Below are 528939 nucleotides of genomic sequence, written 5' to 3'. Positions count from 1 at the left end.
AGACCATAGTCAGGTCTGCGCCCAAGAGAACAAACACAGATTCTGATGGATACATGTACTTGCGGATTCCTCACCATTTGAATATCTGAATGCGCTAACATTCCATGGAAACCTTTTTTCATAGCTCTCCCAGGTCGACAAGGACGTCACAATGCCCATGGCTCCGTACCTGGCTCAGCGTCATGTAATTGGAGCTATAAGAGGCCATCGCTGGTGTGCTGATGCCAGTTCCCTCTTTTCCGTGCCTTCAACGAGTAATGGTTTTTTGATAGGCTCTCCATAGAGTTAGGAGTCTTTTGAATAATTTTTTCGGAAATTGCAACGTTGTTGCAGGAAAAATGTCTCCCTTGAGGAAATCTGGGTCAAAACCGTGCACAGAGTGTGACGGTCAAATGTCAATCACTGATCCTCATGATGATTGTCTTTGGTGTCTTAGTTCGGACCACGACTTTGTCGCCTGTTCATCATGCCAAAAGATTAACCTCTAAGTGCTGAAGGAGAGAGAAGCAAAGCTCTTCATGGCCAAGACAAGAAGGGAGAAGAGAGGACGTCGGAAGTCTGGTCTTCACTTGGAGTCACCGTTTCCTGAGATGAGTCTCTGAGGTCGGTGTCTCCACTTCCGAAGTCGCATAAAGATCGAGGTGAGGGTGCAACGGCCCCGTCTTCAGTAGCCGTTCCGGCATCGTCTTTGAGTCCAAGGCTGCCACCGACTTCACCTGGATGTCCTGATCTGGACCCGGAGGTAGATCCAGTTACTCCTCTTCCTCAACCTCCTCAACAGGAACAGGAGTAGAGAACTTTACCTGCTCCAGGGTCCAGCACTTCAAATTTTCTGACTGCTATGTACAGCATCTTCAGCAGTGCGATGACTCCAGCTGGCGCGCCTGTGGACCCCGTAGGTCTGCTATTATATTCCTTGGGAGGTTTTCCAGCGGAATGTCAGCAGGCGCCTTTCCGGTTTTATGCTGTTGGCCCAGGTATCCTGGCCTCCTTCGGTGATGAGGAAGGTGACTCATTTGCCAGTAGAAGTTCAGCAGGAGGCACCGGCACCAGTTGCACCCTCTGTGACATCAGCCGAATACGCTCTGGCATCGCATCACTCGACTCCAGTTCCATTAGCCTCTTCAGCACAGGGGCCAAAGTCACTGGCTCCGTTACCAACATCACTACACCAATATTGGCTTCACCGACACGGTTATTGAAGTTGAGACATAGATCTTGAAGGGAATCTCAGAGGCTTCTTGAAGAGCAGTACTTATTGGGAGAAGGAGAACTGGAAGATGGAGAAATAGTGTCCTTGGATCCAGAATTTGAGGGTTTGGAAGTGGCAATTGGTTTAGGCACTTGCTTGGAATGGAAATTGTTCTCTCCAAAAGGCATTCCTCCACCAGAGGTGTCATACCATTCAGTGATAAGGAAGGCAGCTGACATGTTGGAACTGCCTCTTCCATTAACTAAACTTAAGTCGAGTTTACTCACAGAAGTCCTGCATTCAACATATTCCACATCAAAGCCTTTATTTCCTTTTGATGAGGCATTGACTGAACCAATTCTAGGGATTTGGCAGAAGCTGATGTCATCCTCTGCAGGATCTAGACCAATTGTGAGGAGATACAAGCCGGCTCCGGGAGACCCACTATTCTTATCCACGTCACCCCTCACCTGAGAATTTGTTGGTACAAGCTCATTGTTCTTCCAAGTTAACTCCTGGGTTTTTTCCGACGTTCCCAGCAGGGAATCAAAAAAGATGGTGATCCCGAAACTACCTGAGAATGTTCAGGAACACTTTACTGAGCTGTTGAACGACCGTCAGGCTGCTGTTGACAGGTCATTCAGTAGGGCCTGGATACCGCTGATTCTGTTGCAATAGCGATGGGGACTTCAGTCACAACAAGGAGGCCTAAATGGCTGAGGGGGACTTGTTTCTCACCAGATGTGCAAATGATGGAGTTGCCTTTTGATGTGTTTAGACTCTTTGGCGCCATAGCCTATTCTGCCTTGAAGAGATTCAATTGTAGCAAGGCAACGCAAGATCTTTGGGCCTTCAATTGCAACCCAGGGATCTCAGGCAGTTTTGGAGGTTACGTGGGTTTGGCAGGAACTTCTCCTTTTGAGAAAGGAAGCAATACCAACAGCAGCAGCAACGGCAGCCGTCCAATATCCTCTATAGGAGCTATAGAGGGCGGGGAAGGGGTAGACAATGATGAGCCACCTATCATCCATCTTCCTCCTTCTCCTCTTCCTCACAGGCCAACCTCACAGGAAAGCAGCCCTAGTTTTCACACCTTGAAACATGCTTTGCCGGTGGGAAGACAGGTGTCCCACCCATAACAGCGGTGTGAGGCCGCAATATGAGCGGCACCACCAAGCATATTACAAGTTTCCTCACCGACACAGTTTTCATGGCGGTGAGCTCGCCATAAAAAGTGTAGCGGTGAGGAAACTGAGGGGGACCTACAGGGCCCCCGGTTTCCTCAAGGCCATGAGATGCATGCAGGGTGGCATACGGTTTGCCCCCATCAGTATGCACTCCTGTTCCTGCACGGCATGGACTGCACAGTCCATGCCGTGCAGGAATGTGACTTGGCACTCCCATTGCAGTGACTTTCTAAGGCTCAGATATGAGCCTTAGAAAGGCACCACCGTGGGACCGCCAAAGCACCACCCGCCAGGCCAGTATTAAACTCCTAATCTGGCTGACCGTGTGCGGATGGCTTTGGCGGTCTTGCAGTGGGGCGCCGGCATGGCGGCCCGCTTTAAGACTGTCAAAGTCATAATAAGGCCCATAGTATTTAATAAGATGATTACAAAAATAGGGAAATACTCTGATCCTCATAGACCTTGAAGAGCGTGCAACAAATGCATCACCACAGTGACCACTGAAAGCATGGATCCCACGCGTCTTCTTCTGCGCGTGTCACCTTAGACAACGATTACAATGAACGAGTAAGCATTTGTATTCTGATACCACTTAAAATTTAGCGTGCATTTTCGGACCCGGAACAAGAAGTGTTTCCTTTTCCAAAGTTGGTAACTCTTATCTTTGAATTGTTTATAACCAAGTAATGTTTGTACTAATAGTCAATTAGGGAGTCAAGTAATCTTTGTATCCAGTGCTTAGTTTGAAAAAAAACATAAGGGCCGGAGCCCTCGTGAGGAGGCCACCGCAGTTTGCACCATACACTGCCACTGTACTTACACAACTACTAATCACACAACTACACGTGCGGCAATTCAGACACTTCAAGGCTGCCAAAGCTTTAAGAATGGCTTGGGTGGCAGCCATTAGTTGTTTTTAATGTATATTGACTTAACAAACAACAGTTTTCTGCTCTTCTTTAAATTACACATACAGCGCCACCATGTGGCAGCTGTCATAACTTCAGGTTCCGGCAATTAAGTACCGGTGCCAGCAATTAAGCGCTGGAGCCGAGTACCAAAAACTACCGGCTCACATTAAGCACTGGTTTTAACCCTGATTAAATAGGAAGGTATTGACTCTCCATTCCCACCCTGAAAAAGCATGTTGTTCTACCATTGACAAGGGAACCTGCATTTTCAGGGCTTAGTGTGTGAACACCTACAAACTATTTTTGCAAGTAGAGCCGCTCAAAAACGCCCACCATCCTGGTCCAAACCTACATTTTTTATTGCTGAAATCACACCATCCTGTAGATGGCTCACATTGGCCAATGGATTGTACTAGAGAAAAATCCCAGCAAGTCTGAGCATGGGAATCCAGTGGGAATCTACTTCGCTCTTGGAAATCGCCTTTTAACTTGAGCGCCCCAAATGCTTCGAGGACCAGAGCCCCAAGAAGGGGGATCACATTCTTGAACCACAACCGCTGTAGCTTGTGTAATGGGCACACTATATTAAAGTCTACACAGACAGGTAATTGCAAGATGTAAAACATAATTCTGTGAATTAGAGGCACTGACAGGCAAAAGCACACAGTCAAAACAAATTGCTTATCACAATTGCCTTGTACATTGTCATTAGAATATACAAAATGTGGCCACACATTTACTAAAGATTTGTGCTGCCACAGTGCAACACAAAGCATTCAGTCAATGTATTAGCTATTTGGTTGTGGTACCCATAGCTACCCCATAGTACAATGTGCACTTGACATGTTGTGTTATCCTCCTCATGCATTCTGCCAAACCACTGCTTCCTTTCCGAGGGGGATGAAGTACTGATGTTGGTAACTCTGTTCGGGGTATTCTCTCATTGATTCCCTTCATATTAAGCTCTAAGGGGGGTATTCACAAAGGTAAATTACTTGTGAGTGATTTACATGTGCAATTTATTCTTTCACTTTTCAATAACTTTACTACTTTTGGCTTTTCACAAAATCTGATTGCAAAGTTACTCAAAAGTGTAAACTTCCACGTCTCCTCCCATGAAAAAGGGGGTGGAGTCAAATGTACTAGTCTAAACAACTACTAAAAGAATAAAACTGTAGTAACTCCAGCTCCGCTTAGGCCAATCACTGCCAATGCAACACCATTTCATAGAAAACAATGTATTATCGACATAAAGTAACTCACCATGTCCTGGTGCACTTCTAGATGGCTTGCACCCATTCAGATGCCCTTCGATCACAGTGTAAGGGATGTCATCTATAGATTTAAACTGGAAGAGTACCCTACAGTACAAAATACCATACTCAGAAGAAGTTTAACACTTTTCTAGCTTTGCGTGTGTGCTTTACAATACAGCACACATGCAGAGGTGGAAAGGTTTGGAGAAAATAAAACGTTTCTCAACAGACATGGCTGCCTCAAGGAAACATGTTTCGATGTAATGTTGGTAGATAGAGATTTGTATCAAAACCCGTGGGTGGCTGCATGGGAGTGCCCAGGTACCACCCTGGGTACACCCCCCTTGAGGCAAAGAAGCACAGAGCGCTACTTTGTGTTACTTTAGGGCCACTTTCCAGTGCAAAACAAGTTTTGTAATTACCAATACAACCCTTGTTAGTAAATCTGGGCCAGAGCCAGTCAGGGGTGGACCCTGGCAAAGCAGAGCAAAAACAAATGGGCATTGAACTAGGACTCCATGGGTCCCTCTCTTTCTGTTCTTCGCTGGTTGAAGAAAAAAAGTGTCCCTGCCTGCCTGTCGCGTGCCAGATCTGCATCACGGCATCTTCAGAGGTACCTGTGCGACACAAGGATGAACCAACCCAGTGGATACGGTTATTTTCCACTGGGGTTCCTGGGTCTAAGATACTATTTCTTTCACCTGAATATTCAAAGTATCCTTTATGTCTCCGAGCGAAGCTGTGTTTAAATGCTCGCTGGTGACGCTACCCAAAACCTGGTAATACTATTTCTGTGTCAACCACGCTGTTTTTAAAACTCGTTTTTTGCACATTTACATTTTAGGGATTTTAGTGATTTTAACGATTTGTAGGACTTACCATATTGTTGTATTCGCTCTATATTCACTTTGTTTGCTCAGCTGCACTCCGCACTTTGGTTGATTTACTTCTTCCGGTACTTAACACCACTTCCGCCGGTTAGCGTTCCAGTGGCTCAGGTGGGGCTTATTTAATCGTCATGCTGACGCGCCAGCGCAGCGGGCGGGCGCAGCGGGCGCGCCGCTGGTGCGCCGAAGGCGCGCCTAAGGCAAGCCCGTCTGCGCCAGTCCGCGCTCGGGCCGGGCGCAGGGCCTGTCCCCCTGGCCCTCCGGCACCGGATAGAATTTGCTATTCAGGTGAGGAACTGCACATGCTAAATAAGGTGGACAAAGCCTTTTATTGTCACAAATTGTCCCCGTGTCTCCTCTATGACAAGAACACTGCTGCTGATATAGCTAGAGGGAGTTCAGTGTGTAGGGAGTGTTTCACATCGCTCCCTAAGTTACTTAACCTACCTGTCAAATCCGTTTTAGATGGGGGCATTGAAAGAGATGTTAAACTGAAATGTGCTTTATTTAATGCTAGGTCATTGGTGAAACACTCTTCGGAATGTGCCCTGCTTCTGGAGGACAATAATATCAAGCTGGACTTTATTACAGAAACTTGGTTAGACAGTACCTCGGGTCCGGATCTGGTGAAAGCCATTCCATTGGGTTTTCACTGTCACTCTCTGGATCGCACCCAGAAAAGGGGTGGTGGGCTCGCGGTGATATATCATGAATCACTCACCCCACATTTTTCACCTGCCTGTGTCCAGGGCTGTGAAGCACTGTCTTTTAAAATCTTCTCAGCGCTTCACAAGCCTTTCTCTGGGATCCTAATCTATCGCCCACCAGGAGAGAGGAAGGGATTCATGGATTCCCTAAATGGGATACTAGAGGATGGTCTGAGTCAAGAATCATTTGTAATACTTGGCGATTTTAATTTTCACTTGGAAAAGTTAGACGACCCAGATACCGTCAGGCTTCATAATATCATGGCCATAGGAGGTCTCGAACAATTGGTCTCTTTTCCGACTCATACTAAAGGTCACACCTTAGATGGGATTTTTTCCAATAATTGTGATCTAGTTAATATCTCCATTCTTCCGATTACCTGTTCTGATCATTTTATAGTTAATTTTGAATTAAAATGTGCTACGAGGTATCCTACTGGCTCCAAATCAAAAAAGGAATTTATTATTAGATCATGGGGAACATTAGATGTCAAACTACTTGAATCTTCTCTTATTGACACTCTGTACACAGCCCCACTGGACATTGAAGAGGCCACTTGCTCCTACAACAGTTGGATAATGGGTGCGTGTCTTAAATTGGCACCTCCAAAAAAATGGATACCGAAAAGGGCATCTCCTACCGCTCCTTGGTATACAGGAGAGCTTGGGGAGAAAAAACTCTTATGTAAACAGGCTGAAAGGATATGGCGGAAGAATTATGCCAGGTCGGATAAATTAGACTATAAACTAACTATTTCTAACTATAAACAAGCTCTTATGTCAGCTAAAAAAGAATACTTCAGCACCCAAATCATGATAGCTAAATCTGACTCTAAGGAGCTGTTTAAAACAGTTATTAAACTGACAAACCCCAGAACGCCGAAGGACTCTGCTGCTCCTGACTTCTGCAACACCATTGGGGCGTACTTTCAATCAAAAGTCGAGTCAATTTGTATGTCTTTGTCAGAATCGATTGACATAAATCTAAATGATGTCAAAGCGGAAGTCTCTTATCCCCCTGGCAGCACCTTGGACTGTTTCTCTCCTTTGCAAATCGAGGACACCGTGAAACTTATGGACAGCATAAAATCAGGTGCCCCGAGTGATCCTTGCCCCACATGGATCATAAAACAGTTAGCAGATACCACGTGTAGGGTCTTGACACCCTTATTCAATGACATAATTCTATCAGGATTTTTCCAAAATATTTGGAAAAAAGCTTCAGTACTTCCGCTACTGAAAAAACAGACTCTTGATCCCAAGGACCCATCAAATTATCGTCCCATCTCCAGACTTCCATTACCAGCCAAAATACTGGAAAAGGCCATAAATAGGCAACTTAGTGACTTCCTCCAGCATAATAACTTGTTGGATCCCTCACAATACGGCTTCAGAGCTCTTCACAGCACTGAGCTGGCGCTCCTTAAATCAACAGAGGAGATCAGAGAGGTGATGGATAAGGGAGGCAATGCTGATTCTCTTAGATCTATCTGCGGCCTTTGATACCGTGCATCACATGGTATTACTCAATCGGCTATCAGAGATTGGGATTAGAGGTCAAGCATGGAACCTGCTCAACTCCTTTCTTAAAGACAGATTACAAACCGTTGAACTCAACGGCAACTCCTCCGAACCCTTTTCTTTGCCTTGTGGGGTGCCGCAGGGATCATCCCTTAGTCCCACTCTTTTTAATATCTATGTGGCACCCCTGGCTGGCATTATCAGAGCTTTTGGATTTCAGCTCACCTCCTACGCGGATGACACTCAAATTGTACTGTCAGTGAGGGAGGGAGCTGAAAAGGAAACAGGAGTTCGTTTTTCAGACTGTTTGGGTGATATCTCTAGGTGGATGTCGGCCAATTGCCTCAAGCTGAACTCAGCTGAAACAGAGGTTCTGAGATTTGGCAACAACCCCTTAATGTGGACACCAGGCTGGTGGCCTGCTGATCATGGCCTCTGTCCCACACCTTGCAAGAAAGTTAAAAACCTTGGCGTTGTGATAGGCGAAAAACTCAATATGGGAGACCAGGTCAGCAAGGTGATATCTGGATGTTCTCTGATATTGAGAATGATTAGGAAAATCAGGTTCTTTCTTTCTGAGGGGAACCTAAGAACGGTGGTGACTGCACTGATATTGTCACGACTTGACTATTGTAATAGCCTTTACGTCAATATACAAGAGCAACATCAAAATAGGCTTCAAACTATTCAGAATGCAGCTGCCAGACTGCTGACCAGGACCCCCAGGACGGTCTCAGTTAAAGGAGAACAAAAAAAGTTACATTGGCTTCCCACTCATTTGAGATCCCGATTCAAGGCACTATGTATAGTTTTCAGAGCCCTGAACGGGACTGGTCCACAATTTTTAAGAAATAAGTTTTCCTGGTACATCCCGTCCAGAACCCTTAGATCAACGGACGCTAAACTAGTGAAAACCCCCCGCTTCAAAAAAGTTATTTGGGGAGGCAGAAGCTTTTTAACCAGTGCATCCAGAATCTGGAATGAACTTCCTGTCTCGCTAAGAAACACCCCTGACGTTTGTGTGTTCAGGAAGGGTCTTAAAACATGGTTGTTTTCTCAGTTTTAGTTATGTTATCTTCTTGGTAGTTAATGCTTAGCGCCAGGACACCGAAATGGTAATCGCGCGCTTTATAAATTTTAATAACATAACATAACATAACATGTCCACTTGACTCTCTAAGGGTAGCAATAAAAAGCAGACAAGGAACCGCTTGCTTTTAAATTTCCCTTGTCAAGAGTTGTATTGGTATGGACCCAGGTACTGTAAACTGTTAACTTCCTGGTGTCTCCTTCCTTCAGTTCTTTGTCCAATAAGACTGTATTTCTGAATTTACCAAGCACAAGATTGTATTAGGTCACGCCTATATTGGAGGTTTCTTAAATACCCTTCTTAGGCCACACCCATTTTAAAGCCCACAGCCTTTTTTTATTTCACTTAAAAGACTGGGTGGATCCAAACAGCATGTGACATAAAAGGACATGAACAGCTCTGGTAAGAATTCGTTTGGATGTAACTTTGCATAACCTGCAAAGAGCAATAAGTCTTTGTAAAGAGCTCCTCGGATGAAGAAGTACGGAATAACAAGTTACTCAAAGTGTTGGAAGGCGGACCTCGGGGAGTCGGAGAGACCACCCAGAGGGGCCCTCACCCTGCACGAAGTAGCCGAGCGCTGCTGAGAAGCCTCCGGGGAGATCCTTCTCCTATCAAGTACTAGCACAGTAACACCACCACACAGGACTCAAGGAGGTTGTCTCAAGACGAGCAATTCTTTATCAGCACTTAAAGGGTACGGGATCAATATTTACACGAAAGGGATCAAGGGATCCACAAAAGTCTCAGTGTCTCTTTAGTAGGGAAGGGGTAGCGGGACAGTCTTTGGCAGGAGCTTGGTACGAGGGTACCTGGGACCCAGTTCTTATCCTCAAGCTGGAGGACCTCCGGATCTCGGAGGGGTCGAGCCGCGACGGCGTCCGTAGGGCTCTGGCGTTCCGTTCGTGGAGGGCCGCGACTAGGTCAGCGGGGCTCTCAAGATGGTTTCTGTTCAGCTCGAGCCGCGACGTCGTCAGCAGGGCTCCGAGGGAGGTTTCAGCGAGGTTGGGCCGCAACAGCGTCAGCAGGACCCCGATGTTCCGGATGGCTTCAAGGTTTCAGCAAGAAGGAGCCGCGACGCAGTCTGCAGGGCTCGTGGTGGTTTCAAGCAAGAGTTCTTCTCCGTAGGGTCGGCCGCGATTCGATCAGCAGGGCTCTCGACTCCGGGATACAACTGCCGGTCTGTTGTGGGGTCGCCCCAGATATAGGCCTGGGGTCCTCTGATGTCCGGCCCCTTGCGCCCGGGGGGGAAGAGGCCGGGTTGGGAGCGGGCAGACGCCCAGCAGGGGGAGGCGCCCGGCCCAGGAGAGATGGAGGCCGATCGCACCTTGGTGTGTGGGGACGGTTGGGGGTCCCATCGATACCGCCCTCCGCCAGGGCAAGGAAGTGTTCACGGGATACCCCCTGGCCAGTTCCTGGTGCCTCAATGTCTGGGCCTTGCTGGGGCCGAGGCCGGGTTGAGCGGGGTCATGTGGGCTGGTGTGCAGGGCCACCTGGCAGGTAACAAAATGGTGGAGCCCCGAGGTGTAGGTGACCTCGTGCGGCTCGAACGGGTGGCCAGTGGAGGCCAGGGCGGGGAACGGGCCCAAGCCCAGGGAAGTCAGGACCACGCCACGAGGCGGGGTCCAACAGGCGTCCCCCCCCAGCCGAAGGCAGGGAGAGTCACCCATCTCCTTGGGGATTCTCCTCGTCAAGGCGGAAGAAGCGGGATAGGCTGTCAGCGTTGGCGTGGTCATTGCCGGGCCGGTGCTCAACAGAGAAGTCCATCCCTTGCAGGGTAATGGACCACCGCAGAAGCTTGGGATTCTCGCCTCTCATTTGCAATAACCACCGCAAGGGCCGGTGGTCGGTCTGGACCCGAAAGTGGGTACCGAAGAGATAGGGCTGGAGCTTTTTAAGGGCCCACACCACTGCGAAGGCCTCGCGCTCGATGGTGCTCCATCGTTGCTCCCGGGGCAGCAGCCGTCGGCTGATGAAGGCCACTGGTCGGTCGAGTCCCTTCTCATCAACCTGAGACAGGACGGCCCGATCCCATATCCAGAGGCGTCTGTCTGCACGATAAACTCTTTACTGTAGTCAGGGGCCTGGAGCACAGGGGCAGTGCACATTGCTGCTTTGAGAGTCTCGAAAGCTGATTGGCAGCGGGGAGTCCAGTGCACTTTTTTTGGCTGTTTCTTCGAGGTGAGCTCCGTGAGCGGCCCAACAATGCTCCCATAGTCCCGGATGAATCGCCGGTAGTATCCGGTGAGGCCCAGGAAGGCCCGTACAGCGGTCTGGGTAGTGGGGGGTTCCCATGCCTGGATGGCATCGACTTTTGGCTGGAGGGGGGCCACCCGACCGCTTCCCACCTGATGGCCCAGGTAGGTCACCGATCCCTGGCCGACCTGGCATTTGCTGGCCTTGATCGTGAGCCCAGCCCTCTGGAGGGCGGCCAGGACTGCTTTGAGGTGACCCAGGTGCTCAGCCCATTGGTTGCTGTATACGGCAATGTCATCCAAATAGGCCGCGCTGAAGGCCTCGAGCCCGGCCAAAACCTTGTTTACGAGTCTTTGAAAGGTGGCCGGGGCGTTCTTCATGCCGAAGGGCATCACCCGGAAGTGGTAATGCCCATCAGGGGTGGAAAATGCGGATCTTTCTTGGGCGCCGGGGGTGAGCTGGATCTGCCAGTACCCGGCGGTGAGGTCCAGCGTGCTCAGGTAGTGGGCGGACCCCAAGCGGTCGATGAGTTTGTCGGCCCGGGGTATAGGATGGGCGTCCGTCTTGGTCACAGCATTCAGGGCTCGGTAGTCTACACAAAATCGTAACTCCGGGGGGTGGCCTGGTGCGGCGGCCTTCGGTACCAGGACGACAGGGCTGGCCCACGGGCTGTCGGAGGGCTCGATGACCCCGAGGGCCAACATCTTCGCTACTTCGGCCTGGATGCATGCCCGTACTCGGTCGGGTACCCTGTAGGCTCGGTGTCGCGCGGGGGGGGGACTGTCCCCGGTGTCGACGTCGTGGACGCACCAGTGGGTCACCCCCGGGGTGAGGGAGAAGAGGGCTGCGTAGTCCTGCAGCAGTTGTTGACATTAGTTACGCTGTTCCGGGGTCAGGGAGGAGGCGAGTTGGACACCCCGGATGGATCCGTCGTGGACGTTGTTCTGCAAGAGGTCGAGTAGGGGCTCGGAGTCGTCCTCGCCCCCCTCGTCGGTCGCCAGTAGCAGGCTCAGTTCGGTCCGGGCAAAGTGGGGTTTGAGCCGGTTAGCGTGTAGAACCCGGAGGGGGTTCCGGGGAGACTCCAGGTCGACTAGGTAGGTGACAGGGCTCTTCTTCTCCACCACCTTGAAGGGCCCGGTCCACTTGTCCTGGAGGGCGCAGGGCTCAACAGGGGCCATGACCCAGACTCGCTGGCCTGGCTCGAACTCGATTGTAGAGGTGTTCCGATCGTACCACCGCTTCATGTCCTCCTGGCTGGCCTCGAGGTTGGCTTCGGCCATGGCTCGGAACTTGCGGGTCTGGTTTCGTAGGGTCAGGAGGTATCGGTAGACGTCAGGAGGGGCGCCTTGGAGCTTCGTCTCCGGGCCCTCCTTGACCAGGCTGAGGGGTCCGCGGACCGGATGCCCATACAATAGTTCAAACGGGCTGAACCCCAGGGACTTCTGCGGGACCTCCCGATAAGCGAACAGGAGGCAGGGCAGTAGGACATCCCATCTCCGCCGGAGGGGCTCTTCCAGGCCCTGAATCATCCCCTTTAGGGTTCTGTTAAATCGCTCGACCAGTCCATTCCCCTGAGGGTGATAGGGGGTGGTGAATTTATACGTGACCCCGCACTGTTGCCACAGGGACCGCATGTACTTGGAGATGAAGTTTGTGCCCCGGTCGCTCACCACTTCGCGGGGAAATCCCACTCTTGAGAAGATTCCCATTAAGGCCCGGCCCACCACGGGGGCCGTTACAGTTCTCAGCGGGACAGCCTCCGGGTACCGGGTGGCGTGGTCCACGAGGACCAGGATGAAGCGGTGGCCTAGGGCGGTCCGGGGGTCCAGGGGCCCCACGATGTCGATCCCGACCCGTTCGAACGGGGTGCTGACGGCTGGGAAGGGCTGGAGGGGGGCCTTGACCCGACCCCCCGCCTTCCCGCTGGCTTGGCAGGTCGGGCAGGACCGGCAGTGGTTGTCCATGTCTCTCCGCATCCGGGGCCAGTAGAAGTGGGTCACCAGACGGCTGTAAGTTTTGTCTTGCCCTAGGTGTCCGGCGAGGGGCACGTCGTGGGCCAGGTTGAGAAGGAACTCCCGGAAGCGGAGGGGGACCACCAACACGCGGCTGGCCCCGAGTTCTGCCACTTTCTGTTCACTGTACATTAGGCCCTCGGCCCAGTAGACCCAGTGGGTGCCGGTCTGGTCACCGTTGGCTTGCGCGGACGCCTGTTGTCGGACCCCTTCGAGAGAGGGACAGGACTGCTGTTCTTGCTGGAACTGCTCTCGGGTGGGGCCCCCTTCGTGGTGCCATTGTGCAAGTTCTGGTAGGGCGCCGAGGGAAGCGACCTCTTCGGGGGAGGGTTCAGTAGGTCCAGCGTCGGTGTCCGCTTCCCCCTCGCTGCAGGCGGGGGGTAGTGCGAGCCCCGCGGGCTCGGCGGCACCGGAGGCCAGGGACGAGCGGGGGGCCTGGGCGGCCATGGACCGGGTGATGGCGCAGGCCCATTCGGATAGTCCCAGCATTCGGAGGTGCTCTCGTCGCTCCACTTGAGCCCAGGGGGAACTCTCTAGGTCGTTCCCCAGGAGGCAGTCCACTGGGGCGTCGTCGCGGACAGTCACCTTTAGTAGGCCTGTCACCCCTCCCCACTCGAAGGGGACCAGGGCCATCTGGCACAGGCTTTCGCTGTTGTCGGCCATCCGGACGGGACACAGCACATTGGGTAGGATTTGTTCGGGGGTCACCAGGTGGCAGCGGACAGCGGTGACACTGGCGCCGGTGTCGCGAAGGGCTTCGGCACGTCGCCCATTGATGGAGACCTGCTGCTGGTATTTCTGGGTGTTGCTTGGGATGGGTGTGCGGGGCACCATTTCTCGGCTGCCCAGGCAGACCAGGGACATGGCCGCCGGCTCCCACTCGGTGGTTCCTCGGTCGAGGGGTTCTTCCTCCTCCTCTCCTTCCCCCAGGGCGGCGGCCGCCAGCTGTCGGGGCGGGGGCCCGCCGGCCCCGCTTCTTCGGTTCAGGGGGCAGACCGGATCGCTGGCATAGTGCCCGGTTTGTTGACAGCCGTAGCAGGTTATTGGGGGCCGTGGTCCGGTTCTGGCGGGGGTCGCTCCTCTTCGGGCTAGGCTCGGGGAGAGGTGTTGCTGAGGCGGCCCTCGAGGTGGGCTCCGGGGTGCCCCGGCGGGGGGGTCCCGGTTCCGGTTCGGCCCTCCCCCTCCACCGCGTTGGCGGGGAGGTCCGGTGGGGTTCCTCTGGTCCTCCCCCATCGAGTTTCAGGGGACTCGGGTGTTGACCCATCGATCGGCCTCGACGACGAGTTTTCGTGGGTCGGTCATCTTGCTGTCGAGGAGGTGTTGCCTTAGTTCCACCAAACAGTTGTTGGAGAGATGTTCCCAAACAATGAGGTCGACCAGCTGCCCGTAGGTGGTGACCTTGCTACCCTTGATCCACCCTTCTAGGGCCCGGCTGAAAAAGTCCACATATTCCACCCAGGTGGTACCAGGGATCTTCTTGCAGTCTCTAAACCGCTGGCGGTACATTTCTGCGGTTAGCCCGTAGCGGGTGAGCAGAGCCTCCTTCATGTGGTCGTAGGAGGTCATCACCTCTTCTGGCAGCTGGAGCAGTGTGTCTCGACCTTCACTAAGGAACCGACCCCACAGGCCGGCACCCCAGTCCTTTCGGGGCACCCGATGGGAGGTCATGGCCACCTCGTACGCCTTGAACCATTGTCGGATGTCATCATTTTTGTAGTACTCCTTGACGACATCTTTAGGGATATGTACCTTGGCTTCGGCCGGCGGTAGGGTGTCTCTGTTACTGGGGGTGTCGGTCCCCCCTTTCTTTGCCTTGAGCTCGAGCTCTTTGAGACTCCGCTCGTGTTCAAGGGTCAGTTTCTTTTCTTCCAACTCTCGTTGCCGTCTCTTCTCTTCTATCTCCTCTTGTAGCCGTAGCTGCTCTAGGGCCAGTTTCTTTTCCGCCAGCTGGAGTTCGCCGTCCAGCCGCAGTCGTGCGAACTCTAGTTCGTGGTTCCGGACCTTCTCCCGTTCTTGTATCTCCTCTTCGGAGAGGCCGGTTTCTAGGCTATTTCTTCCTCCGGTTGCCGGAGTTGGTGCGGTTGATGTGGCCACCGTCAGGGGTAGGAGACCTTCGTCCTGGGAGGGGCCTGCCTCGGCCTCTAGCCAGGTCCTCAGGGCTTTCTGCATCTCTTCTTTGGTACCTAGGCCGGTGGTCGCAATGCCCTTGTCCTTGCAGAACTGTTTCAATTCTTTGTGCGTGTATTCCTCCAACCGTTCGGGCTGGAACTCCGTGGTCGTGTTGTTTTCTTGGTTGCTCATGGCTTCCGTTTGTCTGGATGGGTAGCTAGTGGGTTACTGGCTTGTACGTACTGCGTTCGGCTCGGATCCCGTCGCTGGCCACCAAATGTTGGAAGGCGGACCTCGGGGAGTCGGAGAGACCACCCAGAGGGGCCCTCATCCTGCACGAAGTAGCCGAGCGCTGCTGAGAAGCCTCCGGGGAGATCCTTCTCCTATCAAGTACTAGCACAGTAACACCACCACACAGGACTCAAGGAGGTTGTCTCAAGACGAGCAATTCTTTATCAGCACTTAAAGGGTACGGGATCAATATTTACACGAAAGGGATCAAGGGATCCACAAAAGTCTCAGTGTCTCTTTAGTAGGGAAGGGGTAGCGGGACAGTCTTTGGCAGGAGCTTGGTACGAGGGTACCTGGGACCCAGTTCTTATCCTCAAGCTGGAGGACCTCCGGATCTCGGAGGGGTCGAGCAGCGACGGCGTCCGTAGGGCTCTGGCGTTCCATTCGTGGAGGGCCGCGACCAGGTCAGCGGGGCTCTCAAGATGGTTTCTGTTCAGCTCGAGCCGCGACGTTGTCAGCAGGGCTCCGAGGGAGGTTTCAGCGAGGTTGGGCCGCGACAGCGTCAGCAGGACCCCGATGTTCTGGGTGGCTTCAAGGTTTCAGCAAGAAGGAGCCGCGACGCAGTCTGCAGGGCTCGTGGTGGTTTCAAGCAAGAGTTCTTCTCCGTAGGGTCGGCCGCGATTCGATCAGCAGGGCTCTCGACTCCGGGATACAACTGCCGGTCTGTTGTGGGGTCGCCCCAGATATAGGCCTGGGGTCCTCTGATGTCCGGCCCCTTGCGCCCGGGGGGGAAGAGGCCGGGTTGGGAGCGGGCAGACGCCCAGCAGGGGGAGGCGCCCGGCCCAGGAGAGATGGAGGCCGATCGCACCTTGGTGTGTGGGGACGGTTGGGGGTGCCATCGATACCGCCCTCCGCCAGGGCAAGGAAGTGTTCACGGGATACCCCCTGGCCAGTTCCTGGTGCCTCAATGTCTGGGCCTTGCTGGGGCCGAGGCCGGGTTGAGCGGGGTCATGTGGGCTGGTGTGCAGGGTCACGTGGCAGGTAACAAAATGGTGGAGCCCCGAGGTGTAGGTGACCTCGTGCGGCTCAAACGGGTGGCCCGTGGAGGCCAGGGCGGGGGACGGGCCCAAGCCCAGGGAAGTCAGGACCACGCCACGAGGCCGGGTCCAACACAAAGAAACAGAGTTGGAACATATTAAGTTATTTGTGAATTGAAACCTATCATACGGTGCAAAAACAAAACAAAATTGTGAGCAGAGGCAGCAGTAAAACAGAGGACCAAGGAATAAAAACAATAATTGAAGAACTCATTTTTCTGGCAGAGAAAACAACCCAGGTCACAGCGGGACAAATAAAAAATTAAATTAAGAATAAACTTAAACTCAATGAGGATTGAAATTCTACCGAATTGACTTGTAAAAGAACTACTACAACTCACTTTTGGAGTACTTGTTCTGACAGAAACTTGTTTATAACATTGCAGTATTTGTTCCCATGTTTTTCTCTTTTAATGTAAGTCCTGTGGGCAGGAGGCTTCGGCTCCAAACGTTTGTCGAATTTCCACAGTTCTACCACTGGAGCTGGTTAGCTCTGTACTCAAGTCAGAATATTTCTTTTAGCTGAACAGCACCCAAAGAGCCTTATATTTTAAGAAGTGAGCATTATTAATTTTTAGAAATATGGAAATTGGCAAGGTGCTAATTAAAGCTACCAAAGAGAAGCTGAATAGAAAAACAAAAAAATGTTTAATGATTGTATAAAAATGTTGAATATGGATATTTACTTGCCGTGTAGTAGAAGTGTGAAAAAATTAAATGAATACTAGGGAAATGTGCATTTAACTGTGGGGAAAATGTGTCTGTAGAAGCAAAATGCAGTCAAATGAAGTTTTGGTTATGAAGACACCATTGTCAATCACAGATGTGAAGTCAGATAATGAGTGTCAACCACTGTAATGCACCTGCAAGGTCTTCTGCAGGAATGCTCGAGTGCACCTGCTTGAATGTATTACTCACTTATTTAACTTACAAGAAAATAATATCGATGAACAGTTACTTACCATTAAGAATGTTTTTCCAGCATTAATTTATTCTGTAGATGTACATGATTGTTTCCATCAGTTTCGATTAATGCCAGCTGCTCGAATCGGGGGGCATATTATCAAGCACGGCGTTAAAATTATCGCCGCTTTAGCAGCAGAAAACTGCCGCTAAAGCAGCGATAATGGGCTTGATAATATGCCCTTGAGAATTCTAATAGAAGTCCATGTTGACACCAGAACATGGGCTTCTATGGAAAGCGGCGATAATTTAAACGCAGTTTCTTGATAATATGCCACCAAGTTCTTGACAAGTCAGATCCAGTGATTCCAACCTGGCAAGAATCTTGTTTATTATTATCGGTTGGTTTTGTCAGTTCAGATCGGACACCTGTTCCTTATCTATAACATTCATTTCTGTTTCCTTTTCCGTTCTCTATAGTGTGGAAAGCACCCTACCCATGTTTGTCAGCTTCTTTCCTTCAATGATGCTCAAAGTTGGGCACCCATCTCCTGCCTCCTTTCCTCCAGACACGCAAGGCATGGTCCTTCGGGAATGTCTGCTTCAGCCGCTTCCTGCAGTGGAGGAATGAGAGAGCTCTTTACGCCTGCATTGGAGTGGTACCCAAGAGGCTCACGCATAGCACAAGAAGGCTTGTCTTTTCCTCTTCTCCATCTTACTTTTACCATCCTGCGCCTGGCAATGCCAAGGATGGGAGTGCTGCCTTGGTCATTGACCTTGTCTTCCAGGTTCTGTGGTGGAGGTCACAGTCTTCACCAGCAGATCTTGAAGTCGGTGCAGGGTAGCAGGAGGAACCCGCGGAGTTCCGAAAGCAAAGCAGCGACCCGGCCATATCTCCTGAGCTCTTCGATGAATTGTGTGGCTGTGTAGAGAATGTCCTACTATTATTGTATGATGTTCTGCACCAATAAGAAGATAGACGGTGAACACCTTAAGAGCCTTTCTGGTGTTAAGCTAGGGCCCCAGGACTTCCCTTTCACTGTAGGAAACTGCCTTACAAAATGGTGTCTTTCCATAGTATTTGGATAGGTCATTGGCTCAACAGTGTTCTTTTTTGTTCTTTCTATTAATGCCACCTGTTTGCGTGGGTGAGGGTGTCCTGGCTCCTGCCAGGGGAACCTTCACTCTACATGAGTCAATCCTAGAAAGACAATCTTTGGCATCAGAACAACTTTTTGGGCGGTTACTACTTCCCTTCCTCTTTGTTGGCCAATGCAGGAAAATCAAATCCACCCACTCCACGCAGAATACTGAGGCCAGTGCTTGTTGTCATTTTATGGCGTTAGGTCCTTATTTCAAGTCCCTGAAGGACATGGAATTCCCCTGAGCTTCGGTCTAGTTCAATGGTAGAACAGGTCTGTTCCAATCTGAAAACGTGCCAAAGCAGCTCTGGTGCCTTCATTCAAATGTATCAATTCTCTATACTACAGCATCGTTGCTGATCTATGATTAATTACTCTAAGTCTCTCAACCACATATTCCAAGATAAATCAAGTGTCCCTGGAGTGCAGTTGGCCTTTGTGTAGAAACGCCGGTACTACTGCAGGAGCTGCAGATGTTTGCACCACCCCTTATGTAATACACATTACACAGGCACACTTGTTTTGTCCATGCATTGTGAAGGAGTTTCCACAATTGCGTGGGGTTGTTTCCAATGTCTTCTCTTGTGCCTGCACCATATTACAGACACAGGTCAATCAATCAATCAGGGGTTTATATAGCACGCTACTCACCTGTGAGGGTCTCAAGGCGCTGGGGGGTGAGCGGCTCCGGATCAGTCGAAGAGCCAGGTCTTGAGGGCCTTCCTGAACGTGTGCAGGGTCGGGGAGCATCTGAAATTCACCGGGAGCTTGTTCCAGGTCTTGGATGCCATGTAGGAGAAAGCCCTCCCGTCGGTTCTGTGTCTGCGGATGCGGGGGACCTCTGCCAGGGTGAGGTCGGCGGAGCGGAGGTTCCTCTTGGGTACGTGGAAGGATACTCTCTCGTTGAGATATTTGGGTCCAATGTTGTTGAGGGATTTGTAGGCGTGGGTGAGGAGTTTGAAGGTGATCCTCTTCTTGACCGGAAGCCAGTGAAGGCCTTGTAGGTGTTGGGTCGTGTACTCGGGACGCGGTGCCCCGAGGACGAGTCTGGCAGCGGCTTTCTGGATGGTTTGGAGTTTGTGTAGAAGAGTTCTGTTGATTCTGGTGTAGAGGGCGTTGCCGTAGTCCAGTCTGCTGGTTATGAGTGCGTGAGTGATTGTCCTTCTGCAATAGGAGGGGATTCATTTGAAGGTCTTACAGAGGATGCGAAGGCAGTTGATGCTAGTGGAAGCGACGGCGTTTATCTGGTGGTTCATGGAGAGGGAGGAGTCAAGGATGTTGCAGAGTTATGAGCGTGGTCTGTAGGGGTGGGTGGGCTCCCCAGGGCAGTGGGCCACCAGGTGTAGTCCCAGGTGCATTGGCAAAGATGCCCTCAGAGAACACACTAATGGTGTGCCAATTACCAAGTTCCCCCAAAGGGGTTCCCTCACTAGGGTGTTAAAATCACACAAAATGCAACTATTTCCTTAAGTGATGGTAAAGAAAAGGGGGTAGATTTACTGCTGTGTCACTCAATACAGCAAGACAATTTGCTGTGCTGCGTTGAGTGAAAGGGAGACAGCAGAAATGCGCCATATATGCTAAGCTATGACACATTTCTTCTGTCTCGTAGCCCAGCGCACTTGTGGTTGCCTAGCGCCAATGCAGACACCCTTACGCCGTGGTGCAAGCATGCCTGTGTTACGAATGGGATTGTGTTTTATTCAGGAAGGGAAACCTCCCTGCACAAAAACAATCCTGAAAGGCATTTTCCTTGTTGCATGTGTGCTGCTGAATGCCGCTCATATACACAGAGTAAGTAAAGGGGAGAAATAAAGATATTTCTTCTGGTTTTGCTGAGGTCGGGGAGGCGCACCATTTTGGCCCAATCCCAAGTCTACAGGCTTTTGTAAATCTGGGATTGTGTCAAAAACCATGGATGGATATATAATGCCCTGCGCAAAATAATTGAAGGCAGTGAAATGGGCTGCCTTGAGTTACTTTGGATTTACTAAACCACGCAGAAACACGCAAGGCGACTTTGTGTGGCTTCGTGAACCCCCGTTCAGGGCTTGCATCTCCTAGCGTGACGTAAGGACAATGCAATCTCTTAGTAAATCTGCCCCAAAGTAGCATCGCCTCCCAAATATGAAAAAGCAAATGTGACTTTTGAAATTTGCATCAACGCTCCACCTTCACCGGGGACACCGGGAGAACTCGAGGAGTTTTAATCTGCAAAACTATTGCTACATGTCAATAACTAGTTTCTTTTACATCACAAGCCTATTCTAGTTTCAAATGCTGTACATAGATTATTTAGCAGAATTCTTTCCCTGCGGATAAGGAAGCAAAGTGTGGGCGGTCGCACATAAATGCTTTGCGACTTTTGAACCCACGTCAGCTGTCTCCCTTGAGTGTCCACAAAATGATGCATTTGTAAATGAGGGTACTGACGCCCATGTATCTGCCACATATGCTAACGTGGCACTTTCTTTCTTGTGGAGTGACCTCTGGGCTACACCTTCAGTCTCTTCTTCCTGCAATGCGTGGCATATCTGGACAGTTTGAACAATCCATTTGACTTTAGTATTTCTTGGTACTGTCAGTCTTCTACCTCGTGGCACTTCTGAAATAAATAACTATTCTGTCTTTTTGAAAGATTTTGGGGGATATTTACAATAAAATTCGGAGAGAAGTGTTACTCCAAAATTGGTAACGCCGTGCTCCAACATTTTTTTAACGCACGGAAGCGCCGTATTTAGAAAATTACGCAGCACTTCTGGGTTTCCCCTGGTGCTGGCACTTAAAAAGCTGCCTAGTGCCAGCGCAGGCGCCAATGGCCATGTTGCAAGGGTGCCTGCACTGCAGGGGTAATTGTTTATGTGCAGGAAGGGATACCTTCCTGCACATAAACAATCTTGAAAGGCAATTTGTTGTTTCTATGTGTGCTGCAGAATGCCCCACCCTTGTAAATCTGGGGTAGCGTCAAAGCACCATGGGTGTTGTGGCGGAACGCCCACAACAAAACACATTGCCTGCCCCTTTAATGCTAAGTGAAGCGTGAAAAGGGGCCTGTTTACAAGGCGGCGTAAAGCCACATCAAGTGACTTTACACCGCTTTATAAATAAGGAGAAGGGGACATCGCCTCCAGAATGTCACAAAAAGTGACGTTCTGGTGGCAATATGCCCTTGTAAATATGCCCCCCTGTCTCTTCCACATAATACATAACTGCTCTCCTTGCCTCTGAGGTATGAAGTGTCTTCTTTTGAGATGTTTTTAGTTAGTAAAAAGCAAAGTCTGGTAGCTGCAATTCGTTGCCATGAATATCAGAAACTACTTTTGATATGAATTTAGGGATAGTTCTCATTCTCACCGTACCATTATATGTACATATGCATCTCGGATAGTTCCGTTTTGCATCTGTGGACTTTGCCTGTCTTTGCCTTCCCGTGCCAGCAGCGCTCTTCCCCTTACCGTGTTCCCGTCTCCTGCCGCCGCTACCACCAACTACGGCCGCGGAGTGGGGACGGGACCACACATCCCAGCATCCTTTGCGGCAGGGGAGCCGCCGACGCCATTTTTCGCGCCAGGAGGCGCACAAAAGATCGCCGCAACCCCGGCAGAGCGGGTTCCGTTTTGCATCTGTGGACTTTGCCTGTCTTTGCCTTCCCGTGCCAGCAGCGCTCTTCCCCTTACCGTGTTCCCGTCTCCCGCCGCCGCTACCACCAACTGCGGCCGCGGAGTGGGGACGGGACCACACATCCCAGCATCCTTTGCGGCAGGGGAGCCGCCAATGCCGTTTTCGCGCCAGGCGGCGCACAAAAGATCGCCGCAACCCCCGCGTCGCGGGATCGCGCGCAGGCGGTGCCGGGCTAAGCCCGGGCAAAGGGCGGGCTGTCTTTGGCCGTCCGGGGCAGGAGGAGGCAGGGCTGGGCCCACTCCCTGAGATTCCGCCCAGTCCTACGAAAGGTACTGTTCGTAATTACTTGTATGTTGATTGCCATCACTCCACTTACTCTTGCTTACGATTCTGTACCCTGCACGATCTGGACACTGACAGTTATAATTCCTTCCATCGAGTATAGCTGCATTATTAAACCATCATTATGACAACACGTACTCCCAAAAGTAGACCATCACTATTGGGAGGCTCAGTGCGAAGCACACTGGATAACTTTATCACAAGGGCCGCCTCAGTTCTTGAGGAGCTTGCCTTGGTGGAGCGACGCCTATCGGCCGAACATTTGCAAAGTAAGCGCTCCTCGCTCGGACCTATTCAGATGACCGTTTCACCGGGTCCTGTATTGCCTGTTCCCTGCTTAATAAACAATTCTCGGACTGCTTGTAGATCTTCTTCGCCCACTCGAGACTCTAACACTATGACACAGCCCCATACACATGTAACACCGCCTGCTTCCAATCCCCATGTTAACTCCCCTTCTGACTGTATACTATCAGATTTACAGCCTTCAAGGGCCACTACCATTCCCACTACCGATAGTCCACAAAGGAAGGGAAGGAGAATCATTAGTGCAGGTCCCCCTCCTCTGAAAAAAAGAAAGAAGGGAGTAAAGAAACATAGCAAAATGAACCCACTTGGTAGTAATAAGAGGTACCAAGTGGAAAATGCTATGATTCATCTCCCTTCAGTTGTCACACTATCACACGACTCTGAAACCCAGTCGGAGTCCCACAATTATGACCCACTAACGAACGAAATCGTGGATCGACTGGAGTTACTTCTCAAATCACTCCTTCTCCCACTCCTAGAAAGAATGAATGGCATATCGAAACAACTTGGGTCAATGGAGAAGTTGATCGTAAAAAATACTGACCAGTTAAAAGAGTTATTGCCTAATACAGTGGTATCCCTAAATAGCACCATCCATTCTAAACCACCCTTAGTGACAAACGATAAACAACTTAGTCTAGAGGCAATTAAAACTAAAACTCTACCATCCTCAGTAAATTTAACTAATTTGTCATCTAATCGAAAGAACAACACTGAGTTAGACTATGGTCAGACAACTGTTAACTCACGAACCAAAGGCCCCGATCCCAAAACACACAACGTCTCTGTTGTCGCCGCCTTGAGTAAAACTCATGGTGTTAACTGTCACCATATAGATCTGCCTCCGGAGACGGTCCCCTACGTTATACTTTTGACAGGAGTTCCAGCACTGGAAACAGGGAAGAAAGAAGGCTATTATGACCTAAAAAACAAAGTCATGCATTGGTTAGGACAGAAAAGGCCCTTACCTCCCAACATCAACGGTGAAATCCCGAATGTCCGTAGACTTGGTTGGGTAGGCTCACGGCCGAAAGAAATTGAAGGCGATGTGATCATTGTCAATTTCAGAGACCACAGAGCTACCAGGCATATAACTAATTGGTTTCAAGGTCAACACGAGAGTGCCATTAGAACTTATGACCTGACTTATGTCTATCCACAGTCACTAGCTAGGAACTCAACACAGTCCAGTACCCACATACGGCCCAAAGTAGGGTCCTTTAATTTTAACTTACCCACTTCCAATAGTTTTTCCCCTCTTAGAGGATTAGAGGAAGTCGACTGACTTTCTTTGGGAGATCATACTCGGGGCCCTTCTAGTGGCATAACGAAGACACAAGTAAAAAGCGACCTTTGTCTTCTTCCATTAACCCACACCGTACCGGACATTAAGAACTCGCTACCGTTGGTATTAAGTATTGATCCTCAATTGATAGACGAACCGTCGACATCCATGAACCCTCTATCATACCTTACAACTACATGCGATCAAAAGACAAGTAAATCAAAAATAGCGGTCGTATTTTGGAACGTAGCTGGTCTACGCTCCAAACAAGGGAACGACGTTTGGACTAATTTTATTTCAAATTTTAACATTTTGTGTTTACAGGAGACATGGCTGACAACAGTGATTCATTTGGACGGTTATAGAACATACTTTTCACCTGCCCAACCTTCCAAGTCTGGCAGGGCTAAGGGTGGATTAACCACCTACATATCAAATCTGATCAAGATGGATGAGATAAGGATCATAAAACTCGACCCTAACTTTCAGCTTTTTAGCCTTATACTAAATGCGAGAGATTCTTTCCTCTTGGTCAACTATTACAATAACCTCTCTGACCGAGATGCAGTGGAAATAATCAATTCCATCTCTTGTCTAATAACATCTATTATTAAGAAATCACCCAGAGAGATGACTATTATATAGGGTGGTGATTTTAACCAGACTATTTGTGGTGCTTCCAATCAATTTCTATGCGGCTTATATGATGAGGATGATAATCCTATTCCTCATTTTACCCACTTGTCTCTAGGCAGTTCCCTAAATGAAATCATGTTCAGGTTAGATCTGGGAATCGCGAATAATCTGTTTAATTTAAACGCGTTTCCGGCCCCTACCTATGATGGGAGGGGATGTAATTCCACCATCGATTACATCTTGATTTCTAATGGTACAATAAAGAGGGACACCACTTTTCATATCCATCAGATTGTATTGAGCGATCATTATCCTATCAGCATTACACTTTATCTTTCCAACAGGCCCAACCCTAAAATCCCTAGTCTTTTACACCAACACAATTTAGAACTATCCAGATTAAACGGCTACTCTTTGAAATGGGCTTTAGTAGATCCAATCGAAACCGTTAACACTGTGGTTATTGGAGCATACTCGTCCATCATGAAATGCTTGGACCTGACTACCTCAGACGCAGTTGTTATCACTAATTTTGGCACTGTGATTCAGGCAGTCAAACAAGCCCTAATGGCAAAAAAGACCCATTATATAAATAACAGACAGGGCTGGTTTAATCACACATGCATAGTAGCTTATTCCAAACTAAAATCCGCTTTGCGCAAAACAGTTAGGGATTCCGTTGAAATATCTAAATTGAGGAGGGCCTATAACCTTGCAATAAAGGAAAGGAAATCGGAGTTAAAAAAACAAATCTGGGACGAACTACATGAGAGCTGCTCTAGCAATAATAATATTACTTTTTGGAAAGTGGTAAAAACGCCTTTTCTTACTGACAAGGGTAATCTCCCAAGATTAGAGGTCGCTATAGATGAAAAGAACTGGGTAGATCATTTTACAAAAATTTTTATGATTTATTCATTATCAATTGATGTCAGAGATAATGATCTTTATCGTCAAGACCCTCCGCCCTTCCCTATTGACATATCCATTAAACTCGATCAGGTTACTCGGGCTTTAAGTGCAAGCAAAAAAGGGAAGGCCCCGATGGGGTCCCAATAGATTTTTACAAAACCCATGTCGATCTTTGGATCCCTCTTTTGACTAGAGTTTTCAATGCACTGTGTACCACCGGCATTCCGGAATCCTGGAAAAAATCTATCCTAGTACCGATCTTTAAGAAAGGGGACAGGAATTTAGTCTCCTGCTACCGCCCCATCTCCCTATTGGACTCAATGGGGAAAATGATGGGGCGGATAATACTTGATTGTTTGCAGGAGTGGGCAGCGGAAAATAACATTCTATCCGACCTACAATATGGGTTCCGTGAAGGCCTGGGGACCATAGACCAAGCCTTGAATCTATCACTTTTGATAGACAAATATGTTAACATCAAGGCCAGAGCACTCTATATGGTCTACGTAGACCTGTCAGCTGCATTTGACTGCGTTAGCCACTCTAAACTCTGGTCCATCTTATTAGATCTAGGGATGGACCAGACCGCAGTCACCTTTATGAGAGAACTTTACGCCGATGCAACTGCCAGAGTGAGATTTGGTACCAGTGGAGAACTGGAACTGGTACCGGTACGAACGTGAGAAAGTGCGGATGCTGCTATCGACTCAGCTGTCAGGTGTATCATTACCTGCTGCGAACGGTGATTGTCTAACCGTTAAACGATCAACAACGAATGGAAGAATTGTACAGGGCGTAGGAACAATATCCATTGTAAATGATTTTCGGATGTATCTAATAATACGAATCCATCAGTAAGAACAGGAGGGACGATACTTCATATCAACCTAATACATGAGGAAACATTTGTTTCAAGAAGCCTTGAAAAAGTCCGGATGGACGAAACACGTGTCGGCTGTTATGTCTATGTAATGTCATTTGGAAATTACAAGAAAGAAAAATAAATAATGAAAATCGAATTACATCCTGGATCTATTTGTGGACTTTTTGAATTTACATTTACTTTGACTTTGCAATTGCATGTGTAACGGATACCTATGTATGCCTCGACCGTTTTGTGATTAATGGTGTGACCTTAGTTGAATACCTTTGGGTTTTCTCGACGGGTCAATTGTACCTCCTAAAAGCAGAGGGGGTTTTGGGTTTGAGAGCACTATAGGGTCCCTTTTCAAATAAATTGTCAAGTTGTGGATGTGCATGTAATTCTAGCCTACTGCTGCTTAGGTGCATGTGAGTAAAGGTACCAGTGGAGAACTTACTGCATCTTTTGGGGTGGAGAAGGGCGTGAGACAAGGATGTGTCCTGGCTCCATTCCTATTCACCCTTTATACTAATGGTCTGGAGAGGGAGATGCTGAGAGGAGCCCAGGACCTTCCTATGGTAGCCAATCGTCGCATACCAGCTCTTCTGTATGCGGACGATGCGGTGATATTGGCTCGCACCCCAAACGAACTTCAGAGGGCTCTAAATAGCTATGCAATTTTTATGGCCAGCCTGGACCTTAAAGTCAACATAGGGAAAACCTTCGTTATGAAGGCGGTCGTTGGCAAGATTAACAAAACCAGACCTATTTATCTGAATAAAGAAAGATTAGTGACCACTGACAAATATCCGTCCCTAGGTGTCATTATTGATAAAAAATTAAACTGGAAACCGGCAGTTGAAGTGAGAAAACTCCAATTTGCGAGAACCACCTCCGCACTTGTGAATTTCTCCAGGAAACTGGGGAAAAAAGCACCTGCGGAAATGGTTAAAATTTATAAAGCCAAATGTATATCAGTGGCCCTATATGGAGCAGGTGTATGGGGACATGCAGCTGTGGGCCCCATCCAGACAATAGAGAATGGTTTTTTGAGATACCTTCTCGCTCTACCAAATACAGCCGCAAACTATTCCTGCCACCTGGAACTAGGCCTTCCGTACGTGACAGACCTAGCGAGAATCCAGCCTCTTTTATTATGGCACCGAATTTGGTCATCAGAGAAAACAATCTTTACCCAAAAAATCATTCAAGATTGTAAGGACCTTGATAATGCACACAGATGTAGGTGGTTAGTTTATGTTAAAAAATTTTTAACTGATTTAGGGCTAGTTAAATACTATCATGACCCTTCTCTGATTCAGGAGTTAACAAGGAAGGTCTTCCACAAACTTTGCCATAATCATCTTGAAGACCTAAGACTTAACTCAGAGGTTATGAAGCAAACAGTTAGGCACAGTCTAACAGTCCAGACAGTGCTCGGGATCCAGCCTTACCTAACTTATAGTATTACTTCCTATGAGCTGTTCCTTCTGGTTAGGTTTAGACTGAATCACTTTCACCGTCTAGTAGTTTTTCCGCTGAGAAACAACTGGGCCAAAATACTTCCACCTTGCCCTTGTGATGGGAGTTCCCCCCAGTCCACAATTCACACCATCCTTTTCTGTAAATATTACACGGATCAGCGGAGAAAATTACTAATCCCCCGATTAAAACGCTTTGGCTTTCGTACCTGCCGCCCAGCTTTACTTTTTTCACAGTCACTGGAGGGGGAGTGGCTGGTCTACATTGTTTCTAACTTCCTACAGAACATCATGCGACATAGACCGAACCTAGGCTGATTTAATCTATTTTTGATTTTACCGTTAAATTAACTGTACTAATCAAATTGATGTTTTTTACCCAGATACTCTCTCTGCATTGCCACCTCAAATTTGTGAATTGATATCACTGCGATCATTCTTGTATCCGATGAATTTTAAATTAATGTGATTTTTAACGTGACTTTTTATCATGTATTTGTATCTGCATCTTTTATGGCTTTCTTCGGAAAGTCGAATAAAGAAAGTTTTGATTGATTGATTTTGATTGATCTCGGATAGTCAGTCATTCTTCTCTTACTCTACATGGAGAAGTGATTGCAATTCAAAGACTGTTTTAAAGTAAATTGCTTAACTGTGCCCTTATGCATTGGTCCAAATGCGTTTTCAATTCTGATAAATCCAGATTGAAATTCCATACTGGTGCAGGGATTGAGCATGGAGCAGACATTCTCTTTGCTTCAGTCTAAGAATCTTTTCCTCCCTGAGATGGAAAACAGATCCTTTCAACACCTCCTCTTGCCTATACTCCTATAGCTGATAAATGTAGCCTTAGTAATACACATGACAATTTACCGTCCAATACGTCCATACCTAATGATTAGGATTTCCTGTTATCAGTTTCTATTTTTGGTAAAGTAGGGTGGTTTTTTTTCAGTGTTTTCAAGTGATTTCAATATCTTAAAAAAACAGTGGTTATCAGTGGTTACACATTTTCTCGCCATTAAAAACAACAGAAACAGTGTTTTTCCGGTGTTTATGGAATGTTTTTCTTTTATTATTGCTTGCTTTCTGCACTGATAGCGCATGGTATATAGACAGTGTACGTATAGTGTATATGAGGTCCAAATAGATTTTTGCAAATTAAACGTATTGTGGTACACCATACAATACTTCTTCAGTGAGTCTTTGGTCATGTGTGCTCGCTCTTTCCTACCCATGTAAACTTTTGTGAAAAGGCCCTTTTAACATTGGCACTTGAGACGGGCAACGCCAAAATAGCCAGTACACAATTTAACTCTGGCCACTGACATAGCTTTCCATGCCAATACTGGTGTACTTGAAGATTGCGATTCTCTGGGCAGGTTCTGCAACATTTGCGTTGAGTTGGGCTCTTATGCCCTCAAAGTTATTGAAGCGTTCAAAAATTAAGCAGCACTTTTGAAAATACGGAGGAACTTTCCCTTTATGGAAGGGATCGAGAACTTATACAGAGTACCGCAGTGAGGTTTTATTGACTTCAAATGCCATGGTTGGTGAGGGGACATTTCTATGCATCATTCAAAGCCATTTCTCATACATTGTAAAATAAAAGTTCCTGAATTGCTCTTCAACATTGCTTTGCTGACCAAGTGGCAAGCACTCTAACATGGAACATGTTGCAGTACCAAAGTCACTAAAGGTGTCGCCCAGCCTACTCTCAAGGAGATGTTTCACATCTACACCAATTATGCTGAACAAGTGGCAGAGAAGGGTGTTTTCAGACTCTAGTTTTTTTATTATGTCCACTACAGCAGTTATGTTTTCCTGTAAAGAATGCAGTAGAGTGTACCTTTTTTCACATCACTATCAATATGCGACCAAAGATCCTCACATTTCTTGCCTTTGGCATCATCACTCAGCAAACATTCTGTAAATGGTTGCCACGTGGATAATATAGCATTCATAGCCCCTTGGACTGAGAAACATCAGCTAAGGAAAACAGTTGGAATGACTCTTTCTTTGATGCCACACAAAGCATGACATGAGAAATATTTGCGTTTTAGATCCTGGGCATAGGAAAACAGTGCACCAGAATTGACTAAAAAGTCAATAGCATTCCTCATTAACTCTGAAGATTGTAGATACGCTTTCAGCATACCATCTAACAAGTGGCAAGGATCTCTTACAGGGAAGCACTTCAGCTCAGGTATCAATTTTGACAGGTCATCACACAACTTTTTCATATATGTAGCTGAATCACTGCAAATACAAACAATATCACTCCAATCTTTGTTGAACTTGGAAAGAACCTTTTTTACAGAGCATTCCAAGTGACACTGCGTTCCATGTTTTTCAAAAGTCTGGTGTCATGTTTCACCACTATCCCAGATGCTTGGCGATAGCGCTCTTTTCCCATATACTTGTCACTATTCTTTGCATTGAATGTTTAAAGCCTGGGGTGTTGGCAGTCCACCTACCATCAATACTGACTCACTAGAAACTAGGGGCTGATGTATTAACAGTTTTTACCCATTCTCTGTGGGTAAATGTGATGACACATATTAGGAAAGATTCTTATGAAAGCAGCCATTTAACCAAGCAGTGAAAGAACGAAACGTAGCCAAAATATCAAATATGGTTTTGATATTTTCTGATTCTCTACAGTTTATAAAATAATTAAACAAGACCTAAAACATGCTTCTAAACCCTGCATCTTTAGACCAAAGAGCACAAAACTGAAAAAAAGAAAAAGGAAGAAAAAACAATATTTGAGTGGCATCCCTCAACAACAAAACTCAAGAAGAATAATGTTAGCCCAGTCTTTCTAACTGCTAACTTGTATAACAAAGTTACATTGTATTGGCCTCTTCAGGAAGAAATGACTGTCACTCTCTTTTTCCTTTCTTCAAAAGGCATTTAGTTTGTGGTTGTGCAGTTGTTTTTTCAGTGTTTATATGTTTTCACTGGTGAGGGCTATTTCTCTTTCAGTGGGTTTTTATCAGTTATTATAGGTTTAAACCTAAAACCGGACAGCCTACTAATGATGTTGGACTTACTCAAAGTCTTCAACGTCCAGAGCGGATGTGCGAGGCTGAGAATCCCTGATCATGGATAACACACTTGTCTCCTCTGCATTGTTGGGCTGTGGAAATATTACATTTTTATGACATTGTCTCTTGCCATAGTCATGAGGTGTGAGTAACATGTTTGAGTTGCTAATTGAGGAACCACCAACGTCATTGTTATCTTTGTCTGTATGTACTTGTTGATGACTCGAGGTCTGAGGGCAACTGGTGGATTAGTCTAGGTAAATGTTCTGCCCCAATCTAACAGTTGAAACATGGGCTGTGGATACTTGGATGCAGATTTTCAGCATATTGCATTTTCTTGTGTTGCAAAGAGGTCTGTATTTGGGTGTCCTATGTTTGCAAGTTCATGTCTACCATCTCCTGATCCAGCACCCTTCTGTGTGATATGCCTACTTGTCTGCTCAAACTGTCCTCATCTTTATTTTTTGTTCTTTGAAATTAATAGACCTAAGATGACAAGGGTATAATACATTAACATGCAACTATGTCCTCTTATCCTTACCTTTGTCCTGATGATGACCCTTCACTAAAATATGGGTTGAAACACCCTCGGTAACCACCGAGCTGAGAGAGACTTTCCTTCAATGATCTCTTTTTGCCGAAATTCTTTTATTCCTTCTAGGGCTTTGAGTTTTCCAGTGTTATAGACTTCGCACATGTTGTTGTGTTCTTTCCGCCGTTCCCTGATTTTATTGTGATCACCTTTTCTGCACCACTTACACAAATTCTTTAGCACTGTGTTCTCATGAACTGAGCACTTATTTCTCGGATTTTAATGTATATGTATGCTGCATATAGATGCATACGATTTGAAAAATATTGATATGAAAAGGATTGTTTTGGTCATATCTTCTGTGTTGACGTACAGTCACTTTTGGTATTGCATAAATCGTGTATTACAATTTTCTAGTGATACCTAATGAATTTTGACAGAACCCCAGGACCCATATTTACTCAAAGTTCAAGCAGCGCAATACACCAAGTCAGGTTGCTGCTCTGCGTTCTGTGAACGGGAGAGAGCAGATCTGTGCCATGTTTACAAAGATCTGATGCAGTTCTGCTCTCTCTGAGCGCTGGCGCACTTGTGGCTGCCTAGTGCGAGTGAGGCACCCTGTGTCATATCACAAGGGTGCCTTTGTTGTGGTCAGGATAGTTTTTTGTGAAGAAAGTGAAACCTTCCTGCACAAAAACTGTCCTTTGGGGCATAGTCCTCTTCTATGTGTGCTGCTAAATGCAGTACACCTGCAAAGAGGGAGTAAAGAGGGGAAATAAAGATATTTCTCTTCGTTATGCCAGCGGGTGGATGCACAGGAGCGCCCATGCTCCACCCATGCAACGCCTACCTGACGCAAGGTAACAGAAGGCAGTGCTATGTGCTGCTTTGTGTTACTTTAAAAACAAATCCACACCAAGCTATGCAAATCGGGCTTTGCGTGGCTTAGTAAATACCACAATAGATTTTGCGTTGGGGCGGAGTCAAAGAAATGGCACAACCCGACGCAAAATCTTGGTAAATCTGGGCCGAGGTCTTGTTCCTCCCTGCTTGATAACATAAAACATTGTAGTGGTGCTGCCCAGATGGATTTTTAATGCTCTCCCTCCTAGTTGCTTCTAGAATGCTTAGTAGACAGCCTTGCCCACGTGTGCCCCCATCTCACTTGTGATGCGGCTGGGGTAATGGTCATTGTGAGGATTGGGCTTTTGAAACATCTTCCCTCCATAATGTTTTCTCGTGTCCACCATTTTAACAACCTGGGTAATTTGTTTGGGACAACAACTGGATCCCCCAAATGCATTGTTGTTTGTGACTATTAACTTGAGAATTATTCTTGTACCGGTCTCATGCATAACGTCGCAAAGGCCATTAAAGGAATGCACGGTGACATAATTCCCAACATCTTCATCACCGCCCTCACTGTCCGAGACTGTGATGTCTGGTAAAGGTGAATGTCCCTGTAATGTCCAGCTTCTCTTCTGTATCAGCATGGCTTTTGCTGTGCCTAGTTCTGAGCCAAAAAACACCTTCTTCAGTGCAGGGTATGAGGATGTGTTTTTTTTCAAAATAGCCTGTGAAACCTAATCTGAATAATGTGCTAACTATGCTCCTCTGGCATTGTTAGTATAAGTTCTCCTTCATCAGGCATTCATCTAAGTAGTGATATGTGTGGATGGACTTCAACCTCTGGTGTGCCGTCACCATTGCAACAAAAAAAAAGTCGTGAATTTTCCTGGTGGTGACAATATTCTGAAAGGCAAAACTTTGAACTGGTAGGGAAATATTACGATTGTGAAGTACTATATATGTTTCCTGGTCATGGGACAGTGGACGCAGGCGTCCCTAAGATCCAGTATCACTAGTATGTCGTCCTCTTCCATCAGTGGTATGACCATTTTTACAGAACAACTGAGAAACTGACCAACTGAGATCTAAAACTGGTCTCAAGGTGAGGTCTCCATTGGAGGTGAGGACACAGACAAAGTGAAGTTTCTCCTTCTATTTCCTCTCTGGCGCTATCTGCGCTGCTTTCTTGAGCAACTGTTCAACTTCCTCCTCGCGCACATCTAGTTAATCTTTCTTTGTAGGTTTGTGTTGCTGGAAGTGCTATGGGTGACTTACTGTGCAGTAACCATGCTTTATTCTGCTTATTACCCATTTCCTGCCATATTAGTTCTGTCCTTACAGGTGGTTTGGGTTGAGGGAGTGGATGGGATGAATCATTTGCGTGACCGTGCAGACTGTCGAGAAGTCTGTACTTTCCTCCTTCTTCGCTGATAAACGCCTGTCTATTGGGACGATACTGTGTCGCTGGGTGTAGGCTGTGGAACATGTGGCTGGAGTAGTTTGAAACTGCTGTTGAGGAAAAAGAGTGTGTAGCTGTCCTCTTCTCTTATTAGTGACCTCTGCTGACTGTTCCTCCAGTCTGCAGAGCTTCCATGGTCTCTGCCAACTCAATGGCGTTTGACTCTTGTTCTAAATCGTCGTCAGCTACATTGATGAACAAGTCGTCTCCCATGAAAGGCCTGTTGATGATGTTTGCTTTATGTCTGGCTTAAACCTAGGTCAGTATTGCAAAGAGCCATCAATCTCCTCCCAATTCATTGGTTCGATTTCCGTGTTGAAGCATTGAGGTTTGCTGTTCTCCATTGCATGTCTGTGGCCATTTCCACTGTCTTGCCCACTGCATTCTGTGTTTGTAGTTGTGTGGTGTTGGAGTAGTAGATGTGCATTGGCGCTCTTGCAAGCCGTACTCGGTCTTACATTAATACATGTCATATCCTGAGGGGAGGATTTATATTTTCCTCTGCTCTCTGTGAAGCTGATGTGGATGACACAGATTCTTTAAAAGCTTCTCCGTCCTGTTTTACTACGCTTGGGAGCATATAGCCATGTAGCGGGCTCTTCCTGCCATTAAAGGCCTGCTCCAGCGTTAAAGGCCCGAGCCGAAGGACAAGGGCCTTTAACAAGGGAGCCGTCCTTTAATCGCTTGTACAGCCTTCTACAGAGGGTGCTAAGGCTATAGGGGCCAGATGTACGACCGTATTTTGCAGTCGCAAAGGAAATTTCGTCCCCTTTGCGACTGCAAAACAGGTAAGCCCAATTTGCTAAACCGATTTTGTGAGTCACTAATCAATAAGCGACTCGCAAAATAGGTTTAGCGACTCGCTATTAGGAAGGGGCGTTCCAAGGGCGTCCCTTCCTAACAACGAGTCCATAACCCATGTATGAATGTTTTGTGACCGCAATTGCAGTCACAAAACATTCACAGTTTACCACCCATCTCAGAAGGGTGGTAAGGCACTCGCAAACAGGAAGGGGGCAAATATATTTTAACCCCTTCAGCGCTCATGACGGAGCCACTCCGTCATGAGCCACGGGTGCCGTGTGCTCATGACGGAGTGGTTCCGTCATGCTGCGGCCGTTGGCCGCCGCTCCTCCCACGCTGCGCTGATTCCCCGCCTGTGCGGGCGATTAGCGCAGTGGGCGGAGTCGTGACGGAACCACTCCGTCATGAGCACAGCTCAACCGTGGCTCATGACGGAATGGCTCCGTCATGAGCACAGCGCCACCGCGCTGCCCCCAAACCCCCCCCCCCCAGCGCTGCGGCGGAATTCCCGCCGCAGCGAAGGGGTTAAGGGCAGGCAGTGGTCCCAAGGACCACTGCCTGCCCTTAAAAAATGAAAAGTTTCATTTTTATTTTTTAAATGCATCCAGTTTTCCTTTAAGGAGTACTAGCCATTCCCAATGGGGTCGCAAATTGCGACTGCCTGAATAATATTCATGAGGCATGCAATTTGTGACCCCATTAGGATCGAAAACCATGTCTCAGACACTGTTGTATATAGCATTATGTGAATCGCAAATTGCGACTCGCAATTTACAAGTCTCAAAATGCTATGGTCATACATCTGGCCCTTAGTACGTTCCTCCTCTAGAGGGCAAAATATTCTAATTTGTAAAACAAAGACCTCGTGGAGCCCAAGGGGATCGAAATCCCCTCGGACTCTGTGCAGCTGTGAATGACAACTGTGGAATGTTGCTGCTTCGGGCTTCTACCAGCCATTAAAAGCAGGGGCGTAACAAACGCCCCCGCAGCCCCCGCGGTGCGGGGGCCCCCAGTCTTCGGTAGGTGAAGGGGGCCCCCTCAGCTCTGTGAGTGAAAAGGCTTGCTCTAAAAAGCAGGTGCAGTCTGCAGCCTGCTCAGAGCTCCTCGCGCTGACCCAGGGCAGGACTGAAGAGAAACAAAGTAACAAGTTACATTGTTTCTCTTCAGTCAGAGCCCGGCCGGAAAAAGGATGGGGCCCTGCACTCTTCAGAAACACCGGGGCTTTCAGGGAGAGAGGTTAGACTTGTAAAGAGCAGGACAGATCACATTCTGCAGCGTTGTCGGTAAGTCTAGCAGTTTTAATTGTGAAGTTTTAATTGTGTGCTCCTTCAAAAACATGCTATGTTGTGGGTTGAGAACAAATGCCTAATATGTTTTAAAATGCAGCATTTACATTTCTACAGATAGGTTATCTGGGACTTTAATTAGTCCCAGCTGTAAATATCCTCCTGTCGCTGACCCTTTTCTTTGTCTCACACCACTAACAAGTGCAGGATATGTTACCTCCTGCCAGGCCCGGTTCTAGAGGGTGGGGTGGGCCGGGTGGGCCAGGCCCACCCAAACATGAGCCATGGCCCTCCCAGTGAATCTGTACAACTACAATAAAAACTGTGCAGATAACTGGTGATTTACGATCCTGCTGCAGAGTAACCATTTGTCTGTTGGTAGTTTTTAAATGCTGATAAACTGAATTTTATGGGAATAGCTCAGTGGGTTACTACCTCTGTCACAGATATCCTTGTGTTACTTGCAGTTCAGAAGTTACTATCCTAACATAGGACAGTGACCTATGAACTGTCTTTAAAGAGCTGCATACAAACTTCGCTTTTTTGTATTGTGATATAGTTAGAACTTCTCCATTCCTTCATTATTCTAATGTTGCCAAAAAGAGTTTGTTTGGGAAGTTATTACATTTTTATCAGTAAAGCCAACCCCCAACCACTGGAGTACTCTTTAAATCCTGAGTTTGTGCTTCTCCAGTCCAAACCCTCGTAAAATATATTGCCCACTAGTATGGATGACGTGATTTCTACACCTTGTAATCCTCATTGGCTTATGTGACGTTCCCCATAGACTGATTTATTGTCTCTGTATAATGCGTGCTGTTATGTAAAGTACTGTGACACCCTACACTCATATGAGTAGCGCTGTACAACAAATGGAATGGATATGAGGGGCAACGGAGAGATGAGGGGCACAAGTGGAGGGTGGCAGTGAGGGAATCCGAGGAAGAGGTCATGGGGTGGGGAGCTACGGAGAGATGAGGGGCGCTGGTGGAGGGTGGCAGTGAGGGAGTCAGAGGAGGAGGTCACGGGGTGGGGGGAACTACAGAGAGATGAGGGGCACTAGTGGAGAGTGGCAGTGAGGGAAGCCGAGGAGGAGGTCCTGGAGTGGGGGTGGAGCTGCGGAAAGATGAGGGGCACTAGTGGAGGGTGGCAGTGAGGGAAAACGAGGAAGAGGTAATGGGGTGGGGAGCTACAGTGAGATGAGGAGCACTGGTGGAGGGTGGCAGTGAGGGAGTCAGAGGAGGTGGTCACGGGGTGTGAGGAACAGCAGAGAGATGAGGGGCACTAGTGGAGGGTGGCAGTGAGGGAATCCGAGGAGGAGGTTACAGGGTGGAGGGGAACGACAGAGAGATGAGGGGTACTGGTGGAGGGCGGCAGTGAAGAAATCTGAGGAGGAGGTCATGGGGTGGGGGGGAACTACAGAGAGATGAGGGGCGCTGGTGGAGGGAGCAGTGAGGGAATCTGAGGAGGAGGTCATGGGGTGGGGGGCTATGTAGAAATGAGGGGCACTAGTGGAGGTTGGCAGTGAGGGAAGCGGAGGAGGAGGTCATGAGGTGGGGGAACTACAGAGACCTGAGGGGCACTAGTGGGGGGTGGCAGTGAGGGAATCCAAAGAGGAGGTCACGGGTGGGGGGATCTACGGAGAGATGAGGGGTGCTGGTGGAGGGTGGTAGTGAAGGAATCTGAGGAGGAGGTTATGGGGGTGGGGGGAATTATGGAGAAATGAGGGGCACTGGTGGAGGGTGGCAGTGAGGGAATCTGAGAAGGAGGTCAGGGGTGGGGGGGAACTACAGAGAGATGAGGGGCACTGGTGGAGGGTGGCAGTGAGGTAATCCGAGGAGGAGGTCAGGGGTGGGGGGGAACTACAGAGAGATGAGGGGCGCTGGTTGAGGGAGCAGTGAGGGAATCTGAGGAGGAGGTCATGGGGTGGGGGGGCTACAGAGAAATGAGAGGCACTAGTGAAGGATGGCAGCGAGGGAAGCCGAGGAGGAGGTCATGGGGTGGGGGGAACTATAGAGAGATGAGGGGCACTAGTGGAGGGTGGCAGTGAAGGAATCTGATGAGGGGGTCATGGGGGGGGGAACTACAGAGAGATGAGGGGCACTGGTGGAGGGTGGCAGGGAATCTGAGGAGGAGGTCATGGGGTGGGGGGAAATACGAAGCTATGAGGGGCGCTGGTGGAGGGTGGCAGTGAGGGAATCTGAGGAGGAGGTCATGGGGTGTGGGGGAGCTACAGAAAGATGGGGGACATTGGTGGAGGGTGGTAGTTAGGGAGTCTGAGGTGGAGGCCATGAGGGGGAGTGGCTATGGCGAGATGAAGGGTACTGTTGGAGGGTGGTAGTTAAGCTATCTACAGAGAAAGAGGTCAAAAAAGAGGTCAAAAAGACGTTTACACCAGCAATAAAGCCGGCCCTGTCATGGCCTTTCTGTTTTCATTTATTTAATTAACAGTCAGGTGATTAGGACAACTGTGGAGCATACTTTATCATGCATGCTAATTATTTTTACTGCTATATTCAATGTTTCAAGTTTGAAGGTGATTTTACTATTATTTTTTACTGGGGATAGTGAAAGTGGAACTGAATGGTGGCTGATATGGGGCTAGGGCCCAAGGTCAGGTGTGAGATAAGGTGTGATGGAGAGGGGTGGTAGAAAAGTGGATAATCAAGCCTGTAAGAGAGTACGCTGCAGAGTCAGAGGTCAGGTGGAGGTAGTAATGAAGAGGGTTTCTCCCTGAAGGCTCGCACAGAGGAAGCCCGGGTAGTGTCACTTGCTAGATACTCCCACCTTAGAAACTTCCTCTTCCCATCAAAGGGACATTGCATGGAAGAAAAGCACTTTTTGAGAGTGATAACATTTAGAAAGAGACTTTGAAAAGAGTGCGTTTTACTGTGCCTTGTAAGAGTAAGGAGAGATAAAGGAGGGCCCAGAAGCAGGCCTGGCTAGATATATAAGCGATAAATCGGGCCAGCAGTGGCCCACCCGAATGTACCCTTGGCCCACCCAAATAAAAATTCCCGGAGCCGGGCCTGCCTCCTGCCCCCAATTTTACCATTCCCCGTCCCACCCTTCGTGTTAGTTGGCACTAGCTTGGTTTTATTTTACCTTTGCCAATGCTTGATTACTTGCTTCACAAGCATTGGCTGCCGCTGCATGGCTCCCACGTGCTGGCCTCACACTTCGGAGCTGAGGAGACCCGTCCCCTGTTGCTGTAGACGCCTTGGTGCTGTTGCTCCACCCTGGTGTAGGCTGCCAGCTCCTCACCCTGCTCCTAAACCTCTTACTCATCAGCTCACAGCCTCACATCTACCGGGGCACATGAGCTGAGCTACCGGGAGCCGTTTGTGTTGGTCTTGGTGCTGTTCTGTGGTATTGCTTGCTGTGCTGGAAGGAGAGAGGGCTCCTTCCTGTCCACCTCTAAACAGGTGCCGGGGACTACAGAGAAAGGGGGCCGGGATTGACTACCCTTGTTGCATGTGACAATAAATGACCTAGTATTACATTCTCTCTATAATGGTGAGTTCAAATCAGAACATGCCAAATGTGGCCCTCGGGGTAAACACACTGCTACTGGGCGCCAGAGACACACAAAAATCACTATTCGGCTCCCGGGCATCGGCTAAGCTTTATCCAAACAGTTCTGAAGTGCTGCTCACGTGGTATTAAGAAGTCTTTTCTTGCACTTTTTCGTCGAACAGCACGTCACGTCTGTGTGCAACCCATTAATAAAACAAATTGCACCTCTGCCAGTGGCATAGTGTTAACTTTTGTTGAAATAGTACCAAGAAACACGCTTATGCTGTTTGTGAGCGCTATAAAACACATAAATTGGACCTATTTCAGCTGCACGCAAGTTACCAACTGAAGCGTGTTACAATAGCGCTTAATGGAAGGTCCTTGCTCTTCATTTGATGTGTGCATAAATTGAAAAGCATGTCACGCTTTGTTAGTACTGGAGTCGTAGAAGAAGATGGAAGGATTTGCTGTCTTCGTCTTTCTTTTCTCATCTTGGTCTCTTTCAATCTTACTTTCATTAATCTTGCACTTAATTTACTAACTTTTCCTACTTATGCCTACTGCTGATTTTTGTTTCTACTCATAGGTTTCATACTTCCTCTTACTGTGCTACGTAACCTCTTAATTTTACCTTTCTCTTACACCTCATATTTGTTCCCACTCTTACGTTTTATTATTCCAACATACTCTTGCTTCCACTTACAATTTATTACGCCTATTTCCTCCTGCTCTTACTCATTCCTCCTCTTACTCCTATTACGTCTTCTAACTGCTATTCTTACTTTTGCTACCGTATTTACCAATGCACTTATTACCATTAACTTAGTCCTACCTACTCCTACTTGCACTCTTACTCCTGCATACTCCTACTTGAACCTACCTTCCGCTACTTTTACATCTACATACTTCAGCTCTTCTGCTTAGCCCTTCGAATGCCTATTCTTACTCATACTTGGGAGAGGAGTTGGCCTAACGGCTAGGGCGGTTGACCTTGAATCTGGGGAACTGGGTTCAAGTCTCAGCAATGACGCTGAACATCCTGTGATTCTGGGCAAATCTCTTAATCTCCCTGTGCCTAACAAATATGAATGTGTCCTCATGTAAAGCAACTGGTGCTCATGTAAAGCGCTATGATACCCGATACGTGTCAAGTTCGAGCTATATAAAACTCCATAAAATAAATAAAAATAAAAAAAATGAACAGGATCTGCTTGGTCGCATTGGAAGGTAAACAAGCATTTGCAATGCAATTGGTCTCGCATTTGTGAGAGTTAGAGCTATTGACATTGTAAAGGACAGTGTATTTTACCTATGTGTTTTCTGCTTGGAGTGGAGTGAATGTGTGTGGTGTCAAGTGGACATATGTGGTTTGGATTGGAATTGTTAGTTGTGGAATTGTGTTGTGTGGATTGGATCTGTGTAGCGAAATAATGTAATTATGTGTATAGTAATTGTGTGGTATTGAGTGTACTGGAATTATGTGGAGTGGGATTGTGTGTCATGGAGTGGGATTGTGTGTCTTGGAGTGAGATTATCTGGAATGGTATTTTGCGTTGTGGAGTGGTATGTAGTGGAGTTTACTTATGTGGTGTGCTGTTAAATATTATAGCATGATGTGGAATTTTGTGGTGTAGATTGGATGTATGTGGTGTGTTATGTAATTCTGTTGTTGGTTTGAATTATGTAGTTTGTTGTTGAATTATGTGGTGTGGAATGGAAATGTGTAGAGTTGAAATGTGTGACGTGGAAGTGTTCGCTGCTGGGTGAAAATTATGTTGAGTGGTATTATGAGGCATGGTGTGAAGTGTAGTTATGTGGAATGTTGCTACGTGACAGACTGGATTTATGTGGAGTGTATTTATGCATTATGGATGAGAGCATAATTATGTGGAGGTTAATTATGTGGTGCTGAGTGGTATTATGTGGAGTAATTATGTGTGATGGATTGTGTGGGGATGAATTGTGGAATTGTGATGTGTGGAATTATGTGGCATGGTGTGGTGTATAATTGTGCGGAGTGGAATTATGTAGCATTTTGCAGAGTTGTATTTTGTGGAGGGTAATTCTGTGTTTTGGAGTTGCGTGTAAATATGTTGTGTGACGTATAATTATATAGGTTGAAGTGGAATTATGTGTACTTGAATTGTGTAGTGTGGAGTGTAATTATGTGGTTTGGAGTGCTATTAAGTTGTGTGGAATGTTATTATGTGATGTGGAATTATGAGGTATGGAGTGAAGTAGAAATATATGTTTTTTCATATTTAGGATTGTAATTATGTGGTATGGAATGTAGGGTTAAATTATTTATAGTTGAATAGTGTGGCATGGAATTATGAGAGGTTCAAATGTGCTGAGTTTGGTAGAATTAGGTAGCGTGGATTTGAGCAAGCTGTGCACGCTAAGGCTTTTATGTCATGGGGTATAAAGTTGACGATTGTCTATTTTTCTTTGTAAAAATAATTTGGGCTGTTTCTTTACCTTCCGGTGCATTTCTGAACAATATGTTAAGCTAAATTGTAATGTTTCTTTTTGTGCGTATGCAGGAAAGAACGAGTGTATGTGGAATGTTGCTACGTGGCATAGACTAGATTTATGTGGAGTGTATTTATGCAATATGGATGAGAGCATAATTATGTGGAGGGTAATTATGTGGTGCTGAGTGGTATTATGTGGAGTAATTATGTGTGATGAATTGTGTGGGGATGAATTGTGGAATTGTGAGATGTGTGGAATTATGTGGCATTGTGTGGTGTATAATTGTGCGGAGTGGAATTATGTAGCATGTTGTATTTTGTGGAGGGTAATTCTGTGTTTTAAAGTTAAGTGTAAATATGTTGTGTGACGTATAATTATATAGGTTGAAGTGGAATTATGTATACTTAAATTGTGTTGTGTGGAGTGTAATTTTGTGGTTTGGAGTGCTATTAAGTTGTGTGGAATGTTATTATGTGATGTGGACTTATGTGGTATGGAGTGAAGTAGAAATATATGTTTTTTCATATTTAGGATTGTAATTATGTGGTATGGAATGTAGGGTTAAATTATTTATAGTTAAATTGTGTGGCATGGAATTATGAGATGTTCAAATGTGCTGAGTTTGGTAGAATTAGGTAGCGTGGATTTGAGCAAGCTGTGCACGCTAAGGCTTTTATGGGGTATAAAGTTGACGATTGTCTATTTTTCTTTGTAAAAATAATTTGGGCTGTTTCTTTACCTTGCGGTACATTTCTGAACAATTTGTTTAGCTAAATTGTAATTTTGCTTTGTGTGCGCATGCAGGGAAGAACGAGTGTATGCAAAAAATCATCCTATGTCTCAGTACTAACTTCCACACCTCTAAACAACAATCCCAATCCTAGAATGAGTTATCCGTTTGCTTTACAACAGTTAGTAAAACAAGGAAGTGCTTTGCGAGTCTGTAAGTAGCAAAGGTTTTAAAGGGACTTGTTTTTGTGCAAAGTATTGTTTTTCCCAGTTCAAGGAAGGGATAAAAAAATATCTTCAGATAATAATAGGGGTGACAGGATGGTGCGATAGCAGAATATTGATTTGTGTGGATCTGGCGAGGACTGCGGGCAGCAAGTGCTTGATACGCTATTTGCATAAGAAAATACTATATATTTTTTTCGTTATCCTCCATTAGTTATTAGTAAGGAAGGGGGAAGAGAAGCGTTCACCGACAGCATTCGGTTAGTCTTAGGGAGACAAAGAATGCTGTGGTCTGTGGTAGATGGCGCCCAGAAGGCATACGTATATGTATCAGGAGCTGCCAAAGAAAGGAAGTGGAAATGCGCTTTAGACGTTGCTGGTATTGATGGCTACTGTGCGGTTGCAGACTTCGCTGGGCTGACAGTTGGTGGGGAAATGCTACGTTGTCATTGTAGGTTTAATTCATGAATCGCTCATTCTCTCTGGTGTTTGTCCTTGGGGTACTTGTTGACTGGTGCTACATATGGGATCTGGTTTGCCTTTGACAGCAGGTATGGTTTAGTGGGGTACATAGTGTAAATTAATGTTGGCGTGAGGAAACAAAAATCGGACACTTTGTACATTTGATATTATTGTGTGCATCATGCAGAGGATGAAAAGTAGCAGGAACGGCTTTGATGCCGTATAGGCTAGCAGGAAGAAATTTTTTGAGGTGGTCAGTTGCAGAGATTGTTCAACATTTTTAAAACTTCCATAGTGGCATTGGGGAGGCCAGCAGCTGAAAGGCTCTGTCTTTACTGGTAGGCAGTGGTTAGATGGTGACCGGTCATCAGTCTTTCTGTGGGTGATGGACAGGGGAGCAGTAGGCGGCGGTCACAGGTTTGCAGTGACATCCGAGGGGTGGTTTTAAAGGCGGGCAGAAAAGCATAATTGCGGTTTTCATAGGGGTGAGGGTAGAGTGTAATGGATGCGTTAGTAGCAGGCACGACGGAAGTGACCTGCGTTTGGAGGTGGTTAACTGAGCGGTCTTCACTTGAAGGTGGGTCAACAAGTTGGAGGATGTGTTTGGCGGGCCGGCTGGAGGCAGTGTTATGTAACTTTGCTGGAGGGCGCAGCAGCATTTACTGATGTATGTAAATCGCTCGATGATAGGGCGGATGTGACCAATAGAGGAACCAGAATCCTTTTTTTATGGCTGGGGTGAGCCCCTGCAGTATGGCGGGTCGCTGGCCTGAGGGCTCTTGACTGGGGAGGAGAATGGGGGGCCCCCTCCATGTACTTTGCAGGGGGGCCCCCTCAAGTTTCGTTACGCCACTGATTAAAAGTCCAGAGCACTCCATTCTTTTCAATGGAGCACTCGACATAACAATATTCTAATATATGTTAAATTTATCATTTACCTTTAAAAATAACGTCAATGTCCACAAACACACTAGACATTGCATGTGGTTATTTTTTTAAATATCATAATGCTTGTCTTAATGAATGTGTTCAATTTCACTAAAAAATAAAACTCCTTTCGCAGGCATCAAGTGATTTAAGATTGTGCTTAAAAACAAATTTTCTGTCGTAAGAAATTAACCTTTCCACCACCCATGAAAGGCTTCCGACTTCAGTACAGTCTAATGAGATGCAAAGTGGGTGTTCCTGACCTGACATGACAGAAAAAATGTCGCTATGCGACATTTCTCCTATCATCAAGCCCCACGCTATGAAGCATAGCGGCAGGAAAAGTAGCGATAACCCCTGTTATCGCTACTTTCCTTACGCCTGCTTCAGGACTGACTTAGCCATGATATCCTATGGAAGGTGGATATCATGGCTAAGTTTGTGAATCCCTATCAGCAGGCTAACGCCACACTACGTGAGATTATCGCTGGGTTTCTAGCGATAATCTCACGTTAGGCAGTTACCGTGAGGATTTTTATTGCTGATCAGATAAGCGTTGCTAATAGCACGCTATCTCAGCGATAAAAATCCACGTTACCCGGCGATAATTATCCTCACGCTAAGAGCGCTTAGCGATAATTATCGCCGGGTGTTGCTGATATGCCCCATAGTTTCCAGGCTGTGCGATGATTTAAACAGGTAACTCTGGAGAAGATGTTCAGCTAAACCATATGGATCCTTGCTTTCCAATAGACAAGAAAGAGGATTCCAGATTTAAAAAGATGCTCCGGCGGTTGTTCAAAGTGGGGGCGTATTTACATGAATATGGATCACACCCATTAGCAGTACGATTAATACATAAATATTTAATAGCACGTATTACACACCTAAATGATGTGCATGCATTTAGGGCGTTTAATGCTCCTGAGGGTATTACTTAGTTGAGTCTCTTGGAATTTGAATATTTAAATGTGAATCCTGCCACCCTCTGTACATCTGCCCTGTGGGACTGCAGATGGGGAACTTAAACTTATGATGAGAACATTGCTGGTGAACAATAGAGTTGTTTGCACTTAGAGGTTAAACTGAACACACACAAGGTTTTTGTAGTTTATAATGGGTTCCTATAGATTTCATGGTAAGGGCACAAGGTGTTGGGTAAAGGCAATGGTCCTGATGGATAACTCTGGTTAAAGCGAATGGGTGGGACTCAGTAACGCTTTCTTTATGTTTCAGATGTATGAGCCTGGTATTCTACCAATGCCTTGGATATCAATTATGGTCTGACGTCAGTGTGTTGGATTGTTTATGGGATAAACCACAAAGCGGTCGGAATCTTTGTCAGCATCCAGAACATACAAATACTGAGAAAACTGGCTTCCTAATGAATGCTTGTGCTATGCTGAATACGTATGATTTTTGTGCGGTGCCTGTCTCTCCTTCATGTAAATTGTTGTGGGTGCATTAAATATAGCAGGGTGGAGTCTAATTCGCTGGTAAATATTTGGTAATATAAGATAGCTTCAATATTAATTTTGGGTGTAGGTCTGTATGGCACATACATCTTGGGACCCTTCTATGGCTAAGGGACTTAGAAGTTTCCCCCATCAATGAGGACTCTAACTTCTTTCACAGAGGTGTTAAAAATGTTGATGATGCAGGCACTAAGGTCCTGGACATGGTGTTATAAAGGCTTCCATGGAAGCAATTTTGGTCCAGGGTATTATTGTTTTAAAGGGCTTTATTCACACTTGGAGCTTCAGCTCTCACGCTGTGGACTCCAGGGATCTGACATTCTTCATACATCCCCCAGAGCATCCATGGGTGCTCCTGCTGGCAAGTTCCTGGGTCTAATTCAGATAGAGGGACAACTGAACAGAAGGAGAAATAAAAGTTGCAAAACAACTTAATTTTTGCATAATAATTCCTCGTACTGTAATTACCACAGAAATGTTAAGGAACTAGTCAAGCTAGAAGGGATGCCACCTTATTAACCTGGTCAAAAGCTTTTTTCTAGCGATGCACTAGGATCATTGGCAGGTTGAGGATGGTAATGACATTAAGGTTCACCCTCACAACTTTACCTATGCTGAGGAGGGTACAGTAGGGTTGGACCTATAGTCAAACTCTGTTTTGTGAAACTCATCTTCATATTGTAAATTCTCTTTATTCCTCAACCAATACCTTACCAGAATTCAAATTGAGTTAGCCCCTCCTCTCCAGAATCATCCTATAAGAAATGTATTAGTATATGCATTTTTTCCCTCTATACCAAATCCCCCAGTGAAACAGGCTGTAGGACACACCTCCGCTGTCTGGGCCAACATTAAAAGATTAGAATTTTGGGGCATGCTTGAGGCCAGTCACTGCTGCAGATGGCTCCCCCATGTGAGCCAGACACACATCAGGCTTATCTCCAGTCCAAGCCTTAGTTCAAGTGTGTTGTGTGCTAACTTCTCCTCGGTTCATATTTTATAATCATGCCACCTTTTCTTGCACTCATCCACAGTCCTGCGCGTAGGTGCTTCTGCATTTATGTTGTCAAGTATATTTTCCCTCAAAGCTGCTTTCTTTGCTAGAGGAAGCATGAATGTGCCAACTGTTGTTCAAGGCGGGTCACCTTAGGAATTCATATTTCAACCTCTTCCTGCATAAACCTGCCCTTCCTTTTCTAACTCCCTCCTATATGGCCTCCAGGGCTGTAGTCCCAGTTCTCTGCTGAGTGGGGTGTAAAGCTGCATGCTGGGTTTCTCTGGGGTGTTGCTGCTGCCTGTCTCAGTCAGCCACTGACATCCTCCTTCTCTCCTCAATGATTTTGTGCTACAACAAAACACTCAATGACCCATGAATAGCGTGAAAGGCCAATTTATTAGGACATACCCCAACATCACATGTCCTCCACTCACCTCTTCCACCAACTTTCATTCCCCAAACGTCATACCTCATTCCATCCTACCCCGACAATGTACATGCCCTAGCTTTTTCTCCTGCACTCCGCTCTTCTTCCCCCTGACCACTCCAACATGTAGGGTGGGTGGGTGAACATACTGTTTCTTCTCAAGAACAACCCCCTCACGGAGATGCACAGGGTCCGGAAGAGGCAGATCACGCCTCTCCGGACCCTTATATTTTATTTACATGACCCGCCCCTTCCCCTCCTAACCACCTATCCCTACCCATGTACTGTTTTGGGGCAAGAATTACCCTGGGGAAAGACTAGTCTGCGACTTTCTATTCCCGGTGGGCCATCATTGGTAGTTTTGGGCTGTTGTGGTTGTGTTTTTGCTGTGCGTGCCGCATTGATGCTTTGTACAGTGCAAAGACTGCACATCGTTGCTGTGCTTTGCGTGCCATTGTGCACTATTGCTTCATAAATATGACGCTAACTCTCAAAAGGGCCTTGCGCGCTGTAGCTGTTTTCTTGCGCTGCGCTGCGCTGCGCTGCGCTGCGCTGCATTGCGACAACTGCAGTAAATCTGCCCACTGCCACGGTGGATGCATGCCGCTGATTGTGTACCAGTATCCTTGTCTGCCTTATACTGGACGTCTTGTTTGTCTTTCTTTATATTCACATTTTAGCATTGAGTTTATTTGCACCGTGTGAGCACAGGAACACTGAGCACTTATCTGTATAAATCCTTATGAAAAACAAATATGATTCAATTAAAGCGAGAATCTTTATAGTCTTATGCAGGTATCTGCATGGCATTACGTTTTAATGGGAAATGTAACAGGTATGGCTTAGCTATAATATATAAAATGCTTTTTTGGCTTAAAAAGCCAAACAAGCGGAGATAAAACTATCGCCCTATTTACAAGAGGGTGCAAACATGCATAATCGCATGTTAGCACCCTTTTTCCCAGCGCCTCCCTGTACATCCCTAATGAGATGCAAAGTGGGCATCACTGGGCGTACCCCGGATGGACTACCTTGCACATATCGCTGATGTTCACATCGCGATATTTACAAGGCAGCCCACAGGATTTTAGCAGACGTTAGATTTTGGCGAAAACTAACGTTTTCGCCAAAATCTAACGTCTGCTCAAATCCTGATTTAACTATGTTTGACATTGGGGGTGGATTATGACGGGGTCATATCGGCAAGGTTCTCGCCATTTTGCAGGGAAACATCGCTGGAAAACCAGCGATGTTCCCTGCAAAGCGGCGATAACCTCGCTATCTCTGGAATTTTTATCGCACTGGAGAAACGTGTTGTTAATAACGCACTACCAGGGCGATAAATTCCAGAGATAGCCTGCGATAAGAAATTTATCGCTAAGCACGGCCAGCGATAATTCTCGCTGGCCGTTGATAATAGGCCCCACTGTATTTTGTGCATACCACAGTGAACAATTGCTGTTGACATTTATTTACAGACCCAGGTTCCTGTTCGCTCTCAGGGCAGCCCCTGTTAATTTTCAACGGGACAGATCTGGCTTTGTGGCCGAACCGGTTTTGTGCGGCTCTGCCCCAAAAGCCCCCCTTGTTTAAATGAACAGGGGTGGCACCAGGCAGTCTATTCTCACTAAAGTGAATTGCGCCTTCTCTTTGCACCACTTTGTGGTGCGCCAGCCAAACCCTTTCCTCCGTCTGGCTCGTGTATCCCTTTGCTTGTGCCAGGGCCTAATGTCCCCAGCTCTGTGTTTCATGGATCTTGAGGGCCCAACATATTCATTGCCTTAAAGCCTTGGACCGATCTCCTTGCAGAGGTTGTAACCCTTGTGTGTGTCCTTTGTGCCACTTTATGGTGGCCCTTTGACCAGAACCTAAACAGAGTATGTCCATGCTTCTTCCTTTCATGAGGTTAAGAAAAGGATCCAGAGATTACAACTGGCCCCAAAACATGCATTCTCCAACCCGCCTGGGGTGGAAAACAAAAAGCATTACCAGTCTCCTTGGTCTTTTCCGTCTCAGCATCATCTGTCGTCCTCGAAGGAAGTGTTTTCAGTCGGAGGTTCCTTCTCCGCCTTGATCCCAGATGATGGATTTTATTCCTGATCTTCTACGTTAACTCTTCTTCAGGATCAAGGGGCATATTATCAACGGCCAGCGATAATCATCGCTGGCCGTGCTTAGCGATAAATTTCTTATCGCAGGCTATCTCTGGAATTTATCGCCCTGGTAGTGCGTTATTAACTTCGCGTTTCTCTAGGGCGATAAAAATTCCAGAGATAGCGAGGTTATCGCCGCTTTGCAGGGAACATCGCTGGTTTTCCAGTGATGTTCCCTGCAAAATGGCGATAACCTTGCTGATACGACCCTGTGGTCGTATCAGCATAATCCACCCCCTATGTCAAACATAGGTAAGTCAGGATTTTAGCAGACGTTAGTTTTTGGCGAAAAGTGCCGTTTTCGCCAAAATCTAATATCTGCTAAAATCCTGTAGCCCGCCTTGTAAATATCGCGATGTGAACATCAGCGATATGTGCAAGGTAGTCCATCCGGGGTACGCCCAGCGATGCCCACTTTGCATCTCATTAGAGATGCAAAGGGAGGCACTGGGAAAAAGGGTGCTAACATGCGATTATGCAGGTTTGCACCCTCTTGTAAATAGGGCGATAGTTTTATCTCCACTTTTTTGGCTTTTTAAGCCAAAAAAGCGGAGATAAAGCCCTTGTAAATATGCCCCTAAGTTCCTTTTTTGCCTCTAAAGCAGTGAAAAGATCTGGAGATGGAGCCAACGCACTGGGGCATTTTGGGCTTATGTTATGTTATGTTATGTTATTTTAATTTAGTCAGCGCACAGCTACTCAGAAGTGTCCTAGCGCTATAGACCGCTGGGGAACCCGTCCTGGCTATCCCTGTGAGATGGTCCCTTTCTGGGTATCTCCAAGGTGAAACCAGGCATCCCCGGCGTCTTTGGGGGGCCGTTGTAGAGATGAGGCAAGCTTAATGCCCAGAGTTGCCGAGTGTGTTCCTGGTTAGAGTAGGTACCGAGGCGAGAATTATCAAGTCTGTTTTGACCCTGGTCCACGACCCTGCCGCGTCGGGAATTGAACCCTGGTCCTCAACGTCATCACTAGTCTGTCTGTGTCTTTGACCGGCACTGAAAATGAGAAAGTTAGATTCAGCATTTGAAAATTTTCATATCAAACAACTAGATGGTGGAATAATGCACAGCATGTGAATCCAGAAGAGGTTTGAACTGCAGAACACTGAGTTTCAGGAGGAGGCTGATTAACAGCACCCAGCTTGAAACAACAAAGTGGAAATCTCACCCCTCAGCAACCTTTGACCCCTGTACTATGACAAAACAGGGTGAAGAAGGATTGCAGTGCCACTCAGGGTGCAGCAACTTTACTTCTGGATTGTAGCTCGCTCTTTAATGTTAACAAGCCTTTCAGCCTTAAGGATATAAATACCTGACCTTTCACCCGGGAAACCGGTTTGTCTCTTTCCCTGAGTCAGACCCTGGGGTGGTGTCAAGACTGACTTCATGGACCAGTGATCCTTGCGGAAGTGAAGCGACTCGCCACACCCAAAGTGACTGTGACCGCGACGAGCCTCGTATTAGTCGGTGTTGATGGGTCGCAGGGAGTGAGGGGTAAGTGGGTGTTTTTGGACACTGCTATTGTGGTTTTGTTGGGCATCTGTTGGGTCCCTGGGCATCTTGCATCTCTGAAAGGTGCCTGAAGAAGCGTCCAAGAGACTGACACAGAGGACCTGTCATGGTTTTTTTGGTGAATAATGATGGTACCAGCAATGCATGCACAGAACCCCAAACATGCTTACCTCCTACACCAGTACCTTATTAGGTGGTATCACGGGATTGTCTTTGAAGGTGCCACCCATAGACCCTATCGGCAGCACCTATGACCCACAACAGAGGATTAATAGCAAACTATACGCAAGAGGTACTCCGGTTCAGGACTGCTGATGTGGAGTAATACCTGCACATTGCAATGTCTCTGTGTATTTGCAGAGCATCACTCTAGTGACTCCCTAGCACTCTACTTTTTGTTAGCACTTGCGGAACTCAGTGTTCAGATTCTAAAAAATCATATTGACATTCTTCACATTGTTGCGAGTGTATACAAATGTACTCCTGAGAAGGGCAGGAGTATGTGCATGCCATCCCTATGGTGGGTCTGTAAGTGGATGAGTTTGTCTGGGGCATGAGTTTGAGCCAGGGAATGGCCGTCGCCACAGCCTGACACTCCCAGTCCTTCTCCTTCTGATCTGGGACCTTGAGGAGTGAGTGTGTCTGGGCCATGGGTTTGAGTCTGGAGATGACCATTGACACATCCCGAGACTCACCGTCTGCCACCTTCTGATCAGAGGATCTTGAGGAGTGAGTTTGTATGGACCATGGGTTCGAGTCTGGAGATGGCCATGGCCGCAGGCCGACACTCCCAGTCCTTCTCCTTCTGATCTGGGATCTTGAGGAGTGAGTTTGTATGGACCATGGGTTCGAGTCTGGAGATGCCCGTGGCCATAGGCCGACACTCCCTGTCCTCCTCCCATTGATCTGGGACCTTGAGGAGTGAGTGTGTCTGGGCCATGGGTTTGAGCCTGGAGATGGCCGTGGCCACAAGGCGACACTCACGGTCCTCCTCCCATTGATCTGGGACCTTGAGGAGTGAGTGTGTCTGGGCCACGGGTTCGAGCCTGGAGATGGCTATTGACACATCCTGAGACTCACCGTCCACCACCTTCTGATCTGAGGATCTTGAGGAGTGAGTTTGTATGGACCATGGGTTCGAGTCTGGAGATGGCCATTGACACATCCTGAGACTCACTGTCCACCAACTTCTGATCTGAGGATCTTGAGGAGTGAGTTTCTATGGACCATAGGTTCGAGTCTGGAGATGGCCGTTGCCCGACACTCCCTGTCCTCCTCCTTCTGATCTGGGACCTTGAGGATTGCTTCTTTATCCACTCAGTTGGTTCACGTGGTCATCCTGTGTGCTCCCTGGTGGCACATAAGTCAACTAAGGAGTTCACCTCACTGATCGTGTTTAGACCAGTTTATGGGCCTTGCCCTTTACCCTCAAGTGCTTGAGAACACAACAGCTACTTGGTGAGAACTTCTCGGGTATCTTGGTAATCAATAAATATTTTGTTCTCATCTCTCCTGTCCTTCGGTAGACCTTGGCTTGCCTAAAGCCTACTTTCACCTTGTACACTGAGATGATGGCATCTGCGTACGCTTGGTGCCCTGCTGGGCTCCAAGTCTATCTGGAAACCTGGGGATGGAGCTCAGCTCAGGACAGCTCCTCTTCATGTGGTTCTGGTATACACAGTTATAGCAATCACCTCCAGATGTGCTTTTCGCACCACTGCTTGCTTTGTACTTCTGGCCCTGCTGTGAGGATCCCTCAAAGTGGAGTTGTCTTGTTCGGTGAGTTTTATTGGAGGTTCTGAAATCTGTTGCCTTTGGTCTCCTCAGCTCCTTGCCCTTTCTGTAACACTGTTTGTTACCCAGTTATCAGCTGCTTGGGGTTAGCACACCACCCACCAGCGAGATGCCGTTGCAGCTCCTGTAGGACAGTCAAACAAACGTCACACAAGCGGTCACTTTCTTAATGTCAGCCAGGATTCATTTCAGTGCATTCCTGGGCCTTTCTGTCCTTGTGAGACAGCTCTAGACTCACATCATTTCCATTGAGGAGAAGCACTTGAAAGAGCTGCCGCCTTCTCTTCCACCTTCTGCCCCTGACGTCACCATGCACGCATGTCTGTTCCAGTGACGCAGCCCTGCACACACTAGTGCGGACAGAGGGCTGTGCTGTATGAGGGAAAGAGCTGCCCCTGACGTCACCGTGAACGCATGTCTGTTCGGGTGACGCAGCTCTGCACACGCTAGTGCGGACAGAGGGCTGTGCTGTATGAGGGAAAGAGCTGCGGCCGCCCTCGGCCCCCGCAGGGGGCCACCTCAGAGGTCGGCCACCCTTAGTTTCATTTGGGCTCCTCCCCCACCCCCCCACCCCCCCTCCACATTCCTGCGGGACTCCAGGAGGAGGCCCCTTACAGGGCGCGCCGGACACGTCATGTCCGGCGCGCCGGGGGTTGGGGAGGGGTATTTAGGCCCCTCCCCTCCATTTTGGACCCTCTTTGCTGCCCTTCACGTCGTTTTAGGTTTCACCGTCAGTTCGCACACTACAACCAGGAGGCCACTCTAATGTCTGAATCAGTAAGTTTTAAGCAAGACTCGGTAGTAGTGGGGGAGGCAGGGCAGGTGTGGTACCAAGCAGCAGAATTGTTTGAGGTAAAGCAAGTGTACACCCCTCGCTTACACCCCCCCCCCCCCTCTCTACCGCTGTCTCGATGATCGCCAAGACCCCCACATGTTCACATCGCCTCCAGGTAATGTCGGCTAACCGGATAAGCACTTACCCGTTGTTTTATTTACAGCATAGAGAAGCCTACCCCCCCCCCCCCCCACTCGCCGGCAGACACGGCCATCTCACCCCTCCCTAACAAGGGCAACCGTTAACGGACGTACAGAAGCGACAGTGGACGTGTCGACAGGCTAGGGTGAGCCAGGTGACAAAGATCAAAGTAAGTAAGGGCAAAAGGTGAGGGGGGGACGCGGATAAACAGAGCCGTTATGGGGGAAAGTTTTCAACCCGCAGGTCGGCACCAAGGCCCTGGGAGGTCAGATACTCATGATCCTTTATCTCTGCAGGATCCGAGTAGAGTTTCGACACTACGAAGCAGAGGCATGGATAGCCAGGGATCCCCTCCCCTCCTGTTTTCTCAAACAACCACAGTGGAAGAGTCGCAGCCCAGCACGTCGCAGGAAGCTATATGGGCAGACTTTTGGGAAATGGCAAAGACGAGAGGAGTCTCCTGGGCTAAAGAGATGCTTGACGCCCGAAAACAAGGAGATTCTGGTATAGTTGAGGATGTACCTGCTGCGGGTTCAGCAGGGCAAGCTGAGGCAGCGCCCGGGAGGTCGAAGCGTGCACGCCAGCCGACAAACAAGGATTTTCCGGCAGAGCCGCCATCCCAGAGAGTTAGGGTGATTGCCCCCACACGGGCAGCAGTGCCAGCAGTCATCCCGGCCGGCCCGCCACCGCTGATCCCAGTCAACGACACGAACTCTGATAAATTCGGTAAGATGATGGACTCTATGTTGAGCATCTTGGACGACTTTAAATCACGTTTGGTGAATACAGTACAGACACCCACTCCAGTGGCCGATGTGACGCGGGGGGAAAGTACATCATCTATTGTGCGAGTGTGGGGCGAAGTTGCTGGACACGCAGGTGTTCAGGAAGGACCAGGCTCAGCAGCCGCCGCAGCGACAGCAGGGTCACAGCAAGGTTTCAATGCGCAAACGGCAATAGAGCGAGACAATAGGGAGACCCCAGCAGCGAGCGACAATGCTACCACGAGCACGCCAACAACAGCTACACCCTTATCACCGCTACCAGCAGTCCCTCCCTTCCCCATCCCCAGCCTGACAGACAAAGCGGCCCCGCCAGCGGGTAAAACCTTAGACGCTCCCAAACCTGCAGTGCCGTCATCATCAGACAAGGTAGGCGCAGGGGCAGCGGTGCCATTAGTCACAGTAGCACCACTGAAATCAGGACGCTGCTCCCTGGCCTGGGAAGTACCGCAGGCAGCTAAGGAAGGGATATGGAGAAGGGAATTTGTGGACATCTTTACCCTTCTGATGCACGGGGTAGAGGGTCAGGATACTAGGAAAATGGGGGGGGACAGAAGAGGATAAAAAGGTGAAATTTCAGTCTTGGCCAGAAAAGACAATTAAGAACTGGGGTGATGCCTTCGCTATTTTGGCAGCAGTGGTTTCTGAGAAATTCCCAGAACAGGCGCCCGCAATGTGGCAGTATTCTCGCGTAATACATGATAAGGCGGAAAAAACAGGTGGGATCGGGTGGTATAACTACGATCGTGAATTCCGCAAGAGGATGGCGATGTGTCCAGACCTGAGCTGGGACCAGAAAGAAATTCAACTCTGGGTGGAACACATGGGGAAATTTACGGCAGACATCAAGGGGGCATCAAAGAATCAGAAGGGGCAGGTAAATTGCAAGGGCCAGAAGCTAGTGGCGAAGCGTCCCTTCAAACAGTCCTTTCGTGGAGGACGGGGGGAAACAGTCAGGAAAGGGGGGGGCAAGCGATTTAACTCAAACTCTTGCAGATTGTACAACGCAGGGGCTTGCTCTTGGGGTAAGGCCTGCAAGTTTGCCTACATTTGCAGCAAGTGTGGCGCCGGGCATACGGCATTGTCCTGCAACAACCAGCCAGCTGACAGCATGCCACCCCAGTAGCAAGGCAGACAGAGCGGCACCCTTCCTTCCCACCTTTATGCCCCCTATCCCCCCCAAAGCCGATTCCCCAGCCACCCCCACAGCGCCTGACCTCACTGATGGTAAGTTTTCCGCAGTAAAGGGACCCTCACCAAATTGCATTGACACCCTCATCCCCTTGCTCAGGGCGTACCCAAATGAAAAGGACAGCAAGATTTTGGCTGAGGGTTTCATAGATGGATTCAGGAATCCATACCAGGGGCCCCTAGTTGTCAGGGACGCAGAAAACCTGAGGTCAGCCAGGGAACTTCCGCATGTGGTGCATGAAAAAATCATGAAGGAGAGGGCTTTGGGGAGGGTGGCAGGGCCATTTCTTTCCGCCCAACTTGATAATTTCTTGGTGTCTCCCCGGGGGGTGGTCCCCAAAAAACAACCCGGGTCCTTCCGCCTCATACATCACTTATCTTACCTAGAAGGCAACTCAGTGAATCATTGGCTTGAGGAAGGAAAATGTTCCGTGTCGTACTGTTCCATTGACATGGCGGTAGACATGGTCAGAAGAGCAGGGACGGGTGCATGGCTGGCGAAGGCTGACATAGAGTCGGCCTTCCGCCTTCTCCCAGTGCACCCTGATAGTCAACATTTGCTGGGCTTTAAATGGCAGAGCAAATTTTACTTTGACAAATGCTTGCCGATGGGTTGCGCAGTTTCCTGCGCTTACTTTGAAGCATTTAGCAGTTTCCTACAGTGGGCACTCATTTGGTCATACAACACAAGGGGAGTCACGCATTATCTGGATGATTTCCTCTTCATAGGGAAAACAGGGACCCAGAACTGCAGCTTAGCACTTCATCATTTTCAGGAACTGTCAGGGCGCCTAGGGGTTCCTCTGGCTCCGGGAAAAACCGAGGGTCCAGCTCAGGTCCTCACTTTCCTGGGCATCGAGTTGAACACGGTCAAGGGCGTGTCCAGGCTCCCTGCCGATAAGGTGCAGGCGTTGCAGTCGGATATCCAGGCTCTCCTGGGCAAGGACAAAGCCCCCCTGGGTGTCATTCAGAGCCTGTTAGGGAAGCTGAACTTTGCATCCAGGGTAGTCCCGGCGGGCAGAGTCTTTGCAAGGAGACTAGCGAGGGCCACAGCCAATGTGCGAAAAAAGCATCACATGGTTAGACTAACGAAGGGTTTAAAGGAGGACCTCCTCATGTGGCATGAGTTTCTGCTGAGTTTTAATGGCACAGTCATCTGGAGATCCCCCTGGGCTGGTAGCCCAGACATTTGCCTGTTCCCGGATGCGTCAGGCAGGGAGGGGTTCGGCGTCATAATGGACTGCGAATGGTGCGCTCAAAAATGGCCCAATGCTTGGCGCAGAAAGAACAGAACAGCAAAAATAACACTGGGCCATGCCGCGCATCCCCTAGAGCAACGGGTGCAGGGTTTCATACTCTGGGCAAAAAGGCAGGGGAAGAATCACTCGTGGGTGCGGGGTCATTTGTCAGCTGTAACCCATGACGCCAAATTGAGAGGTGATCAAGATCCCACTAAGTCCTTCTTGATCTCAGCAGCTTTAAAAGGCTGGGCTAGAGAAGAAGTCAGAGTACCCGACACCAGGGCCCCCATCGAGTTCCCCACACTCCAGGCGATACTAGACGTAGTAGAACAGGTCACCGTTTCACATTTTGAGGCTCGACTCTTCGCAGCAGCGTTTTGCCTCGCGTTCTTTGGGGCATTGCGAACTAGCGAATTGGTGGCTATGGCAAAAAACGACCAGTCAGGAGATGCATTAGGCAGCCACGACGTATGTGTGTCAGATAGGCTGGTGATCCACCTCAGGAGGTCTAAAACCGACCAAGCTGCGAAGGGAAGGGACATAGTGCTAATGCCACTGGGTGACTCCAGATACTGCCCCGTGGCGAGAGTCAAAGAGTACTTGGCTATCCGCCCTAAGGTCCCGGGTTACTTTCTGATTCATGTGGATCAAGTGCCTCTCTCTAAATTTCAAATGGATAAGGTGATGGGGGCTTGCCTCTGGCGTGCAGGGCTTTCCCGCCCTGGCAGGAGGTTTTCGAGTCATTCATTTAGGATTGGGGCTGCTACTACAGCATTTAAGGTGGGCATGGGACAGGAAAGCATAAAGAAAGTGGGTCACTGGGAATCCCGTTGCTTCAAGCGCTACATTCGTCCTTGAGTGGGACAGCTACTGGCAGCGTGTCATGCGCTTCCCCCCCCCCCGGCAACAAGGGAGTGTTGTAATGTGTGTGCAGTGAATTACAGTGACGGATTTTGCGTCCTGTGTATATATGTGTGCAGTGAAGATGAACAGCATAACATGTAATTCTTTTTGCAAATACGTAAAGTATTAAATAAGTGTGTGAAAATTGCATCCATTTATTTTGCCAGGATTCCAAGTGTGGGTGATCGGCCACTCGTTCGTCGCCAGACTGCCCAGTGGGCGGCGCGCAGGAAGTGGATGCAGGGTTTCCCACATACTAACGTGGTCTGGTGGGGTTTCCCCGGCATGAGATGGTCCAGCCTGCTGAATAGGCTAGAACAGGGCCTGGCAGGGCGGGAAGGCTTTCCCAACATCTTGATAATACACCTGGGAGGCAACGATCTCACTTCCATGGGCAGGGGTGCTCTCTTACAGGCCATGAAGACTGACCTGGGGGAGATTAGCAAGCGCATGGGACAATGCAAGCTGTTTTGGTCTGAAATAGTGCCACGCTTGGCCTGGCACGGGGCGAAGTCCAACGAAGCGGTTGAACAGTCCCGCAAAAGGGTGAACAGTGCAATGCGCAAGTTCACAGACCAAAGAGGTCTTGGGTTTATCAGACATGAGCTGATCCAAATGAAGGTGAGAGGCTATTTTGATGCCGATATGGTTCACTTGTCACAGGTTGGAATGGACCTGTTCGTCTTGGACATGCAAGAGACACTGGAGGGAGCTGGGTGCAAGTGAATAAAGTGCTGTTGGTTGGTGGGGGGCTGGGTAGGCGACGGGCCGCCTCCAGAGCTGTGGAGGAGTTACAGGGCGATCTGGAAGCAGGCTGGGTACAGAAAATACCTCTGCAAGAGCACAATAGGGGTGCCAGAGCCAAACCCACAGGAGCCTCAGGAGAGGGTCCTGGAACAATGACGTTGGCGCCCCCGCTAATCCCTAGGGCGGTTGTGGGCCTGAACAACCGGGAGCTTGCCTTGCTACGCTTCGCCCTGAAAGGGGTGTGAGTAATAAGGGACCAATGTGTCACGTGATCCAGTAAGGGGATCACCCCTATAAGGGTAATGCTGGTTGGGTTTTTTCCACAGTGCTTGGCTTATCAGGCGGGCAGGGCAGCCTAGGTTAGTACAGCTGCCTGCCCTTGGATCGCCCGTAAGATAACCCACCGTATGTTGCATACTTTGGTATGTAATAAACCTGCAGCAATAATTTTCTCCCAAACAAAAATTGTGTGGTGTATTTATTCATGCATGCTTATTCTGCAGTGGTGTGGGTGGGGGTCTTGTGCCCATAATGGAACTATGCCCCTGACGTCACCATGAACGCATGTCTATTCGGGTGACGCAGCTCTGCACAAGCTAGTGCGGACAGAGATCTGTGCTGTATGGGGGTAAGAGCTGCCCCTGACGTCACCGTGAACGCATGTCTGTTCCAGTGACGCAGCTCTGCACAAGCTAGTGCGGACAGAGGGCTGTGCTGTATGAGGGTAAGAGCGCATTCCTATCGGTGCTCGGGTCACGGCAGCCTCCGCCTCCAATGTCTCTTCCTCCAAGTCCTCTTCACCCCAGCCTCTCTCCCTCTTCCATTCTTGTGTCCACGGGCATCATCCTAATCCCTGTATCCCAAACCCACGGTGCAGCACCGTCCAATATGTTTGCACTGAGCATCTCCAAGTCCTGCTCCTTAACCCCAAGGGAGCCTTCTCTGGGGCATTCGATGGGTAATAATTGAGAGGCCATCAAGCAGTTTAATTACATGTTGAGGGGTCGGATCTGTGAAGATACTGTGGCTCTCAGCTGGACCCAGCAGCATCCCACACCTTCCCTGGACGCTTCTCACATCAAGGTCCAGGGCCCTCCATACTGGCTGCTGGGCATCTTTGAAATGGATCATATGGCTCTTGCTCGGCCACGAGGTGTTTCTATTTTAATACAGCGTGAACTCGGCCCAAGGGCATGTCAGCGCTTTACACGAGCACCAGTTACCCTACACAAGGTCATATTCATTTTCAGGCACAGCGGGTTTACGTGATTTGCCCAGAATCACAGGGCTTTGAGCTGACGCTGGGACTCGATCTTGGTTCCCCAGTGGCAAAGTCAGCAGCTCTGGCTATAACGCCACATCCTAGTTCTACTTCAGGGGGGAGAAGCAAAGACTACACTGGGTGGGGACCCTCCGCAAGGACTGAAAACAAGTGGATGGGGAGCCCCAACAAGGACTGAAAACAAGGAACGCACGTGGGAACCATCCTGCAGCTGAAAGGGTGTGTCCCACCCACAGATAACAAAATCAGACATGTAATCCAAGATGAAAGAAATACATGATGGGCTAGAGGACAAAGTCGATGCTGACGCCTGATGTTTTATTCGTGCATTGTAGCGTGAGGTGGATTTGAAGAGCGCTGCTTGTCCTCGGTGAGGTTATCCAGGCGCTGAAGTCCTGTCTCACTAATATTCACCAGGCATTCTGTCTGTGCACCCTTGTGAACGGCAGTGAACGCAGAGATGGGGTCCTCCAAGAAACAACAGACCACAGTCTCTGCGTTCACTTTCACAGGAGTGAAACATGAAATAACACGAGGCAAAACAAGCATTAGCAAAGCCAATAGGTCTCACCTATGGGCTTTGTCAATGTCTTTTATCCATGTTGAAACACGAACAACAGGTGGAGGAGAGATAAAACCGCATAGACAACAGAAATATTACCTGAATTACAGTGCGATCAGCGGAAGGACACTTGCTCCAAACGAGAGAACAGAAAGTGACATCACAAGCGCTGGACAATTAGGAGGCAGCTAATATTAGGAGGCAGACAATGACGCCAGCGAAAGGAAGGCAATGGACAGGCTCCGAGCACGTTTTAGTAAACAATGCCCCATGGAGCGACAGCAAGTGCGAGATAGGTAGGCACCCAGGCTCCCCAGACCAATCACGACACTGCAATGCAGCGTTGTGATTGGTTTTGAGCATCCTGGTTTATCCCTCAACCAGGGGATGGGGGCCTGGGCATGTTCTCCACGCAGGCTGCAATGCACCCTGCATGAAGAACAGGGAAAGTGCACATGGCTGTTTGGCCAGCCCCAGAGAGCTGACCAAACATTCATTGCACACTTAGCAGTGGGCCAACCACTCCTCCCCCGCCTTGCTCCAAGAGCAGAGCAGCCCGCCCACCCGACCGCCCACCAAATAGCACAAACAGAAAGTTTTTATCATTTTATGTTTCCTCTTCTCGCACTGCTTGAAAGCGGTGGGGCGACGCTCCTCCGCTACACTCGGAGCAGCCGCCACTGTGCAGAAGGGACATCGGGGAGCACGCAGTGGTCCAAGCCTCCGCTGTCAGCCCTGCCAAAGCACGCGGCTGCCGCTCGCACAGTGAGAGCAGTCCCACAGGACAGCTGCCACTTTGCAAATGGTTGGCAATGGATGCAAACAGTTGGAAACCTGTCATCACAGTGTCACCACCTTAGAGCTTTCAAACCATTTAAGCACTCGCTTCCGGTGCTCCTGCGGGATGTTCACGGGGTGAGCTCCCACCGGAGTCCCTCATCGGATGCCATCCTGCAGGCGATAAGGGCCCGGGGAGCACCGGTGAGCTCTGATGGAACCCCCCCCCGGTGCCGAGTGCTGTGTCCAGAGAAATGAACAGCGCTGGTTTTGGCAATCAGCGGCCGATGGCCACAGAGATGTGTGTGGCCTTCAAGATGGCGGAGGAGGGTTGTGACTAGCGGCTGAGCGAGATCCAGCTGCAGAGAGAGGCTCGGAGCCTGAGACTAGCGGCAGGAGCGATGGAGAAGCGGGAGAACCCCCCAAGGGTGACAGACCCTCTAGTATGGAGGTCGGGGCCCAGTTGCAGTGTGTGCTTGAGCCCGGGGGGAGGCCTGACTTTGTGGCTCGGATCTGCCTACCCTGAGCGTCGGCAGCTCCAGGTGGAGGGACATAGGAGGTGCCGATGCTTGACGCGAAGGTTGGTGCCCACCGCCTGCGAATGCAACAGCACCCTGAAGGCCTGGCTGAACGAGCAGCGCAAAAACCCCAGCAATGGCGAGAAGATCATGCTCTGTAAATATGTAATATATATTTGTCCAACCCAAATCCCTTCAACTTTCCTTAAAATGTAATCTTGAGTGAATTTGCAACTTGTATATTTGTATCTGTAACCACTAGTATCTGTGGTAGACTTATGTACTTACTACCATTCTTATGTGAATTTAGAGTTTGTCAGTTTGTATTTGTTATGTTATTCATGTACTCTGAAGTTCTTATGTAATGTAACTTGTTCTATTGTAAAGCGCTCTGACACCTTCGGGTAAAGTTCACGCTATATAAAAACACATAAATAAATAAAATGATAAAATACTTAGGAATTGCAGGAGGCGGAATGAGCGTCCATTTTTTGTTGCGATTAAGGAAGCCTTGCACTGTGTTCCTCTCAAGTTTTAACGACAATTAGGATATGTAGTGCACTTCATCATAATGAATTTGGGGTCTCCCATTCATATGGTCTGCTTCTAAAAGTCTTGGAGGCTTGGCAGAGGAGAAACATCCTATTAGCACATCTACAGAAAGACCAGAAAAAACATCAGGATAATGTCGATCCTAGCATGGGAGTGCGACCAGGACATCATCATAAACTGTAGGGGCTGGACTCCGCCAGACTACTTGAGGCGCACCAGTACGTTTGTGGAACAAAAACTCTACTCTAAAGATGACGCGCTATGGCTTCCCCACAGAGCATAGCCGCAAGGCACCCAATACAAACAAGCATTGTCAAAGCCAAGAGGTCTGTCTTGTCTCGGACGATGCATTTTTTTTATGCTGTTCAACATCGGCAAAAATAAATAATAAATATTTAATGTGTATGCTGAAACTGCATTGCCAAAACAAGCATTTGCAATGAAATAGGTCTCGCATTTGCGAGAGTTTGAGCTATTGGCATTGTAAATGACAATGCCTTTTATTTATGTGTTTTGAAATCCTACAAGCGGTGTGTAAACACGCACATTTTACTATAGTCCTTCCTTACCAGAAGCAAGGTTGGCAGTAAAAAAAAAAGGTGCAGTTACTGCCAGTCTTGCTTCTGGTGAGCAACTACTATAAGTACAAAGTGCATGGGCAGTCATTTACAATGCCAATAGATCAAACTTTCGCAAATCTGAGACCTATTGCATTGCAAATGCTTGTTTACCCCATGATGAAAATCTGCATTCGCTGCTGTTTTTAGAGCTGGGTGGAAAATGAGGGAGGGGGTCGTTGATTAATACAGTGTTTACAGAGTTGAGGCAAAATGCATATTTCCTGTGGAATCTGGTACAAATTGGAGCTGAAGAGAATTATTCCACTCATTTTGGGATTCTATTTTTATCCTTAACTTGGGAGTCAATAATTCGGGAAGGGGCGGATGGTCACATGGCACACGATGATTATTTAAAAAAAAATGAAAAGCAATACGTATTGGAGAAATATGATTGGGGCCACAGAAACGTACAATCTCCAGACCTAGAGAAAGCCCTAAAAATAGCAGAGCAAGCAGAGCAGGGTTTTTCTCTAGCTCGTATTGTTCACACATCTGGACTGCAGAGTCACACAGCTTTCAAACTAAACAAAATCCTGCCTTGTTTATTTTGGAACTTGTATTCTTTGCCCTAATAGAAGGGGGCATGATAGTTACACTTTGTTTTGGGGTACAGAAATGCGCAATCTGTTGATTATCAATCTGAAGCAAACACAAGCCGTCAAAAGAATTATATTATTTATTTAACTTGACACCCCGAGCCACGAAACGAATACACTGCTCTCCCAAGTTTAAGTGTAAAGAAATCGCGTTCAGTATTATTATGAAATAAAGAGAGGGAAACACACAAACACGGGTGCATTATATGTTGTTTTAATTATCAAACGAATGGAAAGCGCCTGCTAGAGGAGGCTGTTTGCAGGGTGGGTGTTTTTTTTGGGTGGTATTAATTATCATTCTGAGCTGATTTTACATTATTTGCAGAGCCTGTGCTCTATTGTCCGCTCCCCTTTCAGAGACCACGCCGCTTCCATTGTCTGGCGGAGTGTTGATTGGCCAGGACGCTAGCCTAGAGGTGTTGTCATCATTCTAGAAGCCCATTCATCTGTGTACTTGGGCGCTTGACTCAACATCTTATTAACGGCCAGGAGATTTCTCCATTTCCCCCTTGTTCGCATTTGCAGCACGCCATGCGGGCTTTAACTTTAAAGAACAGCTTCCGTCCCACACTGTGTGTGGGACAGGCAGATATTGTTAAAGTGCAAGCGCACATGGCACACTGCAAATTCAAACAAGCGGCCTTAAAAACTATCCATCAACCATAGCTAAAGCTCAGAGGGCACTACACCAGCACTCTGCCGATGACTCCCCAGTGTGCATGCAATCACGTAGTCTCATAAGTCGTCTAAAATGCTGCCTTTATCCACCGACAGCACAGGTAATCTGTGGCCGCCTCTTCTTTGCAGACAACTTTAATTTCCACATCTGCAAGATAAATTGATCACACAAGTACATTGGCCAAGAAGATGAAGCCCACTTCATGGCCGTTTCTCCGCTGCTCTTCAAAACAAATCACACCACTAACTCAACTAACATCCGTAGTGAGAGATGGTAGCAGGTGGGGACAACATGGGTGTCCCCGTGCCTACTCTAACACGCACGCCAGTTTCTTTTACACTAATCCTGCCACCCTGCAGTTCCACAGGTCAACCCCACCAAATTAACGCCTCACCCAATCTAAGTGTGTAAACCGGGCCTTGTGCGGGACCACACACTGTAAGACCACCACCAGGTGAGAGAGCATTGCTTTACCCCCATACCTTCACAGCTACGTCCAGCTTTCCCTCGAAAGTAAAGTCCACCAAGTCAGGCCGCAGGCACAGCGCATAGTTGAGAGGTCGTACATCTGCCGGGAGTCGCTCGAAAGGCTGCCTCTCTGTTATGTTGCGGGCCTGGAGGAACGAGCGTGTGGAGAAGGAGACGACTGACAGGAGCAGGCGGAATGGAGTGACGATGGAGAACACCCTGCGGCCAGACAGCATCCAGCCTAGGAAGAGAGGCGGACCCGTCAAACGATCTTTCACATAGGAGGCGCAAGGACTTAGTCAGGGCGTCAACCGACGCTGCCGCTCCCCCTACAACAGCAACAGTGTGCTGAACACTAACCTGGCCACCATCTTGAAATGTACCAATGTCCGCCCTTAATCTATAAAATATCAACAAAAATGTAAGACTGATATATCGCTAATGGTGAACGATTCCGATATTTGCATGATTTTAAAAAAAAAATTCCCGTCTTAAGAGTAAGATCTTAATACCAAAATGGATGTAAATAAGATTTTTTTTAAAGTATTTTAAATTGGGATTCATCAATGTTCTTCGTTTTCCATAGTAATACTCATTACGTTACTTCGATATGCCATCCCTAGCCTCATGCCTAGCGACCCGATGAGTGTTTATTGGCTAACTTTTCTAGTCTCTTAAACAAGCGCTCCCCAATGCGTTGTCCTCCCCAGTGCAAAAAAAATGAGCGACGAGAGTGAGGTAGCGCTTTGTTGATCCTGACCCCGAGAGTTTAGACGTGATGGGATAGCCTTGCGCATGCGCCGCTGCTTCTTTAACGTCAGGCAGAGATGCGGGACACCAAAAAAAGTGCGATCTGGCAGAACAAAACTGTAGTTAGTGACCGCTGCTTCCGGACTACATGGAAGTCAGTTTAACATGAACAGCCACTACAAAGCCAGCTAACAGGAGTTGTGCCAATATTCAGCAAATGGCAAGCGGCAGCAGAAACTACCGGCCGCTTGCCAACATATAGAAATTACTTCATGCCTCGTAGAGGCAGCGCATGCGCTGCCCTATGCGAGACCTAAAAAGTCCCAGTGAGGTGATGAATATATATGAGTGATTAAGTGTGTGCACGTACATGTCACTAGCTTCAGCTGTCATGTTCTTTTTTTCTTTTATTGTTCCAAAATGGCAGATTCCTATGTTGAAGTGGTAAATTGAGAAAAATATATAAAAATTGTGTAAAAGTGCATCAATTAGAAAGAAGCAGACTGGTAACATATTGCAGCTGCCGGGCCCACTAAAAAAATATTAATACATTTTTTTTAATGCAATTGATGGGGTCAGGGAGGAAGAGCGGGTGGGAAGCAGAAAGGTCAAGTTAATGCTTCCGATAGGCGGGGGCAGCAGGAAGCAGGGTGTGGAGGGGCAATGGAAGACCGCAGTGAAGTGCGGTTTACATTAAAAACAAGCATTGGCATAGCCAATAGGTCTCGCCTTTGGGACCTTAAAAGTGTTTAGCGATGCAACAGTTGCATAACTAAATACTTATAAGGTCCCAAAAGCTAGACGTATTGGCTATGCCAAGTGGCCGTGGGGCCGCTAAAGTGATCGCGATCAAACATCAAAGCGGCTGTGTGGCCGCGAAAGTAATCCCGATCAAGCGCGGTGCGTGCGCCCACGCACATGCACTGTAGCTCTAGGCTGGCCATGGTAGCACTTTTTGGAGCCCTCTCAAAAATTCTCGCCAGACCAGCGCATGAGCTGGGTCAGGCGAGACCTAACAAAAAAGGCCCCAAAAAGAGCTGAGTAGGACAGGATGAGTGGGAGGAGCCCAGAGTGTGTGGGGGTCAGGGATGGAAGGAGTAAGCAGAATACAGGGAGAGAGCAAGAAAACACATGCATTCCCCAGGAGTAATTAAATAAAGCAACCATAGCTTTCTGGTGTGGAAGGATACATGACATCCAATCAAAATGATGGTAAAGAAGCTGTGCTCCAGGGGAGGGGTAAATATGAAAAGAGCCATTGAACAAGAAGCAAATCAAAGAGACTGACAAGAAAGCCACACAATGGTAAGCAATGAGCTGACCCAAAGCCCACTCTAATGACTGGTATTGTGCACAATAGGCCTCTGACAACAAACAGCTAAAAGCTGTCTGTAGGCTAGACCTTAAATAAGAAAGCACAAACAGGACAAATAACCAAACGCAAAATCTTGTCATTGTACTAATATCGTTTTTTTAGGTCTCGCCTACGTAGCGCGCATGCGCTGCTATAGGAGATGACCTTTAGAAATCGGTCTGCTCCTTTTCAAGCACACTCGTGCTTGTGCTGGCATCCACATTGCGGGAGCGAGCAGCGGCGCTCGTGCTAATTGAAAACATATGGCTCTCGTGCTGCCCTGCTTGCTCCCGCAAGGCGGAGGCCAGCACAAGCACGATTGCTTCAAAACAGCTGCTGCTTGTTTGTGAGTCCAGCAGGCAGACACAGCACACCTCCCCCACTTGGGATCAGGTTACTGCAACCGCGTCATTAAACACAGCGCGGGCCACACTTTTTTTTCATTCCCCCTCACTCTAACTCTTTCGCTCGCACTCTCTCTCTCTCGCTCGCACTCTCTCTCTCTCTCGCTCGCACTCTCTCTTTCGCTCGCACTCTCTCTCTCTCTCTCTCGCTCGCACTCTCTCTTTCGCTCACACTCTCTCTCTCACTCTCTCTCTTTCAAGGCAGTCTTGTGCTGCACAAACGCTCAACTGAAGCTAGTTGCTGCAACTTGCATGCACAAGAGTCTCCAGGTGCAGGGTTGCAATGAAGGGATACGGTCTCTCCGGCAGTCTCGTACTTTATGTCGCTACCATGGGTCTTCCTCTGTCCTCTGTCAACTTGCACTGTGAGCTGTGGTATCTATTAACAGCATCACTGATGGAGGGGGCATTTATGCGCAACAAACTAATACAAATACAAAAGCCCTTCTTATCCAGAGAACCTGCAGCTCTGTTGTGTTCCCATTAATCAGGTTGTGCTTGTTGTACACCGGACTGCTGTATTCCACCAATAACACTGGAATCTCAGTTCGGGCAGTTTTTCCAGTTACTTGTGATCAGCCCTTTGGCATCATGCAGGGGTGCGCATACCTCGGGATAGAGACCAGGCCCTAAAGATTGAGCTACGGGCACATGTACCAGCTAGTGGAATCATTTGGAGATTATTATATGCCACTGTTGTATATGCTTTGTTCCACAAAATACATTCCCTTTCAGGAAGTTTACCACAAATTGTGCACTTACCGTTAGAGATCTATTCAAACTGGTAATTGAGAATTGAATTCATTACTTACCTATAACAACAGTAGTGCAGTTTAAGGCAAGTCCATATGTATACACTGTGCATTGATGAGGAAAACAATGCTTCTGTAAAATGTTTAGGTTTGAGCACCAGCTATTGATGATGTTGCCCATAAGCTCTCAATGTTTCAGCATGTGACCTCAATTTCCAGACTTTTTTATCTGGTGCCCCACTTACTTTATAGTCACTAAACAACTAAACAACTATAACTAAACACTTATAAGGTCCCAAAGGTGAGACCTATTGGCTATGCCAATGCTTGTCTAAATTCCTCTCCATCTGCTTGTCCCAGGGCCTGATTTAAATTGTGGTGGTAGCTGAAAAAAATTCACCTTTTTGAAGGGATGCTAAATACACAGGAGACCCCTCCAGCTGAAATGTCTCCCTTATAGGGTTAGGATAATGGAGGAAATCCAGCCAGTGGATTCTACGCTGTAGCTAGCATTTCCTACAGACACTGAGGCTTGTCAGGTACCAATGAACTCTGAATCTGGCCCATGGTTGCCACCTTGCATCCCAGTTTTATTTTGGACTGTGACCAACTAATGTGGCTACTTCAGAAGGTCCAGCAAAAGCTGAACTGCCCATCAGGCTACATGGAGTTCAAGATGAGGGGGGAAGCTCCTCTCACGCGCCCATCCCTCCCACATCCTCTTCCCTGCCTACCAGAATGAAACCTCCTATTACTGCAAGTCTTCTGTTTTTAACCCAATAGGTTTTGTCCAGTTCCTTCATAGTACCCATCTCTGTGCTTAATCTTGTCACCCAAATACTTAGTAAAAACCCTGAAAAATAAAGTACTTTTCTTCTGATTGCAGGGAAGTGGGTTTCTTTAAGTAATCAGTAATTTTACATTGCACTTTAGTTACTACTGAATCGTGCTTCCTACTCCTGAAGAAGCCCTGAAGTGCATAAGAGGACGAAGAACGCGCTAATCTGTGAATGAATGCTTGATTGAAGGAATCCCAGTGAAGCCTGTGTGGGAATATTACTAGTGCTGTCTGTGAGTGCCAAGAGTTGTGCCCTTATCTGAGCTCTCTCCACCTAGGCCTGAGATGGGAGGAAGAGGTGTGAGAAACAGAGGACATGCATTTACATGAGCTGCCCATTGATGCTCTCTCATTATGCCTCACTATGTCTGTCTGTGCAGGTCTCTTAGATCCACACATTAAATGGCAGGAGATGCAGGCCACGGGATGCACTGAATATAGCTTGTAGTGAAAGAGAGCTTCTTTCATTCATCATGGGCAGGGCCACAGGGATGATGCAGCTGCAGTGATTTTTGCATAATTATACCTTTGCCACATAACCCATTATGTGCCACATAATCTGCAGATTTTAACAAATAAAATTAAAATGCAGCACGACATGTTGCAGCGCGGTGAAGGGGCCTTTGCAAAGCTCGACTGGTCAGCTTTCTATTGCGTAGTGTTATATTTGGGTGTTAAACCGGTAGTAATGAGGAACGCTCAGTGTCCACAGTTTAATAATTAATACTTTTACAAAACGTGCTGCATTGCGCTGCATAATTTGCATTTTCTTGCTGCATAATTTACCCAACTCTTCCGCATAATTTGGCCCTCTCCTGCTACATAATACCAGTGGCCCTGATCATGGGGTAGAAATCAATGCACAGACCTGGGAATCATAAATCCAATCGCGGTGGATCATTTCTGGCAAATTATGCAGAGGATCCAACCATCCTTCCAAGATGCGAGGCTGTTGACCAGCAGGATTGGGTTGCAGACGCCAGTCTGAGTTGAGTTCATCGGTAGAGAACCAAGAGGCCCTCCTGTGCAGGTAGATGGTGGGTGACCATAGCAAGCTTTCCTTCAGGGATTGCTCATTAATGGCGTGTACACCAAACTTGGTAGAGCACATGTTCACCAGAGGTTTCTTGCCGCTGAATGGAAGTGGAGGTACAATGCGTGCTTACGGTTACAGACTGCCCGACTCCATTCATACCCTGGTCCCCTGGATCTGGCTGAGAGGGACCCTCGGGCATGCACCAGCTGCAAGAAGGATAACTGTCCTACAGAGAATGACCACGTTCTGTGCTTGAGATGGTAGCGCCTGTGAGACATTGTGGATCAGCCGGTGAAGAGGCAGAAGCAGTCGGTCTATGCAGCAGGCGTGCTGCCTCAGAGATTGCTCCTCGGCATCAACCAAGAGACACTGGATGGGGACCGGCCGCATATCCTGGTTACAGGCAGCCACGGTCTCATGGTCAAACAAAGACTAGACCAATGAGACAAGACAACACAGTAGGTCGCAAATTTTGAGGTTATGGCCAAGTGCCCAGTTTGCCGGCACCTAGAACCTTCACGGGTAACAAGAAGCGCTCTACAAATCTACTGATTGATTGATTGATTGATTGATTGATTGATTGATTGATTGATTGATTGTACAGTGACAATCACTGCTTGCCGTGAGGCTTTTGCAATCTTAGGTCCTCGTTGTGAATGTGTTGGTATTTAGCACAGCGATGCTGGCAGACGGGCATTCCCTGTTATGGTTGGTAGCCCCTCCAAATGCGAACGATGATAACATTGCACCCTGGAATGGGGAATAAATGCATAGACCCGGTACCGTTGTGTCCTTTTCCAAGCTCTTTTTCCCAATTCCAGTGGTAAAACTGCTGAATTTCTGCCACTGGTAAAAAGAGGCGTAGTAGAATTCTGGGCCGTATATGAAACAGACCCGCAAGGGACACATGAACAGATAGACTTTGCTCCTAGGTGCAGCTAGGACAACCAGAGAAATGCTAGGCCTGGACTTCAGGGTATATAATCTATGATTCTCTCCTACAAGGGAGGGAGGTTTAGTTAGGAATTTTTCCCCAAAAGTAGGCAGTAAAGGGGATGCTTGTGGGAGAAAGATACACATACAGTGCGGAGGGTTTTTAAGGAGGCAGGAAAGGGAGGAGGGAGGGCCTGGGGGTGAGGATGAGGTTGGTAAGGTGGGTGAGAAAGGGTTAGGGCACATAGGATGAGAAGGAAATATTTGGGTGTCAGAAGGGGGCACCATGGGGTCAACTTGGGAATGCAAGGGCGGGTGGTTGAGAGCTGGCGGATAGCGGGTAGGCAGGCAAGGAGCAATGATGTTAGGAGCTGGCAGTGCTTAATTTGAGCCGGTGGTTTCTGGTACTCGGCACCGGCACTTAATTGTCAACAATGGCACTTATGACAGTCTGCCACATGGTGGTGCTGTCTGTTTAATTTAGAGATGAGCACAACAACAGTTGTTAATAATTCAATATACAGTAAAAATGATTATTACCTGCAGCCCAGCCATTCTTATAGCGTGACAGACCTGGAATAGTCTAAACAGTCACGCTTGTAGGAGTGTGATGGTTAGTAGTTGGGTTGGTACTGTCAGTGGCAGCGCTGGCTGGGGCAGAGGGTGGTACAAGCTGCAGTGGCCCTCCGACGAGGGCCCTGGCACATATTGTTTTACAACTTAAGCACTGGGAGCGGGATAAGGCAGGCAGTAGGTAGATGTGGAATAGATTAAAGAACAGTAGGACAAGAAGAAGGGTGGTTAGATGGGGGTGCAAGTGTGGGTGTGTACAGCTGGCATAGAGGGGGTGTCAAGGCTGGTATGAGAGACGCAGAGTAGTTTGGAGGGAAAATGGGGATAGGGGACCCAAGAAGAGGAAATCTAAGGAGGGAAAGGGAGCACATGTTAGAACTGGAAGAGGGTAATGTGATGGAGGAGGAATGTTTGTAGAAAGAGAAGTGGTAAGCAAACACAGTATGATGGGGTGAGAGTGGCTTCAGGGGGTCTCCCGAACCCCCATGCATGTCCCCAGGGATTAGACGTGAAGCTTTACCCTGGAGTGGGACATTCATGAGGAAGCAGATGACCTGCAGTTCAGGCAAGTGGAATCACAGAAGCTCATCCCCGAACTCTAATAGAATGTACCCGGAAGCAGAAAGGCTGCAGCAGGAGGAGCATCCGTGACACCACAGTAGAGTCAAGGAGCACCCCTCGCGGCGGAAGCACCGCCACCCCAGGAGAAGCCGAGGCACCACAGTAGAGTCAAGGAGCGCCCCTCGCGGCGGCAGCACCGTCACCCCAGGAGAAGCCGAGGCACCACAGTAGAGTCAAGGAGCGCCCCTCGCGGCGGAAGCACCGTCACCCCAGGAGAAGCCGAGGCACCACAGTAGAGTCAAGGAGCGCCCCTCGCGGCGGAAGCACCGCCACCCCAGGAGAAGCCGAGGCACCACAGTAGAGTCAAGGAGCGCCCCTCGCGGCGGAAGCACCGTCACCCCAGGAGAAGCCGAGGCACCACAGTAGAGTCAAGGAGCGCCCCTCGCGGCCGCAGCACCGTCACCCCAGGAGAAGCCGAGGCACCACAGTAGAGTCAATGAGTGCCCCTCGCGGCGGCAGCACCGTCACCCCAGGAGAAGCCGAGGCACCACAGTAGAGTCAAGGAGCACCCCTCGCGGCGGAAGCACCGCCACCCCAGGAGAAGCCGAGGCACCACAGTAGAGTCAAGGAGCGCCCCTCGCGGCGGAAGCACCGTCACCCCAGGAGAAGCCGAGGCACCACAGTAGAGTCAAGGAGCGCCGCTCGCGGCGGAAGCACCGTCACCCCAGGAGAAGCCGAGGCACCACAGTAGAGTCAAGGAGCGCCCCTCGCGGCGGAAGCACCGCCACCCCAGGAGAAGCCGAGGCACCACAGTAGAGTCAAGGAGCGCCCCTCGCGGCGGAAGCACCGTCACCCCAGGAGAAGCCGAGACACCACAGTAGAGTCAAGGAGCGCCCCTCGCGGCGGAAGCACCGTCACCCCAGGAGAAGCCGAGACACCACAGTAGAGTCAAGGAGCGCCCCTCGCGGCGGAAGCACCGTCACCCCAGGAGAAGCCGAGGCACCACAGTAGAGTCAAGGAGCGCCCCTCGCGGCGGAAGCACCGTCACCCCAGGAGAAGCCGAGGCACCACAGTAGAGTCAAGGAGCGCCCCTCGCGGCGGAAGCACCGTCACCCCAGGAGAAGCCGAGGCACCACAGTAGAGTAAAGAAGCACCCCTCGCGGCGGAAGCACCGTCACCCCAGGAGAAGCCGAGACACCACAGTAGAGTCAAGGAGCGCCCCTCGCGTCGGAAGCACCGTCACCCCAGGAGAAGCCGAGGCACCACAGTAGAGTCAAGGAGCGCCCCTCGCGGCGGAAGCACCGTCACCCCAGGAGAAGCCGAGGCACCACAGTAGAGTCAAGAAGCACCCCTCGCGGCGGAAGCACCGTCACCCCAGGAGAAGCCGAGGCACCACAGTAGAGTCAAGGAGCACCCCTCGCGGCGGAAGCACCGCCACCCCAGGAGAAGCCGAGGCACCACAGTAGAGTCAAGAAGCACCCCTCGCGGCGGAAGCACCGTCACCCCAGGAGAAGCCGAGACACCACAGTAGAGTCAAGGAGCGCCCATCGCGGCGGAAGCACCGTCACCCCAGGAGAAGCCGAGGCACCACAGTAGAGTCAAGAAGCACCCCTTGCGGCGGAAGCACCGTCACCCCAGGAGAAGCCGAGGCACCACAGTAGAGTCAAGGAGCACCCCTCGCGGCGGAAGCACCGCCACCCCAGGAGAAGCCGAGGCACCACAGTAGAGTCAAGAAGCACCCCTCGCGGCGGAAGCACCGTCACCCCAGGAGAAGCCAAGACACCACAGTAGAGTCAAGGAGCGCCCCTCGCGGCGGAAGCACCGTCACCCCAGGAGAAGCCGAGACACCACAGTAGAGTCAAGGAGCGCCCCTCGCGGCGGAAGCACCGTCACCCCAGGAGAAGCCGAGGCACCACAGTAGAGTCAAGGAGCGCCCCTCGCGGCGGCAGCACCGCCACCCCAGGAGAAGCCGAGGCACCACAGTAGAGTCAAGAAGCACCCCTCGCGGCGGAAGCACCGTCACCCCAGGAGAAGCCGAGGCACCACAGTAGAGTCAAGGAGCGCCCCTCGCGGCGGCAGCACCGCCACCCCAGGAGAAGCCGAGGCACCACAGTAGAGTCAATGAGCGCCCCTCGCGGCGGCAGCACCGTCACCCCAGGAGAAGCCGAGGCACCACAGTAGAGTCAATGAGCGCCCCTCGCGGCGGAAGCACCGTCACCCCAGGAGAAGCCGAGACACCACAGTAGAGTCAAGGAGCGCCCCTCGCGGCGGAAGCACCGTCACCCCAGGAGAAGCCGAGGCACCACAGTAGAGTCAAGAAGCACCCCTCGCGGCGGAAGCACCGTCACCCCAGGAGAAGCCGAGGCACCACAGTAGAGTCAAGGAGCGCCCCTCGCGGCGGCAGCACCGCCACCCCAGGAGAAGCCGAGGCACCACAGTAGAGTCAATGAGCGCCCCTCGCGGCGGAAGCACCGTCACCCCAGGAGAAGCCGAGACACCACAGTAGAGTCAAGGAGCACCCCTCGCGGCGGAAGCACCGTCACCCCAGGAGAAGCCGAGGCACCACAGTAGAGTCAATGAGCGCCCCTCGCGGCGGAAGCACCGTCACCCCAGGAGAAGCCGAGGCACCACAGTAGAGTCAAGGAGCGCCCCTCGCGGCGGCAGCACCGTCACCCCAGGAGAAGCCGAGGCACCACAGTAGAGTCAATGAGCGCCCCTCGCGGCGGAAGCACCGTCACCCCAGGAGAAGCCGAGACACCACAGTAGAGTCAAGAAGCACCCCTCGCGGCGGAAGCACCGTCACCCCAGGAGAAGCCGAGACAGCACAGCAGGACATGAGGTCATCTGGGGCCCAGGATAGTCAAACAGCCTGCTGGGAGATAAAGACCACAGGACTGGGTCAAGAATCCACCCAGAAGCGGAGATGCTTCAGCCCAGAGAGAATCAGAGACCACATTAGATGGCTTTTAAGGGGGTGAGGTGCTGGGGTACAAGGGTGAAGGAATTATGGATGGGAAATGCAGCAGTTTCCAGCACACTCTAGCGGGAGTCGCTTCCAGGCGCTTGTTACCAACTGTAACGAGTAACCTACTGTCTTGCTCTTTTCAGTATAATAAATCTAACTTGGTGGCTGTGTCTAAAACAAAATCTCTCATTTTCGGGCAGGCTGGCTGAGCAGCCTTACATTCAAGAAGCATCTTTGTCAGGGTGATGGCGTCCAGACCCCTCTCTCCTCCAGCCGAGGAGCCCGCTGTCCACGCAGAATCGTCACGATGCATTTCCAGAGGGCTGAACGATCCCCGCTGCAGCGCCGGCCTGCGTGTCCGATGCTATCTCGGCCTCCGTCGCTGCTGTCATTAGGGCAGGCCGGGGCTTGTCCTGGGGCCCGGTCCCTCCTCACACCAGGCTTTGTTCCGATCTCGGCTCCGTGCCGCCCCGTAATTATATGTTTGGGATTTGAACGCGGCTGCAAGAAAGAGCACGTAATATCGGCGCGTGCCCCAGCCTTCGGGTAACCACGCGAAGGGGCGCTGCGAACTCACGGGAAGAAGGAAGCACTCCACAGTGACGCTTGCTATCCGCGAGGGAAGCGCCTCGGCGCCCTTCTACTGGTAGGAAGCGCTATCGTGTGCCTCAGCCTTCAGGTAACCACGTGAAGGGGCGCTGCGAACTCACGGGAAGAAGGAAGCACTCCACAGTGACGCTTGCTATCCGCGAGGGAAGCGCCTCGGCGCCCTTCTACTGGTAGGAAGCGCTATCGCGTGCCTCAGCCTTCAGGTAACCACGTGAAGGGGCGCTGCGAACTCACGGGAAGAAGGAAGCACTCCACAGTGATGCTTGCTATCCGTGAGGGTAGGGAGCGCCTCGGCGCGCCTCCTTTGGGTAGGAAGCGCTAGACAAATGTGAAACCGCGGGGTGGCACTTTTTTTTTTTACTGATAACGTCCTTACTGAATGAGCACCCGTTCCCTTAAAAACTTCAAACATCCTCCCAACTACTCCAAGATCTAAGGTACCCCCCCCCCACCCCCCAAAGAAAGAAGTGGCGGGACTAACAAAGTTAGGCAGTATGCAAGTGACATCACAGCACGTGACATTGCACTTGTCGTCACAGGAAGTGGTGTCACAATCCATGACCTCACAGGAAGTCCCATCACAAAAAGTGACCTCAGATCTTAACACATATGTTTAGGTCTATCATAGTACATTTGAGTGCATTACGAGATTTATCAAATGAGATTTTGCGTTGGAGGTCTGCCAAAAAAATGATGACACCTTGGACGCAAAATCTGGGCCTCAAAGTAAATATATTTTTTTTAAACTCCACCACAAAGAAATTGGCACCAAGGAGAAAAGTGGCAGTATATCTGTTCTGCTCAATTGGTTGCACAGTCGGCACCTTTGTGTGCCCAGTAAATCTCAGTGAATAACAACGATAATGGTGAGCTAACTCTGGGGGTTAACACACTTACTGTAGTGATCGGTGTTTTGTCTAGTCCCAGTTTTGAATCATCAAAGTAGCATTAAGGGTTAATAGGTCTCCTGCAAAGCACATTATGTAACATGCGGAGGACAGGTTTTCTCATTTTTATGTTGCTTAGGTAAGTGAGGTACTGCTTTTAACACCAAGATCCTTTTGCTACTTGCAGGTCATAAATTGCATTCCTTCTAATATACACAGTAAGCTATGAAGGACCTGTGACTATTACACTTTGTAACCCTTACTCTCTTATGTAGCAATCCTGTACATTGATTTACACACTTATATGATTTACTGTCAATGTATAATGTCTACATGAGTTGTAAAGTGCTTTGACACTGCATTGGGATCAGTAGCGCTATAAAAGAATGAAAACAAAATAGCATTTTTAGGTCTCGCCTGATCCAGCGCATGCGCTGGTCTGGCGAGACTTATTGAGAGGGCTCCAAAAAGTGCTACCAGGCTAGCCTAGAGCTACAGTGCACGTGCGCGGGCGCCACGCTTGACCGCGATTACTTTCACTTTCGTGGCCGCTTTGATCGCGATCACTTTTGCGGCCACACGGCCGCTTGGCATAGCCAATAGGTCTCGCTTTTGGGACCTTATAAGTATTTAGTTCTGCAACTGTTGCATGGCTAAACACTTATAAGGTCCCAAAGGCGAGACCTATTGGCTATGCCAATGCTTGTTTAAATTGTTATTTGTGTAAATACTAGGGCGACCAATACATCGGACCGTTCCTACAGTGCATGCATATCTCTTATACACAAGGACAGAACAATGTCAAACGCATGCCTCTCGTAAGCACCAGTGAGGTGATAACAAGCGGTGTGCCTTTGTTTCCCCTCCGATGAATTAGCAGCTACGTGTGAGGCTCCAGATAACTACCAGCCAGGATACTCCAACAAAAGGAGGCCTGATGGCCCCTTAACTTTGCCTTTGTTTTGTGTCCAGCTAGAATTTAAAATAACTAAGTCCCTTTTTTGACTGGAGGTCCTTTCAAAGCTAGAGGCTGTGCCTTGTAAATATGCCATAATCTACACCTCTGTCGAGAGACTAATGATTGAAAGAGACAAAGAACGAATGACCTAAAATGCCTCAATTTCTTCGCGGCGTAGATCGCAGGTTGTGAAAAAGATGAAGAACACAGTGAGCTTCCCCAAGTGGCCAGTACCAAGTGCCATTACTAGAAGTTTTGGACAACAAGGAAGTGGCTCACCCACAGAGCCATCTGTGACCAGGGACCACCCTTCCTCCAAGCAAAGCTGCACAGACACTCAAAGGGCAGAACCCTGCGCCCTAGACTGGCTGCTGATCACCCTTATGTCCACACAAGATAAAATGCACTGGTGGGACCTTCTGTCCATACAAGATGAAAAGCACTGGTGGGACCATCTGTCAAAACAAGGTGAAATTCACTGGTGAAACCATCTCCACACAATGTGAAATGAACTGGTGGGACCATCCGTTCACACAAGATGAAATGCGCTGGTGGAACCATTCGTCCACACAAAATGAAATGCACTGGTTGGAACATCCGTCCACACAAGATGAAATGCGCTGGTGGAACCATCCGTCCATACAAGACGAAATGCACTGGTGGAACCATCCGTCCATACAAGATGAAGTGCACTGGTGGGACCATCTCCACACAAGATGAAATGCACTAGTGGGACCATCTCCACGCAAGATGAAATGCACTGGTGGAACCATCTCCAAACAAGATGAAATGCACTGGTGGAACCATCCGTCCACACAAAATGAAATGCACTGGTTGGAACATCCGTCCACACAAGATAAAATGCGCTGGTGGAACGATCCGTCCATACAAGACGAAATGCACTAGTGGAACCATCCGTCCATACAAGATGAAGTGCACTGGTGGGACCATCTCCACACAAGATGAAATGCACTAGTGGGACCATCTCCACGCAAGATGAAATGCACTGGTGGAACCATCCGTCCACACAAGATGTAATGCACTGGTGGAACCATCTGTCCACACAAGATGAAATGCACTGGTAGACCCATCAGTCCACATAAGATGAAATGCACTGGTGGAACCATCCGTCCACACAAGATGTAATGCACTGGTGGAACCGTCCGTCCACACAAGATGTAATGCACTGGTGGAACCATCCATCCACACAAGATGTAATGCACTGGTGGAACCATCCGTCCATACAAGATGAAGTGCACTGGTGGAACCATCCGTCCATACAAGATGAAGTGCACTGGTGGAACCATCCGTCCACACAAGATGAAATGCACTGGTGGAACCATCCGTCTACACAAGATGAAATGCACTGGTGGAACCATCAGCCCATTCAAGATGAAATGCACTGGTGGAACCATCAGCCCATTCAAGATGAAATGCACTGGTGGAACCATCCAACCATTCAAGATGAAATGCACTGGTGGAACCTTTTGTCCATACAAGATGAAATGCGCTGGCAGAACCATCCTCCCACACAAGATTAAATGCACTGGTGGAACCATCCGTCCACAGAAGATGAAATGCACTGGTGGAACCATCCGTCCACAGAAGATGAAATGCACTGGTGGAACCATCCGTCCACAGAAGATGAAATGCACTGGTGGAACCATCCGCCCATACAAGATGAAATGCACTGGTGGAACCATCCGTCACCACTAGATGAAATGCATTGTTGGAACCATCCGCCCATACAAGATGAAATGCACTGGTGGAACCTTTTGTCCATACAAGATGAAATGCGCTGGCGGAACCATCCGTCCACAGAAGGTGAAATGCACTGGTGGAACCATCCGCCCATACAAGATGAAATGCATTGTTGGAACCATCCGTCACCACTAGATGAAATGCATTGTTGGAACCATCCGCCCATACAAGATGAAATGCACTGGTGGAACCTTTTGTCCATACAAGATGAAATGCGCTGGCGGAACCATCCGTCCACAGAAGGTGAAATGCACTGGTGGAACCATCCGTCCACAGAAGGTGAAATGCACCAGTGGAATTATGCGTTTATACAAGATGAAATGCGCTGGTGAGAGCAGCGCTCGCCATCCGGGGCACGATAGCAGCAACACCAGCCATACACACACACGGCACCAGAGCACTTCCCATGTAGGACCAACTGCGCTCACCAGATCATGGGACAGTAATGTCCTGTGAGTGGTAACGAGGACATACAAGCCCACCCCTGGGAAACCCAGCTGCATACCTGGTATCAGGATATATTTTCTTAGGCCTCGTGCACATGATATTCCTGTGTGCACGCTGTGGGAGGCGATCCGGTAAGCCTAGCTCTGTGATCTGGAGCGACGCTCCTAGAGTACCCTTGAGCCGCCACAAGACTACTGTGTGTGTCCTGGAACATATAAATTACGCTGTGATGGCGGCTTAATGTATGTTTTCTAAGTGAGATTCATAAACATGCCTTCTGCCTGTTTAGGGAGAGTGTGGTGCCTACTGGCCCCACTCATGTAAAGACCCTGCACTAACATCCAGAGTGAATACGCGTGTGCACCTAGTGCTGTCAGCAGGACTCCATGTTAAATGTGAGTACATGCTTGATCAGCCCAGTGGGATCCATTTTGGAAGGTCTCTGCGTTTCTCGGGAGGAGGGAGCAGTCCCAATTATTGAAGGATGGAGACAGGGCTGCTTTAGAAATGCTGCAGTGACCTTCTGGTGGACAGCCTGGGGATCATCCCTCTCTAAACACTGCCACCTGGCCAGATAGTTGGCAGAGGAGATGAGTGCACAGATCCTTTTCAGGTGTAAAGGGAACCCTTCAAGCTGGACCTGCCCTTTTTGTAAATCCAGTTCCATGTCTTTGACAGGAGAACCACATCCTCTTTCTGGAAAATACTATGAAAGCGGGACCCAAACTCTACCACTTGGTTCCAGTTTTTTCACTGACCCAGGGAGTGGGTACTCTTCAGAATACTCTTCAGAAACACTGACATCCAGACCTGGTTATGTGTGAAGCCCTCTCCCAGAGGAGAGGACCATCACTAGAAGCCTGCAAGATTATGGAGAGGAGCTGTGGTCTGCTTTTGACCATGGAGCCACTGGCCTGGGCAGAGAGGGGAAGGAGCACCTGATCCCTGCACGGAGACAACCCCCAAGAAGATGCCAAGCTGCTGTGCCCTGGAACACTGGGATCGCAGAGTGACAGAGGACTGCAACAAGAGCCGACTACAAGTTTGGAGTAGGGGTTCCAATCGCCCGGCCTAACTTCAAGCCACCTGTTAGTCCTGCAAGACATATGGCCGCTGCTGTGATGAACCGCCTGAATGTTCTGCTGTTACAAGTGACAGTGGTGTAAGTACCTCCAGCTACAGGAGACCTTGACCTAGGACTCCTACAGTTATGACCAAGCATGAAACACCAACAGCTATGAGAGATTGCTCCGATCCCCCAAAGGGCGTCACTGACAAGTGTGAAAGTGACAAAACAGTTACTTACCTTCGGTAACTCCTTTCCTGGTAGAGACTATATCTAACCGCAGATTCCTTACATTAGAACCCCCCCCAGATGTCAGACTGGATCTGGGGAAGATTTTTCGTGAGCAGTACCGCTGCCCGCCGGTAGGTGGCGTCGTTCAGCTCCATGTCTGTCATCGGCATGGTCTGTGCTGGATGTGACATTGCTGTACCTATATAGACGCCACCCAGGCGCGCTGTCAGTTCTGTTCTGGTGGTGACTGTTGCGACCGGCACGGTTTCCTCTTGGTGCGCCTGCACACCAGCAGATTCCACAGGAAGACTGAAGGGGGTCCGTGACTTCCTGAGAGAATAAGGGGGGCTGCCCATGCATGTAACTCAGATCTCTACCCATGCACTCACTGCATCCAAGAGTAAATGGCTAGGAAAAGCCAAGAACTGTTGAACTCTCATGAGTGCCTCATGCATTGAACTAATGCGCTTGGGGCAATGCCATACTTTAAGGACCCTGTGTTGGGGACAGTTGTTTGATCTGAGAAGCAATGTAGCTGCTCAGACATTCGATAGTGAACCTCCACCTGCGCCCACACCAAACTGGATTAGTTTCTTTGTGGAAATCCCGCTGGTCCATGCGTAGAACCGTATGCCCTTAATTGTTGGGTTTCATGGTATTGTGTTGTGCAGTGTATTAAAGTTTTCACTGGGTGTGGATGTTTCTGAGTTGCTGCCCCCACATTACCTCCCTGATACTCCTTGGACTGCTCGCCTCGCTACCAGTGAAGGTCAAATGTTGATAAGGTGTACCTTAACCTATGCTTGCAGGAACATAGTAAGCCCTGGGAAAGTAGTCGTATCAGTGCCTAATTTGAGCCGGTGGTTTTCGGTGCTGGCCATCAGCACTTAATTGTCAGCACTGCACTAGTGACATTCTACCACATGGTGGCACTGTCTGTTTAATTTCCAAAGGAACACAACAACCGAGTTTATCATAATACCAGCCTCTGCCGCCATAATTATTGCTTTGTGTGGCCTGAAATATTCTGAATTGTCACAGGAGTAGCAATGGTTGGGTGTTATGTTGGTACTGTTAGTGGCAACACTGGCGGGGTCAATGGGTTGTGCAGGTTGCAGTGGCCTTCTGAGAAGGGCCCTGGCACTTAAGGGGTAACAAATGAAGCACTGAGTGGTATACTGCCTGAACCCACCACGGATTGGCCAGAGTAACCCCTCCTTGCCCCGTGGACGCACACGGGCTCCGACACCGATGTTCTCTCTATCCATACGCTAGCATCTATTCATTTCAGGATATGATCTCTCGCCCCTTTTACTTACCCACATTCCAAGGCGTAACTACAAAAATAGGGTAAGTGCAAAACTCTGGTCCTTCAGCACCAAATGAAACACTACCTACTTAGGCCAGGTGGCAGACACACTCTCTTCCATCCAAGCACTCACAGAGAGTAGAGTGCTACAAAAGGGCTATGGAACCTCGTCAGGGGTATGAAGCGCTATATAATGCAACTAGCATACTGTAGAGCCTAGGAGATGTGCTACTCAGGGGAGTGACTCTGCAGAGGCGGTGCCACCGCCATCTTTCAGCAACTAAAAGAACATCCACCTAGAACAAACCAGAGTGAACACACGGTTTCGAGCAGGGAACAGGCATGAACTAATATGTTTCACATCAGTTGTTCACAGCAGCGGAAGTAGAGGGACAGTTCAGCCCCTCAAAATGGCGGTGTTCCCAGAGATGTGTAGCCTTGTCTTGCTTAGAGAGTGATCTTTGCCGCATTCCTGCGCAGACCCAGTGAGTCCTTTCCAGAGCAGGTAATTGTCAGAGGTTGACAGGGTGGGCCGCATGGTGCACTGTCTTCTGGTCATTCCTAGAGGGGCCTGCATGAGATGCGCCTGCTGATTGCCCACTGCCTGCATCAAGTGCATGATGCACAGTAGAACTAGCCTTAGATGTCTGCTGTAAGGGAAGCATGGAGGAGAAAGATGTGGGGCTTGTTAATCAGCTTCTCAAGAGAATGATCCATCCAGCCCTGATGAGAACAGTCACCAGTGAAGACAGCCGTGATGGGAGAACCCATCAAGACTGTAAAATAGGATTATGCAACTAAAAGAAAACAAGTTATAGTAATGTGTGCAGGAAGTCCAGGTAGCCAAAGAATACATCCCTAAACTGGAATCCAACACCACAATCTCATCATTAAACACAATCAAAAATTCACCTGGCTTGAGAAGAAAAGAAATTACTCACCGGTAACAATTATGAGCTTGTAGTGCTTCTAGATGACTGCGGAGGCGTTGGCGTTTTCTGCCTGTCTTGATAGAATACCGGTATCTGTATAAACTGGTTTACATGCAATTGAGACACCACGTTTGGGATGAATTGTGGATTTTCTCTCATAACCACTCTCTTTCTGCGTTTGTCCAAGCAGGGCTCTTGGGTTGTTGAGTCTGTAACTCACCAACTCTTCTTGAAAGCCGCCTTCGGCGTGAGATACTTCAGCTTTGCTTTGTGCACTGGCTCAAACAGATGTTTGGGAGTTGTGCTACAACTAGGTTAAGACTTCACATGGGTGCTGGTAGGCCTTGGTGAGCAAGTTCCTCCTGTGTATGCAACTGTGGCAGACAGGTTTGAATGTATAGACTCACAAGTTTTGAGTCCACCAGATGCATATGGTGTTGACCATAAGAGGATTTGGTAAATCCTCCTTGCGCACTAGTGGACAAATATTGTCCATAGGACTACATAACACCTGTGTGTAGTAGACCACTTCCCTCCCTGATCACATCTATGCATCTCAGTGGTAGGCCTAGGTGACCAAATCCTAGGTAGCCAGAATGCTACACTGTGAGTAGTCCGTTCCAGTTGACAAACCTTTCACCCTCCTCAAGCCCAAGCTGGTCCCGGACATCTGACCTCGGAGCTTCAAGCCCTCCAACGCAACCCCATCGATCTTGCAGAAGATCAGTGGCTGAAATTCTGTAATGAGGTCTCTGGAGATCAGGCAAATCCCGGGGAACATTATATTCTGCTATTCAGCCTGATGGTGATCGTGTCTTATACTTCAGCTGCTAATTTCAGCGTTCACTGCTCTTTTCAGTCACTAGAGATTGATTTCCTTGGTTTTGGACAGCGTGGGTCCAAAGACAAACCAAGGTAGTTGGTATGATCGATTGCCCATCATTACGCGGTCAGTTTTGGTCATTGGTCAACTATGGTTTTAGGGGTCGTAACAGTGGTGCAACAATAGCCCCCCGCAGCCCTGCAGTGTGGGGGTGCCCCCTCCGGCATTGTGCATGGAGGGCCTGAGAGCTCCTAACTGGGTCTGGAGCGTGTATCTCCCCCTCCATGCACTTTGCAGGGGGGCCCCCGTAATGTTCGTTACGCCACTGGGCGATAATGTTTAACATTTGCAATATGGAAATACTGATTTTAAACACTGACATCTTTTGACAGGCTTCACATGGGAGAGGGAGCTTTGAGAGTCTGTGACAGTGAGCAAGATGTGAAAACATGGTCAGTTTTATTTTCTGGGCTCCAAATGTAACCCCCTTAATGATAGACTAGGATGTGCTGGGCAATTGGTTTCAGGGTAAGGGCAAACAGGAGGGGAGACAGTGGGCACCCTGCCTCATGCTTCTAGTAATATTAACTGACTGTGAGTGGAATCCACTCATCCTAATCTTATCTCTGGGGCTACAGCATCTCTCTAGAAGCCAGTTTATGAACCAATCCCTCAATCACAACGCCATCAGCGTGTCCACCATGAATTCCCAGTCAACCCTATCAAATGCTTTTTCAGTGTCCAGGATGACCGGAATAGATTGTTTCGACCGTGTGTTCACTAGGTCCAGGACATGTAGGGCCTTTTTGGTATTCCCCCACCTGTAAGTCTTGAATGAAGCCTGATTAGTTGGGAGGCACCAACTCCTCCATCAAAGTCTGCAGTCTCAGTGTCACTACTTTGGTACGATCAACGCACTCAGTTCCTTGCTTTTCTTGAGTATCTGGGAGGTATTTGATTCGGTCATTGTGTGGGTTATCTGGCCCTCCTGCATCATCTAGTGGTAGGCATAGTGAAGTAGAAAGAGGAGTGTTGAGCAAAGCATTTATATAAGGCAGCTGTAAAGCCACCCAGGACTGGTGGTCTGCATGGGCCTAATACGGATCGGATACAGCCATTAGAATCTCTTTTGTTATGGGCTTGTCAAGGCGTTCCCTATCTTCTGTTGTAGTGTAGTTCATGTGGCCCCCTTTAGATAAGTGGCTCGAGCTTGCAAGTCTGTGGGCTCTTTCGTGTAGAGATGTGAATAAAGTTCATGAAGGCATTCAGCCGTTGCTATATCTTGTGTGTGTGCTTGCCCGTCTAATGATTTAACTTCAGCTATTGTTCTCTTGGCTTTTCGGGACTTTAACAGGTTGGCCAGTTGTTTGCCAGAGTTACCTAGTGCATAGTATTTGTTATCGAGTTTTGCCAACTAGAATACTGCCCAAACAGTTTCTGGAGTTCTAATCTGGCCACATACTATGAGAATTTTCCTCCAGATGTTTGGGGAGTGGGTCTGTTTGTGGACAAGTTCTAGCTGTCTGAGCTCTTCAGAGAGCTTTGTTTGCAACGCTGTTTGTATTTTGTGCAGGAGGAACGCCTCTGCTATGAAATTCCTTTAAAAGACTGCTTTTTGGGCATTCCAACCAGCGTTCGCTTTTATTTTCCCTATGTCGTGTGAAATATAGTCTGTGATATTTGCCTTTATGTTGGAGAATATTACTGTGTTTCTTAAATAGGAAATCTTGTAGTTGCCAGTCACTCTAGTCCTGTGGGGCGTAATTCACCTGAAGGTGAGAGTGTAAGAAACCGGTCAATGGTCTGAGATTCTGTTGGGGAGTTGGATTGTGTCGACAAGGTCTAGAGTCCATTGTTAATCTACAAACGGGTAATCGAGCCTGGCGTATGTTCTATGCACCCCCGAATAGTGTGAGTAATCTCGATCCAAGTGATGCCAGATTCTCTAGGCGTTGATTAGTCCCAATTCTTCTAGTAGGAGTTTGCCTGCTGTCAACAGGGTTGCAGAACCTCCTATGCTCAATTTATCTGATTCCAACTCCCGATTAGAAACCAAGTTGAGGTCTCCCCCTAATATAATTGACACTGGGGAGCCTCTGTTCTAAGTTACCCAAGATTCTCTACATTTTTCAAACATTGACTCTCCCTATCCCCCGAGACTACATTCAAGAATTTCAACCACTGACCTACTCCTACATTTGGCTAGATAAAACAGAAAGGCTCACTAGGAGACTGCTCACTGCGTCTAAGCCAGGGACGGCTGGATGTACCAAACTTATCCCACTATGATACTGTGGCCAGCCTTCGACTTCTCGTCCACTGGACAAGGTGGAAGATCGAACAGGGATGGTGCACGATTGGCCACACAACGACAGCGGGCCGCCTTGAGAGGTGTCTATGCAGCCCAAGGCGTAGAAACCAAAACACTCAACAAATCACCAGGGCTAAGCCAGACATTGGGGTTAGAATAGCTTTTAAGCACAAACTCACTTCCTTCCTACCTCCCTTTACCCCTTCTGGGGCGACCAGGATTTCACCCTGGTGCTGAATAGGGCTCCCTCTCAAAAAAGGCTAGAGTGCGGGGGCAAAACCCTTAAGAGGCGTGTTTGACCATGGAACTATTAAGGTATTTTAGCAACTGGCAGATGAGTCTGCACCTCATGAATGGGAGTATGTTCACTATGTGCAGGTGCACATTGGATGTTCAGCATGAGCATACAGGAAATAAGTCACCAGAGCCCTCGCCCCTTTTGAAAAATACCACTTACATTGGCCATGGGTTGAACATGCCACATCAAAGATTTACTATATGTTACATTGTAAGTGGGGGATCACAAACTTACATTCCAAAGATCCTAGGAGAAGGGATTACAGAGTGCGTTACACCAAGAGTAGTGGGAGGCCATAATGATATGAGCTAACAATGTTGCCTCTCAGGAAGAGCCTAGCGCGCAACCAAGATGGCCGCGTAGGCTAAAGGCTCCCGAGGGCCTCCGCAACCTCCCACGTCTATCCTGTATTAATCCTGGTTTTATTGACGGGCTTTTGTTGGTGAGCTTGAGCTGAGGTGACATCCGTTGTCCAAATCCAAATCGGACTCCGGGAACCTGAATGGTCGTGATCTGAAGTTTGCGGCCTGCTCCTGCCTTGGCCCCGAACTCGAGTGGGTGAGGTGCCCGGGTACGAAGTGAACAACAGCGGCATGCAGGATCTGGCCTGGCATGTACCCCGCACTTTCACTTTCGTTTTTGAGCCTGCTTGCTGAAATCGACTGCGGGACCTTGGTTTCTCAGAGGAGCGTGGCTGGCGGAGCGGTCGAGAGTTCGGCCCGGATTTCTGACGATAGACGGGCCTACAGTCTGACGGCGGTGGTTCCTTGAATTGGCTGTCTGGTCCCTATTCCTAGTGTTGGCAAGTGCCAACCTCGGTGGTCATCGGAGGATGGCGGCGAGACTGGACGGAGACAAGCAGAAACCTAAGATGACCCGGCGGGGAGCTTATACCCAGGCTAATAATATGGACCGCTATGCGCAGTCAAAGGGATCCCCTAGTGGATCGCATAAGTCGCCGGAAAGGTCCAAAGATGTCTCGGGCCTATCGGCTGACCTGACTTTGCTAGACGTCATGGGCGCCATTGAAGAGATGAAGGCTACAGTGGGTCAACAGTTCGATACCCTGGCTCATAAATTGGATGCAGTCCTGATCGATGTCAATCTAGTCAGGGCGGATCTGTCCAAAACGAATGAGCGGGTCAACTCTTTGGATCGCACTGCGTCGAGCCTAACTACGGACGTAGCCGCCCTACAAACTGAGGTTCGCGGGTTACGGCTAGCCAGGGACCTAACTGACCGTCGACTGGAGGATTCCGAAAGCAGGGCAAGGCGAAATAATGTTCGTATAATTGGGGTACCGGAACGATCGGAGGACCCTGCGGCTGACCTTTTCGTGGAGGATCTGGTAGTCAACCATCTCGCACCCAAGGGCCTGAGCAAATTTTTCGCGGTGGAGCGGGCTCATAGAATTCCGGGTGGTAAGCCGAAAGTGGGTGCCCCCCCGCGGCCTATAATTGCTCGACTCTTTAACTTTCGGGACAGGGATGCTGTTCTTCAGGCGTCGAGGGTGAATGGGCCGCTGAAGTTCGAGAACACTAATGTTAGCTTCTATCCGGACTCTACGCAAGCGGTACAAAAACAACGACTGGGATTCTTGGGTGTCAAACGGCGCTTGAGGGACATGGAGCTGAAGTATGCGATGCTATTCCCGGCCAGGTTGCGTGTTGAGTTCGAGGATCGCTTGCACTTCTTCGACCGGCCGGAGGCGGTTGGAGACTGGTTGGATACCCTGCCTCAGAGACTAGGTCGAGATGGACAGACGCCGGAGACCGGAGAAGGCTCGGCGGAACAGGACTATAACTTTGGTTCCCAGTGCTGGACTGTGGTGGCGGCGGTTTGTACCTTGGCTCAATGGGACTTTTGTCTGGTGTAATATGCCCTCAAATTGCTCCGGGGTTGTGGGGAGCCTATTGGGGCCCTTCCTCCTTCAGGGGTTCTTTTTGTGGTTCAGTATATATTAGGGCGACAGGCACACTGCAAGTTGGGGGGGCTGTCCGGGCTCAAGCAGGGGTGCAGGGAGGGGGGAGTTGTGGTTGGGATACCGTGGGGGAGGGGGGGTGTTGGGGGTTGTTTGTTTGTTTTACAAGGCAATGTGAAGTTATTTGCTGACTTGTGTGGGTTGTGTTCTCCGGGATGTGGGCATCATGCACGGGAGCAGGGTGGGGGGTAGGGGATTGAGAATACTCTCATGGAATGTGAACGGACTGGGGGACAGGATCAAGCGCGGGGTTGTATTGCAGTTTTTGAAACGGATCTCGCCCGACATTGTTTTCTTGCAGGAGACGCATCTGATTGGGAACTCCTTCCATGCCCTGAATAGGCGGGGCTATCGCCTGGCTGTTCATTCTGGTTTCACTTCTGGCTCTAGGGGAGTGGGTATTTTGATTAGAACCTCTCTCCCGTTGGAGGTAGACGAGGAGCTCCACGATGATAGAGGACGATATGCTGCATTGGTAGGGAGGTGGGAGGGTAGAACTGTTTCGCTTGTTACTGCTTATGTGCCACCGGGATTGCAGACGGCTACATTTGCTGATTTGGGAAGATTGGTCTTGGGACTCCCTGGGGGGGTTCTGGTGCTAGGGGGTGATTTTAATGCTGTTGTATCCGGTACAGATGACCGTCACCCCCCCCGGGATCTCCCTAGGGCCCAGGCTTGGCTGGGTGGATTTCTAGATACACTAGGACTTATAGATTGCTGGAGACTGATGCACCCTGGGCAGGCACAATACACCTTTCATTCGGGGGCCCGCGGGAGTCTCTCGAGACTTGATTATATACTTATGCCGGCGATCCAGGCTGGTATGATTGGGGAGGTGCGTCATTTAGCCCGGGGTATTTCCGACCATTCCCCTTTACTATTGCAGATGGAGGTTGTCCCTGGGGCAGAGGGGAGAGTGGCGCCAATTAACCCCTGGTATTTGCGTAATCCTCATATTCGCGCAGAACTGATTAAGTCCATTGATCAATACTTCAACGACAATGTGGGGTCAGTGTCGTCGGCTGTCTCCCTATGGGAAGCTTATAAGACTGTGATCCGGGGGCAGGCCTTGTCTCTCATTTCCCAAAATAAAAGATGCGGGAGGGAGGAGGTGGTTCGCCTGGAAACTGACATGGCTGAGATGGAGGGGGACTTGGAGCGGGGTGTTACGGATGAGAAATTGCACGTTCTCAGTCTCAAACAGTCTGATTATAGAGCGCTGGTCACGGATGCTGCTAAAGCGATGAGTCGAGAGCAACAAGGGCGACTGTATGATGTGGGGGATAAGGCCGGAAAGCTGATTGCTTGGTTGGACAAGAAGGAGAGAGCGAGCAGAGTGGTGCCGGTGGTGGAGAGAGTGGATGGCGTGTGTGTGACCGACCCTGTCGAAATTGTTGATTGCTTCGCGGATTACTTCCGCGGGGTATACTCTCCGGCCTCTGGGCGTTCGGAGGAGGATTCTCGTCTGTTACTTCGAGATATTGCATTGCCGTCTCTCTCGGAGGCTGATAGAACATTGATGGAGGCGAAGTTGTCGCCGGATGAGATTGCTTTGGCCATTCGCTCGATCGCTTCTGGTAGGGCCATGGGTCCTAATGGTCTTCCCATTGAATTGTATAAGTTGCGTCCAGATAAGATAGCGCCGTATCTCCGTGACATGTTCCTCGCTGCAAGGGGCGGAGGGTTCCCTCCCCCCTGACCAACGTCTTGCCACCATAGTTGTGATCCATAAGGAGGGGCAGCCGCGAGATCGTTGCGCCTCCTATAGGCCTATCTCGCTGTTGAACGCGGAGCCCAAAATTCTGGCTAAGGTGTTGGCCAATCGTCTGGTTCGGGTCGTGGGTGACTTGATACATCAGGATCAGTCCGGTTTTATACCTCATCGTAATACCGCCCTGAACCTGCGGCGATTGCATGGCGTGCTGGCCAGAGCGGAGTTTATGAGTGAGCCGGCCATCTTAGCGTCATTGGACGCGACCATGGCGTTCGACACTTTAGAGTGGCCGTATATTTGGGCTGCGTTAGCGAAATTCGGGTTTGGCCCTGAGTTCATTGGCTGGGTAAAATTACTATACGCTGACCCATTGGCGCAGATTGTGGTGAATGGTAGGGTGTCGGCTCCCCTCGCGCTGGGGAGGGGTACGCGACAGGGTTGTCCGCTGTCGCCCCTCCTTTTTGCCCTTTCTTTGGAACCTCTCGCTGCCTGGCTGCGTTGGGAGCCGTTGTTGCGAGGCATTAGATGGACGCCGGAATTTGAGGACCGTGTCTCCCTTTATGCGGATGACATCCTTCTGTATCTCACCTCCCCTCGAAAGTCCTTAATTGTACTGGTGGACGTATTGAATTCCTTTGGTCGTAACTCTGGCCTGGTTATTAACTGGGCAAGGTCATGTGTCTACGTCCTCTCGGGCGAGCCCCCCCTCCTGCCGCGGGGTTGCCCTATTCAGATTGCGACACTAGGATTCAAATATTTGGGAATCTTTATATCATTGGACCCCACGGTCTGTTATGAGCGGAACCTTCTCCCTCCGCTCCAGCGCTTGAAGGCCGACGTCGCGAGATGGCGACGGTTCCGCTCTCGCCGCTCGGACGGGCGGCATTGTTTAAAATGATGTCGCTGCCTCGCTTCTTGTACGCTTTGCAAAATACGCTCGATGTGGTGCCGGCCCGTTACTTCCGTGAGGTGGAGAGTCTTCAACGGCAATTGTTTTGGGATGGGCGACCACGGATCGCTCTTGCCAAGTTGACACTCCCTTGGTATGACGGGGGTGTTGCCCTCCCCGATATCAAACTATACTATTGGGCGTCTCAATTGACGGCGGTGAATCACGGGATGTACGGTCCTGCTTTGAACCCGGCCTTCGAGATGGATAAATTGCTACTGCCTGGTGGGGATTACAATAGAGCACTGTACTCGGCGACTCCGGAGGCACGGTTGACAGGACCAACGCGAGTCGCGGTGCGTGTCTGGCATGCGGCGAATGCTGCGATGGGGTGGAGAGATCACCTGACTCGAGCGACGCCGTTGTATGCCTCCCAGCGGCTGGGTTGTTTGTGGAAAACGAAAGGCTTTGAGAAATGGGATATGATTGGTATAAGTAAGGTGGGTGACCTCTGGGCGAAAGGAAAATTTAAAACGTTTGAAGCGCTCAAAACTGAATATAACTTGAATGATAGGGAGTACTTCCGGTACGCACAGGTATATCATGCTCTGTGTTCGGTTTTTCCGGACGTTGCTGCTATCCCAGAATATTCCCCGTTGGAAGATAGAGTGTTAGACGGCTATGTGCCCGACAGCACTATTTCTCTGATTTATAAAAAACTCATTAATGATCGCACGGACCTGCTGACCCAGTTGCGGGAGGCATGGACAGCCGACGGATTGGAATTGGACGATGAGGATTGGGTATCGGCGGTGGCATCCCCGAAAGAAGTGGCGATCCCGGCCCGCCTTCGATTTGTGCAGCTGAAGATACTCCATAGAGTGTATGTCACAGGGCCTGGTTTGATACGTATGGGTTATTCGGTGGATGGAATGTGTAAGCGTGGCTGTGGCTTGTTGGGTACTCTCCTTCATATCCTATGGGAATGTCCGGAGTTTGTACGGTTTTGGAACGGAGTACATACTGTAATGGAGGAGGTCACGCATGTTGCTTTGTTACCAGAGGCCAGGAGGTGTTTGCTGAATGTCTGGGAGCCGAATGACTATAACGCGGCACAAACGCATTGGGTGACTCTGGGGTACATGGTGGCCAAGCGTAATATCGCACAGCTGTGGGGCTCCCCGAGGCCGCCTACGGTGGCGGTATGGAAGGAGAATATGGACTGGTGCATGTTCAGGGAAAAGACGGTGTATGTGGCGAGAGGCAAGCCAGGGAGATGGACTAAAGTGTGGGGTCCATGGAATTCCTATCGTGGAGGTATCTGCGCTCCGCCTCTGCCGCTAGAGGTCGACGTCGCTCTGTCCCCCTAGCCACGCATTCCTACTTAGTTGCGCAAGGTGTGCTGTATACTTTGTTCTCTTCTCCGCTGCCCCCCCCCCACTGCCACCTCCTGTCATAAGTTACTCCAGATAATGTGGATCTTCCCCCGTCCTGGGGAGCGCACGCTGCTATTTAGGACTCTCATTGCCTTGTTGGTGTGTATCTGTTGGTATGTTTAAATAGAAAATATGAAACCGTTCTTTCTACTTGCTTTTGGACTGCGGCCACGGCCTGTTACAGGTGCTCACGAACATCTGGGGGCTTTCGCTTACGATTTATTTGAATGTATATGGCGTTGCTTTGCTGGCCCCTGGGCTTTGTAGCGGCCGGCCTCTGTGGTTGTAGGCCCTTGTTTGTATCCTTTTAATGTGTAATAAAGATTTCCTAAAAAAAAAAAAAAAAACAATGTTGCCTCTCAAACAAGTGGTAGGGAACACTCCTGAAGATCTTATATAAATGGCACTACATGCGGCATGCCCTCCTGTGTCATGGTTTTAAAGCACACTAAACTAATCACTGGGTCAGACCAGTGTTTTATTAGTAAATGAGATGGTGCCGGTGCTCAAAGCTCTGATGAGAAACACGCTGCTGGTACAGTTAAATGTGCGCACGCGGAGTGACAAGGCTGTGTATTCTGAAGTCTACCTCATTCATCTTCAGTTCGCTAGCAGACACCGCATTCACCTTTATCTCACTTCTGCATGTCCCCGCTTTCTCTCTTTGTGACGGTGTTTAGGTCTTTCTGTTCCTCCGTCTTTCCACTTTTTTAACTCGTTCCTCTCTCGATAAACGTCTAATGAAGATACATAAGTGCCAGCTCCCCATTAATATGTGCTGGTGCCCCCACCGGAAACCACCGGCCCAAATTGAGCACTGGGTCAGACCTAGCTAAATGCCCCGAAGTGATACTGTTGGGGCGCCCACCACAGATATCGGCCCCTTATAGGGTACTCAGGGCTGTCTTACTTCCCATTTGCTACTGGGGTCAAACAATTGATCCTTGCGCTCTGGGGGCAACACCACCCCGCCTCGGCAGAGAAACGGGTGGAAACCATTAAGTAGATTCTGGGTATGGAAACGTTCTCTGAAGCAGCCTTCTGTGAAGAAGACTTTACCAAACAATGGGGTCGTCTGCTACAATGGGTCAGCACTGATTACAAAGAACTCACTTGCCCTATGAGAGACTGCGGATGCTAAAGATCTCAGACACCTCCAAGTTAGAAAGGCACTACTCCACAATCCGGCTGCAGGAGAAAGAACTATCGAGCCAACGACCGGCGAAATCCTAGGAAATGGGGTATGAAAACACACATTTAAAAGCTTAAAGTACTGTCTCGTCTGTACCGATGGTGGCCATGGTGAAGCCGAGGCGCGCGAGTGCTTTGAAACTGTTGTTAGAAGGGTGGACGTCCTATCCCATATCTGGAGCTCCCTTCCGAGTGTCCCTGTGCCTTGTAACACCCCACACATCTTTGCAAATCCATTATCTTGTTTCATCTTCTGTAGCCACTCATCCACAGCAGAGCCAAATAGTTTTTCCCCTAAAAAGAGATTTTTATAAAATAATCTTCACTTTAGGTGTAAATCCTGATAGCCTGAGCTCGCGTCTCTTCATAAAATCATGCCTGTGCACAATTACCTGCTTGGTGTGTCTGCAATATCGAGAGATGACTTGAAACGTGTTTAAGACTGTATTTCCTTCTAGAATGACCAACCCTACTCTCTTCCTAAAGTCTTCAGGCAAAAGCAGCTGGAGTTCTACAATCTTCTACCTCTGTTGATGGCCATGTCTTCTAAGTAGAGTATTTTTATCCTCTGCGTTGCCAATGCTCTTTTCATTTTTCTCCCTCGTAACCTCCGCCTCCAGTCTTTGCTGTCTTTCCTGGTGATGGTCCAGTTGAAGATGGAGGATCTGTTTCCTTGCGACCAGCAGTGACCAGCAGTGAGTCTGCAGGCACATTACTTCTAATGTACGGCGGTTCCCATGGAGAAGGTTTATACATTTTCCCCACGCCATGGGTAACTGCTCAAGGAGTTTGGCTCCTTGAAGGTGTGTTTGGTCTGGTGGCTAACACGTGGTAACATGAGCAAGAATTGACTTCTTCTGGGTCAGTAGAAGTGTTTCCATAAGGAACCAGGGATCAGCCACCTCATCCTCCATCTGTACCACCACAGGTGCCAGCCACCCTTTTTATAGCGTATAGCGATAAATCATATGGTGAAGATGGTCTGGAAGGGTAGAACTCAAACTCTTCACCCTGCGTTTCCTCCTCTAAAGATACATCTGACTGGTCATCTAATGTGTCATCCTATGGTTCTTACTGTGGTTCAGGAGTGGCAGGTTTTCCTCCTGTTCTACATCGGTTTCCTCTCTGGGCAATTTGTCAATCCTTTGGGAAGATTTGGAATGCATTCAGGCTTTACACTCTCCTTTTACCGCGTGTTTTCAACGTCTACAGCCTTCTTTCTAGGTTTGACACTTCCCCTTTGGAGATGTTTTCATTAAAGTCCTCTGATCCGGATTCCCTTTTGAAGCTGAGTTAGACTGGGAACAGTTGCCTGCTCTACTGGACACAGTTTCGACTGTTGACTGTTTCGACATCGATGGCGGTTTGCTTGTTTTCGAGTTTAATCATTTTCCTTCGGACATGCTGCCTGTCAGAAACATTGCAGGTGTGCGCTTTTTCAGCATCCAGTGTTTCCGAAACTTTTTCCGTTATGTCCTGGATACCTAGGTTGATCGATGCAGAGTCTTCAACAATGGAGCTTCGCTGATCCCCTGAGCCTCTTCATTCTCTTTGTCTTAAAGTCCCAGGTCTTTCAAGGAAAGAGGTTTAGGGTGAGCTATGTGTAATGTGCCCAGGGTTGGTTTTCTTGGACTTTTGAAAGGTCTAGGCACGCTTTACAGTGTTCCAGCTTATGGTCCTTTGGCAAGCATAGGTTACTCTACATGTCCTTCTATGTCAGTTTATGGTGGCACTTAGGGAAAACCCTTAATGTGCTATTTCCCATCTTTCTACAGAAATTCGGAGATGGCTGCTGACACTCAGCTATGCAAACTCCACCTACCTCCTCCACCCCCCCCCCCACCGGCCCCCAGTAAGAAAAACCTGACTTCTTTGGCCTTTGATGCTGTTCTTTCGACATCTCAATCTTCTCATCTGGGGCTGATGTCACTGTTGACTTCCAGAGGAAAATACTCTCTGATATCCGTTGCCGAGTCTTCTGCTTTCGATGTTACTCGACCCAGAACTCTCGACTCCGCTGCTGAACCCAACAGTGGAAACATGTAACTCAAGATGGGGACCATGTTCTTGGGCATCGTAGGACTACACTTGATGCCATTGGGGGCAAATAGGACTCCCTCCTTTGGTCGACACTCGTATCGAAAATAAACCAGAAACTTTCTGGACGCAATCTAGTAGAGTGTGACAGTGAAAAACCCTGCAGTGGCCTGACGCCTGCTGAGCAGGTGTCCTTTGACTCTCAATGACGTCCCTGCTAATGCAGGCTGCTTCGTCGTCAAATCAGAACACTCAGCTGACGCTGGACCGTGTTCAATCAGGGGCGTAGCTTGGTCAGTAAGATCGGGGGTGAGCTTCAGATTTTCCAGCAATCACGCTGGCATATCTTGTTGAAATACATTAAGAGAAGCAGGACACAAGGGGGGCTTAGGAGGCAGTGGAAAAAGAGAAGAGATTGGAATGTTAGAGGTACTTAAAACAATAGTTTTGAAAGTTTTCAAACTAACCAAGTTTAAAGGCAGAGAGGGAAGAGAGTGTGGTTTTTTCAGTGTGTCCATGCAAAACTCCAGGGTGAAATCGGACAGACACCTCACCATACCCGACTGAAAGCACCTACATCCAACTATTTACTACAAAATAAATTTTTTAGGGGGGTGTAACACCTCAAACACCCCACCCTGAAGTTACGCCTTTGTGTTCAATGTTCGTCAGCTGTAACTACACGTATTTATGTGTGTAGCAATTTATGCAGTGTGACCTTAGGTACGAACAACAGTGCATTATACAAAGGTAGAGGGAGGAAGGGGGCTCCCAGCTGGGAACCATCATATGGAGTGTTAGACCGGGGTGAGGTGCTCAATGGGTGGGGGGGTCTTCATCTCCTTCCTCAACAGCAGGAATGAGGAAGCTTGCTGGGTCTGGAGAAGGTGGGAAGGGAAGTCCAGATCCTAAGAACAAAGCAAGAAAGTGTGTTATTGCCAGCATCTTCCAGCATTTTGTTTTTTGTCAAGAGCACAAGGAAGTTGATTCTACTATAAGTTTTATATAGACCAAAGGAGATCTTGAGGTTGCTTGCCAGAAATGGTGGTATGTTCCAGATTACCATTTTGTACATGCTGCAGCAGACCGATGGTGAAATAGGCTGGTGGAGAGAGGGAGGGATTCACCGAAGGTGAAACTCCATCAATATCCCCCCCGATCCTCAATCAGACGGAGCAATGGTGCGGACGTCTTTGTGGGGGTCAGATCTGATTCCGGGACACTGGTGAGTAGAACATTGCCTGCACCTTACATACACGAACTGCATGCACACGATGCATAGTGAATGGTTTACTATTATAATTGTTAATGTTTATATACTAGACATGTCTCTATGTTCTAGAGGGTCACAAACCAAGCCGGGAGCTAAGAGCAGAGTGCTTTGTTTTGTCGCCATCAAAATCTTAAACTCTTAAATTGTTTATGTTGGTGGCAGTGGATTCTTTTTTACTGCATGAAACAAGCTTTATCTGAACCAATCCTAGCATCAAACAGATTTCAAATACCTATTTTACTTTTTGACTAATGTATGTTCAAATGTGTGGGTTTTCCAGCTCGGAATGAATTTATGTAATAACTATGGGCCTGAGGTCATTCCAATCTAATATACAATAATGCACATGAAAGTGACTTTCAGGAGCCATGGATGCAGAGATCTGCAGGAGGGGTTTCTGCTGTTTCCAAAAATGGAATGCATTTGCCCTTTCTGGCAGCAACATTTGGATTCTGTAGGAAAGGGCAGTTTTGGAAGAAAGCTTTTTTTCTGGGAGGAAGTCCTTTGTCATTTCATTGAATTATTCCCCCAGAATTCAGTGTGGCATTTAGGCAAGATAGCCAATAAAGCAAATCCCACAGACTTATCTTACATTCTTTTTCAGTGAAAATGTGTGCTATGTGCAGGGAATATTTTTGGATAAGGTAGACATTTTTCTAAGTAATGCAAAGTAGGCTTTTTAATTTAGATAGTTTTGCAATTACACTTTTCTGACAGCTCAAGAACTGAAGAGGAAAAGCAATCAAGAAAATCATTTAACAAGCATTTGCAATGCAATAGGTCTTGCATTTACGTGAGTTTGAGCAATTATCATTGTAAATGACAATGCCTTTTATTTATGTTTTGGTTTTTAAAACATAAATGAAAGGTGTTGTCATTTACAATGCTAATAGCTTAAACTCTCGCAAATGCGAAACCTATTGCATCCCAAATGCTTGTTTGTAAAGGCGTCCTATGCAGCACTTTCACTTTAATGGCAGCTACGCCCTTTTCTTTAGACGACCCGCATCTAATAAAAGGTGTGTGACTGCCATTAAAGTAAAAGTGCTGTATGGGGCGCTTTTACCCCCAAAAAAAGCATTTGTTTAAGTTGACAAACAAAAGTTTTCTTTTGTAAAAGCGCCAAATGCCGCGCTTTAACTTTGATGGCGGCCACGACCTTTTAGATGCAGGTCGTGTAAAAAAAGTGCGCCGCCGCCATTAAACTGAAAGCACAGTATGGGGCGCTTTTACAAAAAAAAATACATTTGTTTGTCAACTTGAAAGAAAAATGTTTTTTTTTTATGGAAAAGCGCCCCATGCCGTGCTTTCACTTTAATGTCAGCCACGCCCCTTCCTTTAAGACGCGGCTCGTCTAAAGAAAGGTACGGCGCCATTAAAGTAAAAGCGTGGTATGGGGCGCTTTTAAAAATAAAAAGCATTTGTTAAGCAGCATAGCGCGTGCAGAAATGCTGGGCAGCGCAGGGAGCATTTTTGAAAAATAGAGCGCAGCGTCCATGATCGGGCGCTGCGCTGTCATGAAAACAGGGTGGGTTAGGGAGAGCCTGTCGGGCCTGCAATAGCAGCTAGATTAAAGACATTAAAGAAAATAGTGCTCACAGACTGTAGCAAAAACTGATTGTGTAACAACACAAGTAAAAAGTCCAGTCCTCATGGACCAATGCAGACAAGGCGTTACTAAGTCGGGACTAACAAGACTATTAACAAATTAGAAGCATCCATTTAGATGGAACAGTAGCAGGAGCCAATTGAAAAGATGGGCGGAGCTTTAAGTCCATACCTGAATACAGCATGCCTCGCAGAGCAGCACATGTGCTGCTCAGGCTCGACCTAAAAATGAGGACACACAAATGTATGCATTTAACTGAACAGGCAACTACTTGAAGATCGATTGAGGAAACCATCTTTATTCAGCATCTTCACACAAACAAACATGTCCCCCGTTACTGGGCATCCACTGTTCCTGGGAATGTGTAGAGAAAGGAAGAGTGAGTCAGTGGGGAGTGAGACATAGGTCAACCTTTGCGGTATTTAAGGCACATCTCAAGATATGGGAAAGCACATGCAGGTCCAAGGCCGCCAGGTTCAGACCCCCCCAATCATACCCCGGATGTGAAACTCAGTCCCTGCCATGGTCCACACTCCCACTCCTGCCATACTGACCGCAAACAAGATGCAGCCTCTTGCAAGGCCCGCTGACAACAAAAATGTATAAATACATAACCCGTGGCTATATGTACAGATATGGAACAAGAAGGAAGCCTGGGCTGTAACAAAAAAGGCAATTTTCATGTCAGTTTAATAATAAAACAATCAGTTAAAAAAACAAAAAGCACCTCGGCCTCCCCCTTGTCTTCGAAAAGTGTCTTCAGCAAGTGCGTTGTGTCTTTGTGTGTGCTACGGCAGTCTGCTGCACGGGGGTAGGCATGATGTAAACGCAGTGGGATGGCACCCCAAGGCAAGCACTCAATGTGAGTCACTGAAGGAGGAGCAAAGAGAAAACTTGAAGGCTGTCGCAACCTCTCCCTCCCACTGCAAACTGTCGATTGTCACACCGCTCGCTGTGCTCTCCCGGGGACACGCGCTGCTTCCGGGAACTGTTCCACTTGCAGCCCCCGGACTTGATGCTGTGCCCCAGAGGGGGATAGATCCTTCCACCACTGGTCTGCTCCTCGGTTCACGAGAAGTCCTCTCAGGGCCTTGGGACATGGAATGGGTCCGAAGGGAGGACCTCTGCACGCTTTTAGGATTGTCTTTGGTGCGTTGCTCCTTTCCTCAGTAGTAAGACCAGATGGAGGAGCAGGTCCTGGGTATTCCGTGATACCAAGTGTTGCAATGGACTGGGTGACGTGCAGCCGCTTCTCAACAGACTTGCGTCTCCAACTTTGCAGATAAAAACCCTGTGGAATTAAAGAAAGGTAGAGGTTATGCATGATGGAAAAAATGTTTTTATAGCACCTGCTAATAGAGTGTTGAACATTCAAATGATTATTAGCAACTAAAACGAACCTCCGGCCACACCGCCCTGAAAGCACCTAATCGCCTACAAGCAACTAAGCAGAAAGGCTGCATGAATGAGTCCACATTCAATCTTCATTCATATTAACCTAAAATAAAACCACAGAGAGCAGGATGTATATCTTTATTCATCATACATGTAAAGCACTTCTCTCTTCACTGCTCTGCACCCCTGCATGTTCATTGTTGACTGAAGGCTGCCACAGCCCACTCTCACCTCAAGCATTCATCTGACCCTCTGCTCCGAATAATTGTTCGATCCCCATGCACCTGATTGCTTTAGAAGAAGTAGTTATTGATTTAGGAAAATGGGTCTGCGTGAGGGTGATGTCATTTTTTAGGGATCTATAAAACAACGCCAGGAATGGCGGTGCAAGGAAGAAACTGTGGTAATGTTGGTGTTGTTCTGGAATCACAGCATCAATCGCGACATTGACTTAAGTTGTAAAGTTGACTTGAGTCGCGAGTCACATTCTGTCCCCGAGATGGAAGCTACTCACCTTTCATATCGCTGTTTCTGGTGGATACAGTTTTCCTCTGAAAAGTATTTATATTTTAAAATACTCCAACCTGCTAGTCTGCTGCTCCAGGAATATGTATGTCCCTACAAACTGCAAAGGCATCACACATGTCGTGGCACACATGATTCACAGAAGCCACCCGGGAGTGTGGATAGCCTAGGATGTTTAATCAAAGGCACCTTATTATGCTCAGCTTTTCCAATATTTTTCAAATATTTGATCATGCAGACTTCCTGGTCCTGTCCTCATCAGAATAAGAGAATTGTTATCATCATCCCAACAACCTCTTTAGAAAGTGCAATATTTTTCCTTGTATGTTTTCAAGGTTTACAGCTAGAAAGAGGACAGTGCTTGACTCAGCACGCAATATGTTCAGGACCTAAAAGGTGTTTCTGCCCATCGCAGAAAAATTTAAAAAAAATTTAAAAACGAGAAAGTAAATAACTTCTCATTTCAGAGTTGTGACATACAATCTATGTCGCCAAATGGAGGAAATGTTTGCAAAGTTGCTGATGTTTCGATTGCGATTTTCAGGGTGCTTGGTACCTTCGGTGTCATATCTGTTACCCCGCGAATGCATTGTAAGAACTTTTTTTGGTCATTTAGCTTCAAGATGCCTCAATTTTCAATTCTGATCAGGACAAACCTTTCGAACTTGATCATGGAAAATAGAAAGGATATATAGCAATCATGTTTTGATGACTTTTCCAAGCCCAACCAATAGTTGGTGGATTCATGGCATATGAATCTAGTTGGTGGATTCATGGCATGTGAATCTAGAATAGCTGAAAAAAGACACTTTATGCTGGTTGCCAAATGGGAGCTCCCTCAGGAATGGAGGTAAGAGGCCATCAAGTTGTAGAGTTTACATCCATGAAAGGAGGGAGCCACCTGTCAGGCAGTCCTATGTATTGTGGATTCCTGCCAGGTGAGAAGATAAGTTGGTAATTCCAAAGAAAGAGCCCCTTTCCAGTGTATTTTGCCAGTTTCCACAAATAGGGTGACGCTCCAATTTACTTGCCAAATTATGATAAACTAAGCTGTGTGTCAAGCGGTGCTTTCTCAGACTCACAAGATGTCTCCTACTGGTCCTCAACTTGTGAGGAGTGTTTCAACAGCACAGGGGACAGAGTCAACATCATTTTTTGGGTTGAGCACAGAAATACTCTGGCTGATCTACCTGCTTAGAAAAGGGCCTACCAATAGTTGCAGGAGGGCCAGATGCATTTAAGATTTGCTGCATTATGGTGCAACTTTACATAGAATGAATGTAAATACAAATTGTTGACATAATCAAGGGTTGTCCTACTGCCCTCCTTTGATCGTCGTTGGACACTTCTGCGTAGAAAGGCAGCCACGACCCAGTCTGTCTGGTGGCAAAGACAAAAATGTAGGGTCAATATGGACGACCGGGACTGTGAGTCCTATCCAATGATGAATAAGGGAGCTGTAAACTGTTTTTTGCCATTGTTACATCTATTCTACGACTGCTGAGGTCCACATCAGTGGAGGAAGACAACCACCAACCATTAAAAGTAAGGTTGAGGAGTGTAGCCAGGTTTGACAGGGTATGGAAACATCCCAGCCCTTCTTCGCAGCAGCACCATCACTGGCAAAGGTCAGCAGATACAAGATAAATGGTGTTCATCTACAATCTGTCAATCACCAGTCAATGTCAGCATATGCAAGATGGAAGGTGTTCATCTACAATCTGTCAATCACCAGTCAAGGCCAGCAGATTCAAGATGGAAGGTGTTCATCTACAATCTGTCAATCACCGGTCAAGGTCAGCATATACAAGATGGAAGGTGTTCATCTTCTATCTGTCTATCATTGTCAAGGTCAGCATATACAAGATGGAAGGTGTTCATCTTCTATCTGTCTATCATTGGTCAAGGTCAGCATATACAAGATGGAAGCTGTTCATCTACAATCTGTCAATCACTGGTCAAGGTCAGAATATACAAGATGGAAGCTGTTCATCTACAATCTGTCAATCACCGGTCAACGTCAGCATATACAAGATGGAAGCTGTTCATCTACAATCTGTCAATCACTGGTCAAGGTCAGAATATACAAGATGGAAGCTGTTCATCTACAATCTGTCTATCATTGGTCAAGGGCAGCATATACAAGATGGAAGCTGTTCATCTACAATCTGTCAATCACTGGTCAAGGTCAGAATATACAAGATGGAAGTGTTCATCTACAATCTGTCAATCACCGGTCAAGGTCAGCATATACAAGATGGAAGCTGTTCATCTACAATCTGTCAATCACTGGTCAAGGTCAGAATATACAAGATGGAAGCTGTTCATCTACAATCTGTCTATCATTGGTCAAGGGCAGCATATACAAGATGGAAGGTGTTCATCGACTATCTGTCAATCACCGGTCAAGGTCAGCAGATACATGATGGAAGGTGTTCATCTACAATCTGTCAATCACTGGTCAAGTACAACATATACAAGATGGAAGCTGTTCATCTACTATCTGTCAATCACCGGTCAAGTCAGCAGATACAAGATGGAAGCTGTTCATCTACAATCTGTCTATCATTCGTCAAGGGCAGCAGATACAATATGGAAGCTGTTCATCAACAATCAGTCAATCACCGGTCAAGGTCAGCAGATACATGATGGGAGGTATTCATCTACAATCTGTCAATCACCGGTCAAGGTCAGCATATACAAGATGGAAGCTGTTCATCTACAATCTGTCAATCACTGGTCAAGGTCAGAATATAGAAGATGGAAGCTGTTCATCTACAATCTGTCTATCATTGGTCAAGGGCAGCATATATAAGATGGAAGTGTTCATCTACTATCTGTCAATCACCAGTCAAGGTCAGCATATACAAGATGGAAGGTGTTCATCAACTATCTGTCAATCACCGGTCAAGGTCAGCATATACATGATGGAAGCTGTTCATCTACTATCTGTCAATCACCGGTCAAGGTCAGCAGATACATGATGGAAGGTGTTCATCTACAATCTGTCAATCACCGGTCAAGTTCAACATATACAAGATGGAAGCTGTTCATCTACTATCTGTCAATCACCGGTCAAGTCAGCAGATACAAGATGGAAGCTGTTCATCTACAATCTGTCAATCACCGGTCAAGGTCAGCAGATACATGATGGGAGGTATTCATCTACAATCTGTCAATCACTAGTCAAGGTCAGCAGATACATGATGGGAGGTGTTCATCTACAATCTTTCATAGTCTTTTTCAGACAAGGTGGCAACGCTGCAGTTCTCCAGATCTTTCCACATCTTCTGGCTTCACTCTGTCAAAAAGGCATTGTCATTGGAATGGCACAATCTGATCGAGGCATTTCTGAATTTGCTCTGGCTATATCTTCTTTTGTTATGTGTGGGAGAAAGTAGGTGGGCCCTTTCCCTGCTGAGGAAGTAACACAATATCACAGTGAAAAATACGAAGATGGCAGAGCCCTTTTGTGTGCACTACTTTGTACTGGGTGAAGGACATATGGGCATCCCTGGAGACTGCTCAGGCGGGTTACTTGCTTCTAGTCCAAGGGACTTCAAGGCATCTCCTGATTTAGTGCACCTTATTTTAATCACTGGAATGTGATGTTACTTGACAAACAGGAGGGTTTATGACAATAAAACGGAAACTACACCAGCGGCTTAATGTGTCAGTGAAATGTAGGGGTACAGTAAAAAACACGCTTGTCTGATGCCCAGTGAAAAGAGGCACTTGCCTGACACTCAACTAAATATTTGGGAGTCAGTTAATGCACAACAACTATTCAGAAGAGTCTAGAGTAGAGTAGAAGCACCTGTTGCCCATTACTGAACAGTCGGCACTTGGAAAAATCACAAAATTCCTTAATCCAGTGAATGACGTAAGCAGTCTCAATGATCGAGCACACACTTGCTTTTGTGCAGTAGGTTCATCTCGTATGATGTTTTTTTTCCCCTTAAATGAGAGGGACATTTCCAACAGCTGTCAAGCAGGACATAATGGCTGGATTATGGTTCCAAAGGAGGATAGCGCAGCGCCTGAAAAGCACTACATGGACCACCACCGGAATACAGCGCTTGTCCCACGCTGGGACCAGGTGTCTCCAAGACAGCTAACTATTGTCCACACAAGCACAGCAGTCCCTTCGGGAGACACTGGAGTGTGGGAGTTGTCGCTCTAGAGTCAACGCTGTTTGCTCCCACAATGGCAGAACCCCAAAGACTAAACAGCACTTTACTTTTACACCTTTTATATGGTGGTCTTGGATTAAACCATTCATTACATTTATAGGGTGCACTACAAGAACCCTAGAAGGGCAAGATATAATGTAAGTATTGAAAGATGACTAGGACACTAAGTAACTAGAAGCCAACCCTGCTGTGTCCCCATCTTACCTTCACAACGGGGTCTCCTTTTTGTAGTTGAAGCCACTTGTCGGTCCCTCGAACTGTAACTTGATGGCCTGCTTGAGGTGCAGCTGCGGATCCATAGTGGTGATGGAGATGATTGGCTCCGGGGCACTCTTCTCAGACCCACCACCGCTGCTCAGCTTTTGCGGAGAGTAGGAAGGGCTTCCCTGCAGGCTGTACTTTGGATTCGTCAGAATGCCATTCCTTTTCAGTTCCCTGTCGGGGGATCCGTAGTTTGGGAATGCTGCGATCACGTCTCGATTCAGGCCATGCTGAGGTTGCTCTTGGTCCGAATAGTGCACCTGATTAATTCCCAAAGAGGTCATTACGGAGTTCCACCTCTCAGACCCTGTCGGCACATTTACAGGACTCGCGGTCTTGAAGTTCTTCTCCAGGACACTGTTCAGCCCAGATTTTGACGGTGTGCCTGGGCCCTTTCTAGACTTGGGGCTGTCGCTGATATCTCGACTCAGCACTGGACTGGCCATGGGGGCATTGCGAATTGACCTGGGGCTGAAGGAGTCTGAGATGGTGCTCTGGGGGCTGGTTTTGGGCTTACTACTTCTCATGGTGGAATTGGGAGAGATCATAGAGTGGCGGCTGCGACTGCGCGGAAGGGAATGCTGCTGGATCTGCTGGGTGAAAGTAAGGCTGTCGATGGGGATTGTCTGGGCCGTGGCCAGGGAATGGTACGTAGAGGAAGTCATAATGGAGGAATTCTTGGAGCTCTTGAGTGAGTTGTCAGATACCAGAGACTTGCACCGCCCGACTGTGGACTCTGGAGACAGGGAGGGGCTGCTGCCGGTTTCGGTACGATTTTGCTGGGCTGATGTTGGCAAGTCACCACCTACAATGCTTGGGCTTCCTGAGCTGTTAATGGTCAACCCTGAGGACTGGGTCTTCATGGTCGAGGTATTCTCTTTCGCTTGGGGCATTGGGCCGTTGTAAGGGGGGGCTCCATGCCGCTCCAGCAGCTTCATAATCTTCAGGTGGCCACGTTTCCCTGCCACCCTCATTGGTGTGCGTCCATACTGATCAGCATGGTGGGGGTCGGCCCCCTTCTCCAATAGAGTCCTCACGACTTCCGTGTGACCTTCCTGAGCAGCAATGCAGAGGCCTGTAGCACCTTGATTGCACGCATGATCTACATGTGCACCACATTCGATAAGGAACTGGACCACCACCGCGTGGCCCTGCCAGGCAGCGGAGTGCAGTGCTGAGCGACGCTCATTGTCCAGAGCATTAACATCTGCCCCGTAACGCACAAGAAGCTTCACCATCTCCAGGTAGCCCTGCCAGCAGGACACGTGCAGAACTGTCCTCCCCTCGGGGTCCTTGATCTCCAGGTTGGCCCCATTCTCCAACAGCAGGTCTAACATGCCCAGCAGGTTCTCCAAAACCAGCAGATAGGTCATGGGACGTCCATCTGCGTCCTTCAAGTTGACGTCTGCCCCTCTCCGCAGAAGCAGCTCTACCAAGCTCCTATGGGTTTCCAGGGTTGCTACACACAGAGCCGTCCTTCCGTCATAACCTTTGTGATCAATAGGTGACTTGTTGTCCAGGAGGAGTTTGAGACAATCAAAATGTCCCTCTTGAGCTGCCAGAATCAGGGGGATCCGGCCATCATTGTCAACCTCGGTGACCTTTGCGCCTTGCTCTGTCAGGGCTGCACAGACTGCCAGATGACCCTCGAAGGCAGCCATGTGGAGAGGGGTCCATCCCATATCATCACGATGGTTCTCGTCCAGTCCACGGTCTAGAAGGGTCTTTACCACATTTTCATTGCCTTGGGCTGCAGCAATGCTTAGCACCGTCCGACCCTCACTATCTATGGTGTCCACTGCTGCCCCCCAGAAGAGAAGTGTATTTACAACTGCAGTGTGGCCCATGGAAGCGGCAGCCAACAAGGGAGTCCTGCCGGTGGCATCTGCATCATCCACATCTGCCCCACCTTCCAGCAGCAAGTCCACCACATCAGCATGCCCTTCGTAAGCGGCTACTAAAAGAGGAGTCATGCCATCGTGGTCTCTGTGTCCCACATCAGCCCCATGTTCCAGAAGAAGGCTAACCACATCTGCATATCCTTGGCTAGCTGGGACACAAAGGGCAGCCACTGACAAGGCGGTCCTTCCATCAACATCCGCGTGGTTGATGTCTGCCCCGTGCACCAAAAGGAGCTCCACAATTTCACGGTGGCCCATGTATGCGGCTGCTATCAAGGCTGTCCGCCCTTCAGTATCCATCTTGTTGACCTCCGCGCCATGCTGCAGTAGGGTAAGTACTATGTCCTCGTGGCCACCCCAAGCAGCGGCCCGTAAAGCTGTCCTGTTGTCTGTATCTGTGCTGTCTGCGTCGGCACCTGCGCGCAGCAAGGAAGCCACGGCCTCAGAGTGTCCACCCCAGGCTGCTGACCGCAGAGCGGTCCATCCTTCCTGATCCGCATTATTAATGTTGGCCCCATGCGCGATCATGCAATGCAGCACTTTGGTGTGACCCTGCCTGGCCGCCAGGGCAAGTGGAGTTTGGCCATTGCCATCAAGCACGTCCACATCAGCACCTCGGGAGATCAGCAGGTTTACAACCTCAAGGTTGCCGCTGTGCGCGGCGCTGGCAAGCAATGTCCTGCCGTTGGAGTCTTTCTGATTGACACTAGCTCCATTCTCCAACAGCATACGGATGGAGTCCTCCCGCTCCAAGGCTCGGTGAATGACACTGGAGGAGTCCGAGTCTTGATGGGCAGCGTAGGCACCAGCTTTCACCAGCAGCTGAAGGACCTCTTGCTCCACAGGCAGCTCCCCAGAAAGGCAATCGGCAACAGGCGTCCCGCACCAGAGCATCCACAGTGCCAACTGGCAGGGCTCCAGCTGCAGGTTGGAATGGAGAAGATGGAGGGCATACTCTTGGACTTCCTTGGGTTGAAGGTCTCCAGCTCTGCAGCTCAAGCCCATTGCCAGCATGCCATGGCCCTCTGCTGCGTTACACAGGTACTTCTGAGTGCAGTATTTCACATCCAGCAGCCACTCTGCGAAGCTGTGGTGGAAGAGGATCTTTGTGCGGTTGGGACCTTCCACCAACAACTTCGAGAGGGAATCCAACTTGCGCTGGAACTCGTCCCAACCAGACATGGTCATCTGCTTTGTCCAGACGGCAGCATAGAGCTCCTCCGGCGTGAGCGGGTGGTGGGCGGCCAGCATGACATTTAGAAGAGGTTGTATGCGGGCGAACTGCTTCCGGGTGAAAAGTCTCTGGCACAGCCAGAGGTAAAGGCCGTTGAGGGTGCCGGGGATGTCCCTGATCTCACGTAGGACGATAAAGCTCTCGGAGACACCATCCAGCACGCGCTCCAGGTACAGAAGGCACCCATTGCTCTTGATGTGCAGTTGGTTGAGCATCTCCGCCGTCTCTCGCGTCAGGTGCTGGCGCAAAGCCTCCTCATGGTCCAGCCGGCACAGGATGTACTGCTGGACGTCTGTCACAATGTGAGCCTTGCGTAGGTCGTCCAAGCAGATCTTGCGGAACCCTGGAAAGAGAAAAGAAAGAAAGGAGTTTAATGAGAAAATAGGATATCCAAGTAGAAAATGAGAAGACATTTCAGGGCACCAAAGACACCCAGGCAAAATGTCACAGATTCAAGATCTGCACAACACCCTGAACACAGACATTTACATCCAAAGTGACAACATACAGGTGCAGAATGTCAAATCAGAACAAACACCTTGTCGAAATTCATGAACAAAAAAGTCAAAAACATCTAAGGTACACCAAAGGGGCAAAGGAAAATCATATTTTTAACTTGTGGTCAGGGAGCCCTTGAGATTTGGAACATGCCTTGCGCAGGCAGGTTAAGCAATAAATCAAACAGCAGCAGATTGATGTCACTCCAGAAGACCAAAACGGGTGTTTAAAAGGGCCCGCATCAACAACACAAGGAATGGAATGTGCAGGTACGGTTGTGGGCGAAGGGCCAGGCAGGCCAGTCACAAGCGCATGTGATACCTTTCGTGAGAGTCTCAAGTAATCCCTTAAGTAAGGGTCCATGTTAGTACACCCTCAAGTAATCTCATTATAAGTGAGGGTCTCATCTTGGCCCCCCTCAAGTGATATCTTTAGTGAGAGACTCAAGTAATCCCTAAAGTGAGGGTCCCTTCTTGGTACCCCCTCAAGTAATCCCTTTAGTGAGGGTCCCATCTTGGCCCCCCTCAAGTGATACATTTAGTGAGAGTCTCAAGTAATCCCTTAAACGAGGGTCCCTTCTTGGTACCCCCTCAAGTAATCCCTTTAGTGAGGGCACCATCTTGGTACCTCCTAAAGTAATCCCATTTGTAAGGGTCCCATCTTGCTCTCCCTCAAGTAATTCCATTAGTGAGGGTCCCAAGTAATCCCTTAAGTGAGGGTCCCTTCTTGGTACACCCTCAAGTAATTACTTTAGTGAGGGTAGCATCTTAGTACACCTAAATTAATCCCATTTGTGAGGGTCCCATCTTGCTCTCCCTCAAGTAATCCCATTAGTGAGGGTCCCAAGTAATCCCTTTAGCAAGGGTCCCATCTTGGTATTCCCTCAAGTGATCCCATTAGTGAGGGTCCCATCTTGGTCTCCCTCAAGTGATCCCATTAGTGAGGATCTGAAGTAATCCCTTTAGCGAGGGTCTCATCTTGGTATCCCCTCAAGTAATCCCTTTACCGATGGTCCCATCTTGGTACCCCCTAAGTAATCCCATTTGCGAGGGTCACATCTTGCTCGCCCTCCAGTAATCTCATTTGTGAGGGTCCCATCTTGCTCTCCCTCCAGTAATCCCATTAGTGAGGGTCCCATCGTGGTACCCCCTCAAGTAATTCCTTTGGTGAGGGTACCCTCTTGGTACTCCCTCAAGTATTCCCATTTGTGAGGGTCACATCTTGGTCTCCCTCAAGTAATCCCATTAGTGAGGGTCCCATCTTGGTCTCCCTCAAGTAATCCCATTAGTGAGGGTCCGAAGTAATCCCTTTAACGAGGGTCCCATCTTGGTATCCCCTCAAGTAATCCCTTTACCGATGGTCCCATCTTGGTACCCCCTCAAGTGATACCTTTACCGATGGTCCCATCTTGGTACCCCCTCAAGTAATCACATTAATGAGGGTTCTATCTTGGTACCCCTTCAAGTGATACCTTTAGTGAGAGTCTCAAGTAATACCTTAAGTGAGGGTTCCATCTTGGTCTCCTTCAGGTTATCCCATTAGTGAAGGTCCCAAGTAATCCATTTAGTGAGGGTCAGGCGCGCAACACCCATTGGACGCACAGGGCTTCAGCCACCCCCGTCGTGTGTGGCAGCCCGGGATGAGACAGCTTCCCGGCGCACACACAGCTGCACCTGAGCACTTCACAAGTCTATAAAAGACCATTTGCATGTTAATGAGGCCTCGCTGTTGTTTCACCCCTTCTGAGAGCCCCTGCAGCTCCACTTTGCCTATGGCTTAAAAGATTCAGCCCCCCCCCCCCCCGATATTTTTCCTTAGCCCACCCCCCACCCCCCCCGAAATTTGGCTCTAGTTGCGCCTCTGGTGAGGGTACCATCTTGTACCTCCTCAAGTAATCCCTTAACATTGCTTCTACAAGGCTCGACCCGAAGTGCTGAACCTTCAGCAAGTCCTGTATTAAAGGCCCACTTTTCACCGGGCCGCTTGTGGAGGACACATCACACACAGAAGTATATGTGTGCGTATCCTTCCTTGACGTGCTCAGCAGGGGACCCTTGCTGTCTTTTGAGGATAGCCATATCAGACCAAAGTAAAATGTCAGAGGTTATCTGTAGAATATTACATGAATGCACACCTCCTGGGCCCACATTGCCCCAGAGCCCTTCACTTCGCCATCTGAAGAGAGCTATGCGACTCTTACTCAGTCTAACAACACTAGGCCATACTCTCAGCTAGTCCAAGGAGCAGTACCAACCTAAACATGAAGGGAAGCAGCCAAGTATTTAAAAAAAAAGAAAACAATACAAGCAACAGACACAAGATGGCAGCACTTACACTAGGAACAGATAACATTCGCCTTCAAATCACACTACTACTAATAACAAGTTTCTATAAAGCGCTTCATAAGCCGTTCTTGCCATTTCTGGGGGTGTTATCAACAAAATAAAGCACAGGCATTTGTTAACCCTTTCAACTGCTAGGCCTTTTAGAACGTCAATAGGTAATAACAGTTGCTCTACAATTCTAAGTTTCCCTGAGTCTCCCGATAAAATGGTACCTCATTTGTGTGGGTAGGCCTAGTGCCCGTGCTAGGCATTGGCCCAAAATGCAACGTGGACACACCACATTTTTACAGTGAAAAAAAGACCCTTTTTTTGCACAGTGCCTAGCTGTGGATTTTGAACCCTAGCTCAGCCAGTACATAGGGAAACCTAGCAAACCTGTACATTTTTTTAAACTAGACACCCAGAGGAATCAAGGATGGGGTGACTTGAGTGGTTCTCACCGGGTTCCCTTATCCAGAATCCCTTGCAAACCTCAAACTTTGTAAAATAAAAACATATTTTCCTCACATTTCTGTGATGGAAAGTTCTGGAATCTGCGTGGGTACACAAAATCCCACCCACTCCGCATTCCCCAAAGTCTTCTGATAACAAGCATTGGCATTGCCAATAGGTCTCGCCTTTGGGACCTTATAAGTGTTTAGCCATGCAACGGTTAATGTTGTTGCACCAAGGATATTGTGCTGCATAACTAAATACTTATAAGGTCACAAAAGCGAGACCTATTGGCTATGCCAATGCATAAGGATTCTGTTGCTGGGTGCCTGACTGCTCTTGCCAGGATAGGCGGGCCATGACAACACTACGAATAATACCTTTTTTCAGATTTTCATCATGTCCCCCCCCCCCCCCCAACCCCCCCAAAACAAAATTATGGTAGTTTGCTTCATTCTGCCACACACAAACTTCTCAATGTCAATGCTTGCTCTAAGTCTCTCCTCCCAGCGTTCTTAAGATGGTCTTTCGGTGTTTTTTACACACCAGCATCGCCTGCGCGGGCTGTCAGAATAAGCGTGGCAGTGAAACCCGCGGCGCAAAACCGAAACAAAGGCCCTGAAAGCAGCGGCAGCGCCTTACAATGCCCGAATCCCATCCACGGGGCTGAGGCGCGTCACCCTTTCTTTTCGGAAAAGACGAGTATTCTAATATTTATTTTATTTATTGTTTATTCTTGGTTGGTAACCAGCGTACAATCATTAAAAGATTCAAGCGTTGCAAGATAAAATATTAAGAGAACAGAATATACAATATTCCATAGCATCTGTCACAAGAAATAGGATGATCAAAGTATATTATCAATTGAACCATTCAAATACATCTGACCCCCCCACTCAGACTAAAGTGTCCCTACAAGGCCAACTGTATGTTGTGAGTCCCAATGTTACCCTCCCGAGAACACCCACGTACACACAGTATACACAAAAACGCGGATGCGGACCCGCAAGCATACAAACGCATAACTGAGACACAAACGGGAGGATAAATACACGCCCACGGATGTATTGTAATTGCATTTATATACAAGGCGTCAAAGCCCTTTTGGTGAGTAGCATGCTACTCCTGAACCCATAAATAATTAGTGGTACATTAGTATAGTGAAATATGAAAGTAATGTGAGTGGTGGATATGTTAGTCAGTTATTTGGATTAAGAAGGACAGTGCAGAAGGGAAAAAGCTTTGCATTTATATAGCGCTTGCAACCCCTGATAAGGTGTTGAAGTGCTTATTCGGCAAATAGCACGCTATGTAGACACACAGAGATACATAGACTCAGAAACAAAAGTCCAGATACCCGCAAACATGCGCAGATTTTTGTGCACATAGTGTGCGCACCCACACACGAACAGCGTAAAAGCTGATTTCTATTCAATGAACACTCTGGGCACAATATTTGAGCCTAATTTAGGGGTCGTGACTCAAATACAACGCTAACACTCCCTAAGACTACAGGCTGGCTGCCGCTGCAAACGACAGGCCGGAGAAGCCCTGATAGTACACTGTTTCTTCTCCCAGAGACCGTGCACCTTGAGAAGAAACAGGGCTCTACTTATAACAACAGGGAACTACCTAGAGGTTCCTGACGTGTTCCTGACATTGTGCATAATGTATGCGGCAAGCTAACCAAGCGAGCTGCGTTTAAAAATAGAACATTCCTGTAGCTGTGGGTGTTGTTACTCCTTCAAGTATTAGCGTAATTTATGCGCATGCAAAGCGTGAGAGCTGCGGCTTTAAAAATGGAACAGTCTTGTAGCTGTGGAAGTCAGTCATTCAAGTATTTGCATAATTTATGCGACACTCTGCTTGCGGACCAATATAACAAACTTATAAAGCAGCACCTCTACCTTACGAGCAGTGGATTTAAAAAATAGCCCTGTTATGCAGCACTCTAAGCTTGCGAGCTATGGTTTTAAAAATATAAGAAACTTGTAAGGCAGCACTGTAAACCTGCGAGCGCTGGTTTTAAAAGTTAATCAGCACTCTAAGCCTGCGAGCTGTGGTTTTCAAAATAAAACAACCCTTTTATGATTTGCCATAATGGGGTGTATAAATCTTGCAGCTGCAGATGTTACTCTTTCAAAGTTTGCACAATGTATGCGGCACCTAATGTTTGTTTTAAAAAATAGAAGACTCTCATAGCTGTAGACGTCACACTTTTGACGATATGCATAAGGTTTTTTTTGGGCCCTCTAAACTGACGCTAGGTGTTTTAAAAACAGAAGGCTCCTGTAGCTGGACATGATATTCCGTTCAAGATTTCCATAATTTAGAGCACTCTGGGATTGCCACCTCGTGGTTGTAAAAATGGAAGTATCCGGTAGCTGCAGACGTTCATCCTTCACGATATTCATAATTTAATGGCATCTTAAGTTTGTGGGATGCGGTGTAAAAAACAGAAGAGTATTGTAGCTGGAGATGTGACCCTTTCTAAGGTTTGTGCACTGAATGCCGCACTCTGGGCTTTGCCAGCACGTGGTTTCAAAAGCGGAGCTTTTACTCTACTTAAAAATAGAAATTGACAGCCTCACACCAGAAGTGAAGACTGGCTTCTAACAGTCTACAAATTTTGCTTTTTGGTAGATGCACAAGAATTTTTTTTAATAGTGTGGCATAAGAAGGACTACTAAGGGCGCCGTGCAAAATCGGGTGCAAGCTAACATAGCTAGAGGAAAGACAGATGGCGGTGCCGCGAAAGCGAAAGTAATCGCGGCGCTGTGAAAGTGAAAGAAATCGCGTCTATAAGGGTGCCCGCGAGATGGCGCATGTGCTCGTAAGCGCGCACCTGCTCGCGTGAACGCAAGCTCTAGACCACCACCAAATGCGTGTGGTAGCATTTTTTTGCAGCCCTTACTAAAAGTCTCGCCAGAGTAGCGCATGCACTGGCTCAGGCGAGACCTATAAATGGTACCTCACTCGATGGGTAGGCCTAGTGCTCGCGACAGGCAACGGCCCAGAACACAACATGGACACACCATATTTTCACAGTGAAAACAGACACTTTTTTTGCAAAGTGCCTAGCAGTAGGTTTTGAACCCTAGCTCTGACGGCACCTAGGGAAACCTAGCAAACATATACATTTTTAAAAACTAGACACCCAGGGGAATCTAGGAGGGGGTGACTTGTATGGCTCTCACCAGGTTCTGTTGCCCAGAATCCCCTGCAAACCTCTTCTTTGTAAAAAAGAAAAAAAACACATTTTCCTCACATTCCTGTGATGGAATGTTCTGGCATCTGCGTGGGTCCACAGAATTGACCCATTTTTAGGTCTCGCCTGACCCAGCTAGCCGGTCTTTAGTGTTTACAGTGTTTATCTCTCCCCCATTAATTGTGATAACACCTTGCCTGCAAATTCACTTAGGGGCGCTTCCTGTATGTACACTTTTTGGTGTACTATAATCCAACATACTTCGCAGCCTTTAACCATAGAAATACCTTTTACTATATTTCAGCTAAGCTTTTTGTGCTTTGCTCTTATAATACATAATTGCAGAAAACTGTATATTCTTGCTTTACGTTCATGCTTGCTTATATGTTGCTTAGTAGAGCTAATAACTACCAACGTATAGTTTATATTCCTTTAAAGTACGCTATATTTACTTTACAGCTTTATTTATAAGGCCAACCGCACTTTTTTTATTTATTAGGTTGTTTTGCCACACTGAAATAAAAGCATTTTACATCTGCCTTCTCCAAACATGCAAGCTTTATCGCACTAACGTGCGCAACATGTGTTACACAAAACTGGCACCATTCAACCACTGCAATCTCTGTGGGCGCGTCTTTGGTGTTTTGGTGTGCATCGATGGAATCTCTGTGGGCGCGTCTTTGGTGTTTTGGTGTGCATCGCTGCAATCTCTGTGGGCGCGTCTTTGGTGTTTTGGTGTGCATCGCTGCAATCTCTGTGGGCGCGTCTTTGGTGTTTTGGTGTGCATCGCTGCAATCTCTGTGGGCGCGTCTTTGGTGTTTTGGTGTGCATCGCTGCAATCTCTGTGGGCGCGTCTTTGGTGTTTTGGTGTGCATCGCTGCAATCTCTGTGGGCGCGTCTTTGGTGTTTTGGTGTGCATCGCTGCAATCTCTGTGGGCGCGTCTTTGGTGTTTTGGTGTGCATCGCTGCAATCTCTGTGGGCGCGTCTTTGGTGTTTTGGTGTGCATCGCTGCAATCTCTGTGGCTGCGTCTTTGGCGTTACCAGTGTGCATCTCTCCTTCAATACTATCAGTGCATCTCGCTTACAGTTCACTTAAGTGTGCTTCCAGAATATGCACTTTATAATACAGTGCAATCGTGTGTACCTCGCGAATCACTAATATACGCCCAGACATAATTATTATTTATAACGTTACTTTGCCGCACAGGGTAAAAGGAGGGTTTTATAAGCGCCTTTTCCAGCTATGCAAGACTAATCGCAACAACCTGCATAACATATATGACATAGAACTTGCACTAATTCAGGAGCGCTTCAATCTCTGTGGCTAATTTATAATGTTCTCAGTACGCATCTCTTCTTTGTTCATTAGGAGTGCATTTTGCCTGCAGTTCACTACAGTAACCTTCCTGTAGCTACACTTTTTAGTGAGGATTAAACGTACGCAATTCACGGCCTTCTAAAATGCGCACTGACGCACTGATTTTATTACATTGATTTTTCGCACCGGTAAACAAAATATTTTAGAGCTGCCTTCGCCAAATATAGAAGCCTTATTGCTTAGTTGTCTTTTTGTCTATAAGCCTTATAGAAATACCTTTTACTATATTTCAGCTCAGCTTTTTGTGCTTTGCTCTCATAATACTTAATAGCAGAAATCTATATATTAATTAACTATATATTTACGATCATGCTTGCTTATATGTATTTGCAGCTGTAATGTAAGCAGAGGCTTACATTAGGCTTCAGCAGAGGCGCCATATGGCATTCCCCATGCTCATTAAGCGCATCGCTCGCCGCGCGCCTGATCGTGATCACTTTCACTTTCGCGTCGTGCGACGGCCGCGCGCGCATCACTCAAGAGACTACCACTGCCACCCTGTGGCCTTATATAGCAACAGCATCTCCTGTATTTAAAGGCTTGCAGGTACTGGTTGCGTAATTCAGTGATATTATGCAATAATAAACATTGATAATATGCAATAATAAACATTTTACAATAACTATGTGCAGATCGGATTCTTCTCGGAAACCAATCCCTTTGTCAAGCCATGACAACCCCCAATGTGCTAAACAGTTTAATATTACTAAAGTTAAGATTGTAATTAACTAGTGTGCATTTTACATCTCGTAATTAAATCATGCGTATCAAGACAGCTTCATAAAAGTTCAAAACATCAAGCCAGTACAGGAATCCAAGTCTAATAACCTATGATACAGAGCCACCCGATTCATCTAATCAAAACCAACGTAGACCTTCATCCGATTCGAAACCTCCGTGCTTCAATGTGTGCATTGTATTAATTGTGTTTGTAATTAGCAGAGTTAACACCCAGTCTACTGTTCTGGGATGGCAGGGTGCCCTACACACGCCTACAAACCTCGAGTTGGAGTCATATTCATGTTTTCCACGAAACACATGCCTACAGGGGTTCGAGGGTTGCTGTGGGATCCCCAACATGCTCTGCTATGCAGCATCAACTCTCTCTCTCTTTCACGCACACAAGCGCTCTCTCTCTCACACACACACACACACAGGCACGCACACATGCACATTCTCTCTCACACACACACACACACACACACACACACACACACACACACACCCACGCACGCACGCACAAACGCATGCACTCTCTCACACACACACCCACGCACGGACACATGCGCGCTCTCGCTCTCTCGCACGCATGCACGCACACGTGCAGGCTCTCTCCCTCTCTCACACACACACATACACACACCCACGCACAAGCTCTTTCTCTCTCTCTCTTTTGCGCACACACAGGCACTCACGCACACATGCATTCTCTCTCTTTCTTTGGTGTGTCGTGCCGAAGCACCATTGATTCCTGCTACGCATGGTAAGTCATTAATTGGTGCTTTTATTATGATACAAGGACCCCTTGCTCCCTGCCAGGCCTCCAGCACTGGTGGCGTGTTGGGGTTAGTGCGTGGTGTGCAGTGCCGAAGCATCATTGACTCCTGCTGTTTACAGTAAGACCTTCACGGGTGCTTTTAGCTTAACTGTGGTATGATACAAGGATCCCTTTGCTCCCTTTCAGGCCTCCAGCACTGGTGGCGTGGTGGTGGCAGTGTGCAGTGCCGAAGCACTTTGGACTTCTGCTATGCACGGTAAGGCATTCGCGAGCGTGGCAGTGCCTAATCTGAACACCTTCACTGCTGTCTCTTGGAGAACCGAAACACTGCTGTGAATAGTCGCAATATGTTTGTGAGTAAGTCCTGCATGTTCGCTCTGCTTGGCATGCCAGTTTAGGGCCTAGCACTACTGTAGTAGTACTGTACGGTAGTTTTTTCCCTGTGTGCTTCTACCCGTTCCACGTTGCTCTCTTTATCCCGTGTGCTTCTGTTCTCACGTGCTCCACGTTGCTCTCTCTCGTCCTGCTTGTCCAGCCGCCATCCGTGTTGCTTCTGACCCCATCCTCTGTAATCTTTACCGCACCAGTACTCCGTTCTGCTTCTGAGCCCTGCTTTCGTTATTTCCCTCCACCCGCCTTAAAAAAAAAAAAAAAAAAATGCTTTGGCACAGCTTTATTTTTCTTTATTTACCATTACAACTTGGATCAGTAAATAAATTTAAAAAAAGAAGAAAACTTCACACGCACGCTTTAGGTGCGTTCATGTGTTGTGCTTTTACCTACAAAATGACACAGCTGCTGCGACTGCATAATAGCATCTTTTTTTTTAAATGGGGTTTACTCTTTATCCATGCTGCACAACATCACTAAACAAGCATTGGCATAGCCAATAGGTCTCGCCTTTGGGACATTAAGTGTTTAGTTATCCAGCACAATATCCTTGGTGCAACAACATCAACTGTTGCATGGCTAAACACTTATAAGGTACAAGGTTTAGCCATGCAACAGGTAATGTTGTTGCACCAAGGATATTGTGCTGCAAAACTAAATACTTATTAGGTCCCAAAAGCGAGACCTATTGGCTATGCAATGCTTGTTTGCAAAGTGCCTAGCTGTACATTTTGAACCCTAGCTCTGCCTGCACCTAGGGAAACCTAGCAAACCTATACATTTTTAAAAACTAGACACCCAGGGGAATCTAGGAGGGGGTGACTTGTGTGGCTCTCACCAGGTTCTTTTCCCCAGAATACCCTGCAAACCCCAAACTTTGTAAAAAGAAAAACACATTTTCCTCACATTCTTGGGATGGAAGTTCCGGAGTCTGCATAGATCCACAACATTCCACCCACCCCGCATTCCCCAAAGTCTTCCGATAAAAATGGAACCTCGCTCGCGTGGGTGCACCAAGTACCCGCGACAGGCAAGGGCCCAAAAGGTATTGAGGAGACATCCAAATTACCGGTTACAAAACAACCTGGTTTTGAAAGGGGGTCACTTCGGATTTTGGCCCCGGGCTCGGCGGCCATCTTGGGAAAATACCAAACCCCCCCCCCTTTTCTGAAAACTAGACAACCGGGGAAGTCCAACGAGATGAGGCTTGTGTGGACCCTCCAACGTTTTCCTACCCAGAATCCGCTGCAAACCTCAAATTTAGCTGAAAAAAATAAAAAATCACGTTTTTCACATATTGTTATGTGGGATCACCGTGCTGGCACAAATGTCCTACCACACAGCGTTCCCCTCAGTCTCCCGAGTAAAATGATACCTCACTTGTGTGGGTGGGGCAAGGGCCTGTGACTGAGAAGGGCCGAAAACATAGGCATAAAGGGTATAGCACAGCGAATTCGAAGCACTACATTAAAAAAAAAAAAAAACGTTTTTAAGCAATTCTGCAATGGACATGGGGTGGGGACAGAAAAACTGGAATTTTGCTGGGAGGGGGTGGGGGTGCATTGGCATGCCCATCCTGGGTATCCCCCACCCCTAAATCATTTTTTGTTTTTAAATCCCTGGCTTTTAGTGGGCTTTTTGCCCCCCCCCTCCCCCCGGGGGCAGACAGGGGGCTACTGCCCCCATCTGCCCTCTAGGGTGGGCAGAAAGACTGGATTTCTTCTGGCGGGGGGCGGGTGGGGGCATGCCCTTCTTGGGCAGCCCCCACCCCTACATCAGAAAGACTGTTTTTGTAACAAATATTTTGGGGGGGAGCAAAGGCCGTTGCCCAAGGGGTGCTCCCCCCTCCCTGGTGCCTAGTGGGTGGATCTCTTCTTGGGGATCGTCATCCTGGGACGATCCCCAAGCAGCGATCCACTAGGGAGGGGTACCACTAGAAAGGGGAGATTCTCCTCTTTCCAATGATACCGCTCCTGACTTTCTACATGCTCGGGGGGCTGAGATAGCCCCCTGAGCACATAGAAAGTGAAACTGAAATGAGCCTATCGGCTCATTTCAGTTTCTGTGCAATGATTTCAGCGCCACACAAGTGCTGATCGTCACTGTACAGAAACCAGGGGAACAGCCCCGGGAGCTGGGGAAGCTCTTCCCCAGCTCCCAGGCTGTTGGGGGTGAAAGAGAATCCCTCTGCTGCCCTCACCAGAGGGATTCCCTGTGCCATGTGATCGGACGGCCGAGGGCCGTCTGACACACATGAGCACTGGGGCCGTCCGAAGCACCGAAAGAGTTAAGACTGGAGCATCACCCTTCACACAGAAAAAGAACATCTCGGACATGTTTCAAGGTGAGGCAGTACAAACCACTTCATGCGCTGCTAGAAGTCCATATCCTTTGCGGAGCAGAACTACCGTCCCATCTCCCTCCTCCCGTTCCCCACCAAAGTACTGGAGAAGGCCATCCGCCTCCAACTCACCGATCCTCTGGAAAGAAACGAGCTGCTGGACCCATCTCAATTGGGCTTCAGAGCCAACCACAGCACCAAGACAGACCTTACCGCCGTAACAGATGACATCCGAGCACTACTCAACAGAGGAGAATCAGCCATCTTCATCCTCCTGGACCTCTCCACAGCGTTCAACACCGTCTCACACACTCATCGACCAACTATGTCTGACTGGAATCACAAACGATGCGCTAAAATGGATGGCATCCTTCCTCATGGGATGTATCCAAAGAGTCCAACTCCCTCCTTTCACCTTGCAACCGAAGCACACAATCGGTGGAGTAGAACAAGGTTCATCCCTCAGCCTAATCCTCTTCAACATCTACATGACGCCGCTCGCAAACATCGTCAGAAAACACAACATCATCTTCTACGCCGACAACATTCAGCTCACCCGCTCACTCTTAGCAAACCCCACTCTGATGAAGGCCAACTTCCACAACCGCATGAAGAACATTGCAACATGGATTAAAGACAACTGCCTAAAACTAAGCATGGACAAAACAAAAGGACTGATCTTCAGAAAACACACTGCGCTCCCGAATGACTCCTGTGGCCGTCAGAGCTCGGACCCACGCCGAAGGACCACACACGCAACCTCATCCTCCTGTACAGCGAACTCTCCGTGAAACATCAGGTCAACGCCGTCTCCCTCAGCTTGTTTCCACACAATCCGTATGTTCTGCAAAATCTTCAGATGGCTCCCCATCAGCACACGGAAAACTTTGACGAAGTCCCTCATCACCATCTGGCTTGATTACAGCAACACACTCTGTCCCAGCATCACCACCAAACACATGCAAAGATTCCAGATAATCCAGAACACAGCAGCCAGACTAATTTTCAACCTGCCCATGAGAACACCCATCACCCAGCACTTGAAAGACTGCCGCTGACTCCCTACCAGAAGAGATACCAGCTCAAACTCCTGACCCATGCCTACAAAGACCTCCACAACCAAGGCCCATCCTACTTGAATCACTGCCTGATCTTCCACCAACCCACCAGAAACCTCTGCTTCGCACACCACGCCCTCTCTAAGGCACCACGTATCCGCCACAGCCACTACAGAGGATGATCATTCTCCCACCTCGCCGCCAAAGCCTGGAACACCCTCCACCTCGGCACAGCATCTCCACTGACCCACTTCAGGAACAGACTCAGGACCTGGCTCTGCGACTGATCCCTCCAGCACAGCGCCCCCCGGGGTGAATAGCTACGATATACAAATACTACTTAATTTATCGATTCATTAACTCCACAGCACAGAAGGTTTTGCGCAGCGCAATCACTCCCATCATTGATTTTAACAGAGAGGGGGAATCAGATGTGTAACTTTTGGCCATCGTGCAGGCTGGACAAAGGCATGCGAGGGGCAGCAGATCTCAGACACCGCATTCTAATTCAAAATGTGCTATCACTGTAACCCCGGGCCTCCTCCTCTTAATGAGCAGGTGCCAGTTCTGGCACAAAGTGTGGCACGCTGGGCATCAGGGGAGCATGCAGTGATCCATGGAGCCCGCATGGCACTGCACACACTGTAAAAGATTATCACCCGCCCTTGCCAGGCGACATTCACTCTGTGCTTTGGGACCACATGAGTGGTTGCACATAATGGGTGCATCTCCTGGCGAATGCCACGATGGGGGGCAAACACCTCTCCTTGTGACTCCCTAGCAGAAGGGAGGGCATAGGGGCATTCCTCTCTCATACTCCCTCGCAGGGGGTTACAATGCGGGCATTGCTATCTGCGCTGGCACCTGGGAATTACATTGCACTTTTTGTAACGTAAATTTGTGCTTTGTGTTCGCACGGTGAGATGCATTGGGTTTTCAAGTGACTCTCAGCTTTGTCCAAGGCCCCTTGTGATTTTCTGTTGTAACTGAACCCCTCTTTTAAGATGGCGCCTCATTCCATACCATGACTGCCCCACCAGCCCTCAATCACATGAGAGCACTAGGAAATGAGGGGACAGGAAACAGGGGACTCTGTAGAAGCAACCGAGGACTACTATTCATGGCTCGGAGAGCACAGACCAAATGACCATCACCAGCAAAATCACATCAGGGAAAGACTGATCATCATCCTAAGGCTCAAAATCACTGTGGAAGAGGACTGAGTGTCAGCACAGATATGTAGACAAACGAAGCTAGCCAGCACCACAGCCTCAAACGCATAGCGGAGAAAGACTGGGAATTATCACTGGCTCAAAACTGAGTGCCATCACTGGCTCAAAATCATCTCAGAGAAAGACTGAGTGCCATCACTGGCTCAAAATCATCTCAGAGAAAGACTGAGTGCCATCACTGGCTCAAAATCATCTCAGAGAAAGACTGAGTGCCATCACTGGCTCAAAATCATCTCAGAGAAAGACTGAGTGCCATCACTGGCTCATCATCTCAGAGAAAGACTGAGTGCCATCACTGGCTCAAAATCATCTCAGAGAAAGACTGAGTGCCATCACTGGCTCAAAATCATCTCAGAGAAAGACTGAGTGCCATCACTGGCTCAAAATCATCTCAGAGAAAGACTGAGTGCCATCACTGGCTCAAAATCATCTCAGAGAAAGACTGAGTGCCATCACTGGCTCATCATCTCAGAGAAAGACTGAGTGCCATCACTGGCTCATCATCTCAGAGAAAGACTAGGGGGCACATGCAGCCACATAGACGATAGCGAATCTTTAATTGCGATTATTAAGGAATTGCAATTAAAGAATCGCTATTGTCTATGCATGTAAGAATCGCAAAAAAAATTGCGATACCTATAAATTCCTTAATTGCTACTCGCAAATTGCGAGTCTCAATTAAGGAATTGATTCCCATTCATTCCCATGGGCCCAGAGGAATCGCATAAAATTTTGCGACTCCTACAAATTCATGCATGTAGGAATCGCATACAATTTTGCGATTCCTACAAATTCCTTAATTGCGAGGTGCAAATTGAGAGTCGCAATTAGGGAATTGATTCCCATTAATTCCTATGGGCCCAAAGTCCCTGCAATTACATGTGCAATTTGCGAGTACCCAATAGGTACTCGCAAATTGCGCATGCAATTTCAAGGGTGCAAGGGTTCCAAAAGGATAGCCTGTTGCACCCCTGAAATTACAGTTTAACCACATTTTGCGCACACACATGCCCCAGGGGGCATGTGTGTGTGTAACATGGGACATTGAAAAATGCACTTTAGTGCATTTTTCAAGGAAATCGAAAATTACCATCAACTTTGGATTGATGTCGGTAATTTGCGATTCATATTATCGAAATCGCTAAATTCTTTTGTTTAATGCATTGCGTTTAAGGAATTGCAATTTGTTATTCCTTAAATGCAATTACAATTTAAGTAATCGCAAATTAAGTGATTCCTTAAATAGCGATTTTTGCATTTGGGATGATATATCCCAAATGCAAAAATACTGGTCGCAAAGGGGCAGATTCTGCGAATCTGCCCGTATGCGACCGTTTTTTAGGTTGATGCATGGGGCCCTTAGTGACATCACTGGATCAAAATCATATCCGAGAACGACTGAGTGCCATCACTGGCTCAAATTCACCACAGAGAAAAACTGATCATCTCCACTAGGTCGAAATCAGAAAGAAGGACTGACCATCATCCCTGATTTAGTTTCATGGCGGACAAAGCTGGCCATCACCACTGCCTCAAACTTAGCAAAACGACTGATCACAGAAAGGAGGAGGAATGACTATTACCAATATCTCAAACTCATTGCAGAAAAGAACTAACTGTCACAACTTCCTCAAATTCTGAGCAGAGATCAACTGATCAGTGAAAAAAGGAGGAATGCCAAATGGCTCACACTCACCACAGAGAAGAACTGACTGTCACCACCAGCTCATACAATGGAGAAGGACTGATCATACAAAAGAGGAGGAATGACCATTGACTGCAAAGATTGTGACGTTCAGTATAGGTTTCCACCCACCCAGAGGTGAAAGACCATAGAATCTTGTTTTATACCAGGAGTCTCCAACCTTTACTAGAAGACCCATTTATGGTGAACAATATCATTTGTGTGGTGACAGAGACCACATCAGACAAGATTACTTCAATGGCCTCCCATGTAAAATGGCCCGCAGCGACCCCCTCAGTGCACCGGGCAGGATTGCCAGGGGTGACGTAACCAAAAGGCTTTGTCCATCTGGAATGTCTACATGTGGGTCATACAGAACGGCGATGGCTTAAATGCCCCCGGCACCAAGGTCATAACGGTAATAACCTCCCAACACTACATGATTGATCACTCAAGTATCACCTTTAAATATATTCTTAAAATATAAACACAAGCTGATCAGTTCTGAAAATAAAAATATTTTTGTCTCCAATACATGCTTTTCAATTTTGTTTTTTCACGTATTCATTCAATTAAGCACAAGCTTTTTGACAATTGACCTTGTAGGTCTTTCTCTTGGTCTTTGCATAACCTGTAAAGCGCCCTGAGATCTTGGGGTCTAGCTAGTGCTACGTAAAACTAATAATAATAATAATAATAATGTTGTAGGCTGAGCTGCACACAGGAGAGCTACTCACAGGAAGCTGGAGAGCGACCATTCGCGCGCCAGCTACTCGTTGGAGAAGCCCGTCTTGTACTATCTTTCATACCCCAATCCTTTGGAATATTGTTTTCGGGATGCAGGGACCCTCACTCACCAAGGTGGCATGCTTCATCATCGGCTCGTGCTCCACGTTGGGAGGGGGGGGGGGGGGGGAATACTCAACAGCCCCCACAAAGAGGGTTCTTAGGGGGGAGGTATTTTCTTGCATTTATACCCATGAAATAGGGATACAGTGGAAAATAGGGAGTGTTTAGGTGAGGTGTACAGAAAGGGATCTGTGGACACGTCTCACACCCGGGGCACATGTAAAATGCCCGCCCCCTGCCTGTCAGAGACCTGCCACGAGCCATCAAGTCTCCCCACAGCCTGGCACCCGGACAGGAGGCGCCCGTCACATAAGGGAGTGGGGGGGCGGGGTTCAGGTGCATCCTGCGTCAGCAGAGTCTGGAACTCTGCTGGGAAGTCACCCAATCATTGTGTAGTGTTCTCATGTCTCTGCGAGTTTGTAAGCCACTGGGCAGCAAAAAAGAACAAGCATTAGCAAAGCCAATAGATCCCATTTTTGGGACCTACTTGCTTTTCCAATGTTTATGGCGACGTCGAACCGCATCCATCAGTTGAATGCATGTTTTTTACCTGTGCTGTTTGGTATTGGGGTGTGGGGAGGAGTGCAATGATGCAATCGCTGTTAACAGTCGCACCATCTGTAGACGCATGTATGCATCATCATCACACATGGGCATGCGTTGTCTAAAGAATAAACGGTGCGCCATTTTCTTTTATTTATCGATCAAACATGGCAAGGGCCACTTTGCACAGTCAATTTTAAAAAAACGAAATTTCGTGTGTGCAAAGGCGCTTTTGAGCTACCCGGCCTTCCCCAAAAACATTTCTAAACAAGCACTTGCAATGCAATAGGTGTAGCATTTGTGAGAGGTTAAGCCATTGGCACTGTAAATGACAATACCTTTTATTTATCTGTTTTGATAATTAACACATAAATAAAAGGCATTGTCATTTGCAATGCCCATAGCTCAAACTCTTGTAAATGCGAGACCTTTGTCATTTCAAATAAGCAGCCGCCATTGTCTCGACTGCTTGGAAAGTGAAAGCACGCATGGCGCGCTGAAAGTTGCAGGAAAGCATGTTGTGCCTGCAGTACGAGAAACTCATTAAAGAAAATAGTGCTTACTGACTAAATAAGACATACAGTGTAACAACAGAAGTAAAAGGACCTGTCCTCATGGGAGTTTACAAATTAAGACAAGGTGGTACTAAGGAGGGACTAACAGGCCTATTAATGAATCAGAAGCCAGCATTTACGAAGGACATTGACACAAGCCAATGAAAAATATGGGTGGGGAGTGGGCGGAGCTTAAAGTCGATACTCGAATATAGCATGCCTCGCAGACCAGTGTATGCGCTGCCCAGGCTCGACCTAAAAAGAACAGTAGAGGTGGGGTGCATGAGTTACTTAGGAGAGGTTGGGGGAAGCAACGGGTGATGGTCGGGAGCAGAGCACACAAGGGAGACAGTCACAGAGGCGGTGGGTGGAGAAGCACACAAAGGACACTGAAACACGAAGCGTGCGGGCAGAAGCACCCACACAAGGGATTGCAACAGAGATCGTGGAAGGAGAGAAGCACACGGAAGAGAGAGAGCAACATGATGTAGCGTGGCGAGGGAGAAGTGCACAAGGGAGGCAGCTGGGAAACACATGCAATCTTGGAGTGTGTATGCATAAAAAAGAAATTAGTTTCCGAAAAGTATTCAGCCAAAGGACACCAGTAAAAAGGTTAGATGGAAAGGGAAGCCATCGCAGAAGAAACAAGAAAACAAGAGTGACAATAAAGTCGACCAGTGGTAAGCAGTGGGAGGGCTTTAAGAACACTGTAAAATATTGGTAAGTTGACAACAAGTCTGTACAACCAGACAGCTTGAGCTACCTGGCAGGTGAGACCCAAAAGCACCGGACAGACCAGAGCGTGCACAACAGAGGCAGGATGTCGTGACTGACTATAAATACAATATAACATGTGCGCTTATAAATTAGACATTTGCCCCAAAACAGATGTTTATTGTTACCCAACTCAATGGTACACATTTTTATGAAACTTGGAAGGTTGAATGGAACTGCTGGGTTGAAGCCTTTGCCCACGAGGCAAAACACAGATATCATCAGTGCGTACAAGACGCCACTGACATAACAGGCACTCTTTTTCTACCTGTTCTGAACCTGTGTTGCCGCCACCGCTGTTAGAGTCATCTTGTGGGCACTCCAGGTCCTGTGTGGAGGCTAGCAGCGGACCACAAGCCCCAGCAGCCCGAGCGGCGTGCACGCCGCAAACGACACGAGAAAGCACCAGGAGGCGCTTAAAAAGATCACAGGGCTCCCGCAGCGCGGGACATTTGCGGGCGTACCCGGGCCAAGGGCAGGCCCGTCTGCAGTGGCGGCTGGTGACATTTGAAAGAGGTGAGGCGGAAATGTTGGGGGATGAGTATTATTGCACGAGGACCAAAGTGTGATTCGGATGGGTTTCATGGACCTTCATGTCATATTGATGATCTCATACCAAGCGTGGTCATTGCAAAATTAAAATATAAATGTAATTTGTTTCGATCAATAGTGGTAACGCTAGGAACAGTAGGAAGTATTTTTATCTATTCAACTAGAACCTCAGCCAGGGAGAGGGTCTGCCATACGCTGTACCGAAAGAGTAATAATATTTAAACAGCAAAGTCATACATTTTTTTCTTCCTTATTGAGGACTGCAGCTGCACACTTCTTCCTACAAACTATTTTTGTATAACCCCAGGAATGTTCAAATAACGTTGATAAGATGAAAATAATACTCCAGCTCATAAACAGCAGTGCCGACCTACAAGGATGAACATCCCAAACTCTTCCTCAGAGACCGAATCATGCCATCCATAGTAAAGGCCTGGAGTTTAGCGTCTGAAATCACTATCTTTCAAACTTGGCAGCGCTGCACATGAACACTAGATTATTTAGGTGCCTAAGGTCATCCATATACCAACAAAAACACGTACGCAGCGTATACATCATTCATTGTAAAATATTAATACATTAGAAAAATCATGATAAAGGTCATAAAGCAAATACATTTGAAATCCTTTTCCCTTATTGCGCAAACTCAACATGCTCCTGAATTATATTCTAGATCAGCAAATGACAGTAAAATACAAATCATTGCTTAGCCTGGCATGCTTTTGCTGCATGAACAATGCAATTAATGGAATGTTTCCACATAACCCGTGAGCTTCTGCCAGAGCAGGAAAGTAGCTGTTGGATGCGGACAGGCGAGGGGGGTGGGGGAGAAAAGAGTGAGAACTAGAAGGCACTGACACTCCAACTAATGGACCTAGCGAATCCATACATATGTCTAAAGCGGCCCCTCGTCCTGGGTAACTGCACATTAGCGAGGACTTTAACAGGCCTAAAATGAACCCCGGCCCGATTACAATACAAAGGGTAAATTCAGAGCGCTGTGAAAACGCGAGTTTGCGCTCGGATCAGAATTTTCCGATGTGCTCTCATTACTGCACCCCGGATGTTATCCCCATACGGGTGTTGGCAGGTCCAACCTACAGGGATTTATCAGGGGGTAAAGACCTGGAAAAGGAAAAAAGTGCAACGTTTGTTATGCTAAGTATTAATGATTCCATGTGTTCACCTTCATGTCAAGGTGGTATCTGCCACAACCGTGCAATTAACTCAACTCCCGGGAGAAGTATTTACCGCATATGCAAATACCTCACCTTCCTCAGCCCACTCACAATCAGGCCTTAGACGGCCCCTACAGTAAACAGCCCTTACACATGAGGGACATGTTGAGAATTTCCGCAGCATAAACTTTGCACCAAGTAATCCGTAAATCGTTTTCAACGAGCAAATACGTTCGTGCCACAGCAGACAGTGAAAGGCCCCATTAGTTCCATTCAGCAATCCCATAACGCCAGGTAGCTCTTAAGTTTCTTTGCCTGAGTCTGCTGGTATTGGAGGGGCATTCGTGTGCGACACAGGGAACCGAGAGTCCGAGACTGTTGTACAATGTGAACCAAACAGCTGAGCCTTTGCTCGAACGCTCGTGCAGCACCCAGCGCCGCGCGCCTCAGCCAACTCTCATATTCCTGCAAACATTACAGAAACACAGGCTTCCTCTCCGCCGTATGAGCGTAGATATCGATATTGTAGCAAGTGCAGAGGCACCAGCCCCTGAGATGGAGACCTCCCCAGTGGCGGCTGCCAGTAAAAAACGGTGGAGGGAGCATGGGGGGAGAGTGAGCACGCGGGGAGGGGATTAATAATAATTTTAAAACCAGTCGCGGCTCGCGGGGGGGTCGCGCACGGGGGGAATGAAATATCAAACTAAAAACTTACCTCACAGCCGGTCCACGCCACCTCTCAGACCTCTGCTCCCCTGGGCGCCTTCACGAACGGCACTGGAGGGGCCTGCCAACCCCTCTCAGCCAATCCTGGCGCTGCCAGCAGCGCCAGGATTGGCTGAGGGCACAGCTTACGCTACGCCCGCCGCCTGCCCATTAGGAGACCGAGGGGCTCCTAATGGGCATGCGCAAGCTAATGCAAATGCAAGTGCGCATGACTGAGTACAGGTGAAAATTCGCTCACCTTCCCCACTCATGCGCACTTGTGCTGCTGCCTGTTGGCCCTGGTCTGACAATCATGTTAGTCAACATGACGCCGGACCGCCCACCCCCTTCAGACTCTGAAGGGGGTGGGCGGTCCGACGTCATGCTGACATGATGATTGTCAGTTGAGTTCTCCCTCGGCGTCGTCTTTGAACTTAAGTAAACTGAGTGATTCAGTTTACTTAAGTTCAGAAACGTGGCACGCCGAGGGAGCTACGGGCGGGGGGGCTACGCCCCAACGCCCCCAATGGACGCACCGCCACTGCCCGTCTGCACCTGCCAGAGGCTGGGCTGGGCTAACCCCCTTGGCTTGTCAATGTGGAAGCTGTACAACATAGCTAAACTCTGGTGAACCGACCTAGCCTATGTTTATACTTCACTCTTATTGAATACCGCCGCGTTACAGCATGGGGAAAAGGAAATTGCTATTTTGTGAGAAGAAAGGGCTCACCAAGAGTGCACCTATAACAAGGTACCTGAAAAATGCTGTAGGGTTGATTAATAGCGAGATAGTGCATGTGGAGGAACAGATGGCAGCACTAGATCCGCGCTAGATGCCGCTTTGAAGGTCTCTACATCTGATAGGCCTGAATCTCCAGTCCCTATGAATAAAGAGAGTGACGCGGCCGTAGAGGTCGTTGAGTTAGAATTATTACAACCCACTGCACATATTAATAAGAACCGAATATGTAATTCGGCAAACCCCTGCATACTTACAACCCCCTTGGAAATTACAGTATTATCAAATAGCTCTGTTCTGCCATCCCCGCCAGCAAAAAAAGCGAAACAACATCTATCAAAGGATAATAGTGCTGTGGAGAAATCATCAGTTAAAGGTAGAACTAAATCGAAGCCAAAAAAGGGAGGGAAAAATGCGGTGGTTACAAGTGAGGTCTTAAATATATCAAACAATGCACAGAGATCACAAGATAATGATATATTATTTAAAAACTTACATAGTAAAGTAGAGCGCATTGAACGACGTATAATGGCTGAAATTAAGTTGGTTCAAAGGGATGTGACCTTACTAACAAATTTGATTAGCAAATTATTGCCCATCCATACTTCGAATAAGAACATTAAAATACCTAAACCAACGGATGGATCAAAAGAAGTAGGCACGCCCACTACCATATGTGCCGATGAAAACAACTTAAGAGATATTTTTCCCGCTCCAGTCACTAGGGGCCCTCGGGTTGAACAATCTAATTGTGATCTAAGGACAAATAAAGATACTATAGCTCCCCATCTGTAAAATCTGATCTGGAGGACAAAACAACTAGAGTAAAGCACCCACGAGGAAATGCTGAGGAATCGCTACCACTTCCACCTCAAGCCACGCCGTATGTTACTGTCCTGAATAATGTCCCAACACTACCAGCAGATCACAGCGAATCTTATGAGACATTGAAAAACCAGGTGGTACACTGGATATCGGGAAGGTCTAACCTTGGTACAAATGTGCTACATCAGAACATTATAATGCTGAGGAGGGTGCAATGGGCGGGCAGTTCTAGAAAATTATATAAAGGTGACTGTGCTGTGGTGAATTTCCAAAGTAGAGAAATTGTGGGGAATCTGTTGGAAGTTCTTCCTAACAATGTAACTAAGTCTGGCCCCAATTATAAGGAGCATATAATAGCTACTCCACTAGTTTCTTTTTTATAGACCCAGACAGAGCACAGTAAATCTAATGCCCACGTATAACCCAAATGTGATGGTCCCACTGTTTCATAGGTATGCACCACTGCGTAGATGCAGCGAAATTGATTGACAGTTAGGGGGGTTAGCTGCCCTGCCAGTTGAGAAATTTGGACCTAGGGCAATCTGTATAGAGTTCAATGTTGACTGCAGTTTACAAAATGATAAGGTACGTAAGACACAGTCTCAGGGCCGGGTTCATACCTCAACGTACAATCAGTCGCCGGCAGAAACAAGGGAATATGCCTCGAAGGGGGCCACAGGTGAGACACACATGAATGATGAGGATCCCTCTTTTATTCATGGTCAGCTGGCAACGGGTCATTGTATTCAATCAGATATTGGTCCCTCTACTGTAAAACTTGACGAGTCGCTATGCATTATGACTTGGAATATTGCAGGGATTAAAAATAAAATCAATGATGAGACATGGTTAAAAACGTTCGAGGGATGCTCATTAATTTTAATTCAGGAAACTTGGCATATTGAGCCTTTTTTTATTGATAGCTTTCAAATTGTTTGCACCAGTGCCACCCGGTCAAGAATGATGAGAGCTAAAGGAGGCCTAGCGCGCTAATCGATATAACATCACCTCTAAATTTAGTGAACGCCAACCCTACATCAGCGTTCTATCAATTCTTGCTTTTTTCTCTGGAGGGAAAACAGCCTATAATTGTTATTAACTTTTATAATAACATTTTTGAATAACACAAGAAAAAGGGTTATTAGGCAAATGGAAGAAGATTTGGACATTTTTGGGGAGGAAGTAGGAGGGGATTATATATTCGCTGGAGCGGGTGATTTTAATTGCAACAAATGTGATATTGAAGCGGGAGCTCCGTGTGGATATAGCGACCGCTTCGGTGACCGAATCACCCATTTTCCACATGAGCCCTATGGGGAGGCAATTAATAATGCTGTTTATAGATATAATTTAGCTGCCGTGGATCCTACTATTCCGGTTGGGGTAACAAACTTACAGACATTTATGGGGGCAAGGTCATCGTCTAACATTGATCACTTTATTGTCTCGGCTAAATGCGGGGAATTGGTGGAAAAACTCTTGATTCATGAGAGTCTTTTAAGTGATCATCACCCGCTAATCTTGACCATGAGGAGTAGTCTAACACGTCAAGAAAGGGGTAGGACTATGGATCAGAATATTAGGATCCAAGGTATAAATGGTACTACCATACGGTGGACTGGAGTCGATCCTACTTCCTTTATGGAAACCCTTATAGGCCGAAAACAGCGAGATATAGCTATATACTCTAACAATACTTCAACTAATTTGGTTGTCATAAATGCTTTTTGCAGTATAACTACTGAAATGGCAAGTAATTTGACTTCTAAGAGGAGAAAGAAGGGTCGTGACCTTAACCCCAGATGGTTCAATCAGGCATGCTCAAAGCTAAACGGGATTTAAATAAGGCCCTAAAGAGACAGTGCTAGGATTATATCGCTAAGGAAAAGCTATAAAAATGCCCTGAAAGAACAGAAACAAGAAATCGGTCAGGAGGCTTGGAATAAATTAATACAGGCTGCTGAGACACGTGATGCAGCTCTGTTTTGGAAAACAATAGATCATGCCTTTTTCCAGGAAAATATTGCTGTAAAAATTGATTCTGTTGGTTCTCCAGGAGAATGGCTATCGTACTTTGAGAAATTTTTTAATCCTGATGCTGCCAAAATAATTAAGAGTAATAATGCAAATTATATTCTAGTGGAGCCAGTAACATCATCCCCTATAACACCAGATGAAATAAAATCTGCCTTACTGTTAGACCTGGCACCATTGGCGTGGGTCTCCCTTCCATCTTTCGCTATTGTCTCCTCTGTTAATGCTGATGTTAGATGATCTGGGCGCTGTGCCGCTGCCATTCAGGGCCACAGCGCGAATGCTCCCTGTGTAAATATGACATATGAATTGGTATATCCATGATTGGCTTATTTGGTTTACCTGTTAATCCCTAGTAGCGTAGCCTGTCCCAGGGCTGGTAGACCAAATGCTGCTGGTGGGCCTGCAGCGCTGTTTTGCACCACCCCCAGAAGCAGCTTGTAAAGTGTGTCTCAGTCCTGCCACTGCAGAGTCTGTATGCAGTCCAGAACTGCCATCTTGGCTGTGAAGTGCACCCACTTTCCAGCCCCTGAACCTTCCCTTGGCATCATGTAAGCCACCCCTATGGTAGGGTGCATTGTATGTGTAAGGTAGGACATGCCTTGGTGTGTGTAGCATGTCCTAGTAGTGAATTACACCCAATTTCGTTTTTCACTACTGTAAGGCTACCTGTTCTCCATAGGCCAGAATGGGCAGTTTGGCTATTACATTCTATAGTCCTAACTGACCCACAGAACATGGTAGAAAAACGAATTTAGTATGCCTGAGCCCAGAATATTAAAATACATCTTTAAGTGAAGTTCATTTTTATATTCTGGGTTTGAAAATACCACTTTTAGAAAGTAGGTATTTTCTTGCCTAAGCCTTCCAGTGTGCTCTGCTGTTGTGTGTATTGGCTGTCTGGTTTTGGAGGGACAGGGCAGGCTGAATCAGACCTGGGTTGAATAGAGAGATCTGCATTGGAGTATGGGGAGGGGTAGCTCCTTGACCTGAATAGGGCTCTGCCTGGCAAGGTGAATGCTGGCTCCACCTCCCACTGTGCGTCTGATGGCAGACCCCATCTTTCTGAAAGGAAGGATGCAGCCTGGTAAACAAAGTGCTCCAGGGCTGGGCAGAACTGGTTCTGGCTGGGTTCAGTGACTTGTAGCTTCTGAGAACAAAGACTTTTGGGGTATAAATATCTGTGCTGAAACGCCTACAATTTGTATTGCTCCTGGACAACAAGAAGAATCTCTGTCCATGTAACTGAAGGAATCTGCAGGAGGTGACTGTCCTTGTGCTTGTGTGCTGTTTCTTTGATTGGCCTGCAGTGGTTACTACTGGACTTGGAAGAAGAGGAAAAGGACTTTGAGAGAACTTTTATTTATCTTGCTACAGCAATCACCTAAGGGCTAGGAGAGAGCTAGCCTCCTGCTGAATTCTCAGGCACATCAGACTTCACCACCAGCCTCCTGATTCATCCCAGCGAGGATTTCTATCTGCAGGTGAGGCTTCTGTGAGTTCCAGGGTCTCTAGTTCTACTACAGAGAAGAGAGTGTTGAAATCGTCGCTAACGCACGTTTGCGAGCCGCCGCAGCTGAAAGCGCACCGGAAAATCATCGCGCTGCGGCCGCTGAGTGCTCGCAATCACAGATCGTCGCGTTGCACGTTTGCGGGCTGCCAAGTGCTCGCTAAATCCAAAGATCATTGCATTGCACATTTGAGGGCTGCCAAGTGCTCGCTAACCCCATAGATCATCGCATCACGACATCGCAGCGAGGACGCAGGGCGTCCGCCATTTTCATCGCATCAGGACCGTCGCTTCCTCGCGGAGCGCCATTTCTTCGCATCGCAACCCGATCGCACACGCAACAGGATCGTCGCCTCATCTCCTCCCGCGCAGCAAGGACTCATCGCATCAACGGCCTAGCGTGCAGAAGTTTGTCGCCTTGTCCCCGCACGCATCAGCAGATTGGCACATCGTCTCCTCCCTGGCGGCAGGGATTCATCGCATCGCCGGCCTCGCATGCAGAAAATCATCGGTATGGCTTCTTTGCGACACTTTGTTGGTTGTGCTATGAAATCCAGGTACTTTGTAAGTAAAGAGACCACTGCTTTGAACTGAACTCCTCTTTGCACACTTTGAACTATTTTTGCAGCATTTCAAGAGTAATCCTATTTTACAGTATTGTTGCATCTTACCGTTATTGGTCTTGTGTTAAGTCTATATATAAAGATACTTATTTTTTTATAACTACTTGTGTGGTGTCCCTTTGTAGTCTTCACTGTGTTACTGTGTATGGTCATAAATGCTTCCCACACTGCCTCTGAGTTAAGCCTAGCTGCTCGTGCTACGTTACCGCAGGGTTGAGCAGGGGTTATCAAAGAGTGTAGTCTGCTTACTCTGACTTAGGAAGAAGGGTCCCTACTTGGACAGTGGCCAGCCATTGCCAACTAGAGACCCCCATTTCTAACACTTACAAAAAAGTATAAATGGCAAAGCCGCAGGACCAAACGGGGTTCCTATTGATATTTTTAAATATGATATGGACTTCTGGATTCCAATTTAATTAAATGTTTTTAATGCCACTCTAGGGGGAGTGCTACCTGCATCTTGGGTGGAAGATGTAATCGTACCAATATTTAAAAAGAGGGGACAGAGGTAAGGCTAATTGCTACCGTCCCATATCCCTTCTTGACTCCACCTCCAAATTGATGGGGAGAATAATGTTGAAAAGATTAGAAAAATGTGCCAACGACAATAACATCTTGAGCATGGCCCAGTATGGTTTCAGGAAGGGCATTGGGACGGTGGAACAATGCGTTAACCTGGAATTATTGATAGGAAAGTATACCTCAGCTAAGACCGGGGTTTTGGACCTTTGTTTTGTCTATTTAACTAGCGCCTTCAATCTTGTCAATCACGCTAAATTATGGGAAACACTGAATGCGCTAGGTGCCCCAATCGATATAATTACATACTTAGCCCAGATCTATACCCTTTTAACATCTAGAGTTCGGTTTAGCACACTGGGGAAATGTACTCAGGATTTCAGAGTAACACGTGGAATCCGGCAAGGATGTGTTTTAGCGCCCCTTTTATTTTCTTTATATATAAATAATGTTGATTCTTTTTTGCAAAACCTAGTTGTAGACGCACCAAAAGTAGGAACTCGTCCATCCCCTGTTCTTCTCTGTGCAGACAATGCTGTCCTGTTTTCCAGCACAGCTAATGGTCTGCAGCGTATAATTGATAATTTTGCCCTGTTCATGTCTGGAAAAAGATCGTCAGATAAACTTAAAAAAACATTTGTCATGACATGCGGGGGTTCTAAACCGAGGAACAAACATCACCATCTGGGAGGGGTAAGAATAGAGGTTCAACTTTTTCGCACTTGGGTCTGACTTTTAATAGACATGGTACATGGAACAAACACATTGAACTGTGCAAACTGACGCTTTTAAGAGCGACTGAGGGCATTTTAAGGTTCTCCACCAAAATAGGAGACAAACCTATACGGGAAATTCTCACCCTGTACCGTAGTAAGTGCGTTACAACAGTCTGTTATGGGGTTGCACTATGGGGGAGAGCCAATACTGCCACTCTACAAATTCATGAAAACACATTTTTAAAAAGATTGCTAGCAGTTCCTAGTTCCACTGCGAATCACATTACACATAAAGAATTATCTTTACCATTTTTATTAGATTTAATAAATGTGGCCGGCCTCACTCTTTGGCACGGAATATGGGCGAAGGATGAGACTAATTTTACAAAGGACCTGATTATAGATTGTTTATCCCTTGATCACAGTAATAAAATTCCCTGGCTTGAGCATATCAAAACCCTTCTGGCACGCTGTAGGGCGTATATTGATAGAAAGAATCCAGCAGCGATTGAAGATTATACTAAAAGAGATTTGAAGACAATTTATATGAATGCCATGGAAGGTATTAGAGAGGCTGAAGCTAGCTAAACACATAGTGTTAATTCTTACTGTGAAATTCCTTCTGTAAGGGGCACTCAAACCTATCTAATACAGGTGCGAAATATACAACATAGATTTTATCTGACAAGACTTAGGTTTGGCACCTTTCATTATTTAGTAGCATTCCCCAAACAAGATAAGTGGAGCCACAAACTTCCAAATTGTCCGTGTGACGGAAAGTCCTCCCAATCTACGTTGCACTTTTTACTTTTTTGTAGTTTTTATAAGTATATCTGAAAATTCAGCTTAAAACCTTTGTTCTTATCCGAGAGGCTTATTTATTTTAAACATGCTTTTAACTTTGTATGCAGTTTGGAAAACCAGAAAATCACTAATGCTGCTATTCTGTATATACTACTGGCAATAAGGAGGCAGGCGGCTTATGCACATCTGGATGCATTGTTGTATGAAAAACCAGATGATTGCATGTAGTTGTGGTATAAACATTGGCATTTTGCACTTTATATATATATATATATATATATATATTTTTTTTTTTTCTTTTTTCCTCAATGTGGTTTGGCTGCCGGATAAATTCTTGAAAGTCATTTAACAATTGATTTTTTGAAATGTATTCATAGTGATGTGCAATTGGGGTTCAATGTCAGCAAAATTCAACCAGTAACTGTGGAATGTAAATACCACTGCGTTATTTTGTTTTACATATATAAGATGGTATCTGTCACAAGGTGATCTGTATCTAACAATATTGAAACTGCATGTCCCAGAAGTCATGAGGATGGAGTAATGACAGGAAATGCAATGAGGCAGATGCAAAAAGTAGTGCCACCTACTGTGAGAAAGGCCGCCAGGCCGAAACGCGTCGGTGTGACAGACTGGGCTCTGTGCAATAAAATCTAAAAAGACATGTTCCAGAGTGCGGCGTCCTTTGTTGTAAAAAAATAAATATAAATATATATATATATATATAGGTCGCCAGTAGATAGTTATAGTTAGGACCGTGTTTCCATAGGAAATCTCAAAATTCTATTTTGAATAACTTTGGCGCCGGTTGACGAATCCTGGCGAGATTTTCAAACCTAATGGGGCGCTCTGCTCAGCTCCTACCCTGAAAGTCTTTGGGGGATTCGTCAAGCGGGGGCCGAGAAAAAAGGGGGGTCCCAAAACGCGTTTTCCCCATGCATTTTCGCGTAGGACCTTTAGTCAAAGGTACAGCCCGAACGGCTGAACAGAATTACTTGAAATTTGGCAAAGAGGTAGTCCTCAGGTCAGGGATGTGCCTTTTGCATATATGGAGTCAATCTGTTCAGTAGTTCCTGAGAAAATTGCAGTTAAAGTACATAAATATCTATAGCTGCGCACCGTGCGCGAGCGTAATTCTGATTGGTGGTTACATGTCAGTCAACGTTCGAATCGGTCGAAATCAGGAAGTGTCGGCCGCCATTTTGTTTGTTTTGAGTGCGAGAGTGAAAAAGGAAGGTGGCGAACGTGAAAAGGGGGCATGGTAGAGAGTTCCTGACCCCCTAGCCTTTGTCAGGGGGTCCCTGAAGTACCCCGAAGGCAGAAAAAACAATTTAAATTTTTTTTTTTAAATCGCGGGGTGCGCGCACGGTGCGCACACCTTGCGCGCACAGTTAAAAACCATTAAAAAATAATAATTTAATACGTAGTTTATTGTAAAATAAATATATAAAAAAATATAATAATAAATACATAACTTAGCATTTAAAAAACCGTACAAATTCACTGAAAAAGCCATAGGTTTCACACACGTTATAGTTAGGAATTAGCATTTAAAAAATCTTGCAAATTCACTTAAAAAACCATAGGTTTCGCACAGGTTATAGTTAGGTGGACATTTCACTCGTAAAAAACCAATGAAATTCCCCCGTTATAGTTAGTTAAGATAACTATAACTCGCGCGACCGCCACTCTATCAAAAGGATGATGTCATCAGTGATGTCATGTGTGATGCCACTGACCATGTCATGAGTGATGTAATATGTGACGTCATGAGCAGTGGATTGCGGGCGCGCGATTTATAGTAATCTGAACTAACTATAACGGGGGAATTTCATTGGTTTTTTACGAGTGAAATGTCCACCTAACTATAACCTGTGTGAAACCTATGGTTTTTTAAGTGAATATTCACTTAAAAACCCCCACTTGAGAGGACTTCACAGCGGTGTACCTATGGTGCTGGAAAATGGGGCATACTTCTCAACATATGCCTTAGATGCAGGTAAGAGAAAACAAAAGATGCCTTACACAGTAAAACTGATTGAGACCCAGTGCAGCGCACGGCTGCAGAGTAGGTTTCAAGGTTTTTATGTGCATTTAGCAACTTTGAAGGCTTTGAGAAAACACGAATATAGTGAATTAAATCTACAACCTGGGAAAGGTGAGAGCATAAATAAATTGGAGAAGGGTGAGGAGCAGGGGTGGCTCCTCCACTAGGGTGGAGGAGCGTCGCCCCACTGCTTTCTCGCAGTGCGAGAAGAAACAACATAAAATGGAAGAAGTACCATTTTATGTTTCTGCTTCTTGCACTGCGAGAAACAAGAAGTGTTTGGTTGGGGGTGGGTGGGTCTGCTCTAGGGCAGGGGAGGAGGGGCTTGCCCACTGCTGAGGGCACTGTCTGTTTGGTCGGCCCTCTGGGGCCAAACAAACCATTCATGTGCACGCTGCCCTTTCTCCATGTATGCTGCATTGCCTCCCCATAGGTGCCTGGCTGGTCGGCGTCCCGACCAATCACAATGTTGCCAATGCGACATTGTGATTGGCTTAGGGGAGGGGTGAGAGGCTGCCAGGACAGGACCAGACCCCCCCCCCCCCGCCAGCGAGTCATGACGGCTGCGACTGGTGAGGAGCTAAAGAATTAAGCGTGAACGGACGGGATGGTACAGCACAATGGACTTGTTCAGGAAATCAGTTTTAGGCAGAATGACCGTAATTGGGATACACACAGCCCGGAAGGTAAACAGTCTTTTTTTTTGCCAGCAACCACAACAGGGAGGGGGAGGGGGAGGTGTGTGTGTGTCTGTGTGTGTGTCTGTGTGTGTGTCTGGGTGTGTGTCTGGGTGTGTGTCTGGGTGTGTGTCTGGGTGTGTCTGTGTGTGTGTCTGTGTGTGTGTGTGGGTGTGTCTGTGTGTGTGTCTGGGTGTGTCTGTGTCTGTCTGTCTGTCTGTCTTGAGGTTTAGGACATAAATATCCAGATGGAGCCAACAGGGTCAAGAAGAGAAGTAGGCATTGTGTGTAGAATAAGCACTTAAACTCTAGGGGGTACAAAACCACTGGCTAACATAGGCAGAACATCATTTCAGAATGGGTGTACACAGATGAGAGTAGCCGAACTAGAAAAAAAGATAAAAGCCAGTGGAAGTCAGGTAATGGATTGGCATCTATAAAGACCCTTTTAGGAAGCCCAAACGACTTTGGCATTTGGGTCAGCCAAAAGCAGCAGAAGCTGTGTGGTGTGCACCCAGAAACTGTGGAGACACAAACCATAGATATTGGGAGAAGAGAGGGGGAAAGCTTCCAGAGAGGCTCTAAGTGGGCAAAAGATACAAGGTTTCTGGCTCTAAGCTTTTTCCTGGCCCTTGAAAGGCCAGAACAGGGAACATGCTACAGGCAAGGGAGGAAGACCAGTCCTTGTGGACAGCGAGCAAGAGGGGAGGGCCAGCCGATGCAGTGAGGGCAAAGGGAATGGGAACAAGACACCACTTGCAGACACAAAACAAAAAACATGTTTAATACTACACCCTAAAATGTAGTTTCACTCAATATATTTGGTACCCCCAAAAAACAGCTGTTTCCCAATTTAAGTACATCAGGAGAAGTTTGCTCCTATATGTAAACCTCCGGACCCAAGACAGGGCAAGTGGGACCTGGATCATGTAGATGATATCTTTCCCACTGTCCAGTAAGTAAATCCTGCAAACTACACCATTTGCAGGAGAGGGATTTGTGGTGTGTAAACTTCTTGGATTCATTTTAATTTAATATTGACTTCCCTTTAAATGTCTTATGAAGTCTTTGGGCTTTTACTGTGCCCTGAAGTGATCTGCATTCATGTGTGGGCTGACTAGACAGGACCGTAGGATACACTATTGCCCCTTGAACCTGGCCTCCTGGAACTTTTCTGGAACTTTAGTTCAGCGGCTCATGGAGTTATGTCATTTGAGATGTCCTCGGTGATGTCATAAATGATGTCATAGAACATGCCATGAGTGATGTAAAATGTGAGGTCATAAGCAGTGCATGTTGGGGGAGCAAGTTATAGTTAGTGCTGGTATTTATAATTGGTGAATTTCTGTGTTGCTTTTAGTTCCAAACGTTCATGTTATCACTGACATTTACCAAACTATATCGTAACCTTTGGTTTTTCAATGAATTTCCAAGTTTTTATGTAAAACAAAAACAGGTCTATTTATCAAACCTAGCTCAAACGTTACCATAACCTTTGATTTTTTCATTGAATTTCTAGAAGTTTTTTAACATAAAGAAATATTTTATTACATACGCAAAAATAACCCCCTGCAGTGCGTGGCCTTAGACTATGCACAGCAGGGAAGTGGCTAAAACACCTGGCCTGAGGCCAGGCCCTCTGACCAACGCACCCAGAGGTAGCCAACTCTTCAAGCAGGAAGTCGACCCCAGGCTGCGCACAGCGTTTCATTGTGTGCAGCGACTGGTTGGTGGCAGGGGCCTGGTTTGCAGCTAAGCCCTGCATCAAACTTCCCACAGACAGCCAACTCCACGCTGCACACGGCCATTGACACGCAGCGGGTTGTGGGCCACAGGGTTTGGTCAGGCCCTGTGGCCAAACCCCTAGCAGTCTGCTAACTCCACACCGCACAAAGCCTTTGGCTCCCTTTCTCGAGCCTTCTTAGGCCCCAGGGACCCAATCTCCCAGGGCCGTCCGTTTATAAAAGGGAGGGGGGACCATGCAGCCGGCCAGGCACTGTTTCCTCATCCATAATTTCACTGCAAATGTTGCACTGATATTATCAATGATGTTATAAATGATGTCGTAAGTGATGCAATATGCGGGGTAATTAGCAGTGCATGGCGAGGGCGCGAGTTATAGTTACCTTACGGCACAAGTTATAGTTACTTGAGATAACCATACTAGAACTGCTGAATTTCTATGGTTCTGTGTGTGTAAAATCTGAATCTAACTGTAACGTCCCTATAACCTTTGTTTTTTCAGTACATTTCTAAGGTTTTTTAATGGAATTTCCTAACTATAACGTTCCTTTAACCTTTGTTTTTATTTGTGAATTTCACTGTTCATGGGTGTGAGTAGGTGTGTGAGCCCGTGAGTGAGTATATGTATTTTTTAGTTAATAGGGGTCTGTAGCTGCCCGAATACGAGAGGATCTGGGTGGATTCTCAAATGCTCAAAAAACAATGTTTTTGGACAATTCTTTGCCCATGAGAGGTCCCTCACAGACCCCTCCATCATTCTTATGGAGTCAGGGTATCTCAATCCAGACCCTTACTTTCACTTCTCAATTTTATTTCCCCCCCTAGGAACCGTGTTCCGATGCACCAAATGGCGGCCGCAATTTTCCTCTCAGGTTGCGGCTAGCCAATCATGGCATTGCTGTTGGCGCGTGGATCCACAAATCCGCCTGGATCCACGGAGAACCTACGGCGGAATTGTATCTCTCGATATACATAAATCTTTTTACTTTAATAACTCCAAAACTATTGGACAGATTTACACCAATTTACAAAAAGCACTATTTCTGGAACAAGAAGCTTTCTGCCCAATTTGGTGTGGCTCCGTTCAGCAGTTCGGGATGTAGTCAGGTCTAAAATCACAATGGAAAATTGCATGGGGAAAGCGCATTTTGGACCCGCCTTTTTCTCAGTCCTCACCCTGAAACTTTCCATATAGAAGTTGAAGTGACTGGCAAACTAGTTGTGAACATGTCATGAAGATTCGGCAACCAGCGCCAAAGTTATTAACATAACAATAAAACAATTTTCCTAGGAAGGACTACCAGTAGGTAAAATAAATATGTATATATATATATATATATATATATATATATATATATATATATATATATATATATATATATATATATATATATATATATATTCACTTAAAAAAACCATAGGTTTCACACATGTTATAGTTAGCTGGACATTTCACTCGTAAAAAACCAATGAAATTCCCCCGTTATAGTTAGTTCAGATTACTATAACTCGCGCGCCCGCAATCCACTGCTCATGACGTCACATATTACATCACTCATGACATGGTCAGTGGCATCACTCATGACATCACTGATGACATCATCCTTGTGATAGAGTGGTGGTCGCGCGAGTTATAGTTATCTGAACTAACTATAACGGGGGAATTTCATTGGTTTTTTACGAGTGAAATGTCCAGCTAACTATAACATGTGTGAAACCTATGGTTTTTTAAGTGAATTTGCAAGGTTTTTTAAATGCTAAGTTATGTATGTATTATTATATTTTTTATATATTTATTTTACAATAAACTACCTATGTATATAGTTATAGATTGACTGTATCCTGTAATATGGAATGGCTCGTTTAAAATGGTTTTTTGTGTGTTTTTTTAAGGTTTTTCACCGTGCGCGCACCCCGCGAATTTTTGAAGAAAAAAAAATGTTTTTTTCACTCTTCGGGGTCCTTCAGAGACCCCCTGACAAAGGCTAGGGGGTCAGGAACTCTCTACCCTGCCCCCTTATTACGTTCTCCACCTTTCTTTTTCACTGTCACACACCAAACACACAAAATGGCGGCTGACACTTCCTGATTTCGACCGATTCGAATGTTGACTGACATGTAACCACCAATCAGAATTGCGCACCGTGCGCACATGGTGCGCGCTTATAGATATTTATGTACTTTTAAATGCAATTTTCTCAGAAACTACCTCTTTGCCAAATTTCAAGTAATTCTGTTCAGCCGTTCAGGCTGTACCTTCGACTAAAGGTCCTATGGGAAAATGCATTGGGAAAACGCGTTTTGGGACCCCCCTTTTTTCTCAGCCCCCGCTTGACGAATCCCCCCGAGACTTTCAGGGTAGGAGCTGAGCAGAGTGCCCCATTAGTTTTGAAAATTTCGCGAGGATTCGTCAACCGGCGCCATAGTTATTCAAAATAGAATTTTCAAATTTCCTATGGAAACACGGTCCTAACTATAACTATCTACTGGCGACCGCCAGTAGAAATTATAGATATATATTCATTACTAGAAATCCAGCTCCAGTTGCATGCTAAATCTCCAAAATTCTCTCTCAGAGCTGCAGTGATTTGAGGTGTTATTAGAGCTTCCTCAAGTCACGTGCAAAAGCATTGAAATTCCTACATGAAGCTGCGGTTCCACAAGTCATCACTAGAGGTCCCTCTCGAGTCAAAGAGCACTGAAAACCTTACATGAACTGCAGTTCCATTAGCTGTTACTAGGTGTTCCCTATCTAGTCAGATGCAAAAAGCATTGAGAACGTTGCATGAAACTGCAGTCCTTCTAGCCGACACTAGGTGTCCCTCACAAGTCAATTACAAAAGCACTGAAATTATTTTCTGAAGCTGCAGTTTCAGTAGCTGTTACTAGGTGTTCCTCTAAGTCACGGGTACTCATAGTACGGCCCGCGGGCCGCCAGCAGCCCGGCAAGCCTTCCTTGGCGGCCCGCGGACCATGCAGACATCGTACCTGTTTTTTTTTTTTTTTAAATTGTGTCAGCAAACACCGCCGGACTCCGAGAGAGACTGCTCTATGGGGGCCGTGAGATTCCAGGATAGAGTGGAGATGCAGGGGCACTAAGAAGAGGTGAAATACAACAAAGCCTCATTAGCATGTAAATGGTCTTTTAAAGACCTGTGAAGTACTCTGTGAGGCTGTGTGTCAGCGGGGAAGCTGTCTCGGCCCGGGCTGCCACACATGCGGGGTGAGGCGACAGAGGACAGCAGGGTGTGAGAGCCCAGTGAGGTGAGGGAGGGCAGCAGGGAGTGAGAGCCAGCAGGGAGGAAGAGCCCGGTGAAGTGGCAGAGGGTGACAGGGGGCAGCAGGGAGTGAGAGCCAGCAGGGAGGAAGAGCCCGGTGAAGTGGCAGAGGGTGACAGGGGGCGGCAGGGAGTGAGAGCCAGCAGGGAGGAAGAGCCCGGTGAAGTGGCAGAGGGTGACAGGGGGCGGCAGGGAGTGAGAGCCAGCAGGGAGGAAGAGCCCGGTGAAGTGGCAGAGGGTGACAGGGGGCGGCAGGGAGTGAGAGCCAGCAGGGAGGAAGAGCCCGGTGAAGTGGCAGAGGGTGACAGGGGGCAGCAGGGAGTGAGAGCCAGGTGTGGTGACAGGGGGCAGCAGGGAGTGAGAGCCAGCAGGGAGGAAGAGCCCGGTGAAGTGGCAGAGGGTGACAGGGGGCAGCAGGGAGTGAGAGCCAGCAGGGAGGAAGAGCCCGGTGAAGTGGCAGAGGGTGACAGGGGGCAGCAGGGAGTGAGAGCCAGCAGGGAGGAAGAGCCCGGTGAAGTGGCAGAGGGTGACAGGGGGCAGCAGGGAGTGAGAGCCAGCAGGGAGGAAGAGCCCGGTGAAGTGGCAGAGGGTGACAGGGGGCAGCAGGGAGTGAGAGCCAGCAGGGAGGAAGAGCCCGGTGAAGTGGCAGAGGGTGACAGGGGGCAGCAGGGAGTGAGAGCCAGCAGGGAGGAAGAGCCCGGTGAAGTGGCAGAGGGTGACAGGGGGCAGCAGGGAGTGAGAGCCAGGTGTGGTGACAGAGGACAGCAGGGAGTGAGAGCCAGCAGGGAGGAAGAGCCCGGTGAAGTGGCAGAGGGTGACAGGGGGCAGCAGGGAGTGAGAGCCAGGTGTGGTGACAGAGGACAGCAGGGAGTGAGAGCCAGCAGGGAGGAAGAGCCCGGTTAAGTGGCAGAGGGCGACAGGGGGCAGCAGGGAGTGAGAGCCAGGTGTGGTGACAGAGGGCAGCAGGGTCTGAGAGCTGGCTTTTACATTACACAGGGTAGGGTGACCAACCGTTCGTAAATTTCACGGACAGTCCGTAACTTCGTCCGTCTGTCCGTTGTCCGTGAAGGATTCTTTAACGGACAGCTTCCACCCACCTCCCTGCTTGACGCCGATGTTGTTGAGGTCGGGTGTAACAGACTCCGATGCAGCACCAAAGCTCAGATACCCGGCAGCATTGGAGAGGCACAGCGGGATGGCAACCCTCACACCTTCAGCCCCTGATGAGCTGCTAAGAGGGGCTTGAAGGTGACAGAGGGAGGGGCTGCAGCTTCAGGCGCAGGGGCATCTATTCAGATGCAAACAGCCCTGAATGCGTCACGTCTCTGCAATTTAGAGGGGCCTCACACATTCCCTTTCTGCCCAGGGCCCCAAAAATCGTAGAACCGGCCCCGATTACACCGAGGCAGCACGTGGTTCTCTTCACAGAGCTTAATTACTGTTACTAAATTGTAAGCAAACCTCGGTTCTTCAAACATGCAGTCTAAAATGTCATAAAATAAAGAAATGGCACAATCGCACCCACACTGATTAACAAAGTATGGAGAACACTCAGTAAAATCAGTTCTCTTGGAGTATCTCCTTTAAGTACTGTACATCACAGTGGGGGATGACAAAACTAACATTTTGGAAAGAGAGCCTGTCTTCTCGATATCCTGTCCAGGAGGGGGTGAGGAGCCCTAGTCCACCCTGGAAGAGACCAAGATGATACTAGAATACTGCATGCCCACCCCTGTGCCCACCCTGGTCGATCCTGTTCCCCCTCCTCTGATGGCTCCTGCCCCTCCCCCCCCCCCAGTGATGGCTCCTGTCCCCCCATGTGGTGGCTCCTGTCTCCCCTATGGTGGATCCTGTCTCCGCCCTGGGTGGCTTCTGTCCCAGTCCTGGAATGGCTCCTGCAGCGAGGGTGAAGTTCTTGATGGACCTCTTCTCAAAAAGGCTCAGCTCAAAATTAATATGAAAAGGTGGGCGAGTGAGTAAGTGAAGGGATGGGTGGATGGCTGGATGAATTAGTGAAAGGGTGAATGGACGAATGAAAGATTGAATAGATGGAGAATGAGAGAGGATGGATGGATGGATTGATGAGTGAGTTGAAGGATGGATGAGAGAAAAGGTAAATAGCTGGATGTATGGGTGGAAGGGTAGCTGGATGGGTAAAAGGGTGGATGGATGAGTGAAAGGATGGATGAGTGAAAAGGTGGATGATGAGTGAGTGGGTGGATGGATGAGTGAAATGATGGATGGATGGATTGATTAATTGTTAAGTGCAAGGGTAAATGGATGGACGGATGATTGAAAGGGTGGATGTAAGGATGGATGAGTGAGTGAAAGGGAGGGTAGGTGGACAAAAGGATGAATAGATGAGTGAAGGAGTGAAAGGATAAATGGATGAGAGAAAGGATGGATGAGTGATAGGGTCAATGGATGAAGTCATGAGTGGATGAGTAGATGGGTGGGTGGATGGATGGAAGGAAGGATGGCTAAGTGAAAGGTTCGATGGAGAGAGAAAGGGAGGATGCATGGATGACTGAAAGGGTGGATGGGTGGATGGATGAGTGACTGGGTGGATGGATGGATGGATAAGTGAAAGGATGGATGAAGGGATGGATGAGTGAAATGATAGATGGAAGGATACATGATGGATAGGTTTGCAAATGGTTGAATATGTTTGGATATGGCTGGGCTTACTTATATACTATTGTGCGACCTCATCCGATGTGTCTGTAAAACTTACCTATTGTCCTGAAGTTTTGTCCTGAATTTTGACCTCCTGTCCTGAATTTGTGTCCTGAATTTTGACCCTTTGTCCTGAATTTTTACACTCACCGTCCTGAATTTGCACCAATGCCAGTTGGTCACACTAACACAGGGAGAGGGAGGAGTGGGGGGGGGGGGCTGTTTATGGGCTGGTGTTGGGGACGTGTAGACACAGTAGTGTGCACTGCCCGAGGCACAGAAACAGATAGAGGTAGACAGATACAGAGATAGACAGAGACAGAGATAGACAGGGACAGACTGACAGATAGCGGCAGAGACAGGCAGGCAGAGGCAGGTAGAGGCAGAGACAGGCACGGAGAGAGGCAGATGGAGAGAGGGGGAGAGAGAGGGAGTGGGAGGGAGGGAGATGGAGAGGGAGGGAGAGAGACGGAGAGGGAGACGTTGAGGGAGACGTTGGGAGGGAGGTAGACGAGGGAGACAGAGGGGGAGGGAGACAAAGGGAGGGAGACGGAGGGAGGGAGAGAGACAGAGGGAGAGGGAGGGGGAGACAGAGGGAGGTAGGGAGAGGGAGGTAGGGAGAGGGAGGGAGGGAGACAGAGGGGGAGACGGAGGGGGGAGACGGAGGGAGGAAGACGGAGGTAGGAAGACGGAGGGAGGAAGACGGAGGGAGGGAGGGAGACAGGGAGACGGAGGGAGAGGGAGGGAGACAGGGAGACGGAGGGAGAGGGAGGGTGGCGGGGAGACGGAGGGAGGGTGGGAGAGAGGGAGGGAGAGGGAGGGAGAGGGAGGGAGGGAGAGGGTGGGAGACAGAGGGAGGGAGAGGGTGGGAGACGGAGGGAGGGAGAGGGAAACTGGGGCAGAGGGAAGGAGGGAGGGGGAGGGAGAGGGGGAGAGGAAGAGGGAGGGAGGAGGAGGGAGGGGGAGGGAGAGGGTGGGAGAGAGGAGGAGGGAGGGGGAGAGGGAGACAGAGGGAGGGAGACGGAGGGAGAGAGAAGGAGACGGAGGGAGGGAGAGGGAGACGGAGGAAGGGAGAGGGAGACAGAGGGAGGGAGAGGGAGACAGAGGGAGGGAGAGGGAGATGAGGAGAGGGAGGGAGGGAGGCGAGGAGAGGGAGGGAGGGAGGCGGGGAGACGGAGGGAGGGTGGGAGAGAGGGAGAGGGAGGGAGACAGAGGGAGGGAAGGAGGGAGACGGAGGGTGGGAGACGGAGGGAGGGAGATGGAGAGAGGGAGAGGGAGACTGAGGGAGAGGGGGAGGGAGAGGGGGAGAAGGAGGGAGGGAGAGGGGGAGAGAGGGAGACGGAGGGAGGGAGAGGGAGACGGAGGGAGGGAGGAGGAGACGGAGGAAGGTAGAGGGAGACAGAGGGAGGGAGAGAGGGAGGGAGGGAGAGGGAGGGAGAAAGGGAGACGGAGGGAGAGGGAGGGAGAGGGAGGGAGACAGAGGCAGAGAGGGAGACAGGCAGGGAGAGGGAGAGAGAGACAGAGAGGGATATGTGTATGCCGGATCTGGTGGCTCAGTGGACGAAGGTGTCCACTGCAGGGGCCTGTGTTCAACCTCATGGACACAGTTATTTTTTTTGCTCTAGCCCCGCCCCCCTCCCCCACTGACCCCGCCCCCACCAGTGCAGCCCTCGGCCACAAACTACACTGTAAATTTGGCCCCTGAGAGAAAGTTTGTGAGTACCCTAAGTCAAATTCTTACATGAAGCTGATGTTACACAAGTTGTTAATAGGCGTCCCTCTGGAGTCAACTGCGAAATCATTGAAATTCTTACGTGAAGCAGCAGATTCACTTGTCAGTACTAGGTTTTCCTTATAAGTCAAATGCAAAAGCTATACATTCTTTCAAGTAGCCATAATTCTAGTAGCTGTTACTAGGTGTCTCTCAAGTAAAATCCAATAGCATTACAATTCTTATATGAAGCCACAGTTCCACTAGTCATCTCTAGGTGTCACTCACACGTCAAATGAAAAAGCTTGGAAACTCTTACTTGCAGCTGCAGTTCCACAAGTCCTTACTAGGTGTCCTTCTCGAGTCAAACGCAAGAGCACTGAAAACCTTTCATGAAGCTTCAGATTCTACTAGTTGTTACAAGGTGTCCCGCACAAGTCAAAAGCAAAATCATTTAAATGATTTCATGAATCTGCAGTTCCACTGGCTAGGTGTCTATACAAAAGCATTACAAATTCTTACATGAAGCAACAGTTCCACAAGTCATTACTAGGTTTCCCTCTCTAGTCATTACTAAATGTCCCTATCGCGTTAGCTGCAAAAGCAGTGACTTTTTACACGAAGCTCTAGTTCCACTATTCTAGGAGTGTCCAACCTTTTGTGTAATAAGAGCTACTTGTGTACAGTGAAATTCGTTGCGAGCTACTAATACATTTAGTGTTGTAATAATGACAACATCAGCCATGTTTACTTTGTTGGTCACTATGTGCAAGATTACTAGCAGTTATCGCTTGAGCGCATCAGAAAGAGATGACAACAGAGATGTACAAAAAGGCTTTGTCGAATTGGCATGCCTCTACATGGGTAATACCAAACAGCTACAGCCACGGTGCCCCTGGAACGGAAGTAATGATAATAGTAACACGTCTCGCCATATGATTTATCACTCACAGATCAGTTTTAAATATATTTTGGAAATGCATCAATTTTTCTCTAAACATCTGCTCATGAGTTCTGAAAAAGCATATATTTTTGTCTTGAATACACAGTTTTGGCATACATACATTAATTCAACCAGAAAAAGGTTCTTATTTAGAAGGCTAGGGTGCACACAGGAGAGCTACTTACAGGTAGCTGGAGAGCTACCAGTACCTCACGAGCTACTCGTTGGAGAAGCCTGAACTAGTCGTTACAAGGTGTCTCACACAAGTCAAACCCAAAAGCATTGACAACCTTACATGGAGCTGCAGTTCCAATACTCACTACTAGGTGTCCCTTTCGAGTCAAACGCAAAAGCATTGATATTCTGACGCGCAACTGATCAAACGACCTGAACCAGTCTGAGGGGGTGTGTTTTTAATGAATAAATGTGATCATATGCATAAACTAGCAAATCTTTGCTTGGAAGCGCTCTCCTGTCAGCAGATGAGTTATGGGGTGGGGGGAGGGGTGGGGGCGGGTGTGCTTTCTTTCTCGATCTGCAGAGCGAGTTAAGAAGAGAAGTGTTTTCCCTGAATACTTTGTGCAGCCTGGCAGTGATGCTGGGAATCAGGGTTATTCTCTTTTCATTCTATCTCGAGCTGAATGGCCACCAACACATCAATATGGGGAGAAAAGTTATTTTGAAAAGATTCAGTTCCACAAGTTGTTTTACTAGATGTGTCTCTCAAGTCTGATACAAGTGGCTGAAATGTCAATCACAAAACTGAGGGGGGGGGGGGGGGGTGGCTTCGATGGGCTACATGCACTCACTCAAGAGAAAATAATCCAATGACTGGTGCTTGATTTATACCTTCTGCTGGGGTGGGAGGGAGTATAATTTGAGTGACATGTCAACCAACCAATGGTGAAAGAGTGTTGGTGGGAAGCCCCAATACATGTATGTATTTCTTTACAAGTTGTTTTGGAATACATTAGGCTGGCATGACAGCTAAAGCTGTCTTTAGGCCACACCTAAAAAAGAACAGTCCCCTTGCAGACTATCTCTCCCCCAACCTGCATCCTTTTTAATTTAGAGGACTTGTATTTTTGCAAAGTATCAGCCGCTCAGGAAGGAGTCCCTCAATTCACTGATCAAACAAAAGACATTCATTTGCTGTTCCCCAGACAGAGATAACTTTGATCTAATTGTGCCAAGATACACGTCACTGAAGGAAGATCACATCGAAGAGGCGCTTCTATTTTAAAACATGAAAAAGGCGGTCTGTTCTCCGGCAAGGGCGGGGAGTGGGCGTGTCAGGGCTGTGAGGAGGCAAATGGGTAATGGCGCCAAATACATGCAGCTGGATCAACATTTGTGAGAACAATCCACGCAAAGCAAGTCTGCAATTTCCTCCTCAATGGATTCCCAGAAGGAACCAAAATAAGGCTCCCCGCTTCAGCCCCACGGAGAGTCGTCATAGCAACAGAATCATGATCATTGTTTACGAACCGCATTTACCATTTGAGAGGAGTGAATTTTAGGATAAAATATAGGTTTATGATGTCCTTATGTGAAAATAAAGCAACTATACTAAAGAAATCGCACAATGACGAATATAAACAAAGGAAGGCAATGAAGGATGCCCTTTTTAGGTAATAATGAGGTAAAATGAAGGCAAAGCTAAGCATAAATAACGTAATGTAATTTTTGTTTTTAAAATGACATTAATAACAAGCACTGACAAAGCCAACTGGTATCACCTTATTGCCCGGTTAGGGTTGCCAATGCTATGTAGAATTGACCCAAAAAAAAGGTAAGCTGCATGGTTGCTGCTAGCGGCCATGTCATTCCTCAGGTAAGCGCTTGTGTGATGACATATGTGCTTGCATGTGTCATCACACATGCATGTACCTAATGAATGACGTGGATGCCATTTTTTCAGTTCTAAGATGGTGGATGCCACTTGGGTCAGTAAATATAAAACTATTTTAGTGGCGAGTAAACACTTTCGCACCTCAGAATGGCTACAACACAGCAGCCGAGTCCAAAGAATACGGACTGCTCAAAGAGTTTGAGCAGCAACAAGGCAGAGGATGGGAGAAACGCGTGGGAGGGTACAGGGTGGCGAGGGAGCACAGGAGGAGCTTGAGGGCTTGACCTAGATAGGCCTTTCAAAAAAATAAAAACTAGGGAGGGGTGGGGAAAAGAAGGGGCGAGCTTGGCGAGAGGGATGCGGGAGCAACACTGAGAAGGAGGCGGTGGATTCATTTTAAGGAGAGAAGCAGCACACAATGCACAGTCTAAGAAAATACTTGCACTTCCATGGACCGCTAAAAGAAAAAAGAAGTTCTCTAATGGAAGCAGCAGAAGGATAAAGTCAGCCAATATACATGATCCTAAGGCGGCGAAGCTCCAGGGAAGGGTCAAATACAAGAAGAGGGATTTAAAATATTTAATAAGAAACAAACACATGAGACTGACAAGAAACCCAAATAATAGTAAGCAGTGGGTGGGCTCCAAGCCCACTGGTTTTGTTATGGTCGTTCCAGCTACAGACAGCCAAAACTTGTCTGGTAGGAGAGTCCTGCAAAGGGGGCAGTAATGGTGGTAAGGAGTGCAAATGAGGGTAGATTCAGGGTTAGAAGAGGAGTCAGGGAATGTACTTGAGAAAGAGTTTTCTCAAGCGATAGTAGAGTTGTTTGGGCTTTTTTGGTGCTCGCATCTTCATGGTGAAATTGTCATCATACAACTTCTAGTCCCACACACAACTCAAGGCTGAGATTTCTCCTCCTAGTTGAGCTTACTGCATATCCATCATTAAGTCTCAAGAAACCCCTCGAGATACACCTGCTCCCTACGGACGTTGGGCCAGACTCTCACCTGTGAACATCTTGGTGACGGCCTTGTTCTGCCGACGCGCCGAACACACCAGGAGCAACCAGGACGGGAAGAGCTCGTGGTGGGTGGACAGCAGCTCGGCGATGGTCCCACTCTTGCCAGACGGCTTCCAGTCGCCATCTTTGAAGCAGCTACATTCGTCCACGGAGTCCACCAGCAGCAGCAGGTTTTGGGAGGGCGGCTGGAGGTCCAGCAGAGGTAGAAGAATAACTCTGAAAGGCAAGTAGGAGAGATGAGGAGAGCACGTCATCACTGCAACAGCAAATGTGACCAAAACCTCTCATGCCTGTTTTAACAGGAGGCATGTTTCTAACCTCATTAAATATATCGCTGATTGTGGACAACCGCTTTGTCTTTCATTTTTAATATTCAAAGAGCCCAGCCTACCCTCTATGTAATGCATCATTGTACAAAACAGACTAAAAAAAATCTTTCAAAAACAATATGCAAACAGTGAGCAATAGAAACTCATAAAGCACTATTTCAAACAATTTAACACGGAACAGAAGAACACAATTACTGTTTAGGACACGCCTAAAACAAACATAACACTGAAACGCGTCCAATAAACACACGTGTTTTCAGCGCATCACGAAACTCAGTAATTCTGGAATTCATAGAAGAAAAGAGAAAACCATTCCAGACTCAGAAGGCACAGGCTTGGAACTCTTGAGCAGCAATGTTACATCTGGACGCATCATGATGAAATAATAATTTCAAACACGCAAAAAACTTCAGGAATGTGGAAAAAGGGGATAATTTCACATTCAGAAGTTCGTAGGACCATAAGAAATATCTTCAAGGTTATTCCGCATTACGTGGTCCTTCTCACCATCCACCCCTCAAACATCCAGACTTTGGAAACCTTGTTAACAGCAGTCTCTGGCTGTGGCACCCATAGGTACCAGGGTTTTTGCTGCTGTGGATCGATCATGAAACCTTGATTAATGTCAGCCGCTGTCCTCCGATGGGCTTTCGATACGCACAGGACTGTCCACCTGCTAATGTTGGCCTTTGCCGCTGTGTAGACTCGGTTGCAATTGTCCTGAAGAGGCGTTGAGGTTGTGCAGAGGGTTCTTGGAAGAAGGTCTAAAGTCAAGTCAAGTCAAAGAGATTTATTGAGCGCACATTTCACCCAAGGGTCTCATGGCGCTAGCGTAAAACTCCTGCAAGGGCTGAAGGCCAGTTAAACGGAGAGGGCCCTTAGAAGCGATCAAATAGCCAAGTTTTTAATTCCCTGCTTGTGGACTGTGATAATACGTAGCTGTAATGGAAGTTCACTCCAAAAAGCAGGAGTCAGGTAGGAGAAAGATCTGCCGCCATTACTGGTGGTGCGGATCCTGCAAGCGGTAAGGAGAAATTTGGTGCTCGATCTAAGCATCCTATTAGGCTGATACCAGCTGAGTTTTTTGGCAAAGTAACTTGGCCCATTTCCGTACATGTTCTTGTGTACCAGACAAGGACCTTAAGACAGATTTGTTTCCTGGTGGGGAGCCAGTGGAGAGTCTTCAGACTGGACGCAGAGGTAGACCTCAATGGGAGGTTTAGTACCAGCCTAGCAGCAGTATTCTGCAAGACTTGGAGTCTGGAATAGAGCTTCTCGTTAATGGAGGCCAACAGGGCATTTCCATAGTCGAGCCGACTTATGATTAGTCCCCGGGCAAGCGGCTTCCTTGATTCCATTGGAATCGATTGAAAGATTTTACGTAAGCTATGCATTAATCCATAGCAGATATCGGTTATATGATTTATATGGTTTTTCATGGATAACTGATTGTCGATCTTAACTCCAAGGTTCCGCACCATAGGCTTAGGAGATGGACAGGGACCAAGGCTCTGAGGCCACCAGTCGTTCGACCAAAATGTGTGTGCCTTACCAAAAAGGGTGACCTCTGTCTTACTACCATTGAGCTGGAGATGGTTAGTGTGCATCCAGTTATCAATGTGGGTCATACAATTTTTGAATCAGTGCCATGAGTCCGTAGGGTTGGGGCCAAGAGAGATCAGTAAGTGGGCGTCTTCAGCATAAGACACCACATCAAACGTGTAGGACCTGATCACTTAGGCCAAAGGTGTCACGTAAAGATTGAAAAGCATGGGACTTAGGATGGATCCCTGGGGGGCTCCCATTTTTAACGGCCGACTACGGTAAACCAGGGTGCCCATTTATGCAGTGGAGGTTCGATCAATTAGGTAATTTTTCAGCCAATCTAGGGCTGTTGTTCTAAAATACTATGGGAGATGGTGCTGAAAGCAGCCGACAAGTCCAACAGGACAAGCATTGCGGACTGCCCGTTTTCCTGGGCAAGTCTTATATTGTCGACAACCTCCACCAACGAGGTATCAGTGCTATGGTCAGCCCTAAACCCTGATTGCGAAGGATCCAACAGTCCACAGCTCTCTAAATGGGTAGTGAGCTGCTTGTTGACCAGGGATTCAAGTACCTTTCCAAATTAAGGAAGCAAAGAAATTGGGCGATAATTACTGAGTTCCTTAAGATCAGTAGAAGGTTTTTTCAAAACAGGCTCAACCCGTGCTGCTTTCCACCTAGCAGGGACTGTTGCTTGAGCTAAGGACATGTTAAATAAATCGATGAGGTTCGTGAGCAGCAAAGGGGCCATGGATGAAAAGAAACGAGGTGAGACCGGGTTTACTGGGGGACTCGACTTGATCTTAAACAGGGCAGTTGAAACTTCATCTGAGGTAAATACAGTGAACTCTTTAAAACGAGGAATGGTAGGATCATTGTCAAGATTTATAATATCATGATGCGGGAAAGAACTATGAATGATATTGATCTTTTCCTAAAAAAAAAGTGGACAACGTGTCTACCCATTCTTGTGAAGATGGGTTACTGGGCTGACGGGGGGAAGGATTGGTAAACTCCTTTGGTATTTTGTAGAGCTCCTTGTTAGAGTTGGCAGCTTTGTTGATCCTATTAATAAAATACAGTTTTTTGACTAACTTAATATTGTCTATTGTCTATACATTTGTTGATTTTCAGTGCTTTTGGTTTTTCTCCATTTGCGTTCGGCTTTTCTACTGGATTTATTTTCAGTTTTTAGTAATTCGGTAAACCATGGTGATACTTTTGGCTTACACTTGACCCTTGACAGAGGTGCAATGGTATTCAAGGCCAGTGTGATTGCCGCCCCAAAGGCCGTTGCTACATGATCGATATTCTCAGTGCTTGGTAGGGACGGGGGGCTAAAATGGCCGAAAAGGAGGCAGGAGTGACTTTCTGCCAAGGCCTGCTCCATATATGCTCACTGCTAAGATCAATTTAGGGCACTGACGCAAGTGTCGCTATCTCTTGCTGGTTTGTGCGCTCAGACACCAGTGCCCATCGAAGGTCAAGCATCCATGCATTTACATTGGGGCCCATTAGTGCCTTCCACGCCATGGCAGTCTTATGTTTGGCCAGGCTCAGAGCAAGGTCCATGAATTTGTTCAGGATGAGATGAACTGCGTCTCGTGACACCCAGTACAAAGTGACGGGGTTCCACTTCCACTTGCACGCCTGCCGCTTCCGCAAGTACACTGGCCACCTCGGACATAATATTTTAATGCCAGTACAGGTCCACACCATGTACGTGAATGTGGCTCCCTGGTCTCGACATCTAGTGAATATGTCCATGGTTCTTCGCGTAAATGTGTGCCAACCTGTGCGAGGTGATATACATGTGGTGTAAATAATTAAATTGGGTGTGCTTTATCCTAGCATTGGTCGAGATAGTTTTCGGGTAGTTGAGGCATTGTAGCCACTACTTGTCAGTAAGAGTGATGGACAGTTCACCATCCCAATATGCAGGCAGTGCTGCCAGTGCGGGTGGGTCGTCCAGTCTGATGGAAGTGTAAAGGGCTGTTATGGCATATCTGCCACGGCCAGGCGTGAGCAGTGTTTGTAGCAAGTGTGACTTGGTTGGCTCAGCCCGGTCAGTGTCCCATGTTTGCAGGGATTGGCGCGACAGCAGGGCATGCAATAAAAAGGAACCCTGCTGTATTCCGTACGTATCTATCAGATCCTCGAATGTTTGAAATCGCGAGTCTGCATACATGTCCCCCCATATCTCTAACCCCCTCTGCCTCCATAATCTCAGCTCTGGGCGCCCATGACAGGAGAACGTGCCAGGAAAGAGCTCCAGTGGTAAGCTAGGAGCGTAGGGTGCTAGATGGTTCCTGGTTAACACATATTTGGATCAGTGTCGTCTGGCCGCTGTCATTAAAAGGTTGCCTCGCCATTTCTGAGTCAGTGTAGTTGTTCCTGACATCCATTCCAGTAATGTTGGGGGGTCCCAAGTGAGGGCACCCATAGTCAGCTCAGTGAGGTTGTTTTTGGCGAGCGTCCGCATTGGCCACTGTAGTTGAGCTGCAGCGTAGTTTGGGGCGCCCAAACCGCCATCCAACAATGCAGGTACAGTTTATGGAGAGCCACCCTGGCCCTTGAGTTTCCCTATATCAGGGAGACCAGTAAGGATTCCAGGTCCCTGAAGATTCTCCGAGGCAGGCGGTAAGGGAGTGTATAGAAAAAATACAGGAGGCGGGGAAGGACCAGCATCTTTAAAATGGCCACCCGACCCATGTAAGACAGAGGAAGGCCCAGCCAAAACGGGAGAGTCATTCGGGCCAGTGCTATGGCCCGACTGAGCTTCCCATCTACAGTATCCGTCCCCTGATGTTAGATCTGGACCCCTAAATACTTAAGTGTCTACTGCCCATGTCAATGCTGTGACTGGCGCCATACATCTCTGTGCCGGTGTCATTGGGAACACCACCGACTTAGTATGGGGGACTCCACTTTGACACTGGCTGTGTTGGTAAACAAAAGATCAAGGGTGTGACCTGCAAAGTGGGTAGGCTCCGTCACCATTTGAACTAGTCCCAATGTATTCAAATTAGAGATCAGTTGACTCGTGTCAGTGTCTAAAGGAAGTTCCACGTGATTTTAATTAAAAAATTTTATATTGATAATTAAAAAACAATGAAATTCCCATGCTGATGTCCAAGGTCTTGGCATGAAGCAGGTAATGCTCTCCTTCAATAGATCTCCTCTCTGAAGGCCCGATTTACAAAGGTTAACTTAGACCAAAAGTCCAACTTTACTACTTTTCGGTATTAACAAAGTAAGCTACTCCTAGTAAGTTTACTAGTAGTGAAGTTTCTAATAGTAAAGTTACTACTAGTAAAGCTCCTTGTAGTAAAGTTACTAGAAGTAACTTCCCTAAGTGAATACCGAAAAGTAGTAAGCTAGACTTCAGGTCTAAACTTAGACTTCAGGTGTAAAGTTAGACATCAGGTGTAAAGTTAGACTTCAGGTGTAAAGTTAGACTTTAGGTCTCAACTTAGACTTCAGGTCTAAAGTTAGACATCAGGTGTAAAGTTAGACATCAGGTGTAAAGTTAGACATCAGGTGTAAAGTTAGACATCAGGTGTAAAGTTAGACTTCAGGTGTAAAGTTAGACATCAGGTGTAAAGTTAGACTTTAGGTCTCAACTTAGACTTTAGGTCTCAACATAGACTTTAGGTCTAAAGGTAGACTTTTGGTCTAACTTTACCTTTGTAATCAGGCCCTCAGTGGGAGAGAAATACCTCTGCTTCAAAAACGTATGTGAAGCCTGGCAGTAACAAACACTCAGCAAAAGTACTGATGAACTGTCAGCAAGGGAGTCTGAAAAATAATACGCCAATTACTTCCCAAACTTTTCTTTTCTTCCAAAACAACAACAGGCCCATCAGCCTCCAAAAGAAATAGAATGCGGACTGTGAAATTCTTTTTAACTAGAGCGGATCAATGGATGGGCCCAACCAGACTCACCAGATGAAAGGCACCATCTGGTGTCATGCAGATCTCCATGTGTATGGGCATGGCTCCCCTAACAGCAAAGGAGACTCAAACCTGCATTGGGATGGTAAATGCACTCACATCCATGTGTGCTTAATCCTCTATACGCAGGTGAAGGCTCTGCCCACTCGCTCTTTTCAGGCTAAGAACATCTTTGGCTGTGAGGGCGATCCCCTACGGTGTGGGGTCTACAGCGACCTGAGCTGTATGTGGCGTGCTATGGAATCTCATTGAAAGATCATGCATGCACAAACATGCTACTGCATCATGTTAGAGTAGGTCCACCATTGCTCCAACAGCAAGCATGTCCATAGTCTTGAAGCATGGGCACTTACTTTTCTGATCTCATGAAGGCAAATAGAAATAATAAGCTTTGAGAAAGCCAATGGGACTTGCCTTTTGGACCTACACCTTGATGCTGTGAGGCCAACAAAGTAAAAAATAAAAAAAAAAGGTGCTGTGATTTACAATGACAACAACGTTTGTTTTTGCCGAGTTGGAACGGTAATTACAAAATAATAATAATAACGTGAAACCATGTTTCTTTCTTGAAAGGCCGGTGGGGGCCACACAGAGGGCTAGGGTGTGGAGATGCAACAAAGAGCAATGCAGGGGTTAGAGAAGTACCATGAGGCCAGTGGTGGGTGGGAAAAGCAACATGCGAGCGAGGAGGAGGGGCGGGAGTGGAAGGAAGCAACATGGAGGGAGTGAGGCGGAGAAGCAACAGGCAGAGGTTCACAGCGGCACTACATGAGCACGCTACCTACCTTCGGTAACACTCTCTCTGGTGGATCCTCTGTCTAATCTTAGAATACTACTCAGGTGCCAGGATGCACCCTTAGGTGGTGCTGCGCTTCCACGCCCCCCAGAACTGAGAGAGCGGAGCCACATATATCTCCACCACTGCACACGGACAAGGTTTTTTTACAAATCTTTTACCCTTTCCGTGCTCTCAGATGCAGGCTGTGAACAATCGTTGGTAACACGGTGCCGAGTAATAACTTGGGATCTATTTAGATGTTAAAAAGAGGCCACTCAAAAGAGCGGGCCCATGGGAGGGCAGAGAGGAGTCTGAGATTAGACAGATTATCCCCCATAAAGAGCAGTACGAAAGGATGTAACTTATTCTTCTGCTGAATATTGGTGAGAAAATCCGGGGCACCGGTCTGGGACGTCTGGCCAGCAGCCAATTCACAGACAGACAACAGCCCGGCTTCAATCAAGCAGCCGTCAAAGTATTGATGAGGGCATCATTGAAAGGAAGTAACGGCTCAGACGTTGCTGGTCCAGGTGCAAAATATATGTTAGAACATTTTTTTGGTCTCGGTGAAGGGTAGCTGCAATTCTAGTGCCTTAGCTCTCCTCTGACCACCAGTGCCAATGAGGCTGTCTCTTCCGCTGGTGGCCAAAGCAGGGAGGGCTCTGTCTCGGGCGAGGTGTCAAGCCGACCGGCATTCTGTAAATCAATGTATATGGGATCATCACCATAACAATGGGGCAAGCTATCCCCATCATGTTCAGACACAGGATCAGAGTCCCGACCAAAAAGATAAGGCGGCTTAAGCTGGTAGGTGCGACACGCCAGAGGCACTGGGTATATGACGACCGGAAGCACTTTTTTAATTTTATGGAGCACCATCAGTCGGGCTCCAGATAAAGTCGGTTTAGGGTCAGACACTGGCGTCTGATCACCTTCAGGTGCCGTCAGCTCCCGCGCCGGGGTAGCTCGTCCCGGCGTCGCTCGCTAAGCCAGAGAAGAAGTCCATACCGGCATCAGTATGGGCCATGGGGAGGTGGCACTGTTGTAATCCAAATGATGATATGATCTTCTACATATGGTCAAGAAATTGAATACAATGCACTAATAATAAGAAAAATAATGCAATACAATATAAACATCTCACATCACAACCTGTTACACCATACCACATCTTATCAAACTCACATAAACGAAACATCCTATCACAGCATACTACATCTCACCAAACTCACATAAAAGAAACATCCTATCACACCATACTACATCTCATCTCGCACATAAGATTTCACACCACATTACATTCTGACCAAAGTATCACGTCACCTCCTGAAATAAACCACCATCCTACATCATACACCAAAACCTATATGCACCAAAACCTATATGCCATAGATCACACCAGTTGGCCAGACCAGTACGACAAGCAACATACAGGGAACAACCCTTAAACCAATACATATATCAGGACACACCGCGCGCACCGCAGGTCAGAAAATCTGTATGTGTGTCGATCGGGGGCAAAGATCGAGCCCCAGTGTGTATTTTGAAATATATTACTCAGGGGCAAAGACCGTGCCTCGGTGAGAAGCTGTTAAGCAGTTTGTTGACTTTAAAATACGGGCCCTGTTGCTGTCTGATGCTGTTTTTGGGCAGGGATGAATAACAGCGATTCTTTGGAAGTGTCGAGTGAGGGCAATGACTAATAGAAGTCTCCGAGGTTGACAAATCATCAAACAATGCATATATTAATTGGCAGCAAATGTTTTCAGGAGTAGAGATGTGCTGATGCCGATTGAATTTTCAACTTTATTCAATGGTTTACACTGTTTTCAGGGTGTGCCGTGTATGTACAGTTTTGTCCTCAGTAACGGATTAACTGTTACAGTTTAAATGGAAAAACATCCTGCACGAGATGGACAACACACGCGCCAATTTACCTCCTAATGGAGACCTTCGGCGTCACCATCTCTTTTGTGACGACTTCTCACTCCAATCCGCGTCAGTACTCCTGTGTGGAGATTATGAGTGCATGTGCGTGCCGAGAACCACCCGGTTCTACGTTGGTATGCGTGCCTCCATTTTATGTGAATAATCTTGGCGCCCACAGTTTACAAGACCAGGTAGTGACAACAATGTCAATTGAGAGTTTCAGATTACCAGGAACCTTGCTGCGCGGAGATCGGCAGTTGGTCAGAGAAATATTTTTATCAGTTAACCTTCTTGCCTTGCTGATGCGTGATATATTGTTTTTATTAACAGCAGAAGATGACTGTGTAAATTGCTGTGAGAATAGCGACAGCGTGTCCTTTAACTCAGAATGTTTAAAAAAAAAAAACACAAGTGAGAGGAAAAGATCCTGCCTTTGCTGACGTTTGCCAATTACATCACTGGTCAGGGTAATAGAGTTTATTGAAAGCTGAAGATTACCGCTGTATATCGGCAGTGTGCCCTTTAATCCAAAATGACTATAAAGTCTATAATTGGGATAAATGACAGAGACCATAACTAAAAGCAAGAGTGTGATGAAGGACAGTGATCCTAGGAGATAGAATCTGGCAGCCTCCAGAGTGAGCCTGGAACCGGGATAGCGATCCCAGAAGCTGGCCATGGAACCAGAAATAGAAGGGGACAAAGTGTCCCAGAATTTGAACCACGACTGAGAGCCAAGTCCCATAATTGGAATTGGGAGGGGACAGGTGTCCCAGAATATGAACCACTGTAGATCTTGTGTATGGGTGTTAAGCCACTCATTGGTTTGAGTCATGTATGAGATGGCTGTGTTTTGTTAAGTCACTCATTACTACATATTTGTTGTAGATTGATAGTAGGTAAATAAGTCACCTATTGACTTAGTGCTTGAATTTGAACCACGACGAAGAGCCTTGTCCCATAATTGGAAGTGGGAAGGGACACAGGTCCTAGAATTTTGAAACACTATTAATGTTGTGTATGAGGTGGTGGTTAATTGTTGGGCCACTCATTGGTTTGAGTCGTGCATGAGATGGCTGTGTTCTGTTAAGTCACTCATTATTAGGTATGGTTTGTTGTATTATATGTGTGAACGTGACACTGATTGTATTGGTGTTTGAGTTTTGGAATGTTGGATAGAAGTGTATGGGGTGATCGTTTTCTGACCTGCGGTGCGCGCGGTGTGTCCTGATATATGTATTGGTTTAAGGGTTGTTCCCTGTATGTTGCTTGTCGTAAAGGTCTGGCCAACTGGTGTGATCTATGGCATATAGGTTTTGGTGCATATAGGTTTTGGTGTATGATGTAGGATGGTGGTTTATTTCAGGAGGTGACGTGATACTTTGGTCAGAATGTAATGTGGTGTGAAATCTTATGTGCGAGATGAGATGTAGTATGCTGTGATAGGATGTTTCGTTTATGTGAGTTTGATGAGATGTGGTATGGTGTGACAGGTTGTGATGTGAGATGTTTATATTGTATTGCATTATTTTTCTTATTATTAGTGCACTGTATTCAACTTCTTGACTATATGTTATTTGCCATATTGTAATTATTTTAAGTGTTTCATCTAACCTATTTCACAATGCACTTGTTCCCCGTAAAGAAGGGAGACAGCAGATAAACGCAAGTTACAACAGGCACCAGGGGAACCCGCAGCTGCTAAGCCAACAGGAGGCCCATGCAGTTCCATGGGGTTAGAAAGCAAGCCAGTGGGAGCGGGAAACACACGGAAAATTTGCATCATGGCCTCCTTGAAGCCGGTATATAAAACAGGGTCAAAGACGGCCTGGGAAATTCAGGGCACATCGGAATCAGCTGAGGACTTGGGCTCAGTGACCGGTGACCTCAATGGAGCGTGACTTGCTTGATGGACCTTCTCTGGACAGGATAGAGCTGACCAAACCTAGGGGCATGATGAAACGCCTGCTCATGGATGCATGCAAGCTCAGATCCAACGCACCGATCCAGCAGAACGCAGGAGAGGGAAGCGCTACTGAGACGGGGGGAATCCAAACCACCCTGCTCTCCAGCGTCAATCCAACACTAAACTGAGCCAAAGGAACATAAATAGAAATCTGTAATTTGGTCTTCTCCAGTGATCTCTGCTGAACAGGTATTCCTGCCAGGAGTTATTTATATCAAACAACAGAGCTTCTGTTTCTTCACCACAGCCTTGACTAATGCTATCTGAAAACACAGAATTAGCACACAGTAATCCGCAGAAATTATAGACTGCACGCGCAAAGCCAGTAGACGCCCGCTGTGACTAGTTCCTAGAAAAAAAGCCACAAAAATACAATTTGACTGCTATCAGTATCATCCCACGTGTCCCAATTTTCAGCCAAAACATGGAAAGCATAAAAAGGAACGCTGGTAAGGTTGAAAAGATCATGCAATTTAGTTAAATAAGCATGCTGGATCAGCTTCGACTCAAAACGCAAGGATCATGCAACAGCAGGGAGTCGCAGGGGCTTTAAACATTCGATGCAAGCGCTATGGAAGAATGGACCAGCACAACCCAATCAGAGAGGCTTCCGGAGAAAGTTCAGGCAGCAGGAGTAAGGACTAAGCAAAGAAAAGCCAGAAACGTTCAAGGATACTGCAGACACCTCCACATGAAACCAAGACAGAGGCAGTCTAGAGATGCAATATATGGAAGTGAGCTCAACTTCAAAAACTGCGTCTTCGCTTCCAGATTCTTGGGAGTGCTTTACACCTCAGGGGGGATGAGGAGGGCATCTTCTGTGTCACATGCGGCCTCTGTCTCCAGGAGCCGCTCCTAGACCTCAGCGATGTTCTCAGGCTTCTGTGGTCACTGGATAAAGAGCCGGGTCCACATAAGAGATGGGTGACCTAGAAAGTGTGTGGGGATGCTGGGTCTTTAATTGAGAAGACCTGGGTCTTGCTCTGCAGGAATTCATTGGACCCTTGAAGGGAAGGTTTTGTCTCTGTCGGAGTCTAATCCTACTGCGCACTCAGTGCTGAGAAGCATTAAATGGGACAACTCCTACTTTCGAAGAAAGCATGACACCTGCTCAAGAGGATGGACACACTGTGTGACTGACTCTCAGCATGGATCAGTGTAATGAAAAGAATATATGATTGGGATGATGCCAAGCCCACGGTAGGGAAGCCTGCACAGGTGAGAGGGGGCACTGATTTACCTGCAGAGATCTTTGAGGTCTCTACAAAAGAGGAGTCCTTTAACCTTTCACAGGGAAGAGAAAACCTGGTCTTGATCATTTTCCACTAACAAGAGCACCCAGGTTTCAATCTTTAATACCAGTATTAGAGCTTACTATTCAATACCTTTCAGTTGGGTACAGTAATGCCTTCACTCTTTACACCAAGGACAGGGTGAACTTTTCAAACTCTCATGCATGGACCAGGTCCCACAAGGGAACGAGCCCAGCCATAAACCTTTCACACGAGGTACAGAACATGCTTCAACCTTTTACAGACGAGAAAGCACCCAATCTTATACACATGGGGCAGCGCCAGTCTTAAGCCTCCAACACAGGTAAGCAGAGCTCAGCCTTCAACGTCTTACAACAGGGACAGAGCCCGGCTTCAACCTCTTAGACAAGGGTCAGAAACAAGGCTTCAACCTCTTACATGAAGCACGTAGCCCAGAATTGAATCTCTTCCATGTGGAACAGGACCACCCCTTTATCCATCTACAAGGAACAGAGCCGAGCCGTAAGCCTTCAATACAAGGAATACAACACACCCTTCAGCCTTTTACACAAGACAAAGAGCCCAACCTTAAATCATTTATGCTGCGGCCTCAGCCCAGCCTTTATCCTCTCACACAAGGTACAGAAGACACCCTTCGGCCTTTTGCACAAGAGAAAGAGCCCAACCTTTTGCGCACGGGACAGAGCCAATCCTCAATACCTTACACAAGGGTCAGAGCTAATCTTCAATACCTCACACAAGGGTCAGAGCCAATCTTCAATACCTTACACAAGGGTCAGAGCCAATCTTCAATACCTCACACAAGGGACAGAGCCGCCAATCTTCAATACCTCACACAAGGGACAGAGCCAATCTTCAATACCTTACACAAGGGTCAGAGCTAATCTTCAATACCTCACACAAGGGTCAGAGCCAATCTTCAATACCTTACACAAGGGTCAGAGCCAATCTTCAATACCTCACACAAGGGACAGAGCCAATCTTCAATACCTTGCACATGAGACGGAGTCAAACTTCAATACCTCACACAAGGGACAGAGCTAATCTGCAACATCTTACACATGAGACAGAGCTAATCTTCAATACCTCAAACAAGGGACAGAGCTAATCTGCATCATCTTACAACAGGGACAGAGCCCGGCTTCAACCTCTTAGACAAGGGTCAGAAACAAGGCTTCAACCTCTTACATGAAGCACATAGCCCAGAATTGAATCTCTTCCATGTGGAACAGGACCTCCCTTTATCCATCTACAAGGAACAGAGCCGAGCCGTAAGGAATACAACACACCCTTCAACCTTTTACACAAGACAAAGAGCCCAACCTTAAATCATTTAAGCTGCGGCCTCAGCCCAGCCTTTATCCTCTCACACAAGGTACAGAAGACACCCTTCAGCCTTTTACACAAGAGAAAGAGCCCAACCTTTTGCACACGGGACAGAGCCAATCTTCAATACCTTACACAAGGGGCAGAGCCAATCTTCAATACCTCACACATGAGACAGAACCAATCTTCAATACCGTACACATGAGACGGAGTCAAACTTCAATACCTCACACAAAGGACAGAGCCAATCTTCAATACCTTAAACAAGGGACAGAGCCAATCTTCAATACCTCACAAGGGTCAGAGCTAATCTGCAATATATTACACAAGGTCAGAGCTAATCTTCAATACCTCACACAAGGGTCAGAGCCAATCTTCAATACCTCACACAAGGGACAGAGCCAATCTTCAATACCTCACACAAGGGTCAGAGCCAATCTTCAATACCTCACACAAGGGTCAGAGCCAATCTTCAATACCTCACACAAGGGTCAGAGCCAATCTTCAATACCTCACACAAGGGACAGAGCCAATCTTCAATACCTCACACAAGGGTCAGAGCCAATCTTCAATACCTCACACAAGGGTCAGAGCCAATCTTCAATACCTCACACAAGGGTCAGAGCCAATCTTCAATACCTCACACAAGGGACAGAGCAAATCTTCAATACCTCACACAAGGGACAGAGCCAATCTTCAATACTCCACAAAAGGGTCAGAGCAAATCTTGAATACCTCATACAAGGGACAGAGCCAATCTTCAATACCTCAAACAAGGGACAGACAGTAACATTAACTTTTTACCCACAGGCCAAAGTCCAGACTTTGACAGTAAACACAAGGTATGGACAATCGTCTTCAACCCTGTAAATAAGAGATAAGACCGATCTTTTACACAAGGGACAGAGTAAGTCATTAGTATTTTGCACAAGGGGCAGAGCCCGGCCTTCAACCTCTTACAGATACAACAGAGCGCGGCCGCTTACTCAGAGGACATGGTCCGACTCGGATCTCTTCCATACAGTGCAGATCTCAACCTTCAACCATTCACAAGGAACAGACCCCGGCCTTAAACCGTTCACAGAAGGGACAGAGCACATCCTTCAGCCTTTTACAGAAGGGAAAGGGCCCAGCCTGAAACCTTTTACAGAGGGCCAAAGGCCAGCGTTCACCCTGTCACCAATCAGACAGACAGGACCATTAACTTTACCCAATGAGTCCAGCCTTAAATAATAGGGCAAAATGGACAGAGCCCAACCTTCAACCTTTTACATAAGGGACAGAGTCCAGTTTTCAACCTTTCGCACAAGAGATGGAATGCAGCATTCAGCCTCTTACACGAGGGTCTAACCCAGCCTGCAACTGTTTACAGGGAACGGAGGGCAGCCTTAAACCTGCCACACAGAGTCCAACTTCAAACTTCCACGCAAGTGACAGAGACCAGCCTTCCGTCTCTCACATACAGGACATAGACTGGACCTCAATCTCTTACACATGTCGTCAATCTGGAGCCTTCAATCGTTCACACAGGTGACAGAGCCGGACGATTGACCTTTTAACACAATGGAGTCACCCTTTTACATAAGAGACAGAGGCTCGCCTTAAACATATTTATACAAGGGAGAGAATCCAGCCTTCAACCATTTGCACAAGGACTGTGCCTAAGTCTGGAGTTCTTTACACACAAGACCGAGCCCAGGCTTGAATCGTTTCAAAAAATTATCCCATTTGGGCATTCTTTGCAGACACAATTATTCTTGTCACTGTAGTCAGTTTAAATCCTGTAGCACAGTACTGAAACCCTTGGAACAAATTCCAACTTGACCCTCCCCAATGTCCTGCAGTCAGAGCTATTATAACATGACCTTTGACATAAATCTTGGCAGATCATGTCCTGCTGTCGCAAGTCATTGCCAGCTCTTCATCCGACACCGTGCCTATCTGTAATTTTAAGGACCTTCTCCTTCTGACGAAATTCACCCTTTTTACATAGAAAAATTCCTTTCCTCAATCTCTCCTATCCCACTCAAAGTAGCCACTGTCTCGCTCTAACATGGGTAGGCTTTTCTTCTGGCACTCTGCAGGTGTCTTCTTGACCAGGACACAGCCCCGCTGAACTGTAGAGGGTGGGCGGGAGGGACCTTGGCGTGGGATGGGAGAAGGGCAGCTTGCTCTTGCTCACTACTGTTGTCCCGAAAGCCCTAGTGTTCGTGATGAGATGTAGACAGATTTCTGCATGCCCGTCTTACTCCCCTGTCCTTTAACCACAGAGGCCAGACTATAAGAAGAACAATGGAGAGAAAAGACCTCCTAGCTTCCTGTTTTCCATCAATGTCAAATGTTCCTAAAAGAAAGTCTGCCCCTCAGCCTTTCATGTAAGAGGTAAAGATCTTCATTTAGAGTTTGGCGGGTGGAACGCTCCGGCACAAGCGTGGTGCATCTCCCACCTGCCACACTAGGGGTTCTCCTGCTCTGTTTCGAGTCAGGGGCACCACCATATTTCAGCCTAGGGTGCCTACGCTGGCTGCATCGATGGGAATCTTTCATGGACAGCCGACCAGATACTAGGCCGTTGATCAAAGTACCTCAGACAACTGGGACGCATTTAGGACGAACTTTATTTCTTTTCAGGACCGCCAGCGACAATCTGGTGATCCAGATATGGAAAGAAAAGAAATTACCCACACATGCTGGGAGAAAGCTCCTAGAACATTCGAGACTTTCCCTTTTAGTGAGTTTGTTTTTGGGGAACAAAAAAGTTGCTGAGTGATCTAAAGATACACGGTGCCGCTCAACAAATGTTCAGGGCGCTCAACAGAGCCGCTAACAGTAGATGTTGGTGAGACAGTGAAGGCATGAGCCAAATGCCTGGCTCGGGCTCAGCTCGAGGTCCTCCTGAAACTTTGTGCCCAAAATTAGCAGAGCTTTTACGTGGTTTCTGCCCCACCCCCTTTCTCTCAGTCACCTTTTTTCTAGAAAGTCTTGTTCAACTTGATTTAACAAATAATAAGTACATTTACTTAACAGATCATATTGATGTAACTCCTTGAAGACAAACCATTAATATTTTATCTAAAAAGGAAGAGAGAAAGAGATACCTAACTAGCGGTAGAATTATGCAACCAGGAAGCCTAGAATCAATCTCTGCTTCCGTGCTTGACCAAATTGTGTTATTCAAGGCGATTTATCTTAGTCCACTGAGCTATTTTATTCTTGGTTTTCCAAGCACTATATAGAAGTAATTCTGTTTTCAAGCCGTCTTCCTTGTACACATACACATTTACCGCAAATATGCATACGGATGTACATAAAAAAATGCATTTTTTCTTAAAAAGTTGTTAAAAATGAACAGCACTTGCTTATTTTATTAGTGCATGATTTGAAGGTATTGGAGCGCTTGTTCCGTACCCCATCTTGCCATAGTGCTAACTCCAGCCGATGGTACTGGAGCGCTATAAGTGCTCACCAGTTACATTACAGAATGACACATTCAATGCCATAGCCAGGGGGAAGCTTAAGTGATTTTCCCAAAATCACAAGTTGTTCAGCCGACCCCGAAATTCAAACCTGGTTCCCCTGTCAGCAGCTCTGGCTGTTACGCCACATCCTCGCTTAACTTCAAAGCTCCTCAACTGTTCCTCACTATCACTTCCACATTTGTTCAGCAAGACCCTGCCAACACCAAACAAGCATTGGCAAAGCCAAGAGATCTCGGTAATGCCCGAGCTATTGGCTTTGTCAATGTGAATGTCTTTTAGCCATGTTGTCTAGCAGAACATCTGATGTTCAGTATCACTGAAAGTCACTTTAAAAAACGCTGTGAGGCGGCCAGCACAGGCCACGTCATAGAGCTTTTTTGTGTTAGAAGAGGCAGGACAATAAACTCAACATGGGGGGGCCAGGAGACTTGGCGTCTGCTCAATATCCTGTGATTCTGGGGTTTCAGCCATGCTGAACAGCAGATGTGCTGCTAGACACCATGGCTAAAATACATTCACATTGACAAGATAAATAGCATGGGCATTGCTGCCACCAATTGGCTTTGCCAATGCTTGTTTTCTTTATCACCACAGTTGAGAGTACCTTGAAATGCATCAGTTCAGGATGTTTACTGTACAAAAACCTCCTCTGTATACACTTGAACAGACTTTAATGTTTCTCCATATATAATAACAAGCATTTGCAATGCAATAGGTTTCGCAGTTGTGAGAGTTTGAGCTATTGGCATTGTAAATGGCGATGCCTTTTATTTACGTGTTGGTTTTTAAAACATAAATAAAAGGCATTGTCATTTACAATGCCAATAGCTTAAACTCTCGCAAATGTGAGACCTATTGCATTGCAAATGCTTGTTCTCTTTGTTAAGGCCTATAAGACTAACAGCAATATGTGACCAGAAAACAATGAATATTCAAAAATATATTATTTTATTTGTTTTTGATATAAAAAGATTTTTCCTGTGAGATGCTTTCACTCTTAAATAAAGAATTGATCAAGTTTTCTAAAGCATAACATAATCAACAGAATATGATAAACATACAATATTTCCTTTAGCCTCTGTAAATGGTACACATCTTTTTATATCAAAAACAAATAAAATAATATATTTTTGAATATTCATTGTTTCCTGGTCACATATTCTTGTTAACACAGATGCACTTTTTATTTGTTTCCTAAATGTTTATTTACAAATAATACCCTTACCCTGATTTAGGAAACGTATTCAGGGGTACCCCCTTTTTCTACAAACATAAGGCCTATAAGACACCTTAGCATCCTTTGTTCACCTTTTAGCAAGTGCACTGATCTAGAAGGGAAAACCTCTACAGAAGATGCTCTGACACAGGTGGATGTATTGGTTAACTTATCCAGCCGGACAGAGGTTCAATATTTAATTTATCAGCAAGTTTTTTGGATATAAACAAACACAAATACTGAAAGTGGGACACAAGCCTGCATCCTGCTATACAAACATAAAATAGGGAGATCATTTAAGCGAACCGTAAACGTTGCCTGAGCCTTGCTTAAATGTTCTACATATTTTATGTTTGTGTAGTAGGATGCAGGCTTGTGTCCAACTTTTCAGTATTTGTGTTTGTTTATATCCAAAAAAAACGTGCTGAAAAATTAAATATTGAGCCTCTGTCCGGCTGGATAAGTTAACCAATACAGCACTGATTAGGTCTGTATTCATTTGTTACTTCCTATCCCTACCTCCCTAGGGACCATTGTAGCACAAAATAATTGATTCCCGAGGTCCCTGGCTGACTTTACTTGGGTCCCCTTGTTGTTTGAAAAGCTGACACAGGATGGAAGCAGAATAGCACAATTTTGACAAGCCATACCATATGATAAATAGCATGTAAGATGGTGCAGAAAGTGATGAAAACATATGTGTATGTTCTGCAGTGCTTTTAAATGCTAGTAATGCTAACGAGCATCAATAGCCTCTTGCCTGTTTCCAAATGTATTTTTGCATTTGTGGGTGGCATGGACCTTCCAAATTGATCCACTAAGTCTTATTTTACTTTTCTTCTCCCCTTTCTCTACTAATTGAAACCCCCTATGCGTTCCTTCCATGTTCGCAGCAGTTGTATCTAGCATGCAGTTTGTTTTCAGAGGAGTCCAGCAAGCAAGATCTGGCCCTATGTGAAAACACTTCCTCTGCGCTTATTGTTCGTAAGGATTCTTCCCTCGTTCGTTTCCTTTCCTCAATCTAAAATGAAAAATACATCTTCAATATTTCAAATTCATTCTTTGCTATGTGGTTAATTCAAGATCAATGCACGATTCGTTTTTTTTTTTAATGCATACAGAATTTCAGATTTAAAAACTGATATAATAAAATCTGTGTTTGGCAACCCACTTCTATCACTGGAATGGCCCACTTCCACAACTACCGCTGCAAAAGCTGCTGCCAAATGGACTGCCAGACCCATAATGACTGCCCCAGCGAGGCTTATGCTGCAGTAATGCGTGGTGATGTGCTGCATAGGTAAGTACATATAAGGTCCCAAAGGCTTGTTTAACCTCCAGATGCTGTCAATCTACACATACATTGGCCTGGCAGTTATTATTGACATTGTGGACAACCATTTAAAAGAAGGACAACTTTCGGAATTTTCCGTTTTATAAGTAGGGCACCCGGTTTTATGGTATTTATTTTTTTGACATTTCCGTCTGCATTTATCCATATTTATTTTTAGCTGATTTTATCTGTATTTATCCATATTTATTTGGGGTTTTGTGAAAAAATAAAGCGGAAATTAGTACATTTCCACATTTATTTAACCAATAACTTTGCACTCATGCTTGAATGCCTGCCAAGTTTCAATTCTGTGAACACCAGCAGAAGATAAATCAATGCACTTATTTGAAAATATGCAAATTTCCGTATCAACCTTGTGCATATCTCCTGCTGGTAAAGCCTCATTTCGAAAAGTCCTTTCTTTTTTAACCCTCTTACCTATCAGGTATTGTCCTGGCAGGCATGGCAGACAGTATTTGGAATTACTGAAAAAGCATCCTATTTTCCGTTTTTATCCACATTTAAAAATAAATACAGGCAAGAAAATAAATGTTTTCTGTCTATATTTATCTGTAAAAATCAGTAAAAACGGAAAACAGGGAGCCCTATTTATAAGTAAACACAGGCAGGAAAACGTTGTTGTCTAAATTTTCTTTTTTTTTAGCTAAGTCACCAAAAACGACATCCATAATATTAATTTGAAACCTAAAATAGGGGGGGGGGGGCGTGCCTGCATCCTTACTACAGCTCCCAGCATGCTTTGTTTTTGGTCTTGTCTTGAACCAACATGAGGAAACTCCCGCTGAAACTACAAGACCCAGGTAACCGAGAGGTACTCATCCAATAGGCGGCCGGCATGTTGTCATGCGTTCTGTAGGCTGGGATACAGGTCACTGATTAAAGATGGCGGATGACGGTGAGACAGCACTCGGACAGCAGTTGGAGGACAACGACCACGACCATGAACACTGCAGCAGCTGTGAAAACGAAGAGGAGCACAGCTACAATCGGGGGTAAATTGGGTTGTGGCCCGAGGAAAGGGGAAAGCGTCTGTGTGTCTTCCACTGGGCTGTTAGCGAGCGGCTACCTCTGTCTAGGCCTGCCGAGACGACACCACCTCCATTGCGCTGATAGGCTGATGCAGCCTTTCAACCGGATTCTCGCATCTCTCGTTAGCTGCTGCGCCTGCCAGTCAAGTTTGTCGAGGTGTGGCTGTAGGCTTCAAGTTGAATGGGGTTCATACATTGTTTCTGCGGTGAAGAGATAAGGTTAAAATGTGTGAACCTGTGTATGTTGTCCCTTTTAATGGTTGCTTCGTGGTGCACCAGCGTATGAAGTGCGTTTTTGTAGGAGAATGGGACTTGAATAGTATAAGTCATGAACAATTGGAACAAGCACGGAATCCAAACCAGTGGTGCGCGCGCACCACAGAGGAGCGGGGCCGAGGGAGCGCGGCAGCAAAGCGAACGCACACTAATTAGAAACACATGTTTATAATTAAAACCAGATGCAGCTGCTGCGAGTAACAGACACCAATAGGCCATGGGCGGTTACATTTAGAAAGGAAGCTGGGACATGCACCCGCCTTTCACCAACTGCGTGCTGTCTTTTTTTAAAAGACGCACGCAAAAGCCAATTGCAGCCGACCAAAACAAAACAACACGCACGAGCGTGTGGTCAGCTTTCAGAAGCCCCTACATGAAGTCTCGCTGCGCGAGCAGTTCTGCGCACTGCAACGCTAGGCGCGAGACCTAAAAAGGCAGGCCTCATATAGGGTACAGTTGAAAACTGACTTGCTTTTTGGTTTTCTAATGGCATTGTCATCTGGGCAGTGGGACTGCGTGATTGTTTCCAAGCTCATGTTTTGAAACTATCCCTTCTAATAAATGCCACTCAATGCAGTGATACAATCTTAGGTTCTAAAGCGAAAGACTTTTTTTAAACTTTGGAATCTTTTTATCGTATTTTTACATGCAGTTTGTGGCAAGATTTACATGTCAAAGTTGTTGTTGGCTCGGGTTTGGGCTGTTCGAGCCGAGCCAGACGCCTGGCTTGGCTCAGAGTCGGCTCTCGCTGCTGGTTCGCCCACCTTTACGCGAAGGTATCTCTGCTGTAGACACAGAGATCTCCACCTGCCTGCCACCATGATTTGTAATGCCACCTTGTAAATACACCCAATGTTCCGGCTTCTAGAGCCCCATTCAATAGACTGAGTGAGTTATCTAGACTCTGGTGGATGCAGGAGAACCCCTGCAAAACTGGCAATGCCCCCATCCTCCCTTTTAAGAGAGGACCTACGAGTCTGGCTGTCTCTCCTTCCTACAAGAGACGAGTCCGGCCGTCAACAGGTAACACACGGGTCAAGGTCTACCCTTCAGCCTCTTGTGAAAGGCAAAATCTGACAGAAGAAAAATCATCTTTTGCACAAGGATCCCCAACCTTTCACTACTAGAGTCTTTCGGTGCTTTGACTCTGCACTCCGGGAGCCCAGCAGGAGGGTTCGCAACGCATGTCCACTGCTTAAAAAGTGAAGCGAGAGTGAAAGACTCCTCATCCAGTGGCTGTATTTCCAGGTCAAAGCAGTATGTCTGTGCCTCAGCTGCAGGTGCACAACCTGCCTAGCTCTAGTACGGATGCATCATCGCTGAGCGCCATAGTGCAGGGAGGGGGAGACCCAGCGTCGGCAGCATGGCTTCAATGCGCCTTACAAGAGATGGTGGAGCAGACAAGGTGTATAGTTCAGGCCCATATTCTAAAGGTCTTGGGTTCACGGCTCATGAAACAAGTTGAGGTGAATGCAGAATTGTTTTAAGATGGGAATTAAAAAAAATGTAGATAGCCTTTACCAGGGACATCCCATTTTTGTCTGTTAATAGCTGTGATATGTTGAAAATCTTCAAATTGACAGCTCACTTTTTTGTACTCAGAAACGAATACCTAGAAGTAAGAGGCGGTAACTGGAAAGGAGTGAAAGGAACCCCCCCCCCCGCTAGTGCTGTGTGTCCTATATCTTATGCCCTGTGAGGTTAAAGCTTTGGAGCACACCTACAATGCTTACAGGCCATGAAGACTGCTAGCATGAATACAGGACAAGACCCCGATCAGAAGGGAGCGGCTGGACTCGGTGTGTGGCCACCAGAGTCCAGGCTTGGGTGCACCCTCAAAGAACACAAGGCAGCGGGAACCTTCACCGGTGGTGGGGTGCTGCCAGCCACAGGAGTGTGTGGGACAGGAGAGGAGCGTAGTCCAAGGCTGGGCGACATGAACTCTAGGAGAGAGAGCGACTGGGCCGGCGTCCACTTACTGCGAGCTTGTATCCGCCAGGAAAACTCTCCAGAGGAAGGAAAGGACCATCGTGTACTTAAACCTGGGAAGGTGAGGAGTGCTTCTACTGAGTTAGGGACAATCGTAAGGACTGGAACAACTCTGGGCACTGTGGAGACGCAAGCCAGAGGCACCCCAGAAGACCTCCATGAAGTCTAGCAACCATGAAGTGGGCCCATCTGTACATGGTGACCGAGTCTGAACCAGAAGGGACTGAAGCCATGAGGCACCCGGAAGCCATCCGGTGAACCTGGAGACCAGTGGTCCCATGGGAGTGAGGCACAAGAACTCCCACTGACTGACACGGCAGCACAGAGATGTGCAGCGTTCAACTGTTACTCCCAAACTATATATCTTCCATGGGACGGGTCCAATTTTTGTCATTTTGGGTCTTATTTTCATTATGAAATGTTTTAGTTTGCTAAATTGGCTTGGGAGTTTTAGATTGATTTCTTGACTGAAGTGTTATGTCAGTGCCTCTGATCCCCTAAAGCGTCTACTTTAATGCAGTTAGTTTTCAGTGTACGTACCAAAGTACTGAGAGGTAGATAAGGCTGTCTTAGAGAAACAATGTTGGAAGAATTCGACCCAACAAGTAATCCAACTTCTTACGCTGAAATGCAATCCTTCATACGAAAGCGAAAACCCAGCACAGACCTTACATAAAACAGACACAACTTGGTCGGCAGTCCATCAAACAAGACATAACCCCTAGTCTTCACCAATAGGATGGAGCATTGTCTACAGGCCTTCAAGTTCTGCACACACATGACAAAGCCTAGAGGTAACGCTTTCAGCCATGGAAGAGTCTCATCTTTCAACTCAAGAGCATTGATGACAGAACCAGGAGGTAAGAACGTGGCTGAGAGATTGAGCTCAAACTCTGTCCTTTGCGGCAAGGGCAGGCGTCAACTCCTGGACACGGGCACAAGAACCCGGCTTCCAACTCAACGGTGGCGCATTTCCAAATTAGTTGAAATTTTGGAAGGAACTCACAATCTGAGCTATAATACTGGTGTGAAAGGTCAGAAAATGTATTACCACAATGCGGTCCGATATTAGCCCTTGTCCTATCACACATGGATCAGATGTTTACAGATATGCAATTATAGGAATATCGCTGATTCCGGAGTCAGCACAGGCTAGGTGAATGTTCTGTACTCTACCCAGCACAGCATCCTTTCTTCTTAACCTTCCTGTGCCCAGTACACAGTGGCCTAATGATGTCTTCATGGTCTGTCCTGGTTTAATGAGTGCCTGCTTATCTGTAGGAAGTGATTCACCAGCAGCAGGGACTTGGAGCTTTGACCCACGGAACGCGCCCGACCAAAGCGAGATACAGTCGCCAGTGAGTACGGGTCGTACCATGAGCTTCCGCAACAGCACCTGATCTTAGATGATATCACCAATCTCATGTCGCCCTGCAAGTGACGCACAAGATGAGTGGTATGAACAGAAAGAACTCATACAAGGAGATGTTTGGGAGGTGGAAGGACACAAGTGTGGAGGGGAGTGAGAAAGACTGGTTTAGCATGAAGCCACATGAGGGTGTGAGCAAGAAAGATGACATGGAGACAAGAAGGGGGAGGAAGAAAAACATGTTCCTACATCTGGGAAGGAGAAGAAGGCATGAAGGTCCATGTGGGAGATGAAGTAGAAAGTAGGACTGAGAAAGATCTTGAAAGGGTGTTAGAAAAGGAGAAAGAAGGAAGCATAGGCCATGACTAAGTTATTTATGGTCTAGGTCAGTAAATATGGTCGTAGGAAGCATTCTAGGAACAACAAACAGTAGAGAAGAACCATTGTGAGGTCATTACCTTTTGAAGGCTTCATCTGGGTCCCTCTCGCATTGGTTGGCGTCCAGCACCCCCTGCAGCGAGGGGTCTTTCAGCTTTTCCTTGTATCCCTGGATCAGCGGACACGCCTGGATCTGCTCGGCCAGGCTGCGGATGAACTCGCGCACGGAGAGCGTGTGGAGGCTGTGCGCCTGGCAGAAGTGGTAGGCCAAGGTCCGAGGTCCGAGCCTTACCTTCTGGCCTTGCTCCGAGGTGGGCCACAGCACCTCGGTGCACAGCGCCGTCTTTCCGCTGCCAGGGCCACCAGTGACCAGGACACCGCAGTTGCGGCCACCACTGCCGCGCCCCTCCAGGCAGTGCTGCAGCCTCTGTAGGGCCCATTCCCGGCAGAAGAACGGCTTTCCCTGCAGCAGGCTGGCGCTCATTTCCCCAGTGCCACCACTGTTGGTGCCAACGCCTGGCCACGGCGCCCAGTGGGCATGCTGGAGCACTAGAGGTGCAGGTGAGGTGGGCGCTGGGGGCCTAGGATCTCCTCTGGCCTGGGAAGTGTTCGCTCTCTGCGGGCGAGGATGGCTGGGCTGTGGATCTGCAACATGTCAGGGCAAGAAATGACCTAGAGAGAACGAAAGAGAGGAGAGGTGTGAGCTACAACAGGGCCAGGAGCTGCTTAACTCCTTCAGGGCAACACAGCTTCCAAATAGTGCTTCACAGTGACCAGCAGAAGGAACAAGGGACCCAAAGTAAGACCCCAGAGAAACACTGCCAAGCTGAACAGACAGCACCAACTCACACACGCAGCACAGCCAGTGCAGAACAAGCATTGGCTGAGACTGCCCAGGCTCAGAGAGAGCTGGGAGCTTCACACAGCACAGCCAGTGCATAACAAGCATTGGCTGAGACTGCCCAGGCACAGAGAGAGCTGGGAGCTTCGCACAGCACGGCCAGTGCACAACAAGCATTGGCTGAGACTGCCCAGGCACAGAGAGAGCTGGGAGCTTCGCACAGCACGGCCAGTGCAGAACAAGCATTAGCTGAGACTGCCCAGGCTCAGACGGAGCTGGGAGCTTCACACAGCACAGCCAGTGCACGACAAGCATTAGCTGACACTGCCCAGGCTCAGACGGAGCTGGGAGCTTCACACAGCACAGCCACTGCAGAACAAGCATTGGCTGAGACTGCCCAGGCTCAGAGAGAGCTGGGAGCTTCACACAGCACAGCCAGTGCATAACAAGCATTGGCTGAGACTGCCCAGGCTCAGAGAGAGCTGGGAGCTTCACACAGCACAGCCAGTGCATAACAAGCATTGGCTGAGACTGCCCAGGCTCAGAGAGAGTTGAGAGCTTCACACAGCACAGCCAGTGCAGAACAAGCATTGGCTGAGACTGCCCAGGCTCAGAGAGAGCTGGGAGCTTCACACAGCACAGCCAGTGCACAACAAGCATTGGCTGAGACTGCCCAGGCTCAGAGAGAGCTGGGAGCTTCACACAGCACAGCCAGTGCACAACAAGCATTGGCGAAGACTGCCCAGGCTCAGAGAGAGTTGAGAGCTTCACACAGCACAGCCAGTGCAGAACAAGCATTGGCTGAGACTGCCCAGGCTCAGAGAGAGCTGGGAGCTTCGCACAGCACGGCCAGTGCACAACAAGCATTGGCTGAGACTGCCCAGGCTCAGAGAGAGCTGGGAGCTTCGCACAGCACGGCCAGTGCACGACAAGCATTGGCTGAGACTGCCCAGGCTCAGACGGAGCTGGGAGCTTCACACAGCACAGCCAGTGCACGACAAGCATTGGCTGAGACTGCCCAGGCTCGGACGGAGCTGGGAGCTTCACACAGCACAGCCAGTGCATAACAAGCATTGGCTGAGACTGCCCAGGCTCAGACGGAGCTGGGAGCTTCACACCGCACAGCCAGTGCAGAACAAGCATTGGCTGAAACTGCCCAGGCTCAGAGAGAGCTGGGAGCTTCACACAGCACAGCCAGTGCATAACAAGCATTGGCTGAGACTGCCCAGGCTCAGAGAGAGCTGGGAGCTTCACACAGCACAGCCAGTGCACAACAAGCATTGACTGACACTGCCCAGGCTCAGAGAGAGCTGGGAGCTTCACACAGCACGGCCAGTGCACGACAAGCATTGGCTGAGACTGCCCAGGCTCAGACGGAGCTGGGAGCTTCACACAGCACAGCCAGTGCACGACAAGCATTGGCTGAGACTGCCCAGGCTCAGACGGAGCTGGGAGCTTCACACAGCACAGCCAGTGCAGAACAAGCATTGGCTGAGACTGCCCAGGCACAGACAGAGCTGGGAACTTCACACAGCACAGCCAGTGCATAACAAGCATTGGCTGAGACTGCCGAGGCTCAGAGAGAGCTGGGAGCTTCACACAGCACAGCCAGTGCACAACAAGCATTGGCGAAGACTGCCCAGGCTCAGAGAGAGCTGGGAGCTTCACACAGCACAGCCAGTGCATAACAAGCATTGGCTGAGACTGCCCAGGCACAGACAGAGCTGGGAGCTTCTCACAGCACAGCCAGTGCACAACAAGCATTGGCTGAGACTGCCCAGGCTCAGAGAGAGCTGGGAGCTTCACACAGCACAGCCAGCTCAGAGAGAGCTGGGAGCTTCACACAGCACAGCCAGTGCATAACAAGCATTGGGTGAGACTGCCCAGGCTCAGAGAGAGCTGGGAGCTTCACACAGCACAGCCAGTGCACAACAAGCATTGGCTGAGACTGCCCAGGCTCAGAGAGAGCTGGGAGCTTCTCACAGCACACCTCACACATGAACAGCAACAACAAGAGTGGGTCGACACACCTCCCTGCCTGCCCATCTCAAACCAGACCAGCAGCACCCAGGCCTCCAGACACAGGACTGCACTGGGGGTATTTTACATTATAGGTGTAAGAAGAAAAGTGCTTCTCAGGTGCAAACAAATCATTTATATTCCCAGCATGCGTATTCTGTGACGAGTACAAGCATAGTTCAATAGTAAGACTTGGTAGTTTTAGGGGATAACCCATACTTTCTTCCTAGCTAGTATTTCGTGTACATGAAAAGATACATATTTGCTTTAAATCCGATAGTAAAATGCCTGCTTGTGGCATGGAGCAGAAGGCTGCTGAGCTGAACATTTTACAAGAAACGTGCTTATTAAAGGCGGCGGGCTGATTCCTGCCCATTGGTTACGCCCCATTTCTTTATTTTTGGCGAAAAACCTTGATTTTAGTAAATAAAATGGGCAGATTCGCCACTCATCTGGAGCCCCCAAAGCCAATCAAATTTGGCTAGAGTCATACAGGGCTTTTAAAGGACTGGGGCCCCTCACCCCGAGCACACCTCAAATCCAACCAGGAGATCACAGTGGTATCCCACCTCAGCAGCAGAACTCAGGGATATCACAGAACAGGGAGACAGACAGACAGACACAGACAGACAGACACACACCTCAACCATCCACCTCGCACCACCCCAATCACTGCCAGCACACCTCAAACACAACCATCAGCACATGCCAAACCCAACCAGAAGCACCCAGTGGTATCCCACCTCAGCAACAGCGTTCAGGGATATTACAGAACTTGAAGATATTTATATATGTACAGCTTCCACCGCCACCAACCACCTCACACCACCCCATGCACTGCCAGCTAATCTCAGACCCACACAGCAGCACAAGTCAAACCCAACCAGCAGCACCCAGTGGTATTCCTCCTCAGCAGCAGCGCTCAGGGATATTACAGAACTTGAAGATATTTATATATGTACAGCTTCCACCGCCACCAACCACCTCACACCACCCCATGCACTGCCAGCTAATCTCAGACCCACACAGCAGCACAAGTCAAACCCAACCAGCAGCACCCAGTGGTATTTCTCCTCAGCAGCAGCGCTCAGGGATATGACAGAACTTGAAGATATTTATATATGTACAGCTTCCACCGCCACCAACCACCTCACACCACCCCATGCACTGCCAGCTAATCTCAGACCCACACAGCAGCACAAGTCAAACCCAACCAGCAGCACCCAGTGGTATCCCTCCTCAGCAGCAGCGCTCAGGGATATTACAGAACTTGAAGATATTTATATATGTACAGCTTCCACCGCCACCAACCACCTCACACCACCCCATGCACTGCCAGCTAATCTCAGACCCACACAGCAGCACAAGTCAAACCCAACCAGCAGCACCCAGTGGTATCCCTCCTCAGCAGCAGCGCTCAGGGATATGACAGAACTTGAAGATATTTATATATGTACAGCTTCCACCGCCACCAACCACCTCACACCACCCCATGCACTGCCAGCTAATCTCAGACCCACACAGCAGCACAAGTCAAACCCAACCAGCAGCACCCAGTGGTATTCCTCCTCAGCAGCAGCGCTCAGGGATATTACAGAACTTGAAGATATTTATATATGTACAGCTTCCACCGCCACCAACCACCTCACACCACCCCATGCACTGCCAGCTAATCTCAGACCCACACAGCAGCACAAGTGAAACCCAACCAGCAGCACCCAGTGGTATCCCTCCTCAGCAGCAGCGCTCAGGGATATTACAGAACTTGAAGATATTTATATATGTACAGCTTCCACCGCCACCAACCACCTCACACCATCCCATGCACTGCCAGCTAATCTCAGACCCAAACAGCAGCACAAGTCAAACCTAACCAGCAGCACCCAGTGGTATCCCTCCTCAGCAGCAGCGCTCAGGGATATGACAGAACTTGAAGATATTTATATATGTACAGCTTCCACCGCCACCAACCACCTCACACCACCCCATGCACTGCCAGCTAATCTCAGACCCAAACAGCAGCACAAGTCAAACCCAACCAGCAGCACCCAGTGGTATTCCTCCTCAGCAGCAAAGCTCAGGGATATTACAGAACTTGAAGATATTTATATATGTACAGCTTCCACCGCCACCAACCACCTCACACCACCCCATGCACTGCCAGCTAATCTCAGACCCAAACAGCAGCACAAGTCAAACCCAACCAGCTGCACCTAGTGGTATCCCACCTCAGCAGCAGCGTTCAGGGATATTACAGAACTTGAAGATATTTATATATGCACAGCTTCCACCGCCACCAACCACCTCACACCACCCCATGCACTGCCAGCTAATCTCAGACCCACACAGCAGCACAAGTCAAACCCAACCAGCAGCACCCAGTGGTATTCCTCCTCAGCAGCAGCGCTCAGGGATATTACAGAACTTGAAGATATTTATATATGTACAGCTTCCACCTCCACCAACCACCTCACACCACCCCATGCACTGCCAGCTAATCGCAGACCCACACAGCAGCACAAGTCAAACCCAACCAGCAGCACCCAGTGGTATTCCTCCTCAGCAGCAGCGCTCAGGGATATGACAGAACTTGAAGATATTTATACATGTACAGCTTCCACCGCCACCAACCACCTCACACCACCCCATGCACTGCCAGCTAATCTCAGACCCACACAGCAGCACAAGTCAAACCCAACCAGCAGCACCCAGTGGTATCCCTCCTCAGCAGCAGCGCTCAGGGATATGACAGAACTTGAAGATATTTATATATGTACAGCTTCCACCGCCACCAACCACCTCACACCACCCCATGCACTGCCAGCTAATCTCAGACTCAAACAGCAGCACAAGTCAAACCCAACAAGCAGCACCCAGTGGTATTCCTCCTCAGCAGCAGCGCTCAGGGATATGACAGAACTTGAAGATATTTATATATGTACAGCTTCCACCGCCACCAACCACCTCACACCGCCCCATGCACTGCCAGCTAATCTCAGACTCAAACAGCAGCACACGTCAAACCAAACCAGCAGCACCCAGTGGTATCCCTCCTCAGCAGCAGCGCTCAGGGATATTACAGAACTTGAAGATATTTATATATGTACAGCTTCCACCGCCACCAACCACCTCACACCACCCCATGCACTGCCAGCTAATCTCAGACCCACACAGCAGCACAAGTCAAACCCAACCAGCAGCACCCAGTGGTATCCCTCCTCAGCAGCAGCGCTCAGGGATATGACAGAACTTGAAGATATTTATATATGTACAGCTTCCACCGCCACCAACCACCTCACACCACCCCATGCACTGCCAGCTAATCTCAGACCCAAACAGCAGCACAAGCCAAACCCAACCAGCAGCACCCAGTGGTATCCCACCTCAGCAGCAGCGCTCAGGGATATGACAGAACTTGAAGATATTTATATATGTACAGCTTCCACCGCCACCAACCACCTCACACCACCCCATGCACTGCCAGCTAATCTCAGACCCAAACAGCAGCACAAGCCAAACCCAACCAGCAGCACCCAGTGGTATCCCTCCTCAGCAGCAGCGCTTAGGGATATTACAGAACTTTGAGAATGAAAACTTTTTCTGACCCATAAAACGGGTTCTGCGACCATATGTATCACAATTTGGAAGGAATGTAAAAGGGGAAACTGAATTGCAAAGGGGAAGAGTCCTTTTGGGACTCGGGTTGGCATCCCCAGAGGGAGCAGGTAGGTACATGGGACAGAAGACGACCATCCCTGTGATTGCATTCCAAAACAGAAAGGCTTAAAAACAAAAAAAACGTTTTTCGTTTTGGAATACAATCATTGGGCCGGTGGTCTGCTGTCCCTTGCAGGCCACCATCCAGGGGTTTACCGTGGTCACAAACTGCAACCTGCCTAATAAATATGAATTAGACAAGTCATACTGGGCGCCCCTGTGATCATTATTTTGCGAACTGACCTATTAGTACATAGGTCGGTTCCCCAAAGCGGATTCCATATGCAATGTGCGACCACTCTTTCTGAAAGTAATCTTCATACCGGACACTCACGGTTTGTAAAGTAGTCCAGGGACACACCCAACGTATTTCATCTTCTGAACACCGGGCTTTAAACTGGTTATTCAGGGATGTTTACATTCCCAACAAAATCTAGAATTTATACTTCTGCGCGTTTTGCAAGTCAGACTTCAGCGGACACAACCTACAATGTATGTCACACTTTTCTTCACATTGCCAAAAATGTTTTAGAATGTGTTCAGCTGTGGGAACCTATAAAATGAAGGTCGGTACGTGAATGCGGGTTGTCTTATAAATGTGAAATTCGGGATCATACAAATAGGAGAAACCGTGAAACTGGTCTGAGATCACATAAAACGTGGCTATGCCAGGTGTAATGTACTATACACGCACCTACATAGCTATGCCAGATGTAATGTACTATACAGGCACCTACATAACAATACTGCATTATCACCACATATGGATGCGACTGCTACTGGAACAAACAAAATGTGTCAAAACCCGGTAGCAAAATGCAGCTACGGCGCCCTGTGAAGGAAAAAAATAAAAATAAATGAGGAGGGGCGGAGAGCAAGGGAGGTTCGGTGTAAAGGGGCTTGGGGCAAGCAAAACTGTGTGGGGTGCAGAGCAACAACACTAGGAGGAGCAGGGGGAAATACAAAATAAATAAAAAAATACTGGGGAAAAAAAGCTGAACAGGACAGGCAAGGCAGGGGAAAAATGGCTGAGTGGGGGAAGACAACTAGAAATGCACTCTTTGTGTATTACACACAATTGGTCCTTTGACAATCATCTGCTAAAGCTGTCTGGAGGTGGGGCCTAAGACCACCTAGTTGATGAAGGTGATCAACCCCCAGCCAGGCACCCAAGCCTTCCACGATGACCGAAGCCCAGATAATCCTTGGTGGATTGACAAGCCGCTCAGCACCTCCTACAAACACACACTTTGTATCAGTGCTGAAAGAGACGTGATTTCGACAACACTTCCGGGATAACCCTCAGCAAAGGCCACACTGTGTTGCCATTTTGCTATAATAATCCGCAACCACCAATGCAAACCTGTATTTACTGGATAACACATTGAACGGGCCAATGAAATCTAAGGCCAGTTTCATCCACGCCCCTGAAGGTAACTCAACCCTTACTTTGGGAGGAGACACAGTCTTGATTACTTTGTCACTAGAGCAACACGTGTAGCAATTTTCAACCATACTTTCTATATGCCGATCCATTGAGGGCCACAAATAAATTGAACGAACCCTGCGCTTAGTGCATGTCTGCCCCAGATGACCTTCATGTCCTGCCTTGATTATGCGATCTCTCAAACACGCTGGAGGCACAAACTTGTCACCACGCAAAATCATTTCATCTTCCTCTAATGATAATTCATCGGCCACTTTAGCAAAAGGTTGCAACTCAGAGTCCAAATGTTTCTCCTTTGGCCACCCCTGAATGATACACTTTCTAACTTCCTTGAGAACAGAGTCAGCTTTCAATGCATCAAACCATTCATCCTCCTGGAAACACCCCTCTTTACAAACATCAATACTTGCGATCAAACATTCTTCATCTTCCTCTGCAACACATTCTTCTTGTCTAACCGGCAACGGCAATCTAGACAAAAAATCTGGTCTAATGTTTTTCCCCCCAGGAATGTGTTCAACAATGAAATTATACTGAAGAAGCTTTGAGCTTAGCCTAGCTATCCTGGGCGTATGATCCTTTACAAGCACACCATTAAGAATGGGAATGAGAGGTTTATGATCAGTCATAAGCTTGAACGATCTCCCCCAAAGAAAACCTTTGAACCTCTCAACTGCCCAACAACAAGCAAGAAGCTCCCTCTCGATCACAGAATAGTTTTTCTCACTAGGACGCAGTGATCTGGAAATTTTCACATTTTCACCAAATACTCTCGTATTACTACCGGGCATCTGCCAACCTGAAGCATTTTACGCTAGTGAATACCAAGTTGGACAATGAAAGCGGGCACATGACATTTCCAAAATGAGGAGAGGCCAAAGTGACTTTCTTTGTACAATAACTAACAGGGATGTGATATTCAATCCTGAGTCTGACAGACAATAAAATTCTATTTATTTCTTAAAATATTTATATATTCAGAATAATCACTCATATTAAAATAAGCTAAAATACTGTTTGGGGACTTTAAAAAGAAGAAAAAAATGTGTGGTAGCCCGCCCACTGAGAACCACGCAGGAAGGTGAAACAGTGGCAGGGTGGAGGGCTGGATGGGAAGAGGTGAGAGAAGAAGCGGTAAAGAGGAAAGGCAGATGTAGAGGGAGGGCAGGAACAGACAAGATGCTAAAGGGAATGAGGTAAGATGCTAAGAGAAGGTCGTCGCTTCTGGTGACCTCGGCTCACCTGCAGCCAGGACACCATGAGCCTGTAGATTAATAAGTGTAACAAGCATTGGCATAGCCAATAGGTCTCGCTTTTGGGACCTTATAAGTATTTAGTTGTGCAGCACAATACCCTTGGTGCAACAACATCAACTGTTGCATGGCTAAACAATTATAAGATCTCAAAGGCTAGACCTATTGGCTATGCTATGCTTGTTTTCTATTTGATGGAAAGGTTTAGGTCTTCAAACAACACCAGTGAGTGGTTTGCTGCACAAAGGGCCCAGGGCTGCGATGAGGCTAGGACAAGGAGGCTGTGCCCGAGAACTGCCTATTGCTTGTAACATGGAAAGGGTTCAGAACATCTGCATGCATCTGTATTTTATTAATCCCACCAAACATCAGCATGAAGAATCCCAATAAACATCTGCATCAACTCACATACCTCAACCACTCCCCCACCCCACTAATGTTAACACCCAACTGATTTTTATTTCATCTACCCCAAGGAAATTCTAGTGAATGCGTGGAATAGTTGCTTGAATCACTAAACTAACCCCAATAACCAATAACATGACTAGCCACTAACCGTGGGTTCGGCAGCAGCATGCTGCCCCGGGTAAAGCGCTTCAGCACCTCGGCAGCATGCTGCCCCGGGTAAAGCGCTTCAGCACCTCGGCAGCATGCGGCCCAGGGTAAAGCGCTTCAGCACCTCGTCAGCATGCTGCCCAGAGCAAAGCGCTTCAGCACCTCGGCAGCATGCGGCCCAGGGTAAAGCGCTTCAGCACCTCGTCAGCATGCTGCCCAGGGCAAAGCGCTTCAGCACCTTGTCAGGGGTAGTAAGTGTTATCTAAATGCAATTACAGTTTACCAAGGTTCCCCAGAAATGGATGTCTGAGGCTTAGATATCTGTGTGAGTGAGAAGGGCAGGGGGGGTGGGGATTCAAGAGCGAGAGAGGGGGGAGAAAGAGAAGGCTTTGACTGTTGAATAGAAGCTAGAGAGGGCGGGGCAGGCAGAGAACAAGACAGATGGAGAGTCAGAGGGAGGCGAGAAGGAGCAGGAGGGAGAGAGTGACAGGAAGTGAAGTAAGAGTGTGTATAGAGAGCGAGGGGGGTTGGGTGAGGGAGTGGGCTGAGGGCAAGGTGTCTTTAGGAACATCAAAGGTTCTTGAAAGGAAGTGACGTCATTGAAGATGGAGTAGGTGGGAGAGAAGTGTCATGGCGAGGTGCGAAGAGAGATGAAAGAGAGGTGGGATTGGTAAGGCCAGAGGGGGCTGGAGAGTGTGCAAGACATGAGGAATTTATGAAAGGAGAATGATGGGAGCACGGGAAGGTAATGTAAAAAAGGAAAAATATGGCAGAATATGAAAGACGGGCGGGATAAAGAGATGGTCTATAAAGGGGAAGAAAGGTGTGGCGAAAGGAGCGGTCAGAAGAGAGTAGACATATAAAGTGGGAGAGAGGTAGGCGGCAACATAAGGGAGTGAGTGATGGAAAAGGACAATGCAGATATAAAAACAGGAAAGGGAAAGAGGAGAAGATGAGGGTCCAAGAAGATGGTGAAGTGAGGGAGAAAAGGTGGCGAAGAAAGCACAAAGTAGAAACAGGACCAGGGAGAAGAAGGGTTCAGAAGAGTGATGAGCAGGAGATGTAAAGGGGGACAGAGTGGCGGGAAACCGGAATGAAAAAGACAAAAGGTGGAGATGGGGCAAAGTATGAAGAGAGCTGAGGTTGAGAAGATAGGGAAAGCAGTGAGAAAAGGAGGAGCTAGTGAGACCATGTATGATGTCCTGGCTCGTTCACGTATGGAGCGGAGATTCTGGGAGAGTGAGGGGAGGAAAAGTGGGGAGAGCCCGTGAGCAAGGGAAGAGAGTCTGGAATGAAAAAGACCAGCGAGAACAAGGGGTCTAAGAGGGGAAAAAAGAGATGTCAAGGGGGCAGGAGAGGGCAAGAAAAGGCGCTTCATGCGAGTGTGTGAAAGAGCGGTAGATTGGGTCGACTGGGACAGAAAATAGTTCGGGAGAGCATCAAAGAAAAAGAAGAGATACCCCGATAAAGAAAGGGATGAAACAGAGAAGATGGTAGGTCTAAGGGGGAAGAGAAATGGTGACAGAGAGCAGGCTAGAAAATGAGAAAGGGGAACTACAGGCTGGAAATTAAGAAACGCGGTGGTGACGGAGAAGAGTGTTAGAAAGCGAGGGAGCGAACATGTAAGAAGGAACGAAGGAATAGAACATGGAAGGGGTGACATAAACCAGGGAAGAATGAAGAGAGGATGTTTGGAAACAAGAACAGGGAATACCTTTTGTAGGCAGAACTCCTTAAAATCACACATTCAACCCGATCAACAGACGCCATTCAGATCTTTCTTGTGGCGATTACATAGGATTACAGCACACAAATGATAGTTTTGGCCTGCAGGTGGCGATAGGCGGCCACGTCCAGAAATTAGTTTGGGGTTGGTAACTTGTCTCCGTAACATCCCCCTTTTGAGTGTGCCCAAATGTGTGATAAGGGCCCCACACAAAGTTTGCGGCATTTAAAAAACATATTGTGTGGCAATAATGGCAAAATTATGGGACAAGAAAATACAAATTATGGAGCACGTTGCCACATATACAATGAGAATGTTCTTTTTTTATTTTAACACCAAAGCAATCGGCAAATAAAACAAGCATTGCTTAAAAGCGGATGCCCAATACTCTCAGCGAGTGTGCTCAGACGGAGTGACAGGCGCCGGAAAGAAGGAAGCAATGACGGGCAGAGGTGCGAGCGAGGAGGTGCGCGAGCGCTAAAAGGAAATAAAAACAAGCATTGGCCGCGTGGTTGTGAAAGTGATCGCGGGCTGTAAGGGTGCCCGCGAGCGATGCGCTTAGTGAGCCATGATGAGACAGGAAAGTCAGATGGCGCCTGTGCTCGTAATTGTGCGAGTAACCGCACGCTCTAGGCCAGCTGTGGTCGGCTTTTTGAAGCCCCCTTACTAAAAGTCTAGCCAGAGCACCGCATACGCTGGCTCAGGCAAGAACTAAAAAACGAAACAACAAGACTGCACACCTTTCCCATCCATGCACCCAGGATCTGGAACAATATCCCCCAATTCCATCAGGACTGCTCCAATGCAGCTCCAATCTAGGAAAGAGTTGAACGCACACCACTTGAAAGCGAAAATAACAAGGTGATGGACTGAATACCTGTATTAATCTCAGCGCATGGCAATAGCTCAAGCCCGCATCCCAATCCATTTTTTGCCCACCATGCCACCTAAGTGAGATGGATATGCCCAGATGTGGGTCCGGTGCACACTGGGACCAAGCTGAACAAAGCAGATGAGCCCATAACTAGGGTGAAACCAGTCCTGCGTTACTTGTGTTCCGGTTCAGGGAGGACCCAGCTTGGCAGTTAGGACTGGACTGTTCCTATTTGAGCAGGGTGAAGACTGATTTGCATACAGCTGGGTCCAAACTGCAGTGGTGGGGTGTGCACAATAATGATGGGTTGGGATGCGGCGCAAGTGATTAGCAGTGGCTGAGATTAATTAAAGCATGCCATACATCACTTCTTTGCATGCTTTCGTGTCTTACCTCTTGAAAGAGCACTATATGTCACAGCGCATTAATAATCCAACGACCAGCCACCCGTCCTACCAGCGCTTGACCTTTTGGATAGGTTCACGCTATAGAAGCGCCACAGACATACAATCATATATGCTACGGAGAAGACATTTGGCATACTGACCCCCCTGACTACTAACACTGTTTTAAAACCCCTCAGAATGCAGGCTGATGCCCCTCTATCGCCACCTGCCCAGGTGGCAGGTGTTCTCCAGCTTGGATGCTCTGCCCTGGTTGAGAGCGTCCTGACCCTCTTCACACCTGCCCAGGAGGCCTTTCTATCGCTGTGACTGGACCATTCTAAAGGAATCTGTCTGCAGCTGCCTGCCAGCCCTGTTTAGACGTTAAGACTGGCCTAAGATGACGCAGACGCAGGGACACTGCGCCCTATTACAATGAATGTTCTGCTCTCAGGGCAGCTGGGAGTCCGCGCCTGCCCTGGGGGCAGCGCATTCAGTGAAATACAGAGCAGCTGTTTACAGCCCTCCTAGTGCAAAGATGTCCAGGCGTGGGAGCGGTACCAGGGTCCTCCTTAAACTTGAACTACTTGTCCAATCCGCGTGACACCCAGGTCCGTGGGTTGAAGCCTGGACTGCTGGGCATTATGAGGGTTGGGGCCCACGAGTATAGACAATAATGCTCTTCTTGCGCTGTATGCCTGTTTGGAACAAGACAGGATGCAAACATAAGGCTTGTAGGCTACCTCCAGCGTTGACCAAACTTGGGCCTGCGTTGCCCCACCCAAACGCGCCCTTCGCACATCCGGATACAAATGTCTGGAACTAGCCAGGCCTGAAACACTTACAGGCACATTGTATACGAGTGCACACCAACATGCAGTACAGGCAGGAAAGGTATTCGTACACTAATACCAACATAAACCGCAAAGATCCATTAACCCCTTCGCCGCGGCACGAATTCCGCCACGGCGCTGGGGGGGTTCGGGGTCAGCATGGCGCTGCCATGCTCGTGACAGAACCACTCCCGTCATGAGCCACGGGCGCGCTGTGCTCATGACGGAGTGGTTCCGTCACGTCTCCGCCCACTCGCATTATTCGCCCGCACAGGCGGGGAATCAGCGCCGCGTGGGCAAAGCGGCCGCAACGGCCGCAGCATGACGGAACCACTCCGTCATGAGCACACGGCGCCCGTGGCTCATGACGGAGTGGTTCCGTCATGAGCACGCAAGGGGTTAATGAGCAGGTGAATAGAGAGACCTCGACTAATAACATGCGCCGGTTTAGGGAGAGCTATAAAACACAACCAAGAAAGAAAGAACAGCCACCTTACGACAGAAAGAATCCAGGAATACATGAAAGCCTTTTTTATCACTTGCACATCACCAAGCAAAGTGTTCTGATTTGTTTTTCATTGTATTAAAATATTTTTTTCATCACACAGAAGTACAAAAAATAGGCTTTCACAACTACTGAAGTACATTTTGAACTGTTCGTACAGTTGACTTATTAGCAGATATCCTTCAGACAGTTCACTTTACAAGATCCTGGAACTCTGCAGCCAGAGAAGGAGAAGTAATTGTAAAGCGACTTCTGACTTCCTTCTGTGACACACAGCAAATGTGAGAAGATAAAAAATATTTTACGGCTTCTTTACGGCTCCTTCACTTTCGGATTGAACAGAACACCTGTTATTTGTCAACTTGCCAGAACCCGTGAGCTCGACCCGATAGAAGCTATTTTTCACACAAACTCCACCAACCCCTCCCTACAGACCACACTGAGTCCAGCCACCTCCAGCCCAGCAGAGCTCCAAGGTGCGGCGCGCCGTGGCCTCGCCTCTGGATTATAAATCGGAAAATAAATCAAAACAACAATATAACAACAGAAGGCAAACCGCAAACCAGGCGCAAACTGACATGTGCAAGACAGGCAGGTGCAAGAATACAGGACTCACAAAGCGCACACGCAGGGCGTGGCAAGGGGGGGGGGTGGGGGAAGGTTTGGGTGGTGTGGCCTGGGGATGGTGCCTGTCCCTGGAGACCCTGGAGCTCACCGTGCAGGAATGTTCACAAAAACTCGGCGAGGAGCCGGCGAGGGAGTAGATGGAGGGTTCGCCATAGGGCCAGCTCTCAGCTTCCTGGCCACCCTGGGTCACAGAGGACAGCCCCTTGGTGGCCAAAGGACTACATTACCCAGCAGGCCCCCTTCCCTCTGTACAAACCACATACAGGCTTGGCCTCAAGAAGTGGGCGGGGCTAGCAAGGTGTGCATCGGGCAATGTCAACCAACAGCTTAGACAAGGGGTTACACCCCTCTTCCCCAAGAATCGTAAATATATTTTCTAATAAGTAGTTGGGGACAGAATGTGAATGTAGAAAAAGATTGAGGCTGTAAAGTATTGGTTAGAGGAAGCTGTGTGGGAACAGCTTTTATTTATCTGTTTACCACATTTACCACATTTTACAGCAAAACCGCTTTCCGAATTTTACTGCAAATTCTTCGAAAAGACAGCATTCACCAGATAGGAACATTAACACCGCTACAGAATTGAAGGAAGGTGACCTTCCAATCAGAACAACCAGCTTTCAGGAATAAAGTAATTCACCACCATATAGGAGTGGTTGCATCCTGGATGGCAAAATGTTAAAAAAAAAAAAAAGCTATGGGTCTGGAACTTGGTGCATCGGAACCAAAAGTAAAGGGAAAATATATTAGAATATAATAATCAAACGGGATGATATTTTTATAAGATTAAACAATGCACAACACGTTCCTGTGTGCTTCATTCATGTAGACCGAAAGCTTTTTTTCGTTTAAAAAAAAAAAGTGTAAGAGCGCTTTTTATAAATAAACATTTTAAAACAGACGAGCGGGTTGGGAGTGATGGGGGTGAGCAAGCACAGCGGGTGGGGGGAAAGCAACATTACCAGCAGGGGAAAAAAGATACGAGGGAGAGAACATAGGGCAAAGGTAGAAACAGGGGAGAAAAAGACCAATGCTGAGGGCGGTGGGAGAGATGCACACGGACGCGAGACCAACACGAGTGAGGGAGGGAGAGAGCGCAACGTGGGTGAGGAAGAAAAGCACGCAAGGGAGACCGCTGCAAAACAAATGCACTATCATGGATAGCTTAAGTAAACACCGATAAAAGTCGCTCCCAGAAACTGAGAAGAGGAAGCACAGAAGCAGCGCCAATCAAAGAGATAGTAAACAGGCTGCACTCCATGGGAGGGACAAACACAAGATGGGCATGCCCAGACGGGGCCCGTGCTCTCCATGCCACTGGAGTCAAGCTATCCCGGCTGAAGAGGGGTGAAACCCCGAAACCGGTCCAGGGATGCTTGATTCCGCATACCCTATGTGGGAAGGGTATGCCCAGGCGTGGGTCCCGTGCTCACTACGCCACTGGAGTCAAGCTATCCTGGCTGAAGAGGGGTGAAACCCCGGTCCGAGGATGTTTGATTCCGGTCCAGAGAAAACATGGCTTGGCAGTTCGGGCTGGACTGTTCCCATGAGGCACAGGGTCAAGACTGATTTGCATATGGCCATGTCTGAACTGGGGTGGTGTGGTGAGCAAAAGAACGATGGATTAAACCCAGATCTGTGACTGGGGGTGAATGTTTTGCCAATGTGCAACATTCCGTCCATCATCTTGTGTGTTTTGCTGGAAAAAGGAAATCCACCCGATAGAAAGCAAGCAAAAAAAAGTAAGAGTAAACCAAACAATGGTGGGCAATGGGCAGGTGCAGGACATCTGCCTTTCACTGTGTGGGTCACCCCAGAAGGTTTGCTTTCTGCTGGACCATGTTTCTGCTGTTTTAGAACTCTGTGCACTTTACCCCAGCCATACAGGAATAAAGTGCCTGTGCTCACCCTTTAAACATGGCTAATTGGCTAAATTGGCTTACTACTGATTGGCACTTTTAACATTCCTGTAATTCAATATTACATGGTACAAAGTGCATCCAGGGCCTGGAAGTTATATGTCACTGGTGGCCTGATGCACCTACTGGTTCACACACAACAGTGGCAGTGCAAATGTGGCTACGAGGCCCACTCTGAGTAGCCTGGCGGCTGCAGAGCAAGACCGGCAGGGTGACCGGTCAAAATAGCACCTTTTGAGAGATAAAGAGCTCCCTTTTAAATATTAGTAAGTCACCTCTATGTAGCTCTGCCAGTGCACCTCAGTTCCAGCTCTGCCAGTGCACCTCAGCCACATCTTGTGTATCCAGTCTATTCCAGTACTGAGATTAGCGTGCAGCTCTGCCAGTGCACCTCAGCTCCAGCTCTGCCAGTGCACCTCAGCCACATCTTGTGTATCCAGTCTATTCCAGTACTGAGATTAGCGCGCAGCTCTGCCGGTGCACCTCAGCCACATCCTGTGTATCCAGTCTATTCCAGTAATGAGATTAGCGCGCAGCTCCGCCAGTGCACCTCAGCCACATCTTGTGTATCCAGTCTATTCCAGTACTGAGATTAGCGCGCAGCTCCGCCAGTGCACCTCAGCCACATCTTGTGTATCCAGTCTATTCCACCAATGAGATTAACGCGCAGCTCTGCCAGTGCACCTCAGCCACATCTTGTGTATCCAGTCTATTCCACCAATGAGATTAGCGCGCAGCTCTACCAGTGCACCTCAGCCACATCTAGTGTATCGTCTATTCCACCAATGAGATTAGCGCGCAGCTCTGCCAGTGCACCTCAGCCACATCTTGTGTATCTAGTCTATTCCAGTACTGAGATTAGCGCGCAGCTCTGCTAGTGCACCTCAGCTCCAGCTCTGCCAGTGCACCTCAGCCACATCTTGTGTATCCAGTCTATTCCACCAATGAGATTAGCGCGCAGCTCTGCCAGTGCACCTCAGCCACATCTTGTGTATCCAGTCTATTCCACCAATGAGATTAGCGCGCAGCTCTGCCAGTGCACCTCAGCCACATCTTGTGTATCCAGTCTATTCCAGTACTGAGATTAGCGCGCAGCTCTGCCAGTGCACCTCAGCTCCAGCTCTGCCAGTGCACCTCAGCCACATCTTGTGTATCCAGTCTATTCCACCAATGAGATTAGCGCGCAGCTCTGCCAGTGCACCTCAGCCACATCTTGTGTATCCAGTCTATTCCACCAATGAGATTAGCGCGCAGCTCTGCCAGTGCACCTCAGCCACATCTTGTGTATCCAGTCTATTCCACCAATGAGATTAGCGCGCAGCTCTGCCAGTGCACCTCAGCCACATCTTGTGTATCGAGTCTATTCCAGTACTGAGATTAGCGCGCAGCTCTGCCAGTGCACCTCAGCTCCAGCTCTGCCAGTGCACCTCAGCCACATCTTGTGTATCCAGTCTATTCCACCAATGAGATTAGCGCGCAGCTCTGCCAGTGCACCTCAGCCACATCTTGTGTATCCAGTCTATTCCAGTAATGAGATTAGCGCGCAGCTCCGCCAGTGCACTTTAGCCACATCTTGTGTATCCAGTCTATTCCAGTAATGAGATTAGCGCGCAGCTCTGCCAGTGCACCTCAGCCACATCTTGTGTATCCAGTCTATTCCAGTACTGAGATTAGCGCGCAGCTCCGCCAGTGCACCTCAGCCACATCTTGTGTATCTAGTCCATTCCAGTAATGAGATTAGAGCGCAGCTCTGCCAGTGCACCTCGGCCACATCTTGTGTATCCAGTCTATTCCACCAATGAGATTAGCGCGCAGCTCCGCCAGTGCACCTCAGCCACATCTTGTGTATCCAGTCTATCCCACCAATGAGATTAGCGCCCAGCTCTGCCAGTGCACCTCAGCCACATCCTGTGTATCCAGTCTATTCCAGTACTGAGATTAGCGCGCAGCTCTGCCAGTGCACCTCAGCCACATCTTGTGTATCCAGTCTATTCCAGTAATGAGATTAGCGCGCAGCTCCGCCAGTGCACCTCAGCCACATCTTGTGTATCCAGTCTATCCCACCAATGAGATTAGCGCCCAGCTCTGCCAGTGCACCTCAGCCACATCCTGTGTATCCAGTCTATTCCAGTACTGAGATTAACGCGCAGCTCTGCCAGTGCACCTCAGCCACATCTTGTGTATCCAGTTTATTCCACCAATGAGATTAGCGCGCAGCTCTGCCAGTGCACCTCAGCCACATCTTGTGTATCCAGTCTATTCCAGTACTGAGATTAGCGCGCAGCTCCGCCAGTGCACCTCAGCCACATCTTGTGTATCCAGTCTATCCCACCAATGAGATTAGCGCCCAGCTCTGCCGGTGCACCTCAGCCACATCCTGTGTATCCAGTCTATTCCAGTACTGAGATTAGCGCGCAGCTCTGCCAGTGCACCTCAGCCACATCTTGTGTATCCAGTCTATTCCACCAATGAGATTAGCGCGCAGCTCTGCCAGTGCACCTCAGCCACATCTTGTGTATCCAGTCTATTCCAGTACTGAGATTAGCGCGCAGCTCTGCCAGTGCACCTCAGCTCTAGCTCTGCCAGTGCACCTCAGCCACATCCTGTGTATCCAGTCTACTCTAGTACGGAGATTAGCGCGCAGAATCCACTGATGATGAAAGTACCGGCACTCACCCGTAAAGAAGGTAGTACTTTCACTCACTTAAGATGTGGGTCTGGTACTCACCCCTGCTGCAGCTACTTCACCCACTTCTGATGACAGTACAGGCAGTGACCTGTGATGTAAGTGCTGCCACTCTCCTGTGATAAGTACTGTCACTCTCCTGTGATGCAAGTACTGTCACTCGTATGTGATAAGTGCTGGCACTCTCCTGTGATGCAAGTGCTGGCAATCTCCTGTGATAAGTACTGTCACTCTCCTGTGATGCAAGTACTGTCACTCGTATGTGATAAGTGCTGGCACTCACCTGTGATGCGAGTGCTGGCAATCTCCTGTGACGCAAGTAGTGACACTCTCCTGTGATGCAAGTACTGTCACTCGTATGTGATAAGTGCTGGCACTCACCTGTGATGCGAGTGCTGGCACTCTCCTGTGATGCAAGTGCTGGCACTCACCTGTGATATGTTCCGGCCCTCACCCCTGATGAGGGGACTGGGTGACACAGGCTCACTGTACCAAAGAACTGAACTACCCCAGTGCCCGGCGCCCTCTTACCTGGTCTCAGAGCCCTGGCAGCCGGTGTACGGGCAGCGAGCGGGCAGCCACAGGGGCAGCTGCTTTAAAAGTTCTTAGACACAGGGGCACTTACTGCCCCGGAGAACGCGGTTGGCACCCCTGCCAGGGGCCCTCACGTGCAGCGGGACCAGGAGAGGAGGGCAGGAGTCCTGGCGCCGCCTGGGTCAGGCAGCCCTGCCCAGTGCGCCCCAGCCTGGCAGCCGAGCAGTCCTCCCAGGGAGCGTCACCGCCAGGAACTAGTGAGTGAGCAGAGAGCACAGGACCCAGCAGGAGAGAGCCAGAGCCCCGGGGCACAGCTGAGCACAGGCAGCGGCAGCATCTGCATTCCCAGCAGCCCCTGCCCCTACCCGCCTGCCAGCCAGAGCAGACACTTAAAGGCACAGTGCACCCGCACACAGAGGAGAAGGGAGACGCCCCCTGCTTCAGGAGAGGAAGGACGGCACTGTCAGATCGACAATCGAGGGTCCGGTGCTGACACGGTCAGTTTCACAACAGACTGCGATGCGCTGGCACTTTCACATTCACAATAGTCAAGTGCTGTCACCGTCTGATTCGCAAGAGAATGAGGTGCTGGCACAGTCTGATGGTTAGAAGTGTGAAGTGCTGCACCGCCAGATTCACAACAGAACGTGAAGTGCTTGCACTGTCAGATTAACAACAGAGATTTAGGTGCTGGCACTGTCAGATTAACAACAGAAAGTGAAGTGCTTGAACCATAAAACTCACAACAGAAAGTGAAGTGCTGGCACTGTCCGAATAACAGAGTGAAGTGCTTGAATCGTCAGATTAACAACAGAGAGTGATGCGCTTGCACTGCCAGATTAACGGAGAGTGGAGTGCTAGCACTGTCAGATTAACAGAATGAAGTGCTTGAACCGTCAGATTAACAACAGAGTGACAATCACCAGCACTGTCATATTACAATAACTCAGAAGCGCGGGCCCAGAGGGGTTAGCACAGAGTGACAATCACCAGCACTGTCATATTACAATAACTCAGAAGCGCGGGCCCAGAGGGGTTAGCACAGAGTGACAATCACCAGCACTGTCATATTACAATAACTCAGAAGCGCTGGCCCTAGAGGGGTTAGCACAGAGTGACAATCACCAGCACTGTCATATTACAATAACTCAGAAGCGCGGGCCCTAGAGGGGTTTAGCGCAGTGTTTGCACTTTAGAAGTACAAGGATAGACGTGACAGTTCTGTAAAATTTCAAGTGTGAACCAACACCGCCCAGATACAAAGGCCTCGAAGTGCAGGCACGGTCTTTTTAGACGAGTGTAAAATACTAGCATTATCAGATTACTGTAGAGTGGGTGTGTTAGTGTTGTCATGTTACAAGAGTGTAAAGTGCTAGCGTTATCAGATTGCAAGAGAGTGAGTGTGCTACTGTTGTCATGTCAGAGAGTTGAAAGTGTAAACTGCTATTATCAGAGTACAATGGAGATGGGGTAGTAGTGATGTAATGTTAGAGTGTAAAGCGCTAGCACTATCAGATTACAGTTGAGAGGGAGTGCTCATGTTGTCAGGTTACAAAGAGAGTAAAGTGCTAGCATTACCAGATTACAATAATGTAGAATGTTAGCAGTGTCATGTTACAAAAGGGTAAATTGCTAGCAATATCAGGATACAATTGAGTGGTGTTGTTAGAGCTGTCATGTTACAAGAGCGTAAAGTGCTAGCAATATCAGGATACAATTGAGTGGTGTTGTTAGAGCTGTCATGTTACAAGAGCGTAAAGTGCTAGCAATATCAGGATACAATAGAGTGGTGTTGTTAGAGCTGTCATGTTACAAGAGCGTAAAGTGCTACCAATATCAGGATACAATAGAGTGGTGTTGTTAGAGCTGTCATGTTACAAGAGCGTAAAGTGCTAGCAATATCAGGATACAATAGAGTGGTGTTGTTAGAGCTGTCATGTTACAAGAGCGTAAAGTGCTACCAATATCAGGATACAATAGAGTGGTGTTGTTAGAGCTGTCATGTTACAAGAAAGTAAAATGCTACTATTAGCAGATCACAGTAGAGTGGGCGTGTTAGGGCAATCATGTTACGAGAGCATAAAGTGCTAGCATTATCAGGTTACAATATTGTAGAATGTTAGCAGATTCATGTTATAAGAGTGTAAAATGCTAGCATTATCAGAATATAATAGAGCCGGGAGGCTAGCACTGTCATGTCATATGAGCGTAAAGTGCTGGTATTATCAGATTATAATAGAGTTGGTGTGTTCGCGCTGTCGTGTCATATGAGTGTAAAGTGCTGGCATTATCAGAACAACAGAGTGGGAACCTAGCGCTGTCGTGTCATATGAGTGTAAAGTGCTGGCATTATCAGATTACAACAGAGTGAGAAGCTAGCGTTGTTGTGTAATACGAGTGTAAAGTGCTGGCATTATCAGATTACAACAGAGTGAGAAGCTAGCGTTGTTGTGTAATACGAGAGTAAAGTGCTGGCTCCATAAACAATGGACATTTATCACAGATATTGAAGAAGACAAACATATGCCACTACTTAAGACAATCTGCACACTCTAGACCCCAACAGCTGAGACTAACTTTCAATGTTCCTTTCCTTAGCAAACCATATAGACAGAGCAGCCTTTTGCCAAGCTCTAAATTAATTGGAGGAAACCACCTGCTCTGAGACTGGCAGACAGGGTCACGGCCAAGAAGAGGGGGCGAACCAGCCCCAACCACAAAATAAAAATGACCTAAAAGCACGGATGATAAACATGGCGTAGATGCGGTGCTGCCCCCGCACTTTCTATCCGCTTTAAAGTAGCAGCCAGGACACATCACGTCTTAGCCTGAAAGAAGCTGGTGCAGACTGCAGATGGCATCGCTCTTACCTGTATGTCCTCTTCCCTCACCATCAGGCCCATCTTTCTTCCCACATCCCCTTCCTCGTGGATTGCTCACTGCAGTGAAACGGGGTCCATCAAGGGGCCGGCGCTCTCAGATTACAGCCCAGTTGAAGTGCTGGCGCTGTCAGATTACAGCCCAGCTGAAGTGCTAACGCTTTCAGATTACAGCCCAATTGAAGTGCTGTCAAATTACAGCCCAATTTGAGTGCTGGTGCTGTCAGATTACAGCCCATCTGAAGTGCTAGCTCTGTCAGATTACAGCCCAGCCGAAGTGCTGGCGCTCTCAGATTACAGCCCAGTTGAAGTGCTGGCACTGTCAGATTACAGTCCAGTTAAATTGCTAACGCTTTCAGATTACAGCCCAATTGAAGTGCTAGCTCTGTCAGATTACAGCCCAGCTGAAGTGCTGGTGCTCTCTGATTACAGCCCAACTGAAGTGCTGGTGCTGTAAGATTACAGCCCAGTTGAAGTGCTGGTGCTGTAAGATTACAGCCCAGTTGAAGTGCTGGTGCTGTAAGATTATAGCCCAGTTGAAGTGCTGGTGCTGTCAGATTATAGCCCAGTTGAAGTGCTTGCGCTGTCAGTTTACAGCCCAACTGAAGTGACAGTACTGACTCAATACATACACTGCAGATCTGTAGACATGTCAGTACTGTCCACCTTTGAAGACTGTGCACCTGGTGAGAAGTGCCAGTACTGTCCCATTAAATACACTGAAGATCTGCAGAGAAAGGTTATGTATTTGTAAGACGCTATATTCATCACAGTGACGCTAGAAGGCAACCAGACCGAGCATACAGAAAAGAAGACTCCAGAAAAAAGGGTTTTTATTTCATTTTCTAAACAGAAGGTAAGAGGAAGTGCTACTTAGATCTGAATGCAGATTATCCCAGAGGCGGGCGAGGGAGGAGAACGCGTTGCCGCCATTGGTTGAATTTTTGAAGGATGGGTGAGCACTGAAGAGGAACAACAAGGAGGAAGGGGGGCGACATTTGCACATTCTGGATTAAAAAAATTCAGGAACCTCTGTGTGTAAGAGTTTATGAGGTAAGCAGAGGACCATGAAATATTCAGGTCTGAATGGACAGACAGCCGGACAGATAGACCGATCTAACCGCTCTGAAGCAGAAGCAGGAAGTGAGAGTTCCAAATCCGGTGGCCTGAGTCTGAATCCAGTGAAGTTTTTTGAAAACGCCAGTTGGGCATCCCATAATTTAGTGAGTCGCAGTAATCGAGTCCTGATCCAATGAGGGCCGCAGTAGCTGCTCTCAAGCTTTCCAGAGACAGTAGGGTCAGGTCGAAGTGTACAGATGCGGAATGCACACCATGAAACAGCTGCAGACACCGGGCTTTCCAGGGTCTGTTTTACATCTCGTTTAATTCCCAGGCATTTAACACAAGATTTTTTTTCGGGGGGTAACTAACCAAGGGTGAGAGGCCAAAGAGGGGGCGACCGCACCACAGGGGCTTTACAAAGCCAGAGGATGTCCTCTTCAGTTTTTTCATTTATTTTAATTCAATGTTCATTTTTAGGTCTCGCCTGAGCCAGCACTTTAGCGCTGCTCTGGCGAGAGTTTTAGTAAGCGGGATTTGGAAGTGCAAACTAGTGGCTTTTCAGGCCTCCAGATACAGTGCATGTGCGCCGGGCGCGCGCACCATTTGTCAGCCTGCGTGATCACTCGCGGCCGCTTTGATGTTCTCAGTGAGCCGCGCGGCCACTGAGAACATCAAAGCGGCCGCGAAAGTGCACACCATTTGCCAGCCTGCGTGCCTCTATCCCCTTAGTGCGCGCGACTGCCCTACCCCCCTCCCTTATCCCACTTCCTGCTTGTTATTGTCTTATTGTCTCCATCAGCAGTGAAGAGGGCTCGCGCTCGACAGCTTCGGCCTGTTTGCTGTGCCTGAGACAGGCAAATACTTTAGCTTTCCCGTCAGTTATAAAGGGTCAGCATTCTGCAAATGAATGACTACCAGGCAATCGACCTCTACCCCCTAAAGTGCCCTGAGGCCAAACCGACGTTACCCTTAACTTACTCGCATGAGCTAAAATCAACAACGTCCTAATGTCTCATTATATGTAAGCGCTGTCGGACTCGTCCCAGTGTTACCATAGCATTCACTATTCAGTAGTTTAGCAAGGATACCATGAGCCTTAATGCAAGCAAGCAACAAGCACTGGCATAGCCAATAGGTCTCGACTTTGGGACCTTATAAGTGCTTAGTTATCCAACACACCAGCCTTCGTGCAACAACATCAACTGTTGCATGGCTAAACACTTATAAGGTGCCAAAGGCGAGACCTATTGGCTATGCCAATGCTTGTTAACTAGTTGTCGTCCTTCCAACTCTATTTACTGGGTTGTATGTTCGAACCACGCATGCATTTACCACATGCCTTTACAACGCATGCCTTAACCGCCCAATTCCTTACAAAGACTTGCTTTAGGGAAAGCGCTGGACTTTGGAAAAGTATAATTTACTATTCCAACTCCAGTCTGCGAACTGTAGGGAAAGTGTTGGACTAAAAGTCCAACATCAGTCCAACAACGCTTTCCCTAAGGTAAGTTGCTGTAAGGACTTGAGTGGTAAAGGAATGGGTTGTAAAGACGCATTCGTGGTTCGAGCAGCGTTGTGAAGGCTGTTTCCCATATACTGTAAGAGCAGTCCTAAAGAAAGGGTGATGTCACAGCGACTCCATTAATATAGAAAACCAGCCGAGAGGCATCAGTGGAAGTATAGAGCCTGCAGACAAGATGCGATACATTGCATGAGGGGGCTGGAGGGGGGAGGTGGCAAACTGGGCTTAAATGAATAGGGTGCGAGGATGGATCCTGATGGAACCAAATCTGATGAGAGACTGCCAAAGAAGATTCTTTCATATCTATTTTTTAAGAAGAATGACACCAAGCAAGTACCACCTCGTTAACCTGGAGATCAGTACTATATGGTCCACAGTACGGGAGGGTGCGGAGACGTCCAACAAGAGAAGAACCGAGGTACAGCACGGACACCAGTAAGGGTTCAATGCTGGGGTTAGGGTGAAAGCCAGTCTGGAACTCACCAAGTGAATTCTTGGATTCCAGAAAGGTGAGTCATTAGTGAAGCACAGCACTTTATAGGATTTTAGGGACAGTAAGTAAGAGTGACAGGAACAGTCCGATGGTTTGACTCAACATGCACTAAAGCGTTGTCCAACTCGCACTCAGCTTTACGCACGGTCCCAAGAGATAACTTGCTGGTTCAGAGTTTACAGGCCACATATAAGGTGGCGAGATCCTCCGGGACAAAGAGATTAAGAAATGCAGACCTCACCTCGCGGATTCGGCATCCTCTCTGGGGATCATTTTAGACAAAAACCTAAACATGCAGAAGCACGTCAGTTCCCTCACCAAAGGAGCGACCCTCCAACTCAACATCCTCAGAAAACTCAAACCCTACCTTCCTGCTCCGGACCTTAAGGTTGCAGTGCAAGCCCTCGTGATTTCAAAGCTGGACTATGGAAGTGCTACGCTGTGTGGCTTGCCCAGAGTGAAGACCGCTCCTCTTAGGGCTGCCCTCAATTCTGCTGCTAGGCTCATAACTGGCACAAAAAAAGTCAATCGTATCTCTCCGGACTTGTTAGCCCTTAATTGGCTTCCTTATAAAGCCCAGATACACTTACAAATCACATGCATGGCACAGAAAGCCATCCACTACCAGACTCCGCAATACCTCACGCAGAAATTGGAGCCCTCATGCGGTTCAAGAGCCTCCAGAAGTGCCAGCACCCTATTACTCAAACCCCATACATTCAAGGAAAAAAAGACCTACAATCGTGCCTTCTGTGGTATGGCTCCAAGGATCTAGAACTCCCTCCCCCGTACTCAGGACGAATCCTTCCACATTCCTCTTCAAGAAAGAAGCCAAAAGGCTCCTAATGAAGAAATTCTTACCTCGGTCTGGCCTCACCACTTGATGCCGTGGCCTAACCGTCGATCCGTGGCAAGGCGGCCTGGACCATTTGAATGCTCGTACTTTTTATGTCTGTGAATTTTCGCTTTGTATATTATGGCCTTCACATTTTATGACTCAGGAGAATGTTTGATCACTTTTGACTGTGAAATTTTAGCTGTGTTTACCATGTTGGACATTTAAGGGTCATGAGGATGTTCGGACACCGATGACTGTGTAATTATCACTTTGTTTATTTTCTCCAGCTGTGATATTTTATGTATATGATTACTTCTCTTTGGTTACTCTTGGTTGTTTACATGTACCCTCCTGCTACATATATTGTAAAGCGCTCTGATACCCCCGGTGCTCATGTTCGCGCTATATAAAACTTTATAAATAAATCAAATTAAGGGAGGAAGCCTGGGTGATCTTGCGATTGGCATCGACGAAAAAGGACAGCACTGGGCTCTGGAAGGTGGTGAAGGCCCCATTTTTAGGTCTCGCCTGACCCAGCGCATGCGCTGGTCTGGCGAGACTTATTGAGAGGGCTCCAAAAAGTGCTACCAGGCCAGCCTAGAGCTACAGTGCATGTGCGCGGGCGCGCGCGCCGCTCTTTACCGCAATTACTTTCACTTTTGCGGCCGCACGGCCGCTTTGCATAGCCAATAGGTCTCGCTTTTGGGACCTTATAAGTATTTAGTTATGCAACTGTTGCATGGCTAAACACTTATAAGGTCCCAAAGGCGAGACCTATTGGCTATGCCAATGCTTGTTAGAGGAAGTAAACGAGCCGACATTAGATGTGCACATAGGAGAAGAGGGATGGGTGGACCTACCCCTGGGTCCACTGAGCATCCTCTGGGGGATGGATTTCCCCATCTAGTGTTCGAGGTGCTGGAGGTAAAGCGAGCACTGGCTCAGGGTAGTACCCTGAAGGCTACCGGCCAGATGGGATACCGGATGACATCATTCTGGAACATCAGGATTTATGGGCACCGTTATAAATGGGCGTTTTTAAAACAATAGCAAAAACGGGCCTACCAATAATCTATAATTGTATCCATACATAAGAAAGGGGATAAATCGACTCCTAAAAATTATAGACCCATCTCACTGATCGATAGTGCGGCTAAACGTGTGGGGCGCTTGCTTTTGCACAGGTTGGAGGAGTGGCCAGTGGAAAGGAACATTTTAGTGAAAACTCAGTACGGTTTTAGAAAGGGAAAAGGGACCATCAACCAGTGCCTTAATTTGAGCACGTGATGGTTAAATATAGAGTGGTGAAGAAAGTCCAATTTTTATGGCTTTCATGGATCTAGCGTCCGCATTCGATCGCATTTGCAATATATTAAGTGTTCCCTGGTGGAGATGGTACTTTTAGAATTATTTGAGTCTACTTCCGCATGTTTGTTAATTACAAAGGCGGGGCTAAGAAGATTTTCTTAGCAAGGGTCGCTGCAAATCGATGGGAGACAAACAGGAATAAAGTTGCTGTCAGTCTGTATCAAGCGCCTCCCCCCCTCTAAACAAGGTGCTCAGTCTTACTTAGTTTCTGTGCAAAATTTGCACAATCATTTTTTTTTTTTTTTTTTTACAAGATTCCGCCTAAATTATATTTCAATGATGCTTGGCTTCCCTGCAAATCCTCATTCACTGAGTGATCTTAGCTTATGCAGCGGCGTATCAATACAGTCAGATCGACACTAACTATTTTTCTGTACATTTCACTCCACACAAAGGAAGAGATTTATTGTCACGCTCTTGTGCAGATATCATTTTAGACAGTGTCGCTCAGCCCTACTTGTTTTTCAACATCTTATTCGTCCACGGGCGGGTCATACATAGCGTCAGACCTCTGGGCTTGCTTGAAGGGCAGGCGAGCTCATTAGTTGTTGGACAAAAGTAGATGAGTTGATGCGTCGACCCATGAGCACTATGTCTGCTGATAGACTGTATAAATAGGACGCTACTTTTTTAACTGCCGCATTTTACATTTATTATGTCAAGTGTTTGTGATTCTTTTGGAAGCGATTTGATGATAGCCCCGGCATGCTGGGGGTAGCACTGTTTTATTATCAATGCAATTTTATCCATGTATTGCCTTGATGAAATATCTGTTTAATCCTTTTTAAAGTAAAAGAACGTGAAGTTATAAGTTTTCTGCCATAAAATTTAATGTATGAATTTTTAGTATTGGTCTCGGTACGGATCGTGAATTTTTCGCTTATTTACCAGGCTTGTTTTCTAAATGTTTATACTTTTTATGCTACAGAAATGAAGCGAAATCAAGATCTTTGACTGAGTGACAGGAACAAAACTGGACGGGATTTCCAGATCCCGGTTTGATATTTTAAAGCCAGGCCTGGCCATGCCTTGTTTTAGTTTGATGAACGAGGCATTGAAGCGAGATTGACGCAGAGCCTCGTCAGGGCCTGGGGTTTCAAGATGGATTATCTGAAGTGGAAAAAGATCAATGGGAGAACCAGGCTTCCATTTCCTGATCAGTGAGGTCACGCCATCCCATGTGAAATTAGAACAAGAGACCGGCGGGAAAGCATCCCTGCTCGGATAGTCCTTCTGTGGGAAGAATGGAAGCGAGCCATGTCAGTACTGGGACGGCACAGATGGGGAGAAGTGCCAGTGCTGCCCCATCAAATAACCACCGATGACACAGACATTCGAGCACTGCCCCTTTAGCCACATGGCACACCTGGTGAGAAGTGCCAGTATTGTCCCATTCAATAACTTGGAGCTTCAGAGATGTTCAAATATTGCCCCTTTTTCTAGATGGCACACTTGGTGAGAGGTGCCAGTGCTGTCCCATTAAGTATCTTAGAGCTACAGAGATATTCGAATATTGCCCCTTTATACAAATGGCATATCTGGTGAGAAGTGCCAGTACCGTCCCATTAAATAACCACAGAGATTTAAGTACTGTCCCTTCATCCAGATGGCACACCTGGTGAGAAGTGCCAGTACCGTCCCATTAAATAACCACGGATATTTAAGTACTGTCCCTTCATCCAGATGGCACACCTGGTGAGAAGTGCCAGTACCGTCCCATTAAATAACCACGGATATTTAAGTACTGTCCCTTCATCCAGATGGCACACCTGGTGAGAAGTGCCAGTACTGTTCCTATAAATAACCCAGAGCTACAGAGATATTCAAAAATTGTCCCTTTATCCAGATTGCACACTTGAAGTGCCAGTACTGTCCCATTAAATAACCACAGACTACACAGACATTCAAGTACTGTCCCTTTATCCAGATTACACCCCAGATGAGATGCTCCAGTAATGTCCCATTAAACATGATGTGGTCATGCAGACATTCCAGTACTGTCTCTTTATACAGACTCCGAACCTGGGGAGAAGTGCCAGTACTGTCACATTAAATATGCTAAGGGCTTGCTGAGGCATTCAAGTACTGTCCCTTTACACAAACTCCAGACCTTTTGGGAATGTTAATGCTGCCCCATTAAACCTGCTGCAGGCCTGCTGAGAGATTTCAGTACTGTCCTTTCATACAGACTCCACACCTTGTGAGAAGTGTCAGTACTGCCCCATTAAACCTGCTGTAAACCTGCTGATACATTCCAGTACTGTCCTTTCATACAGACGCCACACCTGGTGAGAAGTGTCAGTGCTGTCTCATCAAACATTCTGCAGGCCTGCTGAGACATTCCAGTACTGTCCTTTCATACAGACTCCACACCTGGTGAGAAGTGTCAGTACTGCCCCATTAAACCTGATGTAGACCTGGAGCAATATACCAGTACTGTCACTGTATACAGACTCTACACGAGGCGAGAATTGTTAGTACTGTTCCATTAAACCTGCTGTACTCCTTAAGAGACATTCCAATAATGTCCTTTTGTGCAGACCCCACACCTGGTGAGAAGTACTAGTACTGGCCCATTAAACTTGCTGTAGGTCTGAGAGGCACTCCAATACTGTCCTTTTGGACAGACTCCACATCTGGTGAGAAGTGTCAGTACTTTACCCCATCAAACATGATGCAGGCCTGAAGAGACATTCCAGTTCTGTCTCTTTTTATACACTGCAACCCTGGTGAGAAGTGCCAACACTCCTCAATGTACTACGCTGTACACCTACGCAGACATTCAAGTACTGCCCCTTAATACAAAGCCCACACCTGGCGAGCAGGGCCAGTACTCGCCCATTAAACAAACTTTAGTCCTCCGAGACATTCGGTTCCGTCTCATGTGACCCAGACTGCACTATCTGATATCGAGAGCCGCGTGCACCTCCAAACACGCCTCGGAAGCCCGAGTCATCACAGACAATGCATATCAGGTCCACGGGCCCTCGCCACCTTTTCTTAAAGGGACAGGACCCCTTTACATAACACCCTCTCCAGATCGCTCGCCCTTATGAAGGCCCACTTCCCCCCCTAGATCACCTCGGGACCCATCCGACGTACCTACACACAGTCAACGCGCCACCCACCACGACCGCTTATCCTTGCCCGCCCTACATGTACTCCCCCCCCTCATGCTCCTCTTATTCATCTCCCTCCTCCCCCTTTTTTCTTTATCCTTCTTTATTTTTTATTTAGGAATCTGTTTATTTAAGTTTTCGTTGCAGGTAAAACCACACAATACATCATACTTCATCAAATAGCATTGTTACATAAATCTTGTATTCAGGCGTCAATGTATAACTGATACAAGCATGGTGCGTTACATTAGGTGTACTGTAACCGGTTGTGTCCCAAAATATAACCTGTTAGGTCATAAGTAAATCCATCTCCATTCGTGCCGTTATGGCCCCAGCCCTAGTGGAGAGCATCCGCTCACCAGCGTCGATGCCAATTGTGTGCTATTCTCAGTGCTTCCCTGGATAATTATACAAACAGTACTATACTCCCCATTCTGTAGCTGGGCAGCTGTCCTTCCAACAATCTAACAACTAAAACAATGTACAACAGCAGCTTGTATCTTCTAGTCTAGTCGGCCCCCACTCCGCTGACCCCTCTCCCATCAGGCTCCGCCCTCCCTGGCCCCCACCACTCAAAGAGGGAAAATCAGGCGCTTATATCCAATCTGCGGCTTGCACTATCTTCGCCAGCCAGCCAGTCGCCCCCACCAGCGCGGAGTCTCTATCAGGTGAACAGTGCCCCATCGCCTGACGCGGCTCCTACAGCGCAGCAGTGTCCTCCCCCGGGGCCACCTCCTCCGATTGCGACAAGAGCTGCCTCATTTCCCCCCACTGGGCGGCGACGGGCGTCGTCCTAAGGCCCAGTGTCTCCTCCCGCCGAAGCGCCACCTCTTCTGCCTTTGCCCACACCATAAAAGAGCAACGCCACGCTCGCACATGCGGTGCGGTATCCGCCTTCCAGCGCTTGGTGATGAGCCGCTTAGCCACTATTATCCCCAGATCAAGGAAACGACAGGCCACCTTCGCCGGTGGCGGTCGGGCAAAGAGATGCAGCAGGTATGTGGGCCACTCAGATGGAATCTCCCGGCCCGTACACCTGCGGAGTTCCACATGTATCGCTTGCCAGTATATCTGCAGTGCGGGGCAGCCCCACAGCATGTGGATCAGGTCGGCGCCAAGCGTCGCACAACGGGGGCAGCACGCATCCGTTCTGCAAAAATACTTATTGATGGCGCCCGGTGTGAGGTAGGCCCTGTGTAGGACAAAGAACTGTATTTGACGGAATCTCATATTTCGGGGCACCCTCCTTGGCCCCCTCAGCGCTCCCTCCCATTTCCTGTCTACCATAGGGCGGGCAAGGTCCCCCTCCCACTTCCCGCGCAGTGTCCCCAGACTCGGCGCCGCATGAATCCGCAAGGCCCCAGCGAACTACTTGATCAGGTGTCCTCCTCGGCCCATGACATGGAGATACTGCAGCACTAAATGCTGCTCCGGTTCCACCTGCAGGTCTCCCTAGTGACCCACCAGAGTCTCTATTAGGGCCCGGTGGCGGAGAAACTGGCCCTGCGCCAGCCCCGTCTTTTCTGCAAGGGTCGCAAACGGTAAGAGGCCCCCTTCATGGTATAGGTCCTCCATGGTGTGGATATCAACCGCGTGCCAATCCCGCAACTCCGCAGCTCCCAACGTGTCTCGCCCACAAGGGGAACCCTCCAGTGGGATGGCCGGGGCGTATGGGAGCGTGGCCCTCGTCAGCCGGAGGCTTCTTCGGTAGCTTTTACAAGCCACCACTAACAGCAACGGTTCCGGCTTCAGCGCTCCCGTCGTCGGATGAAAAATCCTGAGGAGCTCGGTCAATGACAGCGGCGGATTCTCCGCTGTCGCCGTATCCTCTCGACACCTGTCAGCCAGCCAGCGAGCCACCCACTGCAGCTGTGCGGCCAGATAGTAATGCTCCAGGCAGGGCATCCCGAGCCCGCCCCCACCCACGGGAAGGCACAATTTCGGCAGCGCAACTCTGTGGCGCGTCGTCCCCCATATGAAGTCGCGGAGGGAGCACGTGAGGGGCGCAAAGAAGGACACCGGTAGGTACACCGGCAAGTTGGCAAAATAATACAGCAGACGGGGCAGCACCACCATCTTAACGAGCGCGATTCGGCCAGTCACCGAAAGGGTAAGTGTGCCCCAAAACGCCATCTGGGTCCGGATCGCGGTCACCGTGCGTCCTAGGTTACCCTCCACCAGGTCCGCCGGGCGGCGATAGATCTGGACACCCAGATAGCGAAAGGTGTCCGGCTGCCACTGTACCCGCACTCCTCCAAGGCAGTAGCCGGGGTCCTGGACGTCGCCCCCAAAGGCGTACAGACAGGATTTGGCCGCGTTCACTCGGAGGCCTGAGAGCCGCTCAACTTTTTTCTTTATCCTTCTTTATCGTTTTTCCTCTCCTTCCCACAGTTCATAGTTAATTCCATCGGCAGTTCAAAAACCGATACACTAGTTAAACGGAATAGATGTTCACATACGTCATAAGGGAAGAGCTACAAAGACAGAAACGGGGAGAACGAGCTAACCCTAGCTATCACGTGACACACCGGTACAGTCGCAATGGTACAGCCCATTGGAACAAACCAGTAGTAGATTTACGATCTTAGCAAGGTCAAGGGGTTCCAGGGACTAGGCAACCAATGCAATCACCCTTTGCAAACAGTAATGATGCTTTACAATGATGTAAAAAGTGATTCATCGATGATATATTTGATGTACATTATGGAACGTTGTATGCAAAACCCTAATAAAAAAATTCAAACAAAAATAACACCCTCTCCAGGCCCTTCCCTTCCATCTACTGACTTGTGAGGCCGCCGTCTCTCGCCGGAAGCGACTGCTGACTCACCCGCCTTACAAAGCAGCAATATGTTAACGTGGTACAATAAATCAGCAGAATACACAAATAATTAAAGCGGAACTTTACTCAGATAAGTTCCAACAGTTGCGCTGCAGCGTCACAGCGCCTGTTGCAAGAGCCCACGGACGAGGTGAAAGGCGCTATCACAGCTGCAGTTCAAACAATAAACTCTTTCTGAACTGTTTGTCCCTGAAAAATACATTTATTAGCAGATAAGGAGCCATTTATGGCAGTATGATTATTTATTGCACTGCGGTGTTTATTGCAGGAAGACAGGGCTCTCTCTCTGCCTGCAGCTTATCACATATTCTGCATTTTAGTTGCTTTCTACACGCAGGTATTTGCACTATGCGGAAAATATATTTTGCCACCAATCTCAAGCTATGCGTTGGCAGGTTTATGTTCAACGTAGAGCGCCTACATTTTTCTGCAACCACAGTTTCCCTCATCAGAAAGAACATGAAAGCAAGAATTCAGAAATGGCTAAAGGAATGCATTATACGGAGTAAATGCCCCCCAGTTATGTGTGTGATAATACTGCAAGTCCTCTCGGAGTGCCACAGCTTCTAAGCCTTAGTCACTTATATGATGAGTGAACCCCTTCTGGCGTGCAGCACCATTACAATTAAGGCTCTCTGTTTTTACCAATTTTCACAGATAAATACAGATAGAAACCCATTTATTTTCTTGTCTGTATTTATTTTTAAATGTGGATAAAAACGGAAATTGGGTTGTTTTTTTGAGCGATTCTAAATGTGGTCAGTCATGGTTGGCAAGTGAATAGCTATGTGGATTGACAGGCAAAGTGGTTAAAAAAAGAAAGGAATTTTTTTGTTAAAGCAGATATGCACAAGGTTGATACTAAAATGTGTATGTTTTCATATAAGTAGATTGATTTATCATCAGTCGGTTTTCAGATCATTGAAACCTCTCAGGCATTCAAGCAGGAGTGCACATTTATCGGTTAAATACATGTGGGAATATACTAGTTTCAGCTTAAGTTTTTTCCCCAAACCCAAAATAAATATGGATTAATTCAGATAAAATTAGTAAAAAATAAATACCAATACATTCAGACAGAAAAGTCAAAAAATAAATATCATAAAACCTAGAGTCCTAATTATAATGCAGAGCAGGGCTTACTGTGTCCCTGTAGATTTTACAACAGTCAACTTTACTCTGATCTCCACACAATTCACCAAGTGGCATCAGCTTAAAGATGGTGGTTACAGAAACCAGTGCCTACGACTACTGACAACTGTTGGCCACACACGACAATAATCTGAAGGTCGGCTAAAAACAGGAGTCAGTGCCACTGAACCAGGTGGAATCATGGATGGTTTAAAGAGCCAGAGCTGCAAGCGAACCATCAACATATGCGACAACAAAGTCCTCTACAAATATGATAACGATTCTTCAAAAACAAAGTCGAATTCTTTTAAATGCATAAGCATGGCACTTTAATACATTAGATTATATCATTGCATTGAGTAGTAAATCTTAGAAGTGATAACTTCTTCTAAACATGAAATTAGAAACATCATGCACCCTCCACCCTGGCCTGGCAACACTGCCACTAATGGGCCATGAGGCCAGTCACTTGTCATATGTAGGCCGAAGGGTGCTGTTATAGATCGAGCACCGTTATATTCTAATAGACCATGTGATGCACCCTGTGTAAAAGAAATGTTGTACAGCGCCTACACCCTGCACTGATGCATTTCAAGGTGCTCCTGGGAGGTAGGTGTTCAGAGACTCAAGACCCTCTGTAGTGCCATGAAGGTGCCCAAGGAAGGCACTCGTCGGATTTAAAGCACACTGAAAACCTTCACTAGCATAAGAAGCACTTTACAGCACTCCCACTGGCCTTCAGCATTTGGCCGTCTGTAAATAGATCACCGCGCAGCCCCTCTGCTGCAGGATAGGGGGAAGGGGCTTCTAAAACCATCAGGCCACCTTAAGGCTCGGCTCGAGTTTTGGCTGAAGGTTCCAAGGCGAGCTCGAGCAGTGGAACTCAAGCTTTCAGTGGCTTCACCACATCCAATGCACGCTTTATGCCCAGGCATTAAACAGTATGAACCGGACCACAGAGCAGATGACCAGTAGAATGGAAGCTCAAACAAGCACTGACAAATCCAACAGGGTTTTTAAATTTGCATGAAGTGAGAATTGAATGGAAGCAAACCATAGGAATGTCTTAGCTGCAGGATTTGCCAATGCTTGTTTGTCAGCCAGCACTGGGGAACGAGCGCAGGCAAAAGCATCTGAAAAATAGATGCTGCACTAAACACGTTCCTTCCTTTTGTGTCTCATCCATTTTTAGATGCTTTTTTCAGTCCTCGCTCCCCTGGGATGCAAGGCGACTCGACGACCGATTTCACATTTTCAAAAGTAACTTGTGCATTCATATAGAGGTGGAAGGAGAGCCCCCAACAGACAGAAGGACAGCCCCCAACAGACAGAAGGACAGCCCACAACAGACAGAAGGACACCCAACAGACAGAAGGACACCCAACAGACAGAAGGACAGCCCCCAACAGACAGAAGGACAGCCCCCAACAAACAGAAGGACAGCCCCCAACAGACAGAAGGACAGCCCACAGCCCCCAACAGACAGAAGGACAGCCCCCAACAGACAGAAGGACAGCACCCAACAGACAGAAGGACAGCACCCAACAGACAGAAGGACAGCCCCCAACAGACAAAAGGACAGCCCCCAAAAGACAGAAGCACACCCAACAGACAGAAGGACAGCACCCAACAGACAGAAGGACACCACCCAACAGACAGAAGGACAGCCCCCAACAGACAGAAGGACAGCCCCCAACAGACAGAAGGACAGCCCCCAACAGACAGAAGGACAGCCCCCAACAGACAGAAGGACAGCCCCCAACAGACAGAAGGACAGCCCCCAACAGACAGAAGGACAGCACCCAACAGACAGAAGGACAGCCCCCAACAGACAGAAGGACAGCCCCCAACAGACAGAAGGACAGCACCCAACAGACAGAAGGACAGCCCCCAACAGACAGAAGGACACCACCCAACAGACAGAAGCACAGCCCCCAACAGACAGAAGGACAGCCCCCAACAGACAGAAGGACAGCCCCCAACAGACAGAAGCACACCCAACAGACAGAAGGACAGCACCCAACAGACAGAAGGACAGCACAGCCCCCAACAGACAGAAGGACAGCCCCCAACAGACAGAAGGACAGCACCCAACAGACAGAAGGACAGCCCCCAACAGACAGAAGGACAGCACCCAACAGACAGAAGGACAGCCCCCAACAGATAGAAGCACACCCAACAGACAGAAGGACAGCACCCAACAGACAGAAGGACAGCCCCCAACAGACAGAAGGACAGCCCCCAACAGACAGAAGCACACCCAACAGACAGAAGGACAGCACCCAACAGACAGAAGGACAGCACCCAACAGACAGAAGGACAGCACCCAACAGACAGAAGGACAGCACCCAACAGACAGAAGGACAGCACCCAACAGACAGAAGGACAGCCCCCAACAGACAGAAGGACAGCCCCCAACAGACAGAAGGACAGCCCCCAACAGACAGAAGGACAGCCCCCAACAGACAGAAGGACAGCCCCCAACAGACAGAAGGACAGCACCCAACAGACAGAAGGACAGCCCCCAACAGACAGAAGGACAGCACCCAACAGACAGAAGGACAGCCCCCAACAGACAGAAGGACACCACCCAACAGACAGAAGCACAGCCCCCAACAGACAGAAGCACACCCAACAGACAGAAGGACAGCCCCCAACAGACAGAAGGACAGCCCCCAACAGACAGAAGGACAGCCCCCAACAGACAGAAGCACACCCAACAGACAGAAGGACAGCCCCCAACAGACAGAAGGACAGCCCCCAACAGACAGAAGCACACCCAACAGACAGAAGGACAGCACCCAACAGACAGAAGGACAGCACCCAACAGACAGAAGGACAGCACCCAACAGACAGAAGGACAGCACAGCCCCCAACAGACAGAAGCACACCCAACAGACAGAAGGACAGCCCCCAACAGACAGAAGGACAGCCCCCAAGAGACAGAAGCACACCACCCAACAGACAGAAGGACAGCACCCAACAGACAGAAGGACAGCCCCCAACAGACAGAAGGACAGCCCCCAACAGACAGAAGGACAGCCCCCAACAGACAGAAGGACAGCCCCCAACAGACAGAAGGACAGCCCCCAACAGACAGAAGCACACCCAACAGACAGAAGGACAGCCCCCAACAGACAGAAGCACACCCAACAGACAGAAGGACAGCCCCCAACAGACAGAAGGACAGCCCCCAACAGACAGAAGCACACCCAACAGACAGAAGGACAGCACCCAACAGACAGAAGGACAGCACCCAACAGACAGAAGGACAGCACCCAACAGACAGAAGGACAGCACAGCCCCCAACAGACAGAAGGACAGCCCCCAACAGACAGAAGGACAGCCCCCAACAGACAGAAGCACACCTAACAGACAGAAGGACAGCCCCCAACAGACAGAAGGACAGCCCCCAACAGACAGAAGCACACCCAACAGACAGAAGGACAGCACCCAACAGACAGAAGGACAGCACCCAACAGACAGAAGGACAGCACAGCCCCCAACAGACAGAAGGACAGCCCCCAACAGACAGAAGGACAGCACCCAACAGACAGAAGGACAGCCCCCAACAGACAGAAGGACAGCCCCCAACAGACAGTAGAACAACACTGGCAAAACCAGTAAGTTTCGCTTTTTTGAAAGAAGCATCGTTCACGTTTACATTTTCCTTAAAGTTTTGAAAAAGATGCAATCGGCCCTTTCAAGGTCCAGGCTGAAGCACACGAGTCCTGTTGTTAGATGTCCCTGGAGGCAGTCAGCAGAATCGTCGGCCAATCAAGTCAGACACAAGGGCTTGCAGCAGTAGGCTGGCTGCCTTAATGTGTTACTAGAGGTGTCAAGCATTAGCTAAGCCAATAGATATGGTCTGTAACTGAAAGCGCCTCGTCATGGACTACTGAGTGTGTGTGTCTATGGTATTGAGGATGGTCGAGCGGATGAATGGAGGAAAGTCAACAAGTAGATGGATGGATGTATGAGTGAATTGATCGGCGAATATAAAGCACTATTAAAGTTTCACTACAGTCAGCTTTATGTGGAAACGTCATGTTACTAATGTTTAAAAAATGATCTAGGTTTTTATTCTAAGGTACGCAGATGCAAATAAACCCCAATACAATTGCAATAAAAGTCAGGAAAAACACAGTTAGAGTTAAGTGAGCTCACAATTCCATGGAACAGGTTTTCTCTACGGCGGGCACTATTTTCGCAGAATCACAGTGTAGGACAATAAACCCAAGTACCTCCCATGTCACCCACAAACTGCTCTTGGACTGGTGATGAAGCTTGGGCTAGTGCGGGATGTGTCACGGTGGGGCAGATCATGGTGGCTCAAGGCAGGGTAGGGTGCTCACTGCTTCTGCTACCTGTAACCTGCACTGTAACCCAAAGACAAGCTGCGTCCGGTTCAGCACATTGACTGACAAAGTCCAGTGTAGTTTAGCGCCAGCTCATCTCCTGGCCTTAATTGTTGGCTAGAGAACTGACCAGGCTGCACGCCTCGCTGGTGAGATGCCCGGGCCAGGAACAACTCCCAAGGAGTATATTTACAGTAATGGAAGCCAGATAGACTCTTCACCACACTGAGTGACTCCCTCCTACCCGAATCAAATATAACTTAGGTGGGCACTGACTTTTACTCCATCATAGAGACTTGCATCACACACACCATGATAATCCTGGACACGCCCCTACCTAAACATTCACAAAAAGGAAAGATAAGACAAAAGCAATAATGTAAACTGACAATCTAAACACCACAGGGCCACACAGCAGGAAGACCACCAAAGAGTTAACTACAACCATATATACCTGCAACACAAAAACATGACATAAATCCGAATAGTAGGAATAAGACCACAATTGGATCTCAATTAGCCTAGGATGAAATTTCATTTGCGCCAGCATAATGTCACGTGGCTTCTGGCATCACATAACTGAAACTGCATTTGGGTAAAAATCCTATGGCGGGTGCACAGGAAGAGAGCAAATTAACCTCTTTTTGGCGCCAGGAGCAATTTCACTTTTTTTTTTATAGAGTGAAATGTGTTCTCGCGCCAAAAACGAACGCGAGGAGACATGTTGTTCTAAAAACGAATGCAAAAGGATAAAGCCAGCATTTTGCATAATTTCAGAGAATTTTTGGGGCATTTTGCATCATTTCTACAAAGCAAAATATGCAAATTCTAATCGCGAAGACCCTAAAATATACACATCCCTGTGCGAGGCAAACACCCATTCAAAGATGTCCAGGTTAAGAATCACCAAGCAACCTGCAGACATCCACATCCCTGTGCAAGGCAAACACCCATTCAAAGATGTCCAGGTTAAGAATCACCAAGCAACCTGCAGACATCCACATCCCTGTGCGAGGCAAACACCCATTCAAAGATGTCCAGGTTAAGAATCACCAAGCAACCTGCAGACATCCACATCCCTGTGCAAGGCAAACACCCATTCAAAGATGTCCAGGTTAAGAATCACCAAGCAACCTGCAGACATACACATCCCTGTGCAAGGCAAACACCCGTTCAAAGATGTCCAGGTTAAGAATCACCAAGCAACCTGCAGACATACACATCACCTGTGATGGAAACCATCCATCCATGCACCAGACAAAAAAAGACACCATGAGGACAAAAGTGCCCTGCAGGAAGTACCCTGGACAATTTAGCGCCTATCCGAGCGTCTACAAGCAGCAGGTACCAGCCCTCGGGAGCAAACTACTGGAGTAATCCATTGGATAATATACTGAACACCATTGTTCACTCATTCAAATGTTATCCTGCAAACACTGCTGACAAAAAAAGGCATATTGTATGTAGAGAACAGCAAAGATGCCCGACGAAACACTATGCTGCACGCTCCCAGAAATGGCTCATTTCCACCCATGTTCACTCTATAAGACGCCTTGTCTACAAAAAGTAGTAAAAGCGTTCGGCAACATCCAGGATACCAACGTAAACGAGTGTCTATGAACATACATTCACCCGGGAAGTGCTGTGTGCCTAGAGCTCAAACTCCTGCTCACCCACACCGTGTGACCTTGCATCCAGCAGAGCTCTGGGCGTCCACACCCTAAGCACAGGAGCATTATACATGGGCCTCCACAACCTAAGCGTAGGAGCATTATACATGGGCCTCCACACCCTAAGCGCAGGAGCATTATACATGGGCCTCCACACCCTAAGCGCAGGAGCATTATACATGGGCCTCCACACCCTAAGCGCAGGAACATTATACATGGGCCTCCACACCCTAAGCGCAGGAGCATTATACATGGGCCTCCACACCCTAAGCGCAGGAGCATTATACATGGGCCTCCACACCCTAAGCGCAGGAGCATTATACATGGGTCTCCACACCCTAAGCACAGGAGCATTATACATGGGCCTCCACACCCTAAGCACAGGAGCATTATACATGGGTCTCCAGACCCTAAGCACAGGAGCATTATACATGGGCCTCCACACCCTAAGCACAGGAGCATTATACATGGGTCTCCAGACCCTAAGCACAGGAGCATTATACATGGGCCTCCACACCCTAAGCACAGGAGCATTATACATGGGCCTCCACACCCTAAGCACGGGAGCATTATACACCATATGCTCAATCTACGGTTGGACTAGGACAGAAAATAGTCCTGGGCACCAAAATAAAAGTGGCCTCTACTGGTCAACTTGTGGGCCACATTTTTCAAATTGAGGCAGTTTTGAAGTTGTAAAGAAATGCCGTTTAAGTGTTTTGCAAGGTATGGATAACTGCATGGATTTGCACTTGCTGCAGGCAATGTTTGTTTTAATATCAGGGAAAACAACTATAAAAACCGGCCCAGCAGACCATAATACAGGCTCACAAACTACTAAAAAACGGTCCAAGCACAGATCAGTGAGACCAGCCCGAGCCCGTCGGTCACTGCCCGATTGCCCTGCAGCCCAGCCTGGCTCGAGCTGTGCATTTATGGTGGAAAACAAAGGAGCGGAGAGATATGGCAACACTACTACTACCGTTCAAAGAGTCCCAGGAAACATCTTAATAGAAGCACACATCGGGCGGCAGCCATGCTCAAACCGGCAGCCATGTTCAAACCGGAATCCAATTCACAGAAAATCGGAACATGATCTATAGTAACCCGTCTCAAAGTCAGTACGTCTGTTTGTTAATGTACCATCTACTGACTATACCTTTTAAAATGCAGTGCGTTGTTCTACCCAAAACACAGGCGGCCTCCACGAACTCTGCTCCACAGATGTCCTCAAGCCCCGGCCCTCGCTGTGGCTGCGAGGGAACTACTCGGGAGCGCGGGGGCTCGGAGGTCTTGTCCAGCCTCTGCAGTAATGCTGCACAAATCAGACACAGAAGGATGGAAACTGCCTTCTTTCTTCTTCACCATAAATAGCTTCTTTTTCACCCTAAACATCTTGCGGTCATGAAACAGAAACGAGGCTTGGACCGCACGCATTTTGTATTCCTTCCTCTATTCTCACTGCAATACCCCAAAGACCTGCCTTTGAACAAGCACCAACCTATTGGCACAGACACCGTGCACACCATAGAGTGTCCGCCAGCAGGGATCACTGCAGCAAGAACGTACGCCCCACCACCCCACTGGCCCAATGCATAGGGAGGCAAGAAGTGCGACCCAAATCACAACTGCCCATCCCACCTGTAGGATAGCCACAAGAGGCAGATATAAATGACAGCAAATGCACAGCCTCAAAAGATGCCATTAGCACCAGATGAGGGAGGTGCACACTTAGGGCTGCTGGATCAGTAGAAGGCAGGACAAGAACTCCATAGACACTAAAGGCCAGATGTACAGATTACTGGCCGCAATTTGCGAGCAGTATTTTTATGACCAGTATGACCCATTCAAACTATGTAGTAATTTGTCAAAATCTAATTTGGAGTGCAACATAATCTGATGTACCTCATGAATATTAATGAGGTAGGTGGCACACTCCAACTCCCCCGACTAGTGGCCATCAAAGAGGTGGTGGCCTGCTAGGGCCTGCAGATCATGATGTTGGTGATTGCTTTTAAATAAGGGAACTTTTTTTTAATGTAGCTAATTTTCCTTTAAGGAAACAGGACTGTATTTTAAAAAATCTAAAAAGTTTATTTTTTTTTAAAGTTGTGAGAGTTGGCTAGTCAGCTAAAACTCTGCCAACTGTCCAACAACCCTTTTTTTTACATTCACATTCACTGCTTCCCGTCCATGCTGGCATATTTCCACACTCTCTGCTTCTCATCACTGCAGGCACAGTCAGAATACAACCTGGTGGCATGGTGTGCAAATTAATGATTAACTGGGATGCGGCCCCAGTAATTACAAGTGGCTGAGATTAATTCAAGCATTCTGTCCATCAGTTTTTGCATACTTTCTACCTAATCCTGGCAGCAGCCTCACTAAAACTCGTGCCCACCACCTTCCTTTGCCGCATCCCCTCTGCTCATGGCCACTTCAACAATGTGATGACATGGCGAGTTCCCACACAGTTTATTTACATGTACAATTAGGTTATCATGTGTACATCTGACGCATACCCCACTAGAAGCGTATTGGTAGGCCTAGGTGATGGCTCTGTCCCAACATACGGAGCTTACGCTGGCATGGAACTTGATGAAATACCAAGTTCCAAGCAGGCTCGCTAGACCTTAAATCACAGAACATCTACCTTTACAATACCGTAGCATGGTCATAGGGTCCCTACTTGTCCAGCACAGGGGTCTCCATCATAGAATGAGCAGGGGGTGGTTGGACCGTCTCTACTGAGGACAGTCAAGCCGGAACTCATCTACGGCTGGATCATTAAATTTTCACACATGCCCAGAGATTCTAGGGAAAGCGCTCAACAAATTCCTTCCCGTGGCTTTCAGAGTGGACATTATCTTTCACGTACAGTTTTGCAAGACGTGCATCTTTACTTCTGTAAATTATTAAGGTCCTCCCCGTGGGGGATTAAATGACTGCATAAAAGGCTTCCCACTGACTGGAGCATTCTTCAAAACCGACAACCACGTCAGGATCAAGTACTGCTCGTTTAAGAAGCTTTATTTAAATGTCTTACAAAGCGTCAGCATAAAACGTAAAGCAGCGCACGCTCCTCAGCCGGTGGGAATTGGAAGATTTGTCATGTACACATATTCACAAAATCACACTCCGACTTCCAGCAACAAGTTTATTCTGGAAAACGCTGCATTTCTGCACTTCATTCTCAATACTAATTAAACTAGTCAGATTATTTCAAGCCGTATATATCATAAATATTCTGAAAACATACCATGCATTAATATGATTTTTAGTCATTTTACAGATCTATTTCTTCAGATATTAATAAAAGATTTTCTTTTTCCTGATATTTCTTTACAAGCCTTTCAGGTCATTATAATAACATGGCTCCATAATTTCATAAAACGAGAGTTCAGATCACACACTTGTGTCCCATCATCACTGGCCTGTCTAGTACTGGGAGAATCCCAGAATACGTGGCATGGTGAGAAAAAGAACTATGGATTTAACTCAAAGTGTTTGAAAAGTACCAGCTCTCCGTCCAGCATCTTGTTGTGTTTGCTATGGGTGCCCTAAGTGGACAAGGCTATATCTGCTGGATTCAAGCTAGCCTGGCTGATGAAGGGTGATATCCTGAAACTGGTCCCAGGATGTTTGTTTCCAGTCCAGGGATTATCTGGCCTGGAAGTTCAGGCTGGACTGTTCCCATAGGGAGCAGGGTCAAGACTGATTTGCATATGGCTGGGCCTAATCTGGGGTGGCATGGTGAGCAAAAGAATGATGGATTTAAACCAGCTCTCTTGACTGAGGGGTGAGTGGTTGAAAAGTTATAGCTCTCGGTCCATCATCTTTTTGTGTTTGCTACGTCCTACCCAAAGCATAAATAACCGTAACCTCGAAAGCACAAGTCAATTCCTTATCAAAGTGAGCAGGGTTCCAATTGTGGCTTTTGTGGGTGATCCGTCAGCCCATCCCCGCCCAAAACCCTGAAGACACTAGTCCAATCCTTGGTGTCCTACAGAATGAACAAGGGTGATTCACTAATGATCGGGATACCCACCTACTGCCACCTACTACCAAGATACTCTGAATTTCTTATGAAACGTTCTTCGCTCTATTGTAAAGCAATCTGATGCCTCCGGGTAAACTAAAGTATGCACTACACAATAATGCATAAATAAATATATAAAGGCACAGCTCGCCTCTCTGAAGGCGGTTCTGCGTGCAGCTGCCTTCATTAGGTATCACCTATGCCTCTAGCGCCTCATGGCTCCCTGTGGAAGCAAGATCCTATGGGCTGCTTGAAGGACATGTATAAACAGAAGGGCATCACCAAGGCTGCCAGATGCCAGTTGTAGGAGAGTAGGATCTGCTTCACATGGGTACCCCCACTTTTTGCTGGTGTTTCACTGTTTTTCGACCTTAGTCTGGCTGTGGCCCTGCTAATCAGGACCCCAGCCTAGCTGCTTCCTCTCTAAAATGGTTTGCATGTACATTAGGTATATATCTAATAGGATTCTGGAGTGCCTTATAAGCCCCTAGTATATGGTATACTATGTACCTAGGGCATAGGTACCTCAGAGGCCTACCAGGGGCTGAAGCATGTATTATGCCACCCCTGGGAAGCACTCCAAAATGGCACCACAGGTCTGCTACTGCAGCCTGGGTAAGGGTGTGCTTGCACCCCTTACAGTGGTATAGGCTACATATATCACTACCATTGCACACACATATAAAACCTATAAGTCACTCCTATTGCAGGCCTTAACAATCCTGAAGGCAGAGTGCTTGGTTTTTATGTGAGAGGGTGCCCCTGCATGAGCAGAGCCCCTCTGCAGTGTTCGGAGTACCACCTCTGATGCTGTTTGTGGTGCAGCCTGACCATATACTCTTAAGTGCATTATAACCTCGCGGTAAATGCTAACTTTGGGATGGCTGCACGGAAACATGTCGTGTTTGGTGTCAAATGCTTCGGAATACTACCCCCCCCCCACCAGTTCTAGCAGCAGGGGTAGCATTCCACCCTTCTAGAGGGAGAGACATGTTCACACTGGCCTAACCCGGTAGGACTTTCTAGAGCCCTGGCATCACAAAATGGATGCCTCTGCTACAGACACGGGTCTGGCCTCCTGCTGCTGACTGAAACTCCGGCAGGGGAGGCCTGGACAATAGGTTTCCTGTCCCAGGGAGGTGTAACCACCTCCCCAGACAGGCAGATGTGTATTGGGGCTGGGCGGGAGCACTCTCTGGTGCTTTGAAGTCCTGCACTGGCGGCACACTTGGTGTCCCTGTGCATAGTCCAGTTCAAACCGGTTGCAGGGGCTACCTGCCCCTGCTCTGGCGCGAAACTGGACAAATGAAATGGGTTTAACCACCCCTCTTTCTAAACCCTCCCATAGGTGGGTCCCTAGAGTATGTCCAACCCCCAAACTTAGTATAAGTATGGGAACCCAGTCCTTGCGACTTTAGATCACCCTGGACGAAACTCTGCAACATATATCCTGGACCTTCGACGTTCTAGCCTGACTAGAAGACTGAAGAAATCTCCCTTGGAGTCAAGGAGTGATTCCCCTGCTTGGCAGGCACCAAAGAAGCAACTGTCCGGTCTGCAATTCCGAAGCACCCATTGGACGCGGAAGTCTCTGCATCACCAGAGGTGGATTTCCTGACTTCCCCGAGGCTACCCTGAGTCCACAGCAAAGCTTAGACTCGTGGGTGATGAGGAACCGTGAACCCTGGGCACCGCGTACTATTGCTGGCACATCGACTTCCTGTTTATCCTTGAAGTTCTGCTTTGGGCTCCGAGTAGCCCCAGTCTTGAGCACTGACTGCACCGAAGATCTCCGGGCCTCCACTCCACGAGTGACCCGTGGGCCGGGTTCCAGTGCGACCACTCGGGGCTCCTTCGCGATCGCTAGCCCGTTGGGTAGTGGGTCCCCACGAAGGCAACTCCTCTTCTGCTTGGGCTTCTCTGGTTGCTCCCGGCGTGCCCTGACTAACCCTCATTGGGTGAGTCCCTCAGACCTTGCTGGTCTGCACCGACGTCCTTCATCTCTCTCCACGAGACTTGCCGTTGCCAAGGCTTGTTGGGTCCAATCTGGTCGCCGACACCGCAGCACTCGACAGACTTCGTGGGACAGCTCGAATCCAGCTCGTGGACTTAGTCGACGCCTCCTGGACCTAGTGGCTGAAGAGTCAAGACACCCGTCAACTCACCTGAAGCACCCGAAATCTGTGGGCATTGGCCCATCCTGCCCTCGGTCACTGGCAAGTGACCCAGACTCTGTCCCCTCTGCTTTTAGGTTCCTTCCATCCTAGATCCAGGCTTGGATCTCTTAGGACACTTCTCCTCTTCACGGCAGCAGCAGTTCTTCGCCAGCTTCCATTGTAATCGACGACGCGACCCGACCAGACACCAAAAGACACCTATGCACCCGGCTTCCCTGGGTGAGGTAATTTGAGTACTCCGGTGCTCCCGTGGGTGCTAGCCCTAGAACTTCTTAAATCCAAAAGGGTTTGGTCCTGATTCAGTTCTAAGTGTCCCTAATCTTTAAATTTCCAACCACGACATTGCCCATAGAAGCGAACGGGAACCCGCGGTTGTGTTTACACACCGCACACAGTCCCCGTGGGTCCCCTGTGTCACTACCTTGGGTGATTCATTGGGGTCCCGCAGATTCTACAGGCCCTAGGCCTAGTGTCTAGTTCAGTCGTGGTTCTTATACCACTTTATTGGTATATGGTTTGGTACGCCCCTAGGGCCCAAACGTGTATTTGTGCTATTACTGTTGATTGCTAACTTGTAAATTAAGTACTTCGAACTCAAGTCTCGTAAAGAGACTGGAGGGGTGTGTTTTATCTTAAATACAAATATTTTAAATATATACCTGGTGTGGTTGTCCTTTCATTTGATCATTCAAGAGATTATAGACTGGTAAACCAAGCTGCTTTACATTCCTTCAAGACTTAGCCTGAAGGCTGCTCTCCATAGCTACCACTAGGATAGCTTTCAATAAAGGTTGTCTTTAACCTATCACCATAAGGGGTTGTTTGGACTGATACAAGGTGCCCATTATAAGTAGTGGACAGCATATACCAGGCCAACTTCTCACACCAGTTATCTGGTATCACTGAACCAGAGGGCTAGCTTTAGCACCAATGGCCATGACATAGCCCCTGTATCCCTGTAAATGAGGCCAGGCCTGCAGTATTACCTGGGCTGGGGCACTGCAGCTGTGCCATCGGGCAGGAGGACGGGTCTGAGGTATTTAAGCTGTGCCGTAGCCTCTGTATCATTGCCCTACAGGAGGCCTGGTCTGTGGAATTACTGGCTGTGAAGCAGGTAGCCCCAGTAATTATTGCACCGAAGGCCTGGTCTGTAGTATTGTTGCCTTTGGAGTAGGTAACCGTTGCATCAATCTACCGAAGGCCTAGTCTGTGTTATCACTGGCTGTGCTGTAGGCAACCCTTGTATCACTGTACCGAAGGCCTGGTCTGTCGTATCGTTGGCTGTGCTGTAGGCAACCCATGCATCACTGAACCGAAGGCCTGGTCCGTGGTATCATTGGCTGTGGTGTAAGTTAACTCTTGCATCACTGTACCTAAGGCCTGGTCTGTGGTGTAGTTGGCTGTGGTATAGGCAACCCTTGCATCTCTGTACCGAAGGCCAAGTCAGTGGTATTGTTGGCTGTGGTATAGGTAAGCCTTGCATCACTGTACCGGAGGCCTGGTCTGTGGTATTATTGGCTGTGGTGTAGGTTAACTCTTGCATCACTGTACCTGAGGCCTGGTCTGTGGTATCGTTGGCTGTGGTATAGGTAAGCCTTTCATCATTGTACCGAAAGACTGGTCTGTGGTATCGTTGGCTGTGGTGTAGGTTAACTCTTGCATCACTGTACCGGAGGCCTGGTCTGTGGTATCGTTGGCTGTGGTGTAGGTTAACTCTTGCTTCACTGTACCGAAGGCCTAGTATGTGTTATCACTGGCTGTGCTATAGGCAACCCTTGTATCACTGTACCGAAGGCCAAGTCAGTGGTATTGTTGGCTGTGGTATAGGTAAGCCTTGCATCACTGCACCGGAGGCCTGGTCTGTGGTATCATTGGCTGTGGTGTAGGTTAACTCTTGCATCACTGTACCGGAGGCCTGGTCTGTGGTATCATTGGCTGTGGTGTAGGTTAACTCTTGCATCACTGTACCGAAGGCCTGGTCTGTGGTATCGTTGGCTGTGGTATAGGTAAGCCTTGCATCACTGCACCGGAGGCCTGGTCTGTGGTATCATTGGCTGTGGTGTAGGTTAGCTCTTGCATCACTGCACCGGAGGCCTGGTCTGTGGTATCGTTGGCTGTGGTGTAGGTTAACTCTTGCATCACTGTACCGAAGGCCTGGTCTGTGGTATCGTTGGCTGTGGTGTAGGTTAACTCTTGCTTCACTGTACCGAAGGCCTAGTATGTGTTATCACTGGCTGTGCTATAGGCAACCCTTGTATCACTGTACCTAAGGCCTGGTCTGTGGTGTAGTTGGCTGTGGTATAGGCAACCCTTGCATCTCTGTACCGAAGGCCTGGTCAGTGGTATTGTTGGCTGTGGTATAGGTAAGCCTTGCATCACTGCACCGGAGGCCTGGTCTGTGGTATCGTTGGCTGTGGTGTAGGTTAACTCTTGCATCACTGTACCGAAGGCCTGGTCTGTGGTATCGTTGGCTGTGGTGTAGGTTAACTCTTGCTTCACTGTACCGAAGGCCTAGTATGTGTTATCACTGGCTGTGCTATAGGCAACCCTTGTATCACTGTACCGAAGGCCTGGTCTGTGGTATCGCTGGCTGTGGTATAGGTAACCCTTGCATCCCCTCACTAAAGGCCTAGTCTATGGTATCATTGGCTGTGGTATAGGTAACCCTTACATCACTGTACCGAAGGCCTGGTCTGTGGTGTCACTGGCTGTGGTGTAGGTAGGCCCTGTATTTCTCTGTAAATGAAGCCTGGTCTGTGGTATCATCGGCTGTGGTGGTGCAGCACTGTACCGCAGGCCTGGTCTGTGGGATCGTTGACTGAGGCCTGACACCAGTACCACTGTACCGAGGCCTGGTCTGTAGTAACTGGTCTGTAAAGAAAGCCCTCGCTCTGTTCTGCAGACGCCACCCCTCCTCGGGGCCTTCAGTAGTCTCCCTCCATCAGCCTCCCCCGTGGGACCGAAGCCGGCGGTCCCCCCAAGGGGTATGGCCTCGCTGTTTGCGGGGTGCGCTTGCTTCCTGCCGAGAGTCCGGTAAATAAACGGATGTGGGCCCAAGGGCGGCGAGCACAAGCTCGGGACAAGAATCGATCTCTTGAATAATTGAAGAAACTGCAGCTCCCTCGCCCTCTCTCCACCATCCCCCGAGGAAAGGAGGCCGCGTGCTCCGCCTTTCATCCGCACCAGAGTGCGGTCTCTGGGAGCAGCCTTTCAGGCGCACCACTTTATCACAGCTTGTAGTTTAACTAATGCGTTTGCGAGTGGCAGGAACAGGGGGTGGGGGGCATGCGAGTGTACGCACAGCTGGGGCTGGAACTGTGAGCAAGGGGCACAGATGAAAGGGCGCCCCCAGAGCCAGGGCTTCACGTGTGCACACAGCTGGGAGTAGAACGTGAGCACGGGCACAGATGAAAGACCGCCGCTCGGGATCACGTGTGCACACAGCTGGACGAGAGCTGTGAGCAAGGGGCTCAGATGCAGGGGCCACAGACCTAGGGGTTCACGACTGTCCAGGTCTTCAGGGCTAATGGCTTTCAAAGATGCAGACGTAGGGGTCCAATATGCAGAGTAGCCTTGCAGTCCAAGAGGGTTCAAAGGTGCACAGGCATAGAGGACACGTGTCTACGGGGCCGGTACTGGAATTGTGACCAAAGTGCACAGATGCAAGTGTGCACAGGTTTACAGTTCCAAGAAAGAAGAGGCTTAAGGGCCAAAGGGTGTGCAGGCCTAGGGGTCCATGTGCGTGCAGGCCTAGGGGTCCATGTGCGTGCAGACCTAGGGGTCCATGTGCGTGCAGGCCTAGGGGTCCATGTGCGTGCAGGCCTAGGGGTCCATGTGCGTGCAGGCCTAGGGGTCCATGTGCGTGCAGGCCTAGGGGTCCATGTGCGTGCAGGCCTAGGGGACCATGTGCGTGCAGGCCTAGGGGACCATGTGCGTGCAGGCCTAGGGGTCCATGTGCGTGCAGGCCTAGGGGTCCATGTGCGTGCAGGCCTAGGGGTCCATGTGCGTGCAGGCCTAGGGGTCCATGTGCGTGCAGACCTAGGGGTCCATGTGCGTGCAGGCCTAGGGGTCCATGTGCGTGCAGGCCTAGGGGTCCAAGGGCATGCAGGCCTAGGGGTCCAAGGGCATGCAGGCCTAGGGGCCCAAGGGCGTGCATGCCTAAAAATCCAAGAGCGTGCAGGTCTAGGCATCCAAGAGCGTGCAGGCCTAGGCGTCCAAGAGCGTGCAGGCCTAGGCGTCCAAGAGCGTGCAGGCCTAGGCGTCCAAGAGCGTGCAGGCCTAGGCGTCCAAGAGCGTGCAGGCCTAGGCGTCCAAGGGCGTGCAGGCCTGGGGTCCAAGGGCGTGCAGGCCTAGGGGTCCAAGGGCGTGCAGGCCTAGGGGTCCAAGGGCGTGCAGGCCTAGGGGTCCAAGGGCGTGCAGGCCTAGGGGTCCAAGGGCGTGCAGGCCTAGGGGTCCAAGGGCGTGCAGGCCTAGGGGTCCAAGGGCGTGCAGGCCTAGGGGTCCAAGGGCGTGCAGGCCTAGGGGTCCAAGGGCATGCAGGCCTAGGGGCCCAAGGGCGTGCATGCCTAAAAATCCAAGAGCGTGCAGGCCTAGGGGTCCAAGGGCGTGCAGGCCTAGGCGTCCAAGAGCGTGCAGGCCTAGGCGTCCAAGAGCGTGCAGGCCTAGGCGTCCAAGGGCGTGCAGGCCTAGGGGTCCAAGAGCGTGCAGGCCTAGGGGTCCAAGAGCGTGCAGGCCTAGGGGTCCAAGGGCGTGCAGGCCTAGGGATCCAAGGGCGTGCAGGCCTAGGGGTCCAAGGGCGTGCAGGCCTAGGGGTCCAAGGGCGTGCAGGCCTAGGGGTCCAAGGGCGTGCAAGCCTAGGGGTCCAAGGGCGTGCAGGCCTAGGGGTCCAAGGGCGTGCAGGCCTAGGGATCCAAGGGCGTGCAGGCCTAGGGGTCCAAGGGCGTGCAGGCCTAGGGGTCCAAGGGCGTGCAGGCCTAGGGGTCCAAGGGCGTGCAGGCCTAGGGGTCCAAGGGCGTGCAGGCCTAGGGGTCCAAGGGCGTGCAGGCCTAGGGGTCCAAGGGCGTGCAGGCCTAGGGGTCCAAGGGCGTGCAGGCCTAGGGGTCCAAGGGCGTGCAAGCCTAGGGGTCCAAGGGCGTGCAGGCCTAGGGGTCCAAGGGCGTGCAGGCCTAGGGATCCAAGGGCGTGCAGGCCTAGGGGTCCAAGGGCGTGCAGGCCTAGGGGTCCAAGGGCGTGCAGGCCTAGGGGTCCAAGGGCGTGCAGGCCTAGGGGTCCAAGGGCGTGCAGGCCTAGGGATCCAAGGGCGTGCAGGCCTAGGGATCCAAGGGCGTGCAGGCCTAGGGATCCAAGGGCGTACAGGTCTAGGGATCCAAGGGCGTTCAGGCCTAGGGATTCAAGGGAGTGCAGGCCTAGGGGTCCAAGAGCGTGCAGGCCTAGGCGTCCAAGGGCGTGCAGGCCTAGGGGTCCAAGGGCGTGCAGGCCTAGGGATCCAAGGGCGTGCAGGCCTAGGGGTCCAAGGGCGTGCAGGCCTAGGGGTCCAAGGGCGTGCAGGCCTAGGGGTCCAAGGGCGTGCAGGCCTAGGGGTCCAAGGGCGTGCAGGCCTAGGGATACAAGGGCGTGCAGGCCTAGGGGTCCAAGGGCGTACAGGTCTAGGGATCCAAGGGCGTGCAGGCCTAGGGATCCAAGGGCGTGCAGGCCTAGGGATTCAAGGGAGTGCAGGTCTTGAGGTCCAAGAACGTGCAGGTCTAGGGGCACATAGGCGTGCAGGCCTTGAGGTCCAAGAACGTGCAGGCCTAGGGGTCCAAGGGCGTGCAGGCCTAGGGGTCCAAGGGCGTGCAGGCCTAGGGGTCCAAGGGCGTGCAGGCCTAGGGGTCCAAGGGCGTGCAGGCCTAGGGGTCCAAGAGCATGCAGGCCTAGGGGTCCAAGAGCATGCAGGCCTAGGGGTCCAGAGCATGCAGGCCTAGGGGTCCAAGGGCGTGCAGGCCTAGAGGTCCAAGAGCTTGGACGCTGCAGTCAGAGCTGTGTGCCTGTATGCCACCTCCCTGGTCCCCGGGCTCTGTGCCCGAGGGAGGCTTAGACTGCGGCAGGCAGTGCTGTGTGCCTGTATCCTTCCTCCCTGGTCCCCAGGCTCTGTGTCCGAGGGAGGCTTGGACTTCGGCAGGCAGTGCTGTGTGCCTCTATCCTGCCTCCCTGAGGCTCTGTGTCTGAGGAAGGCTTGGACTGCTGCAGGCAGTGCTGTGTGCCTGTATTCTGCCTCCCTGGTCCCCGGGCTCTGTGTCCGAGGGAGGCTTGGACTGCTGCTGTCAGTGCTGTGTGCCTGTACCCTGCCTCCCTGAGGCTCTGTGTCCGAGGGAGGCTTGGACTGCTGCAGGCAGTGCTGTGTGCCTGTATCCTGCCTCCCCGAGGCTCTATGTCTGAGGGAGGCTTGTACTGCTGCTGTCAGTGCTGTGTGCCTGTACCCTGCCTCCCTGGTCCCCGGGCTCTGTGTCCGAGGAAGGCTTGGACGGCTGCAGGCAGTGCTGAGTGCCTGTATCCTGCCTCCCTGGTCCCCGGGCTCTGTGTCCGAGGAAGGCTTGGACGGCTGCAGGCAGTGCTGTGTGCCTGTATCCTGCCTCCCCGAGGCTCTGTGTCTGAGGAAGGCTTGGACTGCTGCAGGCAGTGCTGTGTGCCTGTATTCTGCCTCCCTGGTCCCCGGGCTCTGTGTCCGAGGGAGGCTTGGACTGCTGCTGTCGGTGGGGTGTGCCTGTACCCTGCCTCCTTGAGGCTCTGTGTCCGAGGGAGGCTTGGACTGCTGCAGGCAGTGCTGTGTGCCTGTATCCTGCCTCCCCGAGGCTCTATGTCTGAGGGAGGCTTGTACTGCTGCTGTCAGTGCTGTGTGCCTGTACCCTGCCTCCCTGGTCCCTGGGCTCTGTGTCCGAGGAAGGCTTGGACGGCTGCAGGCAGTGCTGTGTGCCTGTATCCTGCCTCCCCGAGGCTCTATGTCTGAGGGAGGCTTGGACTGCGGCAGGCAGTGCTGTGTGCCTGTATTCTGCCTCCCTGGTCCCCGGGCTCTGTGTCCGAGGGAGGCTTGGACTGCTGCTGTCAGTGCTGTGTGCCTGTACCCTGCCTCCCTGGTCCCCGGGCTCTGTGCCTGAGGGGTGTCTGAAGGAAGCTTGCACTTCTGAGGCCCCATACTGTGCTAAGGGACGCGTGCACTTCTGCCGCCCAAGCTATAAGAATGGCTGCAGGATGTGTATATATTGTCAAGGTGTGGGGGAGCTCCACCCTCGGCCTGATGCCACGTGACCCTCCCGCACACAAGCAGTGCGCAGACCCCTGCGCGAGGGGGCGTCGGATATGCCGCCTGACTTGGGATTACCCAGGCCCGCTCCAGTAATGCCTGTACCCACGGACACTGAGCGCTGCCCGTGTCTGCCCAACTCCGGGGACTAGACGCGTTTCATTGCTTTTCATTCGTGTGATTTGCTTCGAGACTTACAAATGAACAAGGGCAGTGCGCCGGAGGCGGAGCTGGTGGCATCCATCAGAACAAAGAACGACTCAGACACAGCCAACACAGCAGGCTGCGAGCGACCCTGCTGCCTCCAGAGCAGCTTGAACCGCAAGCACTCACTCACACTGACAGACCTGAGAAGCACTCAGCACCACACAGCAGAGACCACTCAACCCTGCTGTACAAACACAGACTGACCTGAGATACACTCAGCACAACACAGCAGCGGCAATCGCATGCACCCACACAGACCTGAGATACACTCAGCACCACACAGCAGAGACCATTCAACCCTGCTGCACAAACACAGACAGACCTGAGAAGCACTCAGCAACACACAGCAGAGACCATTCAACCCTGCTGCACAAACACAGACAGACCTGAGATACACTCAGTACTACACAGCAGAGCTCATTCAACCCTGCTGCACAAACACAGACAGACCTGAGATACACTCCGGACAACACAGCAGCGGCAATCGCATGCACCCACACAGACCTGAGATACACTCAGCACCACACAGCAGAGACCATTCAACCCTGCTGCACAAACACAGACAGACCTGAGAAGCACTCAGCACCACACAGCAGAGACCATTCAACCCTGCTGCACAAACACAGACAGACCTGAGATACACTCAGTACTACACAGCAGAGACCATTCAACCCTGCTGCACAAACACAGACTGACCTGAGATACACTCAGCACCACACAGCAGAGACCATTCAACCCTGCTGCACAAACACAGACAGACCTGAGATACACTCAGTACTACACAGCAGAGCTCATTCAACCCTGCTGCACAAACACAGACAGACCTGAGATACACTCCGCACAGCACAGCAGCGGCAATCGCATGCACCCACACAGACCTGAGATACACTCAGCACCACACAGCAGAGACCATTCAACCCTGCTGCACAAACACAGACAGACCTGAGAAGCACTCAGCACCACACAGCAGAGACCATTCAACCCTGCTGCACAAACACAGACAGACCTGAGAAGCACTCAGCACCACACAGCAGAGACCATTCAACCCTGCTGCACAAACACAGACAGACCTGAGATACACTCAGTACTACACAGCAGAGCTCATTCAACCCTGCTGCACAAACACAGACAGACCTGAGATACACTCAGCACCACACAGCAGAGACCATTCAACCCTGCTGCACAAACACAGACAGACCTGAGATACACTCAGCACAACACAGCAGCGGCAATCGCATGCACCCACACAGACCTGAGATACACTCAGCACCCCACAGCAGAAACCAAACCTGCAGCTCCTCACAGAAGCAGCAATCACATGCACCCATAGACAGACAGAGATGCACTCAGCACAACACAGCAGAGACCATTCAAACCTGCAGCTCCTCACAGAAGCAGCAATCACATGCACCCACACACACACCTGAGATACACTCAGCACAACACAGCAGAGACCATTCAAACCTGCAGCACCTCATAGAAGCAGCAATCACATGCACCCATAGACAGACCGAGATACACTCAGCACAACACAGCAGAGACCATTCAAACCTGCAGCTCCTCACAGAAGCAGCAATCACATGCAGCCACACACACACCTGAGATACACTCAGCACCACACAGCAGAGACCATTCAACCCTGCTGCACAAACACAGACAGACCTGAGATACACTCAGTACTACACAGCAAAGCTCATTCAACCCTGCTGCACAAACACAGACAGACCTGAGATACACTCAGCACCACACAGCAGAGACCATTCAACCCTGCTGCACAAACACAGACAGACCTGAGATACACTCAGTACTACACAGCAGAGACCATTCAACCCTGCTGCACAAACACAGACAGACCTGAGATACACTCAGTACTACACAGCAGAAACCAAACCTGCAGCTCCTCACAGAAGCAGCAATCACATGCACCCATAGACAGACAGAGATGCACTCAGCACAACACAGCAGAGACCATTCAAACCTGCAGCTCCTCACAGAAGCAGCAATCACATGCACCCACACACACACCTGAGATACACTCAGCACAACACAGCAGAGACCATTCAAACCTGCAGCACCTCATAGAAGCAGCAATCACATGCACCCATAGACAGACCGAGATACACTCAGCACAACACAGCAGAGACCATTCAAACCTGCAGCTCCTCACAGAAGCAGCAATCACATGCACCCATAGACAGACAGAGATGCACTCAGCACAGCACAGCAGAGACCATTCAAACCTGCAGCTCCTCACAGAAGTAGCAATCACATGCACCCACACACACACCTGAGATACACTCAGCACAACACAGCAGAGACCATTCAAACCTGCAGCTCCTCACAGAAGCAGCAATCACATGCACCCATAGACAGACCGAGATACACTCAGCACAACACAGCAGAGACCATTCAAACCTGCAGCACCTCACAGAAGCAGCAAGCACATGCACCCATAGACAGACCGAGATACACTCAGCACAACACAGCAGAGACCATTCAAACCTGCAGCACCTCACAGAAGCAGCAAGCACATGCACCCACACGGACACACCTGAGATACACTGAGCACAACACAACACAGATTCTGCACACATTTGCCTACCACCTTGCCCCTAACAGCATTAACCGTAAATATAGAACACAAACATGAATCAACCTCACACACAAACTCAATGCAAGAGCGGTATCCTATGATTTATTTCTGGGTTGTTTTAAAGCACAGACGACACAAACACAACAGAGTACATGTTCTAGACCTGCTAGAAAGAGAGCATCGTGATAAACACAACGTGCACATTAGTCAGAAGATCACAGAGACTGCTCATCAAACCACAGCCAGGCCACACCACACAGACAACAACACCAACCTCAAACTATCTGTATCCGCCGGTCAAGACGAACCTTGCACACGAGGTGAGTAAACAACTGGACGACTCACTGGACCACAGCAAACCATGCACCCCACAGCCCAGTGAGTAAGGCACTGCCACCAATCACCCAGCGTGATCAAAGATGACCCTTACTCATAGGATCCACCCGCCCAACCACAGACCACACACATTACACCACGCAGACTCCGAGACAGATCACACAAATACCTGAAAGATGCCGTCACAGGAGCACCCAGACCCTGCTCTGGGATGAAGACCTCAACATCTACTGGAAGCAATCCACTGGACAGCCAGAGCGCTACGAGGTCACAGAACGGCGACACGAGGCACTAGACGGTACTACTACATTCTATTGTCAGCCCATGCACTATACAAAAGTGAATGCCTGGACACAACTCGATTCATCCGTGAGAGCACACCACCTGAACCACTCACAGGAGCCACTGACTACGGAGTGACGCAAGCGCTGGCACCAAGGTCACATCCTGGCCGGACTCTAGGCGCTTGACCATACAGCGGGCACAGCTGTGCTTCCTCCTGCACCGCCCGCTTCTTCCAACTGTCCTTAGAAGATGAATAAGGTGTTTTATCTAGCGCTTCATAGCGCACTTACACTCTTTCTCAAGCCGCACTTCTGTCTTTTCTTTGCGGTGTATATAAGAAATGCAAACATTCCCAAATGAATGGTACTTAATTTGCCGACCTTGGAAGGATGAAAGCTCTAGCAGTCACGCACCACGCGACATCAGCTTCCAATGTTTAACTCACCAACATGCCAACAATGCGCAGCGCTCCATCCCCCGAGCCCCCACGTACCTCACTCAAAGACATCTCTTTTTCAGCCAAAAATAATGTTATTTTGAGCACTCTCCCTTAAAAACTTCCTCAACTTCAACGCTGCATGCTGAGAAAATAGAACTCTCAAAATGTCTCTTTAAATGTCCTCCTTGGGTGCTCCCAATTACTGGCACGGGTTGTACATTTCACCCCAACTTCTAAAGCGTAACAAAGCCCTCTGGAGTGAGAGCACACGGACAGATCTATCGCCGGAGAGACACAAACCAGCGATCTCTCCATCACGGGTACACTCCAGGTCATTGGTGTACTGATGACCCTTGGTTGTGATGTACAGGGGTGTTGGTGCACAGCTGGAAGCCACCAGACTCCTAGGACTGGTCACTAGAGGGCCTAGTCACTGTGTGTAAGGAAGCTTGCACTGCTGCTGCCACAGAGGCACTGCTGGTTTACAAGGGAAGCCCCTCGCCTGCTGCACCATGCTTGTGCTGCCTGTGCAAATAAAACTGCTGCCGGGCTGTACTCAGTGCGCGAAACAAGTGTGCACACGAGCATCCCATGATGTGTGTGAGGGAAGCTTGCACTGCTGCTGCCACAGAGGCACTGCTGGTTTACAAGGGAAGCCCCTCACCTGATACACCATGCTTGTGCTGTCTGTTGTGTGTGCAAACAAAACTGCTGCTGAGCTGTACTCACTGCGCGCGATACAGGTGTGCACATGAGCATCCCAAGTGTGTGAGGGAAGCTTGCACTGCTGCTGCCACAGATGCACTGCTGGTTTATAGGGGAAGCCCACACCTGCTGCATCATGCTTGTTTGGTCTGTTGTGTGTGCAAACAAAACTGCTGCCGGGCTGTACTCACTGCGGGAGACAAGTATGCACACGAGCATCTCATGATGTGTGTGAAGGAACACGTGCGTGAGGGAAGCTTGCACTGCTATTGCCACAGAGGCACTGCTGGTTTACAAGGGAAGCCCACACCTGCTGCACCATGCTTGTGCTGTCTGTTGTGTGTGCAAACAAAACTGCTGCCGGGCTTTACCCACTGCGCAAGACAAGTGTGCACACGAGCATCCCATGATGTGTGTGAGGGAACATAGACGGAAGCTTGTTTGTCCTGCGACTGACACGTTTTTCGGGGCAGGGATCAGGCGCGTAGCTAGGGAGGGGCGGTGGGGGCGGACCGCCCCAGGCGGCACTATATTTAGGGCGGCCGCTCGGCACTGGTGGCCCGTTGTGGCTGCGGCGGCCTTTATAATTTATTTAGGGACACAGTGTGTCAGTGTGTCACTAAATAAATTATAAAGTCCGCCGCAACGGCGCACGCGGCCCAGTTTTAAAGAGTGCACTGTGCAAGCAGCGAGCTGCGCACTGCACACCTCACCTACCTGGTTGTAGTGCTAAGTGCGTCAGTGCGTCAGCACCTGCTGCTGCATTGCAATCATTGCCACCGCACCATGACGTTGATCATCCCAGCCTGCTCCAGTCCAGGGCCGTCAATGTTGGAGAGCGCGCGCCAGCGCTACCAATGACGGCCCTGGGTTACATTTTTGCCCTGCCCTCACGATGAAAGCGTGGCGGTGATGCGTCACGTGCTTCACCACTACGCACACTCTCGTGAGGACCAAATTGTGGCCTGGGGCAGTCTGCTGCGGCAGCGTGGATAATTCGTTTTATATGCAGCCAGGAGAAAAGAAGTGTGTTTATTTCTATTCACCTTTCCAGACCCCCGCCGCTGCTTATCACATCAGGCTGTGACACAAAGTTTGACTAATGGAGTAGAAGGTAAGAGAATGTGTGAGACTCTATTTATTTTTGTTTTAAAAATATGCGCAGGCCCAGCAGGACACGTACGTCGTGTGTGCTTCATTTAAACAGTTGTTATCATTATCATGGCACGGAACTGAAACTGGCAAATAATGGCATATGTTCTGGCAGAAACAATAAAAGAACGATGATGGTGAAAAATACTGCGTCACCTCGATATTTACATCATATAGAAACTCAAGAAAATGCATCTTCGCTGCACCTACTAATGTAAATGTTGTTAATATATTGGCAACTTAGATACAAATAGTGCTTCGAAACCAAGCCACCATGGGGGCATAGGAATTACACAGTAATGTGCACCTTTCTGCAATATGAAGCACAAATGGAAGGTGGCCTTGGCATGCATCGCACCGCGATCATACAAAGAGAAAAACAATCTAGCACTAACGACGACCAGGGGAGCAAATAGAGACCGCCCAGCGCCTACTGCACTAGGACACTAAAAAAAACCAAGGTAGAAAATAAACATCTTAGACGCAGCACAGAAGTGTGGCGGGCCTGGAAACCCAGAGGCCTACAAGACAAACCCATCCCTCCAAATGTAGGCCACAGTGAAGGAATAAACAAAGTATAGTGTCTAAATAATAATAAACAGTTCACACACGTCGATGACAACCAGACAGGGGCAGAGAAACTTGAGGGGTTTCTAAAGCCTAGAAAAGTAGATAGACTACGCGCTTTGTATCAGTGCAGACTGTGGCAGCTACACATAGTGCCTAGAAACCAAAAGTGGAAATGGCTACATGGCTCCAATACAGATCATGGGAAAGAACGAAATGAAATGCGTGAGTGGGTTCGGATCCCATCCTCGTGGCCAGTGTAATAAAGTGAATCCACACCAGATGAAGATATGTGGTAAGAGGTATTTATTACAGCCTCAACCAACAGCCAGCGTATCAACTGTCATCATAGAACCCTCACATGACAGAACCTCAGAACAAGCTGGTTCCATGCCTAGTGTTCTGGCATGGAGCCATGTTACATCATTACACCCCTCTCGTGCATTGCAGGCGACAGATACCCTCGAGTTTGCCCTGTGAAAAGGAAGGACAAGACAGCAGCGCTGAACTGCAATAAAAGAAAAGGGCGGATCAGCTTCACCGGAACCCTAGACAGTATCGATATCAGTGGTTACTGGGTCAATAAGGACAGAAACCTAAAACTTGGAGCCATGTTCGTGGAGTACTGACGTCATTCCGTTCAGCCTCTGCGTCAAAGCAGGTCACTCGCATTCTGCACGTACCTCTCTATAGGGGAGTGTATGCTTACCAATATCAGGTACCACGCACGCCTTAAAGCATGCAATGCAACGTGTTGACCTTTACTACCCACCTAATTTGAACGACTAGATATTTTCAAATTAAGTTAAACCCCTCGGCCAATCCCACTACCCTTAAAAACCCCTTCCTACATCGTACCCCTACCCTTCTCTGTACCATAAAAACATTTTACAACTCCATGCCCTCACTTATCACTGTATCTTTAAAAAAAACTTACTTCCCAGTACCCTTACCGATCCCTGAACGCTAAAAAAACCTTATAACCTCACCTACCCTCACCCATTCCTGAATCCTAAAACACGACGACCTTGTTCCCTTACCTGAACCCGAAAAACCCTACCATCCCATACCTTTACCCTTCCTTAAAACCTTGCACCCATTAATTCCCTTATTTAATAGAATATAAAAACGCTTACTTGCGTGGCAAAGTCCAGCGTTGTTAAGTGCCAGAAAATGGCATGTGTTACACATCGTATGCTTAAAGCACGCAATGCAATGTATGTGTTCAATCATTGGTAAGCGGCATGGCGCAGCGCTCCAACCCACAGGGCTAAATGATCAAACACTCGCTATAAACCTCTACCAACCTGCCCCGGTGAGAGTGCAACTGACGTCATATGCGCCTCGGAAACGCTGAGCCCTGGGATACTGGACAATAGCAAGCACTGATATTTTTAAAAAGTTTAAATAAGTAATCAGAGGTTAGGATAGTGTCTTTGGTACATTATGAGAATCATACACTGGCACTTTATATGAACTGAAGCAGGAATTAGTAAAGTGAGTGGGGAGTGAAAACACAGATCTCCATAGAGAGCTTAAGAGGGGCTTCAGGAAACCTGAAATATTGTGGAGGCTGTCGCTGTGAGTGAGAATCCTGAATCGGAGGGCAGAGGGATACCACGATGATGCCTCTCCTGGATGGAGAAAGGTGGCATGTGACTGGGGCAGTCTGCAGCGGCAGCGTGGATAATTCGTTTTATATGCAGCCAGGAGAAAAGAAGTTTGTTTATTTCTAATCACCTTTCCTGACCCCCGCCGCTGCTTATCACATCAGGCTGTGACACAAAGTTTGACTAATGGAGTAGTAGGTAAGAGAATGTGTGAGACTCTATTTATTTTTGTTTTAAAAATATGCGCAGGCCCAGCAGGACACGTACTTCGTGTGCGCTTCATTTAAACAGTTTTTATCATTATCATGGCTGATGCAGAACAACAATAAGACAATAACAAATGTCCCAATAACACTGGTGATTAATGATCCGCTGGAGAGCAATAATTTGTCTGTTAGTAGTTTTTAAACTGTATTTTGTGTGGATAGCTCAGTGGGTTGCTGCCTTTGTCACAGAGATCCCCCTGTTACTTGCAGTTCAGAAGTTACAATCCTAACATAGGAAAGTGACCAATGAACTGTCACCAAAGAGCTGCAGACAAACATGAATAGTTTTTTTGTTTTGTAATATAGTTAGAACTTCCTCAGTCTTTCATCATTCTAATGTTGCTAAAATGAGTATGTTTGTTTGGGCAGAGATACGTTTTTATCACTAAAGCTGACCCCCATGGAATACTCTTTTAAATCCTAAGGTTTTGTTTCCCCAGACCAAACCCTCTGAAAATATACTGCCCACCAGTATGGATGACATGTGATTCCTACACCTTGTAATCCTCATTGGCTTATGTGACATTCCCTGTAGACTGATTTACATACTTGTATGATTCATTGTCTCTGTATAATGTGTTCGTGGTGTAAAGTGCTGACACACTACACTGATATGAGTAGCGCTACACAACAAATGCATATGAGAGAGGGGCTACGGAGCGATGAGGGGCACTGGTGGAGGGTGACTGCAGGGCTCGAGTCGGGGTACCAGGCGGGTGGACAGCGTCCCCTCACTTATTTTAACGGGAGCTCGATTACTGGAGCAAATGGAGCCACACATTTACTCTTTGGCCTCTCTGGGGCGAGATCGGAGCTCATTCAGAACGCTGCTCACGCGCTGGCTTCTCTGATGCAATGGCATCTAAGGGGTGAGCGAGGGGAGGCAATGAGTCTGATGGTGCAAGCCACCTTTCGTGACATCACTTGCTGTTGTGAAGTCAGCGTCCCCCCACTTCTTTTTTTAGGACTTGTGCCCTGGTGACAGTGAGGGAATCCGAGGAAGAGGTCATGGTGTGGAGGGGGAGCTAGGGTGAGATGAGGAGCACTGGTGGAGGGTGGTAGTGAGGGAGTCTGAGGAGGAGGTCATGAGGGTGAGAGGCTACAGAGACATAAGGGGCACTGGTGGATGGTGGCAGTGAGGGAGTCCAAGGAGGAGGTCATGAGGGGGAGGGGCTATGGGGAGATGAGGGTCACTTGTGGCGTGAGGCAGTGAGGGAATCTGAGGAGGAGGAGGTCACTAGGGGGGCCATGGAGGGATGAGGGGCACTGTTGGAAGGTGGTAGTAAAGGTATTTACGGAGAAAGAGGTTATTAGATTGGCGCCAAAAAAGACTTTCGCATCAGCGCTAAAGCCAGCCCTGTCATGGCCTTTCTGTTTTTGTTTATTTAATTAGCAGTCGGGTCATAAGGGCTACTGTGGAACATACTTTAAAGTGCATGCTAATTATATTTACTGCTATATTCAATGTTTTAAGTTTGAAGGTGATTTTACTAATGTTTTTACCGGGGAAAAAGCAAAGTGGAGCCCGATGGTGCCTGATATGTGGCTGGGGCCCAAGGTCAGCTGTGAGATAAGGTGCACTGGAGAGAGGAGTAGTGGATAATCAAGCCTGTAAGGGAGAGCGTTGCCGAGTCCGGGGTCAGGTGGAGGTAATAATGAAGAGGGATTCTCCCTGAAGGCTCGCACAGAGGGAGCCTGTAAGGGAGTGCGTTGCAGAGTCCGGGGTCCGGTAGAGGTAGTAATGAAGAGGGATTCTCCCTGAAGGCTCGCACAGAGGGAGCCTGTAAGGGAGAGCGTTGCCGAGTCCGGGGTCAGGTGGAGGTAGTAATGAAGAGGGATCCGCCATGAAGGCTCGCACAGATGGAGCCTGTAAGGGAGTGCGTTGCAGAGTCCGGGGTCAGGTGGAGGTAATAATGAAGAGGCATTCTCCCTGAGGGGACGCACGGAGGGAGTCTGTAAGGGAGTGCAGGGCAGAGTGCAGGGTCAGGTGGAGGTAGTAATGAAGAGGGATCCTCCATGAAGGCTCGAACAGATGAAGCCTGAGTAGTATCACTTGCCTGATACTCCCACCTCAGAAACCTCCTCTTCCCATTAAAGGAACATTACATGGAAAGTGATAATATTTAGAAAGAGATTTGGAAAAGAGTGAGTTTTACTGGTCCTATTTTTCTTGTTTCTTCTGAATATTCAAGGAGTGCCGCAGCGCCGGAACAGTTTGTCCCGGGTCTTGGATAGAGTTGAACAAGTTCCCATGGCCCCCACAACTGTGTTTAAGGATTGTGATCATAATGTGTCGCCCCTCCCTGTATTTTAGCTGTGGGCCCCCGGGCAGGCTGTGCACCATGTGTGTGCTGAGGCTGCTGTGAAGGAGAGATGCACTATTACAAGCTGGTTTTGGGTACCAAGAGCACACGTCTTTTCATTCCCAGGGAGTTGGTTGCTGCTGCTTGGAAGTAATGACAGGGAGCGACCCCTGGTTGATGCCTTTGGGCCACCAGAGTGGGCTTTGTATCGGGTCTGTGTTGGCAAGGTGGAGCTGACTGACCCCTTTGTGCTGCTTTTAGTTTTAAGGGCACACAGTGAGTCACTCCCTGTGAATAATTAATTTGCTGTTTTTGAAAGATAAAGAATCACAGGCTTCTCCACTGTTAAGTTGGTTTTGGTTCCCCACTGCTTTAATGGGGGGGGGGCATAATGTATGGTCATTTAATGTCAGCTGTAGATGAAGGTTACATGAACAGTGTCATGTATGTGCATGTTTGCATTGTGTTGAGGGGATTACCAGGTAATTGTTCACGCAGCTCTCTGATGGATGTCACATGCGGTTTTTCTGAGTCCCCAGATAGATCATGCAGTCTGTGTGTTCTCTTTTGTACTGCCAGTCACCGGTGTATTCAACTGTGTAGCCTTGGACCGTGTCATGTATGTGCATGTAACTTGCATGATCAAGGTAACTATTAGCGGCGATACTACGTGTCTCTTGGACCTCTTTGAAGTGCATGCCCTCCCCCCCCCCCGGGGGGGGGGGGGCGGCAATCTGAGGGATAGCCCCGGGCGCCACAAGCTCTAGCTACGCCACTGGCAGGGATCAAAGGGAGAGGCGCCTACACAGCTGCTGTGCTTGGTGCGTAAACCCTGCCCTCTTGCTGGTTTTACTGTAAATATTTGGGGTGTGTCAGAGGCTTGCACACACCCTGCCGCACCACAGACCGTCAGTGCTTAGAAGGCCCCGCCCAGACGCCGTCAGCCAGCTCTTGTGAGAGGTGAGCAGTGCGGAGCTGTTGTGTACACAAGGACGGCCACAGACACATACTGGATCTCAGCGCACACCCTGATAAGCCCCAGCTCTGCTGCATCTGTAACAAGTGCCCGGGGCTCAGCCAGCCATTACCCATTCATGCATCACAAGTGCAGCTGATCCCAGCCCGGCAGGGGGCCGGCCTGGGGCAGGGTATGACACAGGGCCCCTCCTCGGCCAGGCAGGGCACGGGTTCCGCCCTAGAGAACCAGTGATAGGGTGCCAGCTTGGGGCAGGTATGACAGACGGGGCAGGTACGCCAGACAGGGCCCCTCCTCGGCCCGGCAGGGCACGGGCTCAGCCGAGGAGGAGGGGCGTGACTGAGTGCCAGCCTGGGGCAAGTATGAGAGACAGGGCCCTTCCCCGGCCAGGCGGGGCCCTTCCTCGGCCAGACAGCGGCCCCTCCTCGGCCAGGCAGGGGCCCCTCCTCGGCCAGACAGGGATCAGCCCCAGAGAAACCGTGACAGAGTGCCAGCCTGGGGCAGGTAGGAGGGAAAGGGCCCCTCCTCGGTCAGGCAAGGCATGGGCTCAGCCATGTAGGGGGTTGGGGGTAGAGAAAGAGTTCCAGCCTGGGGCAGGTGTGACAGGGCCCCTCCTCGGCCAGACAGGGCCCCTCCTCGGCCAGGCAGGGGCCTTTCTCGGCCAGGCAGGGGCCTTTCTCGGCCAGACAGGGGCCCCCCTTGGCCAGGCAGGGGCCCTCCACGGCCAGGCAGGGGCCCTCCTCGGCCAGGCAGGGCTGAGCCCTGTAGAACCCGTGACAGAGTGCCAGCCTGGGGCAGATATGACAGACAGGGCCCCTCCTCGGCCAGACAGGACACGGGCTCTGAGTCTTATTAGGCCCTTGGGTCGCCAACCTCCCCCACCCAGAGTGTATATCTCACCAGGGACCTCATACCACAGGGCACGCATTTTTTAAAGGTTGGTGCCCTGGTGCCCACCCAGGGCACTCACCATATACTTGTTGGGCACCGCAGGGGAATCCCAAGTGCCCCTGCAGCCACGGCACGGTCCCTGCACGCAGCAGGAACCGGCATTGCTCCCGCCCAGAGGGAGCAGCTACTAATTCTGCTCCCTCTCAACTGGAGCAATATTTTTAACTGTTTCTCTGCCCGTATCAGTGCGGGCAGGGAAACGGATCAAAAGTCTGCTCCCACTTGGTGGGAGTTCAGAAAATGCTCCAGCCAAGCAAGAGCAAACACAGGTTTCCCTGTCCACGCCGGTGCGGGCAGGGAAACCGCTATGTTCTGGGGATGGGCTCTCCGGACATAGCATTTGAGCCGGCCTCAGGGGATTGGGGCCCCTGGACCATTAATGGCTCAGAGACGGGGGCCACGCAGCACCCCTCCCTTAAAGTAATTGGCCCTGGGATGGGATCCCTGTGGCCTTTTGAGGCTCGGGAAGTAGGGGCCGTGTGGCCATCTCTGTTTTAGAAAACTTCGGCCCCCTTGGTGCTGGGCTCCCCGGGGCAATTAGGGGCCCTTCTCCCCTTTATGAATACAGTCCCAGGGATTGGATTCCTGGGACATAAACTTAATAAATACAGCTCAGCAGCCATTTTTAGGTCTCGCCTGGCGAAAGCAGCGCATGCGCTGCTCTTGCCATGGAGAGAACCTTTTGGAACAATTCTCCCCGTGCACGCGTCTGCACGGACAAAGATGCCTGCTCTCGCCATCTGTCCAAAGCAGACAGCATGCGCGTGTCTGTGGGACAGTGGACATTCTGCCGCCATCTTGTTAGACACGCCGGCTTTCCTTCAACTCATGTACACGCGCGCGCGCATGGCGGAGTGATTTTACTTTAAACAGTGCACGCACGCGCGACGGAACCAGAGTTGAAGGAAGCCGGTACGCACCTCACAGGAGCCCCAGCCTCTCTCAAGCAGCTGCAGCCGCCCCGACTCCGTGTCACACAGGAACCCCAGCCCAGCCGGCCTCCCTTGTTTTTTTTTTTTTTTTAACATCAGATGACAAGCGGCGATTGTTACCCACAGCACACACTATGCTAATGGATCACCTTCAACATCGCTCGGGATGCCGCTCCCATTCCAGTCAGAGGTGCTGATTTGCCTGTTTAAATTGGAGGACCTTTCTGCATGAATCTCAGTAATAGACAGAAAAGGTACTCTTGATTGGGTCAGTCTCAGCAACATTTTTACCATTCTTGATAATAATGCTTGAAATGGTACTTACTCTATCTTTCTCGATTTTTTTCACAGCAAGTACCCTGCCAATGCTTTCACTGCACTTAAAGACTGAGGGCATGCCTAATTTGTAACCTCAATAATCTTTGATACAAATGATGAAAATCCAAGGGCCTTGCTCTTATGTATTGTAAAACTCAGATGCCACCCCCCCCCCCCCCGACAGCCTGAAGTACATTCAGATACAGTCTAATGACGTGGATCACAAATTCCCCTTGATGCTGAATTTTAAATGCTCAGGAAAGGAAAAGTGCCTTCTTTGCTGATGAAATTGAGATGCTTACCGTCTCCCCGAAGACGGGACTCAGCATTATAAACGGAAGGATTGATATTTGGTTCAATCTCAAACAACTCATTGAAAACGGATAAAACACGGATTAGGCTGGAGTAGTTCATAGATTCTAGGGTTGTTGGATCAGCCCCCTACATGGGGCTGGTTATTTGATCAAAAGTAGAAGAAGTAATAGATCGAAATGATGGGCCACTTCTCAAAAAGACTACAAAGGCTCCTCGTCATGGGATAAACTTCCAATTAGTTTGGTAGGAAGATGCAATTTTATAAGAATGGCGATTCTCCCAAGACATTCATATTTTTTCCAGCAATTTCTTAAATGCTCACTGTTAAAGTCTTTCAAGAAAGGTCAGTCCATGCTTTCTTTTTTATTTCGGCAAATCAAGATGCTTGTTGCACATTTGAAAGCATACATTCGCTGGAGCGGCTGTGCAGTACCAGATTTGAAATACTATTGGGCCGCTATTTGTACTAGGATGTGTGAACTGTTAAGATGTTGGCTTATATTTTTTGCTATTTAAGAATCGCCTGCAAAAGTCTGCTCTTACCTATTTTTAGAATCTTCCTATTAGAAGAATATTCGTTTTAATGATTTGAATGTGTTTATTGTCAATTGATTGCTGTGTAATATTGCTACGCTGCTTTTCTACTTTCCTTTCTAACCAAAAAAAAGAATGTGCAGTGTGCCTGTGTGGGTGCAGGGGAGGGGTCTGTATTTCTTAATATAATCTCAGTTGTACCTGTGTGAGTTCATGGTGAGAGGTGTAGCTGTGTGTGACTGCAAGGTGAGTGTTGTGCCCATGAGAGTACAGGGTGTGGGCAGTGCCTGTGTGAATGTCTGTATGAGTGTAGAATAAGTTGTCCCTGCGTAAGTGTAAGGTGAGGGGTTTGCGTAAGTGTAGGGTGAGGGGTTTGCGTAAGTGTAGGGTGAGGGGAGTTTGCGTAAGTGTAGGGTGAGGGGTTTGCGTAAGTGTAGGGTGAGGGGAGTATGCGTAAGTGTAGGGTGAGGGGAGTTTGCGTAAGTGTAGGGTGAGGGGAGTTTGTGTGAGTGCAGGGTTAGGATAGTGCTCAGTGAGTGGTGTGTCTGTGAGTACAAAGTTAGGAGAGAGTTCAAGTTGTGTATTTGCGAGTAGAGATTAATCAATGTGCGTACGTAAAGGCAGGGTTCGCAGTGTGTCCAGTGCTTTAAGTGGAATGAAGACGGTGAGGGTCTTTGAAGACAGCATAGCCAAAGAAACATAACTACGAATCATTTACTCGAGGCTCTATCTGTGTACTTAAGGGTGTGGACTACATCCTGTGCTTGACACAGCATGCCACGTGTCTAGGGGCGGAGCTTAGTAGCAAGATTCTGGGGTGGGGGTGGGTGTGGGTGAATTACAAATTACCCACCTAAAACACAGTATGCTGAAGGGATTACCAAAGTTTGGGAAACACTGTACCCATGTGGAACAGGTTCTATACTTATTTGCATTAGGTGGGTCTCTGTGTAAGTGCCCATAATAAAACAGTTAAAACCTTTTAGTCAAAGAAGAACGAAGAGAAAAACCAACAAAGGCATAGAAGACCCTATTTGGTCCCCAAACCCAGCTCTCAAGCCAAGAATGTGACCCCCACACCCCCTCAAGCTGTGCTCCTGCACCGGTCTTGGATTTGGGTGGCACTATGGCCGCTATGTGCTTTCTATTTGTGCAGCCAAAAACACCAAGAGAGATCGAATATATTCCCCATAAACCAAGCTAGATCTCTTGGCTTAGGAAGTGTTTGTTAGTGCTGATTTGTATTTAATATCAGATAAATGGGCAGTGACAGTTTTCTCAATTATTAGAAGTGAAATTGTTTCAGCTCTAAAAAGATTCTGAAAATATGAGATTGTGAGTTTAACATTATGGAAGCCTGTGAAAATATTTCCCTTCACATCACTTTCCTCTGCATTTCCTCTCGGCTTCAGTCCCGTATTCTCTTTTTCTCTCCATAACGGTCCCTCCTCCAGCTTTCGTGTCTCACTCGTTTTTAGGTCTCGCCTGAGACAGCGCTTTAGCGCTGCTCTCGCGAGAGCTTTTGTAAATGGGGGATCTGGAAGTGCAAACGAGTGCTTTCAGGCCTCCAAAAACAGTGCATGTGCGCCGGGCACGCGCACCATTTGGCAGCCTGCACACCGTTTGCTTTCACTTTCGCGGGCCGCACGGCCGCTTTGATGTGATCGCGATCGCGATCACTTTCACACAGTGCATGTGCGCCGGGCGCGCGCACCATTTGGCAGCCTGCGTGTACATTTCGCGGGCGCTTTGATGTTCTCAGTGAGCCGCGCGGCCACTGCGAACATCAAAGTGCCCGCGAAAATAAAACTATTTGTGCTCACTGTACTTCTAGCCTTTTCACTCTCAGCCATAAAAACAGCGGACGGGGACTTGCAGTTTGTGCATTTACTGGCACCAGCGCCGAAAGGGTGCAGGACATTCTCTTGCTAGGAAATGGGGGCAGATCCTTCATATCCGTGCTTCTCTCTTTGTTAGCCTCCATGCGCTGGTGATAACGCCTTGCAAGTTACAAAATGTCTTCTCTGTGACTCAGCTTTCCAGAATCTCCTCTAACTTTAAGCTCGCTTTACACATTCTGGGCCTCAATTCGATGTTTTACTTTGTTGCAGAATTCATTTTTTTATTCGAAACTTCAATTATCTTCCACTACCTGAAAAGATAGCGCTCTTTTTCAACTACCATGTGCTATTTCTTATAACATACGTGTGGGATTTTGTCACACTTTACTGTTCCTCTTTTTTTTTTTTTTTGCATAGGAGACGCGGGATTTGGTGGCTAGCTTCAAGCTATGCTAGCAGATGCTATTAAGTGTCTCTATCAAACTTATATGCATTCCAGCAGTCGCGCCATATGTTCTTTGTGACCTTTCTTAAACAAAACGAAGCGGCAAGAAAAAAAGCCACCGAGATAATTCAACATTGGAGCGCTGAAAAGAGGATATTATTACACAGGCACCTAATCTATACAATATTTAAGGAATTTAAATACAGTAACGAGAACTCATTGATGTCTTCTCGATCGTAAGTACAGCCTGACAATGAAATTCAAAAGACACACCCGGTCAACTTGCGCACACACATTCACACAGAATGCACACAGGGCGGGGCTCGGAGTTGTAAGGTCTTTTGCAATTTGCAATGCAATAGGTCTCGCATTTACGCGAGTTTGAGCTATTGACATTACAAATAATAATGCCTTATTTTTTTTTTTAAGCATAAATAAAAGGCATTGTTATTTACAATGCCAATAGCTGAAACTCTCGTAACTGCGAGACCTATTGCATTGCAAATGCTTGTTTTTTGTGCTGATTTTTCACTCTCCGCTTCTATGGCTACTTCCTTGTATGTTTATTTCAAGTTTCCCTCTCGATTTCTTTACATACACCCACTCCAGACCCCCCCCCCTCCAACCCCTGCCCATTCATAGACTGTATTTGCTTTTCCTTTGGCAGTGTCAGTATTTCAGCAGCTCTGTTTCTCCTTCATGCACTTCCGCATGGAGTTCTAATGACAAATGGCACATGAGCGCCCATCTCTTGCACACTCTGCAAGGAGTGCAAGGATTGAATGAACATGCCGTCTGATCACCCTTATGACCCCGTAACAAACACTGAAAACAGGAGCTGCCTCCATCCTCCCCTCCAGGCTGCTCTCAATTGTGCCCCATCATGAACATCCATCCACACCCTAAAGCAGCCCAGACGTATGACACGACTCCGTTTTCAGCATGTGCTGTGCAAGACTCATGTTGTATGAAAACCAAAGCTACAGAAATACATCATTATTGGAAAAATAAATACTCTAGGGAAATAGCTATACATATTCCATGTTACGTGTACGTAACACGTCTGAAGTGTAAATCACTGACCTGGATTATTTGCAGGGTTCTTACAGAAAGAGATCAGTGGTTTTGCTGGCAAGGTTACGGATACAAATATAGGGTCCAGTAGGCGCCCTTATCAGTGGCTGTGTTCAGTTACTGGCAGTGTGCAGAACTCATCCCACTTAAAGCCCCGAGTGCGACGGTGTGACTGCATCGTGTGCCCGAGGGAGTGCTGGTTAAGGGGTATGCCTGTACGACTGAAGGGTCAGAGAGGTTGTCTGGATGCATGCAGGGTGAGAGATGTGCCTAAGTGAGTGCCGGATACAGCACAATAAAACAAGCATTGAAAATGAAATAGGTCTCGTCTTTGATTAAGTTAAAACCATTTGCTTTGCTAATGGTATTGTATAGCAAAGTAAATGGCTTTAACTTAAAGGCAAGACCTATTGCATTTTCAATGCTTGTTTTTCTTATCCCTCGAAAGTCCAGTGTGATCGCTGCATTTTTTTGTCCATTTGTTTTGGCCCCATGGGGGTCCCTCTGGGTCCCCCCACCCATTGGGCCGGGTGATCAGGGTACCCCTAACCCGCCCCCTTTTTACAACTTTTCCTCCTCTACTTTAGGACAGGGGACTAACTAAGTCCCAGAGTCCTCTAATGGCTGCCAGCAACATTTTTCTCATGTTGCTGGCAGCCAATCAGAGAGCAGTAGTGAGATGATCCAAGGGAAATAAAGCTCATTGGGCCAATCAGAACGCTCCATTTTTAGGTCGAGCCTGGGCAGCGCATGCACTGCTCTGCGAGCCATGCTGTATTGGAGTATGGAATAGAAGCCCTGCCCACTCTCCGCCCATATTTGTCATTGGCTTGTGTCATTGTCCTATGTAAATGCTGGCTTCTGATTCGTTAATAGGCTTGTTAGTCTCTCCTTAGAACTGCTTTGTCTTCATTCGTAACCTCCCACGAGGACTGGCCCTTCTACTTTGGTTGTTACATGGTGAGTCTTTAGTCTGTAAGCACTATTTTCTTTAAGTAGTTTCTCCTACTGCAGGCACGACCTGCTTTCCTGCAACATTCAGCGTGCCATGCACGTTTCACTTTCTAAACTGCCCAGAACAATGGCGGCCGCATTCCCTTCACAGGTCTCGCATTTACAAGAGTTTGAGCTATTGGCATTGTACATGACAATGCCTTTTATTTATATGTTAATTATCAGAACATATAAATAAAAGGCATTGTCAATTACAATGCCAATAGCATAAACTCTCGCAAATGCGAGACCTATTGAATTGCAAATGCATGTTAAACTGGCGTTTCAACCCTTTTGCGGACCCAACCGTCCAGCTTTACAATGATTTTTTACCCTTAATTTCTCAAAAAATACTGAATGGATTGACACCAAATGACAAAAAGAACAATCTGTGTACCAAGCTCTGGCTTCCTGACAAATTTGGTGTAATTCCGTTCAACAGTTTTTGCTGTAGCCCTGCCTAAAGAAGTCTATGGAAAATGCAAAGGGATTTTGCATTTTGAGAACCCACTTTTTTCTCGGCCCCGCGTGACGATCACACTGAAACGCTCCATGCACAAACTAGTCAAAAAGTAGCATCTTTTGGTAAAGTTTCATGGAGATTCGTCAAACAGTGGCAAAATTATTACCTCTTTTGCTATGGAACAGCTGACCTAACTATAACTACCTATTGGCGACCATCCCTAGGTAATATACACACACACACAGAGCAGAAAACCTGCAAGGGAGGGAACTGAGAGCAAGAGGATCGAGGGACAGAAAGAATAAAAGAGAGACCGGGGGAAGAGGGAACAAGCAACCCTGCAAAGGAGGGTGTCAAGAGCAAGATGAAAGAAAGTGAGACAAGGTAATCGCCAAATTCCCCAATCCGGAATGTTTAACCTCTAATATCAGAGACTGAGAAGAACTCTGTGATTCCCTGGCAGACCCTTTCTTCTCTAAAGTAAAAGGTCTGGTAATCCATAGCTAGGCAAAAAACAAGGGGCGGGGGTTCAACTCAAACACTGCCCAGGAGTCACACCGCACTGCTCAACGGAGACCATTTACCGTTAAAGCTTTCTCAGCTGGTGGCATTTCAGATTCAGCTGCTGCCCAATGTCCAGCAAACACATCCAAGGACATCTTCATCCAGCCAGATTGAACATTAACCACTGCGGGGGAGCGTGGCCGAGCTTACAGAGGCCCGCATCATGCCGGCTGTACTCTGCCCTGACCGCGCTGTACCACTGGTGGAAAGCGGCACGCAGCCAGCAGATTAAGCTGTATCCTTCTCCATATACCCCTATTGAGGGTAAGCCAGACTTTCTTCCAAGCGTATTAGACAAGAAATTTCAACAATGGCATGGGGGCGCGGACCTCGCCCTTAAAGATTTGTAAGTTGATGGGGTCCCCAAAAACAGAAACCAATGTGCAACCAATTTCTCTCTCCACTGCACTGGGTAACACAGCTTGTACACTGGCCCAAAAATAAACATACCATCCAGGGTGGGACGTGGGACACAAATCTAATGGAGGATGTCATGGGGGTAGGGGCGACAGGAAGAAAGCGATCTCGCACATTTAATACACAACATGAGTATTTGTAAAGCGTACGTTCACCCACAAGGGCATCTTTGCGCTGAACAACAGATGTTTATTGATATCCAGCTGAATGGTACTCATTTTATCGACCTCAGAAGGATGAAAGGCTGAGTGGAACCCCCATGATTTGAACCTGTGACCATTAGGACAAATACAAGCCCCTACAGTGGACGCATTAGTCAACTAAGTCACCAGTCCCAGCTCACAGGTCACTGGAAACTCCTTCCGACATCACTAAGGGTACCTACATTGCACAGTGGCCACAGAACCTGGGCATGGACATTGCAGAGGGGAACTGGTGTTCTAAATTACAGAGAGCGGCCACGACTTCTAATTGTACCCAATATAAAGACTCACTCATAGAGGGGGTCGAAGTTGCTCGATGGCGAGGTCGTGGAGCTTGCGGAACGTATCTTCATATGTGGTGGGAGTGTTCTCTGGTGGACGATTTTTGGAAACAGGTGTTCCACCAAATCTCTGCGTTCTTGAATATTACACTAGACCCCAAACCCCTTCAGGCTCTCTTGGGGGTGCCAGATGAGGAAGGCCTCTAGCCGCTTAACCCTCCTCAGTGACATTAATCGCACGCCGTTTCCTTGCAGCTAGATTAGTGGTTGCCTACTGGTGGAAGGGTCCAGAGGCCCCACCATGATTCTTCGGTGGGGTAAGATTTGGGATTTCTATGCCCTGGAACGTTTGACCGCTACAGTGCGTGACACAAGACTCCATCTCGACAAAGTATGGACCCCTTTCTTAACATATGTAAAGGATAGATACACACACCGGGTGCTGACACGCCCCCATGGACTGATAGCTACAGCGGTCCTTGTTGGCCGCGAGGGAGGTGACACTGGCTGAAGTATGATGGGGAGCAGTGTGGTCCCTTGGGTGCATGTGGGGGACCCCCTACGTTGGTCCTCGGAGCTTTCTGAGTTTACACTGTACTCAAACGAGATGGTCGCTTGTCTATGTGAGGCGATGACCGGAGGGGCATCAATGGGAGGGTAGATGGGGGGGCGGGGGATATTGGTGCTGTTGATTGTTTGGATTACTAATGCTTTTTGTGTTATCTTCCCCGGGACCATCACCGGGAACCGGTGCCTACTGTGAAATTTGTTTCTTTCATCTTATATTTTCAGATGGATTCCAGTAAACACCAGAAAGATCGTCACACAAGCCCTCGTCACCAGCCGCCTTGACTATGGCAACGCGCTCTACACTAGTATCTCCACCCAACTCCTCAGAAGACTCCAGACAATACAGAACATGGCAGCCAGGCTCATCATGGACCTCTCCAAGCGTACCCACATCTCTCCTCACCTCAGAAACATGCACTGGCTCCCTGTCCAGAAAAGATGCCTGTTTAAGACGCTCACCCACGCCTACAAAGCCCTCCACAAACAAGGACCTTCCTATATCAACCACCGGCTGAACTTCCATCTTCCCTCAAGACACCTGCGCTACACTTCACTCTCCATCGCACATGTCCCCCACATAAATCACACCCACAGCGGTGGCCGTGCATCCTCCTACATCGCCTCCAAATCCTCCGAATGGCAACCTCCCTGGCAGTCTTCCGAAAGCAACTCAAGATCAGGCTTTTCGATGCAGACGCAGCAACCTCAGCACCCAGATACCCCTAGGAGTGATAGTGCCGCCCTTTAGAAATGATTGATTGATTATATCAAGCTGACCGCCAACTGTGGACATGTGATTGCTTTTGTACACTTCAGGTTTCTTTTATTGTTTTCTCTTCAATTATAAAAAATATTGATAAAAAAAGGCCCACATCAAACTGTTCTACATTAAAAAGAAGAGAAAGAAACTCGGTAGATGGGAAATACAGAGATCAGAAGAGGCACTATAGAGGGAAAGGAATACGAGTGCCATAGAGGTGCATTTAGGGCCTTCCAACAAGACAGTGCGTGCACTGTCTGTGGCGAGACGTACTGTTCGCAACAGTGGGCTTAGTTCCCGCCTATTGCTATCCCATTTGTTGACGTCATTGTCACTCACTTGTTCGCTTCTTACTGGTTAGCTTGTATGGGCTTCCTTGCTCTTCTTAAGTTCCACCCTCCCCTGGAGCAAGGACGAATAGTAGTGCCCTTCCGCTGCTCATTTTTTAGGCGCTTCTGTTTTTTCTTTTTGTTTACGCACTCCACAAGAGTGAATGTGTTTTCAAGCTGTCTCCCCAATGTGCTTTTCTTACCCCTTTCTGCACTCCATGTTGCAAATGTGCTTCTCCCCGTTGCTCGTTCACCCATTTACTTTTCCTCTTACCCACACTCCACGTTGCTCCCCCCGTTAGTTTGCCTCACTTGTGTTATGGGGTCTAACTAGTTAAGGGAATGGCTTACAACCTCTGAACTGTAATCCTGCGCCTTACACAACATTCTGTCTGACCAGCATTTAGCTGCCTCTTTGTGAGTTCCTCCTATTGCAGCCAAACATGTCCCACAACAATAAACACATGCACAAAACAAGCCAGACCCATTGGCTTCGTGAGCGCTTGTTAGCAGCTTGATATCCATGAATAACACATATTTTGCTGTAAATAATCAGATATGGTCATTACAAACGGTAAATATCTGGTCACCACTATTTGCATAATGGCGGGGCAAAGACTGGATCAGCTTGTAATCTGAACACAGTTACGGCCTACTGTCTAACCTGCCTCCAGCCTCTGCTCCAGAGCTCGCAACTGCGCCCCGTAATAAACACTCTCCCACAACCTAACCTCATCCAGGCACCTACATGCCATTTTGCACACATGTACTGTGCCTGCTTTGGAAAACCCAAAAGCTCCACCTTTTAAAACTTTGCCAATACTTCGTAAAGTCAACTTCAATACAAAATTGAACTAAAGTAAAGATTGTTTACAAATATTAACAAATTCAAAGTCTTTACTTACATAAAATATGCAATGTATATACAGTAACATTTTGCTAATACCATTGGCAAAGCAAATAACCCCCAAAGGTGAGACCTACAAGCTTTGCCAATGCTTGTTTATTTCATCTTTAAGTTGCTGTGTCAGGCACCAGCCTGTCTCTGGGGCCACTATCGCATCAGGGAAGTAAGGAAAGCCGATATATGGATATACCCTGTGACGCCCAAGACTCATTGAGAAATCTGTATGCGAATGGCGGCAGTGGAATCCGCAGGATGTGACGGCACGAATAATTCAAGCTGTATGACAACCAGAGTTACAGCAGTGCCAGCAGGACTCAGAGTGACAGCAGTACAAACATCACTGACAACAACACAAGTGAAAACCAGTGGCGTGAAAGAGAGCGACGGCGCGCATGCCGACAGGGAATATCACCCAGATGAGTGGTGCCATCACTCACATATTCACTCCTTCATCCGCTCGCAGGCTCGTCTCACTGGATTAAGCCCCCACTCCAGACATCTGTCTGTAACCTAGAAACTAGCAATGCTTTAATGTTACGTGCTCTGTAAGGGATGAAAGCTGGCTCTAGTCTTCCTCCTTCAGGGACAGGAAGCTTGCACTGCGGCCGCCTTACGTGAGTCAGGATCCTTGTTTTGCGACTGCCATGCTGCACTTGTTCTTGAGGAAGCAAAGCTTGCATTACTGCGTTACAATTACACTGATGCCCAACATAAATATGTCCTGTGAGAGGCGACTGCCCGAGCTGTACCCATTTATATGAGGGAAGCTTACACTGCGGCTCCCAAGATCTACCTGTTCTATGAAGAAGGGGTGTTTCCACTGCTGTTGCCCCTTCCTAATGCAGAAAGGAAGCATAGAAGGTACAAGGAGTGCCCTTGCATTACATACTCTAGGAACCAGGGGCAGTTTCCCAATATTTAATGTGCGATACCGAAACCTATAGCTCAAATGAAGGCGCCTGAGCCTGGACAACACGCAGGTGCAAAAACAAGTCAATGGCAAGCGGGGTCTGTTGCTCGATAGCTCTGTTTCTAAGCAGTACTAAAACATTTCTATTGGTCTGACAGCTTAACAAAGGAAGGACATACGTGTCAACATACAGGGCACATCCCCGTCAAAGAATCCTATATTCAGGAGACCGTCCAGCCAGAGGACAGCAGCCCTCTCTGGTGCTTCCCATGGCAGCAGACGACGGCTCGTCAACCTACGAGTACATGACCGTATGATAATTAGGGCTCTCGGCTTTATGGTATTTATTTGACATTTCCATCTGTATTTATCCATATTTATTTTGGGTTTTGTGAATAATTGAAGTTGAAACTCCTATATTTCCACATTTATGTAACCGATAAATATGCATTCATGCTTGAACGCCTGATAGGTGTCAAAGATATGAACACCCACAGATGATGAATCAATGCACATATATCAAAATATGAACATTTTAGTATCAAGTTTGTGCATATCTGCTGCTGCTTAACCCCTTCCATGCTCATGACGGAACGGTTCCGTCATGAGCGTCGGTTGAGCTGTGCTCATGACGGAACCGTTCCGTCATGAGCCCGCCCGCGCATGAAACGGTCAGCACCGCGGCGGAATTCGCGCCGCATGGAAGGGGTTAAGGCTCTTTCCTTGAATTCCTTTCTTTTTTAACCCCTTACCTGTCAATCCGCACAGCTATTGGCCAGGTAGTCATGACTGACAGCATTTAGAATCACTTTAAAAAGAATCCAATTTCCATTTTTATCTACGTCTAAAAATAAATAGAGACAGAAAAAAATGGTTTTCTGTCTGTATGTTTCTGTAAAAATCAGTAAAAACGGATAACAGGGAGCCGTAATGATAATTCCATAAGCGTCTGGAGGGGTGTCGGGGTTCTTGTATGTTTATGTCGGTCCTATAATATTACTTTAAATCCTCTCAAGCACTTTTGAGCACGTGAGCTACCTGGCACGTACCTGGTCCGCGTGAGAAAGCCCCGGTGCCGCTCCTGCAGCCGACACCTGTCCCGCACACTCTCTTTGTGTTAAGGAAGGATGTGCATTGTCAGGACTTGTCTCTAATGTGCGTGACGTAAGTGACAGAGTGAATCATCACAAACTATGTGAGCAGAGTTTACTTTTGGCTTTGCAGGTGAAACAAGAAGTTCAAGAGGCACCACCTCACCTGTAACACAATCAACCGACTTTTTTTTTTTCTCAGCCAATATCACTTTGCGTGCTCAGACTTTTGAACCCATACTAAGTGCTTAAAGTAAAACTACAGGGCCAAAACCGAAACCTGCTGCCGCTTAAAAAAGCCTGGGGTGGCTAATGGGATTGTATTTCTAGATACACCTGGCAGACATGTAAAATGAAAAACAAAAGTTCAGTTTGCGATTTTCTGCCTTTTTGCCTTGTATGCCATCCAGGGTTAAACAGTCCAGTGGATTAAAATAGGGCGGAGAAGTCATTTTCAATGCAGATGGGGGCATCCTACTGATAGTGTGTAAAAACAGAGGGCATGCTAAAAAGACACTAAATCTGAGAACAATGAAAGCAGCAGCAACAGAATGCGTCCGAAAAGACAGGTGAAAACAATCAATGTGCTGGTATCCCTCTTTCAAAGTCCAGCCTCGACCTATAAGGCCGGTGTGTGTAGGAAGGTGGAATCTGACTTTGTCCCCCACTAGGATAGCTTTCAAAAAAGGTTGTCTTTAACCTATTCACCATAAGGGGTTGTTTGGACTGATACAAGGTGCCCACTATAACTAGTGGACAGGATATACCAGGCCAACTTCTCACAGTGTGCATGTGAGGAAGCAGACTCCAAATAGAAACCTCCTTCAGCAGGAACATGGTCTGAGCCAATTCTGCAAAACCAGTTGCCCATTGACTACAAATATCAAACATGAATATTCTGTCAAGTTCCCTTTCATTTCGTTTACACTAAAAACGATCGTTGACACACTTTGTTTAATCCAATATTTCTAGCTGATGTGGGAGTAAACTCTGTTTCGAAAAAAAGCCCTTGAAGATTAAGACTCACCAGTTCAAATCGATCTCTATATTTCTTACCTTTAAATAGATTTTGATTCTACCCCAGTAAATGGAGTTTATAGAATAATAAACACAAAATGTTGCCAGACTATGAATAAAATTATCATGAAGTTATGGTCTTATAGACTTTAAGTCCGAAATGCAGTAATTTACACGTTAGCTGAACAGGAGGCAAACACGTACATTGAATAACGCGCTCCTAATCCGTTTGCTGCCGAACACGTTGCCATACTGACTACGCCTTTATACTGCAAGGTCTCCCGCCCAAGTCTCACCATGCGCTGTTACACAAACATAGGGGTCCACCATTTCCCGTCAACCATTGCAATGAAAGAAAGAATTTAACCTCTTAGCCCGATTCCCAATAAAGAATTACTTTACTTTATCCAATACAGGGGACAGTCCCTGTTTTGTTGAAAACACTATACGAACTGAATGATAATGAAAAATAAAAACATTATTTTTCCATTAGAAAAAGCATTTAAAATTTGTATAAAATACCACCGCTCCCCCCCCCCCCCCCCCCCACCATAGACACAAACCAACTATCTCATCATTGGAGGTCATCTGTACGTGCCCAAATACTAGTTCTTCATAACCTGAGTTTCTAAGACTTTAAGTACGATACTGCCTCTAAATTGCAAAAAACTCATTCCCACACCCACTTCATCACAGTCCAATAATATTAACTCACAACATAACAAAGAAAACAGTTCCCTATCAATATTCAAATCCTTTGGTACTGTTTTAAGTTTATCAATCCAAAAGGTTTCGCTCATTCTCAATACATGGTCTAAGTCTCCGTCTCTCCATTTAAGCTTTAATTGTTAAATTCCTATAAACTAGACAAATATTTTTGTACCAGGGTCTGTTTCTCCTTCAAATGGGTCAGAATCGGATACTTTACATCCTCATAGTTAAAGACTCTCAAGTGCTCCCTCGAACGTTCCTTCAAGTGGTTTAATATCAATCAATCAATCATGAAATTTGTAAAGCGCACTACTCACCCGTGAGGGTCCCAAGACGCGGGGGGTGCAGCTACTGCTCGAAGAGCCAGGTCTTGAGTAGTCTCCTGAAGGTTAGTAGGTCCAGAGTCTGTCGTAGGTGGATGGGGAGGATGTTCCAGGTCTTGGCGGCGAGGTGGAAGAACGATCTGCCGCCGGAGGTCGCTCATCGGATGCGGGGGACGGTAGCGAGGGCATGGTCGGCGGAGCGGAGCTGGTGGTTCGGGGTGTAGAAGGTGAGTCGTCTTGCTGAGGTATGCTGGCCCAGTGTCGTGGAGTGCCTTGTGAGCATGGGTGAGGAGCTTGAAGGTGATCCTCTTGTTGATGGGAAGCCAGTGCAGGTCTCTCAGGTGGGGTGTGATGTGGCTGTGCCGAGAGATGTCGCGGATCAGGCGGGCAGAGACGTTCTGTATGCTTTGCAGTCACTTCAGCAGTTTGGGCGGGGCTCCCACGTAAAGGGCATTTCCGTAGTCCAGCCTGCTGCTGACGAGGGCCTGGGTGACCGTTCTTCTGAAGCCAACATACTTCAAACCACAGCTGCATATGATCAAATAAATGCATGATTTGATCTTACTGGTACTATGACCTTTAATCTCAGACGTCTTCCTATCGTCACTGTCACAAGAATATTTTGGTACCATCTATAACATACGACAATTACATGAACCACACTTCTGGCATCCAGCAAGCAGAGTTGGAAGCCCTTGATCATCACCTCAGGTTTCCTTAATCCAATCTTTATATGTGTGTGTATCACTGGAACTCCGAATAGACTTTAAGGTAGGAGCCCTTGCGTATGTCATACATGCCGACTTGTCAGTTAAAAATGTACTCAAATCTTGATCAATTTTTAAAAGTGGCCATATTTTGCTATACTCTCAAAAAAAAATTGTCCACACTAAACATTGTTATGAACCTTATCTTCTCTTTATGTTGTTCCCTCTCAAATGTTCTCCTTGTCATAAGTTAATCTGATCTCGCCAAACCATTGGCTCTATTTTTAGCCCTTTCCACTATTTTAAATATGTATCCTCTTTCAAGCAAATTTATTAACTATGATACCTTCCTCATTCTTGTACTCTGACTTAAGACTATAATTACTCTTTGCATGAAGAAATTTCCCAAATGGAATGTTATTGTTCTGTTTCCGATCATATGCTGAATCTGCATGCAAAATCATATTCACTGATGTAGGCTTCCTATACATACATGACAATAGCAGATTATCCTCCACATATAATTCAATTTCTAAAAACACAATTCTTTCCTTATGCCATTCCAAACTTAACTTAAATCATTTTCATTCACATATACATGATATTTTTGAAGTTCAAAGGTTCCTTTCCAAATCATTAAAAGCTCATCTATATACCTGCCCCAATAATCAACCCTGTTTTGGAGATACATCAGCATGCTCCCTCTCATACACACCCATAAAAAGGTTAGCATAGGAGGGAGCAAACCTGGATCCCATTGCTGTCCTGTGTTTCTGATGAAAGAGCACATTCCCATGCAAAAAAATTAATTATTTTCCAAAACAAATGCAGTCATCTCCTAAAGCATCTTAGAGTGTTGTAAGTAACTCGCTGATTTAGCATATTAAAAAGCCTTCACTGCTTCCAAACCTTTGCTGTGGTCAATACTGGTATACAAACGTGTAACATCCATAGTGACCAAGAGGTAGTCACTTTCCCATGGAATTTTTGTAATTTTATTCAGAAATTATTTTTTGTCACAATTATAAGTTGGGAGCGTTGCAACCAAAGGAGCTATAATAGGTCTATATATTCTGACACTCTTTCGGTATGGGACCCAATCCCTAAAATAATGGGTGGTTCAGGAGGAATTTTAGGAAGAAAATAGATAATGGGTATTAGTTACCCACAACACTAACATATTTCTGGAGTTAGGGTTCGAAGCATCAAGGTTCACGTCCTTGAGTTTGTACTGTTCTTGTAGGTTTGTACTGTATATTTGTTGTTCTTGACAAAAAACACACATTTTATCTTGGTTGGATTGAATTTCAGATGAACATCCAGGTCTGGATGATGTGCAAGCAGTGTTTGAGGCGTTGGATGTCTGAAGCAGAGGAAACTTTTAGTTAGAGTTGTGTATCATTTGCATATTGGTGAATCATGATGCCGTTATCTGCGAGTAGAGCAGGCTTCTCTAACAAGTAGCTCTCCAACTATCTTTAAACAGCATTCCTGTGTGCAGCCCAGTGAACTAAATTAGAAGCTTTTGCTTGGTTGATATATATATATATATATATAATATATGTATATTCCAACGAAATCCCATGCATCAGCATCCATTGTGGCGCAACACCAGGGCACAGACTCCAAAAGCTGGTATGAAAGTAGTTTATTCAAGCGTCAAGGTCCAAATAATATATATATATATATATTTATATATTACCTACTGGCGGTCGCCAGTAGGTAGTTATAGTTAGGACCACGTTTCCATAGGAAATCCGCAACATTCTATTTTGAATAACTTTGGCGCCGGTCGTTGAATCCTCGCAAATTTTTCAAAATAGGTGGGGCGCTACGCTCCGCTCCTACCCTGAAAGCCTCGGGGGGATTCGTCAAGCGGGGGCTGAGATAAAAGGGGGGTCCCAAAACGCGTTTTTCCCATGCATTTTTCCATAGGACCTTTAGACAGGGCTACAGCCCGAACGGCTGAACAGAATTACTAGAAATTTGGCAGAGAGGTAGTCCTCAGGTCAAGGAAGTGCCTTTTGTAGGTTTGGTGTAAATCTGTTCAGTAGATTCTGAGAAAATAGCCTTTAAATCAATATATATATCTGAGCCAGCTTACGGTGCGCTTACGGTACGCTTACCGTACGCGTACGGTGGCGTGCGCGAGCGCGATTCTGATTGGCTCTTAGATCTTAGTAAACATTCGAATCGGCCGAAACCAGGAAGCGGCGGCCGCCATTTTCTCTCTCGCACTGAGAGTGATGTTTAAAATATAAAGCACAAAAACATGTAAAGGGGCTGTTTAGACAGCTCCCACACACATAGCAATGTTGAGGGAGTCCCCAAAGATCCCCCAAGGCCAAAAACGGAATTTTTATTTTTTCGCTAATTTCGCCGATTACGCTTACCGTACGCGTACGGTAAAAAATTATAAAAAAAAAAAAATTATCCACACTCTCCCCACCCCTTGTGCAATTGGTGCCCGAAGGGCATCAATTGTGCATGGCTTATAATAGATAAGTTAAACTAAAATATTTAAAAAAAAAATAATAAAAAAAAAAATTATCCACACTCTCTCCACCCCGTGTGCAAATGGTGCCTGAAGGGCACCATTTGTGCATGGCTTATAACATATACGAAAAATTAAAATATTACCTTTCAAAACGAAATGCATCATATGTCCTCCATGTGCGCACGGTGCGCGAAGCGCATCGTGCGTACATGGCCCATCTAGTGTAACGTGGGCACGCGGTGCGCGTAGCACACCGCGTGCCCACCGTGCGTGCACGGCACTAACTGCGTAAAGTGGGCGCGCGGTGCGCGAAGCGCACCGTGCGCGCACGGAACGAACTGCGTTAAGTGGGCGCGCACGCCACGAATGGCGTAAAGTAACTTAGCATTTAAAAAACCATACAAATTCACTGAAAAAACCATAGGTTTCACACACGTTATAGTTAGGAATTAGCATTTAAAAAACCTTGCAAATTCACTGAAAAAACCATAGGTTTCACACATGTTATAGTTAGCGGAAATTTTACTGATAAAAAACCAATGAAATTCCCCCGTTATAGTTAGTGCAGGCAACTATAACTCACGCGACCGCAATCTTCTGCTGATGACATATGTGTCTTTATGAAAAAAAAATTTGTAATATATGTATAGCTAAAAATGTATGGAAGAAGACATGGGCAAATAAGTGTCTAAATACAGTATTAGCATCAGCAGAGGATTGCGGTCGCGTGAGTTATAGTTGCCTGCACTAACTATAACGGGGGAATTTCATTGGTTTTTTATCAGTAAAATTTCCGCTAACTATAACATGTGTGAAACCTATGGTTTTTTCAGTGAATATAGATATATGATATATAGATATATATCTAGATAGATAGATAGATAGATAGATAGATATACATATAAATTGAGAAGCATGTATTTCAAATTAAATTGTGTGTAGTTATGGAATAAATAGGCTGATGTTTGGAGAAAACCGGCTACATTTCCAAAACACATTTAAAGATGATATTTGAGTGATACAAATCAAATAGTGCTGTGAAGACTATTACTATTATTATTATTTACATGGTGCACGTGCATTGCAGCTATGGCTGATATGTTTCACCCATGCAAAGGCATTCCACATTCACAACACATTTCATACAATGCTGCTGACAGCGTGCCTGATGCACGGAGGGGAACGCGGTTTGTAATCTTGCAAGTGGTGGCCACCAATGTAATCTTATCTGATGTGGTTCCTGCTACAACTAATAATAGTAACTCAGGAGGATTTTCTTTGAACATAAGTAGCTCTTCTAACAGAAAAGGCTGGAGACTCCTGGTGTAGCAGTTGAAGATGGCAGGGGACAGTTTGGAACCCTGGGGGACTCCCCCAGGTGATTGGAATCTTTGGTGACCTGGAGGCGCCCAAGTGAACAAAGTGGTGTCAGTTGGAAAGGTAGGAGGAGAACCAGTGAAGGAGATTGCTGGTGAACCCTATTCGCGACCCGAGTGTGAGTATGAAGGTGGGATGGCCAGCTATGTTGAAAGCAACGGAGAGGTCCAGCAATAGCAGGAGGCAGGGACCATCATCTGTTTAGAAGACAATGACGGACCAAAGATACAGGACCCCACTCAAAGTTCCAACAAATGTTGTCCCTGTGCACTTATTTTCCGGTACCTGCCGCTGTTTGGTACCACCGTCCAGCAGAAATAAATTGAAACTACAAATGGAAAGGCGCTCCCGGAAAAAAATGCAGTCCGAAGAAATCCAAAATATGTTGCAAAATCTGTGTTTTATTCCTTCTGTACTGTATATTCATATATCTATATTTCTTGTTTGTACAAAGGACATCCAGCAACAAAACATCCAGCCAACCTTCGTTCAAATATTGAACTATATTTTACTACTGAGATCTAAGGGTTCAGTATTCACAGAATACTGTCATAACGATGCCAAACCTCCCAGATTCTATCTGTGCACAAAATTAAGCCTTAAAACTAGATACAAGACCTATTTGACCATTTCATGGGGATAAAGTCCTATAATGTATGAGATCACTATGTACTTAGGAGCAGGTTTCAGTAAATTATTCTGTATTATGACAATTGGGGACTCATTAACCCGATATGGGTCACTGACACATTCCTTTGCAATATGCTGCAGTCGTGTATCACTCTGCTGGAGTTGCTAATCACCTGGCATTGGCATGTTTGAATCTACACTGCATTACCTGTTTCTTTTGATGCACAGGCAGGTAATGACTGTGTAATGTGATGCAATCTATTATTTGTCTGTGTTCTAGTCATTTTTGTTGTTCAGTATTGAGTCTTGCAAGCATTATCATGTTGGATTGTTTCTGTGTCTTTTTTGTTGCACTTTGTGCTTTGATATATGTATTATATGTTCGTTCATTCGGTCTATGTTACGTTTTCTCCTCTGTATGTGCACATAGTGTTATATTGTCCTAAAAATGTGCCAGATTAAAGTGTCTTTTTTGTATGCAACTTACAGCCCTGATGAAGTTCAAAAAAGTTGCTTTAACGAAACGTGTTGGCTGGATATGCTTTGTGGCTGAACATCCTTTGTACAAACAACAAAAATATATATATGGATATAAAGTAAAGAAGGATTAAAACACATATTGCAATATATTGGATTTCTACAGACTGCAATTTTTACGGGGGCACCTTTCCATTTGTAGTTTCTTGTCATCTTCATCTGTGGTCAAGAAGGGATTGTCTACACTGTACGGGCTGCAGTTTCCATGATGTGGGGTCATCTGAAGCAGACTGGTAGTCGTGCAGGAGATGGTTGGCATTGATGTTATCTTGGGATTGAACGCAGACTGCGTTTTCAATGATCTTGGGAACCAATGCTAGGCGTGTGATGGGCCAGTAGTCGACGAGGTCATCGGGATTTTGCTTGGGTTTCTATAAATGTGGATGGCCTGGCCTGTCTTGAAAGCTCCTGTGAAGATGTGCTGAGTGAGGGAGACACTGACAGTGGAGTGTGGGGAGAATCCCCAGAGAGAGCTTTGATGACAGACAATGGTAAGACGTCTTTATAAGAAGTGGCTTCGTGGGAGTGGAGTATGTCGGCAAGATCTGGGGTGATAGGGCTCTGGAGGTGACCAATGCAGGATTCTACGCCATCTACAAGAGCTGCTAGCAGCTGGAATATTGCCCCCCTTCAATTCATTGAGCTCTGTTAAAGTGTGCTTTAACAACTGTTAATTAGATACAGACAACGTGCTGCATTAAAACACACCAACCCTGTATCACAAGTCACAACTAGTTGCTTCCTTTCAGACCAAAGGACGTATGCAAATCCAACCTGCTGCAAGATATTACACAAAAGAGCATCACACAGCCAGACACACATGGCTTCATTGAACCAGCCCCAAAGAACACTTCAGTGCATAGCCTACTGTCTTAAACTGAACCAAAAGCCAAGACCCGGACAAACGTGCTGCTGAACACCCCACACAAAGAACATGTCCAGACACAACGTGCTGCATTAAATCACACCAGAGACCATCATCGCTCAGATAAAAATGCTGCAGGACAGCACACCAAAGACCATATAATCCAGGCACAACCTGCTGTGAGTAAGGCACACTAAAGAGCGCCACACAGACACAACCTGCATGACAGCGCACAAAGAGCCGAGCCTGGGGCAATCTGCTGCGTTTAACCACACCAGAACCATCACACGGTGTCAGATCGCTGCATTACATCACAACTAAGGACATCGCTGACACACTACTGGTGGATGCCACAGACCACCCCACAGTCAACTTACTGCACCTAACGACCCAAAGAACACATCGGTTAACAAGGCACTGCATTAAATCCCACCAGAGACCACTGCCCGGATAAACCCTGCAGCATCCTTTACCTAAATACAACCGGCTGCATGACACCGCAACCAAGAACATTCAAACAAATCCAACTGCACGGGGTCACAACAGAGAACGCCCGGATAACTCTCGCTTCACGGTGTGACAATAAACGCCCGGATAAATCCAACTCCACGGTGCCACAACAGAGAACGCCCGGACAAACCCCGCTCCACGGTGCCACAACAGAGAACACACCCTGATGAATCCAACTGCACGGTGCCACAACAGAGAACGCCCGGACAAACCCCGCTGCACGGTGCCACAACAGAGAACACACCCTGATAAATCCAACTGCACGGTGTCACAACAAACACCCGGATAACTCTCGTTTCACGATGTGACAATAAACACCCGGATAAATCCAACTCCACAGTGCCACAACAGAGAACACACCCTGATGAATCCAACCGCACGGTGTCACAACAAACATCCGGATAACTCTCGTTTCACGATGTGACAAACAACACACGATCAAATCCTGCTGCATGGTGCCACAACAGAGAACACGCCCTGATAAACCCAACTGCACGGTGCCACCACAAACACCCGGATAAATCCTGCTGCACGGTGCCACCACAAACAACCGAATAAATCCTGCTGCACGGTGCCACCACAAACACCCGGATAACTCTCGCTTCACGGTGTGACAATAAACAACACCCGGATAAATCCAACTCCACGGTGCCAGAACAGAGAACGCCCGGACAAACCCCGCTGCACGGTGCCACAACAGACAACACACCCTGATAAATCCAACTGCAAGGTGTCACAACAAACACCCGGATAACTCTCGTTTCACGATGTGACAATAAACACCAGGATAAATCCAACTCCACGGTGCCACAACAGAGAACACACCCTGATAAACCCAACCGCACGGTGTCACAACAAACACCCGGATAACTCTCGTTTCACGATGTGACAATAAACAACACACGGTCAAATCCTGCTGCATGGTGCCACAACAGAGAACACGCCCTGATAAACCCAACTGCACGGTGCCACCACAAACACCCGGATAAATCCTGCTGCACGGTGCCACCACAAACACCCAGATAAATCCTGCTGCACGGTGCCACAACAGAGAACACACCCTGATAAACCCAACTGCACGGTGCCACCACAAACAACACCCGGATAAATCCTGCTGCACGGTGCCACCACAAATACCCGGATAAATCCTGCTGCAGGTGCCACCGCCACCACAAACAACACAAGAACAGCATGACAACAGATTAAACATTTCATTCAAAAAGGTTCAGCACCGTTTCGATAGTAGTCAATAAATGTTCAAAGAAATGTTCAAGACGTCAGTCATTTTCTTGAGAAGATTCTCTTTTTTTATTATTGTGCAGTCACATGGAAATGAAGGGTCATATTCACATTTGACATGAAGGATCTTTAGCCGACGCGTTTCGTCTCGTACAAGGAGACTTCTTCAGGGCTTTCTTTTAATAATGAGCTGATGCAGACTGTGAGTTGTTTGTAAAATAGACCCAGTAAAGCAGGTTTTCAACACAATTCAAGGATAATCCAACAAGTAAGTATCTGGTAGGGTATGATAGCCCGTATCTACTGCTCTCGATCTTTTGAGTGAAGATCGAGAGCAGTAGATACGGGCTATCATACCCTACCAGAAGAAGTCTCCTTGTACGAGACGAAACGCGTCGGCTAAAGATCCTTCATGTCAAATGTGAATATGACCCTTCATTTCCATGTGACTGCACAATAATAAAAAAGGAGAATCTTCTCAAGAAAATGACTGACGTCTTGAACATTTCTTTGAACATTTATTGACTACTATCGAAACGGTGCTGAACCTTTTTGAATGAAATGTTGTAACAGGGCTTTGTCCTGATAAGGAACGTAGAGGGCAGTGTTCCTTGGTTCTTTGCACTGTAATAGCTCTACTTAAAGAAAACACTCTTCATTTGTCATAGTGCGGTATCTATAGCCTCTACCCTCAATCTGTGTGCACAGATTAAACATATCAACAGACGTTTTTCCACCACACAGCACCAGAAGAAATAACATGCTGCGACTCAAACCCTACTCCATGAAGACACAGAGCACACAGGCTAAAGTAGGCCACATGGGTTATTCATGGGTAGGAACGGGGCACCCCATACCCCTCCAGGCTCAGCGCCCCGGCCCTGCAGGACCCTGAGCACAGAGAGCCGAGTGGGCTCGGGCAGCCAACGCACCAGAAACCAGCCCGACTTGTGAAACACCCCTGCGGTCACACTAGAGCCGAGCTGAGCTGTGTCGTAGGAAGGGTGATTTTGCAGTTGTGCGGGTGGTGCTGGGGCGCGTGCACACACTGGTGGTGAATCACACAACACGGGAACTTGCAAGAAAGATAGGGCGCGAAAGGGTTAACACAAACTCTTCAAACAGCGCGGGTTAGTGGAGCAACGAACAACGGGTTTTACAGAAAAAACGGCTCTATCCTCAACATGCCAGCGACCCCCAGACAAGCAAGCGTCTCCCTCCCGCCAGCAAGGGGGGTAGGGGAGGGTTACCCACCTTCCTGGAGGCGGAGAGGCACAGAGGGAGGGATTGTGTGTGGTGTGGTGTGGTGTGGCTGGGTATGCGATGTGTGTGCTATGGGAGCAGGGACGCACCTACTCTGTGTGTGCATGTGGTGGGGGGCGTGATGTGTGTTGTGTATTACCTGTATCTGTGGTTTGTGCGTTTTCTATGTAGGTGTGGTGTGTGTTATATATATATTGGTGCTGGGTGCAGGGGTTGAGTCTGTGGTGTGTTTTGACTAGGTGTACGTTATGTGTAGGTGTAATGCGTTTGTCATGTGTGATGTCTTCTTGCATGGGTGTGATGTGAGTGTTTGGCAGCAGGCATGGATGTTTTGCCCTACGTGCACAGGTGCCCACGGGTGGTTTGTTAGTTGTGCGTCTACCTTTGGTGTGTATTTTGTGTGTAACTGCGGTGTACGTTTGTGCGTGCGGGTGTACACAACGTGCGCAGTGCGTGTGTGGGTGTATGCAGTGCGTGCGTGTGTCCACACAACTCATACAATGCCATGGCTAATCGCTTCTGGTTTCCGGAGTAGCGTGCTACTCGCCTGAAAAAATGCGCTTCGACGCCTCGTCAGGGGTAGTAAGCGCTATGTAAATATAATTATTTTAAAGCCCCGGTCCCCTCCTGCTCAGCCCCACAATGGCCCGGCTGCTTGCCTTCATACTGGCTGCACCCCTCCTACCGGTGTCAGGGTGCTCTGCCCGGCTGCGCCCTCGGACGCAAGGTGTGCCTGGAGGCCACCCCGCCCCTCTCACATGCACATCTGGTGGGGGGAGCCATGGGGCCACCAGCAGCCACGGGAGTACCACCCTCTGCCTGCAGCCGCGGGAGTCCACCCTGTGCCCCCCCCCCTCACCCCCACCCCGCTCACCTGTACGGGCACCACTCCGTGCCGCGTCACCTTGGCAACCCTCTGCTCTGCGCAGCCTGGAGTGGCGCAGGGTGAAGCGGTCCAGCGGTCCCTCCTCGCTCCTTCCAGCCTCTGCCCACCCTGCCCTGACCCCACGCAGCCGCCAACAGGCCAGGTAGCAGGCGCTCAGCTGGGCGCCCACGCCCTCCTCCTCCAGGAATGCACTGATTCACATCTCCAGTCCACACCTTCCAGCCCACAGACTAGAAAATGTGTTTAGCCAAGCACCCTGGGCTCCTGCGATCCGCAGGTGGGGCGAGTTAACCCTTGCAGGGGCGGGCCGAGGCGTGGGAAGCACCGGCAGCGCGGCTCCATCAGCATCCCTTCCTGCCACTCCCTCTGCACGGGACAGCGCCGGCACCCGGGGGGGGGGGGGGGGGGGGGGCGAGTTTAAAAACCCAAAACAGGGACGTTTCTCATCGGCGGAGGGGCGCACACAGCGCCGACCAGCACACACGAGACAGTGAGGAGAACAAACTGAATGGCACTTTTACACAGACTAGCATATGTGCTAGTAAGACTGATTCCTGAAAAGGCTGACAAGTAATCCTGCACTGGAACACATACAAGCCTGCCCCCTCCGTGTTCAGTCGACCCCCCCTAATAGGACATGCGTAAAATCTACGTGGACACGATGAGAAATAAGGACAGACTTGGACAAAGCCTGCTCACCATAGGCACCCCATCCTACAAGGGTAGGGCCTGGCACCCCTGCCCTCCCTGCCCAGAAAGCCTCTGCTATCCATTGTGCATTTGAACGCTGAGCACCACTGCCTTTCCGCCCCCCCCCCCGCCCCCCAGTGAACATGACCCATTACCCCCCCCTCCCCCCACGCGTTGAGCCTCCCCCTTTTCATGGAATAGACTCAGCGCCAGGCATAAGTCCTAAAGAAGCATTTGCACTTCAATAGGTCTAAGATTTGTTTAAGTTAGACCTGTTGGCGTTGAAAATAACAATGTTTTTTACTTTTTGGGGTTTTTTTTTTGCAGTGGAGTTATTATATTTGCTTAGCACTATTGCCAATGGTATAAAAAAGCAAAAGTAAAAAAACATTATCATCTTCAACGCCAACAGCTCTAAATTTAACAAATGTGAGACCTATTGCATTGGAAATGTTCACTATATAACTTCTTCCAGTATTTCCAACCTTTACTTATCAATCATTATTCCCACTCACGTCCATCGTTTACAACCACGTTTCTTAATTTTACTTAATCCACCGTCCCTTCAGCAAAGGTTAGAAATACTGGAATAAGTTATATAGTGAATGGTGATGAAATCATTGTCATTCTAAAAGAAGGGGAGCATCTTTTGAGTTATTAATATAAAGGTTGAGCACCGATGTAATAGATTGTGACATAGGATATTTTTTTTTAGGTGAGGAATTTAATAACGCATGGTTAACAGTCAACAAGTAACAGATAAAATGTATGTACTTTCCATATTCTAATGTATAACATGCTAATGGTAAATATTTTATTGTTATTTATAGTTACCCCTGAAGAAGGGCTTTGGCCTGAAATGCATCGGGTTTTTAATAAATACTGCCTGGACCGAACAATGCACTAGTCGTGTTTCAGTATGAGGCCCGGTTGGGCACTACAGGAACATAAGAAGCTTGGGAAATGGCATAAGTATGTCCGCGTGTGGATCGGATTAAACGCTTGAAAGTAAAAGTTTGAAATTCGAATATTGGAAAACACGGAATACTTGTAGAAAACTTCAATGAACTGGCGCAAAAAATGTAGCGCATTGCAGCAGTGCGGCTGAGGGTGGGGCGATTTTTCACTTTCAAATATGTGTTAGAACCTGTAGTGTCATTTGGGCAAGGCACTTCACTACAGCAACGCACGCATTCTCTAAGAGTAAATGGAAATACCTTTGGATGAAAAAGGAGTGCATCCTTCTCTCTGACTGATTAGTGAGTAAAGTAACCACTGTCAACCTTGCTTAGGACCAAGCTTGTGTCCTCCTGCCTGAAGCCCTTTAAGAAAATAGAGCTCTGAGACTGTAATTAAAATGTGAGACTGTAATTAAAACCTAGGGAGATATAACACATGCAACAGGGGTGTCATCATGGGAGGTTACAAGAAGAGACAAGGCGGTACTAAGGAGGGACTACTAAGCCTAGTGACCAATGAAAAGCCCCTATTTACAAAGGGCAGGGACAGGAGCCAATTAAAAAGAGGGACGGAAAGTGGGCGGACCTTTATGCCCATATCGTGAATAAAGTATGTCTCGAAGAGACAGCGCAAGTGCTGCCTAAGCGAGACCTAAAAAGAGAGGCGGGGGGCTAACCAAGTTTGACAGTATGCAAGTGATATCATAGCGCCTGACATCACAGCATGTGACATCAAGGCGCATTCCATTGGAAGTGACATCACAGGAAGTGGCATTACAGCTAATAACCTCAAAGGGAGTGACATCACAAGTGACATCAGATGTTAAGACCTCATACATATGTTTCGCAGGTCTCGAGAACATTACAAGATTTAACAAATTAGATTTTGCGTCAGGGTTGTCCAAAAAAAGTCAATTTATACATTTATTCTTCAAAAGCTCTGCCACAAACACATTGACACCAGGAGAAACAGGACAATAACTCAGTTCTGAAAAATCAATCAATCAATCAATCAAAGCCATTTATAAAGCGCACTACTCACCCGGAGGGTCTCAAGGCGCTGGGGGGGGGGGGGGGGGATTGGGGGGGGGGTGCCGCTACTGCTCGAACAGCCAGGTCTTGAGCTTCTTCCTGGAGGAGAGGTGGTCTTGGGTCAGGCGCAGGTCGGTCGGGAGGGAGTTCCAGGACTTGGCGGCCAGGTAGGAGAAGGACCTTCCTCCTGTTGTCGCTCTTCGGATGCGGGGGACGGCGGCGAGGGCGTGGCTGGTTGATCGGAGATGGCGTTTGGGAGCGTAGAAGTTGAGGCGGTTGTTGAGGTAGCTCGGGCCTTGGTCGTGTAGGGCTTTGTGTGCGTGGGTGAGGAGACGGAAGGTGATTCTCTTGTTGACGGGGAGCCAGTGCAGGTCTCTCAGATGTCCGGAGATGTGGCTGCTTCGGGGGATGTCGAGGATGAGTCTGGCTGAGGCGTTCTGTATCCGCTGGAGTCTCTTCTGGAGCTTGGCGGTGGTTCCGGCGTAGAGGGCGTTGCCGTAGTCCAGTCGGCTGGTGACAAGGGCCTGGGTGACCGTCTTCCTGGTCTCGGTGGGGATCCACCGGAAGATCTTCCGTAGCATGCGCAGGATGTTGAAACAGGACGAGGAGACGGCGTTGACTTGTCTGGTCATGGAGAGGGAGGAGTCCAGGATGAAGCCCAGGTTTCGTGCGTGGTCTGTCGGTTTGGGTGCGGTGCCCAGGGCGGGGGGCCACCAGGAGTCATCCCAGGCAGAGGGCGAGGAGCCCAGGATGAGGACTTCCGTCTTGTCTGAGTTCAGTTTCAGGCGGCTGGTCATCATCCACTCGGCTACGTCTTTCATCCCTTCGTGGAGGTTGGCTCTGGCGGCGGCGGGGTCGTTGGTCAGGGAGAGGATCAGCTGGGTGTCGTCGGCGTAGGAGATGACGTTGAGGTTGTGTTGGCTTGCGAAGGCCGCAAGGGGGCTCATGTAGACGTTGAAGAGGGTGGGGCTGAGTGAGGATCCTTGGGGGACGCCGCAGATGACTTCGGTGGCCTCTGACTTGTACGGTGGTAGGCGGACTCTCTGTGTCCTTCCGTCGAGGAAGGAGATGATCCATTCCAGTGCCTTCTCCTGGATTCCGACGTTGCTGAGGCGCTGCACTAGGGTGCGGTGGCAGACAGTGTCGAATGCCGCGGAGAGGTCTAGGAGGATGAGGGCCGCTCGCTGTTTCTCCGTTGTCCAGCAGGGCTCGGATGTCATCGGTGGCAGTGATGAGGGCGGTCTCGGTGCTGTGGTTGGCTCGGAAGCCAGACTGTGAGGGGTCGAGGGTTCCATTTGTCTCGAGGAAGGCGGCCAGCTGCTTGTTGACTGTCTTCTCGATGACTTTGGCTGGAAACGGGAGGAGCGAGATGGGGCGGTAATTCTTGAGTTCGGTGGGGTCCGCTGTTGGTTTCTTTAGTAGAGCGCTGAGTTCGGCGTGCTTCCAGCTCTCAGGGAAGGTGGCGGTGTCGAAGGAGGTGTTGATGATGTCTCGCAGGTGGGGTGCGATGACAGCGTCGGCCTTGTTGAATACGTGGTGAGGGCAGGGGTCGGTCGGAGATCCGGAGTGGATTGAGTTCATCGTGCGGATGGTGTCTTCTGTGTTGATCGGGGTCCAGGCGCTGAGGGTGGTGGTGGGGGGCGTTGGTGCGGTCGTGGGGGGCGTTGTTTGTGGGATGAAGCTGTTGTGTATGTCAGCGATCTTGTTGTGGAAGTAGGAGGCGAGGGAGTTGCAGAGGTCTTGCGATGGGGTGATGTCGTTGTTTCCGGCGTTGGGGTTGGAGAGCTCTTTCACGATGTTGAAGAGTTCCTTGCAGTTGTGTGCGTTGTTGTCCAGCCGGTCCTTGAATGCAGTTTTCTTGGTGGCGTGGATTAGTTGATGGTGCTTCCGGGTGGCGAGCTTGAGGGTGGTCATGTTGTCCGGTGTTGGCTCCCTTCTCCAGGCTTTCTCGAGGGCTCGGCAGTTCTTGGAGCTCTTGAGTTCGTCGGTGAACCATGGGGCCTTCTTGCTGCCGGGTCTGCTGGGCGGGGTCCTCAGTGGGGCGAGTTCGTCCGCGCAGGTGCTGATCCACTTCGTGAGGTTGTCGGCGGCCTGGCTAGGGTTCGCTGAGCTGGCTGGAGGGTGCTGGCTCAGGGAAGCGGCGAGCTGGTCGGCTGTGATCTTGTTCCAGCTTCTTCGAGCATCCCGTTGCTGGTGGTGGTGGATCGTGGTTCTTCTGAAGGTGAAGTGGACGCAGCTGTGGTCCGTCCAGTGGAGTCCAGTGGCGTGGCTGAAGGTGATGTCTTTGCTGGATGAGAAGACGGCGTCGAGTGTGTGACCGGCGAGGTGGGTGGGGGTGGACACTAGCTGCTTGAGTCCGAGGTTGGCGAGGTTGTCAAGCAGGGTGGTGGTGTTGCGGTCGTTGTTGTTCTCCAGGTGGAAGTTGATGTCCCCCAGGAGGATGTAGTCAGCGGAGGGGAGGGCGTGCGGGCTGATGAAGTCGGCGATGTCTTCGCTGATTGGTGTGCGTGGTCCCGGGGGTCGGTAGATCAGGGTGCCTCTGAGGGTGGTCTTAGGGTCGGTGTGGATCTGGAAGTGTAGGTGTTCGGCGGTAGTCAGGGTGTCGTCGGTGTTGGTCGTGATGCGGATGGTGTTCTTGTGGACGATGGCGATGCCTCCTCCAGTCTGGTTGTCGCGGTCTCTCCGGGTGATCTTGTATCCCTCTGGGATGGCGATGGCGATGTCGGGCGCTGAGGAGTCGTTCATCCAGGTTTCCGTGAGGAAGGCAACGTCTGGAGATGTGGTGTCGAGGAGGTTCCAGAGTTCGATGGCGTGTCTGTGGACGGAGCGGGTGTTGAGCAGGATGCACTTGAGGTGGTTGCTGCTGGTGTTCGGCTTGGCGGGTGCTGGTGCGGGGCAGGTCCGGATGCAGGTGAACTTGCAGGCGAGGCAGCTGAAGGGTCCGTGGGTGCGTCTCGGATGTTAAGCAGGTCTCGAGAACATTACAAGATTTAACAAATTAGATTTTGCGTCAGGATTGTCCAAAAAAAGTCAATTTATACATTTATTCTTCAAAAGCTCTGCCACAAACACATTGACACCAGGAGAAACATGACAATAACTCAGTTCTGAAAAATTGGTTGCAAAGTCTGCATTTCAAAATATCTTATGGGGTTAAGGCACCTGCTGTAGAGAGCTTCGTGGGCCCCATAAATCTCAGGGAATAATAACATTGATAACATAACTTTGGTAGTTAATGCATTTGCTGGAGAGTTGTGTCTTGTGTATCCCAGTTTTGAATCAAACAAGCATAGAGGGTTAATGCCTTTCCTGTAATGCGGATCATGTAACATGCAGATGACAGTTTTTAGGGAGAGCCTAGACAACGCTTGAGCTGTTTCGCCAAGACATGTATATATTTTGTGAGCTTACAGCCCGCCCATTGCTTTTCATTTGTTTATGTCAGTGTCCTTTAAAAATCCTTGCTTCCAAGTGGTTAATCTTTCCTATTGGTCCCTCCTTTTCGTCGGTTGTTCACTCCCATAGAGCAGTCTCCCCATTACTTGTAACCTGCCACTTGCCCCATTTTAGTTACTGGCTCAGGAACTATTTTTTTAATTCTGAAAGAGCACTTTACACAAGTGTTTGTGTTTTGTTTCCCTTGATCAGTGCGACACCTACTTCACGGCCACCGCAATGCCTCTTCCAGCATAGCATCCGCTTCGGGAGGCCACGGGCCTTTATCTTTTTCTGCACAGTGCCCGCTTGTTGTAAATTGTACGCTAAAGCCAATAAATATGTGCGCTTCTATTGGCTCCTGTTGCATTCTACTGGTTTTGATCTCTTTCATCCATCCTGTGTATATTTTTTTAACAACTCATTTGCGTTATGTGGTGGTGTTTTTTTTGGGGCTTCTTTTGGCAACGCAAGCGTGTCTCAGGCTTGTTTTTTTTTTTATTCTGAAGGAGCACTTCAGAGACAAGTGATCGGGTTTCATTTCCCTTGGTCAGCGCAGCACCCACTTCACAGCCACAGCGCTTCATTTTTCAGCATGGCAGCCACTTCAGGAACGCAAGAGTGTCTTTGGCTTGTTTTTAATGGACATAGCACCTGTTTTATACGTCAGACATGGCAATTCTACCCCTGTGGCTGAGCCGGAGTCATGTCCACTGCTGCATCAATCAGCATCACCCACAGAGCTCTGCAGGGGCGCCCGTACCAGCCACCATAACCAACTAAGGGGGTACCTCTCCAGCTTGTAAGGTCGCAATATCTGGAACATTGTTTCCTGGGTAACCCATTTCAAACCACCCTTCCCAGAGAACCACTATTTTGAGGGTGCTTTACTGTTCATCGAAACGGTTCAGGATTAACCAACTCCAGTGAAAGAGGACTGGTGCCCTGAGTTTGCATGGTGTCACCCAAACCTGTTTCCAGAGAGTTTATGTAAAGTATAGGCTTTAATGGCTGTGGAGTGTTCTGTGCGGTGTGTGCATGCACTGCCCCGCCCACAGCTCCCCCAGGGTCCCATTTGGGACAAGCCACTCCATAGCACTACAGCCTATTCAATTTAGAACACTTCACCCCACGCCCAGTTACACCAATAACTTTTACCCGTACTGATTAGCAACTACACTAGTGTAGCATGTAGCTAAAACATATTGGCAACGTCATAGGCGAGACCTATTGGCTATGCCAATGCTTGTTCTTTTATGTAGATAGATAAGTGAGCTACTGCTTTTAACACAGAGATCTTTTTGCTACTTGCAGTTAATAAATTGTAATCCTTCCAATATAGCACAGTGAGATATAAAGAACATGTGACTCCTACACCTTGTAAACCTCCCTGTCTTATGAAACATGTCCTGTACATGGATTTCCAACTTATATGATTTTCTGGCAATGTATAATGTGTATGTGCGACGTATAATGCTCCGACACCTGCAATGGGATGAGTAGCCCTATAAAAGAAATAAAACCAAATAGTGATATTTAAAATGTTCTTTGCGTAAATACTGGAACCGACCAAAACATCTGACATTCTGACAGTGCATAAATACCTCTTATTTACAGGATCTGACCAAAGTCAAACACATGACTCTAACAAGTACTTGTAAAGTGACAATACGTTGTGTGCCTTCGTTTCCCCTCAATTGCATCTGCATTTAGGTGAGAGGTTCCAGATAGCTCCAAGCCAAGATACGGGAACAAAAGGAAGCGAGATGGCCCCTTAACTACAGCCTTTGTTTAATGTCCAGCTCAAGTTCAAAATAATAAAGCTTCTTCACTACTCACAACAAAAGCAGACAACGAACAAAAGCAGACAATGTGCAGGTGCTGCTGAATGTGTCTCGGTGTGTGAATATTAAACCAGGACGAGTTCACCATATTTCAGCGTGGCACAACTCGTCCATCCTGCAAAAATAGTGGGTGGACGCCGTCTACCCTCGTGTACCCCTGATTTGCGCCCTGCTTAGCACAATGACACTCTTGTTGCAAAGTTAGAGAGATCACCTCACTTCAGGTAATTACAGTCTCAATTCCCCATCTTTTCACATACAAATCAATGATTTCAGATGTGTTATTTTAATTAGTTCAATGGAAGCAAAATAAGACTACAACCCCCATAATGCATAAGGACATCACAGTGTTCGCCATGACCTGGAGGGAGTTGGTTCTCCTAATGGAAGTCCATGACACCCAGCACTACTTGGAAAGGCCCTGCACATCCCTCTGCAAGAGAAGGTCCTGGCACTCCCCTCGTAAGAGAAGGTCCTGACGCCCCCTTTGCATAGGAAGACCCTCGATTGCCATTGCACAGGAAGGCCCTAGACCCTCCCACACTGCATAGGATGACCCTTGATCCTTCTCCGTCCTATCCTGACTGGGAAGTCCTTAGACCCCCACTGCACAGATACATTTTCTCACAGATTCAGATCCATCCATCAAACCCCTCCCAGAACTCATCAATTCTTTCAGCCTTACTCCCTACAACTACACTGATGATCCCCACAGGGACCTCCAACGAAACACCTCAAACATAGAAATCCTAACTGGCTGCAAGCTAGAGCCAGCTGGGAAAATGGCCTAAAAAACTAGGAATGTTACTGACCACCTCCTCCGAGGCATGGAACTTGGGAACAATCTCCATGACCGCTCAAGGTGATCAAGTGACCAAGTCCACGTTAAACATCAGGAAAACACCTCAAAGCATCATCTGGGATCCTGCAGAAGGACCTGCCTAGCACCTCCCTTGTCTCATGTCTGACTACGCAGATAGACTATACCATGGCGTATTACGACTCCAAAGAAGTCAAAAGGTAGCAGCAAGACACCTGCTGCACCTGAAGATGTGTAACCAGATCTCCTCGGCTCTGAGGGCTCGCCACGGGATGCCTGCTGTAAGAAGATCTACTTTCACACTTCTATGCATAAGGCACAAGGCAATAAACGGAAAAGGAGCAATATTTTTACGGATGAAAATCAACAAATACTACCAGAAAAAAAACTCTACTTTCCAGGCTGGCCCACAAGTAACTGTTCCACCATAAAAGAAGAAAACTGTCATTGGTATATGGTTTTTTGACCAAGCGCCAAACTAGGGAATTCACTCCCAGCAAGGATACGGGCAACGATGATCACCTGGAGTCCAGAAGGATGCTGAGAATGTGACTATTTCCAACTTGTACCTCGGATTACAATATAGAGACAGGGTCTCACTATCAACAGGAAGTGGGCCTTAAACATTGAGAAACTCACCATGACCTAAAATTTAAGGTTTGCCAGAACACCACCTCTAACATATCAACAAAGCTGACATACCATGTTGCATCTGGAAGCGGGAAAGAAGTCCAGTTTCTAGCACGCGTGTCTACGGAGACCTGAACAGCACTAAGGAAATCCAGACAACTTTCAGCACCCACATAACCTGAACGATAGTACTCGACTTCTTGTCCTCTTCTTGCACTACCTGTGCTCTGTGGCCTGTGAGCCATCACCAAACCATCCATGACTCACACAACAGGCCTATTTCATACTGCTATTGACTGAATCCTACTCAGTTCCTGCCTTCTTCTGACCTAGGCTGCTTGTCCTCCCAAACTAAACCCTCCTGAGCTCCTGCCCCTAGGCTCGCGGCACTGCCTGTAGACGCATGATCCAAATACGTATGACTGTTTTATCAAACGACCTAAAAGCCTGTCCTGGGGCAACCTATGAACAGTGTAATCCACAATACATAACTTTGCATCAAAGCGACACAATTAGCAATACAAATCCAAACATAATTAAGGCATCAGAACCAAATCAACAATTAGCAGTTAGCTTTCCTCCAGACTAGAAATTGTACCTAACAGGTATACTATATTTACTAATGTTGCATAACATACAACTAATTGCAACACTTACAACTACACACCTACCAAATCTGGTCTCGGCAGAGTAGGGTGCTACCCACCTGCAAATCGCTGCGGTGCCTCATCAGGGAGAGTAAGTGCTATATCGATCCCCAATACAATACATGCAGCGGTGCGGGATTCCTGGGCTCCCGTAGGCCCCAGGCAGTGCTGGGGTAACTAGATAGGTCCGCATGCACCAAATATCCTATGTGCAGGCCCGCGGTTCCATGTACCCATTCCATGGGTCCTGGAGTTGTCGTCTTCAGCGCTTCACTGTCATACAGTAGAGAGAGTGACCATTGCACCCACCATGACTCGGGGTTTTCAATGGATGGGTCTGTACATGTGTCCCAGTAACTTCAAGCTTAACTAACTGGGATTCTGGCACCTGCAGACGGTGGGTGTTTGGGATTTGAGGTGGCAGAAAGATTTCAACTGAGACAGACGTGTTTTAAAATACAATCCTAGTCCCCCTAAATGTTGACTGTAATGGGTGAATTTCAAGATGCTGGTCTCTTTGTTTTACCGGTAGACTCAAGAGCTAACCCGGATCCACAGAAGATTTGGGACATCGTGCGATAAGAGCATACACCGGATTTCTTACTAAAGTGGTTATTCAAAGAGGGTGAACTTTACTCTCCCTTTTGCCCCCAAAACGTGAATAGGAACCAAACCTGCTCAGCTATCCAGAACTCCACAAGACTACCCATATACATCTGGCTGCTGACAGGCTTTGTATCTATCGAGCGACTATACTCCCTGTGTATGAACTGCAAGGTCAAACTTCCAAAGTGTTGACTCCATCGGCCAGCACTTTAGGCTCACACCCACTTAACACCACTGAATGGTGTCTGGCCTTATATGTCGACCACAGCACTTTGGGTTGTCACTGTTGTACTCTATTTCTACTCTTGCATTTCTACTGACGTGGCCAGGAGTACTCTTCTTCAAGGGAACATCCGCTTTATCGCTCGGGATAACTATTGTGTTATATTGTATCTGAACCGTATCCCATAACCACCTCCGAGACCAAGGCTTGACGGCTCAGCAACCAGAGGACCGTGCAGTGGCGGCTATTCTGCTCAGGTGGAGGAGTGTTGCCCCACTACTTATGGAGCAGTGAAAAGGGGTAAAATAAAACCATAATAACAAGGTTATTGTTTTATTTTTGGTTTCTGAGGGCTGGGTTAGGACGGGAGAGGGCTGGTTGCTCGGGTGGGAGGAGAAGTGGACTATACACATGAAGTGTGCAGGACTGCTTGGCCTGCCGTAAAAGTCGTACACACTTTGCATATTCCCTACCAGGCTGCAATGGAGGTAGGGAATATGCACAGGCCGCACGTCTCGATCTGTCACCAATCCACGGCGCTCAGACCAATCACAATGCTGCATTGCAGCATTAATGGTCTCAGGGGAACCTGTGTGCCCGGGAGCTTCTGCTGCGTCGGGAAGAGCAGAGAAGTGGAGGAGCGGTGCTGCCGGAGGAAAAAAGGTAAGTGCAGCTTTTTTTGTTGTTGTTGTTAAATATTGGTGGTAGAGCCGCACCTGGGAGAACTCCATAAAAGAAGTCAGTAGAGTTAGAGAGGTAGGACAAGAACGTGACTTGCTTGGCAGGTAAATCACTGGAGGACAGTTCCTCCACTCCGCAGGAAGATAAAACATTGCGTACAGTTGGCTTCTTACCAATAGGCTGTGTGTTTCCATCCCGCAATCACACACTTTGGTCTACTACGTTACATATGACAACATCTCTGGTCTCCCAGATGGAAGGTTAACCAGCACTCCCCTTTCCTCCTCGCAGATCTTGGACTCCACGTTCGGAGCATGAGGTGGGCCTATTGTAGGTGCCTCTATGGCTGGGGCAGTCACTCTTCCCCACTTGTGCTTGACAGACATTCAGTTTGTAAGTTCCACAGCCTGTGCGCGGCTCACCTCACCCTTGAATGACGAGTGTCCCACATTGGTCCACAAAGGCTTGCCCCATGCCAGATTTTTAGAATAATGACCATCAGTAATCAATGTACATGATCTATCTATGTGGATATCTTGAAAATCAATATAGAGCTGAACCTTGAAACCTTTGCTGAACTCCCCTACGCTTAACAGGCAGGCATTATTGTCTTATCAGATTTGGGAGTAGCGCCTTAATGCCTGCAGGGATGCGACAAGCGCGTTGATGCATTCCGCAGGCATGGTTGAGGTGATTGGGGTTGCGGGATCCACTGGTATGCTGGCCAGTTTGTAGGATGAGACAGGACTTGCATCTTGACGTCACGCCTCAAGGTCTTCCTCGTTCTCTCCCCGCCCTTTCCACCTGGGGACACTGACTCACCTTTAAATAACGCGCTTTCAATGTCGCCTACTGTGCGCCACAAAAAAAAGCAGAGGAGCTGTAAATGCTTGGAGATGCGAGATAAGGAGCAGAGAACAAGGACCTCCTACCTCACCCCTCAGCCCCAGGATGAGGGAGGGTGGAACTCCTTCCTTCCCACCTCTGGATGAGGGAGGGTGGAGCTCGCCCCTCCTCACCTCGGCCCCAGGATGAGGGAGGGTGGAGCTCGCCCCTCCTCACCTCGGCCCCAGGATGAGGGAGGGTGGAGCTCGCCCCTCCTCACCACGGCCCCAGGATGAGGGAGGGTGGAGCTCCCCCCTCCTCACCTCGGCCCCAGGATGAGGGAGGGTGGAGCTCCCCCCTCCTCACCTCGGCCCCAGGATGAGGGAGGGTGGAACTCCTTCCTTCCCACCTCTCCCCTCGGCCCCAGGATGAGGGGGGGGCAGAGCTCCTTCCTTCCCACCTCGCCCCTCGGCCCCAGGATGAGGGAGGGTGGAACTCCCTCCTTCCCACCTCACCCCTCGGCCCCAGGATGAGGGAGGGTGAAACTCCTTCCTTCCCACCTCTCCCCTCGGCCCCAGGATGAGGGAGGGTGGAGCTCCTTCCTTCCCACCTCTCCCCTCGGCCCCAGGATGAGGGAGGGTGGAACTCCTTCCTTCCCACCTCACCCCTCGGCCCCAGAATGAGGGAGGGTGGAGCTCCTTCCTTTCCACCTCACCCCTCAGCCCCAGGATGAGGGAGGGTGGAGCTCCTTCATTCCCACCTCGGACCCAGGATGAGGGAGGGTGGAACTCCTTCCTTCCCACCTCTCCCCTCGGCCCAGGATGAGGGGGAGGGAGCTCCGCTCGGCCCCATTAGGGAGGAGGAAGCTCCCCCCTCCTCACCTCGGCCCCAGGATGAGGGAGGGTGGAGCTCCTTCCTTCCCACCTCACCCCTCGGCCCAGGATGAGGGAAGAGGGAGCTCCCCTCAGCTACAGGATGAGGGAAGGTGGAGCTCCTTCCTTCCCACCTCACCCCTCGGCCCAGGATGAGGGGGGAGGGAGCTCCCCTCGGCCCCAGGATTAGGGAGGAGGGAGCTCCCCCTCCTCACTTCGGCCCCAGGATGAGGGAGGGTGGAGCTCCTTCCTTCCCACCTCACCACCAGGATGAGAAAGGGTGGAGCTCCTTCCTTCCCACCTCACCCCTCGGCCCAGGATGAGGGAAGAGGGAGCTCCCCTCGGCTCCAGGATGAGGGAGGGTGAAGCTCCTCCCTTCCCACCTCACGGCCCCAGGAGGAGTACGCTTCTTCATTCCAACGAAGGTTGGCTAGAAGCAGCTTATATACAGACTGTCCCTAAACTGCTATGGACGGTATCAGTCTCCATAGAGGTTCAACATTTTGCCTAACTTTGTCTACTATAATGAGTATTTCAGTCTCTAATCTGCAGGAGTGCCATGCCCATGCATGATAACTGGTGCATTTGGGCGATATAATTGGTGCTCACTAGAGAAACTTGAAACAGTGACACCCCCAAACTAAAAGAAAAGGGTGCCTGAACCGATCACGTTTCCTTATTTGAATACTAATCTTACAATCTTCGAGCCTTGAGAAAGTTGTCTTACAACGAAACACGTGCTGGCTGTATGAATGTACACAACTACATGTCAACAAATCAAGAATTGATCCAATTTTGGTATACTTTTAAGGACGTTATCACACTGTTTGTTCTATAGCTGCAATTTTTAAATTAAATTTTACTGACAACATAGTCAGTTAAAATTGTAATATGGTGTTGTGCTCGGTTATTTAAACTTTTAATGAGTAAGAACTTGGAGAAATTGTTCCCCATTTTCTGAGTAACGCTGTTGGTGGCACAGTGTTTACATTGAGCATGTCCTTACATTAAGTGAATCAATATTGGCAAACAGAACGGTGGTGCTGACTATTCTTCTACCACTGCCATCATTTGTTGTATGTGATATTACCAAAAAACGGTCTGGTTTGCATTCTCTACTGTCTGGCCGACTCTTCATTGTTGGGAAGGCGCAGAGGTGGTCGTGAGTGACCCGGGTGACCCTAATTGGGCCACTTCATTTGGCGCCCGAACAGGGACTCCATCGAGCTGACCCATCTCGCCCACAATCGGGTGTGGAGGACGAGGCCGCGTCAGGTCGGATGGGCAGATCAGGGGTCCCCACACGATAGACCTTTGTTCACACAGCTGCTCCGCCTGTCTGATCGGGCAGTGCCTCGCCCAGCGGTCATCCCGGCTGGGGTCCTGAAAGGCGAAACCCTTGGATCTGACTGACTGGTCCGAAGAGTCGGCAGTGGAGAATAACTTTGTTCGACCTGTGTGCACCAGGTGAATTTGTCTCGACTCTAGGTAAATATGACGCCATCTTGAATAATCTCGACTATGGTCTGAGGACCATCCTTGGTTTGTTTGAATTTGGTGCGTCTGCGGGCCGTTGAGATACAGAGCATCTGCGAACGCTCTGCCAGGCAATATACTGAATTTGGCTTACTCTTGAAAATGCCTGGGGCTTGAGCCGGGCTATTTGGTGCAGTCTGAGGACTGACTCTTGGTTTTGGTGCAGTCTGAGGATTGTTTTTGGAACAAGCGCTTGAATTTGTTCGGGCTCTTTGAGAGCTTGGCACCACTGCATTTGGTTCGATCTGAGGACTGTCTTGAAAGGAAAAAAGCACTTGAAATCGCTTTGCCAGGCAAAATAGTGAATTTGGCCCCTTCTTGAAAATGCCTGGAATTAGTTTCTTGTTGTCATTGTTGCTCTGCAGATGCTTGATTGGAAGATCAGCTGGCGCCTCCAGGAGGCACAGTTAATATTGATGAGCGAAGAATGGCCTTGGCCCTATTATGTTAAGTACGCTATGGCACAAATATATGAGGGACAATGCCATGTTGAAAAAAGGCCGTTGATGTACACTTTTGAACAGAAATAATAGTAATAATATATATGGTTGTTTTTCGAAGAGGAGGCAGTCTGTGTTTGATTCCCTTTCAACATGGCGGAAGGAGGCTAATGGAGGCGATCAAGGATGGAAAGGAATGTAAAAAAAAGGGGGAAGGATGTAAAATAAGAAAGTTATAGCGCATGATGTAAAAAGGAATAAAAAGGGGGTGCATTGATGGTACCCAGATTTAATCTATAGCTTCAGGCATTATTTAATGACAAAAGCTGCTTTGAGTCTCAGATATGAATTGCATTCTAAAAGTGACATGCTGAAAAATGAGGTGTGTAACGAGAGAGAAAACAAAAAGAATGAATGAGGCCTGCTCACATGCTTTCAGTCTAATGTAAAAAGATGCTCAATTAATTACTTCATGATTGATTTGAGTGTGTTTAAATTAGGTTTGACCTCATTATAGAATGTACATTTAATTTAGGAAATGTGTTTTGAACTTTCAAGCTAGTATGTATTTTTGCTGAATAACACATTTTAAAGTGTAGGAGAAAATGCTGAAATACACAGCTGGTGATTTAGTCTGCTTTGGAAGGCTCACTGTTCAACCTTGAGATAAGAATGGAATTTCTTTTGCCATATCCCGCTCTGTCTCTTCGTGGAAAGCACGCATGCAGAAATACAAGGTTTCCTTTTCCTCGAGTTCTGCAGAAGGAAAAGAAGGGGAGGGGGTTTGGGCAGCTTCTGTGAGAAGACACAGAGAGGCTGACCGAGATTTTTAAAAAAGCGGAATGAGGGCAGATTGAGATCCCAAAAGTCCTACATTTTATGTTCTGACTAACAGGCTTTGTACAGTTTTAATTTGCCCTATGCATTTATTTCTCTTTATGGGAGATTTTGCAATTATTAACCTAGTTATATGTTTGCATTATATTTCCTGAACATTTTAAGAGTACTGACTTTCCACAGAAATAGGTTTTTCTTCCTTTATGGGGTACTTTTTGTGCAATATGCTTTGTGAGAGAATAGTTGAGGATCTATACGGCTGTTCTATTTCTGCGGCTTCTGCTCCTGCCACGTCGCTCAGGCTGTGTTGGCTATGGCACATCTTGCATTCCTTGTCTCCGCCACCTGTGGCCATTATTTTATTTTTTTAAATCTGTTTTTATTAGTTTAAACAAGAACATTCTTTGGCATTTGACATGACAGGTAAGCAGATATTCATGGGCATGTGCAGGGGATCACCCCGTATCGGGGTCAATAACTACAATATCCTGATATGCATGCAAATCAAATTGTGATCGCTGCCCACTTCGGAGCCAGCTGCAGTCTCATGGGCAGTTCCCACCTGTGGCCATTAGGACTGCTAGTACCCCTGACACACATATTGCCTCGGTGGCCTTTTTCGGTAATGCCTAACTTGCAGCACAGCCAACAGTGATGATAATGTCTGTTATTTCTGTTGCTACTCTCACTGTGTTTTTTTACCCCACGATATTGGTGAGTACTGGCACACGGGTATGTGGATTTGAGGATAGACTGGATGAAATTGGAGGAACATGTGGGTCCGTACGTGTGATCTGAAGTGGGAAATAAAGGAAAGAGGGTAATAGCTCATACAGGTGCCCAGTTGGTTCATGTGGTAGGTGTGTGGAATATGATAGAAATAATGGGCCTTTTGTGCAACAGTTTGTCCTTAGGAATATGACTGCTATATTGCTTGGTTTCTAGGAGCAGTGTTTTCAACTATGCTGCGCCGCAGATTTTGTGGGATATTAACAGGTATATTTATTATGTTAGGCCGCATTCTCATGTATTAGGGTAAAGTACGTTAACGGCTTGTTGCCAGGGGAAAGATGTGAGAGTGAAGGCGTTTCTAGATTATAGTGGGCAGGATTTGTGTTTTAAAAGGGGATTTGATTGTTTGTTCACAGATTAGTTCCTAATGTGTTTACTTAAATAGTGGCCTGGTTGTAGACATTTGAGAGTACTTGGTCTACATTGCCTCATTCCGTTACTTATTTAACATAGCACAATAATATGACTGTTTCGATGGATTTTTCGGACATATTAGCTGTAACACACGTTTTGCACCCTCTTGCTTTGACCATTGGTCCTTTTTACCGTTATTTCTCTGTTTGTGTTAATGTCTAATTGTGGTGAGAATGTGATGGGTTTGGCATCCTACTATTACTGCTCTACGGCAGGTGAATGTCTGATGATGAGCCTTAATGCAAGTAGTGAATAGTGTTTGCTCTCCCCGAGATTTGCAGAATTGCCATTCACTTTGTGGGCAACAGGCGATGCAGAGGTGGGATTGCTACAGATATCGCCGGTTTGGACCTAAGCAATAGGCAATGCTACTTCCCTTACTGTCGGATACAATGGGCGGGGCGGCGAGCCTTATTGTGCATGATGCAGGATTTGGTTGAGAAAGGTGTTGGTGAGGAGACGACTGTTAAATTGTAATAGCCCCATTATTTTGATTGTGTTTACAACTTTGTGACTGATTGGTGTGAAGTTAACGAAAATATGGTTCTCCAACTTCCTGCTGTTCTAGCCATTGCTATGCTTCTGCTAATGGTTCTTCCTGCTGCTCAATATTTTCTATCACTGACCGTAAAATACATTCTTTGGCAGTACTATTTATTTCAATAATAGGTCTTCGTCCAGATTCCCATTGACTGGTAGGAGTCATAGGCTCTGCTGTGCTTCTTAGGATTATGTAGAAAGACAGAGCATCGAATGTTTCAGACACAGGGCAAAGCTGTAGGGACAGTACAGTTAAACAGTCATTGCATTTTGCTTCGAATGGTCATGAAGAATGCTTTTCAAGAGGTACGTATTGTCGACAGGCAGTCACCTACTGTGGAAGGAGGATAGATTAGCTCCTTGGCGAACTAACACAATAAAGAAGTGCATGCGCCTTTATCCTGAATGCCTGAAGCAGTCTTTTAGGCAACTAAAAAACATGGTACACAAATTGTTGCATGACGTTTTTGTGTTGTAAGTACACAAGACGGCTTGTTTTGCGCTTTCTGTCTTTGACGCTCACCAGAGCCCTCCCGAGCTGTCTAGGGGCGGTCATGACGGTGGCCGTCTCCATAAGACAATAGATTGGACTCGTTTTAGCCACTGATATGGTACGGTACTCCATGCTGTGATCACGCCCTTGAATAAAAAGAGACACAGGACATTACCAGTGCACGTCTAATTGGCTACAAATCAGCATTATTCACAAAAAAATGAGTGTGATTAAAAGATGTGCCACTTTGAACTCAGCCATGTTACCGCCCCTCCCTTCTGCCAAATGATGGAATTGAAAAGGAGATAAAAGGACGGGTAGACTAGACTGATGTTCCCTTATCTGACCCTCAAAGGGAACTATATGTTGATTGCTCTTGTTTTAATTCCCAGGTGGCACCACCACTATTGCCTATGTTACTTCAACACTACATACAGTCGCAGACACATCACAAGCACCTTATCAGTTAGCTCGAGTAACCGAACAGGCCGTTTTTATTAGAGCTTATGAATTGTAAGTGTAGTACCCACCGGAAAGTAATTGATGATGTGGGAAGGCATAATGTGTTTGCAGATCAGACAGGTAAGGAAAATAATCAAACTGAAATGTAAAGGTTGTCTATAGCAAGCCCTGCTGAGTGGGTACTGGAAGTCATGATGTTTAAGTTGAAAGTATGGCACAATTGAAAGGACGAGGGATGGTGAATAGATAGGCCAGGGAAGGGAAAAGAGTGTTGCCAGAAGCATATGTAATCCCCGTGGTTATGATGACACATTGCCCAGCCCGTGTACGATATGGTGCGCATGATACACAATCCTGGAAGGGTATCCGTATGCCCCTGGTAATTTCGCACTACGCATTTTTCCTTTTTGAGGTTCTTCAGATGAATAATATAGGAATAGATAGATGCAATAATTTGAAGGATGCCCCAAATGTTCTCTAAAGGTTTAGTAAATGGATTGAGACTTACTCCACTACTCATTGTTGGAAAGATTTTTTTTTATCTTTGCCAGTTACCTGAAAGTTTGCATTCTATCCACGAATAGGTCTGGGAATCCCTGCAGTCACATCAGAGGGGCCCGGACGTGATGCCCAGCCTGGCTGCTTGTTATGGGCAAATTGGAAATGAATAAGACTGAGACAGAGATGCAGGGAAATAAAGTGCTGAATGAGGCAGTACAACCAAAAAACAAAAGAGAGGAGCTATTAAGGAGCCCCAGCCTGTTGGTCCACCAGTGCTTGAGCCCCAGCCCATTGAACCCCAGCCTGAGGGCTCGTCTGTGTTCGAGCCTCTGCCCCCTGGTCCCCTTGAGTCTGACCCCCTTTACGCTGGCACCTGTTTACCTGGAGTGACAAGGTACAATCTACGCCCCCGATGGAGGAACAGTGCACCGAAGGGAAAGTCAGATTAGTCAGGATGGACTGCATTGCTGAAAAATGGGGCTAACGTACCCAGCACATGCAACGATAGCTTAGGGAAAGGGAGATTGGTGCATTGTTTGGACAGTCAACTAACAGGGCGAACAGACTGAGTTTCTGAAGAGACAATACCTTGCCCTGTAACGTGGGATCTGGATCCGAGCTGACGAACAGCTCCACCGCCGGTGCTCAACAACGCCTACGCCTAATGAACAATAGGCGTCCACCAGCAGGACACAGATGGACGCTGGGAACTTTGTCCCATTTCCTTGCTTTATCCCTATTGGCTCCATTGCATAGCCTTTCCTCTGATTCAAAAACATTTTTTTTTTACCCATTTGGTCGCTCCACTAGGGAGGAAGAACAGCTTTTTTGCAGCCCGCTTTTCTGGAAAAATGGGCCAGTTTGGTCAGGGTGGTCTGTTAAGATATTCTGTGCATCCTTTGATTGGTATGACGCCTGTTCCCTCTGAACACGTTTGTTCCTTTGGCTCCTCACAGAGGGGAGCACAGAAAGACATACACTGACAATTCAATGGTTTCGATCGGTGCACATTCAATTCCTTTTCTTCTGTTCCAGATATGACATTTATTGATTTTTCACACTGCAAATGAATACGTACATTAAGAAGTTGTTCGTAACGGTGGTTGATATGACAGTTTTGTATCCAGGGAGCGGGGGAAGAGCCCGCCTTAGATCCTGCATCGTAATGTTTACTTCGCTTGTGGGTCACAAGTTAATGTTTAGTTTACAAATGTTGCCTCTCTTTTCTCCTTCTTATCTCTGTATTTGTTGCCCCATCTACGCATCGTATATTTCATCAGCTACAATGTAAAAGTGTGTTCCTGCCCTGAGCCAAAAGGGTTACGGACACGAAGAATATGCCCCTGTATGCACTGTCTCCTCAGGAGACTGGTCAGACTGGGCTCCGCTGCAGCGTATTACCAATAAAATGTCTGGTTTGTATACTCTACTGCCGGACCGACTCTTCATTATTGGGAAGGCGCAGAGGTGGTCGTGGGTGACCCTAATCGGGCCACTTACTGCACCCACAAACGGGTGAAGGTAAAGCACCTTCCATCTAACCTCACTAGTGCACACCTGCAGCCCCATGGAAGACTGAGGGGAGGACACCTTCCATCAGACCTCACTAGTGCACCCCTGAAGCCCTGCGGAAGGGTGAGGGCAGTGCACCTTCCCTCTGACACCAGTGCACCCCTGCAGCCCCAGGTGCCAAGAGGAGAACATATCTTTCGGCTCACCAGGGTACCCCTGCAGCTGCAGAGACAAGTGGGAGCCGGGTACCTTCCCTCTGAGCTTACTAGAAACCCCAGGGACACGTGAGGGTCAAACACCTTTTCTATCACCGCACCAGTGCACCCTTGCAGTCCCAGGGATGAGGAAAGACAGTGCACCTTCCCACAGACATCACTCGTGAACCCCTGTAGTGCCAAGGGCACATTAGGGAAGTACATTTTTTCTTCCACCACAAGAGTACAGCTCCGAAGCTCTAGGGACAAGTAGGGTCAGGGTACCCTCTCTCTTTTTCCTCATCAGTACATCTCCACAGCCCCTGGAACCAATGAGGGCAGATCACTTTCCCTCTGACCTCACTTATGCACCCCCATGGGCCCAGGGACAAGTAAAGGCAGAGCAATTTCCTTCTAACCTCACCATTGCACCCTTGAAGCTCCAGGGTCGAGTGAAGGAACGAATGATGGTAGAGCACGTTCTGTCTGAATCTGGTCAGGTGGCCATCGGCAAGTATGGTTACTGGGCCTTCAGCTTGGAAGTTTTAGTTGTTAGCTTCTAATGCCCGTCCCACCATGGATCTGCAAACCCAGGCCAAGTACACCCTCTTCAGCACTTGACTCTCATCAACAATCACACAGCAGCACAATAACTATATGTCCAAGCCCAGGTTTAACTTTCTAGAAAGAAAAGTACTTTAATGCACCCTGGAGCGGAATACTGTGCATAAACATAGGCAACTGAATATTTTTAAAACCACATCTAAGCTTATATGCTAATTTTATATATTTTTTTCTCTCTCCCACATTAGTGCCCGGCTGGGCCCCATGTGAGTACCTCTTACTAGACTATTCCCTGCGGCCTACACATGACACTCTGACAGTTCATCCATTTATTTCAGGTACTACTTTTTCCCACCACCAATAGCCTTCTTGCCTATCTCTTCTTCTGTGACCCAATTACTGATGCCCCGATTATCATTTTTCAGGTGTCCCTCTATGCTAGGTCCTGAAGAGAACCGCCCCCCCCCCTACTGAAGGTGGGGTCGAAACGCCGTCCATACAATCCCAAAACGAACCATTTCCCAGCCCCCAACATTGTTCTAGATGGCTGTGATTTATTGATGAATGATATGGTCGTTTTTGTATTTTTGAAACCTATTTGTATGTCACAAACTGTCACAAATTTGTTATTTAGGTTCTATGTTCACTTGGGACACCCTGCACCATTATTAGATTGAATTGATTATTCATATAAAACACAAATATTCATATTGTCTGGTTGTATATGGTTCTCTTTCTCTCTCCGACATCTCTTCTCCCAGAAACATTGCCATTGAGCTAACCATTACCAGATACTGCACACATTGTCCACAGGAACCACTGTTTCTTGTTCTACATTAGAAGCTCTGGTTCAGTCTGAGTAGGGCTGCCCTTGTCCTACCTACACACAAGATAAAAAGACCTAGTCACAAGTATGGTTTCGCAAAACACAGATCACTGCCACAACCTATCTTTGCGCAAACTACGACAAGGGCAGTAGTCCACGGTCTGTCAATGAGGGCACCCATGGTGTACCCCTCCAGTCACAGAACATGCACCACTACCTTGCTCATGTCACAGGAAAAACCTTGTGCATCTGCACACACACTAGATTAGCGTGACACCAGGGCTAACAATCAAACAAGCATTTGCAATGAAATAGGTCTTGCATTAACAAGAGTTTAAGCTATTGGCAATCCAAAAGCTTAAACTCTCACAACTGCGAGACCTATTGAATTGCAAATAGATTTTTTCTTTTTACCAGCGCCCATGCGGCGCTTTAACATTTAAACGAGCCGCATTGAAAGGAAGGGGCGTGTCCGACATTAAAGTGAAACCACGGCATGGGGGCTCTGACAAAAAAAAGCAACTGTTTATCCAGTCGTTATAGGAGGTAACAAAAGCAGACAAGGCGGTACCAAGGAGGGACCAACAACCCTAATAACAACTTGGAAGCCAGCGTTTAGGAAGGGCAATGACACAAGCCAGTTAAAAATACGGGCAGAGAGTGGGCGGAGCTTTAAAAGACATACTCCACTGCTGCATACAGCGCAGCAGCGCAAGCGCTGCCAAGGCTCGGCCTAAAAAACACAGGTTACCAGATACATGCGCCTGGGCACTAGGGCTGGGGAACAGGACTGTATACCAAGCAGGGGTCAAGCCAAGTCCCAACAACTTCCATCTGACCACACCATAACACCTCTGCAGTAGGGCTGACCGTGGGTATAGCACCTTCGCTCCGACCTGCACGCACAGGAACACGAGGCAGTGCTACCCCAGAAAAACATGAAGGCAGAGCTCCTTTCCCCATACCTGGACGCCAAGGGACAAGGTATTTTTTCCCACCTCATACCACACCCACACGTTTACTACAGTGAACCTACTGTGGGTATAGGACTCCTGATGAGCTGAAATTCCTGTGTCTGGCATTGACAGGCTCTTTCATTTTAGCCACCCAATACCTTATTTTGACTGCCTCCCATTTATTATTTTAACCAATGCATCCCATCAGGTTGTAATGCTTGCCGGACAAATAATGCATCATCCTTTACTCTGCCAATAATTTGTAAATCCCAAAATAACTGCAAATTTCAGAACGAATTAAGAAGCTCTGCTTTAACCCACAAGTCTGTACAATTTCTATCCATTCTACCCACAACATCAAACCTGCATAATGGTGCATTGCCCTCGACTGCACACCTTCCCAAAAGAGCACAACAGAGGACCTCGGTTGCACCAGTTCTACAATCTCACAGACTACTTCTATATCATTTATACTGATGTGAATGTGTCACTTTCACCAGTCAGAAGCTCAAACCTACAACACAGAAACCACCATACACCCAACACCTAATGCAGTAACCACAAAGGGCAAGGTTGATACGTCAACAGAGCCATGCAGGTAGAAGAGCAATGCTGTCAACAGCACTAAACAAGAACTAAGAAACGCATATACTTCAAGGCTACTCAAAGGCTAGGTGACACAGCACTAACCCTGTAACACAGCACCCAAAGTCTCCAACATCATATAAACACCAACAATCCTGCAGTGACTGCTGTCAACTAGACGCCAATGGCTCGCAGCCAACAGCACACTATCAATATTGCTTTTGGGGGCTACTCCATCTACACAACCCCTTTCTCGTTCTACCTTATTCCTTCCTTTCTTCTAAGCTGCACTCCATCCCTATCTTTCCTGTTCCAACAAAAGTGCCTTGCCACGACCTTAGGTAGCAAAAGGGTGTTCTACAAATACCACAACCTCCAAAGGTGCAAACAACACAGGCCATAACACATTTATCACATGCTTAGTGAAATCTATTGTAAAACATATTATACATGTATTATTCCACATCCCGTCATGATGAAGCAAAAACCACATGCCCATTGAATACTAAAACCAAGTCAAGGTAAGATATTAAACTCAACATCCTACAAACATGAAAACACAGCAATAAGGGTCATACAGACAGTGGCATGTACTCTTTGCATCAACACTTCCTCACTAATTATATACACTAGAAACACAACTCTCGCGCAAAAAACAATATAAGTAGCCACAGAGGGGAACGTAACGCCATCAGGCATCAGCAACCACAAATACTTCACAACACACGATATATTACACTGCGGCAGTCGCCAGGTATGGTTTGAAACAAACATTGCTCACCATAACTCACGGTACCATCATGCTCAGTACACCCATAAACCAATGGTGTGCAAAACGAGCATTGACACTTATTGGCTTTGCCATTGCTTTTTATTTATGGTGTACAGCATTAGCAAAAAAAGGTGATACTCTAAAACGTGAACAAAATTTGAAGGTGTGCATGTAGCATGACACATGGGTGTGAGGCTGGTAACATATAAGCACTGTTATTTATAGAGCAGAAGGCCTGGCAGCAATATGCAGTCTGGCCCTCCACAAACCAAATCAATAAATAAATAAAAAACAGGACTGAGAGGGCCAGGGGAGAGGAGGGCAGGGAAGAAGCATGTTGGGGTACCAGTATGGAAGGAGAAAGAAGCACACAAAGGAGAAAGGAGGACGTGGGGACACATGAGGGACAGAACACTGGGCAAAGGGAGAAGTACAAAGGCAATAGAGAACAAAAAGGAGCCTTGGGGGAGAGAAGTACATGGGTGAGTGAGAGCAACACAGAGCATGGGGGAGAGAAGAGCAGGAGGGAGACAGCTAGAAAACACATGTACTCTCAGGGAGTGCTTAAACAAAAAGAAAAAAATAGCTCCCTGAAAGAGAGATGTGGAAGGACACAAATAGGATATGCTCCATGGAAAGGACAAACACAAAATGGACAAGGCGATCTATCGAATAAGAAGCAAGGAAGTGAGTGACAACAAAGCCACTCAATGGTTAAGCAACTGATTTTTTGGGGGGGATGGCGTCATGTACCCCAGTGCAAATTCTTGGTAAATTGACCAAAAATCTTTTGTAACCAGCCTGCACTGTCTGGTATGCTGGACATAAAATATAGTGGCATTACATAGAAAACATATACTCCAACAGGTGAGAAAATGGTATTCCGAGTTGAACCCTTCATACTACCACAGTGCATTTTTATTTGACCCTGGTTCACAAGGTTACTCTTAGATGTTGGAGGGATCCAAATATCTCTGCTTTTATTAAAAGGTGGGATGAAATTCAAAAGAATGCTGCGACATAACTATCAACTTGTTTATTAAACATTAATCCCCCCCCCCCCCCAAAAGAAAACTGCCTTTGGGCGCCTTTTACCTCAGTAAACACAGCCTACGTTACTTCCCCAGATTAACAACAACACAACATTTAGCATGTTACGAAAAAGTGGAGTTCAAAACATGTAATAAAATATACATTACTATAATGTTTATCTGTGGAAAAGTCTACTTGAAGTTCCTCCTCTTCATGACAGTGGCTGGCGATTCTTCCGATTACTATAAGGAGGTTTATCATTCTTTGACTTGGTTAAAGCAAGCAGGCGTTTCCTTAACTTCATGGAGTGAAGCAAAGGAATGTTTATATGGTCCGTTTTTCGATTGCGCTTACCAAGTGGCTTCAAAGTACAGCCTTTTATTAAGCCTTTGAAATCCTGCAGTAGTACATGGTCTGGTGTTTGAGCTGTTGGCTCAAGAATCCACTTATCAAAGTTGTCCAGGTTATGGAAGTTAATTCTTGGGACCTGCCGCAATACTTTATACAAATCATTGTAAGCAGGACGCAGAGATCTATAAATCTTGAAGGCCAGTTCATCAAAAGCATAGCCATTAAACCTATCAGCTTTGTGAACTTCTAATCCTTTCAGTACCATTGTAAAGAAATATGCTACAGTATCAGATTGTAGAGGCTCCAAACTAACGTGTTGGAGCAGGGGCCAGCAGAGATGAAGAACTACTTTGTAGCTTATTAATTGTTTCCACACAAGCGAGGAGAAGGAGGTGGCCAGAATGGCAGAGCGAATGTCCTCGTCTTTCATCAAGCATAACCCCAGTGGTGTCAACTGCGTGTGCTTTGTACTTGAAGGCCCAAGCAACGGAGATACCTTCACTGCAACCTCACCAGATTCCGGAGCCCCAACACTGAAATCTTCATTCTCGTCAAACAAAGGGCAAATGTTAGTTAACTCAGCTGAAGACTGCCCACTCACACTAGGCAAAGAGCAACCCACTGCAAATGTTTCCACAACATTTGATTGGACAGCAACAGCACTGACATCTGTCTTTTCATTCGACACAGAGCAAGCAACATCATTTACTGCAGTAAAGACACTAATAGGTGCATCACCAATAGATGCACTGTCATCATCATCTGATTCAGCAACACAAACAGTGTCATCATCCACCTCACTAGACACAGTGCCCACATCACCACTTTCAATTGTGACAACAGCAGCATCTGCATCCATGCTACAACCGTCCGTGCTTCTGGGAAATTTCGTCTCGCAGTCAGACACATTGGAATCATCAACAATGTTCTCATCTTCACAAGACACGCAGCACTGAATGATTAACTCTATGACTTCTTCAGTCAAAAGCTTGACTTGCTTCCGTAAACTTTTCTTCAACTTTGGGCTCCCAAGTGCAGTTTTTCTTTTCTTTCTCGAGTTCTTCTGCTCAATGATATTCTTCTGCTCAAGGATATTCCAATCTCGAGTCAGTCTTGTGTGAAGGAATGGTAAGAAAGTCCTCATAATAGGAGACAAAAAAGTCTCATAGTATTCGGGAGGGCAGGAGTCAACCAAGGGCTTCAAAAAGTTATGGACAATGGAAAAGAGTCTATAGTTTGGAATGTTTTCTAGGTTCACAAAGGCAGATCCAATAAGGCGGCCAACAAGACTGTTAATGTTGTAGAAATCCCGCTTTAGGGAAGATGCACCATAAGCCAAAATACTGAAACAGGATGCATACAGGGTGCAGAAAAATCCCTGCATTCTTTCCAGTGCGGTTTTATACTCTGGGGGGTCATAAATGTCCAGCATAGGTCGAGAAATGTCTAGGTTGGACGTATTCTTTGCACCTGGCAGACCCAGAACCTTTGCGTATTTCTTACCCATCTTGGACATCACCTCTGGCAAATAAAGCATATTTTGAGTCTTTATAAGAACAAATACATTGTCAAGTAGTTTAAGCATCTGCTCAGTGCATGGGTTACGGTAAATTGGTTCGCCATTGGACATAACTTCAATAACAAATCCTCCAGTCTTAGCTGTTTCTACATCAGCAGGACAACATGTCCATCTCAACACTCCAAGAATAGTAGCAACACAATGGATTATTTCTGAACTATTTAAATCCATGTCACTTTCCACAACTCTTTTAGTGGCCTGGAGATCTCCACAAACATAAAGAACCAGTGCATCAGGATCAGCAAATACCTTTCGCATCTCAGTAGACAGCCAGAGAGAAGAGACTGGAGCCATCAGCTCCTCCAAGAAAACTTTCTGACGACGATAATCCTTCAAGTGGTTGATAAGTATAACCAAGGATTCAAGAAGTGTACTCTTTTCCATCAACGTAAGTTGGAGAAGTTCATTGCATAGCAACTGCTTTATGTGATTAAACAGCAACACAAAGTTAGGTAGAAGGAACTGAGCTTTGTCTCGACAAATGCGATTAACACCAGAACAGGCACCTCTTCTCCCACTTTTAAGAGTTTGTGACTTTGGAGCCTTGATCTCTTCAATAACTTCAAGCAACTTATTGAGAACTTGAGGCAAACACTCGTTTTTAAAATTAAGGAAAGGTAGCAGTGTGGATATATTCAATGGAACACAAGCTAGGATGAGAGGATCCTTTGTCTTAAAACTCAGAAGAAGTTGAAGCAGCTCTATTCCGCAATTCACTGGGAAGTTCCGTTTCTGCAGATTTTTGGGAAGGTTTTCAACGATAATGTTAATGAAAAATGTGGCAGCTTCCCACTCATGAAAGGAGTTTGTGTAGGCGCAGAAGCCATCCTGTGTCAAGGAATGTATGGGCATAGAATCAACTGGAGACAACAGTTGGTGTTTAAGGAACTTACTCGCCATCCTGAAACAAGTATTTGGGTCAAGACGGCATGCCGCTCTAATCACCTGCCGTTGCTCTTCTCGAAAAGATTTCAAAAAGACATGGAAATCATCATCAGTAAGAAAATCAAAGCGAGAATATTCACAACTGCGGCTGCAATTTTTGAAAGGGAAACATACCATCATTAAGTTTGTTTTTGTGGCAAGAAGATATCTTGGGAGCACAGTCAGCAAGAGGGGGTTCTGGGATAAGTGTTTGTGGCTGAACAGCTTCTTCCACGTGCTCTGGGTTAAGTAACTCAAGTAGTGGCTGCTATGTACTGTGAAATCAAGTAAAGAATCCAGATATTTACCAAAAGTAGAAGGCATATCCTCAAAACTATGATTATTCAATGTACAGCAGAGCTGCTCACCAAAAGCACAGAGGAGTTGGCACTGCTTCTTTAGGAAGGAATAGTTTCTCTCTGTTAGCACTTCCCCAGTTGCTGCTCCTGGGGCTGGGAAGATGTACTGTGTGGCAATATCTTCCAAAAAGACAAGCAGTGGTTTGCCGTGAGGAATTTTCACAATTCGACTGACAGCAACAAGCAGGCACTCTGCTGCCTCCAACTGCAGATCGCCATCATTCAAAAGGCACCACAGTGGGTCCAAGAGCTGCAAGTTGTTATCGGCGAGGACTCCCAGAGATGCCAACTTGACATACTGCGTCATGGTGTTGATGGCAGCGGTTATCATGCGGCAGTGCACCTGAATCTGCAACGCTGGGGTAACGCGCGTTTTCAGAAACAGATGGCCCTGGACACTGTCATTTAACAAAGCATGCACCACATCTAAGATGCCATGGATGTGCTGTTGCAGGTCATGCGCGAACCCAGGTGCCTGGACACCCTTCTGAGTGCCCTCGTCCTCGGCCAGTCTCTGCAAGGTGAGCATCGCCAGCTCACACCGCGAGGCCCCTTTTTGGGAAAGTTGACGCAGGTCAAGCAAGAGGCTCTGCCAGCGCCGCGGCCAGTTACATTTAATCAACTGCACCACCACGCCCACCAGGGCCTCCTTGATGCAGGCCTCCTCTTCCAAGATGTGCTTGGTGCCGTTCAACATCAGGCCCATGAGGCTGTCCTTGAAGATCTTCCCCTCTCTGGTGGAGACGTCGACCCTGGTCACCCTGACGTGATGCTCAAGCACCTTGAAAGCATAGTAGCGCACGGGGGTGCTCTGAGATTCCGCAGTCAGCTTCAGGCTGCAGGGGACGCGGAGCTCGGCCATGTCTCGGAACTCGTCGCAGAACTGCTGGGCCTCGGCCCGCCGCTGGGGGCTGGTGGCCGGGTCCAGGATCAAAACCACCGCATCGGCGAGCACGTCGCAGATGAACCTCACTTCATTGGCCGACATCTCGACCTGCGGCCGGGAGCCTGGGTTACATTGAGAGAACGGCGACCCGTGTCATGGTGAAACCGAAACCTTCTTCTGCTTCCGTGTAACCCGGACCTCAGGCAGGATGTGAGCGGCTCCCGGACCTCACACAGGATGTGAGCGGCTCCCGTTCCAAGATGGCCGCTGTCGCAGCACGACGAGCGCGTATTCTCTGATAGTTACCCCAGGGGCGCACCATGGAGGCTCCGAAGACATACGCTTCACGTTTATCTTTGTCCGTTTTCTATATTAACAGTTTTAGAGGCGGAAGTACTATATTTAAGGTGACTAGGCGCCCCGGATATGCCGGGGAGTTCCCGTTTTTCCAACAGGTGTCCCTGCGGATTTTGGTAATATTGGCTCATGTCCCGATTTTTTGAGAGATTACACAGAAAACGGTGAGAGGCACATTTTTAGGTGTTCCATATTGAGTAATCAATTTAATTAACTGGTATGATGCTGGTTTTAAAAATTACATTTTATTTATTTTCTTAGTGCCTCTTCTGTGTTTCTATGTTGATGAGCGCTGTCATCCTTTGCTGATGTAAAATTGTAGTCCTTCATCTATTTTTGCAAAAGGCCCTAATTTTTGGGTCCCGCGATCCGATCACCCTAACTATATTGCTTTAAAACACAATCCCACAAATAATCTTGGATTTCATAGTGTTGTATTGCTTTTCTGGGTATCAGCTGGGTATAGTCAAGAATGCAAGTCAAGGTATGCCTTATAAAATTCCCTGTAGACGCTACCTATTGAGCACTTCATTGCCCAAGAGGCTGTGTGGAATTAAAGGGGATGCTGGGCCTTAATGGTAGGTCACAGCTGATGGGAAGCGAGAGATTTTTTTTTAAAAAAAACAGAGGGGGGCGTGGCAGGGATGACAAAGGCACATTAAAAAAAATAATAATAATCATTTGCAAAGTCAGTAGGTCTCACCTGTGCAAGATGGAAATGGCTTTGTCAATGTTTTCTTAAGCCATGCTGTACAACAGCAGGCTGCTGTGCATTTTATATTATGCTGTGGTATGGCCTGTGGCATAGTAGGTTATTGTATAACCTATTTAATAATATAGTATAGTCTGAGCCACTGGAATTATGTGATTCTGCAGACTTTGCTGCACAGTTATGTATTTGTTGCATTTGCCATATAATCCATCATATGCTGCACACTTTGCAGATTTTAATAATAAAAAAATGCCTAAACGGATAAATACGTACTATAAATGCAGCAAAAGTTTTGCCGCTCAGTGGAAGACCCTTCACAAAACTTGAACTCTCATCTTTCTGTAGTTTAATGCTGTATTTGGATGTTACAGTAGTACTAATGATGTGAAACCTTTGCTAAGGCAGTTTAATATGGGTAAAAATAACAATATAATGAAGCTGTACCAACACAAACTATCCGCATTTGCTTTTAAACACATCATTTAGGAAACGCTGCTGCATAATTTGGACCTATCCTACAGCATCATTCCAGTGGCTCTGGGTATGGTATTGATTGTCATTCTATGGTATAGTATGACATGTCATTGTATAGTATGGTATGGCCTGTCTTTGTAAAATGTGGTATGATATGGCACGTCATTGTATGATATGTCTTCGTATGGTATGGTATGGCATGGCCTGTCATTGTATAGTATGGTAGGGTAGGATATGGCTTGTCATTGTATGTGTTGGTATGGTATGTCCAGTTATGGTATAGTAAGGCATGTAATTGTATGGTATGGTATGTCATTGTAAAGTATACGCGCTCTGAAAATAAACTTTCTCAACTATGGTGTAGCATGTTTGAAGCAATAACAAAGACCAAGTTATTGAAGGGGGGGGGGGCAAAATCTACAGGGACAGGGTTTGGGAGGGTGGGTGTCACAGGCAACACTGAAAAAGGGAAGAATAATGAGAGGGAGGATGCAAAGGCAACACTGAAGGACATGCCTGTCATATAACAAAAACAACAACAATTTTGAAAAATAAAATGAACACAGTTTGAAAATAAACTTTCTCTGCCACAGTGATGGAGCAAGAACTCGTATAGAAGAGACTTGCTCGTAAGCAATCCTCTCATATAAAACCCGTAACAATGTACTAATAATGTATTGTGTAAATTAATATGCATTTTCATTGCATATGTAGAAAGGGGAAGGTTGCCTATGTGTTATACTAATAAGTAATACGAGTGAAATCTAGTATAGCTTCTAAAAGAGCGGGAAATCTTCTGCGCATGCGTCAGCTGCTTCTATGTAAAATGACGCTTTAATGCTTTGGAGGGAAAACTTTGCTCATGTGCAAATGCAACTAATATGGCCGCTTGGAAACTCACATGCTAGGCACCTGCTTATGCTGAAAACTAAAATGAATTTTCACTAATTGCTAATGCATTGAGACTATTTTTATGTAAATGGGATTAGAGTAGAGATAGGTGGTATACAGTGAAATCATTTATTTTTTAAACTAATATTCATTTTTCTCTACTTTCCTAATAGTTCGTATTTGGGCCTCTGAGAGGGACTGTGGCCGAAAAGCCAAAGTCCTGGGCACACGTAACCGGGTGAAAAATAATGGTTTAGTCAAGTTTCATGTCTCTGGAGAGTTATCATATAAGGTCCACTCAGGTAGTTTAGGAATTCTTCAGTTATTTCATTTTTATCATTAAAGAAACAACACGCCAACATGTGTTTCGTCACACTGGGAAGTCTCTCGTGACTTCGTCAGGGCTGTATGGGCAAACGTGAAAGTCTCTTGGAAATCGCTCCGCCAGTGATAATTCCGACCCGGACGGTCTGGTGGAGAAGACGGAAAAATCCTTTGCAGTGTTAAAACAAAATGGGGAAGCTCCTGTAAAGAAAATGACTAATTGGAGTCTCGGGCACCTAAAAACAGCAAGGTGAAAGGTAGGAGGCACGAACGGATCTTACCGAGGTAACGGAGATCCCTGGAGTGAGTACCTACTGTCCATATCCGGAACAGAGGTGAACCAGTGCCTGCGGCTCGCGTAGCACACACACTACAGTACATATGAAGCGGCGAACCCGCCATTAAACGTAACAGCAGGTACTCACTCCAGGGATCTCCGATACCTCTGTAAGATCCGTTTGTGCCTCCTGGCTTTCACGTTGCTGTTTTTAGGCGCCCAAGACTCCAATTAGTCATTTTATTTACAGGAGCTTCCCCATTCCGTTTTAACACTGCCAAGGATTTTTTCGTCAACTCCACCAGACCGCCCGGGTCAGAATTATCACCGGCGGAGCGATTTCCAAGAGACTTTTACGTTTGCCCATACAGCCCTTAAGAAGTCATGGGAGACTTCCCAGTGTGACGAAACACGTGTTGGCTGGTTGTGTCTTTAAGGATAAAAATTAAATAACTGAAGTATTCCTAAACTACCTGAGTGGACCTTGTATGATAACTCTCCAGAGACATGAGACTTAACTAAACCATTGTTTTTTACCCTGTTACGTGTGCCCAGGACTTTGGCTTTTCAGTCTTTTGAAGTGTCCATGGAGAGTCTCTCTCTCCCTTGCCCCAGCTTGTCCCACTCGGTGTGCAGGAATGCAGCAATAGAGCAATACACACTTGTGTTGGGGAGGAGGGGTCTTCCATGGAATGCATCATTGCATGCACATATCCACTTAGTATACATACACAGCACACATACTGTCCAGTACTGTCACTTCCATGTATTGTGTCACTTCAGGAACACAGACATCCAGCACAATCACTCTGTGCGCACTACTCAGTACTGTATCTTTTCTGTATCATGCCATGGTGTGCGATTTGCAAGCACATATACTGCCAGCACATACTCACTATGCATGCTGCTCAACACTTCACCATCATCTATGGTATTTATCGCAAGCACACATACAATAAGCACATGCTTTCATTGCGTACCACTGCACAGGACTACATCTCTCATGTAATGTTTTCCTCGCGGGCATACATACACTAAGTACATGCACTAACGATGCTTGTACTGCACAACACTGTGCTATACTTGTACTCTACCGTTCCCAGGCACACATACATCCAGGCATAGTCACTACTACTACATTACGCAGCACTCTACATCTAACTGATGTAGGCCAAGTGTAAGTTAAGCAGCAGCAGAACTTTTAAAAAGGCGAATGAGCCTGTAGGCCTCACTCCAGAGGCACAGGGTAAAAAGAACCTGTTCACTCCTACTGATCACACTACACGGTGTGCTGCCGCCACCACGCACCTCAACTCTTGGTGAAGGTGGTAACCTTCCACCACAATGAGGGTAGCGCTTTGGGCGCCTCTCCCAGTCCAACAAGACAGCAAATCGGAAGCCAGGCCTATGTCATGGTGCACACACATGATCTGTGCTTGCCTACGACAAAAAAATCTGTATTAGGGATCCAGATAACAGTACAGATGGGGACTCAGGGCAGTAGTAAACCTATTTTACCATGCAGTGGACTTTTGCATCTCAACAGTTATAGTCATATTTTCAAATACTCCTGCTTTCTGAAGGATACATATGCACATCAGAGTTTGTAATTGTGTGGTTTTAAGTGTTAAGGTGAAATGTGTATTTGACTACATGTCTTTAATATTGAAATAGTGTTTTAAAGTGCTTGTAAGTTTGTGTGTGTGTGTCTGCGAGTGTGTATAACTATGAGTGCATCTATCAGTGGTGTGCAAAGTTTTTGTGTCCTTCCCTGTGTATGGCCATCAGTGTAATTTATACAGTAAGATTTAATCTCTGCCTATCCTTCTTTCTGTTCGTGAATGGTTGTTTCTTTATATGAGTTTTTGAGTACTTGTCTTTTAGTTATATTTTTTCTCTTACAGTGTGTTTGTTTTAATGTTTGTGGTTTAGACTTTTTATTGTTGTGTGTTTCCAAATGAGTAGTGGTGTACAAATGTCTCTTTCTGGGAATGCCATATACTGTGTCTCATGCATATGTCAATCACTGTCTGAGTCTCTGAATGATAATAGTGCACCTGAATGTACCTCTGAGATTATTAATGTGTGTGTGAGAGCAAATGTTGTCGTGAAAATACGTCTCCGAGTGTGTATCTGTGCCTATGTGATTCAGTGTCAGAAACAGTAGTGTATTGCGAATGTGTGTCTCTTAATGTGTCTCTATGCTTATGTGAATCTGTGTCCCAGATAACGGTGCGGTGAAAATGGTTTTAAGTCTTGAAAGCTGATTGTTCCTTTGTCCGGGGGAGGGGGGTATACAGCCTGGTTTATAGGCACAATGATGCCATCAGTAATGTCATTGGAGGAGCTATTTGTGATGTCAACAATTATTTCACTCATGTTATGTGTGATGTCCTATTTAATGCAAAGGAGTGGCTCAAGGGAAGGTTTGTGCCATTAACGGTAGCTGCCAAAGTTCAGTGGCTTTAGCCAGAACCAAACTCCGTTTCTCTGTTTTTTTAAAGTGAATTTAGTAGGTTTCTTTGATTAATAAAAACTGGAAGATTAAATACAATTTTTAAATATAGGAGATTGCATTTCATACATTTAAACAATAATCACTTTCATTTATTTTAATGTAATTCTTTGAATAGGTGCATTCCTTTAATCTTCAAAACCTGTTTTTGTTAATTATTTAAAACATGTTTAGTAACCAATGCATCCATCGGTATGTCACTGAGGCAGTGACAGCGAGCATTTGCAGATCTATAAGTGTGCTCCTAAGGGGAATGTCCAAGTGAGTGGTGGTGGATAAACACGTGCCTGAGGGTGACTCGGAGTCTTTTACTCCATTGGTGTGTCACTGAATCAATGCACTACTCTGTCCCAGCCAATACCTCCCCCCATATATTTCTACCTCCACTCTCGGACTCATCATAAACCTATTTCAACTAATATGATTTCCAAAATAACCATTTCTAGACTCTTCCTTCCTCTATCCATCCTGGTTCACCCCAAACCTCATTTTACTACTATGATCTCCCTAATCCTCTTCTAGAGACTCTTCTCTCCTCCATCTGTCCTTTGTACTCATCCCAAACCTCATTTTACTACTGTGATCTCCCTAATCCTCTTCTAGAGACTCTTCTCTCCTCCATCTGTCCTTTTTACTCATCCCAAACCTCATTTTACTACTGTGATCTCCCTAATCCTCTTCTAGAGACTCTTCTCTCCTCCATCTGTCCTTTGTACTCATCCCAAACCTCATTTTACTACTATGATCTCCCTAATCCTCTTCTAGAGACTCTTCTCTCCTCCATCTGTCCTTTTTACTCATCCCAAACCTCATTTTACTACTATGATCTCCCTAATCCTCTTCTAGAGACTCTTCTCTCCTCCATCTGTCCTTTTTACTCATCCCAAACCTCATTTTACTACTATGATCTCCCTAATCCTCTTCTAGAGACTCTTCTCTCCTCCATCTGTCCTTTGTACTCATCCCAAACCTCATTTTACTACTGTGATCTCCCTAATCCTCTTCTAGAGACTCTTCTCTCCTCCACCTGTCCTTTGTACTCATCCCAAACCTCATTTTACTACTGTGATCTCCCTAATCCTCTTCTAGAGACTCTTCTCTCCTCCACCTGTCCTTTGTACTCATCCCAAACCTCATTTTACTACTGTGATCTCCCTAATCCTCTTCTAGAGACTCTTCTCTCCTCCATCTGTCCTTTTTACTCATCCCAAACCTCATTTTACTACTGTGATCTCCCTAATCCTCTTCTAGAGACTCTTCTCTCCTCCACCTGTCCTTTTTACTCATCCCAAACCTCATTTTACTACTGTAAAGAATCTGGGTATCTGGCTAGACCCTAAACTGTCATTTGACCATCAATCCAGGACAGTGGCAGGTAGGTGCTTCGGTATTATGAAGAGCCTCCGGAAAGTCCTGGATGTGCTCCCTGTAGCGGCCAGGAAAACCTTAGTCCACGCACTTGTCAACTCACGCCTGGACTATGGGATTGTCCTCTACTTGGGCGCCAATAAAAAGAGCAAGCAAAGGCTGCAATATATCCAGAACGCTGCGGCGCGACTGGTCTTAATGCTGCCTAGGAGGACTTCAACAAAATATGCCCTGTCCACTTTACACTGGTCCAATAAAGGAACGAGTTTCCTTTAAGGACTTGTGCATATGCCACCGAATTCTCCATGGTAGAGCTCCGTCCTATCTCAAGGATTTGCTGTCTCCCTACTCTCCCCCCAGGACCCTGCGGTCCTCGGGTACAGGCCGCGTTCTCATTCCTGTCATAAAAAAAGCAAGAATGGGGGGTCGCTCCTTCCGTTACCTTGCGGCCAAACAGTTGAACGAACTCCCTGTGGAACTGCGTTTTGGAGCAGTCCGAAAGTATATTTCGGAAGAACTTGAAGACCTGGCTATTCAGGATAGAATAGAGGGTTTCTCTCTCCCGGGTTTCTAGAATGCCGAAATGCCCTATATGAGCTGTCCATTGGTACCGCAGCGCGGGGACATACTAGATAGTATAACCAAGCGCAATATAAACTTCTTTATTATTATTATTATTATCTCGAAAGTAACTCTTTCTAGACTCTTCCCTCTTCTATCCCTCCATTATCCTTTTCAATCCAACTAACAGACTCGCATATCACCTGCTCACATTAACTCATATTTCCCTATACTAATCCACAAACGAATACTTTTAGGTTCCAGAGTAAAGTGCTACTTGCCGAAAAGTGCTTCAACGCCTCGGCAGGGGTAGTAAGTGCTATATAAATAGAATTACAATGACAGTGAGAAAGTTCCTGTTCCCCATTGTACCCATCAGTATGCATCTGCATGAGTGAAGGGGTCGAACACACATCCCTTTGTGCGACTACATCACAGTGGTTTTCACTCCATTAGTGTGTCAGTGAGCATGCTCCGGTCTTTCAGCGTGTGTCTCAGTTAGTGAAGGGGTGCACAAATGTCCCAATCGGACTACGACAAGGTGCCTTTCACTCCACTGGTGTGTGAGTCAATGGCATTGATTATGTTTGAATCCATCAGTGTGACCCCCTCAGTGTGTATCGGAATGTGTGTTGGTGAGCAAATGCATGCCCATTCGTATGTCCTTGCGTGTGTCCTTGCATACGACTGACTGCACTCCTGTGCCTCTCACTCCACTGATGTGTCACTGAGTGATGGTGAGCATGTTCACCATGAGTCACTCAGTGAGTTGTGAACACATGAGGCCTGTGTGTGGCAGCCCTGTGCCTGTGACTCCACTGGGTCTGAATACCTTACTGCACCTCTGATTGCGTGCCCGAATGTAAAATCGGCAGCCATATTGGATTCAAGACTTCACAAAATGGAGGGAGATTCTCCTACATAAAATGGTGACTTTTCTAGTCAATCACATGTGAACAAAAGTTCAAATGTGATTGACGGAAGTCTAAATGGCAGAGATACCAAATAAGTTCACCCTTTCAAGCCCCTCAGCCCAGCCCGCAACTTTTTAAAATGCTAATATCTCAAACTACTGGACAGATGTCACGCTTTCTGCGTAAAGTTCCACTTTCATGCCAGATTTGGTGTAAATTCAATACGCAGTTTGGGCTGTAGATGCGATCAAAGTTTCCTATTGGTTCTAAAATGAGAGATTCTTCTCTTCAGTCTACTGCCCTGTAACTTTTTTCTCCCTCATGGACCTACAAAAAAAAACAGCATACCAAACCGTTGCTGTCTAACCTAGTGATGTGCAAAATTTTAGAGAAATTCGTCCATGGTGTCAAAAGTTACAGGCAATTCAAAAGACACCTTTGAAATGGAAAGTATGTATGGACCAGAGAAAGTGAGTAATACTGTACAGTGGAGGACTTCAGCTGAAATGATACAAGTGGCCAGAAGAGCAGGAGGCTACAGCTAGAGGAATACAAGAGGAAAGCGGAACAGAGCGCTTCAGCAGGAGTAATACAAGAGAGAAGGGGACAGGGGACTTCAGCAGGAGTAATACAAGACGGCATCCATCTAGGTCCAGGAAGAAACTCTCCTACATCAATTCAATTGCCATAGCGTTTAAGGTGCCAAAGGGCATCCAAGCGCTGGAGCAGAGCAGCCCTTTGTCGCTATACACTTCTGTGAATCTTTCCTACCTACCCACACCCCCCTCGGGATCCAGAAGAGCCCCCATGCCATCTACCGGCACAGTGCCTCGTAGCTTCCCAGCTGGGTTTATGTCCTATAAATACCACAACCAATTAACACCTTCACTCCTCCAAACTAACCTCTAAGATAAAGTGCAATTGTGCATTCCTGAACTTTAAAAGTCATTATTATATCAAGCTGGGCTTCTTTGTATGAGGGTCTGCAGGGGCCCCTACCCTTTGGAGTCTGCTGACAGAGATGGTGGGGGCGAGGAGGAGATGGGCTGCTTACGTCAGCAACAGGAAAGCAGCTTTCTCTGCCCTTAAAGATATGGGCACAGAAAGGACAGGATTCATCTGGAGAATACCAGGGGCAGCGACTCTCAACTAGAGTTGCTAGAGCTATACAAGGGACAGAGAAGCAGGGGACTTCAGATGGAGCAATACAATAGGGACAGTGGACCTTTGCTGGTGTAAAGCCAGAGCAGGCCTGTGCTCCAGTAGCCCATTGGCGCACAGCGACAGCCTTCTGTAGGGCGAATGGAGAGGGACAATGAGTTGGACCGCCTTCTGCTACAGCAATGAGGGACTGAGGAAGGCAGGGCACCTGGAATAACACAAGAGGACACAGCAGGGGTAGATGTATGCTGGAGTGATCCACTAGAGTCAGCAACACTTCTGCTCGCTGAATACAAAGGGCACAGAGATCAGGGGGTATCTGCTGGAGTCATTTCTGGAGCATAGGGAGAGTAGGCTTTCACTGGAGTAATCCATGGGAGACTTCTGCTAGGGAAATATCTGGGAGACACAGGGACAGCAGACTTCAGCTAGGGTAATACCTGGGGGACACTGGGACAGCAGACTTCAGCTAGGGTAATACCTGGGGGACACTGGGACAGCAGACTTCAGCTAGGGTAATACCTGGGGGACACTGGGACAGCAGACTTCAGCTAGGGTAATACCTGAGGAGACATTGGGACAGCAGACTTCTGCTAGGGAAATATCTGGGAGACACAGGGACAGCAGACTTCAGCTAGGGTAATACCTGGGGGACACTGGGACAGCAGACTTCAGCTAGGGTAATACCTGAGGAGACACTGGGACAGCAGACTTCTGCTAGGGTAATATCTGGGAGACACAGGGACAGCAGACTTCAGCTAGGGTAATACCTGAGGAGACACTGGGACAGCAGACTTCAGCTAGGGTAATATCTGGGAGACACAGGGACAGCAGACTTCAGCTAGGGTAATACCTGAGGAGACACTGGGACAGCAGACTTCTGCTAGGTTAATATCTGGGAGACACAGGGACAGCAGACTTCAGCTAGGGTAAAACCTGGGGGACACTGGGACAGCAGACTTCAGCTAGGGTAATACCTGAGAAGACACTGGGACAGCAGACTTCTGTTAGGGTAATATCTGGGAGACACAGGGACAGCAGACTTCAGCTAGGGTAATACCTGAGGAGACACTGGGACAACTCCTGCCAGGGTAATATGCACTTTTCCATCATGTCTGCAGCGGCACATCCGTTTGTTCCGTGGTTCCATTATCAGCATTTGTATAGCGCACATCTACATTAATACGACATCAAAGTCGTATGGGCAGCTGGGGGTGTATCTACAGTTACAGGGTTTCACTGCAGAATTGTGGTGTGGTCTGCACCGAAGATGCTGTGTCCAATGCGTGGTGTGAAGTTTGGCCACTGGGTTCGAGGTTACACTAAGTACGGTCAGTCAAGTAGATTCAGTCGAGTAGATTCATCCAGGGCACGAGTCGGGGGTACACGCGGGTACACAGCGTCCATCCACTATTTTCTTAGGGTGGACGCCGTCCCCCCTGCCAAGAAGTTGGGGCCCCACAGAAATATGGTGAACTTATCCTAGTGTCATTTTCAGACACCAGAACAGGTTCAGCAGCTCCTGCACGTTGTCTGCTTTTCATTGTCAGCAGCAACGTGCAGACAGTTGGGGGGGCTTTTTTTTTTTTACACCTCCAGCTGTGCCAAAGAGAAAGGCAGAAGTTAAGGGGCCATAAGGCCTCCTTTTGATCGAGTATTGGACGGGAGGTGGCCTGGAACCTCACACTTAAATGCAAATGCACAGGAGAGGAAACCAAAGCACACAGCTTGTTATCTCTTCACACATACTGAAGAGATGCACGCTTTTTACTTTTTTTCAGTCCCTGTATATAAATACACGCACTGTAAGAATGTCAGATGGGATTGTCTGTCCCAGTATTTACACAAATAATATAAATAGCACTATTTTATTTCTTTTATAGCGCAGCTCATCCTAATGCAGAGTCTTCCAGTGAAGTCACTTCCTGTGATGCCATGTGGGATGTCACGCGTCGTGACGTCATGTGCTGTGTTGGCACACGTCATGATGTCACTTGCATATTGCCTAACTTGGTCAGTCCCCCCACTTCTTTTTATAAGACTTGTGCCCTGGATTCATCTGAGAGTTGTTCTGCTGGCATGGTGTGGCTAGAGAGCTTTGCGATCTATTTACTAGTCTCTTACGTTAACTGGAAGCACGCAGTCCTAGTTGTGTGCGGTGTGACTGGCTGTGGCACAGCTTAGCTATTGGTGATGGGAGAGACAAAACAGTCGGCTATAAGGCATGTGTGCGTAGTACTGGATGCGTGCACGATGGCCTGGTCTCATCTGTTGTGTTTGTGTGAAGGAAGGCTTTGTGTCTGCTGTTGTTTCAAGCAGGACTATTTCTGGGCACAGCTGTGCTACGTGGATGCACGTGACATGTACTCTCGAATATGCTGCGGAAATTAGGATGTCCTCCAACAGTAAATAAAACCAATGAATGGGTCCCTGGGCCTTTCACACAAGCAAAGGGCTGGTGATTGCTCTGAGGTGTGTTCTGGTTCTACCACCGCTGGCGGCCTCTCACGTGTCTTCACAGGTGTTGTAACCTGGGAGCACAGATTTGATTGGATTTGTTTTTGTAATGCTCAGCTTCTTAACCTACTTACACTTAATCCAAAGACTTCCCTTATTAATACATTTTCTTTGTCCGTGATCCTTTACGTTCTAAGACCAAGCTCAAACTTAGTTGGGAAACAGATTTGGGTTGGGTTGTGGGTTTATGGAATACAATTTGGTCTAGAAAATTTCATATTTCCAGATCAGCATCAGAGACTCAATCGATGTTTTTTTTTCACCATAGATTATACCATACTCCCACTTCCATGGCTAGATCCACTAACATGCACAACCAATCCTGTTGGTCCTGTAGTCATTCGCATGGAGATTTGGTACATTTCCTATTTTTTAGAGAAAGTATGGTCTCAACTTACAAGCATTTTTAAATGTCATTATTCTCTGACAATGTCAATACTGCTTTTAGGAAGCTTATCAGATGTTATTGAGTTAAATATGTATGAAAATGGTTTATTTTACCTTATGCTGGCATTAGCATTTCTGCAAATTACGGTTAACTGGAAGTGTTCTGCTAGTATTTCATTTAAAGCATGGTGGTATAATGTTTGTCATCATCATAAATTAGATATAGCATTTGCCTCTTTGTGTAGACCACATGTAAATAGAGACTTATATTGGTTACCTTTAACGAAATATTTAGATGTTCATGCGAAACAACACGTAATCTCTACTCATTCTGAAGATGTTAAGCCCCCGTAATGTTACATTCTCTGCTTTTTGTTAATTATATTTTTTCATACTCAATTTTTTAATTAACTATGCTCTTTACTTATTTCCAATCTATTTTTTACTTCTTTTTGATACGCGGTCTTTAATAGTGGGTTTATGAGTCCCCTCCCTTTCCCTCTCTCCGTTATCCTTCTTTCCCCATGTTATATAAAATTGTAAAACAGCTTTAATTACTTATATAATAATAATTATCCCTGGTTTAATATTTTGCATACGTTATCCTTATAGGTATTTAACTTTGTGAATGTTATTCTCAATAAAGCTGATTAAACACCAAAACGACAGTGGAAGACAAAATGCCAGGTTTTCAACTGTTTTCTAAAAATTATGCAAGTTGGATTGGCCTCTCAAATGCTCCGGAATAGGATTCCAGGGCTTGGAGGTGTTGTAGACAAAACCTCTAGTGTCCCAAGAGGCTCTGTGAATTCTAGGCACCGCCACTTTTTAAGAGACTACAGATCGTAAATACCAGTTTGGAAGGGTACCACGAGAATCTTCTTCTAAGGTATTCAGGGCCAGACAGATTGAGAGCTTTGCAAGCGACCCTCTTTTTAGCCGGGAGCCACTGTAGCAGACTCATGCTAAGATGGCGCACTCATGCTGAGTGACTCTTGCTGCAGCGTGCCCATGGCAGTCATTTGAAGGGATCACTGTGAGGTGTAAGGTACACCAAGTGTCCACCCCGGTGTGAGACGCAGAGTAGGCGAGACATACTCAGGCTTTGAACCCCACATATGCTTCACCTACGAGTAAGGTAGTCCAGGGAGTTTTCTCCAAAAGGAAGACCCCAAAACTGCTCAGCTGGACCAATGCCCCAGTAGTGAACTCCAAAACTGGGCGCAGAATACCAGATAAAGACTTGCAACCTGAACACAAGAGGCGAGAGCCCCCCCACCTTCCTCCCCACACCCGATGTAGAACAATGCATCGGGGGACGGAGGGATGTTGGGTGTTGTAATGTAGAGAAGAAGACACACTCTTGAGTCCAGATAGAAGTGAAAGCGAGACAGCCACCCAGGACAATAGGTGAACCTCAAGAGAATGCATGACAAATAGAACACACTTTAAAATAACACACACAATCCCCTGTGTGTCCCCTGCCTCCCCACTCTTGTGTGCAGTGACCTTCTCGCTTACCAGGGTGGTGAAACATATGGAGTACAGATCCAACACCCCCTGCTCCCCCATGTACAGACAGTCTGGACATTCCAGACAGATGCAGCTCGGACACTGACCTGTGGGCCTGCTATGCAATGCCACTCTGACTCTCTCCCATGTTACCAGGACACACCGGACCTGGCATGCGCCTGTACTTATTTGTACACCTGCGTTGCAAGCCCTTCAGGGCTCTAGTTTGTATCGAACTGGCACGTTATCTCTAAAGACCTTCAATAAATAAATATTGCAAAAATAATAATATTACACACAAAACAACATCTCTTTCCACAAAGAAAACCAAAAGCAGAACAAATTTTAACTGAACTTTGAGAATACAAAACAAAATCAATACATTACATATTATTTCAGTATGAAGGTTGGGTTCCATGCTCCCCTGTTGCATCACCCCCTACCTTTCAACAAGACAGCCCTGCGAGAAACAGGCAACACTAACACAAGCTCCAAACAAGCATTTGCAATGCAATAGGTCTCGCATTTACGCGCATTTGAGCTATTAGCATTGTAAATGACAATGCGTTTTATTTATGTTTTGTTTTTTAAAACATAAATAAAAGGCATTGTCATTTATAATGCCAAACTCGCGTAAATGCAAGACCTATTGTATTGCAAATGCTTGTTAAACCCGCCCTGAATTATATCGGCCACGCCCTTATGAGAGACCCGCCAGTTTTTTCATCCCACTTAAAGCCCTGATGTTAATGCAAAGTCTCTGACTGCAGTGCCTTTGGGCTGATTTGTTGTTTCATCCTGAGAGCCGACTTCAAAGCAGGAATGTCGCTCTTCAGTCGAGCTGATTTTCTTTTCCCCTTGGGAACTGCGAAGGCTGGCCTTGAATTGCCGAGATAAATCAAGCACAGAGGGTGGAACGAAAATAAAAAAAACGTGAAATGTAAAATTAACACAACACTGGAGCCCCCGGCACTGAAGAAACAGGACAGGAAGGAATTTTTTTCATAATTCAATATGTATGGAGTTAAATTAAGAGAAAAGGGATAGTAAGAACGAAACTGAAAGGCAGAGGGAGGAAGTATTAAATATGCCAGAAGGAAGAACGACCGGCCCTTGCAGCGACTGAAGAAAAGCCAAGTGGGCCAGCTGGAGGAAATAAGGCTACAACAGCGTGCTGAGAGGAGGAATGCGAGAGACCTCAGGCAGATGCTGTCCTTATAGTGTGAAGATAGGAGACGCGCTGTGGAAATAGGAGGTCAGCTTGGATGCTGGTGCATTTTTGATTGAAAATGTATCATGTGCCCAGAAAAGGGAGAGAGGCGGGACGAAGGAGAGAGGAGGGGAGGGGGCGGGAGCAAAGGTAAGACGGACGGGTACTGCTCGCGCACGGAGCACATTAATGATATTTATAAAGGGAATGAGCAACAGCGGGTAAGCGAGAAACTAGTTTTATATAGCGCAAACTACACCTGAAGGTATCTGTGTGCTTATATGAGCACTAGTTGCGTTATCGACACGTTGGACGGCCCCGGCAGCGCCTGAGGGAGATGGCGACAGGAGGACGCGGCACCGCGTATGGGGTAGGTAAACAAGCTGTCGCCATTGTGAAACAAGAAGGAAGTGGGATAAGGGAGGGGGTGGCAAATGGTGTGCACTTTCGCGGCCGCTTTGATGTTCTCAGTGGCCGCGCGGTTCACTGAGAACATCAAAGCGGCCGCGAAATGATCACGCAGGCTGCCAAATGGGGCGCGCGCCCGGCGCACATGCACTGTAGTTGGCGGCCTGATAGCACTAGTTTCCACTTTCAAATCCCCCGTTTACAAAAGCTCTCGCGAGAGCAGCGCTAAAGCGCTGGCTCAGGCGAGACCTAAAAACTGGAATCTCCCTTTTGAACCCTGTAGGATTTTTAAATTGAAACCCATTCACAACAATGAGTTCCTTTGTTTTGCACATATTCATGCAGCCCACATGCTGATCACTTAATTTGTACTCATCCACACGTTTTCTCACAAACTCATTCACAGTAATACTGTCTCATTATTTCATCTAAATAGCAGTTTTCCAACTCTTTTGCTGGCCACTGAGGTGTTCGGTGAGCCTTGGCTGCTCCTCCTAAGGTAGAAAAAAAGGTGAAAAAAACAGTGATTGTATGTGGAGTATTCAAATAACTCCAATGCTTTTCTTTAAGATTTTCTCTGACCACTATTCTAGAGTCTACCCTCCTTAAAAAACCTATTAAATGACTCAACTAAACAGTTTGCTTCAGAGAAATATGAATGTGTCTTTTCATCACTTATACCAAATGTTCACAAGACTTCTAAAATGTTACTTTATGTAAAATGAGTCCCGTTCTCCTCTTTAGAAAATACACCTAAAATTCAATGACATTTAGTCAGGAAGCACAATTAAAATATCCTATTCTGTGGTCCCGCAAAATCAATTGCAAATTGGTGCCATCCTGTGCAGGAAAAGGATTAAAACGAGTCTTTTGTTTGTTGACCTTCCAGTGTTTGTCAGGCAACAACTACTGTTGTCACTCGTCAATAAACTCGCCCACAAGCAGTCATGCTGGGCCACCAATAATGTTTCCTCAAGAGTTTCTTTGCATCTGACATTCCTGGATGCCCACTAAGAGCAATATGAATTCATTCATTCCTCAAACTCTCAGGTGCATTAAATAATCCTAGTCTGGTCACAATCCCATTATCTATGGATAATTGAAGATATTTGTTAATAAAAAGGGACACTGGATTGGATCACGTTTCTAACTGGTGGCCATCCATGAACCAAAAATGTTGTACCTTCCTTTAAAACAGTATCATGATCAGTCATAGGCCCTCCACCACTCATCTTCACAAATGTGTCCTACAGTGAAAAGGGCGGCATCTACGGCCGACGCGACACACTCGACATCGGAATCATCATTCACGTCTGGACCATCGGCTAATGGTAAATGCGAGCGGCAATCTACCCCGACGTTACCACCCGAGATATATTTAAAATCACAGTAGAGTTCCTGTAAACTAGACGAACCCTCACAAGCCTCGCTGAAGCTGAATAGGTGCCGTTACGACTTATACAAAAGAGGTTCATGATTAGTAATGAGATCAGAACAATTGTCCCAAAGGTAAGTTTTGAACTTTTCCACGATCCATGCATGAGTGCTGTAATGTTTTCTGGTACCTTTAAGTGTGCGTGACATCAAAGCAATAGTGTGTTTCTTGCCTTTGTGTTAACACAGCCCCTGAACCAAAAGAGCTTGCATCAAACATTGCAAAACAGTTACCTTCACCATGAAAACGTTGTAAGGCAGGTGCCAACATAATCATGTTCTTAACTTTGTGAAAGGGATTATCCTGTTTTTTAGCCCATAAAAAGTATTCTTTCTTGCGCACAAGACATCTTGGGGGTCCAATTAAAATGGCGTACACTTATACAAATCTGGTGTAATGTTTGCCAAGGCCCAAAAATGAGCTGCGAGAAGGTCTACCAAGAGGTGGTGGTGCATTTTTGATGGTCTCAAAGAGATTACCCTTTGGTCCGATACCATCGGCAAAATGCACAACAAATACAACCCTCTCTAATACAACAAAACAATCGGGAAACACAGGGCACTGGTTGGACAATGGGACAACCTGTGGTGGGAGGCGTGAGGATGCCGGCAGTGTCGCAATGCTTACAACCACACTTTTATTATACACTCCAGAATGAGTCTACCTCTGTTTAGCGTGCACCCACTCGTTCAACACACTACTGTATGGAGTTGGGGGGAAAGGATAACTGTGCACTAAGGCCACCCAGCAGCAGGCACAGGTCACACACAGATGTGCAAATGATACTCATTTAACCCTTCAATGTATACCAGGCCTAGGAAAGGCACACACTACTGCCAATTGCCATGAGAGTGTGTTACAAGTGGGTACAAGCCCGCTCAGGGACTAGCACAGCTCCCACAGGCCACCAAAGTCCTCAGCAGACCAGTGTTTCCTACACTAGTGGTAGCAAACCATTTTTTGGGGGGTTGCGAAGTCCAAGCAATAACTAAACATGCCTTTAAGTTCTGTATTTATCTTGTCACATTTGCTGCGCTTCAAAGACAGAGGTCAAACGTCAGGCAGGCTATGTCTTCTGACAAATTGTTGCCAATGCTTGTTTATCTTGGAGATTGCTGTTCACAAACTCCTCTCACTTTCCACTCAGAAAAAGAAAAGTAAAGTGAATTATGTGACGATCCTGATGGGTACAAGAGTGAAAGGAAAGGCTGTAGGATGCCATTTTTTTTTTTAACACAACAAAATGTAATTAGCTGTAAATGAACTGTACTCATTCAGCAGTTAAGGAAAGCAAACATTAAGCAAATGTTTGTTAAATTCTGAAGTGTGAAGGAAACAACAATTGTAACAGGATCAAAACAAATCAAGACACTTTACTTGGTGAGTCGGCGCCTGGATAACCTTACAGGTGACAAGTAAAGTCGGTGCCTGGATAACCTTACAGGTGACAAGTAGAGTTGGCGCCTGGATAACCTTACAGGTGACAAGTAAAGTCGGTGCCTGGATAACCTTACAGGTGACAAGTAGAGTTGGCGCCTGGATAACCTTACAGGTGACAAGTAGAGTCGGCGCCTGGATATCCTTACAGGTGACAAGTAGAGTTTGCGCCTGGATAACCTTACAGGTGACAAGTAGAGTCGGCGTCTGGATAACCTTACAGGTGACAAGTAGAGTCAGCGTCTGGATAACCTTACAGGTGACAAGTAGAGTCGGCGTCTGGATAACCTTACAGGTGACAAGTAGAGTCGGCGCCTGGATAACCTTACAGGTGACAAGTAGAGTCGGCGCCTGGATAACCTTACAGGTGACAAGTAGAGTCGGCGCCTGGATAACCTTACGGGTGACAAGTAGAGTCGGCGTCTCGATAACCTTACGGGTGACAAGTAGAGTCGGCGTCTGGATAACCTTACAGGTGACAAGTAGAGTCGGCGCCTGGATAACCTTACAGGTGACAAGTAGAGTCGGCGCCTGGATAACCTTACAGGTGACAAGTAGAGTCGGCGCCTGGATAACCTTACGGGTGACAAGTAGAGTCGGCGTCTGGATAACCTTACAGGTGAGAAGTAGAGTCGGCGCCTGGATAACCTTACAGGTGACAAGTAGAGTCGGCGCCTGGGTAACCTTACAGGTGACAAGTAGAGTTTGCGCCTGGATAACCTTACAGGTGACAGGTAGAGTCACAGGTGACAAGTAGAGTCAGCGCCTGGATGGCCTTACAGGTGACAAGTAGAGCTTTACAAATCCGCATTACATTACATGCACAAATGATAAATATTCCCTGAAACCCAATTCCACACATTACCATTTGGGTGCAATATAGTTTATTCAATAAAACAGTATGTCTGAGCAAATTTAGTTGCCATTTCAATACAAAATGTGCTGTTTGTAAACAACAGTGTGCAATCACACAATGCGTTTGTTACATTTAAAAAAATGCTTGCCTCATGTCCATTAAAGATAGGTGGGTCGCAAAAGTTAGTTGTTCTGAAAATTGGGTTGTGGTTCTAAAACGTTTGGACACCCTGAAGCATAAACTCATGACGTCCAAATGTCTGACCCTTATGCTAAGCCAGGGAGTCCATGCTTAAGGTGGACAGCAGGCCAGCCCCTCTAAGTCGCTGAAATCAAGTCAATACTCCCAAAATAAACCAAGGTGATAGCGAGCGAAAGGAGTGCGCCTCTTGCCTTAATATGCTGAACTGCTCAGCTGAAATGTCCACAAAGCGCCATTTGCAGCTCCATGTCACAAGGAGGCACACTACTGCCGATGATTCCTGCCAAGGCTGACCTGGCCATCAGGCATTACCCTGGGAGGCTGGAAGGGTGGGGGTCCGCTTTTGAGATAGATATATATATATATATATATATATATATATATATATATATATATATATATATATATATATATATTCACTGAAAAAACCATAGGTTTCACACACGTTATAGTTACGAATTAGCATTTAGAAAACCTTGCAAATTCACTTAAAAAACCATAGGTTTCACACATGTTATAGTTAGCTTGACATTTCACTCGTAAAAAACCAATGAAATTCCCCCGTTATAGTTAGTGCAGGCAACTATAACTCACGCGACCGCAATCCTCTGCTGATGACGTCACTGTATTTAGACACTTATTTACCCATGTCTTCTTCCATTAATCTTTAGCTATACATATATTACAAATATTTATTTTTCAGAAAGACACATATGTCATCAGTGATGTAATATCTGACGTCATCAGCAGAGGATTGCGGTCGCGTGAGTTATAGTTGCCTGCACTAACTATAACGGGGGAATTTCATTGGTTTTTTACGAGTGAAATGTCCAGATAACTATAACATGTGTGAAACCTATGGTTTTTTAAGTGAATTTGCAAGGTTTTCTAAATGCTAATTCGTAACTATAACGTGTGTGAAACCTATGTTTTTTTCAGTGAATTTCAAAGGTTTTTTAAATGCTAACTTTTAAGTGTGATAGTAGTTATATCTATTTTTTGTACTGATTTTCTACAGTTTAACTGTTTATTTATAAATAGTTTATTAATTAAATAACATATTTTTCTGAAACTTGCAAAAAAATATTTTTTAATTAAAACTGAAATATTGATTAATTTTCTTGTTTTCATTATTTATTTTAATATATTTATATCATTTTCTTTAAAAAAATAATTCCAATTTTTTTCGCAGTCGCGCACTCAAAGTGTACACATCACGGTGGGTGCGCGCATTCGAGCCGCCATTTTAGAAAAGTCATGAAGGATCCGCGTATGGTGTGCGACGGCTGCGTGTTTTTCAGTTACATCATATACATTTAATATCACGTGATATGCGCGATTGGTATGCGACCAGTCTGCGACTCCTGCTCCCGCGCATTCGCGACACATGCTCATTACGGTACAAGATGTTTGCGCGCTTGCGGGTCCTGCGTGACATCATATACGTCCTGGGGAGCGCTGGATGTGCGACTCCCGCAAAAAAAATTTATGTTCCAAAATGATATGTATGTGTCTTTAATATACATATTAAGGCAAGAGATTATATAAGATATTCATCAAAATAATATATTTGTACTTATAAGAAACTTATATTATTTTAAAATATATTTTCGCGAAGTCGGGTGCGTGCGTCGTGAGTGCAGAAAACCAGGTCAGCAGAGCTGCTGTAGAGCCAGAGAACCAGGTCAGCAGAGCTGCTCTAGAGTCAGAGAACCAGGTCAGCAGAGCTGCTGTAGAGCCAGAGAAACCAGGTCAGCAGAGCTGCTTTAGAGGGAGAGAACCAGGCCAGCAGAGCTGCTTTAGAGGGAGAGAACCAGGTTAGCAGAGCTACTCTAGAGCCAGAGAACCAAATCAGCAGAGCTGCTTTAGAGCCATAGAACCAGGTCAGCAGAGCTGCTTTAGAGCCAGAGAACCAGGTCAGTAGAGCTTCTCTAGAGCCTAAGAACCAGGTCAACAGAGCTGCTCTAGAGCCAGAGAACCAGGTCAGCAGAGCTGCTGCAGAGCCAGGGAAACCAGGTCAGTAGAGCTGCTTTAGAGGGAGAGAACCAGGTCAGAAGAGCTTCTATAGAGCCAGAGAACCATGTCAGCAGAACTGCTTCAGAGCCATAGAACTGGGTCAACGAAGCTGCTTTAGAGCCAGAGAACCAGGTCTGCAGAGCTGTTGTAGAGCCAGAGAACTAGATCAGCAGAGCTGCTCTGTAGCATAAGAACTAGGTCAGCAGAGCTGCTCTAGAGCCAGAGAACCAGATCAGCAGACCTGCTGTAGAGCCAGAGAAACCAGGTCAGCAGAGCTGCTTCAGAGAGAGAGAACCAGGTCAGCAGAGCTGCTTTAGAGCCAGAGAACCAGGTCAGCAGAGCTGCTCTAGCTGACACTGTCTGACTGACACTGACTGACTGACACTGATTGACACTGACTGACACTGATTGACTGACACTGACTGACTGACACTGATTGACTGACACTGACTGACTGACACTGATTGACTGACACTGACAGACTGACACTGACAGACTGACACTGACAGACTGACTGACACTGACTAACTGACATTGACTGACATTGACTGACACTGACTGACTACTCTCTACTACTCTACTACTCTACTACTCTACTACTGACTCTCTACTACTCTCTACTACTCACTCTCTACTACTGTACTACTCTCTACTACTCACTCTCTACTACTCACTCTCTACTACTCACTCTCTACTACTCACTCGCTACTACTCTCTACTACTCACTCTACTACTCTCTACTACCCACTCTCTACTATTCACTCTCTACTACTCACTCTACTACTTTCTACTACTCTCTACCACTCACTCTCTACTACTCTACTACTCACTCTCTACCACTCTCTACTACTCACTCGCTACTACTCTCTACTACTCACTCTCTACTACACTCTCTACTACTCACTCTCTACTACTCACTCTCTACTACTCTCTCTTTACTACTCACTCTACTACTCACTCTCTACTACTCTCTACTACTCACTCTCTAATACTCACTCTACTACTCTCTACTACTCACTCTACGATACTTTCTCTACTACTCACTACTACTCTCTACTACTCACTCTCTACTCTCTATTACTCGCTCTCTACTCTCTATTACTCACTCTCTACTCTCTACCTCTCTCTCTACTACTCTATACCTCTCTACCTCTACACCTCTACCTCTACACCTCTACCTCTACACCTCTACCTCTACACCTCTACCTCTACACCTCTACCTCTACACCTCTACCTATACACCTCTACCTCTACCTATACACCTCTACCTCTCTACCTCTCTGTACATGCACACATATATATGCATATATATGCATTTATATATGTATGTGTATGTGTATATATATATATATATATATATATATATATATATATACACACATATATAAACATATAATCTGCATATCTATATAAATATAAATTCATGCAAACATATACATATACATATATGCATACATATGCATGGTATGTATATGACATTTTGAAAAACACTAATAAAAGCAAAGCTAAAAAGCCACCTAATTATAAACAGAATTGCTTTAACTTAAACGAGGGCGAGACCTATTGCATTTTCAATGCTTGTTTACTTTGGTTCCATCAAGAAGGCATTCAGATGTGACACATTTGCCATAAATTCTGAATGGTAGTACTCTAGTTCCTCATTAGATCACTGTAGCAAAGCTACTGCTCACCATGGAAGTCTGCTGCTGGTATTCAAAGTGCATGTTTCAGTCTGCATGTCAGAACTTTTTAATGAAATAGAAGAGGATTTGAGAAGTCAAAATGTGCCCTAAGTTTTCTTTCTGCATTACTAATCATAATTTCTATGGCAAAATGAACCCCCTCATTTTGTTCCTTTGCAAATTAAATGTTTTAAATGTTACCACTTTATTCCAATCAATATGGCTTCAGGTGTGCCATACCTTTGTCATAAGTAAGACTGTTAGCACTCTAGTTGTTCTTTAAAACACTCTGGGATTTCTGTCATTGGGCTATACTTGGGCTACATCTCGGTGATATTTGTGCTACATTTGGGCTCTTTTGTCTCTGGTGGCCATCTTGGGAACCTTGTTATGAAGATTCCTAATTTCCTCATTTACTGCAGTCTCCTCAGTAGGCATACTGTCAGTTTTTTACTTTGATTCAATGAAGAAGGCATTCAGGTGTGTCACACATTTGCCATAAATTCAGAATGTTAGCACTCTAGTCGCTCATTAGATCACTGTAGTAAAGCTACTGCTCACCAGGGAAGTCTGCTGCTGGTATTGAAAGTGCATGTTTCAGTCTGCATGTCAGAATTCTTTAATGAAATAGAAGAGGATTTGTGAAGTCACTCAAAATGTGCCCTAATTTTTCTTTCTGCAGCACTAATCATACATTCTATGCAAAATGAACCCTCTCATTTTGTTCCTTTTTTAAATTAAATGTTTTACATGTTACCACTTTATTCCAATCAAGATGGCTTCAGGTGTGCCATACCTTTGTCATAAGTAAGACTGTTAGCGCTCTAGTTGTTCTTTGGAACACTCTGGGAAGCTGCAGTAGAACACAAAGGAATCAACTGACAGTCTCTGCCCTTGTTGGATGTACATGTTTTACTGAGAATGTCAGACTTCATTCTCACATGACTGAGAAAGATAATGTGAATTTACAGAAAATATGCTCTCAGTTTAGCTTATAGATCACCTTCCAAACCTCTGTGGGAAAAGCATGTGAAAATAGTTTTCTCTCAAACATGATTCATCATATCCCAGCAGAAGGCTTTTTCACATGGTAAAATCACCTTAGAACATACCACAGTTCCTAAAATGAGTATGGTACCATCAACAAATGATTTATAATGTAACTAAAGTCTTAAAACCTTCTATTAACTGCAATGCTTTTTAATGAGGTGTTATCATGTATATTGGTCCCAAGATGGCTGCCAACACTTCTTGGATGAAGTGCTGACAGACAATCAGATCTCACAATGAGATGTGTGGTTAGGCTCCGCCCAGATATGTATATGATTTTACTTTTGATTTTCACAGGAACTACTGAACGGATTTACACCAGACCTGCAAAAGGCACTTCCTTGACCTTATGGCTACCTCTCTGCCAAATTCCACGTAATTCTGTTCAGCCGTTCGGGCTGTAGCTGCGTCTAAAGGCCCTATGGAAAAATGCATGGGGAAAACGCGTTTTGGGACCCCCCCTTTTTCTCGGCGCCCGCTTGACGAATCACCCCGAGACTTTCAGGGTAGGAGCTGAACGGAGCGCCCCATTAGTTTTGATAATTTCGTGAGGATTCGTCAACCGGCGCCAAAGTTATTCAAAATAGAATTTTGAGATTTCCTATGGAAACTAGGTTGTAACTATAACTATCTACTGGCGACCGCCAGTAGATAGTTATTACGTGAATTACGTGGAATTTGGCAGAGAGGTAGCCATAAGGTCAAGGAAGTGCCTTTTGCAGGTCTGGTGTAAATCTGTTCAGTATTTCCTGAGAAAATAGCATTTAAAAGCATATCAATATCTATACGCGCGCAGGGTGCGCGCACTGGGCAAGCCCTGTGCGCGCACCCTGCCGTGCGCGAGCGTAATTCTGATTGGTTGTTAGAAATCGGTAAACATTCGAATCGGTCGAAACCAGGAAGTGTCGGCCGCCATTTGTCTCTCGCAGTCTGAGGGGGTGAAAAACAAAGGTGGAGAACGTGAAAAGGGGGCAGAGTGGACAGTTCCTGACCTCCTAGCCTTGGTCAGGGGGTCACAGAAGGACCCCCAAGGGAAAAAAAAAACAAATTTCATTTTTTTTTTAAATCGCGAGGTGCGCGCACCCTGCGCGCACTGCGAACCGTGGGCGCTCGGTGCGCGAAGCGCACCGAGTGCCCACAGAGCGCGCACTGTGCGCGCACGGTGAGCGAACGGTGTAAAACCTGAAAAGAAAAAAAAAAAAACATAACTTAGCATTTAGAAAACCGTACAAATTCACTGAAAAAAACCATAGGTTTCACACACGTTATAGTTACGAATTAGCATTTAAAAAACCTTGCAAATTCACTTAAAAAACCATAGGTTTCACACATGTTATAGTTAGCTGGACATTTCACTCGTAAAAAACCAATAAATTCCCCCGTTATAGTTACTGCAGGCAACTATAACTCACGCGACCGCAATCCTCTGCTGATGACGTCAGATATTACATCACTGATGACATATGTGTCTTTCTGAAAAATAAATATTTGTAATCTTTGTATAGCTAAAGATTAATGGAAGAAGACATGGGTAAATAGGTGTCTAAATACAGTGATGTAATATCTGACGTCATCAGCAGAGGATTGCGGTCGCGTGAGTTATAGTTGCCTGCAGTAACTATAACGGGGGAATTTCATTGGTTTTTTACGAGTGAAATGTCCAGCTAACTATAACATGTGTGAAACCTATGGTTTTTTAAGTGAATATATATATATATATATATATATATATATATATATATATATATATATATATATATATATATATATTAAAGCATAGTACATGATGACCTAATAGTGCACCAGGATACAACAATCTTTATTAAGGCTCTTCAATGATACCATCACCCTCCAAGAGTGTCTCTCATCTCTCCATAGTCTGTCTCTCTCTCTCTCTCTGTCTCTCTCTCTCTCTCTCTATATATATATATATATATATATATATATATATATATATATATATATATATATATATATATATTAATGGAAAATGTGTTATAGAATGCACCATGTTTGTTATTTTTTCTCAAATTTTCTAGAAGGCGATCCCCCCCATCCAAGACCCCTTTTAGTGGCCAGGCTCGCTCGCTATGCACTGTGTGTTGGCTGGTCTGATAACATTTGCCTGAGCTGTTTTAGGTTCCCATTCCGGCCCTGATCCATGTTCAGAAATACAGGAGAGGCACTCACCACACGACCCCAGGGCTCACAGCATGGCAGTTTCAAGCACGACCCCAGGGCTCAGGCACATGGATCCAATCAGACGTCCGCAGCCAGACCTGCGACAAATGAGAAATGTGTGTTAGAGGCAGCCAGACACTGTACTGACGCAAGCAGCCATTCTACAGTATGTGCCCTCCTAGTGCCTGGTGCGTCGATGGGGTGCCACGAGCGCTAGAGGTGGTCAGCTTACCCCGTCTTTTCCGCTTAGGGGGTTTTATATAGTATTAATGTGACGCTTGACGGCGGCTTCACAGCGCTCTGATACACAATTGGGGAATAATTATTTTCTATTTAACGTATAATGGATTGAAACAAGAGACGTTTCCAATAGCTTTAAAGAACAATCCATTTAAAACAATCTGTCACAATCTTCTAGATTACAAATTTAAAATCAGAAAAAATAAACCCATCTTGACCAAACGAGAGCCCTAATTACCACCATCTCATGAATAAATGAATCGGTTTCCTGCAAGTCGATAGGAAAATCTGGTCAGAGCTAGTTGTCAACACCCATGACCTCGCCAACGCCCCAATATAAGCCCACTGAGACAGCAGCCATCACTCCAAGCTAGAACAACAAGCATTAATAAAGCTAATAGGTCTCGCCGTTGAGAGAGGTAGTGGTGTTTGCGTTTTTTGCCTTTTTCTACAGTAGTGTAGGTGTATAGTTAGTGTAACAGGGGTAGTGAAGTTTCATAACCATAATGCGGTCATGTTTCTTTGGACCTGCTGTCGCGAACTGATGGAAGTCGTCCATTTTTTTAGCCTGCCATACTTAATTTTGTAAGCTTTAGGACAGTGAAGAATGTTGCCACATTTTGTACAGGAAGCATCGAATTATTATGCTTGATTGGCGAAACAAAAAAAATAAAATTACAAATGTAACATATGCCAGTTTGATAAAGTGATTGTCTACTTTTTTACTCTAGCTACATGGTTATCACTTGTCTTTGCAATAAAGTTAAATTCAATTGCATAGACCTCAGTCTAGATTTGGACAGAGCCCTTGAAGCCGGGAAAACCAGGGGTCTTTCTCCACCTAAAACGAGCAAGAGATGTTACTTACACATTATAAACAAGCATTGGCATAGCCAATAGGTCTTGCCTTTGGGACCTTATAAGTGTTTAGCCATGCAACAGTTGCATGGCTAAACACTTATAAGGTCCCAAAAGCGAGACCTATTGGCTATGCCAAGCGGGCGCGAAAGTGATCGCCATCGCGATCAAACATCAAAGCGGCCGTGTGGCCGGGAAAGTAAAAGTAATCGCGGAAAAGCACGGCGCGGGCGCCCGCGCACATGCACTGTAGCTCTAGGCTGGCCTGGTAGCACTTTTTGGAGCCCTCTCAAAAAGTCTCGCCAGACCAGCGCATGCGCTGGGTCAGGCGAGACCTAAAAAGGAAGTTATTGCAAGATGGAAATTACCTTATGGGTAGTATATGGTAGTAAACTAAACAATGTTTCCATCTTTCTCCCTCTGTCTGCCCCCTCGCTCCATGACAACAATATGGTGTCCTCTTTCTACCTTTGTTTAAAAAAATCAATTTAGTGTGGAAAATTATTGATGCAAAGATTTACATGAGAAAGTGTTGCCATCTGTTGCATGATAGCCGTAAAACAACAGGAACAGATTAGCTTTGTGATTGGAAATTGGTTACAAATAATCTTGCAAAGTTAGCTTGGGGTGAAGCACTGACTGGTATGACATTTCTATCATTCAAGTTTTTTCCGATTCAATTGCTTTATTTAACCGGCAGTTTGCCATTCTGGCTTGTTATGAATCTAACATTATTACATCACTGAAAATGCTGCATGGTCACAGGATGGTTTGATGCAATGTTAAAGTGTTTTGGGGAGAGAATGTGGCGTAACAACCAGAGCTGCTGGCTATGGCACGGTGGAACCAGGTTTGAGCCTGGCATTGGCTCAACAACCTGCGATTCTGTGCAAATCACTTAATATTCCTGTGAATACAAGAAATATATGTGTATACCTTTTGTGTGGGGTAGGTCTAACTTACATTATTGAAAATGTCAAATATGTAAACATCTCTTGTGAAACGATCAGCACAAGTCCCAGGGGACACCGTTTGCATTGTACTTGAAGTATGTGTGCAATAGCCTGTACAATTAATTGTACTGACCTGATGTGTCAAATAACAATATGCATTAGATGGCAGCTGTTGTACAGATGGTTCAAGCTACACAAACCTGAACTGAGGACTCCACAGATGTGGCTGGTCTACCTATATCCATTTGGAAAGCGGAAGAAAGCACCATTTTCTGCAAGATACCAGATGCCTGCCTCCCCTTGCCTGGGCACCGTCAGCTGGATGGCAGGTATATAGAAGGGTTTGGAAAAAACAGCACACAATACATAGAAACGAAGAATATAATATAAATGTAGAACACAGAAATCGGTTCGGTCCAAAGAGTCGCCTCCGAGTGCAGTAGAAAGGAAAGAAAGACTAAAAGCCATGCCGCCAGATAGAGGCGTTCTCCGCCCACCGTGCGCCAGACAAACTGGTTTCTGCATGCTTACTCAGATCTAAAAAGTACATATTTAATCTGCTCTGTTTTGTTAAATGCTGAGCAGTTCACGTGATGCTTTCACTGAATCCTTGATCACATGGCCTAGTTACTGTTCCCTATATCAGCTCTAACACCATGCCTGTTTGAGCAACACTCGCCGATGAGGCCTCAAGGCTGCGTTTGTTTATGTTTTACTTTTAGGAACACGACAAGGTAAGCGCAAACCTAAAATTCCAAAGACAAGGGCTAAACACAAGTGCACAAGTCGGAGGCTGGGGAAAAAAGGAAACGGCACTGGAGTGTCAAAACACAAACAACTATAGCGCAAAGAGGAAAATTCCAAAAAGACGTGCCAGTCTCAGACTGGGCTGAAAGCAATGAAAAAAAAGAGTGCCCATACACAAACAGAAATAGGGAAACATGAGAAGATGCAAGTAGTAGGTCACTGCTCCGTGGGAGGGAGCAAGACACCAAAAGGAGGGACAAAAGATACAGATTACCCACATACAAGCAAGCTTTTGGAAAGGACACGTGAACAAGCAAATCAAAAACTATGGAAGGGCTGTAAGCCCTCAGAGTAGATAGAGCATGTCTCTAAGAGACAGTGCATGCGCTGCCTAGGCGAGACCTAACACCGGGTAGCAGAGTCTGACATCTGGCACAGCTAGCAGACAACTCAAGCCTACCTCAGCCCGTCAAAACTTTGGAAAGCGAAGCAAAAGACTATTATCAGAAACACCTGGACCAGCGTGCTGTTCTACACGATCACAATAGGTTCAGACCAAACTTCAGAGCTAAAACCACTCTAGGTGACGCCAGGGAAGTAGTCCTTCACTCCCTGGAAGAAGGCTAGCAAGCCGCCCTCCTCAAAGTCACCAAACAGTAGACGGATCGCAGGTTGGTCTTGGGAAGAGCACGGCGCGCGAGGCGCTATAGCCAGCAGAAGCAAAGATGAGCAATCAAGGCATCTGAAGGGCTGTGCCCAGTCTGAAGGTCACATCTCCAGAGGGGTACACGACACACTAGACCAATACGAGACTGTGTCTAGGCACTGAAACTAATCTCAATGTTACAAACAGGTGGTCGTCTAGGGCTGTGTCTAAGTGCTGAACCTTACCTCAGTATTACAGACTAGGGTTAGCCCATGCCCGTGTCTAGGCGATGAAGCTGGCCTCAATGTTACATACTAGGGGCAGCCCACGGCTGTGTTTAGGCAATGAATCTGCTCTTGATGTAGGCTGGGGGTATATTATGGCAGTGTCTAGGTGCTGACAGCAGAACTCCCAATTACACAGAGTGTGACAAGTCTTATCCAAAGGGCAGTGTCCGTGTCTGACGGTAGCCACTCTGGAAGTATGACGGTGGACTGCAGACAGTCCTGGCTTTGGGAAGGCACTGAAAACGCAGGTCACTGTTACCCAGTTCAATGAAACTTATTTTCCCTACCTTACATGATAAAATGCGGAGTGGGTCCACTGGGCATTCACGTTGCCATGAACTCTCAGGCGTCAATCAATCAACCATGTGTTTGTTAAGCGCGACTACTCACCCGTAAGGGTCTCAAGGCGCTGCGGGGGTGGGGGTTGCAGGTTCCAGTCCATCAAGGAGGGGGGTCTGTCGAAGAGCCAAGTTTTGAGGTTTCTCGGGACTGATGTTGTCTGTCTGAGGTGGGGCGATAGGGCGTTCCAGGCTCTGGCCGCGAGGAAGGAGAAAGAGCGGCCACCCGATCTGGTCTTTCTGGTGCGGGGGACCATGGCGTAGAAGAGCTGGGATGATCGTAGGGTCTTTTGGGGTGCGTGGAATTTGAGTCGGCTGTTCAGATATGATGATCCGATGTTGTGGAGGGCCTTGTGTGCGTGGGTGAGAACCTTGAAGGTGATTCTAGACTCGATGGGGAGCCAGTGGAGTGTGCGCAGGTGCTGGGAGATATGGCAGTGTCTTAGCAGGTTAAGGACCAGTCTTGCGGCGGCGTTCTGGATGTTTTGTAGATTGCGGTGAGGTTTTTGTTTATTCTGGCATAGAGTGCGTTGCCATAGTCAAGTCTGCTGGTGACGAGGGAGTGAGTGATGGTCTTTCTGTGCTCGAGGGGGATCCATTTGAAGGTCTTACATAGGAGGCGGAGGGTGTTGAAGCAGGAGGATGCGACTGAGTTGATCTGGTGGTCCATTTTAAGCTTATAGTCCAGGATAATTCCAAGGTTGCGTGCGTGGTCCGTGGGGGTGGGTGGGCTTCCGAGGGCGGGGGCCACCAGGTGTCGTTCCAGGCATCGGGGTTTGGGCCCATGATGAGTACTTCCGTTTTGTCGTTATTGAGTTGTAGGCAGCTGCTTTTCATCCATTTGGCGACAGCTTCCATGCCTTCTTGAAAGTTGTGTTTGGCTGTGTTGGGTTCGTTGGATAGGAAGAGGATGAGTTGGGTGTCGTCTGCGTATGACACAATGTTGAGTCTGTGGGTAATGATGATGAGGGCGAGCGGAGCCATGTAGACATTGAAGAGCGTGGGGCTGAGAGAGGGAGGACCCCGCAGGTGGTTTGTGTAGGGTCCGAGAGGAAAGGAGGGAGTCTGACCCGCTGCATTCTGCCGGAGAGGAAGGAGTAGATCTAGTTGAGGGCCTTGTCCCAGATCCCTGCGTCGTGGAGTCTGCGTGTTAGTGTGAGGTGGGAGACTGTGTCGAAGGCCACTAAGAGGTCGAGGAGGATGAGGGCTACTGTTTCTCCTCTGTCCAGTAGGGGGCGGATATCGTATGTTGCGGCGAGGAGGGCGGTTTCTGTGCTGTGTTTTTTTCTGAAGCCGGATTGGGAGGAGTCGAGGATGTTGTGCTCTTTAATGAAGGTGGCGTGTTGGCTGATGATGGCTTTCTTGATTACTTTAGCTGGGAACGGGAGCAGGGAGATGGGTCTGTAGTTTTTGAGGTCGGTGGGGTCCGCCGAGGGCTTCTTCAGGAAGGGGTTGATCTCAGCTTGTTTCCAGTCGTCGGGAAGGAGGCGTTCGCCAGGGAGCGGTTGATGGTGTGGCGGAGCATATAATAATCCACATTTGTAAAGCGCGAACAATCACCCGTAAGGGTCTCTAGGCGCTGGGGGCCGTCGGGAAGATTAAGCAAGCTATTGCCCAGAGTCACATAGTGCTGGGCTAATCTGCCGCCGGGGTTCGAACCGTGATCCCCAGATTCCAGAATCAGTCTCCCTGGCCGCGGCGCACACCTCTTCCTCTGGGTGCGATGGTGTCGGCGGCTCTGTTGAAGATGTGGTGGGGGCAGGGCTCCGTGGGGGCCCCGGAGTGGATTGACTTCTGTATCTCTTCGGTGGTGAGGGCTGTCCAGTTGTCAATCGTTGGCTTCAGGGTATCGTGTGGCTGGTGAGGGTTCAGTGAGTTGGTTGTCTTCGTCGAAGTTGTCGTAAATGTCCTTGATTTTGTGGTGGGAGAAGGTGCTGAGTTTGTTGCAGAGGTCTTGTGACTTAGTTTGTAGTTGGTGTTTTATCGCTGAGACCTACAAATCGCGTCGGGCTTTGGCATGGGCGAGCTGGGCAGTATTCTGATTGCGCCCGGCGCTATGTGCATTAAGGATAGGTCAACAGCAGCGCCCGTCTCATCTTGCTCCATCCTTGTCCCTGCCTTTCTGTCTGATTTGCTAGTTCTAGGACACCCCCGCGCCGCACGGCCACCAGCTGCTGCGTGTGCCTCCCTGCCTAACTGCCTCTCTGCCCGGCTGCCGCCGCGTGACCACGCCCCCTCCTTCGAGCGGCGTGGTCCGTGCTCGCCGCTTCTCACCCTGGTGTCATCGTTGTTAGAATTGTTGTAAATTGTTTATTTTTGACTTCTGTATTGTCTGTATTGCCTGTTTTGCTGTCTGCTGTTTGCTGTCCGTGTAGCTGCCCTCCGTCTTCCCTCCCCGCTCCCCGCTTCCCGCCACCGCCGCTAACCCCGCCCCTTTTTTCCTTCTGTACCCTCCCCACTCCCGCCTCCCAGCTGCTCCGCCCCCCGCGCACTTGGCCATATATGGCGACCGTGCAACGCAGGTGAGTGTGACCTAGTTCTAGGACACCCCCGCGCCGCACGGCCACCAGCTGCTGCGTGTGCCTCCCTGCCTAACTGCCTCGCTGCCCGGCTGCCGCCGCGTGACCACGCCCCCTCCTTCGAGCGGCGTGGTCCGTGCTCGCCGCTTCTCACCCTGGTGTCATCGTTGTTAGAATTGTTGTAAATTGTTTATTTTTGACTTCTGTATTGCCTGTATTGCCTGTTTTGCTGTTTGCTGTTTGCTGTCCGTGTAGCTGCCCTCCGTCTTCCCTCCCCGCTCCCCGCCACCGCCGCTAACCCCGCCCCTTTTTTCCTTCTGTACCCTCCCCGCTCCCGCCTCCCAGCTGCTCCGCCCCCCCGCGCACTTGGCCATATATGGCGACCGTGCGACGCAGGTGAGTGTGACCTAGTTCTAGGACACCCCCGCGCCGCACGGCCACCAGCTGCTGCGTGTGCCTCCCTGCCTAACTGCCTCGCTGCCCGGCTGCCGCCGCGTGACCACGCCCCCTCCTTCGAGCGGCGTGGTCCGTGCTCGCCGCTTCTCACCCTGGTGTCATCGTTGTTAGAATTGTTGTAAATTGTTTATTTTTGACTTCTGTATTGCCTGTATTGCCTGTTTTGCTGTTTGCTGTCCGTGTAGCTGCCCTCCGTCTTCCCTCCCCGCTCCCCGCTTCCCGCCACCGCTGCTAACCCCGCCCCTTTTTTCCTTCTGTACCCTCCCCGCTCCCGCCTCCCAGCTGCTCCGCCCCCCGCGCACTTCGCCATATATGGCGACCGTGCGAACGCGCAGCGATCACGCGCAGCGGTCACGCGCAGCGGGCGCGCCGATTGTGCGCCGAAGGCGCGCCAAAGGTAAGCCCGTCTGCGCCCGTCCGCGACCGGACCGCGCCCAGCGCCAGGACCCCTGGCCCACGAGGACCCCGGCCGACTCGCCTGACGTACACCGCCGCCACCCTCATCGCACTCAACACCGGCCGATTCCCAGGATGCTACCGAGCCACCCCACGTCGCTCCCACGGACCCTTCAGCTGTCACGCCTGCAAGTTCACCTGCATCCGGACCTGCCCGCCACCAGCACCTGGCAAGCCGAACACCAGCAGCAACCACCTCATGTGCATCCTCCTCAACACCCGCTCCGTCCACAGACACGCCATCGAACTCTGGAACCTCCTAGACACCACAGCCCCGGACGTTGCCTTCCTCACGGAGACCTGAATGAACGCCTCTTCAGCGCCCGACATCGCCATCGCCATCCCTGATGGCTACAAGATCACCCGGAGGGACCGCACCGCCAACCAGATGGGAGGAGGCATCGCCATCATCCACAGGAACACCATCCGTATCACGACCAGCACCGACAACTCCCTAACCACCGCCGAACACCTGCACTTCCAGATCCACACCGACCCGAAGACCACCCTCAGAGGCACCCTGATCTACCGACCCCCGGGACCACGCACCCAATTCAGCGAGGACAATGCGGACTTCGTCAGCCCGCATGCCCTCCCCTCCGCTGACTACATCCTCCTGGGGGACCTCAACTTCCACCTGGAGAACAACAACGACCGCAACACCAGCACCCTGCTCGACAACCTCGCCAACCTTGGACTCAAGCAGCTGGTGTCCACCCCCACCCACCTCGCCGGACACACACTCGACGCCGTCTTCTCATCCAGCACAGACATCGCCTTCAGCCACGCCACAGAACTTCACTGGACGGACCACAGCTGTGTCCACTTCACCTTCAAAAGAACGACGATCCACCACCACCAGCAACAGGTTGCCCGTAGAAGCTGGAACAAGATCACAGCCGACCAGCTCGCCGCCTCCCTGAGCCAGCACCCTCCTGCCAGCTCAGCGAACCCCAGCCAGGCCGCCGAAAACCTCACAAAGTGGATCAGCAACTGCGCGGACGAACTCGCCCCTCTGAGGAACCCGCCCAGCAGACCCGGCAGCAAGAAGGCCCCATGGTTCACCGACGAACTCAAGAGCTCCAAGAAGAACTGCCGAGCCCTCGAGAAAGTCTGGAGAAGGGAACCAACACCGGACAACACGACCACCCTCAAGCTCGCCACCCGGAAGCACCACCAACTGATCCGCGCCGCCAAGAAAACTGCATTCAAGGACCGGCTGGACAACAACGCACACAACTGCAAAGAACTCTTCAACATCGTGAAAGAGCTCTCCAACCCCAGCGCAGGAAACAACGACATCACCCCATCGCAAGACCTCTGCAACTCCCTCGCCTCCTACTTCCACAACAAGATCGCACACATACACAACAGCTTCAGCATTCATCCGACGCACGCCACGACCACAGCAACGCCGCCCACCACCACCCTCCGCGCCTGGACTCCAATCAGCACCGAAGACACCGTCCGCATGATGAATTCCGTCCACTCCGGATCTCCGACCGACCCCTGCCCTCACCACGTCTTCAACAAGGCAGACGCTGTCATCGCACCCCACCTGCGGGACATTATCAACACCTCCTTCGACACCGCCACCTTCCCTGAGAGCTGGAAGCACGCCGAACTCAGCGCTCTACTCAAGAAACCCACAGCGGACCCCACCGAACTCAAGAATTACCGCCCCATCTCGCTCCTCCCGTTTCCAGCCAAAGTCACCGAGAAGACCGTCAACAAGCAGCTGGCCGCCTTCCTCGAGACAAATGGATCCCTCGACCCCTCACAGTCTGGCTTCCGAGCCAACCACAGCACCGAGACCGCCCTCATCGCTGCCACCGACGACATCAGAGCCCTGATGGACAACGGAGACACAGCGGCCCTCATCCTCCTAGACCTCTCCGCGGCATTCGACACGGTCTGCCACCGCACCCTAGTACAGCGCCTCAGCAACGTCGGAATCCAGGAGAAGGCATTGGAATGGATCATCTCCTTCCTCGACGGAAGGACACAGAGAGTCTGCCTACCACCGTACAAGTCAGAGGCCACCAAAGTCATCTGCGGCGTCCCTCAAGGATCCTCGCTGAGCCCCACCCTCTTCAACGTCTACATGAGCCCCCTCGCGGCCATTGCACGCCAACACAACCTCAACATAATCTCCTACGCCGACGACACCCAGCTGATCCTCTCCCTGACCAACGACCCCGCCGCCGCCAGAGCCAATCTGCACGAAGGGATGAAAGATGTAGCCGAGTGGATGACGACCAGCCGCCTGAAACTGAACTCAGACAAGACGGAGGTCCTCCTCCTGGGCCCCTCGCCCTCCGCCTGGGACGACTCCTGGTGGCCCCCCGCCCTGGGCACCGCACCCAAACCGACAGACCACGCACGCAACCTGGGCTTCATCCTGGACTCCTCCCTCTCCATGACCAGGCAAGTCAACGCCGTCTCCTCGGCGTGCTTCAACATCCTACGCATGCTACGGAAGATCTTCTGGTGGATCCCCACCGAGACCAGGAAGACCGTCACCCAGGCCCTCGTCACCAGCCGACTAGACTACGGCAACGCCCTCTACGCCGGTACCACCGCCAAGCTCCAGAAGAGACTCCAGCGGATCCAGAACGCCACAGCCAGACTCATCCTCGACATGCCACGAAACAGCCACATCTCCGGACACCTGAGAGACCTGCATTGGCTCCCAGTCAACAAAAGAATCACCTTCCGTCTCCTCACCCACGCACACAAAGCCCTTCACGACCAAGGCCCGAGCTACCTCAACAACCGAATCAACTTCAACGCTCCCAAACGCCACCTCCGATCAGCCAGCCACGCCCTCGCTGCCGTCCCCCGCATCCGAAGAGCGACAACAGGCGGAAGGTCCTTCTCCTACCTGGCCGCCAAGACCTGGAACTCCCTCCCGACCGACCTGCGCCTGACCCAAGACCACCTCTCCTTCAGGAAGAAGCTGAAGACCTGGCTGTTCGAGCTCCTTGAGACCCTCCGGGTAAGTAGTGCGCTCTATAAATGCCTTGATTGATTGATTGATTGATTTTAAAATGGTTTTAGTCCTTCATTATCATAGGGTGGGTGATGCTTTTAGCACCCCTTTAGCTCCCTTCCTTGCCATCCCTTCAGCCTCTGGCCCCTGCTGACAGACATCAACAAGACCATCATCTGTGTGAGGCAGCTGGGCTATCAGTGCTCTGGGTGAGCTGCGGGAGGTCTGGAGAGGTTTGTGTTAGGTCCAGTCCTTGCTCATCCAAAAGAGATCTCATTTAAATCACTACCATCAGCGAAGGCGCCATTTCTTTCTCTGCCCAGGGCGCTATCTTAGCAAAAGCCGACTTTAGCTGCAGTGCTGGCTCGGGTAGGACATTTTTTAATTCTCTGAAGCTGAAAGGCCCTGCTCTGCGCGCCCTTTCATAAGAGGGTGGCGTCCTGTCAACAGTGCCCCCCGCCCCACACACCGCTATGCCCCCTCCCTCCTCCACACATGTAGCTCTGTGCTTAAAATGTGGCATCTCCTCTCTCCCTACTAGGGCTGGGCGGGGTCAGGAGCAGAGGTCACAGGAGAGGGGGGGGGGGGGGGGTGTGAAGGAGGAAACACGCCCCAGGTCACGCTCCGTTGGGGGAGGGGCAGCAGCGCCTCTCTCCCCCTGAAGGCCTTATCCGCCCCCTCTCTTTCCCACCAGAAAGGGGGGTGGGTCTGTGTTGGAAGGCGTGCAGTCTCTGCGCACCGCCAGTGTACACGCAGGTAGCCCCCCTCCCACGTGTACGCTCAATGGGAACACCCCAGACCTTTTGGGCACACTGCGAGTTTCGGAAATGTGCGGGCGCACCATTGTGCAAGATAGGATACCTCTTGGAGCACCTGGAGTAGGTGTCAAGGCGCTAGTGGTGCAGACTGCCTCCCACCCACGGGAGCCCTAGCAGCGCACGTGCATTATTGGTCCTGCTCACCTGTGCCCGGTTTGATCTGATAACCGCAGAGCGGGTGGCTCCGGAGCCCTAGGGTCGGAGGACCGCGAGGCTAAATGTGGTTTTGATTATTAAATCGTGTGCTACATTTTAATGCGTCTCTAATTAACGACCCACATTTGAGTCTAGAAATGCTCTTCCCGTAGTTGCGCCCGTCAGTTGTTTTTCGAAAAACGTACACGAGTTAGTGTGAAATCCTGACGCACTCTCGGGGGCTGGGCAGGGTTACTTATTTTAACCATGTCCACCGCCTCATCGAACCTGCAATTAACTCAGTTGAACTACAGGCGCGCGCGAGGCAACGCACCCTTTTCGTGCAGCGCTCGCTGCAGACTCAATAGCCCCCAGGCGCTAGGGAGAAGAAGGAAGGGCGTGGGATCCGAGCTCGTGAAATTGGATAAATTGAGTTTTTTCTTGTGCGGTGTAGGTGGTGCCGGCTTGGAATGCAAGAGCTCTGTAAAGTGCTTGAGAGACAACAGAAAATGCAATTTTTCTAAACCAGCAGGGGGCCGTGTTTCTGTGCAGGACTGTGCTGCTGTGATGCGGTTCTGTGCAAGAAAGTACTGTTGCAAAGATCGGAAGGGGCATGTTTTGTAAGTCAAATGCAGATAATAACATTAGAATGGTCAGAGCTCCACTGAATGCAATGGAGTGGTGACTCGGGGCCAATAACGACTGTTACAGACCTATGCCAACGCTCCAATCAATGCTCCCCTTTCTAATTTAAAACCATCTCTTTTGAGTGAGTGGAATGTACTAATCCCCCTCCCCCCACACACACACACACGCGGAGGAGAGGGGGCGCGCACAAGGACACCCTTGAATGAGCTAAGCATTATTAAAATTATATTAGTTAGGTTCTTTTTGTTTTTTTGTTTCAATCCAAATAACAAACTTACATGTCCACCGTTCAAATTAATTTCATATCTCCTTATACTGATTCACCACTAATCCTTTTTGGGTTCCAAAGTAGCGTGTTACTTTCCGAAAAGCGCTTCGACGCCTTGTCAGGGGTAGTAGGCGCTATATAAATGCAATTACAATTGAATTTTAGGTTTAAGTATTTCTCTTTTATTTTCAGTTTTTGAATTTGATGGTAAAGCAATAATGTATTGGTTATTATGCCTTTTCTTCTATGTCCTTACAAAACTCATTTAGTTGTTTTTCAAACTTGGGATTTTTTGGCAGGACGCTACCGGACATGCATCTCTTTTTTAATATTTTTTTTAATGATAAGTTGTGTTTATTCCAATTCCCAAAAACTTTATTGCGATTTGGTTGAATCATAAAAGTACAATAAAAACCAGTTCATTTAAAAATACATATTCCTGCTAATATAAAAATGCATAATAAAAAACAAAATGTCATATTAGTTAATCAGTAGACAGCCCCCTATTTAATCCGAAAGGTCAATCGGTGTTGTTACTTATTAGTTTCCTGCGAATTAGCCACATTGCAAACAAAAATTTAGAAACTGCAGCCACAACAACTGAGTTTAAGTCACTTCGCAAGATCCTAAAGAAATCGAGAACTCCTAGTACCCAAATTTAAACATAATTGTATAATCCATTTTTTCCGAATACCGACATATGCGGGGCAAAATAGCACAACATGAATCGTAGTTTCTAGTTCAGATAAGCAACCAGGGCAAATATGCTGGGAACCACCCACCCATCGATCAGTAAAAGAATAAAGGGGGAGGGTTCCATATCTGAACTGTAGATACAGCTTCTTTGCTAAAATGGGTTGGATAACATCAAGGTCGGGAACAAAGGCGTAGTGAGATTTAACATCGAGGAAAGCGTCTGTCAGACTGGATAGTCTGACTGAACTATAAGCTTTCGTTAGGAAGTAATCTTTAAAGGTTAAAGCAAGGTTTTTTTTAGAAATACCTAGAGTAGAAACCTCTGGGTTAACCCAGAGATGCGCAAGACCAATATGAACTAAGGTCTGCCTGACATATTGGAGCCAAGGAATCTTATCGCCCCAAGTAAACCCAGGATTACTTTCAATTCGTCTCTGTAACATGCCAGCTCTGGTGTACTCCAGAGCCTTTTCCAGTACATCACCGGTCTAGTGGCAACGACCTCGGAGATGGGGCGGATGTTAAGATCCAACCTCAGTGGCATAAGCGGCGTGTTAGTTGGAAGGGATACGAGTTTCCTCATAAAAGTATTTTCAGTGGTGACCAAATCATTTACACGGGAATGACCCCACAGTTCGGCCCCGTACAATGTAGAAGATCGAGATTGCACACGGTAAATTTCTAAGGGAGCACTTATGATTTTTGTACGACAGTTCTTATGGACTTTTAGGATGCCCCCCACAGCCTGGTTAAGTTTTAAGTTTGCCTTACGCATTTGTGGTGACCAGCCCATTTTATCATTCAGGGTCAAACCTAGATACTCGAAAGTATTAACCCGATCCAAAGCAATACCTTCCATTTTAGGATGCGGATAGGTAGAGGGTTTTACATTGAAGGCCATATACTTCGTTTTACCTATATTGACCACCAAGTTTCTCTTTTTGCAGAAATTGGAAAACTGATCCAACACCCGCTGCATACCCATTGGGGATTTTGACAGCAGCAGGGTGTCGTAGGCAAACATAAGAGCAGGGTATTTTCTAGAGGCCAATTTAGGTGCATCTATGTCAGGTGAGTCCAGTAGATCAGCAATAAGCCCGTTAAGAAAGAGAGAGAACAGGGTTGGGGCAAGGACACATCCCTGTCGTACTCCCTTTTCAACAGGGAAGGGTCCAGTCAAATTGCCATGTTTTCCATAACGGACTCTAGCATAAGTCTCATCGTGAAGAATCTTCAATTGGTAGCATAGCTATGGCGGGGCCCCCATGACTAAGAGTAGGTTCCATAACTGATTACGATCCACCATATCAAAAGCGGATTTCAAATCCACAAAAATCATATATAAACTCCCCCCATCCAGTATAACATGTTTGCAGTGAAGCATCTGGAGCCTAAATAATTGGTCCATAGTTGACATTTTGGGCCTAAATCCTGCTTGTAGTGGGGTTAGTATGTCTTCCTCTTCTATCCAATTCAATAGCCGTTGCAAGACAAGCCTGGAATAGATTTTTTGGCTCACATCTATTAGGCTTATGGGCCTATAGTTACCTGGATCAAGGGGAGATACCTTTTTAAAGATGGGGATAATTTCCGCACCCTTCCAGGTTGATGGTACCGGTGAACCTTGTAAAATGGCATTGAAGAGGATTTGAAGATAGGGGGCCCAGATCTTCGGTTCGTCCTTATATAGATCCCCGGGAATACGATCTAACCCTGGGGCCTTATTTACTTGAAGCTGATCCAAAGCCAGATCAACTTCTGAAAGGGTCCAGGGAGGGACGAGCCAGGAGGGATCCCTATCTAGTAAAGTGGCAGGGGGGTCAACAGTCCTGATTGTATTAGTCGAATATACATTTTCAAAATGAGAAGCCCAGGCATCTTCAGAGATGTTTGGGTCAATCGGGGAGATACCCTCCGGTTTCCCAAAGTGGACAAGGTTCCAGAATGATCTTAGATCTTTTGCCACAAGAGCTTATCTCATAGCAGCCCATCTTTCCTCTTCCCACTCAGTCTTGGCAGTTTGGATAAACTTTCTATAGACCCGCCTGGCGTCCCGGATATGTGTAGGAATGCCCCCCCTAATGGCCTGTAGTAAATCCTGTTTAGCCAACCTGCAACCCTTTGTAAACCAGGAATTTTTATTACCCGACTTCATTGCTTTAACTGTTCCAGTGGTGTAGAAAGAGCCACTCAATACTTCTACGAGGTCCTTATGGATTTTAACCAGGTCCGTGGTTCCATCAGCTGCAGTATTGTTAATATCACATTCAAACACCATATCAAGCAGGGGGGAGTATTTTTAAGTACAAGCTGGCTATCGCAGTGTCTGACTGACTGTTTAATGGTTTGCCAGCGAATCCTCTTCCCCCCTTGTATAGCTCTTAGATTATCTGCTGGAAGAGTAACCATATCTGACCCCGTGCTCAATAGGTGAAAATTTAATACTGCTATCAGGGGGTCATGGTCGCTTTCGGTTCGCCTAGTTAGCTTAAAGTCCAGCACATGGGGCCATAGGTCTAGACTAACCATAACATAATCAATCACAGTTTCGTGACCCATACCCCTGTACGTTGGTTGACCTGGTATATCTCCACTAAAGCGACCATTACACGCTCTCATGGAGAAAGCGTACGTGAGGGAGGTAAGCTGGAGTACCAGAGGGGTCCACTGTTTAGCAGGGTACATACAAATGGATGGTATTAATCTAGCCTCGTCTTCCTCAAGTGTAAGCGAGGTTACTCCAGACAGAGGCTCAAAGTGGCAATTGAAGTCTCCTCCAATCATCAACACGACGTCGTCTGGAAGTGATTCCAAAAGGGTTGACAAGGAATCAAGGGTGGGTGATGAACCACCACCACGAGTTGGACGAGAATAAATATTAATAAGTGCAATCTTGGGAGTCTTTTTATGGGACAGAAGAATGCATATTATATCATTACAATTCGTTTCAACCCTTTTAATATTAAAACCAAGGTGAGTACCCACCCAAACACACAGACCCCCCGAAGGTCTCCCCCCGGAGGCCTTTTATAGCAGGTTGCATGTAAGTGATGTACCCCAGTCTATGAATAGATTCGGTTGACCATGTTTCCTGAAATAAGCAAATCCCAAAGGGGTCCATAAAGGAACACCACTCTGGATTGCAGGTATTAGAAGCTAGGCCTGCAATGTTCCAGCTAAGAACTTGAAGCTGGCGATCAGAATCAGGAAGACGCTCAGTAAGGTTAGATTGAGTGGTTAAGGTGTCAATAGTTGCAGTTTGAGTCACAGGGACAGCCTTCAGAGCCGAAAGTTGGGCGAGGACATCCCCCATAAGACCTAAAGGATTGGGGGAAGTAAATTTAACTACCAGAGGTACAGAGGCCACAGAAGTGGGCACTTGTGAGTCTACATAGCCTCCCTTAGCACCGGTCTCATCTACAGTGTGTGTGAGGAAGGGTAAACAACTAGCTTGTGTATCTAGTCATTCTACCTCATCCAACAGGCTAAACCTATTATGGGTAGGAAACCCCAAAACTCCATTAACAGGTTGCCTACCCCACATTCCCTCATTATATTGCTCCCTGTCAGCATAATTATATGACGGAGCGAGGGGCCTTAGGCATGGGAAAGGGAGTTTAGTGGACGGGGGGTAGAAATAACCTAAAGGAAGCGTTTTAATGTTAGAAGGAGGATTATCAAAGGCGGGGCTACAAATGTGGTCAACCACCTCATGTGCTTGAAAATTAACAATGATACAATCACCACCCACATTTTTGTGTCTATGGCCCACCCAACCAACTCTTCTAACAAATAAAATGGATGACCGTACGTTCGTAGGCAGGGGTCTATTAGCATTCAACCAGAACATCACTTTATTTTTAAGTTCCTGAAAGGATTCTGGTCTCTTAGAAATCAATTTAGGAACATTAGTCAAGACAACCACGTAGGGGGCACTTTCGGGGGGGAAGGTCAATCCGTGGAAATTCCTGTTGGTAGGGAATCTCAACAGGAGGATCTGTACAAGGAATATCTGTCTGATGGATGCCAGCAGTCATATTGTTGACAGCTGGTTTCTGTAAAACAGGCCCCCGTCTATGGCTCTGATGAGAATTGCATGCAGCTCCCCGATGTTGCGTCGACTGGGTATTAGTTAAGTCTTGTGGGGTTGTTAGATCTTCTGGAGTATTAACCTGGGTTCGACATGGGGGTAGACGTGAAATAGTAGATTGTATGTTTTCATCATATTTCAGTATTGCTGTCTCCAGAGCAACCAACCTCTTTTCTATAGCAACCAATCTAAGCTCGAGCGGCTGCATGGCTATGTCTAGTACTGTAGACATTTTCCCAAGTAGCAAGTCTATATCAAAAGGCGGAGAGGCTACATCTGGGGAATGGTGCTCTGAGCAGATTAGGTTGGTAGTGGCTGTAGATACGGTCAAAGAAGAGTTCAGAATATCAGGGTTAGGTTTCTGGATTTTATTCCTTCTGCGTTTTGGTGATAGCCCGTTTCGTTTCCTTTTGGGAATGGTACCAGTAACCCGAGCCGGAGCCACAGAGTCAATGGCAAAGCCAGATACCTCAACGGGAACATTTCCAGGCATAACTGCAAATTCATCAGTAGAAACAGTGGATAAGGTTGGTGGACGAAGCTCGCCGTTAGTAGTAGCCAGGATGGGCATAATAGCAGGAGGAATAACAGGAGAGCGACTAGATGCGATAGAACCCAGTGACGAGCGTTTGGAAAAGGATGGATCCAAAGACAGGCGACGCTCAGTAATAGCGATTTCGTGCTCAAGTATGGAGGCTGCTCTTACGATAAATTTGTCCAGCGAACCAGCAACATGATCAGTGGGGCCTGTTTTCAGGCCCCTTTTATCCACCATTGTTCTCCTGTAAAATAGGACAAACTTAAATATACTCACATAACTGGAGCACTAAGAGGGTATGGCCGGACCGGACCCACTCGGGCACGAACGGGCATAAACGGGCCCGCCCTTGGCCCGGGCTTCGCCCGCGCTGCGTTCCGCGCTGCGGAAATGAATGGGCGGAAGTATATAGTCACAGCAAGGGGCGGGTCCAGAGGAAGAGGCAGGCAGCAGCAGCAGGAAGTGAAGGGCTGCTGGACCTCGCAGTCCTCGGAGCGGGATTCACAGGCAGCAAAGGTCAGTTTCTCCACGAGCGGCTCCCGCGAAGCGGGGGCCGCGAGTTTTAAACCTGTGTCCAGGGGCGAGTCCAGAGGAAGAGGCAGGCAGCAGCAGCAGGAAGTGAAGGGCTGCTGGACCTCGCAGTCCTCGGAGCGGGATTCACAGGCAGCAACGGTCAGTTTCTCCATGGATTGTGGGTTTTGGGTGTAAAGTTTTGTAAGATATGCCACGTGTGTATTTTCTGTTGCGTGTGTTACGTGTGTATTTTGCCTTTGAAGCCCTGAAGAAGTTTATTATTGAACGAAATGTGTTGGCTGAGGTTGTGTTTGATTTTATACGAGAAAAGGAAGACAATTTGGAGAGAAATAAAGAAGACCTAAGAACCTTTACAATATAATTGGACTTTTGTGAATTATTGTTTTTTTTAATTTTGAGAGTACTATTACGTTCCATCTTATGTATTTGTCTGCCTAGTGGGGATACCCTTGGCAGCGGGTACTATATAGAGTGGGCACCAGGTATGAAAGTCTGGGACGGCTTGGCTTCGCGCTCTCTGGGCTCACGGCCTCTTGTGATCGAGATGGTGCTCACTGGTGGTAGAATCTCGACCTGGGCTGGGCTTGTTAGCAAAGTGCTCCCGGGTTGAGAAGCAGTGAGTTGTGGGGTGAAGATGGCCAGCCACTCCAGCTGGTGGTGGCGATGGCCAAGGAGTCTGTAAATGCCTCATTTGAGATGACGCTGGGAGAAGGTGCTTGGTTGGAGAAGAGACTATTGCATGCCACATTTGCTACCGGTCATCGCGAAGGAGTGACTGCCTTTGTGGAGAAGAGGAAACCCAACTTTTCTCACAAATGATCATGAACTGACTAGCTTCATGTAGAATGATAATATCGAATGTAAATGAAGCACATCAGTGGACCATGGAAGGTCCACTTATTGTCCCAACAGCTTTACAGGCCTCCTACTTTGGGCTTTAAAGGTTATTAAAGGCCTTCGCTCTCCATCGTTATAAATCCTCTTGTGAATGCATATGTGCTGCTTGGGCCTATGACTCAAAAGAGGACCTTTAACAGCTGGTACAGCCATTGGAACAGGATAATATTGCTATATAAAGGCGATCTTTAAATGGCCTCCCACTCCCCCCTAAGGGCTCCATTAACCACCATTTTAGCCAGCTCCTCTATAAATCAAATCCATCAAATTGACTCTGTCGACCTTGATGCAAGGACTTTAATGGACCTATTCAGCTATTCGCCCTACCACAACCTAAGGCGAAGCACATCTCGCCTCACTCATCAGTCCTACCTGCCTGCCCCCTAGCTGGCTTCATCATCATTTGACCCCAACTCCAACCATTCCTGCGCCGGATCTCTGATCTGGTTAAAACCCTCATTATGTACTACCTATTCCTGTAACAGACGAACACCCGCAGTTACACAATCTAGCGCTAATCCTGCATCCCCTCCTGCCCACATCCTCCACCCGCCTCCGCCACCCTATTTACAGCTGGTTTCTGGAATGCACCCTCAAAGAATAACAGACACCAACCTGTAGCCATTGGGACGCTTTACTTATAAAATTCAGGACCCCCTTCAAATCTAACAAAAAAAGCACCCACAGATTAAAACAGACTCCTCAAACCTCATCCAGAGACTGGTTCCCGAGCCCTACTTTTGCCTTAATAAAGAAGCTATAATAAGTGACCTTATTTTTTATACAAATAGACGAGCACAATGGAGGAACGCCCCCGGTCTCACTGCTCTTGATCTCTACATCCCCAAAAACACCTCATGTCACAGACTGTCAGTAGCCCCGTCATCGGCGTTCAGAGATGAAGTCACCATCTACAACAACTGTATTATCTTCATCCAGTCTTCAGATCACCATCTAGGATTATTCGAGGAAAATTTCTCTCTCATCAAGAAAACCACCACCATTTCCATTTCCACCTCCGTTCCAGACCTTCCTTACTCTGTGCACATCGCTAATTCACCACCATCACCCATCGGGTCTGAGCCCCTCTTCTTCATCCACCACACTAGACTGCAGTCTCATCCCACTCCCAGAGCAATTACTCAAGAGCTACATGGCCAAGTTGCCACCACCTTCACCCCGACTATACATCTGAACACCCACTTGTCTCAACCACTGTCTCCCCTGATTGCTCATCCCCCAATATCACCCAATGACATATCCATAGCACTGCCACTCACCCAACCCTTGAGCTCTCCACCGCCTAAAGTCGATCCCACCTCCACCCTAATGCATCCGCCCATCCGCCTGCTCCCCAATCCATTAGCATGCTAACTTCACTGACATCATCACCCCCCTGCCCACTGCATCAAGACCTGACAACCCGCCCCCATACTTTCCTTGAATCCAGACTGGATGAGATTACAAAAAACTAGAGAGATCTCAAAGCAGACTTACAGAGACTCATTCGCATCACAACAGAGATGCTCAACAATGAGTGACCTAAGAGGGATCAAAGGGCGAATACTGTCATTCAGGACCAACCACCCCGCCATACCTCCAACTTGACCTTTCCTTTCCCATCGCCCATGCATCGAGGTTGGAGAAGCAGACCCTATCCCAATGCGCCCACGCGACTGATTACATGGAAAGTCCCTCTATCTGACAATGATATCCAAACCCTCCTCTTATTATATAAAACTTCACACCCATATAACTTAGATTATCAGGGCCTAATACATTCCATCCCAGCGAACCCTCATAGAGTTCCTAGGCTCAATCATAGAGCGGTAAACAAGCAAAACCTCAGGCGAGTCACCCTCACAGACACTACCCCAGCACACTACAAACCCCCAAAAATGCATGCTAATCAATAGCAGATCAGTTGCACATGATCATGACCTAATCCTGACGGAAACTTGTCTAAATGAGTCCTCTGCTCCCATCCTTGACATACTAGTCCCTCCTCACCATTGCATCACTAGATTGGATAGACCCAGTAGACCAGGTGGGGCATCACTTGCATACACCGCATCAGCCTGTCCGTTAAACATGCACAATCCCCCGTCCTATTCACCTGCGAATACCTATGCCTCGACAACAAGCCACTATGCACACTACACATGATCTGCCACCCTCCAGGAGCCAATCTTGCTTTCATAGACTAAATCATGGAAACCATCGTAACAAACCCAGGTCAACCTTTGTACTCAAATCTTCCTCAGAGACTTCAACCTCCATTGGAACGATCTGAACGATCTTGCAATTAACAGTTTCAAAACCTTCCCTGCTGACCTTAACCTGACCAAATTTTGCAACAGCCCCACATACATGCACAAATCTACCTTACATCTTATCACAAAGCCCAATTCAATTAAACTGTAATCTATACTCCCCTGTGACTGAACCAATCACCACCGCATCACATTCCTCATCACTGAAGCTTTAAGAACAAACACAGCTCAAATAATGAAACCCAAATGTTGGAAAAGGAGCATGCATAACATCAACCGCAATGAATCAACATCCCTCAGTCACAACATCCTGCCTCCTCCGGGGGACATGTCAGCTGTCCATGATCTTACTAATCACTACACTCGCTCCATGGAGACTTTTCTAGACTCAATCGCTCCATTACAGCTAAAAAGTGCATCAAGCCTTGGTTTAACGGTAGCCTCTATAAAGAAAGACGCAACCTTAGGCTAGCTGGACGACTGTGGAGATCAGCGCCGTCCCTTGAACACCTCAAGCACTTGAGATCATTGAGGAACAGATACTATAAAAGCATCAGAAGTTCAAAAGCAAATTTCTTTAGAAACCAGCTGGATAAAGCTAGAAATCGACACAAAAAAACTATTTGAACTCATTAAAGTACAATCTAATGGCGTACCCAAACCTTCCCTTGCTGGGTCCAGTCTGCTACCAAACTGCAAGGAATTTCCCTCCTTTCTTGAGAACAGGAAGCATAAGAAATGATCTGAAGGTGGCTTTAGAACAACGTCCTCTTACCTCATGTTAGCCTCTCGCCTGCCCGCGCTGTTCCCTCATGCCCCGGGCGCATCCCTCAAAACACCACTTCAAGGAACTTGTTCAAAACCTTTGAGGAAAATGCCATTCACAAGATTCTTGCTGCGCTTAAACCCTCAAACCACTTCAATGACCCTCTACCTCCCAATTTCTTCAAGGAGACCAAACCTTCGATCCTTCCACTTTGGCCAAAGATTGTTAAGATCGCCCTTCTTCAAGCACTAACTTTGACTGCCTAAAGGCTGGTCAGGTTTCCCTCAACCTAAAAAAACCAAAAGCAGATCACACCGGCTTAAACAATTTCCGACCTATCTCTAATATTCCTATCCTTGAAAAACGTGTTCACGTCCAACTCTATAACCACATCAATCAATTCTGACAGTTAGACAAATTTCAATCGGGCTTCCGTCTAGGGCACAGCACCGAAATCGGTTATTGACACACATAGTGAACGATGCACTAAAAATTTGGTTCAGAACGAATCTTGCCTTTTAATCCTCCTTGACCTATCTTCGGCATTCGATATGGTTAAGCATGACAACCTACTAGACCTCATCAGATTCCTCGACATAACTCTACAGAAAGCTCAAAATTGGCTGGCATGCAACCATATCAAACTGAATACTCAAAAACCCGAATTCCTCCTCATCTCCTCACCCAACCAGTCACCTGTCATTGAACAATGGTTGGAACAACTAACAGCCCTGAACTGCATTCCACAACTTATTGATTTGGAGATATCACTGGGATTAACTCTCAACAGGTACCTTAGCAAGCAAAAGCACATCAGTGCCGCCACCAAAGGAGCAAATCTCCAAATGAACATTCTAAGAAAATTAAACCCTCCCAACACAACCAGTAGTTTCAATTACATTATTGTAATCATTGCTTTGTTTCTGCTCTTTAAATAATTGTAAAGCACTCTGACACCTGCAAGGGTTATGTTCACTCTATATAAAACTCTCAAATAAAATAAAAATAAATATTAAAGATCACCATTGAAATGGTATGTTAGGAAAACAGCATGAGGCTAATTGCTTTTTCATTGAAACTTTTCAGATTATAGATGCCATCCTACAGTGGGACTAAGGTGAAATTAAGTGCAAAATTACCAAATCGTATTTTTCAGAATCAGGAGTGGTGAAATATTCCCTTACTATGGTACACAATCCCTCAGTTGGCGCCATTATACTACTGTACTCATAGTGATGGGGTGGACAGGGGATAGGAGGGGGTGTGATGCCACTGGTCATGTCCACAACATTCAATCAGAAATTTGTGGGTACTTAAATTTCCGAAGGATTTCACAACCCTAAATACACACATAAATGCAGCTGTGAAACAGCTTGGGAGTAGGTGTGCATTTCTGATCAGAAATCGGTTCCAGCCATCTATCCTTTTGACCCAGGGAGTGCAGGAAAAATCCCCTTCTGCACACCAAAGCTCTGTTTCCAAGATAGGGTCCAGGGGTGTGGAATTCCAATGGCCAATGTACAGGACATATTGTTTGAAGTCAAAGACACCAAGTTTTCCTGTTTATTTTGTCCTTGGGACAAGTAGGCCCAACCTCCTGCAGCACAAAACCTTTGACTGCCAGATTACAGCACCACGTTATGGATCAAGTAAGGGCACTGTCTGCAGTTAAGGTAATACTTGTGTCCATGTGCTAGTGCTGTTTGAACTTGCATCTATGGTTCATGAACAGAAAGCCTTTATTGTTAGGGCGAACGCTCTAATGAAATGCTGTAAATTCAGACTGCACTACTGACAGTAGGTTCAGTATATATATGTGTATGTACGTTTGCAAAGTTTAACAACGTGAGGCTACGTATAATGCTTCCAGGATGCTTTCTGATTACATGCAAATAATGCAAAAGCTTGAAAGCAAGATTGATTATTTTATGCTTTCAAAATAATAAAATGCAACGAGAAACAAAACATTTTGCTAAACTACTGTGAAATTATAGGTACCATTACTTTGAAGCATCATTTAGTAAAATGTGTTGATGCGTGCTAGTATTCCCCCAAAAATATTTATAGTAGAAAATCAGGTTAACCAGTTTCAACAAAATTATAGGAAACATGACAATAAACCAGGATTGGCAAAGCCAATAAGTTGGACATTGGTGGTCATCCTTTTAGTTTTGTCAATGCATGTCTTGTTTTAACATGGTTTTTGTACAACTTTATTGTTGTGGGAGCTACCAGGCCCTCATCCTAACAAACTTTGGCACAAGCAAAAATATTTTTGGTCTCAATAACCACACATTGCCGCATAGTACCTGGCACTGAGCGAAACTACTTTGTGTGCAGACATGCTCCTTGTGAAAGAGCAGAATGCTGTCACTCCCAGTGAAGCCAGTCTACAGATGGATCGAGAGAGAGAGAGAATTTTAATAAAAACAAAAAGGTCTTGGTTAACCCCAGACCTAAATAAGGGATCAATTCTTAACCCCTTCAGTGCGGCGCGGATTACCGCGCTGTGCTGAAGGGTTCGTGCGCGGGCGGGGCCATGACGGAACGGTTCCGTCATCCGCACAGCGCAACCGATGCGCATGACGGAGGGGGTTAAAGAAAGTCACAAAAGTGCAACCATGGTATATGTCTTTGCATTAGTGCAGATTTACGGCTTTTATAAATTTACAAGAATTTACTGGAGTAGGTCAGGAAATCGTACTCCTAGAAAATATTTGTGAACTGCATTTTAGCACGAGCAAATATGCATTTGTAGATCTGCTCACTTGAAAATCTGTTGAGAGGTAACAAGTTCACTTTCCTGCCAACCACTTTCTTTCCCAACCATGGAAGAAGTTTTACTTCTGCCCTTGCCAGGAGTAAAGTTCAAGCCTTTCTCTGTATGGTAAAATATTAGAGATGATAAAACATGCCAGTAGGTTTGCACAGACTTAAAAGGGCGTTCCAATCATGGGGAATTATTGCTTACCGCTGTCTCCAGCCCAGTATGTAGATCTGCAGAAAGTTGGCAAATTAAGCAAATTGGTAGTATTCAAAGTCTACTATAATATGAGCCCTGGCATAGTCAGAGAGGCTATATCAGCGCTCTTGCATAATGAGATTGCTGCCATAATTTGTCGCCTGTGGCACAAAGGGACAAGTGGATTTTGTTACAGGACAAGTAGATTTATGAAGCAAACTGTCCCAAGGACAAGTAGATATTTTATTAAATTCCACACCCCTGTAGGTAGTATTCCATGTGGAGATACAGCCGGTAATAATTCTGGCTTGAAATCTCTGCACGGAATTTCACCTATTACCAGTTAGATCGGTAAATGGGACTCGTGTCTTCCCTGCGGGACAGGGGTGGAGGATAGCGGTCTGGGAGGGTATGAGCCACCCAAATTAAATAATAGTTTTGGGAGGGGCTCCCCCATTCCAAAAAAGGTTTCCCCAAGACCTGAGGATGAGGCTTGGCTGAAAGTTTACTAGCTGGAATTACCGGGGAGTAAAATCAGGTTATGTTTTCAAACGCAGGTACACTGGGCCAGTCGTGACCGGGCAGATCAGAATTCTGTACATTTAATCTGCTCTGCCCAACTTGTAATAGCGGTGTAAGTAGGGTGCTGGGTAATGGTTAAGAACAGACCAAATCCTGGCAAAAATTGTTTTCCACACAATACATTTGATTTTATTAAGCTTTCCCCAGATTTTGTGCGTTTTACAAAAAAAAAAAAAGAAAAAGTTTTCACAGTTTGGGAACTTTTTCACAATCTATCCCTGCCCGAATGTGCAGGTAGTGTGTGTGTATTGACGTTAGAAAGCAAGGTGGAATTACTGGGGGCCAATGCGACAGTCACAGATGCATTGCAGACACTAACTGGGGTACCCCGCATTGTCACAGGCTGAACAGGGGGCACCTGCACGGTCAGTCTTTCCAGAGAATTCTATGTCAGTCCACGGAGGCTCAGATTATGCTTCTCTTTGCTTTACTGCAAAACAACAGCAGCCAAAAACAACTTTAAAACTCAGCATACCCCGGAAGTACAGCCCCCTCCATAGTATGCACCAATCACCATCAGTCCACTAGCTTATATAGTTCGTAGTGACCACATCACTTCCTCTTTCTTTGCTGCTGCAGCAGCGAGATAAGTACTTTACTTTTCTTTGGTTTATGGAAGTTTGGATGTGCTTAATTTATTGTGGTTTGAAGGTTACTTTACTGGAGTGTAGCGCCGATACGGCGTTCTTTGTTTGGTAGATACGCGGTGTTGTTGTGCTGATTTCCGCTACTTTAACCACTTTGTGGTTTTTGGTCACTGTTGCACTTTGGTGCTTTATTCGCCGCTTTGAATTCCGGCGGTAATCGGTGGTTTGAGCGCTCCGGCACTCTATGGGAAAGTGTTGTGGAGCGGGACGTGATAAGCACGCTTGACGGGGAACAGTCCTCTTTCAATTCCCACAACTCGCGCATGCGCGAAGAGCCGATTCCAGCACTGGCGATCGACTCTTCACACATCAGCGAGTACTCTGGCTGTCCCAGTAGAACGCTGACCGGAGCAGTTACAAGAGCAGGGCATTGCCTTAGGGGAGATTAGGGGTAACTCCCTCCACAGAATTGAGTATATATTTCAACTTCTGGCATATTTTTGATAATATAGGGACAGTTTGTTTTAAAGTTTAGGGACAGTTTCAACAGTGCCTGTGCAAACACGATCACCCCTGGGTTCTCCCCCCTTAAAGCTCCTTCAGACCTCCTGGAACAACGATGACGTACTACGTCGAGGAGGAAGATCAATGGGTAGAGTTCAATGAGTATGCTGAATATGATGAGCCTGAAGAGCACCAGATGGAAGAGCAATTGGTCGAAGCCCTGGACACCCACGTCCAGGGCTCTATAAACAGGGCGTTAATTAGGGCATTACAGCCCTTTACCAAGCCATTAAAGAATTATGGCAGACGTAAGTTTGGTGCTGCGCAAGGGGAGACCTCTGGTCATACCTCGGCTGAGGTCCTTGCTAGAATGGCCCAGAATGTGATGCACGACCATGGAGGTGTGAGTTCTTCTAAGGCGCGTAAAACGCCGGTGACGCAGACGGAGGAGACTGATGAGCCGTCTCCTGCCACGCCGGACACGTCTGACTCAGGTCAGACGTCGCAGGCTTCACAGAAGGCAAAGAAGCGGAAACGCAAATCCCACAATGTCGAGGACAGGCCGGCTAATAAGAACCTTTTGTTTGACCCCAGAAACATTATACATCCAAGATCCACTGAGTGGGTTCCTTGTGTCGAGGTGGCACACTATGTGCAGGACAACCTCCGGAAAGGTTTCGAAAAGGAAGTCAGGGCCACCCTGAGTTCAGAATGTCCCAGACCATCTCTGATGGGAAAAGTGGCACACACCCCAGAAATAGATCTGAACATGGCCACTTTTATGAAAAAGTTTGCGAGGGATCCCAATAAGGGACTTGACCGGGCTTGGAGGGGTTGTCAAGATAAGCTCCTTGACGTGACCGGACCCCTGACTAAGATCTTGGATGCCGCGGTCACCACTAAAGATTCCAACACTCCATTGGATCCTACAGAGGTTTTGGAGTGGGCGCAACAAGCTATCTGTTTCCTAGGGAACGCAAACTGCGCTCTGTCAGCAGAACGGAGAAGGTCCTTCCTCATGCGTATTGATCCACAACTTGCTGAAATGGCAAATACGGAACCGGGCACGCTTGCTAATGGCATGCTGTTCGGGGAGAAATTCGTGAAGGAGATGGGGAAATATGTGCATACATTTTCCGCCCTAGATAAAGCTCAAGCGAACATCAACATTTTTTCATACTGGCCTTTTTAACAGGGCCGGATGCTTCAGGGGTCGGGACCTGGCCGTGGATTTAACCAGACCTCTCGAGGCTTCGAGCAACGCGGCAGAGGTGGTGTTCAAAGTTCTACCCTTCCCGCAATCGGGGTGACAGGGGACGACAAAATAGAGGTTACAGAGGACAGAATAATTCCTCCGGGGACGCCTCTTACTCAGGTAAGCTTAATGCATACTGGGGACACCAAGGTGGGAGGTCAGATTGCTTTGTTCCACCATGTTTGGGAAGATCTCACACAGGATCCTTTGGTCCTTCAGACAGTAAGAGGTTTTCGGATAGAGTTTTATGCCTCACCCCAGCAAGTTCAGATTCCTCCTCCCCCATATTTTTCCCATGTAGAGATGTCTTTCATAGACGAAGAGGTTCAGTCGTTGTTGAAAAAAGGGGCAATCGTGCACACGTTCCCGCACCCTCTAGGGTTTGTAAGTACCATCTTTCTAGTGCCCAAAAAGAACAAAGGTTTCAGACTGGTGCTCAATCTGAAGGAATTAAATTCCTGGGTAGTGTATCGCCACTTCAAAATGGAGGGCATACACTTATTGAGAGGCATCCTATTGGAAAAGGATTGGATGGTACGTCTAGATCTGAAAGATGCGTATCTGGCGGTGTCTATTTTTCCCCCTCACAGGAGGTTCCTTCAATTCCAATGGAGAGACCAGTGGTTCGAATTTTCAGCCATGCCCTTTGGCCTTTCGTCCGCCCCTTGGTGTTTCACCAAGTTGCTAAAGCCCGTGGTTCACTGTCTGAGAGAACGAGGGGTAAGACTCATAATTTATTTGGACGATATTCTGATTATGGCTCAGAATATGGACACTGTTCTTCTTCATCTGAACTGGACGGTCCAACTCTTGCAAGAATTGGGATTTGTCATCAACGCGCAGAAGTCCATTCTGACTCCAATGCAGTCGATGGAATTCTTGGGGTTTCAGGTAGATTCGATTGTGGCTCAGTTACTATTACCATTGAGGAAGAGAGTAGCTATCAAGAAGGAGTTGAGGAGAGCGCCTGCCTCTCAGACTATATCCTTGAGGACGTTGGCCAGAGTGGTGGGGCTCCTGGCCGCATCAATCCAGGCGATATTCCCAGGACCCTTACATTACAGGGCACTTCAGCGTTTGAAGATCCTACACCTTCGCAAGGGTCTCAGTTATGCAGAGCAGATTTTGATCTCCAGCGAAGCACGGACCGAGATGACTTGGTGGCTGGAACACATGGATGCTTCGAATGGCAAGGCCATTTTCGCAGCCAGTCCGGAGATAATCATAGAATAAGATGCCAGCAGATGGGGCTGGGGAGCCCGCTGCGGCTTGGTGGAGACGGGGAGCGGGGGAGGTCGGTGGTCCCGGGAGGAACTGAAACTCCATATCAATTGCCTGGAACTTTTTGCGGGCTCGTTTGCGATTCGGACACTCTCCCCGCAACGAGCGACTTGCTGTATTTTACTGCGGATGGACAATGTGTCAGCAGTACGATACATCAATCGTCTGGGGGTCTGAGGTCTCGTCTTCTGGTGGAGATAGCCAAGGACTTTTGGCATTATTGCCTGACCCATCATATTTCAGTGACGGCGGAATACATTCCAGGTTCTTCCAATGTGGTGGCGGATTGGAATTCCTGTTTTCTGAGGGATGCCAGCGATTGGAGGCTGCACCCTAGGGTATTCAACCAGTTGAACAACAAATGGGGTCCTTGTGCAGTGGACCTATTTGCGTCTAGACTCAACGCACAACTTGCTCGGTTCTACAGTTGACGTCCAGATCCTCTGGCGATCAGCAAGGACGCCTTCCTTCAGTCCTGGACGACGGGAATTCTATATGCATATCCTCCTTTCGCCATGATTCCGAGAGTATTGGCACAACTCAGTTGACAGCAGGAGGGGGTGATATTAATCACACCGTGTTGGAAAGCGCAACCGTGGTTTCCTGTGACGCTAGCTTTGTCGTGCCCTCTTCCGGTTCGACTACGGTCGTTTCCGGAGATTCTGGTGGACCCTCTGGGGTAGCCTCATCCACTGGTAGTGCAAGGCCACTTATCTCTCATGGCGTGGAGACTTTCAAGCGACGATGGCAAGTGCCGGGAGTTTCACAGGAGACTGTTTTTCCTATCACAATCATGGGCACCTGCTACGCACAAACAATATGAGTTGGCTTGGCGTAGATGGGTTAGTTGGTGTTCTGAATGGCAAACAGATCCCGTGGGATCCGGTGTCCATCTCATAGTTAATTTCCTTTCAGAACTCGCCAGTTCAGAAATGGCGTATCGGACAGTGAACAATTTTTGTTAAGCAATTTCAGCGGGTCATCCACATGTGGATGGTAAACCGGTGGGGGAACACCCCCTGGTGTGTAAAATGGTGAGGGTATCCGGTTGGTTAATCCCCCGAAACCCAAGTACTCTGTTTTGTGGGATGTTAATGTAGTTTTACGTTTCCTTACATCTTGGCCAGCCAATGAGGGTTTATCACGGAAACAGTTATCGGAAAAGCTTACGATGCTATTATGTTTGGTGTCCTGCAGACGAGTCTCGGATGTGCGAGCGTTGGATATAGCAGGTAGAGTATTTACTCCTTCGGGAGTCTCTTTCACGATTTCCAAAAGGACAAAAACATATTCACGATGTATTTCATATCCTGCTTTTCCTCATCATACCAAGTTATGCGTGGTCCAATGTTTAAAATGATATGAGGATTGTACTAGAGAGTTCAGGAATGATGTTGCAGGTCAACTGTTAATTTCTCTTCAGAGACCTTTCCGCCCAGTGACTTTAGCCAGGTGGGTTACTTGGTTACAGAGACTTGCAAGTGTTGATACTGCCATGTTTGCCGCTCACTAGGTTAGAGGAGCGATGGCTTCCAAAGCTTTTTACACGGGCTCTCGTTTACAAGATATTATGACTGCGGCAGACTGGTCCTCTGACTCAACGTTTAAGACAGTTTATCATTAACCGATTGTTGATGTGGCTTCGATGGTTATGGAACAACTTTAAACTAGCATTATCTGAGCCTCCGTGGACTGACATAGAATAAAAAAAAATTCTAGCTGACGCAACAAGAATTTTCAATTCTATTAAGGACACGGAGGCGAGGATTATCCCACCCTGGTAACATGATGATGGTATGCTATGTGATAACTGGTTTATTGCAAGTGTTATGAAATGTTTCATGTATAATTCATGGTGATGATTTGATTTCTCTCCCACCCGTTTGTATTTGGACTTATGGGATGTTAACTTGTGAATGTCATAATGGTTATGAAACGCATAGGGTTCGTGAATGGCATATTACGACTACTATTCTCTTTATAGGAGATCAAAGAAAGCAGACCTGAACAATCAGATGACGCTGTTCGGCAGGAGAACAGGACAATCAAGCATAAGGCATGGTGACATCGACTCTGTTTCCGAGGATGATGGTACGTGCTCAAGTTTGGATTCACAGCGGTACAAAAGGGGGTGGTGATGGACGGAGCATCAGAACCAATCAAACACTCACACCCAGTCAACAGACCTGGGTTTGATCCATCACCGTTCTTTAGCCCACTCTGCCACCCCAGTTCAGACATGGCCATATGCAAATCAGTCTGACCCTGTGCCTCATGGGAACAGTCCAGCCCGAACTGCCAAGCCATGCCTTCCCTGGACCGGAAACAAGCTTCCTAGAACCGGTTTCTGGCATTTCAGCCGTCTTCAGCCAGGCTTGCTTGAATCCAGTGGCAAAGTGAGCAAGGGACTCACGTCTGAGCATACCCTGCCAACTTATGGCAAACAAAGCGGTACAAAAGGGGGGTGGTGATGGACGAAGCATCAGAACCAATCAAACACTCACACCCAGTCAACAGATCTGGGTTTGATCCATCACCGTTCTTTAGCCCACTCTGCCACCCCAGTTCAGACATGGCCAAGTTTGGATTCACAGCGATGAAGAAATCGGTGGTCCAGTGTTCAACGGTCAAGTTTGTGGACTGTGTTAAAAGTTTGATGCTAAGAAAGAGGAAGTGATGTGGTCACTACGAACTATATAAGCTAGTGGACTGATAGTGATTGGTGCATTCTATGGAAGGGGCAGTACTTCCGGGGTATGCTGAGTTTTAAAGTTGTTATTGGCTGCTGTTGTTTTGCAGTAAAGCAAAGAGAAGCATAATCCTCGCCTCTGTGTCCTTAATAGAATTGAAAATTCTTGTTGTGTCAGCTAGAATTTTTTTATCCACTCTGCCCACGTCACTAGTGACTGCTCCTCCTGCGGCTGTACGCAGCACGCACATGAACGCGGGCACGTGACGTGCGCGGGCAGGCGCGCAAACAGCAAAGGGTGGCGCGCAGGGCTAAGGAGAGCTATCAGACGGTGTACGCTGCACCAGGACGCAGAACTGCAAGCTGGGAGATGTATGAGGGTGAGATATGCGAGGAAGAATAGCACCTTGAAACCAGAACTGTCAACTTGGTGCTAAAGAGAGAGAAGAAAATGTAGAAAAAGATCCTGAAGATTCCAATTTGTTTTCTAAAGTTCTAGAGATTTTCAAAAGAAAACACCAAGTTCAAGTTGAGATATTCCTTTGATTATTTACCCAAGTTGAGTAAAACAAATATTCATTGGATTTTTCTGTCATTGCAGCCAACTTTAACACCTTTGCCAGCAGAAATGTGAGTATCCTATCCGATTTGAATATTTCCTGCAGATTTAATAATAATAATAATAGCGCTTTGTGCTGCACTTCTGCTGTTTCCAAGTGCCTTAAAGGACACATTTTCCTGTTACTCAATTTAATGGTACTCAATTTAACGACCCCGAAGGATGGAAAGTTGAACCTGCGTTGCTGGCATTCCAGCTCAACAACTCACTGAGCTATCTCGCTGGTTTGTGTAGGAGGCCTCTAGCCGTGGCCATGCCTTCTGGCATGAAGATTGCTTCAGACACATTCCAGTGGCGTCCACATGCGGCCCTGGACGCGTTTGGGCATCTGCACAGCTGGGCCACGCACAGCTCTCTTTTTCAGGTCTGGCTTGGCAGCACAGCGGTCTCCTAGACCTACTGATACCAATTGTTTGAATTACAAGTATGAGAGTGATTCCAACCAGAGGAGTATTACCCTCTCACCACATGCAGCTGGCTGTTCGGTGTATCATTACACTTTGTATAGAGTGCTGCCATTGTTAGGCACAATGACCTATTTTACATGTCAAAAGTACCCTGACTAGTTGTTGGTTACAATAGCTGGCATTGGTAATTAATGGTAAACAGAGCTAAGCCTTGAAGAGGAGGGGGGAGTGGGGTTTTTGGTCTTATGTTTTCGGGTTATTGTTTTTTGGGGTTGGTCTTCTATCTATGCCAGCTCTCTTGACACGGTGTATATCAGTAACTACAGAATGATCTCCAATTTTGTAAATTCCATGATTGTTTGAAAATCAATTAAAACATTTAAACATAAAAGTGCGCTGGCTCATCACACATTATATTGTTTATCTCATAAGTGCATTCTATATGGAGATCCATCATTTTTTCACTGCTTCAGGATTTTCGAATGTTTTAATCTGGATTAAAAATGCAATCCAGACCTACTGGTTTTGCTGATGCTTGCTTATTACGTCAGGAGTAAGCAGACCATCCAGTCCTTGTGTTTTTTTTTGCTTCATGGTCTAATTGATTTTGCTTTTCCTCCTATGTCACTCCTCAATGCCCCACCAATCCCCTCATTTTAGAATCTAAGATTTTCGTAAATTCAAGAAAAGTTTAAAGGCCTACTTGTTCTTGAAAGCTTTTGACCCCAGAACGTTCTGATGAGTTCAGAATGAGCTTCACCATGCACCTTCACATTCTGCTTGTAGCTAAATACAGACTTGCTGGCTTCTTAGTGCATTCAAATGGCTAAGGGGTGTTAATCGATACAGATGCAAGTGCAGCTGTGCTCAGCTCTACCCCCATCCAGCCAGCAGATAGCCGATTCAGGCATATCTAATCCCCCTACTGTGTGTGTGACTGTCCGAGAGGAATTCATAAAGTCTAACTGACAGTTACACCCAGTCATGTGACCCAAGGCAGGCTGCAGATACACAAAAAGAAGTTACCTTTGGGGACGCTTTCTGGTGGATACCCTAGCTGCAGAGTCCTCATGTAGCAAGCAATACGCCCCAGCCACTAGACTTTATCTGGAAACTTTCTTAACAGTGCTCCCGCACACAACTAGGTGGCATTGTGTGGCTCTGTATCTCCCCGAACCACATATAAGCACCAGCCCTGCACACTGATGTCAGTTTCTTGCTTTACTCTTTACGCGCCCTCAGATGCAGAGCATGAAACAACTGTTGGTACCTGTGTCCAGATCCTTAACTCCGCAGAAGGAGGAGGTAAATGGGCGGTGAGGAATCTGCAATTAGAGTATCTACCAAAAGGAGCACGACTGAAGGTACGAAGCTTGTTCTTCTGATGGGTATTTCTAACTCATATACCTCGCCTTAGAATGTGTACAAAAGCAATACCTCTCAAAGTTGAGAGTGTGGAATGGGCTCAGACCACAAACCCCTGCAGGACCCAACGGGCGAAATGTCCTTCCCATCAGACCTGGCTGTCAAGGCAGTAGTGCTTCCTGAAAGTGTGCACCAATGCTTGTGTTGCAGCCTGGCAGATATCAAGGACAGGCAATCCCTGTGTCAACACAGTGGTAGCAGTGTTGGCCCTGGTGGAATGGGCTCTCGGACCTTCCAGAGGCTGCTAGTCGGCCAGTGCATAGCACATCTGAATGCCGAGGACTCTTCGCCTCAACAGGGTCCTCTTGCCGGTATCTTCAATGTAAAAGCTGTTTTGGGTCCAGCTGATTAAGCCTTTGCTCCTCTTTCGAGGGATAAGGAGGGCAGAAGAACGCTGGCAGGGTGAGGGATTGTCCAACGTGAAAGGGAGTCACGACTTTCTGTAAGGAGGCAATCTGAGTCTTCAGCATCAGTTTGTCCGAAAAAAAGATAGTCTAGGGCGCTCGCACCAACAATGCCGGAAGTTTACTTGGAATGAGCCAAAGTGATCGCAATGAAAAGACAATCTTTAAAGTCAAAGCCTCCACAATCAGCTGTGCAGCAGCATGAAGGGCATACACATGAGAAACATCACAACCAAGTTAAGGTCGCACTGTGGGATCACAAATGGTTTGGGAGGGAACGTATGCAAACCTTTAATAAACCACAGAACAACAGGTGATTTAAACCAAGACGGGTGGTCTGGTAAACGTGAAAAGGCTAAAGGGCGATCTAGAACAATTAATTTGGCCCACATCAAAGTTTTGCTGGGCTAAAGACAAAGCAAACAATATAACATTTGATAGTGCAGCTTGTAAAGTGTCTGACTTGCGGACTCCACACCAGGGCACAAATTTGTCCCAGCACCCTGCGTAAATGGTCATCGTGGAAGGGCACCTGGCAGCAAAGATGGCATTCACCACTTCAGGTGGCAGATCAAATGCAGTTAAATGCCACCGCTCACTCTCTACACACAGAGGTGTAGAATGCAAAAGTTCAGGTGAAGGTCCCTGCCCTGCTGCTCCAAAAGGAATTCCTCTCTAAGTGGCAGTGTGATCGGAGGGCATATGCTCATGCTCACAAGTTCTGGGTACCAGGATCTCCTGGACCATTCTGGAGCTACTAGGATGATCTGGGTCCAGTTTTTCTTTATCTTTTTTGGAACTAGGGACAGGAGAAGCAGAGATGGGAAGGTGTACAGGAGTCCAGTGTTCCGTTCCAGCCAAAATTAATCGCCTACCGAGTTTCTTTGTTGAAACTCCATTGTGTAAAACCTGTGACACTGCACACTCTTGACAGTGTCAAACCGTTCTAGCCAAGTTTCTCCCCACTGAAGATGCTTTGCATCACCAAGGTATGTAGCTGGCATTTGTGATCCACCAGATGGTGCAGACTGATCTTATCCACTCAGGCATTCCAGATTCCCACCAGGTGTTCGCAATTAGGGAAATGCTCTGACAATCCAGCCAACTCTAGAGGCGCAGAGCCAACTGACGCAGTAACCCAGGGCTCCCCTCTACTCTGCTTGTTGCAGTACCACATGGCAATGGTGTTGTCCATAAGTACCTGAACCAGACTTCTCTTTTTGAATTGCATGACTGCCGTCAACACCAGGCGAATGTCTCACCGCTTCAGCAGACTGGCATGGAGCCAAACTTCCTCTGGCAAGATAAGTCCTCTGATCCTCCCCTCCCCCGGATGACATCACAAACCCAGTAGTGATGCATTCATCACCACCGTCACTCTGGGTGGGGAAGACGGAGGGGCCTGCCACTGGACCAACTGCGTTGAGCAGCCACCACTGCAGATCCTGAGCTGTTTTTTCTGAATGGCATCCAGAAGATTTCCTTAGTGCCTGTCCCACAGGAACTTTGAATTCCATTGCAGAGCCTGCATGTGCCACCGAGCGTAGTCGACCGTAGAGATGCAGGATGCTAAGAGGCCAAGAATCCTCAGAGCTGCTCGCACTGAGATCCAGGAACTAAGTTGAAACTTAAGAATCATAGCCCGAATATCCCGGAACCGCTGCAGCAGCGGGAAGGCCTCGAATGGCACTGTGCCCAGGTTAGCCGCAGTGAATAGCTATCTCTGCAAAGCAGTCAGGTGAGACTTTGATTAGTTGATCGGGAACCCCAAAAATGTCAAGAGGTTCAACACTGTCTGGAGGTGGTCCACGCAAACCTTGAACCACAGGCAACACCTCTGGGACTGCAGAACGGGTATATGAAAATACACATTCTGAAAGACCACGGATACCATCCAGTCTACTCGGTCCAGAGCAGCCAAGATCTGGAAGAACATGAGCATTTGGAATCTGTCCATCCACAGGAAGGCATTCAGAAGACAATGGTTCAATACAGACTACAGGCCTTTGCCCTTTTATTAACAACCCTCTCCTCTTTCAGTCAGTTACCCACTCATAGCACCTTTGGAGAGCAACATTAACACCTCCTGTAGCAAAATGAGGGGTGCTCCTCTCAAAGTTGTTTGAGGAGGGCAGGGTGTGGTAAGGTGTGATGGAGCAAACGGAAAGGGTACAGCATATCCGTGCTGAAGAATATGCACCGGTCAGATGTGATGGATCACCATCCTGGGAAGAAATACTGAAGTCTGTCTGCAATAGTATGGGTGTGTGCCGCTAAGGGCAAACTAAAGTAGTTTAGAGGCTGTTGCCACAGGGGATGGGAGACCGGATCCCCTGCCTGACTGCACGGTGCCTGTCAGACCCTCGTCCCGGCCTCAAAAGGACTGAGGTGACTGCTGCAGCGGATGTAGAGATTGTTACTGTCCGTATGCCAGCCCCCTCGAGCAGCCCCTGAATTTCCTTAACTGATGCAAGAACTGCTTGGCAGGAGTCAGCAGCTCCAGGGAGGGCACCGTGGCACTATCGGCCTTTAAACGCTCCAGGGCAGAATCAGCCATCAAGGGCACAGCCATGAGAGGCCTGTACATCTCGAGTAAACCCCTTGGAAAACACCCATGCATGGTGGTTAACACAAAGCTGGTGCCAACCCCCAGCCGGCCAGCAGCATCTGGGTCAGCATGAATCATATACTTGGCTGCAGGGCTTTAAGTGGGCCGGGTCTCACCGGTGCTGAACACCAGCAGTTTTTTTTAATGGGGCCTCGATACGGGTCTCTATCGGGCTTTGTTTTTTGCCCGGTCATGGACGGTCCGTTTTTTCCGGACTGCAGTGACAGAAGTCACATTGATGTGCGCGTGCTCGCACTGCTCACTTCTCACTAGTGGGGAAGTTACGGCATGACGTCATGCCAGGTGAGCGTTCTAGGGGAAGGGAAATCTTTAAAAGAGAGCTATTTTCTCTCTGGATTTCCCTTCTCTTTTTGAAACTCAGGAGCAGCAACATTGTCGTGGTGTCACCAGGGCTTTAAGTGGAAGCTTTTTAAATATTATATACAAGCCATAGTTGCTGCTGATTCAGCTTATGCAGATTACAACCATTGACAAAGCCAATAGTCCCGACTTGTTATAGGTATGATGTTACTTGTTGTATCATATATCGGGATGCAATGACAGAAACAACAAAATGCAAGTCGGGCGGCACACTATGCGAAGCACAGATTTTTAGCTTATGTGTTTAAAAGCCACGCCCTTAATTACATTGGCCACACCCCTTTGAGAGATCCCCCCAGTTTTTTCTTCCCACTTAAAGCCCAGCTTGGCTGAGTCCTGTCCATCATGAACTGTGCGAGCCAGAGAGGGTCCAAGGTCTTCCGGGACTGCTGGCAAGTTCCCACCGGCCATGTACAGGAGGGCATGAGTTTGTCGACACCCTGGCACTGGCTGAAGAAGTTCAGATAAGTATGCACTGCTCTCCATTGGATACACCAAGAAAACAACTCTATAAACCTGAAAAGACCCCAATACTAACAACAGAAAAATGCAAAGCGCGTCCAGCTACTATCATAGTCCGACGGAACAAAACACCAGCTGCCCTGAAAGTGATAATGAGGCAGGAAGACACACACAAGCACAGCCAAAGCTAACACAGGAATCCCGCCGGAAGCAGCTGCCCCCTCTGAACCGGTACCAAGTGTGGGGCTTTCTCTCTGCTGAAAAGAACACAACATGATCTCCTGCTGCTCCCGGCGGAATGAGATTTTGTGAGGTACCTAAAATGACCCTTTTTGTACTGGTGCAGCGGAAAGTGGTGCACCTGTGTCTCTACCCTTGGAGGGGCATCCAGTGTAGAGAGGAAATATCTTCCCCCACACCTGCACCTCCCGCAGTAGCGCCCCACAATGTCCCTTTGTTTGATGGTGTCAGACACATAATATGACCGCATTTACCGGGCGTCCCCTTGAAGTGCTGCTTTTAAAGATACATACATTGCATTTCCTATAGGAGCGGCCCACCAGTCAGGGCGCAGGGAGCAGGGAGAAGAGGGCGCGTCCCTCACTGCCGAGGATCCAAGCAGGGGCCCCAGCACAGGAGGTCTGGTCTTCAGAGACACGGGAATAGAAGGTGTATGGATGTGAACAGACATAATGAGGACAGACATTGGAGACTTGAGCACTGAAACCAACAAGCATTGCTTCTTTTTACTCAAGATGCTGCTCAAAATCCTGCCTTTTATTTCCCAGGATCTCAGGAAAACTGTAGTAGTTGTATTAATTCTTTCGAGAATTGATTAATGCAACGCACGTTTCCTGGGCGTTGACAAGCGCCTACTAGTTAAACTGCAGCCTCTACAGACCGCCGCAGCGCGGGTGCTGCTTCACATTCCCAAATACCACCCTATTTCCAGCAGCCTCAGGGAGCTTCATTAGCCTCCGGTCCAGCAGCGCATCGGATTCAAGGCGCTATGCCTGGTGCATAAAGCACTATAAGGTGGGGGATCGTCGGGCATGCAGAAACATTTCCAATGGTACTCCCCGTAGCGGAACCTTAGATCTGCCAACATAGGACTAGTTCAGGTCCCTAAAACTCGAAAGGCCAGATGGGGGGGCAGAAGCCTTTCCTGTCAGGCGGCTGAGCTCTGGAACGAATTGCCGGTTACTACTAGGCTACAGCCTAGCAGAGTTCTGTTTAGGAAAATGCTCAAGACCTGGCTATTCCCCTCATAGGGAAATGAAACCGCTCGTTGCAGGGCACGTTGCAGGTTACATTTAGCGCCAAGACGCCTCGGCATTCGTGCGCTCAAAGTCAGTAAGATGGGCCTAAATGAGAGCTATTGGCTTTGCCTATGTCTTTTAGTCACAATGTACATGGCTAAAAGCTAGTGGCGTGGAACAGCAGAGTGGCATTGAGGAGAGAGATAGAGTAGAATGGCACAGAGTGGAGTAGAATAAAGTGGAGTGACGCAGAGTGGTGTAGTGTGCTGCAGAGTGGTTTAGAGTAGAGTGGCGTATGGTGAGTGACAGAGAGGAGTGGCATAGTGTGCCATTGTGTGGAGTGGCGTGGAATGGAGTGGAGTAGTGTGGAGTAGAGCGCAGTGGTGTACAGTAGAGTTGCATAGAAAAGAGTGATGTGCACTGGCACTGTGTGGAATTGAGTGGCGTGGCATAGAGTGGCATAACGTGCCATTGTGTGGAGAGGAGTAGAGTGGCACAGAGTGGTGTGGCATGGCGTGGAGTAGAGTGAATCGCAGTAGAGTGGAGTGACGTAGATTGCCACTGAGTGGAGTGGCGTAGAGGGGCATGGAGTAAAGTAGAGTGGCGTAGAGTGCAGTGACATAGAGTGGAGTGAAGTGGCAAAACGTGGAGTGCCTCAGAGTTGTGCAAGCTGTGGGAGTAAGTAACTAAAGCATCAATAGAGATAGCGGACAAGGTAAAAGCAACATAAGTAAGCCGTATGCCGGTGTAGGTAGGAAAGCACATTGCACGTCTAGGAATGATACCATAAGTCTTATATTGTGTGTTGCAAAAAGACGAGGGAGAACACATGTACTTTGCCCATGCTCCAGAGAGGAGCTAACACAATAAAGGAATGAAAACCTATGGAAGCTAAGCATCGAAAAACTTCTAATTAGAGTAATGACTACACCAACTAAGGTTATACTGTGGGCGGGTTGTAAGCCCACTGAATTGTAAACAATAAGTCCTGCAGCACAGCGCATGCGCTGTGTAGGCAAGACCTAAAAAGGGAAGAAAAAGAAAGAAAAGCGGTTCCACATCCTTAGACCGCTGTATTCCAATAAATAGTGATCATTACACCACTACGTTGTGATATAGAAATATCACTCCAGCACATGGCTCTGATACACAAAGATCACCCCGCCATTCTGTTCCAATGTAGAGAGATCACTTCACCTCTGGATTCCAATGTATAGCGATGACTACACCACTGGTTCCAGTGATTACAAATTACTACGCCACGGGTTCCAATGTAGAGGGATTTGTACCCCACTGGGTTCTAATCTGTAAATATCACAACACCACTGGGGCACAATGTATACAGATCCCTACACCACTGGATTCCAATGTAGAGTGATCACTACACCACTGAATTCCAATGTATAGAGATCACTACACCACTGGATTCCAATGCATAGAGATCATTCCAATGTAGAGATATCACTTCACCTCTGGATTCCAATGTATACCGATGACTACACCACTGGATTCCAATGAGGAGTGATCAATTCACCACTGGATTCCAATTTTTAGAGATCACTACACCACTGGATTCCAATGTAGAATGATCACAACACCACAGGATTCCAATGTAGAAAGATCACTACAACAGTGGATTCCAATGTAGAGTGATCACTACACAACTGGATTCCAATGTAGCGGGATCACTACACAACTGGATTATGATGTATACAGATCACTACACCACTGGATTCCAATGTATAGAAATCACTACACTACTGGATTCCAATGTATGCAGATCACTACACCACTGCCTTCCGATGTATACAGCTCACTACACCACTAGATTCTAATGTATAGAAATCACTACACCACTGGATTCCAATGTCTAGAAATCACTACACTACTGGATTCCAATATATACAGATCACTACACCACTGGATTCCAATGTATTGAAATCACTACACTACTGGATTCCAATATATACAGATCACTACACCACTGGATTCCAATGTATTGAAATCACTACACCACTAGATTCTAATGTATAGAAATCACTACACCACTGGATTCCAATGTCTAGAAATCACTACACTACTGGATTCCAATATATACAGATCACTACACCACTGGATTCCAATGTATTGAAATCACTACACCACTGGATTCCAATGTATACAGATCACTACACCACTTGTTTCCGATGTATAGAGACCACCATACCACTGTGTTCCGATGAGACATCAGAACACTATAGTGCTCCGAGGCGTCTAGTCACAAAGGCACAACTGCTCAGACTGTGAATCCATGGACATTTTATACTATGACACAGGGAAACGAGGTGCAAGGAAGGGTTACAAGAGGAGTCACTGGCTCGTGCACCCAGAGCCCTCGCGGCCAGTGATGGGAACCCAATGTCAGCATTTATAACAAACACGCTAGAGTGTGTGGTGAGGCACTGTGGGGTGAGGCGTGTTTTGTGAGGCACCTGTGGGGTGAAGCGTGTGTTGTGAGGCACCTGTGGGGTGAGGCATGTGGGGTGAGGCATGTGTGGTGAGGCACCTGTAGGGTGAGGCATGTGTGGTGAGGCACCTGTGGGGTGAGGAATATGGGGTGAGGAATGTGGGGTGAGGAATGTGGGGTGAGGCACCTGTAGGGTGAGGCGTGTGTGGTGAGGCACCTGTAGGGTGATGCGTGTGTGGTGAGGCACCTGTTTGTGGAGGCGTGTGGGTTGAGGCATGTGTGGTGAGGCTTGTGTGGTGAGGCACCTGTGGGGTGAGGCGTGTATGGTGAGGCACATTTAGATTGAGGCGTGTGTGGTGAGGCACTTGTAGGGTGAGGCATGTGTGGTGAGGCACCTGTGGGATGAGGCACCTGTAGGATGAGGCTTGTGTGGTGAGGCACCTGTGGGGTGAGGCACCTGTGGGGTGAGGCTTGTGTGGTGAGGCACCTGTGTGGTGAGGCAACGGTGGGGTAAGGCTTGTGTGGTGAGGCACCTGTTTGTGGAGGCGTGTGGGATGAGGCTTGTGGGGTGAGGCATGTGTGGTGAGGCTTGTGTGGTGAGGCACCTGTGGGGTGAGGCGTGTGTGGTGAGGCACCTTTAGATTGAGGCGTGTGTGGTGAGGCACTTGTAGGGTGAGGCGTGTGTGGTGAGGCACCTGTGGGATGAGGCACCTGTAGGATGAGGCTTGTGTGGTGAGGCACCTGTGGGGTGAGGCACCTGTGGGGTGAGGCTTGTGTGGTGAGGCACCTGTGTGGTGAGGCAACGGTGGGGTAAGGCTTGTGTGGTGAGGAGTGTGTGGTGAGGAGTGTGTGGTGAGGCACCTGTGGGGTAAGGCTTGTGTGGTGAGGCACCTGTGGGGTGAGGCGTGTGTGCTGAGGCACCTGTGGGGTGAGGTGTGTGCGGTGAGGCTGCAGCACCTGTGGGATGCAGCCCCTCCACACCCCTCGGGCCTGGTGATACCGTAGCCCCTCCATGAGCAGCAGACATGTAGGAGCCTTGGACACGTGCTTGGGGGGCAGACGGCGCCCCCAAGGCGCCAAACCGCGGTGACAATGGAAGAAGTAAGGGTGGGCAGGTTAAAGGGACCGACCGCCGCGCTGCACCAGCGGGGGCTGCGTTTCCCTGGGTGGCGGCACCTCGTTTAATGAGGGTCAGTGGCGGAGCGGGTGACCAGAGGGGTCGGGCGGCCCTGCACTGCCAAGTATTAAGGGGTGCATGGCATGCCCCGAAACTGCTACAAGAGGCTCAGTGCAGGGAAGAGGGTGATGTGGGCGCCACTGCTGCCACGGTAGACGGATACTGCCGAGTTACCACTGACTGTCCCAGGACCAACCCTCTATGCAGTCTAGTTACCACAAACCACCCTGGACACACGGATACTGCCTAGTAACCACCGACTGCCCCCGACACACTGATGCAGCCTAGTTACCACTGACTGCACCATTACCAGTCCTCAATGCTGTGTAGTTACAGCTGACTGCCCAAGACCCACTGATGCTGCCAGGTTTACCACTGGCTGCCCCGGGCCCACTGATACTGCCCTGTAACCACCATTAAAATTGCTGCCAAGAGCCGAATGCCCTAGAACCCAGCACTGATACTGACCAATAAGACCACTGCCCAGTCACCACCACTAATACTGCTGAGTAACAGCCGACTGCCCCAGAACTCACCGCTGCTACTGCCTGGTAATCGCCAACTGCCCCATGACTCAGAGAAATGGGGCAGCCAAAACAACTCGCACGTACCTACGTACACACACACATTTTTGGGGGGGAAAAAGTTACAAAAATAATAATAATTTAAAAAAAAAAACATTTGCAGTGCAATAGGTCTAGCATTTGCGAGATTTTGAGCTATTGGCATTGTAAATGGCAATGACTTTTATTTATGTGTTAAACCTGCAAAAATAAAAAGCATTGTCATTTACAATACCAATAGGTCAAAGTACAACGGCCAAACTGACTTTAACTCTATGCTGCTAGCGCACTGAAGAGTCCAGGCACGGGAAGTGGCGCTTTATCGAAACCCAGGTGAGATAAGGAAAATGGAACCAGGAGCTGCTCTCATGCGAGCTAAACACGTGATTATGAACTCACGAAAGGAGAGGGATCGACATAGGTTGTTTTTCAAGACGGCTGCGTTTCCACTGGTCGTTAATTGGCAGGTTGTGTTGTATCGATTGCTCTTGGCCAGGTTTCATGTGCTCTCCGGCTGAGCAGAAATGCTTTAATAAGCACGTGCGTTCGATGCAAGGGAAAGGGATACACACACACGCAGGAATAATGGGGGGCGGAGAAACCTGCTAAGAGCACAAACACAGGAGAACCGGCGCTGCAAAGTCAAGAGTCCAAGACACAAAGCCCTCCGAGCACACACAGCAAGAGCAGCTGTAGGCGAGCACCTGCCACAGCATTGAGAAGCAACAGGCGAGCTCCAGCCACAGCAATGAGAAGCAGCAGGCGAGCAGCTACCAGAGCAATGAGCAACAGTAGGCAATCACCTGCCACAGCATTGAGAAGCAACAGGCGAGCTCCAGCCACGGCAATGAGAAGCAGCAAGTGAGCACCTGCCACAGCAGTGAGAAGCAGAAGTTGAGCACCTGCCACAGCAGTGAGAAGCAGAAGTTGAGCACCTGCCACAGCAGAGAGAAGCAGCAGGCGAGCAGCTACCAGAGCAATGAGCAACAGTAGGCAAGCACCTGCCACAGTAATGAGAAGCAGTAGGCGAGCACCTACCACAGCAGTGAGAAGCAGCAGGCGAGCACCTGCCGCAGCAGTGAGAAGCAGCAGGCGAGCACCTGCCGCAGCAATGAGAAACAGCAGGCGAGCACCTGCCGCAGCAATGAGAAGCAGCGGATAAGCACCTGCCGCAGCAATAAGAAGCAGCAGGCGAGCTCCTGCCACAGCAATGAGAAGCAGCAGGCGAGCTCCTGCCACAGCAATGAGAAGCAGGAGCAGCAGGCGAGCTCCTGCCACAGCAATGAGAAGCAGTAGGCGAGCTCCTGCCACAGCAATAAGAAGCAGCAGACGAGCTCCTGCCGCAGCAATGAGAAGCAGCAGACAAGCTCCTGCCACAGCAATGAGAGGCAGCAGGCGAGCACCTGCTGCAGCAATGTGAAGCAGCAGGCGAGCACCTGCCACAGCAATGAGAAGCAGCAGGCGAGCAACTATTACAGCAAGGAGAAGCAGCAGGCGAGCACCTGCCACAGCAGTGAGAAGCAGCAGGCGAGCACCTGCCACAGCAGTGAGAAGCAAGCACTAGCCACAGCGATGAGAAGCAGCAGGCGAGCTCCTGCCACAGCAATGCGTACTCCTGCCTCAGCAATGCGAGCACTCACCACAGCAATGCGAGCACCTGCCACAGCAATGCGAGCACCTGCCACAGCAATGCGAGCACCTGCCACAGCAATGTGAGCACCTGCCACAGCAATGTGAGCACCTGCCACAGCAATGCGAGCTCCTGCCACAGCAATGCGAGCTCCTGCCACAGCAATGCGAGCACCTGCCACATCAGTGAGAAGCAGCAGGCGAGCACCTGACACAGCAATAAGAAGCACAGACGAGCTTCAAACAGCTGAAAGGAAAGCTTCCTCCAAGCAGCACACTGAGCAGCAGTGGTCAAGCTTCCTTCACTAGAAGTATAACCAGCAGCATGGAGATGGGGCTGCCATGAGCTGTGGTGAAGACATCCTACAAATGTGGCCTGTGTATGATCAGCATCAAGGAATGCTTCCCCACACACAGCACGAACACCAGCAGGGCAAGCTTTCGTCTCACAATATCGCCATCACTAGAGAAAGCATCCTTCCCACACAGGACTCGGAGTATACATCAAGAGGGCAGAGCTATTTCCCCTCAGAATGAGAAGCAGAGGCACTGAAACAGACCCAGCAGGACAAGCTCCCTCAGACACAGAATGAGCAGCAGGACAAGCTCCCTCAGACACAGAATGAGCAGCAGGACAAGCTCCCCCAGACACAGAATGAGCAGCAGGACAAGCTCCCCCAGACACAGAATGAGCAGACAAGCTCCCTCAGACACAGAATGAGCAGCAGGACAAGCTCCCCCAGACACAGAATGAGCAGCAGGACAAGCTCCCCCAGACACAGAATGAGCAGCAGGACAAGCAAGCTCCCCCAGACACAGAATGAGCAGCAGGACAAGCTCCCCCAGACACAGAATGAGCAGCAGGACAAGCTCCCTCAGACACAGAATGAGCAGCAGGACAAGCCGGACCAGCTCTTTTATGACAGAGAATGACCAACATATGACAAGGTTGTCAGGCACCACGAGTAACTGGGCTAGCTTCCTTCAACTAGAAGCGGCAACAAGAAAGATTCTTTCACACACAGAATGAGCACAACACGCTTCCTTCACAAACAAAACGAGCAGCAGGATGGCAAAACTATGTAGTAGACAATGACAATGTTTATTGTATGATTACAAGGAAAGGTTTAAAAGCATCAAATATTCATACTGAAAAAGAGCCTTTTCAAAGCGTTCTCTATAAGTAACATTGATATGTATGGATAGGATCCCCTGGTTAGGGCATATTAGGACCTTTTTGGTAAAGATGGGGGTAAGCACACCAGTGGACTCACCCAGGAGCTGAGCCCGGTATGTCAAAGGCTGCACTTAAGGGGATGCACTGGAGGTATATAGATGGAGAATACTGTAGGAACAGGAGTTTCGGCACTTGGACTCTAGCCTTCTTAGAATGCTAAGATAACTTCTGTACGGAAGAATACACGGGCTCCATTGAACCCCCACTGGCTAAGACACTGCACATCAAATTTGGTTTCAGGATTCTACCACTACCCACTGTCAACTGGAGGTTTCATGTCAGAGATTTTATTTATTTGAAGAGTTTTATATAGCGCTGCCGCTGGCTAGACCCGGAGGTATCAGAGCGCTTTACATGAGGTTACATATTGTTACAAAGTTACATCAGTTACAAGTTACATCCGTTACTAGAACATTAAATACCATAGAAACCTAGACTAACGGAGCGTAGAGGGTGAGGGGGATAAAGAAAACGGGGTAGCGAAAGCAGATCAGGTCACAGCAGACCGGCCACCAAAAGTCAGTCAGACAAACCGATCCAAACTTGGCTTGCCCCTTTTCTCCCCAGGCGAAAGAATGCACTAATCACATATTATTGTTCTGTCAGCACTATTCAAAGAAACAAAAAGTGGACACTTCCACCTTGTCGGAGTATGGGGACAACTTTAGGGCTGTTTCCAGAATCCTTAGATCCAACACAACACCCTTGACCGTGTCCGCTCTGTCCCACTTTTAAATGGGAGTATGGAGAATCAGACAGTGTAGCGTCGGGCCACTGTCTTATTGTTGTTGGCAATGTTTTCCGTAGAATATTTTAGCCCCACCCTCTAATTTATTGACCCTCCCTAATGAGGGGCTACTGGAACCCAGAAGTATACGCCAATTGCTCCAGCTGATTTGAGAAATTCCATGACTAGTAATGTTTTTTTGATTAAGTTGTTATATAAGAAATGTTCATCAGTGATTTTTAGCAAGGTTTTAAGGATTTTAAAGTGAACTGTATGTATGTGTACTTTTATGGCAGCATTTGCAGCATAAAGAACATGATAAGTAAAGATATGTTCATAATGTTACAATCACTTAAAAATGTATTACCAAGTACAAAAATCGGGATCATCCTTGGCGGAAGTAAGAGAGAAAATCACGGGATTAAAGTGCTGAGTGCAGTGCCTGGAGATACACGCTGGAAGATGTTTGAGATACTCAAGCAGTGCCACTAAATGGCAGGATCGCGCCAAGGAGGATAACGTGGCCCGTGACCACATAGCGGTATGAAGTTAAAGTGCGGAATACAGTGCCGGAGGAGGTGCAACATTTTAAAGTGCAGATAGCAGGTAGGGATACAGTGGTTGTCTACGGAGTAATGTTGTACCCCTGGCAGTGCGATACAATTGGTCCAAACAAGTCTTAATCGGAGTTAGTTGCGATGATGCAGACCGCTGTCCCAGGCCCTGACCCTGCTGGATGGTGGACAGCTTGTCCATTTCGGTCACTGATTCCAAGGTATATAGAAGAGAGACGCTCCTTATAACTGAGCGGGCGCCATGTTGTAGAAATATAGGCCTCAGTTAAGATCTGTATAGTATGCAACGAATAGCAATAATACAATACTCCTTCGCACACAAAATGAGCAGTAGAAGGGAGCAAGCTTCCTTCACACAGGGAAAGAGCAGTAGAACAAGTTTCCTTCAGACATTGAAAGAGCAACTGCAACTAGATAAGCTTCTTTCACACACAAAACAACCAGTGGTAGGACAAGAGTCCTTCACACACAGAGTTAGCAGTTAGACAAGCTTCTTTCACACACCCAATGAGCAGCAGCTGGTGACCAAGCGTCCTTCACACACAGAGTAGCAAAGGCCAGACTTCTTCCAACATAGAATTCGTAGCAGATGAGCAAGTTTCCATCACAACAAGCAGCACCAGGACAAGCATCATTTACACACAATAAGAAGTATAACAAGCCCCTGTCACACATAATGAACAGCAGGAGGGTAAGCTTCCTTTACCCAGACAAAACTAAGCAGGAGGGTAAGCTTCCTTCACACATAGAATGATAAGTAAGACAACGTTTCTTCACACACAGACGGCAGCAGCAGGTGAGTAAGCTTTGTTAAAGCACAGAATAAGCAGCAGCAGGGCAAGCTTCATTCACTTGGGCTAAGCAGGAGCGTAACCTTGCTTCACTCAGACTAAACTACGCAGGAGCGTAAGCTTCCTTCACTCAAACTAAACTAAGCAGGAGCGAAAGCTTCTTTCACTCAAGACTAAACTAACCTACAGCAGAAGTGTAAGATTCATTCAGTCAGACTAAACTAACCAGCAGCAGGAGGGTACGTTTCCTTCACGCACAGAATGAGCAGCACGAAGACACTTTTTTCGCACACATAATGACCAGCAGCAGGTGAGTAAGCTTCCTGCACCCAAGGAAAGATAAGAAGTAAGGCAAGGTTTCTTCACATACAGAATGAGCAGCAACAGTTGGGCAAGCTTCCCTCACACACAGAATGAGAAGCAGGAAGGCAAGCTCCTTTACAGCTGTGTGGCTCTTGCCAATTTCCATTAGGCAAATATAACAGATATCCACTCCACACGTACATAAAACAAACATTGGCAGAGGCAACAGCCTCGCCGTTTGGCTGCAAATGCATCATCAAAAAGGGTAAAAACGCAATGACGTGCAAGCACACATGTGTCACCATACATGCATATACATTTGTCATTACGCAAAGGGAGACCAGTGTGATGGCGTATACTCAGGCATATATCCCTACACATAAGCATGCAAACGGCACGCCACAGCAACCATTCCAAGATGGTGAATGTCAGTCTTTGAATATTAAAGGAGCAGTCCGACAGCAAACTGGAGCAGCTGGGCTCTCCAAAAAACATGTATAACAGTATCTATGTGCAAATGTAATGGTCATTTCAATTGAAAATGATTGTCTGTAATGGTAGTGCGCTACCACACATTGCATACTCCACTCCATGTAGCTCCACTCTATGACACTCTACACCAGTCCACTCTACAACAATCTACTCCACGACACACTATGACACTCTAAACCCCTCTTTGCTACAACTCTCTACGCCACTCCACTCTATGACACACTACTCCAATCTACGACACACCACTCCACTATACTCTACTCTACTCTATGACACTCTACACCAGTCCACTCTACAACACTCTACGCCACTCCATTCTATGACACACTACTCCACTCCACTCCCCTTTCGGCCACTCTACGACACACCACTCCACTCTACTCTACTATACTTTATGGTACTCCACTCCATGACACTCTTCTGCACTCCACTCTACGACACTCCACGACATGACAATGAAGTCAATCAATGGTCAAAGCAATGGGTGGCCTCTATGCCCACTATTATAAAACAAGGTCTCGAAGAGACATGCATGTGCTGTCTAGGCGAGACTTAAAAATATTACACGTTTTTGGAGGTCACATATGTGACTGGAGCCTTAGACCCCAGAACCTCAATACAGCCAGCTTTTTCACCAGCACACACAGGACGTCAGTCAGTCAAAATAATGTTTATTTATACCACTGGTCTTTAACCCCTTCGCTGCGTCAGATGCGCGGGAGCCGTCCGGCGCATCAGTGCTCATGTGCGTCAGACGGCTCCCACGCGTCCAACGCCATGACACTTTGAATCCCTCTGGTGCGGGCACCAGAGGGATTACCTTTACCCCGCAATAGCCTCGGGAGCTGGGGAAGAGCTTCCCCAGCTCCCGAGGCCCCCCCCCAGGGTTTCCCTAAAATGACGATCAGCGCACACGTCGCGCTGACGTCATTTCAGTGAAACCGAAACTGAAATGAGCCAAGAGGATCATTTCAGTTTCCCTTTCTACGTGCTCAGGGGGCTATCTCAGCCCGTAGAAAGACGGGAGAGGTATCGTTGGAAAGGGAAGAATCTCCTCTTTCCAATGGATCCCTATTTGGGGATCGCCCAGGAGGGTGATCCCCAAGCACTAGGCACCAGGGAGGGGGGAGCGGCCTCTTGGGCAAGTGCCTTTGGTCCCCCATTTTAAAATGGGCAAATTCAGTCTTTCTGCCCCCCCTGGGGGGCAGATGGGGCAGGAGCCCCCATTCTGCCCCCCAGTCTACTAGATACCAGGGGATTTTTGTTTCCATATTAATTAGGGGTGGGGGTTGCCCAATATGGGCATGCTAATGCCCCCACCCCCTGGCCATAAACTCACAGTCTTTCTGCCCCCCCCCCCCCGGGAGGTAGATGGGGGGGGGAGTAGCCCACTAGATACCAGGGATTTTCCCCCCAATGAATTTAGGGGTAGGGGTTGCCCAATAAGGGCATGCCAATGCCCCCACTCCCCCCCCCCATAATTCCAGTATTTCTGCCCCCCTGGGGGGGACAGAAAGCACCCTAGATGCGAGGGATGATTTTTTTATAGGCCCGGGGTGGGGGCTACCCTGAATGGGCATGCAAATTCCCTCACCCTACCCCCTAAAGAAAAGAAAAGACTTTCTGCCCCCCCCCCCCAGGCGGCAGATGGGGGCCATAGCCCCTGATCTGCCGCAGAAAGCCCACTAAGCGGCAGGGTTTTTTTTATATAGGTTCCCCTGAGTCTTCCAAGTAAAATGATACCTCACTTGTGTGGGTGTCCGATGCAGAATTGGCTAAAAACGCATTTTTAAAAAAATGTAGCGCTTAGAATTCTCTGTGCTATACCCTTATTCCCTATGTTTTGGGCTCTTCTTAGTCACAGGCCCTTGCCCCACCCACACAAGTGAGGTATCATTTTACTTGGGAGACTCAGGGGAACACTGTGGGGTAGGACATTTGTGCCGGCACGGTGATTCCACACAAAAATATGTGGAAAATGTGTTTTTTTCAGCTAAATTTGAGGTTTGCATGGCATTCTGGGTAGGAAAACGTTGGGGGATCCACGCAAGCCATACCTCATTGGACTCCCCCGGGTGTCTAGTTTTCAAAAATGTGTGGGTTTGGTACTTTCCCAAGATGGCCGCCGAGCCCGGGGCCAAAACCCCAGGTGCCCCCTCCCCCCAAAACCAGGTAGTTTTGTTATAGGTAATTTTGAAGTCTCCACAGTACAATTGGGGGCATTTCCTGTTGCAGCCACTATGCCTACCCACACAAGTGAGGTACCATTTTTATCGAGAGACCTGGGGGAGCGCTGGGTGGGAGGAAATTTGTGGACCTACGAAGATTCCAGAACTTTCCCAGACAGAAATCTGAGAAAAAAGTGCTTTTTTTCAGCGAGATTTGAGGTTTGCAGGGGAGTCTGGATAGGAGAATGTTGGGGGGCCCATGCAAGCCATACCTCGCTGGACTCCCCCTGGGTGTCTAGTTTCCAGAAATGTGTGGGTTTGGTAGGTTTCCCTAAATGGCCGCCGAGCCCCGGGCCAAAAACTCATGGGACCCCCCTTGCAAAACCAGGTTGGTTTGTGATAGGTAATTTTTTTTGTCGCCTCAATAGGTTTTGGGCCCTTGCCTGTCGCGGGTCCTTGACCCACCCACGCAAGTAAGATATCATTTTTCTCAAAACACTTTGGGGAAAGCGGGGTTGGTGGAATTTTGTGGATCCACGCAGATTCCAGAACTTTCCAAAACAGAAATGTGAGGAAATTTTGTTTTTTGGACAATTTTTTAGGTTTGCAAGGGATTCTGGGTAACAGAACCTGGTGAACGCCAGTCAACTCACCCTATCCTGGATTCCCCTGGGTGTCTAGTTTTCAAAAATGTATAGGTTTGCTAGGTTTCCCAAGGTGCTGGCAGACCTAGGGTTCAAAAACTACAGCTAGGCACTTTGCAATAAAAGAGTCATTTTTCACTGTGAAAATGTGGTGTGTCCACATTGCGTTTGGGCCGTTTCCTGTTGCGGGCACTAGTCCTACCCACTCAAGTGAGGTACAATTTTTCCCGGAACACTTTGGGAAATGCAGGGTGGGTGGAATTTTGTGGATCCACACAGATTCCAGAACTTTCCACCACAGAAATGTGAGGAAAATGTGTTTTTTTTACAATGTTTTAGGTTTGCAAGGGATTCTGGGTAACAGAACCTGGTGAGAGCCAGTCAAGTTACCTCATCCTGGATTCCCCTGGGTGTCTAGTTTTAAAAAATGTATAGGTTTGCTAGGTTTCCCTAGGTGCCGGCAGAGCTAGGGTGACAAAACTACAGCTAGGCACTTTGCAAAAACGGGTCATTTTTCACAGTGAAAACGTGGGGTGTCCACGTTGCGTTTTGCACCGTTTCCTGTCGCGGGCACTAGGCCTACCCACACAAGTGAGGTACCATTTTTCTCGGAAGACTTTGGGGAACGCGGGGTGGGTGGAATTTTGTGGATCCACGCAGATTCCAGAACTTTCTACCAAAGAAATGTGAGGATAATGTGTTTTTTTTGACAATTTTTAGGTCTCACCTATGCAGCGTGCATGCGTTGCATAGGAGGAGACCTCTTGAAATTGATTCGGGTTTTCGCCCAAAAACATGCACGCACTGCATTGCTTTCAATGGCAATGCGTGCACATTTGGCGATTCCTTTGCGGGAGCGAGCTTTGAAACCATCTGTATGTAATTGACTTGCAAACAGATTATAATTTTTTTTAATTTTATTTTTATTTTTTTTTTAAACAAAAAAAACACACATGCAGCTTCGATAACACAGCAGCTTATCCTTGACTTTCAAACAGATGGTGCCCCTTGCTCGCTCCCGCAAGGAAAACAGGCGCAGTCTCCCTCCTCTCTCCTCTCCCGCCTCCTCCTCTCCTCGTCAAACTTGTTTTTTTTGCATGGTCGATGCCTCCGGTTGAAAGGAAAGTATGGGGTCTCCAGCACTGTGAAGATTGCTTAACTTGGATTTCTTTTTCTTTTAAAGGTATGCCGAGCATTTATCAGCAATACGGCACCACTCGCACCGTTCATTCAGGGGATTGTTTTTGTTTAGGAAGAGGCATTGGTGTCTCTATTTTCTGCATCACGGGCTCTTGGTCAACACTGCCACATGCCAGCCGGACACTCATAATGCACGGACCTGGAGATTCAACGTGCGAGCCTTCCTGCAGCGCCTAGATTTCACAAATACGGTGGTGCAGCGTTTGGCGCTGCCAAAAAGCAGTGTGCGACTGGTATCCGTTTACTAGTATGGACTTCTTCATGGCAGTCAGGAGCAACTGCTTTAGATTTTTTACTGCACGTCACCGCTACAATAAAGGAGGCGCAGTTAAATCTGTTGGTCGACTCCTTGGTGCAAGTCACTGGCTCAAAGCCCAACGAGGCTCCTCAGCCTTTCATCCTTCAGAGGTCGATAAGCGGAGAACCAAGCAGCTGGGTATAAAATGCACACAATCAACTCTTAGTTTTTTATAGTCAGACCTGCAGGACTCAATCGTTTGCATATCAGCTGGAGCTTTGGGATTTAAAGTCCACTGTTAGGAAAATACAGTTTTTATTACTTCTTTTCTTTGTGACAGCTGAGCATCAACTTAGAGCGCCATGTATTTTAGAACGTTTAAATTCAACCAGCTGCAAATAAACATCTCTCCCATATGCACAAATCAGTTGGACAACCCAGCAGGTTAATACACTTGTTGCGGAGATCTGTGCAATCTACACAATGCAGACACTAGTAGTCATAATCATGGGTCACCAGCCAACTGGTTGCTATGCGAGCTATAGACGCAAGCGCTCATGTCTTAGGAGGTTTCCGCCACTCGTTCCGTTCCAGAGTAGAATGCTTTTGCATATGTCCAGCTTCGCCAACAAGGGGTGGAACCAATTTGAGTCTGTAAATGGTGTCGCTATACTGCTCTTGTGCCTACGCACTCTAGGTTAATTGGAGCCAGAGTGCATGTCCATGTGCAGGACCAGTCAGGAGGAGGGTGGTCAGATAGCTTTCCGCGCATTACTTCCAGCTTGGTGGAAGCAAAAACAGAATGCAATTAATCAAAAACACTATTACATGCCTGAAAGGTTAGCTTGAAAGCCACAGCGGCAGCATTTCACAGGCAATGCTAAGCAGAGGGTAACCACGGCCCTCTTTCGAACGGTTCAAGACGAAGAGCAGAATTCGAAGTGAGGTAGAAATTGGTGCAATACTTAAGTCCTCTTGAGAATTTGTTGCACTGCCCTCCTGGGGACCTCCAATACTATACTCTGCTTTTTAAGGTCTTTTCAAAACAGCGTTAGCTCTGTCATTCTAGAGCCTATTGTTAAAACAAACATTGGCAATGCCAATCGGCCAGGCTTCATTGTGCTTTACTTATACAATCAGCCACAAAACTGTACAACATAGCCAAAATGTATTAATAAACACATAAGGTCCCAAAAGCGAGACCTATTGGCTATGTCAATGCTTGTTTAGGTTTCCAATGGATTCTGGGTAACAGAACCTGGTGAGAGCCGGTCAAGGCACCCCATCCTGGATTCCCCTGGGTATCTAGTTTTCAAAAATGTATAGGTTTGCTAGGTTTCCCTAGGTGCCGGCAGAGCTAGGGTTCAAAAACTACAGCTAGGCACTTTGCAAAAAAGGGGTCATTTTTCACTGTGAAAATGTGGTGTGTCCGCGTTGCATTTTGGCCCGTTTCCTGTCACGGGCACTAGGCCTAACCACACAAGTGAGGTACTATTTTTCTCGGAAGACTTTGAGGAATGCTGGGTGGGTGGAATTCTGTGGATCCATGCAGATTTCAGAACTTTCCACCACAGAAATGTGGGGAAATGTGCTTTTTTGGACAATTTTTTAGGTTTGCAAGGGATTCTGGGTAACAGAACCTGGTGAGAGCCAGTCCAGTCACCCCATCCTGGATTCCCCTGGGTGTCTAGTTTTAAAGATTGTATAGGTTTGCTAGGTTTCCCTAGGTGCCGGCAGAGCTAGGGTTCAAAAACTACAGCTAGGCACTTTGCAAAAAAGGGGTCATTTATCATTATGAAAATGTGGTGTGCCCACGATTCGTTTTGAGCCGTTTCCTGTCGTGGGCACTAGGCCTACCCACACAAGTGAGGTACCATTTTTATCGGGAGACTTAGGGTAACACAGAATTGTGGAGCAACTGTTATTACCTATTGACTTTCGATGCATTTCTGCCTTCCAAATGAAAGACAATGTGTAAAAAATAAGTCATTTTCAAAAATGACCTATAATTCTCATGCTAGTATGGGTATTCCCAATTTCTGAAATGTGCAAATATCTACTGTTTCGAAACTCTATATTTTGTTCCCATTTCAGAAATACATAGGTGTCTTTCATACCGATTTTTCCATGTATACATTTTCCCTGAATAATTGCTATATTCCCGGTACATAGTTAAAAAACATTGCAAGTCGCTGCTCAGTTATTGGCTCTGGATTTGTTGGGTTCTTGGTGAACCTACAAGTCCTATATATCCCACAACCAGAAAGGTACAGTGGATGTAACGGTATATTGCTTTCAAACAGCTGTCATAATTAGAAGAAGTTACAGGTGAAAACGTTGACACAAATGGCTGTTTTTCAACTAATTTTCAATTTTTCCTATATTTATCTGTTAGTTTCTATAAAGAAACCTTGAAGTGTCTACACAAGTGACCCCTTCCTGAATTCAGAATTTTGTCTACTTTTCTAAAATGTATAGCTTTCCAGGATCCATTATTGCTTTCATACCCATTTCTACTATTAACTGGAAGGAGGTTGAAAGCACAAAAAATAGCAAAAATAGGGTATGTCCCAGAAATATGCCAAAACTGTGTAAAAAACTTTGGTTTTCTGACAAAAGTCTGCTTGTCTGTGAAAGCTGGGAAGATGGTGATTTCAGCACCACAACCCCTTTTTTTATACAATTTTAAGGGGGGAAAACGGACGCTTTCATCTGAAGCCCTTTTTTCCCATTTTCCCCCCCAAAAAACAACATTTAGCTGTATTTTGGCTAATTTCTGGGTCCCCTCCAGGGGAATCCACAAACCCTGGGTACCTGTAGAATCCCCATGATGTTGGAAGTAAAGGACGCAAATTTGGCGTGCATACCTTTTGTGGTCAAAAAGTTACAGGGGCGTGAGCACGAACTACCCCAAATAGCCAAAAAAAGGCTTAGCACAGGGGAAGAAAAGGCCTAGCAGCGAGGGGGTTAAACAGTGCAAATAACTAATCAATTTATATACAGCTTTAATATAAATAATTCCATCAACAATCATAGTTAAAACAGTAAACCTTAGCAAATCAGATTATAACAACACTTCATTGCACATACACCATAAAAGATATGTTATAATCATACCACTTCATTACACATACTCAATATATGAAGAACATTTTTTTAAAATTCCTATAAGAGTTTTCCTATCTAAAATTCTTCTACCAGAATAAAGCTAAGATCCTACCCCTTTAGCATTGCTTTTCCACACAGGCCTTCGCCGCATTCCTGTGGGTCTGATGGGAGTGTAGACTAGCCACGCGCTCCACAGGCTGGATCCGACCCCAGTTTCACTTCCGCCTCGAGGCTCGGTGTGTACCCAGTGAGGTCACCGCTGCTCCCGGAAGTGCGACGGCTGGCCCAGCAGGCGCGAGCACCTAATCTCTACCGACTGCCAAGTCAACATTGGTTCATAGAGCAACAATGCAGGCCGTTTGCACAAGTTACCACTTCCTGCACTGCACAGCTCGGCCTGTGACTGGAGCACCGTCAAAACATGCCTGGGCATTGCCTTTCCACTAGGCGCTAAGGGCAGGACAGCCCTCTCTGATGGGCCCTGGGGACCAAGGGCAGTAATCTCCTCTGCCCCCGCCCCACTTCCCCGAAGCACAGATCAGTACAGTGCTCTAAACAGGGTACAACTGGCGTCTGTGGGCAAAGGTCTGTACACTGCACAGTACAGAGGGCAGTTTATTCCTTTGACGTAGCCACTGTAACCAAAGAGCAGTACAGCCCTCTCTGACGGGCACTGCGAAGCAAAGACAGTACTCGCCCCTCTACTGGGGCACAAAGGCAGTACTTGCCCCTCTACTGGGGCACAAAGGCAGTACTCGCCCCTCTACTGGGCACAAAGGCAGTATTCGCCCCTCTACTGGGGTACAAAGGCAGTACTCGCCCCTCTACTGGGGCACAAGGGCAGTACTCACCCCTCTACTGGGGCACAAAGAGGGTACTCGCCCCTTTACTGGGGTACAAAGGCAGTACGCGCCCCTCTATGGGGGTACAAAGGCAGTACTCGCCCCTCTATGGGGGTACAAAGGCAGTACTCGCCCCTCTATGGGGGTACAAAGGCAGTACTCGCCCCTCTACTGGGGCACAAAGAGGGTACTCGCCCCTCTACTGGGGTACAAAGGCAGTACTCGCCCCTCTATGGGGGTACAAAGGCAGTACTCGCCCCTCTACGGGGTACAAAGGCAGTACTCGCCCCTCTACTGGGGCACAAAGGCAGTACTCGCACCTCTACTGGGGCACAAAGAGGGTACTCGCCCCTCTACTGGGGTACAAAGGCAGTACTCGCCCCTCTACGGGGGTACAAAGGCAGTACTCGCCCTTCTACGTGGGCACAAAGGCAGTACCCGCCCCTCTACTGGGGCACAAAGGCAGTATTCGCCCCTCTACTGGGGCACAAAGGCAGTATTCGCCCCTCCACTGGGGCACAAAGGCAGTACTCGCCCCTCCACTGGGGCACAAAGGCAGTACTTGCCCCTCTACTGGGGCACAAAGGCAGTACTCGCCCCTCTACTGGGCACAAAGGCAGTATTCGCCCCTCTACTGGGGTACAAAGGCAGTACTCGCCCCTCTACTGGGGCACAAGGGCAGTACTCACCCCTCTACTGGGGCACAAAGAGGGTACTCGCCCCTTTACTGGGGTACAAAGGCAGTACGCGCCCCTCTATGGGGGTACAAAGGCAGTACTCGCCCCTCTATGGGGGTACAAAGGCAGTACTCGCCCCTCTATGGGGGTACAAAGGCAGTACTCGCCCCTCTACTGGGGCACAAAGAGGGTACTCGCCCCTCTACTGGGGTACAAAGGCAGTACTCGCCCCTCTATGGGGGTACAAAGGCAGTACTCGCCCCTCTACGGGGTACAAAGGCAGTACTCGCCCCTCTACTGGGGCACAAAGGCAGTACTCGCACCTCTACTGGGGCACAAAGAGGGTACTCGCCCCTCTACTGGGGTACAAAGGCAGTACTCGCCCCTCTACGGGGGTACAAAGGCAGTACTCGCCCTTCTACGTGGGCACAAAGGCAGTACCCGCCCCTCTACTGGGGCACAAAGGCAGTATTCGCCCCTCTACTGGGGCACAAAGGCAGTATTCGCCCCTCCACTGGGGCACAAAGGCAGTACTCGCCCCTCCACTGGGGCACAAAGGCAGTACTCGCCCCTCCACTGGGGCACAAAGGCAGTACTCGCCCCTCTACTGTGGCACAAAGGCAGTATTCGCCCCTCTACTGTGGCACAAAGGCAGTACTCGCCCCTCTACTGGGGCACAAAGGCAGTACTCGCCCCTCTACTGGGGCACAAAGGCAGTACTCGCCCCTCTACTAGTGTACCAAGGCAGTACTCGCCCCTCTACTGGGACACAAAGGCAGTACTCGCCCCACTACTGGGGCACAAAGGCAGTATTCGCCCCTCTACTGTGGCACAAAGGCAGTACTCGCCCCTCTACTGGGGCACAAAGGCAGTACTCGCCCCTCTACTGGGGCACAAAGGCAGTACTCGCCCCTCTACTAGTGTACCAAGGCAGTACTCGCCCCTCTACTGGGACAAAAAGGCAGTACTCGCCCCACTACTGGGGCACAAAGGCAGTATTCGCCCCTCTACTGTGGCACAAAGGCAGTACTCGCCCCTCTACTGGGGCACAAAGGCAGTACTCGCCCCTCTACTGGGGCACAAAGGCAGTACTCGCCCCTCTACTAGTGTACCAAGGCAGTACTCGCCCCTCTACTGGGACACAAAGGCAGTACTCGCCCCACTACTGGGGCACAAAGGCAGTATTCGCCCCTCTACTGGGGCACAAAGGCAGTATTCGCCCCCCTACTAGGGTACAAAGGCAGTACTCGCCCCTCTACTGGGGCACAAGGGCAGTACTCGCCCCTCTACTGGGGCACAAAGAGGGTACTCGCCCCTCTACTGGGGTACAAAGGCAGTATGTGCCCCTCTATGGGGGTACAAAGGCAGTACTCGCCCCTCTACTGGGGCACAAAGGCAGTATTCGCCCCTCTACTGGGGCACAAAGGCAGTACTCGACCCTCTACTGGGGCACAAAGGCAGTACTCGACCCTCTACTGGGGCACAAAGGCAGTACTCGCCCCTCTACTGGGGCACAAGGGCAGTACTCGCCCCTCTACTGGGGCACAAAGGCAGTACTCGCCCCTCTACTGGGGCACAAGGGCAGTACTCGCCCCTCTACTGGGGCACAAAGAGGGTACTTGCCCCTCTACTGGGGTACAAAGGCAGTACTCGCCCCTCTACGGGGTACAAAGGCAGTACTCGCCCCTCTACGGGGTACAAAGGCAGTACTCGCCCCTCTACTGGGGCACAAAGGCAGTACTCGCACCTCTACTGGGGCACAAAGAGGGTACTCGCCCCTCTACTGGGGTACAAAGGCAGTACTCGCCCCTCTACGGGGGTACAAAGGCAGTACTCGCCCTTCTACGGGGGCACAAAGGCAGTACCCGCCCCTCTACTGGGGCACAAAGGCAGTATTCGCCCCTCTACTGGGGCACAAAGGCAGTATTCGCCCCTCCACTGGGGCACAAAGGCAGTACTCGCCCCTCCACTGGGGCACAAAGGCAGTACTCGCCCCTCTATAGGGGTACAAAGGCAGTACTCGCCCCTCTACTGGGGCACAAAGGCAGTATTCGCCCCTCTACTGGGGCACAAAGGCAGTACTCGACCCTCTACTGGGGCACAAAGGCAGTACTCGCCCCTCTACTGGGGCACAAAGGCAGTACTCGCCCCTCTACTGGGGCACAAGGGCAGTACTCGCCCCTCTACTGGGGCACAAGGGCAGTACTCGCCCCTCTACTGGGGCACAAGGGCAGTACTCGCCCCTCTACTGGGGCACAAAGAGGGTACTTGCCCCTCTACTGGGGTACAAAGGCAGTACTCGCCCCTCTACGGGGTACAAAGGCAGTACTCGCCCCTCTACTGGGGCACAAAGGCAGTACTCGCACCTCTACTGGGGCACAAAGAGGGTACTCGCCCCTCTACTGGGGTACAAAGGCAGTACTCGCCCCTCTACGGGGGTACAAAGGCAGTACTCGCCCTTCTACGGGGGCACAAAGGCAGTACCCGCCCCTCTACTGGGGCACAAAGGCAGTATTCGCCCCTCTACTGGGGCACAAAGGCAGTATTCGCCCCTCCACTGGGGCACAAAGGCAGTACTCGCCCCTCCACTGGGGCACAAAGGCAGTACTCGCCCCTCCACTGGGGCACAAAGGCAGTATTCGCCCCTCCACTGGGGCACAAAGGCAGTACTCGCCCCTCTACTGGGGCACAAAGGCAGTACTCGCCCCTCTACTAGTGTACCAAGGCAGTACTCGCCCCTCTACTGGGACACAAAGGCAGTACTCGCCCCACTACTGGGGCACAAAGGCAGTATTCGCCCCTCTACTGTGGCACAAAGGCAGTACTCGCCCCTCTACTGGGGCACAAAGGCAGTACTCGCCCCTCTACTGGGGCACAAAGGCAGTACTCGCCCCTCTACTAGTGTACCAAGGCAGTACTCGCCCCTCTACTGGGACACAAAGGCAGTACTCGCCCCACTACTGGGGCACAAAGGCAGTATTCGCCCCTCTACTGTGGCACAAAGGCAGTACTCGCCCCTCTACTGGGGCACAAAGGCAGTACTCGCCCCTCTACTGGGGCACAAAGGCAGTACTCGCCCCTCTACTAGTGTACCAAGGCAGTACTCGCCGCTCTACTGGGACACAAAGGCAGTACTCGCCCCACTACTGGGGCACAAAGGCAGTATTCGCCCCTCTACTGGGGCACAAAGGCAGTATTCGCCCCCCTACTAGGGTACAAAGGCAGTACTCGCCCCTCTACTGGGGCACAAGGGCAGTACTCGCCCCTCTACTGGGGCACAAAGGCAGTATGTGCCCCTCTATGGGGGTACAAAGGCAGTACTCGCCCCTGTATGGGGGTACAAAGGCAGTACTCGCCCCTCTACTGGGGCACAAAGGCAGTATTCGCCCCTCTACTGGGGCACAAAGGCAGTACTCGCCCCTCTACTGGGGCACAAAGGCAGTACTCGCCCCTCTACTGGGGCACAAAGGCAGTACTCGCCCCTCTACTGGGGCACAAGGGCAGTACGCGCCCCTCTACTGGGGCACAAAGGCAGTACTCGCCCCTCTACTGGGGCACAAGGGCAGTACTCGCCCCTCTACTGGGGCACAAAGAGGGTACTTGCCCCTCTACTGGGGTACAAAGGCAGTACGCGCCCCTCTATGGGGGTACAAAGGCAGTACTCGCCCTTCTATGGGGGTACAAAGGCAGTACTCGCCCCTCTACTGGGGCACAAGGGCAGTAATCGCCCCTCTACTGGGGCACAAAGAGGGTACTCGCCCCTCTACTGGGGCACAAAGGCAGTTCTCGCCCCTCTACGGGGGTACAAAGGCAGTACTCGTCCCTCTACAGGGGCACAAGGGCAGTACTCGCACCTCTACTGGGGCACAAAGAGGGTACTCGCCCCTCTACTGGGGTACAAAGGCAGTACTCGCCCCTCTACTGGGGCACAAAAGCAGTACTCGCCCCACTACTGGGGCACAAAGGCAGTATTCGCCCCTCTACTGTGGCACAAAGGCAGTACTCGCCCCTATACTGGGGCACAAAGGCAGTACTCGCCCCTCTACTGGGGCACAAAGGCAGTACTCGCCCCTCTACTAGTGTACCAAGGCAGTACTCGCCCCTCTACTGGGACACAAAGGCAGTACTCGCCCCACTACTGGGGCACAAAGGCAGTATTCGCCCCTCTACTGTGGCACAAAGGCAGTACTCGCCCCTCTACTGGGGCACAAAGGCAGTACTCGCCCCTCTACTGGGGCACAAAGGCAGTACTCGCCCCTCTACTGGGGCACAAAGGCAGTACTCGCACCTCTACTGGGGCACAAAGAGGGTACTCGCCCCTCTACTGGGGTACAAAGGCAGTACTCGCCCCTCTACGGGGGTACAAAGGCAGTACTCGCCCTTCTACGTGGGCACAAAGGCAGTACCCGCCCCTCTACTGGGGCACAAAGGCAGTATTCGCCCCTCTACTGGGGCACAAAGGCAGTATTCGCCCCTCCACTGGGGCACAAAGGCAGTACTCGCCCCTCCACTGGGGCACAAAGGCAGTACTCGCCCCTCTACTGGGACACAAAGGCAGTACTCGCCCCACTACTGGGGCACAAAGGCAGTATTCGCCCCTCTACTGGGGCACAAAGGCAGTATTCGCCCCCCTACTAGGGTACAAAGGCAGTACTCGCCCCTCTACTGGGGCACAAGGGCAGTACTCGCCCCTCTACTGGGGCACAAAGAGGGTACTCGCCCCTCTACTGGGGTACAAAGGCAGTATGTGCCCCTCTATGGGGGTACAAAGGCAGTACTCGCCCCTCTACTGGGGCACAAAGGCAGTATTCGCCCCTCTACTGGGGCACAAAGGCAGTACTCGACCCTCTACTGGGGCACAAAGGCAGTACTCGACCCTCTACTGGGGCACAAAGGCAGTACTCGCCCCTCTACTGGGGCACAAGGGCAGTACTCGCCCCTCTACTGGGGCACAAAGGCAGTACTCGCCCCTCTACTGGGGCACAAGGGCAGTACTCGCCCCTCTACTGGGGCACAAAGAGGGTACTTGCCCCTCTACTGGGGTACAAAGGCAGTACTCGCCCCTCTACGGGGTACAAAGGCAGTACTCGCCCCTCTACGGGGTACAAAGGCAGTACTCGCCCCTCTACGGGGTACAAAGGCAGTACTCGCCCCTCTACTGGGGCACAAAGGCAGTACTCGCACCTCTACTGGGGCACAAAGAGGGTACTCGCCCCTCTACTGGGGTACAAAGGCAGTACTCGCCCCTCTACGGGGGTACAAAGGCAGTACTCGCCCTTCTACGGGGGCACAAAGGCAGTACCCGCCCCTCTACTGGGGCACAAAGGCAGTATTCGCCCCTCTACTGGGGCACAAAGGCAGTATTCGCCCCTCCACTGGGGCACAAAGGCAGTACTCGCCCCTCCACTGGGGCACAAAGGCAGTACTCGCCCTTCTATGGGGGTACAAAGGCAGTACTCGCCCCTCTACTGGGGCACAAAGGCAGTATTCGCCCCTCTACTGGGGCACAAAGGCAGTACTCGACCCTCTACTGGGGCACAAAGGCAGTACTCGCCCCTCTACTGGGGCACAAAGGCAGTACTCGCCCCTCTACTGGGGCACAAGGGCAGTACTCGCCCCTCTACTGGGGCACAAGGGCAGTACTCGCCCCTCTACTGGGGCACAAGGGCAGTACTCGCCCCTCTACTGGGGCACAAAGAGGGTACTTGCCCCTCTACTGGGGTACAAAGGCAGTACTCGCCCCTCTACGGGGTACAAAGGCAGTACTCGCCCCTCTACTGGGGCACAAAGGCAGTACTCGCACCTCTACTGGGGCACAAAGAGGGTACTCGCCCCTCTACTGGGGTACAAAGGCAGTACTCGCCCCTCTACGGGGGTACAAAGGCAGTACTCGCCCTTCTACGGGGGCACAAAGGCAGTACCCGCCCCTCTACTGGGGCACAAAGGCAGTATTCGCCCCTCTACTGGGGCACAAAGGCAGTATTCGCCCCTCCACTGGGGCACAAAGGCAGTACTCGCCCCTCCACTGGGGCACAAAGGCAGTACTCGCCCCTCCACTGGGGCACAAAGGCAGTATTCGCCCCTCTACTGGGGCACAAAGGCAGTACTCGCCCCTCTACTGGGGCACAAAGGCAGTACTCGCCCCTCTACTAGTGTACCAAGGCAGTACTCGCCCCTCTACTGGGACACAAAGGCAGTACTCGCCCCACTACTGGGGCACAAAGGCAGTATTCGCCCCTCTACTGTGGCACAAAGGCAGTACTCGCCCCTCTACTGGGGCACAAAGGCAGTACTCGCCCCTCTACTGGGGCACAAAGGCAGTACTCGCCCCTCTACTAGTGTACCAAGGCAGTACTCGCCCCTCTACTGGGACACAAAGGCAGTACTCGCCCCACTACTGGGGCACAAAGGCAGTATTCGCCCCTCTACTGTGGCACAAAGGCAGTACTCGCCCCTCTACTGGGGCACAAAGGCAGTACTCGCCCCTCTACTGGGGCACAAAGGCAGTACTCGCCCCTCTACTAGTGTACCAAGGCAGTACTCGCCGCTCTACTGGGACACAAAGGCAGTACTCGCCCCACTACTGGGGCACAAAGGCAGTATTCGCCCCTCTACTGGGGCACAAAGGCAGTATTCGCCCCCCTACTAGGGTACAAAGGCAGTACTCGCCCCTCTACTGGGGCACAAGGGCAGTACTCGCCCCTCTACTGGGGCACAAAGGCAGTATGTGCCCCTCTATGGGGGTACAAAGGCAGTACTCGCCCCTCTATGGGGGTACAAAGGCAGTACTCGCCCCTCTACTGGGGCACAAAGGCAGTATTCGCCCCTCTACTGGGGCACAAAGGCAGTACTCGCCCCTCTACTGGGGCACAAAGGCAGTACTCGCCCCTCTACTGGGGCACAAAGGCAGTACTCGCCCCTCTACTGGGGCACAAGGGCAGTACGCGCCCCTCTACTGGGGCACAAAGGCAGTACTCGCCCCTCTACTGGGGCACAAGGGCAGTACTCGCCCCTCTACTGGGGCACAAAGAGGGTACTTGCCCCTCTACTGGGGTACAAAGGCAGTACGCGCCCCTCTATGGGGGTACAAAGGCAGTACTCGCCCTTCTATGGGGGTACAAAGGCAGTACTCGCCCCTCTACTGGGGCACAAGGGCAGTAATCGCCCCTCTACTGGGGCACAAAGAGGGTACTCGCCCCTCTACTGGGGCACAAAGGCAGTTCTCGCCCCTCTACGGGGGTACAAAGGCAGTACTCGTCCCTCTACAGGGGCACAAGGGCAGTACTCGCACCTCTACTGGGGCACAAAGAGGGTACTCGCCCCTCTACTGGGGTACAAAGGCAGTACTCGCCCCTCTACTGGGGCACAAAGGCAGTACTCGCCCCTCTACTGGGGCACAAGGGCAGTACTCGCACCTCTACTGGGGCACAAAGGCAGTACTCGCCCCTCTACTGGGGCACAAAGGCAGTACTCGCCCCTCTACTAGTGTACCAAGGCAGTACTCGCCCCTCTACTGGGACACAAAGGCAGTACTCGCCCCACTACTGGGGCACAAAGGCAGTATTCGCCCCTCTACTGGGGCACAAAGGCAGTATTCGCGCCCCTACTGGGGCACAAAGGCAGTACTCGCCCCTCTACTGGGGCACAAAAGCAGTACTCGCCCCACTACTGGGGCACAAAGGCAGTATTCGCCCCTCTACTGTGGCACAAAGGCAGTACTCGCCCCTATACTGGGGCACAAAGGCAGTACTCGCCCCTCTACTGGGGCACAAAGGCAGTACTCGCCCCTCTACTAGTGTACCAAGGCAGTACTCGCCCCTCTACTGGGACACAAAGGCAGTACTCGCCCCACTACTGGGGCACAAAGGCAGTATTCGCCCCTCTACTGTGGCACAAAGGCAGTACTCGCCCCTCTACTGGGGCACAAAGGCAGTACTCGCCCCTCTACTGGGGCACAAAGGCAGTACTCGCCCCTCTACTAGTGTACCAAGGCAGTACTCGCCCCTCTACTGGGACACAAAGGCAGTACTCGCCCCACTACTGGGGCACAAAGGCAGTATTCGCCCCTCTACTGGGGCACAAAGGCAGTATTCGCCCCTCTACTGGGGCACAAAGGCAGTATTCGCCCCCCTACTAGGGTACAAAGGCAGTACTCGCCCCTCTACTGGGGCACAAAGGCAGTATGTTCCCCTCTATGGGGGTACAAAGGCAGTACTCGCCCCTCTACTGGGGCACAAAGGCAGTATTCGCCCCTCTACTGGGGCACAAAGGCAGTACTCGCCCCTCTACTGGGGCACAAAGGCAGTATTCGCCCCTCTACTGGGGCACAAAGGCAGTACTCGCCCCTCTACTGGGGCACAAGGGCAGTACTCGCCCCTCTACTGGGGCACAAAGGCAGTACTCGCCCCTCTACTGGGGCACAAGGGCAGTACTCGCCCCTCTACTGGGGCACAAAGAGGGTACTTGCCCCTCTACTGAGGTACAAAGGCAGTACGCGCCCCTCTATGGGGGTACAAAGGCAGTACTCGCCCTTCTATGGGGGTACAAAGGCAGTACTCGCCCCTCTACTGGGGCACAAGGGCAGTAATCGCCCCTCTACTGGGGCACAAAGAGGGTACTCGCCCCTCTACTGGGGCACAAAGGCAGTTCTCGCCCCTCTACGGGGGTACAAAGGCAGTACTCGTCCCTCTACAGGGGCACAAGGGCAGTACTCGCACCTCTACTGGGGCACAAAGAGGGTACTCGCCCCTCTACTGGGGTACAAAGGCAGTACTCGCCCCTCTACTGGGGCACAAAGGCAGTACTCGCCCCTCTACTGGGGCACAAGGGCAGTACTCGCACCTCTACTGGGGCACAAAGGCAGTACTCGCCCCTCTACTGGGGCACAAAGGCAGTACTCGCCCCTCTACTAATGTACCAAGGCAGTACTCGCCCCTCTACTGGGACACAAAGGCAGTACTCGCCCCACTACTGGGGCACAAAGGCAGTATTCGCCCCTCTACTGGGGCACAAAGGCAGTATTCGCCCCCCTACTAGGGTACAAAGGCAGTACTCGCCCCTCTACTGGGGCATAAGGGCAGTACTCGCCCCTCTACTGGGGCACAAAGAGGGTACTCGCCCCTCTACTGGGGTACAAAGGCAGTACGTGCCCCTCTATGGGGGTACAAAGGCAGTACTCGCCCCTCTACTGGGGCACAAAGGCAGTACTCGCCCCTCTACAGGGGCACAAGGGCAGTATTCGCCCCTCTACTGGGGCACAAAGGCAGTACTCGCCCCTCTACTGGGGCACAAAGGCAGTATTCGCCCCTCTACTGGGGCACAAAGGCAGTACTCGCCCCTCTACTGGGGCACAAAGGCAGTACTCGCCCCTCTAGTGGGGCACAAGGGCAGTACTCGCCCCTATACTGGGGCACAAAGGCAGTACCCGCCCCTCTACTGGGGCACAAAGGCAGTATTCGCCCCTCTACTGGGGCACAAAGGCAGTACTCGCCCCTCTACTGGGGCACAAAGGCAGTACTCGCCCTTCTACTGGGGCACAAGGGCAGTACTCGCCCCTCCACTGGGTACAAAGGCCAGTACACTCCTCGGTATTGCCCACCCGTGAGAAAAGAGCAGTGCACTCCCCTCTAATGGATGTAGGAAGCCAAGAGCAGTAGACATCTCTCTGAAGTGTACCGGGTACAGACGGCAGTGCACTGGTCTCTGAAGTGAGCGGGATACAAAGGGCTGTACCCTTGTCTGTGCAGTGCACTGGGTACAGAGGGCAGTGAGCGGGGTACAGAGGGCAGCAGACCTCTCTCTGAGGTTCACTGGGCACCGATGGCAGTGCACTAGGAACAGATGACAATACGCTTCTCTCTGCAGTACATTCCAGGCAGTCAAGGCATGTGAGCACCTTCCCGCTTATGGGATCAGACCAGAATCCAATCTACCTTCTTGGTTGAATTTAGACCACCAGTGCACCCCCAGGGCACCCCCAGCACTGAAATACAAACCACGGCGGTAGAACTCTGCGGAGGAGACCCAGGAAGGGTGAAGATGAAACCAGACCGGAAGAAGGGGTGTTCCCACACACGGACGGGCCAATGTGTCCTAAATGAGGAGGTAAGGTGGCGTAATACTGGTAAACATGAGATATTGTCCACTGGCGCATGACCCAACGTGCCACGCGACTCTCTCAAAACCCCTAACCTGGTGCAGGCACCTACTCTCGGCCATTCAAACCCTCCTGGGGCCCTGGATGGGCCCTGACGGGGGTCAGGCTCCAGTCCTTTGCTGTGCTGAGACCCCTCCCCTGGCACTCATGCAGTCAGCCACCAACACACTCAATGGTTTAAGACCACCCCCGAAGGCATGTCCTGCAAATTCAAAATGGCCACGACTGACCATACCATCTACCTTTACCAGCCTCCCAAACCCCCATGACCTCCCTTTACCCGCCATCGCCCCCTTCCAACAGCGCCATATACCCTCTGTAATGTATATGTCGCGTGTAAGGTAGGCGCCTTCGTGTTATTTATCTGAACACATCCTCCTCCGTGCTGTCAGCCGTCCAGCTCTACAAACACCCACTCAGCCCTAGAGGAATGGCACTGCTCTTAAATACATCAGTGCGGTAAAGCAACAAGGCAGACTAAAATCCTGCTGCCCGCCACAACCAGCTCCCGAAGACAAGCATAAATAACCCGGACGCTCAGACACCCAACGCAAAAAGAACAGATGATGGACGCAATGCTGAACAAATCAAACATTCACCCCCAGTCACAGATCTGGGTTTAATCATCATCGTTTTTTTGCACACCTCGCCATTGCAGTTTGCACCCAGCCATTTGCAAATCAGTCTTGACCCTGCGCCCAATGGGAACAGTCCAGCCCGAGCTGCCAAGCCAGGTCTCCCAGGACTGAAAACAAGCATCCTGGGACCGGTTTCGGGGGTTTCACTCCTCTCAGCCAGGATGGCTTGAATCCAGTGGCACAGCGGCCAAGGGACCTTGCAAACCTCGCACACTTAGGGAGGGTAAGCAAAAGGCACGTAATTGATGGACAGAATGCTAAACATATCATTCACCCCAGTTAAGAGAGCTGGGTTAAATCCAGCCAGGATAGCTTGAACGAGCAACTTGAGGAGCAGGGTCAAGACTGATTTGCATATGGGCGGGTCCAAACTGGGGTGGCATGGTGAGCAAAAGAACGATGGATTTCATCCAGATCTCTTGACTGGGGTGAATGTTTGATGTGTTCTGCATTCCATCCATCATGTGTGTGCCTTTTGCTCAGACACCCGACAACAATGCACGCCATCTTACCACGGGAAAGTGTAGACCCCAAGGATACAACACAGCAATGGAACAACTGTGCAACACTAGGTACAAAGAGTCCAAAAGGCACGGACCAGTGTATCCAACGTGCTTGTGCTTGCATGTTACACCCTCCCTGCCATCAGCACTAACCCAGGCAGAGAGCTGCCAACAGACCCGATTCCGGCAGGAGACTCCCGATTCTTGAAGCCAAAAATGGCTTTATTTTTGGCTGTCTCCTACCTCTCACTGCCTCTGCTTCAGTAGAACTCAATGTGGGAAATACATTCTCCCGATTTTTTTTTTTTTTTATTTATCTCCCACTTGCCTCTTCTAAAATGTTGACATGTATAAGACTCGAGTACGTAAGACCCACATGCAGCCGTGGTGCGTCCATTAGGGTGTTGGGGCGTAGCCCCCCCCCATCCGCAGCACCCCCTGCGTCTTTGAATTTAAGTAAACTGAATCAGTTTACTTAAGTTCAAAGACGCCGAGGGAGAACTGACAATCATGTCAGTCAGCATGACGTCGGACCGCCCACCCCCTTCAGAGTCTGAAGGGGGTGGGCGGTCAGGCATCATGTTGACTGACATGATTGTCAGACGGACCAGGGGCAACAGGCAGCAGCACAAGTGCGCATGAGTGGGGAAGGTGAGCGAATGTTCACGCCGTGCCCAGTCATGCGCACTAGTGTCTGCTCTGGCTGGCGCATGCCCATTAGGAGACCGAGGGTTGAGCAAAGGCTCAAACCTCGGTCTCCTAATGGGCAGGCGGGCGAGCAGTAACCGTGCCCTAAGCCAGCAGTGCCAGGATTGGCTGAGAGGGGCTGTAGGCGCCAACGGACCTGAGGTGGCGCGGACCTGCTCAGGACCTCAGGTAGGATTTTTACATTTATTTTAAGACTCCCCCCAGCCCCACATCCCCCCCCCCCTGCGAGCCGCGACTGTGATATGACATAGCAGCACCCGTGGAAATACATTATGGTGAGTAAGGAGGCTTAATGGTGTATATGGTGCATGTGCGAGCTGGCGTGCGTGTTCTTTATCACAATGCTAGAATCAATGCCTCCCCCGGCCAGGACTCAGGGTTCAAACAGTTTGCTTTGATGCATAAATTCAAAGGTACTGGTACACGGAGATTGTTTCTTGAAACAGAGTCCCCTTCATTCCTTGTTCCCTTCTTCCCTTCCCTTCTTCTGACTTTCTTTTGACCCCCACCCAAAACATGATATCTTCTTTCTCGTTGTGTTATTTATTAGCCTCTCTGCTTCTGCTCGGTCTTCAGACCTGCGAATCACAGATAAAAGTTAAGAATAGCCCACGGGCACTTCTCTTCAGTGTCTTGTAACATCCATTCCTGCTGATGCGATAGCTCAGATGGTTAAAATGCCTGCTGTAGCCATCTAATAGTTTCCTCCAGATCGCAGATTTTATTCCTGACAGCCCAGAGCCCAGCAACCCCGGTATAGCTTGTTGCAGGATATTGAGTGTTACTTGCTGGGGACCCCTCTTAAAGGTTCACTTAACCCAGTGGCTGCTTGAATACTTACATAGAGGGAGAAGTGGATGAAGTAGAGAGAACAATTCACAGGAAAAAGGGGGCTAGAGAGAGGGTGCACTGATGAAAGGGAAGAGAGTGAGATGTTCCAAGAGCAGTATTTATCTGAAATATCAGGGCTCAGGTTAGAGGCCACATGTGCGACTCAGAAGACATTTTATAGTTTCTCACACGATCCCTGTCGCTTATGGGTGACCGACCCCCCCCAGCTCCACCGGCCAAGTCCTAACGTCAGGTGGACAGGAGTCAGTGGCCATGGGCGACAAAGGAACCTATTGGTGGAGTGGTAGCTGAAGTTCTTTTTTGTTTCTGTTTAATATCCGGTTTGAAGTTTGAGTCCTTCACTTAACTTGTGCTATGTAAAAGTCACATATTTTGTGCCGGCATCTGGTGCAAGTGTCATGCAAGTGCTCCAGAGATACAATAGATTTGTATAGCACAGGATGTTGATTTTGGTAACTTTTCTACAAAAAATAAACAATTTCTGAAACCCTAAAAAGACCATCAATGTGAGGTGTGTGCTGCAACTTGTTTCTGGCACGCATGCGCTGCATTATAATTGTAAAAAAATCTTCATCCAAGTTAAGTGGAAGGCCAATGTAAAGCAGTTCTATAGTTTCTGGCATGTGCAGGGCCTCAGAGCCCTCAAGTTCCTTTCTGGTTGTCTCTTATGAAGGGCTAAGAGCAAAGAAGTCATCAGGCAGGACAGGTGGTTTGGGGATGTATTTTCTACCTGCAGAGAGAGGAGAGCAAGCAGCCCTAAAGTGACAGGAAGGGGATTTGTTTGTATGTGTAAAGGACATGTGTGCACCACAGTATGCATTCTCTTGCCCGGAATGTTGGACAGCAGGGCCTAGGGAAAGAGAGACTGAGGGAGAGCGGGAGCTTGGAGGTGGCAGAGACAGAGGCTGAGAAGAAACGTGAAGGTGAAGAAGGGAGGGACAGAGAGAGAGGAGCCTTGGAGTTGGAGTGAGAGACGGGCAGAGGCCATGGGACAGCTGAAACTTGGAAGCGGAGGAGAGAGTGCAGAGGCTTGGAAGTGGAGGAGAGAGAATCTGAGGCTTTGAGAAGGATAAGAGAAAGGTTGCGGAAGAGTGGAAGCTCAGAGGTGCATTATTAACCTTCTTGCTTTCTCAAATGTGCTTGAAAGTGGCCCCCCCTTATGCCAGTAGGGCTCGCTAGTTATGCTCACTCATCACAGGCTACTCATCTCCAACTTTTACGCCTCACCACTTTCAAATGTCACCAGCCGCCACTGCCCACATGTACCTCACTTCCAGTTTAAACACGCAAATGATGACTGCTTCCCGTTTCCCTTGTGAAGGGACTGCAGTTCTGTGCTAATGTTAACATATGGCACACCCAAATAAAATATATGAACAAAAGGCAACAGGGAAGCGTGTTTGTACAGCGCACGAGGGAGACGCCCTCTGTTGCTGCACTTATGTTAGAGGTAGATTTTTATTGGGGTGGAAAAGGTGGGGGGCACCGTCAAAGGGGTGCAGTCTAGTAACAGGACCACAGACTGAGGAACTACAATTCTGCATGGCGGTGTCCATCTTGTCACTTCACCCTCAGGTCGCTGAGTGGAGACACGGCTTTGCAGCTCCAGCTTGTGACAAGCAGGCAGCTAAGTTTTTTTTCCCCTTCACCTGTCAAAGGGCAGAAACATTAGGCTCTCATAAGACCCTAATTCAGTGCACGTTTTGTTTTGCTTTGCAGGGGTCAGCCCTGGCCTGCTTACAGCGGATGGGGACTGCCGACACAAGGATTCAATGGCACTCTTCAAGAAGCAGTCACCAGCCATGTTCTGGAGTAATGGAGGAAGATGGCAGCTCAACCCCATACTTTGGCAATCTTTGCCCACTGCAGTGCTTGGATGATGGAGACCACAACAGTGATCTGGGATAGCTGGTGGTGTACGCTGTGAAGGCAACAGCGGTCCTCTGGCCAAGAGGCAAACCAGTAACTCACTATACGCAAACCACAGACAGACCGGCCAAGGATGGAGTTTCAGTCTGATCTTGCTTGGAACTCCTAAAGTACAACTTGCAGTCCAGGAGAAACATTTCAAGTCTGTCCCACACTGGAGTGAAGGACCGAGACATGCTGCTAGTAATTGCTCCCACTTCTACAGCAGGGGAGACATGCTGCTAGTAATTGCTCCCTCTTCTACAGCAGTGGAGACAGGCTGTTGGTAATTGCTCCCGCTTCTAGAGCAGCGGAGACATGCTGCTAGTAATTGCTCCCACTTCTAGAGCAGGGGAGACATGCTGCTAGTAATTGCTCCCTCTTCTACAGCAGTGGAGACAGGCTGTTGGTAATTGCTCCCGCTTCTAGAGCAGCGGAGACATGCTGCTAGTAATTGCTCCCACTTCTAGAGCAGGGGAGACATGCTGCTAGTAATTGCTCCATCTTCTACAGCAGTGGAGACAGGTTGTTAGTAATTGCTGCTGCTTCAAGAGCAGTGGAGACATGCTGCTAGTAATTGCTCCCGCTTCTAGGGCAGTGGAGACATGCTGCTAGTAATTGCTCCCACTTTGAAGACAGAGGAGACACGCTGCTACTAATTGCTCCTGCTTCTAGAGCAGTGGAGACATGTTGGTAGTAATTGCTCCAACTTTGAGAGCAGTGGAGACATGCTGCTAGTAATTGCTCCCTCTTCTAGAGCAGTGGAGACATGCTGCACGTAGTCTAGACATGCTGATCTGTATTGCTCCTGCTTCTAGAGCAGTGGAGACATGCTGCTAGTAATTGCTCCCTCTTCTAGAGCCGTGGAGACATGCTGCTGGTAATTATTCCATCTTCTAGAGCAGTGGAGACAGGCTGCTAGTAATTGCTCCCACTTTGAGAGCACTGAGCAGTGGAGACAAGCTTCTAGTAATTGCTCCCCTTTCGAGAGCAGTGGAGACATGCTACTAGTAATTTAGCCCGCTTCAAGAGCAATGGAGACATGCTGCTACTAATTGATCCTGCTTTGAGAGCAGTGGAGACAAGCTGCTAGTAATTGCTACTGCTTCTAGAGCAGTGGAAACAGGCTGCTAGTAATTGCTCCAACTTTGAGAGCAGTGGAGACATGCTGCTAGTAATTGCTCCTACTTTTAGAGCAGTGGAGACAAGCTGCTAGTAATTGCTACTGTTTCTAGAGCAGTGGAGACATGCTACTACGAACTGCTCCCACTTCTTAAGCAGTGGAGACATGCTGCTAGTAATTGCTCCTATGTTTATTGAGCAGTGGAGACATGCTGCGAGTAATTGCTCCCGCTTCGAGAGCAGTGGACACATGCTGCTAGTAATAGCTTCCACTTCTAGAGCAGTGGAGACACGCTGCTAGTAATTGCTCCTGCTTCTAGAACAGTGGAGACATGCTGCTAGTAACTGCTCCAGCTTCTAGAGCAGTGGAGACATGCTGCTAGTAATTGTTCCTGCTTCTAGAGCAGTGGAGACATGCTGCTAGTAACTGCTCCAGCTTCTAGAGCAGTGGAGACATGCTGCTAGTAATTGCTCCTAAGGCAGTTGGTCTCATGCCCAACCAAAGCGTGAGGGGATACCTGGGAATGCCATGATAGAGGGCCTGGAGGTGTAAAGCAGTGCACCCATGATCCAAGGGGATCACTGGCTTACTAGCAGGAGGTACTATGATATGGAAAAACGCACTGCATGTCCTTACCTCGTCTTCTCTCATGGGAATGTAATCCTACGTGGAGTACAGTGAAGCCACCAGGTCTCAGGCAGGAGCATTTTGATCTGAAATCACGAATCCTACATTCCAAGCATCCCGCAAAGCCTCACACCAGGGCTTTCTCAAGGTAACCCCTCCCTCCGCTCAGATCCAGCATTTTGGAAATGTGTGAAGCCTGTTAGCCCCTCGGTGAGACTGCGGTGAATCCCCCCTGTGCCCCGCCCACCCCCATCTTAGAACCACGGACAGTAAAGTACTTTCTACACCCAGGTAACATAACTTATGTATTTGTAAAGCGCACATTCACCCAGATAGGTATCTTGGCGCTGAACAACAGATGTTATGTTTTGTTACCCAAATAAATGATGCTGATTTTATCGAGCTCAGAAGGATGAAAGGCTGAGTGGACCCACCAGGATTTGAACCGGGGACCATGAGGTCAAACAGAGGCCCCTACGGTGGATGCATTAGTCCACTAAGCCACCAGGACTCGAAAACCAGAGCACACTCACAAACCACTGGCGGCTCATTCCCGAAACGATCTCTGTCAGTTTGAAAGTCCAGACCCACTGCACGGAGAGAAGGGGCAACCTGAACAAAACCTGTCGGGGGCAGCGGGGGTGTCACACACCCCTCTCCTTACAGGGGCAACAAAGATTCACAAGTGACAAGAAAGAAACAGTGACACAGGGCACAGAGGTCACACACTCTCTCCTTACAGGGGAAACAAAGATTCACAAGTTAAAAAGAAGCAGTGACACAGGGCACAGGGGTCACCCCACCCCCTCTCCTTACAGAGCAGCAAATATGCACATGTGACAAGAAAGAAGCAGTGACACAGGACACAGGACACAGGTGTCACCCCCTCCTCCCCTTACAGGGGCAACAAAGATGCACATTTGACAAGAAAGAATCAGTGGCACAGGGGTCTCACACACACCCCTCTCCTTACGTGGCAACAAAGATTCATAAGTGACAAGAAAGAAGCAGGGAAACAGGTACCAGGGGTCACCACCCTCTCCTTACAGGGGCAAGAAAGATGCACATGTGACAAGAAGGAAGAAGTGACACAGGGGTCACACACACCCCTTTGCTTATGAGTCAACAAAGATTCATAAGTGACAATAAAGAAGCAGTGAAAGAGGTCACAGGGGTCACCACCCCCTTCTCCTTACAGGGGCAACAAAGATGCACATGTGACAAGAAGGAAGCAGTGACACAGACACAGTGTCACACACCCTATCCTTCCATAGCAACAAAGAAGCACATGTGACAAGGAAGTAGTAGTGACACATGGCACAGGGGTCACACACCCCCCTCTCCTTACAGGAGCAATAAAGATTCATAAGTGACAAGAAAGAAGCAGTGACACAGGGCACATGGGTCACCTCTCCTTACAGAGGCAAGAAAGATGCATGTGACAAGAAGGAAGCAGTGACACAGGGCGCAGAGGTCACACATCCCTCTCCTTACAGGGGATACAAAGATGCACATGTGACAAGCAAGAAGGAGTGACACAGGGCACAGGGGTCATACACACACCTCTCCTTACGGGACAACAAAGCAGCAGGTGCGACACGTGAGAAGTCTGCACAGAAGACTTGGTTAAAAATCATGAGATGACTGAATCTTCAGCCGCCCCACGTGGTGCCCTCAGAGATGCCCATAATGCCAACGCAGGCCCATGGACTGGGGGTGCCTTAGCAGGCCACCGCTGTGCCACACAGAGCCAAAGCTGCTCTGGAAGAGGAGGAGATGCGAGCCAGCTCAGGTGTGGGGCGTGCACAGGTGTATACAAACTGGAGTTAAACCAACTCAAACATGGCAGAGCACCGACCAAAGCCAGCAAGCAGAAAAAGACCACAAAACACATCAGCAGTAACGGACTGCCCCATGGCCTGCTGGCATCTACTGCACGTATGTGGCAAAGGGCTGCAAAGCCTACCTGTGGCACATCCTGTCCCACGACCGGGCAGCCCTCCACTGCCAATCAAATACAGTAGGTTTCTTTTTTTGTAAATCTTTGTATTGTGTTTGTAATGAACATTAATGAGCGCTGTGACACTTCCCGTGTATAACATCGCATGTTTATTCCCAGATGATCATGCCCGTCATCTGAACCCTGAATACATGTTCATTTCACACAGTGTCCTTCATATGTTTGCTCAGTATTGGGGTCTACGAGCCCCACCAGTAGACCTCCGTCCCCCCATCCAACCCTCTCCCCTGAACAGTTTCTGGGCTCAAACCCAGTCTCATTGCAGGAAGAGTTCTCAGGCAAGCCTGACTGAAAATAATCCATCAGGGGTTGCCCAGCGACTGAATGTCTGCCTCACCTCCCACAGGTCAGGTGTTATTACATCCATGGCCTTCGTGTCCCCCCCCAGTGTGAGAGCTCGGGTACCTTTGGGTTCTTGCCCTTTGTGGCTGTAGTTTCTCCGTTGCCTCCAGCAGCAGCAGCTGTGAAACCACAGCCCGCGTGGGTGTTTATGGGTTTGTTATGCCGTATGGCTCTCATGGGGAGCCTCTGTCATTTATTTCAGTGTCTGAATCTCATAACCCACTGCTATGACATAGCAACAGTTGATAACTAAACTTGTTACCCGCTGCTGTGATGTCATCAAGGCCTTCCAGGCCAGGGGTCAGGCCTCCCTCAGCCTGTCAGTGCAGGGCCGCTTGTCTGAGTGACATAACAACAGTTGTGGCTTCACCCGCATCTCCATAACCAACACCAACCGTTTAGAGAATTTCCTGCCTTGAGGAAGCCCTGGCTTTTCAGGCCCTGGGCGAAATACGTGTCGGCTGTCTTATGTCTCCTGCACATGACTTCAAATAAAAGGAAAAATACCAAAAAAACACCAAAGAGGAGTTCTTATTTCCTCAGTATGTATGACGTAGAAAACTGAATTTGGGGATTCTATTACCCCTGAATTCTATATTCGGAAGAGCATAAAACCAATCATACAACACATAACAACAGTTGACTATTAATTAAATATACAATTAAAATGACTATCATCGACCGCCCGAGATACTCTTGTAGCTTTGGGGGCTTGAGATGGTCCGAATTGTCACACTTGTAGGAGTGTGATGGTTTGTTGGGCTGGCATTGTAATTGGCAGCATGGCAGGGGCAATGCGTGGCACAAGCAGCAGTTGGCCTTCTGACGGGGCCCGGCCCTTATTGTTTTACAAATTAAGCACCGCCCTTCTCCCAAAGGGTCACCTAGAACTGCCCCCCAGACTTCAGGTAGCTGAGCGCTCTCCTCCCACCGGGTCCCTGGCCCCGCGGCCCCTGGCCCGTCCACTGCCCTCTCCGACCACCTCTTGCACGTCTCTCCTCCGCTGCACGCGCGCTGTGCCCTCCTTGCGCACTGTGACGTCACGCTCATTGGTAGTTCCACTGACATGGGAGGAGTCTTGGATCCCGGCTTCTTGTGCCATCTGGATGTGCACGAGCTGTGCCCCACCCCCAGGGCACTAGTGCAAAGTGTGATGTGGAAGAGCTCTGTGGTGAAGGGGAGTAACTTTAATTTACTTATTTATTCATTAATTTGTGTGATTTTACGTGTTGCGGACATGGCCAGGGGGCATCAGAGCGCTTTATAAGAGTACAGTGCCCAAACAATCACAGCAGGAGTACATTAAAGATGCAACCTTGGAAGAATTAAAAGCAGATAATCAAGAGGAAGAGAAAGGTAACCATACAGGAGTACAGCTCCCGAACCAACGCAGGAGTACATCCGAGATACAACACAGGACACATTAAAAGCAGACAATGCAGAGTGATTCGCAGAAAAGGGTCCAACTGAAGGATGCTTCCAAAAGAAGGGCTTTGGATGCTGTTTGTGGGTAGCAAGGCATGTGGTCTTACGGGGGCCGGGGGAGGGCGTTCCAAAGTCCTGTAGCCTTCCAGAGAACGACTGGTTCATGAATCGCTCTCATTTAAAGGTGGGGGTCCAGGAAAATGCAACGAACCCTGTTTGTGCCTGGAATTCTGAATGCAGGCGTGAGTGCGAAGAGCAGGCAGTGCCTTGTATGTGGTGCAGGCAGTTTTAAACTGAGCCCCCGCCCCCCCCCCCCCCCCCCCTGCAGGCAGCCACTGGAGGGACGGCAGCAAGGAGCGATGATGTAAAACCTCTGGAGACTGGTAGCACAGTGGGCAGCAACCTGTAGAGCTGCTCTGAGCAGGCCTCAGTGAACTCTGGGGATGCCTGTAGGAGTCCGGTCCTGTAGTCCAGTCTGGGAAGAACCAGCGCCTGTAGAACTGACTGGGGGTCCTGTGCTGGGGTGAGCTGCCGGGTCCATTCCAGCAGCTTTGCTTGGCCGCGCGCTCTGGACCAAGGCTCTCATAGGACCCTGGAGGTTGGACCGGGGGTCGGGGGTAAAGCCAAGGACGGGGCTTCTGAACCCTGGAGGGCTGTCTCTCCAAGGCAGGGAGGGGATCCCATCCACTCTTGTGCAGATAGATTGGCTTTCTTCGAAGCTATAAGAAGGACTTCCGTTTTCGAAGGGTTTATGGTAAGGTGGTGACTTGACATCCACCACTGAAGACTTAGGGTGCTGGATAGAAGGGTGATGTTGTCCTGGCATGTGAGCCTCAAATAGAGTTAGGCATCCTTAGCATACAGGTGGGCGAGGGCCCCAGAGTTCCTGAGGGTCACACAGAGAGGCGCAAGAGAGAAACTGAATGGGGTAGAGGGACCCCCTTGTTGCAGGCTAACTGGCTTCTGACCACAGGACCGGCCCGAGAAAGCATCAGTGTTGGTGGGTGGTGCCTATCTATGCGCCTAGAAGTCTCAGAGTAGCTGGTACAAATCACTTCTGAAATTGTGCCCGTCTTTAATCCCCAACTGAGGCGTGCAGGCCTCACATTTAAGAATTCGCTGATACCAAGACCTCTCAGACCGATCCCACAGTATGCCCTGATGCCAAGAGGCTGCCCACAAAAGATTCCACCCTCGCTAGGGTGGCAGGGGCATGTGCCAGCTCCCCCTGGGCAGGTTCCAATTCAATACCCTTTGCGCGTCACAGCAGCAGACGCCACCACCTCCTCGTAACACGTGGCACCCTCGGCTCCAGAGCTTGGAGCTATAATGAGCTGTTGAATAGCACCTCAAACCCCTCCAGCGATGCTCTAGAGGCGAGAATGACTCCGAATTATAAATAATCAAACGTGAGAAATACACTATAATAAGCGAACGCGTGCTCTGAGGAGCATTCTACCACCGAGAACATAATCCGGAAAAAAGAGAGCTTCGGCTTTCAGCGGAAGAAATGAAAGCTATAAATGAACTTCCGTCCTCTACAGCTCCGCAGGGAGCCACCGCTCACTCCGACGGCAGGTCCCAGGGCTTCCGGGGACAGGCGTCTCAGGCAAGGACTCTGCGCAGAGCTCCCCGAGTGCTTATAGCGCTGCCAGGAACAAGGCGCACAGCCTCTTCACCGCCCCGGGAGAGGTTTATCAGAGTGTCTCCTCCAGAGCCCCCAGGGAGCCACAGCTCACTCGGACGGCAGGTCCCAGGGCTTCCGGGGACAGGCGTCTCAGGCAAGGACTCTGCGCAGAGCTCCCCGAGTGCTTATAGCGCTGCCAGGAACAAGGCGCACAGCCTCTTCACCGCTCCGAGAGAGGTTTATCAGAGTGTCTCCTCCAGAACCCCCTGGGAGCCACCGCTCACTCCGACGGCAGGTCCCAGGGTATCAGGGGACAGGCGTCTCAGGCAAGCAAGCCATCTCTGCGCAGATTCCCTGAGTGCTTATAGCGCTGCCAGGTACAAGGCGCACAGCCTCTTCACCGCCCCGGGAGAGGTTTATCAGAGTGTCTCCTCCAGAGCCCCCAGGGAGCCACAGCTCACTCGGACGGCAGGTCCCAGGGCTTCCGGGGACAGGCGTCTCAGGCAAGGACTCTGCGCAGCGCTCTCTGAGTGCTTAAAGCGCTGCCAGGTACAAGGCGCACAGCCTCTTCACCGCCCCGGGAGAGGTTTATCAGAGTGTCTCCTCCAGAGCCCCCAGGGAGCCACCGCTCACTCGGACGGCAGGTCCCATGGCTTCCGGGGACAGGCGTCTCAGGCAAGCCATCTCTGCGCAGAGCTCCCCGAGTGCTTATAGCGCTGCCAGGTACAAGGCGCACAGCCTCTTCACCGCCCCGGGAGAGGTTTATACGTGTCTCCTCCAGGGCCCCAGGGAGCCACCGCTCACTCAGACGGCAGGCCCCATGGCTTCCGGGGACAGGAGTCTCTGCGCAGCGCTCTCTGAGTGCTTATATCGCTGCCAGATCAAAGGCGCACAGAGAGGTTTATCAGAGTGTCCCCTCCAGAGCACCCAGGGAGCCACCGCTCACTCAGCAGGAATCCTCCGGGCACTGTTCCATGTGTATACCGCGCTGCCAAACTGCGCACAGCCGCACCCGCTAGAAGAGAAGGGCCCTTCACTCAGCCAACCATCCAATAACACAGCCCCATGTGTACTTACACCGCAGCCAAGCATACCGCACAGCCTCACCCCTCTCCGTCCGAGGGAGGGGTCCATCACTAGGTCAACCATCCTCTGCGCACTACTCCACGGCGCAGTCAAACACAATGCGCACACCGCACCCCCGCTGGAAGAGAAGGGTCCGTCACTCAGTCAAGCACCATCGAACACAGCCCCAAGCATAGTGCACAGCGACATCCCCGCTCCCAGAGAGGGCTCCATCACTGGGCCAACTACCCTCTGCGCACTACTCCGCGTCTCTTTAGAGCGCAGTCAAACACCATGCGCACACCGCACCCCCGCTAGAAGAGAAGGGTCCGTCACTCAGCCAAGCACCATCTAACACAGCCCCAAGCATAGTGCACAGCGACATCCCCGCTCCCAGAGAGGGCTCCATCACTGGGCCAACTACCCTCTGCGCACTACTCCGCGTCTCTTTAGAGCGCAGTCAAACACCATGCGCACACCGCACCCCCGCTAGAAGAGAAGGGTCCGTCACTCAGCCAAGCACCATCTAACACAGCCCCAAGCATAGTGCACAGCGACATCCCCGCTCCCAGAGAGGGCTCCATCACTGGGCCAACTACCCTCTGCGCACTACTCCGCGTCTCTTTAGAGCGCAGTCAAACACCATGCGCACACCGCACCCCCGCTGGAAGAGAAGGGTCCGTCACTCAGCCAAGCACCATCTAACACAGCCCCAAGCATAGTGCACAGCGACACCCCCGCTCCCAGAGAGGGCTCCATCACTGGGCCAACTACCCTCTGCGCACTACTCCGCGTCTCTTTAGAGCGCAGTCAAACACCATGCGCACACCGCACCCCCGCTAGAAGAGAAGGGTCCGTCACTCAGCCAAGCACCATCTAACACAGCCCCAAGCATAGTGCACAGCGACATCCCCGCTCCCAGAGAGGGCTCCATCACTGGGCCAACTACCCTCTGCGCACTACTCCGCGTCTCTTTAGAGCGCAGTCAAACACCATGCGCACACCGCACCCCCGCTAGAAGAGAAGGGTCCGTCACTCAGCCAAGCACCATCTAACACAGCCCCAAGCATAGTGCACAGCGACATCCCCGCTCCCAGAGAGGGCTCCATCACTGGGCCAACTACCCTCTGCGCACTACTCCGCGTCTCTTTAGAGCGCAGTCAAACACCATGCGCACACCGCACCCCCGCTAGAAGAGAAGGGTCCGTCACTCAGCCAAGCACCATCTAACACAGCCCCAAGCATAGTGCACAGCGACATCCCCGCTCCCAGAGAGGGCTCCATCACTGGGCCAACTACCCTCTGCGCACTACTCCGCGTCTCTTTAGAGCGCAGTCAAACACCATGCGCACACCGCACCCCCGCTGGAAGAGAAGGGTCCGTCACTCAGCCAAGCACCATCTAACACAGCCCCAAGCATAGTGCACAGCGACACCCCCGCTCCCAGAGAGGGCTCCATCACTGGGCCAACTACCCTCTGCGCACTACTCCGCGTCTCTTTAGAGCGCAGTCAAAAACAATGCGCACAGCCACACTCCCGCTGGAAGAGAAGGGTCCGTCACTCTGCCATGCACCCTCTAACAGAGCCCTGTGTCCACTTACACCACAGCCAAGCATAGTGCACAGTCGCATCCCAGCTCCGAGAGAGGGTTCCACCACTAGGCAAACAAACCCCCGAGCACTACTCCACGTGTACTAACAGCGCAGCCAAACACAATGCGCACAGCCAGACCCCAGCAGGAAGAGTAGGGTCCGTCACTAGGCCAACCGTCGTCAGCGCACTCCTCACAGTGTGCATTTACTGCGCAGACAAAGACCATGTGCACTACTTCAGGTGTAGTTACAGTGCAGACAAAGACCATGCGCACTGCTTCAGGTGTAGTTTCAGTGCAGACAAAGACAACGCGCACTGCTTCACGTGTAGTTACAGTGCAGTCAGACACAATGCGCACTGCTTCAGGTGTAGTTACAGTGAAGACAAAGACAACGCGCACTGCTTCACGTGTAGTTACAGTGCAGCGATGCGCTCTGCAACTTTTAAATTCGGAGACAGGGGTCCGCCACTCAGCCAAGCACCCGCTGTGCACAGATCACCCTGTGTTTACAGCGCAGCCAATCACAGTGCGCACTGCCAGTTTTACGCTCAGCCAAGCGTCCTTTACGCACCGAACAAGAGAAGGGCCGCCAGGACGCTTGAGCCGCCCCTCCTGGAGTAGCCACTAAATCAGAAGAGAACCCGCCGCCCGCCTCAATGGCCCGCTGCACATTCACCACATTAGAGACCATTTTTTTAAAAAAAAAATGTGAGGCAACACAAACAAGTTACACTAGAATAGAACAGCAGCTAGCAGAACGTGACGTCAGCAGATTATTCTCCTTTTAGGGCGTGTTTCCGAAGAGAGCGCAGCCGACGCGTTTCGTCAGGGCGAGGAAACCGACCCACTGGAGGTCACGGGGGTCTCCTCACTTTGGGGTCAAGTAGAAAAGAAACTATGGCCACAATAGACTTCCAATCCTGATGGCGACAACGAACGCACGAGGGCTACTGTGTAAGCCTTCCTGGGGATATGTGTCCAGCGTCTGTGGAGAAAGAGGGGTCCCTCTTAATCCCGGGGTCCACAAAAGAATAGAATACTATTTATTGTCCGGTACCAATGCGGCAAAAGTCAGGGACCCCTCACTGAGGTCCACAGATACCGACCTCCAAGGTTGGTGCCATCCAGTGTGTGGCGAGTAAGGCTCCAGAGCAGACCTCTGTATCCCCTGTCCATTGTGCCCCAGACATCTCTGCCTGTTCGCGAGACGCTCCCACCTGGGGGAGACTGGCGAGGCCTAGAGGGCTGGACAGACGCAGGGGTGACCACGGGTGGGGTGTTCAGCGAGACACCCGATAGCAGCACTGCCTTGCTTTTCATCAGCTGCGATGCCAGCCCCTCGCTCCAGCAGCGGTGCCAGCCCCTCACACTAGCAGCGGTGCCAGCCCCTCACACTAGCAGCACTTCAGCAGCTGCGGTGCCAGCCCTCACCCTAGCAGCCCTGGCAGCATCTCTTTTTCATGAGCCAGAGGCGCTAAGGCGGCCGCCCCGCTGCAGCCTCGAACTCGAGCCTATCACACTCTGCAAGCCGAGAGCCCCGGAGAGAGTGCCCTCTCCTCGCCAGAGCCAGAGCGGCGCCAGCACCGGTGAAATATTCATGAGCCCGACGGCACCGAGGCAGGCCTGGAAGAGATACAGTGGGTCAGCGCCTACGACTCGGGAGCAAGGCCTCGCGGCGCTGGAGGAGCGGAGCCTCATCATTAGCCACCTCTCCGCTAGCTCATCAGGCTTGGAGGCGGGCGCGTTCATATTCTATTCCCACTGTCAACAGATGGAGGGGGGGGGGGGGGGGGTAGAAGCAACGGAAATAAGAACTGAACTCAACCGGGGAAGGTCAAGGAGGAGACGCAAGAGAGCAGGGGGAGGCAAACACCCGGCGGCGGTCTGGTGGACCACGAGCTTGCCTCAGACGCAGGCCACGGTGTCCGGCACCAGGGCAGCTCCAGGGAAGGACAGATGTACTCACAACGGGCAAACTCCAAAGCTAGGGTGCGAGAGAACAAGGGTTAACTCGAGGCTTCCACCAGAGCCCTCCAAGGCCACGCTGGATACAACCGCACTAACCAAACCAAACAAACTCAACGCTGGGCACAACAGCACTAACCAACCCAACCAACCAATCTCCATGCTAGACACAGCAGCCTCTGCTCCATAACCAACCAAAGTCCCCACTGGGGGCACAACAGCATCTGTTCCAGAACCAACCAAACTCCATGCAGGACACAACAGCCTCTGCTCCAGAACCAACCAAAGTCCACATTGGACACAGCAGCCTCTGCTCCAGAACCAACCAAAGTCCACATTGGACACAGCAGCCTCTGTTCCAGAACCAACCAACCTCCATGCTGGACACAACAGCACTAACCAAACCAACCAACCAACCAATTAACCAATGTCCACGCTGGACTTAACAGTCTCCATTCCAGAACCAACCACAGTCCACGCTGGACACAACAGCCTCTGTTCCATAACCAACCGAACTCCATGCAGGACACAACAGCCTCTGCTCCATAACCAACCAAACTCCATGCAAGACACAACAGCCACTTCTCCAGAACTAACCAAAGTCTACGCTGGACACAACTGCCTCTGTTCCAGAACCAACCAAAGTCCATGCTGGACACAAATGCCTCTGTTCCAGAACCAACCAAAGTCCACGCTGGACACAATAGCCTCTGGTACAGAACCAACCAAACTCCACGCTGGGCACAACAGCACTAACCAAACCAACCAAACTCCATGCTGGACACAACAGCCTCTGTTCCTTAACCAACCAAACTCCATGCTAAAGACTGTGAGAAGTTGGCCTGGTAAATGATGTTCACTAAGTGACCACCCTGTACCATGCCAAGCAACCCTTATTGTGTGGTTGTAAGTCAACCTTTTCGGACCAGCTGCCCTAGTGGTAGCGAAGGCTAAGAGTCTTTTAGGCTAAACTCGTTTAGGCATGTTAAGCAAGCTGTTTCACCATATGCAACCCCCCTTTATACCAATGAAAGGACACCACACAGATATATATTCAAAATATATATGTATTTATTACTCAAAGTATCCCCTAGACTCTTTATGAGCACAGGAGCACAAATCGTTAAACAAGAAAGTATCACAATATACGAAAGTTGCACTTTATATGGATAGGCCCTGGTGGCCGCTCAAACCATATACTAAAATAGTGGCATAAGTACCACGAACAGGAAAGGGAGAAGGCCTAGGGCCTTTAGAATCGCTGGGCCTACAAGGAGCTAACTTCAGTTAGTGACCAGGAGGTCCACGGGTCGCGTGTGCAGTGAGGAAAGTTACACGCGGGCGCCCATACGTTTTCAATGGGTGCGTAATTGTTCAAAAGTTACTGCTAGAAGGGTCTTCTGGTTGGACTATGAATTCAAGACTTCAAACCTAGACATTAGAGATGTTACTCTACACTTGTGCACCGGAGTGCCAGCTTTACCTCACCCACAGGAAGCGGGTGCATAGGGCTCGAAGTGCGTCGGGTTTCGTCTATCTGTTCAATGGAGCCTGACGACAAAGATGCTGCAGGCGGTCGGTCCAGAAGAGATGCGGTGGATCCAAGGATGGATCGGAAGTGTAGAAGACCTGAAAGCAGAGGGGACAATGTTCACAGTCACTAGCCAGTGAACGGCGTGGCACCAGGTAGGTACCAGGCGATGTCGGGTGCAAACAGGTGGAGAGGTGAAGCTTGTCTCCGCAGCCACGTGGTCACTGAAGGTCGACGACGTCCAGGAGTCGGTTCACGAGCTGTCCCACGCAGGCTCTCGCTGTCGGCGGTGTCGGCGACTCAGAAGAAGCAAACAAGCCTTGGCAAAAGCAGGAGTCGCAGAAAGTGAAGAAAGCTTTTAGCTCGGACCAGCAAAGTCAGAGGGGCTGCTCCTTTGGAGGGCAGCAGGGGCCAGTCTGGAGCAACCAGACCAGCGTCGTAGTTTTTGAAGATGGTCGCCAAGATGGCCACTGGCTAACGGACCAGTGACCGGTTAGGCGGCTCGAGTCGCGAAGTGCAGAGGGGCCCCACGCAGATCGTGGAGATGCTGGAGGGCTCACCTTTGATGCAGATGCTGCTCGGATGTTGGGCTTCTCAGGACCCAAAGCACAACTCAGAGGGAGCCTCTGTTGTCGCGCTTTCAGCTAGTCGAGTGTCTTCCAAGGTGGCCGGCTCCACGTGTCTCGGTGCCTCCACGGGTTCCTTCTTTGCAGGGACTGTGGATCGGGCGGTGAGAGGTCTGGAGGTCCAGTTCTTGTCGGTCTCTGGGCTCGGGCTCCCGCGGGAGGCGGAGGCAAAGCAGACGTCGATTCGCTGGGTGGTGCTTGCGTTAGTAAGATGGTCACTCCCTGACCATAGGGGAGATTTTCTTCAGTCTTCTGTGCAGCAGAACGTCGAAGTTCCCGTCTTCTTCTTAGTTGCAAGTTGATTTCGGATGTCTAAAGTCTTTGGACACAGCTCCTACCTTTAACCTCTTCTGTGCCCATGACGAGATGGTCTCGTCATGGAGCACAGTCGCGCTGTGCCCATGACGAGACTATCTCGTCATGACACCCACCCACGGGGGAAGCGCCAGGCACAGGAGGGGGAAAAGGCCTGGCAGCGAAAGGGTTAAGCGGATTCTAGGGGCCGGACTACCTGCTAGGTCCCTCCCTAAGGGTGGGACCAGGAAGGGGGGTGGTTACACCCCCAATCCTTTGTCCAGCTCGCCCCAGGTCTGGGGCTGGTGTAGCCCAGGACCGGATTGAACTGGCATATGCGCCGAGGCTCCTTGTGAGCCTCAGGCATGTCTGTTTCCTTTCAAGCCCTACCTGACCAATACACAAAATCCTGTCTGGGGTGGTGCTCGCACCTCCCCTGGCAGGAAACCCTTTGTCCACGTCTCCCAAGCTGGAAGGACTCCCAGCAGCAGGAGGGCAGACTTGTGTCTGTGGTGGCAGCGTCCCTTTTGTGGAGCTGAGGCTATGTCTGATGTTACCCGGGTTTCAGGTTCTGTACATGTTGTGTCCCTCTAGGAGGGTGGAATGCTAACCCCGTCGCCAGAATTGGCGAGGGGTTAGTATTCCAATTCGTATGACACCTTACTCGACACGTTTAGATAAAGCCAAACCAAAGATAGCATTTAACCGCGAGGTTCATAATGCACTTAAGAGTATATGGTATGGCGATATCTGGAAACGGTAGAAGGAAGTTGTTCCGACTACTGCAGAAAGGCTCAGCTCATGCCAGAGCACCATCTCACATAAAACCAAGCACTCTGCCTTCAGGATTGTTAAGGCCTGCCATAGGAGTGACTTATAGGTTAACATGTGTCCCATTTAAGGTTAGGTATAGGCATACTACACCTAAGTAAGAGGTGGATACACCAACTTACCCCAGCTGAGTGATCAGCCAGTTGTGTCAAATTGCTAGGCCAGGCCAGGGGTGGCACAATACATGCTACAGCCCCTGGTAGGCCTCAGATACACCAATGCCCTGGGTACCTAGGGTACACTAGTACAGGGGCTCACAGGGTGATCCAGTTCCAATGGGTCATGCACCTAAAGTGCATAGTGTCAATTTAGCAGAGAGAACAGCAGGCTGGGGGTCTGATTAGCAGGCCCACAGCCTCAATACGTCGAAAACCAGTGAAGCAAAACTTTGGGGTGACCATAGGATAGCAGACCCTACTCTCCTACACAACCCCCCCCCCCCCAAATGCAGGGACATTAAACTAGCCTTGACCAGTCGTGTCTTCATGTCCTAAGTGGAAGTACCTGGAGAGACCATCTGCATTCCCATGGTCTGTACCTGGCCGGTGCTCCACTGTAAAGTCCATCCCCTGTAGGGAAATAGACCACCTAAGCAGTTTGGGGTTTTCACCCTTCATCTGATTTAGCCACAAGAGGGGCTTATGGTCGGTCTGAATCTTGAAGTGAGTGCCAAATAAGTATGGCCTCAGCTTCTTCAGGGCCCACACCTCAGCAAAGGCCTCCCTCTCAATAGCTGACCAATTCTTCGCTCTGGGGGTCAACCTTCTGCTAATGAAAGCAATGGGTTGGTCTTGACCATCTACATTAAGTTGTGACAGCACAGCTCCCACACCCAACTCAGAAGCATCTGTTTGGACAATAAACTCTTTGGAGTAGTCAGGACTTTTCAGGATATGTGCAGAGCACATGGCCTTCTTCAGGTCATCAAATGCCTTTTGACAGCTTACTGTCCACTGAACCTTTTTGGGCATCTTTTTGGATGTCAGATCATTAAGAGGAGGCACAATGGACCCATAGTTCTTAACAAACTTCCTGTAGTACCCAGTCAAGCCCAAGAAAGCTCGGACTTGAGTCTGGGTGGTGGGAGGAGACCAGTCCTTGATGGATTGTATCTTACTCTCCAGTGGTTGAACTTGGCCTCCACCTACAAGGTGGCCCAAGTACACAACCTTACTCTGCCCTATCTGGCACTTAGTAGCCTTGATAGTGAGGCCTGCCTTTTGCAGAGCCTCAAGTGCCTTCTTCAGGTGTATCAGGTGATCCTCCCAGGCGGAGCTAAAGAGAGCAATGTCATCAAGATATGCTGCACAAAAGTCATCCAACCCAGTAAGGACTTGATTCACCAACCTTTGGAAGGTGGCAGGTGCATTTTTCAGACCAAAGGGCATCACCACAAATTGGTAGTGCCCTCCTGGGGGAGAAAATGCTGTTTTGGCCTTAGACTCCTCAGCTAGCCTGATTTGCCAATAGCCAGCTGTCAAATCGAATGTGCTCAAAAACTTAGCAGAAGCCAGTTTATCTATGAGCTCATCTGCCCTTGGAATAGGATGTGCGTCTGTCCTAGTGACAGCATTGAGTCCCCTGTAATCCACACAGAACCTCATCTCTCTCTTGCCATCGTTGGTGTGAGGTTTGGGGACCAGAACCACTGGGCTAGCCCAGGGGCTCTCTGAGGGCTCAATGACACCCAATTCCAGCATCTTTTGTACCTCAGTCTTTATACAGTCCCTGACATGGTCAGGTTGCCTGTAAAGTTTGTTCTTCACAGGAAGACTGTCACCGGTGTCCACCACATGGGTACACCAGTCAGTTTGACTAGGTATCAGTGAGAACATATGCTGAAATGATTGTAGAACTTGTCTACATTCAATTTACTGATGCTCAGTGAGGTTGCTTCCAAGGGTCACTCCTTCAACTGAACCATCTTCATGGTTCTGAGACAACAGGTCTGGGAGAGGGTCACTCTCTTCCTCCTGTCCCTCGTCTGTAGCCATGAGCAAGCCCATGTCTGCCCTGTCAACATATGCTTTTAACCTGTTAACATGGAGTATCCTGTGGGGACTCCTGGGAGTGCCTAGGTCCACCAAGTAGGTAACCTCTCCCTTCTTTTCCAGGATTGTATGGGGTCCAGACCATTTGTCTTGGAGTGCTGCTGGGGCCACTGGCTCCAACACTCATACCTTCTGTCCTGGCTGAAACTCAACCAAGATAGCCTTTTGGTCATGCCAAGCTTTCTGTAGGGCCTGGCTTGCCTCAAGGTTTTTAGAAGCCTTCTTCATGTATTCAGCCACCCTGGGGCGGAGACCAAGTACATAATCCACTATGTCTAGCTTAGGCTTTTTGAGAGGTAACTCCCATCCTTCCTTCACTAAACACAGTGGGCCTCTTACAGGGTACCCAAACAACAATTCAAAGGGGCTGAATCCAACTCCTTTTTGTGGGACCTCTCTGTAAGCAAACAGAAGGCAGGGAAGAAGGATATCCCATTTTCGCCTGAGTTTCTCAGGTAATCCTTTGATCATGCCCTTTAGAGTCTTGTTGAATCTCTCAACAAGCCCATTACATTGTGGATGGTAAGGGGTGGTGAACTTATAGTTGACACCACACTCCTTCCACATGGCTGTCAAATATCCTGACATGAAGTTTGCACCTCTGTCAGAGATCACCTCCTTAGGAAAGCCCACTCTGGAGAAGACTCCAAGTAGGGCCCTTGCCACAGCAGGAGCTGTGGTTTTCCTTAGGGGAATTGCCTCCGGGTACCTGGTGGCATGATCCACTACCACCAGTATGAATCAGTTCCCAGATGCAGTTTGGGGGTCCATTGGTCCAACAATGTCTATCCCCACTCTTTCAAAGGGCACTCCCACCACTGGTAGTGGTATCAGGGGGGCCTTTGTAGTGCTACCTGCTTTGCCACTGGCTTGGCAGGTCTCACAGGAGCGACAAAACTCCTTGGCATCTTCTGACATGTGAGGCCAGTGAAAGTGTGGAACAAGTCTGTCCCAAGTCTTATTCTGGCCTAAGTGTCCTGCTAAGGGAATTTCGTGGGCCAAGGTGAGAAGGAAGCCCCTAAACTGCAGAGGTATAACCAACCTCCTGGTTGCACCAGGCTTGGGGTCTCTAGCCTCTGAGTAAAGGAGCCCATCATCCCAACATACCTTATGGGTACCTTAGGCATTCCCAGCAGCCTCAGCAGCAGCCAGCTGTCTGAGGGGTTCAAGAGAGGGACAGGATAACTGAGCCTTCCCCAAGGCAGCCCTAGAAGGTCCCCCTGTCCCCAGAAACTCAACCTGGTCAGGTCCAAGCTCTTCAGGGACAGTTCCTTCAAGGTTCTCGAGATCATCTTCCTGGGAAGACTGATCATCACTTGGAGGCAGGGGGGAAGGCACAGCCTTAACCCTCCTGTTCTTCTTCTTGGAAGGTGCTTGGTCCATTGTTCCAGGATCCAAGACCTGAGGTTCAGTAAGGCAGTTTTTGGCCTGTGACCTGGTCACAGCAAGGACATGTGGTGATATACCTAACATCTCTGCATGTGTCCTGGACTCCACTTCTGACCATAGAGAACTCTCTAGGTCATTGCCCAACAAACATTCTACTGGGAGGTCTGCACTAACCACAACCCTTTTGAGGCCAGTTACCCCTCCCCATGAGAAGTTAACAATAGCCACACTATGGGAAGTAGTGGTATTGCTGGCATTGGTCACCAGGTAATTCTCACCTGGTATGTACTGTCCAGGATCCACAAAAACTGGTGTCACCATAGTGACACTGGCACATGTGTCCCTGTAGGCTTGAGCCACTTTTGTATTGATCAATGGAGTCTGTCTGTACTTGCCCAGATTATTGGGGCTCACAGTCAGGGACAAATCCATGTCCCCATCACAGATCAAGACGGCCTGTGTAAGGGTTCTGTCTAGGTCAGAATCTCCTTCAGTTCCCATAGTGATTCCCACTACACCCTTTGTCTGGGGACCAACACTGCTAACAGTACTACTGGGAGCAGGTGCCTTAGGGGCCACAGTGTTGGGGGCTCCACCCTTCTTACAATCACTAGTCCAGTGAGTTGTATTCTTGCAAGACTTGCACCAGGGTTTCTTTGGACCTTCTTTCTTCTTTCCTTTAGATTGTTGGGACCCACCCTCATTAGTACTAGTTTGGGGCCCTGTTGAAGACTTCTGGTCTTTGGATTTCTGGTCATTACCCTTTTGGTCTGTTTTCTTCTGATCACCCCCTTGGCCCCTGTTCTGGTTCTTTTTCTTAACCCTGGTTCTGACCCATTTGTCTGCCTTCTTTCCCAATTCTTGGGGAGAGGTCAGATCCAAGTCAACCAAGTGTTGATGCAGTTGCTGGTTTTGACAGTTATTTAAAATCTGTTCTCTCATCATCAAATTGTACAATCCTGTATAATCTGAAACCTTACTTCCCAGCAACCAACCCTCCAAAGCCTTAGTGGCACATTCAACATATTCAGACCAGTCCTGAGTCTGCGCCTTCTGGGTATCTCTGAACATTAACCTGTACTGCTCAGTGGTTAAGCCTAACCCATCAACAAGGACACTCTTCAGGACTCTGTAGTTTCTGACATCCTCTTCTCTAACAGTGAGGAGTCTATCTCGGCCTCTACCTTCAAAGGAGAGCCATAAGATTGCTGCCCACTGGTCCTCAGGAACCTGCTGTACTTTGCAGGCTCTCTCGAGAGCAGTCATCCATTTGTGAATATCATCCCCACTTTTGTAGGGGGGCACAACCTTGGACAGGTTCCTATTATCAAAGGCCCTATCTTTGTCCCTCGGGACAATGCTGCCACCAGTGGGTATAGACCCACCCTCTCTAGGTTGCCTAGCCTTGTTCAGTTTCTCTTCCATCAGGGCTACTTCTAGCTCTTGTGTCCTGATCCTCAGCTGAGCTTCCTGCATTCTGGCCTCATGCTCCCTCCTCTGAGTGCTGGTCATCCTTTTCCTGGACTGACCCTGAGAGCCTCTAGAGGCGTGAGAGGCATTAGAGTCACCTGAGTGATTCCTCTGTCTCCCAAACCCCTGGTTAAGTCCACTGGGGAAACTCGATGGGGGGAACCCATTGTCATTCCCAAATAGTCTTAAGTTAGCTGGGCCAAGTATAACACTTGGCATTGGGCTATTTCTCCCATCAGAACCACTACTATTATCAGACTCATCCCCCTTGTCATCCTTGTCCCTACGCTGATCCTCATCCTCTGTAGTCTGATTCTCACCTAAGGGGTGACTGTTAGGAAGGGGTGCTTCAGTAGCATCTTCAGAAGGTGGGCCTCCTGTTCCAGTCCCGGAGGGGCCTAACTGGGGGGCTTTCTTGAGAGCTCTCTGATCTTCATCAGTTTGCAAGAGTTCTCTGAGTTCAGCAGAGGTAGGGTTCTTGGGCTGTTTAAGGCCCCTGGAATTAGCCAACTGCCTGAGCTCTTTCTGGTTTAGGATAGCAAAGATGGATGGTGCCCTCTGGGGGTCACTCTCGACAGAGATGGGTACCTTGGACCCCTCTGCCCCAGCCATTGCTCTTAAGTGTGGGTGGAAGTGTTGCAACTACCTACACTTGGGTTTTCCTACTAAACCTATCTAGTAGTTGTAGTCAGGGTGTGCTACTCCCTTTGCTCTACAACAACTAAGTTCAGTAGAACTTAAGTATATAACTAACTTGTTTTATATGTACCTAAAGGTACCTGTATGATCTTTCAGTTGGTAACAAAGAGATTACAGAGGTAAAACAACAGCAAGCTCAAATCCCAACCGCTGCTCACCAATGTGAGAAGTTGGCCTGGTATATGATGTTCACTAATTAAAGTGACCACCCTGTGCCATACCAAGCAACCCTTATGGTGTGGTTGTAAGTCAACCTTTTCGAACCAGCTGCCCTAGTGGTAGCGTAGGCTAAGCAGTCTTTTAGGCATGTTAAGCAAGCTGTTTCACCATATGCAACCCCCCTTTATACCAATGAAAGGACACCACACAGATATATATTCAAAATATATATGTATTTATACTCAAAGTATCCCCTAGACAGGAGCACAATCGTTAAACAAGAAAGTATCACAATATACGAAAGTTGCACTTTATATGGATAGGCCCTGGTGGCCGCTCAAACCATATACTAAAATAGTGGCATAAGTACCACAAACAGGAAAGGGAGAAGGCCTAGGGCCTTTAGAATCGCTGGGCCTACAAGGAGCTAACTTTACACGCGGGCGCCCATAGGTTTTCAATGGGTGCGTAATTGTTCAAAAGTTACTGCTAGAAGGGTCTTCTGGTTGGACTATGAATTCAAGACTTCAAACCTAGACATTAGAGATGTTACTCTACACTTGTGCACCGGAGTGCCAGCTTTACCTCACCCACAGGAAACGGGTGCATAGGGCTCGAAGTGCGTCGGGTTTCGTCTATCTGTTCAATGGAGCCTGACGACAAAGATGCTGCAGGCGGTCGGTCCAGAAGAGATGCGGTGGATCCAAGGATGGATCGGAAGTGTAGAAGACCTGAAAGCAGAGGGGACAATGTTCACAGTCACTAGCCAGTGAACGGCGTGGCACCAGGTAGGTACCAGGCGATGTCGGGTGCAAACAGGTGGAGAGGTGAAGCTTGTCTCCGCAGCCACGTGGTCCCTGAAGGTCGACGACGTGCAGGAGTCGGTTTACGAGCTGTCACACGCAGGCTCTCGCTGTCGGCGGTGTCGGCGACTCAGAAGAAGCAAACAAGCCTTGGCAAAAGCAGGAGTTGCAGAAAGTGAAGAAAGCTTTTAGCTCGGACCAGCAAAGTCAGAGGGGCTGCTCCTTTGGAGGGCAGCAGGGGCCAGTCTGGAGCAACCAGACCAGCATCGTAGTTTTTCAAGATGGTCGCCAAGATGGCCACTGGCTAACGGACCAGTGACCGGTTAGGCGGCTCGAGTCGCGAAGTGCAGAGGGGCCCCACGCAGATCGTGGAGATGCTGGAGGGCTCACCTTTGATGCAGATGCTGCTCGGATGTTGGGCTTCTCAGGACCCAAAGCACAACTCGGAGGGAGCCTCTGTTGTCGCGCTTTCAGCTAGTCGAGTGTCTTCCAAGGTGGCTGGCTCTAGGTGTCTCGGTGCCTCCACGGGTTCCTTCTTTGCAGGGACTGTGGATCGGGCGGTGAGAGGTCTGGAGGTCCAGTTCTTGTCGGTCTCTGGGCTCGGGCTCCGGCGGAGGCGGCGGCAAAGCAGACGTCAATTCGCTGGGTGGTGCTTGCGTTAGCAAGATGGTCACTCCCTGACCATAGGGAAGATTTTCTTCAGTCTTCTGTGCAGCAGAACGTTGAAGTTCCCGTCTTCTTCTTAGTTGCAAGTTGATTTCAGGATGTCTAAAGTCTTTGGACACAGCTCCTACCTTTAAGCGGATTCTAGGGGCCGGACTACCTGCTAGGTCCCTCCCTAAGGGTGGGACCAGGAAGGGGGGTGGTTACACCCCCAATCCTTTGTCCAGCTCGCCCTAGGTCTGGGGCTGGTGTGCCCCAGGACCGGATTGAACTGGCATATGCGCCGAGGCTCCTTGTGAGCCTCAGGCATGTCTTTTTCCTTTCAAGCCCTACCTGACCAATACACAAAATCCTGTCTGGGGTGGTGCTCGCAACCCCCCTGGCAGGAAACCCTTTGTCCACGTCTCCCAAGCTGGAAGGACTCCCAGCAGCAGGAAGGCAGACTTGTGTCTGTGGTGGCAGCGTCCCTTTTGTGGAGCTGAGGCTATGTCTGATGTTACCCGGGTTTCAGGTTCTGTACATGTCGTGTCCCTCTAGGAGGGTGGAATGCTAACCCCGTCACCAGAATTGGCGAGGGGTTAGTATTCCAATTCGTATGACACCTTACTCGACATGTTTAGATAAAGCCAAACCAAAGATAGCATTTAACCGCGAGGGTCATAATGCACTTAAGAGTATATGGTATGGCGATATCTGGAAACGGTAGAAGGAAGTTGTTCCGACTACTGCAGACAGGCTCAGCTCATGCCAGAGCACCATCTCACATAAAACCAAGCACTCTGCCTTCAGGATTGTTAAGGCCTGCCATAGGAGTGACTTATAGGTTAACATGTGTCCCATTTAAGGTTAGGTATAGGCATACTACACCTAAGTAATAGGTGGATACACCAACTTACCCCAGCTGAGTGATCAGCCAGTTGTGTCAAATTGCTAGGCCAGGCCAGGGGTGGCACAATACATGCTTCAGCCCCTGGTAGGCCTCAGATACACCAATGCCCTGGGTACCTAGGGTACACTAGTACAGGGGCTCACAGGGTGATCCAGTTCCAATGGGTCATGCACCTAAAGTGCATAGTGTCAATTTAGCAGAGAGAACAGCAGGCTGGGGGTCTGATTAGCAGGCCCACAGCCTTAATACGTCGAAAACCAGTGAAGCAAAAAGCAAAAATTTGGGGTGACCATAGTATAGCAGACCCTACTCTCCTACAAAGACAATAGCCTCTGTTCCATAACCAACCAAACTCCATGCTAAAGACAACTGCCTCTGCACCAGAACCAACCAAACTCTTCAGGCAGCAGATGTGCTCTCGTTGCAAAACTGTCATCGTGGGGACCTGGGTTCAAATTGGGCTTTAGGGCTCGAGTGAACATTGTCTCATTCTGAGAAAGTTACTAGCCAAAAATGGTAAATATGCAAAATGCAGCACAACTGTGTAATTTTATCATTAAGAAAAATGGTAGATCTCACTGTATGTACAAGATATTGAATAGTCTCCACACACCCCATAGCCCTATAATATAGCGCTTTCTTTCCAGCTAGGTTTACTTCATTAACGCCAACATATACATATGCTCACATAGACTCCACCACTCACATTCTAGCGCCTCCACTCTAGCTCCGAGCTCACCAACTCCATGAGTCCTGCTCTAGCTCGGATACCCAGCTTCGGCTCCTTGAACCCTGCTCTACCTCTGATACACAGCACCGGCTCAATGACCCCCACCTAGCTCAGACCCACAGCACCTGCTCCATGAACCCTGCTCTAGCTTCGATGCACAGCACCGGTTCCTTGAGCCCTGCTCTAGGTCTGATACTTACCACCGGCCTCCTTGTATCCTGCACTAGCTTCGATGCACAGCACCGGCTCCATGATCCCTCCCTAGCTCTGATACTTAGCACCGGCCTCCTTGAACCCTGCTCTAGCTTCGATGCACAGCACCGGCTCCATGATCCCTCCCTAGCTCTGATACTTAGCACCGGCCTCCTTGAACCCTGCACTAGCTTCGATGCACAGCACCGGCTCCATGATCCCTCCCTAGCTCTGATACTTAGCACCGGCCTCCTTGAACCCTGCACTAGCTTCGATGCACAGCACCGGCTCCTTGAGCCCTGCTCTAGGTCTGATACTTAGCACCGGCCTCCTTGAACCCTGCTCTAGCTTCGATGCACAGCACCGGCTCCATGATCCCTCCCTAGCTCTGATACTTAGCACCGGCCTCCTTGAACCCTGCACTAGCTTCGATGCACAGCACCGGCTCCTTGAGCCCTGCTCTAGGTCCGATACTTAGCACCGGCCTCCTTGAACCCTGCTCTAGCTTCGATGCACAGCACCGGCTCCATGATCCCTCCCTAGCTCTGATACTTAGCACCGGCCTCCTTGAACCCTGCTCTAGCTTCGATGCACAGCACCGGCTCCATGATCCCTCCCTAGCTCTGATACTTAGCACCGGCCTCCTTGAACCCTGCACTAGCTTCGATGCACAGCACCGGCTCCTTGAGCCCTGCTCTAGGTCTGATACTTAGCACCGGCCTCCTTGAACCCTGCTCTAGCTTCGATGCACAGCACCGGCTCCATGATCCCTCCCTAGCTCTGATACTTAGCACCGGCCTTCTAGAACCCTGCACTAGCTTCGATGCACAGCACCGGCTCCATGATCCCTCCCTAGCTCTGATACTTAGCACCGGCCTCCTTGAACCCTGCTCTAGCTTCGATGCACAGCACCGGCTCCATGATCCCTCCCTAGCTCTGATACTTAGCACCGGCCTCCTTGAACCCTGCTCTAGCTTCGATGCACAGCACCGGCTCCATGATCCCTCCCTAGCTCTGATACTTAGCACCGGCCTCCTTGAAGCATGCTCTAGCTTTGATGCACAGCACCGGCTCCTTGAGCCCTGCTCTAGGTCTGATACTTAGCACCGGCCTCCTTGAACCCTGCTCTAGCTTCGATGCGCAGCACCGGCTCCATGATCCCTCCCTAGCTCTGATACTTAGCACCGGCCTCCTTGAACCCTGCACTAGCTTCGATGCACAGCACCGGCTCCTTGAACCCTGCTCTAGCTTCGATGCACGAAAGACGAAACAGGGGAACCCTACTCACAAAGGAATCAGGGTAAGTATTTATAAGGGAAAACAATGGTTCCTGTGGAATAATACAGTTAATAGTAATAATAATAATATGCACAATCGCAATGTGGAGGGTCTGACAAAGGTCAGAGGGGGAAGAAACCACATAAACCTATGATTCAGTGTATCACAATTATAATTTCAAATTTCAAACAAAGGAACCTAAAACAGTAGTGAAGGTTGTGACAATTTTTTACATGGTTTCCAAAATTTCATAAAAGTCATGATATTTGCTGAGTAATGGTTCGCTTTCTCTTTATGTCGACGACGTTTCGACCCTCTACTCGGTGTAGGGTCTCATCAGGACTTAATAATGTTGGGACATCTGTTGGTTCGAAAGCGCAGCCGCGTGAAGATTGTGTGCCACAAGTGGTGAATGAAAGCAAAAGGGATACTCACATACGGACCCAGCCGGGTACCCACTGTGAGTGGGGGGGAAAGCCCGCAAACGATGGATAATTCAGCTGTGATGGCTAGTGGATGACACACTACGGCCGTAGTGGTCTTATGATAGTGCTGGGACTCTGAATCACGGTGTGATGAGCAAGGATACATATTATTATTGATATTAACTGTATTATTCCACAGAAACCGTTTTCCTTTATATATACTAGCTTCGATGCACAGCACCGGCTCCTTGAACCATGCTCTAGCTTTGATGCACAGCACCGGCTCCTTGAACCATGCTCTAGCTTCGATGCACAGCACCGGCTCCATGAACTCTGCTCTAGCTTTGATGCACATCACCGGCTCCTTGAACCATGCTCTAGCTTCGATGCACAGCACCGGCTCCATGAACTCTGCTCTAGCTTTGATGCACATCACCGGCTCCTTGAACCATGCTCTAGCTTCGATGCACAGCACCGGCTCCTTGAACCATGCTCTAGCTTTGATGCACAGCACCGGCTCCTTGAGCCCTGCTCTAGGTCTGATACTTAGCACCGGCCTCCTTGAACCCTGCTCTAGCTTCGATGCACAGCACCGGCTCCATGAACTCTGCTCTAGCTTTGATGCACATCACCGGCTCCTTGAACCATGCTCTAGCTTTGATGCATAGCACCGGCTCCTTGAACCATGCTCTAGCTCTGATAACCAGCACTGGCTCCATGAGCGCTGCACTAGCTTTGATGCACAGCACCGGCTCCTTGAACCATGCTCTAGCTTTGATGCACCGCACCGGCTCCTTGAACCATTTTTTTTTTAAACATAGTTTATTGGTTTTTGCACATCCACATAGAAAACCTTACACAATTTGTTTCACCATACTTCCTGCAAAATAAGCGCACGCCTCCCTCCCAATTATATAACACCTAAGACAGGTTCGTAGAATCCCTCCCGGACTATACAACGCATAAAACCAATTATCTACATATCAAAACTCTACCCTTAACCCCTAAGCAAAACACTTCTAGTTTCCCTCCCCCTCCCTCAATCCTCCTCACCAACGCACCGGCTCCTTGAACCATGCTATAGCTCTGATAACCAGCACTGGCTCCATGAGCGCTGCACTAGCTTTGATGCACAGCACCGGCTCCTTGAACCACGCTCTAGCTTTGATGCACAGCACCGGCTCCTTGAACCGTGCTCTAGCTTTGATGTACAGCACCGGCTCCTTGAACCATGCTCTAGCTTCGATGCACAGCACCGGCTCCTTGAACCATGCTCTAGCTTCGATGCACAGCACCGGCTCCTTGAACCATGCTCTAGCTTTGATCCACAGCACCGGCTCCATGAGCCCTGCTTCGGCTCCAATACACAGCTCTGGCTCCATTAGCCCAGCTTTAGCTTCGATAAACAGCACTCTGTAAACCCTTCCGAGGCTGGCTCCGATACAAAGTTTCAGAAAAAGGGGGGAGGTAGAGGAAAAAGAACAGAGGGGCTCATCCTCCAGGTGTATATGCTGTAAGCAAAGAGAGCCCTTCTGTCGCGTGAAGGGTTTTTCTTCCCACTCTGATGTTTTTGGGAAAACTGGGTTTTCCTTAGATAACGCTCACCCACCAGGGTTTGCCCCGGGTGGCATGCTTCATCATTGGATTCTCCCCGTTCCGCTGCCCAACGGGGCATGCTGCGACCTACTTGTTGCGTGAGAGCACTTTTTTGTTGGTAAACAATATCTATTAAATTAACTTATAGGTGGGAGTGTGGGGGGGGGGGGGGGGGGAGATACCTGGCTAGTACTAAAGGATTCTTTATTCGTACCTCTACCCGGTATGATTAAAATATGGGGAAAGATTCGGGAACCTGGAGGTGACAATATACCTCAGTTCAGCTGGTCGACCTGTTTCTAGCCCTACCTCAAGGCTATTCTTCAGGACTAAGAGTAAATGCTCCCCGACACCACTCATATATTCTCTTAGTCAGGAAAATATTTTTTCTGAGGACAGAGAAATAATACGGCGCCAACCCTTGAGCAAGGGAGGAGCCTTGATGAAAGTGTGACTACGGGCGTCCGTCCCCCCTGTACGGTCTCATGTTGCCCAGTGGAGGAAATATATTTTTACAACAGATTATCCTGATACAAACACCAATTGGTGCTATATGTATATAACATATTATTTCTCTGTCCTCACAAAAGATTAAGAGAATATATCAGAGTGGTTGCCCTGCTCAGCCTCCAGTGTAGGGCTCCATCTCTGATTATACCAGGTAGCATCGGCTCCAGTACAAGGCCCCACCTCTGGTTAGGACAGGTAGCATCGGCTCCAGTACAAGGCCCCACCTCTGGTTAGGACAGGTAGCATCGGCTCCAGTACAAGGCCCCACCTCTGGTTAGGACAGGTAGCATCGGCTCCAGTACAAGGCCCCACCTCTGGTTAGGACAGGTAGCATCGGCTCTAGTACAAGGCTCCACCTCTGGTTAGGACAGGTAGCATCGGCTCCAGTACAAGGCCCCACCTCTGGTTAGGACAGGTAGCATCGGCTCTAGTACAAGGCTCCATCTCTGATTATACCAGGTAGCATCGGCTCCAGTACAAGGCCCCACCTCTGGTTAGGACAGGTAGCATCGGCTCCAGTACAAGGCCCCACCTCTGGTTAGGACAGGTAGCATCGGCTCCAGTACAAGGCCCCACCTCTGGTTAGGACAGGTAGCATCGGCTCTAGTACAAGGCCCCACCTCTGGTTAGGACAGGTAGCATCGGCTACAGTACAAGGCCCCACCTCTGGTTACGACAGGTAGCATCGGCTCCAGTACAAGGCCCCACCTCTGGTTAGGACAGGTAGCATCGGCTCCAGTACAATGCCCCACCTCTGGTTAGGACAGGTAGCATCGGCTCTAGTACAAGGCTCTACCTCTGGTTAGGACAGGTAGCATCGGCTCCAGTACAAGGCCCCACCTCTGGTTAGGACAGGTAGCATCGGCTCCAGTACAAGGCCCCACCTCTGGTTAGGACAGGTAGCATCGGCTCCAGTACAAGGCCCCACCTCTGGTTAGGACAGGTAGCATCGGCTCCAGTACAAGGCCCCACCTCTGGTTAGGACAGGTAGCATCGGCTCCAGTACAAGGCCCCACCTCTGGTTAGGACAGGTAGCATCGGCTCCAGTACAAGGCCCCACCTCTGGTTAGGACAGGTAGCATCGGCTCCAGTACAAGGCCCCACCTCTGGTTAGGACAGGTAGCATCGGCTCCAGTACAAGGCCCCACCTCTGGTTAGGACAGGTAGCATCGGCTACAGTACAAGGCCCCACCTCTGGTTAGGACAGGTAGCATCGGCTACAGTACAAGGCCCCACTTCAGGCTATAACAGGTAGCATCGACTCCAGTAAAAGGCCCCACCTCTTGTTATAACGGGTAGCATCGGCTCTAGTAAAAGGCCCCATCTTTCTTTAGGACAGGTAGCATCGGCTCCAGTACAAGGCCCCACCTCTGGTTAGGACAGGTAGTATCGGCTCCAGTACAAGGCCCCACCTCTGGTTAGGACAGGTAGTATCGGCTCCAGTACAAGGCCCCACCTCTGGTTAGGACAGGTAGTATCGGCTCCAGTACAAGGCCCCACCTCTGGTTAGGACAGGTAGTATCGGCTCCAGTACAAGGCCCCACCTCTGGTTAGGACAGGTAGCATCGGCTCCAGTACAAGGCCCCACCTCTGGTTAGGACAGGTAGCATCGGCTCCAGTACAAGGCCCCACCTCTGGTTAGGACAGGTAGCATCGGCTACAGTACAAGGCCCCACTTCAGGCTATAACAGGTAGCATCGACTCCAGTAAAAAGTCCCACCTCTTGTTATAACGGGTAGCATCGGCTCTAGTAAAAGGTCCCACCTCTGGAGAGAACAGGTAGCATCGGCTCCAGTACAAGATCCCACCTCTAGTTATAACGGGTAGCATCGGCTCTAGTACAAGGCTCCACCTCTGGTTACGACAGGTAGCATCGGCTCTAGTACAAGGTCCCACCTCTGGAGAGAACAGGTAGCATCGGCTCCAGTACAAGATCCCACCTCTAGTTATAACGGGTAGCATCGGCTCTAGTACAAGGCTCCACCTCTGGTTAGGACAGGTAGCATCGGCTCTAGTACAAGGCCCCACCTCTGGTTACGACAGGTAGCATCGGCTCTAGTACAAGGCCCCACCTCTGGTTATAACAGGTAGCATCGGCTCCAGTACAAGGTCCCACCTCTGGTTATAACAGGTAGCATCGGCTCTAGTACAAGGCCCCACCTCTGGTTAGGACAGGTAGCATCGGCTCTAGTACAAGGCTCTACCTCTGGTTAGGACAGGTAGCATCGGCTCCAGTACAAGGCCCCACCTCTGGTTAGGACAGGTAGTATCGGCTCCAGTACAAGGCCCCACCTCTGGTTGGGACAGGTAGCATCGGCTACAGTACAAGGCCCCACCTCTGGTTATAACAGGTAGCATCGGCTCCAGTACAAGGCCCCACCTCTGGTTAGGACAGGTAGCATCGGCTCCAGTACAAGGCCCCACCTCTGGTTAGGACAGGTAGCATCGGCTCTAGTACAAGGCTCTACCTCTGGTTAGGACAGGTAGCATCGGCTCCAGTACAAGGCCCCACCTCTGGTTAGGACAGGTAGTATCGGCTCCAGTACAAGGCCCCACCTCTGGTTAGGACAGGTAGCATCGGCTCCAGTACAATGCCCCACCTCTGGTTAGGACAGGTAGCATCGGCTCCAGTACAAGGCCCCACCTCTGGTTAGGACAGGTAGCATCGGCTCCAGTACAAGGCCCCACCTCTGGTTAGGACAGGTAGCATCGGCTCCAGTACAATGCCCCACCTCTGGTTAGGACAGGTAGCATCGGCTCCAGTACAAGGCCCCACCTCTGGTTAGGACAGGTAGCATCGGCTCCAGTACAAGGCCCCACCTCTGGTTAGGACAGGTAGCATCGGCTCCAGTACAAGGCCCCACCTCTGGTTAGGACAGGTAGCATCGGCTCCAGTACAAGGCCCCACCTCTGGTTAGGACAGGTAGCATCGGCTCCAGTACAATGCCCCACCTCTGGTTAGGACAGGTAGCATCGGCTCCAGTACAAGGCCCCACCTCTGGTTAGGACAGGTAGCATCGGCTCCAGTACAAGGCCCCACCTCTGGTTAGGACAGGTAGCATCGGCTCCAGTACAAGGCCCCACCTCTGGTTAGGACAGGTAGCATCGGCTACAGTACAAGGTCCCACCTCTGGAGATAACGGGTAGCATCGGCTCCAGTACAAGGCCCCACCTCTGGTTAGGACAGGTAGCATCGGCTCCAGTACAAGGCCCCACCTCTGGTTAGGACAGGTAGCATCGGCTCCAGTACAAGGCCCCACCTCTGGTTAGGACAGGTAGCATCGGCTCCAGTACAAGGCCCCACCTCTGGTTAGGACAGGTAGCATCGGCTCCAGTACAAGGCCCCACCTCTGGTTAGGACAGGTAGCATCGGCTACAGTACAAGGCCCCACCTCTGGTTAGGACAGGTAGCATCGGCTACAGTACAAGGCCCCACTTCAGGCTATAACAGGTAGCATCGACTCCAGTAAAAGGCCCCACCTCTTGTTATAACGGGTAGCATCGGCTCTAGTAAAAGGCCCCATCTTTCTTTAGGACAGGTAGCATCGGCTCCAGTACAAGGCCCCACCTCTGGTTAGGACAGGTAGTATCGGCTCCAGTACAAGGCCCCACCTCTGGTTAGGACAGGTAGTATCGGCTCCAGTACAAGGCCCCACCTCTGGTTAGGACAGGTAGTATCGGCTCCAGTACAAGGCCCCACCTCTGGTTAGGACAGGTAGTATCGGCTCCAGTACAAGGCCCCACCTCTGGTTAGGACAGGTAGCATCGGCTCCAGTACAAGGCCCCACCTCTGGTTAGGACAGGTAGCATCGGCTCCAGTACAAGGCCCCACCTCTGGTTAGGACAGGTAGCATCGGCTACAGTACAAGGCCCCACTTCAGGCTATAACAGGTAGCATCGACTCCAGTAAAAAGTCCCACCTCTTGTTATAACGGGTAGCATCGGCTCTAGTAAAAGGTCCCACCTCTGGAGAGAACAGGTAGCATCGGCTCCAGTACAAGATCCCACCTCTAGTTATAACGGGTAGCATCGGCTCTAGTACAAGGCTCCACCTCTGGTTACGACAGGTAGCATCGGCTCTAGTACAAGGTCCCACCTCTGGAGAGAACAGGTAGCATCGGCTCCAGTACAAGATCCCACCTCTAGTTATAACGGGTAGCATCGGCTCTAGTACAAGGCTCCACCTCTGGTTAGGACAGGTAGCATCGGCTCTAGTACAAGGCCCCACCTCTGGTTACGACAGGTAGCATCGGCTCTAGTACAAGGCCCCACCTCTGGTTATAACAGGTAGCATCGGCTCCAGTACAAGGTCCCACCTCTGGTTATAACAGGTAGCATCGGCTCTAGTACAAGGCCCCACCTCTGGTTAGGACAGGTAGCATCGGCTCTAGTACAAGGCTCTACCTCTGGTTAGGACAGGTAGCATCGGCTCCAGTACAAGGCCCCACCTCTGGTTAGGACAGGTAGTATCGGCTCCAGTACAAGGCCCCACCTCTGGTTGGGACAGGTAGCATCGGCTACAGTACAAGGCCCCACCTCTGGTTATAACAGGTAGCATCGGCTCCAGTACAAGGCCCCACCTCTGGTTAGGACAGGTAGCATCGGCTCCAGTACAAGGCCCCACCTCTGGTTAGGACAGGTAGCATCGGCTCTAGTACAAGGCTCTACCTCTGGTTAGGACAGGTAGCATCGGCTCCAGTACAAGGCCCCACCTCTGGTTAGGACAGGTAGTATCGGCTCCAGTACAAGGCCCCACCTCTGGTTAGGACAGGTAGCATCGGCTCCAGTACAATGCCCCACCTCTGGTTAGGACAGGTAGCATCGGCTCCAGTACAAGGCCCCACCTCTGGTTAGGACAGGTAGCATCGGCTCCAGTACAAGGCCCCACCTCTGGTTAGGACAGGTAGCATCGGCTCCAGTACAATGCCCCACCTCTGGTTAGGACAGGTAGCATCGGCTCCAGTACAAGGCCCCACCTCTGGTTAGGACAGGTAGCATCGGCTCCAGTACAAGGCCCCACCTCTGGTTAGGACAGGTAGCATCGGCTCCAGTACAAGGCCCCACCTCTGGTTAGGACAGGTAGCATCGGCTCCAGTACAAGGCCCCACCTCTGGTTAGGACAGGTAGCATCGGCTCCAGTACAATGCCCCACCTCTGGTTAGGACAGGTAGCATCGGCTCCAGTACAAGGCCCCACCTCTGGTTAGGACAGGTAGCATCGGCTCCAGTACAAGGCCCCACCTCTGGTTAGGACAGGTAGCATCGGCTCCAGTACAAGGCCCCACCTCTGGTTAGGACAGGTAGCATCGGCTACAGTACAAGGTCCCACCTCTGGAGATAACGGGTAGCATCGGCTCCAGTACAAGGCCCCACCTCTGGTTAGGACAGGTAGCATCGGCTCCAGTACAAGGCCCCACCTCTGGTTAGGACAGGTAGCATCGGCTCCAGTACAAGGCCCCACCTCTGGTTAGGACAGGTAGCATCGGCTCCAGTACAAGGTCCCACCTCTGGAGATAACGGGTAGCATCGGCTCCAGTACAAGGCCCCACCTCTGGTTATAACAGGTAGCATCGGCTCCAGTACAAGGCCCCACCTCTGGTTAGGACAGGTAGCATCGGCTCCAGTACAAGGCCCCACCTCTGGTTAGGACAGGTAGCATCGGCTCCAGTACAAGGCCCCACCTCTGGTTAGGACAGGTAGCATCGGCTCCAGTACAAGGCCCCACCTCTGGTTAGGACAGGTAGCATCGGCTCCAGTACAAGGCCCCACCTCTGGTTAGGACAGGTAGCATCGGCTCCAGTACAAGGCCCCACCTCTGGTTAGGACAGGTAGCATCGGCTCCAGTACAAGGCCCCACCTCTGGTTAGGACAGGTAGCATCGGCTCCAGTACAAGGCCCCACCTCTGGTTAGGACAGGTAGCATCGGCTCCAGTACAAGGCCCCACCTCTGGTTAGGACAGGTAGCATCGGCTCCAGTACAAGGCCCCACCTCTGGTTAGGACAGGTAGCATCGGCTACAGTACAAGGCCCCACTTCAGGCTATAACAGGTAGCATCGACTCCAGTAAAAAGTCCCACCTCTTGTTATAACGGGTAGCATCGGCTCTAGTAAAAGGCCCCATCTTTCTTTAGGACAGGTAGCATCGGCTCCAGTACAAGGTCCCACCTCTGGAGAGAACAGGTAGCATCGGCTCCAGTACAAGATCCCACCTCTAGTTATAACGGGTAGCATCGGCTCTAGTACAAGGCTCTACCTCTGGTTAGGACAGGTAGCATCGGCTCCAGTACAAGGCCCCACCTCTGGTTAGGACAGGTAGTATCGGCTCCAGTACAAGGCCCCACCTCTGGTTATAACAGGTAGCATCGGCTCCAGTACAAGGCCCCACCTCTGGTTAGGAAAGGTAGCATCGGCTCCAGTACAAGGCCCCACCTCTGGTTATAACAGGTAGCATCGGCTCCAGTACAAGGCCCCACCTCTGGTTATAACAGGTAGCATCGGCTCCAGTACAAGGCCCCACCTCTGGTTAGGACAGGTAGCATCGGCTCCAGTACAAGGCCCCACCTCTGGTTAGGACAGGTAGCATCGGCTCCAGTACAAGGCCCCACCTCTGGTTAGGACAGGTAGCATCGGCTCCAGTACAAGGTCCCACCTCTGGAGATAACGGGTAGCATCGGCTCCAGTACAAGGCCCCACCTCTGGTTAGGACAGGTAGCATCGGCTCCAGTACAAGGCCCCACCTCTGGTTAGGACAGGTAGCATCGGCTCCAGTACAAGGCCCCACCTCTGGTTAGGACAGGTAGCATCGGCTCCAGTACAAGGCCCCACCTCTGGTTAGGACAGGTAGCATCGGCTCCAGTACAAGGTCCCACCTCTGGAGATAACGGGTAGCATCGGCTCCAGTACAAGGCCCCACCTCTGGTTATAACAGGTAGCATCGGCTCCAGTACAAGGCCCCACCTCTGGTTAGGACAGGTAGCATCGGCTCCAGTACAAGGCCCCACCTCTGGTTAGGACAGGTAGCATCGGCTCCAGTACAAGGCCCCACCTCTGGTTAGGACAGGTAGCATCGGCTCCAGTACAAGGCCCCACCTCTGGTTAGGACAGGTAGCATCGGCTCCAGTACAAGGCCCCACCTCTGGTTAGGACAGGTAGCATCGGCTCCAGTACAAGGCCCCACCTCTGGTTAGGACAGGTAGCATCGGCTCCAGTACAAGGCCCCACCTCTGGTTAGGACAGGTAGCATCGGCTCCAGTACAAGGCCCCACCTCTGGTTAGGACAGGTAGCATCGGCTCCAGTACAAGGCCCCACCTCTGGTTAGGACAGGTAGCATCGGCTACAGTACAAGGCCCCACTTCAGGCTATAACAGGTAGCATCGACTCCAGTAAAAAGTCCCACCTCTTGTTATAACGGGTAGCATCGGCTCTAGTAAAAGGCCCCATCTTTCTTTAGGACAGGTAGCATCGGCTCCAGTACAAGGTCCCACCTCTGGAGAGAACAGGTAGCATCGGCTCCAGTACAAGATCCCACCTCTAGTTATAACGGGTAGCATCGGCTCTAGTACAAGGCTCCACCTCTGGTTAGGACAGGTAGCATCGGCTCTAGTACAAGGCCCCACCTCTGGTTACGACAGGTAGCATCGGCTCTAGTACAAGGCCCCACCTCTGGTTATAACAGGTAGCATCGGCTCCAGTACAAGGTCCCACCTCTGGTTATAACAGGTAGCATCGGCTCTAGTACAAGGCCCCACCTCTGGTTAGGACAGGTAGCATCGGCTCTAGTACAAGGCTCTACCTCTGGTTAGGACAGGTAGCATCGGCTCCAGTACAAGGCCCCACCTCTGGTTAGGACAGGTAGTATCGGCTCCAGTACAAGGCCCCACCTCTGGTTAGGACAGGTAGCATCGGCTACAGTACAAGGCCCCACCTCTGGTTATAACAGGTAGCATCGGCTCCAGTACAAGGCCCCACCTCTGGTTAGGACAGGTAGCATCGGCTCCAGTACAAGGCCCCACCTCTGGTTAGGACAGGTAGCATCGGCTCTAGTACAAGGCTCTACCTCTGGTTAGGACAGGTAGCATCGGCTCCAGTACAAGGCCCCACCTCTGGTTAGGACAGGTAGTATCGGCTCCAGTACAAGGCCCCACATCTGGTTAGGACAGGTAGCATCGGCTACAGTACAAGGCCCCACTTCAGGCTATAACAGGTAGCATCGGCTCCAGTAAAAGGCCCCACCTCTTGTTATAACGGGTAGCATCGGCTCTAGTACAAGGCCCCATCTTTGGTTGGGACAGGTAGCATCAGCTCCAGTACAAGGCCCCACCTCTGGTTGGGACAGGTAGCATCGGCTCCAGTACAAGGCCCCACCTCTGGTTGGGACAGGTAGCATCAGCTCCAGTACAAGACCCAACCTCTGGTTAGGACAGGTAGCATCGGCTCCAGTACAAGGCCCCACTTCTGGTTAGGACAGGTAGCATCGGCTCTAGTACAAGGCCCCACCTCTGGTTAGGACAGGTAGCATCGGCTCCAGTACAAGGCCCCACCTCTGGTTAGGACAGGTAGCATCGGCTCCAGTACAAGGCCCCACCTCTGGTTAGGACAGGTAGCATCGGCTCCAGTACAAGGCCCCACCTCTGGTTAGGACAGGTAGCATCGGCTCCAGTACAAGGCCCCACCTCTGGTTAGGACAGGTAGCATCGGCTCTAGTACAAGGCTCCACCTCTGGTTAGGACAGGTAGCATCGGCTCCAGTACAAGGCCCCACCTCTGGTTAGGACAGGTAGCATCGGCTCCAGTACAAGGCCCCACCTCTGGTTAGGACAGGTAGCATCGGCTACAGTACAAGGCCCCACTTCAGGCTATAACAGGTAGCATCGGCTCCAGTAAAAGGCCCCACCTCTTGTTATAACGGGTAGCATCGGCTCTAGTACAAGACCCAACCTCTGGTTAGGACAGGTAGCATCGGCTCCAGTACAAGGCCCCACCTCTGGTTATAACAGGTAGCATCGGCTCCAGTACAAGGCCCCACCTCTGGTTAGGACAGGTAGCATCGGCTCCAGTACAATGCCCCACCTCTGGTTAGGACAGGTAGCATCGGCTCCAGTACAAGGTCCCACCTCTGGTTATAACAGGTAGCATCGGCTACAGTACAAGGCCCCACTTCAGGCTATAACAGGTAGCATCGGCTCCAGTACAAGGCCCCACCTCTGGTTAGGACAGGTAGCATCGGCTCCAGTACAAGGTCCCACCTCTGGAGATAACGGGTAGCATCGGCTCCAGTACAAGGCCCCACCTCTGGTTAGGACAGGTAGCATCGGCTCCAGTACAAGGCCCCACCTCTGGTTAGGACAGGTAGCATCGGCTACAGTACAAGGCCCCACCTCTGGTTATAACAGGTAGCATTGGCTCCAGTACAAGGCCCCACCTCTGGTTATAACAGGTAGCATCGGCTCCAGTACAAGGCCCCACCTCTGGTTAGGAAAGGTAGCATCGGCTCCAGTACAAGGCCCCACCTCTGGTTATAACAGGTAGCATCGGCTCCAGTACAAGGCCCCACCTCTGGTTAGGACAGGTAGCATCGGCTCCAGTACAAGGCCCCACCTCTGGTTAGGACAGGTAGCATCGGCTCCAGTACAAGGCCCCACCTCTGGTTAGGACAGGTAGCATCGGCTCCAGTACAATGCCCCACCTCTGGTTAGGACAGGTAGCATCGGCTCCAGTACAATGCCCCACCTCTGGTTAGGACAGGTAGCATCGGCTCCAGTACAAGGTCCCACCTCTGGTTAGGACAGGTAGCATCGACTCCAGTAAAAGGTCCCACCTCTTGTTATAACAGGTATCATCGGCTCCAGTACAAGGCCCCACCTCTGGTTAGGACAGGTAGCATCGGCTCCAGTACAAGGCCCCACCTCTGGTTAGGACAGGTAGCATCGGCTCCAGTACAAGGCCCCACCTCTGGTTAGGACATGGTGGTCAATCAACCCCAAGTCCTGGGGACAGGTGTTCCACAGCTGATTCACAAGAACTCAAGAGGCCAGGTACCCCCGTCTCTCAGTGACGGCTCTACACCGACAAATCACAGTACTGGAAGTATCCCCTGTTCCTCACTGGTGACAACACCACGCTGCAGCCACTGGTGTGACATGGTCACACCACTTTAGGTGCACAAGAACCCAGGCCTCTGCCTTTTGTACTCTCCGCACATGCACCAGCAAGCGCTTGTGTGAACCCAGGAACAGACAGGTAGCGTAGCCTTGGCTCCTGTAAGCATTTAAGTATCTGAAGAACTTGTCATAACTCACAGCTGATCACATCCTGTGCTCACAGCGCTGGAGATCTGCTAAGCCATCGCTGACTAGGAGTCACAATGGTCTACCAGGCACCTGCCTTCTCTGGAGGGCCAGATCTCAGCTGGTACCCATCTCAGATTGATGGGCATTGACTTTTAGTGGTTGGCGCACGACCACTGGTCCACGCCTAGAAGACTTGATGGCAAGCATAAAGGTTTCCAGCCGAGCACCATCCATATAATGGTCCACCCCCCCCATCCCACCTCGCACGCAGCGCTTTCATAAGGGTGGGCCACATATAAACTGAAAGGGCTGGCACAACGCGGAGTGTCCTGAGCCCCTAAAGCCGAGGCTTCAGTCTTTGACGTAAAAAAGATTCCATCCAGGCCGGGAAGGGATCACACTGTCCACCTTCCCAGTCCACCTAGGTCGATGACGCTGAAGGCACACCCAAGCGAGCGAAGGCTTTGTCAATGGACTGAACGCGGAGCTCAGAAACCCACACAAGGTCCATTGAGAGAAGGAAGCCCTGGAGGCGACCCGCGGCCACCATTTGTTCCCCTCGGGCCAGCCGCAAAGCATCGGAAATTGACTGAGTTCGTCACATCCAAAGGTTTAGCTGGTACTTTTTTTTTTAAATTACAAAATCACCAATGCTTTCTTGTAACACCGGTGCTCAAGGAGGCAGGGAAGCCCTCTCCACGGGAGCAGTTCGCCTGGTGGAACATCGATTTCCATAAAATCAGGGGTAGGCAAAGATACACAGTTCTCTCACGAGTTTTTGTAGAACACCCTGAATACTAAATTCCCCCTGGCTTACCAGTTTTGTGTCTGTGTTGTACGTTTAAATAGAGACTTTCGCGCCCTTTTAAACAGTCTGAAGAGATAATAACGCAACTTTCGAATCACTAGTTTCAAAGCTGTGAGGAAAATGCTTTTTAAAATGAGCTCTCAAAACCACAACACGCCCTCTTTCAGCGCCCACCGGAGATCAGGAGGACTGTGTGCCAATGTATGTGGGAAGGCGATGGCAAAGAGTAAAAGGCGGGAAACTCCGTGAATTGGAGGTAGACCAATGACCGGGAACCACGCGCACATTCACTGGTGAAATACAACCTTGCACCGGTTACTTAAACATCTCTAGTGCGCATCCAGCATTTGCAAATCATGATGAAAGATTTACGTTTTTAGGAGTCCGTCACCAAGTAAAAAATGTTTTTATATGCCCCCTTAATTATCCTGCATCGGTGCCCGGACAGTGTCTGTAGAATTAGAACATTTAGAACCCTGACAAATGCCTGGTTTTCTTTCTGGAAGTAATATATATATATATATATATATATTTTATTTCTATAGCTTCCATTTGCGATGCGGAAAATTATTTTTTTATGTAAATTTTGCCTGTACTTTTTTGAGGGCGGCAGGAGTCCCCAATAGTCTTTAAGTTACTTTTCCTCCTTCCCAAGGCCGGCTCTAGGGTGGTGCGACAGGTGCCACAGCACCGTGCGCCGACTTCAGGTGGGGGCGCCCTAGATGCAAACATATAATGATTGTAAAAGCACCCTCTGCCTGTTGCTTGCCTCAACCAATTTCCAAGCAACAACAAAAATGTCAAGATAACTCCGGTGATTCTAGGAGAGATATCGGAGTTTTGTCTAGTCATGCAGATCACAAAGTGCATATAATGTAAACAGGTCGGTGCGTTACTGCTTTTCTAGGAAGCATCCTTTTGTTAGGTGCAGTTTATAAGTTAAAATCCTACTACAGAACAGTGAATTATTAACTATCATGAAACAACTGCATGCACGCTGCAAACTAAATATTGGAGCATCAGTTAATGTTGCAACAAGGGTAGGCCTAGCTGCAGGGGCGGCTGGTGACATTTGAAAATGGCGAGGCGTAAAAGTGCTGGAGGAAACCTGCAAAACTCACGTTTAACATGGGCTCCTATGGCAGCTCTTTCCCTTCTTCGACATTGCCAAAAAACACCCTTCCCATCGATCGATTCCTCCCAAACTTCCTGCACACCCATCAATTCCACCTCCCTGCCACTCACAGCAGCCCCGTTCCTGTCGATCCACTGGAACCCCCTAAAAAACACTTCTCCATGCACCCCAACACTGCCCATTGGATAACATTGCAATCCCGGCCTTCACAAAAAATGCTCTTTTTTCGCACTTCCACTACTTTGATCATCTTCAAACTCACTGGGACACTAGTTCCAGCCATTCCCAAGAATCTCAGCAAGAATTACACAAATCCATCCACTGGAAGGGGTACGACTTTTCACCCAAACACAAACCTCCCGCAAACACACAAAAACACCCCAAAATCAGCCAAATCTGGATGGAATTTTGCAAAACCACCCTAAAACCTTCCCAACGCCATTATGCACGAACCTGAATCGTGCCCTGAGCCCTAAACAAATTTCAACCCTAAACGCCACCCCAACTCTACCACCTAACCCTAAACACCACCCCAACCCTACCACCAGCAGCGGGAGAACTGAATTAAAATAAAAACAAAAACTTACCTGACCGCCTCTGCTCCTGGTCCGCGTTGGTGCCTCTGCCCCCTTCAAACCGGAACACCACGTCAGCACTGGAGTGGCAACCCCTCAGCCAATCCTGGCGCTGCTGCAGCGCCAGGATTGGCTGAGGGCACAGCTTACGCTACGCCCGCCGCCTGCGCATTAGGAGACAGAGGGGCTCCTAATGGGCATGCGCAAGGCAGTAAAAACACAAGTACGCATGACTGGGCACGGGCTAAAAATTACTCTCCATGCCCACTCATGCGCACTTGTGCTGCCTTTCCCTGGCTTGTCTGACAATGCATGTCAGTCAACATGATGCCGGACCGCCCACGGTCCGACGTCATGCTGACTGACATGCATTGTCAGTTCTCCCCACCCTCGGTGTCTCTGAACTTAACTAAACTAAGTTCAGAGACACAGAGGAGGGAGCTGCGGGCGCGGCAACACCCCAACGCCCCAATGGACGCACCGCGCCTGTCTAGCTGTGAGATTCGGGTCCGCTTGTGGAGTCTGCAGAGTTTTTCCAACTCTGCACTACGCATAGCAGAGTTTTTATCTCGCTCGTCAACGTTAAGTTGGCGAGCGCTAGCGAGGAAAATCTTACTCCAGACCACCTCCCGGCAAGATTTCTCAAAGCCCATGGCCGCTGCCGCTCGCATTGAGAAACCTTCCATTTAAGTTGAAGAATCTGATGCTCGAGTAGAGCATCAACTCGAGCGACAGAGAGACCTGTGCGTGGTGCTGTCCGCGCTGATTTTACAGTGCAGGAAAAACACCTGGCACTAATAAAAATCAGTGGACGGCACGACGTAACGCACCCTGTTGCTTGCGTAGCGGAACTCCGCAAACTCCACCCAGGCCTAATAAAGGATTAATTTGGGTAGAAGTTGATTCTGATTATTAAATAGAACCCCTAACTATGGTGTTCCATTTTCAATTCTGAGCTTGTGCTTCTCCGGACCAAGCACTCAAATTATACTCCCTACCAGTATGGATGGCATGTCACTCCTCCATCTTGTATCCCTCTGGCTTATGTAACATATCCTATACACCGATTTACACATGTATGATTGATTTTCTATGCGTAATGTGTGTGATGCAAAGTGCTCGGACACCGTACACTGGTATGAGTAGAGCTATATAACTAATTAAATACGCCTGAAATAGAGTGGTTATGGAGACTTGAGGGGCACTGTTAAAAGGTGATGGTGTGGGAATCTGCAGTGGAGGTGGTCACCACCTCCACCATGGATGGGGATGTGCCTACAAACATTGTTGCACTGAGCGCCGCTAAAGCTGGCCCTGCTCCTTCCCATCAGCTTTTCATCCCACCCACATTGTTTCTAATGCTCCGCTCGCTGTACAATGGTTCAGCCTTCGCTTCCTTTTCAGTGCGCGTTAGAAGGGCTTACAGAAATCCACGTGCCACGCGTCCTTGGACTATTCCTGGCTCACTTCCGGACATGATGATCATTCTACCAATCACGTGGCTTCTTCTTTTGCTGCCCACCCCACCTGGAACTGCAAGGCAGCTTTCGCTGTGTGCGCCACTTAACAAAAAACAAGCTCTGACAATGCCAATAGGTATGAAAGTATCTCATTAGCCACTGTCAAGTTTAAGCAGTCAATAAACCGTCATGCATGCAATTTATCTCTCATCATACAATCCAAGCACCCACTCGTTTCGCCCACTGACTCATTCATGCATTCATTCACCCATCCGTAATAAAACCAACACAAATTAAGCAAGGACATGCACAATAAATTAAAAAAGAATATATATACTGAAAAGAAAAAAATTCACCACCTAAATGTGCAGGGCATATATTTCCACAAAAAAACAGAAGTAAAAAATTAAACAGAGCAGTGGACAGCTATCAAAAGGATGGCATTGTGCACAGGCATCATTATTTAAAGTTCCAAAGTGGTCAACGCATTTGAAAATTATGTGCCACCATCTTGGATCAGTAAACAATGCTACATTTTGAGTAATATCATTCCAAGATGGCCACCGAGTTTAACAACAGTGGCTGCATAGGACATGGTGCAATATTGATGAAATGAATGAGCATCAAGCAAACAGCACTTTCTGGAAAACACCTGGGAGCTCAAAAAAAGATGTAAAATAAATAAAATAAAGGCAACAACCAGCCCTAGAACTGAACCACTCATTTTCAAGCATGTGGCAAGTGATCAGGAAAAATACAGTCACTTATGTGGCAATAGAGCCAGTGGACAATTGTGAGCTGACACAATTACCCATGCTACCACAAGCAGAATGTGAATGACAAGCAAACAGACAGACGGCTGAAGGGGGCTGACCCAAATTCCATCTATGGATGTATTTATGTAGTTTTTACAAGAACTTCAGAAGTAGTTGCCATTTTTTCTTGGTTTGCGTTATTAAGATAAACAATCAATGGCAAACACATTAGGTCTGGCATTGGCTGCCAGGCTTTTGACTTAGTCAACGCTTGTTTTGTCATGCTGTCTGTAAAACTTTATTGCTGAGGGAGCTACTGAGCTATCACCAATAAAATAAATAAATATATATAAATATATATATATATATTTTTTTTATTATTATTATTTATTTTTTTAAACGCTGGCTAAAAGCAAACATATTTTGGTCTCAAATAGCACAGATGGCCATAGTGGTCCCTGGGACTTAAGGAAACTACTTTGTGCGCAAAAGTGAGTCTTGTGAAAAGGCAGAGAACGCCTCCAATCACAGTGAAGTTAGTCAATGCTTGAAGTGGGTTGACCCATGGCCCAAGCTTTAGTGAATGGACCCGTTAGTGTCCTTCACAAGGACACTAACGGGTGAAAAGAAAAGCCCCGGCTCAAAGTCTCTATAACAAAGCACATTACAGATATACTTTCAGTAAAAATCAAAAGGTCTTGGCTAATGCCAGGCCTTTAAAAAAAATAGTGTGGCAGCCAATCGCACTTGCTAGTAAAATATATCGAGCATAAACAGCCACACAGCCAACAACACCATGCCAAGGGTATCGCCAATTGGCAGGTACATCCGTGATCCAGAAGGAACTGGTAAAAGTGACAACCAAAACACACACACCGCAGCTTACTGAGCAGGAAACCACCACCCAAGCCGATAGGGGTGAGAACACAACAGGTATTTACCGCAGGGGCGGCTCCTCCGTTGTGGCGGAGGAGCGTAGCCCCGCTGAAAAATAAAATGATAGTAAAACCACCTTACTATCATTTTATTTCTCATTACTCCCAGCCGAGGTTAGGGCGGATGCTGGGCCATGCTGCCGAGCGTCACAGTCAGGGGAGTGTTTGGGCCCTTGCAAGTGGGCATGTCTGTTTGGCCGGCCGTCTCAAGCCAGCCAAACAGACATGCACACTCATGTTTCTTCAAACCAGCTGTGTTGTACCGTCGGGTTGGAAAAACGCCCCAGGCTCCATGGCATGAGCGAGCGTCAAGTCAGCCCGCTCGGGCCAATCACAGCGCTGCTCTCCTGCTGGTATTACCAGCATGAGAGTAGCGCTGTGATTGCCCCCTGGGAGCCTGTGCAGCGTGACCAGCGTCGGAAGAGGAGCACCGAGGAGGCGGCCAGGAGCAGGTACGTGTTTTTTTTAATCATTCTCCCCTCACCCCCACGTTGCCCCCACCACCCCAAAATTCAAAATTGGAGCACCCACCAGTGATTTACAGGAGCATTCACCCTTCAGGCTGCGATGGGAACCGCAGAACTATGCGTTGCGGCACGCGCCCACTGCCAACAGCGCAAGGAGGCCAAACAAATGGCAGACTTACAGTGTTCAACACAACATAACAACAAAATTTGCAATCTTTATAAAAACAAAAAAATAATAACTTGACCTCTTCCATGAATTCACCTAAACAGCTAAGATCATTGTAAAATAAATCAAGTTTGCGCTGCAACCGCCTTGGGCTTTGCCTTTCCACTCCCAGTTTCATTGCGCCTCTATGTTGGCGTCACGCCCACTTCTTCCTCCCATCCCTTGCCTGCTTTTCACACCTCACAAGCTTCTGACCTAGCGAACGCCTACACTGACCTAAGCACGGATTACACCGTGTGAAGTTTTCGCCCCAGTCTCTGAGAAAGAATAGAACATACTTTTTAGGTCTGGTCTAAGACAGCGCATGCGAGTTCTCTTGCTAGACCTTCTGTTTTTTAACAGCAAGCTTGGAGATTACCCATTGCTTACCATTGGTTGACTTCATTGTCATTCATTTGCTTACTTCTTATTGGTCAGATGCCATAAGCTTCCTTCCTACTCTTGTGTTTGTCCCTCCCCTGGAGCAAGGAAGCATTACTTGTGTCCTTCCACTGCTCATTTTTTTAAACACTATTCTTTTCTTTCCGTTTAATTAGTCTTCGACAGTGCACCACTCTGGACTGGTCGAAAGACCCTTACTGAACAACAAATGCAGCACATCTTGAGATGAAACACAGGCAAACATCAGGTATTCCTAAAATGGATTAAGATTCTGAGATCTGGAGAGTAACAGGAGAGCATTCAAGTGCATGGTTGCTGCTACAGTGAGTGCCTTATCTCCGAGGCAGGCCAACGAAACTTAGGCTCAGACACACAAAGTCATCTGTAGAACCAAGACTTTGACTCGGCTTACACTAAAGGAAACTTAAGTAACGTCTTTACAGATCGGTGAAGGGAAATGGGGTTATAATCCTCTAAACGCCTGAAATACATGCGTTAGGATCAGAATTTTATAAGAAAACATAAAGAGACGACGGATTCGTTGTAGCACATGAAGCTAAAAGAGGCAACAACTCACAGCAGCCTAAAGCCGGTGTGAGGATGGCAGCTGCGAGTTAAATGTCACCGCAAGTTTATAACACGTCACTGGGCAGGCTTCTCACCGAGGCAAGGTGGCCCGCAAGGGAGATCTCATAGAAGTCCAGATCTGAAAGAAGAGGAAGAAACTCTCTCAGACCCCCACTTTCCTGCATCTGGAGCCGGCACTGCTAGGAATCTACTGTTTGCAACAGCTGCAGACGGCACTTGCACACTGGGTCACCAGACATCTTGAAAATAATGTACTTACCATCGGCATTCATAAATAGCCCAGAGTAAAACAATTGGATATGGGGTGCTGGTGGCAGAATATACATTTAACAAGCATTGGCAATGCCGATAGGTTTGGCTATAAAGGAATGTGCATTCATGCATGCCAATAGACCCGGCTGAGGCGGGAGACTCGATTTTTGTAAGCCAAAATTTGCTTTTTGGGCTGTCTCCCGCCTCAAATTGCCTCTCTTCCAATAAAAGTCAAGGAGGGAAATATATTCTCCAAATGATATTTCTTTAATCTCCCACCTTCCGATTCTATATTGTTGGGGTGTATGTGTCTTGTAATGTGAAGCATTACAGGCAGATGGCATGGGCATGGATATGCATGCGTGCAAAAGCAGAGAGCGGCAGAGCAGTAGTGGTGTAGATTAAAGGGTCAGTTGAACTTTCAAGCCACATCACAACATCCATGCAGGCGATTGACTGCCCAAGTCCCATCTGTGCTGCTGCCAGAGAAAATGACCATCAAGGATCTAGTTATCTAAGGCACTTTAATAGCTTTACACGGTCATGTGTGTTCCACTGAAAATTCAAGCTCAGGTAGCTGGAAAAATAAAATGATCACAGCTGTGCGGCGGGAAAGCCATTTTCTGTGGAAGCGAACAACTTCTGCCCAAAGTTTGAGAAAGGCGGGGCCAGCATAGGCCCGCAGCCATTATGGTGGTCGGCCGTGCCCCCGTATCTTTCCCGTTCCAGTGGCCCCCGCATTGGCTGGGGGCCGTGACCCAGAAGCGATCGGATCGCTTCCGGGACATGGGAGACTCCACCGCGCCCCGGAAGTGATCGGATCACTTCCGGGGCGCGGGTGATCCCCTCAGCAGGAACCAGTTTCAGCTGGTGAAGTGAGGTAGTATAAAGCCGGGGGGAGCGCAAAGAGCAGTCTCTTTGCTCTCCGCTCCCCTCGGCAGCACACCCGTCGTGTGTGCCTCCTCCCTCGGGAGGACCTTTAACCTTTTTTCTTGTTTTTCAGCTTCATCGCCGATGGACTTGCCGGACCTGGATATCGTTTTATCGACGAGTGGCAAGCGGGAGAGCGGATCCGGCCGTTGCGGCTTTTCAAAGATTTCAGTCAGCGGGATTCGGTGAAGTCTCGCAGATGGGTCCTGGTTAATCGGCGGGTCTCGTGCGGGGGACTCCTGAGGGGGCGTTTGTTCAGTGAGCTGCGTTGCAGAGCGGAGCAGAGGGTGCCCGAGAAAGGTCATGTTCCTCCGACGAGGTAATATCTTGGTAAGGGGCTTTGCATAGATTTTAATGACTTCTCCAGCTATTTTGGCAAACTGATTGGGTCTGGTTAAATCCGATCTTATATCCCTGGCATGTGAAGAAACTGTACTTGAGAGCGGAGAACAGAGCTCGGCATGCTATCTAGGTGAACACTGCGTTTTGCACAAGCTTAATATGTAAGTGGTTAGCCGTTTGTAATAGCAACAGAAATGAGTAATATGAGGCCCCGGAAGGACGTGATATGTTATGAAAGAAAGACTTGCAAACTCGTCTCCTTTTGCTGGAGGCATTTATTGCTTTGTTATGAGATTTCCTATGCGTATCTTGGCATACAATAATATCCCGGCAGACAGTCTATGCTACACGCCTTCCCGCAGGGTCCCTTCTAATAGTTCAATAGCACCGCATTTTACTGTCTCTCTGGAGAATAAACTGTGCAGCTTCATTTCGTCTGTGGCTATAAAGATTGACTCAGCTAACAATCCGTTGCTGGCGAGCGTAATTTATGGGATTCTAAATCGCGTGTGAAATATCTATTTTGTGAATTGTCACGCAGTTCCGAATGAAATTTATACAAGAATTTTCCGATGGCTTTTCCCGAATAAGCATTGAGTTGGTCGACGGGTGATTTCTAGAAACTGTAATCTTGGTTCAGCTCCGTTTAACTAAAGTTCTAGATTGCAGTGTGTTGTGGAATTAACTAGAAAACGCCCGGCGCCACGCACAAGCTTCTCGGCCCATACTCGTTGCATCGCGTGCGGGGGGGCGAAATAGTGAGGCGCTTTGTGCCAGCCCACCGGGCGGATCGCTGCGAACGTGTGCATTGTATTCGGGGCCGTAGTGAGACACAGCAGTAATCAGGTGACATCGCGGGGTAGGCGGTGTGCCAGCTCATTGGGCAGATTTGTTTTGAACGTTTGTGTGCAAGTCTGCAGGGGGATAACACGGTGATCAGTGGACATCGTGCGTGGGGTAACGTTACCAGCGCTGTTGCCCGTCCATTGGGCTACTTGGCTACTAGTTACATTTTGTTTTCCCAGTGCTGGGGCGAAGTGTGTCATCAGGTCGCCTAAATACTTGATTTGCACATTATGTGCTAGGCAGGAAGTACATAGTTTCGTAAATCCATGTAATGCCTTAGCTAATGTGGCTGGGAGAATCTGCACATGGGTGTGCAATCAGCGCGCGGACTTTACAGCCTCTGTTGTCCTTAGAAGCATTCTGATTTCTATGTTAAGCGCGAGGCAGGAAGTACATAGTACATACAATGTCGCTGGGTCGGATATATAGTAACTGTGTGTGCATGTAGCCACTTTTATTCGTACTTGGTCTTTGCGTATATTTCTACATATCCTGAATTAGCACAAGATGCGCGTTTACCTGCGCAAAGGTCGCATATTCATAGCAGCCAGGAAGACCTGTTAACCCTCTGATTACTAAGGTGCAGCATGGGAATCGCGTTTCTTTTGTAGTATACAACCCCTTAGCTATCAAACGTTCAGGTCTCATGTGTTGCGAGAGCAGGATTTACAACAGTTGTAGTTAGTATCCACCCTTAGTAAGTGCCTGTGAAACGACGAAAGTGTGGTATGGAGCGCTATATGGGGGCGCAACAGTAGGGCAGGCATTTTCCTGCAGGACATAGGGCACGCGGCTTTCGGGTCTCGCACTAGACCGGAAACAAATTTGTCTGCCCCATGTATTATGTCCGCAGGATGGTGGCATCACCTGCTATGTGGTTGTCATGCATTTTGCTGGACACATTTGATTGGTCCCAGAGGGTGGCCAGAAGTCAATTCATAGCTGGCTGCGTGTGGTGGAATGATCTACCTAGAGAACCACTGTCTTGTCAAGAGTTGAATATGTGGGGGTAATCTCTAGGCCTGGAGGATAGCACAGACATTCACTGATGGATGACTTTACAAGAGTTGGGCCCCTGCTTATCCTTGGCTATAGCCAACTGCCCGTCACCAGCATAATTAATGAAACTGAGACTAAATGATCAGATTAGTTGTGCCAAAGGTCGAACTTAGATGAAGGAATGTTGGGCTTAACGCTAATCCTTAGGAAATCCCTGGTTCTATGGACGTATAGTCAAAAAGGGTGGGGGTAGATAGACTGTTTGGTACCTTTTCTCCAGGTAAGACTAGCCCCACTTCGTTGGCTCACCACAAACCACAGTTTTTCCAATCTGGAGAGACGAATAGCAGGTTACACTGTGTCAAATGAGTCACAAAGGTCTAACAACGCAAGCGCTGCAGGCGTGGCTCTGTCAGCCAATATACGTAGGTCATTAATACCTGACAGCAACGTTGTCTCGGTGCTATGAGTTGGTCGACAGCCTGCTAGATTCAAACAAGAAACAGATTTTGATCCAGAAAAGATAACATTTGATGTATGTGTTGCTACAGTATCTTAATTCAAGAGAGCAAGAGAGAAATAGGCCTCATATTAGGCAGAGCACCTGGAGGTGCATTAGGTTTCCCCAACAATGGAGCTATTAATGGTTTTCCGCTCTTTTTAGAACATGAGCATTTGCTAATGGCAGAGCAGGGTTTTTCTATATCGGAATCTTTTAGGCATTAAACACACATGTGGTGCCGGGGGGATGGTGTAGCCACCTGCGTGAGTATGAAGGGGTCCGCATTTTAGGCACCTGGTGCATTGATTGAGTCCTCTCTTTTAAAAGTCTGATTCCAATGTTCATCAGGTAACAATGTCCCTCATGGAATACAATTAGTACTTAGCTAAGCACTACTTTGAAAGTCTGAGTTCAATGTTCACCAGGTAATGCCAACTGGTGCTACACTATAGTGTTTTCAATGTTCCGCATGTAATGAAACTGGTACTATGCTTAGCGCTCTCAAAGTCTCTCTGAAAGTTGATTTCAATGTTCTTCATGTACTGCAACTGGTGCTATGGTAGGTGCCCTTAATTGGAAATTTGATTGCAATGTTTTTTATTTAAACTGACTGGCCGATGTTAGGTTGGGGGGGGGGGTCTGGTGGGCAGGGTAGGTACCACTGTCCAAGTAGGGACCCTTGATTCTAGTTAGGGTAAGGGGGATGCACTGTTATGATAACCCTTGCTCACCCTCTAGGTAGCCTGGCCTGAGCAGTCTAGTCTATCAAAGGCAATGTGTACAGTATTTGTATCAACACTCACAGTAACACAGTAAAAACGCCGCAGTTTAAGTGTTGTGAAGGGTAGAGTGGGGCCACTATAGTGTCCTGAGTTTTGACCTCATGGCCACAGTCTCAGATCCCTGTGAGCCCATCCAGCCGGGTCTCATTCAGAGATGGATAAAATTAGTACCATTGAGTTGGGTAGCAATCAATAGCTATGATAAACAATAATTTTAGATGGTTGCTCAGGTGAGGTAGCCACGACTAAATCTCACGCCGCCTGGTGCAAGAAGCCCACATTCAGCCAGCGATCACACTTCCTACCTCTGAAAAATTCTCTGGTCTGAGCCTTTGCTGTATTCCATGGGATTACAAACACAGGGATAGGATTAGATCCATCACTTTATCATGTTACTGTTACGCTTCAGAGAGAATGCCTTTTTGACGCAATTATTGATTTTAGGTTTCCCAGACGGTCTTAACTATTTAACCGCATTATGCGCAGAGTCTGTCTTCCATGAGCTGTAGTCTTACAAAACTTTAGATGAGCACGTCCTTTAATACAACTGGCGCTATGCTAAGCACTCTCAGCGGACAGTCCTATGTTATTGTACTTGGGGCTATGCCAGGCCTCACGGAAAAGTCTAAACCTGTTAGGTCACAAGGAGGGTCCTGTAATATACGCCGTTGGTTAACATGGTACCGGTGCACCCATGTCCTCTACCTGTAGGTATGCATACGGCTAGGTTATGGTGTTACACAATAGCTCTGTGCTCAGGTGCCAGCACACTGGTTCATGGGATAGTGGTGTGGTGGCACTCGCTACCGGGCCGCCCTATATATCAGAGCAAGCATTAGAGGCTTAATGCTTGTCACGCGGTATCTCTGCACTCGGTTTTCTGCGATGCAACGCACCTACCGCTCATGGCCTGTGCATGTGTGTGCTTTAATAGTGCGTTGGGGGCATATATCTTGCATTTCGTTTTGTGTCACACATACTATCACGCTGTAATTTTACCCAAAGACAAAAACACTAATCATCTGTTTTTTGATTCTCATTTATGCATGGCTGGATCCATGACTGTTTAATGGGAGGCGCTCCACATCACAAGGTCTGCAAGATGGGGGCGGGCAATGGTAAGCAGCAGGGTCAAGGCTTTTGGGCGATCAAAGGATAAGCTCAAGAGTTCCCTCGGCCTGTCACGCAGGGAGAAACAGCGACACCTCACCAGGAAGAAGACACAACCGCGACGACAATCAATTATCTGGATGCCAAGTTGGAGCGTCACGCGTGTATCTGCGGCCATTGGTATGTCTGCTGTCTAACTTTTATTGCAGGAGATGCACATCTTGGTGGTAACAACTTGGTGCACCCAAATAGGAGGTGCCTGGGTGAGACAGTGCTGTTAGGGTCAGCATGGCTGGCCAGGCGCTGCCCAGATGTGGTCATTGTGCGGTTGCACATGCTGCCAAAGGGTCAGTGGCAGGGAGGGAAATCAGTGAGGGCTCGCAGTCACTCGGTTCAGAGGATCAATAGTAAGATAGGCAGGCTGTGTAGGACTCCCCAGACTAAGAGTTATTGCTCATGGGTGCATAAAAAGGGGATGTCTGCTACTTGCGGGACGGGGTTCACCTCTCTAGGTGGGGGAACGAGATATTCCTGGGCGACATTTAAAGCTTGGCTGGACCAATTTTCAATGGTGAGTATGACCTTGGGTTTTTGGGGGAGGTCTGATAGTCGGTCAACTATGCAGGCCTGTGCGGTAAGGTCATCGGTTGGACAGACTAAATTGACTAATCTTTTGGGGCGCCTTATTAAATGGGGCGCCCAGAGGGGAGGGACATGTGGCTCTCACCTGACTCCAGGGGCAGTTACAACCGGTTGGTTGCAACGGTGCGGGGACAAACGGGGGTTACGCTTTCCATTGGCTGGTTGGCCACCCCGCACGTGGGCGTAAGTAAGCTGCGCTGTCTGCATGGCCCCTTTATGGAGAAAGTCTTGAACGCATGGGGGTTGCCTGGAAGGAACTACTTCCGGGTCAGCGGGGCCCCCTGCGCATGCGCACCCTGGTTGGGGGGCGCGGGACAAATATGGAGAGAACTACTTCCGGGTCAGCTGGGCTCCCTGCGCATGCGCACTCTGGTTAGGGTGCGCGGGACAATTTGGATAAAAGGGGGAGGGGCCAGCGTGTTGACCTTGCCGTAGGCCCAATAGGAATACGCAGAAAGGTCATCAGCAATATGTTTAGACTAGGATAGGAACATTATGTATTAGAACATGGTTAAGGCTAGGAATGAATCAAATGTACCGAATCCTGTCTTATCATTTCATTTCTGCGTAAATATATATTTGTGTGAAAATATGTTTGTTTGTTAATAAATACGATCGGGGGTCAACGACCCCCTATTCCAAAACAAAATTGATTGTATTGGTGTCTGTCACAATAGAAGGGAGGAGGGGGCGGTAGGCCATACCGGACCATAGTGCTCCTGGCCCTCAACGTGTGGGCAGTGCCAAAGCACCTCTCGGGGGATGCTCTCATAATTGTCTGGCGACAGCTGCACTGTCACGCCAATCCATAAAAAGCAGTGGTGATAACACAATATCCGAGAGGCTCCGAAGAGTAAGTGTGTACTTCAGATACAAAAATGGTGACAGCCAACCCCCAGATAAAAAAAAACTCTGAAACCTTTTAAGAGGGGTTCTATAATCCCCAGAGACCCTAAGCGACTGAGAAGCTCCAGTTGAAACCATTTCTGAAATCTCTGCTGGACCCAGCATCCGACACGATTGCTTTATTTCTGGAAAAGGCCCGTCTTTGTGGAGAGCTGGAGAAAGTAGGTCGCTTTAGGTCCCCGGTGAAGAGGGCTGATAAGTGCCTTCTTGACGCTGTTGCTCCGGTGGTTGTGGAGAGTGTCCAGCTGGACCCTCTACGCCGATCACCGATGCAAGAGGCGTCTCTCTTCCCGTTCACTCATCTTTGGTCTGATTATAGCTTCAAGCTCGAGTCATTGTCTGCGCCCCCCGAGGGAGAAGCTGCCGGGGGCGCCTGCATGCGAGAGCTCAGTGCCCTGTTCAACACCCTGGATGCTGGCTGTGGCACCCTGCCACTGTGCAGGCAGCAGTGTGCAGGATGCTTTGCTCTGGACACCCAGTGGCACTGTGAAGGATGCTTTGCTATGGGCACTATGCTTTGATATGGGCACCCGCTGGCACTGTGTGAAATGCATTCCTATGGTACCCGGTGGTACTGTGTGGGATGCATTGCTATGGGCACCTGGTGGCACTGTGTGGGATGCATTGCTATGGGCAGCCGGTGGCACTGTGTGGGATGCATTGCTATGGGCAGCCAGTGGCACTGTGTGGGATGTTTTGCTACGGGCACCCGGTGGCATTGCGTAGGATGCCTTGTTATGGGTACCGGGTAGAACCGTGCAGGATGCATTGCTATGGCCACCCCGGGGGACCGTGCAGGATGCTTTGCTATGGGCACCCAGTGGCACAGTGCAGGATGCTTTGCTAGGGGCACCCGGTCCAAACAAAAGTGTGTTTGAACGCTGTGCTTAAGGATGCTGGCATCCATGTCTGCAATTTGTCTGTTTTTCTTTTCTTGGCGCGCCTTAATTCACCCCCTCGCCACCTTCCTCTTACTTCGCCCAAATTTTTGACAGGCAATTAAAGAGGACGACAAGCAAGAGAACTTATTTCCCATCATGCATCGGAAGTGATATCACTGGATTACTCATCATCCATCTATCTGCACAGGAAGTGACATCACTAGATTTTCCATCATCCATCTGCACAGGAAGTGAGATCACTGGTTTTCCACCAAACCGTCTTCGTTTAATGGCGGCTGCAGCACAGATGTGTAGCCAAAGGCAATCCCATCAGCGCCCTGCACACACCCAGTACCAGGATTTGTTCTCCTCCCAACCAATTCTCCCTGACGCTACTCAAACGCAACTCTGCGCACTCTGGACCGCAGTCACATCACCCAGCGCTGCCCAACACTTAATATTCACTCTGTGTGCCACCTGCCATTTCACATGCACCCTCCCACCTCATTACACACGCATGACCCCCACTATACCACACCCCTTCCTGTCCTGCATACACAACACTCACTTCCTCACTAAACACAGCACATACATTTGGGATCTGCTACACAAACACTTACCAGACCTGCTCTTCCTGGCTGAAACATATCTGACTTCCTCATCTGCCAAACCCAGCACCCAACCCCCCCAAGATACAAGTTCACAAGAAAGGACATATGGACCAGGAGGGAGAATCGCTATCATCCTCACAGAATCACCCTGTGCTACACCATCTCAGAAAGCGCTACCATCAACATGAACACTTGACCTTTAAACTCAATGGAATCATCGTCAACTACGCCCATAGCAACACCCTCGTCTACCGTCCCTCCCACGGACCACACAACAACTTTGGCAGCACCATCACCGACTTTGTTACCTTTGGCGAACTCAGCTACCACCTGGGGGACCTTACCGATCCCAACGCTGCCAATCTCCTTAAAGACACGTCCAACCTTGGAGCCACCCTGAGGGGGAAAGGCCCCACACACACTCCGAAAATTAGTGGACCCTCTCTTCTGCCACATGACAATAGACAAGCCAACGCTGATCACCTGGTCTAACCACGCCCCTGTGAATATCAACTAACCTATCCCACTCCACAGCAGAAAGAACGTCCCCAAATCTTCAGGACGGGACTAGGACAAGATCTCAGAAGCATCCTGGTCTCCCGAACTGCTACAACACCAGCCTCAACACAACAACAACTTCCCTTAATCCAGCTCTAGCTTCGACGCCTGGATCCCTGTCTGCGGAGATACCACGGCTCCTCTCAAAGCCAACAAAGCCATGAGATCCAGACCGCAAGCCGTCTGGTGCATGAAAGAGCTCAGGCTCACCAAACGCCCCTGCAACCAACTTGAATACAAATGGAGACAAAGTGAGGACGTCACCGACAAGAGCACCGACAAATCTGCCCTCGGATGCTACCATCAGCAAAACAGAGCAACCAAATACTCCGCTCTCACCAACCGCATCAAAAGCAGAACATCGGTGCCAAGGAAATCTTTGCCATCGTGAAAGACTTCACCCCTCCAGCGATCAGCTCCGCTGGTATAACCCCCCCACTCAGGAACCCTGTACCCGGCTGTTCCCTATTCTTCAGAAACAAGATCACCAGCATCTATGACAACTTTAGGCCTCAACCACACCCTTCCACCCTCACAGCCCTAGTGCCCATATCAACCAACACCCACCCTGGCCCACCACCATCACCACTCAAGGGGCAGCAAGGACCATGCAGTCCATAAGCTCCGAAGCACCCTCCGACTCCTGCCCTCACCACGTTTTCGTCAAAGGACTGGACTCCATCGACGCAGCACAGACCAGGACTCTGAATGACCCAATCATCACAGACACATACCTGAGCAACTGGAAACATGCCACAGTACTCCCCCTCCTCAAGGGAGGTGAGGGGCCCAAGGATGTGGTGATAAGGGGCCCAAGTGTGCGGGAGGTGTGGTTGCCCAAGGGTGCAGGAGGTGAGGGAGGCCAAGGGTGCAGAAAGTTAGGGGGCCCAAGGGTGCAGAAAGTTAGGGGGCCCAAGGGTGCAGGAGGTGTGGGGGCTCAAGGGTGCAGGAGGTGAGGGGGCCCAGGGGTGCAGGAGGTGAGGGGGCCCAAGGGTGCAGGAGTTGTGGGGGCCCAAGGGTGTGGGAGGCGAAGGACCCAAGGATACGGAAGGAATCCAGGAGAGGACCCAAGGATGCTAGAGGAAGTTGAAGGCGCTGTATTCAATGATGCTGAAGGCGCTCTGTTCAAGGATGCTGGAGGCGTTGTGTTCAAGGATGCAGGCGGTGAGGGGCCCAAGGATGCGGGAGGTGAGGTGGCCCATGGGTGCGGGAGGTGAGGTGGCCCATGGGTGCGGGAGGTGAGGTGGCCCATGGGTGCGGGAGGTGAGGTGGCCCATGGGTGCGGGAGGTGAGGTGGCCCATGGGTGTGGGAGATGTGGGGGGCCAAGGGTGCGGGAGGTGAGGGGGGCCAAGGGTGCAGGTGGTGAGGGGGGCCAGGGGTGCAGGCGGTGAGGGGGCCCAAGGGTGCAGGAGGTGAGGTGGCCCAGGGGTGCAGGAGGTGAGGGGGCCCAGGGGTGCAGGAGGTGAGGGGGCCCAGGGGTGCAAGAGGTGAGGGGGCCCAGGGGTGCAAGAGGTGAGGGGGCCCAGGGGTGCAAGAGGTGAGGGGGCCCAGGGGTGCAGGAGGTGAGGGGTCCAAGGGTGTGGGAGGCGAAGGACCCAAGGATACGGAAGGAATCCAGGAGAGGACCCAAGGATGCTAGAGGAAGTTGAAGGCGCTGTATTCAATGATGCTGGAGGCGCTGTGTTCAAGGATGCTGGAGGCGCTGTGTTCAAGGATGCAGGCGGTGGGGGCCTAAGGATGGGGAGGTAAGGGGCCCAAGGGAGGGGAGGGGCCCATGGATGGGGAGGTGAGGGGCCCAAGGATGCGGGAGGTGAGGGGCCCAAGGATGCGGGAGGTGAGGGGATGCGGGAGGTGAGGTGGCCCAAGGGTGCGGGAGGTGAGGTGGCCCAAGGGTGCGGGAGGTGTGGGGGCCCAAGGGTGCGGGAGGTGAGGGGGGCCAAGGGTGCAGGAGGTGAGGTGGCCCAAGGGTGCAGGAGGTGTGGGGGCCCAAGGGTGCGGGAGGTGAGGGGGGCCAAGGGTGCGGGAGGTGAGGGGGGCCAAGGGTGCAGGAGGTGAGGGGGCCAGGGGTGCAGGAGGTGAGGGAGCCCAAGGATACGGAAGGGATCCAGGAGAGGACCCAAGGATGCTAGAGGAAGTTGAAGGCGCTGTATTCAATGATGCTGGAGGCGCTGTGTTCAAGGATGCAGGAGGCGTTGGGGACCAAGGACGCCAGGGGTCGTGAATAAAGACGTTTTATGCGTTTATTGAGTATCCTGTTTTATCTGAGCATTATATAGGGCTTACTACACCTACGCGGGGCGCACTGGCACCATGGCACAGCGTGGGTCTGCTGAGGATTAAAGGGAAGACTGCAAACCGTGGTCCACCTGGCAGGAGAGCCTGGCCCGGCAGTCCAGGTGGCCCGAGCTCTTCCGCCTCGGGGGCAGGACTCATCCTGAGGTGGGACGTCGCCTCAACTACCACCTCCCCGCCCTCCTCACCTGTGTGTACACGTCACGGAGGCTAGGTGAGACTCGATGGCCCCCTCCTGGAGTCCTCAGGGCCCTCACGGGTGCTTCGTCCTCATCCTCGGCGGCACGCCATGCCGCCCCTGCTTCACCCCTGAGGAATGTCCGGGACAGCTGCACACTGCCGGCTCTCTGCTTCCGAAGGGAAATTCCAATCAGACCCGAGAATAATCAAGCGGATGAGAGGCGCGTCCTAGGGCCACTAACAACATCAGTGCGCTACATCCCGTGCCAAGCCCCCCCCCCAGCACGAGCCCTATAAAGAGATCCTCGTGAACAGGTCCTGGTGCACACTGCGGTCACAGGGCCAGAGGCCAGCAGCAGGGGGGGCACGGTGACCAATACAGATGGAAACAGTTGTGCAAGTCTGCTGGTCCGAGCAGGCCCCGCCCCTTCCTGTGGGGATGACTTTCTGGTTCAGGACCGGAAATGAACTAGAAGCTAAACAAGATTCTTCAAAGCATCCACCCACCCACCTTCCAGCCATACAAGCAGTCCCTCGGAGAGGGCAAGAGCGCTGCGAGGCCACACCAGTGAAAACCGGGCACTATGCAGGTTGTACCGGTGCTACCGGCGAATTCACAGACACAACTGCCCACGCTGCGTGCCATTTGCTGGTATTTCAGAGGTTAATTTATTCGGAAAACCATGTGTGAAAGCTACAGTGCACGGGGGAGTGAGGTAGACGTCATTCAAACTCACAAACACCAGTTGCTACAGAATAAACAATCTCATCAAAGACACGCCGCGCACCACTATACAAAAGACACAACTCTGAACACACATCAAACACGACCCAAATAGGCAACTAACTTGTTATCATGGTCCCAACAACGCCCATGCACCCTACATACCTCCCCGGGCAATGGGCACGGCAGCATGGGAGCTGACCGGTTTCCCTGTGGTACCACAGTAACTCATTCATAAGACTGATAACATCTCGAATAAAACTCCAATATAAAAACCTAAACAACCTCACAACGATTCCGAGTAATCCCTGGGCTACTAAAAGCGCCGCGATGCCATAATGATTTTCAGACGCGCGCTATACCGATACAAATCCAAAACAACGGGGCCGCCCTGGGCCACGGGGTTTCCAGCTGTGGACTCCCATACACGCTAAAGGTGATTGGTGGCTACAGACTTCCACGAACCTGACGGACGACAAAGAAATGTCATCTTTGCCTTGAAAGGCTTATGGTCCACAGGACTGGAGCGACACACGTGTCAGCTGTGCACAGCGCCTGGAACCAACCAAGCTAAAGTCCGAATATATACTGGTCTCAGAACAATGGGTCATCTACAGTCAAATTACAACTAATAAGGAATAAACTCCGACTTTGGGACTATAAACTGAATAATCATTATGCCAGGCGAGTGGTGGGGGGCGGGCGGGGTGGAGGGTTAAAATAATAAATATCACAATAAGAGGTCTGGTTACATGAAAACTTTGAAGTACTGTGTATGGAAGAGGTTCAGATATGCACTGGGAGGCGGCTTGCACGTGGGCACACAAGTGTCTCACGAGTCATGCCTAATGGATGCCATGACAAGATAGCCACATTGGATCAATCAATCAGTACATTTGTAGAGCGCACTATTCACCCATGAGGGTCTCAAGGCGCTAGGGGTGGGGGGGTGGGGGTGCTGCTACTGCTCGAACAGTCAGGTCTTGAGATGTCTCCTGAAGGTCAGCAGGTCCTGGGTCTGACGCAGGTGGTTGGGGAGGGTGTTCCATGTCTTGGCGGCGAGGTGGGAGAATGATCTGCCTCTGGTGGTCGTTTGGTGGATGCGGGGGACGGTGGCGCGGGCGAGGTCAGCGGAGCAAAGCTGGCGGTTCGGAGTGTAGAAGGTGAGTCGTTTGTTGAGGTATGTCGGTCTGGTGTTGTGGAGTGCTTTGTGAGGGTGGGTGAGGAGCTTGAAGGTGATTCTCTTGTTTACGGGGAGCCAATGCAGGTCTCTCAGGTGGGCAGTGATGTGGCTGTGGCGGGGGATGTCGAGGATGAGGCGTGCGGAGGCATTCTGTATGCGTTGGAGTCTTTTCTGGAGTTTGGCCATGGTTCCCGCATAAAGGGCGTTGCCGTAGTCCAGCCTGCTGCTGACGAGGACTTGGGTGACCGTCCTTCTGGTTCCGGTGGGGATCCATCTGTAGATCTTGTGCAGCATGTTGTGGGTGTTGAAGCAGGAGGAGGAGACGGCGTTAATTGCTGGGTCATTGATAGTGATGAGTCCTGGAAGAACCCCAGGTAGCGTGCGTGTCGGTGCAGCTCCCAGCGCGGCCAGCCACCAGGAGTTGTCCCAGGCGGATTGGGTGGAGCCGAGGATAAGGACCTCCGTCTTGTCTGAGTTCAGTTTCAGGCGGCTGTTTTTCATCCATTCAGCGACAGCCTTCATTCCTTCGTGGAGGTTGGTTTTGGCGGTGGTGGGTTCCTTGGTGAAGGAGAGGATCAGCTGGGTGTCATCAGCGTATGAGACGATATTGAGGTTGTGTGATCGTACGATGTTGGCAGGCGGTGCCATGTAGACGTTAAAAAGGGTCGGGCTGAGGGATGATCCTTTGGGGACGCCACAGGTGATCTTGGTGGCTCCGGATCGGAATGTGGGTAGGCGGATTCTCTGGGTTCTGCCGGTGAGGAAAGAGGTGATCAAGTCCAGGGCTTTGTCACGGATCCCTGCGTCGTGGAGGCGTGTGCGTAGGGTGTGGTGGCAGACGGTGTCGAAGGTGGCCCAAGATGTCCAGGAGGATGAGGGCCACAGTTTCGCCTTTGTCCAGCAGGGTCCTGATGTCGTTGGTGGCAGCGATGAGGGCCGTTTCGGTGCTGTGGTTGCTGCGGAATATGGATTGCGATGAGTCCAGGGTGTTGTTCTCCTCAAGGAAGTGTGTCAGTTGCCTGTTGACGATCTTCTCGATGACTTTCGCCGGGAGCAGGGAGATGGGCCGGAAGTTCTTGAGGTCCTTTGGGTCTGCCTTGGGTTTCTTGATTAGGGCGTTGATCTCGGCGTGTTTCCAGCTCTCCGGGAAGGTGGCGGTCTCGAAGGAGCTGTTAAGGATCTTCCAGAGATAGGGTGCGATGATGGAGCTTGCTTTGTTGGAAATGTGGTGGGGCAGGGGTCGGATGGCGAGCAGGAGTGGATGGTGTTTATGATTTTGATGGTGTCGCCGTCATTGACGTGGTTCCAGGAGAGCAGGAGGCCGGTGTGGCTGGGGGCGGTGAGTTAGAGGTGTCGGTGGCTGTCGGGTGGGTCTCGGTGTCAAAGCTGTTGTGGATGTCTGTGATCTTGCGGTGAAAGAAGTTGGCTAGGGAGTCGCAGAGGTCTTGCGCAGGCGGGATGTCGTTGGAGCTGGGGTTGGCGAGTTCCTTCACAATGTTGAAGAGCTCTTTGCTGTTGTGTGCGTTGTTGTTGATGCGTTCCTTGAAGGAGGTCTTTTTGGCGGTTCGAATGAGTTGGTGGTGCTTGCGGCTGGCGTTCTTGAGGGCAGCGTGGTTGTCCAGTGTCTATCCGTGGCACCACTTCTCAAGTCTTCGGCAGGTCTGCTTGGATGCCTGGAGGTCAGTGGTGAACCAGCTGGCCCTTCTGTTGGTGCGTCTGTTTGAGGGTTTCTTGATTGGGGCAAGGGTGTTGACGCAGTCGTCGATCCATTGCCTGAGGTTGAGGGCGGCTGTGTCGGTGGGGTCAGTTGGTGGATCTCGGGCGAGGGTGGTGATTAGCTGGTCTTCAGTGACCTTGTTCCAGCTGCGGTGGGGGATTCGTTGAGGGTGGTTGTGCGTGGTGTGTTTCCTGAAGGAGAAGTGGATGCAGCAGTGGTCGGACCAGTGCAGTTCGGTGGTGTGGCTGAAGGTGACATGGTTGCTGGTGGAGAAGATGGGGTCGAGCGTGTGTCCGGCAGAGTGGGTGGGTGTCGTGACAAGCTGTTTGAGTCTGAAACTGGCGAGGTTGTTGAGCAGGGTGATGGAGTTGCTGTTGTTGGCGTTCTCGAGGTGGAAGTTCATGTCTCCGAGGAGGATGTAGTCTGTGGAGGCTAGGGCGTGAGAGCTGACGACGTCTGAAATGGAGTCGATGAACTGTGTGGGTCCGGGGGGGTCTGTAGACGAGGGTTCCTCTTAGGGTGGTGTTGGGATAGATGTGGATCTGGAAGTGCAGGTGTTCAGAGGTGCTGAGGGTGTCTGCGGTGCTTGTCGAGATTCTGGTGGTATTTCTGTGGACGATGGCGATTCATCCTCCCGGTCTGTTGGAGCAATCCCTGCGGGTGATCTTGTAGCCGTCCGGGATGGCTATGGCAAGGTCGGGTGCCGATGAGGGGTTAATCCAGGTCTCCGTCAGGAAGGCGACATCTGGGGAGTATGAGTCGAGTAGGTCCCAGAGTTAGATGGCGTGCTTGTGGACGGAGTGGGTGTTCAGTAGTATGCATCTGAGGTGGTTGTGACCTGCCCTGGTGGGGGGGCAGGACGAGCAGGAGCTCGGTGGCTGGGGAAGCTGCAGCTCCGGCAGGAGAAGGGTCCGTGAGTGAGCTTCGGGGTGGCCTGGAAGCAGCTGGGTGATCGGCCGGCATTGAGTTCGTGGAGGATGCTGGCGTCGTAGCGGCAGCGGGCGGCGTGGCTCTCGCAGGGGCCAGGGGGTCTGGTGCTGGGCACGGTCCAGGCGCAGACGGGCGCAGATGGGCTTGCCTTTGGCGCGCCAGCGGCCGCCATTAAGAAGGGGAGGTGGGAGGGAGGAGCTGCTGGGAGGCGGGTGCAGGGAGTGAAAGGGCGAGAGAGGGGGGCTGGGCCGCAGGGGACGCAGCAGCGGGAAGGGGAATCGGCAAGATGCCGAAATCGAGCAAAGGAGAGTCCCAGAGGGAGCGGTGGTCAAAATAGAGAGAGATACAGTTATAGTAGGATACAGCGAGAGTAATGAGGTGAAAAAAGCGAAAAGAAGTGCAGAAAGTGAGAAACAGTGAAAACGCGGCAGACGGGCCGAAGGGGAAGATCAGAGGCAGAGGGCTGGCGCGAACTTGTGGCAACAGCGGGGGCGGATACATGTGCACACTCAGGTGGAGCTATACAGCGTGGGGAGCGACCTGCCTGTAACCAGAGTCAAGGGTTGCTCCCTTTTGTATGACTGTATCCAACAGAGGGGCACGTCTTCCCTAAAACGTGTCACCCCGCATGCAGCTCCCACATACATGTTCTTCTGCCCATGCAATGACCCAAGACTAGTCCCTATGGACAGAGCAGCGCACATACACTCTGCAGCACACAAATTCCACTTGTCTATCACCAGGCTCACAGTAGCACGCATTTCTCATTCTACACCATAACATCCAAATATCTGCATTAGACAACACTGCACACATGTCCACAGAGGAGAGCAAACCCCATGATGGGGTATGACCTTAGCACTCATGTCACATCACGTGCCGCATATAAGGGCCAATAATATATATTAACTCCCGACAGCAGCATTAGAGACACCACCGCACACACCCAAGGCAGCACACACACAGTGTGATCCTAACAGCACCATTGAGTTAGACACAACAAACACTATCCTACAACAAAGCACACCAACACAGACCTCTGGACACACAACTAATGTAATGAAGTGGTGTCAGGCCGCCCAGCAGCTGCCTTGTACACACGGCAATGGGCAGGTGTACTGACCCCGGACACTCCTTTTTTAATGCTATTTGTTTATTGATTTTGGGAACAAAATAAAATTACAATCACTTGTTCTGCCCCCCCCCCCTCCCATCTCCAAACAAGGAGAGAGATGCGAGTCCCACTAAATACAAATGTATATAAATCCATACATTTCACTTGGAGTGCCTAGACAGCACAATTGGTATCACCGCATCATATTAAAGAATCCGCATCACAGACACATCCAGAGAGTATCAATCATTGTTCCTTCTACCTCTTGACCCGGTTCGGCCCCCCAGCCTCACCCAAAATTGTACAACTCTTCGCCCAGAGAGGCATCCCCACTCCCCACACATCCACACAAAAATCCAGACAGACGGACATGTTATTTCCGTTCATTAAAACCACACAATTGATACTATAAGAAATTACAGTTAACATCATTTCAGAGCCAATAAAAACAGAATGAAATAAAGCTTAATCTGAAAAGAGATTATTTGTGCGGTGAAAGACACCAGCAGGAGGATGTTGAAAGGACTAGAGTAGGTGTAAAACAGAGATACTGAAAAGATTCCAGATGTGTTGTGCTTTACACTGCAAGCCATGCATACACAGAAGAGTTTAGGTGGACAGACGCCTGTTTTCGGTTGTCTAAGAGCCGTTCACACCTGTTGCACAATAGATAAACCTCGGTAGTAGCTGAGGGTGATCACCTTTAAGCAGGGCCACTGGAATTATGCGGCAGGAGAGGGCTAAATCAAGTGGCAGGGTTAAGTAAATTATGCGGCAAGAAAAGCCAAATTATGCGGCATATTTTGTGATAGCATTGCTTCATTATTTTGTCTTTTTTAAAACGTGTTAACACTGACTGGGCTTTAGTTACACCCCAGTACCAGTTTAATGCCGAAATATTGCATTAAGCTACAGAAAGGTGACCAGTCAACCTTTGCCGAGGCTGCGCAGGAACATGTGTCACTAGGTTTTTAGTAACATTTGAACCGTTTGAGCTAGAAACAATGTTTTTTTTGTTAAAATCTGCAGAGATGATGGAGCAGCGGATGGATTATGTGGCAAATCTACACTTAGGCGAAATTCGCCCCATAATTCCAGTGGCCCTGCCTGTATGGCATTAGATGAGCACATGGCCACAGGCGGGGATACTATCAACATAAAAGATGTCCTTAGCCACTGTTTCCACTCTCCCAGTTATTTTGGGCAACTACAGACCATCTGTATCAATGCACTAGTCTTGTATTAACAAAGGATCCCTTCACCAGAGCTCAGGTTTGACTCCTGTGGTGATATCAAAAGTCCAGTGCTGGGATGTGCCAACATCTCAGCTGCATTCGCTTTAACTGTAAAATGCTGGACAGGGGCCCACTTCAATATTTGTGTGAAAAGGAGTTGATTATAACTGGATAATGACTCAAGCATGCCGGTTTCTCATTTTACAATATTAAGATATTATTAGCATTTGTTGTTTATAACCAGCGTATGTGTTGTTTTTTTGTGCACCACAAATATTGGGCATAAAGTGGTTCCATAGCAGAATAAAGATACATATGCCACGGGTTACTGTCTATACCACAAACCGTGAAAATATATCTTTTAAATGTGGCCTTCAGCTCCACACACGACTGAACCAGGCACCCGTCTGTGGTGGAAACCTCAAGATAGCCCGGAAGTCACCCCTAGACTGCCGGAAGCACTTCAATGGACACAAACAGCAGACTGACCGCCCTCCAAGTGCCAAAAAACAACAAATCAAAAGAATGCAGCCTTGAGGGACCAACCAGCGAGACGGCCACAGACCCGGAAGCACACAGAGGATTGCGGTTCACCTCGTCCTTCTGCAGGCTCCCTGACCGGGGTTAGGGGGGTGGGGGGGGGTTGCAGTTCTCCCACAGAATGTCCGTCCCCCTTACAGAGGTGTCCTGGCAGGGCCAGTTTTAGAATGGTGCGAACAAGGCAGCTGCACCTGGTGCTGAGCTTGTGGGGTCGCTATGTTTAGATATAACTTATGGATTTAAAAGCACCTGCTGCAGAGTTGCTTGAGTGTGCAGCAGTTTTCAGGCAGCAATAAAAATGTTAAGATAACTCTGGTGATTAATGCTCCTGCTGGTGAGAGAGTCAGGTTTTGTCTGGTGGCAGTTTTGACTCATCATAAAGTAGCGCAGAGGGATAATATGCATGCTAAAAAGAACACCTACCATGCAGATTAAATGACTGTATTTTATGTGGATAGCTCAGTGGGTTATTGTTTTTTTGTCACAGAGATCGTTTTGTTACTTGCAGACCATAAACTGCAATCGTAACATAGCACAGTGACCTATGAACTGCCATCAAAAAGCCAATCCTATACACTGATTTAGACATGTATTGCCTCTGTATAATGTGTGTGTGAGATGTTAAGTGCTCTGACACCCTACAATGGTTGTGAGGACACGTTTTTGTGATTCTGTAGTGAAAATTGTTTTTTATACAGTATCAAAACAAATTAGAACACTTTACTTGGCGATGTGCAAATTTTAAATATTTTTGCTGAAACCCAATTTCCAAACCTTGTCAGTAAAAGTATACGTAGGTGGGAAGAGTTTGTGGCCATTTTAATGGGGAAAATTCTATCTGTAAATTACAGTGTACTACTCATCATGCTTCAGTAATATATTTATGATAAGTGAGTTTTAAACATGGACTGGAAATTATCACTGCTCCTGGCCAGATGATAGTGCTATACCAACCACCTCAAGGCCTAGCCGGTCAACAGCCTAACGCATCACTTGCCCAGAATGCGCAAAACGTTGTGCCTCAACAAGGAAATGGGCAAATCCCGGCCCATCCAGTTGGGCCCTCTGTTTCAGTGCAGGTACATCCCTCTCAAGGTTCACAGCCTTTGGGGTCCCACTCTAGCAGGACTACCTCGAATCTCACCCCATCTTAAAACAACCAACACCAAAAACCCCTCCAGCGTTTAGAAAACAAAACAGGAAACGTATATCTCGATATCATACTAGAAGTTGGGATTCATTTGAGGAAACTGTGGTATTTAAGAACATGGCCAGGGGAGGGATTGGCAATGAACATAATGATGTGAATCTACAATCCGTTCTGGACACCATTAGGACACGCCTCTCGATGATCAGAAAGCCACCCATACAATATACGACAGATCAGATTTGTGAATGGTGGGGCTGGTTTTTGAATAATCCTCTCGAAATGCTGTATCAATGTTGAACGACGCAAGGGATCATAAGATTTCATCCACTAGTATCCCAACTGCAACCGAACATTGTTTAATGTGGGCAGAGTAGGGTAGGAAAAGATACTACAGATACATTACAGGTTATCCTATGAGGGAAATATATCCCCTACCACCTGTGCCTGCAGCTGGAGGTGCACAGGCTCAGCCTGAGAGACCTCGGTATGTTCATACCTCTGGCACAGGAAAGAACTTTTAGACATAACGAAAGATCTGCCAGACTATCGAAAGTGCCCAAAAGGATTCTATGATTGTCTCCCGTCTGCTATAACTCTTTGCACCATGACTTTAAAAGATGTGGCCACGCGATGTGTGGAAAGGGATACATAGAGTAGATGAAGTCGCTCATTTTGGGGATACCTGGCAAAACCTTGATGTCTTGACACACGAAGAGCCCCAAGTGCTCCACCTGACCGACGCATACTTGCTATTCCTGGATTGGTGCTTACTAAGTTTCAGAACACCATGCCCCCAGAGAAAATAGATTAGGACAAACTGAACGCATGTAAACAGAAACAGAGTGAGGAAGTCTCTGATTTCTTCTCCAGATTAGAGGAAGTGTTTAAAAGTCACAGTGGACAAGACAAGGCTACAGTCACTGGCCAAAGAATATTTGCAGATAAGTTTAAAAAAAAACTTAAATAAGGAGCTGAAGGACCTTATTATCAAGCCTGAGAGCAGTGGGCCTACCAAAGACCCATCAGATCTCCTCATGACCGCTACTTATAATGAAAATGATTTAAAATGAAGAAAATTCTGATAAAAAAAATTAAGGATTTAAAGAATAAAGTGTTATTGCAACAGGCTTTTCCAGCTAGGGAAAGACAGAGAGGAATGGGAAATATGAGAGGATGAGGACATGGAAGAGGAGCTGGTCAAGCCTCATCAGCTCCAACGCAGCAACACAGGGCACGATTAGGCTAAAATCAGTGTGCCTATTGCTTACAGGAAGGTCATTGGAAGAAGGAATGCCCTAATTTACGGGGCCAAACAACGGTGACAAGAGGAAGGGGTAATTCATTGACAAGGCAAGAATTTTTACCCAACGCTTTAATGACAACAGATGCCAGAACTATTTTGATAACATAAAAACAGACAGAAGCTTTTACAGTGATGACTATACTGACATGGACTACTATACCTTTGAATACCATCAATAGGGCACTGACGGAAAGGGCGGAAGGAGGTTCATGATATCAGTCAATAAAACTGATCATTATGTTACTGCACAGCTGGGGGGGGGGAGAGAACATGAATTCCTGGTAGATACTGGTGGTACTCACACCTCTCTGGTTCATAATCGCTTTTCTAGGGCTCCCCTCGCCGGTAGATGTAACATCTGTGGGATTTTCTGGTATTTCCGTTCAGAGCCCTATTTCACAACTACTGGGAGTTACTATAGGGCCTCTAACAACTACTGTCCCGCTTGTGATTACAGAAAACTGTGCTGAAAACCTGTTAGGATTAGATTTGTTGAAAGGATTGCATGCAACCATGTATTGTTCTCCTGATGGTGTCTTTATCACAATGGGTGCTGGCGATTTCAGTAGATGTTTTGTTGCAATGGATCTTACACAGCTGCCTCCTGAGTTACAGGAAGTGAATGCACAAGTTTGGGCTTCTGGGGACAATGATGTAGGGAGAATGGAGATAGATCCCATCGTGATAACAATTAAAAAGGGTGTCCGCTTGCCACGCATTCCCCAATATAAAATATCTGAAGAAGGGAAAGAGGGACTGAATGAGGTCATCTCTGATGTGATATATAAAGACATTATTAAAGAAATAGATTGTTGCCTATGTAAGAGTCCTACACTTGCGGTTTTGAAGAAGGGTACTGATGGCATGCCAGATAAGTGTCAGCTAGCAACTGATCTTCGTGCCATTAATAAAATTGCGATTCCCCAATACCCTGTTGAACCTGACATGAATTCAATATTTACTATGATCCCACCTACTGCTAATTATGTCACTGTTTTCGGTTTCAAAGAATGCATTCTTCTGTGTTCCTATTCCCCAAGAGACAAAGTACCTTTTACATTCTGCGGCCGTTCTTTTTCTTTTACGCAGTCTGCTCAAGGGTATACAGAAAGTCCTAGTATTTATAACTAAGCTGTTAAGAAACAATTGGATCTCCCCACTAAGGATTCAGTATATCGATGACCTCCTCATTGCTTCGGACATAGAAGGTTGCAAACAGACTACAGTGAAATTACTGCATCACTTAGCCTCCTCTGGACATAAAGTCTCTCTTTCAAATTACAGTATTGCAAACAGGAGGGTACCGATTTAGGTCATCTCCTGTCGGAGAGGAGTAGGAAAGCTGCACTCACATAGGACACAATTGGTGCAGAACATGCAGAGACACGGACTCAATCTGATGTCTGTGCATTTGTTGGAATGACTTCTTTTTGTCGACAATGGATACCTAATTTTTCATTAATTACAAAGCCTCTGCTTGCTTTACCATTAAAGGATGTATACATGCAGCTTCCTGGACAAATGAGTGTGAAGCTGCCTTTTTGCAATTGCAAAAATGCTCGATGTAAGGCTCTAGCTTTAGGTAACAGTGATTATAACAGAGACTTTTGCTTATTCGTGCATGAAAAATATGGTTGCAGCTTGGCTGTTTTAACACAGCCCCATGGGGGAAGGAATAGGCCATGCTCGTTTTCCTCCCCCACATTGGACCCAGTAGTGAGAGCTTTGCCAAATTGCTTGCGTGCTTTGGCTGCTGCGTCCACTGTGGTAAAGCAATCCATAATTTAAGTTTTGGGTCAAAATTTGACAATTATGGTACCACATGTGGTGGACATAATATTAAACAAAACTCAGACCCAGTACCTGACCAGTGCGAGATTAGCCTGGTAGGAGTTGACACTTTATGCTCCAAACATCACTCTGAAATGCTATTTTTTATGAATCCAGCTACTGTACTACCCACCCCCCCCCGAATCCCAACAAGATGAGAAGCATGATTGTGTATTAATTACTGAGGAGGAGACTAAGGGACAGGTAGATCTGACGGATAGGCCTATATCGGACCCCCAAGGGGGAACTGTTCGTGGATGGTTCATTTTTCAAATTAGCCGACGGCACTAGTACAGCGGCATATGTCATTATTGCCTTGAAAACTGTGGTTAAGTCGTGGAAAATATGACAAATGTCGGCCCACTTCACATGGAGCTAAGATACAGCATGGGGAGCCAACAGTTAAGCTATTGGATGCCTTGATGTTACCAAAGGGCGTTGCTATTGTTAAATGCAGTGCCCACAAGAAAACTGTAGATGAGATAGGACAAGGAAATGCTTTTGTCAATGAAACAGCTAAATGAACAGACGAATCAGAGTCTAATGTATGTTGTAGGGGACAGCTAGATGGACATCAGAAGGGCCTATGATCAACCAGACTCTGGATTGTGTTAGGGAAACACAGGAAGAAGCTACGGAGGAAGAGAAAGAACAGTAGAAAGTATACGGGCGTCAGGATGGGACAGGATGTTAGATAGATCTGTCAGGAAAGCAAAGATGGATGCTGCTGAATTATTATGTTAATGCTATTGTTACCATGGCCCACAGTCCAGCCCACATCAGTGCCAAAGGAATAATGGCCATGTTAGATCATGTATGGTTCAATGAATTGATTCCCACGGTGGCAGAGTCCCATGTCAAGAGATGCATGATATAGGAGTTACTTTTAACCCAGGAAAAGGTACCCCCATTCCGACAGGTCATTTTGCACCCCCAGATTTGCCCTTTGAAGTCCCGCAGAGTGACTTCATCAAGATGGAACGAGTAGGCAAGTTCAAAAACATTCTGATAGTGGTTTGTACTTTTAGTACATTTGTGGCGGCTTACCCTCTATGGGATAACACAGCCCTAAGTACTGCAAAAGTACTCCTGAAAGAGTACTTGCTGAGATTTGGCTCGCCTGAGTTCTTTGGAGCGACGACAGGCCACCCTTCACTGGCCAAGTGATAGACCTGGTCTGCAAAGGCTTGCAGATAAGGCAAACGTTTCATGCTGCCTACCATCCTCAGGCAGCTGGCCTCGTGGAGCAGTATAATGGAATACTGAAAGGAAAACTGGGAAAGTTATGGGCTGAAACGAAATCAAAATGGCCTGATACTTTGCCCATAGCTTTGTTTTCAATGCGCAATACTGAACACTCTAAAATGGGTTTATCTCCATTTCAGGTAGTCATGGGGATGCTTGCAAGTGTTTGGGGTGTACCGAGACCAAAGACATTTTCTGAAATTGAATATCCCCCGCTTGTCGGTTATTGTGCCCAATTGAGCAAAGAACTGCGTTTGATTCATTCACAGGTGAAGGCCAGTCTCCCTTCTCGCCTTGAAGGTCCAGGTCATAAGCTAAGGCCTGGAGACTGGATTTTCACCCGCCATTTTCAGAGAAAGTCAGACCTTCAGCCACGCTGAGAGGGTCCAGGTGCAAGTTCTCCTCACCACCCAGACTGCTGTTAAGTGCACATGGCATAGACATTGGATACATGCCAGTCATGTAAAGAAAGCACCACTTCCTTTGCCGTACAATCAGTGGGTAAAAAATTGAATACCTGACTTTGAATTTGAACAAATTCCTAAGCAAATGCCATTTGGGGATGGGGATCTTTTGATACATGGTGAGGTGCTGCCGTTGGAACAGGAACTTGCTGCCATCCAGACGAACAGACTCTGAGCATCCTGATGGTGTCCAGCCTAGATACAATTTGCGGCAAAGGAGCAAAAAGAACTATAGACTTTGAAGAAACTCCCTTTGGGGAGGTAGCAACCCGTGCCAGTGGTCTGAACCTGTACATAAGCTTGCCAGTGAGGCTTTGAAGCAAAAGGCACTGAGGAATGAATGCTCTTTGAGAGTGTAGCAAGTACATTTTGAAGAATTTGAATTACTTTGCTCTGTTTCTGGCTATTCGTTATGCTACTCTTTGTTCCCTTGGCAATTAAACAACAAATACGTATAGGAAGTGGAAGGAAAGGTAAGAAACAACACAGGTTTAGTATAAAGACCAGTATAAGGAATAGTATTAAGCGTTCTTCTAAAAGAGGTATTCGTATATAGATTAGGCTGTAATGGGTAGAGTTGTGGACCTGCCGTTAAGGCCCTTTGGAAAGGTGTCTTCTGACCTATTAAAAAGTACTTGCCCTGAATCCCCTGCTCAAAGCCGGCAGTTTTGGATCAAAAGGAGGAAAATAGTGTTACATGTTTGTTCTCTATTGCTAGATTTGAGATTGTTGGGCCATTTTCGGTGGATTCAAACTTTTTACCCTATTCATAGCCTAGTGCCTCCTACTCCTACCGCATCTGAACATTATCACTTCACCCTGTCCCCTCTTTCGGATCCGCATCCGCCAAACGTATAAGCAGAATACATTTGTTCAAACATCACATAAAATGCCCCTAATGTTAATTTAGCCATACAAAAGCATCATCACTTAGCCGCTGAAATACAAGAGGACAATGAAGATTGGACTTGGTCAGGATGGTTTTGGAGCCTGGTAACCACTTGGAGTTGGAAGCTGCTCAATATAGTGTTAATAGTGAGAGGAGTTATCTTAGTGTTATGTTTATGCATCAATTGTCTCCCAACGTGTTGTACAATGTGTCTGTTATTCTGCAGACCTGCACCTACTTTTAGTCACAAGATAAATGCCATGCTGATGCAACAAAAGGAAATATCAGAATGAATGACTATTGAGATTACATAAGCCAAAATGGATGAACTTTTTGTACAAGAGCCATTGGAGAAAATTTGCTTTAAGAAATGGACTGCATGCCTTTAAGCACAACAGTGGGCAGACAATCAAAAACTTCACTGTCCATGTCTCCAGAGCACACTGCTTTTCGGGGATGGTTGATCACATTTCTACGTTACATTTTTAGGTCTCAGCTAAGCAGCACTTGCGCAGTCTATTCGAGACATGCTGTAGTAAGGTATGGACTTTAAGCTCCACCCATTCTCCGCCCATCTTTTCAATTGGCTCCTCTTACTGTCCTTTGTAAATGATGGCTTTTGTTTCGTGATTAGGCTTAGTAGTCCCTCCTTAATACCTCCCTCTCATTTGTTGTTACCTTTTACATGTGTCCTTACTCTCTAGGTTTCATCAACAGTTAGTGAACACTATTTAGTTAATTAATGTCTTGCTGAAGCAGGAACATGATGTTCAGCTTTTGCAACCCGCCCTGATTTGTAGCTGCTGTACGAGGCATGACATGTTATGCTGCTTCTGCAACCCGTTACGCTGCAGAGGAGGTCATTTTATTAAAATCTGCTTTACTGTAAACCGCTTTTCTTTTCCATGTATTTACTTTTGTAGCCGCGCTTTAGGCTTAAACATCTGAAGCAAGAGCACAGCATGCTACCATTGCTACAAAAGTCAATGAATAGAAATAAAGGAGGGCGGACACCGCATTTCTTTTCCATTTATTTACTTTTGTAGCATTCGCAGTAGCCGCGCTTTGGCTTAAACATCTGAAGCTAAAGCACAGCATGCCGCCATTGCTACAAAAGTCAATAAATAGAAAAAAGGAGGGTGGACACCGCATTCTTATCCATTTAATTACTTTTGTAGCAAACGCAGCACGCTGCGCTTTTGTTTTAAACATCTTAAGCTAAAGCGTACCGTGATTGCTACAAAAGTAAATAAATAGAAAAAAAATACGGCGGCCACACAACTTTTTTTTCTATTTATCTACTTTTGTAGCAATCACGGCATGCCGCGCTTTAGCTTTAAACATATGAAGCTAAAGGAGGGCATGCCACCGTAGCTACAGTATCGCCTTTCTTTTCCATTTATTTACTTTTGTAGCAATACGGGACGCCACGCTTTAGCTTTAAACATCTGAAGCTAAAGTGTGGCGTTAGGGGAATGGATTTCTGCAGTCTTTACTTGCACCTGCGCAGTGTTACATCTTCCTCAGTCTTGCACGTGGAGTTTCAGTGTGTGCATCATGGATTTGAGCGAGTTTGAGCAAGACAACAGCTGCAGCGGCAGGCTAAGCTCTACCATGCTTCATGTGTGTGTCAGCGAGGCCTGTTGCTTTGGAATAAATAAGGCAGGCCTGGGCCTGTCCTGAAGATGAGTTGTATTCTTCATTATTGCAGGGTGCAGCACCTTATATGGCTAATAGAGGTCCACAGGGACATCTAGTAACATGCGAAGGGGCTGCACCCTTTCCTTACTTCATGGATTTTCTTTTATTAGTTATGCTACTGGAAGGATATTTTTTAGAAGAAAAAATTCTAACAAACATTCTCATTTGCAACGCCAACAGCTCTAAATGTAACAAATGTGAGACCTATTGCATTGAAAATGCTTGTTCTTTCATGCAACAAGGGCAGACTCCTCACCAGTGCATGTCTCTCGGTCAGACGTCCCATTGCAGTCACATGCAACTCCCATCTTCATGTTCCACATACAATAGGAAGAGAGAGTCACTAGCTCCCTCTCTTGGGACGCTCAGACTGTCAGGACTGAAATGCATTGCTGCATGCCCAAGTCTGTTTACAGTATTCTAGTCCCTGCTGTGTGCAGCGCCCACGTGCACAGCTGTCTCATGGGATGCACTGCTGCCTCAGGTCCACAGGCCTGTCTACCACCGCTGCACCTCTCCTCCCACGCAGGGCCCGCCTCTTAAAATACCACACTGGTTGCATGCGTCACTTTGTGGCGCCTTGCATTGCCTGCACACCTGCATGCATTGCTTCCTGCACCTTTCCTCCCTCGCAGGGCCTCCCTCTTAAAACAAAACACTGGTTGCACTCCACAACTGCATGCTTTGGAACTTGCACTTCTCCGACCTCGCAGGGCCTGCTTCTTAAAACAACATCGTGGTTGCATCACTTTATGGAGGCTTGCATTGCCTGCACAACTGCATGCAGTGATTCCTGCATCTCTTCTGCCGCGAAGGACTGCCTTCTGAAAAGAATGCCTTGGTTGCATCACATTGTGGCAGTCTGCATTGCCTGCACAACTGCATGGATTGGTTCCTGCACCTCCACTTCCTCGCAGGGCTGGCCTCTTAAAACAACACTTTGGTTTCATCACTTTGTGACGGCATGCATTACCTGCACAACTGCATGCATTGGTTCCTGCACCTCTACTTCCTTGCAGAGTCTGTCTCTTAAAACAACATCTTGGTTGCAATGCACAAACAACTGCATGCATTGGTTCCTGCACCTCCACTTCCTCGCAGGGCCTGCCTCTTAAAACAACACTTTGGTTTCATCACTTTGTGACGACATGCATTACCTGCACAACTGCATACATTGGTTCCTGCAGAACACCCCCCCCCTTGCTTCTCTTTCATGCGCACGTGCATCCCGCCCTCCACCCAGATGGTACGGTTTGTATGTAGGGTGGACCGCGAGTCCTGCACAGAGGACACGGAGGCAGCACGTATTCCTGTACGGAAAGTAGTCCGGGAGGGGGAGGCTTGCAGGGCAGAAGGGCCGACACAGTGTCTGGATGTGTGCATGGATAGGGGTGTGTGCCGTGAGGGAGAGGGCTGTGATGGAGAGGGGATGTAAGAGACAAGGGGCGACACAGTGTCTGGGCGTGTGCATGGATAGGGGTGTGTGCCGTGAGGGAGAGGGCTGTGATGGAGAGGGGATGTAAGAGACAAGGGGCGACACAGTGTCTGGGTGTGTGAATGGATAGGGGTGTGTGCCATGAGGGAGAGGGGTGTGATGGAGAGGGGATGTAAGAGACAAGGGGCGACACAGTGTCTGGGTGTGTGAATGGATCGGGGGTGCTCCGAGGGGGTGTGAGGGAAAGGGGGATGTAAGAGACAAGGGGGCACACAGTGTCTGGGTGCATGCATGGATATCGAGGTGTGCCCCGAGGGGGTGTAAGGGAGAAGGGCGTCACGGTGCCTGAATGTTTACATGCATAGGAAGCAGTGCCTGGAGGGAGAGGGGCTGTGAGAGCGGAAGAAGGGGTGATGTGTCTGAATGTGTGCGTGATGAGGAGGAGTACCCGGAGGGGCTGGGGCGATGAAAGGAGGAGAGCAGAGCTGCGGACAGTGTGTTGCATCGGAAGTGCGTCCCCTAAAGGAGTGTGCACCCCAAAAGAGTGTGCCCCGCAAAACAGTGTGCACCTCAGAAGAGTGTGCACAAAGGCGTTTAGTTTGAGTACGGGGGAGGGAGGGGGTGGCGCCCTAGGTCTGCACCGGCACAGTACTGGGGGTGCAGAGGGGGCTTTGTTTGGATGTGGCACGGGGCTGTGGCGACAGATAATGGAATGTACACGGGCTGTGCACAGAATGTGAAGGATGCACCTGCACTGCCTAACGGCACCGCACTACCGGCGCAGACACGGGGATCCGGGGGGGTGGGGGGCGTGCAGACGGGACATAGTCACAGACAGGGTTGCACTGGCGGCGAATGGAAGGTGCACAGGACTGCCTGCGTACAGGAGGTGCAGGGCCAGTCTCGCAGACAGCGTACAGAGAGAGGACAGACAGGGCTCGGGAGGGTGCTGTGTCTGTGCACGGGAGGGTATTGGAGTGCTGTGTCTGTGCAGACAGGACCCGGCAGGGAACTGTCTCTCTTCACTACGTGTTCTGGGGTGCTGCGTCTCTGCAGGGCGTGTACTGGAGTACTGTGTCTGTGCAGACACGCACCGGGAAGGCGCTGAGGGTGTGCATACAGGGCAACGAACAAACACAGCTGTGCATGGCTCCAGCAGACAGGCTACGGTAAGAGTGCGGGGCTAAGCAGACTATGGAAGTGCATGGGCCGTGCAGGCGAGACCACGGAGGGTGCACGGCTATGGATAGGGTTGCAGGGCTATGCAGGGTGGCTGCACGGCTATGCAGGGTGGATGCACGGCTATGCAGGGTGGATGCACGGCTATGCAGGGTGGATGCACGGCTATGCAGGGTGGACTGTACACAGAGCTGTACAGACAGAGCATGAATGTGGAAGAGATGTGCAGGGTGAAGGGAGGTGCAGGTGAATGTGAAGGAAGGTGCAGGTGAATGTGAAGGAAGGTGCAGGTGAATGTGAAGGGATGTGAAGGGAGGTGCAGGTGAATGTGAAGGGAGGCGCAGGTGAATGTGAAGGGAGGCGCAGGTGAATGTGAAGGGAGGTGCAGGGGTCTGTGAAGGGAGGTGCAGGGGTCTCTGCAGGCAGAGTATGACTGTGGAAGGGACTGTGCAGAGTGAAGGAAGGAGCAGAGTCTGGATGTGGTAGGGGTCGTGAAGGGATGTGCAGGGGTCTGTGCAGAGTGAAGGGAGGTGCAGGGGTCTGTGCAGAGTGAAGGGAGGTGCAGGGGTCTGTGCAGAGTGAAGGGAGGTGCAGGGGTCTGTGCAGAGTGAAGGGAGGTGCAGGGTCTGTGCAGAGGGAATGAAGGTGCAGGGTCTGTGCAGAGTGAAGGGAGGTGCAGGGTCTGTGAAGAGAGGTGCAGAGTCTGTGCAGAGTGAAGGGAGGTGCAGAGGTCAGTGCAGAGTGAAGGGAGGTGCAGGGGTCTGTGCAGAGTGAAGAGAGGTGCAGGGGTCTGTGCAGAGTGAAGAGAGGTGCAGGGGTCTGTGCAGAGTGAAGAGAGGTGCAGGGGTCTGTGCAGAGTGAAGAGAGGTGCAGGGGTCTGTGAAGAGAGGTGCAGGGGTCTGTGCAGAGTGAAGGGAGGTGCAGGGGTCTGTGTAGGGAGGTGCAGTGGTCTGTGCAGGCAGCGCAGGGAGGGTGCAGGCAGCGCAGGGAGGGTGCAGGCAGCGCATGGAGGGTGCAGGCAGCGCATGGAGGGTGCAGGCAGCGCATGGAGGGTGCAGGCAGCGCATGGAGGGTGCAGGCAGCGCATGGAGAGTGCAGGCAGCGCAGGGAGAGTGCAGGCAGCGCAGGGAGGGTGCAGGCAGCGCAGGGAGGGTGCAGGCAGCGCAGGGAGGGTGCAGGCAGCGCAAGGAGGGTGCAGGCAGCGTAGGGAGGGTGCAGGCAGCGCAATGAGGGTGCAGGCAGCGCAGGGAGGGTGCAGGCAGCGCAGGGAGGGTGCAGGCACTACTGCGGACAGTGCCCGGACAGTACAAGGCACACACACTGCCCCCCGGCCCCCACACCCCAGCCCCCATGCCTCACCTGTGCTCCGCTCGGTGCTTTGTCTCCGAGGCTCTCGGTCGGTGCAGAGGGCGGGTCCGGGTGGGGGCAGGAGGGGGCCCGGGGGCTGCAGGGCTGGGGCGGGGAGAGCCGTTGCTCCGGCGGCCACGGGTAGCAACAGGAGCCGGCAGCGCCACACTTCCGCTCCCCTCCCCTCCCGGGGACAGGAAATGAGGCCGCGGGCCGCCAGGGGGCGCTGAGCTAGGAGCTCACTCCCAGCCCTCCCTCCGGCCTGGGGAGAGAGAGCCGCGGACGGAGTGTCAGGGTGAGGGGCACAGGCTTGGGGCCCTCTGCATCGGTGTGGGGGCTGTCTACAGGGGCCCAGCCGGGCCAGAATCCGAGGGCCCCGGTGTGGGGCCTTAGCCAGAAGCTGAGGGGTCTCCGGTTGGGGAGGGCCCCTCTTCCAGGACCTGAGGGGCCCGGCGTGGGATGCTGCCCTCTGCCAGGGGTTGAGAAGGGAGAGGTTGAGGAGGGCCCCTCTTCCAAGGTCGGAGGGGTCCGGCGTGGGGCCCTTTGTAAGAAGCTGAGGGGCCTCCGGTTGGGGAGGGTCCCTTTTCCTGGGTCTGAGGCCCCCGGTGTGGGGTTGTCAGAAGATGAGGGGCCTCTGGTTGGGGAGCGCCCCTCTTCCAGGTTCTGGGGGGCCTCGGAGTGGGGCCCCTTCCTTGGGTAGCGCCTCCAAGGGAGGCGTACCCACTAGTCCGAGAGGTCTCCAGACGGGGGGGTCTCCAGGCGTCTCTCTTCAGAGTCCCATTTGCCCCTTTGAGTCTAACCCTCTCATCGCCTCTTTTTCCTGCTTACCTATGTTCAGGGTAGGTGGGGTACATACACGGCGACACCCCTATTTTTAATGCTTCGTCGTTGTGTACCTGCCTGCAGATCAGGAAAAGTTGATGTTGGCACTGTGCCATTGGAACCACTCTTCGACTAGCCCTACTGGGCATTTATGCACTTCCGGTGCCTGTAATCAAGGTTCACTGTGGCCTGCTCCCCGGTCACTCCCGGTTGCATCTATAAGGCACTTGACATTACTTCCGGACCTATAACCAGTGCACAGCGTGTAGGATATGTTAATCCTGTCTGTCACCAGTGCACGCCTGTGGGACTCGCCTCTGTGGTTCACAATAAAGAACATTTCTTGGCTGCCTGTAGTCTTTGCAAGCCTGTGAGCTGCTGGGTGAACCCTATAGGACGTTTATCCTGACTTCCCGTGACCTGTGCGTTACTGTGGGCTGCTGCTCCCTCTCCTGGGTGGACCATCGCAAGGAACGACTGACATCTCCCTGGCGTCGCTAACTCTCAATTACAAAGTGATCATTGTTATTTGGATGGGTTGGGCATTAGCCAATAGGCTGCTTGATTTTTGACTAGCCACATGTGTTTATTCTATTTTTGTTGTTGTTTTGTTAGTGGTGAGCAAGACGGATATTTCTTTGGGAGAAGTCCGACAGGGGCCTGAAATGGAACTGACAGCCATCAGCACAAGGCGAGCTATGAAAAGTATACCCTGCAGCAAAATATTAGCATAATATCACACAAATTATTTTTGTTGCTCTAAATATGTCATTTTAAAATGTATCGACTCTTTAAAAATTAAAAACAAATATTTTTTTTAACATTGGCGTCTTTTCATTGTGATCCGATAAAAGAGCAACATGTTTTATGTAGCCAGAAGTACTTTTTAGTATCACTTAAGGACAAAAGATGTTTTGTAAAGCTGCTTTTAGCAGGTCCTCCTCTGTGCTGCAGCTCCTTCCTCCTGTTTCCCTTGTAACAAACAAACACTGGCCTCTCCCAGGCACCACTGCATAGTGTGCGGGGCTGCTCGAGAGACGCCCAGTCACGATCAAGGATTCTTAATGTGACCACTTGGTCCAGCCGACACTAAATTCATTATTGTTCTTTAATTGAGATATTTTTATTCGGGCCACGCCGCAACATCGTGGCATTTAGTGAGCAGTCTGAGGCTGGACTAGCCACTTTCAAGTAAGAGCCTCAACTCCTCCCTGAGTGCTACTTATTATATTTTATTATTAAAACCCCAAATAATGACATATGTCCTAGTATCTACAAAAGTGTTTCACTCGTGCTATATCAGATTCCCGAGACACAGCTTTAATTGCTGTGACCTTATTACCATATTTCTATCAGGCCATCCATCACAGTTAAATGCCATTCTGGTATTCCCCTCAGTAAGACAGATGTGCACTGAATGTATCGTGCAGAAAGCGTACCTAGCGTGTTTGTATGTAAGGCTCCCGTGGACCCACGGCAGCTGCGACAGTAACTAATGCACTTGTACTCCGCTGGCAGCAAAAGACGCCCAAGCATTAGAAGCAGAGTAAAATCAGTGCTTTTAGGTTTCCACTGAGAATTTTACCTCCTGTGGGTTTCAGGCAGGTTTAATCGGGTTAATCTGGAAACCCTAAATATAACACACCACAGGTATAGTTGAAGCACATGCAGGTTTATAGACCAGTGCATGATGAAGCAGATCTGTTCCTGACAAAGGCACCTTTGATAGTGAAAGACTAAATCTTAAAAGAAGTCTTAAGGACACTGAAGATAAGAGTACTCCAGTGCAGGAGTCGCCCTTCCTTAATATGGATGAGGAAGCAACAAAATCCTGTCGGGAACTACAGATGACGGTTCTTCAAAACACCCAGGAGAAACTAATATACCATATTATTCACAATAGGGATAGAACGCGAGCTTGTGCCCTCACTGCACTGCCTTTTCCTTACCCTTTTGCCCAAATGAACAATTATATCCAAGAGGAGACTGAATCGAGATAGAGATAGGAAGATCTTAGTAGATATTCTGTTTTTCCCAGTGCTGGTGGCAGCCATATTGGTTGGCGGGTGCCATATTGTTTGTTGGGAGCCATATTGGTTGGCGGGTGCCATATTGTTTGTTGGGAGCCATATTGGTTGAGCCCAGGAACGGTGCAGACCAGCCCATGGGCAATTTGTTGGGGGTGCAGCAGGGGCAGTGCAAGGAGAGAGAGCACCAATGATTGCAGTGAGGGGCAGTGTGACAGGCACCAACATGGCTGACAGTTGTGCAACAACTGCGAGGACTAGAAGAGAGGATGGCATGACAACACATCATCTACCACCTCTGGCACAGTCTTAATCGACCCCTCACTTTTCTGAAATGCAGGCTCCGAGCAGTCGGGCAACACAGTTCCCCAATATCCAAGAAAGGCCCCAGAGATTTTCCGTAGACTTGCAAACTGTTTTTAATTTTATAATCATAATTTAGCGGATGTAAATACATTGTTGCATGTTATGCATTGAGAGGTCAAGGAAATCCCCAAAAGGTAAAGGAGGAACTTCAGTCTGTTTTTAAATCTTATGATCCTAATTGGACTGTCTTTGTTGTAACACCTGGGGAGGGGAGAGGCTGGCTGGGTCCCAAAGCCACTGTCCACAGCAGGCATGTAGGGACAATGCCACCTTCACAGCTGCAAGATGTTTCAAGAAATAAATGTTTGTTGAGCGCAGCCACTAGTCTGTTCTACTGAAATTGAGTAACAAAAATTAACAATTGTAAACAAAGCAAAGATCTATATTTGACTCTTGTTCTAATAGTGTGACCACGTCTGGACCTGGTAGAGTGGCGCGAGAGCTGCTTTTGTTCAGTGATTGGTTCTAAAAATACAAGAGGATTTGAGAAGCATCTGCATAGGTTGGAAAATCACAAAAAAGTCTGATTTGGTTTCTGTAGCCAATCACTGCACTGCTGTTCACGAAGGAAAGTAAGAGTCTATCGCACACAGACTCTTTTCTTAACAAATGCTGTTGTTTCTGCAGTCGGTCTGGGGGAGCGGCAGAGGCAGGCAGGGTGCACCAGGGAGCAAAAGAGCCGAGTGAGTCCGCCTAGGAACTCCTGCTTCAATTGTGGTGGACTCGAGGCTTCCAAAAAGCATCCCAGGGTTTCCTTATAACTATTTGATTGAGCTCTGCCGACTCTACATAGGGGCCCACCATTTAGGACTGACCCGGGGAGCCAACTGCTCTATACACATTTCAATCCCTATAGACCAGAGAGGGCCCTATGTGCTATGAGTCATCAGGGGAGAGCCACACTGTGCCTTATTGATACTGGTGCTGGCTGACCCTCTCCGAAAAACACAACGTGTCCCTCTCTTGGGAAAAATAATTGATGCAGTTGGCATTTCAATGATATGTGTTCCTCACCCTGTTATTAATCTGGGCCGCTATTATACATTGTGCCCAAGTGGCAAAACGGGTGTGTGCGCCTGCTATGAGTGCCCCGGAGGCACAACTGTGTTACAGAAGTGGCCGCAGAAGCTTGTACGTCCCCTTCTGTAATACAGATGGCGCTGGCGCACATGTTGTGCCACGCTATCATTCAAGGGTGTTCCCTGGTTTACAGGGGAGCATGGCGCCATGCAAATGAGGGAATCTGTTTGCCTCTGCGCTTGTGCCATATTACCAATGTGGGTGCAGAGGCAAACGTGTCTTTAAGAGGCGCACTTAAAGTGCGCCAAAAATGGGGCGCATCTCCTAAAAGCAGCTCTCTTTGGGGGGGGGTGGGGAGGGTCCCATGGACCCCTCAGACATACCCCTGCAGGCGGCTGCAGTCACTAGTGCACCCCCTTGCAAGGGGATGTCTAATCCCCCTAAAAGTGCAGGCAGGTTGCCGCCTGCAAAAGTGAAACATGGTGCCGCTTTTAAACAGCTGCTCCATATTTCACCTGAATGTGCTACCCCCAGGGCAGCGCAAGTTCCTGGCTGCCCTGGGGGCAGTGCATTAATTCAAACACGGTGCACTTGTTTGCGCAGGGCGCACCTTTTTAAAGGTACATTGTGCCACAAAGCAGGAAAGTGTGCCTTATTCGTAATTTGGCCCCTGGTGTCTCTCTCCTTGAGTCCATTTACCGACCAGCAGAGCCCCACCTCTTAAGGTATTTATTAGTCGGAGATCTTCTCTGTAGAAGGAACTGTATTGTGTATTGCATTAGCAACAGTGTATATTTGTACGTTTCAATTGAAAAAAAAAATGGTTTAGATGTGCTGAGTCATACTGAGGGCTCTTTTAATGTCAATGACGAAGCAAATGCTTCACCTCAAAATAGGGTCGATGCAAGTTCCTTCATCTTTGTGGCCCCGGCATGCTTGGGATATATATGCTGTATCTTTACTGCAGCTCCTGTCAAGATAACATTTGTAGTAACGTCCATGTATACCACACTATCTCTTCTGTCTTGAGGTGGAAGCAGGTATCCACCGGGTAATTGCTGCTCTTTTAAAACAGAAGGTTCTGATGCCCACTGATGGCCATGTACCCATCACGAAGGCAGGGAAAGAACCCCATCAGATTGCGCAAGATCTGCGTGCCATCACGGCTGTAATGTGGAATTGCGCAGTGTTTCCTTGGAGCGGAACCCGGCAGCCGTTCTATCCTGTATCTCACCTACCGCCCCATGGATCACTTTTGTCTATTTGTGTTCTGCTTCGTTCTCCATCCCTATTCCATTCCAAAGCATGGAACCTACTACCACCCCACCTGAGGTCACTTGAGACAGAGACACTGTTCAGGAAGGCCCTGAAGACCTGGATATTTGCTGCCCCAGAGGAACTATGCCTCTCTCTTATCTCGGAAAGCTAGTGCCCCTCCCCTCCCCTTACCTCCAAACCTCCACAGCGCCAGGAGGCTCCTCACGGAGTGACAGCCCGCGCTTTATAAGAGACAACTTACATTACATTACATATACCCTGAACGTCAGTTTCTATTCACGTTCTCCTTCAGCGACTCGCAAATAATATAGCTTGAGTTCCACAGAGGTCTACAAAGTCACCCTCCGTCACGTCACAAGTTCTGAAGAAGGGTTTAGACCCCCCGTTCTGTCCAGGTGCTCCTAACCTGGTTCCATATGTTGATGACTTGTTGTTTGCCTCTGATTCCTTAGATCAATGCCAACATGAGTCCCCATATCTGCTCTCTAGATTAGCTAAGCGAGGGCACAAGGCTTGTAGAGAAAAGTTGTCACTTTGTTTACCCCGTGTTCGATATTGAAGTCCCACCATATGCTGCAACTACCAATCGCATCAAAGCTGTCCATAATCTAGCCTAAATTGTTAGTTTCTTAGGGTATTCGCTCTTTTGGGGATGGCTGATGATTGTCGTCAGTGGATTTCAGAATATGCTAATAGTGTGACTCTTTCACAAGAACTTGTAACAAAATATACCAATGACCTTTGCTGTGGTTAGTGGAGGCAGAGCAAACCTTTGTTGAAAAATGCGTGGGCTTCTGTCCCTTCTTTGGGTTTGCTTGATTTCATGAGACCTTTTGCATTCCATTGGCATGAAAGGGAGGGCTTTGCCCTCCGGGTGTTGGTGCCGCCCCATGGTGACCAAAAGAAGCCTGTTGCCTGTAATTCCTCATGTCTTGATGCTGTGGCTTTAGGACTACCTGCATGTGTGTGAGTAGTAGTTGCAGCTGCCTTTCTCGTTGAAATGTCTGAAAATATTACTTGAACGCAGCACATTATAATGTCCAGAATTTCTAACTATGAAATATTATGACCCTCTTCCTCTCCAATTACCTTGCTAGATGCCTTATGGTGAGTCCAGCTTCACTGTTTCCCACATCTCTTAAAGGGAAACCTTGCAATTACCTCCATACCCCTGCCCACCTCACAAAACCCTGCATTGATCTCACTTGTATACCCCTCCATAACAGTGGCATTGTTGATTATGTTCCCATCATCCATCTCAGAAGAGTGCAGTCATTTAAAGATCCATACAAAAGTTGGAGATATGATGTCAACTCTGCAGTTCTCATCTCAACAGGAAGTGGCATCACTGTATTTCTCAGAATCCTTCTCTACAGGAAGTGATATAACTGCTTTAAAGCCAAAACACATTTAACAGCAGAAGCAAGCAAAGCAGACTCCATTCTCTATCGTCCATCTGTATAGAAGGTGATATTACTGCAGTTCCCAGCATCCACCTGTGCAGCATCTGACATCACTTCGGTTGCCAGCATCCATCTGTACAGGAAGCGACATCATTTTTTGCCTTCTCCATCCTTCAGTCAGCTTCTCAAGCATCCCACCGCCGCAGCATCCATAGCAAACTGCAGACACAGACGAGGGCGTTTCCTAGTGAGGCCTGTTGAAGCCTTGGGCCAGAAATCCAGCTTCACTTCAGTCTAAGTAAAATATCATTGCCTCTGCCAGCATCCACAGAAAGACACCTAGATGAGACCACACAAACATTCACATAGCATTCTCACAACACATAGACCCAGCCCCATCCAACTACCCACCAAACACCCTCAAACCAGAGAACACAAGCACCAGACATCACAAACCTCATCACCTGTCGCAGTCTTCATCACAGAAACGTGGCCTACCCTCCTCCCCCAATCTTGCATATCGTCCTTCTCAAAGTCTAAAGGATCCAGTGTGCAGACCATTATCTTAAGAATGGTAGAGGCCTCAAGGTCATCCATAAATTCTCCAGGTCCAGAACGATAGGAAAGTAAGCAACACCGAGCCCATGGAGCGTCTCACACTGCACTTTCCCTATCAAAGTCCAACAGCTTCCACCTCAACTACAGGCCTCTTGTAAAGAACAAAGACTTTATAGATGATTTCTCAGAACCCTTTAAAGCCTGATCCATCCAACATCCCCACACCCGAGCCTCGGCGACTTCAACCTTCCAGACAACCTAAGCATGGAAATACAAGAGACACCTCGCCAATCTCAACACACAATGTGATCCCGCGTGTCGCCCAATCAACATCCTCTAAAGGCCACTTCTTATAATGCGTCTTCTCAGCATCGTCGCCATCCAACCTAAGCATTCCGTACTCCTGTACTGGATCAATAACCTCCCTAACTCCCTGCTAAGCATTATCCCAACACATCACAGTCAAACCAAAAGACAACAATAACATCTGAAGTCAGCACATGTCTCAACAACTTAAGTGCATTTCTGGAAAACCATGTGAACATCCATGCTCCAACCAAAATACATAGGTACAAGCCAAACTGTTCAGCAACCTAGTACTCCAAAGGCCTCTCCAACAACAAAGGCTCTAACGCAGACAGGAAAGGCAAACAAACAAAACCCCTGGGAACCCCACGCTATTCAAGCCCCTCTGTGCAGCACGTAGACAAATCATCACATCACCCAACGTCAAGTACTATATGAACACCAGCAATGACGCTGCCAATAGAAGCGGAACACTCTTCAGAATAATGAGGCACTCCATCAACCCCCTGTCTGAGTCTTTAATCCCACATTTCAAGTGCTGTCGACCACTTTGTCAATGAAACAATATAGAAAATCTCACAGCCCAAAATGCAACAATAGTTTCTCCTATAACGCTCACTTCTCCATGCTGCGTCCCGCAGTGGTAATCCTTTGAAGATGATATTTTATCTTCCTCCTTTCATCAAAGCCCTCTGGAGATGCGCTCTCACCCTGCTCACCATCGCCACCCAAGGCCTTTTCCCTGAAGCTCTCAAGGCAGGCGAGATCTTCCCAGTCCTGAAGAAACCCACCCTAGACTTTGACAATCTCACTAACTGCCAACTCATATCTTAAGAACCCTTCACGGGCACGGTCAGATAAAAAGCAAATCATGCACAATTCAAGATCCGTATCAACTAGCTCCTGCATGACTACCAATCTGGCTTCAGATCGCAGCGCAGAGGGCACTATCTTACACATCGTAGACACTCCCCTCTTGACCCCTGGCTCTGGATATTACTAGACCTCTCAACTGCTGTGAACACCGTCGAGCAACCCACTCTCGGCCACACCCAAAAGTCTCAGATAGGATTCATTGAGAGTTTCCTTCACAAGTTCTCCTACCTTTCCATCCGAAACCAGTTGATTCCCATGGGCATCTCCAAGTCCAAGATCAACTCTTAAGTGTGCTGCCCACCCATCTGCTGAAGATGAAGTCTCTAATGATAATACTTCTGCTGACTGCACATCTAAAAGGCTGCTTTATCCTATAAATGTTCCGTGATGCATGTGTCTCAAATTGTTGAACTCCTAAAGCTCATCCTAATACGATCTTGTCGACTTAAAGGCGCAAGTGCTTGAGAACGAAAAGATGGCATACACAAGTTACAGGTGTCATAGACTTCCGGATTGGCTGTAGTGTGATAGGAGTGCTAAAACGGTTGCACCTAGCATACTGTTTTGGCACGATTATGTCGCAGGATTGTTAATGTCAGTCGAGGTGTTAATGCAGCGCTTTGTCACTTTAGAAACGCACTGTATTTCCAGCAATATGGTGCCGCCCTGCGTTTCTCCCTGCACTGACGCAAAATTTAGCCGCCTAGTGCCAATGCAGGCACTCTTGCACCATAGTGCAAGGGTGCCTGCGTTGTGGGAATGATTGTTTATGTGCAGGAAGTTGTTCCTTCCTGCACATAAACAATCATAAATGGCGATTTGTAACTTCTCTGTGTGCTGCTTTCTGCAGCACACATAGAAGTTGCAACTTATATATATATATTTTTTTGTCAAAATCTTTTTATTGGCTATTACAAAGATACACAACATTTTTAGCTCAACCGAGCTCTGATCCCATGCCTAGATCATCAGTTATCTAAAGACAATACACAGCTTTTTCACAAGTTCTCAGCATGACTATTCACGTTTTCCAGGCACAGAAGTCCTATCATTACCGTGCCTATCATATGCAGTCTACATATCCCGAGTCCCGGGCTCCATAATCGGGAGCTAACAAATTAAACACAGCGAGAACAATTAAACATTTCCGTGCCACCCTGTGTCCATTACCCTAAAGTGATTGAGGGGAGCGTAGAGCGGGCGTTATCCAGGGCCCAGAGTGCCCAAGGGGCCTACTGCTTCAGGCCCAGGGTGTGAGGGGTTGGCAACAGGGACCGCACATGAGGGGGTCAGTGGAAGTCCTATGGACCCTGGCTTCCAGGGGGGTCCAGACCGTGGGCAGATCTGTTATATCTGAAAGGGGTGAAGGATCCGCAGCGTAGGACCACAGGCAAAGAGAGGCAACCCCCGACAGGTAACCCACCAATGGACTCCAGATGCAATCAAAGCACTGGCGGCAATCCTCAATAATATCTGTCATCCGTTCAAGAGCTAGGGCTCACCATAATCGGACGCACCATTGGGTAAAAGAGGGGGCCTCCGGCTTCTTCCAGGCTGCTGCAATTGCCATATTAGCCACCCCCAAGCAAAGCTAAATAATGGAGCAGTCCCACTGTGTTTGGTGCTCCAGACTGGGGTCTCGCAGCCCCGAAAGAGTGTGTTCTAGGGAGTCTGGGATTGGGTACCCCAGGATCTGTTTAATTTGGGATAGAATTTCTTTCCAGAAAGGTTAAATGGAAGGACAGTCCCACCATATATGACGGAAGTGTAATGGGCTTCTCTCAAGAACAGGGATCCGATATATTTAGCAATGTCTTTAAATAAGGATCTCCACTGTTTCTCCGCTATATGGGTATGTAGCATGGGGTCCCAAAACCCTCTGTGTACCGGGGCTTGAGAGGGACCCACCTTAAGAAGAAGAGTGTAAATAAAAGAGATGCAGTCCTTAGTCGCGTTGCCGGATTGCACGGATCTCTCTAACCGGGTCCCTGGTCGCGACCAGCCTGACCTGGGGTTGTTGCACCCAGTGTTTTTGCTGGAAATAGTGGTATTCTTCTGTGGGTGGCAGCTTAAAAAGAGGCGGACAGTCTGCAAAGGAGCATAGTTCTCTTCGATTGAAGAGATCAGACAACATGGGGCATCCAGCCTCCCTTTATTTATCAAAAGGACCCTCTAGTATAGTTAAAGTGGATAGGGGTGTAAGGGGATGGAACGGTCGTTAGGGGCAATGTCTTGGTGACGAATTCCAACACTTTGAGAGTAGTGGCTGTAGGGGTGCTAAGATAGACATTATTTGGCCTGTCTTGTTCTGTTTTCCAAGGTAGGTCTCAGATGGTTCTCCCCGCTATCTGTCCATATGGAGCCAGTGTTTATCTGAGAGTTTAAGGGACCACTCGGCCAAGACCATGAGTTATGCAGCTCTGTAATAGAGAGGGAAATCAGTGAGGGAGAGACCCCCGCGAGGCGTGGTCTAGTCAATAGTCGCTGGGATAAGTAGGCCCTTTGCCACTGCCAAATACATTTTGTGATCATCCTCTTCACCTCTGTGAACAATTCTCTGTCCACCGTGATCGGGAGACCCTGAAATAGATAGAGAACGTGAGGCAGAACGTTAATCTTGATCGGGTTTATTCGGCCTATCCAAGTTATGTATGCGGAGCCCCCTTTTTTAAAGTCGATTTGAGCTGCCGCAGCAAGGAGGCGAAGTTGGCTTTATAGGGGTCTGTTAGTTTGGGGGTAATTTTAATGCCCAGATAGGTAATTTATTTATGGACACATCACAAGAACGATGCCTCCCCAATGGCTGTCATCATCTCTAGGGGCATTGTCTGGGTTAAGTAGAAAAGATTTGGAGAGATTAACTTTAAAACCCGCTACTTTTTTGAAAATTATTAAGTTCAGCCTGTATAGCCAGCAAAGAAGCATTAGGGTCAGTGATAGGTAGCAAACCATCATCTGCAAAGAGTGACATTTTGTGCTCATCTGGACCGAATTTGATTCCGCATATTTCATGGTTAGATCTTATCCGCGCTGCAAGTGGTTCAATGCAAAGGGCGAAGAGCATGGGTGATAGGGGTCAGCCCTGTCTTGTGCCCCTTGATAGATTAAAGAAGTTTGAGGCTACTCCATTTACAAGAAATCGGGACTTCGGGGAATCATAGTTACCCTTTACCATGCCCAGGAAAGCCTCACTGAACCCAAAGCGGCATAAGGTGTAAATTAAGAAGGGACAGTCAACCCGGTCGAAGGCCTTCTCCACTTCTAAGGATAGTAAGGCTGCCGGGATATGTTTCTTCTGTACTTTGTCAATTAAGTGCATTGTCCTGCATAGGTTATCATGGGTCTGGCGACCCTTGATGAACCCAGATTGGTCAGAGTGGATTAGTGTAGGTAAAATGTCTTCCAATCTGCCGGCCTGTATCTTATATTTATTTTAATGATTGTTTATGTGCAGGAAGGGACATCTTCTTGCACATAAACAAACATTCATGGCGCTTTGCAGCATACATAGAAACAGCAAAAACGAGGGGAAATAAAGTATTTCTCCTCGTTTGGCGTGTTTAAGACCAGGTTTTCTCTAGTCTTACTTTTGGGGCTGTCCCATATTTGCGCCAGCCTTGTAAATAGGGGGCAGCGTAAAAACCAATGGATTTTGGGGCGGAACGCCCACTGCAACACTCATTGCCCCTACCTTTCAGGCTTAGTATAGCGTGAAAGGATGCCTTATTCACATGTTAAGTGGCTTAACGCTGCCTTGTGAATAAGGCGAGGCCCCTATCGCCACAGGAACGTCATAAAAAGTGATGTTCCTGCGGTGATAGAGGCTTGTAAATATGCCCCCATGTGTTCTGCACCTTATTTCCCCTTCATTGTGCACACACTATTTTCCCCTTCATTGCTCAGTAATATTGTCACATCTGTTTGTCAAATCTACATCAGACACCAACCCAGTTGTTCATCCAGCCCCTTAGGGACCAGTTGACCACATCCATACAGATTTCGTCCAAATGTCCTGAAGCTGTTCATATGCCTACGTCCTCGTGCTGGTTTACATGTTTTCTGGATGAGTGGGTCCTTGTGCACGAGCTGATGCTGTCACCGAGGCCAAGAGACTGATATGAGACTTTGTCCCCAGGGTCTCAATTCCACTCAAGATCAGAAGTGACAACACAACAAATTCTGTGTCATCTGTAATTGAGGCAATGTGTGAAGATTTAGGGATCCAACATTTCTATTGTGCTCATCACTCTGAGTCCTCGGGGAAGGTAGAACAATTTAATGGGGCATTAGAATCAATGTTCCCTCTAATTATTTCCCTCTGTGTGCGGCACTGTAAGGTCTCTGTGCGCTGCAGCCAAGGCTGTGTGCGCCAGTAACCCGACCGCGCGTGTGGTTGCAGCAACACATATCAGTGCAGATTGTATGAGTATTCATGTTAATCGCAGTGCCAGTCATGTGCTGCAATTACCATGACTACTTTCTCAGAGGCACACAATACTGGGAACAATGATTAGAATACATTCTCCAGAATATATATCAAGTAAGAGCTCCTGAATGGCCTCACGCCTTACCTTTAGTTCCTGTCAGTGGCGGCTCCTCCGCTAAGGCGGAGGAGTATCGCCCCACTGCTCAAAAGGAAAAATAATATGACAATTACGTATCGTTACTATCATTTTATTTTTCCTGTTGCAGGCAGTGGCTCTGTTTCATGCGGGGCGGGGTTGGCCAGAGAGGGGAGGAGTGCTTTACACTCCCTAAGTGCGCATGACTGTTTGGCTGCCCTCTTGGGCCATGCAAACAGTTCATGCACACTTTGGATGTTCCCCGCCAGGCTGTAATGCACAGACTAGTCGGGAACATGCACAGGTTCCCTGTCTGAGCGCCGAACCACAGTGCTCAGACCAATCACAACGCTGCATTGCAGCATTGTGATTGGCATTGGGGAGCCCGGGTGCTTCCTGCTGCTTGCTGGACTGGAGACAGGAAGAAGGAAGATGAATAGAACGGGGAGAGGCAGTGGCCGGTCGTTCCCAAGTAAGTACTTTTGTTTTCTTAATCCCCTCGTGCCCACCACCCCCGTCCATTAGCAGCCGCTACTGGTTCCAGTGCTGATGAGCGCCACTCCTTACCAAAAGACAAAGATGAACTAGTGTGAGATTATCATGCCCAGATCAATGATTCTTCCCTCCACTCTTCCAGAGTCTCCAGGTTTAGAAGATTCACACTTGTCTGAAGGTGTCTCTAAAATACTGAAGACAGCTTGTTCACTGTCTGAACAAGTTCTGTTCCCAGGTTCAAGCTGAGCTGTCCCCAACCTGACTGATGTTTGCCAAGATCTCCAAAGGGGTGACTGGATTCACATCAAGATTTACCAGGGAAAGTTGCCACTTTAATCGCTTGTGGTGAGGTCCATCCTAGATTCTGCTCATGACATACACTTCTGTCAAGTGCCAAGGACTCCCTCAGGGATCCAGGCTTCACCCTGCAAGCGCAATGCAGAACCAAAACACACCGGACCCGGGGGAGGAGCACCTGCCCACATGGGCACACCATAGAAATGCAGCAAGGGTGCAGCCCCTCCTCCTGCCGATAGCTACAGCCTGCAACCCTAGTAGTGGGAAGCCTCTCAGCTACCTCATCCCTCAGTAGGCCCTGCAGGCCCTCTTTGCCGCAAGCTTGTGTGGTTGAAACATTGTGTGGGGGCAGTTACAGGAAGTACTCCACTAATGTCTGCCCACTCCAGAAACAGGCGGTCTATGCACAAAGACAACACCCTCCTGCAGGTCCTCGATCTGTACAATCAGGTCATAAATCTTCCTTCATGATGGTTGTGTTCCCATGTGCTCACTGACTCTAATGGGGTGTGCCTATCATTCAGATACCTTCCGGAAGGGAGAGAGAATGCACAGAGCAACACATGCAAGGCACTATATTCTGGAGTGCGATAACTGCACCAACTGTGTTACCCTTCTGCCTCAATTTAACGTCTGCTGTCCACAGACTGGTAAGGAAACAAATGACAACATTTATAGGGGAGGCAATGAGTGTAATGTGACTGTACCCCTAAACTAACTGCCACAGTCCGTTTCACAAACTTACTCAAGTTGTGAGACTAAGAACTATTCTCCCTTCTGGGGCCATATCACATAAGGTGCCCCGGGGGCACAGCTGGCGTTTGCGCCCGCTTTGTGCGCCCTGAGGCATGTTGGTATTATAGAAGGGGGTGCAAACGCATGCGCGTCCCGTTCTATAATACCGATTACTGGTGCACTTAAAGCGCCAGCACTATCAACACAGGGTGTTCCCTCATTTGCATAGGGGCGTGCCCTCATTTAGTCAGGGATTTATAAAGCACGCTACTCACCCGTGAGGGTCCAAGGCCCTATGCAAATGAGGGAATTCCTTTGACTTTGCGCCCACGCATATTGCAGACGGGGGCGCAGAGTCAAAGAAGCCCTCAGGAGGCGCACAGACAGTGCGCCATTTAAAAGGTGACGCACTGTCAGTAGGCCCCCCTGAAAGCAGCCCTCTGCAGTGGGTAAAGGGGGTCCCATGGACCCCCCCAGACATCCCCTTGCAGGCGGGTGCAGTCATTGACTGCACCCGCCTGCAAGGGGATCTCTAATCCCTTTTGAAAGTGCAGGCGGGTGCCCCCTGCACTGTGAAACACGGAGCAGCTGCTCTGTGTTTTCACATGAATGCGTGCCCTGGGTGCAGCGCCAGTTTGTGGCTGCCCCCAGGGCAGCACATTCCCTATAATGGGGCGCATTGGCATTGTTTGCGCCCGGTGCACCTTTTCAAAGATGCGCTGGACGCAAACAATGCCAATATGTAATACAGCCCCTGGTGTACTGTTCACTTGATGTGGTGTTTCTGATCAAACTAGAACTTAATACGTTTGTGGCAATAGTGCCTACCTCTCTCTACCAAATGACTGGTTCGGGTCCTATTATTGTGGATATTTTGTACCCATTATTTGACATTTTATTACACCCTTTCCTCCCTTGCATGGGAGAAAGAAAATAAATGTTTTAGAGACTGTACAATTCTTTGCCATCTTGATATCGCGCCATGGAATAGGCTGAACTGTCCATGAGATTCGTTGGGTTGCTAAGGTGTTTCAGAAGGTGGCTAATTAGACTGCTAATGCTCTCACGCTAATAACTAACAAATTAGTGGCACAAAGAACTGTCATTTTACAGAATAGGATGGCTTTAGACTTTCTCTTCGCTGCCAAAGGTGGAGTTTGGGCTATAAGTGGTGTTGAATGTTGCAGTTATTACCCTGACCTATCTGTCGGTATCAATGAACCGATTGAAAATATACTAAAAAGTGTTAAGATCTTAAAACAATCCACGATGACTTGAGTGTTGGGATCTTTGTTCCTGCTTGGAAACGGTCCTTCAATGATGGAGAATGAAAATACTTAAAGTAGTTTTGATTATTGTTGTTCTGCTGATTTTTATTCTCATTCTCATTAGAGGCAGGAGTACTTCTTCAATCTGCCACTTAAACGTCTACAACTATTACAGTGATTGTGATATTGATTACAAGTTTGATGATGGTGCCTTGGGAAGCAGAGAAGAAAGTGCGAGGAGTATTTCGACTGAGGAATATTGAATTTTTTGCAAATCTACTAGTTTTGCAATAAAAGTAGCTCAACAGGGAGGGATTATGAAAAGGTTTACACGCATTGCCCTGTTTTAGTGCAACAGTGACCAGTTTTAGCCTTTTTTATCTTCCTTATGCTAACTTAGTCTACCGGGCGTAACTATCCCAGAATATTAGATCCGTTGCAATATGAATATTTGCAAACAAGTGGTTTGTGGCAGACTGTGGGCCAGCATAGCCACAAAAATCTCATGCTCCCATGCTGGTCCCCATTTCCCTATCTTCCAGGACTGACTGGGCTTCTGCGGTGGTGGGTTCAGGTGAGATGTTCTAGCAGAACCTGTGGCAAGTGAGGTGCATGTCCCCGAACTGAGGAAACTGGTCCCTGTGGCCTGTGTGTTGGAGGTTCTTTAACCCTTCCCCCGCTGAGAGTGTTATGTCCGGAGATGAATGTACGAAGAGGAGCCAGTGATGGCAAATCCTTGTTCTCAAAAGGGCAGACTTACAAAAAACGAATGCAGCGCGGTGCCTCAAGTCATTTTGCTGCGCCACACTGCGTTTGTTTCGAAGCACAGGGATGCAACATATTTACAACAATATGTCACATCTCTGTGCTTTCCCCTGCGCTGGCGCACAAACTGCTGCCATGCGCCGGTGCAGGCAACCTTTCACCATGGTCCCAGGATGCATGCGTCATGGGGAGATTGTTTTTGTGCAGGAAGGACCCCTTTCTGCACAAAAACAATCAATTGAGGTGATTTCCTTTTCCAATGTGTGCTGTAGAATGCAGCACGCATTGAAAGAGATAAAAAAAAACTAGGAGAAATGAAAACATTTCTACTCGTTGCACCTTGCTACGCCACCCCTAGGGTGGCATAGCATTCTGACGCATTTCTAGAATTACGATTCCTCATAAATATGGAAATGCATGAGTGGACATAGGGGTTGCGTGGGAACACCAACAGCAACACCCATGTCATGCCCCTAATACGCACAGTGTTGTGTGAAAAGGGGTGATATTTACAAGCACAAGTAAAGTCAAGCAGGGTGGCTTTACCTGTGGTTGTAAATATTACTCAACAGGTTGCGCCACCGGTGCGTCACGCAACGTGATGCACCGGCGGCACAAGGGGTTTGTAAATCTGCCCCAAGTTTCCAGTGACCGAGTCCCTGGGTGGTGTCAGAGTTTGGTGGTGATGAGTGATGCTAGAGGACCTGCAGTGATGAGGGGCTGGAGCAATCAAGCACCAGTTTGTCAGTGACTGACTCAGGTTTCCTTGCTAGAGTGTGGAGGTGTTGGACAGGCCACATGAAGGGCTTGCTCCCTCCCTGCATGACAGGGCCCGAGCCCCGGCCCTCCAGGTGTTACCCACAGAAACAACCCACACCCCGTCTCCAGCCGGGACTCCTGCCCCCGGACATCTCTGTATCATGGGGCCGAACCACTACCGGCTCCTTCGCCCGGCCCGGCCGCCATCTTGGACACTGCACCACGAGGCCGCGTGGCCTCAGCTCGACCCTAACCCTGGGCCTGGCCAGGCCCCGACATCCCGGCACCACCATCCACCCAGGAGGTGAACGGACTACTTGGCAGGTCGATGGGAGAAAGAAGTGTCGATGGCTCTCCCCCGCCAGGTGCCGATCGCCCCCCAGCTCCCCCGGGCGCTGGCTCCACCCCCCTGCTGGGTGTCTGGACTCCCTCATCCCGGACCTCCCGACCTCCAAGTGCGAGGGTCCGGACATCAAAGGGCGCCAGACCTATAACTGGGGCAGCTCCAGAGCAGGAAGGCAGTTGTATCCTGGAGTCGAGAGACACCGAGAAGAACTCATCCTTGACGGACTACCGGCGCTGCCGTAGCCCTGCCTTGTGAACTATCATCCTGCCTGCTGGCGCTGCCGCGGCCTTCTGCATCCTCCATCCTCGTCGGGACCTGCTGGCGCTGCCGCGGACCGTTGTACCTACCACCTTCATTGGGACCCGCTGGCGCTGCCGCGGGACCTGCTGGCGCTGCCGCGGACCGTGTAACGACCACCTTCACCGGGACCTGCTGGCGCTGCCGCGGCCCGTCCAGCTAGAACACCGAGCTCGAGGATTGTGAGCTATCCATCATATCATCGCATCTACCAGATTGGTAACAAGACTGTCCCGCTACCCCCTTTCCCAACCAAGAGACTAGAATCGAGGGGACCCCTGAGTCCTGACCTCCTTGTACCATTCTATCGTACCTAAAGATTGCTTATAAAGAACGTTAAACCTTATCTTGGTGTGGTGTACATCTGTGGGGGGGAAGTTACTCGTCTGTACGATCGCTGGAGACGGCTCTCCCCGGAGACCTCTCCCCTTGTCCTCGGCCGACCCTCCCGGTCCGTCTAACATTGGTGGCCAGCGGCGCGATCCGAATCAACGCGTAATCGTACAGAGAGTAGCTCACCCCACGACGAAACCACAATGTCAACCAAAGAGGGCGGATCCACCGAGAAATTCCAGATGGAGAAATTGGAAGAGTACAGCCATCGTGAATTGAAACAATTCTGCATTGAACTAGGCATTGCTACCACCGGCCTGAGTACCAAAGACGATTTCAAGCACGCCATTGAGTCGTGGGCAGAAACCGGGGCCGCGAGATCCCCGGACCAAGACATTGCAGCATCAGAGAGGAACACCACGGCTCCCGAGGAGCGAAGAACGGGTCTCTCGCAGGAAGAGATCCAAGAGAGAGAAAAAAGCAGACTACATGAGCTAGAAATGGCACGGCTCAAAATGGACGGTGAACTTAAATTAGCCGAACAAAAACTGAACCTAGAACATCTGCGGCTCCGAGAAGAACGGGAAGAAAAACAGAGGCAGAGAGAGCTCGAAGAAAAGAGATTAGCGTACGAACACGAGCGCAAACTAGCAGAAATAGACCTACGGAAGCAGAACAAAGAACTGGAGGTGCCCGAGCGACCACGCACCCCGGGAGCGACAGAAAAGAAAGTCCACATCCCCAAGGATGTCATTCGAGAGTATGTCCGAGAGGACGACATACAACAGTGGTTCAAGGCCTACGAGATCGCCATGACCTCCCACCGGATCGATCGAAGTGACTGGGGAGCCGGTCTATGGGGGAGGTTCGTCAATGAAGGCCGCGATGCCCTGTTACAGCTCCCAGACCATCTGATGTCATCCTATGACCACATGAAGGCTGCCCTCCTCACCCGATATGGGCTCACACCCGAAATGTACCGCCAGAGGTTCCGAGACTGCACCCGAATCCCGGGTACAACTTGGGTGGAATATGTCAACTATTTCAGCCGAGCCTTCGAGGGTTGGATCAAGGGAAGCCACGTAACGACCTACGAGCAACTTTTTAATCTCATGGTGTGGGAGCACCTCTCTAACAACTGCTTCGTCGAGCTCAGGCAGCACCTCCTCGACAGTAAATTGACTGACCCACGGCAACTCGCCGCCGAAGCTGACCGGTGGGAAAGCACCCGAGTGGGCCGGAGGGGGCCGCACGAACAGAACCGGAACAACCAAGGTCAGCACCGTCCCCGAGGAGGAGGAGGAGGCCAGGGACGAGGAAGAGACACCGTCCCGGCCGCTCCCGCTGCCAGCACCCCGCCCCCGGCCAGCCGGGGCAACCCCCCGATGCGGCCGGGGTTCCGAGCCAATGTCACGTGTCACCGATGCCAGCGAGTCGGCCACTACGCCAATGGCCCGAACTGTCCACAGAACCAAACTCCGAGACCCCGCCAGGTAGCTGCCGCCACCCTGGGGGGAGAACAAATCTCCGAAGAACAGGAAGAATACGAGCAGGGACAACAAGAGTGGGAACCGGCCGCCATGGTTCTAGCGTGCCTAGGGGGAAGAGACAAGGTCCCGTGGGCTCCCCTACCCGCCAACACCAGAAAATATAGTCAGTGGGTGAACATTAATGGACGCCGGGCCGAAGCCCTACGTGACACGGGGGCCAGTGTGACGGCCGTCCGCTGTCACCTGGTAAAACCAGAGCAGATCCTGACGAACATTCTCTGCCCCGTCCGTTCAGCCGACAATTCGGAGAGTCTATGTCGGATGGCCTGCGTCCCCTTCGAATGGGGAGGAGTCTCCGGCATGTTGAAGGTGACGGTCCGAGATGATGCCCCCGTGGACTGTCTCCTGGGGAATGATCTTGAGAGTTCCCCGTGGGCCGCCGTAGAAAGAAAAGAGCACCTGGGGATGTTGGGCCTCCCGGACTGGGCGTGCGTAACCACCCGGTCCATGGCCGCCCGTGCCATCCCCCGACCAGAAGAACCAGAATGGCCAGCACCTCCTCCCCCGATCGCTCCAGTAGAGGCCACCGACCATACCAACCCCCCAGAGCAAACCCCCGAAGGGCTCGCTCAGCCCCAGGACCTTCCCAACCTGGCTCAGTGGCATCAAGAAGGGGGGCCCACCCAGGAACAGTTCCGTCAAGAACAGAAGACCTGTCCTTCCCTCGAGGGACTCCGCCAGCAAGCCCTCGCCCAGAGCGCAGGGGACACCACCGGAGCCCATTGGATCTATTGGGACAACGACCTATTGTACAGTGAGCAGAGAATCGCGGAGTTAGGGGCCAGTCGAGTGCTGGTGGTGCCCCTCCGTTTTAGAGACTTCCTGTTAAATTTGGCCCACGATGTCCCTCTGGCTGGACACCTGGGCCAGGACAAAACCTACAGTCGCCTGGTGACCCACTTTTTCTGGCCGAAGATGAGAAACGACGTCCTCAACCACTGCCGGTCCTGCCCCACGTGCCAGGCCAGCGGGAAGAGCGGCCGCAAACTCAAAGCACCTCTGCAACCCTTCCCAGTTGTCACCACCCCGTTCGAGAGGGTGGGAATAGACATTGTGGGGCCCCTGGACCCCCGTACAGCACAAGGACATCGGTTCATCCTGGTACTGGTGGACCACGCCACCCGCTACCCCGAGGCTGTGCCCCTGCGAACTGTAACAGCCCCGGTGGTCGGCTGGGCCTTAATGGGGATCTTCTCCCGGGTGGGCTTCCCCCGAGAAGTCGTCAGCGACAGAGGCACAAACTTTATTTCGAAGTATATGAAGTCCCTCTGGCAACAGTGCGGGGTCACCTACCGGTTCACGACCCCCTATCACCCTCAAGGAAACGGACTAGTCGAGCGGTTCAACCGCACGCTCAAGGGAATGATTGGGGGATTGGAAGAGCCCCTCCGTCGCCAGTGGGATGTACTACTTCCGTGCCTCCTCTTCGCCTATCGAGAAGTTCCCCAGAAGTCCCTCGGCTTTAGCCCTTTCGAACTCTTGTACGGGCACCCTGTGCGAGGGCCCCTCAGCCTAGTCAAAGAAGGTTGGGAGATGGCCCCCCTAAAGACCCCTCCAGACGTCTTCAAGTACCTCCTGACCCTACGTAATCAGACCAGGCGATTCAGAGAAATGGCGAACGCAAACCTTGAGGCCAGTCAGGAGGACATGGAAAAATGGTACGATCAAAATGCCTCCTCCATCGAATTCGAACCTGGCCAACAAGTGTGGGTGATGTCCCCCACCGAACCATGTGCCTTGCAGGAAAAGTGGACGGGGCCCTTCAAAGTGTTCGAACGCAAGAGCCCCGTCACCTATCTCATCGATATGGAATCTCCCCGGAACCCCCTCCGGGTCCTCCACACCAACAGACTCAAACCCCACTTTGTGCGCTCGGAGCTCAGCCTCCTGATGGCTACAGACAGTGGAGCGGAAGAAGACTCCGAGCCTCTCCCTGATCTCCTGAAGACTCGTGAGAAAGATGGTTCCGTGGACGGGGTCCGGCTCTCCGATGCCCTCACCCCGGAACAGCGCCAAGGCTGCCGGGACCTCCTGCTGCAGTTTGCTACCTTGTTTTCCCTCACCCCAGGGGTCACCCCCTGGTGCTTGCACGACGTGGACACTGGGGACAGTCCCCCTATCAGACACCGGGCTTACCGCGTACCAGATCGGGTACGGGCCTGCATCCAAGAGGAGGTATCAAAGATGCTCACGCTCGGGGTCATCGAGCCCTCGGACAGCCCCTGGGCCAGCCCGGTCGTGCTGGTCCCCAAAGCTGCTGCCCCCGGCACCACTCCTGAGCTCCGATTCTGCGTCGACTATCGGGGCTTGAATGCTGTCACCAGAACCGACGCTCATCCCATCCCCCGAGCGGATGAACTGATCGACCGCATGGGGGCTGCCCGCTACCTCAGCATCTTCGACCTGACAGCGGGCTACTGGCAGATCGGTCTCACACCCCGGGCCCAAGAACGATCCGCCTTTTCTACCCCCGATGGCCACTACCACTTCAAAGTCATGCCCTTCGGCATGAAGAATGCCCCAGCTACCTTTCAGCGACTGGTGAACCAGGTCTTGGCGGGGCTCGAGGAGTTCAGCGCCGCCTACCTGGACGATATCGCTGTGTACAGCCGCCACTGGTCCGACCACCTCCACCACCTCCGAGAGGTCCTGCAGGCCCTCCAACGGGCCGGCCTTACAATCAAGGCCAGCAAGTGCCAAATTGGTCAGGGGTCCGTGACCTATCTCGGACACCAGGTGGGAAGCGGTCTGGTGGCCCCTCTGCAACTCAAAATCGCTGCCATCCAGTCCTGGCAGCCTCCAGTCACGCAGACCGAGGTCCGAGCCTTCTTGGGGCTCACCGGCTACTACCGGCGGTTCGTGAGGGACTATGGCAGCATTGTGGGGCCCCTCACGGGACTCACATCCAAAAACCACCCGAAGAAGGTCAACTGGACCCCAGACTGTCAAGCGGCCTTCGAGAAGCTGAAAGCCGCCATGTGCACGGCCCCTGTGCTCCAGGCCCCCGACTACAGTCGGGAGTTCATCGTACAAACAGATGCCTCCGACCACGGCATCGGGCGGTCCTCTCCCAGTTGAACTCCGAGGGACTTGACCAACTGGTGGCCTTCATCAGCAGACGCCTCCTGGCCCGAGAACAGCGCTGGAGCACCATCGAGAGGGAGGCCTTCGCAGTAGTGTGGGCCCTCAAAAAGCTCCGGCCCTATCTCTTCGGTACCCACTTCCGGGTGCAAACAGATCATCGACCCCTGCAGTGGCTAATGCAGATGCGGGGGGAAAACCCCAAACTATTGCGTTGGTCCATCTCCCTGCAGGGGATGGACTTCACTGTGGAACATCGACCGGGCCAAGACCACGCCAACGCAGATGGCCCGTCACGCTTTTTCCGCCTCGACGAGGAGAGTCCCCAAGAGAATGGGTGACTCTCCCCGCCTTCAGCTGGGGGGGACGCATGTTGGACAGGCCACATGAAGGGCTTGCTCCCTCCCCGCATGACAGGGCCCGAGCCCCGGCCCTCCAGGTGTTACCCACAGAAACAACCCACACCCCGTCTCCAGCCGGGACTCCTGCCCCCGGACATCTCTGTATCATGGGGCCGAACCACTACCGGCTCCTTCGCCCGGCCCGGCCGCCATCTTGGACACTGCACCACGAGGCCGCGTGGCCTCAGCTCGACCCTAACCCTGGGCCTGGCCAGGCCCCGACATCCCGGCACCACCATCCACCCAGGAGGTGAACGGACTACTTGGCAGGTCGATGGGAGAAAGAAGTGTCGATGGCTCTCCCCCGCCAGGTGCCGATCGCCCCCCAGCTCCCCCGGGCGCTGGCTCCACCCCCCTGCTGGGTGTCTGGACTCCCTCATCCCGGACCTCCCGACCTCCAAGTGCGAGGGTCCGGACATCAAAGGGCGCCAGACCTATAACTGGGGCAGCTCCAGAGCAGGAAGGCAGTTGTATCCTGGAGTCGAGAGACACCGAGAAGAACTCATCCTTGACGGACTACCGGCGCTGCCGTAGCCCTGCCTTGTGAACTATCATCCTGCCTGCTGGCGCTGCCGCGGCCTTCTGCATCCTCCATCCTCGTCGGGACCTGCTGGCGCTGCCACGGACCGTTGTACCTACCACCTTCATTGGGACCCGCTGGCGCTGCCGCGGACCGTTGTAACCACCACCTTCATCGGGACCTGCTGGCGCTGCCGCGGACCGTGTAACGACCACCTTCACCGGGACCTGCTGGCGCTGCCGCGGCCCGTCCAGCTAGAACACCGAGCTCGAGGATTGTGAGCTATCCATCATATCATCGCATCTACCAGATTGGTAACAAGACTGTCCCGCTACCCCCTTTCCCAACCAAGAGACTAGAATCGAGGGGACCCCTGAGTCCTGACCTCCTTGTACCATTCTATCGTACCTAAAGATTGCTTATAAAGAACGTTAAACCTTATCTTGGTGTGGTGTACATCTGTGGGGGGGAAGTTACTCGTCTGTACGATCGCTGGAGACGGCTTTCCCCAGAGACCTCTCCCCTTGTCCTCGGCCGACCCTCCCGGTCCGTCTAACAGGAGGAATGAGAGTGAGGAGTGATGACTCCAGTGTGGCGTGGGGTGTCTCTTCACCATTGATGATGCCGTTCCTACCATGCCCATCCTGGACAATATCGCTCCAGGCCCTCTGGCTCTCATACGTAGCCCCAACCATGGAGGACAAAAAGGAGGAGGATTTGTTAAGTCTCGGGTTCAAAGAGGAGCTAGAATTATCTGAGCGGGACCTCCCTGATGAGGGCAAACTGAGTGAAGGGAAAGCAATACTTCCAAGGTCCATGAATGCTCCGAGTGAGGAGCTGGCACACACATTGGCTACCATTGGTGCTGCAGTGAAATCAGTGGAATTCAAAGTTGAGCACTTCTTGAGTAAAGTGGATTAAATTGAACGACAGACTTTGGAGAGCGACGTTTATAATGCCAGAATCTCTGCTGGTGATTTTACTGCATTCAAATAGTGCGTTGGTGCCTGTGCATTGAAATCAAACTCCAAAGTGGAAACGCTTGAGAACCTGCCACACGGTACAAATGCATGTGGACTGGGTGTCCCGGGTGTCCTGGCTCTGAGTCTCTCCCAGCTGCAGTAGAGGCAATTTCGTGGACTCTACTTGGTTGGTTGACAAGAAAGTCCAACTGCTGGTTCGTAAATCTTACAGACTGACCAGAGGGGGCGCCAAAGAGGTGAAGCAGGGAGTCGACCCTTATGAGTGTCCTGAATTATGCTGACTTTCAGGACACTATACAGCAAGCAGAAGCACAGTAGAAGGCCGGCCAAGTGGACAGACAGTCATTTGCTTCTCTTTCTGGACTTGTACTCTGTTGTCCAGGAAAAAAAGTGTTATTATAAATCCAGTTTAGTTTGGCGGCTAGAGGGCCCCTAGCTTCTGGGGACCTTGCAGTCCGACTGAGAGCGCTTCATTAATGGAAGAGATATGTTTCCAGCCAATCAGATGCTACAAAATCTTTCCTGTAAAGTTGACATGAGTGGGCGGTCTGCGGAAGGGTCCCCCCCTGTGTTGTTGCTGGATTTGTGACGTGTTATGCGTCTGTGTCTCCTCGTCATGGGTGGCACGCTTTGTCTGCGGGTCTGATACGGATGACTACTATTAAACCTCATCAAGGTGGGTGGGAGGTGGAGGATGCCTGACACTTTGTTGTTAGATGGAGCTTTGTTGTTTAATTTGGTTTCTGCTAGTTTACTCTGCTTCCTCTTTGAGCGTCTGTCAATTTCAATACTGTGTTTTCAACAATGTTGGTCTTTTGTGTTTTGACTTCCCTGGTATTACTTTGGTAGTGACATTATGTTTTATTAGGTAAATTGACAAATAAAGTTATTATAAAAAATTGCAAAATTTCTTCTTTAGCTGAAACTGTTAACATGTTTGTTACTCTTGAAGGCCATCTACAAATTCTTTTGATCTCAGCTAGGCACCGGCTTGTTCTCCGAATGAGAATTTTGTTCTGTGATCGATACTAAGAATTGTGTGTCTGGAGTATATATACATATATATTTGGGTCTTGTCTTCTCTTGTTGAGCCTAACTCATTTGCTAATATATGTGGGATCCTCTTGTCAGCAATTCTGTGAGTCACACACTACGAGTTTTTTCAATGAATTCCTTACAGACTCAATCGAAACTTGAAAAACGAGTCTTCTTAGACAGTAGGAAGATGGAATTTGATTTGTGAGTGGTTGAAAAAGAAACATGTTACCAAAGCAGATACATTAATGTCTTCAAGTAATGACAATCTATTGGAGTGTAGATAACTAAACAATTTCTAAAGATCTTGAAGTTTTTTTTGTCCAAAATCTACCCAGATAGTTTTTTTCTGTAGGCAAAAGTACTAAATTCCTCGTCGATGACTCGCAGTTTGTTCAAATCGAGCGTGTGTGCACTCGAGCGAGACTCGGAAATGCACCTTTGAAAGATGCTGATGACGCAGCAAGGGGTTACAGCAACTTTGTCAAACTGAAATGAATCTGTAAATGTGGCCTGACTGTCAAAGCAAGAAGAGAAGTGCCTGAAACATCTTTATTTTTCTTAAACATTTTCAAAAAGAGAAGTTCTGCAACATCTATTTCACATTTAACTTGTGTCAACACTGGACTGCAGAACCATGGATTTATGTCGGGAGTTTTGGTAGGTTTGCACTTTTAAGGACAGGTCCTCTCACAGTACTGGGATCTCACTGTCTGCATTGACCTCCTTTGGTAGGGCTTAGGATGAAAGGCGTCAGTGGAGAGCAGGTGTTTGCTGGCCTGTCCTGTACATGCGCTTTGTCTACTAGGTAAATTCACACATCTTTTGTAACCACCTCATATTGTTAAGACTAAGGGTCACTACAAAAATCTGTGCGGCTTGGCCGCCGCCTTGGAAAGAGTGGATGTGTTTACGATGATCAAAGAGGTATGGTCTATTGACTGCATGCAGTATGGAGGCTTTTTCTGTCTGTGGGACTTAGGGGCTTATTTACAAGAGGCCTGCGCCACCGTAGCGTCACTTTCTTTTTTACACTCCACCCTGCGTGGCTTTGCATGGCCTCATAGATATGCAGTAAGGCAAGGCAGCACAAAGCACTGTGTTGCCTTACTCTGCGTCAAGGAGGTGTTCCGTGGTCGTTGTTGTGGGTGTTCCTACACAACCCCCATAGATTTTGATGCTGCCCCAGATTTACAAAATCACGTAAGCCTGTGGCAGCGCCAAAACCTTACGCCTCCCCAGAGCAGGTGTAACGAGGGGAAATGTTTCTTCCCGTTTTCTCCTCTTTCCATGTGTGCTGCACTCTGCAGCACACATAGAACTAGGAACACTCCTCCAAGGACTGATTTTATGCAAGAAGATGTCCCTTCCTCCACGAAAACAATCCTGCCAACAATGCAGACACCCTTAGCACCATGGTGCAAAGGTGCCTGCGTTGGCGCTAGGCACCGAATTGATGGCTGAAAGGACAGGAATGTGCTGTACATCATAAATTCGGGGCATTCCTGCTATTTGCTTTTGACACAGTGTTGCACAATAAAGTGACTTGGTGCGCTGCCCTGTGCCAGAAACTCGTAAACAAGGTCCTCAGTTCATAGCTGCAGACATAAGACCTCTCTCATCCTCTAATAGATCTTCAGGCAGTACCAGTAGGACACGCATGGTCCTTCTGTTCATATAACCAGCGCTTTAAATGGGTCGGTACTGCCAAGTACTGAGTAACTGCACTTTTTTATTTTGAGAAGGAGAGTACCTGCACTTTTCAAGAGAGACGTAATAGCTTTAATTGGAGAGTACCTGTGCTTCTCATGAGAGACGTAATAGCTTTAATTGGAGTGTACACGCACTTCTCAGAAACAAACAGGTACTCTGGTACATGGTACCTGCACTTCTATTTTTGCATTTCAAGCATTGCATACTGTAAAGTACTTGTACTGCTGGCCTTGCGCGCGCTGACTAGGATGTGCGCGTGCTTAATAAATGGACACCACTCAGTATAGAAGTTGGGTGCCGTCTGACCTCGTGCGGTCACCCCCCCTCTTTATTCAGCCAGCGTGAGCGTGTGGGTGCGACACATCCGGCGTCTTCCGGGAAGATAGGCTGGACCGCCAACTCATTACATCCCATCCCAACTTAGTCTCTATTCCTTTTGCTGGGAGCCCATTGTCTCCCAACTTGGCATGCAAAGTCCTTCAGGCAAGAGCTCGGTCTTGGGTTCTCTCTCAGTTTATACCTGGGGTAACAACCCCGGGCAATGGATGGGGATCCCAGTGTTCTGGATGTTGTTGTTGCCTCCCGGGCCCCCTGCGTCGTTGCCTCCGTTATCAGGCAGGTCTCGCTAGCTGTTGTGGTGGACATTCACGGCGGTGTGCTCACATAGGGTTCCTCTTGCTCCGCTCTGTTGCTCTACCCAGCCTGGCAGACACTGTCTGCTTCCACACCGGAGGGAGGCTCTGACACCTTTTTGAACCATGATATGTTTTGGGTCTCTTCTGTAGTGGAGGCGTGGTTTTATGTGCACACATTGCTATGTTAGCATAAGCGCTTTAGAAGTAAACGCCATCTTGCCACGTTGCTGCTTTTGCACACAACACTACAGGTAGCTGTTATTACAAGTAAAACTGCTTGCTTGCTTTTTCTTCACATGAGAACGGTCTGTTGTTCACATCCCTAGACGTGCACCGCGACCTTAGTCTGACCACTGTGTGCAGAAGCCGTCAAGGTCAAATAACAATGTATGCTGTTGAATTCAGGTTGATCGGCCCAGGCTCTAGACACAACACGCACACAGCTGCAAATATCTGAAACTCGGGTGCCTTTAATATTGCATTTGCATGCATGACTCAGACACTTGGAGAAAACCTTTCCAGACACAGAGAGCAGAGCTGATCCTGTGATGTGATTCACCTAAGCCGATCTTTGAGGTATGGGGTTCCCCATTCAAACCTAGAGACCTTCTATTAGTTTATAAAACTAGTTTATTAGCCAAGGGAGGGTGGTTCACAAAGTATTATAGAAGTTGTTTTCCACTATCATTTTTAATATGATTTCTCCCTTCATTTTCTATGGTATTGTAACAATGCTGATGGTTTTGTTTTTAATCATTTGCCTGCTTGTATTAGCCAAAGTACTGCACCTTAGAGCACGTAGTTAAAAATAAACATTTTAAACTTTTCCGTGTCTCTGATTACTCTTGTTGTGGACTGATATAAGAATAATAACGAAAAGGTGTCTCTGATTCCCACCATTCCTGAGAGTACTCTAAGTCGCTTGTTCTGGGTTGTCTAATCATTGGTAGCTTCGAGATGATACGGAGAACGAATGAGACACTGATGCTAGTCGGATAGAGGGTCTGGGTACTGAGGTGAGTTTTTTGGTACACCACAATTCACTGAGGTCCTGGTTTCCTGTGCATAGTTCTGTGCACGAGCAGAATCCCTGCAACACTTCCTCCCTGAAGGATCCAGGGATCGTGCGAAAGGATCACTTGAGGCAGGTCAATGAGGTGAGATATACGTTTATTTCTAGATAGGAAAATCCATCCAGGAACAGCATCAGGGTCCATCAACAGCTCTAGCACAATTCAAAGCAAACATTCTAAACCCACCGTAGCTAAGCTAAAAGGAGGGAGCTTGCCACATGTGTTCCCTGGTAACCATGGCATCACAACAACACTAGCTATACAGATGCCCTTCCTAGGTTCCATATACGGTGATCCTGCTTTCTAATTGCATTGTTGAACAACTTAATCACCTGAATGCGTTTTGAAAATTTGGGACTCGATCCTGGTTGTTTGATGATCACCATTTCACCAACAGCAACTTTAATACTTATAACAGCCTTCCTAGACTCAAAGAGTGACTTCCTAGCTACTATTTTCCCAAATTCTTTCTCACGCCAACAGTCAGTGCTTACATCCTTGCATGTTGTCACCTCTAAATCTCGCACCCAGGAAGGTTCAACAAGAGTACATGGGGATCTGACCCTGAACAAAACAAAAAGGGGATTTTCCAGTTGTACTGTGGGGAGTTAATCTGTACATCTCAACTTTCTTAATGACCTCCTTTTCCCAGTCAAGACCACAACCCTTGGCTAAAGCGATAACTTCTTTTAAGACCCAGTTAAACCTTTTAACCATACCATTGGTTTCAGAGTGGTAAAGAGAACATTTTTAGGTCTCGCCTGACCCAGCGCATGCGCTGGTCTGGCGACACTTATTGAGAGGGCTCCAAAAAGTGCTACCAGGCCAGCCTAGAGCTACAGTGCATGTGCGCGGGCGCGCGTGCCGCGCTTTACCGCGATTACTTTCACTTTCGCGGCCGCATGGCCGCTTTGATGTTTGATTGTGATCACTTTCACTTTCGCGGCCGTACGGCCGCTTTGCATAGCCAATAGGTCTCGCTTTTGGGACCTTAGAAGTATTTAGTTATGCAACTGTTGCATGGCTAAACACTTATAAGGTCCCAAAGGCGAGACCTAGACACCAACACCTTACCAAGCTGACATGGTGCTCATTTAACTGGATACCTATAAAGATCTCAACTTCAGTGCAACAATCTGAAGCAGACCACCCCTCTTTAAGCAATTGGTGGTTTCAAAGCAAATCACACTGCTCATCCTGGCAGCTACTAAGGCTGGTTACATGGCAAGGACAAACCTAGGCAGTATCGACTTGCACCTGGCGCAAATCACCTACATATTAACTAGCACCATTGCATAAGGAACAACTTCAGCCAGGCCTGATTTTTTAACAAACACTAAAGTATTTTGGAGCGTGTAGTTCGACTTCCTCCTATTAATATCAAGTTCTCTTGGTCTTCCATATAAGGATGTCTAGATTTCGCAGGGAGTTAACAGTGAAGGAAAGAGACAGTCCAAGCCCCCTCTGTAGCGACCGACCTCATAACAGTCCATTAATGTCCTTTGTCAGAGGAGCTGTCATCAGTCCTAGATTACAAGCTGCTCCAATTCACAGCTGAATACAAACTGCATGGAAAGTTTTGAAGGCACGAGACATTTTTAAGTCGTCTGAAAACGCAAATCATTTACCAACTAAAAGGTAACAAAATGTGTGTAGAGCAACGAGAGACCACCAACAATGCTAAAGATAATGAAACAAAATAATGATTATCGGGTGCACAACATACATACACATGTATTGAACATTTAAGTCAATGATGCTTCTACTAATTACTATGTAAATAAATGATTGCAAAAAATCTTGGTTATTATAAAAGGTGTTCATTGCAACCGATCTCGACTTGATATAGCGCTTAATACTGCACTTCAGAAGCACTGTAAATACCAGGGTTTGCTATTATCCAAGTTAATAGTTTTTAATTTCCAAGCCGATGGAAGACTGACAGCTGCTTGCTGGGATTTGAACTTACTGACCAACGACCATTGTCTGTGTCAGAGGTAGCAATCAGCCCACTGCGCCTGACACATTAAAATGTGTGTCCCAAGCATTACATGCACCCGTATCCCAATAGGCAGGATAGTCAAGTGTGGCCTATCGGCTACACCCACATGTGCACAATAAAGACGAGCGGTGTATGTGACCTACAGATTGCAAATACTGTGGTCAGCAGAAATATTAGCCACTGGGGAGACATTTAATCAGTATTGGAAGGTACGGCCTGCTCAGTACACACAAAATTCTGCAGGGGTTGTTTTAACCCGCTGATGTTGCGGATCATCAAATAGTTTTGACCAGCAGTTCTAATCTTTAGGTTAATGCTACTGTGGAACTGTGTGGGCAACTTCATGTTCACAGGCTAAAATTTTGTTGTGGCCAACTCAGCTTTTCATTCCTCTTCGTTTGATGAAATAATTACCACAGAGTGGGGTCATAATATCTTCAGAATGCTGCCCACATGCAAGATCATTGTTACAGCTACAGGGTAAAAATCAAGCACAAATAGCTGGATGCACTCTCCTGTATATGTGGGCGTCTCACTATTTCACGTGTGGTGCTGATAATAATTGAAATAAAGGATGCGGCCCTGTGTCAAGCTCCGCCCCTGCCATTACCTGAGCTTAGGTTAGCCACTGGGAAAGATAAGGGGTGGTAAGCCACAACACTTAGGCCAGGTGAGTCACTCCTTTGCTCTACTTCCAGCTAAACCACCTTTTGTTCATTCAGTAATAGCTCAGAAAGGAAATCGTTGTTTCAGTCCAGAGGCACCGGATGTATCCACTTTGAATAAAAAGCGTTGGCAAAGTCCAAAGGTCTGTTCTTGGCAAGCATGCAATGTTTTTCTTATTTACTTTTATTGTAAACATGCAAAATACAAATAAAGAAGTGGCCCAGCAACCCGTGCACACCAGCCCTGGCAGTGAAGTGCACTCCTTTTCAGGATGTGCACATGCGATTATACCAATTTCTGCCATTGTAAGTGCAAGACAGCCAAAGGATATAGCTGGCTGGCAGTGACCCATGCTCTGGAGGGCGGTAGCAAAATGTGAATCATGCTTCAACAGACCAATGACCGACTGAAAGGCAGAGTATGCGTGTACATGTATTTTTAGGTCTCGCCTGACCCAGCGCATGCGCTGCTCTGGCAAGACTTATTGAGGGCTCCAAAAAGTGCTACCAGGCCAGCCTAGAGCTACAGTGCATGTGCGCGGCCACGTGCGCCGCGCTTTACCACGATTACTTTCACTTTCGCGGCAGCACGGCCGCTTTGATGTCTGATCGTGATCCCGCACGGCCGCTTTGCATAGCCAATAGGTCTCGCTTTTGGGACCTTATAAGTATTTAGTTATGCAACTGTTGCATGGCTAAACACTTATAAGGTCCCAAAGGCAAGACCTATTGGCTATGCCAATGCTTGTTTATGCTTAATTCCATGCCTCTTTAAAAATGTTTCCATCTCCCAAGAAATCAATTGAACACCATTGTCGGTTAAAATGGTATTGGGGTATCATTCAGTAAATACAGTTAAGTGGCACAAACTGCATCTAGAAAACTGCAATCTTACAGTAGAGTTACTAAGATCAGTATAATACAGATGGCAGGCTCCTTCTATGGAAACCTGTGACCTGTTATTGGTTGTCCAGTCTAATAAGCAGGAAAACCGGGCTCCCGACGTGACCGTTTTGGAACCTAACCTGTGTCTATGCAGAGAACAACTCAGATCTGTTCCTGAACTTCCGGTCCTGACATTTCTGGGCTAGAAAAACCCTTCTCGGCCGTCGGGCACTACAACCTTCAAACGCATGTCGAAAAAAGTACTTTGAACTGATATGTTATAGAAAACGGGTTAAAAATTATTCAAGGTAATTTCATTTGACCAATTTAGGGAAGCTTTTTCGCTGAAGTGTTTAAAAGTACAAAGAGCTGCAATAATTATAAAGGTTCAAGAGAGTGCGACACCGCGATAACCTGTGAGCGCATGTGAGGCTGGAGGAATGCATGCCTGCAGGAGAAAGAGCGAAGGGGTGTAAAGTAGGGGCACAGAGTGACATAGACTCCAATGCCCAGGGACAGGAGGTGGAAAAGAGCAAACAACAGGATTGGCCAAACCTGATGGGGTATTTTGGGGCTTGGGGCACAGCTAGGGGAGGATAACCTAAAAAATCCTTTTCCTCTTTGGTGCAGTCCAGGCTTGAGGCCTGCCCTGAGCCCTGTTTATAAACCAGCCTGGTTTCAGGACAAAGACAAGCACCATTTACTGGGGGTTCAGATTTCAGATAATCTTGGAAAAGTTTGTGATACTGAAAAGGGTACCTCGGTATGTGGTCTTCGCCGACATTTGACAATGCCCCTAGATACTTATTGTGGATTTGACACCAAGAAATGGGTATCTCGCTGGATCTTTTAAATATTTTGATTAGTCTCCGTGACAGGAACTTGACTATTGTTAGATGGGGGTACAGGTGACACCACACAACCTTTCTCAATAAATAAAGGACTTAGGCAAAGTTGCACCCTAGCCCCTGTTTTTAGGTCTCACCTATGCAGGGGATTTTGTATCCTCCCATGAGGGCTGCTCCTCTTACATGAGTTCCTACTGTTCGGTTATTTAAACTTAGAGAGAACTCTTTTATTAGTTGGCCTGCCTCTTTGCTCGTTAACTGTTCTGTTTACTTGAGCAATGAAACTATGGTTGCATCATTTGCTTGCTGTTGCTTTAACTCCCCGTGCCTCCCCCTCCACCTCCCATAACACTGCTTTAGTTCCTGCATGTCCCTTAATCTCCCCGTGCCTCCCCTCGCCCCTCCCACGACACTGCTCGCAGGCCCCAATATCCCTCCGAGGCCGCTGCTGTTTTGCTCGTTTTTTGGTTAGTTTACACATAATTTGCAATGCAGTGCCCTCGTTTAATATCCCTTTGCCGTCTACCCCCAACTCCCTGCACGGCACTGCTTGCCCACCCCCGAGTTCGTTGTATTGAATTCTTATGTTATTTTACATTAAACGCTTTTAAATATATAGCTCACCTAGCCATAGGCTCAGGGTCATTAAACAATCAGCCCATTATCACAGGATGTTGAGCCGACAGCAAACTGGATCACGGATCCCCAGCTCACCAGTCAGCAGCTCTCATCACGGCACCATATCCTTCTCCTATCCATGTTGCAGGGTACATTACCATATGTGGCCAAAAGTGGCCCCAAGAGACACCGAGTGACTGTGGTACTGCACCCTCACAACACTGCTTGGTGTTTTTGAAGTTGTAGCACCAACCCGACCAGAAGGTATTGGAGCACTTTACGTAACCGCCAGTTAAGTGACAGCTCGCCACGCTAACATTTTTCAACAGGGACATTTGTATTATAATCAGCTCAACTGCTCTGTGCACTAATATGAAGCAGTGTTTAATTTCACTTTGCAATTAGGCCTGCATGCACAGTTGAGAGTGCTTTGGTGTGTACGTACACTAACGCATGCGCCGCTTTCCTGTTATTTTTAGGTCTCGCCTGGCTATCGCGTAAGCGATTGCTCAGCGAGACTTCTGTAGGGGCTTCAGAAAATGCTCCCAAAGGCTTCCCAGGCGGATCGGATGGCGGTTACGCGCACAACCACGCGCATTCCATTTGCCACCAGCTACTTCCTGCGCGTGCGCCGCCTCACGCATTCAGAGAGATTTAGTAAGGGGCACAAGACCTTAGGAATGCGGTTTATGGCCAGTGCATGTGAGGCATTCAAACACGAAGCTGGCATCTGGCATCGGACTTGAAAGCAGCAGACTGTTTTTGCCAGCGCGCGCTCGGCCTCACTTCCTGCACCCCCTCTTACAACAATTAACTTTCGTTATAACTCACACCCCATTATGCTCGTTCCCTCCCACCCTTCCTTTGATGTCAGCTTTTCTTGTTGTTTACAAACCACGCCACACACTGCTGCACGCCACACACTGCTGCACGCCACACACTGCTGCACGCCGCACACTGCTGCATGCCGCACACTGCTACACGCCGCACACTACCGCACGCCACACACTGCTGCATTATACACTGCTGCATTACACACTGCTGCACACTGCACACTGCTGCACACCGCACACTGCTGCACGCCTCACACTGCTGCACGCCACACACTGCTGCACGCCACACACTGCTGCACGCCATACACTGCTGCACGCCACACACTGCTGCATGCCTCACACTGCTGCACGCCTCACACTGCTGCACGCCTCACACTGCTGCACGCTGCACACTGCTGCACGCCGCACACTGCTGCATGCCGCACACTGCTGCACACCACACACTGCTGCACACCACACACTGCTGCATGCCACACATTGCTGCATACCGCTGCACACCACACACTGCTGCACGCCACACACTGCTGCACGCCACACACTGCTGCACGCCACACACTGCTGCACGCCGCACACTGCTGCATGCCGCACACTGCTGCACGCCGCACACTGCTGCATGCCGTACACTGCTACACGAAACAGTGCTGCATGCCACACACTGCTGCATGCCACACACTGCTGCGCGCCACACACTGCTGCACGCCACACACTGCTGCACGCTGCACAATGCTACACGAAACACTGCTGCACGGCACACACTGCTGCACGGCACACACTGCTGCACGCCGCACACTGCTGCATGCAACACTCTGCTGCACACTGCTGCATTACTCACTGCTGCATGCTGCATGACACTGCTGCACGCAGCACACTGCTGCATGCCACACACTGCTGCACGCCTCACACTGCTGCATGCCGCACACTGCTGCACGCCACACACTGCTGCACGCCGCACACTGCTACACGCCACACACTGCTGCACGCCACACACTGCTGCATGCCGCTGCACGCCACACACTGCTGCACGCCACACACTGCTGCACACCACACACTGCTGCACGCCGCACACTGCTGCACGCCGCACACTGCTGCACGCCGCACACTGCTACACGAAACATTGCTGCATGCCACACACTGCTGCACGCCACACACTGCTGCACGCCACACACTGCTGCACACCACACACTGCTGCACGCCGCACAATGCTACACGAAACACTGCTGTACGCCACACACTGCTGCACGGCACACACTGCTGCATGCCGCACACTGCTGCACGCCACACACTGCTGCACACTGCTGCATTACTCACTGCTGCATGCAGCACGACACTGTTGCATGCAGCACACTGCTGCACGCCGCACACTGCTGGACGCCGCTGCACGCCACACAATGCTGCATGCCTCACACTGCTACACAAAACACTGCTGCACGCCGCACACTGCTGCACGCCACACACTGCTGCACGCCGCACACTGCTGCACGACGCACACTGCTGCATGCCTCACACTGCTGCACACCTCACACTGCTGCACGCCACACACTGCTGCACACCGCACACTGCTGCACGCCGCACACTGCTGCACGCCGCACACTGCTGCACGCCGCACACTGCTGCACGCCGCACACTGCTGCACTCCACACACTGCTTTTATGCGAGTTTATGCTACTGACATTGTAAATGACAATGCCTTTTATTTGTTTTAAAACCAAAACATAAATAAAAGGCATTGTAATTTTACAATGCCAATAGCTCAAACTCTTATAAATGCGAGACCTATTGCATTGCACATGCTTGTTTTTGCAGTTGTAGTGCGGACCCAACCGGAAGGTATTGGAGCGCTTTTCGTGAGCACCAGTTCCAAAGTGGCCGCTCGCTGCGCTAACATTTTCCGAGGACATCTGATGGCATTAGGTTTGCTGCTGAAAACCATGACTTCAACAAACTGTTCTTACCCACCCTTTCCTCTCCTTTCCTTGATTTCTTCCCCTATGAAATGGATCCATAAAAACAAAAAAAAACACTTTGGCTGCAAATGTCTTTTTGTGACATTTTTCTATTCCAAAGTGCAGCCTCGGAATGGAGGGGGGAAATAAAGGTTCAAAATACTAAAAGTGGCCAGATTGGTTTTATTCACAACCAAACACATTAGTATCACTTTACAAAGTTTGCCTGTGAAGCGCTACTTTCATTTTCTCTTATTTCTTTGGACAACAGTGTTCACTTCTCCTGCTCTGCCGCTGGTCCTCCCCCCTCTCTTTCATCCTTTTCCTACCTCTTTCTATCTCTGTCTCGTCTCTTTATGTCTCTGTCTCGCTCCTCCTCACTTGCTGAAAACCATGACTTCAACAAATGACTCTTACACTCTCTTTCCTCTCCTTTCCTTTACTTGTTCCCCTGTGAAATGGATCCAAAAAGCAAAATAAATACTTTGGCTACAAATGTCGGCTCTGGGATGGTGAGGAATAAAATGGTTCAAACTACGAAAAATAGACACTAAATAAAGCAAGACAATTGGTTGCAAAGTGGCCAGATTGGTTTTATTCACAACCACACACATTAGCGCCACTTTACAGAGTTTGCCAATTCCAGTGCTACTTTCATTTTCTCCTCGTTCTTTGAACAACTTTGGGGCATATTTACAAACAAATGTCAGAGCGCAGAGCTGCACCAAAATCAGCAGCGCCACGCTGTGAAATTTTTAAAACACAGGGATGTGCCCTATTCACAAGAATACGGCACACCCCTGTGTTTTCCCTAGCACTGGCGCAAAAAAAGCTACCTAGCGCCAGCGCAAGCACCCTGCCGCCATGTTGCAAGGGTGCCTGCGTTTCAGGGACAATTGATTTATGTGTAGAAAGGGACACCTTCCTGTACATAAACAATCATTCATGGAAATGTGTTCTTTCCATGTGTGCTGCAGAATGAGAGAGGAGAGGAAAAGCCACCCAGCGTGACTTTTCCTCTCCTTGTAAATATGGCCCCTTTACACGCAGCACTTTGCGTGGAATGGGCGTTCCATGGGTGTTGCTGTGGGTGTTCCCACGCACCACACATGGAACGAGACACATTTCCAGATTCACGAGGAATCGTAAATCTGGAAATGCGTGTCAATGCTATGCCTCCCCAGGTGAGGCGTAGCGAGGAGAAAAGTTTTCATTTCTCCTTGTTTTTTCCTCTTTTAATGTGCGCTGCATTCTACAGCACGCATTGAAAGAGGGAAATGCCTGTAGTGATTGTTTTTGTGCACGAAGGTGCCTCTTCCTGCAAAAAATCAATTTGCCCATGACAGAACCATCCTTGCACCATGGTGCAAGGGTGACTGCGCGGGCGCATGGCTGCAGTTTGTGCACCAGTGCAGGGGAGAGCACAGGAATGCAACATATTTTTGTAAATATGTGGCATTCCTGTGCTTCGGAAGTGCCGCAGCTCGGCGCAGTCAAAGGGCTTGCGTTGTCGCGCTGCGGCACTTCCTTGTAGATCTGCCCCCCTGTCTGCAACCTATCTATTCTCTGTGATGTTCCTTTGTAATATAATTGGTCTACACTAATCCTTATGGGTATCCTTCTCAATACAAATAACTGACTAATATCCACCACTCAAATTACTTTCATATTTCACTAAACTAATTCACCACTAATCCTTATGGGTTCCGGAGTAGCGTGCTACTCGCTGAAAAAAGCGCTTTAGCACCCCATCAGGGGTAACAAGCGCTGTATAAATGCAAACCTTTTTCCCTCTTCTATCCCTCCGCTATGCTTCTGAATCCAAATAATTGGGTAACCTATCCACCACTCAAATTACTTTCATATTTCACTCTACTAACTCAACACTAATCCTTTATGGGTTAGGAGTAGCGTGCTACTCGCCGAAAAAGCGCTTTGATGCCTTGTCAGGGGTAGTAAGCGCTATATAAATGCAATCAAAATACAATTACAAAATGCGAGACCTATTACATCGCAAAAGCTTGTTTTTCATTATCCATAAACCAGTTAGCCAAGGGGTTAGAAACTCCATTAATCAAGCTCGTCGGTTAACAATACCAAGATCGCTACTCCATCATGGCCAGACTGGAAACCCAAAGCAGCCCTGGAAAATATTATCAGACCCGCCTCAATGCGGTGCATAGTGAGCAAGCCCTGACCATTACAAGGAGGCTTTGGATAAGTTACCCCCAAGAACATTTGGGCACAAATGTTGCATTTTACAACACATTTTTCTTTGTATAAATTCAAATATATTTGTTTTTAAAGCATAGCAAATGATTGCCTTACGATGCACCGGGGTACAGCAATCTTTATTGGGCCTCTTCAATGATTTCCTCACTATTACCCCCCCAGCATCACACACACATACAGAGACAATGAATCATACATGTGTAAATCAGTGTATAGAAAATGTTACATAAGACATAGGGTACTCCAAGGTGTAGGATTCACAAGTCATCCATACTGGTAGGCATTTTTAAGAGTGCTTGGTCTGGGAAAACACAAACTCAGGATTTGGAATGTAACACAGTGGTTAGGGTTGACATTGCTAATAAGAATTTATTTCTACCCAAACCATTTTCCAGCAAAAGTGGGATAATGAAAGACTAGGAAAACACATAACTTTCTAGCCTAGATTACGATTGTAACGTATGAACTGCACAGTAACAAAAGGATCTCTGTGACAAAAGCAGTAACCCACTGAGCTATGCACATAAAATACTGTTCTGTGATCTGCATAGTACATGCTCTTTGCAGAAAGCATATTAACCCTTTGCGCTACCTTAGATGAGTCGAAGCTTCCACTAGACAAAACTCCATCTCTGTCCAGCAGGTACATCAATCTCCAGAGCTATCTTGGCACTTTTATTGTTGCCTGAAAACTGCTGGATATACAAGGAACTCTGCAGTACTTTTAAAACTGCTGCAGTGCTACAAAAACGACCCCCAGTAACAATAGTTCCCCCCCACCCTTCTAACCTCCCAGGGAAACACCCGATGCCCGGTACGACCAGTCCGGCCTTGTACTCTATTATTCGCTCGTGCTCCACTTCTGGTCTCCAAATCTCCTAGGGGTCTGCAGGCCCTGTTAGACTAGTTTGCAGACATCTTCACAGATAAGGAATTATTAGTTAGTGCAGGAAAACAATAATGATGTTTAGACCACACAAAGGCATGAGAAATAAATTCACCCTTAACTCTTCTAGTCTGGAGTATGTGGGTGGATTTCCCCATTTTGGATCAGTTTGTCATCCCGGACAACATAGAAGCCTCACCTTTCTCCAATGGGGAATATCCTGGCACATAGTGTGTGCGCAACTGCCTACTCTGCAGTGGAATATGGGGCGCAGCTGGTGTCCCCGGCCCTGGAAGTATAGAAAGTACAATGCCACAATGCTTCTCTGTGTGGAGCTGAGCTTTGGAGCCATGCAAGGCTTTCATGAGACCTCCATTTGGTACCCCTACACTTCCCTTGTATCTAGATTTGGGTATAACATCCTGGCCAAAATCGGACTGTTATTGTGTTGGACAGGAGTTTGGGGCACACCGGCGCTTTGGTACCCCATAGAAGCATGTGATGATGTTCTGAGTTACACCAACCATAGCGCTGCAGGATGGCTCAGGTATGTCAGGGATATGCTAGGGCAGATTGGTCTTTTTATCGCTAGGAAGTCCCTAACAGAATTACCCCTCTAGTAAATACATGGTACAACATCTAGTTGGAAGAGAATCAGCTCCTCAAATTACAATGTAGCAATTTGACTAAGGCTTTTCTGTTGCCAAAATGCACATGGAATTGATGATTTTAACACATTATTGGCTAAAGCATTGTGTCTCAAGTTCAGAATAAGTATTGTGCCGCTGAACATTTTTAGCTGTAAATGGGGTATTTCATCTCCCCAAACACAGCATTGTCCAGGTGAGTTAACCTTGTGGAAAATGAGATACACTCTTTGGTTTTGTCTTTTTGTCCGTTATACACTGCATATAGGTATGAATATAAAGTATTAAGAGCTACAATTGTTCGAAATTTGAAACCAGCTTATGTGCTACTGAAGGCTCTTACACTACTGAAACGTGTTGACTGTATCCTGCTATCATTTTACTGTGTGGCTTATTAAGCACTGGACTGGTGGCTTGTGATATTAAAGTTATGTCACTTTTTTATGTATAATCTTTAATTTTATAAGGAATACCCAAAATAAATAAAACTGATAAAGCAATTGGAGGGCAGATCAGAAGGACCAAGACCAGGTATACATTTTAAAGTGATACAAAAAAAGTGAAAGAGAATACAAGAATGAAAGGGGATTGTTGGCCAGTTACCCGGGGTGTATGAGATACTGAGCACTGGGGTAAACCTTGTGACAAGTGTTGCCTGTTATCTCTGGACTTACAGGAACCAGATAGTACTGCAAGCTCACTGAGGAGCCAAGTACCTCATTGTCATGATTTGATTTCCAAAGGGAAGGAAGGTGAACCAGTAAAGACTTAGGGCTCGGTTCACAAAGGTAAACTTAGACTGAAGCGTAAGTTTTAACCTGAAGTCTAAAGCTAGACTTCAGGTCTAAACTTAGACTTCAGGTCTAAACTTAGATTTATTGTCTAAGTTTACCTTTGTGAATTGGGCACATACTCTTGATATTTCCTTGTGGGGATGGAAACTAAGATACTATAAATACTTAACAGTACATAATTAGATTGCCTGGTCAGTTCTGTTACTTAAGTAACAAGCATTGCAATAGCCACTAGGTCTCGCCTTATTAGTGTTTACCCAGAGCCATTGTCTTTGCCAATGTATTTAAGTTATGTTGGAGAGCAGTGTGGCTGCTGTGCAGCATGTTGAAAATGTATAATTAAAAAAGTGTTAGAAGCATTATTGTTACTTTATTTACAGCCAAGAAGACATTATGTACAACTGAACGACCCTATTAAAAAAGGAATTAACATAAAAAATGTTGTCTAGTTTGTTGTCCTTGCAATGCTGGCAACTTCTTCCTGCCTGTTCTAATGCTTGTTGTGATAGCTTTTTTTCTTTTGTTATGAGGTGGAGGTTGGGATATAGTACCTGAATGGCAACATGAGCAGTGACAATAGGGGAGAGTAAACAGATGCCAGATTCTGAGGGCAGACTGAGTTGGTGCTGAGTGGTGCTGAGGTAGCGGTGTGCTGGTGCAGAGGTGATGTTCCGGTGATGCAAAATGATAGAGCAAAATCAAGTAAATGATGTACGGAGCACTGAAACTTTTCAGACACTCACCTCCAGTCACAGATCTGGGTTGAATCCATCATCGTTCTTTAGCTCTCTTCGCCACCCCAGTTTAGACCTGGCCATATGCAAATAAGTCTTGACCCTGTGCCTCATGGGAACAGTCCAGACCGAACTGCCAAGCCATGTCTTCCCTGGACCGGAAACAAGCATCCTGGGACCGGTTTCAAAGTTTCACCCCCATCAGCCAGGCTAGCTTGAATCCAGTGGCAAAGTACCCTGCCAACATAGGGCGAACAAAGCAAACACAAGGAGATGATGGACAGGGCACTGAAACTTTTCAGACACTCACCTCCAGATTTTGAGGGCAGACTGAGTTGGTGCTGAGTGGTGCTGAGGTGGCTGTATGCTGGTACGAAGGTGATGCACATGATAGTTATGTGGTGCTGAGGTGGCGGTGTGCTGGTGCGGAGGTGATGTTCAGATGATGCAAAATAATAGAGCAAACTCAAGGAGATGATGTATGGAACACTGAAACTTTTCAGACACTCACTTCCAGTCATCGGTCACAGTTTAATCCATCATCAATCATTAGCTCACTTTGCCACCCCAGGTCAGACCCAACCATATGCAATTCAGTCTTGACCCTGTTCCTCATGGTAACAGTCCAACCTGAACTGCAAGCCATGTCTTCCCTGAACCGGAAACAAGCATCCTGGGACCGGTTTCGGGTTCATAACCCTCATCAGCCAGGCTATCTTGAATCCAGTGGCAAAGTGAGCAAGGGACCCACGTCTGGGCATACCCTGCCAACTTAGGGCAAACAAAGCGATACCAAAGGTGATGATGGACGGAGCGTTTTAGCAAATCAAACACTCACCCTCAGTCAACTGATCTGGGTTTAATCCATCATCATTCTTTAGCTCACTCCACCACCCCAGTTCAGACATGGCCATATGCAAATCAGTCTGACCCTGTGCTTCATGGGAACAGTCCAGCCCGAACTGCCAAGCCATGTCTTCCCTGGACCGGAAACAAGCATCCTGGGACCGGTTTCAGGGTTGTACACCTCATCAGCCAGGCTAGCTTGAATCCAGTGGCAAAGTGAGCAAGGGACCTACGTCTGGGCATACCCTGCCAACTTAGGGGGAACAAAGCCAACATGAGCAGATGATGGACCCACAAGAAACAGGGTCAAGACTGATTTGCATATGGCTGGGTCTGAACTGGGGTGGCGAAGTGAGCTAAAGAACGATGGTGGATTCAGCCCAGATCTGTGACTGAGGGTGAATGTCTGAGAAGTTTCAGCGCTCTGTCCATCATCTCCTTGTGTTTACGATTCAAAATGATACTCAGGTGGTGCTGAGTGATGCTGAGGTGGTGGTGTGCTGGAGCGGAGGTGATGCTGACTTGATGCTGAATGATACTCCGGTGGTGTTGAGTGATGCTGAGGTGGTGGTGTGCTGGTGCAGATGTGATGCTAACTTGATAGTGAGTGATGCTGAGGTGGGGCCGGCTGATGCTGTGGTGCTGAGTCATGCTGAGGAGGTGGTGCTGAACTAGTGCTCAGGTGGTGCTGAGTTGGTGCTTTGATGATGCTGTGCTGATGCTGATGTGGTGCTGTGCTGATACTGAAGTGGTGCTGCATTGGTGCTGCATTGCTGTTGAGGTTGAGCTGCACTGGTGCGGAGGTGGGGCTGTACTGGTGGTGGTGCACTGCTGTGGAGATGGTGCTGTGTTGATGTTGAGGTGGTGCTGTGCTGGTGCTGAGGTGGGGCTGTGCTGATGCTGAGTTGGTGCTGCACTGGTGGTGGTGCACTGATGAGCAGATAGTGCTTTGCTGAGGCAATGCTGTGGTGGTGCTTAGGTGGTGCTGAGTGAAGCTGAGGTGGTGCTGAGTGATGCTGAGGTGGTCCTGAGTGGTCCTGAGGTGGTGGTGGTGCTATGCTGGTGTGCAGGTGGTGCTGAGCTGGTCCTCAGATGGTGCTAAGTGATGCTGAGTTGGTGCTGGGCTGAGGTGATGTTGTGCTGATGCTCAGATGGTGCTTTGCTGATGCCGAAGTGGTGCTGCATTGGTGTTAAATTGCTGCTGAGGTAGGGCTGTGCAGGTGCTGAGGTGGGGCTATGCTGGTGCACTGATGCAGAGGTGGTGCTGTCCTGATGCTGCACTGGTGCTGTGCTGATGTTGAGGTGGTGCTGAGGGGTTGTAGCCCTGGTGCTGAGGTGGTGCTGTGCTGATGCTGAGTTGGTGCTGCACTGCTGGTGTTGCTCTGATGAGGTGGTGCTGTGCTGATTTTGAGGTGGTGCTGTGCTGATGCTGAGGTGGTGCTGCACTGCTGGTGTTGCTCTGATGAGGTGGTGCTGTGCTGATTTTGAGGTGGTGCTGTGCTGATGCTGAGGTGGTGCTGTGCTAATGCTGAGATGGTGCTGCGCTGGTGCTGAGGTGGTGCTGCGGTGGTGCTGGACTGATGCTAAGGTGGTGCTGCACTGATGCTGAGGTGGATCCTGAGTGATACTGAGGTGGTGCTGAAGTGGTGATGTGCTTGTGCGTAAGTGATACTCGGGTGGTGCTGAGTGATACTGAGCTGGTGCTGAGTGATGGTGAGGTGGTGCTGAGTGATGCTTTGGTGGTGCTGTGCTAGTGCTCAGGTGGTGCTGACTGATGGTGAGTTGGTGCTGCACTGGTGCTGAGGTGATGCTGCACTGATGCTGAGATCGTGCTGTGCTAATGCTTAAGTGGTGTTGCATTAATGCTGAGCTGCTGCTGAGGTGGTGCAGCACTGGTGCTGAGGTGGTGCTATGCTTATGCAGTGGTGGTGCTGCGCTGGTGCTGAGTTGGTGTTGCACTGGTAGTGGTGCATTGATGTGGAGGTAGTGCTGTGCTGATGCTGATTGATGCTGTGCTGGTGCTAAGTGATGCTGTAGTGGTGATGAGTCATGCTGATGTGGTGGTGCTGCGCTATTGCTCAGGGGATGCTGAGCTGAGTGCTGGTGCTGAGGTGCTGAGGTGTTGCTGCGCTGGTGGTAGTGCTAAGCTAGTGTTTAAGTGGTGCTGAGTGATGCTGAATTGGTGCTGTGCTGAGGTGATGCTACACTGATGCTGAAGTGATGCTGTACTGGTGCTGAAGTGGTGCTGCGTTAGTGCTGAGTCACTGCTGAGGTGGGGCTGCGCTTGTGCTGAGGTGGGGCTGCGCTGGTGCTGAGGTGGGGCTGCTGTGGTGGTGGTGCACTGATGCATAGGTGGTGCTGTGCTGATGCTGAGATGGTGCTGTGCTGATGTTTTCTGTGGTGCTGCGCTGGTGCTGCACTGACCGAATAGAGTGGTTTCATATCCACGTGCTGTTTGATTTCTGAAGATGAAAGTGGGCTCTGGTGACCCAATTCCTTACGTTGGGTTTTACTTTGACAATACTCGGAAAAAGAAAGCATTTACACAAAGTTCCCCTCCTATGACACACACACACATGCACGGACACACGCACGTATGTGAACAGTCTTTGTAGAGTGTGTAAATCCCTCATCTCTTTTCTTTGTGCACCATGCTCTGCTCTCAGGTAAAGAAATATGTTTTTGTTCAGAAAAAAACGCGTGCACGAACCTCGCAGGAAAATGGCGCTCGCGAAATACAAATCAGATGAGTATTAGATGCCTGTGTTAGTGATCAAAGAGAGCGCGACAGGCATCTATGATCAGGTACAAGGTCAGGATTGCTGACATATAGGCAGCACCTGCGTAGCCACACTGCATCCACACGCCCTACAAAGAGAGGACGCGCTACTTAAGGCGCTATGGCCCAATGTAGTTGTAGAAACACTCTCAACCGCATTTCAGTCACTTTTGTATGTGAGCCAAGGCGTTGTTTCAGGGCTATAAAATAAAAAATAACAATCAAACTACTTTCATGTGATTGAGAGCTCCACATAACACCAGGCACTCCTTGGAGCACAGCAGAAATAAACAGACAGCAGCAAGCTGTGACTGCTGAGAAAGAATGACGGCTTGTGGGTGTGCCAGGAGCCACCGGACCTGGTGTGTTTGTCTGCCAGATGTGTGGGTTGCTGGCTCTGTTTTACTTGTATGTTGGTATATCTGTATGTATGTGTGTGTGTGTACATTTGTTACAGCACGGCTGTCCCTACCCCCATGTTCGGTACACCACCAACCCTGGCACCCTCTGGAGGCCTCATGGGCACAGTATACATCGATTCAAAGACATGGTATCACCATTGGCATCCTTTCCCAACCCTCCAACATAACAAATATGCAAATAAATAAATACACAACCGATTTTTTTTTGTTTGGGTAAAGTTGCTGCAGGTTTATTACATACACCGTTATGTAATACGTGGGTTATCTTACGGGCGATCCAAGGGCAGGCAACCAACTGGGCCGCCTTCCTGTCTGATGAGCCAGGCAGCACTGGGGCGAACCCCACCTGTGCTGCCCTTCCTGGTGATTCTCTTCCCGGATCACGTGACACTTGGTCCCATATTACTCACGCCCCTTTCAAGGCAGAGCGTAGCATAGCAAACCCCCGATTGTTCAGGCCCACAACTGCCCGAAGGACTAACGGGGCGCCAACACGGTTTTCCAGGAACCTCACATGAGGCTCCTAGGATTTGGCTCTGGCACCCCCTATGGTGCCGCGCAGAGGTACCTTTCTGTAACGCCCTGCTTCCAGATCGCCCTGTAACTCCGCCTGCAACGATAAAGAAAACATTACAACATTCTCTGCCTCCTGCCAGCCACACACCACGCCGGGTAAGCGGTAGGGTGGGAGACAGCGTGTCGGGCGCGCAAAAGAGGGCGCTAAAATGGTGGGGGGAGGCATATATACCCTCCCCCAAGTCCTGGCGCCCAGGAAGTGATGCCCCTAGAGCGCCGCGACCAGGCTGGGGGACTCCACCCAGAGTCCCTGCCCCTGATGGGGGCGGGGGGTGTGGGGTGCCCAAGCGACAATAGAGTGCTGACCTCTCTAGTGGCCCCCCGCGGGGGCCTCGGCCAGCCGCATATACTGGATATTCTGCTGTACAGAAGAAATGACAACTTTTGGAGGAAGCAGGGACAATGTTGCTGCAATGCAAGTAATTATCTTTGGTCAGAAAGGATAGGGGAATACTTGTATAAAAAAGAGCAAGGTGGGTGCTGGAGTCCTGGGAAAGAAGCACGTGGAACCAGGCCCAGAGCTGTATGCAAGAGTTCCATCATTTCAAACATACCACATGAGGGGGGAACGGCCGCAGTGAATAGTGCTCGGTGCACATCTTTCATTTTTACAGCTCACGTGCGAGGCGCAGCACGAACCGAGGCCTTAAAAGACTAAGCAAGCAGCCAAACAGCCCTGTATTTTCCATGCCCGGGTTTTATTTGTTTAAATCACGCTCATCTTATTGGTATGAAAACATATTTAATTGCCCTTGAACTTTGAGCACATGTATTAAAAAGGAGAAGTGCTTCGATTTTTAATAGTATTGAAAGGGTGTTTTACTGGGTCGTGGGCACAGTCTACCCTGAATGTTCCATTTCTGTGTCAAGAAACTCTAGTAAATACCTAGGGGCTTATTTACAAGGCTCTTGCCCCACTTTTGCGTCATTTTTAACATGGGAAAAGTGACGCACAAGTGGCGCAAGGGGCTTGTAAATCTGCCCCCTAAAGTCATTGTTGAACAATGAATATGCATAATAATCACCGGCATTACCATGCTTACCCTTATGGCCAAGGCTGCTGACTTTGTAACGGGAACCGAGTTCGAGTCCTGGCGTGAGCTCACCAGCCTGTGATTGTGGACACATCACTTCATCTCCCCATGCTTAAAAAAAAAGCTATAGGGATACACATATGAATAATGGCAGAAAGAACATGCTGCTACCATGACACTGCGTTTCTGAAAAATTTCAGGAGTACTAGACTGTAGAATAATGAAGTCAGAGTTACTCACGGGCTGCACCAGTGTAACACAGAGGACGCCAGGGACTCAGAGAGGCTTACAGGCGCATACAGTGACAGCGGTATAAGTCCCTGGCCTGAGTATACTTGCACATGGTGCCAACTCGCCCGTGCTTTGCGACACAGGAACAGGAATCTATAAATATTCACACTGCTATGACAGACAATTTGTGGGTGCGGTCGGAGTTCGTTGTAGCTGTCAAGGTACAACTAGCGCCAGGACTCCATGTGATCATAAATGAAAATACACTTCCGTACCAGGGGAGTAGCTGCCATGGGCGGCCGCCATGTTTAAGATAAAGAGCGGCATGCAGCGAATGTTGCACAAGTAATGAAATAGAAAAGAAAGGCCGGCCTCCGTGTTTAAAGACAAAGGGGCATATTATCAAGGCTTATATCGCCGCTTTTTCGGCACATAGCGCCGAAAAAGCGCAGATTTTTTTATCGCTTAATTAACAAGGACATGCTAACAAGCCTTAGCGCGTGTTTCCTTGCTACTTTGCATGTCAGCGATCAATATCGCTAATGACATGCAAAGTAGGCGTTCCTCTCCTAATCCTCATTGAATCTCTTGCAAACACAACATCGCCCAATTATCAATGCGGGGCCGGACCCGTGAAGCGATAATGAAAGCCGCGCTACCCGCGGTTATCGCTGGGACTTAACACCTGCTAAAAATGTGACTTAACTATCTCTTCAATGGAAGATGGATTGTTATGTTAAGTCCACACTTGAGTATCACCAAGCATTACACATATCGCAGGTTTTGTATCGTAGGAATCAGCCTGCTATCGATGGTTTTTCCCACTATCGCTGGATTTTACTGCGCCTGTGATCAACACGTTGTTAATACGCCGCTAACAGGGCGAGAAAATCCAGTGATACGCGACGATAAAAAAAAAAATTGCGCTAGCCTCGGTATGCGATAATTATCGCAGTATCTTGATAATATGCCCCAAAGCGCGGCGTGCCGAGCTGATTAATGACAGCGAGCTTTCGTGAGCTAGCGGGTTTAAAAAAAAGTTTGCCGTCATTTTAATAAACTGACAAGGTAAAACAAGGACACGACACCAAGACAGCTGGAATTAAAATGAGCAGCTGGGAGCAGTGATGAGCGCCGAAGCTGAACAAGTGCCGAAGACGGAAGCAGGAAACAATAAATTCAAGCAAGCTGCAAAGAGAGGGCGGAAAGAAAAAGTAGTGCATTGAAACAAAACAATGGTCACTAGTGAAAGGATCCATGTAGTAAGAACAGTCACCTGGACAGTAACAAAGCAGCCACAAGGCGAGACAAATGTACACTATTCACTAATGAAAGCATTGGAATTTGAAAAGGCAGACCAAGCAGCCAATGTAAAAGCAGTGGGCTTGTTCAAAGCCTACAGAGGGATTACAGCATGCCCCGCAGAGCAGCGCATGCATGCTAACTCTAGGCTTGATCTAAAAAGAATAAACGTTTCAGTTGCTTAGTAGGTGCCAAGTATCTAGCAGCTTAGTATAATTCTAACCTGTGTAGGGGATGCTGACTTTTTCTAACCTTCAACCATTTCTGCACATAGTGGTCAGGCAAGGCCAAGCACTGGGGATGTTTTCAAACAATGATGTAGTTAAGCACCCGCTACACCAGTTTCAGCGGGGGTGGGGGCAGAATACCTTGCACATTAGTCAATAAAGAACAGAGGCTAGTAAAGTGTGTTAACAAGGAAGAGAAAAAGAAATAATTCTGAAAAGAAGGAAAAGTGGTCAAAGGGAATGGAAGTGGGAATTGTTTTAAAACGCAAACAAAGAACTGAAAGAGAGAAAGGAAGATGGGAGAAGAGAGAACAAGAAAGGGAGAAAAGAAGAGAAAAAATACAGGGAAGGAAGTAAGAGAAAGAAAGAAGGGTGGCAGGAATAAAAGGGAGCAATAACGAAATTATAAAAGAAAATTGTAAGAGAGAAAGAAGGAAAGCAGGAAAACAAAATGAAATAACGAAAAAAAATCTGGAAGAAAGGAATGAGAGACAAAGGGGGAAAGGAAGGAAGGGCTATGAAAGGAAGAAGAGAAAGGGAAACGCAAGGTAGAAAGAAGGTATTAACAGACAGTAGAAAAAAGGAAAGAAACCTATAAAGTACAAAAGAAAAATTATATAAGGAAGGAATGAAAGGTAAACAGATCGAAGGTATGAATGAATGACAGAGAGAAATAGAGAAGGGGAAAAATGAATGAAGAATTAAAGACCATCAAAAATAGGATAGTGTAAATGTAAAAAGGCAGGAAAGGAAGGAAGAAGGAAGGTAAGGCTGGTAAACATGCAACAATGCTCAGAGGGGGGGAGGAGCCTAGCGCTTGACCAAGATGGCCGCGTGAGCTTTGAGCTCCCGAGACCCTCGTGCCCTCCGTCGACTATCCTGTCTCTAATCCTGATGGTATGCATGGCATCGTGTTGCTGAGTTGTCAGGGAGGCGGTTGATGCTACCCGCGGTCGGATCGCCCATCGGGAACCGGACTTACGCCTGGCGGAAGATTGCGGCCTATCCCCCGGGGATGACAGGGGCTAGAGTTGGCAGGATGCCCGGCTCCTAGTTGATCAACAACGGCCAGGCGAGGTGTGAACTGTCGGACGGAGGTCCCCGCGCTTTCACTTTCGATTTCGTTCCCTTTGTCTGCCCGGACACTGGAGAGCTCTGGGTGGCTTTATTACCCCAAGTACGCTCGGCGGGCTACTCTGGCAGCATAAGGCAGAACTGCTCACTCCTTATTCCTCTCTCTGAGAGGGACCAGTCTTAACTGCACTGGACTGCCTGGAGTCCATTATGTCGGGCAAAGCAGAAGGGGATCGGCTGAAGACTAAGTCTACCAGGCGGGGAACGTATACCCAAGTCAACAGCATGGACCGCTACGCTCTCCAGAAAGTATCACCGAGTGGATCGAGCCAGGCGCCGGATGCCCAGAAGGAGGACTTGCCGGTGACACCGGAGCTCTCCCTACAGGATGTCATGGGCGCGCTCGACGGGATGCAGACCTCGATGGGGAGACAGTTCGAGGCCCTGGCGCATAAGGTGGACGCCATCCTGGTGGATGTCAATCTGATCCGCTCGGACCTGGGCAAGACGAACGAGCGCGTTAAGAACCTGGAGCTCAGGACCACGGGCCTCACTGATGATGTTGCGGAACTGCAGACCGAGGTCCGTAAGCTGAGGGCCGAGAGTGACCTCGTCGCCCGCCGGCTGGAGGACTTCGAGAGCCGGGCCAGGCGCAACAACGTGCGCGTCATCGGGGTCCCGGAGTCCTCGGATGAGGCTTCGGCGGACCTGCTTGTTGAGGATTTGGTCCTTAATCATCTGAAGCCTAGGGGCCTTGGAAAGTTTTTTGCGGTGGAAAGGGCCCATAGGGTGCCGGGCGGGCGGCCCAAGGCGGGTGCCCCTCCGCGGCCGATTGTCGCCCGGCTCTTTCATTTTCGAGATCGGGACGCTATCCTGCAAGCATCGAGGGTGACGGGCCCAGTTCCCTTCCAGAATGCGTCGGTGAATTTTTATCCGGACTTCACCCAGCAGGTGCAGAGACAGCGACAGAGCTTCCTGGGGGTGAAGCGGAGGCTTCGGGAACTAGATCTGAAGTATGCCATGCTTTTCCCTGCCAGACTACGGGTGGTGCACGAAGATCGAACATTCTTTTTTGACTCTCCTGTTATGGCCGACGAATGGCTGGACGCTTTGCCCCGGCGACGGACGGGGGACGACACAGCCGAGCATGGAGACAGTGGCCGGGATGGACAGGGCTGATATCTCAGAGACGACCTGACTTGATTTGACTATACTCGAGAAACTGAACAGAATGCAGTAACTGTGGAGGGTTGCGGGAGGACGAGGGGTGCTCTTTTCCTCCCTTAGGGTACTTTTTGTAGACTTTTGGGGGTTTTTTAGGGCGACAGGCACACTGCAAGTTGGGGGGGCTTTGTAAGCTGCAGCAGGGGTGCAGGGTGGGGGGAGTTTCGGGGATTGGGGCTTTGTTGTTGGGGGGTTTATTTCTGCAAGGCATGATGATTATCCTCAGGGCTGT

At 48.8% G+C, this 528939-nt stretch overlaps 1 protein-coding gene and 1 pseudogene across 9 annotated transcripts; both read right to left on the bottom strand.

Moving 5' to 3' along the window:
- Window positions 1-98660: 98660 nt before the first annotated feature.
- Window positions 98661-476598, bottom strand: LOC146806248 (uncharacterized). 9 transcript variants are annotated; one of them, XM_085623498.1, is made up of 6 exons: window positions 476414-476598; window positions 325886-325974; window positions 177100-177691; window positions 152816-153045; window positions 104700-108234; window positions 98661-99673 (listed from the first exon to the last, which is right to left on the bottom strand). In XM_085623498.1, the coding sequence occupies exons 3-5, from the start codon at window positions 177501-177503 to the stop codon at window positions 104702-104704; spliced, it is 4167 nt and encodes a 1388-aa protein (XP_085479624.1). In that variant the 5' UTR covers window positions 177504-177691; window positions 325886-325974; window positions 476414-476598; the 3' UTR covers window positions 98661-99673; window positions 104700-104701. The 9 variants fall into 9 exon arrangements, with proteins under 9 accessions (XP_085479624.1, XP_085479626.1, XP_085479625.1 ...); XM_085623500.1 differs by lacking the exon at window positions 476414-476598 and adding an exon at window positions 456424-456802; XM_085623499.1 differs by lacking the exon at window positions 476414-476598 and adding an exon at window positions 382867-383081.
- Window positions 295543-299532, bottom strand: LOC146806249 (exportin-5 pseudogene; annotated as a pseudogene).
- Window positions 476599-528939: the final 52341 nt, after the last annotated feature.

Source organism: Triturus cristatus, chromosome 8, assembly GCF_964204655.1.
Source record: "Triturus cristatus chromosome 8, aTriCri1.1, whole genome shotgun sequence".
Lineage (NCBI taxonomy): Eukaryota > Metazoa > Chordata > Amphibia > Caudata > Salamandridae > Triturus > Triturus cristatus.
This window is presented reverse-complemented; position numbering and strand designations above follow the sequence as displayed.

Coding starts and splice junctions, on each gene's coding strand:
- LOC146806248 (XM_085623498.1), bottom strand. CDS start 177,503: ATGAGCGCCAGCCTGCTGCAGGGAAAGCCGTTCTTCTGCCGGGAATGG. Junction 153,046..177,099: donor CCAGATGAAGCCTTCAAAAG/GTAATGACCTCA, acceptor CTTGCCTTTCAG/AGTTATTCTTCTACCTCTGC. Junction 108,235..152,815: donor CGTCACCAAGATGTTCACAG/GTGAGAGTCTGG, acceptor TTCTCTTTCCAG/GGTTCCGCAAGATCTGCTTG.